Below are 576,716 nucleotides of genomic sequence, written 5' to 3'. Positions count from 1 at the left end.
GACAGAAGTTGAGATGTGGGCACTCAGACATTCACTCACCCATTTATGACAAAACAACTGTGTATTATAATTACTCTATAGTAATTACTCTACAGAGTATAGTATTTTTGTTCTTCTTACTTTCATGCTGGAGCTGAGAAGAGCTCCATCTAACTCTGCTCTTGCAGCACCCAGCCTCTCTGAGCATAGTACTATAGTGTCTAGCTTTGCACAGTATAGTTGACTGATCTCAGCAATTCTCAAGCAGAATTGCTACTTACTGGCTTCTTTGACTCCTGTGTAGTTATTTCTATCTTCTTCAAGCTTTACTCCTAAATACTCCTCATTGTTCCTTCTTAGCAATCCTGCTTATCTGTGCAGTGCCCACTGGTTTCCACAAGTAGTCCCACTTGTGCTATTACTATTATTTGGGTCAATATCAAAGGGTCCTTGGACACAACTCATTTCAAACTCCTCTTCACAATGGTATCCAAACTCTGTTATTTTCTTGAGCAACAAAAGCCAGTAAGCCAACTCCATGACTTTAAGCCCTGAAATACTAATATACAGTATATTGCCAAAAGTATTCTGCCTTCACACACATATGAACTTGAGAGATATTCAATTCTTAATCATATTGTTTAATATGATGTTGGCCCACCCGCTGCAGCTATAACAGCTTCACATCTTGTAGGAAGGTCTGGCTCACAATCTCCGCTCTAATTCACCCCAAAGGTGTTCTATCAGGTTGAAGTCAAGACTGTGCAGGCCAGTCAAGTTGTTCGACGCCAAACTTACTCATCCATGCGTTTATGCACTTTGCTTTGTGCACTGGTGTGCAGTCATGTTGGAACAGGAAGGGGCCATCCCCAAACTGTTCCCACAAAGTTGGGAGCATCAAATTGTCCAAAATGTCTTGGTATGATGAAGCATTAAGAGTTCCTTTCACTGGAACTAAGGGGCTGAGCCCAACTCCTGAAAAACAACTCCATACCATAATCCCCCCTCCACCAAACGTTACACTTGGGACAATGCAGTCAGACAAATACTGTTCCCCTGGCAACCACCAAACCCAGACTCATCCATCGGATTGCCAGATGTAGAAGCGTGATTTGTCACTCCAGCGAACACGTCTCCACTGCGCTAGAGTCCAGTGGCAGCGTGCTTTACACTACTACATCCGATGTTTTGCATTGTACTTGGTGATGTAAGGCTTGGATGCAGCTGCTCGGCCATGGAAACTTATTCCATGAAGTGCTCCATGCATTGTTCTTGAGCTAATCTGAAGGCCACATGAAGTTTGGAGGTCTGCAGTGACAGATTCTGTAAAAAGTTGGCGACTTCTGTGCACAATGAGCCTCAACATCCATTCAGCCCGCTCTGTGATTGTACGTGGCTTACCACTTCAGGGCTGAGTTGCTGTTGTTCCCAATCACTTCCACTTTGTTATAATTCTGCTAACAGTTGACTGTGGGATATTAGTAGCAAAGAAATTTAACAACTGGGCTTGTTGCACAGGTGGCATACTATCACGGTACCTCATTGGAATTCAATGAGCTCCTGAAAGTGACCCAGTCTTTCACAGATGTTTGTAGAAGCAGTCTACATGCCTAGGTGCTTGATTTATACACCTGTGGCTATGAAAGTGATTGGACCACCTGAATTCAATGATTTGGATGGGTGAGCGACTACTTTTGGCAATATAGTGTATCACTTTTCCAACATATAGTCAGGTCCACAGTCCTACTGACCACAGTCCTACTGTGTCTTGAACTTGTTGTCTTTGGACAGTCAAAAACAGTGCAAGACTTTCTCTACACAGCACTCAGTGAAAATACATAGCAGGTACACCGAGCCTTTATCTGAAGCAACAAGGTCTCTGCAGATATGTAACCGTACTCACCCATAGACACCACAGAATTCAATATCTTCAAAGTCACTGAGTGGGTACAGAATGTTCTTTCAAGTATGTGCTCAGTCAGTCCGTGCTGCCCACCCTGTATACAGAGTATGAGCTATTTAGCAATTATCCATTGCACTAGCTGTTACTCTCACCACCAATGGGGTACAGAGAGCTACTTCACAATGACAGCCCATTACATCGATTCTGAATGTGACATAAAACATCCTGTTCTGCAAACAGCACAAAAGTAAAAGAGATAAAAATAATAATAACAAAGACATCTCCCTAACTATGACTCTGAAATGGTAGGAGGCACTGTTTTATTAAATTTAATTCAATATGCAAGATTTACCTTGGCTGTAAGGGTTTTCACCAGGTCAAATTATAATGTAAGTAATGTAGGTAAGTACAATTACTCAATAAGGCACTTTTGTACAAATTTGAGATACTTGTACCTTAACTGTTTATCTTCTATTTACTTTTTTACTTCCGCACATGATAATCCACCAGTAACTCAACAACAATAATAACCAAATACTACAATATTCAATGTCTATTTTATACTGTAATATTTAAGTTTTTATATGCATATGAATACTTTCAATTTTAAATCATAGTATTACTATTTTACCTTCAGTAAATGCTCTGAATACTTCAGCCACAATCATTTCTAAATGTTTTCTATCACATGAATTGTGCCTATTGTTAGAGAATGTTGATAGGTCCCTTCTGTGTGACCTCGGCATTGTAAAGCATTGTATATTGTATTTATGTCTTTAAAGTAAACAGTAACAGTAAAATGTCTGTTGACCTTGATTTGAAATATACAGTTGCTGGCAAAAGTCTATGCATTCATTATTGTCAGGAATGTCAAGGCAACATCAGGTTTTCAGGGTTTTCTTTTTAACCTGATCTTTTTATTGGGCAGATTTAGTGTATAACATAAATCTTTAGGAGTAAATAAACAAATTAATAAAATTTTGTGTACACGTTATAGTTCATTTTGGGTTGAACACAAACATATTCATGCATTACACTTAATATTTAGTTAAATATCCTTTAGCACCTTGACCAGAGGTGCTTTGAGAAGATGTTGGTATAGTCCTGTTTAGGTGTTGGAACAATCTTTTGGACAGAATTGGCAGCAAAACCACCACAGAGTAAGATATCCCATGGTTCATAGCAGGTACAGTTTACTTGGTGTTGGATGACTCGTCTTTATTTATCTTAACATACCATTGATTATTGTGCTTAGACAATTCAATTTGCCTCATCTGACCATAAAACTGTCCTCCAGAAGGCTTTCTTTGTCTATGTTGTCAGACAGAGACTTCAGTCAAGCTTGATTGCGTTGATTTTGGAGCACGGGTGGCATTAGGTTCGAGTTATGGGCAGACCGGTGCCAAAAGAAATAAAAAAAATCTTCAACAAATTCTTGACCTTCTTAAAGAAAGTTTGTTCGTTGTGCAATCGTTCAGCCTCAGAAAAAGCACAGCCCACAGAAATTACTGAAAGTTTAATATTGCCAATGCATTCATGTCCATGAGATGTGTATAAAAACTTTGAAAGTACATTTATGTAACACTGAAGCCTGAATAATGCTGTTTTGAAGCTCCTACCGATATCAGTATTTGAGAGTTAAAAATACTTGGCATATACGAATTAATCTTTTGAAAACCACATATTTTAATTTTCTTTTGGACAAAATATATAATTGACACACTTATTCGAAAGTAGTCTAGTGAAAGTTTAACTTGGCCAGTAATATTTTTTTTTGCTTTATCCAAAGGTCCTCCACAGCTGTACACATCAGTGTTTTCTGAAACACCACAGAGGAGGATCTCAAATTTAAAGGACCGAAAAAAGTCCACATTAGAAGGAAGATGCAAAGGCAGAGGCATAAAGACACTTCAAGACGGAAGAAAAACGTTTTGCTTTTTACTCACTATATTTTATATTTGGACCATTTAAAATGCACCCTTTTACAAAATTTGCATGTTGGAAAGGTTACCAGGGTGGCAGTTGTGACAGTATGAAAACGTGAGAACACGAGGCCATATTTTACAGTCATGTAGCAGCTATATTTCAAATTAGCTTTAAAATTTAACTGTAGTTCATAATAACAGCTTGCATAAAAGGACCCATGGGGTTGTTTTCTGGGGAGAACAGTCTTGGTTCAAATGGACCAAAGTCTAGGAAGTTTCAACTGTATCCTTTTGGGAAAAAAATTAATTGACAAACACACGAGGGAAAGGCTGGTGGAGAGGGGGCACAGGGGGAAAAAAATTCTTGAGAAGAAAATGAAATGGGAGATAGCTGTGTGAAGTCAGTAGGCGGAGAGGCCGTGATGACCAAGAGGTAAACATCAAACTGGGGTCGGAACAAAATCATTTGTTCCTTTGTTTCTGTTTTTGTTTCCTGGCCCTGTTAGAGCTCAGTCCTTTGATCGCTGCCTCAAAGCTTATAATAGTGCAAAGCAGTGCATATGTCAGATTACTGTGGAAGGGCTGCAGGAGCACGCTCAGCTCCGCTATCCCACAGAGCCAGCCTCAAAGTTTTCAGTTTCCTCTGAGAGATGATCTGTGTCAAATTTCTGTCCACTGATTTGCATCTTTATTTTTAGGACCAAGCGACAGTATGCAGTCTTGTTAAAAGATACAGTTAGTGGATTTGATCCTAAAAGTGCAAATGGAATAAACCCACAGTACCTCTATAGATTAAGGTGAGTGAGGACAAAAGGAAGGGATTTTTTTTTCCTGACTGAGTTGTGACTAATTTACTGCAGTTTGTTGATGGGCGAAGCTCATTTTCATCAACTGGACAGCAACTTGGTAGTTTTGATTGCTCTAAAAGCTCTAAAATTTTGCAATTTACATCCTCTGTAATTTGGAAAAACAAGGCCCTGAGCCTTACATCTGACAATAACTCAGATATGCATCACATTACTGCTCCAGCCTCTCCATTTGTCACTATATTACGAACTGTAATGCTTTGAATATACAAACCTCCAATGGAGATATGTATCTAAGCTGAAATTTAATTTGACAGCTACACAGTTAATCATCTTCTGTGAGTCATCTCTCTCAAGTTACTCAAGATAATTTACACCAATGATAATCTTTACCTATCTGTTAAAGAGAACGATTCATAGTATTTTCCTCTTGTGCAAATACTGCATGTCTATCTTTCTTTTCTTATGTGTGTACTCTTACTAAGGTACAGCCAGGGCAGACCTAGCTTAGCAAAACAGAGATGCACATAGGTGACTTGATATTTTGTCATAAGTCATAGAAAATCCAAATTGTGGCTTTTGCTTTGCACACTGGTCCTCATAAACTGCACTAATCTGTCCTCCCTTGGCTTACAAGAAACAAGAAAAGAGAACACATCACTCTGATTTTAATGACCCTACGCTGGCTGCCCATTTGTTTAAGAATTGATTTTGAGATTTTACTTATTGCTTTTAATGTCCTTCAGGCCCTGTGCCCAGAATATATATCCAAGCAGCTGTCTCCCTACTAACTAGTGCTCAGTCAGGAACCTGCTGACTATTCCGATGCTTAAACACTAAAGGGAAGAGGCATTTGCTGTTAGGGCTCCTCAGTTGTGGAAGGACTGCCCAAGGAACTCCAGCTTGCTACATCAGCATCTTCTTTTAAATGACCTGTAAAGGCATATCTGTATCAGGATCTGTATTTTGTGTTTTGTTTTGTTTTTTGGATCAATCAATAATTTAAAAAGTCTCCAGTGGTTGGTTGCAAAGCTTCAGGAAGCGACTCTACCTCAAAATAAATATTTCCACCTCTTAACCTTTTTTAAAGTAACTTTTTACACTTGGGTTTTTATTGAAAATGAAACAAATAAGGCAGTCTATTTGTTGTTTAGTAAGGTTCACGTGCTGCTAGCTGAAGCTTTGTACAGTATTTACCTCACTGAAGTGAGCAGGGCGTTATCTACACAAGACTTTTATTGTGCCACAAAGTTTCAGCAAAATGTTCTTTTCTTGAAATGTTTCAAACACACATCAGTCAGACTGACAGTCGCAGAATAAATATACTCCTCACTGATGCTCCAAATCAACAACAACACCATACACAGCTCAACCAAAACTTTTCTCTTATTGACTTCTTTTGTGACTTATGACCATTTGGCTTTACGACAGCCTCACCACCCATTAAGCCAACCTGCGGTCACATTATGTGTTATTAGTCTCCTCCGAGCCATTCGTGAAAACTGCATTTAATTCAAGTTTCTAATTACTCTCTCCTCCTATCCCCAGTGGCTAGCCAAATCAGAGAGGAAGCCAAATGAACTCTGCCTAACCAATTAGCCGAGTGGGCTGCTCAAGCAAATGACATGACAGTCTGTGGCTGCTTCATTGCTGCAGGAGGCCCTAAGGTCTGCAGGATCCCTCCCTCGCAGATGAGGAGATTTAAGAAGGATTTCAGTTCCTGAGCCAACTGCAACGTTAATTACTTTAAGGGGCCTGGGAGTATGATGTACCTTCTCCACCCTCTGGGGCCACAATTGAATTTCTTCAATTGACCTGTAGCAGAACATTTAAAGCAAACTGATGTTTAAAAAGAGCACTACCGGAAGAGTTTGAAATGACCATGAGGATTGGAGCGAGATTGTAAAGCTTTTACTTATTGCTATATAATGATGCAATTCAGACTTATAACAGCTGCAATTTAGGCCTCTGCTTAAGCACCAAGTAGATGAGCTTATTTCCTTTTATTATGAAATCTCGCCAGTTGCAGTGCTTTTGCAGCAGCCTCAAGTGGAAGGGAAAAGTGGTCACCAGAAGGATCCACGTGTCAGTGTGAAGTTTCCTGTAAGTGGATCGGGTGGCATGAAAATAAAAATGCCAGACAAATACTTCTACATTACTGACTAAGTGGACTATGAAGTAATTTTTTGGTAGATTAACAATCCAATCAATTTTAGAAATTGTCTATGTGCCAAAGGGGATGTTACACATTAAGTGCTTTAGATGCACCTTATCTGCTCTGCTACATGTACAATATTCTGGCAAAAACAGCACTTTGGGCATTAGTAACAGGTATCTGTCAGTCGGTTCATATTTAAAAAGTGGCTTCTCCTAGTAGTGTGATTAATAGTAAGGCCACAACATTTTTATAGCAGTTTCATTGTATCATAATTCAGTAGCTGGTGGCCTAACACATCATTAAGTTCTAGCATACTGCAGTGCCACTACATTTTGAACTGATTCCAGATATTTCATCATTTGGTTGTGTCACAGGTTTTATCATTGTACTCTCTTTTAATTCAACAACACTCGCCTGAGGGCACTTTACACTGTAATGACCCTAAAATAATCTAAATAATCTAATCTAATAATCAATCCATTCTCTTTTCAGGGTCACCGAGGGGCTGGGGGCTATCCCAGCCGTTATAGGGTGAGAGGCAGGGTACACCCTGGACAGGTCGCCAGCCTGTCGCAGGGCTGACCCTAAAATAATCCAGAGAAAACCCCAACAATCAAAATGATCATCTGAACACACTCACACAACCCCTATGAGCAAGCACTTGGCAACAGTGGCAAGGAAAAAGTCATTTTTAACAGGAAGAAACTGCTGGCAGAACCAGGCTCAGGGAGGGGGGGTCATCTGTCCCGACCGGATGGGGTGAGGGGAGGGAGACATGACGAAAGACACACTGTAGAAGAGAGCCAGAGATTAATACTGATTAAATGCAGAGTGGTGTGTCGACAGACAGTGAAAAGATGTGATTGAAGCAGAAACACTCAGTGCATCATAGGACCCCCCCCCCAGCAGTTGCTGTGTAACTAAGGGAGGATTCAGGATCACCTGATCCAGCCCTAACTATAACCTTGATCAAAAATGAAAGTTTTTAGTCCAATGTTAAAAGTAGAGAGGGCATCCTCTCCTGATTCCTGATTTTACAGTTTAGGCATGGACAATTTAGGCTGGGACGTTTCCAGATGGCCCGAGAGTCTTTTCGTCCTGTTGTGAACAGTCAGCTTGACCAGTGATAATATGACAGGAACGAATGAGCTGACAGACCTCTCATGCATGACTCTCATTGTGACTCTCTCATCACAATGTGTGAAGGTGCCTAATGACACCTATAGGAGGGACTGTAAAAGGTGTCTTTTGGCAAAATGAAATGCACAGTCACAAAAAAACGTTGAAAGGGCAGATAAATGCTGCAAAGAAGTCACAGCAAGGGACAAGGTCAGTCAAGAACACTGGCAAAAATACACACAGTCACTTATGCTGTTGTAGCTCAGGTTCAGCTTCATTCAATGTTTGTGAGGATGATTTTTTTAATACTTCTGGTGTGCTGGATGGCTGAATACAGAGATTATCAATTAAAAATTTAAACTTAATTTGTAGAGTGTATGGTAATTGCATTGTGTGTTTAGTCTTCTATATTTCTATGTACTATGATTGGGGTATTCTTGATGAATCTTTGTAGGTGTATCTGTAGTTATACTTTTACATTTACAGTTATACAATCATGAACTACAGTTGATCATGGTGGCCTCATATACTGCTGCATCTATACATAGGGTTGGCCTTGAAAATTAGCAAGGGAATGAACAAGATGGCCTGGAAGGAATCAATTCATTCCTGGCCTGAATGATTGTTTCAATCCACCCCTGCAGTGACCTATAACTTTGGGGTGTCCAGAGGATTGCAATATGTGCTGTCTTGAGAATGTGTTCTGAATTTCCGTGTTAAAGCACAGGAGTGTAATCCGCTGAGCTGGAATCCAAAACGTGAACAAAACGTGGTGTATATATGTAAAGTGTTGTTGTTATTGTTGCTTTAATAAAAGTGTTCCAAATGTTGTGCACAGTTTGAAGGCAACATGGGCTTTTCTTCCAAGTCCCAAAGGTCACGGAAAACTGGTGAGTAAGGTCTAAGCTTGACTGATGGAGATTCATTTTCGGAATGACCCAACCTTTAAGCAAACTTCCAAACACTGGATGTGTTGTCACTGAAAAATTTGCTCAAGGCCTGGGAGAGGTGTGGATGATTCTAGGTTGCACAAAAGTGACCCTTGTTCACTTTTTCTTTTTTTTTTTTTTAATTTGCAATTCTTAGAGTTACATTATTTGGAAATTGCAGTAGACACTGTGCTTTTTTCAAGACTAAATATGTGGACCTTGTGATATGAGCTGGCCTACCAGTTGCTTTTTTTTTTTGTCTTCGCTTGTCCCCTCACCTGCCCCAAGAGCAGTTATCATTTTGTTTGTCACAAAATACTTCTGCCCCTTCCTTTGCCTGGTTTAAAATCACTTACAAAGTGACAATAACTTCTTTCATGGTCATGCAGTACACCAGAGAGGCCATGCAATCTCAAAGAAAGCAGCACACACCTACACAGCATTCTCTTTAAGCCTTAGGGCATCAGTGCATGTTTGTGTTGCCAAAACCAAATCAACCAGGTCATCGCAGAAAATTAAGAGGAAATATTTTCCAATCTATCTGAAATGCAGCCTAGATAACATCTCAGTATAGTTCTTTCCGTTGCCATTGGCTATTGCACTAATTTCTCATAACTGCCTGCTGTCACTCAAAATGCCTGTGCCCTACAAACCTTGTTAGAGAATATGCTGCAATGAATGTACACCTGCAAACCATTTCTAATTTTAAAAATCCTATGCTTTTATTTTCATTTTATGATTTAGAGTATGGCCCACTCCAGTATTTCTTTATAACTTTGTCTTGTACCTAAAATGTGCCACAAAGCCAGATAAAGTTATTTTCTAAGTGGCAAAACTCTTGTAACTGAAAATGTCCTCTGTGATCACAGCCACTGGTATTGATTTTTGTTCACTCCTGTCCTCACTGACCTTTCAGGATTTTGTTTCAGAGCTGTGTCGAACACTGACAAGGTTATCTTGGCAGATAACCAAATTAAAAGTAGAAAAACCTCAAAAGTCATCAATTGTACAACCAAGACATTTTTATCTTTCAAGGAAGTTAACCACTTTGCTTATTGTCAGAAACCGGGTGGAATTCCCCGGTGTTTTGGTTACCACTAAAATAACTGATACCCCGATCCCCAATTTGCATGACCTTATCTGTTTAGCACTGGCATGGATAGCACTGTCAGCACAAATAATCTGTGTCAGATCACACTTGCAGAAACACAGCCAAGGGTCACTTCAGGAGGACAAATCTTACCTCGTATACATGCTAATCAACAGCATTACAATTCATTATTAACTCTTTGTAGCACTGCATTATAACATAAGTGTAAACGAACCGTTGTGTGCAACAGATCTTTTTCACAGCAGACATTTCGACTCATCACAGTAGGGAAATGCACAAGTGAATGATGGATCAAGTGTCCCAGTAAGCCATGGCTGCATGCACAAAAGTTGGGTCTCCCCTAATTGAAATCCACCTGTGCTGCTTACCCACCTGAGAGAAGTCAAAATGTTCTGCATGCTTCACTGAGTAATGAAGATGCAAAAGAAGAACATTCTACTTTTCTTTAATTTTTTTCCTCCATTATTATTGATGGTCAGTAACCCCTTGCATATTAGAGATCCATTTTTTTCAGGCATATGTTTGATGTGCTGCACAACATGTTGATTTTAAGACTAGCCAATTATAGTTTTCATTCACTCTCTGTCCTCACATGTGCACAATAATTTTATTTTAAGGCATATATTAGTCTTCTGCTGTGTATTTAGATTTACCTTCAGTTTAATTGCATCTGAATGAACTCACACTTGACTGGATTTTGGACTGATACTGTACAAGCACTTTGCTAATGAATCCTACTATTACAAATGATCACATGGTGTACATTATGCACACATCGTGTCTTTCCAGTCAGTCTCTCTGTCTCTCACAGGCACACACAGTGTCTGCATCACGGCTTTTTATTTCATTCACTTACCTTTTATGTTTCTTTTGGCTGCATTTGTGTATCTTGTTGACATTTATCTGTATTTGTCATGATGTCCTTTAAATTATTTTTTGTTGGTGAAGAGCAAGAGCATAGACTGTGAGCGCTGCCTTGTGGCTCTGATGCTCACACCGGCATCACCAGTGATATTTTCTTATGATACAGAACCACTTTGAGTATTAATGCATGACATTTTACTTTGTTGTCACCTTTGTAGTTCCTTGACACAGCACAATGATGCTTTAACAACTAGCTAGTTCATGGAATTTTATACATACATATGCAGTACTGTGCAAAAGTCTTGAGCCACCCCTTTTATTAAATTATATATTGCTAGGAAAATGGAAAATAGGTGTAGTGACTTACATATACAAACATAAAATAATAATTCAATTCAGTTTTATTTATATAGTGACAGTCAGCTCAAGACACTTTATATTGTAAGGTAATATTAGAATGAAACAACAATCACACAACCGTTATGAGCAAGCACTTGGCAACAGTGGCAAGGAAAAACTCCTTTTTAACAGGAAGAAACCGCCAGCAGAAACAGGCTCAGGAAGTCATCTACTGTGACTGGTTGTGGGTGAAGAGATCAGAAAGAGATAAACCATGGGAGAGAGTGCCAGAGTTAGTGCCAGAATTATTAAATACAGTAATGGTGTAAAGTGAAAAGAGATGAGTGAAGAAGAAATGTTCAAAGCATCATGCAAAGGCCCCCCTGCAGCCTAAAACTATTGCAGCATGATTCTTCAAGGTCCCTCATATAAGCTTTATCAAAAAGGAAATGCAGTATAAAAGGCAAAACTAGATTGTACTATTCTATCGAGCTTGGGATGACCACCTTTATTCGTCAACACAGCCGTAAGTCTCTCAGGCAACCTTTCTTGTAATTTCTATAAATAATCTTCCGTAATGGATCTCTAAATTTCTAGAAGAACAAGAATCTTGGAGATGTGTGATCACAGAGGACAACAGCCAAAACTCTTTGTTGGAAATTGGCTGCCTTTTGTTCTGTTCACTGCTTCAATAATGTTAAGGTTTGAGCTCTGAGGAGCCCAGTCCATGACTGATAGTGTTCCATTGTGTGTTTTTCTATCCAGGTATTCTTTTACTGTACTGGCAGTCTGGGGAAAAAAATTAAGCCACTCCCAAGTAGATCCTTCCAGGGTGGTATTGCAGGATGGTTCATAATTCCATCAATTTTGGTAAGATCTCCTACACCACTGGCTGAGCTGAAGCTCCAAACCATTATGGAGCCTCCACCAGTTTTTATGGACAGCTGTAGACACTTGCTGTTGTACCTTCTCCTGACCTGCTCTGTACATATTGGTCACAAAAAAGTGCAAAAATACCAAAATCTACATTTTGTCAAATATATCACAAATAAATGTGCGTACACAGCACTGGTCCTTACCTTTAGTTAGGCACCTTTTTTCTGCTTGAAAGTTCATAGCTCAGTGTTGAGTGGCTTAACCCCTTTGGTCACCACGTACACAATTGTGTACATCACGTTCTATAGTCATATATTGTACTGTAACATTCATTTTCTAGCATTTCCTACATAAAAAGATTATGTAGGCAGAAGATAATTTATTTTTCTGCCAAATTTTCTGTTTTTTTTTTTTTTTAAAGGACTGGACTGAAAATGAGTGAAAAAGCAGAAAATGTCCAAAGAAAGCTTTGAAAAACCTTCAGGAAGCCTGGAGAATTATTCCTCAAGATCACTTTAAAAAATTAAAAGAAAGTCTGGCTTCTTAAAAGAAAAATCTACAGAAATGACGGCTGGCACGAGACATTTGCACATTACTGTATGAGGAGGGACCTTATGTCTTATAGTGCACAGAAAGAGACTTTTGGAACTAGAGATGAATAGAATAGAGTTAAAAAGGAGAGATAAAGCACAGATGAAGAAGTTGTGCCACTTTGTGTGGAACATCACATATTTATGTCCCACATTTAGATTGGGTCTAGTTTCTATAAAGGGAGTCTGAACAGTTTCAACAGTACATTTTTGTCTTTCACATGCCAAAACTTTAGCCTTTGTATTTATTTATTTTTTGCATGTACTACTCTCAGCATTAATAATATGTATCACTTTGTCCCACACAAACATGCCCTACATTTATTTATTTATTTATTCATTTGATCTGGTCTCCCTATAAACAGTATGGGGTAAAAATATGGTACCAAGTTCCCAGTTCCTACCATAGATCAAACAAGTAGCTGCCACCTGCTGGTGTTTCAGCTTAATTGGTGTTCGACTGACTGGCCAGGGTGAAACAGATGTGTCGTAGACTTGCTTTTCAGGAGCTGCTACTGACAAACCAGAAAATAAACCCTATATTGGCCTTTTTCATCTTTAAAAAGGGATTTGTTTGCTTGTTTGTTTTTAAACATGACACAACAATCAGCTGTCGCATTGTTTTTGACAAAAAAAAGGAGATTTTGAGTTTAACTGGTGACATTCCCATGCTACAACGCTAAAGAACAATGTAGGCTGAGCCAATGCCTGGTCATAATGAACTGTGATTGGAGGATTTTCAGGCCTACAACTAAAGCATACACTTTATGTTATCAGCACTCAGATCAAGTGGATGCTATTTGTCCTTGTGCTACACTGTGGCAGAGTGTGACAGTCCAACCAGATTAACCTGGCTTCACATCCACATCCACACCTGGCTTCATTCTGAGCAGATTGTAGCTGAGGAATGACCTCTGTAATTGCAGCATGTTGGAAGAATAATAATGGCAACAAGAACATTTGCTGGACAGTTTATTTACTTTGGCAAAATTATGAACAGGCATCAGCACAGACAAAGTATTCACAGTGCTCATTTCCTGGTTTGTCAGTAGTGGCTCCTGAAGAGCAGCTGCTGCTCTGTTTCACCCTCACCGGTCGGCTGAGCACTCATCATTAGAAAGAATTTAGGGTTAATGCAGCTCTTCATTTCACTTTTGAGGCCTGGAGATCCATCTTTTATATGCAGTCTGTGGTTTCTACATTTACTTTTTTGTCTGCTTGTTTTAGAGAAATCATGTTTGGAGCTGTGCTGTCATTGTTTAAATGGAGAAATTTGAGATCTGGACCTAGGGAAGTTTGGAACCCAGTGGGTCTTGAATTTTTGACAGCTACAATGCTTTGGTGAACAAAGGTGAGAGATCGATGAAGGGTTTGTATAGAATCTATTTATTTTTTGACTGCATCTCCCTGTTCACTAAAGATATTTAGTGTATAGACATTGGGTACATAATAAGATCACTATAGACAGCAATTTATGTACTGAATGAAATTCTAATTCTGTATTTATTATTTCACTAGCCTCAAAAAATATTGGCTGTCAATAAACATTCAATTTTAAAAATGGAAAAACAAAAAGAAACTGCTGGTACGAGTCCACGGGCCAGGGGTTGGGGACCTCTGGAGTAAATAGTAGTCTGATTCTTGCTGCAGAATTATTTCATTAAGATTGAAACTGCTGTCTTTTTCCAAAGGAATCGGTGTATCTACACAGATGCAGTGAGAACTGTGGAGAGTGCACGTTTATCCCTCACTTAGAAGAGCGTGGCTGCCTGCAATCAGGAGAGACGAGCTGCTTAATGCCTTTTGTTCCGCTTCCCGGCACCTGCTCATTAAAATTGCAGTTCAGAGAGCGACGTGGCCAGTTTGGTTTGAGGTGGGTATAGCTGGCAGACTTTGTACTCAAGTCCCTGATGCACTTAGCCACATGCACATATGTGCACATCTGTCCTCATGTGATTACTGTACAGCACATGCACATGCAAACACACATACATATCAAGAAAGGTATATATATATATATATATATATATATATATATATATATCAATCAGGTGTAAATATATTCCACCATGATGATATTTTAAGTCACTATATGGTCAAAAGTATTCACTCCCCCATCCAAATCATTGAATTCAGGTGTTCCAATCACTTCCATGGCCACAGGTGTATAAAGCCAAGCACTGCTTCTACAAATATTTGTGAAGGAATGGGTCGCTCTCAGGAGCTCAGTGAATTCCAGCGTGATATCGTGATAGGATGCCACCTGTGCAACAAGTCCAGTCGTGAAATTTCCTCGCTACTAAATATTCCACAGTCAACTGTTAGTGGGATTATAACAAAGTGGAAGTGATTGGGAACAACAGCAACTCAGCCCTGAAGTGGTGAGTCAGTCACTACAGACCTCCAAACTTCATGAGGCCTTCAGACTGGTTCAAGAACAGTGTGTAGAGAGCTTCATGGAATGGGTTTCCATGGCCGAAGCAGCTGCATCCAAGCCTTACATCACCAAGTGCAATGCAAAACATCGGATGCAGTGGTGTAAAGCACACCGCCACTTGAGACGTGTTCTTTGAAGTGACAAATCACACTTCTCCATCAAACAATCCAATGGATGAGTCTGGGTTTGGCAGTTGCTAGGGGAACGGTATTTGTCTGACAACATTGTGCCAAGTGTAAAGATTGGTGGAGGGGGGTTATGGTGTGGGGGGGTTTTTTTAGGAGTTGGGCTCAGCCCTGTAGTTGCAGTGAAAGGAACTCTTAATGCTTCAGCACACCAAGACATTTTGGACAATTTGATGCTCCCAATTTTGTGGGAACAATTTGGGGATGGCCCCTTCCTGTTCCAACATGACTGCACACCAGTGCACAAAGCAGCTCCATAAAGACATGGATGAGCCAGTTTGGTGTGGAAGGACTTGACTGGCCTGCACAGAGTCCTGACCTCAACCTGATAGAACACCTTTGAGATGAATTAGAGTGGAGACTGTGAGCCAGGCCTTCTTGTCCAACATCAAATGCACTTCTGAAAGAATGGTCAAAAATTCCCATAAACACTCCTAAACCATGTGGAAAGCCTTCCCAGAAGAATTGAAGCGGTTATAGCTGCGGAGGGTGGTGCCGACATCATATTAAACCCTATGGATTGAGAATGGGATGTCACTCAAGTTCATATGTGTGTGAAGGCAGACATGCTTGTCAATATAACCAACAAACACACAGTGGGGTGGCTGTGGCTCAGGAGGTAGCACAGGTCATCTACTAATGAGAAGGTTGGTGGTTTGAGTCCTGGCTGCTCCAGTCTGCATGCCAAAGTATTTTTGGGCAAGATGCTGAACCCCAAGTTACTCTGTGATGCAACCGTCAGAGTGTGAATGTTAGAGAGAAAGCACTTTGAAACTGTGTGTGTGTGAATGGGTAAATGCAAACGCTCAGCTAGAGCAGAAAAAAAACTATATAAGAAAGAGACCATTTACACATAAGCATTAATTTAAAGTTTTGACAGTAATCTTGTGTATTTGAAGCATTTCATACAGTAGAAACACACCAATTCTAAAATATTAAAAACAAAATTATATTTGGAAAGTTAAGGAAAAGTACAGCTCTAACCAGGCAACTAAAAGAATGTAGTAAATAAAGAGAGGCGCATCAATTATGTGGCATGCACAATTCGCTTGCCTGGAACTAACACTGCCAGGAGAAGTGTCTTCACTACCAGTCATGCCACCCGTACTAAAAATGTATGAGAAGAGCTTTCGCTGTGCTGCTTTAGGTGTAAGTATCCACTAACTGCTTCAGCCTGACTGTAAGAACTGTGCTGTAGCTGCATTTCTTCTCTACTGCAGGCTAATATCCTCAGGCTAACTCTATTAGTTCCCATGAGTGGGACAGAAGAGAACTCTACTTCCTCGCTCCCCTCAACCATCTATCTGACTCAAAATACCCTTGGATATTTATGGTGGATAAATCATGGACTGAATGGTTTTGTGTCAGTGATGGATTCATTCTTTTCTCTATTTATTCTTGTACAGAGTATAATTACTGGAATAAATTAAAGGATCTTTGATATGTTTAAGTTTTCTCTTGTCGACTTACACAACTCAAATTAAATTCTTGACCAAATTATTATCAAACTCTCTTATAAAGAGCAATCCTTGCCATTGTACTTTTTGGATTATACCCTGAAATCAGCAGTTATGGCATGGATGTCAAACATATATTCCATGGGCCAGAACCTAATCTGTCCCTTTTTAAATGGCTTTGGAAAGTGTGGAAATTGCAGTGGAGTGGGTTTGTTCTTTTGGACTTTTTGGGACTATTCTGTTTTGCACCAGGAAGCATTGTTCTGTCATTAAAAATGAATCACATCATGAGCATGGTTTCCAAATTGTTAATTTCATCCATCGGTCTTCACCATTGTCATTTTCACATCATTTTAACAGACAAAGACATTACCCAATGACCTGTTATACCACACTGAAGGCAGTTAAGCCAAGGATGTGTATCTAATGACAACATACAAACTGAAAGTGGTCTTATTTACATAAGGCATCTTAACTTATTATCATCTGTTCATTAAATGTGAACATTTTCAGAATGTATTGTACTTTTTAAGCATTAAAGACAGGAATGTAGAGGCATATTATAAAATTTTTGTTATTTTACTGCTCTGGCCACTTGAGATCACATATCCCATGAATTAAAATGAATTTGACACCCCTGAGTTATGGTCCTCAGCCAGTGCCCTCAAGCTACTCACTCTGCTGCCAACCATGTCTCCCATACAACTAAACTGCATTCTCAATTATTTTTTGAGGGGAAAAAGTATTTTCTCAAAATATCTTGCAATCTAAATTGGTGACAAAGTCTGCAGGTGTTGGGGATGACAGTTACACAATTCACAATACAGAATAAAGGGTTCACACACCAACAGTCATAGGTGAGTTATGTTCACAACATTAACCACAGTAACCACCATTTCCTGGGTTACCGCTATGAGGAGTCCAATCCTACTGCATATGCCAACAGAAGGAAAGCAAATAAATAGCAAAAATACTGATTTCCTTTCCCTCTAAACATAATTGAGAATGCAGTATAGTTATATGGGAATGGAATTTTTAGAGCTTTTTATTGATCCCTTCCATTTCTATGAGGTAAGCTATTATTTTACAGAAAATGTCAAAATATTGTGTAGCAGCCAACCCAAAAATACATCCACTTTCCTCAGTGAAAATCTGTCAAGTCCAAATCTACACAAAAATGTGTTTTGCCTTTTTCGGGTGTCAAATGTATGCCAGTTGAATGTATGTGCAGAATCTAATACTGGATGAAATCTTCTAGCTGCTCAGTCAAATCTCAGTTTGACTTATGTGCATTACTTATATGAAGTTCTGGCATCACAAAGCCAGTGTGGAAACCAGTTGTTGTGCCATTGGGATGGCATGGTGGTGCAGTGGTTAGCCCTCTTACCTCACAGTAAGAAGGCTGCTGGTTTGAATCTAGTGGTTGGTCTTTCTATGAGGAGTTTGCCTGTGCCCATGTGGTTTCTTCTTGGTACTCCAGCTTCCTCCCACAGTCCAAAGACACGCATTTCAAGTTAACTGGTGATTCTAAATTGGCCATGAGGAAGATAAAGTGTTTAAAGTATATATATATATATATATATATATATATATATATATATATATATATATATATATATATATATATATATATATATATATATATATATATATATATATATATATATATAGAATGAAGCACTGTACAGTATGTGTGTATGATTAAATAATAACTTGCAGTCTAAAGTGTGTGAGTGGTCAGTAAGACTAGAAAAGCAGTATATCAGTGTGATTAATGGGAAATTTGTAAGCGTGCATACCGAGAAGTACTTTAAGGCTAAGTGTTAAATTATGATGTGGACCTAATACACCTTTCTATTTTTCTGTCATTTATATGCTGTTACTGTGGTGGATGCTCATATTAAATATAGACAAAATTTCAAATAAAGATGTCAAAGTATGCACAAGTAGATCTGCATGATTTCAAAGATAGGGGATTTCCTCAGTATCTCAGGCACACAGCTCTGGTTATTAGCACAACATTCCCACCCAGATGTTCAAACAGTTTGTTTAGGAGTGGCAAACAGTCAGAAGAAAGTTAACTTAAAGGGAGAGTGATTTCTTAAACTAGACCAGAGGCCCAATATATGAGATATTAGGATTATTTTTAAGTATAAACCATGCAAAGCTAACTCAGGGAAAATATGGAGCCGAAAATGAACATGATTGGTCCACTTTAAAGAGATTTTAAGAACTGCTATATACCAGATTTGTAGAAAAACTATATTGGATAAAATAACAATTTCCATTTAAGGTATTTTTTTTCCTGTCTACACAGATTAAGCTCTCCAAAGAAATAATCACAATTTCACAATTAAAGTTAAGTAAACAGAGAAACTCACACAGAGTTGCGTCTCAGTGATTTAATTCAATGGTGCCTTCCAACTGTTATTTTATCGCTACTGAAATTTTGTTATTTAATTGCTTATAAGGTGTCCTTGAGTGTCTTGAAAGGCTCCTATGAATAAAATGTTTTATTATTATTAAAGAAGGTCATAAACACACACACACACACACACACACACACACACACACACACACACACACACACACACACACACACACACACACACACACACACACACACTCATGGAAAATTTATTTTCCAGGGCCAAATTCTATGCTGTGACAATGAATCTTGGCAATCAGTGTCACAGGCTCATGTAATTACATGCGTGCACTCCTCTGTGCACTCTAACCTTTCAACTTTTGGTAAGAGTAACATACACCAGCAAATGATTCCCATGACACTACCAGGCCCTGGATTTACAAAAGAAATGGATGATTTATTAATACATCAAAGTAATTATGAGGTAAAAATCAATCATCAGATATCCGATACAGGGTTGAGTGTTATTCCAGAATGCTCTCTCAGGAGACGGTGTACATTTCAGCAAGTCAGAAATGTAATTAGCCTTTAGCCCACAGCTAGGCTGTGTTTAGGCCGACCTCCTCCTCACGAAGCCTGCATGGGTGTCACTGATACCAGACCAGGTATTCAATCAGACTAATGCACAGATAAATGAGTCAAAGACAGAGGAGGAAATGTTGTGGAAATTGCTGTTTAGTTGCAGTGCAAATTTTGTTGTAGCCGAGTTAAAACTTGAACTCTGTGTAAGTTGTACAGCCAAACCTGAATGGATGGATAAAACTAAGGAGAACTAAACTTTAAGCTGGAAACACACAACTCTATTTTACCTTTGTTGGTGGAGCTGTGTTAGATAACATTTTTGCCTTGAGGTAAGTCAACTCTTACAGAGAGTTGTTTGTTTTACACCCTGCAAAACTGTGTGGGTAAAATTTTGAACAAAGTTTGACTCAAGTGAGGCTAATATTACTTATTGAATTCAACTGGGCAGGCAAAACTAAAGTGTATTTTGTCCACTTTGCATTCAAGGAGCATGTAAATAAAATCCTGATTTGGAGTTTTCAAAAGTCTGTTGCCTGGACTTTCTATGAGCCTGTGCACAAAAAATTTGCAATGCCTACTAACATAAATAAATAACACTCCAACGTCTTTAGCATCGGGAAAGGAAAAAACATAAGGCAGGGCTACAAATGACCAAGGTCAAGCTCTAATCCCAGTAAATGGCAAGACCAAAACAAGGCCAAGAACGAGGGCCGGGACAAAGTGGGACCTGGTACAAATTTACTCCTCATGGATGAATCAAAAACTGTGATGATTCATATAGTAAACTGGAATTTCTGATTTGAAAAACTTTTCAGAGAAACCCCAGTGCGCTTGCTCTCTCTCGGTTATGTTGGCACTGTGCACTAAACCAAGAGCTTTGAAGTACATGTTGTGTTTTGCTGCTACATCAGAAAGAGAAAACAGGTGTCTGCAAAGGTACCTAAGGAAGATGGATAGGTTAGTTGGACTTGAGCGAGAATGATATAGTGTGTGTGACAAATCGTCTGTTGGTCAACCATAAACTGGCCGAAAAAGCACTCTTAGAACGACTCAAATAAAGACGCAAACCTACTGCTGATGGCACAAAATTTTTCAGACAGGCCAGGAGCTAATGCTATTGCTGCCATCACTGTTCTTATTAACCCATCCATCATTGCCTTAGCTAGGTTTGTAGACATGTCTCTCTGGAGTGAACCTTGCCCTTTTAAAGAATCCAACCTGAAACTGACTTTGTTGATCAGCAGTCAGCTTCAAAAGCAGCTGCAAGAGACAGCAGCAAGGACCTGTCTTCTTGTAAATAGACTACTGCATACTACGATGATAGTATTGTGATGTTTACTAGACAAATTAAATTGTTCATACTTAAAAATGTCATTCACATTTTGTCAAGGCATGTTTAGTATTGTGTCTGTTAGAGCTGTGTGACATGTTAATGACTGTGTTTAGCACCAAAACCTCTGTTTGGTGTCAAATAATGGGTGGAAAATTCCAATTTTTGGACTTTCAATAAATAAAGGGGAAGAAAATCTTTGACAGTTTTGGTGTTTTTGAAGATCATATTTGATATTTCAGGTATTTATGGCACAATAAAGCAAATATTGCTCATTGCGTTTTGGAGGACTTGACTGTTTCTGTTTTTAAAATCATGAAACTTTTTGCAAAACTTTACATTTCGACTTTAGTACAATAGTTACTACAAGAGCAGGTTGTATATAATAAGAAAAATATATACATATTTCAGTCCCCACTCTAAATATTCCATAAGATTGATTTTATTCATTTATTAGTTCAAATAAATCAAAGCTGTGTTTAGTTTTGTTTTTCATTGTGATAGATGCATTGTGGAGAATGCAAAACAAACGCTATTGAGGGATTTACCAAAAAATCAAATCAATGCTATTTGTAAGGATAAAGGTTTCCACTGCAAAAACTACTGACTTGTGATATAAAAGCAGCCATTCTGGATATGGCATTCAAGGACATTACTGCATGCCATGCACAGGTTTTAAAGAAAGTATTGATCATCTGTTGGCACAAAAACTCATGTATCAAATGTGATAGAAACAGTCTTATAAGGTCTTCTTACACTCTTATAACTGTTTCTCTAGTACTTGTGAGGCTGTATTGGATGTTGCTTTAAAATTAACCAGTTTTGGTGGTTAAAATATTAAATATTAAATATTTTAACAGCTTTAATACAAAAATCATCAACACATGAGCTGCAGTAGGAGTCTTAAGTCAAGTCAAAACTCTGTCGCTTGAAAAAAGGCGACCGGACTTCTTGTTTTTTGAAGAAGTCCAGTAGCCTTTTTTTCAAGCTCCAGAGACTACCATGATCTGGATGACTGAGAACCTACACAGAGTGGTCAAAATTTTTAATTCTGTTTGGCCAAACAGGGACAGAGTTCTTGCTGCCAAACAGCTAAACTCTACAGACACAGACTCTTCCATTACATTTCCTCCCTTTTTGTCATGTATGACAAGCTTGCCTAATTTACTAATTTATACAAGCTAAGCAAGTATACAATGTCAGTGGTCTATTCCTCAGAGCAAGACATCTGCCATGTTAATTCTTGAACGATACAAAACACCACATCATTAGCTCTGCATTATACCAATCGTCCATCAAAGACATTTCTTTAGTTCTTCATCCTCTTCTTCTGAATGGTCAGCATATGGTGGAATCCAGTCTGGGGTTGGATACAAATCTGGATACTGTGCTAGAGTAGCAGTGGATACATCAGTGCAGCATTCTGAACCCACAACATTGCAAGCATTCCCCTGCGAAACTAAGATAAAATCTGATGCTATTCTATCTTGTATAATAATTTGCCACACGTCATTTATCTCCCTCTGTGTGAAGGGAAAGGCTATTACAGATTTATTAAGATGCCTTTCTACTACCATGGAGAATAAATTACTGTATCTCTTCCTGGGACCTATATGTGCCATATCAGTATCCGTTTGCTAAGAATTCTTGAACCTAAAGGGATGGCTCCACAGTGTATGATAGGGAACAAGCTCGCTTGAGTCGGCTTGTCTAATCAAGGGAATACAATACAGTAGCATCTTCCTTTAAGAAGTCTTCTGTCCGTCTCCCCTAAAACAGAAACATCAGCCCAGGCAAGGTTACCAGAAACTAAATAGTTCTGATCTGGCAATGCAAATCTAGTAGTACCTTTACAATGGCTCTCACCTATATGAAATCCTTCTACTGCATAAAATTAGACACAGTTACTGACATTAATTAAAGGGTGTACAGGTATAGGGGCAGTGATTTATTGCAGTCTCTCTCTTTAAGTCTATTTGAGAAAATAAGGCTTGGTACAGTTAAGTACAACCTATGTTGATTGCGTGAATTTGAATGTTTTCAACATGAATGTACACTGCATACCTACTTCATAAGGCATAATTGGTATACACTTGTCCTGGTCCCTCTGCTCTGTCATGCAGTGAAAGATGATGTTCCCATCCTGCCGTCCCCTTTTGGGGCAATGGTGGGAGCTGCTAGTTGTTGAGGCAGTCACATTTCCTGAAGGGGTACCATCTGAGCTCCCCTTTGTTGAAGGGAGGTGTTCCTTCAGCTTCCAATGGTATGGATCCAAGGGACTTTCCCAACCACTTTCACCACTGTCTCTATTGTCAAGAGAACTTGAAACAGTCCTATGTATTTTGGTTTCTTCTGGTATTTCCACCTGAGATGCTTGATGAGTGCCCGGTCCCCCAGCTTCAATGGATGTTTGAACTGCCATAGCTGGGGATCACAATAATACTTTGACCTCTGTGTGAGGTGCAGAAAGAGATGCAGGAAAGATTGCACAGTATCTTAAAATTTCAACTCCATAGTAACCATTTATCAATGTAGATTTAACTGGACCCAGACCAGTAAATGAAGACCTTCCAAACACAAACTCAAAGGGGGTGAGATAAAATCCATTATTAAATGTTCAAAGGATCTATCAGATGGGGGATGTCCTTGTTGAGGTACCTGTATAGCTCCTGAGGCATTATGTGCTGCACAAATAACACACCTTCTATGATATTTGGCTGCAAAAGTTGAAAACCTTCTAGTGTACCAATTTGTTCATAGCAGCCCACATTCCCCCCGTTCACACGTGGTCCTTCCCATGGGACAGCTTAGCGTACACATGGAAAAGAGCACGTAGCAAAAATGGCTTAACGTCAGGACCCTATGCACACTCCTCTTTGGAGAGAGTTGCCTGATTCAGCTTAGCGGGACCATTCCTGTGCACCAGAAAGAGACTAAAGTGTGGACAGGTCAGCTTATGGGCCAAGGTCAACAAGTGTTGAAAACAGATTCATGAAAGGGAAAAAGGACCCAGATTGAGCTGCATCATCCGTGGCTGTGTTAGCTAGAGAAACAGGAACAGAGGAGGAGGTATGAGCTTCACATTTAACCCCAGCAACAGCACGCCATGGCAAAACAGCCTCCATAAGGGTGCCAACAAAGGTGTAGTGTGTGATGTGTTTACCTGATGAAGTGAGGAATCCCCTGTGCTTCCACAGGGTACCAAAATCATGCACTATGAATGCATAATGGGAGTTAGTGTAAATATTGTCAGTTTTTCCCGCAGCCAATTTACATGCAGTGATATTAATTATTGATAATGTATTGTGATGTCTGAGCCATCTTTGTACTGAAAGGTGTGATGTCTTTTGGGGTCTTTTGTGACACAACATGTGGAATCATAGGAACTACATCAGAATAACCCACTATGTCATAGGATGCTAGCATAGCCAGTGAGGAAGACCAAAGGCTACTGGGTCTAACTTGTAGGGGGAAGCAAATGACAGGTCTAAGCTCCCCCCGTGAGGCTGGCATGAAACAGATGTCATGTAGTTGTCTTTTTGATGTACAAACTAAGTAAATGGTAAGTCAGGTCCATGGTCGGGCTTGGGACAGGGCCGCCTTAAGGTCATCCAATGCTACGTCTATATCCCTTGTCCATGTTAGTCTGTCATGTTCAAGTCAGTCTGACATCCACGCCAAGATGTTTACTATGAACCAGAATCAGAATCAGAATCAGAATACTTTATTGATCCCAGAGGGAAATTTCTGTTGTTACAGCTGCAACCGTTTCATTTAGACCATGGAAGAGAGGGATGGCTCTCTCCCTCTGTATAGTTTGGGATCCACTATCTACAGTATGAAGTCATTCCTAGGAAACTCATCATTTGTTTCTTAGAAGCTGGCTTCGGGACCAATTGTATTGTACTGTATTCCTGCTTATTACACAGAAGCTACCACAGGTATCTCCAGATTGATCACACTTCTTGAAGTTTGCTTTAATAAGTTATGAATGTGGTGTTACATAGAAACAGCTGGTTTTGCATTTTGCAGCCCTGATCCCTGCTTATTACACAGAAACTACCCTAAATGTTTTCATTTAATAACCCAGAACATGGTAAGCATGGTATTTATATTATTGGATAGCAAGAGCCAAAAAAATGGTAATACTGTTGAAACAAAGATATGCCCATGAGGCTAAAAAAATAAGTAATAGTGGCATATTAATGGTAGTGGCGCAGTGGGTAGGCGTTCACCCTGCAGCCTTGGTAGCGCCGGTCTCTGGCTGCATGACCGCAGGTGCTCGTCTCTGGATGAGTGATCTGGAACGATCATCTTGTTGTGTGCCTTGTGTGCACAATGACAATGAGTTGAATCTAATCTGATCTAACAATAATCTGTTAACAATACAGTAACCTGCTAGCAACTTACTATCAAATTACATAAATTTCAGTGGAATATTACTCAGTTGTAACTGCTGTTGGCACCATGATATTGCTTGGATATTATGGTTATTACTTTGTGGTAATTACTTGTAAATTTCCACATTATTACCTTTTTGTTTCCAATTTGTTACATCACTATGACCACATTATTACCAAGCTGTAATAGATGCTACTTTATCATATTGATATGAATATCATATTGTAGTTTTTGCAACCAAGTATGTCACATTTGACCTCAGACCTCACTTTTACATTTCACATCTGCCTTTCTTTCAAGTTGACCCCAAAATTAGTATTATTCTAGAACTAAGTATTATATCTTTAAAGAAAGTATTGTTAAGAGAAAGAGAATGAACTTAGAAATTTAGTGCAGTATAATATTATATAATAAGTCTCAAGGTACTCATGCACCGTTGTTTACAAATCAGTACTTATTATCCATTGCCTACTCCTACACAGTGTTTGTGCAATTAAAGTAAACATCTGCCATGCTACCCTTATCTGATTTTAACTGCACTACAAATTTTACAAACTACATGTATTAAAAAAAAAAAACCCAAAGAAAATTAAATGAATATATACAAAATACATTATGATTCCCTTAAAAGTAAATTCTGCCCAGAGAGTGAGCTGCCCTGGCAGAGGTTTGTGTTTTTTGGAGTGCTTCTTTTTTCTGTTTTGCAGCTAACCTTGTAGTCCAGCTTTTGTAGGTTGTTTTTGTTCCTGTTGCTTAGTTTTTTGTTTCTATTTTGTTTCTAGAAAGACAGGTTTATTGGTTTTGGCAGCGTTGAAAACCCCAAAGTCTATTTGCTTTCATTTAGTTCATTATCAAGCTGCTGAGATTTCAGAGCTTTCAAGTCTGGTAGTTTAAAACAACGCATCTTTTATGATTATTTCCCTGCAACCCTGGACTCAAAGTTAAGTTAAAGTAAATATTTTTGCTGAACCTATTAAACAACGTTTATGGACTTTGATATTTAACCGTATTGTATAGCAAACCATAGATTTGTTTCTGTGAAGATCATTTTGTGTTACATTTATAGTTATATCGGACAAACTATGTGCACACATTTTAACTATTTCAAAGCACACATTATTTCCATAATGCAAATTACTAATTTATTCTCTCATTGAAATTTTAAATACATTCAAATCTTTGCTGCACTTGTCCCATTGTCTAACTGCAGTACTGAAAAAACAAACAAAAAAAAAACAAACCTTGTAACCCAGACAGTATTTCACCAGGGACCACAGTTATAAAATACATATTATTCAATCAATTTTTGCAGAAAAAAAAAAAAAAGTCCCTACGCCTGAAGTCTGCTTTTGTGTGTGGCATCACCTCACAAGCCAGCAGGGCCAGATGCTGTCACAGTGGTCCAAATCCTTTGAGTCAGGTCCTTCAAAGATTCCTGTTGCCGTTTTGACTCATCCTTACTGCCTAGCTCAAATTCCAGGCACTAAAATCCTTTGATGCTTTGTTTATATCCTGCCAATAAAATGAAACTCTGATGAAAGAACCCACTCATATCTAAATCGAAAGCCATCCTTACCTTTTTATTATTCACAATTTTAGGATGGAAGTTAAGCCTCAGTATCACTGATGTAACCAAGGTCTACAGTTTCCTCTATAGAGCTTTACTGTTGAAAAAGCACACAGTTCACTTGAAGGACTTGCTTTTGCTTCCAGAAAATGAGATCAAAGTGGTTTGACAAGCTCCATTACACTAAAACTGTCACATATTACACTTTTGCACACTAACTTATATTTTCCTGGAAAGGAGCAACTGTACAGTATGCCCAAATGTTCCAGTGAACAAATACCAATCCATGGAAGCAAAAAGAAAAGATCAAGATCCAAATTAGCTGCACCTGTCTCCTAAACGTTACATTCCAGTTGAGCAATAGAGCATTCCTGATTATGTTTGTAGGGCAGCATATTTTCTCTCAAACTAAATCCCTTATAATTTAAAATAAATTAATAAAATCCATGTAAAGGACTTGGAATTGGGATAGACATATACAGAAACATGACTCCAGTGTCACTTCACAAATACAGTCCGAAGGCAGTTTGTGAAATAGTCTCAAAATTTTATTTATTAACTGGTGTTCGTGGATTTTCCTTTTTATTTGTACAATGATTGCCACACAGTGTGATAAATGTTTGTGAAAGACAGAACCACATCTGTTAGTTCACATTGCTGAACAAAAAATAATCCCTTTGCTTATTTAGTGTTTTTTTGACAGAACATCATCCATAGTAGGAGGCAGAAGGTGTTGGTGGTGGCTAGAGTTACTCATTATTCCCTTGTGTTTCAGTCCCACACAGGACCAGTGGTTTTTGGGCTTTGTTTATTCCTTTCACAATAAAGCTGTGTTTTCACTCATTGTTTGTTTATGATTGGGAATCATGTTGGATTTGGAGCTGATAAATTTGGAACAGTTTTAACGAAGCAAGGGAAACAGAGAAGACTGCAGAACCGACTGAGCTGTGAAAATGAGGAAAAACATTGTGTGGTATGGTACTATTGCACTGGCATCACAAATAAGCTAAATACCATTAAAGCCTATTACAATTAGTTTCACAGATGTTTTCACAGTGCTAATCAATATCCTGCTTTTACAGACTGTATTACTACCAAACTGACCTTTCACAGTTGTTGAGGTCTGAGTCAGTTGGTTAAAAAACAACAATTACTGCTTGTTACAAAGCTGTTACAAATTTTTAAGAGTGTTTTTTTTTGGTGACTAGTTCATGTTTTTACCTTGAGACCGGGGACATTTTTGTTGGGTTACTCACTGTTTTGTCAACCTCAGAGGTCATAATATGAGTCAGCTGCCTCTTGTGTCCAATAAAAGTGTTTGATTATTTTAACATTGTATGTGTCTTTTGCTGATAGCATGTGGCAATATTTATCTGATTTTTGAGTCATTGTCTTTCCCTCCTACATCTCACATAGGTGCAGGTCCTGAAGATCTCAATATATATTTGAGATCTATATTTGGCCTTTTGCTGTTTGTTGTAGCAGATGTGTTTCAAGGAGCCTATTAGCAAAGGAAAAAAACATGTAATGATCTTTAAGTAAAAATAAAAGGTTTATTTGTTTACATGCAACTGCAACTTTCCCCTAATATCATGAAGTTAAATGTCTTCATACCAGTGACAGGTCTTAACAGATAGCCCTTGGTTTCCTTTTTAGGGCTTTTATATGTGCATGGCTTCCAGTTTCCTTGGTTCAAAGGGTGAGCGCTCTGGGCCTGATGCTGGACTTGACCGCTCCAGCAGATGCTATGCACTTTCTTTCATGGCCAAAAGCATGTCAATTACCAGCTCCATCCCGCCCCGCGTGACAGCAGTAGCGTCTATCCAAAAATATATGAATAATATTGAGGTCTCTCTGGATTGCCTGGAGGCAGAGACCCAGGAATAGCGTCAGTTTCGTTTCAAAGCGGAGCAATTATCCCAGGCCAGGCCGGACGAATCGATTCCTGTAGACACTAAATGCTGCTGGCCAATTATAAAGGCAGTGTGTCCTCCTTTATACTGCCTACTCGTGGGGAAGCCATCACCGACAATGGGACAAAGCCTAGACTACTTTGTTTTCTAGCTGTCTTTTTTTTTCTTTTTATTTCTCTTTTCATGCGTTCTTATATTTTGCCTGTTCCACCAGTAACCTATTTTAATTGTTACTGAGGGGCGCCCCCTTCCTCCTCGCATCATACTCCACGTGATCATAGCCAGCTGCTGCTGAGAAAGAGAGAGAGGGAGAGAAAGAGAAAGAGGGGGGAGAACGAGAGGAAGAGAGAAACACCAACTCGCCGCGACTCTGAACGCGCTGCACATACAAACTAAAACGGGAGGACCGCTGCTCGTTTCACACCGTGGATACTATTACACAACTGCCGTCGTCTCCAAATTCTGCCCGTGGGATACTCTGGCTACATCCTCCCTGCTGTATAGTTTTATTACCTCCTTTTATATCACCCCCTTTTTTCTTTGCCATCTTTCTCTCCTCTCCACATCTTTGAGCATCTTCTCCTGCTCGCAAGTCTTCTTGCTTGCGTCGCTAACTTTTTTCCACCCGACTCCATCCCACACAACCTCCTCCATCGCCCACCAACCCCTCGGCAGTCCCCCCTAGACCTCTTTCTTTTTTTTATTTATTATCGCAGTCTTTCTTGGATCGGGCGGAACCTATTCGGCCAGTCTACACGGGGCACTGCTACATGGGGCGCACGGTCTCGCTCGGAAAATGGTCTGCTGTAGGTCTCTAGGCGCCCCGCTGAACCTGTTGGGATTGGAGTTGTCGGTGCGCGTCTGCGTCTCTTTCCCACCTCGCTTGTGCGGTCGGGGCCAGTGAGAGATGGGTCTGTCCGTAGCGGTTCAGGCACCTCTCGAGGAGCCCCGACGACTGCGCCAGTGGAGCGGGACAGCGGGAAGCTGGCTCAGGATCACCCTCGTCTCGTTTCTCGCCACCTTACCTGTGGAGCAGCTGCGCGCTTTCCCTTCCTCCCTCAGCGACTGCCAGACGCCGACCGGCTGGAACTGCTCCGGTGAGAGTCATTTCATTCAGCAGCAGCCTCGTTCCAGATTCTATGCAATGAAATCTTAGATGCACATCCAAGTTAAACTCATGTGAGACTAATATTAGATCTCCGAGACTGAGCAGCATGACCAAATCAAAGTTTAGAAGAGCGCTTGCACCAGACGCCTCATTCTTATTACTGTAGTTTTGTGATTGTAACCTGCAAGCATGCCTCGGGTTGGTGCTGGTGTTGTGGAGCACTCTGGTTGCAGATACCGACCGCAGAGAGAGGATGCAGAGTTTTGGTGTTGCTTGATGTGCATTTAGCCTTGCTGAGTTTGCCTACAGCGGCGATCGTGTCACCTGGCAGGCGAGCGAGAGGGTCGATTATTTCGATCAGACGCAAAGTGGAAGCAGCAACATTTTAAGGAGAAATAAAGCAGGGGGTCGTTGGGAAGATTGTCAGCGGAATAAGGCGACGTGCGCCATAATTACGGTTAGTTTAAGGCGGAAGAAATCCCCTTTAAGTTCAAATTGGCTACTTTCATGTGGTCTCCGTGTACAAATGATTCTAGTCAACTCTTGTACCTTTTATATAGCTCAGATTGAGCATTAACTTTAACCCACCAAAGTGATCGCAGCAGGAAATTACAGCCTAGTTTTATTGGCTTATTTGGCGGGCGAGTTGTTTCATTAATTGATACCTTTAAATAAAAACGTTGTCGTTTCTGTAACAGACCACTGAGCTATAAACTTGTTTTCTCCCTTTGGTGCCCAAAACGATAAAAAGAAGCGGAGCGGGCTGCAGAGCGCAGCGCCTCGCCTCCCTTTGTAAATCAGCCGACTGTGCCGCCATATATTTCCCCTGTCGCCTGTCTAAGTCTGAACCCTTAAAATAGCTCTAAGCCGATTCCACACACTCATGGGCAGTAGCAGTATTGATATTATAGCTCATAACAGCCAGACATCAATATGGAGTTATGACTGCTGTTCGCAGCCTGAAAAGGAGTATCAATGCAGCTTACTTGGATGACATCTTAATAAGAAGAAAGGGGATGTCATATATCACAGACAGCATAACTAATGTATATGTGACATGTATGGGAACGAAATTAAGACATGCTGCATGATAGATTGAATGTACAAGCAACATTGCCAGTCAGAAGTGTGTGTGTGTGTGTGTGTGTGTGTGGGGGGGGGGGGGGGGGGGGGGGGGTAATTTGGATATCAAAGTTTTAAAAATGAATTTCATTATGATAATAGGCTGATTAAGTCAGGCTTAATTAAGCACGCACAAACAAGAAGAGATTGAACCATAGCTTATTACAGTAACCTGTGGAAGATTGCTGTCATTATTCTAAGCATATCTGATATTTAGAAGCGGTGTAACAATTCTGAACCTGAGACCAAAACTGTGATGCAAACACCCGCAACATCATATTCTGATTTTGTCTTCCTGTGCCGTGATAACCATGTTGAGGCGCTAATGTTGCATAATAATGAATGCACCGGAAGTGCGTGAGAATAATGAGGTTTGTTTTATGTTTGTGATGCAGTTATGATCAAATGATCAGACATGTGGTACAAAGATTTATTTATTTTTGTTTTTATTTGTTATTCACCCTGTAATGAGAAGCTGAGGTTTGAACTGAACTGCAATTTTGGAGAATTGTTCAGATTTTATAAATTCAAAAATTTGGAGGGTTTTCATCCTTACAGTACCTACTGATCCTTACCTGTGCAATAATAGTTTCCCTGGAAGAAATGAGGATTTTTTTTATTTTCCCAAGAAACCACAGAACATGCAGATGAAGTCTCGAATGAGTTCATTTGAATAGTATTCTCCTATGATTCAGACCGATAATCGATCACATCTTTATTCAGATTACTGCACTGTAGCCTACTGGAGGCTTGTTTTGTGCTGCTGTTGATGGTGGTGATGATTTGCACGTAATCACTGATAATGGTACACATCCTGTCCCAGTACACACTCGCCTGCCTCCCCACTTCCTGACACACTCTCATCTGCATTTCAGCGAAGGCTTTTATCCTGCACGCCTTGAGGAGGCTTAAGTGCATATTCTAGAACAATGGGCATGCACTCACATGCACCCAGCATCAATTACAATTAATAGAGAACAACCAGTGACATGTAGTCCACCATAAAGAGATAAGACCCTTTGAAAGATAATAAAAATAAGATAATGATATTAATAAACCCACAGTAATGGCACAGGGCTTAATTATCCACTTCTTCCTAACAACACCACCAATGTGTGACAGTTTTCAGTGCAGGGAGAATGGCACTGACTGAAAAACAGTTTGGTGATGAGTCCAATGTCACGTCAGTGCTAAGACAGATAATTATGGGCAGTAGTATCAAGAAAAAGAGTTGCCAGTTTTAACAGCGTTGCCTTTGAAAGAGTATTGAATTCGATTTTGTTGCGCTGAATAAAAGAAGAGTTAGAAAAAACTTGGGTTGACAAAGACGGTCATTCTGTTTGGTTTGCATCTTTTAATGGCTTGAAGAACTGCCAGAGAGGAGGCAGAACAGAGGATCCCAGAAGGGTCTTAGCACCGAGTGAATGTTTGTCAAAGTGCGAGTGCAGGCATAACATTGGTCCTGAAATCCATCGTGTCATCTTGCAACTAGGTTGTGAAGATATTTGAATGCACGAGTCATGGATCAGTGAAACTGCAGCAAAAAAAAAAAAAAAGTTTTCCATACTTCTTAGCATGCTATATATTTCTCTAATTAATTATAGTTGAGTTTGGTGTGTGGGAAGCTGTATTCTATGCATATGTGCCAAGATTTTAAAAAGGGATATATGAACTGTGAAATGTTGTTAACATTTGGCACTATATTAAAGAAGTAATGTTATACAAAATGAAGAATTAGACATTTTGACACATCACGATAGGTGTGGCAACAACACAGTTATATTAATGAGTGCTGAATTCCATTTAGCTGCTTCAGTTTCTGATGTTGTGCATGTGTTGTGCAGACTCCTTGTCACACTGTTATGACTTTCTAGGACACCTGAGTGCAACTGCGCCATTGTTAATGTAATTAAAAAAACACATGATTTTTTCCTGTCATGACATTTCATAATGACTGCTACAGAGGGCCCATTTGAGTTGGTCGATTTTCTATTGATTTGTATTTATACCTGTTGCTGCATCAATATTTATTCAGTGAAAGGTTGTAATTTTCAGGATAAGGAAATAAGGTATTTATTAAAAACAATAAGAGGGGAAAAACTCTACTGAAAGAAGAGACTGCTTATTATTTATTTGTTGGCGTTCAGTTTGTTAATGGTAATGGTGACGCAGAAAGTAGTTGAGGAGTTCTACCTGGTTTTGTGCTAGGACCCATACTTTTCACCCTCTACACGCTTCATCTAGGCAACATTACCATAAAGTATAACATAAACTGACAGTGGTATGTAAATAACATCAAGGTACATTATTTCTGAAGCCAGTCGAAACAAAACAGTTAAACTTAAGGTACCTCTTAAAGACATAAAGGCCCAGATGGCACATTATTTTCCATCTCTGAATTTAGACCTCACTTTGGCCCCAGGTGCTATTGTAAAGACACTTCAACATCTTCAGTCGGTGGGTAAAATCTTATTGCAGTTGTAATTTGCCTGCATGAGCTCAAAAACTGCTGTTTTATCCAAGTTGTCATATTCATCCAACACAGTTAACTATGTATGCGATTTTCTGGCTCGTATTGCTTTAAACAAGCAAGCAACGTCTGTGTTATATACAGACTGTGTATCAGCTGGCTGATATCTATCCTTAACAGATGTACTTGCAGAGTTTTACCAACAATCAGCTCAGATCTTTTGGCTATAGTCATTTGTATTAAAACAAGTAGAAGAACAAGGTATCCATCTGCTGCTGACAGGCATTCAGTCCAGTTCCATTTTATCTTTATCACATATTTCCACTGTAATAGCACACTGTATGAATGACTGCTCACAGTTTAATTACCCCACCATATACCTTACATCTCCTGTGGGTACATTTCTGTGATAAAGGCAATCCCTTCTTCAGCGAATACTTTGCTATTGTTAACTTTGAAAATGCTTTGAGAGTTATAAGTGTAGAATATGTAAAGTCCCCTGCAAATCCCATCAAGTGGAAGGAATTTAACAGCATTCTGGAGAGAACCATTTGCTTTCAATTTTTGTCAAGACAGAAGTCAGAAGAACTCGCATGCAGGTTCACGCCTCTGACAATAAACCGCAAAAAAAAAAATGAATTATAGGACACACCAGTGCTGACTTGGTTTCATTAAAAAGGGATCTAAAGTTACTAATTGTTTCTATTAAGGCAGTTTTTGGAAGTTGTTCAACTCAGCATGTTTTATTTTCTCATATTTCCCATGAAACAAAATTCTTGAAGTACTGCTGTCATTAAAGTCTCAGGATGTTTTCACACCTGCACTGTTTAGTCCATTTGAAACCAACTCTAGTTCCCCCTTGGTGGTGTTTGTCTTTGCAGACCGAACATGATAATCACACTCAGGTGAACGCCAAAACACCCACATCCAGACCCTTTGGAGGAGCTGGTCTCAGTTCGGTTCCAAACTGCAGAGCGGTTTGTTTATGGTGGGAACATGAGCCTACCTTGATCCAACCCAACAACAAGGTGCACGCTGCGCTTTGTATTCTGGCTTGTGGCAAAGTACAATAAATGTGCAGAGTATACAAACTGCAGCAACTAGCTGTAAAATGAGCCGAGGTTTCAATAGTCCAGAACACAGCACCTTCTTCCTGTATTTACTTTTGCTGCTCCTGGCTCAGACACATCTGGCCGTGAAGTGGTTGAACATTATAGTGATGCATTTGGTTTACTTCAAGTTTTGTCTGTGTGAAAAGAAACCGAGCCATGGGAACGAGCTACACGTTTACAAACTCATCATACCAGAGTAAACAAATTATAACTTGTTTTCAGTGTTTGGAGTGTTCAATAATCTGATATATTAAAAAAAAAGGCTAAACTGTAACTCCCTCCATCACAAACATTTGTAAACCTGTTGCAAAATTATAGAAAAAAAAAAAAGAAAAGACCTCCAGTATGAGAAAGGTCAGGAGAAGATGTCTCACCGCTGTGGTTGTTCAGCCTTCATTATTAATTTAGTGTATTTAATTATTGAACAGCACAATGCTTAAAACCTGGGTGGAGAACTCTTCATTCTTCTTAGTGCTTAGTTCTTAGTGCAGTGAAATTCCAGGTAGGTAGGAGGAGATGCATTTGGCTAACAAGCTCTCTCTTTTAGACAAGCAAGTGCTTCGCTTGGCATTTTAATCGTTAGCATATAAACATTACCTTCTCAATATTTGATGTTTGGCAGCTTGTTTTCGTTAATTATTCAGCTCACTGTAATCTCCTCCTGGAATGACAGGCCAGGAGCAGGAAGTATACGTTTTCCTGGCCTCTGACACAGTGCAGCTACGGCTGTACACAGAGCTTGTATCAGTCGTGTCCCATTTACATTTGGTTGGGCAGGAGGGAGAGGGATGTGATAGGACAGCGCACATTGTGACACATCCAAAGCAAGCAATAAGAGCTCAAATGATTCGATCATTGCATCTGTTTTCTGTCCTCTCCTTAAAGTTACCTTTGGTAAAGTTTGGTGCAGGTCCATTTAATGTAGTGGTTTTCAAATTTTTGATGACCCGGTGCAAGTTTACGGAGCCAACAAATCACTGAAGGTTGCTTACAGTCAGAGGAAATTGCTGCACACAGGAAACTGCACACGTGCACATTTTTGTTTATAATGTGTTATTTCAGAGTAGCATTTTTGTTGGTAACTGTAGTTGTTTTTTTGTTTGGTTTTTAACTATGTGTAAAGTGGTATTTAATAGCACCAGCTATATTTGTCTCTGTTAGGCAGGTGTAGTCTGCTTTGAAAGGTTGCCAAAAAAGTAACCGAGGGAGACCACTGACCTATTAGCCACAATTTTAGAGCCCTAGATTTAAAGAGTAAGGAAGAAAAATGGTGCTAGCTTTTATAACCTGTGCTTCATGCAAGACATTACATTCATATTTCAGAGTAAGATGAAGCTTACTCTGGTGCGCTTGCTCATCCTTGAACATTTGTTCTTCTTCAGTAACACTTAGTATGTTCAATAAGGCTCATAATAGAATAGAATGCCTTTATTGTCATTATACAGGATGTACAATGAGATTGGATAACCGATGTGCCAGATCTGTGCCAAATGTTAGCCATACATTTCTGCATGTCAACCAAGCACAAAGAAGATCTAACAACTATAATTGCATATCTGTGCCAAAGATGGCCCACATTTCTTTTGTGGTAATTATTTACTATTTACCACACGGGCCACTTAAAGGTGTCATGCAGACTACAGACACTAGCAAAAATTAATTTAATTTGGGATATGTGGACACTATATGCTATTTTACATGTGGATCACTTAAGGCTTATATCAGTTTGTTTGTTTTTTTTGTTTTGTTTTGGTTCCTTGCCAGAAGTAGCCAACATCTACAACCCAGTGTCTTGCTGCAGGTCACTATGTTTTCTTATCATTGCCTGTTCCCTGACTTTTAACTATACTAAGGCTCATAATTATAAGACTTACAAATAAATATACTAAGGTGCTTAAACTGGCCTGTTGCACCTACTGTATATAACAGTAATAAAAGGGATTTCTTATCTTATATCTTATTTTATATAGTGGCATACATGTATTGGCATATATGTTGCCTGAAAGTTGAAAGAAAACGGATGGATGGATGGATGGATGGATGGATGGATGGATGGATGGATGGATGGATGGAAAAATGCTTGGAGTCATAAAAAATGGCATCATCATTTGTCCAGTACAACAGTTGCCCTCCTTTGTTTACAACACCCCATTATATGAAGCGTATTCTGCCTCACAGCTGAGCAGACAGTTATGTGGAGTCAAGCACCACCTTTGCAGCATGTTGTCAAAAATTTCTAAACTACATTGCTGGAAAGTTAATAAACAGGTCTTCCCTTTTCCAATTCTACTCTTGATAGTAGAATTCTTTTATTCCCTAAATCTGCTGGGTTCAAATATCTAACGTTATGTCAAAACTAGGTTTAGAATTCATATTTTTGATTAAACTTGTCCTCTTGAGCTTGGCCAAACTCCTTTATGTAGGGTATATTAACCCAAAATGCATTTTCCCCCATACTTAAACTTTTGATGTAACTGTAAAATAGTGAATAGATAATTCTGAGCATTCAGTTTTATCAACTTGATCCAATGTTATTCGGCACATCTGGATATACTATACAACTACTTTGTGTGTGGGGAGCCAACAGGAAGCCAGCCAACTCAACAGGCAGGAGTGCTGGTTATGAATGCTTTGCTGAATTGTGTGGATCATGCTCATGGAGGACACTTGCAAAAGATGTGTAGCTTTCATTTGAATGAATGTGGTGATATCTTGTATTGAGTTCTTATTAACACATTTATGTGTTTCTTCAGGTTTTTAGGTGTCAAAGTATGTCACCACAGTGTCACTGAAGTCTGTATGCAGTTTCAGAAGCCAGTCTCACATGAATGAAATAAAAATTCCATCCTAAATGTTCTGTAAGTTCCTGATTTCAGAGTTTAGTCATTTACAGTTATTTTAATTTCACACTATTTTACAAAATTGGTAAATACTGAACAAGATTTTTCTAACTTCAGACATTTTTAATATTCGGTAAGTCCTTGACTGATATCCACTAGCTGTGCTTATCACTGTAATGTTGTTTCAAGCTCAAATCAGTTCAATTCAAAAACCCAACAGTCAAAACGACCCCCCAGTGCATCATAGGAACCCCCCAGCAGCCCAGGCCTATAGCAGCATAACTAAGGGAGGGTTCAGGGTCACCTGGTTCAGCCCTAACTATAAGCTTGATCATAAAGGAAAGTTTTAAGCCTAATCTTAAAAATAGAGAGGGTGTCTGTCTCCTGAATCCAAGCTGGGAGCTGGTTCCACAGAAGAGGGGCCTGAAAGCTGAAGGCTCTGCCTCCCATTCTACTCTTAAGTATCCTAGGAACCACAAGTAAGCCAGCAGTCTGAGAGCGAAGTGCTCTAATGGGGTGATACGGTACTTTAAGATAAGGTAGGGCCTGATTATTCAAGACGTTGTATGTGAGGTTTTTAAATTCAGTTCTGGGTTTAACAGGGAGCCAATGAAGAGAAGCCAATATGGGAGAAATCTGCTCTCTCTTTCTAGTCCCGGTCAGTACTCTAGCTGCAGCATTTTGGATCAGCTGAAGGCTTTTCAGGGAGCTTTAAGGACAGCCTGATAATAATGAATTACAATAGTCCACCCTAGAAGTAATAAATGTATGAACTAGCTTTTCAGCATCACTCTGAGAAAGGATGTTTCTAATTGTAAAAAATATTGTACACATGCAAAAAATGCAGTCCCACATATTTGCTTAACATGTGCATTGAAATATGTTCAAATTTCTGTTTTCACTCTCCGGTAAAGTTGGCTAAATCTCTCCCAACACCTCTATTTTTTATTTATTTATTTTTACCATATTGATTCTCGTGCCTGCCAAACATATGGGCTTCAATTTTAGAATTCAAAGCAGCTGCCACCTAATAGAAACTCAAATCACATTGCTCCAAAAGGCAAAGTGGTTTTTATGATTAAAAAAAAGACGATGAAAGCTAATTTAGTGATTGTGTGTCATTTATTATCATGTAAACAAAGACGTTTTTCTAAGGTTGTACCAGCACAGGAAATATTACTTGCAGGTAATCAGTCTCAAATGACTAACTGAGATTATGCTGTTTTTCCCTAAAGCCTAAACCCTGTTGGACCTGGTGTCTCTGAACATGTAACAGAAACAAGTATAAAACATAACATAATTAATGTCACATGATGATTGCTTTTCAGAGATTTGCAGCCATTACAAAAGCTGATATGTCACTCGCATTCCTGTAAACATTTCACAAGAACAATTGTCTTTGATTCCAGTAGACAAAGTGTCTTCATCTGCAAGTCTTGATTGCACTGTTGTTCATAAGATGATAAGAATGTCTCCAGCAGTAATGAATCCCTGTGAGTTATTGTTTACAAGTGATAGATGCATCTCTCTTGCTTCCTGGCTCCTGTAGATGTCCAAGCTTTGCATCTGTTTCTTGGTAAAGAAGACAGTTTAATGACTTGTGGAGGAGTTGGATTTTTTTCCCTTTCATTTTAAAAACAAGTTTCTGCCCCCCCCCCCCCCCCCCCTTTGTTTTCCATATGCCTGCTGCCCAGAGAAGCTTGAAAAAATGTTAAAATATCAAACTATGAAATTTGTAGCTTGGAGTGATTTCACACACACAGATACACACTCACACTCAAAAACATATCCCATCTTTCAAAGACTCTATGAGCTGGCTTGAAAATGATCTGATATTTTCCAATCGTTTGTATACACGTAGCCAGTAGTATGATTGTCATCATAACAATGCCTCTCCTGTGAGTATCATCAACATGCCAGTTGCCTGGGTGCCATTCTTTTTGTAGCTTTCCAGACTGCCTCGTACGGCCCTCTTCAGGCTAAGGGCTTTGGTCCATCCGTACACTCCAAGCTTAGAGACCTCTCATGCCACTGTTCTTGGCTCAGTGATTGTATGTTTGCACAGAGAGCTTACACTTTATGGTCATTCAGGACCCTGGCAAATAGCAGGTTCGTTTTAGCATGGGCTTCTATTCCATGGGGTATTATTGCCTGATAGGTTGTTCCATGCCAAGAAGGGCTTTTAGAAGTGGAGAGGGTCATTGGTTATGACAGGTTACAGGAGATGCCGTGTCTAAGTGTCCATTATGATAAGACATCTATGAATAGAAAATAGCTTTGTAAAATACCTTGTCTGTAATGTCCACAGAAAGCCTGGTATCATGATGTGTATGAATGTCACGTGTCACGTGCACCTGCGGCAACATTTACCTATTCAGAAACTTTCTAAAAGAAATTTTTATTGTAAAATTCCTAATTTACAGTTTATTTGAATGACTTTTTTTAATGATAGTAAAAGCCAAGTCTGAAGCATCAAAGCACATGTAGTGGGTGATGTAATCTGCTCCCTTCAGGATGGGGTGGTAATAAAGAATATTTCTATGAGAAAATTTAAGCACCCAGTTAGGAGGTTTGGGTTTTTTCATGATCTAATTGTTTGATTAAATAAAGCAAATTAAAATAACATATAATTAAATTATATTAATTATATTAAGAGATGTTCCATCCCAAAGAAAAGTGCATTTTCTCTGGAGGCTTTCATAATGTTCACTGGTAAAGTTCAAATGTAAAAACAATCAGCGTTATCATCGTATACTTGCTTCATGTGTGTCTCGTGTTTAGAAACAAACAAACAAAAAGTCACATTCTTTTACTTTAAGGCAGCAAAGCACAAACTGAGACATAAAAGAACAAAATGCACACTGTTCATCTTTGAAGATCAAAAATGAATGTCTTTGATGTTCATATTTAGCTTCAGATTCCAATTTTACCATGCCTCGTGGACCTTATTACTGTATTTTTCTTTCTAATGCTTCATTAAATATTTTTAAAATGCTTGCTAAAGGACACAAGTGAAATGCATCATTTCTCCAGGTTTCAGTTGTTCCATTAGTCTGCACTGTGCATGCTATTCATGGTATCTTCAGCGGTCCTGCTTTTCCTTCATCTGAAATCCCAATTTAGCAAATGATTCTTTTATTGTTAACTAGTGCAGGAATATAAAAGCAGCAACTTCATGCTTTGGATGAAACACATAAAATGGTGTACATGTTAAAGTTATGTGCTATAATTACCATAATAATGCCTTAATTACTTATATCAGTCTATATTTTGCTTGCTGGTTTTTGTTTTTCCTGCCCTCTGTGTGCACCTATTCCTGACAAATGGACTGAAACAAATACATAGGCTAAAATTGTAAGAAAAGGTTACAGAGAAATAGCATTCATTATAATTATCAGTGATTTGGAGCGCTGTTTGTGTCCAAATTTTGCACAGTCTTTCTTTTAGCTCTGCGTTTGGTCTCTAACAGCTGAGGGAAATATCTGGTTCTTTTGCTGCTTTATGTTCCACTACACTGGAATTGCCGTGTTAATGTTTGGGATTCACCAGGAACCGTACAGTAGATTGATAGAGCTTATCATGCCTGTTGTGGCTGAAAACAGTTCTGCAAGAGCACCTAAACATTGAGATGAAACTCCACTTTGCAGATGCAGGGTTCAGATTCTCGATATAAGCAATCCCTTTCACGTTTCACGCTAACTGATATATTATTTTAAGTGTTTAAAGCTTAAAATGTGTCAGCTGTAGTAATATTATCAATATGGCTGTGAATTTCACTAGAAATCACATTATAATTGCTTGAGAAAAAATGCATAAAACAATGACATAGTAAACTTGACTTAAGGGTTAAATGCAAATGCTTAGTGCATGTAAGACTATTTATTGTTGTGATATAGTATATCCAAACATATTTACTGCTATAACAATAACAGTAAATATGTTATTTATAGACTTTAATATTTCTTAATGATGATTTCACACAACAGATTGATGAATAAGATGCTAGACATGTCAATATACATAATATACAAATAGAGAATTAGAGAAAAGTCTGTAGTGACAATACCATCTGAACTGGGTATCATTGACTTGTTTATCAAATTTAAGTCATTTGTTTCTCTAATAGGCTCTCCAAAAACTAATGCAAGTGAAAGTGCTCTTGCTTCTCTTGAATTCAGATGGGTTTGCCAGTTGTCTGTAGCTTAAGACTCACATCTTAAGCTTAAAAACATTTTTTCAGAAAACAAAACAAAAAACAATTCAACTTTGTAACATTTAGCTTAGATTGCATTAACTCTTTCCCCCATGAGGACGACATTTGTACCCTTAATGATGAGTTTTGACACCTCAGTATACATCACTAAAGATGTGGTTTGACGACCATTAGAGTAGGTTTCCAGCTTTTCCAATGGTAGTAAGCTAATAAGCTGTAAAGGCGCAGATCACCTTCACTAGTTTCTGATGCACTCCCAGTCATTTTGCTTTGGAAGCAGGCCTGATTGTATCGTAGAAACCGCTCAGTTCAGAAAAGAGAAACAAGGGTTACCCATCATATTCGTCCAATGGGAAAAGAGTTAAGATAATCTTTGGATAAATAGGCATCACATAATTCCCAGGTTTATGTCAGCTGGAATTTGGTGGAATACACTGTAAATTTACTTTGGAATAAGGCTTCATGCACATGTGGCTTTTTTTTAAGCAATCATTTCAGGTAAACTAACAGCCCTGAGCTCAGTCTACAGTCAGGCCCATGTGACTCTTTGATTTGATTCAGGAAGCTATGGTGGAGTCATTTGAGCTCCCTAACGCAGCCTGAATCGGATCATATCCCAGTTTTGCCTCTGCTGGACAACGCCCCAGGAGTTGGTCTTGTTGTACACAAATAGAATATTAAAGGGAAATAAATAGGTGGAGAAACTGAGCAAATATGTGTTCATGTAGGAGACAAAATTATATGCCGTGACCTCAGTGATAAACTATTCATTATCTCCACCATCATCAGAACATCACGTAATATGCCATCATCAAAAAATCTTTTGTTCACCCCTTCAGTAGAGTCCAGCCACTACTGCTTTTTTCATTTTATCATTTTGACAGCTAAGGACAAGAATGCGCTAGCATTGTGTTTTAAATTGCACAGTAGGCCTATGTGTGCAGTGTGCTGTGGGAGAGATGACTAATGGCAGAGGTTCATTACGAACGACCCTGAATGGGGTTCAGGTTAGAGTTGCTTGAAGGCTCAACAGAGAAACACTTAGTCATTGTTGTCCCTTGTTGGCTTTGGTCCTCCAGGTTTCGATGACCGGGACACAGACCTGTTCTTGTGCGACACAAACACATGCAAGTTTGATGGGGAATGTCTAAGAATTGGGAACATGGTGACGTGCATTTGCGATTTCAAGGTAAGACCTGTGATGTTTCCGCTACTGTTTTATTGTGTTTTATTGTATTGTTTTTCCTTTTGATGTTAAATGTCTGTTTGCTAACTTTCCCCTTTGTTTAATCATAGCTTAGCATCTATAACAAAAATTGGAAGGCCACCCAGGCTTTGATTTTTTTCTGCATGTTAAAGTAGTGTTCAAGGCCTGTAGTGAAAACAATACTTGAAGAATTTTATCTTTCTAGCTTTTTTAAAATGCTATGTTTTATTTATGCTAACATATGGCAATGGTTAGCACATTTGGCTAACTGTGCCCATTAATTACCATACATTGATGTATACTGGCTAACTTTCCAACTTTTGTTCCTTGGCCGTTAGCCGTTAAACCAAGTGCTAGTTCCAAAGCCACTAATGCTACAGTCACACTACAGAAAACAGTGTTTGGATTAAAATCATTGTGACTGTGTGCAGAGAACTTGCAATCTCATTGTCTATGAAACAGTTGCTTCAAAGTCAGGGACCAGGACTGCAACCACTGGTTGGTTGCTGTGATTGTGATTGCAGTTGGTCCGAGTTGGACGGTGAGTGTTTGGAACTCAGGCCACCTGCTCAATTGCCTTGTGACCAAAAGTAGTCACCCAGCGAATGAAGGTGTTGCATGCACAGCCTCTTTGTGAACAGTTTGTTGCCACAACTACTTGCAATTGGTCACTGAATCTGAAAAAAAATTCAATGCAGTCACTGGCCATCAATTTTTCCTAGTTGCAAGTAGTTTGCTGTTCTGCTTTTACTTCCATGTGACTGAGCCGTTACTTAGCTGGTGCAGTCTGCTTGTGACAAGCAATTGAAATGTATGCAAATTTTATTTGGTGTTCATATTGTTAGTGTGTGATTTTATTCCCTATATAGCCTTTGATTAAAATCCTCAATGGAATAAATATACATGGTATACTACAATCCCAGAATCCAATTCCTGCATTTTATACATGTACAAGTGATCATTCTAAGCAGCTGATTGGTGACTATTAAGTACCTTAAATCTCAGTTTGCAGACAGTACAGCTGTAAGAGTCGTGACAGCCAGGATCCTTCATCTAGTAACAGTTGATGGACAGAAGTGTGTTTGCTTTTTGCAATAAATCAAAATGATTTGGGTGTCAGGTGCTTTAAAGTAATTGAAATTGTACTTGTAAACATATAAAACATAAAAAATGCCCATATATATATATATATATATATATATATATATATATATATATATATATATATATATATATATATATATATATATATACACACACATATATGACAGAGCTAAAATCACACTGTATGCTACTGGAAACATACACGTATATTGACGTGAAAGGTAATCTTTGCTGTGTCTGAAATAATAAGTTAAAGATTTATAGAATCAATTGGATCGAAGTCCATTGTCTTGATTAGACAATATTAGCCCCAAGGGGAGTGGCTGCATAGCATGCGCCCAGTTTATAGCTCCCTCTGAAAACCTGTGTTACTATCCTTGTTGACTACACTCTCCACATTCATAAACAAGACTGTCACTGATGAGACCAAAGACTGAAAGGCCCTCGTTAATGGCATAAATCTGGGAAATTAGGCTGTTCTTGATAATGACTCATACTTAACTTTATGGCCAGACCTATAATAAAAAAGGAGCAAGCCAGTCAGCAGAGTATTGATTTTGGTATAACGTTTGCAAGCTTTGCCAATGAATATACAGAGCCCCAGATAATAGAAGCCACTGGGATCTGAGGATGTGGCACGTGTTCTCATCTGTCGCTTTTATCAGAACGTCATCAGCGCGAGCAGGCACTAGGCAGCCTGACACTCCATTGGTCACCAGTTTTTATCTCAATTTCGTACTTCCCTGGGAGCAAACGTTAACAGAGGCCTGCAGATAAATGACATTACAGCTCCATTCCTCTTCAGGAGATCTCACACTGATACAGCTGTCGCTGTGCACTGAGGCACTCTCTATGTTCTCAGAAAAGAACAGGTCACACTGCAATTTCTGGCTTAATACCATGAGTCAGAGGGCAACTTTCTATGCATACTTTGTTTTGTTTGTGTGGGAGAGTTCCTGATGTCAGTGTCTTTATTTCATCAGTCAACATAAACATGACCCCCCCCGGCCTAGCAAGTGATGCCATGCCCTGAAATAATCAGTCACTCCTAATCACTGTCAAATAAATGGATCCAAGATTTTTCTCCTGTTGGCAGTTCGTTCAAGCCTTCAGAGGGGAAAGTTGCATAAATTCTCATCTTGGAAGGATTTCCTTTGTTCCAGCGAAATCTATGTGTGCACACATTCGCACACGAAAAAAAAGAAAACCCCAAGCAAGAGACATGCAAGGGGCTCTGTGAAGAGGAAGAGAGTTTGATGTGGTGGAATCAATGGACACTATTCATTGCCAAGATGCATTAGATTCGCCTCACACTGACTCTTTAAAGAACCGAGACTTTCTCTCACTAACCCGAGTCAAACTGCTACAAAGCAGCATGTGCGCTTGTACCTGAAAATGAGTTACGTCTTGTCTTTGCTAATGCAATACCCTGACTAATCACATAAAGTTTCCGGGTAATTCATCTCACAACAGCTGCTGGGGAAAGCTATTGTTGCTGGTTTGGTTTTGTTAATGTCAGGTCACAGCGCTGATTCCCAAAGGGATCGTCTAGTCTAAAAGTATGTGCACTCACGGCGATGTGAAATACTTCAACTAAAACTGTCCACTAAAGGGTAAATGGAACAATTCATTGCTCTCAGTAATGGTTCTTTGTGATAAATTGTTAAAGTTAGGAGTCGCTGGAGCAATGTCTAATAACTAGATGCTAAATTTACATATATTTCTCCAAAGACTCTGAAAGACATAAGATATGATGGAAGGAAACAGAGGAAGTTTAAATTTAGGAATCACAGGAATGTATTTTTTTGCTTGTTTTTGTTGTTACTGATCTTCTTTCCAAAGTAATAATTTGATGAATTTTGGTTTTATTTATTTTAAAGTAATAATTCTAACACGAAAGCACACATGCCAACTTTGAAGCCGAACATCTTTCCCAAGTTGCCCTGACCTGGATATGGCAGGCAATGCCTGAGTCACCCATTAGGAAATTTGGGGTAATTCCCAGTTTTAACTGTTGAGCAAATGAAGGTAGACAATCATCCAGTTAATCTGCTCTAAAGTAAGAGTCACTATGATACTGGTGCCTTTGTATGAATGCTATCACGTGAGGGAATCCCCCCTCTTACATCATTAAAGTTGGTCTGGCCCATAAAGGATTGAATCAGTCATTTCAACATTGATATTTTATCTACCTGGCAAGAGATAAGGAGTCTTTTAATTATTCCTGAATATATCTTGTAAACCAAGAAAAACATCGGGTCAGCTCAAGTTTTGCATGTTAGGCCTATTTGTACAACTGAATATTACCCAGAAAGAGCTGAAAGTGTCATTGAAGGAAACATATGCAATCTTTTACAATCTTGTAAGGAAATACTACCCATATATATGGGCATATATCTGTCACTTCTGAGCATTTGATAACATGGATTGAGAATGAGGATGGTCAAGAAATTAGCTGCACGGAGGATAGGACTGCTGAGAGGTAAAGATAGGATACCAGGAAAAATGATGTTTATCAACCCGATTAATTGCACTTGTTTTACTAGAAAAAACCCACAAACCCACAGAGAACAAGTGATAAATGGATTCTGCATGAAATCCAGATGTTCATATGCTTCTCCTGTTTACACTGTAGATTCTAAGGAAAACAGAAATCTATCAAGTGAATTCAAATAAGATTGAAGGATATCTAGCCAAATTATTCATATTTTTACAGCATTTCATGCAGATAAACTCAGTGTGCTTCATATAAAAATGCACATACAAACAGAATTATTAAATAAATAATCAATTAAATCAATAGCTGCCCTGACTGTTTCCATGAACTTATGCTGGCCTTCTGACTTTAATGTCAATCAATATCAATGAGTTTGATACAGTTAGAGGACTGTTGCTTAGGAGACATATAAAAACAAGAAAAGGAAAGTAAAAAGGGAATTGTGAATGTATTTATCCAGTTTCCTCCACCATGCAATATATAAAACTCATGGCACATGTCCTGTTTAAATTCCTCAGTTTTTAAATGTTTTGTGGATTCTTAGAAAAAAAGTCTAGAAGAATCTGATATGAAGAGTTTATTGAGCAATGACGAAACATGCTACAAAAACGAGTAAGAATCAGGTTCAACTGTGCTCAACTTTGCACAACAGGTCGTAAACTCACCTCTGTTCAAGAAAAATTACTTTAAAGACTGGTGTTACACTCCCAGGAAGTCTTTCTAAAGTTATTCTGATATTTCTGGGCTTCTCTTCATCCATTAAAAAAACAAAACGCTTCAACACACATACACCTTTGCACCTGCATGCCACTGAATTGCCCTAGAATCACTGTAGACTCATCCATATATACAGACTCAGATGCAGGCAAGTCCCTGGTGCATCTCCACCCCTCGCTGTCTTCTTCCTGTCCTATTCCTATATATGTACATACTTCACTGTCTGAGATGGTACACATCAGATCATATTGGGTCTTTAACATTTCCCGGTGCTGATAAGAATTTTCTAACCAAAGTTTTAGAAAAAAACACTTTGGTAGGTTAGAACAGCCATTCCCAAAGTCAGGAGTGCTGCAGCCCACTTAAAAACCAGAAAATCCCATGAGGCCTACCCAATTTTAAATCTTTGCTCTATTCAAAAAACAAGAGAAAGTGATGTATAGCCTTGAAAATTGTATTTAAAAAACATAAACAACACAGGCTCTTGCCTATAAATTGCTAATGCTAATCTAAAGTGCTAATGCCAACCCACATGCCACTGAGGCACAAACTTCAATACAAGAGCAGTAAATTTAGCTCAGAGTAATGAGTAATATCACAAAATAACCACCTCCTATTACCATTTTAATTAACTTTTTTATAAGACTATGTAACTTTAAATTCTTGTGAGTAATTTCAAACTAAATTTCTGTCATTACTGCGACCCACCAGCAGTGCCTTTGTACACTCAGTGACAATACTTTTTGAGTCAGGAATGCAGTAATAATTCTTTAGTGGAAGTTGAAGATGTTTCATAGCCTGTAGCAGGAACAAATGCAGGAACAATCATGCACTTGCAGTTCTAGATAACACTAGTTAGCTTATACGTTCTACATTTTGTTTAATTTTCTCCTGGGCTGATGCATTTAATCTACAACTGGTAATGTTGGTTAATGAATTTTAATAGGCAGAGGAATAATGATACTTAGGTGCAAATTACTGCAACAGGTTAAGCAATTAATTAAATTTGTGTGCAGGAGAGGGAGTGTTTTAGGTAGCAGGATGAGGATGCTATGTAATTACATAATATAAATGTCTTTCACATTGTACCACAAAATGTTTTTAGTAGTACAATAATCACAATAATACGATGACACTTTAAAAGACAAATGACCTGTCAAAAACAAAATCAAAATTGGTGACACCAAAGGTATCAGTTATTGCTTAATAAACCTGTGTTTATTCAGGCGAGTCTGGGAACAAGTCAAGAGTTAAAAATGGAAATGGAAGGAAATTATTTTTACAAAAATTTGGAGGGAAAAGTGTTGGCAGAAATGATGACCGAAGCATGTGATAGAATGTCTGCAAGCAAATCTTTGACAGAAATTCCTTTTGAAAGGCATTCAAGTCTCAAAGGGCAGGGAGTTGGAAAGCAGTGCGAGTAGATGCAGCAGTTCTGTTTATGATTAAGATGTTACATTACAGCAGTATGAGAATGGAATATCTGTAAAAGCATCCAAGCATCTCCCGCAGAAGGTGTTGCGGATGAATGGGAGGCAGATGTTAACACAGCAGATGTAAGTAATGTGATGGGTCATTTATCTCGGGATTATGTACTACTCGAAGCTGATGACTACCAGCCCAGAGTCCTTGTAGTGTTCCAGGTAGGTCAGGTTTGGTATATGAGATTTTCTGCAAATTGGCTGGCACCGGTAACATGGCACGTTTCCTGAAGACAGAATATTACTGCTGTAATATTTGGATAGTTTAGCCATATTGTCATTTGCAAATAAAAAGACTCTTGCAGGATCTTATCTTTGTGGCTGTTCGACAGCGGCATTTAACCAGAATTACTGGCACATTTAAAAATATGTATCTTACAGATTCATAATCATAATGGCCCATAGTAAAGAAAAGGGTTTGGCTAAATTTTTATGAATAGGCAATAAAAATCAACATAACTGAGAGTTGTATGATTTTTCCTTAAGGCTACTACTGTGGCACTAAGGATTTCATTTAATGCTGCTTCACATAGTCCCAACATTGCCTGTGTGGGTTTAAATAAATCAGGTACAAAACTTGATTGGGAGTTTAACTTGCCAGTGTTGCTGCAGATTAACACGGGCAAAGCACTGGCAGTCAAAGTGTTCATACTAGCAAATCCTTCCTAGTTGGACTTAATACATGGGCAGTTACGCTGATCAGGGTTTTCATCAGCTACATATATAAGATGGGCAGAGCTTTGAGGTCTGAAAAGTGAGACTAGTAAAGTAGTTCCTTAAAACCACATTCTTTTGAATGACCAGCAGAAGCAAAAAGTCTTCTCTGCTTGAATAGAAGTCTACAGGAAAACAACAATTGGTTCTCTTGAATATGACCGCAGTAAAAACTTGGTGGTGAGTTTATGATCTCAGTTGCTAGTTACCAGTTGGTTCCCATTAAAATAAAAAACAACAATGAAGAAGGTAGTTTTAGGGCCGGCCTGTCTTGTGACCGAAAAGTTGGTACGTTATGAGCACAGAGTGTCCCTTGGTCTCAGTCAGATTCAGGGAGTGATGGCAAAAATATTCAGTCTCCCATCAAGACTTTACTAAGCAATGGGTTACTACACAGTGGCTATATTCTAGGGCTGTGCTTGAAGACGATGATCTTGGAGATCCTTGAGGGCTGATTATTATTAAATTTCAATTTAATTCTAAAATGCCTTATTATAATGTCATGTCAGCATCTCAGCATACATCCAGCACTTCAAACTGACCTGGCACCAGGGCTCCCACCTCTGCCCTCTTTATCAACCCTTCATAACTTTTTGTCTTACCGTGTGTTTGACAGTGAAGGACTCGGCTTTGTGTGTGGATGACACAGTGAGCCCCTTTACACATGTAAAAAGAAGTTTGAATTTTTTTTAAAAAGAGACATATTAATGTTATTATTTTTTAGAAAACAACCTGCCCACCATCACTTTCTCTCTCTGGCCAGCAAGGCTGGCAAATACCCTTGCTACAGAAGCTATCAGATGATTATCAGACAATTGCTATATTGGGTTGCTATTTTTCTATTTTGACTATGGAGAAGGTCACCCAGCAGTATTACATGCATCTTTTGTATACCTTTGTTTATTATCCCCCCAAAAAACTATGTCACATGTTTTCCTAACAAATGACCTTTTCTAGTCATGGAGATAACCTGCTGTCGCTCAGCAACACAGACAGAAGTAGTGTAATTTTTTTAGTGCTGCAAATGTTCTGAAAGAAGAGGTTTATGGTGGACAGTCTGCTTTGATATGGAGGACAGCTGTTCCCATCCTGTCTCCTGCTGTAGCACTTGTAACTGCTGTTTTATGGTATATTATATGTGATTTACATCCTTAACTGTGTACAGCTATTACTATCACATTTGATAGCAAGCTCAGTTATCAGCTAATAAAACAACTGTATACATTCAGATATATCACTTGTATTATACAAACCCATTTCAGCAAGCAGACCCTTCTACTATGAAAACATGCTGGTTTGATAGGTACAGTATGCATTTAGCATTGTCTTTCTGAACTTTGCAAGGCCTTCCCTGGACAGGATATGTTGCTCTAAAAAATTATGCTGCTGTGGATACCTTTCAGCACTGATGGTGCCTTTCCAGATGGGGAAGTTTCCAATTCCATAGGCACGAAGGCAACCACATACCACCAGTCCATTTGAAATCTTTAGCCCAGAGTAGACAGTGGAGTTTCTGGGTCATGTTCACATTTGGCTTTTTCTTTCCATTATAGAGCTTTAAACTGCATTTGTGGATGGCACAGCAAACTATATTTACTGACACTGAGTTCTAGAAGTGTTCCTGAGTTCATGCTATGATTTTCATGTTTTTAATGCGATACTGCCTGAGGGCCTGAAGATCATGGGCATCCAATATAGAGTTTTTGGCCTTTTCCTTTGTGCACATAGATATTCCCAGGATCTCTGATTTTTTTTTGATGAATTGTAAATTATCAGACATTCACAGCCTTTTATTATGAAATTTGTAGATGCAGTTTTTTGCAGATTGGTGAACGTCTGCCCATCTTTAATTTTGAGAAACTTTACCTCTCTAATATACTTTTTTTTATACAAAAAGATCGCACATTTTCTCAATTTAAACATTTGATATACTTTCCTATTTTCTGTTGTGAGAAAAATATGGGTTTATGAGAGTTGCAAATTAGTGCATTCTGCTTTGGGGCGGCATGGTGGTGTGGTGGTTAGCACTGTTGCCTCACAGCTAGGTCTGGGTTTGAATACACCTTGGCCCAGTCCTTTCTGTGTGGAGTTTGCATGTTCTCCCTGTGTCTGCGTGGGTTTTCTCTGGGTACTCCGGTTTCCTCCCACAGTCCAAAGACATGCAGTTAGTGGGGGTTAGGTTAATTGGTGATTCTAAATTGTTAGCCCTGGAACAGGCTGGTGACCTGTACAGGGTGTACCCTGCCTCTCGCCCTATGACAGCTGGGATAGACTCCCCCTGCGACCATGAACAGAACAAGCTGCATAGAATGCTTGGATGTATTCTGCTTTTTTTTTAATATTTTACCCAGCATCCCACCTTTTTTGGAATTGGGGTTGTCTATATTGCGTGCCTTCTACTGGATCATCACAAAAAGTAAAAGAGAATTAAGCGTTTAGCAGGACTGTGTACGATGACTTTGATTTAGAAAGCTACATATAGGCCAATAATTCAGGCCAGTGTACATAAATGTTTTAGTGTGATGTTTGCGCATGCAGACATTATCTAGTATGACCTCTCTAAACACAGCCAACGTCAAACTGTACATTCAGACTGCAAAGCATATTTATTGACTTTATATAAAAGAATTTAGGATAATGTTGGCAGCACATTTGGTCCTCAATGTGCTCCCCGCTGGTTGTTTGATGTGGCCACTCCTCGCTGTTATGTCTGACCTCAAATTGCTCTGCCACTTTTCACTGCCGGAAGCCGTCTAATGTTTGGGTTGTGATGGCTGGACTGCTGAAGCTCACAGCACATCAAAGAGGGATGAGAGCTAATGTGGGTTCATATGATGTTGATGGGAGGGTGTGGAAGGGCATTACGTCCTTCATATTGCACTAAACAAGAAGCTGCGAAAACATTTTGACACACACACCTTTCAAAATCACGTACGCGCAGCAATAAATGCCTGAGTGCACCTTAAACAGCTGAAACACACCTGGCCTTCCCTCTTTCTCCACCTTCCTCTTTCAGCAGATTAACACAACACAGCCTCCACTTCCACGCAAATAATCTAATAATATGGAATGTAAAATCATCATACACACTTTCACACAGGCCCAGGTGGTATTAACAGTAGCTTTTGATGGAGACCCCATTCCATATATTTGCATTCAATTATCATTTTATCCAGACCCACATGTACCTACTGGGACTAAGTATTTGAATAATGTTGAGTTTATTTCCTTGAGTTGACCAGTATCTCAGTTTTGTCAGGTGATCTGAATTTGGCTGTTCACTGCAATAATTGGAATAATTTTGACATAGTTACACCTGGCTTGTACTGGGCTGGAGACCAGTTTCACCTTCAGAACTACCTTAATTCTTTGTAGCAAAGATTCAACAAGGTGCTGGAAACATTCCTCAGAGACTTTGGTCCATATTGACATATTAGCATCACACAGTTGCTGCAGATTTGCATTTGTGATGCAAATCCCGTTCCACCACATCCCAAAGGTGCTCTGTTGGATTGAGGTCTCGTGACTCTACAGGCCACTTGAATGCAGTGAACTCACTGTCATGTTAAAAAAAACAGTTTGAGATGAGTTGACCTTTGTGGCATGGCTGGAAGCAACCATCAAAAGATGGTACACTGTGATCATAAAGAGATGGACACGGTCGGCTTCAATACTCAGGTAGGCTGCGGTGTTTAAACGATGCTGAGTTGATACTAGGGGACCTAAAGTGTAACGAGAAAATCACCCATACTGTTGCACCACCAGAACATTTGATACAAGGCAGGGTGAATCTATGCTTTCATGTTGTTTATGCCAAATTCTGATCAAAAGGTCCTAATGTTAAAGCAGAAATGGAGACTCATCAGACCGGGCAACATTTTTTCAGTCTTTTGTTTTGTTGACCCCATGCAAATGAAAGCATTTGTTTACTGTTCTTAGCTGATAGAAGTGGCACCCAGTGTGGTCTTCTGTTTCTGTAGTCCATCTGCTTGTGCATTGAGAGATGCTCTTCTGAATTTGCATATACTGTATATTGATGGGCAGGCAGGCACAAAACTGGACCTATTCACAGAAAGGTTACTGAGAAGACCATGTTCCCTGAACATGAAAGGCTCAGCTGTAACAAGAGAATCACTCCAAATCAGATTTCAGCTAATCAGTTAATCATAAGCATGGTGCCATGTGGATAAATTAATCTTCAGCTCAAAGAGTTTCAGTTAAATCAGGGATATTCCGCTGATGATTGAAAGCATCAACTTTTAGGGATAAGCTGTAACAGCGGGGTCCTAGATTTTAAAAAAAAAAAAAAAAAAAAAAAATTTGATTATGTTGAGAATGACTAAGTTGATGGAGCATGTGACTTTCTTTCAGAACATATAAATTAGTTACTGAAATTTTATGGTGGAAAAAGATTGTCATGGAGACCTCTCAGGTACATATTATGAGTCACAGTTAAATGCCAAAGGTGATTGGATATGCTCTTAAAAATAACTTATTTTAGACCCCCCCCCCCAAAAAAAAATGCTTCATAGCAACTGCGTGTCTAAGCCACTTTCTTAACCAGTGAAGAAAAATAAATTACATTCTTCCTATTCTTATTTTGCTTGAACAACTAGCCATTCAATCAACCAAAAAAAAAAAAATCATAAAAATACTAAATACATTTTTTACCATTTGCCTCAAGTGTCTGTATTCTATGTCGGGAGATTCTGTTGTTATTTCTGCTGCAACTGCAGCACAAAAGAGTTTGTAGTTCTGAGCAGTTTGTTCTACTTCCCAATGCTTGAAAGCACTTCATAACAAAAAAGCAACATTTTTGATTAGTTTCTGTAAAGGTTAGTTTCTGAATTATTATGGTTCATTTGAGGAAGAGACCTTGAGAAGCACAAGTGGAATTCCAGTCTCCTTCACATCAGACAGGACTACTACAATCAAAGGACTGTAGCTATTTCCATCTGTGTAATTTATATTTGTCATAGGGCTCTGATCTGGGACCTTCCCATTCTAACATGCATACATGGAACACATAAGACAGAGAGCACGTCCTACCATATGCATACAAAGAAAGTATGTGGAAGGGAGCGGCAAGATTTCTATTAAGAACACAGTAGGCGTCAATGACTTGAAATTGATTGGCCAAACATCATGAAACGAGCGACTGGTGTGGAAGTGGGTTGCAAAATTGCTTGCAGATGTGCAGCAGCTGTAAGCAGCCCAAAGCAGCTTAAATAGTGCAACTTGTGCAAAATTTACAAAAAGCTGATGTTGGATCACCTGAACTAATTCTGTGCTCAGTTTATTATCGTGGCAGCAGACGTATCAGCATTCGATGTGTCAACACGTCAGCGCGGTCAACTAAGCAGGACAAAGCACCAACTGTGGAAAAATGTCGTTTTAATTATTTGGGTCAATTAATTTTTCAGGTTCTCCAATCTTACCTGTCAGAACTTTGCTATGGTGGATCACAACTCCTTCTCATCTCTCAATATGAGTTATTCATGGAATGGTACTTTTAACATAATTATGTTTGTTTAGCATGTGATCCTAGACTATTTACTGAAATGATTTTCTTTTTTAATAATAAGCTTTAAAAAGTATGCCCGATTTTTCTTGATATCTTTAAACAGCCAAATTCTGCTGCAACCATAATTCTCAGGGTTGGGTTACAGAATATTACAGAATACAACACAAACACGAGCTCTCATATCCAGATGTAGTGTATGTGATATATATCATTGACAGCCTAAATAGTCTGCTTGATACAGTGGGAAGACAGAGAAGGAAGACACGGGATTCGGGGAGGAATTGTGCCGGGCGTCTCTCCTGAAATACGGAGGATCTGTGTCAGCTCCTCTGTGGGTCTGGCTGGCCTGTCAGACACTATTACAGAGGAGTCTGTCTCCAGCGACTAGGCTGGGGAGACTCCGCAGGGACTGGCAGGCTAGGCCCTAATCAAGAGAAGACTGCGAAGCGGTTAAAGAGCAGAAGCACAAGCCACCTCCCAGTCTTGCTCTATCTCTCTCCATCTTCCCGTTGTCACAGTAACTCCCTTCTCTGTCTCCCTCTCACTTGTCCAAACAACTCACCCTGCCTTGTTGCTGTCCTATGCCACTCTCTTTGTCTTTTCCTTCATTGTAAGGACTTGACCAGTGTTCGTAAACATGGCAAAGCATCATGGGAAAACAGTTTGTCACTTACCCAGACAGTGCTTGACATGGCTCTATCCAGGAGGTCTCTGGAATACAACACATTGTCAGGCACAGAACAGATTTGTCACTCGGATGGCCTTCCTCTGGGATTTATTGTTGGGGATTTTTTTCACCTCATGTGACATCTACTTGTAAGTGTTTGGGACCTGGCTTTGCTAAAGTTTGTCTTAAACAAAATAAAACTTTACTGTACTCATGAGACAATGCCTTTGTCAGCAACTCGGTTTTTGGTTGGTACTAACTTAAGTGGAGTCCCTTCTCTCTAGGAAGCCAACTTTGACATAACTGGAAGTGAAGGGAAATTGAGCCCAGCTCTGTCAGCGACTATTATCACGGACACACCAAACTACACCACCCTTAGCTTCCTTGTGTGAGAGCCATCATTAGGGATTTGGTTGTCTCTTTTTCCTGCATGGATGAAGGTCAGTCCCTGACGTGAAACTGATAATCTGATAAATGTTTTTTTTTTTTTTAAATATCAGCACAGTGATCCAGCACATAATGGGTTCATCAAAATAGATATTGTGCACTGATCTCACCCAGTTTTGACTTTGTGACAAACCAATAATCTAATGATTTGATATATTATTATCTTATTAGAGAAGGCCATTTTACTCAGTATTCCATATTTCTGTTGCTAACTGCTACACTATGTCTAGTAACAAAAGAGTAGCGATGTGTCTTATCTTCTTGATTGTTAATAAGAAGAAATGGTTCACAAAAGGCAATAACCTTCCTCAATCTGCAACAAGATTGTTGATTAATAATTAAAATTTATGCAAAATATATTATTTCTCAGATAAAAGATTAAAAAAAACAATTTTTGTGATGTTTAAATAAAACAGATGTTTTCATTTTAGATTTTATTTATTCATAGATTGAACCAGATGAAACTATCAGTCAGAATTTTTCCTGCTATCCTCACACTGTACATTAACCCATCAATAAAACTGTGAATATGTCGAATTAACAACAGGACAGTTTCTTGAATGCTGACTGAGATTAAAGGGTTTACAGAAAGATTTTGAGCAATTACCTTAATTAATCTACAGCCAAATCATGGATTAACAATTGGAGTATCTGAGTAATAAAATGCACTATTTCTGACAAAAGCTTTAAAAAAAACAAACATCTTTTTGAAATATAAAACAAATAAATTAGATTTTTTTAAATAACATTTAAATGAACCCGAGGCAGATTTCAGTCAGTTACATGACACATTTCTGGGGAAGGTTGACCTGTTGGATGGATGGCCTCACATTTGACTCAAGAGTACTTTAGTCAGTGGCTGCGAGGTGCCCAGGTTCTGTGGCTGGAAAACAAACCCGAAATCATCACCCTTCCACCATTGTGCTTGACAGTTGGTTTGAGATGTTTGTGCTGATATGCTGGTGTGGAGCATTATGGGCAAACATCTCCACTTTGGTCTCATCTGTCCAGAGGACATTGTTCTGCCATGTTCTTTTTAGAGAACCCGTCTAAACAACCATAGTTGCTCAGTCTTTTTCTGATCTTACTGTCATGAACTTTAACATTTAGCATCCTAACTGACGCCTGTTGAGTCTCAGATGTAGCTCTTGGGTTTTTTGCAGTTTTTCTGAGCATTGCACATTCTGACCTTGGGTGAATTTTTGGGAGGTGCAGCCGGGATCGACAACCAGTCAAGCTCATGGGAAATTATAAAATTCAATCAGAATGTCTGTTGTAAAAGTTGGTTTCAAAAACATTGTTTAACAAAGTATTATTGGATTATAATGTATTATATTATAACTATGATTATATAATACACCAGAAGGGGGCAATCATATTACAGGCTGACGGAGCCACCCAATGCCCTCTTCAGCCACACTCCTGTCACTGCCACAATAAAAGGCCAATTCATGTCCATGAATAGGAACAGTAATCACATTTTGTGACTATTTCATGCTTGGAGATTGGACTGCCTTTAGAGATATGCTGGTACAGACCAACTGAAGCTTAAATTTATCTTTAATTTAGTATCTCTTTACATTCATTCAACAAAAGAAAACAATAATTAGCAGTAATGCGACAGGTGAAAAGACACGCGTCTGAAGAAGCAAATGAATAGCTGAATGAAATGTGAATTCATTCAAATCATAAATGGTATTTATGTGTTATAATATACACTCGTTCCCCTTCTCTGAGCTCCCTTACTACCTCATTTCACTACAAGGTCAAATCACAAATGCTGCACCAGACATCAATCAACTGAGGACAAGGCAGGCTGATGGAAAGAGGGCGCATTGCAGACGCAGAGGAATCTCGGACGTGAGCGTCTGTCTCTTGTCATAAGCCACAGGTGCTCTCTGCCACCACCACGGGCACTGAGCCATCTCAGTAAGAGTTGATACAGCTTTGATAAGCATAAGTAAAGATTGCGCCTGGGGTCTCAGCAGCTGAAGACAAGTAGTGTGGAAAGCAAATGCGACATTCAGTGGGAGCCGAGCGGGCAGAGGGTTTCATCAGAAGTAGAACGTGCTGGGCGGTGGCGTCTCCATCCTCTGAGGCTAGCCCTAGTTTCGTGGAGATGTTTATTATTGATAGAGGTGGATGATAGCCTTGGGATGAATTGCATAATCTAGAGCCGCCTCTAATGGATACAGGAAATGGATCAGGCTATCAGTCAGATCCCTGTGGATGAAGGATGTGTCTGTGTTTGTATGTGTCTCTCGGTGTGCATCCATGTACTGTGCATATTCACAGTGAGTCTGTGAAACAGTGTAGAACTGTGAACTGCAGGCGTTTGACAAATTAAAGGAAAAAAACAAACAAACCCTCGAGCCTCACAGTTGGAAGATCCTGTGGCTCTGATATGCTTAGGTGTGGGTGGGGGGTTTTTTGCTGGCATGGTTTGGGTCTACCTGTCCTGCTAGAGTGAACAGTCACTGCAAATCAATATAAAGTTATTCTGAGTGGTCATAAACGCACATAAACACACAGAAGTCAGATGAACAACTTGAGAACAGAACTGTCTGATAATTGTCCCGTTCCAGTGAGCCAGGACACACAATATCAGGACTTTTCCCAGTGTTTTTCAGCTGCTATGAAATATCAAAATGTCATGGAATGTGAACGACATCGATAATCATCTGCATCACACCTGTGTCTTCAGGCAAAATAAGAATTAGCTGTAACTTATTAGACAAAAGAAGGGAAATATGCTGTAAAGTTGGAGTCCAAATGCATGTAATATGTGACAGATGGAACTTGATGACTTGATGGCTGCACAGTTTTATGAGTCCGTTGTTAAGTGGTACTGATGGTTGAGCCGTGAATTTTGGCATTTTGTGTCAAAGCCAGGAAAGGTTATCACAGTTAAATCACATAAGACCTGCTGCCATGGTGAAGCTTCCAGTGCTGAGAAATAACCATATAGAAGATAAGGTTCATATTTTCTAATTAAATGAGAAGCTGATCTTGCATTCATACATATGCTTTCTTTGTCTGAATGATTGTACATGAAAAAAACCTCAGAATTACACAAGTTAACCAAAGCGCAGGAAATGCGCTAATAAAAACAGCTAAAAAAAGGTGAAATTCTTCCAGCCTAACAGGTGCAACAGCATGAGCAGGTGAGTCAGAAAGTTGTCAATCGAGTCGCCCACGCAGTCTTCAGAATAGATTAAATCAGGTATGACAAGCAAAAAACACCTGTGTGGGTGGACTGTGGATGTATCAGATCTTTAGAGAACGTACTCCAAATAACTCCTAATAATGATTAAATAAAGAAGCAAAAGCTCTGCCTTTGTGTTTCTGCTGAAACACAAATAACATAGAAAGAAACCAGCAGAGTGCCCAAGTATGCATGTCAAATGATTCACCAACATCTATGAGAAATACATGTTAAATGTCAGAACACTAATTATGTCAGTGAGGGCAGTCTTTGTGTTGTAATTAAATTTGTTCTCTCAGGAAGCATATTACTCTGACACATTTTTAACTCCAAAGGTATTAACTTGATTAAAATCTCCTGTCTACTATTGTAGAAATAGAGTGATGAATATACATTATGTCAGTATATAGATGTGTTTTCTGAAAGTCTTGAGGGAAACAGAAATCTGTTTCATAATACAACCACAGTCCACAGACACATTTTTACAGATTGGTGAACCTCTGCCCATCTTTATTTCTGAGAAATTCTGCTTCTATAAGATGCTCTTTTTAAACCAGTTATGTTACTGACCTGCTGCTAATTAAGTTAATTAGTTGCAAAATGTTCCCCCTGCTGTTTTTTTCAGCCATTTGTTGTCTCGATCCAATGTTTTTGAGACATGTTGCTGCCATCGTATTCAAAATTAGCTAATAAACATTAGCTTATTTATGAAATCGTTTTTTTATTTTTAAATAGTAAAATTTCTCAGTTTAAACATTTGATATGGTTTTTATATGTTCTAGTGTGAATAAAATATAGGTTAATGAGATTTGCAAATCATTGCATTACGATTTTATTCCTTTTCCTTCCTTCTTGTGTGACTGGGAAATCATTCCCCATCCACCATCACTGAGAATGGTCCAATCCCTTAAATGCACCTTATGGTGACAAAAAGTGGCTGTGGCAGTGGCTCGGGAGATAGAGCAGGCTGTCTACTAGTTAGATGTCAAAGTGTCCTTGAGCAAGATACCGAACCTCAAATTGCCCACGATGCATCCATCGGCATGTGAGTGTGTGTGACAGATAAAAGCTTCTAAGTGCAGTATGAATGTGGCTGGTAGTGTAAAAGTGTGTTGAGTGGTCAGTAAGACTAAAAATGTGCTACGTAAATACCAGTCCATTTACCGTTTACACAGAGAGAGAAGCTTAAAGCGAGGAAAAACCGATGTATCCTGCATCAGCTACATGCTGAGGAGAAGCGAGATGCAAGGAGGTGATGAGATATGTTGGCATAACGAGAAGAACCCACTGCCTTTAAAAATATAATGAAGGAAATGGGTGGATATATATATATATATATATATATATATATATATATATATATATATATATATATATATATATATATATATATAAAATTGTGGCATTGCTCAGAAATGTGGCTAATTGCTGGCTTTGCTGCTGTAGTGTAAAATCACAGTCACAGTCTGTGCAGCAACGCTGCAGAAAATAATCCTACATGCTGAGTGAACGGCACTGCTGCAGGTAACTATTGATTCTTTATAGACGCTATAATACTTCTATTATCTTTTAGCTGCTCTGATGCTCTTTTTAGAAGTTTAATTTTTTTTTACAAACCAGCCTGATGGCTGTTACGTCTGCTTTGGTTTGTTCAGAGCTAAGTGTTCCCACATATATGCAGTAAGTGGTGTTTAACTGGCAGCCTATGTGGGTGCTGGAATCTAAATAAAAGCTGATATTAAGCAGAAGTAATGTTTCTAGCTTTACTGAATATTGAGTTTAACCCAGAAACCAGCAGATTTCTAGGTCTGCTTTCATAGTGGATATGTAACGTCGCAAATAGCATATAGGTCAGGAGGACATATTAAATGCATTATATATATTACAGGTATTAGACTTTTCCAAGCTTTAAGCTTATTATATATCCCTGTGTTATTTATTTTATTATAGTTGTATAATGTTTTATAGTACATTTATCATGTTCAAGAGCTGACAGAAAATAAATATTAAAATCAAAATTAATCTTATATCATCACTTAAGAGTAAAAATTAACCTTTAAGCTTGACAGACATAGTGATTTCATTTATATTGTGATGTAAATCAGTGTCCATAAGTTTGTTTTTTTTCATATCTCCCAGTCCATACGGTTGCTGGTCATATTAAATAAAGCCAAAGTTTCAAATAATGAGGTCAACGTTTTGACTGGTATTGTATGTATGTATGTACAAAAACATGTGGGCTCCATAAGCTTTCTTTTTTTCCTACTAGTCCATCAGAATAAATTTACATACTCAGTCTGACTAACCTTGTCATCATCCTTGTGTGTATTTATTGGTTTTATTGTTACCATCTCCTCCTGCTTTTTTATGTCTCCCTGTCTCTAGCTTAGTTGTCTTGTAGTAACTTCCTGTTTCAGCTTAAAGGTTTTTTTTTTTTTATTGTGTGTCTTATCACAGTTGTTACTTCCTGCTGTTGCTCTTCTCTCCTTTCCCGATTGTCCCGATTGTCTGTCCCTTAATTGTTTTGACCTGTGCCTTGTGTCTGCCTGTGTCTCATTTCCCAATCAGCCCTTTGTGTGTGGCCACTCTTGTCTTCCCCTCTGTTTCTGTATGATCACATGTTTTCTTTCCTTTGTTCTTTGCCTGTGTTACTGTGCTTTGTATTTTTCCCCTCTGCCACATGACTTTTGTGGTTTGGGTAAATGGTAAATGGTAAATGGATTAGTTCTTATATAGCGCTTTTCTACTCAGTCAGAGCACTCAAAGCGCTTATACAAGTCTAAGTCAGTTTTTGTGTTTTCATTTTCACAGAGTGGAGTTAATCAACTTTTCTAGAAAAAAAAGCTTGTATTTAAGGGCGTGTTATAGTTTATACATCTGCGAGTATGCAAGGGTCTGCTTGAGTCCAAGGGATGTAAATTTTGTCATCAGACACTGAGCGTGATCATACAGACTACAATGTATCAACTCCTCTTCAAGTAAACTTCAAGTACATTTCAAAGAAATTTAAAAGGAATGACCGGTCTGTGTCCGTGTCCACAGCAGAGTATAACTCCTGTGTTAGATTTTTCTGTCTGCATTTGGATACTCTTTGAAGTAATACCTGACATACTGAAAACTACTACATCTACTATAAACAAAACTATAAAACAGTAAGAAACTATAAAACAGTTTGATGTGTACAATAGAGGTGTAAGGTCGCACAAATTCGCACTTGTGTGTCCTGTTAAAGCACAGGTAATGCATAATGTACAAAATGTATATATTTTGTTAAATCTGAAACCGCTCATGTTTTCGGTTCTGGGAGTGCACGTGGGCAAACATAAACAGATTTCAGACTGGCACATTCGATACACTGAGAAGGCCTTAACTCCGACTCCAATTCTTTTCCTTCAAAGACTTTCTTTCAACAAACTCCCAGGACTGTCTGCTCGTCTCTTCCCATACCAAGCACCACACGCAAAACCATTCAAGACAAATACACAAACTGTTACACTGCTAGCATACACTACTTGCCTCTCTTTTGTGACTTCTCTAATGGAGCTAGGCATCTATAACTTCTCTTCTTCCTCTGTCTGTATATATATGTGTGTGTGTTTGTCCCATCGCTGCTTCTTCCTAAAAGTACTGAGAAAACCACCTGTGAATTAGACTTAATACTAGTCTCTTACTTACTCACAGTTACCACTCCAGGTGACCTTTGCCACCTTTTAAAAATGATGGAACAAATGGAACAGCTTTAGACATAGCATTTTGTACACAACTCCTTCTTTGGATGTCTCTATATCATCTGTTGTAAAGTGTTACTGTCTAGACAGCCCAGGTGGCACATTTTAACTTTGTGGGTTTGATATCTACAGTACTGTGTTCAAAAACTTCAGCCCACCTAAAACATTTTTGGACTGTGAGGTTAGCCACTAAATCTATTTTTACAAATTATAAACTATCTCTGTTTATATGGATCTGCATAGCAGATACAGTGACTCTTTGGAGGTTTTTTTTTTTCCTTTTGTTCCATTACGCATGTTTTTTTACATCATTGGTACTTTTTTGTACTTAGTTTGGTATCCTAAACAAAAAGAACAAAAGTGGTGAATGACCCACCATACCTTGTTTTCTGTACATTTATTCAATCAAAAGAAAATCCTGAACAGGGGAAGAAAAATAATCTGAAATGAACTTTAAACCTGTTAACAGAAGTGCTCTCCAAATGCACCAAAAAGGGTCAAAACAATAATACCCTGTAAGTGATGGTTATAGAGGCTCATCCTCTTCTTAGTTACTGCGAGTTATTACTGTATGAATTGTTCTAAATATAGCCACCACTGATATGTCCTTATTAGCTGTCAACACTGCCTGAAAACAATACGCTTGACAATCTGCTTGGCATATACACTTGCAGTGACTGTACAAGCAAAATAGAAAATTCATGAATAAAGTCAAATAAATAGTTTCCCCACCTAAATAACATGCATAATGATTTGGTACCATGGATCCAGAAGTCCTTCCATTTTGATGTGATGCAAAATATACAGTCCCCTGCATGTTTTTCAACTCTGAGGCAAGGTTCCACCTCTGGTTAAAAATTCCCATCCAGTTCCATCCTTAGCTTTTTGAGCAATAATGCTACAAATGGAGACAAATAAAAAGATGAATGGAACCAATCCCACAATCACATAAGCTCCTTGGTGGAGGTAATAAATCAGTGTTCGGATCTGACCACATGATGTTAAGAGCTTGGTTAGGTTCAGCAAACAAAAAAGGTTTGAAGAAGTGTTTGGGACATTCATCTTCAAGGTTACAGTGATAAGTAGAAAACAGCATGACTGGACCAGAGAGCCACCATAAAAAATAATATTTGGTTGCCCCCTCTATCCTCCATGATCTTTCCCATAACTCAGTTCTTCCCACTTTGCTCCCATTTGTAAAAGTCATACTTCATATCATATGATTCGTGTCTTTTATTGAATGTGGATTCCTCGCTCATGGGCAGATGCGTGGTCCAGGAGGCGAGACTTAGTATGTGAACCAATCGAGGCTGTGGGTGGCCTGGCTTCAGACCTCTGAATTACTGCCACATCTCAGATTGGAACATGTTCAGTGTCGGGTAAACACAATAGCCGTTGAGCCTTATCATGCCAGTTTGAGAGGCTGCAAAGGAAACTGGAAGAATGTGAGTGCGGATCTGAAATTCAAACAGCCTTCTTAACACAGGCTTTCACAATCTCCGAGACTCTGGTAGAGTTCACAACACGTCTTTGTCTACTTCTTTAGGTGTACTTCACTGATGCACAAACAGTGTCAGATTTGCTCTCAGATCCATATGTCTCTGTGTTGCTCCTCAGACAGCTTTAGATACACTCAGACATTTCAAAAGAAGTGTCTGAAGGCCATGTAATAAATTGTTGTGTAGCATCTCGACTCTCAGCTAGGATCAGTGGACTCCATCCTCTTGAAACAGTTTTCTGCTCCCCAGGAAAATGTCAAAGATGTCATTGAAATTCATTCTATATGCCACACATGCTGATGAAGGGATGGAAGTGTAGCAAAGCATTTCATGCCCCTGTTTTATGTTGGGGTAATGCCTGAGATGCCTCCACAGAAAGGTTCCCAAGAGTGTCCTTCCAACAAATGAAATCCCTTCTCAGCAGTTCTGAACCACTGACTCTGTATTTAGGAGGATAGTGAGTAGGCCCACATGCACAGTTATTCTCTTGAGATGTGAGCATGGGACTAAAAGTTAAGTCCACCTTGGAATAGTGCTATAATAGTGCTGTGGCTTTCATTTTTATAAAATATGCACCAAAGAACTGTACATTTCAAATCAACTTAAATTGAGATCACATGTTATGTAATTTCCCATCATGAAAAGCCAATTTTAAGTCAGAACTACAGAACTGTGCAAACATTTTGAGTCATTTCATTATATTTTTTTTCCAAGTAGCCAGACTTTCTTGTAATTTTTAAGCGGTCTTGAGCAACAGTTTTCTGGGCTTTCTGGAGGTCTTTCAAAGTTTTTCTTTGGCTGCTTTTTCACCCGTTTTCAGTTGAGTCCTTGTACCTGACTATTTTTAGAGGAATGACTTGTTTAAGCATAAGAAAGGCACCTTACTTAAGTGTCCTTAAAAAGTCTGAGGAAACTGATCAAGCAATGAATAGAAGAAGGGTAGGAAAAAAAAAAACAGCTAACAGTGTGTGAACAGTATCTGAAAGTCATGTCCTTAAGAAAAAGGAAAAAGAAAATCCAGCGAAGACCTGACACAGGACCTGACAGATTTATCTGGCCCTTCAGTTGATCTACTGTTTGCCAAAGTTTGATCAGAAATGTTCGCAGTGGAAGAAAAGCCATTCTTAAGGAAGTGAAACGAGGATGAACGATATGTTTTATTAGGGTCCATACCCCAACATTTCTGAAGCAGTGTGGGATCATTTTTTTTTTTTTTCAGCCTGTCATGTTTGGCAGTTTTCGCAATCAGAATGGTGTTCCAAATGCACTGTTGTACCAAACATATTTGCTTTTACAAGAAGAGCTCTATATGTTTTCTATAGACTATTCTTGTTAATGTTTGTATTTTTTATTTTTATTTTATTTATTCATGCCAGATCTGACAGGCAGGAAGGAAGGGGTAAAAAGAGGAGAGATGGAGAGAGAAAGGGAAACTGAAAAAACAAAAAATAAAAAGTGGAGAGAACAGAAAAAAATAATAGAGAGGTAGATACACATACATACACATTCACGTATACATACATGCATATACATATACACACATACATACAGTGTGGGATCATCTTGACAGAGAAAACAACAAAAGGCATCCAACATTCAAAGAAGAGCTTTGAATGTCCTTTAACAAGCCTGAAGAACTATAAATTACAGGAACGCTTGCCTAAGAGAGTTGAGGTTGTGTTATAAAGGTAGCCATAAAAAATATCGACTTTAAAGCTCCTTAAAATGATAAAACTCTTTTTTTGCCTTATGTCTATTTATGCTTGCATGTTTCAGTAAATCACTGCAACTATTTCCTATTTTTCCTAGTTGTTGTCTAAATGAGGCCCCTACACTTCATGCTTTCTTGTCTTAACCACTTCTTCCTGTGTTTTCGGCAATCTACCTGAGCTATTGTGGATTTAAGGGCACCTTTACATTTTGTGAAGTGGAAGAGATAGAAACCAAAACTGTTATGGTTTTCAGTCTCATTAAAGTATTTTTGAAAGTCTTCAACAAGTGCTAAATCACCCTGGACATGTCGAGCTGATTTCTAGTCTCTGTTGCTGTTTTATACAAATGTTTTGGTCATGCATGCAAAGCACAAAATAATATATAATGCCTCAGTGCATTTTTATTCAGCAACACTGAGCAAAATAATGACTTTACTATAATGTTTTCACCTTGGTGTGAGTTGCCCAGTTTTGACGATCTCAGCTGCAGAGATTTTCTTCAAGCTGCCTGCATCTGCCAACCAAAAACAGCGTGCATAGACCGGCAGCATTTAGGATTGTATTTAATTGTTATTTTCTGCCCCACTCATCACACTTTTTTTCTCCTTTAGTATGCATGTTGAAGTTACTGAACTTCAACATGCTCAGCAGATACTGAACCCCAAGTTGTCCTGGTGCATCCATCAGAGTGTGAGCGTGTGAATGTTGGGTTAAAACCACTTAGGTGTAAAAAAAAAAAGAAATGCTTGTATGAATATTTGTTTGAAAGGGTAAATGAGGCTTGTTGTAAGAAAGCCCTCTGAGTTCTCAAATAGAGCAGAAAAGGGCTATGTAAGCACCAGTCCATTTCCCATTTACCACTTGTGGTGGAAGTGAGTGGTGTCAGGTGGGGCCCTTAGGGAGATCGACAGTCATTGCAAACTTTGCACATTCCCACTGCTGTAGTTTAAAGTTTGTCAACCCTCTGAGGTATCCCCTGCTGGTCTGGGGCCTCGAGCAGTGGCCTGACTTGCCTGGTGGCCCGCAGCACCTCTGAAAACAATCTAGAGAGATAGATAACACTCGAGCTCAGCTGAGTGAGAGGGAAATTATTTGAACCTGATTTTGGGGTGAAATGGCCCTTTAAATAGCATTTTTCTGCTTTTGTATGAGAACACCTAAATTAACCTGTAGTGCCCACCAGCAGTGAGTATGACTGTATTATGTAACAGAGCAGTGAAGAGGCGTTGTTAACCAGGTGATTGCTTTTAGTTCTAGTATTAGCTGGCCCTTCTCTTTGTGTCCATGTACTTTTAGGAGAGTTATAAAATGTAGTGTTTGTTGAGGGTGTCTTGGAAGGAGATTTTAATTCAGCAAGGATTTTGCATTTACAAGCTGGAGTTTCAGCATGTGAGTAAATGGCCCTAGTTAGATGTTAGTCATTTATGTGATACAGTGAGAGTAGACACTTCTGTCCAGATGTAAGCTAGCAGTAAGTCCACTGGAGTTAAGGCTTTCTCAGGGAATACTGTTTGCCAGGTTTAGTGCATGCGCAGCAATCTCTTGCTGTGCTAGCCTGGCAGCGAATTTGCCCAACAGAGCCAGTCATATCATTAGCTGATGAAATGGTCTCTGTTGATAGTAGTACAGCTGCTTTCTAAATCTCTTGCAAAGTCGTAAGGACTATACAAATATTATCATGACAGGAGCATCTGTTTGGTGACACACTGTCAGGCTTTATCAGGCCACACAACAGAATGGATGATTCTGAAAGTGCCCCTAAATACATGTATGACATTATAATTTATGCACTGCAGTATTTTTAAACACAGTTGTATTGTACAAAACTCAATGGGCTTAATCTTTTTTAAGATAAAAAAATGCTAAAAAATAGTCTAGTTGTATATTTTTTTTATTTATTCATAAGTGATACAGCATATTTTTTTGTGGTAAAATACATATTTATAGTTGTCATAACCTCCAACATCAGGAAAACTTAATGAGTAAAAATCTTATACAAACACTTGGATATTTTAGGGCCTAAAGTCAACTGCTTGGGAGCTGCTCGTAGAGCACCTGCTCATAATAGGCCACTGATGAAGAAAGAATTAGCCTAACAGCAGCTTATGAGTATATCAATAGTGATTACTAGTGGGGAGCCTCTGCTGGTTGACATGGATTCCATAGGGTCAACGTATTGACAGCTAAGAGTTCAATGATGGTTTGTCTTTAATTACTGATGTTTCTGCCTCTGATGTTTAATTTCCACCGGAGAATGTGTGCTGAAGTTTAGATACTGATGCCGTGGCATTTGTTGGCATGTTGGATGTAAGGTCCTAATTTGTTTCCAGCTGCATGCTGAACTCCACCCAAACCACTAACATGAGGCTCTGTACTGGTGCTATTAGCCATAAATCTTGCGATCTTCATGCAGATTCTCTGAATGAGGCGGGTGTTTGGTTATTAATTGGGGAGCTCTGATATGGCAAAACACCAGTTCTGTGCAAGGTTTTGGTCATTTTGCGGTTGTCTGTTTGTAGCTGGTATAGCTTGATAGCAAGTCCCGCTATATCTCATATCTGTGGTTTCCTGGTGACTAAATGGACCGAGTATAGAGTTGTAGTCACTTAAAGTATAGCATGAGAATATAATAATAATAAAAATAATGAGGATATTATGGAATAAGGATTTTTTAAATTGCCGTAGATGCCTTATTATATCTCTTACACTGTTATTGATAGCTCAGTCTGTATTGTTTTATCCTTGAGTTGAAGGACTTTTTTTTTTAGGTTTCCTTGAGCGCAAGTGCTTAAGACTGCCGTGATGAAGGTGAATTAAAATGTACATAAATAAATAAAGATTCAGTGTAGCTGGTGGCTGTAAAGTGGTGTATTCAGAGACTAGTGCATCTGCTGTTCAGCAGTGTCCTTTAAATTTCCAAGAAGTACAAAAATGTAACTTATTATCACACTAATGAAAAGTATACACAGAGAAAAGAAACATTTTAGTACAATGCTGCAAACGTTTAATTCTGGTGTAAAGTCGGGCGTTTTAACAAGAGAGTCTGTTAGGACTGATTCACTCTTGGAGTCGGTGACTGCACCACGACTTCCAGGGTTTTTTTTTTTTTTGCCACTTCTGCTTTGAATTAATTTTTTAGCCCCAGAGATTGTGAAATCAGTCTGCAGGACTAGCTTTTAGCTGAAAAGGAAATATTTGTCCCACATTGATGCCCTATGAGGAACTTTGGAATCACACTGAAAACAGCCATGTTGTTACCGCCACACTTGCTAGCTTCGTTTACAAATTTGACAAAATAAAAAATAAAATCTAATAAAATCAAAGCTACAAAACAAGAATTAAGCCAGACTTATTCAATCATTATGCTTCCTGCATGTATCACACAAAGCATTCCCAAATTTATGACTTGATAATGTCGCCCAAAAGGAACCAAATGCTTGGTGGCAGTTACTTAAATCTGACTGGCTTTCCTTGGCACCCTGCTTCAAGAGTTAGAAGGTGATAGATATATATATAGATGACATAATGGTCTCATTCAGTTTAATTCAGTTTTATTTATATAACGTCAATTCACAACAATAGCTGCATCAACGTGAAACAGTACAAGACATACTGTACACGCCCACTGACCCTGGAGCAGAACATTTCTAAAATTTAACTTGCAGCATTTCATGTTGGAAAATCAACATGAAATCCTACAAAACCACAAAAAGATGTTAAAACATTAACAAAGACATAAAGCAAATGGACTTCCTTCCTCCCACTTAAGTATACCAGTGATGATGCAGCTGTATAAGATGTTTGAAAGCATTTAAGGAGCAACTTGAGCTCAGTGTGTTGCCTTAGGACGTATTGGCATGTTCACAGCAGGAGCTGGGGATTCAAAAGCCACCTGTACCTCACTATCCAACAATCTAAACTCAACCATGATGGGAGGCAAATTTTTCTGTCTCTTTGAATTTTTGCATATAAGTAGCAGGGATGGTGGTCTTTGATATTCCTGTCTTTGCTTAGCCTTTTTTTTTTTCCCAAGCCATCCATAGCTTCAGGCTATTTGGAGATACACAGAGGAGCTATTAAAATCCATTATTTAATATTTAAATATTTAAATTGTTTATTTGGCATTTGTTACACTGAATAAATCAGTGTTTTTCATACTGGTGGGAGGCCTTCCTGCTGTGGGGAGTAGTTAAATGAAGACAATTTTGACAAAAGAATGATTTCATTTCTTTCAGTAAAGCAAAATCAGGGCGGCACGGTGGTGTGGTGGTTAGCACAGTTGCCTCGCAGCAAAAAGGTCCCGGGTTTGATTCCACCTTGGCCAAGGCCTTTCTGTGTGAAGTTTGCATGTTCTCCCTGTGTTTGTGTGAGTTTTCTCTCCAGGCACTCCGGTTTCCTCCCACAGTACAAAGACATGCATTTAGTGGGGTTAAGTTAATTGCTGACTCTAAATTACCCATAGGTGTGAGTGTAAATAGTTGTCTGGTACTTTTACCAATATGCAGGAAAGAGAGATGATGTCAGAACTGAGTCTACATATGATTTTTTAGAGCTATGAAAAGGAGAAAAACTGGCCAAATGTCCACATTGGCAGAATACTGAGTATTGTGTTAGCAAACTAGATAGAATTACAGCCTTTTCTATTGTCCTTGTTATAATCAATACACTGTGTTTACATGCTACCGGGCAAATCTATTAAAGCTATTGCAGCGTGTGCCACTGTAGTTACATTCCTGCAAAGGTGCACATCAAGCTATGGCGCAGGTTACCGCACACGCGTGCTATGCAACGCTCTGTGAAAATATAAGGGCTTAAATGCCTACAACTTCATTCTTGCTGAAATTTTATCATAAATTTTATTGTGGGCATTCTCCTCCTTCCCCCACAACTGGGACTGTAATATTTTTTGTTCTTTTCTGGTTGTGTGTTTTTATAACGTTATTAGAGACAAATGTGAGTCTATTAATGTTCATGATTACACACAGGATATGGTTTATTGTTTGTTACTAAGCGATTTTAATGTAAAATTTTAGTGTAAAATTAATCCAAGCCCGTAAAGACAAGCGAATGTGAATTTTTAACAGGTAAATGAGTGTATTAGGGGAAAAAATAAAATTTTATATTATTATATTGTATTATATACACATTTTTAAGTTTGCCTTAACTTCCACTTATCTCATCTGAGTTGAGTGTGTGTACTGCTCCCCTGCTGTGCTGTGGTCAGCACATGCCTGTGTGTGACTTCTGTGCACTTGATTTGCAATGTGTGACTTATTTTTGTTTGTAATGAAGATCATTTTTCATTACGTGAAGATAGCAGGGTTCAGGCAGAGCGGAGCTCCGCTGGACGGATGGACGTGTCATTTGTTTTCTCACTTATTGATGCTGATATCCTGTCATGTTTGTTCTTGCTGCGTTTTGCAGAGCTCTACCCCTCAAATTGGCACGCTCCTTCCCTCTGCTACATAGTCACGCACTGGTGCGTGCACCCGCCTTCACTTTGTATCTCTCCTCTCCTTTGTCTCCCACTCGCATGGTTTGCTCTCCGGTGGTTTCAGTTGTGCGTATCCCTCGCCACTCCCGCACATTGTCCTCCTCGTTCTCTAATTGCTGTCATTGCTATCATCCAATCATCCTTACCCTCCATCTCATGCAGTGTTCATCCTTTTCTCCTTTTTTTTTATATACCTTGTTTTCTACATTCCTTTCTCCACATTCTCTTCCTGCTTTTTAACTCTGCATCCTGGCTACACCTCTTGCTCCCCTCCTCCTCCCACTACCACCTGTCTTTTTTTCCACCCCTGTCAGCCAGCAGTTATGTCGGATGTATGGTGAAGTGAACACTGGGAGCTGTTATCGAGGCACAGGATGAATGATGATGGTTCTGCTTGTTTTGCTAGGTTGTTGTGTGTTGTGACCTGGTAAGGAGCAGATGCTTTTTTTTTTTTTTTTTTAAAAAGTGCTCCGATGGTGGATGCATTGGTTGCTTCGCCTGTGTATGTGTGTCTGTGCAGGATCCCAGGCAGGTAGGGAGACAACAGGTCCTGGCTGCAGTCCCAAAGCTTAGCATTTGAAACTCAAATGATGAGAGCTGGGGGTAGGCAGAGCCACAGCAGCCCCTGCAGGAGGTTTGTGGAAATTCGATTTCTTGTGACAAAATGCAGAATGGGTGCAAATGATATGAAGTGGAAGATTAGGAAGTGGTCTAAATGTATGCATACATGCTGAAACACATACTGCAACTGTAACTCTGAAGGGATGCAAGCATCATCGAATGCACTTAAGTTCACTTGTGTGAATATGCATTGTCTTCCATAATTCCTGTCACTAAGCCGTTCCGGTCACACATTCTCTTATATACAGACTCATTAGCACCTCTTCTGTCACTGCATTTTTGGTCAAGACCCCACACAACTGTCTGGGTTTTGTCAAAGTGGAGCTGTGGGGCAATGTCTCTGACTTCTGCAAAGCTTAAGCCAGCGGGCACATAAGGCTGTGCCATATGGCCCTGGCCGCTGGCCCCCACTTCTCTGTCTGCAGAGAATTGGAGAGGATCAAATTTTCTCACCTTCTGTCTCATTCACCCCGCCTCATTAACATAATCACATCGTTTTTCCTGCTCCAGAATCTTCCCTCAAATGCTCCTCTTTTTCAAGCACATATCTCAGTTTTTGACACCTTTGTCTTTTTTTATTTCCATTTAGCTGACAGTATTCCTGCCTGGCATACAGTTAAGTGCAACAGCTGACAGTTTATATTTGCAGACTGCTAACGTCACACGCTGCTTGTTATCAGTGCATTAATGGATCAAAGCTGCAGGGCCCTGACAGGGGCTTCAACAAGGCTTCCTTTGTCTCTGATGCGGTCATGCGCCACTTAAAGAAGCACTATGTGAAGAAATACAAGTCAGGAAAAAGTTTGAAACCAGTAACCTCAGCTCACTCTCATCCTCGCTGTCACTTCAAGGGATGTCCCAGATGAATAAGAAGAAGTTGGCAGATGAGTGTCAACATTTTTTCCAACAAGAATAGTTGAGGAAAAGTTGAAAGATTCAGCCAAGATGAAGAACTTGAATGTTTCACATCTTTTCCCAAATGCCTTATTTTATGTTTGGCAATCTAGTTCTGCTCCCTGGCTGTCTTACATATGGTCTGCCTCACCTAAAATACAAGAGCTCCAACGTGCTGCAAGGGACCAATAACACGCTCCTCTAAGCCAACACCTGAGTATTTTTTGGGCGAGACTTTTAATATTCACACAGCTGCAGCCTCCGTCTTGCACCTCCTGTTAGAGAGATCGAGGTTTTAAATCCACCCCCACCCCCATCACTTCTCTCCTTTCCACAGGGGTGAGAGCCAAATACTGAGGAAGATCAAGAGATGGGTTGGGGGAGTTTTCACCGAAAAGAAGGCACTCTTAAAAGACGCCCGCAGGGTTCTGCCGGGCAGCTTTCCCTTCAATTGCATCATGCCTGGCATAAAGTGAGAGTCCCCAGGTTAAGGACAACCCAAGCCAGATGGGAGAGTGTGTGAGAGTAGGCGGGAGGGGGGTGGGGGTTGGGGGGGTGATAGTGGATGGCAAAAGCAGCGCAGGCCCTGCAGTAAGCTATTCCAAGCGCCTTTGTGGGGTTGCCATTTTTTCATTCTCTCTCAGTCGCCTTTGAGGGGATTTTTTTATCCTGCTCCTTCTCTCAGTCTGTGTCCCCATTTCTTCTTCTCTTTCTTTTTTATTTCATGATGTTCTCTTTTTTCCGTGTATGCCTCGTTTTCTTCAGGCGCTGTGGTTCTTTTTTATCGTGCCAAGTTTGTTGAGCCAGGGCCCTGTCTTTGCCTCTCTCTTTCTGGCCGTCTGCATCTCATTTCTGTATTTTTACTTTTCTTTCATTACCTCTCAGTCGCCTCCTGTCTCAGGCTCATCCATTTCCACTGACTCCTTCTACCCGTTAGCCCAATTTCACCCATCGTTTTTGCCGATCGTCTTTTCTACAGCCTCTTTCCTTCCTGCATTCCAATCCCTTTGATCAGGAGCCAGTGTGCAGCTTCACTTTCTCTACTATACTCCTCCTTTTACTGTCTTTTGTGTGCATTCTGCCATCTTCTTTCCCCCAGCTTGTTAAAAAGTGTTCACACTTGATCATTATCATGCTTCTGGTTTCCTGAATGGATGGTTATTTTTTGCTCTTTTCCTTGTGGGTATCAGATGTGTATGTGTGTATCAATTGTCCTTCACACTGGGTTAGCTTAATTTGAAATGCAGTTTATGCCCTCATGCTTTTTTTCCGGTCCTTCCAGGTCTTTTACAATCAAGCCCCCAAAGGATAGTTAATGAATCTTTTCTGCTTTGTCCCCAAACAACAAAGTTTCACACGTGGTAAAGAGTGGGAAAACCAAGTTTCCCTCCTGAACTCGCTAGCATGTTAGCATGTTTTTAATACAGAGTTGTAAGTCCACTGATGTCATTAAAGTCTAAAAGCTTTGCAACAGTGTCTTTTTCATACTGTTTTAAACTTGATTATGGTATTTCAAATTCCATTCACTTTGGCATCCATTTTCAAACAACTCACATTTCTGTCTAAGTGTGAACATCACCTTAGCCTGTAGCTACTAAAATGCAGGGTTAATTAATTGATTATTTGTCTGGGTGGGGCAAATGAAGCCAAAGATGTTGCTTGGTGTTAAGCTAAGCTAAATTAAGCTAAACCTCCAAACACTACAGTGTAGAGAGAATCAGCTGGATCAGGCATCAAACTCTATTTACTCTGCCAGTTTCTTGGTACAAAGTCTGCATAAAGCCCGTGGAGGTAATTGTCTGGAGAATTCCCAGCAAGTATAGGCACCACCCCTCGCCCAAGCTAGTGGGAGTTTTTTCTGGTGAGTACACATGTGACAGGTAGAATATTCTGTTGTATGCTGCATATAATGAAGCACAACTTCTGACAATGCTCACACCGGATTCTTCTGATACTGTCCCAAACAATGAAGTGAAAATGGAATCCAGCTCCAAAAAAATTACATTTCCTAAAATGGACACTATTGTTGGTTCCAAAAGTGAGTCAATCCCTAAAGTTGCATCAGCAGCAATTTGGGATTCAGTGTCAGTTTGATACGTGGACTGAAGGAGCCAGGGATTGGAGCACCAACCTTCCAACTCATAGACTGCTCTACTTCTGGAGCCACAGCTGGCCCACATGCAGTCTATGGATGCACCTTGCTAACCTAAGCGGCCAGCATCTGATTTGAATTTGGTGGTGGACAAATTAAATTAAATTGCCAAATCTGAAGCTACAAAGTAGAAATCAGCAAACCAATTAGTAACACTGTTATGGTTACATCCATCTTTTACTGTATATATGTCCTGCATTGTTCAGAGTTAATGTGTGAAAGTGGCCTGAGCTTTGAATATACTATAAGACATGCATATTTTGTAAATTGTCTGTAAATGGTTCTCCATCTTCATGCGTTAGTTCTGCAATGGATTGTTGACCTATCCAAGTCCGACCCTGCGTGTTGCCCCATGACAGCTGGGACAGGCTCTGGCGCCATCGTGACCCTGAATTGGACAAGTGCAAAAATGTATTTCTTGGCTGTGGTCTTCTGTTTTCCTGGTCTTAAAGGCCTACTTCTTCTAAAAATTAGAATATGCAGTGGAGCATATAACAAGTGTCAAAACCTGGCAGTTTAGCACACTGTGACATCTTGCTGCTGACCCCTTTTATGTTAACCATCTGTCAGAGTGGCCCACTGGAAGTGGTGATGGAAAATATTGTGCTAATGGACAGGTGTGAAGAGGAAGCAGTGAAAAAGTCAGAGCTTAAAGTGTCACAATGCATTGCTCCAACAAATATTAGACAAAACGCTTTTTCATCAAAAGGAAGAAAGAGGATAAAATACTCTTTTCCTTTAACAGTAAGCTGATACAAAGTTGGCATGACACGTGCCTGTAAACAAGCCCAGACTTGAATATTTGTTAATGCCTGTCTGTGTTTACAATACGTCCATTTGTGAGACCCATGTAGTGATCGGCGAGGGCACAGGGATGATTTAGCTGTGAGAAAACAGATTTCGGAGCAATCCATTAGAGACTTACGGGGAAAAAAGAAGTGGAGACAAAGAGCCGTGAGCTCCTTAGCTTCATCCCTGTGGGGAATATCCAGTGAGCCTGTTGTCCTTGCGATGTCACACCCAGCAGGAACACATTTTCACACATTCCCCATTTTTCAGTACTTTTATATTTAATCAGGTTACGGGCTGTGACTACGGAGCAACGATTTATCTGGACCTTCTGATAGCTGTTCCTTCTTCCCAGGGAATAGTGGGTAATATTTCTCAATTGAATAATCACGTTTGTTATTCCTACAGTACAGGAACAGTGAATCGATTTCAAATCAAATGAATATCTCTCCTCGACAGCCAAAAAAAAAAATGAAAACTAAGACTCAGCCCTCTAGTGCCATCAGTCATCTGAAAAATCTTGACTTAGTCTGTAGCCAGCAAACCATGCGGGAAAATGAATGAGTAATGCTCTCATGTACCTTAGTAGCTATTTTGCTGAGTGCCCTTGAGCAAGTCACTTAACCTCCTACTGCTCCAGTGGAGCAACAAGAGGTGTGGTGCAGTTGATGCAAGCGGCTTCTCAGGTGTTCAGAAGTCTGCAGTGCAAATACGACCCATTAAAAAAAAAAGAAAATCTGTGATGCGTTTTGGTCCTGTACTCATATGTTTAATTTGAAAGAAAAATGTCTTCAAATCTTCTCTGTAACATCAAATATTGATAACAAAATAGACAATAAAAGCAAATCTATTGGTATCATTTAATAAGTTGATCCAGTTGATTTTTGGTATATGTATCAGTGCATAATTAAATAGACTGCAGAGAAGCATGCACCCAGCTTTTCTCTCATCTTGCATCTTGTATTTTAACAGCCACGCTGTCATTCTCCAAACTAATTCACAAATCGGTCAAGCTGCCAGATGTGAAATGTGTTTCAATATGACAAAGTATCAATTACTATTGTGACTGTTTTCTGCATTGTTGAATCGTACTGAGGGGATCCAAACTATTAAACACCATTTGGATTTTTGCAGTAGGAAAAAGTGTGAACAAAGCAAAATATGTTTCAGATTTCCAATACACAATCATCATGGCCGAAAGAATACCCAATAATGAGAAAACCGGTGAAGCAGTCAGAAATCATCCTTAACTTCATTTGTTGCAGTGCTTTGTTGATCTCAAAGTGAAACAACTGGGTAGGTGCAGGGTGGTGTTGGTGGTGGTTACAGCTGGCATATCAAATTAGAGTAAGAGTGTAAAAAGGGCAGCAGCCGGTGCTCCCAGTTGCATAACTGTTTTTAAATGCTGGTAGAATTGCAACCACGTACAACAGAGCTTTAACTCTTTTTGCATACAAAAAGCAGAGGATTTTACATATCATGCATTCAGAGTGTCCCAGAGCGCCGTATCCTTCCGCTAACGGGTTCACAGAAATAAAAGTGCTAATGACGAAACACTCTCCATGCGCTTTACCGTTTTCATTAGCATGTACAGCTATGGCATTTCTGTATCTAGCATAATATATAGATACAAAAATCAGTTTTCAATTTCTTTGTGGGTTAGTGCACTTTTTAGCTACTTTCTGTATTTACTATGGATTTCTTTCATACATATTACTAAATTAGGGTTATGAAGATTCTATTGATGTATAGTGAGTTGAAATACTCCACAAGAAGGTACTGCAGCATGTATAAATGTAAAGAGAAGATCTGGCCGACTTCTTCTATTACAGGTCATGAAGGGTTAAGGACTGTGTAGCATATTAACTATTATCTTTAATAAAGCCAAATATACATACAACAGCTGAATAAAAAAATTATGTGTGTGAGGGACTTGGCCTGACTTTGGGATTTGTGTTGTCTCAATGTGAGTGAAGTCGCTACGACAACAGAAAAGTGAATGGTTACCTTTCTTTAGTCAGGCATAAAGTGAATGCACTTCAGTAATTAATAAAAGGGAAGTGAGTCACCATAAAGTGGAACATGTATCTGTAACTGTGATGATACTGAGCTGGATTTTGTACAATGTGATCTTTAATGTGGTATCTTTTTTTTTTTTTAATTTTCAGATATGGTTAGACTATATCTCCATGAGGTGGTTTCAGCAGTCTTAAATAAATTCCAACACTGCATCAACTTACAGATTTGAGGTAGATGTATTTAAAGGTTAATTGTGGTTAAATTCCTTTAAAAAGTGCATCACCAAATGTTGAGCAGCAGTGGATGTTGAGATGTTTCTGTTACTTGAATCCTTGGAGGCACTGGTACGGTCTTTAACCCGAGGCGCTCTTGAGACTCTCAAAGTTCTGGAAGTTTTCTTGACTTTCTGACTTTAATTTCTTTAAGTAATAATAATAATGATCTCTGGTTTTACTAATCTGTTATTGTTTTTATAATCTGTGCTCCTCTCCAGTTGCGTTACAGTCTTTTAATTATGCCAGTCATTTTCACAAACCTAAATATTCATAAATGAATCCATACATGAAGTCAGGACTTACTCCACTGTCACTTTAACTTGACATTGGTAACAATGGCCAGTTTCTCTAGCTGTTTAAGTTGGCGTGGCCAATTTTTAATCTGCTTATAATTTCAAGCAGAAAGCAGAAGATTCCAGAGTTCTTTATAATATCAGACTGCACCGTGTTGGGCGAGGAACAGAGTGGAGATTTGCTCTGTTTTCATGGTTCATGTTTTACCTGACAGTGAACCAGCGATGGTTTGTCCTTGTACGAAAGGCTTTCAGTACACAACGATAGTCCTCTTCAGAGAATTAATCGGTGCTCTGTATTGTATTATTCTGGTATAGACTTGTGGGAAGTGTATAGGTAAGTGCTCAATAGCCATGGGCCTAGCTGAAGCCTTTAACTGAAGTATTAAAGCAGTCAGTGAGTTTAACAAAACAGAACCCTGAAATGTAAGAAAAGTAAAGTCATTCCAAGTTGGCTGGAATGTAACGAGATTAGTCTTTACATTTTGAAGCTTTAAAACCGGATCTTTTTTTCCTTTCGGTGATGTTCAGAACTTTTCTGCACAGTCTCTCCTTAAATGCACAATGTGAGCGAGGTAGGCGTCAGCTATTGTTTTAAAGTTGTAGCATTTTATTAATGCAGAGATTGAACAGTATTCAAACGATAAAATCAAGACAGTGGCATCTGTCCTGAATTCTGAAGGCTGGAAATGATTATTTGAGGACACTGTATCACTTTAGTTTAACCTTGTCCCCTTTTATGTGCTCCTTTTCTTACCTGTTTTCTTCTCTCTGCAGTGCAACAATGACTATGCGCCCGTGTGTGGCTCCAACAATAAGAACTACCAGAACGAGTGCTTCCTGCGCAGGGATGCCTGTAAGCTGCAGTCTGAAGTACTTATTGTGTCAGAAGGCGACTGTCCTGCTGGTATGTACATTTACCTTATGGTCCTACACAAACTCACACACATCCACACACACACACACACACGCATGCAGAGGAGTTCTGATACATCACACTGAACATGTGCATAAACAGACGTGTTTGAATTTAAAATATTCAAGAGGATGCACACTTCTAGGGGTGCACAGCGATCTGTGAGCGTGCATATGAAATTCAGCAACAGCAAGTGTAAAGCTAAAAACCCAGTTGTATATTCAGTAGCATAGATTTCATGCATGTTTCCTTATTACACTCATTAATACTTGAATACACATCCAGTAGCTGGGATACAATAATTAGCAGCTGATGCTTTATTTTAAACTGCGTGATGAAAATGTAACAAGTGCAAAAACAATGACCGACGAAGATTTCATCGTACCCACGGCACCGCCTCTCAAGACAACATTTGGCCATGAGGCCTTTTTTTTTTTTTTAATTACACAGTTTATTAAACATTAGGTGTGTTTAACAGGAAGTAAAAGAAATCTTGACAGCGTTGACCTTTCGTTACGTAATGTTTAAATAAATGTCAAAAGCCATAGAATGCATTGGCCAAATTGTCATAGGTAGTTACTGTAATGCTGTTGCCATGAGGCATGTTCAACAAAGCAGAAAATTAAATCACTGAATCACACATCATCTCGATGGCCATTTCCTTTTCTCAACACCTTTTTTTTTTTCCTGTTAAATGTTATTAGTAGTGTTTTCTGTATGTTTAAGAGAATTCTCCAATACTACACCGAGGGACCAACATAGTATTAAAGCTATTCATATCAACCTCACTGTGCTGTGTGCTTGCAGTGCTCGTTAGCCACACTATGATAAATTTTGCCTACGTCAGCAAGTTGTCACTTTGAACACATTAGCGTGCTGGCATTACAGAGAATCCACATTAAAAGTGAGATTTGAGCGACGTCTCTATCCTCAGAAGCAGCCGTCTGCCTGTCAGCAGCACAGAGGCGCTGAAAGCGGAACGGCTGGACTAACAGTCGTGTTGACTGAAAATGGGTAGGCAGAAATAGCTATGATTCTGGTCAGTGACGGAAAACTTCTGACACATATCTGGCCCATTAAAAATCCACCTCTTTCGCCTTCAACAGCATGTGCATCGTGTCCAGTTTATTCCCTTTACATTTATGGCATCGCCTGTTGTTTTCACCCTTCTAGTGGCTGAAAAGTAAAAGCACTTGGTATAATTATCGGACATAACTGGGATTGCTGTTTGCTGATATCGTTTGGTGTTTAAGCCGCTGAGTGGGTGTCTTCATTTGGAAAAGGTCAGGCACCTCATTAGCCATGATGTGGAGACCAGTAGTGCTGCTCAGAGTATGCGGTGCTATTTTTTGAGGATGCTAGTCCATTGGCTGATCACGAATTAAAGACCCACGCTCATGCAAGGTCTGACAATCTATATTAGCGCTCTCAATGGAAGCAGTGAGAAAAGATTCTCATAAAATAATCAGCGTTTTAACACCCAGCCCCAGTTGTTTAACTTGAAATATACCATTATTTATGGATCATGTGAATGAAAGCGCTGCGGTCTAATTTAATGATACATTGTACTGCATGTTCAGTCTGTAAAATTGTTCTCCACATGCAAATTTTATCAGAACATGTAAAATTAACAGAGGCCAGAGCAATGTGTTTCATCCTGTGATGACAAATTTTTATAGATGAGCATAAACTTGAGGAAAAAAACTGCGATGCCTACTGAGGAATCTACCAATTAGTGACTCATGTTCTGAATAATGTGCTTAGCTGTGAATGAGTGAATCCACTGACGGAGTGATGCTGGCTGCTTTTAGGCATGTGTGAATCACTGCTTAAGCCAAGATACTATTGCTGGCACAAGTTGAGCAGTTGCTGACTCAGTTAACCTCACTGACAGAAAGCCGGCACAAGTCCATTAAAGGTCCCCTTGAATGGGCACAGCTCAGCAAAGGAAACATGGAGAGTGAGGTGGAAATGTTAGTGCTGTAAGAGCAGTGGTGTCTGTGTGCCAGTGAGCAGGGCTGTGCACGGTCACATGAAATTTCCAGGCCCTCTCTCAAAATTGTTTGTTTGTTGGTTGTGTATGAGGTCCTCTTCTCGAGGCATGTGATGGCTATAAGCCAGTGTGTCTGATATGAGTTTCTGTATCTTTTGAAACAGAAAGAGATAAGGACTCTTTTCTTCCACACAACTGGCAGCGCTTTTGAGAACACAATTCTTCATTCACACAAGCATTTTGTTGTTGTGCAGATTTCTAATAGACCAGAACAGTGGTTTTATATTCTCCCCTTCAGGATTTTGGGTTTTGTTTTGATGTTCGCTTTATTGTGGTATCAATCCAGAATAAGGTCATAGTAGGAAAACACAGCGTTTCTGAAAAAGTAATGATTGAAGTGTTCATTTTAGTAGAATGTGATTTTATTCATGAGTTTGTTTGAGAAGTCACGTTGTTGAAGGTTCTGGGTGGTAAAAAAAGCTAGCAACTTCTCATTGAGCAGCCCTAAAACACACTCTGGTTTATCATCTGCTTTAATGTAAATCGGACCATATTTTACAAAACAGATACCTTGCTGTATTCAGTGAGGCTTAAAACTAGTTACTAGGAACAAAACCTAATCAGAAAAATGCTCACTGGGGATAGAAATCAAGGGAGATGAGGGCCACTTTTCCATAAACTTTTTTATAGCCCAGATTATTTGTTTTGCAACTGGAGGAGTCGCCTCCTGATTGCAAGAATGCAGGCTTCAGGCACATCTGCACTGGCTTCATTTGTCATATTTAGAAGCCGTACTCATGCTGTATGTGTTCTCTTTTGACTTATTAGAGAATCACTCCATTATCTCTCCACACAGTGGGATCAATTTAATACACTTTCACTCTCAAATTTGTGTTTTTCTGGGACTTCAAGCATTTCTCGTGTAATTTGTAGTTATATTTGGGTGGAGAAAATAGATAAATTGTGACGCAGTTAAAAAGCAGAAATGGAAATTGGGATGCAGTGATCAGTTGAGACAAACAAATAAATTAAAGCAAAATTTCACAGAAATTAAAATCTATTCCATTTGTACAGCAGTGACCCAGAGACCAAAATATAATTGAGTGGAGAGCCTTATCTTTATACAAAAAAAAACAAAACAAAAACAAATAGTGATGTGATTGACCAACTATCTTGGGATATTGAGATTCTAAGAACAAATAACAAAAAAATAGGCATGAGCCACCTGCATTTCAGTTCATTTCCTGGTCAGAAATTATATTCTGCATAGACTAAATTTATACTGAGGGAGGCTGTGAGATCAGGGTTAATGAAATTTTTGGAGTTCTATTTACTCAAGCACCCAGCCATCTATTTTCCACTGCTTATTTGGGTCCAGGTCACGGGGGTAGCTGTCTAAGCAGAGATTCCCGCTCTTCCAGGAAAATACCGAGGTGTTTCCAAGCCAGCTGAGAGACATTATCTCTCCTGGGTCTCCCCCGGAGTCTCCGCCACCTGAACCACCTCTGCTGGTTCCTTTCGAGTCATGAGGGAGCGGCTTAGAGGAGCAGCGGCTCTGCTCTAAGCCTCTCCCTAATGACCGGGCTCCTCAAAGTGTGATTTTTTTTGTCCTGAAATATTTGCCATCAATACCAGTGCAATTACAGAGACTAAATTCTAAATGTAAACTTTTTTTTTTTTAAATTAAGGTAATATAACCTCTTTCTTTTAGTGTAAGTGAACCACTTATGCTTAAATAAACCCCAAAGACCCACTCTCAGCCAAGAAAAAAAAAAAAGCTGAGTGTTTTACCTAGGTGCTGTTTCTGCATGTGTCTCTAGAGCAGTTACAGTGGCCCCTTTGCACACTTTAGGAACTGGGAACCAGAAAACCCAGTCTCACTGGACCCCTGTTAATGGGTAATTCTGTCATGGCTGCTAACAAGGTGTCATCTGCTTTCCCCTTGGTAGTTTTTGTCCTGAAGTCTTTGCCATCAAAATAAGTACAATTACAATGCTTGGAGACTGAATTTCTACATTTAAACTAAATGTTAGTTGTGCTAAATATGTAAAAAAAAAACAACAACAAAAACAGTGTTTTATTGGAGGGATTGGGGGGGGGCTCCCATGTGAATTCCCTGTTAAATTAATTTTGCTAATTTTGCTATCCTGTATGGATGCTCTCTTAAGTGTTACGCACAAGCCTTTCATGTGAAAAAGTATGGCAAGCAGCTACTTCTGAACGGTTTCTTTCTGCTCTCTACAGCACTTTAGTTGATACTCTCAGCTTTAAAATCAGTTCAGCAGTGGAATATGTTAAAATGTCATGTATAACAGCCATATGAGCAAGTGAGAGTAAAGTATTCAAGAGCCACAGCTATCTAACTGTACATCCACAGCAGCAAAAACCTTCTTTTTTTCCCCTCCTGTTCTTTTTCCTTCATAGTTTTTCCTTGTCCTCCTTTCCATTTCCATCCCCAGAAATCCCATTAGCAGCAACAGTACACTCTATAATGGATATATGTCAACTCGCCGGCACCAATACTTGTTTCCCTTGCTGAGGTGAGAGATATCATAAACCAGACAGCTGGAGAAAAAAATGATAAAGTAATGTCATTTTTTTTTTTTTTTGGAAAAACAGCTTCACCTCTATGATGTATGTTTGTTTGTTTTGTTTTGTTTCCTGGACCTTTTTGTCATATCACAAGCTTTTCTTTAGCAGATGGAGCGAACTCTGATGGCTCAGTCACACTAGACAGAGAAGGGGATGGCGACTTCCTTGCCATCAGTGGTTGAACGGTAATTTCATGCAAGACTAATTGCATGAAAGTTGCAGTAACCAACTGGTTACCCAGAGATTAAGCGTGCAACAGCCTTAACCTATAAGGCAACCGCTTTCAATTGCAAGATGAGTGCACGGGTCCCCTGGTGGGAGGCAACCTGTCTCCAAACAATCGCAGTCCAGTTCAGACTTACTGCAGTCGCTCTCAGACAGAAATCTAAGCTAGTCTCCACCAATAAGCACAACTCACCGGCAATGTGTCTCTTTGCAGTAGAGGATTCAACTCAGCTGGTTGCCAACTTGCCGTGTTCTGTTTATGTTCCCATACAAAGCAAGGTTGCTTGCTCACCATCTTGCAGCAACTCCATCAGTACTTGTGGAGGAAGTTTTTGTTTCAAATCTGTAACATTCTGGCTGGACTATGAATGGAAGTCATTAATGTGAATTTCTGTTTGATGTGAATTTGAAACAGAGTTACAATTTTTGTTGATTTATGACAAACAGATTGTACATATTGCCAACTTGACCCCATTCAGTCACAAACTAATAGCAGACTGACATCATTTTATTGCCATTTTGACACACCAAAGTTTTTTTTACTTTAAGACAACAACCAACTGCAAGTTCCCACAGACCTGGTCACTGTTTTCAAAGGCAATGAGATCACAAGTTCATCGTATATGGTCTCAGAAATGTGGCTCTGCCATGGTATCCAAGTGTACACATTCACACTTTCCTTTAAGTTGTGTTTTGGACTCCAGTAAATCCAAAGTCGTATATCTGACTCTCTAGCTGCAGCTGTGTTAATCAGCTAGTCACTGGCTTTGTCTATGTGCTGTCTTCAAAGTGAACAATAGGCATATCTAAGCTTCACAACTGAAAACAACCTGAAACGATAATAAGGAAACTGGCGAGACTGAGCAAGAACATTATAGCTGAGAGTTATCAGAAGAAACTCTGAGCTGAAAGGAGCTAAACTGCACAGTTGAACTGAGTGGGATATCATTGTTGCACTTTCTATTCAGAATCCAAATGATCTCCTTGGACTGATGGTTTAGAATAATTATTTCATTTTAAAAATGAGAAGGCTGATTATATTCTGGATGTTTCATAACTGGTTGGAATTATCTAAGAAACATATTTACACCTTCGCCCAGCAGCTGCCAGATTTTTCGTTTTCAATAGTGTAAAGCTGTAGCTGTGATTATTAGGCACTGCATTGGATTCAGAAAGAGACTTTGTACATGATTGATTGTTTGCATTCCCTGGTACATTTTAGGGGATTTTCTGGCATTTATTCATCATAGATAGATTGTAACCAGCTAATTCAACCCTCTCTTTCCAACATTGTTGAACAGATGCCATCACTTCAATGTAAAAAAAATAAATAAAACACACTCTCTAAATCTAGTGTTTTTCTGTTCAGACCCTCTGTGGAAACATGGTGGCCAAATATTGCACTCCCTAGGGAGAAGACCCTTCCTTTGTAATTATAAATGACTTGCTCTTGCTCACCCATACAGTACTAAGCCTGAACCCAGCACTCCCGACAAATCACAAATCCCAATTTATCCCCTGTCTGCTGATGACACTGATGAAAAGATAAATATGAAAACCACAGTATATATCCATCTGACTGACACATCTTGTTACATTACCAGTTTTCTTCTTGTGCTTAGTATACACGAGAGACATCCGTGCTCCCCTTGCACTTAACCGCTTTGATGCTGCCGAGGCCAAAAGGCCAGACGTTTGAGTCTGCTGTCATTCCAAACAGTAAACAGGAGACCTGCTGAGGTGCCAGTTTCATGCTGTGAGGACACCGAGGCATACACAAACACGATTGGGTACAGTAGCATTGCTTTCTATTTTTCATCACAAAAAAGAAAAAGTACCACTTAATGGTTGCTATAGAAAAGAAGGCACAGTGTGAATAAGGAAAAAAAGTGGGATATGTTTATTTTACTGTCAGAAGGACAGAGTTTGGATAGAAAGGAAGTTCTTTATGTTAGTCATATTTTAGCCACAATATTTCACCACAGGTTGTGACATTTTACAAGTGTGGTTATTTTAGTGTTTAGTTTATTGACTTTTACAGTGTAACATTCATGAGAAGAAAAAGCTAATTTACAAACTATTCTGGACTCTATTACCTTTGTGTCACTGACAAATAAGGAAGTCCTGATCTAAAAGTCGATAGAAGGAAGAGCTCTCAGGACAACAAAGCCAGAGAAAGCTGATTAGAACAGGATGGCACCACTTTCCTATCACATCAGGTGCTAGCCCAGTGCAGTGAGAAGCAGTTAAGCATTAGCTTAGCAAAGCGAAACAAACCCAGCAGTCTATTTTCCCCAAAGGAGAGAGTCGAGCTAAGGCAAGCAGAAACATGGTATTTTCCAACTCGATTCATGGAGTGAAGCGCATAAGTTTCAGGAAGTCATTAAATGGAAAGGTGAGAGAGCATTTAACTGACACATTGTTAAAATGTCGATGGCATGTTTAATCACCGTTTCGTGCAACTGCAGTGCCTGAGCACTGACAGATGACAGGAGCCATATGTTTGGCAGATGATTTAAAGAGCTCTCTCTGGGCTATCAGTAGACATTAGAATCAGTCCAATGGTGTCAGCATAATCTCACATGCACAGTACAGTCTATATACAAAAACACTGTCATTTCTAGTTATTTAAGAAGGCTATCTTAATTTAAAGCAATTACATTAATTAACGATAATCTAATATCTCATTGATCGCTGCAGATCTTTCAGCTTGCTGCCATCCGTGAAGGCGAGAAGCCCAGATGAGCTACAGAGCAGCAATGACATTTTAACTTGAAGCAGCTCTGTCAGGGCGGGGGGGCTGTACTTCTTCTTCTTGGAAGGAATCTCCACCACCTGCACATATGGATTGTGTAAAATAGTAAAGTCTGGGAACAAAACCGCTGACAGCTCTGACAGCAGCATGAATACACTCCATGTCTTCATAATGCAGGCCAAGTTCACAATAACAAAACTCAAATTAACAAATAACTAAAGTTCACATATCATACTTCCTCACCTCCCAGGGTGGGCTGATACCACTGAGTGTTGCAATCATTCTGGAAAGTTGTAAATCAATCGGTTTAGTTGCTACGAACGTATAAATATTTCTGTGACACTCATGCGTAATGCTGCATGATTGATGCGCTGGCAGAGGTGACTATGTGTGGACTGTGATTTATAATCGGAAGATTGCCTGGAGGCGTGCACACACACACGTTTTATAAATCTGATTATCTTTTGATGCACATTATTTTCAGCGTGTGCATGTACGCCTTTAGTATGGATCCTGTGCACCATTTCAGAAATAAGACCCCTGGGTTTTTCCCTGTATATTCATCATCAAACTGCAGTTTTGCTCTAATATTCTTTTTGGATGGCGAAGACGTTTTCCTGGCACACGTCCCGTGCAGGTCAGATGTGTGCATTTGCTTTCCAATTGATAGCAAGAGTTACAAGAGTTACCTGCACATCCTCGCATGAAAAATTGGGGTTCTTGAAGGCTTTCTTTTTTCATCAAACTGTCTGCGCTTTGGAGGTCTTTTAAAGGTATAAGCTCACAGCCACACTCAGACTCAGGGAGCTCTATAGATCTTAGTATGATGGCACAACAAAATATTAAGAAAAATAACAGTCAGCCCAAGATGTGAGAACAAAAACTCTGACATCAAGTTCCACCTGTCAAGCCCCAGTGCAACTCTTAGACTACACAACATGGCCACTTTGTCACTTTAGGCATTTATAGTCCTGAAAATCTTGCCAACAGACTACATGTTGCTGCCCGATCAGTCACTCTTGCTGGCTTTCATGACAGTGGCGTGTGTGATATTGGCTGTCTACTTCATTTCACAGTTCCATCTTGCTAAACTCATTCCTCTTTTGTTTTGTCATGTTTGGAATTGTACACACCTGAGCAGCAGAGAAAGAGTCACCTGCCGGCGGAGAGCTCTGTGTTTCTCTTGGTCAACCTCACATCAGGGAAGGAAGTGTCATCTGCATTTTCCTTAATGGCCATCAGGGGACAACTGCAATAAGTCTTCCAGTTGTACTGAAGCCTATGAGACAATGGCCCTTGGCTCCCTTTTGCTCCTAGTAAACACTTTCCTGATTAATTTATTATCTCATTAGCTGGCTTCAGGTCTTTTTTATTATAATTATTTCAGTCATCACCATGCTTATTGGCTAACAACTGCAATGGCACAGAGAAAACATTTAGCTTGGGGCTTCACAGCACAAATTCACTAACTAATGGGTGATGTCATGGTTGCTACGTCCATATTCTGAAATTCTAGCATGTTAGGCTTTCAGTTCGGGTATTCTGAGGCAGCTCGGATGTAGCATCACTTTTTTTATCCATTATGACACACTTTGCAAGAAGAAACAACTGCAGTGCCTCCCATTTTAATCTACAGGCCGTGTGTCCTAACACGACTGTCCTCATATCAGAGTCTGAACTCAGCATACAGAGCCATGGGAATGACCTTGAAGTTGGGGGTGCTGAAGTGTGTGTGTGTCTGTGTGTTTCATTTAACAACTTAGTTAAAATTTGTCATTAACATTCCAGTCATGTCGTTATATTCTGTGATAACTGTAAAATTAAATACCAGCTGCGCACAGCAGACAAAAATAAAGAGCCAAAACGTAGCTGAACAGGTCTGCACAGCCGAGAAAGAACACACTGGATTGCGCACGATATTTTAGCAGCGCAGATACGACAATAATTAAACCTCTGCTCTGTGAGAGAGCACGCATGTCAGGCGCACACAGGGATGAGCAAATCTTGCATACTTTGAGGATGCACACTATATTACTGGGCCCAAAATATCTAATTTGCACATATATTCCAAATGTGACTTAGCACTTGGATGTTTAGGCAATAAATTTCCTCATGAGAGGCGCTGATATCCAAAGTGTTCAAAATGTCTGTGAGGACATGCATCAGAGACAGACGTGTGAGTCTCTTTGGCATCACGGGGGACCATAACCATGTTTTTAATCACCGGAAGCTGGAGAATGATCACTTGGATCACTTGAAAATTGCAGACGTTTTTGGCCTCTTTGAACAGGAGGATGACTCTCCTTAATCTGCTGCTCTTTTTACAAGCCGGTAGCTATCAAAAAAATAAATAAATGATCCGAAATTTGTCTTCATGCCACTTTGATAGGTATCACACCGGTCACAAGCTAACAGCCAATAGCTTATTCTGAAAGATGTACCAGGTCGAGCTACAGATGAACAGGGTATGTAACATCATTTAACAATGATGCTTGGCTGTTTAAAGAAAAAACTTTCATCTTCACCCCTGTTGCAAGTATTTCACAGAAATTATACTATATTATATAAATTAGTGTAGTGACTGGAAGGTTTTTACAAATAAAGCGGGGCTGCTAACCTTCTGCTTTGTCACAGGTTGTGCGTATCTCAGGGCAAACCGTCACATTAAAGGCAGACGATTCTTTTTTAGTTAAGTCTACCTTCCAATACTCATTTACAGTAGAAGGTGGAAAAGTGCGTTTATGTGCAAGTGCTGATGTGTGTGTGTCTGTGTGTCTGTGTGTGTGCGTACAGCTTGTGTGTAATCCAGCACAGACTCAGCAGCTCTGTAAGGTTAATAACAGTTTCCCCTAGAAGGTTCCTCTCCTCTTCTTTCTGCTTCACACCTCTTCCAATCAATTGCTTTAAAACTAGGAAAAAATTCTATCATCTATTGATGCACTCCTTCTCTGCTCTCTCCCTCACCCTCCAGAGCCTCTCACAAAATAAAATTGTGTGGTATCTCCTCTTTGTGACCCTTCATTTGGCAGACAAATGGGAAGAAATGTAAGCTTGTGCTTGTCTCCCCGGCTGTTTTTGTTCTATTTTCTAATGTCAGTCTTTTTCTCCTCAAACCTTTGCCCTTGTGCAGATACTAAAGGTTTTTATTGATCTCCCATGAACCCCTTCTGACTTCCGCCTGATCCTTAAAGCTGAGCCTTTTCATGAAACACTGCACATTTAGTGTCCCACATGCTCCAAGGTCACTGAAATTGTGTAGGGAGAAAGGCAGAGGAGTTTTTGTAGAGGCAGTTTTTTTTTTTTTCCAACATTAAAGGTGTCCTGTACAGTTTTCTTGTACACAAAAAAGTTTGTACTGAATGCTTTTTTTATTCTTGAGATCTAATAAAGGCATGAATCATAGGGTCCAAAATCTGAGATCTCAAGTGAAGATACTTCCATTTTGTATTTGTTTAATACATCCGAGAAGTATTCAAACTCTGAAAAATGCCTAAAAATCGTAGCAAAAAATTTGTCCGCCTCTCCTTTTGCTTTAATGAAAAGAGCCCATTCAAGCTGGCACGATTGCACACAGGTTTGTGAAGAACCTGATAACCCATATTAACCCACAATCATTGGACAATGTCTTCAGGTCCCTCCATAAATGTTTAATAGGGATGAGGTGAAGTAACTGCAGAGGAAGGCCTTTGAAAATCAGCACTACTTGGGCCTCTTTGGTGTCCAGGTACTTCTCTGAAGCTTTGATTTGTGTTTGGGCTTATCCTGCATGAATCCATTGGAGTTCTGCTTCTTCTTGGTCAAGGTGGAATCAGTTCAGGGCAGGCGTCCAACTCAAGAGTAGCAAAACACTGTCAGACTTAAATATTCCCACTGCCTCTTGTTTGTGTCCATTTATACAGCACACCAATTTGTTTACCACCACTTATCTAAACCTGAATTCATCAGTAAAAAGAGCTTTTTCCAGCCATCCATTGTGAAGTGCTGGGATGTGTTCTCTCCTGAGAAGCGGTTTAGATGTACTCCTCTTGGACGGCAGCCTAATTTTTTACTGATTAGAGTTTTTGTCTCATTTTATATATATATATATATATATATATATATATATATATATATATATATATATATATATATATATATATATATATATATATATATAATAAAATTGCTGTAGTATCTCTCCACAAACCAGATATATTGATTTACACTTTTTGACACAACTGATCTGCTTTCCATAAAGCGTTTCAGAGTGCCATGCACTGACTCCCTTAGAAACCTTCAGTCTAGTTGTGATTTGATGCTGAGAAATCCCTTCTTTGCTGAGAAAAACAATTTGAATTTTAACACTTTGTCCCACTATCTCAGTGCTGCTTAGTAAGCAGTGTCCTGCTGGAAATGTGAAGACAGCCATGTTTATACCCGGTAAACAGTCACTGCCTCTCTGGTTTTATCTGAGCGTTACTTCAGTGGAAGAGATGCAACTCAAGGAAATCTGACTTTTTTGTACAAAGGAGTTGGTTTGCACCACTGATGTGATTAAACTTGATTGCTGACCTAGAATCAGTGTACCAACCTTAATATTTCCTCTTTGTTTTACATGTGACTTCTTGTTTTCAGTGTGTCTGAATCCTTAAACTTCCGTTCATTTATTTCCATATTTATGTGAAATTATGACAGATGGGCTAAGCTTTTTTTTTGACCTTCTTGACTTCCTTGTGAATCCTGCATAGCTGATTTATTAATATTTATTTAATATTCTGAAAAGTTTTTTTTTTTTTTTTTTTTCAGTTCACAAGATTTTTTAAAGATTCAGAGCTGAAACCAAGACATGAAAAATGTGGCCTTGTGGGTCAGCCAGTGGGATTTATCTGTGGGCTTTTGGATTAATGCAGAAAATAAGCTTTGTGGAAATTAAAAGTTTATGATGTTTGCAGGTTAGTTCAGCGAGATAATCTTCACATACTGACACTAATTTTAGGATTTTTGACGTGTAAAGACAGTCGCAAGAAGTTTAAACACCAACATCAAGCTGTATCACTCTCATAATGTCAAAATGAATAAGCTCGGATGTTTGGCTTCATAATGCTGAAAGTCCATGACTACTTTTGTAGTCTAATGTTAGCAAATGCTTTCTATGGGATATGGAAAGCTTAAAAATTCACATTTATGTCATAATGTAGAAGAAAACATGAACAAATATGTTTATTTTAGGCATCTAACCAAAGAATGGATGGAAGTGTAAAACTGCTAACTCACCGTTGGGTTTTAGGACTCATACCTGCAGCACCCTGTTGAGTGTGCGTTTGTATTTGAACAGTTTCTGTGCTCAGCTTGTCTACTCTTCCAGTCATTGTTCTGAGGTTTTACCAAAAATGGTCAGACAATGGGCCCGAGACCTAAACAAGCCCTGCTGTGTCTGATAGTGTATCAGTTTGAAATATTTATTGGCCACTCTCTCGCTCTATCTCTTGTCTGTCCTCAGGGGAACAAATCACTAATCACAATCCCCTTTTATTTCAGTCCATTTCACTGCACTGTAATACTTCTTTCACTTTCTGGTGCTACAGTAGACCTTGGAAAGACCCATACACCATTTGTCCCAACATCACCTGGTTGCAATAAAGATTCATCTCTGTTCAGTTTATTTTGTAGCCATTGCAGACCTTTTTATAGCATTGTTCATGGTCCTGATGGTGTTGTGATAGTAGTTTGTATTTGTAGAAAAATGTGGCAACTGTGAGGATGATGGATTCTTTCAGTCCAATTTATATCCATTAGTGTGTTCCACAGGTTGAGGGACTGCAACATTTGTAGCTACTTTCCAAAGTGCATTACTTGATGCTGCCTGTCCAAAATATGACATATATATATATATATATATATATATGACCTCAAAGAATCGTGACAATGCAAATTGGGTTTTTATCCCATCAAAAATTTATTTTATTGATTGAAACCTTGTGTCATGAAAGTATCAGTATCAGCTTGATGGTTAGAGTCCATGTGTTCTGGGACTGCAACTGCCCCATGACGTACACCCCTTCTTATAAAACCCTCTCACAGGGGTGAGCTCTCATCCCACTGCAGTCCTCAGAGGGGCTGCATGCACCCGGTCTCTGGCACTGTGCATTTTAGCAGATCGCTTTGTGCGGCAGCTCAAGTTACACGGAGCTTCTGAGCACTCATGAGTATCTCTTTCACAGCTGTATTGTTGAGCAGCTCAGTAAGCTCAGTGTGTTTGAAGGGGCTTTACACAGATTCAGTGGGAAAGCCATGAAGAAGCATTCGCTGACACACAAACACATTTGCTACAGCGCTCCTTCCCACAGTTGTACCATTGAGAGGGCCACAGTTGGAGGTGTTTTCATCAATGTTGCGGTATAGAATGGGGGAGCTGCGTGGTGCTCAAAGCATCAATGCATCCTCCACCTCACTATCATCCTCCTCTCTGTTTTTTTCCAGCAGTGTTTTGCTTTGTAAATCTGTCTCTCGGCATCACTTTCTGCTCCGTCTTCACAGAAAGCTCATCTTGCTTAAACACACCCACACACACACAGACACTCTCTTGTGTACAAGCACACAATCACAAGCAGATATTCAGATAGGTCCAGACACACACTTACATATGCAGACACACATTATTCAGCTAATGTCTGTGGCTGTGAGAGCCTCTGGTTAATAACTGTTTGTTCTCCTTTGCAGATGCTGGCTCAGGATCAGGAGACGATGGTAAGATTACTCACCTCTTCCTCCTCCACCTCCTCTGTTCTTACTCCACATGCATTGCTTTTTAATATGCTCCTCTGTACCCGCTGTCTTCCAACACTGTAAACTCAGATGAAGTTCACTTCAAAGGAACTGTAGTTCAAAAATAGTTTGTTGTTGACTAAAGTATGGGTTAGTCAACAACAGTTTGTTGGATGTTTGTTGTTTTATTATGCAGCCATCAAGTTGATTTAGCCTCATTAATCAAACATATTTTCAGCTTTAGTTTCCTGTACCTGACGGTTACCAACAACCACAGATGGAGGAAGTGATGTTGGCAGCATGTGTTTTATCTTTTGTCTGTTTGTCAAAACTAAACTTTGCAAATGGTCCATTATAGTGTAGTGAAAGACTGCAGCAGAAAAGGGATTGTCACTGCTTTTCAAGCACAACTCAGTCAGAAATAGATGTGCATAATATCCTAAAAAGCAGGAAATGTTTTGGAAAAAGTGAAAGTGTTTTTAGAATAAGCCCAGAAATGACAGAATTCATATTTCTAATCACAGACTGATTAATAACTGCTTTTTCCTGTGCATATCCCATAATGTAAGGCATATGCACTGCACTGAATTTTTTATTTTTTTTGTAAGATTTGCGAAGATGTCGGGGCAAGTCCCCATTTGTGTGTCCTCACAAAGCTGAATGAAAGGGCGTAACGGTGGCATGGACAACCCTGCAGCTGATAAACAGCAGGGCTTGGGGAGAGACAGACAAGTGTGTGAGGGTGGATTGCAATAAAATTGAGAGGAGCTTATGGCCATGAGTGACTTTTTATGAATAACTTTTGTGTAACTAATCACATAAACCCCCATCATATTAATAACGTGTCTTTGAGCTAAGACTCTAATTTGTTGCTTAATTGACTAACAAGATTCAACTCTAACATCAGCACAGACAGTAGTCAGGCTCATCTGTCAAAACATGTTTGTACCCATGCATATATTTACATTCTGCATCCTCTCTATCCAGCTGTGTGTTTACCCATGCAGTTACTTCATTAACTCCCATGCATTGAGCTTTCCCAAGCATATATGAGAGAGAGAGAGAGATTGAAAAAGAGATTAGTGTCCCCCAAAAAGACAGCAGATAGACGGATGAACAAGCGGAAATGAAACTGGTGCTAGGTCAACCAGAGAGAGAAAGTGAGAGAGACAGAGATAGAGAGGAAAGACAGAGGGACAGGAGATGGGGGTGGACAAATAAATGGCCCGGGGAAAGTCGCAAAATAGATAACAGAGCAGAGGAAACAGAAGGAGAGTGGTGTAGAGACTGAGGGACAGAAGGAGGACAAACAGCCCTGAGAAGCAGCAGGAAGGAGGAACAAAATGAAACATGCATTTTTATGTATGTCCTCTGAACATGATGTGCTTACACTTGCATAGTATGTTCACACATGGGATTATAAAAAAAAAAAAAAAAATGGCATGACCAATACCGTCAGGATTTGTTTGTAATGCCATGAATGCTTGGTATATCTGTACACTCTGTAGTATAGAGGATCACACTTCCTGAGGCTGTTTTTCAGCATTTCATTGCAAGGCACCACCATAAAAAAACTGCAACAAAAGAAAGCAGTCACAGGGTTTCTCTCTGTGCTCTCTGTGCCTTATAAGGACTAAAATAGCACGGAAGAGAGCTCAATAACAAAACCAAGAATTTTTACAGGAGTCTTATAATGTTAAGAAATCTGAAACACTGCAGTTCAGCAGGAATTTTAAGGAATTGGTTATTGGTTGTTAGTTTGTTTTCTCTGATTTATAGAGCAAATGTTCCACCCAAACCCGGTGTTTGTGTACAGTGGCACACATATAATTAATAAATTATATGTAATAAAAGTCAGGTTAAAGGTGTCAAACATTTTAGTTCATGGACCATTTGTGAACCAATTTGCTCAAGTTGGTTGGACCAGTAAACCACTGCATAATAAACTATAGGGAAGTGTGTTTGACTGTAAATTAGTACTTTATGAAAACATTCACTTTTAATGAACCATTTAATTGCAAAACAGACTAACAGCATGAGATGTCTTAAGAAAAAAAAACGTGCAATTTCAACAATATGTTCCAGTTTTGCCACCCAGCTCGCTGTCATTACAAAGACTGTGAGCTCTTTGGCTTTCAACACCTTATTGCTGTGTGGTACGGCAGGAATGGGTAATGGGTGACGTCTTTCTCAGTAAGAGGCTATAAACTGACAGCAATCCAGACTTCTGGCTCATGTTAAATTTACAGTTGAGACAACCATTCAGATGGCGTAATGCATTCCTACACAACACAAAACCTCCTGGTGCAAAACACAGTGAAATATCCCAAAGAAGTTATGCTGTCCTTGTGTGAGTTTTTAGACTTTTCCGTGAGCCAAATTGGACCCCTCGGTGGTCCAGGTTCTAGCCTGCAGGTCATTTGTTTGACACCTCTGTTTACTAATGTTAGCCTGGAGTTCTACTACAGGGCGTTCATCCATTTTTAAAAAACATTTTCTCTTTTAATGCCATCAGAGACATTCAATGTTTGACAATTATATTGTCTGCCTGTGTATGCATGCAAAATAACAGCCAGATCCTCCGAGTTCTGATTTTTACTTATTCATTTACACAACCACACTTCCATTAAGTGCGGAGACTGTCGGCTTCTTTTACCTCACTCAGTAAGTGCATATTTAAAATTCATTTTACTTGTGGTAAAATGAGTCTGCTTGGAAACATTAAAAGGTCAGGGAGCTGAGTTTTTAATCAATGCATCATGCAAAAAATTAGTTTGAGGAAGTTATTTATGTTAGTCTGAAAATAACTGAAAAAAATCATTTAAGTTCAATTGAATTTTATCTATATGGCACTAAATCACCTCAAGCCTCTTTATATTGTACTGTACAATAATACATAGATAACCCAACAATCAAAACAACCCGCTATGAGCAAGGACTTTGCAACAGTGGGAAGGAAAAACTCCCTTTTAACAGGAATAAACCTCCTGCAGGATCAGGCTCAGGGAGGGGCAGTCATCTGCCATCACTATTTGGGGGTGAGGGGAGGGAGACAGGACAAAATACACACTGTGGAAGAGAGATTAATAATAACTAATGATTAAATGTAGATTGGAGTGAAAAGAGGTGAATGAAAAAAAAATCATCATGGGAACCCCCCAGCAGGCTAGGTCTAGTGCAGCATATCTAAGGTAGGCTTCAGGGTCACCTGATCCAGCCCTAACTATAAGCTTGATTAAAAAGGAAAGTTTTAAGCCTAATCTTAAAAGTAGAGAGGGCGTCTGTCTCCCAAATCCAACCAGGGGAGGGCCTGATTCAGTCATCTTACAAATACTTCGTAACATCTACAATATTTCTACCAAAAATATGCCAATAAAATGTGAACACGTTCTTCATAAAAACACAAGTTTAACAATATTATTGTTTATTCTTTACATAAAAAAGGGTGTATTTCCAGGACCATGGATCAGCCAAAATGTTTGCATTCCCATTGTGTAAAAACCTGCTGATTTGTTGCAGTTGCAGGCATAAGAGATGTATACAAGGTGTTTTCCATCAGTGACACATCACATTTATATGCATTGGCTACCCCTAACAAATTTTTCAACATTCCGGTTTAATTTAGTAAAAGGGGAACATTTTATCCCAAATCATGATTATTTCTTATAACTAACCAAGTAGTTTTTGATGCCTATAGCAAACCAAGGAGTGAGTGGGAGCTAAACAAAGTCCCCCAAACGGGGCACAAACTGCACTGTTCTGGCTGAGGAAACTTAACTGGCTGATGTCTCAAGGTATGAGCGCCAAATGACACCCTACTGAGTATCTACAGCTTTAAACCAAAGAGCAGTATCCAATGCCCTGGGATGAGAACACACAGCTAATGGTACAGTAGAGTCCATAATTTACTTATTTTACATATATTTCCTTTTATTCTTTTTTTTAATGCAAACCTTAGGTATCATAAAACAGAAAAATAATATTATATATATTTCCTGTGTCCTTCAAAATAGAAGTAACCCAAGAGAATTTTACTGAGATTTCACTTCATCACAGTGTGTAACATACACAGTACTACAGCAGGCTTTAAAAAGATAATAAAAAATTTCCTATAAAATTCATGTGTCACGAAAATATAAGTGTAGCACAGTCAGACCTGCAGGAATGATTAGTGTAGCATCAGACGATCAAAGGTGAAAGGTTTAGAGTCATTGTGCACATATTTTTTTTTTTTTAAGTGAGACAGATTTTCTCTGAATATCCCCTTGAAAGCTCATTATAAATGCTCACCTTCTGAGACCCCTGGGCGATTTAAAGTAGAAGCCTGAGAACTGTCCTCACTCTCAGAATGTCAGATAAATCTGACGAATCGATCATTCAGGAGGAAAAGAGACAATTAAGAAAAAATAGCTCAAGGGTGGAGAGGGTATTTGTGCAGTAGAGGAGGAAGAAGGGAAAGAAGAGGGCAAGGACAAGAGGAGGAGAAACACAAACACACCCTATAAAGATAGAATCATAGCAGAGGTCACAATAGATGGAGAGATACAGTAGAAGAGATGGAGGGGAAGGAGGAGGGGGGAGGGGGGGGGGGGGGTAGGATGTGCCAGAGGTGGAGGAAGATGCTGGTGTTTTATGAGCAGGGGAGAAGGTTAAAGCAAGCGGTTGTAAAAAGCGGCTTGGACTTGTAAGAAGTCAGCAGTAGAGAGCCATCTCAGTGAAAATCAAATATATTTTAATGGCCAATGATAAATCTACACACATAAAGCTCGGGTCAGCCAGGAAGTTGCCAATTTCACTGGCAATGGGGTGCATAAGTGTGAATGTGTGTGTGTGTGTGTGTGTGTGTGTGTGTGTGTGTGTGTGTGTGTGTGTGTGTGTGTGTGTGTGTGGGTAGAATGCAGACCAACAGTGGGTGCATTCATGCTCGTCAGTGTGTGTGTGTGTGTGTGTGTGTGTGTGTGTGTTTTTTATCTGATAAGTACACAAGTCAACTGTGCAGGGAGATGCCCTTTGGGCATGAGTCGAGTCACATGGCCCCTTTAGTCAGAATCAGACATTTGTCCAAATCAGATTGCACAGTGGAGAAATTGAATTGCGCTCACATGATCATGCAAGAGCAAAGACAGAGCAAAGCCTTAAGCCTGAAAGCTTTCGAGGCACCTCAACAATCCAAGTTTATTTCTAAAGAAGACAGGCTATTTAGTGGTGCTGGCAGATGATCATTTGTTAGAACGCCAAACTGTAAGAGAGATAAAACCTACACTTACATGATATCACATCTTAAAAAAATTAGTTGAAGTGATGTAAAATTAAAAAAAAAAATTCATGGATGTCAGCCCACCACTTTTGTCTACACAGAAATATCTCTGAGATTTATTATCTAAGATTTGGATGGGATGGTTGCCATGAAAGTTTGTGCAGGCAGGAGCTGATCACGAAACACGTGTTAGAAGTATTGACAGCTTCAGCGGCGGAGGTGGGGAGAGAGGTGGATTCTGAGATCAGTTTTAGAGGGTGCCTATTCCAAAATGGGTTTTTTTGTGGATGATGAAATGTGTCTGGTGGGCAGGTGCAGTAAAACATGCCCATTGTCAGGAGGTGGCAGCAAGGAATTGACAAAGATGGTACTTTTCTTTTCTTAAAGGTTAGGAGAGAGCAATGTTCAGCAGCAACCAGAAACAGCAAATTGCTTCCTGCTTTCACAGCAAAACTAACCCATTACGCTCATTTCCAGCTTGATATTTTTATTTTTGGACTCCACTCAAGTAGCTTTTCATGCAAGTCATTGTAATGCTTTTTTTTTTTTCTTATACTAGACTTTGGTGTAGTCCATCAGGTCTTCTTCTGTCTGAAACAATCCGTTTTAGCCCCCTCTGCTCTTAAGCCCCCTTTATGCTCACGAGCTGCCCCTCATTAAATGGTGTTGACACCACATGGGCGGGGCTTCTGTGCTCACAGCCAGAGCCGTGTGCTTGAGATGGCCATATTATGGGTGTCCCCTCTCACTGACATCCCACAGATCCAAGAGTACAAAAAAAGTCAGAAATGGATCGCATGGAGTACATGTCTCTGACACATTATTCTAAGCTTTGGCCATTTTAATAATAACATCCAGTACTGTTTTGTTTTTTTCTCTTATGCAATATATATATATATATGAAATAATAAAAAGCACAAGTCCCCTTTATTTCATTAGAAACTCTTTAATTTAATGTGTGCTAACAAGCAATGCTTTGACACATCTGTAGGCCATGAAAACAGCCTGCAGAGATGATGAGCAGCATCCAGCTCAAGTTCTATGTGTATTGCTCACTGCTATGACAGATGCCGGCTGCCGACATGCAAACTGTACAGGACCATTTTGACTGCATGCTCTCAGTGCAAACGTAAGCTCTGCAATGTGCAGTGAATTCTGTTGCACAGATTTGGTGTCTCTCTTTGGGGGGTGCTGAGATCAGTTTGATGCGGTTCTTCTTGTTTGAAATGTTCAGTAACTGTTTTTACACTTCCATGTCTGTGACTTGCTCCAGTCATGCAGCTTAATTGCAAACTACACTGAGAGAAATAATTATTAGAATTATTTATTATCAAGCAATTATTTCCCCCACTGTACTTGAGCTTTAGTGGGTTTTATTCAGCACGCTGCAGCAAACCTGTCGCCATTCAGTGTCTGTGGCTGCTGTACCTAAGGAAGTGTAGAAGAACAACTTATTTCATATTATAAACTCAGCTTCAAAGAGTCAGTTCTCAGTGTGATATATTTGTAAAATGGTCTTCATCGCTGTAGCCCAGTCACTGTAAAACACCAACTTTAGCACACAGAAAATCCTCAGTCATTATACACAGAAAACACTTTGAAACGAGAGATTATTTGCTAGAATAACACTTCTTAAATGTTGTCATAAATCAAAGCATATGAGGCAATGAATGATAATCAGTTTCAGAGAAGCTCAAAATATTTTTTACTGTTTTCAATTATTGTCAGTTACTGTTAATATTTTTTACTCTAAACCAAATCAAAATATCTGATAGTGGCAGGAGAGGAAAAATCAGCCATCATATACTGTCATATAACGCATCGTTACAGAGAGAACTCATTTTTTAAAAATGCTACTTTGCCAGCTGGTGACTTTAATTATTCACTGTCTTTTTTACAAGACCCAGAAGTACTTTAGCTCCATGCCTTCGCTGTGGCTTCTTCAATTCAGTATTAAACATTGAATTTTTGAAAAATGTTCTCACAGAGATAGAAAACAGTCCTAAGCAGAACCTGCGAGAACACTGGTTTGGAGTCAGCTGGACTCCGCTGCCTCGAGTCTGTAAGTCAAAGATTTAAACGCTGTTGTGCTCTGTGAGCCACCGGCATCGTAGTGACCTAATTTTACCGCAGTTTCGAGGGTAACTCTTATCTAAATTAAGTGCTTTGTCAAGGTCAAAACAGTGTCCCATAACTTATCAGAGCCTGTTTTTTTCCCCCTGTTTGAATAGTAAAAAATGACTCCATTATAAGTCCTTAACAGCAGGGAGAGAGCATCAGGGCTGTCAGCACTGTAATTACCAGTATTTATGGGGCATTCTTCTAAGTGTCTCTTCTGCTTTTTCTTTTTTTTTTCAGCTACCTGCTTTCCTTTGTGTGTCACTCTAATTATTTCCTGAGCTTTGTTTAGGCTCACATTCTTGTAGCACTTGTTCCGGTGGTATTTCAGTAAACTGAAACAAATTGAAATAAGATAAAAACAAAAACTGAGATGATCCTGTGCGCTTTCAAATCTGAACTGAAACATGCACAATCAAAGCAAAATTTAAAAATAAAAAATTAATCACTAATAAAAAAAATACAATAATTCTGATATACGGACGTTGTTTTTTTTTTATTTCTTTCTCCATAAGAACATGTGCCAAGCCTTCTCTCCTCTCTTTGTGTAAAATGTATTTTCTGAGTGTTGACTAATGAAAAGATAAACACTGCACTTGACTTAATTGAAATACAATAGCCTTATTGGGGTAATTAATCTAATGATCAAACCCACAACACTATGGATTTGCAAGCACTTCATTAATTTGAATTAAGTCCGAGGCTCCGCTACAGTGCAATTATGAATTCAATATCAATTGATCTTCCTTAGCCGTTATGCAGCAATGCACAGAAATGGCAGCACGAGCTGGGACCTCACACTTTTCACTATTTATCAACCCTCCAGATATTGTGAAGCAACGTATCTTATCAACATGCATGCAGGGGTTCTTAAAGTAGCTACAGCACAGCCCATTAGGACTAACGAAGAAGAATCTCTGCTCTGCTGATGTTGTCACTTTTCTCCTATGTTGAAGCACACGACCAGAAGATGACCTCATTTAGAAAAGACTAGAATAGAACAAAATGAATCGGCGAGCTGGTGAGGTAAAGCCGCCGGCTGACCCGCGGTTCCCCTGGTGATTGTTTCTCCATTCCTGCTTCAGCAGCCTCCACAGTGACCAGCCGCTGCCCCAGTCACACTGCTATTGCTATGGTAACCAAGTTAGAGGTTTAGGGAAGTGAGTAATCTAATCTTCCCACTTTGTGGTGTAGCGATAAGGCTTGTCACCGCTAGCCCACCCCTGCGTGTGTGTGTGTGTATGTGTGTGTGTGTGTGTGTGTGTGTTTCCTTGTATGTTTGTGCATATCTGTCCTATTCAGTCATTCTATGCTGCACAGCTTACATGCACACACTCTCACACAGACCCAATCTAACCAGTATGTTCCACCCTAATAAGGCAGGTGAAAGCCAAGGGGTAGATAGGCTTCCAGCCTTGTTGAAAAGTCTGACCCTTACTGAACACCAATATTAAGGGGCACTCATTTTTTGTAACCTTGGCTACTCTTGGCTCATCCACCCATCCATTTTCTTCCACTTAGCCAATTCAGGGTCTCAGGGGGCTGAAGCCTATCCCAGTTGTCAGAGAGGCAGGGTACACCCTGGACAGGTCACCAGTCCTTTACATTAACATCTATGAACAATTTACAATGACCTATTAACCTAACAAACATGTGTCTGGGTTGGTGATGGATGCCAAAGGAACCACAGGAAACCCGTGCCGGCACATGGATAGCATGAAAAATCCACACAAAAAGAGCAGAGCTGACCAGAAAGTCATACTGGGATTTTTTTGTTGTTGCTGTGTGGAGACAGTGCTAACCTCTGCACTACCGTACGTACCCCTGTAGAGAAAAAAAGAAAATAATAGAGCAGGATCCTATTCAGAGGAGAGAAAAATATATCTCGTCTGTTTGAAAATAACACTAATGTCAGGTTTCCTATCAGAAAATGTGATTTTTGGCATTTAAAAATGGTTCTCCCAAATCTTGGCAATCAGAAGCAAAAAATAATGATTCTAATTGGCACACATCAAAAACCATTTAGATTTTTCATATATATATATATATATATATATATATATATATATATATATATATATATATATATATATATATATGTTAAGTGCCTGAACTCTGTGATTTAGAGGAGCAGCACCTCACCTCTGACCCCCTCCCAACTCACTAAGCTCCTCACCCTAACTTTAAGGTTGATCGCAGACACCCTTCATAGGACCCTAATTTTTGCTGTTTGAATCAGTGGTCTCCTTCTTTCTGTCACTACTCACAGTTTCTGACCATAGGTGAGTGTAGGATTGTAGAACCACCAGTAAATCAACAGCCTAACCTTTGTGCTCAGCTCTCTCTTTACCACAACAGACTGGTACAGGTGGTACAGATGGCACAGTGGTTTGCACTGTTTCTGGTCTGAACCCTGGCTGGGGACTTTATGTGTTGAATTTGCATGTTTTACATGTGGTTGTGTGGGATTCATCCAGGTACTCTGGCTTCCTCCCACGGTCCAAAGACATCCATGTTAAGTTACTGTAACTGGTGAAGCAGTTAGTGCTTAAAGTATAAATAGAGTGCTGTATGAGTGATCAGTAAAACTAGAAAAGTGTTTTACACTGCTCAAAAAATAAAAGAAACACTCAAGTCAATTAAACTTCTGGGATATTCATCTGTTCATTTAAGTAGCAGAGGGGGTTGTTCATCAGTTTCTGCTGCTTTGGTGTTAATGAAGTTAACAACAGGTGCACTACAGGGGCAACAATGAGACAACCCTCAAAACAGGAACGGTTTTAGAGGTGGTGCCCACGGACATCTTTTCTGACTGAAGGTACCCATCAGCAGGACCAGTATCAGCTCTTTTGTGCAAGGTAGAACAGGATGAGCACTGCCAGAGCTACAAAATGACCTCCAGCAGGCCACTGGTTGAATGTCCCTGACCAAACAAACAATCAGAAACAGACTTCATAGAGGTGGCATGAGGGTCCACCATCCTCTAGCGCATTTGCCATAGAATACCAGAATTAGCAGGTCTGCCACTGGCACCCTCTGCTTTTCACAGACAGACGTGACAAGGTCTGAGAATCCGTGGAGAAAATTATGCTGCCTCTTTCAGCATGACTGGTTTGGTGATGGGTCAGTGATGGTGTGAGGAGGCATATCCATTGTGGGACAGGCCACAGGCTAGGCAACTGCACCCTGACTGCCATGGAATGATATCCTTGGACCTACTGTCAGGCCCTATGCTGGTGCAGTGGTCCTGGGTTCCTCCAGGTGCATGAAAATGCCCAGCCTCATGTGACAAGAGTATCCAGGCAGTTCCTGGAGGACGCACCTCGGACTGTCCAGGAGCTCAGTGATCCCCTGGTCCAGATCTGGGAGGATCCCCTATCTGTCATCTCATTAGGAGCATGCCCGGACATTGTCAGGCATGCATACATACACATGGGGACCATACAAACTACTGAGTACCATTTTGAGTTGCTGTGATGAAATTTTGACAAAATGGACTAGCCTGCCACATATTTTTGATTTGACTTTGATTTCCAGGGTGTCTTTCCATCAAACAATGTGGCATCATTTCATTCCTAACACATTACTCAGTCCATATCAGTATAGATATCCAGCATGTTCTTTTTTTCTATTGAGATCTGATGTGTTTTCAAAGATGTCTTTAATTTTTTTGAGCAGTATATAAATGTCAGTCCATTTCTGTTACTATACTTGACTAACCCAAAGAGAGCAATCCCCTCTACACACACACACACACACACACACACACACACACACACACACACACACACACACACACACACACACACACACACACACACACACACACACACACACACACACACACAGACATTGCAGTATAACTTAGAAATAAGGAAATACTCCTTCAGTGTGACTTTGCAGTTTATTTTTGTGGTTGACTAGACTCCTGTCCTAATGGACTGTTGAACATATACAGACCTCTCTGTGAACACACTTTAAAAAAAATGGTTTTACTTAAAAGCTGAGGTAAATGTGAACATGTGTGCCATTCCAGGACTACAAATACTGAGCAGAGAAAAGCTCCATACATGAGATAAACAACAAACTGAAAGACTAAACAGATTTAGCGCAGTGCTGTATCACATTGTTAGTGACTGGTGGTTCACAGTGAATAAATGGGCTAGAACTGACTAAATAAAAACTTTTACCTGCAATATAATAATTTGTGTGTGATACACTGTTGCTAAGGCATGCTGTTTCAATAAAAAAAATTTGTAGATAAGTCTCTTTGTATGACCATATCAACGTAATATAATTTTCTCATTCAAGCCGATGATGGTAAAACTAAATTAGGTTTTGGATAGCATCCACAAACACCCCCATTTTTTACAGTCTACAGCACATGAACAGGAGTGGCATTAAGTTATTTTGTTTTTTTTTTAATACAGTGTACATGAAGATAGTCCCTATGTTGAAAGAGAGCTATTCCCTGGTCTCACGGAGCATACTGTACGTTCAAACAGAGCACACAAGAAAGGCTGGGCTGATAAGCCTTTATTTTGGCACGGGGATAACACTATAATCTAGACCGAGAGGGATTGGATCTGCAAATGAGATAGAAGCAAAGTTGTTAGATCCCTTCATCCACACACGTTCGCTCTCACTCCCTCTCCCATTTTCCATCTCTCACCTCTGCTGGTTTGCTTTTCCTTCGTCTCTCCATGGGAACGTATCCAATCATACCACTCTGAAATTATTATTGAAATTTCCTTTGCCTGTGTGTGTGTGTGTGCATATGTGTGTGAACAACAGGGGTTCTGAATAAGATGAATTGGAAAGGGGCGGTGGTGAGGTTCAGACGGTATCTGGTGTAAGGGGTGGAATAATGTAAACGGAGAGTGGCAGCCGCCGTGTGGCAGAGCTATCAGTGAAGGTGGAAGGAAAAGTGGAACGGAGGCTGATGAGAGTAACAGGGTCACCTTAGGGCCAGCCCTCGCTCTCAGCGGCATCAGGGATTTTATTGTCATATATTTTTTGTCATCCTGAAAATAATGGAACGGGGCTGAGATGGAGAGCGGTTCAGGAGAGGAAGATTGCCAAATCAAGGCCTGTGGAAAAGTAGGGATGAGCAGATATTGGGATGGAGAGATGGCAAGACTGGGCTTTTTTTCTGTAATGACAGGATTTGACTGGAATTAGGAGAGGGAACTGGGGAATCAGCTGGGCACTTTAGGAGGGCACTTTAGGGAAAAAAATGTGAGCAGTGTGATGAGTTTGGGATGAAGAAAGAACTGCCTCTGTCAGATTGAGTGTAAGCTAACAGTCAACAGTTGTGAACCTTCATGTTTGACTGGAGAAAAACAGATTGTAAAAGTGCAGCAGTTTCTCATAATGTGAAGACACACAGTCGATAACACAACAAATTACACACTGTGTCTCCATTTTCTGCGGAATGCCATTCAAATATATATATATATATATATATATATATATATATATATATATATATATATATATATATATATAATATACACACACACACACACACACACACATATATGCATTCTTACAGTGTAACTGCCATGGGTATAAAAACTGAACTCAGGGATACAGATATAATGTCCCAGATAAATGAAGCCTCATAATCCTTCATGCAACAGTAGTGTCCACCCACCTTTCCTGGGTGGGTGGATGTCTGGCCTGTCCCTGGGGATTTTAGGTCATGTTGTCTTATGTAAGCCTGATTGCAATTGTACAAGCACAATTTTCACTTTCACTTTCCCACTTTCTAGGCTTGGATTTAAAAATACTGCCATGTTTTTAATGACTGTTGCTAATATTATGCCATTAACATCACAGGTTTTCAGTCACTATGGTGATATACGTGAGATTTATTTTTTTTATTTTTTTTTTTGGTGGCTAGCAGCTCAGTTGATGTTCCTTTTTTTTTTTTTTTCTTACTGCAGATCATTTTCCACAAGTTACAGTTTGGTCAGTCCCAGATTTCTGTAATCACACCAGCTGTCATTATTTCCTTTGTCACCAGCAAGCTCACACAGCTCATTAGAGACTGTGTGAGCCTGGATGATGCAAGAGAAGCAGTTTGAGCTACAGATGCACAAAGATATGAAGATATGTTGGCCTGGATTCCAGGTAGAAAGAAAGAAAGAAAGACAGAAAGAAGGAAGGAAGGAAAAGAAGAAAATAGAATGGAAGGAAACAAAAAAGAATGATAAAAGAAGCAAAGAGGGAAGGAAAGAAGAAAATAAGGAAGGAAGGCAAAAAAGGGAGTAAAGGAAAGACAGGAAGAAATAAGGGACAAAGGGAGAGGGAAGGAAAGAATGGAAAGAAAAGAAAGGAAGGAAGGAAAGACAGATGGAAGAAAGGAAAGAAAGGAGGATAGGAAGGACGACTGAATAAAAGAAAGAAGGAAGTGAATTAAGGAATGGAAGAAGGAAGAAAGGAAGACAGGAAAATGATGGGAACAAATTAAGGAAGAAGGGAAGGAGGGAAAAGGGAAATAAAGAAAGAGGTCACAATACTGGTTCCTCATGAGGGTCATTGTAGCGAGGAGAAGAACATTTTCTCATTTGCTTGAAGATAATTGCAGCATTCATTATTCTGTTGATGCTCAGTTAAGCACTAAACCAGAGCAGGTCATTTTATATGAGACTTCTATGCACTGCCAAGATGTAATATCTGTTGGACACCCTGTAGCTATTTGTTGGTTTGTCTTTGTTTCATCTTATTGCTTACAGAAGCCATTATTATAGTAAGGCATGATAGTAGCACACATAATTATATTAATGAAGTTACTGACATAACAGAGGGCTCCATTTATGAGAGCAAAGATTTTGAGTCCTGATAATTCCCGAGAATTTTCTTTCATAATTTGGTCGGCAAAATATATTCGGATATTCTTTGTTATCCAATTGGCAGAAAAAAATAAAATCTATCCATCCGTTTGCATCTATTTCCCCAAAGTTGAGTTGCAGTGGCAGCAGCCTGAGCAGGGTTTCCAGAAATCCTTTTCCCCAAATGTGGTTTCCAGTTCCTCGGAGATCCCGAGGTGTTCCCAGGCCATATAACAATTTCAGCGAGTTCTAGGTCTACCCAAGAGTATCCTCTCAGCTGGGCATGCCCAGAAGGGGAGTGGTTCAGACATGAAGGTGCAGTGGTTCTACTCCACGCATTTCTAAGCTCCTAATCCTGTCCTTAAGGCTGAGCTCAGCCTCACTACAGAGGAACGTTATTTCAGCCTCTTGCATCTGCAACCTCAAGTTCATGTCCATAGCTTAGGTTTGGAACAGACCAGTAAATCCAAAGCTTCACACTAAACTCAGCGTCCACATTATGCTCCACTTGCTCCAACTCTCCATCAGTCACAAATAAGACTAAAATATTTAAATTTCTTTATATGGTGTGGCATCTAGGAATGTTTTCAGGCAGAGGACCACACTTGGAGGTGCTGACTCTCATCCCAGCTTGCATCCACAATCTCATTCTTTCAGCGGTACCCAGAGCTCTTCAGCATAGGTGAGAGTTAGCATTTAATTCCACTTCTAAATCTCTTCCTCCTGGCACAGATCTGTCTTTACCCACTACAATGCCCAAAGCAAGTTTCCCTCAGCCCAGTGGGAGCAATCCATTGTTTGGCAGAGAACCACTGCCTCAGACTTGGAGTTGCTGACTCTCATCCTGGCCACTTCACACTTGGCTGCAAACCACCCCAGTGCTGAAGCTCCAGTTCTAATGAAGCCAAGTGAACCTACAAAAAGCTGGGATTGAGAGGTAACCCTTTTTGCCCTGGGTGGGCCTTATCAATAAGTACCATAAAAGAAAAAGCGAGGCAACTTTGGCAGAGTCACCAACTGTCAACACTCTTGAGTTTGTGCAAAGGGGACAGCCACTGCTATTACAACAGTTATACAAGGTGAGAGACTTTATTGTTATATGTGAGAAGGAAAAGCCTCAATTCTCACCACTGGAGAAGCTGAAACCTGACCATATTTGACATTTCTGCTTGATTGTCAGGGGTTTCTATTAGAAAGCATACTTATAATTCAGCACACTTCAACATATGCCATCAAAAACTAAAATAAATAAATAAAAATATGGAAAATCCTGCATAAACAGTATTTTTTCCCCCTTATCTCTGTAATATTCCTCTCTTAATCAGTCATCATAAACCGACGCAGCCATTTCTGATTCTTCTCATCAACACTGCAAATGAGCTTTCCGCTCATTCTCTGGAGGCCTTCGACAGTGTTGTGCTCCATATGTAAACATCTGAAGGCTGTTTATTTGTGGGCTTCAGCACTCATCTCAGGAGGGGCAGGCAAATCCCTCGTGGCGTTAAAGTGGGGGGGGGGGGGGGGGGGGGTGACTGTGCGCGTGCTAAAGGCTTTGTGTTTCGGGAGCCAAACTCACACATTGTGCATTGGGAAACCCCACGGTGGCTCGTGGTTTGTTTACATCAGAGAAACAGATAATTTTGATTGTTGTAATGGCAGATTGGCAGAGGGACAGTTGGCTTGTTTATTCATTGAAGCAGTGTGGAAAGCGCTCAGATTAAAAGAGCTGCAAGTACACTGTGAGAAAAGGAATAGATTTTAAAAAGTGCTCTTACTGACACATGAGATGCACGGCATTAAAAAAAAAGACTAGCCTGACACTTTTTCTAGTGTCCTTACTAACATAAACAGCGTAGTTATTTAAGTGTATACATCTAACTCTTCTCCTTCAACTCTGCTTTTTTAATGTAATATTTCCCAAAATACCTTTCAGAATCCTCTTGAGTATGTGTACTCAGCTGTAATTTGCTGGTGGAGATAATAGTGGGCTTCTGAGTCACATCCTCAAAGACATCTATTTAGGTTTCTCTCTGTGGAGCAACTGGTGTATCTGCTTCTACTTTACTGAACTTCCTCCTGAAGGACGTGTAAAACGTAGACCCGCAGTAGTGTATTATTTAAAAGTGAAGCCAGCTTTCAGTATGTTACACCCGTCAACAGATTTTAACACATTCCCAAAAAGCTACTTTATAGAAGAACTCATCGGTCACATAGGCCGAGTATAGGCTGTATTTGAAATCAGAATAGGGGGAAATGTTTGAATATATATTTGTGAATGCATGGTTACCAGTCGTCAGTAATTACACAAAAGATTGTACTGATTGTTAAGTCTGAATCACTCATAAAAGGGAACATCACTGTCTGAGCCAAATGGAGGTAAATGAACAGATCAATTAGCAGGTTTATCAGCTTGCTTTCAGGACAGCTTTTATGTTCACTTTTTCTTTTTTTTGTCCTTTTTTTTGTACCTGTAGCCTCCCGTCATGCAGTACAAGCTTCTCAACACAAGCTGCAAATGGTGTCATGCTAACCTCACCTTCCTCATTAGATACTCCCCCAATTTCACAAATTAGGAGAAAGAAACAGCGAGGAAGCTGCTGATGACATTTGTACCAGAGGTGCTGTCGGGCCACCGAGACAATTAACACATGTTGTAGAGTTTTGTGTCATGTAGGACTGCGTCCATCAACCTTTTTAACCGTAATTAACCTGTTTCTCTAAAATCAGTTTGTACATGTAACGTATTTGCAGGGAGAGATGAGGTTGGAGCCCAGACTCTAACTGTATTCTGCCGTTATTAATCATTTCGAACGTAAGCTGTCTGACTGAACTCACTTTGATATCTAAGCTTTTTTCTTTCGGAATATTGCCTTTCCACATTTTTTCCTTCCAGGAGTGCTGCTCTTCACTGCTATGGACAGCTCGGTCTATCCAAGAGCAGATTTTTAGTAGCAGAATGTATGTCCCATTGGGCTTTTTTTGGAGGGGGGTTTGGCAGCCGAAGCACTCCCCATGCACTGCAGTTGAGAAGTAAAGTCAATTTGGATGCAACACTTTATAAAAGCAGTCAACAAAGTGCTCAACAGACAACTCGCAGCTACATCAACATCTTTATGAAGCCAACTGTTGTCCAGAGAAATCTGAGCTTGGTCAACAATTTATTTGGTGAAGGGAAAGATCGTAGTTAAACTTAATACATTTTTACGGTCCTTGGGCTTCATTGAAATGGTCAAACTAATGAATACATGCTTCATTTTAAGCAGTGAATTTTAAGCAGTGATGTTTTGTTTTTTTAAACTTATCTAAATGAAAACAGCTGCCCTGTGTGTTAAAGTATCTCAACCCATTCGTCCACCCTGACCTCCTCCATGTTGCCTTTGAATAAAATCATTGGGCTGTTGATCTGTTTATTACTGCTGTTTATCTTCACAGGCCTATTTTATACCCAAACCTGGAGCTAAATGAAGCAGGAACTCAGGTGGTACCGAGACACAAATTAATGTTAATGTTGCTCTATACTAGCTATGCTTGTAAACAGGACACAGTTTGCTAACAGGCTCATTTGTGTTGTTAAAAATAAGCCATAGAGTCATATTCTCAACATCCTCCCATTCCTCCGGCTCCTCTCTTCTTACTTGATCTGGTTCCCAATTCTCTCTGTTCCCCATCTCTCTCTTTAGCCATAGCCAATCCTTTCTGGTGGTTTTGTGCCCATAGGACTAGTCATTAACTCTTTCTCCCCTGCTCCTAAGATCATACCCCGCCACTGCTCACCCACCATCGCAGTCCAGGGCTCCAATCCAACTCTCAGAGGCAAGAGATTGGCCTCACAGGCTGGGGCCGAGATTAGACCTGGCATGGTGGGGCTCAGTGGGCAGCAGGATGACACTGGTGCAACAGAGAACTCTCAGGCTGGAGGCTGACAGTTCCTGGGATTTTGTGACACTGCTGCATAATAGAGCGAGCAGGTGATGGGGACAGAAGGGGCATTACTATGCCAAAATCACCAATGTCTGTCATTGCCCAAGGAGACAAGTGTCACTAGATGGTGAGAGTCTGGCAGGTGTGTTCTCAAAGGTGCTTTTTTTTTATTTTTTTTGCAGGTTTGCTAAAAAATGTTTTTCATGCTAATTATATCGACATAAAATAACAAACAATATGAATTAAGCCTAATTCTATTAAGCATGAAAGAAAGAAAGAAGTCACAAACATCTGAAACTGTTTCTTAAACTTATTTTTTTTAAAACATTTTAACATGTAATGACAAACCCACAGTACTGTGCAAAAGTCTTTAGCCACCCCACATTTCTTTATATTATGCTAGGAAAATGGGAAACAGGTGCAGCCATTTATTAAAACATGCGCAAACATACATGAAAATACAGTATATAAGGCAAAAACAGTTTGTCTAATGAGCTTGAAAGTCAACATTTAATATGATCACCTTCATTCTTCAACACAGCCTGACCTCTCTTAAGCAAGCTTTCCTGTGATTTCTTTAAATAGTTTTCAGGAACAGTTCTCCAGGCTTCTTGAAGGACAGTCAAAACTCTTCTTTGGATGTTGGCTGCCTTTTGTTCTGTTTTCTGTCAAGATGATCCCACACTGCTTCAATAATGTTGATGTCCAGGCTCTGGGGAGGCCAGTCCAATCCAGTGGCTGAGGTTTGTCTGTTGTTTGATGTTGGACAGGTAGTGTGGAGAATGTGGCATCTACAGCTATATAATGAGACTCACCAGGAGAGCGGCTGAGTGAATGAGAGCAGTAAAGTTGCAGACCATGAAAACTACGGCCTGAAGATTCAAACAAAAATCAGAAGTGATCTGTAGAGCTGGATCATAATTCGATGTGGATTTTTCTCATGCAGCTGATTAAGTTTAAGCTGAAAAAGAATTTGGCGGTTAAAAGCTTTCAGTAGCGCTTCCAGAGGAATGCCCATCTGCACTGTCTCATCTTTCAGATGTGTGATACCACAACAGTAGCACGTTTGTTTTTCTGAGATCTTAGTTAGATGATCAGTCATGCTACATGAGTGTCATATGACTGCCTCAAAATAGCATTATTGGTGATGTGATTAGCTGTTTGCGCCGTGGACTCTAGTCATTCATGTCACGCAAATATTTTCCAAGTACTCGAGCAAAAAGCTGTTGCTCTACCCACTAAAGTGACACTACAGATGTCTTTTCCTGCACTCTGAAAGCCCTGGTGAATGCATATTTTTGTTTCTCAGTGATACGCTGAGCAAATTTCTTCAGTTATACAAGTGCCTCAAGTGCTTCTCAGTGGCTCAGAGCAGTAAGTTGCAAAATGAAAATGGAGATTGAGAATCATTTGTCTAACACTGAAAGTCCGCGTGAGCACAAAAGGTTCCTAATTGCATATTCCCACAGAAGAACTGTCTCCTTTCTGACAAGTTGTTTATGATAATGTGCTTTTAGCATATACAACCACATTAAAACATCTGACTGCTGAAGTGAACAACACTGATTATCTTGTTACAGTAGCACCTGTTGAGTGGTGTGACATATTAGTCTGCACGTCAGCAGTCTTTTCTTGACGCTGATGTGTTGGAAGCAGAAAAAAATGGGCACAACAATCTGAGTGAAATTCGCTAACTTGTGATACCTAGAGGAACCGGTCAAAGGATCTCTAAAACTGCAGGTCTTCTGCGGGGTTCCAGCATTTGTTTGTACCTTCCAAAACTGGCTCAGCGGGAAGCAGCAACAAGATCATAAGCTCACTGATGCGCATGGGGAGCAACAGCTTGCCCGTGTGGCCGGATCTCACAAAGGAGCTACTGTAGCACAAACTGCTGAAAACCTTAATAAAAAAAATGGGCCTACAATGGGCATGAAAAAGAGGAGCAATAGAAGAAGATGTCCTGTAGTAATGAATGAAGTTGTTTTTTGTGTGTGTGTGTGTGTGTGTGTGTGTGTGTGTGTGTGTGTGTGTGTGTGTGTGTGTGTGTGTGTGTGTGTGTGTGTGTGTGTGTGCATTGTTTACTTGGGGGAAAAAATGGCAGTAGCATGCACTATGTGAAAGTGATATTCTGGGCAATGGTCCTATGGGGAACCCTTATGTCCTTGCATTCATGTAGATGCTTTGTTGACGTGTACCCTACCAAAACTTTGCTGGAGACAGATAGAAGGATGAGGCGCTCTGCCATTTGTTCAGGAATGGTTGGAAAGTTATGTGACACAGAGTTCAAGGTGATGCCTTGGCTTGTGACCTTCCAGATATCCGTCTAATGAAGCATCTGCAAGGCATATTGGAAAAACAAGTGAAAAAAGTCCATGGAGGCATCACCTTGCAACTTACAGGAATTTAAAAAGTCTGCCACTAAAGCTGTGATACCTGATACAACAGGACACCTTGTGAGGTCCTGAATTAGTGTGAAGTTCATGCCTTGAAAGGTCAGAGTTGATTTGGCAGCACACATGCAACCTGCACTATATTAAGCAGGTTGTTTTAGCAGATTAGCCTGTCTGCTTGAAATACAAGCTCTTAGATGCAATTGTAGCCCGGACAGATGCCATTATAATGTCAAATGTAGCATTTTTTAAAACTACATTAATATACCAGCAAGGCCTTTTAGTAGTGGAGGACTCCATTTTTGCTTAAGTATGGTCAAGAATACTATTTTACTGTCAGCTATTATAAATAAAAGCTTGGAAATACCCACTAATATTGCCAAAATGCCCTAAAGAGATTTATTAAAGTGAGATCTTCTGGAGCATTACTGGCAGCCACGGGCTGAAAAACTCATACTAAATATTGATCTCTATTTATATGATACTGTCATGTCCTGGTCCGGTGGCCCAGTGTTTTATGTTCTTTTTCTGTTATATGCTCGGATTATGTTTTGTTATCTTTTGTATGTGTCCTCAGTTTGTTATTTCTAGTTCCTTGTGTTTCCATGTGTCTGGTCTGCGTCCTTGTTCCTCTGTTTGACTTCCGGTTTTATTTTGATAGTCTTTTGGTCTCTGTCTGTCATATTCAGTTTTGCTTCCCTTAGTCTCGTCAGTATGTTTACTGACGAGGTTTAGCTCCGATCCGATAGCTTTCCACGAGGGGCACGGAGACGGAGACTATGCTGTAGTCACGCGAGACTTTGTGAATCTCGGCAGTATCGTTAATGGCGGCGTGACTCTATCAGCAAACATTTGCGTGATTAGCCTTTTTTTTTTTTTCTCGCCAATTTATAACTAGACAGGCTTAAAACTAAAAAAATATAGGTAGTTTCTTAGCCTAACTTAAATTATTTTCAACAATCTGGAGGACGGTGGAGAGGACCTGGATAGTTTGCTGCGGTACATCGACGGGTGTTTTGAGCGAGTCGTCATGGGGAAAACAGACAAGACGCCGACTCCCTCCACCAGCAAAGCAACGCCGTCCACAAAAAGAAGCCGCCCAGAAGATTCCCCAGAGGCAACTTCGCCACCCACCACCAATATTGTGGACATTCTGGAGTCCATTAATAACAAATTGTCCAGCTTTGACGCCCGCTTGGCCCTGGTTGAAATCCTTCACAAGGAGTTTCAGGCCCTGCGGGAGTCAGTCGAGTTCAGCCAGCATCAGGTGGAAACACTGGCTGCTGAAAACGCTGTCCTCAGAGAGTCGGTGAATTCCCTCACCGAGGAAACGACCCGGCTCTCAGAAGAAAATAAGAAAATTAAAGAATCGATTATCGAGCTTCAGGCCCGCAGCATGAGAGAAAATCTTGTGTTTTCAGGTATCCCGGAGAAGGCAGAGGAGGACCCGGAGGCTACAGTGAAGGAATTTATCCAAACTCACCTGAAGCTCCCGGAGGACGCCGTGAAGACCATCGCCTTCCATAGAGTCCACCGCCTGGGAGGGAAGCGACCCGGAGCACGCAGACCCAGACCGATCGTGGCCAAATTCGAACACTTCAAAGAAAAAGAGCTGGTGAAGAGCCGCGGCCGGGAGCTGAGAGGGACGGACTTCAGCGTCAACGACCAGTTTCCAAAGGAGATTCTGGAGCGACGCAAGGCCCTATTCCCCATCCGGAAGAAGCTTATGCAGGAAGGCTCCCGGGCTGTCATCGCCGTGGACAAACTGTATGTAAACGAACAGCTTTACCGAGACAAAAACACCACGCCATGGCTCAGCTGATCGATCAGGTGATCTGTGTCCATATTAACGTTCTTTTCTGAGTTTTTTTTTTTCAACTATCTAAACAGTACCATTAAATAGTCTAAATCTGTCTAAGTAGTACCATTAACGCCGACGAGTCAGCATAGTACCGTGATCGTTTGTTTGTTTGTTTGTTCTGTTTTGTTTTCCCCTCATCTAATTTCATTCTTATGTCACTTAGTTCACTTTTTACACGTCTTTTTTCTTTCTGCACTCAGCAATATGTTTACGTCACTTACAATGCTACAGTTTACTACACTAACATACAGCGCAGATGCACACACACCAACATACAGCGCACATACACACGCACACATCAATATAAAGGGCACACGCCAACATACAGAACATATGTACACACACACACACATCCTTAGTGAGCACACAACAGTCCATCAGTTAGTTTAAATATGAGCACACTCAGATTTGTCTCATGGAATGTGCACGGGGCTGGTTCGAGGGAAAAGAGACTAAAAATTTTTAATCGGTTAAAAGACTTAAAAGCAGATGTTGTTTTTCTACAGGAGACACATGTGTCCAAAACATCTGTGCTCACTCTTTCCTCTCCACAGTTCCCTCACACGTACTCAGCCTGCTATAACTCCAAACAAAGAGGTGTAGCTATATTGATTAACAAGAAGATAAACTTTAACATTAGCAACAGTACAATAGACCCTGAAGGTAGATTTATAATACTTAATTTATCTATACAGAATACAGATTTATGTATTGCTAGTATATATGGACCAAATGTTGATGACCCCTCCTTCTTTCATGCTTTGTTCACTTCACTCTCAGATCACTCTGACACCACACTTGTAATAGGAGGAGACTTCAACCTGGTACTTAATGCAGATATTGACAGGCTCAGTACAGCAGCGAGTCAGAGGAACTGGCAGTCTGCAGACATTCTTAAACAGTACATGAAGGATTTTGGACTTTGCGATGCTTGGCGTTCACATCACCCTACTTTGAGAGATTATAGTTATTTCTCACAAGTACACAAATCTCATTCCCGCTTAGATTACTTTTTAGTTAGCAGCTCCATAATGATGGATATCACAGACACTCAGATTCACCCTATCACTATTAGCGATCATGCACCGGTGTCTATGTCTCTGACACAGAAAAGAGTCACACCACCAATCAGGAACTGGAGATTTAATACATCATTACTTAAAGAAGAAGATTTTATTAATTATTTCAAAAAGGAATGGTCAGCATACTTAGAATATAATGATATTCCAGGAATATCACCATGTGTTCTTTGGGAAGCAGGAAAGGCAGTAATGCGGGGCAAAATAATATCTTACTGCTCGCATAGGAAAAATAAAGAAAAAGCACTTGTGTTAGAATTAGAACAAAAATTAAATCTTTAGAAACTGCTTATGCCGCTTCACCACAAGAACATACAATTATCAGCCTGAGGAAACTGAAACTGGAGCTAAATGAAATAATTGATAAAAGGACACAATTTATGTTGCAGAGGCTGCGTTTGGAAAACTTTGAGCATGGAAATAAATCTGGAAAATTCCTGGCCAAGCAATTAAAACTGAATAAAGAAAAACAGCTATTTTTTCTATTAAAGACTCGACTGGTATTATTACTCATGACCCACAACAAATAAATAACTCTTTCAGAGACTTCTATGAAGCCTTATATTCACCACAGATTAACCCATCTGATACTGAAATTGAAGAATTTCTTAATAATATAAATCTACCAAAACTAAATGACAGCCAGGCTGCAGCTCTGGATTTACCTCTTTCATTGTCTGAACTTAGTGAAGCCCTACAGCATCTCCCAAATAATAAAGCCCCAGGCCCAGATGGTTTTCCAGCCGAGTTTTATAAAGAATTTTGGTCTGAGCTAGCTCCCATTTTTTTCAGAATGGTAACTCAGATTCAGAATGACCACATCTTATCTCCAACCTTAAACTCTGCTAACATTAGCCTGCTTCTTAAACCAGGCAAAGACCCCACACTCCCATCCAGCTACAGGCCAATCTCTCTCATTAATGTAGATCTTAAAATAATTTGCAAAGCCCTTGCCAAAAGATTAGAAAGTATTACTCCATTTATTGTACATCCAGATCAAACAGGCTTTATCAAGGGTCGGCACTCAGCCAATAATACACGTCGACTGATAAATATAATAGACTATTGTTCTATTAACAAATTAGAGACGACAATCGTGTCTTTAGATGCAGAGAAAGCATTTGATCGGGTAAATTGGAAATTCTTACTAGCAGTTCTGCAAAAATTTGGATTCGGTTCATCCTTTATAAACTGGATCAGAACACTACACAGCTCTCCGAATGCGCGTGTTAGGACAAATGATCTCATTTCACAAAGTTTCAGTCTGCAGAGGGGCACTAGGCAGGGCTGCCCACTCTCTCCCTCTCTTTTTGTAATTTTCATTGAGCCGCTAGCAGCAGCAATCCGTCAAAATGCAAATATTAAAGGGATTCAAACTGAAAATATGGACCATAAACTTAGCCTTTATGCTGATGATGTATTACTTTTCCTTGGGAATTCACAAGGCTCTCTTTTGAAGACTATCACACTGATAGATAAGTTCTCATCTATATCTGATTACTCTATCAATTGGAGTAAATCAACAGTTTTGCCTCTGAATTGTAATTTCCAGAGAACCTCTAGGACCCCACTAAAGTCAGGAAATATTAGATATTTAGGCATAAATTTTTCCGCCAGGCTCTCAGACTTGGTACGATTAAATCATATCCCCTTATTAAAAACAATAGAGGATGATCTCACACGTTGGAACAGTTTACCTATATCACTTATGGGGAGAGTTGCTGCCATTAAAATGATGGTTTTACCAAAAATTAATTATCTATTTTCATTGATCCCTAATAAACCTTCTATTCCTTGGTTCAAGTCACTAGATTCAAACATCTCAAAATTTTTATGGAAAAACAAACCGTCAAGAATAAGCTTAAAAACTTTACAAAAGCCAAAACACAGTGGAGGTCTAGAATTACCAAACTTTTATTACTATTTCTTAAGCAGTAGATTGCAGTATATTTCAAAGTGGATCAAATCCAATTCATTAGACAACCCATGGCTGGATCTAGAACAGGCGTTTTGTGGAAAAATAAAAATCTCAGATTTACCTTTCATTAGTTCCAGTATTAAACATCATAACTGCTATAAAGTCCTTAGTATAAATACCTCTCTGACAGCCTGGTGGGAATTTTTAAAAATAACTAAGTCTTCACTCATCCCCTGTAAACTAACACCCATTTGGAACAATCCAGATATTTGTCAGAAAAAGAAAATGCTGAATTTTCCGTTATGGCGTGATAAGGGTATAAATAACTTAGAACATATTATCCAAGATGGAAATTTTATCACGTTCCAAGAACTTATATCAAAATATAGAATTGGCAACGGTAGATTTCTGGAATATCAACAAGTTAAGTCCGTCCTACAGGGAAGATTTAACCTTAATCAATTGAATCTAGAAATGCCTACTTGGGTAACAGAATTTCTTAACCTCTGTACCCCAAAATTGCTATCAAAATTATATAAATTATTAATAAAAACTGATGATTCAGTTTCCCTCCCAATTACAAAATGGGAGCGTGATCTTTCTGTCAACCTGGATCAAAATTTATGGACAGAAATATGTTTAAATATCTTCAAAATGACTAAAAGACCCCAAATACAACTTGTACAATATAAGATTCTCCATAGAACATACTACACTGGACAAAGGATGTTCCAAATGGGCCTTACACACTCAAACATATGCACCCACTGTACAAGCAATTCAGAGGATAATCATCTACACGCTCTGTGGTCTTGTGTACCAGTTCAGAGATTTTGGCAGAGGATTTGTGAAGATCTATCCACATGGTTTAGCTGTCATATCCCAACTTCCCCCAGACTATGCATCTTAGGTGATGTCAGTGAATTAATTATGGAGTTAAATATATCACACATAGTTCTTACTGCCTTGTGCATCGCTAAGAAGATGATCCTCATGAACTGGAAGACAAAAAATAAACTATGTATTACTCAGTACAGAAATTTATTAGTAGATCATGTTAGTTTAGAGAGAATGTCTGCTTCTTCTAAAAACAAATTGGAGGAATTTGACTCTCTTTGGTTCCCACTGCTCAGCTCCATTACTTAGTGGGGGTGGTGGGCTGCGGGCTCTGCTCCTGATGTGCTTTGTGGGGGGGTGGGGGGGGACTCCGGGGGCCTGGGTAGCTGGTAGCCTCCTGGGGCTGGGGTCCTGGGGCGACCTTCTGGTGATGTCTGTATGCCTGTCCTGGTTGATGGTGGTGGGGGCTTGGATGGTGCTGCCTTCGGTCCTGGGGTGTGGGCGGGGTGCTTGGGGGGGTGGTGCCGGCCCTCGGTCGGTTGGCTGGTCTTCCCTGTATGGCTTGGGGGCTGGGGTCTGGGGCCCCGGCACTGGGGCCGCGCCGGCTCCCGGTGGGCCCCCCCTGGCGCGGGGGGGGCCTCTGCTGTCCCGGCCGCGCCGCCGGGTGGGGTGGGTTGGCCTGACGTCGGGATGTCCGGTCTACGCTTTTGGGGCCCTGGGGTGCCTGCATTGCAGGGGGGTGGGGTGGGGGATGGGGCCGCGGTGGGGTGGTTGGGGGGGACTGGGCACTGCATTTCCATGCCCAGGCCAGTATGTCCTGTCGCCTGTTTGTGTCTATTGTTGAGTGAATGGGCATCTAGGAGGAGCGGGCCGCCCTCTGCGGTGGGGGCGAGGGCGCCAACCTCGGGTGCTGCTGTGCTCCGGGATGCTGTCACCGCGGCCCCGGGCTCACCTCCCCCTGCCCTGTGCTGGGGTGTGGGAGGTCGGGGTGCCTATTGAGCCAGCGGCTAGCTGGCTCTCTTCTTCCAGGATTTTTCCTGGTCATATGCCCCCCCCCCCCCTCCCCCTCCCCATACACAAACACACACACACACACACACAGAATACACATCACTCACAGATGTAGGATGGAGAGGCCACGTGGAGAGCTGCACCACCACTTGCCTCTCCGTTTTAATTGCACTTTAGTCATTATAACTCACAACACATACACACTTACACCCTGATACACATAGGACCTTTGGGGCAGGCATGTTACTCAGAGGTTGATGAGATGGGCCGCTGAGGTGGCCCCACTCGGATCCTCGTCACTGTCTGTCTCCAAATTTTATTTGCACTTTAGACATGGAGGGTTTTGGGGGGGCAGTGTGGGCAAGCGCTGACGACCAACAGTTGGCGCTTGTGGCATAACTGTCCCCTCAATTTTAACTGCACCCTATACACCTCATTCACTCACAAACATTAACACATAGACCTACAAGTTGGGGAGGAGGAGGGGTGGATGGGTCATCTTACACCCCGATTTCTTGCGTCTCGCCCGGGGTAGGGGTCGGGTGGTTCCTTGGGGACCGGGCTGGTGGCGTCCTGGGGTCGCTGTTGGCCCTGGGGTGGTTTCCACTTGCCCCGCCTTCAGAGGGTGGGTAGCTATGGATGAATGTGTGTCTTTGTGTATTTGTCACCGTCTCCGTGAGTATGGGTGGGTGAGTGAATGTGTATGTATGGCATATCTGTGTGTGGGTAAGTATGTATGGGCATGTATGAGTATCTGTGTATAAATGTGTACACGGGTGTCTGGGTGTGTTTGTATGTATGGCTGGACCTGGGTCTGGGCCTTGTGCCTTGCCTCCTGGCCGCTCCTTGCTGGTTGCCTCCCCCCCCCTACCCCCCTGGGATGGGGGTGCCTCGGGGTTCCTGGGTGGGGCTGGGTGTTCTGGCGTGGGTACTGGCCTGCCCCCCTTGGTGGTGCGGTGCGGGGCTGCGTTGGCTTCTTCGGCGTGGGGGGGGGCTCTGTGGAGGGTCGGGCGGTCCTTGGGTGCCGTGGGCCCGGGAGCCCTGCCGCCGGCCAGTGCAGGGGGCTGGCCGCTGGGGGGGGGCTGGCTTCTCATCGCCTTGGGTTCCCTGGAGCCCTCGCTCCTCGACTGGGGGGGCTCCGTCTGAGACCACCCTCTCCCGTCTGCTGGGGTAGGTGTGCGGTTGTCTTTGGACTGAGTGGCCGGGGGTCTTCCTGGCCCTTGGTGGGCTGCTGGTGGCCTGGGGTTCTGGGGGCTTTCCGTACCTGCCTCTGGCTTCTGATGGGTGGAGCTGCAGCGCTTTGCCCTCATTGGTAAGTACGTTCCATGACACAGACACAAACATGACACAGACACAAACGCCCACTCAATCACAACTCAACAAAATTGTTGGTGTGCGTAACATGCTTTGTTAGTTTTGTTTTTCACACACAAATTTATTTTTGCAAGTATTGATAGTATTTTTTTATATGTTAAAGTGATGAAGTATCTGATTAATAGACTTGTGCTCTTTCCCCTTTTTTTTTTTTTGCTCCCTTTCTCTCTCCCTTTTTCTTCTCTTTATTTTCCTCTTCTTCAGCCTGTCAGCTCTGGCTGTTACATAGTATGTGGAAAAATAACTCAGATAAATAAAATAAAGGGTTAAAACAACAACAAGAAGAGCCTATTGAGAACCTATAGAGCTCATCTTGAAATAGCAAATATGTTTGGCACAACAACGCATTCAGATCACAGTTCTGCTTGCAAGATCTACCAGACATGACAGGCTAAAAAAAAAAAAAAAAAAAAAGTATGTTTACTGTTTCCTGTGTCTCCCAGCTGTTCCCACTCCCCTCGTTATCCTGTGTATTTAAGTCCCGTGTTTTCGCTGCCTGTTGTCATTGTCTGCTCCCCTGCTGTGTCCCTTCTGTGGTTCCCGTTATTCGTGGTTTCATTCTTCATTCACCCAAATAAAGACTGTTTATCCACCTACCTCGTCTGCATTGGGGTCCCCTTCCTGCCTGCCACACAGCTGATCCTTGACAGATACTGCATTCATGCCATTTCATATCCATTTCTATGGTTCTATTCATTCTGTGCCTTAAACCTTTACCTCCATGACCATGAGTATGTCATGTATGCATGAACAGTTCATCTACGTTACATCGTGGTATCCTGAAATGAAAGAAAATATACTCCTACAGAGGCAAAAACCAGCATTTATGTGTTTATTCGCCACATTGTGGCCTTAGTATGTGTGCGTATTCACTTTACATTCTTTTATTTAATAAGCACCACCACCAGCGGTCTTGAAGAAGTGACTCTAGTATGTGAAACTTCTGCTGCAGACATAAAAAGATGCGTTTTCTTTGCACTACTTTACCAGTCACAGGTGAACCCAATGCTCTAGTCACAAATGTTTTCAGACTTGTGCTAACCGCATATTAAACTTAACTGCGAGGGTTGATTAAAAACTACGTCCAAACATAAATCTCATCCTTGCTCGTTTTGCTCCCTGTTAGGACGTTTTGGTCCTCATAGCTGCAGAGATTCATACAAAACGCATGTTGTCTCTCATGCTGTATGTGGTATCCTGTCTCTCTCTCTCTTTTTCCTGTCATTCTGTCTTCAGCCACAGACTGATTTAAAGTGCTATTTTGCTGCTTTTTTAACATTAATCAGGTAATCCTTTTGGGGAATTTTAAAAGAACAGAAAACTCCATTGAGCTTAGTAAAATATGTCTAACAGCTGCCATACAGAAAGCTAGCAAATATTGATATTTTGCTTGAGCATATTTATATCATGTACTGTTGTGATTATCAGCTACTCAGCAACCGAACAAAAGCTGCTTGTGTTGCCGCGGCCTCAGTAATAACAACAACAAATGACACAGTATATAATTACACTGCTGGTCAAATGCAGCATTAGCTTACAGAAACAGTCATTAGTCAGCTGCTGTCTTGTTGGTTTGCCATGTGGGCTCACCACTTGCAAGGGAAGGAGCCTGGTGTGTTGCCAGCTGAATTGCAGGACATGGGTAAGCATTAAAATATGAATGGATTTGTCTCAAGTTCCAGATGGAGCTGGATGATACCTTTGGTCTAGCTTTCAGCCTGTGTCTTAGCAGTTCTGGCTTCAGAAAATGACAGTAGCAGTATTAGCTGAAGTGACAGAAGCATGCAGTCACAGCTCCTACAGCAGGACAGTTTGTGTTCACTGGTCTGAGGGGTGCACAACAAAGTTCAACAAAGTCTGGTTTTCTTTGACCTAAAACCACAGTCAGAAATAATGGGTATTATATGTCGTCGTTATCAGCTTTCTTTGTCAACTCAGCCTTTCTGCTTCAGGGTATATGCACACTCACATGAAAGGGGGTGTCTGTCATGTCATTTGACTCCTCTTCTGCACAACTTGGACCGAGTGCTGTCCATTTAGTCAGGAGAAACAGGTCATTAAGACCTATGAAGAACATTAAAAAAGAGAGAAAAGTATTTAAAACATGTGAGCATATAAAAAAAGATATTTACTAGTTGCATTTTCTTCATCACTGATCAAATGCATGTTCATTCCTGTGGCAAGGTGAAGAAAATAGTTTTGCACCACAATAACTGTACTGCACAGCTTTCTCTTACTAAGGTATGGCTCAACCAGCTGTCCACAGTCACTTTTAGAGCCTATCTGTGGGAAAATAATTAGGATAAATGTGGCATGAACAGGCAATTTTAAATGAATGTTAAATGAGAGCTGCCTTTGTGACCTTAAGAGACTCTGGCTCAATAGAACTTGCTTACCACACTTTGTTGTACACTTCTGTAAGGGTAAATATGATACTGGGTTGTGTTCATTTAATTAGGAAGGGTTTATGTTACAGTAAATAGTTGTTGGAGACCATTGCATGGTCAAATTGATTGCAACCATGTGCGTTGAACTTGCAATCTCATTGCCTTTAGAAATGGTTACTTCGAAGATAGGGACCAGTTCTGTGACCAGTCAGTTGCCATCATCAAAGCAACTTTGGTGCATCAAGATGGCGACAAAACAACAATAAGACAGTCAGTCTGCTATGAGGTCAAGTTGGCAGATAGATGCAATCTGTTTGTGATACAGTGATAAAATGTGATAAATCGCTGAAAATCACATATCTGTCACCCTCTGTTGCAAATCTGTTGCCGTCTACATACGCACAACTTTACATCAAACAGAAGTTCACATTAACTACTCACATTCAGAGTCCAACCAGAACTCTGAAGAAGAAATTCAGAAATTTCCTCCACAAATAGTGGCATAATAACAGTTGCTGCAGGATGGCAGTCTAACTGCAAAATTGCATAGGTGTGCAGCAACATTGGTTTTATACAGGAACATAACCAGATTACAACCATTTCTCAACCAGCTGAGTCCCTTATTGCAAAGAGGCACGTCACAGTCCTGTGTGCAATGTGTTGGCCATTTGAAGGCAAACCTTCTGTCTGAGATCGATTGCAGTCAGTCCAAGTCAAACTGCAACTGTTTAGAGACAGGTTGCCTCCCACCAGGTGACCTCTGGATGACCAGTTGGTTGCTACATCTTCTTGTAATCTGTCTGACACCAAACAATTCACTGCAATCATCAGGCAGCCACTGAGTTTTCCTTGTCACAAGGAGGCTGCTGTGCTATTTTTACTCTAGTGTGTCTGAGCCATTAATGGTTAAAAGATACATTTTTTTTGCTATCATTGAATGCTGCCCAGGGAACGAATTTAAAGGAACAGCGTGACATGTTGAGAAATGTACTAATTTACTTTCTCTGTATAACATCCCTTCACCTGCTGAGGCACATAACTCCCCATTAAGCCACAAATTTTGATTTTTATACTTGGTTTTTGGATACATTTTAAGATGTATCCTGCCTGTTTGTGAGTTTAATAGAGCCATGGCGGTGGTTTGTTTCCTCGTTGTCGCTGCAAACACACACAAAGATTTCTCATTAAGCTTCACAAAAAAATAAATGAAAAAATGTGAAGAAGTGTGCTTGGACAAATGATCACCTAATTTAAGCTGCACATGAAAAATATGCAGCAGCTGTAGTTTTTGTCAGGTTGAAAAAAAAAAAAAAACATTACAGGGTTTTGTAATGTCGAGGCACTTAGAGGCCTCAACCCCACAGGTGTTTCCACTTCATATAACTAATTAGATCACTTCTCAGTGCTGTGGATGTGTACGCACTGAGCTTGATTGTCATATTTACGACTGCTTCTCTCAGTTTTGTAGCCCCCTGTCAAGCCAGGATAACTTCTGTCTGTGTTGCAATGAGCAAAGATTTAATTACCCAGCATTTAAAATGTTTCCTTCATATATTCAGGTACCTTTACACCATCGCAGTGTGATGAAGTGTGCCTAGGTACCTATCCATAGAAACTTCATAGTGTAGCATAGGTCCAGGTGGGCTACTTGTGGCCCAAACAAGTCACATGGGACAGGATATTTTTGCAGAAGGACCACTCAACAAACTAGAGTGCATCACAATTTTCCATGAGGGTCGGATAGAAAAAGCCAGAGACACAGACAGAGAGTGTTACTCGCTGCCAGCTCATTCCTCTATATTCTTCACCTTGTGCAGGGGCTTGAGTGTAAATATGCCAAGGTTAGAGAGGCCTAGCTGCTGGTGCAAGCTGAGAGGGAAATTAATTGAATTTCCAACGAGCATGCTGATGTGAGATATGGCTAGGAAATTCAGAATCCTTGTGGGCTGTGTATATGAGGACAAACAATGGCGTGATGGAGGGAAGTATGCACCAAGAAAGAAAATCATTGGCTAAGTAATGGTGATTACTTGCATTTTTTGCCCTGGTGGTGCGGGCTGCCACATTTAAATCAAATTAAACTGAACTGAAATTAAGCAGACACAAAGGCGTGAATGATTTTGTGTGGATGAGTTTTTTTTTTTTTTTAATGCATTTTTTTCAGCTTAATAGACAGTAAGTGCTTTGGACCAGGGTTGTTGCTTTGTCATAATGCATTAGTGATAACAAACTTAAAATAGATGGGTGTCCTCTTAAGGAAGGAGTAGTGCACAGTGCCTTCTCCCTGCCTTATTTAAAGCCCAATGTGACTGGCTTTAGGATAGTTTAGCATATTTCCAGATTACAAGCAGAGTCTTGTCTGGGACACGACAAAGGAAGGCGGCTGCTCAGAAAGAGGTCTGTGTAAACTGCTGCAAATGTGGAAGGGAAACGGCACAAAAGCTGATGCCACAGCCTGTTGTTGAGGAATCACTGCAGTGTGAAATAATGCTAAGCTCTTCCAAGTTCTGAATGTTACTTTATGAATCCTAATTTTATGGTATGTTTCTCTCATAAAAAATAGAAACATGTTATTATCATTTGTTTTATTTGAATGAATATTTCTTCATTTAAGTCATAATTCATCTTGTTTAAAGAGTATTGTGTTTGGTTTGTTTCGATTTTTTTTTCCAAGAAGTGGATAAAGTGAAATCACTTGCATATATTTAAGGACACGCAAGATATATCAAAAATATAAGGAGGTATTTTTCCTGAAGTTCTTTTTTAGTGACCTGAATGCACTTCTCCTGAGCTCTGGGTGACTGCAGGGACTGTAGGTCCTGGGCCATTTGGGAGAGAGGAGAACAAAATGCAGGATCTAATCCTCTTAAAGCATGGAGCAATGAAGCTTCAGGACCATAATTCACATTTTTAATCCATTCATAACGGCTCTGACCTAGTTGGGAACCTTGTTTATGGATTATGTTACATTAACATCCCCTTTGTTTTACCTGACTGAAGCTGTGCCTATTTTTTGTAGGATTTAGAGACAGAGGTCATTGCATATGTATTGTACGTTCAGTTTTAGCTAGTTTATTTGATGCATGCAGATTCATGGACAAAATTCATGGAGGTAAGTCTTACATAACCTCCACAGCATTGTGAGAAGGATCTGGCTGCACACATTGTAATTCTGTTAGAGGGGGAACAAAACGCTCTGGTTTGTTTGTCTTTCTCACAACCAGTTACACTAACCTTGGCCCAGGATGCAGCAGCAAGAGATTATTGCAAACTTGAGGACTTGCTCTTTGTTGAACTTTTCACTTGGTTAGGAATGTCACTGTGACACAGCGCTGCGGATCTGGGTATGCAAGAATAATTCTTTGTAGATCTTTACAAACATTCACAGAAAGATTTAAGCAGGCTTTTCTTGTGCAGTCTTGCAAAGAATCAGAATCTTTGTCAGAACTTGTATGAGATAAATGAGGATTATTTGGAACTATGAAACATGCAGAGCTATTCTAGTAGAGTCCAAGAATAAAAACATATGGATTTGGAGAAGAACATAATTTTTCCCTTTAATGATTCCCAGAGTGGCTGGTACAAGGGATTACTGCTACCTCATTTGTTAGTATTAGGGGTGTAACAATTCTGAAATTGAGACTGAATGCAAATCCAGTCATAATACAAACATCAGCAGTGTGGGCTCAGGGTTCCTTCTTTCCAATACCGTGATACCCATGTGAAGCTGGTTATGCTTACTTAAAGGATACTAGTCTTGTTAAAGTTGTTATGTTTAAAAATCTTTCAGGTAACATCCAAGTGTGATCAGTCTGGATATTTTTTCTTTTTCTTTCCTTCTGAAGTTCAGCTGAGCATGCTTACAAAAGATAAGCTGAAATATTGTGGTTTGTCATATCAAGGTCGAGAGGGACTCCTTGGCACAACCTCCTGCTTGCAGGACACCTGCAGTCAGTCATGAAAAATTCAAAACTCCAGCAACTTTTCTGCTATACAATAAAGCATATCTTGTGTTTCGCCTCTTACAGGGTCGTGAGGGTACGATGACTCAAATCATTTTTCATCTTTTGTTAAAGGGTTGGGTCAGGTTTGTGCATGTTAATCATCTCTTTAACTACAAATAATTCATAATTGGATTGTAATAAAGATTGTGCCAGAATCTATCCATCTATCCTGGTGAGGACATTATCTGACTTATGGTGTGATCAGGTCAGACTCCACCAAGCAAAATTTATCATAGCAAACTCACTGCAGTCCAGCAGCATTGCTTCTTCTTTGGTGGACTACTTCCAGTGATAAACAATCATGTTAACTATCGACCTTTTCTGAAGGAGAAGCCCATTTCTCAAACAGGCTGGAGAACAAAGATCCTTGAACTCCAGCTGGATCCATTTGGGACTGGAAGTAAATATTTTCTTTTCTACTTTCTCATTTAAATAAATAGAAAGCTTTTTTTTTTCTTTTTTTTTTTTTGGATCACACCTTCAGTAAAGTTATTGGACTCCAAGAGTTCAAAAAGACTTAAAAGACTTCTGCCTTTTAATCATTCGAATGCAAATAAATACGCTCATTCACAGGCTTTGAAAATATCCCTTGATGGGTTTTATGTTGTGTCACTGTAGTTCACATGATGTGTGTTTTTGTGTTTCTGCGCCAGTGTGCCCACCAAACACTTTGATGGTATCATTATTTATATCAGTCATTATTGTCCCATGCCTGATTCATTTTGTCATTTGCGTCACTGGAACAACCGCCCTTGGCTCACATGTTGGAGAAGCTTGGCTTCTCCTCACTGGCCTTATGGCTGACAAATGACTTTGTGAAAAGTGATATGGTCTCCCACAGCAAAAAAAAGAATAGAAATTGAATCCTGGCCTCTGTCGGCAGTCTCATCTGTCATCTTTTCAATATTGATGTCCATTATGTTTATGGATTATTTGGCTGTCTTCTGTACTCTGGCCCAGCTCGCCCTGTCAGATCGGCCACTTGGGGCAGTGTCCCTGTTGATAATGTCATTTTGATTGATGGGTTTCATGGTTTAATTGTCAGCACGGTCTAATTTTAATGGAGCTCCCCACACAACAGAGAGATTACATCTTAGATGAGGCCGGGTTCAAACTGTGTGTAAGGTTGCACTGTGATGTTGATACAGTGATACTGTAGGACAGATTCTGTATCATCATCCCAGGCCATTATCAGCTACTTAGCTCATGTTCATTGCTTCCTGTATCACTTTTCATGGATCACATGTCATTTTACGGGAAGAAAACAGCCTTCCGTTAGATTTGTCACACCTGCCAATAGGCATAATTTTCCTTTGCTGGCATGGTTTATTTTGTAGCATGTACGCATGTTCTTTGGCACACAACTACGCATATGTACAAGGAGTTATTCATTGGGTGCTAAAAACATTAACAATGTCTAATACAACAGCTCTGCAACTTGATTAAGTTTATGATGTTCACTTTGAAGAGGTGCATAGCTTTTACTATGAAATTATCAGGATGACAAATCTCAAATGTGTGCTGGTTTTGGTAAGAATTAGTAACACACGGCTAGCTTGCTTAGCATAGGCGCCAGGATAACTTGTTAGCTGATAAATTTGATAGAGAGGAATGGAGGCTCCCACACTGATGCTTTGTTCTGCTTTTGGCGCTGGTTAACAAATGCCAGGTCCCAAAGGCTCTACAGTTAATCATAATATCCATTAGTGTTCAACTCTATTCTAGTAGTGATGCAAAATTTGGTATTGATCCAATACCAAGTAAATACAGGGGTGGTGTTGCCGATACGAATACTTTTAACTTATAAAGGCAGCTTATGTACAAGAGACCAGTGTGTCATCAGTAAACTAAGTCTGAATACATTTTAAAGAGCACTAAATGACTACAAAATACACTATTCACAGTTTTTCCTGTTTTGAAACTCAGTTTTTTGGAGACCTAGAATGTAAATGCATGTGCCTGTAATGTACTTTGGCTCAGCGTCTGTCCTTTTAAATGTGCTATACAAATAAAAGGGACTTCCCACAAAACGGCTATTATGTTAAATAATTCATTTTCTTTCATCCATTTATTTTGCTCTGCTTCTCCAGTTCAGGGTCACGGGGTGTGGGGGGTGATGCCAGTCATAGGGCAAGAGGCAGAGTAAGCCACAGACAGACTGGACAGGTCACCAGTCTGTCGCAGGGTTATTACATGGAGACAGACAATAATTCACACGCACATTCACACCTGCAATCAATTGATAATCACCAATTAACCTAACCTCATGCATATCTCATTTATTTCAATATCCAGATATAATCTGTAGGTAATCAGTCAACTATGATGATCAATTACACATTAACCAATGCTGAATATCTAATATGAGTCACGACTGAAACATTACTTTGACCACTATGTGAGCTTCCTGGATATTTTTTGCCTCTCTGAAAGGACTCTGCCGGTAACCTCTGTCTCTGTGCTGGAGGTTTGGGTCAATCTGAGGGATCCCCTCCCTTTTTTTGTTGTTTTTCATTGATTTGTATAAATTGGTGGTGTTGCAACCGTAGCAGATGGCCTTCCTACACCCACTGCAGTTCACTATGTTTTCATTTGTAGCCATAAAATATCTCCACAGGATGCCCGTCTTTCATTCTGCCATCATGCTTTCTGCAGTCTATCTGTTCAGCACCGCCGAGTCATGTGACAGCACGACAACAAAACACAGCAGAGCAGGCGAGGGCGAGGAGTGAAGCGTGCATGCATGATGTGAGAGGAGTGGTGTTTGCCCAGATGTGTCTGCTTTTTAAAGAAACAGAAGCAACTAAAGTATCAGTCACATCACGATTTTTTTGGATCAATCTGCTTCCCCCTAGACTCTAGCTCAGGGCACCAAAACTGAAGGATTGCAGGACCGCATTGTGTTGCTATTGAGCAACTGCAGTTTGCGACTTATTGTTGACTGATTTGAATTTCTCAAGGAGGCAGACCACTAAAGTCACAGATAATCAATGTTTTTGTCTAACTGCCTGACCCACTGTACAGGACGTCTCTATATGAGTTATTTTAGTTCCAGATGCTTCTCGAATGTTTCCAATTTGAGAACTTGTTCATAAGGTTTTAGCATATTCAAGTGTTTCTAAGTCCAAATGTCAAAACAACATGGACACTACAGACAACATGGGTGGTATTTAATACTTAGATTGTACAACATGTTGATGGCTGTTTCCAGTATATAATTGCTTTGCTTGTTATAAGGGTTACTGCTGATAAATAGCTCATGATATTACCATTAATTCGAACCACTAATCAAAAGTTTCTTAACATTATAACCTTTGATATATTTCACTGTGTGCCAAAATTTTCTTAGACTTCCCAGGGATTATTTCTGACTTGATTAGGCATCATCACAATTTTCACAGTAGAAAACTCATTTTCAGATTATTCTGACACCACATGAAAGCCCAATTATTCTGCTCTGAATCCTGTCCTGAAAATCTGCATGATAAATTATGCAATATCATCTTTTGATATTACAGTAAAAGGCCAAGACATCCTCCCAACTTAACCGAATAAAATAGGGAGTTAGAAAAAAAGTGCTGTAAACATGTTGGAGCTGAACTCAGTCTAAACCTTTTGAAGAATCGTTCTGTAATAATAGCAAAATGTGGGGTCTGCACTGTGTGTTTCAGCAGCCACATGTAGGATACATCAGCCTGCATCTCTCTCTCATCCCTCTCCACTATGCTCCATCTCTCCCCAGTGTGTTTGCAACCAAGGTCGTAGTGGTCCTGCTCTGTTTTCCAGGGGTGTGTGGGCTTCATTCATCATCCCTATGATAGGCGCGTAGCTTGTGTGTCTTTGTGCGTGCTTGTTTGTGTGTTTGTGTTTGTGTTGGTGTCTGTGCTGACGCGAAAGTCTGTGCTGGTCTCTTGTTCCCTCTGTACGCTCACTCAAACGAACAACCCCGTCTCTGTTCTCTCTTAATCTCCTTCTTATTTCACTAATGTAGCTGCATGAAGGAAGATGCAACTGCACCACACTGCAGTAGAGAATATGCTCGTGTAGGGAAAGAGCTCGGTTATATAGAGGGAGAGAGCATGGAAGTGAGGAAGAAAGAAAATAAGAAGAACAAAGAATACAGAAGTAACACTCTCCCCACTCAAGTCAATAGTTAGTAGAGGTGCTTTTGGCAGCCGTTACAGCCCTAGGCCAATATCAATAGGTCCGTATCTGCTTGGCACATCTGGGCGATGCAATTTGTCCTCTATTTTCGTTTGCCAAAGGACTTGAGCTCTATCAGGGGAGCGTGAAATCTGAATCAGACTGAGACAGAGATGGTTGTTTTCAAGTCATCACACTCAGAACCACCGTTACCACCCTAATCTGGACTGCTGAGTATTTTTAAGACCACATAACCCTCTTTCACTGAGTCTCTGCTAAGTCTTCTGGCAAATACTAGCCCCAATGTCATGTGAGGGTTTTTTTAGTAGGCATAAAGCAAAGGCAGACGAATTATCCCAGCATCAGGATGTCCTATCTCAGCCACGAAAGCCTGTAGCTTATTCAGAGGACCCATTATGGTCTCTTTACAAATGTCCATCTTCTGCTTATATTTTGCTTTACTATTCAGTGCCTTTGTGTGCATTACAACAAAAGAATACCTGTTAGGTAGCTCCATCGCAACATTTCTATTGAATGCATTTAAATTTAGTTCACATGCTAGTTCTCTGATAGGGACTTTGAACAAGATTGTCTCACAAGGTGTGTTTCGACTGAATGCAAAGTGAATTCTAGATGTGCCATCATTCACTGCAAATGAAGCCAACAGAAAGACACGCAGCAAAAATAAGCGCATGCAAATTCACAGTGGATGGTATGAATTGAATTGAAAATATTTTAACTGGAATGAGTAAAGAACATGTTGTCCCGGTGCTTTATGACTCCAGTTCATGAGCGTTTGTAGATAAAAACAAAATGAGCACGGTCTGGGGGAAAATTATTATTAGAGATTTGAAAATGTGTGTGCAGTGACAGAAAAGCACAGTCGGCGTATATGTTGGTAGTTAATATCGACGTCTGCGCAGCTGACCTATGTGCTGTCGGGGGTGAATAAACAGTGCTCAAATTTGCACCAAAATGGCACCATTAGATTGGAGTGCAATGTTCCTTTTGTCATAATATTCTCATACAGTCACATGCATGAAAAATGATCGCGGTTAACTGTTAGACCTCAAATGCAATTCACCTAGAATCACAAATACTGTATGTTTCAGTTTGCATTGCACGGTGGATTTTCCTGCTTTTATTTCACAAGTTACAGGAGCTGAACAAATTGCCCAGTGCCTGCTTTCAGCACAGTGACTCAGCCGGCTGCTGCAGTTAAATGAGCTCCAAGCTTGTTGCTGGTGTCCTCCCTTGCAGCAAACCTTTCCCATTTTCTACGGCAGCCCGGAGAATGCATAGCTAGCACCACCAGTGGAGGGATGAGTTCTGTCGTGTTTTTATGTGAAATTGTGTGGATGCATGCATGGCTAATCTCCATACACACCAGTAAGGGGATTAAGAATACTCTCTAACCCCCCCGGATGAAGGTTCACAGCACCTTTGTGACTGATCCACCATTTTTGACTCCTCTGTCATTTTATCTCTTATCCTGCTTATCTCCCCTTTAACTCAAATTTTCGGTCTAATCTCTTCTTCTCTGCCTGGTAACTTAATCCTAAATATCCCTTGCCTTTTCTTTCTGTCTTCGTCTCTCCTTTTTTCCTGTAGTTTTACACAGAATCTATACTCCATGTGTTTATTTAGCCTGAACTGATTAAAACAAAAGGAACAAAGGGAAGGCAGGATTTGTTAGAGATGAAGGTGAGGCTATAGGATTGTACTCACAGAGGTCCAGGCGTGGATCAATATTAGGTGATGTAGGAGCCGGTGGGGGGTGATTGTGGGGGCAGCAGAGGGGCTAATCATTTCAGTCATTACGCAGCCGTGTCTCCTGATTCCTGGGATTAGCAGACACAGAAACAAGGGAGATGTTGTGTGAGTGCTACAGGAGACTCTATCAGGGATTTGGAGAGTGGAAAACACTGCCTGTCCCAAGATGCTTTTGGTAATTGTGTCTGCAGTACTCAGAATGGGGATCTGGGGAAAAGTGCGTGAAGTTTTTGGCTGCAATGTTAGGGGAGAAAAAGGACAGAAAGAAGCAGGCAAGGAGATAATACTGGCATCTGTGCAATGCATGCACATGCAAGAAATACGAGCAGGCAATACAGATACGTGCATGGGCTCTCTCTCTCTGTCTCCCTCTCCTTCTCGCGTGTGCAATTGTGGGAGAGTAGAGTCGTGGGAGAGCTTACATGCTTGCCTGCCCACAAGCCTTTATGTGAAGCTGATCATTTGACAGAGTACAGAGAGGCTGGAGAGGCTGGCTAGTTCTGTTGACTACAAGAACTGAAGATTGCCTGTGTGTGTGTGTGTGTGTGTGTGTGTGTGTGTGTGTGTGTGTGTGTGTGTGTGTGTGTGTGTGTGTGTGTGTGTGTGTGTGTGTGTTTCACACACCAAAACATACATGACAGGTGGAAATAAAGGAAATTACATTCACGTCAGTGGTCAAAGAGTCACAACTGGCTAATTCAATCAGCTGGAGTCCCAGTACTGACAATACACTAAACTCTGATGTGAGACAAAACCCAAGTCCATATAATTGAACTGCTATGCGCTGTTGAACACTTGAGAACAACACTGACAGCAGTCCTTGGAAGTATATGAATTAACAGACATGGATTCTTTCATCCTTGCATCTGTTAATGGGCTTTAAAGGGGAATTCAGCAGATTTTTTTTTTTTTTACATGTGTGTACTTGCACTAAAGTGCTCAGCCTGTGATTAGCACGTGTATTGTATACATTTCTCTGCATTAGGAGAAAAAGTCTGAAATAATAACCCAAGTGATGCATTCCACAGATTTACATCATGAGGTCTGCCTTACACACAGAAAAATGTGAAAAATGTGGCAATTACTGGAGCAAGGAGGCTCTATAGAAAATATTCTATTGAGTTACATCATGCTAAATGAAAATCCTGGGTCTTTGAAGCTTGACTTGTACCAGAAGGCGGAGGAAATTTGTTTTAAGATAAAAAGTTTAATCAATACAATATTTAGTAGCTAAAAAAGAAGATAAATGTGTACCTCATAGGGTATACATTTTAAGTGGTAAATTGATTGGAATTTTTATAGCATATTTTATTCTTCCTGAGCTCTCAAAGCACTTTTAATTGAATCCAATTTGTAGGCAGGTGTGATATTTTGTCCATTCCATGTACACTATATATGAGAACTGGATAAATACACATAAATATATTTACAAGAAATTTGTACTGTACAGTTAAACATTATAACTTTAAAGGGGAGCTTTATTTGCATTTTTTTAATTATTATTCATGGTTTCTAGTAGACTGGCTTTGGTACATGCATTTATAGTTCAGAGTAATCCCTATTTATCCTATACTGGGCCGTAGTGCAGCCCCTCAGTTTATTCAGTCAGAAACAAGCTGTTAGAGCGCTCTGTGAGCCAACTTTCTTCTGATTGGCTGTGCCTCTTCAACAAAAAGTTTGAGGCTTCTGCACTCACAGCCAGAGCTGTGTGTATGATATGACCATATTAAGGATATCTACTCTCACATACATCAAGCTATCGTACAGATGCAAGAATATTAAAAAAAAAAAAAAGTATGAATCTGAGCTTTTATAGCAGTATGAAGCCAGAGCTTTTGGCACACAGAGATTACTTGCATATACGCTGAAGCTGCTACTCCTGATTCTATAGGAGCAAGAGTGGAAATTTCTAATGGTGTTATCACAGGTACGCCGCTGTGGCTGAGAGCACAGAAGGCTCACACACCTTCTGTTCAAACTTTCTGCTCGCAATGCGCAGCCAATGAGAGGAAAGGCTGCAGAGATTAGAGAGCTGAAACATCTTGTTTCAGATAGAAGGTGAACCGAGGGGGCTGCACAAAGGCCCAGAATATGATAAATAAGGATTATTATTTTCAACTATAAATCATGTAGAACTACTGTAGTATAATCTATGACTAGCTGGAAATAATATCTCCTGTGACAGACCTCTTGCCCTATGACAGCTGAGATCCTGAATTGGATAAGCAGTTAAGAAAACAGATGGATGTATGGATGCCCTCTTTATGTTCAATTAGCTGAGAAACATAAGATCAGTGGCATCATTTCAAATTGTGATTTAACTGAAAGTCATTTTTAACTGAAAAAAACTTGTATCCAAAGCTTATGTATTTAAAACTAATGTAAAGTAAGTATACTATTTGTTGATTAGGCTAAATTCCAATGTGCTGTTTTATTTTGTGTGTGATGATCATATTTTAGAGAAAGGCATTTCAAAGTTAGCGTTCAGAGGAACTTCAGAGGAACATGCCATGCATGCAGGTGAAACATGTTGGCTACACTGCTTCACATTTTGTAGTCTTGCCAGCCCTGCGACCTGAAGGTAAAGCTGTGAATTCAGAATGTCTTTTCCCATGACTGCAAATGTTCAGCATTCAGAGGACATTCTGCCTCACCACTATGGCTGCTTTCTAACACCTGCATCAGACGCGGCTTCAAAAGAGGGGAAAAAAAAAAAAAAACACCAAAAGCAAAGGCAGGACATTTGAAAGGAGCTTAACATCCTCAGCAAAATAACTTTTCACTCTTGTAGGCTGCATCGTGGGATTGGACATAAGCAAAAGGGACGGACAAAGCTGTTGGGATAATCTGACCAACAGCAAGAAAACTCAAGCTGAGAGTTATGGATAAGGCACTTCATATGTATAACAGTCAAACAAAGCAAACTTAACTGACTTTGACCTTAAAATAAGAGTCAAACCCAACTTAAGCCTGAGAGTGGAAAATCAGGTTAAACCTTTCTACCAGAGTTCTTTCCAATTCAATCCAGCGTGTCGCGAGGGATCACAAGAAATAACAAAAGTTTCTGAAGGGAAAATGAAAGACGGGACACAAGGGAGCAATGCATGGTGGCAGCAGCGTGGGCGTCTGTGCATGTGTGTGTGTGTGTGTTGGGGAGATTAAAGATATGACATGGGGAAATGATGCCAAGTTCCACCTCTTCGTCTTCTTTTCCAAAGTTGTTCTCATGGGCCCTAGCAAGTTTAAAAATAGAGCTTGTCTAATGGAGAAGAGGGCCGAGGGGAAAGGAGAAGAAGTGCGAAAGAGCGTGCGGAGACTGGAGGAGTCCTCTGTGGTAGGAGAATGTAATTTGAGATTGGCCAGATTACTTTTTTTTTTTTCCCTTTCTTTTCCCTTTCGGCCGCTCATGAGGCGTGATATGCACCGGTGGGGTCCCTAAGCCACTATAAGCCTGACGCCAGTACCTACACCGCCGCCAAAGAGTCGTTGCACTCTCAGTGCGAGAAAATCAGCAAGATGAAATAAAAGAGGGCCTCCGAAGAGATCAGCAGGGATTTGCGAGAGATAGATGAGAGTCAGGCGAGGGACTCGAAAAGGGTGGAGGAAGGGGGTAAGAGTGAATGGATGAAGGAGATAGCTTCGATGGGATTATGACGGGATATAGCAGAATGTAAATGCACTTGTCTGCTTTCTCATGGTCACATTGTGAGAGGTTTGTACTCACTCTGAAAGAACCTGCTGGCTTTTAGACAACAAGCGAGAGAAGAAATGGCAGCAGCTGAATCAGTCATCACGTTTTCCTCTGTTTCTTTCTGTCACTTTTAGGAGGAGAGGGCTCAGCTGAGACTGGGCTGAAGGAGACGTCCACCTGTGACATTTGCCAGTTTGGGGCAGAGTGCGATGTGGACGCAGAGGATGTTTGGTTAGTTTTCACACCCAAACACATCAAATGAATCCTTGTGTCTGCCATTTTTAGGACCAAAGAGCTCATGCCATGATGAGACATCTCTCTGTCAGTCCACTATTTACAAGAATCCATATATATCTCCTGCAGTATTGGTCAGAATTTAATCAAACTTCCATACAGTGATCACCTAATGGTGCCTCACCCAAATTGGTCTCAAGGTCATGGTCACAGTTTGTTCAATATGGGCAACCTTTGACAATAAAAAACTTCACACATTACAATTACCATGGCAATGGGTGGTGAGTCAGATAAGCTACTGTGTCAGACATTCTAGTTTATCAAAGCTTTGTCACATAAATCACGTTATTTTCATCTCTTTTGAATTTTCATCAAAATATACCTCTTATGTTTGTTATTTGAAACATTTTAGCAAGTTTGAACACAAAGAATTCAAATAAGAGCCCTTCTTTATCCTGCAGACACTCAGCGCTGAACACCCACTGAGGTTTAGTGCATGGCTGACCATTTCATTTAACCTCAATTACTAGAGCAGGGCAGGGAGAGAAAGGAGATTTTCGCTTATTCTGGAAATCCAATTACTATCCTTACAGGACTTGGCAATGTCAGGCCAAAAATGACTTTGACTTACACAAGAAAAACTAGTTCAGTGATGAAATAACGTTTGTCATAGATTTAACCATTTACTGCAGATGAGATGGATACAAGTAATGTGTTTTTTTGGCTCGCCCACACGCATTAGCAAGGAGACAGCACTAAAAACATCCTCAGGGGTACATAAAAACATGCGTGTTCAGAACCCAATTAGAAGGAGGCTCGCCTGTTCTAGCAAAAGCATCAGTGCTTTGTGCAGCATGAATGAGGCTTAAATGAACCGACATTACAGATTTGGTGTGGAACACCGTCAGCTGGTATCAGCAAAAAGGAAGGTAGTGCTTATAAGAAATCCCAGATGTACCGCTAGAAATTAGAAGTGCCCTGAGAGTATGACTCTATCAAACTGCTTGATGTAATGGAAAGATAATGTACCCGGGTGTGCAATAACCGTAATGCCAAGGAACAGCTTCATGATGCATTCTGAGTCTTGTTGCAAATACTGAACAGCTGGAGTCCACTCTTCTCGATGCCTCCCACTTCCACAAATGCACCTTAATTTCCGCTAAAGCACATAAATTGATTTATTGGCAATTTCTTAATATCCAAAGGGAGAATCCATAAGGTCACAACAGCAGAGTGCACTGTCAATGTTTTGTGCACAGATGACCAAAAACATTAAAGAAATAAGAGCCTTGAGCATATTTAGCACAAGCTGAAATAAAGACAATTATACTTTACATAATGCAGGGGGGAGGGGGGAGACAATAGAAAAGAGAGGCAGCCAAAGTCAATAATGCATCTCGTTAAAAAAAAAGCAGTTGACATAAACAGACATATGAATATTTCAGTGTCCTTTCTTGTAAAAACAGAAAGTACAAGTACCCTTTAATCTTTCAAAAGCCCCAGAGGTGTTTTGATAAGACTGTTTCTGGCGAATAATCAGAAAGGTAATTGCAACCCAACAGCAGGTAATTTTCATCAAACAGCACCCAACAACTGGCATACTATAAGATCATTTTGATTAAAATGACAGGTTATTCCAATCAGGAGGCAGCTGAGTTTAATCAAACAAACCGTCAGCTGATGAAACAATGAGTGGAGAGAGATGAAAGTAATCAAAGACCAGGTGAGGCTAAAGTAGTGTGATGTGTAATGTGTTTTTCTTATTTTCACACAGGTAATGCATATATAAATAATTAAGGAATGATGTTCCTCTGTAAATTGTTTGCTGCTACTTAAAGTGCCGCAGTGCTTACAGATATACGGGACTTGAAGTGGGCTGATAATCAGAATGAAGTGGCATCTTGTTGTCACTTGATTATTGAGTTTGATGTTTATTTCTTGTTAATTAGCGCTTGCTAATTAGTGAGGTTAAGTGGTGCTGATCTGAAGGCTTTGTTATATGTGGACACACCTACATTAACTATTTCCTCCTGTTACCAGTTTTAATCCAGTGCTATACTCCAGGGCTGAAACGTGACGCCAAAGTTTCTAAAACCGCAGCTCCTTGAATAACCACTTAAAGCTGGCTACAGAAGCTCGTACCTCCTCACAGACTCCCATGTTAAAATACTTCATAAACACTTTTAATTTCTGGCTTCATGACAACTGTGGGGAATCACACTCACTGTATTAAGGTTTAAAGTTATGTTTGAATGCAGCTAACTGTCTGCTACATTTAACCACTGCTAATGAACATGTGACATGCATTTGCTGGTGCTTTTTTTTTAGCATTTTTACTGCAGATTCCCCCGATTCAAGACTGGGAGGAGACACAAACCCAGCCTCAGTCTCATGGGGTCACAAGCTACTGTACCCCTGGTGCCATTCCCAGGCCTGGATAAATGGGAGGGTAGCATCAGGAAGGGTATCTCTGCCAAATCAAATCCATCCACTGTGGAAACCCCTTTCAGTGTTAGGAAGCACTGATCATTTACTGCTCCCTTTTTATTTAACGAAACAGAAACTTTTGGACACTGCTCGGATCATTTTCTCTGTGCTTTTAATTGCTATCATACAAACTGAACATAACAGATGAACGTCAGCTAAAGGCAGTTTTGTGTTATGTGCATATCTGACTGCACATATTTTCCTGTCTTAATGAATGCTAGTACTTTGTACCAGTTTATGTTTTGATGGCTCCCTCCTTTTCCTCGAGGCGATACATTACGGTCTGTGCTTGGGTAGTGACCATCAGTACTTCTCACAAAGCACTGAGTTGAGTGCACTGTACTCACTCACCCAAATGGTGATTTCAGACACAACCTTTGTCTGTGCAGTATATGGTGAAAGGAGCATGTATTTTATAACATTACACCAGATTCATTACAACATGCACATTATAACTTTATACAACAGAAGGCCATTTGTTGATGGTACCTAACGAAGTAGTTACGCTCACTGTTCATGCAGAGGTGGTCCTTGCAGACCCTGCCAACAAAATCTGACCTAAGAATGTTGCATTTACTGCTGCAGTACTTGCAGGTCTGGTGGTTGGAGTATTTAGGGGCATGGAAGAGGGACAGCCTCAAACCACACAGCCCAGTTTGGGGTGTGACTGTGGTGTCACCAGAAAGGCTAAAGGGCATCAGCACTGGTGGTCAGGCTGTCAACAGATGAAGATGAGCTGCTTCTGGAGCTAATGTAGCTGACCTCTGGTTGCTGGCACCCCTGAACACCTGAACACCTTGATTCTGAAATCTTTCAGAAACTGGACATTCACACCAAGGGCCCTTCCAGTCCTGCCTCTACATAACCCAGACATTTATGAGGCTGATGTCAGTGTTGCAAACTAACTGCAAACTGCATCCATTTCCTCTTGGCAGAGAGTCCCATGTCACTTGGCCTGGAATGTCCTGGTTTTAGGTGGGTGGGACAATGTCAGGGTCTGCCACGTGATCATCTTCCTTCTCATCATCATCACCGATGGCAAGGTGGGCTAGCATGACAACAGTCTCCCTCCTCTTGCCATAAACAATCTAAACATTTGCTAAAAGTTAACACACAAGCAATAAAACAACTGGTATAAGGTCATAAACTGACAAAAAAATCATTTCATCTTCACTATTTATAGCTTTAAAATGTCTAGAAATGTGTTCAAATTTTCTCTGAGAAATTATTATTTTTTTATATTATTTTTCAGTGTTATAAAAAACTTTGCCAACATTAAAAATAATGTTCAAAGCTGTATTGCCTTATTTGTAAAGGAAATACACTAAGTATCATTTGTTTATCATTTGATGCATCGGGCATATGTCCAAAAATGGTCATACCAAATTAACTCTATTAACTCTAGTTTATGTGTTCAGGACTTATGATCAAATGAATGAAAACCACATGCTTCTTACCCTGACAGAGGCGCGGTACTGGGATCATATATAAAGTGTGTGGAAATTACCAAATATAGTCACTCGCCCGATAAAGGGATAACTAGGCATTCTCTTAATCAAGCCAGCTAACGTTAGCCGGTAACAGCACTCTACTTTGTCCACCAAATATGGTAATATCTGTCTTAAAAACAAAAGATGGTTTCCAGTACTTGCAAATGGTCACTTGTCCACAAACAAAGGATATTATGGAGGCTATGTTCAGGTTTTATTTTAAGTCTGAAGTTTTATTGTAAATTTTAGCTAACTAGAGTGGTAAAATCGATCGATATTACATAATGTTGTACTTTTGCTCCTGTTGTTGTCACCAGGTCAGATTAGGTGATCACAGAGTTGTATATTCTTACTGTAAGTTAGTTCGTAGACATGGCTACAAGACCCCAATCAACCATAGCTTGGCATGTGGCACACTGGTGATTATTTAGGGGCCAGAGACCAACTGTGCCATTTGTTGTTATGCAATCAAGCGCGCTGTGTACTGTCGTTGGTTCACACAATGGCAAATCTGATGAGAAAAGGAAACATTTTTTTTTATGTGTTATTGTGAATATTGGTCCTGCTGCACAATGACACTATGTGCTTAGAACAAGCAATTGTTCCAATCAGCCCTGATGCACAAGGTCTCAACTTGGCAACAACCCAAACAGCCCATCAGTGCTTGTTTTGTACCAATTTTCCTGTCACTGTTTTTTTTTTTTTTTTTTTTGGCTTTGGTACAGGAACACAACTTCCACATTTATAATTTTTCCTAAAAAGCTGTTATTGGCTCAGTTGCTTTTCTAACTGTGGTTACAGCCACCACGGAGTCAGCCAGCAAAAATCTAAATTTATGTGAAACGCCGATGGAAAAGGATCTGAAATGTGTGCAGCAATTCAGAGGTCCAGAACGAGACGAGATGGTGAAACGTATTCTAGAAGCACCTTCAAAAAAAAAAAAGCTTTATTCCTCAAAGTGCAAAGAAATCTCAAGACATTTGCAGTCGCTGATGGTGATGACAGCATTCAGTTGCCTCGCTGAGAAAGAATTCATCAGTTTGCTATTTGCATGTTCATGTTTGTGTTGTTTTCAAACCTGATTATTATTTTTATACATTCTGACAGTGTCAAAGAATACACACATGCCTGTTACACACATAATGAAGGGTTATTTTCATAATGTGGTTAAAAATGATGCTTTGACTTTAGTTGAACAGCTTGGTGGGGATAAAATAAAAACTATTTCAGCTCTTTTCCTGTCCAAGCGAAGTCCGTTTGATTTTTTTTGTTATCATTTCTGACTCACCAAAACATGCTAGGTTAAAAGTGCCCTTGATCAAGGCATTCGCTTATGCAAAGTGTCCGTGGTTGCCACATAGTGGCTGCCTACTGCTCTTACTTACTATGGGTTAAATGCAGGGAACAAATTTTTCTGCAGGAATCAATAAAGGCAACATTGATTTGCCATAAATCTGTCTTCATAAATCAATCTCCTTCTCTTCATTGATTCAGAAAAGAAAAGGAAAAAGTGCTTAGTCTTTCTCTGTAGTTTGCAAGAACCTCTTTTGGGTAAACTTTATTGCACTTGTTCCTGCTGTATCAACGAGCCTTGGTATTCTTACTCCATATCTGTATTCTGGAGGCAGACAGCAGGCAAAAAAAAGACAAATTTGCCCATGAGGGATCAATAGAGTGTCACAAAAAACCCATTTAGATCCATTTGTGGTGCAAAACTGTAATTACCCTGAAAAAAATCCATGCTTTCAAACCCATCAGTAACACCCATCGGTGTTGATAGAATTAAGGAAGAGGAGGAGCAGCTAGTGAGCCGGTCATAGCGAGGGACACTCGCTGCATGAACACTGGGGTTAGAGGTCCTGAGAGGGGTTTTTAAAAGCCAGTTCTCATCTCTTCGTTGAAACCCATTCTGTGGAGAGCAAACCACACCTCCTGCATCGGAAACCAGAGCTCTGCTTTTCTTTATCATTCTTCTGCTTTTCGATATGGTCATTTCACATCTCTCTGTGGTTGCTTTTCTTTGTACTCATTTTATTATTCTATTTGTTTCACATTCCTTTGAAGTGCTTTTGTGGATCTCTGGAGTGTTTTAAGTTTCTTTTTTGTCATTTCTTGTCTTTTTGTATTAATTCTGTGACCTTTTTATAGTTTTTATAGTGTATCTCTTTGTGCATATTTTGAGTACTTTTGTAGTTGATTTGCATCCCATTGCAGAAGTTTTGAGGGTTTTTTTTTTTTTGTTAACATTTTGTAACAGTTTATAGTTCTTTTGTCTGTAGGTATTTTGCATCTCTTTGTAGTTTTTTAGTCTGTTTTTTTTATCATTTACATCTATTTATAGTATTTTATGTAACTTTTCGTAGGCTTTTTTGTCCCTTTGTCACTTGTCATCTCTTAGTCTCATCTCGTAGTTGAATTTCTGAGTCTGTTTTTGGTGATTTGACTTGCAGTTATAGTGATCTTGTAGGTTGTTGTAGGTGTACCTTTTGTGTTATGGTATGTCTTTGAAGTTGTGTTGCACTTCTTTGTAGAAGTTTTGAGTTTTTGTGTTTTTTTTTTTATTTGTTTTTAGACTTTTTGAGTCTATATTTTACATCCAGTTATTGTAATTTACTGACTTTTCACAGACTTTGTTTATACCTTTGTCACTGCTTTGCATCTCATCTTGGAGGTTTTTTTTGATTATTTACATCTGTTTATAGCAGAATGGGCAATTAATACTTTGAAGGGGCCACATGAGAAACTGGGAGTGTTGTGGAGGGCTGCATCAATAAGCTGAACTCAATTCTGTTCAATATTAGTTTCATCTCTTTATAAAGTGGTACTGGTAAGAGTTGATGTTACAATTAGGCAATGAAAATGTCAAATAGGCATAGTAAAAACACCAACATTTTATCACTAATTTATCAACATTCCCAACAAACAAAATGTGCATGTTTTTGCAAAGTTTCAAAGACTTTTGACTTTATAAAAATTGCTATTTTGCTTCTAGTTAAACTACTGCATCTCCAGTTTCAGTTCTTTTTTCTTGTTCAATTAAAGACATCTAGTCTGTTTTGGGCTCGAAAAGGTGCATTAAAGTCAGGTTCAATGTCTGAGGTGGAATAGGAAGGACGGTTGCATCAACAGCAAATGCAAGATCTGCCTTTCATTCTGCATCTGAGAGCTCTGGAATGTTCTTGTTGTTCTTCGTACCTTTTTTAGCACTTTGCCAAGGCTGACCCACCTGACAGCTGTGTGGTAGACCATATCACCATGTTCAGAGGCATGCTCCTCCAAAAGTGCAACAAAGTGTCTGAATCACAGACAGTTTGTTGCACTGATAAAGCAGTTTGTCCCTGATAAAGTTAACTATATTAATTATAACATCAAGCGCGTGATTAATTTTTAGCACTGACTTACACAACACTTTCTGATGTATAATTTAATACAAAATACCGGTTTCAGTGCTGGGTTATGTTTGGTCATATTATCTTGCATTCACTATAAAAGTTGAACATTAGCCATCGGTTGGAACACCTGCCAGTTTGTCCCATTTCAGCCCCAGCTCTTTCATCACCCCACGTACAAAGATGAGTAACTGGGCTGTGTTGTGGACATCACAGCTGTCGTCCAGAGCCAAGAAGGAAAAAGTCTAAAATAGCTCACGTTCTAAAACTCCAGATTTAATGCAATATCCTTGATCCATCTTGTTGCGGTTTACGTGGAAACATATTCTCAAATGTTTCATTTTTCCTCAGGGCAGAGTCCACCAAACACTCTTTGATAAGCTCTCCATAAGAGAATAGGTTGCTGTTTTTTGTGGGAAATCCCAAAGCTGGTTTTCACTGCTCCATCCTTGGATTTGTAAAGCTTGGTAAAAAGTCCTAGTTTCTTTTGTAGCTTTGCTAGCAAAGATTCAGCTGTATTCATTGTATTCCTCTGCATGTTTAGTCTCGTGATGGCAATTCAAATTGTAATCCTTAAAAACAGCAATCGGCTTTCCACAAGCACACTGCTTTACCTCTGACTTCAGTAAAGAAATACTTAGAAGTGCATGCCCTGTTAAAAACTCTACATTTTGCATCAGTCTTCTTTTTTTTGTGAGCTTTCGTACTGAGAAAACTCACATCTCTCATAAACGTCTGATCCAAAGCATTTAAAGTGAAGCTGCATTCGCTTGCACGCGTGTACATAAATTTAAAAACAAATTATAATAAAAATAGCAGTGTAGCATTGTACTGTGATTTCCCACGAAATCAAAAAAGCAAGAAAGAAAGAAAAAACTAAGCCACTCTCTGATGAAGAGTTTATTAAAGACTGTTTGATAGCTGGAGTGGGACAAATTGCATGGTGTATAGTTATTTGTATATTTATTTGGGCCTGTCAGGGACAACCAAAGGGCCAAATGTGGCCCGGGGGCTGTACAGTGTCCAGGTGTGGTTTATAGGGATGTTTGTACAGTTCATTTGTCCCTTTGTCATAGTTTTGCATCTCTTTGTGTAGGGTTTGAGCCTATTTATGGTTGTTTTATTTCCACTTATAGTATTTTTGTAGATCGTGTGTTTTTGATGTTGGCTTCCATCTTTTTGGAGACCCTTTTTGTGGTTATTTTACATCCCTTTATAAGCATTGTATAACTTTTGTAGTCTTTTTCATATTTTTCGTTGTTTTGCATCCCTTTGTGGTCATTTTGCATCTCTTGATGGACATTCGGATTTCCTTTCTTACATTAAATGTTAACAGTGACTTACAGCCCAGAGATCAATTTAGTGACACAACAGTGTTGTCATTTATCAATCTGTAGTTTTGCTTTTTTTCATGCAGGCATGTTTTGCCCCCTGTGGAAATAGGTGTGTTATCCAGCTCTGCTCTGACAAGCGCAGTCTGCGAGTACATCTCATGAAGATAACACATCTCATCCACCTGGATAATGAATGTGTTTATGTCTGTAAATAGCTTCTTCTGCTTTGTGACAATCTTTTCTCTTCAATTTGTTTTTGATCCAACGCCTGTAGAAGTTGTTTGCCTGTGCCCAGTATGCCTGTCTAGTAATCCATGAGTCATTACTGGACTTGTGACCTTTAGTGCCCCAGAGTACTGCAATATATTTTTAGTGTTTGTGTTTGTTGGGTTTTATTGTATATTTTCTGTTCTTTTTTTTTCCCCCTTTTCCTTTGCACTGTAACATTACTGTTTTTTCTCCCTTTGTCTCCACATCTCCTTCTCTCGGTCTATTTGCCTCTCACGCTCAGTTTTTTAAAGGATTACAGTGAAATTTGAGGCTAAGGATTATGAAAATCAATGCTGTGTTCAGTTGCAGTGAGGTTAGCTGCTAAGGATTTGTACACAACATGAGGCAGTCAGTGGATGTGTTGTCCTCAGCTGCTGTAAGTGTTGAAATGTGTGTAAAGTGGCCTTTTCAGTTGGGAGCCCGCAGACAGTCTGGAGGTGGGGAGGCTTTGATGGGAGGGAAATTGCCAGAAACTAATCAATACTACACATCCTGCTAGGAAAGTACTCTCTCACACACTTTGTGCACAGGCTCGGGTATAGTTCACACATTTGCACACACTCTGCTACCTTTCATTTAACACTTCTTTACCCCTCTGTATCTCTAAGCAGAATGTGTGAAGGATGGTTTGGTGTGTGTGAAAGAGAAATGGGGAAAACAAGGATTGTCACAAAGTGAGAGCTGTCTTGTTTATGTATATGAGTTTTTGTGCACGCCTGTCTGCGGGTTAGCACAAGGATGTGTTGACGCACTGCAGTCTGGCAGTATAGTGCCTATTGTGGAGAAAGTGAGAGGCCTCATTAAAAATGTATGGAGCCCAGATATCAGCCACCGACCAACTGCGGCCTCTCGGGATGGACAACACTCGGAAAGCTCTCCTATGATCGGAGATTGGCGTTGTGTATGTTCGCATGTATATGAGTATGTTGTTAAGCCTATGTTCTGTAAATGCTGGATATGTGGAAACTTCCTTTTGGCTCAGAAGCTGTGAAGATTGTGCTTTGATTCTTAGTCTTGCTGCTTCCTTTCATGCTGAAACTGTTCCCATTTAGATACTTCTTATGATAATGCAGCCACTATAATTGTAAGCCTAATCTTGTCTTTAGGGCAGCTTTTGCAAAATTAAAGTCTGTGCTGTATAATTTTTAAAGGTTAACGCAAATGACAAAAATTATTTTTTCCTCTCTTGCCTCTGGCGGTAACTCGCTATGCAGAAAATCTGAGCTTGATAACTCAAGAGTCCTGTTTGTAAAATCTGGATCCACCTTAATACATTGGCACGTGACTCTTAATTGTCTTGATTATAGACTGCGTATAAAAGATGGTCACAAACATTGTGATTTCACCCATTTGGTTTTTAGCATTATGGCCGTCGCTGTCTCGGCTCCAGATATAATGCTAGCAAGCTTGGTTAGCAAGGTGCATGCATAGACACAGATACCTGCTGATAGTGTCAAACAAAATACTTTCACTCACCAAACCTGGAGCACAGACTCACTCAACAGCTGTTATTAAAATCAAACACACATATGTTATTTTTCATTGCATTAAAGATGTTCCAAAATACACCAAACACCACACATGAGACGTCCAATTCAATTCTATTTTATTTTATTTATATAGCACCAAATCGCAACACTCACCTCAATGTGTTTTATATTGTAAGGTAATGGCCCTACAATAATACAGAGAAAATCCCAACAATCATATGTCCCACAGTGCAATCACTTGGCGACAGTGGGAAGGAAAAACTCCCTTTTAACAGGAAGAAACCTCCAGCAGAACCAGGCTCAGGGAGGGGCAGAAATCTGCTGGTTCCGGTTTGGGGTCAGGGGAGGGAGACAGGACGAAACACACACTTTTCAATTGTTAGTTGTCATGTCTACGTGATGAAATCAAGTTGCCATGTGAGAAAAGGCAGTTTTTGGTATTTCTGCGTCTGCTTCATTTTCCCGCCTCAGAGGTTTCCTCTTGGTCTTCTCTAAGTATATAGTCCATTGTGTGATGGAAAAACAAAAGAAGTTAAAAACTAAACTAGGTCATTAGTTCATCACTTATTAATAAAACACATACACCGCTAACTGCATGCTAGCTTCTTTAGCATGCTGTACGATGTACTGCTTCAGTATTTGACTTCACTCAAGAGGAGTTTTAAAATAGCATTAGCTGCTTTCAGTTCACACACATTATCGCTTAAATGACATGTGGAGATCCACTGGTATATTTTATAAAGCCAGCCTTCATGTTGTAGCAGGAGATGTCAGTGTCAGGATTTCAGGCAATTTAGCACATGCTACAGTGTGACATTTCTTTTTAGTTTTTATATATGAAAATCGAGCTAACCAGCGAGAGAAGGTTGTGGTGCATGCACACCATCAGCAAAAGCAGTGAACAGAGGGTGATTTTTTTGTTATGTTGGGTTTTTTTTCTTTTTTTTTTTTTTGACAGCCATATCAAATTTTGCAGAATGTCATAATGACTTTGTGTCAGCTCTGTCTGTTATGCATAGATGCAGACTGTTATTTTTGCACCCCTAATTGAAAGCAAAAACAAGCCTTTTTTTTGTCATTGGTGAGAAACGACATTTGGGATCACAGCATTACAGTCTCATTGAGCAGCCCTCAGTAGTGGCAGGTCATTCATAGTTGTGGCAGCTCACCTTCAGTGTCATGTGGGATTTTGGATGTTGGCAGCCTTAACATAACTGCGTCCTCTCTGATGCATAACGAAGCCTTTCTTCACATCATTCTTACTTTGCTGATCCATCATTACAACAGTAGCTGAGCGCTGCCACACTCTGCTGCACGGCATTTCAATCAACATCAATGTCAGCAGTACGAATCATCATGGCTGATTGTGAAGGTGTCTGCATATGTGTGTGTGAGTGCATGCATGTGTGTGTGTGTGGGCATCTGTTTATGTGTTGGCGGGCGCCCATGTGGGCGTGTATGTAAATGCTGCTGTAAGACAGCTGAATGCCTGTGCTTTACCGAGAGCTTGGCACCAGGGGAAAATGAAAAGGCCAGGAGAATAATGACAGATTTATAATTACAGAATCTTGCGTTCAGCGCTACTCAGCAGCAACTGTCTGGGGAAGGCAATCTGGCTGTAATTTTTGCTGATCAGGCCTGTCACAGACTTAAGGGTCACACTAATGCCAAAATACACACACAAACACACAAATATGCAGGTGCGCACGGTGTTTCGCTCTCACTGTCATTTATGCAGATGTCAGCCCTGGAGAAGAACACAAACAGACACACAAACACAGAGCGTCTCACACTGAAATTTAATCGAAAATTGTGGCGCGCCAGCAAATTGCCTGGTTAATTTGCGAGAGCTAAAAGCCTCAAGTAAGCTCCTGATTCCCGGAGAAATGGATGTTTTTCAGTCTGCCACAAAAACACAGCGGGGACGTGAGCTCAGTGGAAGAAAGTAACAAATTCATTATGTAGAGAAAACAAACCTGATCAATTTAAAATTTGAAAGATCAGTCATTTTAACTAATTTACTCCATTTAAAGAAATGCAGGTCGCACCTTGTGACGCCAACATGACGGTTGCTTCAGACTCTGCAACCAATCATTTTCTGAATTTCTCAGCAAACCTGAGTTTAGTTGAAGGATGTTATCTTAGCTTGTTATAAAACCATAAAAAAGCTGTTCACCGTTTACAATGACTTTTCTTCACATGCTGTTTCAGTGTAAACTATAATGGTGTTAGCATTTAAGTTATTATTTTTGTTTAGCTTATTTTCAGTCTTATCTAAAATAAATTTCACATCTGACAGCTTGAATTGTGTTTATGTGCTTTTTTGTGTGTGTGTGCACGTGTGCTGTTTTCTCTGCAACATTAAAAAGCACTGCTTTGTTATCTACAGTTCTTTCATTATTAATTGCTTCCTGCCTTTGTAAGAGAACATCATTTGTCAGTCAAGCCCTCGGTGCGGCCTCTTTTTTTTTTTTGCAAAAGTTAAATACATTTGCTATTGTGTCAGATTGAATGAACCAAAACCCAGTTTGAACAGGATTACTATGCACGGTCCAGCATCCTGTCTGAGTGCAAATGTACTTCTATTTTTTCTGTCTTACCTTTAATCCCTGAATGAATTTGTCTCCTGGAGCCAAACACATAAAACAGTCTCTCCAGAATAAAGATCCTCTCATTTTTATTAATATTTTAGATTTAAATTTTAACCTTGATAATACAGAAAATATCAGAAGGTTTACCACTGTAATATAAGTTATATTTTTTTCTTTAGGTGTGTCTGCAACATCGACTGTTCCCACATCAGCTTCAACCCAGTGTGCGCCTCTGATGGTCGTTCCTATGACAACCCCTGCCAGGTGAAGGAGGCATCCTGTCAGAAGCAGGAGCGCATCGAGGTCAAGTACCTGGGCCACTGCCACGGTCAGACTCTCGAACACACACTAACACGCCGAGTCTGAAAAGCACAACAACACTTTCACAAACTCAGCGGAAGCCGTCAATCTGCCTTTCTGAGCAGGTGTTTGCATCACGTCGGAGTGAAAACACGGAGGCAAATGAGGCATCGTGTGGAGTTAAACGCAGGCAGCATGATTCTGTATCTCCCTTCAGCTGTAGTTCCAGCCACATTTCATAATTACAGAAAGTTTCACTCAATCAAATTTTGGAATAGCGCGGAAAGATAATCCTCAAAACCCCTCATTGCTTCCGCTGCCACATATACAGATAATTTTACAGAATGCTAATCCTCCTTTTTTTTTTTTAGTGTAGTATCTTTTATTTTGGTGCACTATTTCCAGGGATAAAGTTGTTTTATTAATCTCGGTGCTTTAATCTGTAAAGTGAGTCCTAATTCCAATACATATAGAAGAAAAAGACACACAAAAATCCTTCTTTTTAATGTGTTTTTATTTGATTTTATGTTATTCAAGGTCTGTTTGGTTTGCAACTTAAAATCAGATTAGCATATTTTTTTCTCTGGCCTGGAGTGCTTTCCCAGGTTTGAAACTGTTTGCTGTAGAACTCTCTTTTGCTTGAATATAATGGAACTAAATGGTATTCATGTGGTGCTCAAAGTGGCAAAATATATACATATAGTTATAGCTTTGAAAAATGGAGCAATAATGTCCTCCTTAAGCACCAGATGTCCACTGATACTGTTTACTGAGCTAAATATGCTCTGCCAGTCATGGCCTTGAAGAAGATGTAACTTTCAGTCTAAATTTTGTTTCAAAAAGCGAAAGGCAAAAAGCCATCTTTTAAGGCTATCACAGTGATATGAAATTCAACCAAATTTAAACTGTTAACCAAATCATATTTAACCTTGAAGCAATTTTCTGTTGATTAGAGGTCTAAAAGATTATGTAAATGGTACGTCAGGATAGAATCAGTCTAAATTTGGTTCAAAATGTCAAGTTTTGTGCATTTAATATGTGCATTGAAGGACATATCCTGGTTAAAAATGAAACCAAGATTACTCACAGTGTTACTGGAGGCCAAAGTAATGCCATCCACAGTAAGCATCTAGTTAGACACTGTTTCTAAGATTTGTAGGGCCAAGTACAATAACCTCAGTTTTATCTAAATTTAAAAGCAGGAAATTGGAGGTCATCGAGGTCTTCCTGCAGTTTAACTAAATGATGTGTAATTTGGCCTCACCTATAGATAAAGCTGGGTATCATCTGCATAGCAATGAAAATGTATGCTATACCTTCTAATAACACTGCCTACGGGAAGGCTGTATAATGTAAATAGAATTGGTCCTAGCACAGAACCCTGTGGAACTCCATAATTAACCTTAGTGTGTGAAGAAGACTCCCTGTTTACATAAAAAAATTGGAGTCTATTAGGTATGATTCAAACCACTGCAGCACAGTACCTTTATTACTTACGACATGCTCTAATCTCTGTGATAACATATGGTCAACAGTATCAAACACTGCACTGAGGTCTAGCAGGGAAAGCACAGATATGAGTCTACTGTCAGAGACCATAAGATAATTTGTAACTTACCAATATTAGCTAAGACAGCTGGGTCAAGTGATGGTTTTTTAAGTAATGATTTAATTACTGCCATCTTAAAGGCCTGTGGTACATAGCCCATTAATAGACATAGAATGATCACATTTAAAATTGAACCGTTAAGTAATTGTAGGACAGTCTTGTACGAAAATAATTTACAAGTGGTTCAACAGAGATTGTGCTTTGGACAAAGCACGTGAAGATTATGCTATGAAATAAGTCATTATCTAATAGCTTGTAATTAAATGAGCTATGCAGATTAAGCTAGACGAAACACCTCTGTGCATTGTAAGAGGAAAAGGAAGTGATACAATATCGCAATGACAGTCAACACCACAGGAGAGCGCCACTCAGTCAACCAGTTTCTGCTGCAAGTTTTGGATGGTAGGGTCAGAATTTGGCATAAACAACATGAAAGTATGGTTCCATCCTGCCTCGTATCAACGGTTCAGGTTGGCGATGGTGGTGTAATGGTGTGGGAGATATTCTCCTGGCACACTTTGGGCCCCTTAGTACCAACTGGGCATCATTTAAATGTCACAGCCTACCTGAGTATTCTTGCTGGCCATGTCCATCATCATCATCCACAGTCTATAATCTTCTGATGGTTGCTTCCTGCAGGATAATGTAGCATATCCCAAAGCTCAGATGATCGCAAAGTGGTTTCTTGAATATGAAAATGAGTTCATTGTTCTCAAATGGCCTTCACAGTCACCAGATCTCAATCCAATAGAGCAGCTTTGGGATGCCCAGTCAAAACTTACTGTCCTCACAGGCTAAAGCAGCACACTGTTTCAGTGTTTAGCACTAACACCTCTTAGACCAGAAGGTGCTGGTCCTCTGAGGTCTTTGCAGAAGTGTTGGGGAGAATAAGTGTCCATCTCACTTTCCACTTTATTGTGGCTCTATTCTCAGCCAGTAACAGACTTACTGCAGCCTGAGTCTGTCTACACACTTTGTGGCTGTTCACCACTACTAGCATTTGCTTCTCTGTAGTTGCAGCTAATTCTGTCACACACTGTGAGAGGCTCACTTCCCACAACAAACCCACTAAGTCAGATTGAGTCACTCACAAGATGCAGTTAGGCTCTGCTAAGATGTTGACTGAAGCACTGGAGACAGATGAAGTGCTGAGGACTTCATTCCTGCTTTAATTACAGATTTATTGCTGCTTTCTGTGTGCGCTGACCTAACAGTAGCTGCTCCGCTACTGTACATGAAAGAGTTAAGATGATTTGGACTGAGAGCATTAAACCTTGCTGTGAGCACTTTTATGAAGGAATTATTTTAGGGGCTATTTTCTACAATTTCCAACCTAAACAAGAATGCAGCTACGTCACATTACAGCTCAGCTGAGGGCAGCACCATTTACTGTCACAGGTAGATGAAGGCTTCCTTTTGCAGAGTGATACACCTGGCAGGTGTAGTTTGGTAGAAAAAAAAATAGCTCATACATAAACTGTTTTTTTGTTTTTATTTTTCAGTAACCAGATGATTATTTCTGGAAAGAGTTGCTCAGTTTTTAAATATATTTTTTCATATTGCCATTTAGTTCCATTATATGAAGGAGAAGACAGATATCTCTACAGCCTAATATCCTAAACTGGGTGATTCACATGTGAACAATCTAAAAACTCCACTACAGGCTTTGATTTTGGAGTGAAATGGACCTTTTAGGATCTGTCCGTGGTTGTTTTATTTTTTTAGTATAAGAGACCATTTGAGAGGCTCTGAGTACACGCAGGACAAATGGGTCTTTTGAGAAGTAATGGGAAGTAAAGCAATCAAGGCTAACGACCTCTGGAAAACAAACAGAAGTCTGTATTCCCCCATGTTATATCTTGTGGGTCAGACCACCCTGTCTGATTCTGTTTCAATCGAGGAAAGTGTGCGGAGAAACAAATGTCATGAAATGGAGGGACTGAGAAGACCTCGTGTTAGCAAGAACTCGGTGACATTTTGGCACTTAGATCGCCGATTATGCTCCACTTTCGTGCTATTAGGAAACAGTTTCTGTAAGTGCTTCTTGCTACAGTAGCTCAACAAAAAGCAGTGATAACCTTGCGAAGATATTGTTGAACCTTAGCACCACAGTTACATTTAACCAGATGCTCACACAATCGGTTGTTGTATCCACTGCAGCTGCAGAGCTTGTAGCATCTCGCCGCTTTCTACTTTTGAAATTTGTTTTTTTGTTTGATTTTCCTTAAGTGGATGTCACGCATACACGACTTGAGCTTCTGAACTCATTGAAATCTTTCTTTGTCTCTTTTCTTTTACTGTGCCTCAGGTGCTTTATGAATAAAGAAATAAATAAAAGAGCAAAAATAAGAAATGAAGTCAAAGTCACAGATGCAGCCACATTTCTTGCCACAGTTCTTGCATCATGAATCTGGAAAATACTTTCAGTCTCTGTTTGAGGGAACGAATGTACTGACCTCTGAAAAAAAAAAAAAACAATTGCAATAAAATGATAATGATTTGAAGGTGATTTTGTCTCACCATTGTGAAAAGTAGAACTCAATGCAGCGTCAATGGGGTGAGCAAAAATGCATTATTCCCTCTGATCTTTTCCACCCGACTCTGCTCCATTCTGCCCTTTGTTCAGTGTAATACATTAGGGGCAGCGGTTTCTGGCTTGAAGAGAATGGCTCACATTTATACGCATTAAGCACACAGGCACACACAGCACATGAACCCTTTGTTGAGATGATAATTCACATTCAACCCTTTTTACCTGCAATAGCATCACTTCGAATGAGTAACCCATGATGGAGCTGTAGGAGAGGTTGTAGTGACCTGAGATCAGCTTTAATGTGTCTTTGGCCTTTCCAGATGACATAATTGGGAACAAAGGCGGCGATGGACACTTCGCACGAACCGACCCCACAGGTGAGTGCTTCCATCATGGTGGCAGATTAGCACATAATATGTGCTGTCATTTAAAGATTAACTAGAATCTCTCCCTTGTTATTATTCATATCTTCCTTTGGGCCGGCAATACAGTTATGGATTTTGTGTGTTTGTTTACCTTGTAGGGGAGAAAGAGGAGCCCAGGAACGGACTGGCCCGTGGCCTGTCCATCCCCTGTCCAGATCGCTATAAAAACTATTGTGTCCACGGAGAGTGTCAGTTCCCCAGCGTCCTGGCTCAGCCCTCCTGCAGGTACACATGCACACATAAACACACACACACAGGGCTGAGTCTCGTAGGAAGAGGGAAAACAGGAAAATGACAGTGATATTGCAAAGTGATAATACATGTTTTCACACATGAGCAGTGTCAAGAGAATTAAATCAGGAGATCTTTTATGCTCCTCCTTTCTAACACGGAACACACTGCAGGAGATGGTCCGTTTCACAGATGCATTCTCACTTCTGGGAATTTCATTAATGCTACAGTACAGACATTGCACAAGGGAGCTGTCAGATTAAGACTGTTTAATGTCTCATTCACATGCATCTCTATCATCTCTTGTCAAACCTTTCAAACTTAACATTTGTCAAGACTCCCTCTTTAATTTTGTGTTTACTTGTATGCTTTCATTTGTGAGCGCTCTTTAGTTAAACAGGCGCGTCAAGTATAGTCGGCTTCTGTCACAGAACCATCAGGCACTGGCTGCTGGCTTCTCGTGACATTTGCCATCAGAGACTTACTTCATGTGACCACTAGATGTTTCCCATATAATCTGGATACTCTAGTTATTATTGATTATGGATGATGACAGCCTTCTGAGCTAGCTAGAGGAGGGAGCCCGTGTTGGCGGTATGTTGTGAGACTCAGCAAATGAACTGATGACTTTTGAATCAGGCGTACAGTCATGCTATGTGGTCTGCGGCTTAAGCAAAGACACAATGTTACATTTAGTGCCTCAGTGTTTGAACACAAGGTCTGACATTCTGACTAAACAGCAACGTAGCCCACCGCTGATTCCTAAATATGATACACTTTTAGCAAAATACACTGGATTCCACATAGTATTGACAATTATTCATAATGAGAGAAATGGATTTTAAAAAGCTTCCCATCAACAATTTTATATTTATATTAACTGTTTCTGGGCAGTGCATTGCCCAGTTCCTGCTTAGCAATCAAGGAAAAACTGTATTCATTATGTTTGCACTCTGACTGTAGAATGGATATAAACAAACCCCACATGAAGCAAGATGACTCAGGCTGGTTCGGTCGTTTTTACCACACATTTGTTGTTCCTCTCTCTCTCTGTGATCTGCAGACACTGACAGAAAGTGTGTAATGTAAGACGGCTAATCAGCTGTAAAATTTAGCAATTGCTTGGCAAGTGCTGGAGCAAATTTATTTTTTAATCAGGCTTGTTTATCTTGAAAGAATATAAGCCAGTGTGCTGAGAGCGAGAAGTGTTTAAGCTCCCTCCTGCTGTAATGGTAGGCCGGGCTGTTGACCAGTCAAATATGTTGCACCGCTTCAGATTAATCACATGTTGGGTTTCCTGCTGCTTAATGAGGATGCTGGTGTTTCCATCCCCATGCTTTATGATCTAGGGTCTTATTTTGCAGTGCGCAGGGCTTAAGGTCTTAGATGCACAGACTTTGTGCCATCTGCAATCACACCTTCTGCTGCGGTTTACAGCTCTAACCAGCACACAGTAAAAGGCTGCATGAAGGGGAATATATACATATCAGAGGGTGTTTTGATTAAAGTGAAAAAAAAAAAGTGTCAGCTTTTGTCTTCGGCTCCAGCTGTGCTATTCACAGACACACAGGGATTCTTCTCAGCTTACAGTGGGCCTTTGGGGAGGTGCACTCCTGAGGATGAGTGAGCCACTTATATTAAAGGCAGTGGGTCTGGTTTACCTCACTGGACAGAAATCAGTGCTTTTATTCTTGATCATGTGATAAGCAAAAATGGACTGAGAATTGACAGTATTGGAAATCATGCCCTTGGGCTCTCTAAATATCCTGGTTACTTAGCGTGAGTAAATGAAACCCAATTAATAAAACACTTTGGAAAAATAATTTCATTACAGTGCCAGTGATTTTTCTTTGGCTCACAATGAAAATGGGTTGAGGGGCAGCAAAATAGCCTCCATTTATGAAAAACCCTGAACAGCTTAACAGCTCCAAAGCCACTTCTCTGGGAATTCATATTGTTGTGTGCTTGGTGCAGAGAGGCACAGCCTAAACCCGCACCGCCACAAAAGTGCAGATGGTGTGGGTTTTATTGGTTTTACTGAATTGGTATAATGATGGCAGAAACTAACAATAAAAAATTAATTGTAAATGTCTTGACATGATGCTATTTGAGTTTTAATTCTACTGTAGCTCATGTCATAAATGCTTACATATTGTAAAATGTAACACAGCCATTGTTGCTTTATAATACATTTAACTTTTGCTAAAAGAGAGAGTAGAAAAGGAAGTTTTATTGATAAGATGCTGCAATCCAGTATCTGATCATAACCAGAATGATAAGCCCCAACAGACCAGTTTGATGTACTGTATGTGGAGCCAGTAGTGTAGTCTATTTTATTGTAGTGGGAATCCTCCCTCTCAGCCATGCACACACCCCATAAACACCACCAAATGAGAATACAATCTAGAATACAATTTCTACTCTTTCAATAGCTCTAATGATTTGACAGCTGTTGAGATCTAACATATTCTATAGCAATTTACTGGAGTGAAAGTATACAATAGCAGGCCATAAATTACCTATACTCTTATTTGCATACAGTAATGGACTTTCACTGTTTAATTTCAAATGTTTCTATCATTGGGGTGCATGCTGCTGTTGTGGATAGCACTAAAGAGGAACCAGTTGGGACATTCTGATATTACTGGCCCTGCGTCTGGGTCTTCTATGTTGTTCTTTAATGAGCTGGTCTGCAAACAGCTTCTGAGTGCATTGCTACCATCTTAAGAGGGTTGAGGTGCATTACATCCTACAAGGTGGTGGTACAAACAAGTGACAAATGCAGTTTTAGATTAGAAACAGTCACATGAACTATTCAGTTTTTTATAGTCTAATGATGGTTTGAATGATGAAAAAAAAAAAAATGACCATCACACATATCAGATTTTTAAATAACAATTTGCCTAGTAGTCAATTCCAGTATCATGTTTCTGTTCATTTATATTGTTGCATGTAGTTACACACTAGTCAGTAAGGGCAAAATGACTCAAGTGGACGTTCTGTCACAAAACTATGGTATGTTGTGAGATATTCATACATCTGCTAATTTTTCTGAACTGGTTATCCAGTTCAGGCTTGCAGAAGGCAGGGACCTATTGCGGCTGCCACAGGATGGCCCTGGACGGGTCACCAGTCATGCTCAAATTCACATTGATAGCCAATTTAGAATCACCTATTATAGACTAGCATACATGTCTTTGGACTGTAGGAGAAAGACAGAATACCTGGAGAGAACTCAGCCAGCCTGGAGAAGGTTCCTGCAGTTTCAAACCAGGAAGGCTCTTATTGAGAGGCAACAATGCTAACCACTGCACCACTGCAACAAAAAGTCAAAGACATTTGATTGCCATGTACTGCAGCATGGACAGAATTTCTAAGTTCAGCCAAGAGGTGGAAGGTGTCAGGTACGGTGGTCTCAGGATCTTGTTTGTTTAAGCCATGACCTCCAATTTGCACTGGGCATTTTGCAGCCAAGTATGAAGCATCTGGGATAAGAATTAGCATCATCTGAGGCCATGGTTTTTCGTCAGATAAGGGTGGCATGCCCACTACCAGTTGGCAAAGAGTTGCTTCCCTAGGCAGAGGAATACAAATATCTTGGGGTCGTGTTCATGAATAAAGGGAGAATGGAGCAGGTGATTGACAGATGGATTGGTTCAGCCATCAGTGATGTGGAAGCTGTTCCAGTCTGTTGGGGTGAAGAGTAGAGCTTCTACTCCTCCACAATGAAAGGAGCCTGTTGAGATGCTTCAGGCATCTTCCTAGATGAGGTGTTTCAGGTCCTACTGGGAAGAGTCTCCTAAGGCACACCCAGGACATGCTAGATTCATAGGGGGCTGTTGGGGTTGCATTCTAATATTGTAGGGTCTTTACCTTACAATATAAAGCACCTTGAGGTGACTGTTGCTGTGAATTGGTGCTATATAAATACATTTGATTTGAATTGAATTGACCTGAGTTGTGACAGTGTTTTAAGCATAATAAGTTCATAACTTTTCCATCTCAGGGTGGAATCGTATAGTTGTGGTTGGTATCCACACAGACTGTTCTCAGTGGCCTAAACTTTGATCAGAGCACTACAGTGCATGTGTAAACCTGCCTCTTTTCTTTGTGACAAAATGTACCCAAAAAAAGTAAAGGAAAAAGGAGGACATATCCTGGGGCATTTTAAGCAGGTATACAGAAATCCAGGAGCTTTGGGTATGTGCTATAAAGCTGCATATCATGTAGACTACATCAGTGGTTTAGAGATGTGTGGTTACTTTGTAGCAGCCTCACACAAGTGTGCATAATAGCTCAGTGTTCTGGTGTTGCTGTGCTCTAATCATAAACTGCAGATGTATCAACATATCTGTGCCATTGCCTTCGGATGGCTGCAGGGGATTCATGAACTGAAGCAGAAACTTGAAGCAGCTGTTGATACTTTGAGAAACTCTCATATTCAATCATAGATAAATGCAGATGGATTTATCGGCTTTCCTGCTTCATCCATGTTCATTTATGATCCTGATTTAAAAGTGATCAATTTAAATCATTTATTTGTGCTAAAAGCCTTTTTCCTGTTATTACTGCACATTTGCTGGAAGTATGGAATTCATTTTTTTGTTGATAAAATCTACAAAGCGGCAGCGAAGTGACAGATGCTGCCATCTCAGTCAAATAAATTCATATCTTTGTAAAAAAGATTACATACATTATTTAAAGGTTTTTGCCACATTTGAGCCTTTTAAGTTTGGAAAAGAATGTCACAATTAACAAGTAGAAACATTTCATGCATATACACATACAGTACCCTGAAAAAGTATTTGCCCCTTCCTCATTTGTTAGTTTTTTGCATATTTTTTGCACTTAAAATTCACTCAAATCACCAAACAAATTGTAATATCAGACAAAGATAACCCTAATAAATGCAAAATGCAGTTTTTAAATGATGTGTTTATTTATTAAGGGGAAAAAAGTTATCCAACCCTTCTTGGTCCTATATGAAAAATTAATTACCCCCTAAAACAAGAACTGCAATCAGGCATTTACAATAACTGCCATGAGTCTTTCACATCACTGTGGAAAAATTTGACAGAATTCATTTAATTCAGCCACATTTTTTTAGCCATTCAGAGCTGGACTTGCTGGTGTGTTTTGGATCGCTGTCCTGCTGCATAACCTAAGCTTTGCCTGAGCTTCAGGGCACAGATTGATTGTCAGACATTCTCCTTCAGGATTTTCTTGTAGAGAGCAGAATTCTTGGTTCCATCAATTACAGCCAGTCATTCATGTCCTGAAGCAGCAAAGCAGCCCCAGACCATCACACTACTACCACCATGTCTGTCTGTTGGTATAATGTTCTTTTTTTTTTTTTTCCCTTTCTCTAGCCTGTCATGTCTGGCAGATATTGCAACCAGAATTGCAGTCTGGATGCACTGTTGTGCCAGACATATTTACTCTTCCAAGATGAGCTCTACATATTCTCTATAGGCTCCTCTTGTTAATGTTTGTCCTATTATTTTATTTATTTGTGTTATTTTTCCCATACATATACAGGTGTCCTCGTGATGCCAGAGTTGACAGGCTGAGAGAGAAGAGGGGAAAAAAATGGGATAGCGAGGACAGAGAACAAGCAATTAAACCACAATGATTCATCAACTCCTGCACTTTAAAAAAAAAAAAAAAAAGATAAAACAACATAAAAAAATAAATGTATAAGGAAAAAAAAATGACAGAAACAAAGCATGGCTACACAAACCAACAATCCTGCTATACTGTGCCTGCATGAGTAAGATTGAGTGTCTTTTGATGAAATGCTGTTAGTTTTTTTACCAGATGTAACGGGACTCAAGCCTTCGAAAAAGTTCAACTTTTGTCTCGTCGGTCCACAGAATATTTTCCCAAAAGTTTTGGGTGTCATTAAGATGTTTTTTTGGCAAATGTGAGTCAAGCCTTTGTGTTCTTTCTTCGCCCTGGAACTCTGCCATGAATGGCATTTTTCTACAGTCTCTTTCTTATTGTTGAATCGTGAACATCAGTCTTAACTGAGGCACGTGTGACCTGCGGTTCTTTAGATGTTCTTCTGGGTTCTTTTGTGACCTCCTGGATGAGTCGTCAATGTGCTCTTAGAGTAATTTTGATATTCAAGCCACTCCTGGGAAAGTTCACCACTGTTCCAAAACCCAAAAAATAGAGCACCATCACTAAAGCAGAAAGCCGAGTGAGAATAATTGTTATTTGTAGCCTTAAGGTTAAGCACTGAAAGTGTTTGGTTAGCAAGAGATAATGACATATCCCATAAGAGGTTTTACTCAAATCCCAACCTTCAGGGCCAAAAATAAAACCAATATAAAGTTGCCAAAAAAAAGGCTGTTTCTCAAACGGCCACTTGATGCTGGCTCCAAAGGCGAGTAATCCCTGTGGACTCGCTTATTAAACTGTCAAATATTTACAACCTGGATTTTTTTTTAAAAAGGCTCTGGTTTGTATAGCAAATTCCTGTTTTCACCAAATAACTTGTTTAACATAGAGTTAAAATTCTGTAATCTTAAAGGTGGTCACAGTTAGGATCCAACACATGGTGGCTGTAGCTGCTAGCGCTTTGCTCACGGTCACCACAGCGAGTTACCGTCACTGAACTAGACTTCAAAAATGTTGCGGTGCTGGTGGCTTTGGAAGAATTACTAATGCGGTCATCTAACTTAACTAACAACCCAGACAGGGCGTTTGTGCAGCAGTTTTATTTATGTATTTATTTATTTTTCTGCGAGTTAAATTCCATGTATTCATTATTTATTTGCTAACCAAGCCAGCTAACTTGTTTCTAATCATATCCATCTTGTATATACAGTCTATGATTTTACTGTCACAGAAGAAAGAAACAAATGAAGAACGTGAATAAAGTCAGATGATGAGATTTTTCACATCAGTGCATTTTTTTAAGCTAAAATGACACTTTGTTTATCTGTTTTAATTATGAGTCTACTCTGCATTCGTCTTCTTTGTTAGGATTTTAACTATTATTTGGTTTAACTTGTACGTTAAGAGACAACAGCTCAGATTATTCTCTCATAGACAGCATGCAGCATTTAGGTGCCTCAGCACTTAAAATAAGAATTATGGCCAATTGCAAACTTTAGAACATTTTAATTTTTGATACTTTTACTTTAGTACAGAACATGTTCTCAGCTGTCACTATAAAAACAAAGTTCATTCCAAACCGTGAATTTTGTGCATCCTTACGCCCCTATTTTACACACGGCTACACCAACTGAGAACTGGCCACACAGGTGTAGATCGCATATTCATACAGGCACACAGAACACACTTAACACAGGCAGCACAAATATGCATTTACAAAAAAAGGCACACTGGGGAATGATATTAAAACCCACCACCCACACACAGAGCAAGTATACATGGGTGCTGCTCAGGTCTGCCATCTTTTACAGCCTGATAGTGTAGCAGCCAGGAGGTCTTGGTGTCTCTCGCTCACTCTATCTCTCTACTTTCTCTCTAACCTCGATCGTCCCAGACGGTCTCTGTGCATGCTGAGCAGCCAGTTCGTGCTGAGGGTCTCTGCTGCCCCCTGATGGTGGTAGGAGACAAAGGCTGTATCCTAATGTGAAGGAAAGCGCAGTGGTCTCTGTGGGAGCGGTGCATGTTTGTGACTCTGTGTGTGTCTGTGTGTACATGACTGTGGAAACCGAGCACAACCCCCAAACAGAACAAGGTTGCAGTATTCATCTCGTGCACTGTCAGGTCGAAGGGATGGGGAATGTGAAGCAGACTGTGTGGTAGCGTGTGTGTTTTTGTGCCAAACAAGGATGTGCAGGTGTTGGTGGGTAACAACCTCCCCAGAGACAGGGAAAGCAGGTAAAGAAGAGATGGAGGAGAAGGCGAGATTAAAAGGGGGACTGTTTTAGCTCGTCTCTGAGGATAAAGATCATCTCCATTAGTCTTTTTATCTGTGGGTTTGTGTGTGCTTTCCCACTCAAGGTCCACACCAAGCTGGTAAAACCTGTAATATTATGTTGTGAGAGCAGTCTCCCGCGAAGAGGTGATTGTATCCATAAAAGAATACCTCTTAATACAAAATGTTGGCATATTTTTGTTAAACCTTTTAACTCCAGATGGGGATCAGGCTAAATCTGTTACACAAAGGCAACAATGTTACCAGGCATGCAACTCAGTTCTTCATTTCTGTTGCATTAAATTTGTTGGAACTGTTGCAGTTGAGAACAACGGGTTCAATAAGATGAGTTGGCTCGTTGTTATGAGGCTGTTATATGTTTATTTGTTTGTTTGTTTCTGGGTTTTTTTGTTTTTTCAGATGTCAACAGGTAGCGTAGAAATGAACGCAAAGGTGTCAACCATACAACCAGTGGGCCAGAACCATCCAGCCAAACATCTGGCCCACTAGAGAAGGCTGTCATTTTTATTTATTTATTGGTTTCACAGTATTTTGGACCAGGGGAATACTGCGAATGGAAGAAAGTTGTTAGTGACTTGAGAGTGGTTGTCCAAACTGTTAATTTCATCCCAGTCTGAGGGCTTCATCATCATCATCATCATCATCATCATCATCATCATCATCATCATCATCATCATCATCAGTTTAATAGCATTCTTCATAGAACATTCAAGTATGAGTATAAAGCTGTGGGTACAAAGCAATATTTGGGAGTCAGGGACAGACACACCTGCACGTTAAATAATTGGAAAAGATTAGTATAAATGATATCTGTTGTAAACTGCACATCAGTTGTGCATGTTTTCATGAATATGGTACTTAAAAATAAGCTTAGTATTCTAAAAATACACTGATTGTCTATGAAAGCATAATCATTTAAGGACAACGTATACAAAATAGGCCCTGTGACAGGCTGGCGACCTGTTCAGGGTGTACCCTGCCTCTCGCCCTATGATAGCTGGGATAGGCTCCAGCCCCCCCGCGACCCTGAACAGGATATGCGGAAGCGAATGGATGGATGGATGGTATACAAAATAATATATATCTCTCGGCTGGCCTGGGAACACCTTGGGGTCCCTCCAGATGAGCTGGAGGAGGTGGCTGGGGAGAGGGAAACCTGGGCTTCTCTGCTTAGGCTCCTGCCCCCGTGACCCGGCCGCGGATAAGCGGAAGAGAATGGATGGATGGCATACAAAATAAAATCAAGACACGGAGATGAAACTTTCCAAGTTTCTGCTTGTTTAACAAACATTAACTTGCTGCACTCTTGCTGGCAAGGACCCACAGAGACACAGGGAGAGCACCCCCATTCTGCACAGAAATTTCTTGGCTGGGGTTTGAACCAGAAGTCATCGTACTGTGAGGAGATAGTGCTAAACACCCAACCTCCATGCCACCTAAGTTTACATGACCTAGTATACCCATGTGAAAGCCCATCCAAGTACTAACAAACACCAGCCCTGCTTAGCTACTGAGAACAGTTTTTGCATCTTTATATTATTTTATTTTATTTTATTTTTAGTTGTGGAAATGCAGTTCATTAACTATCCACCAGGGGGCACCCTCAGCTTCTTCTCGACGCTTACTAACAAATGGGCACACCAAAGTAAAGTGAGAAATCCAAGGAATTGTGCCAGCAAATTTCTAAACTTTGTATCAGCAGGTGTTCTTTCTAATTGTTCTATTTTCTTACATTTGTGAATGAATATTTTATTAAATGTATGTATTTATGTGCTTATTTACATTTAAAAAGGGACAAATTTTAGTTTGTTTTTTAAGATGATATGTGGATTTTCTCAAGATGTGGCTCAAGTGGTCCGTCCCACCTGAGATGAGCTAAAACGAGTTTGACACCCCTGGCATACGTGTTTAATACCGTTATCCATCCTGAACACCATTTCCCGAGAAGCTGTTTTTTTGGATGCCAAAAATGTGGAATTTATTTTTGTCCTAAGGTGTCAGTGACAGCTCCACCACAGCGAAAGGTTTGATTAATCGTTCAGTGTTTGATTTCACACACTGATAGCAGCACCGCAACACAAGATGGATGTATCATGACCGGACTGCATCATACTTTAATTATAGTCCTCGCAGTAACTGTTCTTACATTCCATTATTTCCTGAGTGTCTTCACTATTAATCTCCTGATATCAGATGCTTGTAGGAGAAAACACAAGGAACCCAAGCTGACCAATCGCACTTGTAGTTTCCATCTGGTAGCCTTCAGTGTAGCTACAGCAGCTACATGTGTATATTCTGTAAGGACACAGTCATAGCTTAACACATTATCTATAATGCAGGCATTAGTATGGCCACAGGCCCAGAACAAAGAGAAAATTATGCATTTTTAGCCACTTGATGTGAACATACTCTCTCTCACACACACACACTCTCCCTCTAACCATTTTCCAGTGCAAGTCCCATCAGTCATGTTCATCTGAACGAAAAAGTACAGTCACCACACTGTCACAAAAATGCAGTGTTCCACCACAATGTCTTTATCAAACAGTTACTGACGTTTCAATTAGAAATGCAAAAATAATGAACCTGTCACTCCGTGCACAGAAATGACTCACTTTCTCTCTTTTTTTCCCCCCACTCGGGTGTGTGTGTGTGTGTGTGTGTGTGTGTGTGTGCGTGATCTCAGCTGTCACTCGGGTTTCAGGGGCCCCCATTGTGACATAAAGGAGTACAACGTCCTCTATGTGGTGCCAGGCTCCGGCAAACTGCACTATGTCCTCATCGCCTCTATCATCGGAGCACTCCAGGTGGTCATCATCTGTGTGGTGGTGCTCTGCATTACCAGGTGAGTCATGCTCGAACAGACACACACACACACACACACACACACACACAAACAAACACAGCCTACTAATGAGCCTGGGGGCAATGTTTTCCATGTTGTGTGTATCTGGGAGTCACAGGCTCCTGAGCGTGGAGGTAACAGCTGAAAGGTCACCTAGGTTTTAAGCACACAGAGAAAGTACTGCCACATTCTCCTAGGACACACACACACACACACTCACACACACACACGCATTTGAAAACCTGCAGGTGTGCATGCAAGCACAGAAACACACAGATATCTGTGTAAGCTAGCACACACACACACACACACAGACACTTGTGTTTTAACATAAGCATTTTGTATTCACCATAAAAACCCACCCACACACATAGCCACAAACACACACATTCATATATAGCCTGCAGCTTGTCTGCCTCCGGCTGACCTAAGCAATTTATGACATTTAATAAAAGATTTTAAAAGAGTTTTGACCGAGACAAAACTGCTCCTCCGAGCAAAGGAGGGAGGAAGAGGAGGGGCGGAATGAGAAAGCGGAGCCGGGTGAGAGGGTAAGGAGAGAAGATAAAGAAGCAAAAAGAGAATTTATAACTCAAAATACAGCTACAGAAACACTAATGTGTCCTGCAGCTCAGCGATATCCATTTTACACAAAAACATACTTGGAAAAAACCTCGTAGACGTCGACTTTATAGCACGTTGCTCTCACTTGTGGAGTCAGAAGAAATGAATCGACATGGACGAGCATTTCAGCGGTTAGTGCCTTGCTCCACAGATCGAACTTGTACGACATTTATTGCATTTCATGAATGTTGCTGGAGTTTTATGTGATTTCTGTTTATTGTAAAGATTTGCCATTCAGCTAAAGGACAAACGGGGTGGGGGGGGTGGAAAAGGTCATCTCTATGCTTTGCCTCTTGTGCAGGAGATTTTGTGGCATCTTGGTAAAGGTCTGTTCAAAAGGACGTCCCCACAAAATACCATGTTTTCACCATTTTTCTTCATTACTTCTGTCTTATAAAAAGAAGAGAACAAACAAGGCTTTTATAAGTGAAACTTTTTTTGTGTAGCCCGAGCTCTCTGGTTCCTACCAAAGATGCAAATATTTGCGGAGAAAATATGGATTTTTATTTTTAAAAGATGAATATATTGGTAATTTCCTACACATTCAGCACTATTTAAAACACTTATTTCCTGTTTGTTTACTTTGTTAATAATTTCAGCCTGGTAGATTTACTGCCTCTCTACAAACTGGCCTCTCATTTTTCCTGCTGCAAAAGTCTCACACAGCCGATCAGCTGATTTGTCTTCAGCTGCATCCTTCCTTCTCACAGCGACAGGTTTTTGTACTGAATTTTGCAGCAGTTTTTTTTTTTTTCACCTCACAGTCAACACACACCCATCGGCTAGAATGTTAAAACCACCTGGATATTATGGCGAGGCACTCAAGGCCACTGGGAGTGCTTTGTGCTGTCTGGCACTGGAACGTTGGCCACGGATCATTTGGATACTGCGGGATCTCTGGGTCGTCCCTCCATAGATTGGTCTTCTTCTGGCAGCCGGATCTGGGATGCTTGGAAGGCGTGCCAATGCCCTGAAATCTTTGTTGCATTCCCCAAGCCTTTCCTGAGCAGTTTTTGTCATATGGTGTGGCAAATTGTCAGCGAGTACCTTTTCCCACTTGGAGGTGGACGTGGTCTGCATCTGTGTTAGGCCTCAGGAACACAAGCCCAGAGACAAGTGAAAGTGGTCGCTAAGAGGTTGCTGCATCAAAACCCTCCTCCTGATTGCAATCGCCTCTTCCAATAATCACTCACCAATCGGTCAGAGAGCGACCTATGGCTGCAGTAAATACCAGTAAATATGATCTGCATGTATTATAGCAGCAATCTGGCATCCGTGTGTTCTCCTTTTAAAGTCTCAGTTATTAGATTAATATTAAAACAGTAATTAATTTTCTTCCTGATTTTGTGTTTCAGGAAGTGCCCACGGACCAACAGGATCAACCGGCAGAAGCAGAACAATGTCCACTTCAGTTCAGAGAATACCATGCGCGCCTCCACCCGACTTATCTGAGCCCAGACGCACCAGACAGAGCCCCTCCCTCCATGTTACGGAGCGCTGTGGCGTTAGATGCCCCCCTTCCCCCCCCCCCCCCCCCCCCCCCCCCCCCCCAGTAGGCCAACCCTGAAAATTAGCATCTGCTTCCCATCACTCTTCACCCTCTCTCCCAGTATGAGCTCAAAGAATGTCCATGGAGGATGGTGGCAACACAAAGACAGAGCTGGCACACAAGTGAGGGGTGATGATCACACATTGGGATAATGTTGTCATCAGTCACCACTACAGCCAACCCCCCCCCCCCCCCCCCCCCCCCAGTTGCCCGTGTGTCTCCTTGCACCTTTTTCTGAAGGTTTTTTCTGAAAAAAAAAAAAAAAAGAACTGTGAGGACTTGGGAGGGGGGGTGCGGAGGATACTGAATGTGTGTGCGTGTGTGTGTGTGTGAATGTGTATTAGATGTGTGCACTTAGAGGCAGGCTAGCCGGTGTCTGTTCTTTGTAGATGAGGGGTACAAAGCAAATCGGGGTAGTGCAAAGCGGGGTAACGGGCTTTAAATGAGGTGTGTGTGTTCAGCCTGGGAGGGGGGTGGGGGGTTTTTGGGGCTACACGTGATGCCTTGCACCTTGTGTTATAGGAGACCTTTGACAGAGGGCACAATGTTATTATAGAGCTCTCTGTTCGGTTGTGACGATGACGTCAGCTACTGTATCTTGGGTTCTATTTCCAATAGTTATTACTACGTTGTCTTGATGGGGTAATTTTTCTGTAAATGTAAATAAATAATTTATATCACGAAATGTAACATGTTCTGTGTCGGCCTTTGTTTGTTCATTAGTTTCATAATCATGATCTGTATCACCATCCATCCATTTTCCTCAGTGTTTTCCTGTCACTCCTGGGGATTGTGAAGCACTTCCAGGCCATATGAGGTCTAAAATTTTCTCCAAGGTCTCCTTACAGTTGGTAATGCCTGGAAAAATTCCCCGAGGTGACACACCCTGGTGGCATCCTGATTAGATGTCTGAACCACTGCACCAACATGAAGGAGCAGAAGCTCTACTCCAGGCTTTCCATGGAAGTCCGAGTTCCACACCATACACATCTCTGCTTCCTGACTCTCTGTCAGAATTTGTTAGAATGGGGCGGCTTAACTCAATTTTGAAGGATTGCTCTTAAAGTTGCACATGATGTGGATCTTGTGTTCACTCGATTTTATCGTGACATTTTTGTGATTATTTGTGTTAATAGTTGTTAGATCTCTGAATTGAGTTGAATTGGGTGTCACACCAGAAGAGCTGGAGAAGATGACTGAGGACAGGGGAGATGGATGGGCCGATTCACAAGTCATGTCAAGTTTATGCTGTAAACTTTATATTGTAAGGTGAAGATCCTGTAATATTATAAGGAAAACCATAACAATATGTTGACCCCCTTTGAGCATATGCTTGGCAAGAGTGGGGAGAACTCCATTTTAAGTTGAAACGACCTCTTACCAAGCTCAAGGAGGAGCAGCCACCACTTGAGGAGCAGGAGAAAGAGAAGACAGGAAATCAGAGCATGAAGAGATTTTGGATTCTGCATGATTTCTTTTGGCATGAACTCCACTAACTTCCTCATACAAAAGCCTAGATTTCCTTCCATTATTCAGATGACACTCAGATAACACTGGATTTGATCAACCTATCAGAGGCTTGTTTGTGCAGCTTACAGTCATTAGTCATCTGCCTCAAGTTTCCAGCAGAACATTGCTCACTAAGCAGTGTTGTGATATCAGAAAACATTAAAACTATAAGAAAGTGTCAGAAGTCAGAATGTAATTCTAGACTGAAGGTTTCTAAGATTGCAGTGCGCAGAGCTCTATAACACTGAGGAGAAAGTGAACACACCGTGGCATCAATACATCAAGCTTTGACGAGACAGAAAAGAAATCTATACTACGTCTCAAGAAAGGAATTGAGGCTCAAAGTGGAGTAAAATAAAGCTGCATTTTAGTCTGGATATTTCAGATTGCTTACTAATCACTGCAAGGTTCTGTGTGTGTGTGTGTATATATATATATATATATATATATATATATATATATATATATATATATATATATATATATATATATATATATATAGGAGACTGGATATATGATGATATAGCACCATATCCAACTCACTGCACTATTATGTCTGTATTATGTATTCATGTTGATTCAATTTTGCATTGAATGAATTATGAATATTATGGACTTTTGGAGCCTTGTGTCTATATATTTATATACTTTTAAACTTTTCTTCTTAACAAATCCCATCCATTAGATAATATGAAAGCTAATAAAGAAGTAAATTGAATTCAAAGTACAACAAACAATTTTTAAAAAAATTTGTAACAATAAAAACTAAACTGAAACAAGCAAACCTGCTCTGTAAACTAAATGAATTAAATTTAAAAAATTGTGTTTTACTTCATACGTATATATATTTTCATATAGCATCGCCACTACTGAAAGTAACCACAGTGCAACAGGTGTCAGTGGCCACACGATGGCGCTGTATTCTCCGGAACTCAACCTTAACATACACAGCACTTTTACACTGCGGCGTCACAGATGCGGTAAGATCGATTCGGGAACAGCAGGATCACGCATTGATAACAGTAGGCGTGTAGTTGTCGTGGCCGAGTGGTTAAGGCGATGGACTAGAAATCCATTGGGGTCTCCCCGCGCAGGTTCGAATCCTGCCGACAACGAGGTTCTGTTTTCCCAATGCCGCAAATAGAACAGAGGAAGCGCTCCTTCATCGGGAGGCCCCCTGCTGCACCACAGCATTCAAAATTGTGTCATTTACACTGTATTAATTTCAAGGCAGTCGTTTTAACATGACATTGTATAAAAACCAGGCGTTACTAATGACATAATTGAAGGGTCTGTTGTGTTTAGGCACAGAGCCTTAATAAATGTGATTAGTAACACCTGTCTGTATGTATGTTAAAATTACTGCTTCAAGGCAGGATTTAAGCAGATTTTCCTTGGACTTTTCTACCTGACTCATCCTGCCATTAAAATCCAGATTAACCTGTAGCCTTCCTGTTTATTCAGTCATTTGATGTAAACGTGCTAGTGTATGAATTATTTAACTGTACTCCATTTGACCACTGCAGTATTGCCATCAGTTACAGTAATAATTGTGTGGCATAAAAACAGATTTTCACTCTAAAGTTGTTTTTAATACATTTACTTTAAAGCACTTTTGCTTTGTATTACTGTAATATTTCAGCTTTTAATTTATGGTATGGTATCATGACAAGAATATCTGAAAACTGTGAAGCGGTAAAAGGCTTGATATGGATAATAAGTAATTTTACTTAAATATGTGCACCTTCACAAGCACATACATAATTCAGAGACAGTAACAGTTTTTATTTTTTTATTTTCAACACGTTGGTTAACCTTTGATAAAACCACCTAAAAACCAATTTTTACAAAATGAGTTGAGATGTTGTAGACCTGAGGATGGAGCACAGTGCACAGTGCCATCGCACACTAATCAAGATTTCATCCAGCCGCCACTTATCACAAGAAGAACATCAAAGTCACCTTGTTATGGGAATCAGCACAAAACCATCTCAAGAAAAGGAAAAGTTAATCATTCTGGAATTGTGCTCGGATCACTTCTGTGTCGTTTTGACAGACTTTAAGTGTCCGCAGCCTCTTTAATGGACCTGTAGGCATTTAGGGCAAAAGCCTTGTCTTTTTAAAAAAAAACTTCATACAATGCAGAGTTTATTACATAAAATGCAGGAAATTATGCATTCAACGTCACAGTAATTACTTTACAAATAATACATGCAATAGAAATGTTTGATGATTCTGAAATGCCCAGCAGTGATAGCACTCACCTTTCCTCCATTTTTTCACCTGCTACAAACAGTATTTGACCTCCTTAAACCTGTTAGGAAGGGCTGGCAAGGTTGTTTGTACCAACATCTCACAATGGAGATTGTGTAGTCTCAGAGCACACACTTTACCCTCCACCCCCCTCGCTGAAATTAAAAAATAAAAAGTCATAGTCTCTTGCAGTTCAGCCACTTGGCACACCCACTTATGTGTCTGCACAGAACCCAGCAAGACCCAGTCAGTGTAATCCTGTCAGTTTCCTGTCTTCTCCTGCTGGTTTCGGCTCAAATCCAGTGGGCTCTAGGCCAGGGAGGAGCAGGAAGGAAATCTTTGTGAGTGTCTGAGTATCTGCTCTCAACTGAGACCCAGGAATCTGGCAAATGCTACGGCTGATAACAAGTTCACCCTGCAATATTTACACTTCTACTTACTCTTGACATTTACCTGATGTGTGGTTACACACAGATGCAGCTAAAATAAGGAAACTATCTTATTTAACCTATGCATTTTATAATGTGTAGACTGTATATTTTACCACAAGAGACCAACGTGAAGCTTTTCATTGTAGCCTACTGTATGCCACGTAACAGCAAGGCAACTATAAGCAGATCTATTGACTGCAACTGGCTGACTTGAACTAACCCTGTTATGGTGCGTTCACAACAAAAGTGAAGTTTTGCCTTGCTTTATGCACATGAGTACACTGAAGTTGGAAACCTGTAAGTATTCACCCTTGACATCCAACAGGATGAGGTGAAGCACAGCAGACAGCTGGAATCAAACTACAGTAACACATTTTTTGAACCATGAAGTAAAGCCCTCTCCTTTTTTTCTGACTTTACCTACAAATACAGTTGAAGCTACCCTCAAATGGTGTCACTGAGCATGTCCTCCATCTCTGACAGACAGCAGTGTCAGGAGAGGTTTTTGAACCCGTGCCAATAAGGATTTGCCTCCATTCCCATCACCTGAATTCATGTGAATTCATTTCATTGCCTGGAATTTGTATGCAACTGTGCAGCACAAACATTTCTCTTTGTGTTTTGTGTGAACACACCAAGGTTTTAAACCTTTCCTTTGTATTAGTGCATCATTTATTGTTGGCTAAAATCAAGGCTGATAAAACTTAGGCTATCCACCATGTATTTTGTTAAGTACACCAGATTTAGCCAGCTTGTGTAGCTACACTGCTGGAATTTACCATAGTGTGTTTGTATCATTAGCTGATGAAATCATTTGCAAAGGCATGCCCGTTTACTAGCTAGATCAACTTTGTGCTTGGAGGAGCTAGCTGACTATAAAGCTATATACGATAGCTATCAATTACAGCTAGCAGGTAAACTAAGAATGCTAGTTCCCAATAAGTTATGGTCCTCAAACCCAGTCAAAGGTACCCTCAGTGATCCTACTGTATCCTTAGTTTTCAGATTCCCATTTGGCAATATGGGCATCAGAAGAAAACCTGGATTTTTATGGAGTGTTTGATCAACAGATGAGTTCAGTTTTTGGTGCCTTGGACTAATAAACACCCCTAGTTTTAGAAACTAATGGTGCTGCTGGATGTGATCCTCTTCAAGAAGATTCTGCAAAGATAGAATTTATTTATTTTGCTGCTTTTTTAAACTGTATGATTCCATTTCAAAGATTATTTGTTATTGACAAGCCTTTAAAGGCATTTTGTCTCACTTTGCAAGCAAGCAGACTGCAGAAAATTTTAACCTGTCAGGTCTAGTTTCTCTCTCTCTCTCTCTCTCTCTCTCGCCCCCATTACAGCCCCTCTGAGCTGGGCCTGTAACAGTGGAGGAAGAATACACTGCCAATTTTATGCCGTGGATGCAACTTTAAATTTAATGTGAGTCTGAACAAAGACCCCGAAAGGACAATAACACCCCACAGTCTGATTCTGCGCTTACCTCATAACAACCTGTTCACATGAAAAAGAAACCCCATGAGCATTCCCTACCCGAGAACTCATTCAGCACTGGAATCTGACACTTTTCCTAGCAATGCGTGACTCCTCATTTTGTTCCTTTTTAGACAGCATGTTCAAACATGCAGTCCTGCTTTCCAGAGCAATGAAACATGGATGATCTACATACCACTAAAAAAATAACATTTCCTCTGCTTGAAGATCACCCTCTGGGAAATTACAGGGGGTGTTGAGAGAAATACCTGAAACAATAATGAAATCAAAGCATTTTGCCGGGTGGCTGCGTTTCAGGACCCCTCATTTGGGGGGAAGGGGGGGCACCAAGCTGAATGACTGGACAAGAGAGCCATCACATTGATTTTACAATCAACAAACTGCACTTCAACCACTTTTGCAGGGAAGAATTGGCTCATTGGTTTGAAAATTGATGGTGTTGTACACATGAAAATATACACACTTGACCAGCAAAGAAGTACACAAACACGAGGCATTCCCTCACAATCTGAGGGCATGTGTGTAAAGCTCACCACCTTGGAAACTGCTCCATTAGCTCCAGAATTGATAGCATCGCAGAACTCACACACCACAGAAAACACACGCGCGCGCACACACTCTAGCAACGTACAAGGCCACCTTTAAGTGAGCGTGTGTCTAACACACGCTGGTCTGTGAAAAAGGGTCATTTAAAGATCCATCGCCATCTGTTATGGTCCCAGCATGCCATTTTCCCCTCTGTGGGGGCCTTTGATTTAACGACAAAAGGGTAACATTGCTTCCTTCTTTCCCACTGTGCGACCAGACATCCAGTCAGAGCTGGTTATACAAATCAAACACTGCCGGGCATTCATCGTATCATCACAGGTATGACCACCTGTGTGAGGCTGTAGCTGGTAATCACAAACATTAGGGGTCCCATTTAAATACTGATCAGGGACTGTTTGTTGTGGCTTTTGCAAAGATCACATAAACAGACAAAACTAACTATGAAGTATGAGTAAGCAGATGGGTGATTGATTAATTATGAAATACTGTCTTATTGCAGAGTTGCCACTAAGCCCCCCCCCCCCCCAAAAAAAAAAAAAAATCCAAAATGGTATTTTGGGGGGAGCTTTAAAGGCCCAAAGATGACTAATTATGTCCAACATACAAGTTAGTTAGATCCCATCATCTTGGCCTCAGCACTGAGTTTGTTTCCAACACACTGACATTTTATTGGAAATGTTTGTATGTTTTTCCAAATATCTCAAAGTTCCAATAATTGATATTGATATTAACTCATAGAGACCAAACTTAAGTGTCTAAATTAACATGTAAATGTGCTTTGGTCTCTATAACTAATCTCCCAGCTCACCCATTTAAATTTGGTTAACCCTTTTACTACCACAGGGGTCACTGGTGACCCTGATTAAAGGCTAAAGTTTTTCTTCATGAGGAAACTGCCTGTTTTGACTGGCAGTAGGTCCCAACACAGGCAGCTGCAGGTGCTGCACTGAACTCTGAACTCCAGCTCTCTCAAACATTGTTCGTGCCGTTGGGGCCTTTTGAAGGGATTCTGGTGCAATTATTGAGAAATATTATGGCTTGCTGTGTAGTTAATCGGACAAAGAGCCGTTCCAACAAGTTGGTGCCAAGTTTTGGTGCATTAAAATCCAGTATTTTAATGAACCAATACCTGTACAGGTATACCTGTACAATCTATGGATAGAGCTATCTGATCAAACTTGTAAGCATCAGCTGATAATTTAGCACTCTCTCATGAAGATGCAGCTCCAAAAACCCAAGATACTGGTAACAAAGAATTATCCCCCTTATCTCTACACATCATTTTTAGCCAATTTGTTTGCTCTTTTGAATTTAAGACCTCTTAAATCCACTCTGATTGATACTTTTGCACAGGAAAAGCTTGTTTTGATTATCGAAAGAATTATCATTAGACCAATGATTATTTATATATTATTTAGGAGTTATAGTTAGAAATATTTTCATCATGAGTTGGTAGAGACTAAAAATTAAGCTAACAGAAGAGTGAATGTTGGACGTTTATAATGTTGCAGCAGGTTTTCCTAAAAAGTTGACATTGCCACATATACAAGGTGATGAGTGATGTTTTATTTTGGGCCTGATCCACTGGCAAAGGTCCCAGGCTTAAACATGACTCTGAGTTCAGTTTGCATTTACCAACCTGTAACACACATACAACAGTTACATAAAAGCAACAGATTCACTGAACCATGTCAGAAACGCTTGACACTGAAGCTTGACACATGACATTTTAGAGATGCATATCTCAGTCTCTATGAGTCTATCATTAAATCCGCTGCAAATTTTGCCTAAGGGTTTTTCACTTGCATTCTTTTATCCGTATTAAGCACACAGACAAGCATGACCTGAAACAACATGCAAAGGATGGCCTCCATCTTTCAAAGCTGCCAAACTGATACAGTTAAGAATTACAAGTATATGTGGTAGAGGGCCACCTTGGGCCACCATCATCCCCGTTCCCAAAACACCCACAAAGAGCAATCTGAACAACTTCAGGCCTATCGCGCTCACGTCACTGGTGATCAAGTGCTTTGAGAGGATAGCCTCACGCCACATCAAAGACTGCCTCCTCGCAGCATTTGATCCCCATCAGTTTGCCTACAGGGCAAACTGCTCCACTGAGGACGCCATCACCCTCGCCCTCCAATTGATGCTAAGCCACGCTGTCCATGTGGTGTTTAGTCAACAACCTCCTTTTGAACACTTCAAAAACCAAGGAGATCACTGTAGACGTCCAAAGGACCAAAGAGGGCCACACCCCTCTCTACATCAATGGAGATGTTGTGGAGATGGTGGCCTCCTTCAGATTCTTGGGAGTCCATCAGAGGAGCTAACCTGGTCCGTCAACCCCAACGCAGTGATGGTGAGGGCCCAGCAGAGATTACACTTCCTGAGGGTCCTCAGGAAGAACAAACTGCATCAGAGGCAGCTGGTGACCTTCTACAGATCCACCATCAAAAGTGTGATCACGTACTGCATCTCTGCCTGGTACGCTGGGGGCTCGGCTGCAGACAGACATGCTCTCCAGAGGATCATAAATACAGCCCCAAAAAATTGTCGGCTGCTCTCTGCCTTCCCTGGAGGAGATCGCTGGCTCCAGATGTCTGAGAAGGTCCACGGCCATCCTCAGTGCACATCACCTGTTCTGAACAGTTGCCTTCTGGCAAACAATGCAGGTCAATGAAAGCCTGCACATCCAGGCTAAGAAACAGTTTCTACCCTTGGGCCATTAGAACATTAAACAACCGCTGAACTGTTATTTACTCTGCCAACCTCGATGGTTACAACTCTGTGTAATAATCATGTTTATAACTCTGTGCAATACCTACCAAAGTGCTGCTACTGTTGCTAATATCCAACACACATCTATACCTATATCACTCATATACATCCATACTCATATTTTTGTTAAGTATATTTATTTATTGTGATATTTATCCTTAGCTTTGTAAATTTAACTTAAATAGATGTATAGAAAGTGTTTTATTTATCCTCTTTGCCTCCATCCTCGCAGCTCCATCTTCAACATCCTTATTCCAGTATATCCACTATCCCTCCTCTATACATGTCCAAACCATCTCAGCCTTGCCTCTCAAACTTTGTCTCCAAACTGCTTAACCTGAACTGCTCCTCTGATGGACTCATTCCTCCCAACTCTTCCACCTCCAGCTCAGCCTCCTGTCTTTTTGTCAGTGCCACTGTCTCTAAACCATACATCACAGCAGGTCTCACTACCACTTCCTTGTAAACTTTTCTTTTCATTCTTGCTGCTGTCCTTCTGTCACAATTCACTGACACTCATCTCCACCCACTCCGCCCTGCCTGCACTCACTTCTTCACCTCACTTGTGCACTGTCTGTTGCTTTGGATGGTTGACCAAAAATATTGAAACTCATCTACCCTCACTACCTTCTATGCCTTGCAGCTTCACTGTTACACCTGTCTCCCTCTCATTCACATACATGTATTCTGTCTTGTTTCTACTGACTTTCATTCCTCTGCTCTCCAGAGCATGCCTCCACCTTTCCAGGCCCTCTTCCACCTGCCCCAAATGCTCACTATAGATGACAGTGTCATCTGCAAACATCACAGTCTATGGAGACTATCAGCCTGTCTATCAGCCTGTCCATTATCATTGATAACAAGAAGCTGTGTTTTAAATTACATGTAATCAAAGAGTAAAGTGAACTAAACTACTCACTTTTATGCAAAGGGATTCTAAATTACCCACCGATGCATGAGACTGCAAGTAAGATTCAATCAAACTTGTTCATCAACTATTCTTGAATGATTAGTCATCCACCCTGATGCTTTGCCAACAGCCAACGGTTACAGCCACACCCCCTGCTGTTGGTTTTTAAGCAACTCCAGGTAGGTTTCCCAGGATACAAAGGATACAAAGCTGGTTTAATCAATACAACTTGCAGCAGCTTGTTTGCTGAAAGTATGGAATACTGTGACTGCAGTAGTTTCAACCACTGCGTGTTTCTGAAACTTTTTTTCTGCAGTTGGAATTTTCATCATGGGAATTTTCTTCAGGAAAAACAAGGCAAATACTAAATGGAGTTGTACATTTCAATACAATAACAAAGGCCAAGTTGTAATTTAGGGAGACCCTTCACTGAACTGTCATGCACTTGCAGCTCATAGCCTCCAGAGGGCAAATCCATCCATTTGTAAAGCTGCGTTCCATTAAAGGCCTCTTTATTTATCGGCTCCATGACAGAAATGTCTTTGCAGTGCATCATGTACAACTGTAAGAAAGGTAATTGCAAAATATGGAGCCTTAAACAAATACTAAGTGTTGCTACAAAATTGGCAAGACAAACACAAAATTCCTTGACATAACAAAGGAAAAGGCTGAAATGTGTACCTGATCATAAAGAACACTAAAAGGATTCAGGAAAGCCTATATGTCACGGAAATCAGAGGAAGGAGGAAAAGGAGGAACGATGAAAAGTGGCAACAGAGGAAAGTACAGCAATGGAAAGGAAGAGGACAGCTGGAAGAATGACAGGATGGGATCACCATTACCTCCGCTCTATCCCATGGGTGAAAGTGGGGGAAAAGTCGGAGTCCAAAAGCTAGGAACAAGAGGTCATGCTTTTATGTTGACTAAAGTGTGTGACTCCAAGGAGAAGCAGTGCGAGAGAGAGGAGCTAGAAAAACTGGGGTGTGGAGTCAGCTGAGAAAGGAAATTTGTTCGGGTGAGTGTGTGTGTCTTGCACTTCCACTCTGACAGCTCTCAAGCTTATTGAGCAAGTAACCTCAAGAAGAGGCGTCATTCTTGGATGCTGACATGTGGGAATCTGTCACTTAGGAATGCACTGAAGGTGAAAAGAGGGAGCTGGAACAGAAAAATTGCAAACTATAGTTGTCATATAAATAAAGGCAGCGGTCTCTTTTTGAAAGAGAAATGTTTTTGAATTTTTGGGTCATCCATTCTCAAGTGGACAGCTCAGATCACTGGTGTGAAAACACCCAAGATGCACTGAGGAGCCGCACCAAGATCCAAACAGACTGCATTTGGAGGTTCTGTTAGGAGCGCCTCTGCGTCCAGGATCACGCTGCTTTAGTTTAATTTTTATTCATCTAACACCAATTCAAACAACATTCAATATTAGACAGGGAACTCAAATAATCAAACAACAATCCAACTTTGAGCAAGCACTTTCCAACAGTGGGAAGGAAGAACTCCCTCTTAACAGAAAGTGACCTCCAGTAGAACCAGTTTCAGGGAGGGGCAGCCATATGGCATGACTGGCTGGGGGATGTGGGTGTCATGGCGTGTGTGTGTGGCAGGCAGAATTGGACCCCAGGATGCAGACTCAAAAAAAACAGGATTTATTGGAAAAATACAAAACAAACCTATACTGGGAAGGGACTAAACCAAAACCTGAGGAGGAGCAGGGAGACACACAGCGAGGGAACACTGAAGACGACGCGACAGAGAACAAAACAAAACTGAGGGCTTAAGTACACACTGGGTAATCAGGGCAAGAGGAAACAGCAGGGAACAACAGGTGAAGCAAATGAAACTAACAACATGGGAAGCAAAACTAAACACAAAGCACAGGGAACATACGACTGTCAAAATAATACAGGAAGTGACTAACCAAGGCGCACGCAGACTACATACGGGGGACTGGCACACAGACACGGGGCAGAGACACAGACTAGTCACAACACTATGAATAAACTCAACATGAAAACACAGGAGGTCAGGGACAAGACATCATGACAAGAACATGGAGCAGGGGAGACAGGGACGAGGGGAACAAACGTATCAAAACAACTGAAAAACAACAAAACTCAGGGAAGACAGAACTAAACACAAAATGCTGGGCAGACGGCCCAGGACCATGACAGCACCCCCCCCTCAAAGGCCGGCACCCGACGGCCAAAACAGGAAACAAAACCAGACCAGGGAGGGAGGCGGGGGACCAGGACGGAGGGACCGGAACAAAAACAAAACCAGGCAGGGAGCAACAAAGGCAGGGAGCAAAACATCAAAAATCACAATGTCAGAACAAAAACAGCAGGGGCACAAGGCCGGGACAAAGTCCAAAAACAGGGACAAAACACAGGGATGAGAAAAAAACAACTGGATGAAACAAAAAGCGACGGCACAAGGCCGGAGAGCTCCAATGTCCAAAACGGGGTCAAAACAAGGAACAGTTCAGGAGCTATGACAAAAACAGAAACAAAAAGAGCAACGGCCAGGGGGAACAAACAGTCCATAGTTCAGGGGGCCGTCCAGGCCAAGGGGCCAAAAAGCAGAGTCCAAACCTCTCAGGCGGGCGACCGCGGCACCAGCGGCGGCGACGAGGAGTCGTGGCAGGGGGCCCACCGCGGCACCAGCGGCGGCGACGAGGAGTCGAGGCCGGGGGCCGACCGCGGCACCAGCGGCGGCGACGAGGAGTCGAGGCAGGGGGCCGACCGCGGCACCAGCGGCGGCGACGAGGAGTCGAGGCAGGGGGCCGACCGCGGCACCAGCGGCGGCGACGAGGAGTCGAGGCAGGGGGCCGACCGCGCTCCAGGCGGCGGCGGCGGCGAGGAGACGAGGCTGGGGGCCGACCGCGCTCCAGGCGGCGGCGGCGGCGAGGAGACGAGGCTGAGGGCCGACCGCGCTCCAGGCGGCGGCGGCGGCGAGGAGACGAGGCTGAGGGCCGACCGCGCTCCAGGCGGCGGCGGCGGCGAGGAGACGAGGCTGAGGGCCGACCGCGCTCCAGGCGGCGGCGGCGGCGAGGAGACGAGGCTGAGGGCCGACCGCGCTCCAGGCGGCGGCGGCGGCGAGGAGACGAGGCTGAGGGCCGACCGCGCTCCAGGCGGCGGCGGCGGCGAGGAGACGAGGCTGAGGGCCGACCGCGCTCCAGGCGGCGGCGGCGGCGAGGAGACGAGGCTGAGGGCCGACCGCGCTCCAGGCGGCGGCGGCGGCGAGGAGACGAGGCTGAGGGCCGACCGCGCTCCAGGCGGCGGCGGCGGCGAGGAGACGAGGCTGAGGGCCGACCGCGCTCCAGGCGGCGGCGGCGGCGAGGAGACGAGGCTGAGGGCCGACCGCGCTCCAGGCGGCGGCGGCGGCGAGGAGACGAGGCTGAGGGCCGACCGCGCTCCAGGCGGCGGCGGCGGCGAGGAGACGAGGCTGAGGGCCGACCGCGCTCCAGGCGGCGGCGGCGGCGAGGAGACGAGGCTGGGGGCCGACCGCGCTCCAGGCGGCGGCGGCGGCGGCGAGACGAGGCTGAGGGCCGACCGCGCTCCAGGCGGCGGCGGCGGCGGCGAGACGAGGCTGAGGGCCGACCGCGCTCCAGGCGGCGGCAGCGGCGAGACGAGGCTGAGGGCCGACCGCGCTCCAGGCGGCGGCGAGACGAGGCTGAGGGCCGACCGCGCTCCAGGCGGCGGCGGCGGCGAGGCGAGGCTGAGGGCCGACCGCGCTCCCGGCGGCGGCGGCGGCGAGGCGAGACTGAGGCCCGACCGCGCTCCCGGCGGCGGCGGCGAGGCGAGACTGAGGGCCGACCGCGCTCCAGGCGGCGGCGGCGAGGCGAGACTGAGGGCCGACCGCGCTCCAGGCGGCGGCGGCGAGGCGAGACTGAGGGCCGACCGCGCTCCAGGCGGCGGCGGCGACGAGGAGACCAGACTGGGGGCCGACCGCGCTCCAAGCGGCGGCGGCAAGACGAGGCAGGAGGCTCGAACCGAGCCCGACGCTCCAACTGAGCGTAACCCTTGGGCTTCAAACACGGCTCCGACTGAGCCGGACCCTTGGGCTGAACGGGGCCTACAAGGTGAGGCTCCGAATGTGCAGGCTGGGTCTGCGGTGTAGGGCACACAGCTACTTCACTGAGCAGCTGGGGCTGCTTGGGGGATGGACCAGGTGCATGTGATGGTGGTTGCATGGAAGCTAACACTATGGAGGGCGAGGGAGCTGACGCTATGGAGGGCGAGGGAGCTGACGCTATGGAGGGCGAGGGAGCTGACGCTATGGACTGTGACTGCAGGGAGGCTGAGGGACCTAGGGGGACCGAGGGACCAGGAATGGAAGTACAGGAGGGAACTAAGGCTGACACTGAGGGAGCTGACACGGAGGGAGCTAGGAGTGTGGAAGCTGAGGACGGGGAAGCTGACACTGGGGAAGCTGACTGCGGGAGAGGTGAGGGGACCGAAGCTGACTGCGGGAGAGGTGAGGGGACCGAAGCTGACTGCGGGAGAGGTGAGGGGACCGAAGCTGACTGCGGGAGAGGTGAGGGGACCGAAGCTGACTGCGGGAGAGGTGAGGGGACCGAAGCTGACTGCGGGAGAGGTGAGGGGACCGAAGCTGACTGCGGGGAAACTGGAGTCGGGGGAGCAGGAACAGAGGAGACTGGGACTGAGGCTGCAGGGGGAACCACAACGAAAGGAGCTGAGGGACCAGAGGAGGGAACAAAAGGGACCAAAACTGACGGGACTGAAGCTAAGGGAACTGGCACTAGGGGCCGCGTGGAAGCAGGCCGGGAGACGACTGGCTGCGTGGAAGCAGGCCGGGAGACGACTGGCTGCGTGGAAGCAGGCCGGGAGACGACTGGCTGCGTGGAAGCAGGCCGGGAGACGACTGGCTGCGTGGAAGCAGGCCGGGAGACGACTGGCTGCGTGGAAGCAGGCCGGGAGACGACTGGCTGCGTGGAAGCAGGCCGGGAGACGACTGGCTGCGTGGAAGCAGGCCGGGAGACGACTGGCTGCGTGGAAGCAGGCCGGGAGACGACTGGCTGCGTGGAAGCAGGCCGGGAGACGACTGGCTGCGTGGAAGCAGGCCGGGAGACGACTGGCTGCGTGGAAGCAGGCCGGGAGACGACTGGCTGCGTGGAAGCAGGCCGGGCGCTAGGGAGAGCCGGCTGCGTGGAAGCAGGCCGGGCGCTAGGGAGAGCCGGCTGCGTGGAAGCAGGCCGGGCGCTAGGGAGAGCTGAAGGGACTACTGGGAACTGAGGGACTGAGGGACCAGAAGTGGAAGTAGAGTAAGGGACTACGGGGACCTGAGGGACTACGGGGACCTGAGGGACTACGGGGACCTGAGGGCACAGAGGAAACCGAGGAGACTGCGACTAGAACTGAAGATGAAACTAAACTGATTGGAGAGACCAAGGGATTTAAGGGAAGTGACGCCACTGAAGGGGGCAAAGCTGAAGCACTGGCTGTGGGGACCGGGGAAGCTGACTGGACTGAGGTGACTGAGGAAGAGGGGACTGAGGTGACTGAGGACGAGGGGACTGAAGCTGAGGAGGATGAGGGGACTGAGGTGACTGAGGACGAGGGGGCTGAAGCTGAGGAGGATGAGGGGACTGAGGTGACTGAGGACGAGGGGGCTGACGCTGAGGAGGATGAGGGGACTGAGACTAAAACTGAAGATGAAGGGACTGGAGGTGAAACTAAACTGACCAAGGGGATCACAGAAAGAGAAACCACTGGAGGGGGCAAAGCTGAGGCAGGGTGAACTAGAGCGGCTGGAGCTGCTGCTGACTGAGGGCGAGCAGGCTGAGAGCTAGGGAGAGCTGACTGCGTGGAAACTGACTGAGAGCTAGGGAAAGCTGAGGCTGAGGGAGCTGAAGCGGGGAGAGCTGGCACTGGGGAAGTTGAAGCGGGGAGAGCTACAGAGGCAGACTGAGGGAGCTGGGGCTCTGATGGGAGTGGCTGAGGAGCTGCTGCAGCTAACACTGGGGGCTCTGACTGCTGTGGCTCGGAGGCTGCTACAGTGGTCTGTGGTGCAGGCGGCGTGGGTAACTGTGGTGCTGCTGCTGGTGATGCTGAAGACAGAGAGTTCAGTGCTCTAATCTGTGCCTCCACACGAACAGCAGAAGCCATCCAGCCGGCAATAGTGGGTGACAGCAATAAGCGAGGGTGGGTGTCTAAGAGACTGAGCACAGCAGAAAATCCAATGGAAAAGGCTTTCGAGTCAGTACAGTTATAAATCCGGGAGGAGATTCTGAAGAATCTTCGAACCTCTGGCCCAAGTTCCCGGTCCAAGAAGACGGAAGCATCTGCAGGATCCATTGGAGGGCTGGCAGAGTCAATACAGGACATCTCTCTCACAGTGACTGATTCCTGCTTCTTGTCATGGGTTGCTGGCTCCGTGCTCCTCTTCCTGAATCGCGAGCGCTGCTTCCGCGTCGTAGGGAGAGGAAGGGAAGCAGAGCTGGCAAGAGAAGCAGCAGGCAAAGGACTGTCTGATGAGGAAGTGAGCCCGCCCAGCCTTTTCCCGAAAGGTTCGGGCGGGGGCGAATCTGATGCCAGGGAGAACCCGCCCAGCTTAATCCCTAAAGGCTGGGGCAGAGGTGGGGCAGTGGTATCGGGCGGTTGCTGCAGTGCGGCTGATGAACAGGGCTGTGGCGGCGGAGGTGGAGAGAGCGGCAAGCTCTGACGCGGAGACCCTTTAACCCAGCTGGAGTCTCCCCAAGCGCGGTGAGAGCGGCGGAGCTGTCCCTCATACTCGGGAGCCAGCCACGGCTTCCTCCTCACCACTTCCTGCAGGTGAGCTTGCACAGCTAGCTGCCGTTCACACAGGTCTGAGTCCGCGGGGTCTTTGAAATGGTCGCGTCGTTCTGTCATGGCGTGTGTGTGTGGCAGGCAGAATTGGACCCCAGGATGCAGACTCAAAAAAACAGGATTTATTGGAAAAATACAAAACAAACCTATACTGGGAAGGGACTAAACCAAAACCTGAGGAGGAGCAGGGAGACACACAGCGAGGGAACACTGAAGACGACGCGACAGAGAACAAAACAAAACTGAGGGCTTAAGTACACACTGGGTAATCAGGGCAAGAGGAAACAGCAGGGAACAACAGGTGAAGCAAATGAAACTAACAACATGGGAAGCAAAACTAAACACAAAGCACAGGGAACATACGACTGTCAAAATAATACAGGAAGTGACTAACCAAGGCGCACGCAGACTACATACGGGGGACTGGCACACAGACACGGGGCAGAGACACAGACTAGTCACAACACTAGGAATAAACTCAACATGAAAACACAGGAGGTCAGGGACAAGACATCATGACAAGAACATGGAGCAGGGGAGACAGGGACGAGGGGAACAAACGTATCAAAACAACTGAAAAACAACAAAACTCAGGGAAGACAGAACTAAACACAAAATGCTGGGCAGACGGCCCAGGACCATGACAGTGGGGAAGGAGAAGAGAAGAAGAAGGAACAAAAGAGTGAGACAAAACACAAAATGTGGGCGAGAGAAGAAAAAAGTTAATGGCATGAGAGGCAGTGAACGGTACCTATTCCACTAATGCTTTTCCAGCAGGTGGAAATTATTATCAGTTTGTTTTGCATAAGGGAAACATAATTTGGTTGTCACAGAAGTAAAACTAAGGCACTGCTTGGGTGGCTGTGCAGGCTATGTGTTTAACCGCAGGACTTATGAAGGGCTTTGGGGTAGGTCCAGATTTGACAGAGATAATTGCAGGTAGCATGTTTAGTTCTGGCAGTTTCCAAGCTATGCAGGTAATGGCAGGCCGGAAAATTGAACTGACTTTGGCATTTGAAATAATGTAGGCATACATGTTTATTTCCATATTAAGCAGGGGTGTCGGGATAGATCATAAGTAGTGATATGGATGTGGAGAGTGAATAATTGACTCCTTATTCCATTGTGTTGTGTAATTCCTGTCCGATAAACAAACACGCCGAAACCTGGAAGGAATAAGCTGGTAGCAGGTTTCTTCAAGAGGTCCCATTCACTTGCGAATGGATCACCCAAGATGCATGTTAATGCCAGCAATGAAGACAGATACTACACTTCCCTTTGCTTTTCACAAGGAGACAGGGAGTCGGCTGAACCAAACAAAGCGACTCTAAAGCTCACTAATTAGCATGCCTCATTTATGGCCAGGTCACTGCACCTGGTCAAAATAGTCCGTTCTGCAACCTCCCTCATAAAACCCATGATGTCATTCTGTACACTCTGGTTTTAAATGGGCAAACAAATGAGATATAACGTACTAATGGATGATGAATGAATAAATGCGCTGATCTCCTATCACTGGATAAGCACTTTCCAACTCTATCTTTGCGCTAAGCTAACTGAGCCCTGTCTGCAGCTTCTACTTGACATGGAATAACACAAATGTTCAAATCTAACCCTCAACAAGAAAGCAAATAAGCATGTATAAGTTACACAGAGGCAGGAATTGCTGCCTCAAATAGCCTGCAAAACTGAATGTAAAAAATAGCTGCCGGATGTGAAGAGGACTGCCAGCTTTTTTAAAAAGATTGTTCTAAGGTGTGGCGTCTTGTATGGGCTACAGGTAGCTGCAGAAAACCTCATCTAAGTTGAGGGGTGTGGCAATATTGATCTTACATGAGACCATGGATCACCAAGCCTTTACCCTATGAGAAAGATAGGGTAATCACTTAGCTAAACACGCTTGCTTCTCTGCTGCTATTCAAACTCCAGGTGACACATTCCTTGTAAACGTGACATATTTATTTGACACAACATGTTAAGACTGATGAGGTGATTGTGTTACTGCTAACGTAAAATTTACAGCGACAGCGACAAAGAGATGGATTGAGTCAAAGGCCAGGGCAGCATGCCAGGGCACAGATGAGGTCACTGTTGAAACAGGGATTTCCACATTTCCATATCAGTTTGCCCCATGTCAGAAAACAAGAGCAGGGAGGAAAGGGGGCACACGGGGCACTCACACTTCCAGTCACTAACATGTAAGCACAGAGACAGTGAGACACACACGAGTTTGACTTAAAAAAAACCCAAAACAAACGTGTTTTATCTCAACCTCCAGGAAGCAGAGAACACACACACACACACACACACACACACACGAAACACAGACTGAATCTTTTATTGTTTTGATTATTGTGTTGTTTTGCCCCTCTCCGTGAAAGTACAGTGTAGTACGGTTTTGCACAGTATAAACACACTCCACCTGAGTGTAGTAAACAATAGAAGCCTTCACAGATATTTTGCAAATGCAGCCGGGCTTGCTCGCTGTGGAATGGGTGGCGGCCACACAAAAACATGACACAGAGTCACAGACACACACATTCAGACCCGACACCCCCCCCCCCCCCCCCCCCCCCCCCCACACACACACACACACACACATACATACAAACACAGCGACTCTACCTCTTGTCAATTGGGCTTGGCCTGCACGGTTTCCATAGCAGCCTGGCCCCTCCCTCTATGCAGGGGAGGTGTTTTGAAAGTTCACGGCATGTTCGTGCGTGTGTGAGGGCTCAGGGAGAAAGAGGCGTGGAGGCAAAGTCAACTGCAGGAATTAGTTTACGCCTATCCTCAGTTCACAGCTGCAACAAGTGGCAGCAGCGTCTGAGAGTTTGCAAAAGAAAAAAAAAAAAAGAAAACCCTGCTGAACTTTATTGTGTGTATTTCAGATACGCAATTACAGCGGGACAGTCGACCACCTGTGAGCCATGGAAGAAGAAGCGCCCCTCGCCGAGCCCAGCAGCAGCAGCGTCTCTGACAGTACCCCCGCCGTCCCCCAAGAGCAGCCAGAAAACCCGGAGCTCCTCATCCCGAGTTTCAGCCCGTCGTCCGCTCCGTCCTCCCCGACCCCGACTGGTACCCTCTCCAGGCTGGGTTTTAAAATGCCAACCAGCTCGGGCGCGGTCGCGCCGGGCAGCCCGGTGGACCGAGGCCAGGTGAGCGCCATAACGGTGGTGGCATTGCTGGACAAGCTGGTGAACATGATGGAGGCGGTGCAGGACAACCAGCAGCGGATGGAGCAGCGGCAGGCCGACCTGGAGAGCGCGGTGCGGAACGTGCAGGGCGACGTGACCCGCCTGTCCAAGAACCACATCAGCACCTCCAACAGCGTCAGCAAGCTGCTGGAGCGCTCGCGCAAAACCAGCGGGCACTTAAAGGAAGTGAAGGAGCGCCTGGACAAGCAGGCGGTCCAGGTGAAGAAGCTGGAGGCCAACCACAGCCACCTGCTGAAGAGGAACCACTTCAAAGTGCTCATCTTCCAGGTGAGGGAAAGACAAAGAGACACTAACACCTATTGTTTGCAAAGACTCACATATCGGATTTCAGATAAAATAAATGGCCCATTGTACTATTTTTAAAGGCGCGCTCCACTGATTTTTTTTTTTGCATTTGAAGTTCATTTTATTTATAAAATTCAGTTCTAGCCTGCACTCAGTTTATAAAAGCAGCTAGAGAGTTTATTTATTGGCATGAGGAGGAATGCTGCAAACTTTGAAAAAATAACCCTGATGGCGTTCTAGTGATGTCATCACGGGCCCTTAGTATCTGAGGCGACCAAAATGTGGTGTTAGAAACAGAGAAATGATAAGATGGATGCTTGGCACTAAAAGCATCATGGATTGAAATCTATGGGAGAATTCAACAACAGCAAAGATTGTAGAGGAAATTTTTTTATTTATTCTTTTTTTGTGGGGGGGGGGGGGGGGGGGGGGGGGGGGGTTAAACCTTGTTTTGGGGCAAAGTCAGAGATTTAAGTCGTGTTTATCAGATTTGACAGATGCTTTTATGCATACACATTTTATATCATGGGATCAACTGAGGTTATGGAATTTAAGGTAATACTTGAAAATAACTGCCCAAACAAGTGCCTGGATGCATTTCAAGATGCCTGCCAAGTGCTGAGACATGCTTCTAGATGGACTTGTCTGGAAAATCATGGAAAAATTAGAACATCTTCTGTGTAACTCTTGTGAGTCTCCAAACTATTTAAAGCATTTTATTAAGTAGTTGGACTCCCGCTTTAAGGTAAATGAATGTGCTAATATGTGTGTGCATGTGTGTGTGTGCTGGCTTTATTTGCATTTACATTTGACTGCAGTATTGGGTGTGTTTGATTGTGTGCACATGCGCCCGGTTGGCACTGACACGTGATAGGTCGTAAGTGATTTGTGACATTTTCATTTTCATCACTCCAAAACTTGCTGAGCAGGCTTTTAAACAAACATATCTACAGTATTAAAATAAGTCTGAGCAAAAACAATGCAGAAAATAATCGGGTTATTCATGAGTTGAGGTCTTAGCAAGGTTCACACACATGCATATGAATCTTTCCTGGTTGTGTGTGTGAGGAGAAGGGTGTGTCTGGGAATGGAGCTGCAGAGGATAATAGAGGAGGGCTCAGACTCTGACTTTGAGTGGATCTGTTTACACCCCACAGTCATAATTCAGAAAGACAGATGGTTTTTGGATGGATTTCACGCTTAAACTGCCATATCACACCTGTGAGGGTAAAACTCTGTACTCACACAGGAAAAAAGTGCTCAACTTTCTCTTATTTCTGGAGGTGGTTTCAGGTGGAAAGTATGACTCCTTACATAAACCATCTAGAAACACTAAAAGAGCTGAAATCTTTTTCTTTCCATAGCAGGTAAAAGAGAGACCTTCACCTGCTTTGCTGAAACAAAAATCAAAACAAAAAAACACAATCTTGACATTATCTCAGAGTTTGCTGTGAGCCTGCGGGAGTCTTCGTGCATGGATTTTCACATATGCATGGGTACATGTGAGCATGTGCAGATTAGTTTGTGCCCAGGTAGTGAAAAGGGGGTTGGGGTGGGAGGGCACTGTTGACATAGCCAGAGCCTCAGAGAGCTTTTAACTCCTGTTGTTATCTGGTTTCCTAGGTACTCAGGCTCTGTTGTTCAAATGCAGCAGGTGCCAAGGCCATTTTAGTATGTATGTGCTAGAAGGAAGCGACGTGTTGCTTTGGAGAAAATGAGAGTAGACAGTGCTGCTGGCATTCGATGCAACATCAAATGCAAAAGGTGCTCGAGGTTCTCCCACCTATGCAGCATATGAATGAGTAGAAGGAAGGTTTTTGTTATTATGTTGGGTTCTGCTCACACACACACACCCCCAAGCTTCAAGTTGCACTAAAAGAGTGTCGTGTTTGCAGATGGGCGTAGAAAGACCAGGAATGACCTTAAGGGTGTATGTGTGTGTGTAAAACATGTGCGTTCTTGCAGCTTGCCCACTGGATGTTGCGCTCATCTGTTGGGTTAGGTGTATGCAGTTCCAGACTCAGTGCCCCTCGGGGAGTGGGTAATAAAAGAAGTTAAATGCAGCTCTTGTTCCTTCACCTGTTTTGACTCTTTCTGTGTTCATCACTTTACACCTCTCATAATCTGTATCTGCACGGTGCTTATTTTCTCCATCTAGTGCTCTACTCTAATATTTTAGTCTATCTTTTATCTCTCTGTTTCTGTCTTTTAAATAAAATCCAGCTTTTTTTTTTTTTTCCCCTCTCATTGGTCAAACCACCTGGCCTGGTTCCCTGAAACTACACTAAAGCACATGCTGCACATCTCACGCTGCTCTTTGATATTTTACCGCCCACGCTAGAGCCAGGCTTCCCTATTCCAGCCCTTCTATTTGCCTCCCCACTCTGCAAAATTGATCCAAAAACACTCGTCAGCCTGTATGTGCCAGCTGAGGCGGAAACACAGAGGGCTGCTGGTTAAAAGCCCTCAGTTGCATGGAGCAGGGGTCCCATACCAGCTTCAGGCTTTGGCCGCAGTCAGTCAGAAATGACAGTTATTTCTGCCGCTCTGCTGCATTCCTGTGCATAACGAGGACTAATGAGGTCTTAATTACTGCTGCTTGGGCTTTGTTTGTTTGTTTTTTGTGCATCGGTGCTTTTCCTGTTTCTGTGCGGCCCTTCCCTCTCCAGGCCTGTTTCTGTTGTGTACGCACACGCAAAACACACTTAATTCCGAGACATCAGAGATTCCGCTGTGTACAGTGTCAAGACTGTTTTGGTAATTTTTCTTTGGAGAGGTAAAATGTTGGATTGCACATATTTTCTTTTCCTATTATTCTTCACACGGATGCATTTCAAAGGCTCATTACCTGAGGGTCTTGGAGATCCTATAACTTATCAGAATTTGCATCTCTGTGGCGCACTACATGAAACGCGCTGTATTTGGAATTTAATTTGCTGCGACAGAAAAGTCATTTATTCCTAAGTAGATCATAACGCTCCCATCTGTGTTTATTTCACCGCGGAATAGCATCGCAACAAACACGTCAACCTCAGTGGCAAATTGAATTTGAACGCCGTGAGGATTTTATTTGTTCTGTCACTTTGCATGTGTGCAAAGCTTTGCTGTATATTTAGCACTGAGAGTACAGATGGGTCCCTTTCTCAAAGGCATGGGAAGAGGATGTTTGGTGATTGTCTGTCTGGGTTCGTGGGATCACTAAGAGAGGCAGAGGGAGCGACAGCAGTCCCGGCTCTCACACACCGTCGCACTCACATGCGTTATCACAGAACATTCATATCGCTGTGCAAGGAAAGAGAAATTGGCTCTCAGGCCAGAGTAAACACAGTCACTGCTTTTTGCCTCTGGTAACTGGACAGAGAGTCCGTATAATTATTTTCACTTATTTTATGAGTTAATAAGTTAAATGCAGATTTTCTAGAGTGGATGGAAAAAACCTTTTCCACATCCTAACTCGTGATTCAATACAGGAAGAAAAACTTTGATTGGCTTATTGTTAATGATTGTCATTTTGTTTGCTTTGTTACCAGCTGATGTGGAGCTTTTGTACAGCAACACTTTACCAAAGGTTGTGACTTAAGCTCAGCTTCCAGCAGCAGGAAGTAAAGGCTGTTTTCATTTGCTCTGTTGATTCTCTAAAAAGAAGGAAAAACTGGTAATGATGATCCGAGCCCTGTACTGTACCTGTACTGTAGTTCAGTGTAGCTGAGTGAGCTGGGGGTGTACTGTAGTTGTACTGTACAGCTTTGGAACTCCAAGTCAATTGTGACACAACAGACAAGAAATATCCTTCAAGACAATCACAAGAGATTCATAGCTCTCTTATTAGCTTTCCTAATAAAATCTGTGCTGTAACAAGAGTAACTGGATATTTGAGTGAAAGTTTATATATTATATATGTTCACAGTATTTCCACGGGTCGGAGCAGGAAGCTGGCTGCAGGCTACAGTGGAGATTTGTTGTTTGAAGTGATAGTTCACGAGCTGAAAGCTGTTTGAGTGCATTCAGACTTGCTGGGCATGCATGTCACCAAGCTGCCATCTATGCAAATACTGAGTACAGCAAAGGTGTAGTTAATGTGCATTAGTAACTAGTTACTTTACTTAATGCAGTTGTGGATAAAGACAAAATATTTTTTTCTCTCTTAATCCTTAGTGTAGGGAAAGGAAGCTGGAGTAATGTTTGGCTTTCTTAGCAACTAATAGTACAAGTTCATGAGTTTAGTTAATCCTTCAGAACTTTTTGACAGATTGAAATGTGCTGTTGGATGGAACAGCAGGCGTTCAGACTTGTCCACTTCTAGCAAAGTGATGTCATGTTTTGTCCTTTTAGATTTGCTAAGGCCTCAGTCAGGTCGGCCTAGAAACCCTGCAGCCACCGGACGCAAGGAAAAAATGTATATTCTCTGACCAGCAGGTGATTGCCACACTCAAAACCTCCTTGTGATTGCTTTGGTTGCTCACAGATTGTTGTGGTTGCCAGTTGTTTGCATGGAAGATGCAGACTTGGCTGCACTCACAAACTGTTCACTAAGCGGTACTGAAACTGAAAAGTGCGATGCAAACTGGAAACGGAGAACGTTCCCCATCAGAGTAAAAGCTGTCCCTTACCGCTGCAACCAACACATTTCAGAAGGTGCAACTTTTACTTTGAAGACAGATCTTCTCTGTTTCTGTTTGCGACACACTTTTCAGTTTCAGGACTGATTAACGAGCAGTTTGAATATTTTCAGACAAATTGGTGTCTTCCATGCAAATTACTGGCAACCACAGCAATCTGCTAGCTACCACAAGGAGATTTTCAGTAGGTAGCAGCAACCTTTCACAGTCTTCCCTGGTGACCCGTGGTTGCCAGATGGTTGCCGATGGGCCTGTTTAACTGAGGCCTAATATTAACCACTTGCAAGCCTGAGTTGCTGTTGAAGAACAGGGCTTAAGTAGCTGTTAGATAATGTTGCATCCATGGTTTGGTTCAGTCCTCAACAAGTTTTTGAGGTAGGGAATAAGAAACTACAACTACACTCCATTTTTCTTAAGTTTATTTCCAATTCATTTTTTAACTGAACTATTTTTTGAACACTGAACCCCCCAACAATAACTCCACGAGGTTAATTACTGTAACCATCACGAGTATGGCGAACTAATTATGGCTTTGGTCTTGGTTTCAGAAATGATACTCCTCCTATTAAAGCGACTGACTGTAAGTGAGTGACATTAGAACAAAAGCGGGCCACAAGTTAAAAATCAATGTCTTGTTTTCCAATTCTGACTATATTAAAAGCAACAAGTGGATGTGGAGGCTTCATAATGGTGTGAACGCTACTTTAAACAGCACTGATTTTTAGAGGCAATTGACAGATGGTACACAGTAGTTATACGCTTCCAGTTAAACTGAGGTTAGATGATTAATGGAGCTCAGGAATCAAAGTACATCTGTGTTTTTTTTTTTTTTGTTTGTTTTTGTTTTTTGCCTCTTACATCAAATTGTAATCATGTGAAAAAGGAACATTTATTTTTGCTACAAATCATGTGTAATTTGAATTGGACCACATGTACTATGCTGAAATGTATATATAAGAATCATGTATGTGATCACCAGTATAAATTTTGTCCTCTACAGTGAGTTTTTTGTAGAAGTATTTTTAGAAAGTGCTGTTGGAAGCACGACTCTGAAGAGTAAAACTGGTCTCAGTGATAATAGTCTAAAATGGGTGTGCAGCCTTTAAGGCGTGCTTTCTAAATGAATAATGAACTATGTTTACAGCATGGATTCTCGCTTTGTTATCATTCTCGCGTTCCCTTTGGGGTTCATTCGTCAGATAATCCTCTGGGTTTTTCCAGACAACAGAAAATAAAAATAGCAGAACTGGGAGTGAGAGATAAATATAGAGTGAAAAATGATAAACAGTGGAAAAAACAGCAAAGTGAATACATGGCCTGCAATTGTCAACTAATGATAGTAGTGTAAGAATGAGTGTGGATAAAAGGTTATATTACAGTTTTGAAAATGGGCAGACTCTTTGCATGAGAATAGGGCTATATTACCTTAAGTGCTTGCTTTTCTCCCTGGTGTCACATTCAGGTTTGACAAGTCTGCTCAACTGTTTCAGCCTCTGAGGCAAATGCAAGTTTGCAACCGCACATTGTTTGAGTAAAATACCAGCTTTAAAAGCTTTAATAACACAGGAAAGTGAGGATAATGTTAGAGTCTGGATGAGTATCCACAACTGACTGACTACTTTATGATTGGGCAATCTAGTCTTTTTTAAATTTTTTATTTATGTTTTCACATTATACTTACTACATTGCCAGATTTATTTCAAAGTACAATACAACAAAAGTATGTAGTCTCTCAGCATATTGCATGATGCAATGCACATCTTAGTTTGGGAACCACCAAGAACATTTCCAGGATAACTCCAATGTTAATATGGTAATGAATCTTGCTGTTTCCACTACCACTACCTCCCTATTGGACACCCCTCCAAGAAGCTAAAGGCAAAAAAGTGGATTATGTGCCGTTCTTGACATTCTATGCTGCTGTTTACAGTTGCGCTAGTTTCTCTCCTTTGCTCTCGGTTTCACTGCGTTTGTCAGTTTCACTGTATGCTCTGCTCCATGTGCAAGAGGTCTGTCACCTCCCAACACCCTCACACAGCGCAAAGGAGAGAGCAGTGACTTGAACATACAGTTACTGAAGTTTAAATTGTGTTATCTTACTGTTAGTGCAGTAAAAGCTTCTTAACTGTTGATCTGTGTAAAACATAAAAACACTGATGCTCTTCTGCACAACCAAACTTTAAAAAAAAAGGGGGTGGGGGGGGGGTGTCAACTAAATAATAACAAGAAAAAAATCATCCTTGATATTTTGGTTTGTCTAATTTAGGTGCACATATTTCATTCATATGGGCATCAGAGTTAGTTACACTTACCTATGCTCTCTGTTTCACTGTGTACTGTATAAAGCCCATCCCCTTCCCACACTGAGCAGAGGAGGGACTGAAGTAAAGATAATGTTACCTTTGTTCAAGTCAATTCACCAGAACGCCCAACACACACACACACCCCTCTTCAGGACTTTTAATTTTTGTGTTTGCTGTTTCTGACTTTTTTGATCTGTCTAATCCCTTCTCCAAGGCCCCTACATTCATGGCAGGAAGAGAGAAAACAGTTGCTATTTTGATATAATTTCTCTGCTCTTAAATGAAAAATGACAATTTTTATATGTCTTGTGATAACACGATGGCTTCCTGTCTGTACTGGACACTTGTGCCCTTTAACCTCCATACAGGGTAAACATTGTGACAAATATAGAGAGCCTTATCAAAAATGCTCCCACAGCCCTTATCAAACAATGGCTTTGATACACACACAATGGGACTAAAGCTGTGTATGAAGGAGGATCTTGGGAGTTTTGAACAAAAAAGCAAAGGGAGATTAACATAAGAGTAAGAACGGAGAAACTGGAGCTGTAAATGCGTTTAGGAATGTTGTGGTGACACTAGTGAAGACAATATTTAGCACTTCCCATCATTCACTGTCGAAGGATGGCGCTCAACAAGCTGTAAAACTTCACCTTTGTGATGTGGTCGATGTAGAGGAAGTGTACTAAGTGACAAGGCTCCCACAGGTCCAGTCAATCAATGGGCTCGTATAATGAATACCAGGCAATGCATGAAATTAATTAGGAGACGTGGAGAGCTTATATGACAGAATATGAAACATCAACAGTCAAAGTGCACAGATAGTTGTCCTGTAAATGATGGGTTGTGTCAACAGGTTTCCTCAATGGCATCATTTATGTCATCAGCAATAATGGTAGCCTCTCTAGACTGCCAGAGCCTCCATTCTACCAGCACGTAAGCATGACATTGCGGCTCAATTGGTTATTGTGTTGTGTGATTATACAAGCTCACCGTGTTTTCTTTTGGTGAGGCAGATATGGGAGGGGTGTGAATGCAAAAGAATGCCCTAACTTGTTTGCAAAACTTTGTGGGTATTACGCCAAGGGGCAGGATTCAGAATTGACACAAGGGTGTTGATGAGACATTTATGATCAGGTTGGTCATAATTGATATATATTTGGAATGATGGGCTACAACGCAGTGTTTGTTTCTAAAGTAAAGTACAGCACAGTGGAATTTTATCAGGTCTTTTGGTAACAGGATAGTTAGAATGGTAGAATTCCATTTCCTTTCCTTCCTTTCCTCCTTCCTTCCTGTGTCCACAGATGGCTCTCATTCACATTGGGTTGGAGGGTAGAGGGGATGTGAGGTTGCACAACAACCCGGGTAGGGGTGAACACTGAACACTGAACTGAGAGGAAGGTGCTGTGATAAAAACATATGCAGATGAATGCAAATGTCTGCAATCAGTTGAGTTCCAGGTAGACTTCACACTACTATTGTTCATGGAGTAGATTGAACGAGGCTGTGGTATTGTACAGATGGCAAGGATAGGCAAATTTAGAAAATGAGTAACAGTGGGAAAAGGGACATTTTTGCAACTTTATCTTTGATCCTTTGTTTTGAATGTCCCTTTCCAAAAAGAAAAACCCTCCAAATCTCTTGTATCTGAAGCTGCCCATTCTGTGCAAGTAGCATTCAGTGGTTCTGCTACCTCTCTTCTGTTTATATTTTTTTCAACTAAACTTCCTGTTTTTCCTCATTCTAAAATTACATGGGACTTGAGAGTAACAATTATCTGCTCATGTGCATTTCGGTGTGAATAGTGGTGATGGTGCAGCCGCTCACTGGTGCTGTCCCCAGGAGGCTACCTAACTCACTACACCAGGACACCTGCACCACGCTCACCTGGTAGAACCTCCATTCAGTGTGGTTTGGTGTCTAGATTATTTTCTTTCAGTGAGCTATTATGCTGAAGTTTGCTAATAAGCTTTAAACAGGAACTCTAGTTGAGGTTCATGTGAATGTCATGAAAGCCCAGGGGACGACCTCACAGCAGTGCTCAGTCAAGGGGATCAGCAAAGTCAGGATTTGTCCTCTGAGACCTATTAATACAGAAAATCTATCCTATGCTCTCTGCACATGTATGCGGATGTTTTTATTCAGATACATACATATGTAAACAAACCAGAGAGAAGAGCTACAAAAGAAACCATATAGGATGTCATTGCATATATAGTGTAAACATAAAGACATTCATCAAGTAATGTGAGCCCATTTGAGCTCTCTCACTCAGTTGCAACTCTTGCCATTCCCCACCCTGATCTCTTTATTTGAGTAGAGCAAGTGACTCCCGAGGCTTAGTAGCACCTCGCATGACTTGCAATTAAATGGTAATTCTACCCTCCAACTTGCCCCGTCACCATTGCTACTTTTGTTGGATAGCATATTGTCCCAGGAATAACTGCAGTCAACAATGTCACTGTCATTTTAAGCAATTTATAACATTGATATAATGGTAGTATAGTGGCATAATGATTAAGTACACCCTTTTAAACAGCTATGAATTATCATACATTACATAGAGAGCAGGGACTTCAGTGGATGTCTGTTCATTAGCCACTGGTGTGAGTGAATTAAGAAAATCCCTTTCAGGATCCGCTCCTTGATACCAAAACTTGTTGAGTTCTGCCTTTTAATTGGGCAGTTAACACATGGCTTCCTTGGCAGCTGCATTAAAACAACAAAGACAAAATCAAAGAACTGAGGAACTCTTCTTTCATTTGGCTCCAATGCAAAATGTTGCCACAGCAGAGTTATGGAGAGCAGCTGTGAAACCAAGTCCAGTTGAACCTAATGTTCCCAACTCCCTCTCTAGAATTAGGCAGTGGTCAGGGGAAATACCGAGTAGCGTTAGCTAACGTGTTATCTTCACTATGCTTTGATGGCTCTTCATAGTTCCTCTAGTGGACACTTGAGGTTGGCTTCAGAAGTGAATCAACATGCACGTCCTACCAGCATTAAATGCACACAGCATTTGGGCCTCTATTCATCAACCGTGTTTGTGCCATTGGTGCCTTTTGACATATTTGACAAGTTCATATCCTACTTGGACCACCCATCCGGGGAGTGTGTGCTTCAGTTCTGATGACTGAAATTCCAGTATTTTACTATTAATCTTTTATTAGTTATTAGTCTAGCATGGCGCGCAGCCAAAACACTGTCGAGACTTTAAAATCCAGAGTCTAGAACCCAAAGAGTGACATAATGGTGGCTAAGTCAATCTTTAGCTCATCTGGCCACAGTACCAGTGACCTTATGCCATAGCGAGGTATTCACAATTCACAAGAATTGCTACTCCTAAAAAAAAAAAAAAGAATTGCTACTCCTTCTACGCTTGTGATCACCTTGATACCTATGATCACCTTATAGGTCTTCACCCAACCTGTGCCTGAGGACAAGGTTGTGTTTGTTGTTTTATAGGCTGTGAATTATAATAGGTCGTGGGCCGGATGAGCTGCTACAACATTGACGTTCATGATTATATGAGATCTGAGGTTTGCATGTCTGTGGAGGAGCTGGCTAGGCCCTGCCCAAGGTAAAACTGAAAACTACACTAAGGAGGGAGAAAAAAAAAAAAAAACATTAGCGGTATAGGCAGGTATGACAGAAAAACGTGTCTGAGCATATTCTTCTTCTCCTGTTTATTCAGCGTAGGTGCTGCACCGAGTCTGAGAAGGGTAGTGACCTGAAGTTTGTTCTGGTATTGTGTAGGTTAAAAGGCTGCTCATAATTTTATGTAAATAAATATACATGTAAACAAACTGGACAATACTGAGCAAAAATTATTGCATTTTTGTGCTTGTGTTATTGGATCAATAACACAATTGTCTCGACAGGCCTACATGCAACAGTTACATGTGATCTTGAACTACATTATATAATTGTTAAAATATCTTTGAAGTGTGTGCCCTGTAATGTACAGTAAACTGCCTGTCACACTAAATTAACTTTGTTTTGTGGTTGCCTCCAAATATATTTTAATTATAATAGTCGGCGTCCTACATGGCTGCACACAAACACTCAAACACACACACACATTGTATCACATTCTCAGTGGCTAATGAGCGATTGCTTAGATGTTGCATTAATTAAGAGGGTTCCCAAGAGACTAGTGCCAGAATGTGAGGTACACACACACAGGACACTCATGGGTCAAATGGTATTTAGGAAAATTTTGTTTGTTGCTTGGTCGCTAAGACTGTCCGGGGTTAAACTCAGGGCAAGCTAATATCACACTATTTTACTATATTTGGGCAGCCAGAAACACACCAAAGATCTTCACCACTAAAACCAAAGCTTGGTTATTTATTGATTCAATGCAGTGGTCAAATTTTGATGTTTTAGTTCGCATAAGCTCTCGAAAATTGGGGGAAAAAATGGGAAAAACATTGCCTGGTCTGAGTCTTGATTTCTGTTATGATATTCAGATGGTAGGGTCAGAATTTGGCGTAACCAACATCAGCACATGGATCAATGGCTCCTGCTGCTGCTGCTGATGTAATGGTGTGGGAAATATTTTCTTGCCACATTTTGGGTCCATTAGTACCAGCTGAACATTGTTCAAATGCCACAGCCTGTTGCTAACTTCAGGAATCTCTGAGGAATGTTTTAGCACCTTAAGGCAGTTATGAAGGAAAAAGGGGAGGTTCCTACTTTAAAAGCTTTTGACTCTTATGTGTCAACAAATGAAATTATAATTTTGAACCCTGTTTTATCTAGTGTTCAGATTTATGCTTGAGAGAAGTGTACAAATTCACCAACCTATTGGACTGTAAAATAAAGCCAAGGCATAAGTTCCTCTAACAGTTCCTCTAATATCCACTTGAGGCTCCAAAAGTGAATCAATTTCCATAAACTCCCATTTTTAAAATGCGCAACTAAGAAGAGCTACAAGCATTTTACAGCCTGGGACCAAAAAAAAAACCAAGGGTTTAAAAGAACACGCACATGCATCAGAGATATAATAAATTACAACACCTCCGTGGATAGTTTTCCCCTTCATAATAATTTTGCAGTGAATACTGGGAAGGTTTTAGGTTGATGGCATGTCTGCTTGGTTTGACAGGTGAGCCACCACAGGCAGGTGCAGCAGCTAGCTGCCTTTAGCTAATAAAATTGAACTAAACCCCTCAACTGTGCTTGTGCTTTTTATCCCCTTTTGGAGCATTTTTAATGAAATTATCTGACAAATAATATAGCCTGCTGTGAGGTACAGCTTCTCCAAGAAATTGCCGCTTAGTTTTGTTCATTTTTATTAGTATGTTACTTGGCACTAATTAGCTCTAATAACCAAGCATGCCAGCATTAGCTGATAAGCTAGCATGCCACTCTGGTTGGAATATGGCTTCTGGCTCTCAAGAAACTCCACAACCAATAGGTGCAATCACACTGGGTACCCTGTTATTCTATATACAGTCTCTTAAATATAGATAAATGCCTGTCTCAATCAGTGAAACATTGTTGCTACTTCAACTCCACATTTAGTCACAGGTGGGCTCAGAACTCAGGCTCAGTCTTTGTGTTTAATTTGCCTCCCACACACACTTCAGTACCCACACTGATTACTCCAAACATGTTTGAGCCAAATCACAAAGTCTGTGGCGTGCCCAGACTGGAGCAGAGGTGTCAAGATTGAATCTTTTATAAACCTTAACTGCACAGAACAATCAGGGAAGATTAGTGTTTATTACCAGGAAATGCTCCACTGGGGGTCAGGAGAGGCCATATTGGCTCTGATTTTTCTAATCAGAACTGGTCAGATTTAGATGGGTGCTTAACCCTTAAGCAATCTCATACATCATGCTGATTAAAACTGCCCGACTCTATCTGAAGTGTACACACAGAAAAGAGGAGATAAGCACAAAGCCTGGAGCAATATCATCTTCCTAGAAGTGAGTTTTCTGGCATTTCCCTGTAATCTCTGTGTTTGATAAAAAAGCTGTCACCCACATACCTCCTGGCTTTCTGATTTCAGTCTGTGTGAACATGTCGCTGTGGCTGTCCTGCAGTGTCAGACCAGCAACAAAATGGGGCACTCAGATTCTGCCCATTCAGAAACAACAATGGGGTGCCACAGAGAACAAAACTGAAAGGCAGAGATTACAGTTAAACCAACTGAGAGGCAGTGGTAACCAGAGCTGTTCCCCAAGGTGCCACCCTTTGTCTTTTTTGGATTTCAAGTCCCAAATCCGCAGTAAATCACAGATCCCAATTTTTAGGATAGATGGATTACCTCCTTTACTGTTGAGGGCAATTTTGGGTGACATTGTTTTTAAAAGAAACACATTGCATTAAACAATTACTTCCATTAAAAAGTAATCTATTAACATTATAGCATTCCCTAATGAAAGAAGTAACTTGTTAAAGTTGCTTGATCAAAAATAACTGCCCAAGTGCATTTTTATTTATTTTGCACAGGTTGGTCATATAGCCAGAGGGTGTCTGCTGTACCTTATATTTAGCTCCGAGTGTACTGACTTTACCTCACTGCACAGTGAGTTGATATTTGTAGGATTTTCTCCACCACATAACCAACAACAAGCTTGTCATTTTCCTCAGAGTGCCACCTTACTTGCAAATAATTACTGGCATTGCAAAAATAACTATAACTATTGAGTGCTTTAATGCACAGTTTTGTAAGGGGTTACACCTAACACACTGGTTGGGAAGGAATAAAAACTTTCCACTTTCTCAGATGATGATGATTTCTCTGATGTTTTGCAGGTATTCCTTAGAAAAATCATGGAAATTTTATAAGGTGGCATTTCGTTAGAAATGAATGCATGATTTCTGGAGGCTGTTGTAACAGGCTTGTGGCTGCTGAAGAGTTGTAGACTGCAGTCCCGTTTGTTGAGACACAAACGGAGACTGAGATGTCTCCACACTTTGGTTCCAATTGAATGAAGGATTCAGTGGTAACTCATTTGAACTCACTTACAACAGTTTATAAGCCAATCATGAAAAAAAATATTTCTTCAATTCATATAGCCTGTGTGCCAAGTTAGGTGAAGACTGGAAGGTATTTAGTACTGAAAACTTAAGATCACCAGTATACTCTGTTCCACTATATACTGTACTGTTTCTCCTTCATCAGCTTTACAGTCATGTGAGAAAGTTTTCACAGGATCCTAAGTAGACCCCATGATTTGATGAAACTTCTGCTTTTATAGAGGTGTTCACACATTGCTGAGGATCAACAGCACCTGGCTGTTACTCTCTTAATTCCTGTGTTAGCAGTATGGGTGTACTTTCTTTTTCACATTGTGTATATTCTGGAGCCGTAAAATGTGTTTTGTTCTTTTCTTCCCCTTCAAAAATGTGTCCCTTTTTCTTAAGGTTTGTGTTTGTTGTGCCGTTCGTAACATGCTGACAGATTTATTAGCATTAACTGCACATGCTTGGCACACATCTCGACTGTGAATCATAGCTGCATGTTTGAGATCAAGGCTGGAGATATCAGGTGTCTGCAAGGTGGTTAAAAACAGGAGGGCCTCTGCGTTGTTTTCCACTTCACAAGAACTGTGCATAAGATATAGAATAGGCTCTGAACAGCTGTGGATCAGGGCAAAAGACAGCAGTAGAACATAGTCTGAGTGTTCATTTTTAGGGATTTACAGATCGGGTGAACATGTCTGCTTATTCCTGAAGAAGTTGACACCTACCGATGACAGTGATTGATGTTTATCTGCTGTGGCACAACAGATGAGTAGCTGAAAGAATTCAAAATTCATTTTCCCTGACACAAAGGAGGGAATAAATAACAGCAGAATGTAAATAAACAAGTGCAAAAATAGGCTGTATCAGTGTTTAAAACATTGATATCTGGTGCATTCCTGTTAATGTCACATCAGTATCCTGCCACCCATTGGTTGAGTTTGTACACTAATCACAACTAACTGATATGGTCTTTTTAATTAGTAATAGTCCAAATCTATTAGACATTATCATAATTATTAATTATTATGATATCTCAGACTCATTGTTGTGCTCCTCAAACCATTCCTGAACCATTTTTGCTTTGTGGCAGGACATATTATCCTGGCCCAGAGGCCACAGCCATCAGTATATGTTCTGCAGTAATGCTTAGGTAGGTCATACCTGTCAAAGTAAGATCCACATGGATGGCAGGACCCGAGGTTTTGCAGCAGAACATTGCCCAAAGCATCGCACTGCTTCCGCTGGCTTGCCTTCTTCCCATAGTGCACCCTGGTTCCCCAAGTTAGCGACGCACCCGGCCATCAACATGATGTAAAAGAAAACGTGATTCATCAGACCAGGCAACCTTCTGCAATGCAGCCCCATATACAACCAGCTGTGATGCACTTTTAATATGATTTGCTCGTTTAATATGATCATCCACTATTATAACTGTGTGTGTGTGTGTGTGTGTGTGTGTGTGTGTGTGTGTGTGTGTGTGTGTGTGTGTGTGTGTGTGTGTGTATGCATATCATAAAATAAGGAAAAGCATAAGTAGTGTAGGTCTTCAAGAAAGTATCTTAAATTAGTCAGTTAACTCATACATCATGGACTGTGGACTGTAAAGTTTTAAAATGTGCTTCACACTGTGCCACATTAAATTAGCTCAAAGCTTGAGAATACAGTGGTGATATTGAGGCCCTTACAGGGAGGGTTTGTTTATGAGCATTTCAAATGTGTAGTGGGGTATGTCGACCACTGAAGCTTCACCTTCACTCTGCACTCACTCCTGGGTGTGAAAGCATAGGGGCAGTGGTGGGTGGGTACTGAGGCTCATAAATCCCCAGTGGAGGAGAACATTGGATGTGTATGTGTGTGATAGCATGTTTGTGCATAGACGAGCAGGGATGAAGTCAAGGGGGGAGTTTGTAGAAAAGGAGAAAGTTAAAGTGAATGTCTGGGTATGGAAATTATTGCGTTTCATTTTACTCGGTTTATGGTGATTGGCGTGTTTATGGATGGGGAAGTTGGAGGCAGAGAGCTATATAAAAGACAGTATGAGGTGTTTGACTCCTGCAAAGAAACAGGTGGAATTCCTCAGATATCTTAAGAGGAAAATCTGGGAGGCATGCAGAGACTCGTTTCTTCAGCCCTCAGCAGGCTGAGAATATTAAACACCGACGTCAGTTTACAATGAGTCAGAAATGACTGCGCTTGAACATGTCCAAAAAAGTATGGAGTAGCGTGTGTTTGAATGTGCAATTTGAAGTACACTTTCTGTACTTAAATTATCAGGGTGCAGAATCCAGTAGCCTTAAATATAACCCAGCCATACACAATCCAAACATTAGCTCATTCCTTATCAGACTTGTTCATACTTTTCCTCTACTGATCAAAATGATTGCACACTCAACATTTTTCTGTCTTTCTGTTTCCCCTCAGGAAGACAATGAGATTCCTACCACTGTGTCAGTCAAGGACTCCCTCAAGACCCCACAACCAAGCCAGTATGATGCAGAATCCACCCGGCCTACTTCATCTGTTGCAGGTTCTATTGATGGTGGGGGTCTCCAGACCGTTAGCCTGTCTTCCGAAGAGGATGACGAGCTTCCGACACATCACGAGGAAGAAGATACGCTGGAGAGTGAGGCTTTAGGGGCCACTTCCCAAGCATTTGAGAGAAGGGCTGACAAGTTCAAACGTACTAGCCTGAAGAAGGTCGATAGCCTCAAGAAGGCCTTCTCACGCCAGAGCATTGAGAAGAAGATGAACCAGATCACCACCAAGATTGTGCCACCAGAGAAACGTGAGAAGATCAAGAAAAGCCTCACTCCTAACCACCCCAAGAGCCCGACTGCCAAGTCCTCCTCTTTTAAGGTGGCTCCCATGACCTTCAACGTCAAGAAGGTCAGAGATGACGAGACCCACTCACAAGACACAGGCAAACCTGGGGAAGGAACCCATGTAGAGATTCCTCCTTTGGGAAGCATGGATGGTGAGCTCAACCTGGCAGAAGTGCATACCCAGGAAAGGGTTGTGGAGGAGATACTCAGCCCTTCCTCCCCAGAAAGCATCAAGGCAGAGCTCAATGGAAAGGCACCAAGCACTGAGTGCGAGATTAATGGTGAGCATGTTGCTGGTCTGGCAGTTCCAGAGCATGATGAAGATCTTGGTGTGGATGATGAAGAAGAAGATGAAGAAGAAGAAAGAAAAGAGGAACAGAAAAGCCCCGTTGAGACAGCAGCAGATGCCCAGATTACTGCGGCGGGAGTTGCTGTGGAGCAAGTGTCTTAATATGATTTTTAATTTTGATCAGAAGTCCTAGTTTCCCATTTAATCATTTCTTTCTGTGATTACTGAACACACAGCAGGCACGAATTATCCTTCCACTGTAAACGGTCTTGTGTTCTTGTCTTTAGCATCTATTTACGCTAGAAAAGTTATCTTGACCTCTTAAGGTAGTCCATCCCTAAACCGTTCCTACAGCACGACCTTTAATTATCACCAGCAGAGTTGAAAACACCTGACAATGGTCTCCATTAGCCACTAACCCTTGACAGTCCACCTCATGACGAGTTCAGATTGACGCTTCTAGTGCAGCTGCTTCATGAACCCTGTAGTTGGGTTGTCCAAATAAGGCAACGTTGTAGAACTTTCTTCAGCTGGTACCTACCACTTCAATAGGTGCACATCTCCCGGGCACTGGACCAAATATCTCCCTCCTGCTGTGTTTGTCTGCTCCTGGCCCACTCTTCCTCACTGACAGATAGCCTCTTTTGTTCTTTGTGTTTTTGTGAAAAATAGTAAATCTTTGCCAACAGTGGTTCTGCCCACAGCCTGTTGAGGCAGTGTGTTGCCAGGTTGTGCAATAGTTGGAATGGGACGTTTCAGCATTTTTAGTGAAAAGGTCTTGGTGATTTTAAGTAGTGGACTAGAGACTGTTCACTGAATTCTTAGGCCTGCGCTGAATAAGCCCTGATCTAAACTAACAGGTGACTTCGGTAGTCTGAGTGGCTCTTATCTTGTCTCCTATCCTTCACTTCCACTTTTGACATTGCATGTTAATCCCATAATGAGATCCACTTTTGTCATTCCTGACAATTTTATCGATTACCTACCTGGAACACTGTATGAATAACATATGACTGCCATTTGACTTCTAACAATTAGGTCTTGCATCGCATGGATATAAACTGTAATAGATACAGTTTGAAACAGAACATGAGATTTTTAAAAATTGTGGTTATTAGGTAGGATTATATTTGAGTTCAGTTGTATTGCTACAGGATAGAAGCTGCTCTAAATGCAGAAGAAATATGGTTTTAATATTGAGATACTAAATGTCTATTTTGGAGAAATTATTGTATTTTTCTATGTGAGGCACACTACTTCCAGCTTAATCATAAAATAGTACATTAATTATGTGATGACTTCCTTCAGTACATGCAGTAAATGTTGTCTTTGTTTTTTGTCATTATCTGAGACTTGGATGATTCTAAATTGTATTTCTTGCAGGTGTTCATAACTTGCATAGTGAAATGTTTACTGGGATTCATATGTTTAAGGCACAATTATTGTCTTTCATCACTAAAGCCCATCTGCCTTGATGCTGCACAGATATTCACCTACAGTGCCTTTACCGTGCACAGGCTGGTATGAGTAACTGAGTGCCAGTAGGTTTTTTTTTGTGTGTTTTGTTTTTGTATATAAGAGTGATAGTAAAACATGCCTTAAATCTTTTTTTTTTTCTGAAAATTTCCTTAGTTTCATTTTAAAGGAGAGGCAAACACATCAACTTTGTGTTTGAAAGTCATTCCTACAAGTTCCTATAAAGTGACCCTCCTCTTGTTGCTCTTCCTTTTGAGCTTTTACCAGGCTGCCCAATGCCATGACTTCCTAAAAATAATTTAGCAAGTCCTACGAAGTGCAGTGGATCCACTGAGGTCACAGAAGTGGATAAAGGCAGAAGACAGCATTCCTAGCTTTGACGGATGACTCCTTCTCGGCCCATTTTTCATGCTCTCGGCCTCCTTATTGAGAGGGTGCAGAGAGGAAGAGTTTAGGTGGAGCCACAGGTGTTGTGCCTGGTAGAGGCTCCTGGGCATGAGCTCATGGAGAGTGAGCTCGAGTTGTTGGAAAGGATGCTCAAGTTGCCCTTGATTTAGGTATATGTGCATCTTGGCAGGAAGGTTGTTAGATTGTAGGAATCACATCTGTTGAACTACTGATTGAAGCAGTTAATATGCTTTAAGATTCAAAATGTCAAAATATACCCCCCCCCCAAAAAAAACAAAAAGGAAGCTATACAATAAAAATAGATTTATTGAAAATGTGGACACATTGCTGATTCTAATAATGGTGCTTGAGAATGCCCAAAAGTACTAACTTAAGTTATAAAAGTTCTTTAGATGACCTGCTCCTACATGGATCTGCTATTAAAAAATGCGTCCTGCATTTGGGTCCAACCCTGCCTGCCACACTTTTATTCAGTCTGTATGTTGTTGTGAAAAAATGTCTTGTTTTAAGTTCATTTGTGTGAAATCACTGGGAATAATTAACATGGGAAATGAACAGCAATATAACAAATCATATGTGTACATATGGAGAATTTACTGATAATAGCATAGCCACATAGACTGCTGTTTACACCTTACTGTCCACCATTTAAACTGCAAGTAAACAAATAAAAATTGTCATTGTCTAAGGGTATTCGTGGCTCTGTTTTTGTGCAGTCATTGTGAATCTGCCCTGCAGCTTTTTTTTTTTTTTGCGTTTCAGAGCATTTTTTTTTTTTTTTTTTTAAGTCAAAAGGTTTGTAGGTTGAAGTAAAAGTGAAGAATTTATCTTTCACTTAAGCTCAAAGACAAATCGAAGCCCCTGCAAACACAGCACATTCAGTACAACAGTATTTGGCAAAGTGCTTTGTGTTACAGCAACTCTACCAGTTTATTGAATAAGAAATGCATAAAGCAATTGGATATACATGCTTTTGAACAACTTAAATGTACTTAACCTTTTTTTTTTTTTTCTTGATTTTTCATTCTTTGTAAAAAATCACCCAAGTGAAAATGGATTGAACAGTAGGTTTACATGTACTTTCTGTTTGTTCATCCAAATGTGTTACTCGATATCTTGGTCTAATGTTTTTAAAAAAAAAAAAAAAAAAGTATTCCACGTGTATTTGTTAAGAAGTTTTCTTTTCTTTTCTTTTGAAATCGTCTTGTTAAATCTGAATCATATACGATGACCACAGTTTGCTGAACACCTTGGAAATTGTCAGGTAGTGATCTTGTGTTTAACATCATCTTTGTTTCTGCTTCTTAGCCTGTTGAGTTAGTTAACCACTTAAACCAAAGACGTTTCCTTCATGTCAGAAGATTACTCACCACTTGAGTGCTTAAATGTGCTCCCCTCACACATCTTGTAAACATGCTGACCTTTCCTTTGCAGACTTTAGTATTGTATATGCCAATAAACGTTTTATTACACTGAAATTGTGTTTTTTTTTTGGTCTGTGTTAATGTTGAAGAAATTATATTAATAATAGTAGTAGTTAAAGGGGACCTATTGTGATTTTCCTCATTTTCTGTCATATATGCTCTGTTGCAATGATGAATGCATGTATTAAACATGACCACGACGTAATTGAGAGCAGGTATCCCTAAAATCTGTAACCGTCTCAGGCACAAAGTTTTTGTTCAAACCTTCTGTTGGGCTGAACCTGGCCCCAGTATAAGATAATCATTTTGAATCCTGCAAAGCTAGTAGAGTCCAAGAATTTAAAAAAAAATTATATATAATTTCTAAATAAGCATAGTAGGGTCCCTTGACCTATAATGGCCAAGAAAACATAATGGCAAGTTTAGCTTGCTGCTTCGTAGGCCGTTAAATACAGGTAAGTTTGTCACAGGGCTGTAAACTTTAGAGCAGGGAGGGTGGTGTATCACTCATCTCTGGAAGGAGTGGCTAGATTGCTCAACCCTTATTTACATAGCATGGATTCATGAAACTAAGTTTAGATAAGATTATTCATTGTTATTCTATATATACAACAAAATCCTGGTTGATTGTGTCTTAATGTTGCACCAGCAACATAGACTATATACACATAAATATGAAGTAGTAAGGTTAGTAATCAAACTAATATAGAAAGATAAATGTCAAACTGGAATTGCACAGTGAATTAAAATCCCATTCGTTGCATTTAAATTCACTAAAGATTGTCTAATCCAATCGAGCTTTAGGCAGAGACTAAGCAAGCAAAATGCCCCCTTGGAATAGTGTGTATAGGAATACCCTTGACTTCAGCTTTGACTGAGGGAATCTTCCTTCTAGCCGATTATGTTAAGTAAAATCCAGCCTTATGACAACAGGACACCCACACCAACATTCCCTTTCCTTCTAAAGTTTAATGTTGGCAATTTTCAGGACAGTCACAACACAACAGTAAATCTGCGTTTTATTGTTTGTAAAATTCACAAGACAAAACCCTTGTTTATCATCACTGTATTTTAAGCAGTTCTTTTATACCCAGGCTATGTGAAGGACGCTTCTAATTACATTTTTCCTTGTCAGTGTCTGTGGGTGAGCTGAGGTGTTATGATGGTGTTTGTCTCCCTCCTATGTCCGAAATTACGCCAACACCCTGTGCGCTTCCACTGCGCCATTCTTCGTCCCATTCACTGCACAGCTGTAATTAGTAAAACAGCAAACACAGCGCTTTGTCCGCACCATTTTTGTCAAACATACATTACACAGAAACTGCGAGCAGCAGTATATTTATATATAAAATTACACATACTGACAAGCTGGGCTTGTATAGTCACGGTGGCCGAGAGGTTAAGGCGTTGGACTCGAAATCCAATGGGGTTTCCCCGCACAGGTTCGAATCCTGTTCGTGACGTTAATACTTTTGATTATTTCAAATTTGTGCTTACATGTCACAATCACACTCCATAGTTTCGAAATTCCTCAAATCAAATCAGCGGTTTAATATGCAATATATGTTTCACGCATGAAACCACGTGAAAATAATAATGTTGTAACCCTTGTATTGACTTAGTCCGAACACTGTGTTTAAACTGGGAAACATTCGAAAACAAAAGTAACGATAAGCCGAAGTGATTAAATTGAATGTGACTTTATATGCATGCACACAGTTATTAGTTTTATGGCTCACATTTCCTCGTCTCGCGTTGTTTGTGAATGGAATTAATTCGCTATGGTAGAAACCAACTCCTTTCATTCCTAACTGTAAATAGGTTGACTCCGTGCCTGCTTATGTTTGTGGATGCAATATCTTACAAGAATAGAACTGTACACTTGTTCTCTATATCTTGAATCGTTCGTATGACATCACACTAAAAGATATTTTTAAGCGTGTACCCCTTCCCCGTGTAGAGTAATGGAACCGTCCAGCCTCCATAAAAGTGACCGGCAGTACAGCTGACGTAGTTTTTGGGGCATTGTTCAAGAAGGTTGAATCGTGTAGTTTTGAGTTTGTACAGATTTTAAAAAATAGCGTTTTGGGGGCTTTAGTATTTAGGTATAAATACCTAGGACATTTAACAATAAGTGTTTTTCGAACAACTGCACCGTTATTGGGGGCACAGATAGTTAAAAAATAGACACACTAGTCGTATAACAAAGCATTTGGCCAGACTGCGCGCTAACAAAGCTAACAGTTCCTTATACTTAAAAAAGGCACACAAAGGAAATGCGGTCGATTAGTTTAAAAGCATTAAATAGAGCTGTCTAAATGATCGAGTGGTAGTGTCATCTCCTAAAAAAGCTAAAAGTACAGACAGTACATCAGGCTGTGATGTAACTTGCAGCCAGTGGAGTGGTATTTGTTAAAACAGGAACCTCAGATTTGAACTAGCGATTTTTTATATTTGTCAGCTTATTGGTATCTGATTTCGAAACATCGTTTGAGTACTCAGCAGCTAGCTACATTATCTAATGTTATAGAAAGAATGAAGCTGACATTATGGCGATAATCGCGAAAAACGAGATGTCCAGACACTCGTATCCTGAAACTAAAAGAAGGTAGCTAACTGCGAGCTAGCAGACATTTAGCGAATTGTTCCTAAGCGGAGCTATCTGGTCTCCCTGCTACTGTCAGTTAGCTGTGAAGAGTAGAGTCGAGTCTTAAAGCTCTTGCCTCCACTGGCAGGAACGTTTACGGTATTAAGTTTAATGTGGGTGGCTATCTAAGACTCTGCCCCCGGTGTTTAATGTTAAACAGTTAAGATTCGTGTTGGAAGTGGAGTTAAGATAGCCTTTGGCTGACAGGCTAATTAGTTAGCTAAGCTAAAGCTAACGGTTCCAGCCCCCTGTTACATAGTAACGACAGTTATAGCTGCTGAGTTTAAGTGACAGGAAGAGAGGAATTAGTGGGGTTCTTTTCCACCCTCGAGATTAATAATGGCAGCACCTACAAACGAGGCCTTGTTTTTGATAAAGGATGTGAAGCCTGGCTCGAAAAACTTGAATATCGTGTTCATCGTTTTGGAAATAGGTGAGTAGTTGCACTGTGAGGCTAAAGCGGTCTCTCCCCACATCCACTCGTGCTCTTGTCTTAAAGGGACCGGCAGCAGCTTTGCCATGAAAGCCATGTGAAATGCAGACTAAATACAATGAGGCTTTGATTTCATAATGCTTTCTGAACGTTGGTAGTTGGGCACTGGTTGAATAAATTTGCCCTTTTATCTCAACTTTTCTTTTCTTTTTGTTAGGGCGAGTAACCAAAACGAAAGATGGCCATGAGGTACGCTCATGCAAGGTGGCAGACAAGAGCGGGAGCATAGCTATCTCAGTTTGGGATGAACTCGGCAGCCTTATTCAGCCAGGGGATATCATCAAGCTGACCAGAGGGTAAGACTGCAGATGATGAAACCTGTATTGTTTCCAGAAAGATCAGTGTTTGCATGTTTTGCATGCTGGCATAAGTTTGACATGGAATTTCTCTCCCAGCTATGCATCTATATGGAAAGGCTGCCTGACCCTGTACACTGGAAGAGGAGGAGATCTGCAGAAGATTGGAGAGTGAGTAGACAGTCACACACATCTATATGTAATTATGTAAAATACTGGTCCCTCTTGAAATTCAGATTAGCATATTGCTCTATTCTCCAGCATCATATTTTGTGGTGTGTAACAGTGACATATCAGTTTTAAAACACAGCCCGAGCCTTTTAATACATCATCCTATCACTGGAACATTTTTGAAGTTCATTTCAAGAGCAATTGAAATGTCAGCTTTGTATTTTTCTGAACTTGCCTGTAACACAGCTCTACTCCAAGACAACAGAATATAAGAAATGGGATGAGCGCTTTACAGATGACTGAATATATCATTCCAGATGTTATTTTTCTAATGTCTTTCCTAGGTTCTGCATGGTGTATTCAGAAGTGCCCAACTTCAGTGAACCAAACCCAGAGCTATTAGCCCAAGCAAACCAGCAAAACAAGTCTGTGAGTAGTCTTTACAAACTGGTCAACAAATGCGTCAGCATAGAGACACTGACACACATCAATAACGCTTTGGTCAAACTGTTCTCACCTAGATCGACGCATTTCCCAAATAAATCAAGCTAATGACACCTTCTAAATTGCTTTAGTCTAAGTGAAATGTTAAATGTTAGAAAGGGCTTTTGGCCTGCTTAACTGTGGTAAAGGTGCCCTTCCTCTTTAACAGGGTAAGCCTGACCAAAACCAGAGGGGGAACTCTCCGCCCAATCAGAATTCAGGTACACCTGCCCCACCAGGTAAGTACATTTTCCTAATGCAAATTCTGGTTAAGCTACAAGCCAACTGCTATTGTGCATGTGTTACAAAATGGTACTTTGATGTTGGATTTGTGTTGCTGAAGTTGTCTTTGTTTAAAAAGCTTTGTCTGCATTGATAGAGCCTCAACAAAATGAAATTACATAAAGTGAAAATAAGTCAAAGTTGGATAGTTCTGGGAATATGAAATGACATCGCCTCTTGACCAAAGGGCCTTTTCACATCAGTTTGACTTCTTTTCAAGTGGGTAAAGCAGTGGTGTGCCTTCTAACAGTGTCTCTGTCCTAATGACGTTTCTTAATAAACAGTAGCTGTGTGGAACTGAATGAGTGCACAGTCATAAGGCAGAAGCAGCTGAGAGAAATTCATCATCCATTGAATTATTTGCAAATGTGCTTTACAAAGCTTTTTAAAAAATAAGCTTTTGAAGGATGAAGTCTGTCAAATTGCCAAGGTTATGCAGTTAGAACTAAAAGTAAATGTGACAAAATAAGTAGAGTTAAAATACGCCTTAGGGGGAAACAAAGAAAATACAGCAAATGTGAGGTGGAAACATGGGTTTTATTGTAATACTGGTGGTGAGCTTCTAACAGATGCCCTTTGTTGGGATTAAAAAGGGAAAAGTGACCTGAATGAAACTAAAGCAAACATTAACCACACACAGAAAAAATAAATTCAAGTGAAACACAAAGGAAGTGAAAACTCACAAATGGGGAAACTAAACTGGAGTGAGGACTGACTGTGTTTCTAACCCGCAGGTAACGGTGCCATGCCGCCATTTGCCAACAATAACCAACCACCCAGCGCACCCCGTGATCCTGCGTTTGGGAACGTCGGGCGGCCCAATGGTCGGTCGCCTGGCAATGGAGCCCCTGCAGTCACTGCTGCCGGACCCCCACCAGCTACAAAGTCCTCAGTTACAATTAGCAACGGCAGGGACCCACGACGTGCCAAAAGATGAAATTAGGGGTTAGAGGTTGGAGGGGGGGTATATGTGAGAACTCTATGGACATCCCCATATTCTCCTGCTTACATCTTTCCCACTTTTTTGCCCCTTCTCCATCACAGCCTGTCTTGGCTATTAAAAAAAAAAAAGACTGAATTATGTTAGGGACTACTTGCAGAATTTTTTTTTTTTTTTAATGCAGGCTAAAATAATCAGATGTGTCGTTTGTCATGTGTAGTGCAGGTAGTGCTCTCCATAAGCAGCACAGTGATCATGATGAACTACTTTGTGTTATCAGGGCTTCTTAGATAGTCGCGACCTGGTGGCTGAGATGCGGTCGGCTTCTTAATCTGCACCCTTTTCTTCGAGTTGCCAGTTCTGTGCCAGTGTTACCCCCACTCCCAAACACACACCAACCTGAACCCTTCCCCTGTTCTTTAAAACTATACACCCTACTTGAACACTTGATGCACTTTCTTCTCTTAATTTATGTTGGGGCTTAGCTGTCATTTAAATCAGGAAATCACCTTTTTTTTTTTTTTTTTTGTGAAAAAGGCCTTAAGTTGGTGAAAATTAGTAGTTGCCTGACTGCCCATGTGAAACTTCAAACCAAACTGTTACCTGAAGTGACTGTGTGAAAGGAAAGGTGTTAGTTTTGAGTTTTGATGATAGGTAGACTGTTAGTGAACTGTTTTTTTTTTTGTTTTGTTTTTTTTTCTCTTTTCTTTGTCAGCCATCAACTGTACGTTTTTAGGGACCATTTAAATACTGGCAAAACGGTTCACCAAATAAATTTTAGACTAATTTTTCTGCCACATTTGGTTTTCTGTAGTCTGTCTGAGAACTCTAGTTACTGTTCATGTCACTGACCTGTGTTTACACTGCAGATTAAACCCTACACGAGAAGGGTGTAGGGGTCTGAACACACTTCACCCCGAAAGGCGTAGCCTCCTGTGATCATGCTGCCACCTTTTAAAGCTCTACACTGCCACCAACTGTAAAATAAACCTATTTTCTTTTTATGATTACACTCTACAGCACCATCTAGTGCCCGGGCTAGTAAAATACATGTTTTTTGGACTGGGCTTCATATTATCTGCTGCACCCAAGAAATGGTTTCTGCACTGTTTCACATTTATTTCTTAAGTCTGTGGTCAGATCGCTCAAGCAGAAGTAAAACTATATTATTTAACTTCCTTTGTCACAGGTGAACGAAGACACGTAGGCCAGTACGACTGAAAGCATTTGCATTAAGTATCCCATTTTGAAGCAATGTCTGTTTCAACAAAGCCCCGTTTCTTCATATCCTCTGTTGCACCAAGCACCTAAGCATTATGGCCTCTGAATGGTGAAGTTGCCCAATCTCACTTTTTTTGATTCACGTAGGTGTTCCTTTTTTTTGGTTTTGTTTTTTGGTCTTGCTCACTATGTCGGAAGTTAAAGTTGCCTTTCATATTAGATTTGCGCACGTGTGACGCATTTCAAGCAGAAAAACACCTGGACAGTGCGACACCAGCTTTTGGTTTCATGTGCAAAAGTGGAACACAAATTTCGTAGGTCAAACTGGCGACGTAGCACAGATCAGAAACTGTTGATCTGTGTGCTGCTGGGGCCACAGGAGATGACTGTGGGAATGTTTTTATCTGAAACTCTCAAACAAGCCTTCATGTGACATTTAGAGTGAGACAAATAGGGGCTATGAAACCACATTTTATGCTGGACTTAAATACTGAGCGCCTGCATTTTTTTAGTTATTTTACTGCTAAATTTGAATATGCACTCCAATCATCTTTCCACAGAGCCATCTTTTTTTTAAAATTATGAATGATGCTTTTTTTTTTTTTTTCTCTCTCTAGTTAAAATTTCAGGAAACTGGGAAACACAACATGCCCTTTAAATAAGTAGCTCTTAAATGCATGATTATTACACATTGAACTTGTATCTTCAATAAAATTGAGTCATTTTGTTTGAAAGACATTTTTTTTCTCAGGAACTCTTGATGTGTTGAGTTTAATAACTTTTACTCAATTTCTAAATTTCCATTTTGTGTAAATACTGCATTGCTGTGGATCTTGCAGCAATTTCTAATACAGTACACGAGGAAGGCATATCAGGTACCCTTTGATCCCATCTCTCTGTGCTCCTTCGTTATTCTGTTTCCTCCACTTCCCTAGCTCGTTTCCCATTAAACACCAGCAACACGGTATGATTGGGCAGCGCACAATCCTGTCTTACAGATGTTAAAAACTGTTTTTCTCTGATTAAGCCAAAGGTGTTATAGGTCATAATATTCAGCATCTCATCTTTGATATCAAGCAATTTTTTTTCACTTTGTCTTCTTGCACCTAAAGTAGATTTATGTAGACAAAGAACTCGCAGACCATCATCCATGTTCTCATTATATCCCATTTAGAGTATCTAAACTTCAGCAGGTCTGGAATGGATCTGGTTTTAATATCCCTAGTCCCTGAAAATAATTTTAAAGGCATGAACAGCTCCTTAAAAACTTCCAGTATGCTAAACTCTTTCAAGCCTGGCTACAGGCTAACATTCTCCATCAGAGGTCAAGCCTCAAGGGGGTCAGAATCAATTTTATTGTCATTACATGTCAGACATGTAAAGAAAATGAGTTCCAGAACACCCATCCAGGAGAAGACAAACAAATCAAGCAAACTGCGGCCTTGGAGCCATCAGAGGCGCTGCCGTTTGACAAAGATAAGAGGGAAACAAAGTGAACACAATAGGATAGGTGAGGAGAAAAAAGCATCTCATATTTTGCCCCATAATGGGGGCACAGTATAAGGTTGAAAAAAACCTCTGCATAGTGCGCACATATAGCATAGGAGCGTTAGGGTGGGGAGGGGCGGGGATGGAAGGAAGCCAGCGGATGCGAGTGGGTTCGGGTTACTGTGGGGCTGACTCAACTCCCCCCTCAGCTAACAGTTCCTGACAAGAGGTGGAGTGTTCATCAGCAGCTTGGTCTAGGGCAGGGCTATTCAATTAGTGGCCCGGGGGCCACATCCGGCCCGCGGACCCCCTTTGACTGGCCCACCCCCCCCGACTGACCCAACGTAAGCTGCAAAAACGCAATTAAATCATATTTGCTGTGAGAGTTTTAAAAATTCCCGCCCTTCCTCTTGTACTTGAACGCACCGCTTCCGGTATCGTAGCAACGCCAGCCCAGAATACTCTCTCCAAGTACGACAACCGCGAAAATATGTCACTGACAGGTCAAAAATGTAAAATTGACAGTGAAAATCGCCATTTTAACCCTGCTTGGACTGATAAATGTGTTTATTTTACCCCAAAGACTGAACGCATTAAGTCAGCATTACTTTGAATATGCAAAAGAAGTTTTAATTTTACAGTTATTAAATGTTCACTTGGTGCAATTTCTTTTGTTGAAATATTTAATGCACTGCATCAGTTGGCCGTTCTAGTTCAACAAATGCACTTTTGCAAATACATCTAAAATGTTATAGAAGACTTTACTGTTGCAAAAGGTTGTTATTATTACATTGTTTTGTTTTTTAATTAAACATATGTGTGGTGAAATTTGCCTTGTTAAAAATATTCTAGTCAAGGTTTGGGCCAAATGTTAAAATTTGCAATGCACTTGAATTATTTTGCTCATCAATAAATGATGCAGTATAAAGCCTTTATTGTGAATTCTTTTATTTATTTTTATGATTTAGTTCACTTGGTAGCATATTTAGAGTTAAGTCTCAATAAATAATGTAAGTAGGGGTCTTCGGCCCAGTGGCATCTCAAAATTTTTAAATCTGGCCCAGAAGAAAAAGTAATTGAATAGGCCTGGTTTAGGGATATCAGTCCACACAGGTCAGAAGACGGGACATCAGGGGCGTAGAGCATCTGTTTACAAAACATCCAGGAGGAAAATAAGATAACCAGCAATCCAAGGCCGTCAAATTTCGCCAAATTTGTGATTCTACAGTTGTTTTGGTACAGGCTGTCACTGATTAATTTGCTGACAGTCTTATAGTCTTACTGGCACCTCTCTGTGGCGAAAAATCCAATCATCCAAATTTTCTTGGTTCCTTCCTCTCTGTGCAGAAACAGCCACGTCTCCAAGATCTAATCCCTTCCGATTCAGCTCCAGATATACAGATCAGCTCGTGTTTGAATATTAAAAGCAGTATAGAGTTTCTTACATTTTTATGTTTTAATATTTTATGGTGACTTGTTTACATATTGTACATCTGTATATTTCTACTTTTATTTACCATATGGTTGGATCCATATAGCATTTAGTCCAGCGATATATCTTTTTCCCCAAAGAACTCTAAACCATATGTTCAAAACATGTTTACAGTAAAAGCAGAAAACTTGTGACACTGAAAGTTGACACACACATGAGAGCCGTGGCAGGAAATGTGATTTTAGACACTCGTGTCAACAAAGTGTCATGAGCCGGGAACTTCCTCAGTGTTTCATCAACAGCGCAGTACCCTCGTGTGCTTCGGGATGTTTTAGATTTCACTCTAGAGTCAGAAGCCAACATGAAGATTTCAACCTGTTACACCAATAAACTTTGAATTTGTCAGCTAATTTAATCTCTGTAAACTGAGTCAGAAAAGGCAGCGCGATATTGTTTGCATTTTCATTTATTTTCTATAGTATATTTTTTCTTCTTTTCTCATGTTTTCCCACATGACTTTCTGTGTTAATAAATGGAACAAAACAAGACAAACAAATATGCCATGAAAATAACAACCAGACAAAACCTACTGCATCCTTTCCTCATTCATCCACTGTTTATTTTATTTCACAGACCACATCAACCAGTGGTTTCTGTTTCAATTTTGCCTCCAGTGTGACAGCAATCTCATGACACCACTGATTCAAGTTATGACTGCGGTTTGTTGTGGGGGAAGCACCGTGGTTTAGCAACAAACAAAAAACAATGACTATTAGAAATAGTGCTGATATATTAAAAAGAAGGGGAAAAAATCAAGGCAAGTTTTTACAAAAGCCTGAACTAACAATAATTAAAAGTAAATGTATCTATATGTGTGTAAAAGCATATATATATATATATATATATATATATATATATATATATATATATGTTTATATGTTCTATAAGCATAAATGGGTTGGAACGTGAATTCCTTTATGTTTGAATTCTTGAGGTCTGTGTGTGTGATGCAAACAGGAAAATGGACCTAATGGGCGGGGACTAAAGAAACACATCATTTGTCTGCTGCCTTCTTGTGACACATTCAGTGCCTCCCGTAGAGAAGACATCACAATGACTGGTGAGTATTTTCATCCTTTGAATATTAACTTGGCAAACACTGAAATATGTATTTGAGAGAATTTTTTTATAATAATTTAATGTTTTTTTTCCTTTGTCCTCAGATCCAAACACATCATTCTCTTGGGATGACTTTGCCTCCATTTATGACGTGCTCAACTTTACTTATAATTACACAGAGTTTTTCCCCGACCCTGCCACCCTGCCCTGTAACTTCCACACCATCCCAGACACTGTCATGATTGTTGTCAGTGTCTTTTATGTCCTCATCTTTCTTTTGGCAGTTCCTGGAAATCTGGTGGTGGGGCTGGTGATTGGTTTAAGCACAAAGTCTCTGCCCCCCTCTGATCTCTACCTTCTCCACCTGGCGATTGCAGACCTCTTGCTGGCCATTACTCTCCCATTCTGGGCCACCTCAGTTACTCTGGGCTGGGTGTTTGGAGATGCTATGTGCAAAATAGTCACCATCCTCCAAGAGGTGAGCTTCTACTCAACCATTCTCTTCCTCACTTGCATCAGTGTGGACCGTTACATGGTGATTGTACGCGCTATGGAGGTCCGTAAGACTAATCGACAGGTGGTCAGCTGGGGAGTTTGCGCTGGTGTCTGGATTGTCGGAGCAGTTCTGTCCCTGCCAGGCTTCTTCAGTTCTGCTTTCACGTCTAAAAACTCTAGTCACATACTGTGTGCTGAACAATATGACCCCAGCAGTGCTGATGAGTGGCGGCTGGCCACCAGAGTTCTTCGCCATACTTTGGGTTTTGTCATCCCCCTGGCCATCATGCTGCCCTGCTACGGAATCACCATCCACCGTCTCCTCCACGTCCGTGGGGGGTTTCAACGCCAGCGAGCCATGAAAGTGATCATATTCGTGGTCCTCGCCTTCCTGCTTTGTTGGATGCCCTACCACATAGCAGTGATGGCGGACACATTTTTCAGGGCAAAGATAGTGGCCTATCAGTGCGCTGCGAGGACGGCAGTGGACCAGGCCATGTTTGCCACCCAGAGTCTGGCTCTGCTACACAGCTGTTTAAACCCAGTGCTGTACGCTTTCTTGGGAGAGAAGTTCAGGAGAAGGCTTTTGCAGTTAATGGCAAAGATGGGCATCATTGAAAGACCGTCATTGTCAAGAAGCAGCAGATCTTCACTGTCATCAGAGGTCACAGCTACAATCATGTGAGAACATCAGAGACATTTGAAACTGTTCACATCAGCTGAGGAGAATGTAGGCCTGCTATTTTTTTTTCTCTGTATTTGTATTGCAGCTAATATTTGGAAAATAAAGAATTAAAATTTTTTAAATTGTAAATATTTCATATTTTAAGTAATGTAATTTTTAAATTTTATTTAACTGCTTTTGTTTTAAGAAGTAGAAACATTTAAAAAATGCCAATATCTCAAAAAAATTTCAACGCAATATTACAGTATTACAATATTAAGGCTAAGCATTTGCTGATGAACACCTTGAGATACAGTTGAAATATTGAACCGTGAGTTACATTTCAGTGTCAAACATTTCCTCACATGCAATCTTTCCTAAATATATAATGTCACACTTAACCATCCAACCATTAAACTGTCTACCGTGCTGTACATAACATTGAGGTATTTTTATAGCATGCGTTCACATTTTTGTATTTCTATATTTCACATTTAACTGGTTGTCATCAACATGTAAAACAGTGTCTGAAAGATTAATAAAACCTTCCATTCTGCTCCTTTGTTTGTGATTGATATGAAACTGTGGTCACTTCATATTTCGAATTTTTCGCAAAGAAAAGCTGAGAGACCACAGTCAACAGACATCCCCCCCAAAGTTTTTGGTCAGTGGTGTAACCTTGCTTGAATATGGGAGGAAAAGCAGGAGTTTTGATGACTGCAGCAACAAAAATGCAACCATATTTAGAGATCAAAGAAGCAATATCTACTCCCTCTTGAACAGCTGCTTATGCAAAAGAAAAAAAGCATCAGAAAAATATTTTGTTTCCATGAGTGTTGCCACAGTACTTTAGTAGACTATCCCACGAGGCCACGTGAGAACTAATGGAGTCAAAGTTTGCTCTTTGGACATAAAATATGTAAATTGCGAGAAAATTTACATAACACATGAGTTCCATTTTATTCTAAACTGGAACAGAAACAAAAACATGGTCCATCCTGGTGTACACATTCAATAGAGTTGGTGGTTTTGCAGGAACAGTGCCAAATTGGATTATGCACAGATCATTTTGCAGATTTGCTTATTTTATACCACAGTGCTGCTGAACTCGTGTCTCAGAATTTTAATAGTTTTCACAAATCCTATTTTTAATATCAACTATAAAATGCAAAAGCTATGAAAACTGATTTTCCATCTTGGTACGCCAACATTTACAAGCTGAAACATTGCTGCCTTAGGTTCACTGCTTATCGCGTTTCCTCAAATTTTGAGCTACATAGCAGATATAGAAGATGAATTATAAGGTCCCTGCGTTTCTTACAAGGTACATCCTGTTTTACAACAACACTGCTCTATTCAAGTATTTTTAGTTTAGGCTTATTTGTTTTCATTGCATTTAGAGTTTACCTTTTCTTTCAGAGTTGATTTTTTTATTGTTAAAGCTAGCATGCTAGCAGTAAATGTATAGCAGTAAAGTCAGGAGTTTTGGGGGTTTTTTGAGCTAGCAGGAGCATCATTTTTTATTGACTCATTTATACTTTTGCTTTGAAGTTGGGTTTTGTTGCCTCCTTGAGTCAAAGAGTTTGTGGTAAGAGTAGAAAACGAAGATTATTCACATTAAATCTGTTTTTTGGGGGGAAAAGCCACTGCCAGTTTCAGTTTTGTGTCAGTTTTATAAGGTTTAGCTCAGTGTGTGTTTATGGAAAAGTATAGAGAAGGTCAGAAGAACTTGCACTGTGTCTTTGTGGATCTAGAGAAATTATAGGACAGGGTGCCAAGAGAGGAACTGTGGTACTGCATGAGGAAGTCAGGAGTTGTGAGGGTGGTGCAGGAACATGTATGAGGACAAGAAGACAGTGGTGAAGTGTGCGGTAGGAGTGACAGATGGGCCTAAAGCAGGGATGGGGTTATGTCAGGGATCGGCTCTGAGCCCTTTCTTGTTAGCGATCGTAATGGACAGGGTGACACATGAGGTCAGGCTGGAGTCTCATTGGACTATGATGATTGCAGATGATGCTGTGATCTGTAGTGAGAGTTGGAAGCTGGTGTAAGAGAGAGCAGTGGAGAGGTGGGGGTATGCTCTGGAGAGAAGAGGAATAAAAGTCAGTAGCAGGACAGAACGTGTGTAAATGAGAGGGAGACAAGCGTAACAGTGAAGGTGAAGGGAAGAGAGGGAGTGAAGGTAGATGAGTTTAAATACCTGGGGTCCACCATCCAAAGCAACAGAGAGGTAAAGAAGAGAGTGCAGGCAGGGTGGAGTGGGTGATGTCCATCCACTGAAGCAGCCGTGGGTTACCTGCTCTGGCCCGCTTCCTCCAACTCCTCCAAAAGGAGGCATGGACGCCTCACACAAGCTTTCAGAGGAGACGGCTGTGCTCCCTGCCCTTCTGCCCAGGCCCTTCTGCCTGCTCATGCCCTTGCCAGCCTGAACCTGAGCCTGAGCCTGACTCTGTGGGTCCTGACTGCCTGAACCTGAGACTGTGGAACCTGAGACCATGGATCCCAAGGTGCCTGAAACCTGAGGGTCTCCTTCATCTTCAGCCTCCAGAGGGGTTCTGCCTCTTTCTCCATCGTTGACCTCCCTCCAGCTAAGTCACCAAAGGTATCCTATTGCCTCCTCTGTCGGCGGCAAGATGAATTCCATCATCTTCACCAATGCCGGCCTCAGCCCCTGAGTTTTGTCCTGTGACCTAGGTGGCCCCTGGAACTACTACACCTACTCTGCCTAGTCCCTTGGCTGGGCCTGGACTGTTTTCCTTTTTGTTTGAATTCTGGTGCTTTCCGTATTTTAAGTTTGTCTTGTGCTCAATAAGAGCTTGACCGATATAGTATAGAGGTAATATATCAATTTTAGATTTTTTAAAAATCCAATAACCGAATATATGAGAATTTTTTTTCCTTTCAGACATTCCAGACATAAACATAACATTTGTTATGTGTAGTTATTTATTTATGGTACTGCTTCGATCAGCTGTTCACAATACACATTTGGGACTCCAAACATGTGTTGCCAATAGAAGCTGCAGAGCGCCCTCTGTTGGGCAAATTATGCAACATCAACACTCATAATATGGTTGAACCGTGTTTCTCCCATCTCTTTTTTACTTTAAAAAATTTTCATTTATTGGCTGTTATAATTGCTGGTGCTGATACATCAGTAATATCCACCAATAATATTGGCCTGCCAATAAATCAGTTGGGCTCTATTCACAATAGGACTTCACTAACCAATGGGTGACATCTTGGTAGCTGCAGTCTTTTTTTTAATTATTAGTAGTATTAGGTTAATATTGTTTGTTGATTTTATATATATTCTTTTCTTAATAGTGTGAATTATTATATCTTTATTTATATTTATAATAACTGCGGCTGCTGGCACAAAAGGTACAGGTTGCCAACACAGAGAGACAGGTAACCATTTATGCCTGCAGGCAATTTGGAATCACCAATTAACCTAACCTCACTAACTGCATGTCTTTGGAAGGAAATTGGAATACCCAGAGAAAACCTCTACAGACATGGGGAGAACATGCGAACTCCACACAGAAAGGCCCAGGTCAAGGTGGATTTGAACCCAGACCGTCTAATTATGAGGCAACAGTGCTAACCACCGTGCTGCCCAAGAACATATATGTAAATCTATCTTATTAAGGCAGTGCACACAGTCTATTCAGCCCATAACACTTTGCTATGATTTTTTCAGGGCTGAACACAAGTGTGATATCAGCAAATAGATTGGCACTCAGCTTTGCTGCTGAATTATAAAGGATTCTTAAAATATTTATTACAAGGGCCCAGCTGTTGTCTCACACTACTATTCCAATGATAGTTTTCTTTTGCAAGATATTTGACCACTTCAACATGTCAGAGAGGTCAATGTCAGTCTCCATGACCTACAAATTAACCATACATATATCCCATACTGACCATCTCCCCCTAGTGTGCCAAGTGTTGCACCATCTCACATGTTCTACTGACCTCAGGTTGGCTAAAAATTACAAGGGGGCGGGAGCCTAGCAGTGAGTGGTCAGACTGATCACTGTGCAGCTGTCGCTGCAGGACTTGCTGGGCTGTGACTGTCATTTCCCTTCACTGGTAGAGCTAAGGGGAGATCATGAGTGGGGTGGTTTAGCTCATGGGATAAGGAGGGAGGGGGGGCATGCTGCAAGTTGCTAGAGAGGACTTAATGCTTCCATTCAACCAGAGGCCAAGCAAGAACCACTGTCAAGGCCAGCAGGAATAAAGAGGAAACTCACAGACGACTTGTACACCATGTTGAGTGAAGAAGTTACACACTTCTGGGGCCCGGTCACACAAGATTGAAAAGTCAGAGAAGAGCAGGAAAAGTCGGGGGAAGAAGCAACCGTCACTTCCAACAGACAAGTCAAGGGAGCTGTTAATGCAACATGATCCAGTAGGTCTTGCCCTAAAAATACCTTCAAGGCAGGAGAGTGGCAGCTATCTCTATCTGCTTAGTTACCTGGTGATCACCAATTTCTTTCACTTCTTCAGAGAACAGCCAAGGTGAGAGAACAGCAATTTGAGGAGCACTAAAAATTGCATATATGTATCTAAAATAAAAGTAAGGTGAACTTATCTAATGTTCAAAAATGTGAAAGCCATGTTAACTGCAATTTATATGTAAAACCTAATCACAGACTCTAAGGTTTACTAAAAGAAGGTGTAGTTAGTGTTATAGTCATAGTCCAGGTAGACACTTTTAGCCATGAGAAAAGCTGAGGTGCAAATGACCCTGAAAAAGGGGGCAGATGAAGCAGTGGCCCCACCAAGTCCCATCATCCCTCCAAAACGGTCCAAAGCAAGCCCAGACCAAGTTATCCCAGAACCTCAAGGACTTGGTTATCCCACCCCAAGCCCACCGGTTTTTATGCGGAAAATGAGAAACGCTGCTGTGGGGACAGGCTGTGACATCCGTCTCAAGGTGACTGTGGCTGGAGATCCCCAGCCCTCCCTGTATTGGTACCACAATGATGAACTCCTCAACATGGAGAACCAAGAGTACGGAGGGCTATGGATTAGGGATTGCAAACCAAGTGATGCTGGTCTCTACACCTGCATTGCCAACAATCACCTGGGAGAGGCTCGGAGCAGCGCTGTACTGGCTGTACTGGATCTGGGTGAAGGTAATATCAGAATGCAGCATTGTTTAGATTAATTTTGCAGGATTTCATATGTAAGGAACCACTAAAACATATTTTAAGCCACACTTTATCCCTAAGTAGCCTTTTAAATTAGTTTTAAAAAATTGAACTATGGTGATTGATTGGTGCTGAGCCTTTAGAATATCCGTGAGCTCTGGAAACAGGCATCTGCAAATGCACATGCAGAATCTGCAGGCAAAGGACAAGATTTTTGTTACCAGCAGCTTTCACGGTTTCCATTTGCAGTCTTATAGACCATCTTCCATTGACCAGTCTCGTCAGATCAAGCTTTGGTTGCATGTAGCTAAACAGTGCACAAGAAGGCCAAACTAGCAGTTGCATTTCTAAAAAGCAATCTCAAAACCGTCCATGCAGTTTTCTAAAATGTTCCTGTACAGGTGCAGAAGCAATTGTCTAAAAGTTACTTTTTAATGGAAGCCAACAATCAAACTTGTTGCTATATGATGGGTGTGACCTCAACTTTTTTTCAGTGCTGCAATGAGGTATTGAAGCATCAGCCATCATATACTTCTATGCTTGCACATGTACACAAGCCCAGGGATAATGTGCGAGAGCAGCCGCTGATCAGTCTGGAAATCTGTTCTCCATAGTTGGAGCATAGCATAAGTCAGTGGGTTCTCATATCGGAATATTAGTTACCATCATTGTCAGTATGACTGAAATAATAGTCCAGAAGTCCTACCACCCTTAGTGAGCAAAACTAGAATTCATGTTCTCATCTAACCTCTTATTCCTTTTTGCTGCTGAATAAAACCACAGTTCCAATTAATATCCCAAACAAGATGCACGTTGTTCTATAGGCTTTTTTCTCATACGCTCATTATTATATTTCACTGTTCATTTAAGTGTTGAGGCTCAGTTTTTACCATTATTATTGTACTCTAATCTTTTGCTCAGGCATTTTGGTGCCAATAGATGGGACATTGATCAAAGCCGAGATCACAGCAAAACACTTCAAATACGCACACAAAATCAGATATTAAAGAATATACTTATACACATGAACAGTACACACATGCAGTGTATGTTTGCTTTTCTCTGTCTTGTCCTGCCAAAGCATGCAGTGAGATACGAGTATAGTCTCCCTTTGTGATGCATCGTTGTTTGAGATTAGCATATAGTGGAAATGCTGAGTTTCCACCATGCGTGCTGAAAATAAACCACTCTTAAGCGAACCACTACTTTGACAGATTTAGCTGTCCCTGAGAATGTATTACAGTCAGACTCCTCAGTGTCTGACTGGAGATGCTCAGGAGGCCAATGTAATGCATTCTTATCAGCAAAACCTCTTCTCGTGCTTCTCATCGTTCCCAGCACTGATCTAAATTCAAGCCACCTGAGTGCTTTGACCACCTCAGCTGCTTTGAAAAATGGCATTACCGGCTCCTCAAATATGCCCTTCATATATCAGCCCCAGCACTTTGTCATTGTTCTGCAGTGCTCAGCATGAGTGTGTAGTGAATTCTTCAGTTTCTAACTGCCCTTTCCTACTGATAGAATATATTAAATGTGGCATGCATTTACATGCACAAAGATGTCAGAACACATCTCTGCTGAACACAGTCCAATCACTTGAACATCAATAAAATCTGGGAGATTGAAAGTGGTTTCTGGTGCTGTGGGAAAAGAGACAGTGTCCTTACATAACACTCCTTCCTGGTATCAAGGAGCAGGAGAGATTGTGTAAGACCAAAAATTGTGTTCTAAAAGAGTGGTGATGTCTGCAGACTGGATGACATGATCACAAGAATCGGTTGTAGTGTAGGCAGCAAGAAACCGCAGTATATAACGTTTCCTTTCCTGCATAAATACAGGATCCCGCTAACAGGCTGTTAACAAAACAAGAGTCTTAGTTGAGTCTCAGTTTCTGTTTGATTCCTGGGAAAAAATAATTGGCCTTTCGATTTAAAAAAGCAGTTTTGAAAATCTAAAGGCCAAATAGAGTAACTGCTCATTTATCTGCGACAGGAGAAATATGCTACTTTCAGTTTTTCATCTTCTACCACAGTGTCAGCACCTCATTAATATACTGCATGTATAGAAATACATTATAATGCACAAGTGCTATTTTACCACCATCATGTGATACAGTATGACACTGTTTACAAACAAAAAAATGTGGCTTCATGTAAGCAGGCAACACAATATTCATGTGGATTTATGTTTCAAGTGATCGGTTTATCAGTTTTGGACGTTTTAGCTGGATGAGAGCTTTGTCAGTGTTTACAGCCTGTGAGCCTGCGCTACTGCATGTTCTATGCTGGGAACTTTTCCTCCGACGCTCCATTTTAACCTTCGCTTTGATTCAGCTCGCTTCTTCCCTGCCATGTGCGTAGTCTACAGCTGTCCCATCACTCAGCGATGCAGCCTGAACCTTTTCCCTCTCTCTCTTCCTCTCCCTCGCTCTCTCGTTCTCCGTCTTTGAAAGTGTCTCTCTGTCCCGCCCCCCTTGTCCACCAACTCTCCCTAGTTATTTATACAGTGGAATGTGCCAGGCCTCAGATTTTTCTGATGTTAGCAGGCCAGCGTCTCTCCTGTTACACAGGAAGACATCACTGCTAATTTTAGCCCAGCCCTGTATGACCCACCACGCACGCACACTGATCAGGGAAAGGGACACATTTGAGTCCACATCATCTAAATATACAACCATAAATGCTGAATGATGTCATGCCTCTTTCCTTATTTAGTTTTGCATTTAATTAGGCAGTTGATTTATTATATTAGCCAGTAGCTGCATATTTGCACCTCCAGACACAGAGCCACAGTAGCATTAATTTATGTTTTTCTGGCCACCTGCTAGATGTAAGACCAGTGTTTGTGCTCCTTTCAGCTTAGTCATCGTCGTCTCCAGTGTGAAACATCTGGGTCTTAGCTGCTGGTTGCAAACTAGCTGGCTTTGGATGTATTTGCTATAAAATTAAACAATAAGTCAAAAGATGCTAATCTGTAGAGTTCTTTCTTTTTTTTTTTTTTGGTGGGGGGGGGGGGGGGGGGGGGGTGTTTTACTATTTTTAAAGAAGCTATAAACACAACACTCACCTATTATCACCTTTTAAGATGAAGACATTGTTGGGTCTTTACCTGCAGTACAAAGCGCCTTGAGGCGACTGTTTGTTGTGATTTGGCGCTATATAAATAAAAATGAATTGAATTGAATATGGAAACTATTTTTCCAAACACTTGCCCTTTGACACAACCAGCAGATACCGAATATTAGCTTTCATTTTGAGTTATGTTTCAGGAAGTAGATTAGATGCTAAAAAATTTGAGGCCAGTCAATCACTTCAATAACTGACTGATAGTGATTTGATTAAGAAAGCTTTAGTGCTTGTCTAAAGCTTAAATTATACTGCTTGGCACTGCCTAAATCTGGGAACTTTAGATGTCACCACCGAGTGTGACGGTGGCCTCTTTCCAGTATGTTTGGATAGCTTCCTCACCGTGTTGTCTTCCTCCTGGACCTTGAATGTGAGTGAACAGGTGGAACCACAGTTACACTGTGGAAATCCCCTACAGCGCTGTGTTGCTTCATAAGTACATCAACAAAAAAACAAATGTTTTTTCAATGGACAGAAGGGTAGTTAAGGAGTTTATGTGAGCTGTAAACAGTTTAGAGCATTAGTATCTGTGTGTGTTTGAGATTTCTAGTTTCCATTCTCAGATGCTGCAAAATATAATATGAAGCAGCTCATGAAAAATAGAGTAGGGCATTGTGATAAGTAAATATTCTCAAAATGCTGATATCTGACCCAGGTCTTTAATTATTAAGCCTCTCTGAGACTAGTAACTGTCCTCTAAAGTGTGTGCTCAAAAGCAGATCATCTCATGCTTAATTATTCTGTCTGATTAAAAGGCCTTTACCAAATATTAATTACAGTTGACTCAACTGTATACTTGATTATATCAATTCTGCACAGTCAGGATATGAGCAGTATTAACAAAAGAACATTGCAAACCATTATTATTATTATTATTTACCTCTTGATTTGATTTCCTTGTCTGCAAACAGCATCTCTTGAGTTGCATGTGTTTCACATTGTTTGTTAAAAATGTGTTGACATCATTCCACTTGTGTCATGGTTTTCATTTTCCATATATGTGCAAATTCAAGATATATAAAAAAAAGGCATTAAAGAACAGATCACTGGCTCTTTGAGCTTCACTGCGATGCCCAAATTTTAAACCTGAGACCATAGCGCACCCTTTAATGTTGTTTTAGCAGATCTAGAACCAAACTACACACAAACCTGCTGAACCTCTGGAGGCTCAACAACTTGTTTCACAGTATTCTTTAAAAATATTGTTAATAAGAAAGTTGTGATTTTATATGTAATTAAATTTAATGAATCCACAATTCAAACTGTGGAATACAATTAAACCGTGATTTCCAAGTTTGAGCAGAAAAGGATAAGTAATAGATAAGCAGTAGAACTTGACGACCAATAGGAATGCGTAAATTATTTTTTAAAAAAATGAGCAATGATCAAAAATTAAATAAGCTGGTGAAATAGCTAGTTAAAAGTATGTTTAACAGAACTACTGGCTAACACTTGTTTAGCTACAACTGTAGCTTTGACGGTTGGTTTGACAATATTAGCTAAATGTGGAGGTCAAACAATTAAAATTGATTGCCTTTGTGATGGCTAAATACATTTTATTGCTATGAGTAAAAATGATGAATGGAAGTATAAACAGTTTCAAATTTTAGCTGCAGAATATCAAAATTGTTAGCTAGATATAACAGACAAACGTGTGTTTTAACTTAAAAGAAGTTAAATAGTTACCAAAAGCACTAGTTACATGGTTATGGATAAGTGCTTGTGATAGTTTTCTGAATCTAAATTACAGATGGTAAACTGAATATAATCACTAAATGGTAAAGACCAACTGATACAGAATTATTAATACTGAGACTGATTTTTGATTTTTTTTTTTTAATCCAGTAACCGATCACCAATATTTTTTTCTTTCAGAAACTCGAAACATAAAGAGATTTCTGTAACATTTCTTACAAGTAGAGATTAATTTACTTGTTTACGCTCTGCCTTTGCAGGTCATTGTGTTTGTGGGGTTCCAAACAGCGTTTTGCCCCCTGGTGGACAAACTCTGCATAACACTGTCAACATGGTTGGGCGCTTCTCCCATCTCTTCTTACCTTTTTAAATTTTCACTTATTGGCCGTTATAAATGCTGATACTGATAGACTGACAAATAGCTATCATTGGCTTATAATATCAGCCCACCTATAAATTGGTTGGTTTTTAGTAAATAAAGGGGATGGCCATGGTCAGCATCAGTATTCAGGCAGGCCGGAGCAGTTAAACAATTCTCAGTTGGTACTACATGGCCCAAAGTGTGGCAAGAAAATATTCCCCACACCATTACACCAGCAGCAGCAGCAGCCTGAATCACTGATACGAGGCAGGATCCATGCTTTCATGTTGCTCAAGCCAAATTCTGACCCTACCATCTGAATCTTGCAGCAGAAATTGAGACTCATTAGACCAGGCAACATTTTCCGATCTTCTATTGTCCGATTTTGGCAAGCACATGTGAATTTCAGTTTCGGTTTCTTGTTCTTAGCTGACAGCAGCGGCACCCAGTGTGGTCTTCTGCTGTTGCAGCCTTCATGCTGCATGTTGTGTGTTCAGAGGTGCTCTTCTGCATACCTTGGTTATAACAATATTTGCATCACAGTTGCCTTCCTATTGGCTCAAAGCAATCTGGCCATTCTCCTCTGACCCTTGGCATCAATAGGGCATTGTCACTCAAAGAACAGCTGCTCTCTGGACATTTTCTCTTTTTCGGACCATTCTCTGTAAACCACAGAGGTGCTTATGTGGGAAAATCCCAGCAGATCAGCAGTTTCTGAAATTCTCAGACCAGCCCATTTAGCACCAACAAACATGCCACTTCCATTCACCTAAATCACCTTTCTTCATCATTCTGATGCTCAGTTTGAACTTCAGCAAGCGGTGAGTTGCTGCCATGTGACTGGCTGATTGGATATTTGTGTTAACAAGCACTTAAACATGTGTACCTTACAAAGTGGCTGGTGAGTGTACATTTACATAATTATTCTAGAATAAGCTGTTCTAGTACATAGCAAGTGCCAATGTAGCCTGTGGCTGGCATTAAGATTTCATGTCATCAGAGCATGAGGTTAATGTTGAAGTCATACATGATATTCAGCTGCCAGGGAAACAAAAAGGCCTGAGGTTGCATAATCAGCAGACCTGTAATTAAGCCTGAGAGGTATCTGCAATTATGAAAGTGATCACCACATTTTTTTTTTTTGCATTTGTGACTGCAGCCATTAGTTATTATATGAAATATAATAACTAATGGCTATGTGCACTGAAATGTTATTTTAAGCACATTTCTGTGTACTGATTTAATCACTGTGTAAGCAGGATTGTTTTTTCATCAGGGTAAAAGCATCTGAGATACCGAGTCATTAAAGCTGTACCATAGAATCTGTATAGACTATAAACTGCAATCATTACATCAAAAGAATGAAATATTGTCATGCAGAAAAACACAATACCTAGCAGTGAGTGTATCTTGTGCAGCCAGTAGGCTAACACGTTTTCTGTGAGCTTTAACAGTGCTCCAGCAATGCAGAGGAGTGAGGAGGTCCCTTTCGCTGTTGCGGCGATTCTCCCCCTCTCTCATCCAACAACACAACATCGGCTCATTATACCAGTTGATGAATAAGACACAGACACATGGGGAGGAAGGGAAACATGAAAAATGTCAACCGGTGCTGTAGAACACTGATCTCAAGAGGGCTGGATCACTCCCACTGGTTTTTCTGCCTATCGCTGTGCACTGCCTGTGGGGTGGAACACAGCGGGGGAAGATGCTTACGCTGTCGCTGGCTATTGTGTGGACAGGGGGGCTCCCTCAGAGTGGATGATATGCATTCAACAGACATTTCCACCTGCGGATGGAGGTCTCTGTGCTTTTCAGAAACGGATTCTCTCCCGAGAGCTGCTGAGACTCTGACTTGTTATGTAAAGGACCAAAGTGCCTTTTCTTTTCTTTTTTTCTTTCCATGTTATTGAGGAGCTTTTATCTGCATGTTAGGAGAGTTACAATATATGACAAGTTAAATCTGTTTTCATAAAAATTGCTCATGCTTTCTTAGAAACATTCGCACAGTTAGGCGTGTAGTAATGGCTCGGAGCCCCCGGTGTATCTCGGGGAATACCCTGCTGCTGTGTGTAAGCCGAGACAAAAAATACCTGTCGAGGACATACCACCACCAGTGGCTATGAAAAAACATTCAGACCAAAGAACAAAACAGGCAAGTGCTACTTCAATTTCTCTTTCTCTCTCTTCATCTTCATTCTGTAATGATTTAACCTTGATCTGCGAACGGAGCGTTAAAACGCTGTAAAATATTCCATTTAAAATGCTGACAGGAACATTTTACAAACATTACTGTTGAACAACTGACCACACTGCTGTCTCAGCTGACAGTGGCAGAGGCGATGGCACTGCTTAATGGAGCTCAAGCTATTCTTTATGCACTTAAGAAGGAGCAGTATTACTGTGACATATAATCATCTAGAAACTCAGTCAAGCTCCAAGCACCCCCAAAGCTTTGAACTAACTTCAGAGAAATGCAGAAAAGTCTCACTCAAAGTTTCACTAAAATACTTCCATGCAGTACTGTGAACTACTAGCCATACCTTAGGACTCTTTAGCAGTGCACTTCAAGTCTGTTTGCACGAATTATGGCACAAACATAAGCACAAGCAAACCGAAAAACATTTATTTTCTTCCTCCTTTAGAGGTTTCACAGCTGACACTAAAATTATGCTTGACAATGTCTAAATCTGATTTTTGGAAGCTGTAACTTAAGCTTTGTGTTTTTCTACAGCAGTACTGAGTGACAGGCTTATACACGACACTGCTCCGAGACTATAGCATTGATTGATAATACCCCATGCAGCCACTCACAGTATAACGCTGACAAGGTAATTAAGCTGTGTGCAGAAGCTGTCGATTAAAGCAGAACAGGGAAAAAAATAAACCCTTCATAACGAGAAAATACTCACCACAAAAAGCTGATCATAATCTGGAGATTATAAACTGGCGTTGTTTGATTTTGGTCACTGACATTACTTTTCTGCTGCTTGTGTGTAAACACCATGTTGACTGTTTCCACAATGGTGAAATATTAGCATTTACATCCATGTTTCCTCGCTTCCTGTCTCGTACTGTCACTTGTGACTTCTTAAATTTCTCTGTACATTACTGCTATGAACTGTCAGCTACTGAAAAAGTTATCAAATCACTGGCAGCAAGGATTTCATGCAGCCTATTTTCATGTGCAGCCAAACTGGAACTTCCTCAGCGTCATTAAATTATAATTTAATCAGTTATCTTTCATTAAGGCATAACTGACATCCCAGAGTTATCAATCACTTATCAATGAATGAGATAAAGTGAACAGAAGGTCATTAGCATGGGATGAAGAGGAAGAAGAAGACCTCATTAAACTGTCCCAAGATTAAAATTGAATAATAATAGCACAGCATACACTGACACCAGAAATGAGTCAAATATAGTTGCTGTGTTTTGTAATTTTAGGATATACTTTATGGATAATTGAAAAAAGATGAATGCATGGAATATATTTAAGTATTGTGAAGTATCATGATCGAGTATTGCAGAATAAAGTATTGTGATATTATTGTTATCCAGGTATTGTATCACATCATGACTATCCTTTTATTCACACTTCTCATCATTTATGTTATCTTTAAGTAGCTTCTAATGACAACATTAGTGACACAAACTGGTTCTCATGTTAAACTTCTTAATTTTGAAGTTACTGTTTAAACTGACTCCCAGTCAGGGTGGGAAAATACATGAGCAGCTCAAGCCTGGAGTGTCCACCGATGACCAAAGCAGGAGGTGAACTGCTTTACACGCAGACAGGAATTGACATTATAATTACTAACAGGAAAACAGTTTAATACTCACATTGTCAGCAAAGCTGCACCTAAGGATACATGAGCACGCGTTGCAAAAAAATTATAGCACAAAATGTTTCATTGTCTTTAAAAGCATGTCCGTATTTGAACCCTAATGTTATCATGTTTTGTTTTTTTTAACTGTAACCATGACTGGAAAGCTGTAAATGAAATTCACAATGTTTCCCTAAACTTACCAAAGTTGGATTTTTATAAGGTAAATAGAGTTTTTACCAAAACCTCACAAAGGCAGTTGTAAGAACATATTCTCTAACAGTGACTGTAGCAGCTCTCAGTGGACCTCTGATACCTTCCTGCAAATGCAGGTGTCACATGAGTGTTGATCTGAAGGGCACAGACAACAAATAAATTTTGTAAGTTAGCAAAGTAAAATTGTACCTTTGGTTTCAGAAACAGTGTGGTGTAAGTTTGTGTAATTTTTCAGTACAGATGAATGCTTTGGGAAAAATATCGAAAAAGTGAAATGCTGCCTATTTAATAATATTCTGTGCAATGTTATGAGATATCTATGTGCTATTCTTAGGAGAGGGAGTTTTACTTTGAAATGTAAAATGAAGTTATTGATATAAATAATGCATGAATGTGCAGTGTAGCTAAATGTAGCCTTAATAGCCTTGAGTAGGTTCATACATTTTTCTGTGGAGTTTATAGTTGACTTTTTTCTTCTTTACAGATTTCATACAAGCATTTTAAAACATTTTTCCACCATTCTCATTACCCTATTGTGTTCTTTTACTGCAAGAGAACAACACATAGCCTCTGTTATTTTTTTATAAGTGGTTCCACCTACTGTGAAGCAAACACCTCATGAGAGCTGCTGGGATGCCAATGACTCAATACTGCTTTCTATTTTGAGTCCCACCAATGACTGAATTTTCTCTCAGCCTGTGAAGAGCGATCATATTTATCAGATAGTACAGCTGGAACAAATTTTTCGGTTTAACGGGGATGCATTTCTCCTGAAAATATTAACACGCTTGTATTTATTTTGTTCTTATATTCCCTTCCTTAAGATAAATCTGCTGATGTTGTTGAAGCAATTATGGTTGACAAGACTCAGCAACAATTCAGCTCCAAGAAATTTTGTATATTCAGCTTAGCTGTGCTAATAAGATCCTGAGGGTGTAAACTACATATTTTTTTTACTTGATACACACACACACACACACACACACACACACACACACACACACACACACACACACACACACACACACACACACACACACACACAAAAGACAGTTTTTTGCTTTTGCCAAAAATTTACAGATGGTGCCATGCTTCATTTAGTAAATAGTTTTAGATTGTCCTTGACTTTCTGTCTGCTTCTTTAAAGTGTACTTTTATCTTATCAACAAATAGTGTTCTTCACAAACTGCTCTAGCTGAACTGTTTTTACATGACAAATAGTTTATTTATTTATATATATATATATATATATATATATATAATATTATTTATTTATTTTATTTATTTATTTTTTCAGACTCTGAAACAACAGAAGATGAAGGTGAAGACCAATATGAGACCAAAGAAGATAGTGGGGATGTTGAGGACCAGGCTGTGCCTACAGGTACTGACCATTTTTTTTTTATTTCCATCATTAATTTGCATAAGTGCTTACAAGATGGTAGTGAGACCAGCTGCAATGTGTGGTTTGGAGATGGTGGTGCTAACAATACAACAGGAGGCTGAGCTGGAGGTGGCAGAGTTGAAGATGTTAAGGTTTTAATTGGATGGACAAGATTAGAAATGAGTATATCAGAGGGACAGCTCATGTTGAGTGTTTTGGACTCAAAGTTAGAGAGGCAAGGTTGAGATGGTGTACAGAGGGATAGGTGAGATGTTGAAGATGGAGCTGCCAGACAGGAGGAAAAAATGAAGATCACAGAGTAGATTCATGGATTAGTGAAGGAGGACATGTTGCTATGACAGAAAAGGATGCTAAGGATAGTGTGAGATGAAAGCACATGATCTGCTGTATTGAGCTCTGAAGGGAGCAGCTGAAAGAAATAAAAGATAATCAGTTTCCATCAGTATTTAAAGCATTCATGGAAACTAATGAGAAATAAAGTAGTTTGCATTTTCATCTATTTTTTAAAAAAATTTATTTAGTTTTCTTTTTGGCTTCTTCTGGCACAGATGAATAAACATGTCTTTTTTTGGTTTGTTTTTTCTTTTATAGTGAAGGTATTGGCCAACATTTGCCTACACTGTAAAAAACAAACTTTCATTTAACAGAATTTATTCTATAAATTTTATGGAAGTTTCCTGTTATTTTCAAATATGTGAACTATCAGTAAAATCACAAAAATAGACAGTGAATTAACATGTATAATGTAAAATAACATGAAAAAAATTACCTGTGAATAAACATCATTTTCTCATTTTTTCACAGGAAATCCATTAGTTTTCCACACAAAAGGATTGTGAAAAAACAGTCACATGAGAAACATAATTTCACAAATATGTCCTGTTTATTATAAAGATTAAACTATTAAATTCTAGTTTATTGATGTAAATACATATCTGAAATCTGATGCATTAAGTGCATAATGACACAAAAAATGTCTGTAATTTCACATGGCATTGTTCATTAAATAACAGATACGTTGCAGCATCATGGAAGTTTTCACCAGAAAAGGGAAAAATGTATAATTTTCTTCCACTTATCCCTGGCCGGTGTGGGGGCAGCAACCTAAACAGAGAAGCCCTTCCCGGCTACCTCTTCCAGCTTATCTGGGGGAACACCAAAGTATTCCCAGACCAGCCAAAAGATCAGAGGAGCCCATCAGAGGAAGCTCATTTCTGCCACTTGTCTGTGATCTTGTTCTTTCAAAGCACATAACCATGCCAGAAAAATTACTTTAAAAAAAAAAAGGAAATTTTCTCTTTCATGAAATGATGGGAATATTCTGGCTGTCAATCTCCTGCTCCCAGCTCCCCTCACTCATGAGTAAGACCCTTTTGTCCAGTTTCAGAACTGAGTGTGAAAGCAAAGCTGTTACTTTACTGGTCAATATACATCCCTACCCTCACCTATGGTCACAAGCTTTGGATAGTGACCTAAAGAACAAGCTCACACCTCCTGGGCACCTCTTGGGTGAAGTCCCACAGGGAGGAGGACACACCCAGGACACACTGGAGAAATTATATCTCTAGGAATGCTTCTGTGTCCCCCTGGAGGAGCTGAAGCAGGTGGCTGAGGGGAGAGAGGTCTGGGCTTCTCTGCTTAGGCTGCTGCCCCCATGACCCAGCCCCAGCTAAGTGGAAAAAAATGGATGGATGGAGTATATAACATCTGAAAACAAGAGTAAACTGTTAAAACAGTTTATACCCTGGTCACGTCTGAGCTGGAAAGCTGAGCTGGGTCGGGTCAGGATGCTACTAGATGGTAGACCAGCGGGGGACAACAGGTGCTGTTTGGCCTCACTGTATCTCAGGGGGTAGCGAATGTCACCTGTTGGTTGGAAAGTTGGTCATTCTAGTCAGCGGGATTTTTTAATTGAATTTTTCTGATGCCCCAGCTGTCAGAATGTTTCCGTGATATGACGAGATTTTTTTTTAAAGAGTGTCTATAAAGATCCAGCAGGCACAGAGCAACAGTAGCTCTTTTCATCTTTATATCCAAATGAGAAATGAAAGTCTAGCTCTCCTTCACTCTTTGACTCTCCTCTCCATGCTCTGATTGAGGAAATAATGAAGAATAATATAAGGAAATAATTGGCTTTTTAGAACCCCAGTTCTCCACAGTGTTCACTAGCAGAGTTCTGTAGAGCTGGCAGAGCCTGCAGAGACATCCAGTGCTTACATAAAAATATTGTTTAGTGCAGATTTAAACATGAATACCTGACCTAGAAAAGTTTGTCTTAAAATTTGTTAATTTATCTCTCCTTTTACATGATACACAGTGATGGAAAAATGTGTTGAAGATGACAGTAGAACACGTGGACATGAAGATCACTCTAGTAGGCAAGTAAAAAACATACAACATTGATGGTAACCCCAACAACTACAATTAAAAGACCTTAGTGTGTTGACTATACTATTGGACTCGAATTCAGTACTAAAACAAAGTAATCAGTAAGGTTGTAAATTAGTAACAGCTTCCTGATTCCAACAGATTTTTCCTCAAATGCTCTATTTCAGAAGCCAGCCAGAGGATTTTTCAAGAGAATCTCCCCCACAAGTCCTCCCACCCCCATCTCCAAGACTGGTCAAACGCACCTCCACCTCTCCAATGCCAAGTCGCTCTGGTTCAACTACTCCTCTTAGCCTGCGGAAGAAAACTGTTGTGCCAACCGAATACCAAGACACAGTGCCTGGGGAGTTTGAAGAAAAGGTTAAGCAGCCAAAATCTGTGTCCCTAAGTAACACCCAAGACTCCCGACCACAGACTCCACTGAGTGAATATTCCAGGAAAGAATTTACTCTCAGACCCTCCCCAAAGCTTACAAGGGCTAGTTCAAAGGTTTTTGAGAAGGTCCGCGACTTAGAAGAGCGGAGACGAAGTCTTGATATTCCAGAAGGTTCCATTTCGGGAAGATCTTGGGCAGGGTTCAATCGGGAAGGATCTGTAGATTCAGATGATGGAGGAAGCCGGTTGGGAATCTCTAGAGAAAGTTCAAAGGAAGATCTTAGGGAAGCTCTAAAAGAGGATGCTGCTGAACGAAGGTCTATGTTTAGACAGAGAGCTGCTTCACTGGAAGAGAAACCTCGCTACTCTCAAAAGGTTCAGGACATTGAAAACAAGTTCACTGAGGAGCTCCAGCGCATTAAGAAACTCGTTGGTAAACCTCATCTGAAGAAGTCCTTTTCAACCGAACAGCTAACCCTGAAGGGCAAGCAGCGTCAACCTTTTAGGAAAATTGAACCTATTCCTCCTCAGGTCCTGCAAAAGCTCCAAGAAAGGGAACGAGTCCAGTGGGCAAAAGAACAGAGAGAAAGGGAATTAAGTCAGCAACCAATGCAGCAACAGCAACAAACACAAGAGCAGAAATCTCAACCCCAAAAGACAGCAGACACTGGTTTAACAACTGTATCAGTTAGTAGAGTTGGAGAAGTTGCAGGCACCCCGGAGTCAATGCGGTTATCCGACTTACCAGGACAACGATCAGTGAGAGAGTTTAATAGAGTCAGTCCAGTTACAGAAATTTTTCAGCGATCATCATCACCAGCAATAGGTAATCATCACAGGGAAGATTCACCAAGCAGAAATGTTACGGAGATGGCATTGCGCAAGGTTGAACGAAGGCCACCGAGTCCTCTTGTACAAAGGGTGTCTCGAATGCAAGAATCCCCACACATCCAAGAATCTCTTGTGCAAACATCACAAAAGGATGAGACTTCAGGGAGAAAGACACCAATTGAAGTAGCAGTAAGAAAAATTGAACACAGACCAGAGAGTCCTCTGGTACAAAAAAGGCCCATCATTGTGCAAGATTTTGCTCCTTTAAAACCCCCAAGAATATCACTGAGCTCCCCAACAGAGGAGAAAATGGAAGTGGAACTTTCTAAACCGATCTCTAAGATCAAGGTCCCTACAATTATTGTGGAAGATGAAAAAATGGAAGAGGATGTTCCTGTGCACAAAAGTGAGTCTAAACATAAGCGTACTAGTCCCAAAGAGGGACAACAGCAGAAGACCAAAGGAAAGAAAAGCCGGACACGACCCCTGTCTCCAGAGTTAGGTTAGATATTTTTCTGATCTTTTTGTAAGCTTTTTGTGGTAATATTTGCATGTCTCTATATTCAGTAAATCAATAACTTACTCTATACCATAGGGTTTTTTTTTTTCTATAATTTGAGCAAAGGAACAAAACTTACTTCAGTCTTGTCTTTTGTTAAAATGTGCAGATTCTTCAGATGATTCTTATGTGTCTGCTGGAGAAGACCCCATGGAGGCTCCTGTGTTTGAGTTTCCCCTCCAGGATACTGTAGCATCTGCTGGTGCAGATGTACTTCTTAGAACTATTATTGCTGGAACCCCTACTCCCGAAGGTAACATTGTAATTTGTGTTTTAACAGCAAAACCCTTAAAGGCAATTTTGAATTGAATATTGAATTAGTTGATGGAGATGTGGATTTATTTTTCTTCTCTCTTCAAGTTACCTGGACTAAAAACAACACTGAAATCACTGGAACTGCAAACTATACAGTCAAAGTGGAGGGTGAACGACATAGTCTCCTCATCAAATCAGCTAAAATAAGCGATGGTGGAAGCTATTGTGTAACTGCTGTTAATCAGGTGGGAAGAGCTTCAAGCAGTGCCACCCTTCTAGTCAAAGCAGGTAAGTTTAACTTTTGAGATGTCAGACCAAATTTTATAAATTAGGCTGTCTTTACTGAAAACTATAGAGTACAGTGACAAGCAAAACACTAAAAAAGCTTTTTAATAACATACAGGGAAATAACCTAAATCTGAACCCCTAACCCTAGACAACAAGGAAATTTGAATTTTGACTTTTGAAAAGTTCTCTTCTAAGCAGCTAGGTGAAAAAAAATATTTTTCTCCAATATATATGGCTAGGTGTAGGACCTCACAGGGTTTAAGGTATATATAAGGTATATATGCTTTCTATGATACCTGGCTGAACTATTCATTTCTGTCTTAGGCCTCAGTCACACAGACCTTGAGACTGGTCATTGAACCTCTGGCAACCTCGGGTCGCTAGGGAAAAATGACTTTTCCCCGACCACTTGGTGAGTGGTTGCTGGCTTTCTCTAGGTGAAATCATCCACAAAGAGGGTGTTGCTCCAAAAACATATTTGTGATTGCCCATAGTCTGCATCTTTCCTGAACATTATGGTTTAGTTTGCGTGGAAAGTTTTGCTTTTTGAAATGTGCTGGTTGCAGTGATAAAGCACAACCTTAACTTTGAAGCTACAGGGTCTCCGTTTATGGTTTGTGTTGCACTTTTCACAGTTTTACTGCCAGCTGGCATGTGTCTTCCATGCAAATTATGGGCAACTGCAGCAAAGCAATCACAAGGAGGTTCTGGTTCAGCACCATATACCCTCTTTGCCACCGTTTTCACAAAGCAACTGCCAACAGTCTCCATGAACCACTTGTGTGCTGGTCAGGGAATACACATATTTCCCTAGCAACTGCAAATTGCCAGGGGATCACAGACTAGTCTCTAGGGCTGTGTGACTGAGGCTTTAGCAGTCAATTTTACAGCGATTGCTATCATATGTCAGCAAGGAATACACTATTTTCCCTTGCAACCAGTGGTTGCCAAGGGGTCACCAACCAGTCTCTCAGCTTGTGTGACTTAAGCGCCTTGAGGCGACTGTTTGTTGTGATTTGGCACTATATAAATAAAATTGAATTGAATTGACTTAAATATTATGTAATCTACTCATTACTTGGATAATGATTATGACAACAACATAAGTTCTTTACTGTAAATTATAGCAGTTTACCTAAATAAAATACTGTGGAAATAAACATGAAGAGGAATATCCATCCATCTGTCCATTTTCTTAATCTCTTACCCAAACAGGCCTGCAGTTGGGCTGGAGCCTATCCCAATTTACAACGGGCAAGTAGTGGGGTACACTCTGGACAGTTGTCACTATTCACGTCCACACTTACAGCCAATTTAGAATCACCAATTAACATAACATGCATGCCTTTGGACTGTGAGTGCAAGCCAACATACTTGGAGAAAACCAGCACAGCTGCAGGGCGAATATACAAACTCCACACAGAAAGGCCCAATCAGTTATTATATTAAACTTTTATTATGGCCTCTCAGAAACTGAACAGGACACTTATCACTCCCCCTGCACTAATATAATATGCAGCATAATCAAAAAATGGTAAATGTACTTAACAGTAATTTCCCTTTTACAATGTTCCTTTTCAGAGGCCATTTTTGTCTTCTTAAAAATCATCTTGTGGTCTCTTCCCACGTTGGCATTGTGTTTCTCTCCTGCTCCCTTGTCATTATCTCTCTCAGCAAAATGTGCGTGCCATATATTCCAGCTGAATAACCTCACTTATAGTTACCATGGCAACTCAGAGGCAAAACCGAACCTATAAATTGTCCAGTGAGGCTCAGCGGCTCCACTCAGTGAGAATCCACTATTGTTTGCGTTTCACATTTGGCATCTTAGATTCTAAATATATTTTTTAAAGGAGGGTTGTTATGTTAAATGTGTGCTCTCATTTGAATCCCTATGTACTCATTGATATTTGGTCTCAGTAACAAAACTCAAAGGCAAAATGAAACAAGACATGGTTGTTAAAATATATATATATACACACATGCGCACACACACACACACACAACATAAAGCATTATAGTGCAATTTTTGGTTTTGCAGATTCTGTGCAGGAACCAAAGGGAAACCTGGGTGTCCCTATGGATATCAGCAGCCCTATTACATCTGATGAAGAGTATCTTAGCCCCATGGAAGAAGTCATGGACTTTGGAGGGCCAGAGCCAAGGCGAACGATTGACACACGCTTCAGGAAACCCCCAGCATTTTTGGTGCGACTGTACAGGGTTTAGTAGATAAATCTACCTAATTAACTTTGCCAGTTAGTGTGATCATAGTATATTAATCATACATAATCATACAGTGGCAACAGTACTGCATGAAAATATGTTCTGTACTGATTCTGTCGTTATTAATTTTCCTGTTATGAATTTGTTATCTGCTGTGTGGTCACTCCATCAACACGTCTTTCAAAAAACTTACAGGTGAACTGCGTCTCTAAGCTTCTAACTTGCATTTAATTTTAAACAGGTAACAATGAGTGATCAAGCTGTCATTGAAGGACAGGAAGTCACCATGTCTGTCCGAATAAGTGGACAGCCCAAACCTATGCTGTATTGGTAGGTCCCCCCTCGCTTCACCAGTCTACTTAAACTCATTGCATGCATGGGACAAGAACAACACAAACCATAAGGAAATAAGTTTGATTGCAGTTTGGTTTTGAGCATGGTTATTTAATTAATTGAAGGAGGTGGAAACTTTCATTGATAACAAGACTATTAATGGGAGAAAGGGAAGAATAGCATGCGTTCCCCATTTACCATAGTGCTGCTCAGTGCCCAGAAATGCACTGATTACAGCTGAATCAATTAGCTGCTAAATAACAATATAGAATTCAAATGTAGTGAAACCTTCTAAAAGAGCTCACTGCACTTTTTCAGGAGGTTCAGCTCCTTGCCACTGCAATATACTGTCAATCTGTTTCGAGTGTACCCTGCCTGTTGCCCGCTGTAGACAGCTGAGATAGCCTCCAGTCCCCCACCAAGTCTGGAATGGATAAGCAGTTATGAAGCTGGATGGATGGATGGATGGATGGATGGATGGATGGATGGATGGATGGATGGATGGTTTAACTAGCTAGTGGTTTCAGATTGCTGTTGTTACTTGTGATATCAGCACCAAATAATAAGGCTGACTTTTCCATTGTCAAAAAATGAAAACACCTCAATTTTATGTTTTTTTTTTGTTTTGTTTTTTTATGAAGAACAATCTGGCATAGATTATAATGTTTTGGCATCATTCATCAAAAAGTATACAATAATCTTTCAACATATTGTAATTTAATCCAGTTTCTCTCTGAAAAGTAAGTAGACTTATTCAACTTTTCTCACCTCTCTTTGAGCATCTAACATGTGATAGGAGACTCTGACCGGTTGCAGGTCCCTTTGCTCTGCTACGTTGATTTAGTGTAAGTCGACATTATGAGAAAGGATGTCACAGCTGATTGGCTAGACAGAGGATTTTCACCTGGGAGAGCTGGGTTGGAGTCCTGTATGAAGCCAAAAATCAGTCTTAGTTTTAAACTTACTTTTTTAGCACCTGTGATGCTCTTGCATATGCCCATGCTTGATTAGTGAATGGATAGGATGGAGAGGGGGGAGCTTTTCCTTTTCCACCTTTAACTGATTTTTTTTTTTCAAGAGTGTAGTCACTGTAGTTGGTGTTAAGTCAGTCTAATATAGCTGCAAATGCAGAAGATATGTCAAAATAAAGCTAAAGAAAGGGGGAAATGTACAAATAAATTCAAACTAAGCAATTCCTAGTTATTGCTGGTTAAAAAAAAAAAGGATTCAAATTTACTTTTTCATTGAAAACAGAACAAAGGAGCAGTATTTCAAAGGAAAGCGACAGTACAACAGTTAAAAAAACAGAAATTCACACATTGCTTTTGGTCGTTTTGTGGGTGTCTTTTAATGCTAAATTTAACATTAAGACAAATAATGACAGCCTTATTCTTTAATATAGCTGACAATAAATGGCTGAGTCATTCCTGCAGGTTCTGTCATAAGAGTTAGTCATGACTTTAAAGAGACAATAGCAGAAAAGACAATCTATTCCACCCTCTCTATTGTGGTGAAAAAAAAGTGTGCGCTTGACCATCCTTTATTGAAGAAATGAAATACAGTGTATGAGTAATTTACCTCTTGTTGGAAAATATAGAAACAATTGGTCCCTTGCACTCTTGTAGGCTGAGGGACAGAGTGACGGTAAAAACAGGCCCGCGTCACATTGTACGTGAGACGGAGGATGGCGTCTTTGAAATGACAATCAAGTCAGCAGTGAGGTCGGACTCTGGGATTTACACCTGTAGGATCATTAATGAGTATGGGACAAAGCAGTGTGAAGCAAAACTGGAGGTGACAGGTAAATTACTTTACCATCACTTCAAATAAATAAAAACATACACTGAGGCTTGTAACTACTTCACAACACTGCTGTTCTGGTATCATTTAACAGCACTCTTCAGAACATGTCCTTTATTTATACCCAGCACCACCAGTGGAACCGGGTCTTGCTGTCATCCGGGCAGTCAGGGACATCACGGCCAAGGCCGGAGAGACGGTTTTGTTTGAATGCCACGTCATTGGACCGAAGGACACTGATGTGGACTGGCTTGCAGATGGGAAACTGATTCAGCCAGCATTGCTCAACTGCAAAATGCACTTTGATGGAAGAAAGTGCCGCCTGCTGCTCAACTCCGTACATGAAGATGACAGTGGAACATACGTGTGCAAACTCAGCACAGCTAAAGGTAGGTGCCAGAATGTACCACAGAATGTATGATGCAAAACTGTTTTTATTGTTTCCAATATTTCTTATACTTAATAGATATAATCTTTATTTTTTAGAGGAATTGACCTCATGTGGCAAACTCAAAGTCATCCCCTCCCTCGAACCTCTCTTTACTCGCAATTTGGATGTTTTGGAAGTGATCGAGGGCCGCAATGCTCGATTTGATTGCAAAGTCAGCGGGACACCACCTCCTAAGGTTGCCTGGAGCCACTTTGGTAGGGCCATACTGATAGTCCTCTTTGCTGATGACACTGTTATTTACACACCCACTCTGTAGGCAGTGCAAGAACCTCAGTAAAAAGTGATGATTGACAAAGGCTCTCACTGATCATTGCATTCTTTATCACCGACCAATCACAAGAATGAGTACTGATGAATTCTTACTGTATCTTTAAAGCACTACTGGGGAAACTTCCAGTGTACCTCTGTTCTCTTCTTTTTCTCAGCTCCAGTAGTTACAAGCTGCGCTCCTCCAAAATAAATATGTTCTCCTTTTTCCCTTTCAGATCATGTACTTACAGAAAGTGAGGACATTCGTATTCTTCAAGAGGGTGGCCGCCATTCTTTGATCATTTCCCATGTGACCAGTGAGGATGAGGGTTTCTACACTGTCAGAGCCCGTAACGGTCATGGCGAGGCAGAGAGCTCTGCTGAACTTTACATACAGGAACCACGTCCAGCCATCTCCTCACAGATGTAAGAGCACTTGCATTTTCTCTGTGAGCTCATGTGTGCTTTCTGAAATTCTGTGTAAGCTTCCATTGCTGTCCATTTTTATTTATCTGATTTTTCTTTTCATCACTTTAGGGCTAAATTGGAGAAGATGCCCTCCATACCTGAAGAGCCAGAGGTCCCAGAGAATGAGGTGGAGCGTTTCACCATGCCTGACTTCATCAAACCCCTTTATGACCTGGATGTGATCGAGGGAAAGGAGGCTGTGCTCAAATGCAAAGTGGCCGGTTTGCCATACCCAACCATAGCCTGGTTCCACAATGGAAAGAGGATTGAAAGCACCGAGGACAGAAAGATGACACAATGTATGTTTTCCAAAATCGATTCCTATTCACCTGAATTCAGTTTTTTGCCTTATTTACCTCTTTCAACAGCAGGATCATTTCAGTTACTCCTGTGCTTCCAGCAAACATCATTTCAACTACCTGAGGAAATTTATCAGTAGCAACCATCAAAAACAAAGGCGTTGTCTTCTTTCTGTTTGTGTGGAGCAAAAGCAGAGAGGATTTCACTGTGACATCAGGGTTTCATTAAATGCAGACAGTGTCATTATTCTATAGTTTCCCTATAGCTACTACATTGTGCACTTACCCATTTAAACACGTGACTAAATATGCAATGCCGGAGTCTTCCTCCTCAGTGTCATGTTAAATAGAATAAGCCAAGTCTCTTCTTCTTCCTGCAGTTCGTGATGTTCACAGCCTGGTCATCCGCTCCGTGTGCCATTCGCACGGTGGCGTCTACAAGAGTGTCATCTCTAACAAAATAGGGAAGGCCACCTGTTATGCACATCTCTATGTTACAGGTAATTTCCTTTTTTCTTGGCTTGTACCCCCGTTTTGATTACATAATCAATAACTCCTTATAGATCGATGCTGTGTTTCACGCTGCCTTAGACAGCGCCATACCAGAGAACAATATGGCTGTTTTTAATCCACTGTTGTCATTTTCAGACATCCTCCCTGACCCACCTGATGGGACTCCAGTCATAGAGTCCATCACTGGCAAAACCATCACCCTGAGCTGGAAGAAACCAAGAAGGCTGGACCCTTCAATAGGTAAGCATAATCATTAATCAGTGATTCAATCAATATGTTATATTCAAGAGATAAAACAAGTACACTGTAATTTTTAAATTATTTTTTACAGTACATTCCCTTAAATCCCTCTCAGACTTTTAACATGTTGATTTCATGTCTGTTCTCACCTTTCCATGAAAGTTCAACAGATAATAATAGGTTGAATCAGAAATATCTCTGTATCACTTTCAACATGGTACAAATCTGAATCAAAGGCCTTCTGATCAGAGACTGAATGTAAGACAGACCTTGCTTCTAGGTCTGAAAAGTGAAGCCAGCGCATTCTTTCTAATGCCCAGCAGAGGGCAACTGTTCTGGTTCCAAAAAGACACCTGATCATATTAAAGATAATGAGAAAATGATTCTAATTTTCTATTATTTTATGATCTCAGCAACCACTTTCATGACGAGTTTGTGGTCTCACTTGCTAGTTTTAAGTCTTATTTATTTTGTATATTGTAAATTATAGTCCCAAATAGAGTCACAGTGGAGACACACAGTCCGCTTTACTGTGAGGTTGACAAGTCCCTAGGCTATGAGTCTGCTGTCCTTTTGTTTCTCAGTTAGACTTACTTTCCCTCATCTCTGGTTTTACAGCAAAAATGCTCAGATTGAGTCTTATATGCACAGAATTCAGTGCTTGTTCACTGAAACATGCAGGTCATTTCATAATCACAAAACACTAACAATAAATGTTGAAAATAGCATATTGACATAATGTAAGGAGCTATAGTTTTTACATGTAGTGCTGGAGTTATTTCATATACTCTAAGTCAGGATATAATGATAGAATAAGGAATTTTTCTTGGAAACTGTGAGATACAAAATTGTATCTCACCAGAAGTCTGTTTTTCTTTCAGATCCCAGCTCCCTGATGTATGCCATCCAACAGCAAGCTCTAGGCTCCATTCAGTGGATCATCATAGCTTCTGGCCTGAAGGAGACGACTTACATCATCACAACCCTCTCCAAAGGTGTGCGCTATGCTTTCAGGGTACTAACCATCACCTCCAAGGCCTTCAGCAAACCCTCACCAGCTACTGACCCAGTGCAGCTCCTGGACCGAGGTAGGATTCATTTAGACCATCCATCCATCCATGCAGCCATCCATCCATACATCCATGCATCCATCCATCCATACTTACATCAATCCATAAACTATTCATTACTAATTCATTAAATATTATCTGTGTGATTTTATTTCTTAAGGTCCTTACCTTCAGGAGGCTCCAGTGATTATTGATAAGCCAGAAACTGTATATGTGATGGAAAACCAGTCGGTCACTATCTCTATCACTCTCAATCATGTGAACGCTTCAGTCTTCTGGAAAAGGTAAGTGTGCCTCTGCTAGTTTCTGTTGGTGCACTTCATTTTTGTTGTTTTATAAACGGAATTACCTAAATAAGGGAATAAGTTTTATTTTAATTTCACTGCAGAATAAAATTATCTACATTTCATCCATGTTCTTATCATATGATTATTTAATTAGTGTAGAATCTGGCAGAGTTTGCCCCCTTTCTGACTTAGTGTAAAACAGGATAGACTGATTGGATTACTGGGAAGCATAAATACAGTATGACAGTATACAAACAGGCAGCTGTTTAATTCCCAGTGATTATCCAGGATTCCAGAGCAATGAAAAAGTCTATTAATATGTCCTGACTCAGTGAAACACTGCTGCCCTCCTTCTTATAAGAGTACTGATCCTGCTGAAAATGGTTTGGTTCCCAGGAGAGGAGTGGTCCTTGGCAACAAGCTGGGCCTGTACGAGATGACAATGCCAGATGACGACCAACACACACTGAAGCTGCTGAAAGTGAAGGTTGCTGACGTCGGAGAGATGGAGTTTGTGGCCTCCAATAAGTATGGCAGTGACAGCTGCAAATTCAATGTGGAGATGGCAGGTAGGCCATATAGAGTGCATGCATATAGATGATGGACATAGTCTCTCGGTCTAAAAGTGAAGCCTGTGCAAAAATACATTTCCACTCATCTGGTTTCAAAAATAAGTCAGATTGTGTAAAATTTAAGAAACTCAATCACTTGATGTATGACCTCAGTCAACACTTTCCCTAATGATTTCATGGTTTTGATAGCTAGTTTCAAGTATCACTTAGAGTAAAATAAATGGTAAATCCATGACCTCAATAAACACTTCCCTGATGAGTTTAGTATGTTCACTGTCTTTACATATTAAATCTTTACGAGCACAACATGATGTTCATTTTGTAAATAATGGTCTCCATTAGAGTCAAAAAAGGAAGATAAAGTATGCTTTAGAATGGGCCTACGCTACCATACCACCTCTACCATCGCGTGCTTTGCCCCTCAGTTCAGCACTCGGATCCATGGCTAACATGTGACATCTGGTTTTAGAAACCAGGGATGGACTCATCTGAAGTACAAAGTAACCACATAATTCTCTCAAAACTGATCTAAATGTAAACTACATGTACTGTCATTTTGTGTCTCTTTCTTACAGCTCCACCAACGTTTGAGACTATTATGGAAGACTTGGATGTTTGTGCTGGGGAGACCCCTCGCTTTGCTGTGGTCGTGGAGGGCAAACCCATTCCTGACATCTTGTGGTTCAAGGTTTTTTATCCATTTTAGTGTTTAATGCAGTGAACCTGTAGGATTAAACCATTCTTTACTGGTTTCTCAGTGCTGCTGACTAAAGCAGTGGAATGGGAAATTACCAAAAGAGTTATTAAGGAGTTTTTTAATAAATGCTAGAAGAACTGCTGTTAAAACTTAACATATTTGCTTTCAGAATGATATCTTGCTGTCAGAGAGCAGTCATTACACGTTTGTGTATGATGATAATGAATGTTCCCTGGTGGTCCTAAACGCTCGTCTGGAAGACTCCGGGGTGTACACCTGCACTGCAAGGAACTTAGCAGGTTCTGTATCCTGTAAAGCTGAACTCACCGTTCATGAAGGTAAGAGGCCAGTCTGTCTGACTGAGGCATTAACAGCTCTGGATTGCACAGCTAATTTGCAAATTGATGGAACTCAATTAATACTTGGTCTTTACTGTAGCTAAAAGTAAAGAAGATCCAATGGATGATGAGGAAACCATTCTAAGGAAAATGCGCCGACTGATTGACTACTATGACATCCACAAGGAAATTGGAAGGTAAGAAAAGATACTACAGATGAATTGGGTTGGCACTTACATTACATTTTTTCATGATAGTCATCAAATGAAAATTGGACAGTGATGATTAAACTGTTTCTCCAGAGGTGCCTTTTCCTACGTGAAGCGTGTGACCCAGAAGACGGACAAAATCGAGTACGCTGCAAAGTTTATCTCCACGCGGGCCAAGAAAAAGGCATCTGCTCTGAGAGAGATGAAGCTGCTCTCCAAGCTGGACCACGAGCGAGTCCTTTACTTTCACGATGCCTTTGAGAAAAAGAATGCAGTCATCATCATCACTGAAATGTATCCATATTTTAAAACACTTCTAAGAGTTAAGAGCACACAAGTAGCCTTTAGCCTAATATATATTTAATATAGCACGTTCACTTTTAAAGAAGATTTTAATATTGAATACATTGTATAAAATAATAAATAATGTGTTGCATAGTGAATTTGAGTTAACAGAAAGGATCGCCTTAACTGATCTTTAAAGATGCCACGAGGAGCTGCTTGACAGATTTACAAGGAAATCTACAGTAATGGAGTCTGATGTACGTTTTGTAGATCACAACCACTCAGCAAATCTTTACTACAACATTTTAATTTCAGTTTCAAGTATTTATATTATCTTATTATCTGATAAATTAAAGCAATTTTATGTTTTGGGACCATCAGGTGCGTTCATGTATAAGACAACTCCTTGAAGGAGTGGACTACCTTCATCATCTGAACATCATACATCTGGACATCAAGGTATATTCTTTCTTCTTGTGTGTCAAAAGGTTGTTTGTAAATATGATCATTTAAAATTATTATGCTCAATAATTGTACTTTCACAGCAGACAGTGGTTAGATATCATTTCCCAATTCTCTCGTCAGCCTGACAACATCCTCATGGTGGACCCCCATGGTGATCAAATCCGGCTCTGTGATTTTGGCAACGCAGTGGAGATCACGCCTGATGAAGCTCAGTATTGCAAATATGGCACACCAGAATTTGTTGCACCAGAAATTGTCAACCAGAGCCCTGTGTCAAAAGCAACAGATATATGGTATGGCTCAGTCACACGAGTGAAAATAGGACAGCAACTTACTGCAACTAAATTGGTGGCTGTGCGGTGATTGTATTATCTTTTTTTTTTGTGTTTTTTTTTTTGTTTTTTTTTTTTTGGTTGAAGACAGATTACAAATTGTTGCACTGACTAGGTGGTGCCCCCGAGGTTAAGCATGCAACACTCTCAACCTCTGGGTGATCACTTTTGATTGCAAGGAGATTGCACAGGTCTCCTAGAGCCACCAGGAGACCTGTCTCCAAGCAATCACGGTCTGACTCAGGCTGGCTGCAATCAAATAAATTTGCAAATAATTACCATCTAATTCATAAAAACAGATTTCTGAAACATTGCAATCAATCTGAGTCAGTGTGTGTTGATAAGTCCAACTTCCCTGCGACATATCTCCTTGCAACAGGGGGGGCTCTACGTAACGGGTTGCCAGCTTGTTATATTCTGGTTACATTCCTATATACAGCCCCCAGTACAAAAAAGTTGGGTACAATGTGCATATACAGCCACATATTTTATTCACTATCATAAATAAAATATGTGGTTGTAAAAGCAAGGGTGGCAAGTCCTTACTTCCTTTTGTGTTTAAGTCACCGTCCTGCAGCAACCACATCAGTATTTGTGAAAGAATTTCTGTTTCACATTTCTGAGGTTCTGGCTGGACTCAGAAAATAAGTTCTTAATGTGAATTTCTGTGAATGAAGAGAGCAAAAGTTTTGCGATTGTTGCTGATTTATCACAGTTGGCCATCATATTCAGATCATTGCACATGGTGGCAATAATTTTGGCTGTCACAGTCTCCAACCACTGATTTTCCTACTCTGACTGTAGCAGTAGAGAAGCTATAATATACAACACTTATAAATATTTATTTCCTGATCTTAAACACTTTTTTTCTCTGCTTTTCTAGGCCAATTGGAGTTATAGCATATCTGTGGTGAGCACATTTATTATTGGTTTTCCTCTTTCCTTAAGGCTAAAAACAGTTTCAGCATGTTTGTCTATTCAGGACTACATGTAGCTTTGTTATTAAATCTCACTTATTTATTCCTGCCGTCAGTCTGACCGGAGTCTCTCCGTTTGCTGGTGAGAATGATCGTAGCTCTGTGCTGAACATCAGGAACTATAACGTGGCTTTCGAGGAGAGCATGTTTGCTGACCTTTGCCGAGAGGTTAAAGGGTTCATCATTAAGCTGCTGGTGGCAGACAGACTGTGAGTAACACTGGATCTCTTTTAGTTTAGGTTTTAACACCTGTAAACACAATGTGTAAACCAATCAGAATAATGTTGGTACAATGTTGATTGGATGGATACCTGTCATTATTTATGTATCATCTAAGATCATACATCAAATATCATAATTTATGAAAACAGGCATACCTAAATTAACAACATTGAGGTGATGACACAAAGTATAAAGTTTGCCATTTCATAATAGTTTTATTTACTATTCTTGGTTTAGTAGTATTCAAAGATTTCTGTTCCAGTATTTGCAACACAGACTATTGCAGATTTATGTATTTATTTATTTTTGGTTTTCGAATTTGTTTTATGTTTTTAGGCGACCTGACACCCAGGAATGTCTCAGACATCCTTGGTTCAAGGTATGAATCAGACACTGGCACCTACTTTTATAGTGTTCATCATCCATATCCATTGGACAAGACTAAGTAAAGTCCCGTTCATAATGTATTTCTTTTAAATTTCATGTTTATTTATTGCACAGACCCTTAGCAAGGGGAAGGCCATAAGTACAGAGGCCTTAAAGAAGTTTGTATCCCGCAGAAGATGGCAGGTAAGCCCTGTTCTCTTCCTTAAAGACTACATTTTGAAAAGGTCATGTTGCGGTACTTACTGTGTCACGTTTCCTTTTTTTTAGCGTTCTCTGATCAGCTATAAATCAAAAATGGTCATGAGAGCCATACCTGAGTTGCTGAATGATTCCTCCAGCCATGTCTCCATTGCAATTCCCAGGCACCTTAAAGAGGGTTCAACATTGCCATCATCTTCCTCTGATTCTGATGAGGACATAGATGAACTACCCTTTATTCCAATGCCACTTAACATGGAATTCTCTGGCTCAAGGATGTCACTGAATGACATTCAGACCAATGAGAAGGAAACAGGGAAGAAGAATGGAACAAGTAAATGGTCTGGGTCTACTGTTGAAGGCCATGAGGCAATGGAGTGTGATCCTAAGGAAATGGGTAAAGAAGGAATTGAGGTAGGAGGTAAAGCTCGACTGAGGAAAAGGTCATCACAACTTAATGAAAAGGGTTCTTCAGATGATGAAGAGCAACCTGCTGAATTTCCCCAAAAGTCAGAGCTGTCTAGAAAACCACTGAGACGGGGTTCTAGCATGGAGTCAGATAAACCAGAAGGTGGACGACGAAGAGGAGAGCTAAGGCGTGGTGGCTCAGCTGACAGTGCGCTGATGCTCCGGATTACACCAGAGGAAGGACCTGGAGAGGGAAGTCAAGATGATGGCAGGAGAGTTCTGAAGAAAGCTGTCTCTATGGAACTACCAAGAAGGAGTACCAGTCCAGGAACTGCCAATATGAGCCAAGAAGATTATGCTCTCAAACTGGAGCTGATGAGGCAACGACTACTTCGCGGTGGCTCTGTGGACAACAAGATGAGTGGACTGAGGGGACCTCTGCTGGAAACATTAGGAATGGGAGATGAGAAACGTGCAATATCCACAGATCGCTACTCTCGTACTGCTCGTCTGGGCCCACCTCCACTAATTAGAGCTGTATCCAGTGATTTTCCGAGGGATGACGTTCCCAAACCAAAAATTTTGCGCAAAAGCACTTCTTTCAGTCAGGGGGATTCTGAGCCCATACCTTTACATCGCCGTTCAGGAGCTCCTCTGGAGATTCCCTTGGCACAGGTAGAAGAGAGAAGGCTAAAGGAGGCTATATCTATGTCATCTCTAACAGAGCAAACCAAGCTAGACTCCCGTCCAGTGACTCCCAGGGAACCGTCACCAAAACCGCCAACTCCAGAATCGGTTATGCAGGAGAGTCCGACCAAAACGGAGAGTGAGGAATCGTTTATGGAAAAAGAGATAAAGCCAGATGAGACTATAAGTGAAAAGATGGACGGGCTGACCACAGATAGTAATTTTGATGAGAGATCGAGCACCAGTGGTTTCTCTGAAAAGGACATGAGTATTTCAGAAGAACCAATGATGGAATCAGAGTCTGTAGATCAGAGAATTCCTACACCTCCTCCTATGGTGCAAAGCCCAAAGTTAGAAGAGAAAATGGAAGAGGAAAAAGAGGGAGAAAAGGAACATGAAGCAAAGGAAGAGTCTGTAAAAGAAGAAGAGCAAAGAGTTGATAGTGCCACTGAATCAAATGCTAAAGAAGTAGAAGTTGCCATAGAACATGTAGAAGAGAACATAACTATCCCTGTGAAATCTTCCGAGGTGACAATAACCACAAGCTCAGTTATAGTGAGACCAACACAAGAATATTCCATTCCCCCAGGAAAAGTTGTTTCAACATATGTAACACCCTCGCTTCCTGCTCGAGTTGTTCTTCCAGATGGAAGGACTTCAGCATATGCCAGCATTATGCAGACTATGATGGTTCCTTCACTTCATCCTCAAAATGAGCCACCACTAGGCCCTTCTACACCTGTTGTTACTCCAATGGCTTCATCATCCTCTGTATCAACTGAAATACCTCCCCCTGCCAGCTCTGATTTACCTGGTCCACCAAAGCCAGCTGTCATTTCAACTACTGAGCACCCCGCTGTATATTCCAGGGTAGCATCACCAGAAATGATAACAAAAGAGCCCAGTCCACCAAAGACTGTCACATATTCCTCATCCCAACAAGAGCTTTCAGGAGGAGTTGACCTACAGGACATCACCTCTGAAGAGGTCTTTGAGGCACGCTTTAAAAAACGTGAATCTTCTCTCTCCAGAAGTTTGAAGTTTCTGTCACGCTCAAAGCAAGATGATGGATTACAAGCTACTTCAGAGTCTACAGAGACAGGTGAAGAGATATACAGACCTGGGCCAATTGGTGCACCATTAGAATTAAAACCAAGAAGACTTGAGGAGAAGTCAAAGTCAGTCCAGGACCTTCGTGAAGCTCAAAAAGACCAAGGTTTTATGAGAAGACTCTCAATGCGCTTGAAGAGAACTCCATCTATGGAGCGCAAAGAGGAAATGATGAAGGAAGATGATTCTGTTGCCTCAAGACGAAGGCTTTCTTGGACTCTTGGCCGAAGAGGGTCTCAGGAAAAGAAAGAAGTAGAGATGAACCGAATGGATGGTGGAGGCGATAGATTGGTGGAAAATGATGAAAAGGAGATTAAGAAACCGAATGAATCGCCAGTGTTGGCAATGCGCAGGAAAATTGAATCAACAGTGGCTGGGATCTCTACAAGAATCCGCAGCTATTCAGAGGAAAGAAGAGCATCAGAAGAAAAAGAACCCAAGAGGACACCCATTCTTTCCATGCTTCGTCGTTCAACATCAGAGAGCCGTACAACTAAGGTTCCTCAGAACCAGCTAGCATCTCAGGCCACTAATGGTGCCTCATCTGAGTCTCTAGACTCTATGCCCAGTCTAAAATCAGAAACAGCAAAGGGTATGCCTGAATATCTTTCCGTCTTGAAACTATATTTGACCAGAGGACTATCTGTTGTACTTTTTTAAGAGTGAGGTAATTTATGAAGAAGGTTTTTTTTTTTCTTGTAGGAGGCTTGGAGGAACGCAGATCCCGTTGGGATCGATGGGGCCTGACTAGAGGGAGGCGAGATAAGACAGTATCACAGCCTGACATACCAACAGCAATCTCCAGAGAAAATAGTTCCTTACGTTCACGCCAGTACTCCAAACTGGCTTCTGGTAAGGCCTATAAGAGTGCGTGTGAAGAATTTATGATTTCAATGTGATAAAAAGTAAGTTAATGATGACATTTAGTATTGACTGTCCTTCCTATTTCAATAGGAACAATACTTTCATGTGTATTCATTAAATATGAAACTACAGGCAACAACAACTTTGCTTCCTTTAGCAGACCAGAAATAAAACTAAATGTCACCAACACAGAGCAACTCTGTGACTTTGACTAAATGGTGACTTTATAATTTGACACTTTACAACCACTTGATCAAACTGCTTGTGATTAAGAAATAGTCACATAACCACCAATAATCACATTATAAGGTTTTATGTTTTCTTTCTGTGGGTTAAATAGATTAGATAAAAATTAGTAGTAATATTTAGAGGTGGACAGAGCAGGCTTCCCTTTTGCCCATTATCATATTTTATGAAAATTGGCTGGTGGCTCTTGCTTTATATTCAATTTTATTTCACTTAAAGGTATGTAAGTTAAACATTTTTCCTGACTAAAATATAATTACTTAGCAAGATGTATATTACAGTCAGCATGCAAAGCCTAAGGCGGAAAAAACAGCAGCAAGACCCCAGTACAGAAAGGGGTACCCATCACTTACAACAGATATAATATCAACTACAGCATTAAAACAAGAACGTGGATGTGGGTTGCAAAGCAGCTTGCATAGGCTGCAATAACCATACCATTATATTGCAAAGTAACCACACCGTTATATTGCAAAGTAATGACCTTACAATTTAAATAGGGCCATATATATGACATGTACCAGTGGGATGCACAGAAATGTATTTGCTGAGCCCTCAGATATACTCAGATTCAGAAATGTAAAAATATAAATAAATTGCTTTCGGTTACCTTTCTTAGACTTTATATGCTACATTTTTACCCAACCATACCTCACACAGGCTGTGTGCCAACAGATAATTGCTTCATAACTTGTTAATTTGATGCCATCTATATTAATAATAAAAATTTCCCCTAAGACGTAGCTGAGAAGTGGCGCTGTGATTCCAGTGCTGGTGGCGTTAACCATCACCAAGTATGCTAAGTCATAACTTTAAGATACAGTATTGATGTGATTAATCATTCTAATGTCTTCAACTGCCAGATTTCCCTCCAGTATTCCATATCAAACTGAGAGATCATGTCCTGCTGGAGGGAGATCCAGTAACACTCAGCTGTTTGCCAGCAGGAAGTCCCCACCCACACATCACCTGGATAAAAGGTGAGGATCTTTAATGTGAATAAACAGTGTTGCCAAACTGAAGGCATCACATGTGCATGATCAGAATCACTTTGTTTGCTGTTTGCAGTAATTTGCATAATTGTTCTATGGTCCAAGAGTGCAGAGACACATTATGTTGCATCTTGATGCATACTTACACTTTTGACAACAGAAGCAGCGTACAATGCAGATAAATATTGCTGAAGGTAAGAAAGCTGAGATTATTCTTTAAATGAGTAGTCATCCCAGTGTGGCTCTCTTTTATCATCATTTTGGAACGAGAGAAAATGGACTCAAATGCACAACCGGACACAAGGCAGGTAGAATTAAAAAGTATTTAACAGAGCCAGGCATTTCTGAAAATCATTCCCAAATCTGGTGCAGGTGTCCAAAAAAAGCAATGGCTCAATCACCACCCAAAAGTGTAAGGGAGAATGGAGCACAAAGGCAAAGTAAGGTATAGCAGGTAGGAATAATCGGACAGAAGTGAGACTAATTAGAGCGGGGCAGAAGATCAAACAGGAGGGAAACACATTAGAACAAGTAGGGAAGTCATCTGGAATGAGAACAAGGACATAAATATTCATCTTCACACCTCATAATAAAATTCCCTTTTTGTGCATGTGTGCTTTCTCAGATAAGAAGCCCCTGGAGATTGATGCCAGGATGAATATGATTGCCTGCCCTGATGGCCGACAGTTGCTGATGATCATGCAGACCACCAAAAAGGATGCAGGGGTATATGAATGTGTAGCTACAAACCCCCTGGCCTCAGTATCGAGTTCTTGCACAATATCTCTTGCACGTAAGAAATGAGACATTGTTTCAGTCTGTGAAGAGATGTGAAGTACATTTATTCTATGTTCAAAGCACATTAGTATACAAACTGCATATATCCTGCATTATCTGTGTCACTGAGTAGATACAGTAGTTTTATAAACTGGTAGAAATCATGCATTTGTTTTACAGGCCTGCCCAATCGTCCTGGGACCCCAGAGATTCCTCAGAAGTACAATAACACTGCACTGGTTCTGTGGAGGCCTTCAGACACAATGGCCCCATGCACATACTCTCTGGAGAGGAGATCAGAGGGTCTGTGTTTACAATAATGTTTTAACCCAGATGAATACAGTTATACATGCATTTTCAGATTTATTAGTCCTATGTAACGCTTTCGAAACCTGAAATGGAGGCTTTAAAACGGTTACGTAAAAGTACAAGCAATCGGTTGCTCAAAATATTTGTTTTACCTTCAAGCTAAGGACAGAAAACCATTTTAAACATCGATTTAATGAGACATTAAGAGGGACAAAAATATCCAGCATTGCACCCAGACTGCCACACACTGCATAATGCATTTAATTGCAATGTTTTTAATTTTGATACTTCTTCCACCTCTGTCCCCAGGTGAGACCAGCTGGCTGATTGTGGCCACTGGGATAGCAGACTGTTATTATAATGTGACTGAATTACCAGCAGGGGGCTCCTTCAGATTCAGGGTGGCATGTGTCAACAAAGCTGGTCAAGGACCCTACAGCAACCTCTCAAATGTTGTGAGCTTGGATGCCTCGGGTATGAAGAGAAAACATTAAATTGTTTTATATGCACTCATTAATGAGATCATTTAAAAATTCAAAGACTGAAAAATTTGCATTTGTATCTTTTTCGTTGCGTTGAACCCTTTGTAGGTGGTTATATTTTTTATGTGTATAATAATTTTTTTGGTTTGGAATAATGTTCGTCACAAATTACTCAACCCCACTTGTGGTAAAACAACGTGTGCATTATATTTGTTGCATTCACACATAAAATCTAGTCTTTGAACAGCTTCCTTCCTTTTCTTGTCTTTCATAGAACCAGCTAAATCCAGTGCCACTGTGGTGGTAAAGACTGTTCCTGCAACTTCCCCTCCTCCCCCTGCCGTAATGATGTCATCCATGAAAGTGCCTCCAATGAAACTAGCCCCCAGTAAAGCCACAACAGTGACACATGCACAACCTGCCCCTCCACCAGCATCAGCTCCTGCTCCATCTTTAGCTAAATCTGCCTCTCCAGTAACCGTCAAGCCTGTTGTGCAGGTTGATGCTGTTAGTACAGCTCCCACTGAGCAGGCTCCCGTTAAGACCTCAACAACTGCCCAAGCCACGCCAGCCAAAGCCAAGACCTCTATTAGCATCAGTGTGAGCAAACCCCAAACAAAGCTGACACCCCCACCTGTTGTTCCACCCAAACCTCAGAGTCCTGTACATACTGCCCCCCCGATGACCAACAAACCCCCTTCCCCTGTACCACCATCTGCACCTATCATAGGGAAGCCTATTTCATCTGTGCCAATGTATGTGCCAGCTGCTACTGCTCGTGCTACTCCACCTTCCCAAACTACTTCCACCCCAACAACCACTGCCCCATCAGTCACTCCTGCAACCATCTCCCCACCTGTGGTGGTGGTGCAGAGTTTAACACCAGTGTTGCAGGGAGGGGACAGCCACAGTACCCCATCTGGAAGGATCACCCCATCAGGACGGATCACACCTTCAGGACGCAGGACCCCACTGGGAAAGCCCGGAGAGGGCTCTCTGCGCCAGGGAGTTCCACAGAAACCATATACATTCATGGATGAGAAAGCAAGGTGTTTTGAAACAGAGCTATAATATACTTGTCATTTAAGTAAAACTACCCCATATGTTGATAACGGCCCCCTTTGGGTAAGTTTGGCATTTTGGTTTTTGTAACCACAAGAGTCTCCCCCTGCAGGCTGTTAGAAAGAATGCAGGTTTAATACACTTTCACATTGGCTTAATATTCCATACCATGACGATATATCCATCTTTTATATAAAATATACAGTTTTATATAAAAGGGCTATCAAGATGTATCATTATTGATGATACCTGTGATATAAAATACTGTGTTTATGATACATTAATGATATTGTAAATAATTGTGTAATTATTGATTTTGTAAACTTTTCTTTGGTTCATATTGCAGAGTATTTCTCCACCTCCCTACTCTTGTATTAAAATTTCATTTGCCAAAAATAGAAACAATAAAAACACAGTCAAAGGTAAAGATGAGATTTATTTATAGTAAAATTATTATTATTGTCATTCAAACTATCTATAGATATTGCAATATTTTTATTATGAATTCTTAGAGATATGATAATCATAAAATGATAATGTAATATTGTGACAGCTCTATTCTGAAACATAAAATATGTTTAAATGTTAAACATTCAGTAATAGCTTTTAATTATCAGATTTAATTGAAATAAATAAAGATTGGAAAAGCCATTGAGCGCTAGTCTTCATTAACAGCAATGTTGAACACATTAGGAAGAGGAACCAAATAAAATCAAACAATATACAAATACAATTAAATAAGGATACAAGTTTCAAACAGTTCATATCTTCTGTGCTTTTTCCTGCTGGAATTTTTATCGTTTCCTTCTCATGCAGGGGTCGGTTTGGTGTGATCCGTGAATGTCGGGAGAATGCCACGGGCAATCTCTTCATGGCTAAGATTGTTCCATATGAGGCAGACAGCAAGCAGGCAGTGCTGCAGGAATATGATATTCTCAAGTCCCTTCATCACGACAGGATCATGGCTCTACATGAAGCTTATGTCACACCACGCTACCTGGTGCTTATTTCTGAGTACTGCAGTGGGAAGGAGCTGCTCTACAGCCTTATAGACAGGTATAATTTAACCACATAGACCATTTTTAAGGCAATCCATGGAGAGGTGCCCCAAATTGTTCAATAAAAGCTGTTTTATTGTGTTTCTTAGATTCCGTTACTCAGAGGATGACGTAGTGACCTATATCGTGCAGATCATGCAAGGTCTGGACTACCTCCATACTCGACGTATCCTGCACCTGGACATCAAACCTGACAATATCATTGTCACCTATATGAATGCCATCAAGATTATTGACTTTGGAAGTGCGCAGACATACAACCCTCTCTTCCTGAAGCAATTCAGTCCTCCTGTTGGAACACTGGAGTATATGTGTAAGAATTCTGATTTTCAATGCATTGCAATGGGAATTCATAAAAGCTGGTTAGATGTTGGGATCTAATGTAAAAAAGAAAATTATGACTCAGATCTGTAGTTGAACTGCAAGTGTTTTTCAGCTCATTGTTTTGGTCTTTTGACTTTCCATTCAGTTTTGGCATGTTTACTTTCTTTAGTATGCATTACAGTCACTGCAGACAACTCCCACATAAAAATGAAAAACCTGCCTACCATTAAACAGCCATATCATGAATCTGCAGAGTTCCAGACTGTGTGGAGTGTTTAAGGAATGGACCCTAATACGGAAGCTAGAGACCAATTAAATGAACCAAAAACAAGCTGTTTAATGAAGCTGTTGGGAAAAATTCAGGATACACAGTCCATTAATTAAGTAAGTAACTAAAAATCCAAAGCAGGGAGTTGACATAAATCAAAGGAAACTAACAAGGAAGACACAAGGCAAAGACTGAGGGGAAGGACAGGACTATTTATACACATGAAACAACAGTTAATCTCAATCAAGACAAGACAAAAGGAATGAAGTAAAATTAGAAACATGACTCAGGAGGCTACCAAGTTAAAACAGAAAATGAGAAACAATAACCAAACAGGGAAACACAGTCACAAGCATGAATTTGACATTGGAGCAAAGCCACAGGATGATGAAACATGAAACACTGAGGGAACAAATAAACTCTAATATAAACAGAAACTGAAATTAAGAACAAAAAGACTGAAGAAAACTAAGCCAAGTACATGAAAAATCAAAACATGGACAATAACCAAGTAGATGAAATATGATATTAAGAATTAATTAGAAACGTAAACTTCAAAAACTGAAAAACTGTGAGAACAGGGAACCAGCAACATTCTGTGTAATTACTTAACATAGTGAAGCAATAAAGAGCTAAAAAGTCAGATATTTATAAGTGAACAAGGACTGAAATTGTCATGACGTGCTGTGCAACGGGCAGGTCATGGACCCGAAATACAGGGTGTTAACTGAAAGGCCAACTTTAATGATGAAGTCTTTTCCAAACACACTAGACAGAGATGGGCTGGAAACAGGAATACAAAACTAGCAGCAAGAGCAGAACACAGAACTCTGGCAGAACACAGCACTAGGAATGAGGGACAATGTGACAAAGGACAAGGGGAGACTGAGACAATATACAAACACAAGATAACGAGAGGATGGGTGACAGGTGGGAACATAGCTGGGGTGATACCTAAAGACAAGATGGGGGAAGAGGAACTGAATACAGACACAAAAGACAAGAGACCGACAAAATAAAACAGGACTAACTGAACATGGGGACAGAAATGTAGACTAGACTCAACTCAGGAAGGCAGGCCATTAACACAGTGTGTAATGAATGCTATTTTTATCAGCCGCCTATATGTAAACAACATTAGCTAAAGTCATACAGAGAAAATATTTTGTATGTAGCTACAGATAGCAGGATATATCTAAATGGTCAAAAATCAGTAATGTAACTCAGTTCCTTTACTGATCAAGAACTGTAGTTCAATAAAGGCAAGGGCTGTTGTCTGTAAATCATTACTTTTTGTTCTACTAGTGCATATCTACAACAGGGGACTATTTAAGCAAGTAAAACAAGCATAACAGCATTAGTTGACTTGCAGTGTTAGCCAGCTAGCTAGCTTAAAAGCAAGGAGAAATATTTGAGTGACGCTGACCAAACAAGTTGAATTATTTAAAGAATTTAAGTATTAAAGCATTTAAAGAATAGTAAGTACAGATTTATGTTATAGTTTTTCTGTGCATAGGGGACAAAGAAACGAGGTAGCATGGTGGCATGGTGGTTAGCACTGTTGCCTCACAGCAAGAATCTTCTGAGTTCAAATCCACTTTCTGGCCGGGGCCTTTCTGTGTGGAGTTTGTAGGTTCTCCCTGTGTCTGCATAGGTTCTGTCCAGGTATTCTGGTTTCCTCCCACGGTCCAAAGACATGCACTTAGTGGGGTTAGGTTAACTGGTGATTCTGAATTGGCCATAGGTGTGAACGTGAGTATGTATGGCCATCTGTCTCTCTGTGTTAGCCGTACAACAGGCTGGTAACCTGTCCAGAGTGTACCCTGTCTGTCACTCCACAGCAGCCGTGGGGTGAGAGGTTAGCATCTCCAGTCAGCTCACAACCCTGAATTGGATAAATGGAAGAAAAATGAGATGGATAGAGAAACAATCTTTATGTATATTACTGTATGCAATCTTTTCTTTGGCCATTTATCAGGAAGAAAATTACAAAATGTGAAAAAAAAATAACTAAGTCAAAGTGATAAATGAAAGCGCTTTGTAGAAAGTGTCATACAAAGATTATTTACAGAAAGTAAAGGCTATGAATCTTTTCTTGCAGCTCCAGAGATGCTGAAAGGGGATGTTGTGGGCCCTCCGGCTGACATCTGGAGTGTAGGCGTACTGACTTTCATCATGTGAGTATTGCTTTCACAGCTTCCACCCTCTAAGTCCTCTTTAAATAGAAATATATTTGTATTCTTTATGTAAGATAAGGTTTATGATTAAGAATGGTCTGTTGCATTTGTACTTATAATTTCAGGACATTTATGTAATATTGATTTAATTCACAACTAACCTAATGAATTGCAAATTAGCAACTTTTGTTGCACATTGTTGACATATTGTTTTCCAAGTGTGAAATCTTCTTCCTGATTTTCCAGGTTGAGCGGCAGGTTGCCTTTCATGGATAATGATCCTCAGGAGACTGAAGCCAAAATCCAGGCAGCAAAGTTTGACCTCTCCAAACTTTACCAGAATGTGTCCCAAAGTGCCTCTCTGTTTCTTAAAAAGATCCTCTGTAGCTACCCTTGGTAAGCTAAACAATCTAATATTTTAATTTTTGCCTTACTTTGAAAATACGGCCAATTTTTATTATTTGTCTCCCTGATGTTATCCTCATCAGGGCCCGTCCATCCATCAAGGACTGCTTCAACAACTCTTGGCTTCAAGATGCCTACCTGATGCGCCTTCGTAGGCAAACTCTCACCTTTACAACTACCCGTCTCAAGGAATTCTTGGCTGACCAGCAGCGCAGGCGAGCAGAGGTGGCCACCAAGCACAAAGTTCTCCTGCGGTCTTACCAGAGCTCGCCACAAACCCCCACTAGCCCTGCCACACCGAATGTGCCAGCGTCACCCACTGCACCTGTTACCCAGTGAAAACAGCTTCCACATACCATTTGGCAGGATTTTACAGTGGGGTGTGTGGTGGAGTGAACATCCTCCAAGAGACAAGACATGAGGCTACAGTGGGGTGGTCCCTCCAGATCTGACCTTAACTTGGTCAGAAGAAGAAAAACTCACAAAACCAGCAATGGCTGTGATCTGCAGAAAAATGATTTCTATTTCTTATCTGGTTCTAAAAAAGAATTGAATGCATTAAGGAACTCTTTGATAGTTACAAGAGCCTGACTGCATTTTGTATAGTGTGAACTTTGTTCATACAGGGCAGGATGTTGTCTTCAAGTTAGTACCTCAAGGTTTGTAACTTTGCAAACATTTTGAATTGATTATTTCCTTTCTTACTGTTGGCTCTACATTGATAAGAGAGGAAATACAAATACAGTGTGGTAACCTGCCATGATTTAGTCAAAAAGCTAATTTAATTCCACAGCAAACAGTCCTCAGTACAACTTTACAGTAAGGGGTACCCCACACAACTCAAAGTACATTTTAAAACAACAGATACCTTTGCCATTGGAGCACATCTACAATATCAGTCTATAGTTTGATATTTAAATATTTCCTGACCAGAATTTTCAATGCGTTATCATCTCAGGGTATCATTTAATGCTGTTTTAGTCAGATGCCACCAGCATCTCTCTGTTACGCATGAGGCGTCTTTTGGGGCTGCACCCTTGCAACAGCTGGGGCAATACTGGCTGCAGAGAGGTGACAGCTGTATTTCAGAGAAATTAGGTATTAATGGAGGCATTGTGGCAGCATAAGTCAGAACTTTAGCTTTCACACTCTAGTTAAATTTAGTTTGGGGGTAAAAAATTAAAGGTGGAGAAGTGGTTAGCATGTTCGTTTCAGAGCAAGACGGTTCTGGGTCTGAATCTGCCATCATTCTATGTGGAGTTTGCATGTTCTCCCTGTGGCTGTTTGAGGTTTCTCCAGATGCTTCCTCCCATAGTCCAAGGACATGCTTGTGTGTGCCTTGTCTTTCACCTAATTACAACTTTTCTGTGATCCTAAATTGGATAAGTAGCTAAGAAAATGGATGGGTGGATGGGTAAAATATGCACAACAGTAACCCTGCACATTGAAAAATGACAAGTCGTAAGGCAGTCCTGTCTCAGAACTTGTCTCACACTGCCATAACCCAGTGTATGAGGGTACAGATGCTAAATGATGCCTTATGTGTAACTCAGTCGTGTCTGCAGCTTTGACAAAACAGCATTATTGGATGCCGAGGTAGGGAGAAAGAGTTATAAATGCATTTGATTATGTCTAATTCTGTGTGCTTGATTAAAAGTCCTCTACAAATGCACAAACTCAATCCAGTATTGGGTATAGTTGTGGTATAATTGTGCTACATCAGTTTTTATACCGTTGTGGCACTTCAGTGATTTTTAAGATTGTAGCAGTTCCAGAAAGTACTTTTTTGTTTGTTTGTTTGTTTTAAAATATGTATTGAGTTCAGATGATACTCTGGTGGCTTCTCTACAAGGGCTAATAGAATAGGACACTTTAAAGGAGTGCATTTTCCCCTCATGTTCTTAAACAGCACAGTAATGATGATCAAAAGCAGAATTTATTTTTAAAATTTTTACTCTGTTGTTATCTTTGAGCTTCCATACAATCTGTTTTCGTCCCAGTGATAATGTGGACAGCATCGCAGGGCGAACAGGCACTGGTTTCTTCACCACAAATAAGCTAGAAACACCCTCATTGGCTTCTAGTTAGACTAAACTCTTCCACTCAGACCAGTTCGAGATGCTCAAGCCACAAAGAGATATTCATGCTCATTGCTGAGTTTTTAAAAAGGAGTCTGTTTTAGACATGTATAATGAAGTTTTCCTAAGATCAAAAACACCTAATCAAATCTGAAAATAAATAAATATATCAGGGGATTAAAGGTAAACTGAAGCATTTTAAAAACCCACTGGTAGTACTGAGATTCCCCAAAGTGCCCTTAAAGAGCATTAATCAGCAAAAAAAAAAAAATAGCTGAGAAAGAATGTTAATGAAAACATTGTTGAGCATATTAGTCCTTATTCCAGTGCTTTCAATTGCTAACAGGTACTGCTTTGAGAAAGCAGTTTGCTTCATTTGTTTTTAAAGAAATGCAGACTTAAGTGGCTAAACCTTTTTTATATATATAAAGATTTTAAAATAGCTAAGCTGAACCTAAATTATGTTTTGCTTCAGTTATGGCGTACATATTTTATGTTATACACGCATACAGGACATACTAATCCAGAGCCCCTGTAAAAGTAAGTAAAGTAAAATGTAGAAACCAGTCACAAAGTGCTTTACAGAGGTACTCCCAACCCAGTCCAAACCATAAAAAGCATCAGGTCACAAATAATAAAACCATACATCTCTAGGAAATCCAGTAATTCTCAAAATGTGAGGCAGGCCTTAAAGGTGGGGCATAGAGCCACTGCAGGTGGGATGTGGTGGCCCAGGGTAAAAATGTGGAACTTGAATTGATGTAATTTGTATTAAAAAAAAAGGAAAGAAACAGCAAGAGTTGGCAAATTTAAGTATGCATTTATTTCACTGAAGTTCGACCCGAATTCAAATTGAGGTATAAACTTTTTTCAGCTTTGAAAGTGGGGTGTGCCAGAAAAAGTTGTTCTATAAAAATAAATGTTTAGGTAAGCATCTCTACAAAATGTGAATACCTATATAGCACATAATGAAAAACCAGGCTGTTGTTTGTCATAAAGAGAATGTAAATGAGGTGGCTCTGTAACTGCTATATTATCAGAGAAACTACATAATATTCCAAATATTTCTTCGACAAATCTGGCCTCATATTCGAGCGCCTGCACACTGGCTCTAGCTTTAAACTGATCACAAATTCTCTCATTCTGTGACACATCAGTGGCTAAGTTGCTTTTTAAATATATGCTTTCCCCTTTTGAGCGTAAATGAAGTTTTCAGACCAGCATGTTTGATTTTTGAAGCTGTTGCTTTCACACGTACCGATATCAAGCACAGATTTGCACACTTAACACTTAAAGTGTAAAGCCTGCAACAGTTTGGAGTCATTTAAGGGCAGACTCGTTTAGTCACATTCAGATTTTCGGGTGATAAAAAGCCGCATCATACATGAAATCATGAGTTGTTTTAACGTGTAGTGAGTGACAAATTTTTGGTAATTCTATAAGATCATTTTACTAGTGCTTTATGCTCTAATGCTGTTGCTAGATAGATACTGCCCTTTTCTTCTGCAGCTCTTGTCTTCTTTGGCTCATTTTCCTATGCAGAGTATAATCACTGAGAGAGCTGTTTGAACCCGGAATGAAAACATGCAAGTCCAGCATGAAATGCAATGTTGCATTAAATTCTAAATGCCTGTGCAATATATAGTAACTTTATTTGTTCATCTTAGAAAATGAAATGACAGCTGTTTGTAAGCAGACAGCAGCGTTTAAAAAAAAAAAACATGAACGCTCCACATTTTGTATTAAAATCCTACGCTGTATTTTGTGGAATGTGTTGCAGTGCCTCGTGATGGATATTAGAACCACAGAGATAATAGTTTGTTAAATGAATGACTATTTCTTTATTTTGATTACATGAATGTGACCGCTTTGTGTGTGTGTGCATTTTGCAAATTGTTTATTTATTGAGTGACTGTATTTGTTACAGCTTCTGCTTTTTATTTGTGAAACTTCTGAATCTGGCATGGAAACGGCATGACCGGTGTTAAGATTATGAACAATAAAGGAAATGTGACAAATATGAGGATAAAAGTAGCAGTTTGTTGACTGAAAACTACACGTAAGATCATCTTGAAGCTGGTGTACACATTACAGCTGATTCATAACTAATTATTGAGTGTGGTAAATTCAGCCTCACACCACTCCCTCTGCATCACCCTGAAGACCAGCAACTATGTGCTTGGCTAAGAGTCATATTTCAGAACGCTCCTTCTACTGTAAAGTAATAACTGCTTCAGTGATTCTCATGAGTATTTGATCTGATTGCTATATGAGGATGGGAAAACATCTCTAGAACATGTGTTCCACATTTTTAATTAATGTTGTCATGTTGTTGGCATGTAATACCCAAAGAAGGAGAATGAATATGTGTATGAAATAATCCTTAAGGACATGCAAAGCCCCCCTCGATCTCTGCATATAAATCATCAGGTCTCTTACGTAGGTTTTCAGACTCTGTAGTGGATCTGAAACTGTGTGTATCTTTGAGAGGACCTCTGAGTTAAGAAGAGAAATTTCTGGTCAAACTAGTTTGGAAATTCTTAAATAAGAGCTTACTCTATGTGTCTGCTGCAGATGTCTAAAGTTAAGACTGTGTTGGAAATTTATTGCTACTTTTATCCAGGATATATACTTTTCCCTTAAGGTAGTAGTGGTTACTTGCTACTATACATATATTCCACTCATTGCCTGTATCATTCTGCCCTTAACAGCCCCTATACTCTCTATACTTTCTTTCCCCTCTTTGAACTTTCTCCCCTTATGCTCTCTCTCTTATACTGTCTATACCTTCCCTCTCCCTCTGAATTCTCTCTCCCCTTATATTCTCTGTGCTATCTCTCCCCTCTTTGAACTCTCTCCCCTAGTCACCTTTGACCCCTTACACTGTTTGTTCTTTCCCCCTCTGTAGGTGTCCTTATCAGTGTCATATCCCTTTCCCCACCATTAGTAGTAATCATTCCTCATTTGTGTAAAAGGGATTCACTTTCGTGTTAGTAGGGACTCATCCACATGTGGTAGAGTGTGGAGTTAGAAGGGGTCCTAACTTTGTTAATCACTATTTACATTTATTATTATAATATGGGGATATACTTAATTGTATTATTCATTACTTATATTGTTTTAGTGTTATTAGTTTTATCACATGTATACTTTGTATTGTTTTCACATAAGTGCCTGGGGTTGTTAATTATTTGATGTACCAGGCGCCACTTTTATGGCACGTGCCGATGGCCCACACACACCAGGGTGTTGAGAGTTTCTTGATGTTCTTAGGTCACTGAGGTCAGGATAGGACCTGTGTGAGTGTGTCTGGAGCCTTTGAAGAGTTCCCACTTAAGCATTGTCTAATTTGACATTTGAACCCCTGTGTCATATATCAGTCAAGTTAATGGCAGGTGCGCTGTCAAGAAAGAGAGTTTCGTGGGCCCCCTTGCAGTTATATAGCTGGAAAGGGGGGAAGGAATAAAATCTGGTTAAGTGGGGGACTGGTGATCTTGTCTTAATGGGTGTTTGAGTAGAAAAGGTCAACATTGGTGTCATCTGTTTGAACTGTTGTGACCTAAGAGCCAGACCTGTTAGGTACAGCCTTATTCAGGTGTCCCAAAGTGGGTAAAGAGTGGCCAGAAATTGAGGGGGTAAGGATCAAATTTCAAAGGGTAACAACTTATGCATATTAATTTGGGGTGGAGGAAAGTCCTGCGAACAGGGTATAATTGCCCTGTTTTTCGCCGTTGGAGCACTTCTTTTTCTTTGGCTGCGCTGCTTCTCTTTTTGCTGGACTAACTGCTTAAGGCTGTACACTCCCGGGAGGCGCTTGCTTGCTTTTCTTGCTTTTGCTTTCTATGTTCTGTAACATTTTTGTGGAAATAAAACTTTGAAACGAATCCTGCTCAATTCCAGTGGATTATTTCAGGAAAATGGATTATTTCGATTTTTGTGGAACTTTTCAAAAGAGTGGATTTAATTGGGAAATTTTCCAGCCTATGGGCCACCCATAGGATAAAAAGGTAAAAAAGGGCAACCCGAACCACGACCGACAACTGCACCCCTTCCGGATGCACACTGAAGATCAATGATCCTCAACTCCAGGATCATTGCCACAGGTATCAGTATCTTTCTATCCTGTTGGTGTCATCGTCTTTCAAGGAGGCTTTGAGGCACAAGGTGAAGAATTGTTTCAAATCCAGTGCTTGCTGGATTCCTTACCCCTACACCTTTCCGAAAGCTGACAGTCCAATAACATGCCCACTGGATGGATTGATTTGTCTCATGAAACCTATACTGTACCATGAACACCTTGAAGAGATTGTACCTACCCCAACAGTTATTAAGTCTGTTACCTCCAACTTTTTAGACTCACTGAATTCTTAATTCTCAGGTTTCTAGCCAGAAATTTTTTTAGCCTGGCACGTTTAGGACAGGGGGGAGCATTAGCATTGCTAATGTTAGAAGCTAAATTGCTCGCCAACTTGCTAATTGCGTGATGGTGAACAGTTAGGCCTGCTGGGCCTACAAACATAACCGGAAATTATCTCTGAAGTGTATGCAGGACAGACGCAGAACTCTAAGTCAGGCCTTATTAGATTGATAGAGCAAAATTTTTGCTCTCTATATTATTTTGCATATAGTCCAGAAGAGTTACACTTGCATATCACGCATTCAGAGTGTCCCAGAGTGCCATTTTCTTCAACTAATGGGTTTGCAGAAATCACGTTAGAAGTGTACACGACAAAAACATTATAATCCAGATGTTTTATTGATCCGATCAGCTGCTAAAAGCACTTTCCACATTCGAATATCCGTCATCACGCTGTCAGCATGACAAGGCCTCTCACAGCTCCTGGGATTTTATGTTTAATACGAAGCCCAAAATTGTCCTTTGAGTTCCTTTCTTCCTCTTCTTCCGCCTTGCGTTCACACTGGTTGCCATTTTGCTTTCTGTAGCCCCACGAAATCAAGCGTGAACAGGACCGTGGGAGATCGCATGTGCACATTGTGAACAAAACTGCCCGTGCCTGGTGGTACATTGCAAATTGCTGTGAAATAATAATATAGCACAGCGATCTAGTGAGAGAAAAAACCTGAGTCTGGCATTGGCGACAACGAGTGCGAGGGGTGCGCCTTCTCGTTAACTGCAGTGATAGAAGAGTTCCGATAGCGAACCGGTGAAAATCTCAGTCCGGTGCAAGACAACCTCAGCATGGCACAGCGCTGGCACAGGGTGATCAACCGCTGGCTAGAACCCTGATACTTGTTGGTACCTATGATTCTCATCTAGGTCACATAAAGAGCTGCGAGAGAAAGGCCCTCCTGAGATCCTGCAGGAGCTCAGAGATGTGCTCCTTGTCGAAGGCAGCACTGCAAAGCTGGAGTGCAAAGTCACGCTTTCCCATACCCTTCCATTGTCTGATACAAAGATGGCAAAGAACTGAAGGATAGTCCCAAGTGCCAATATGTTTTTGAAGACCCAGACATTGTGGCACTCGTGGTCTGAGATGGGGTTCTGGCTGATCTGGGAAAATACACATTACACTAGTGGAAGGTACAGTATAGGCTGTTATCTGCAGCTTGTATATGTTGTTTGAAGCTGGTTATGATTAAAATATCTCTTTATTTTATCTATCGTGAAACAAAGATTAAAAAAAAAAATCACTGATGAGAACTTTGACAAACATGTTTAATACAAAAGTTACAAAGGGCCTTGCTGATTACTGTAGAATCGTATAGCTGACAGAGCACATTCATTCTCTCCCAGTTCCAGCTAAGGTTTCTCAAGGCCCAGATAGCATCAAGGCCTAGAGAGGGGAAACAATGGTACTCAAGGCTGAAATAAGTGGAGAACCTCCTCCGGTTGTTGCCTGGACAGAGATGGTAAATTAAGTGATTCAGATCCTGGCAGTAATAACAGCTGTCTTCTTTCAGGGTGTTCTTTGATGTTGGAGACACCAACACAATGTTGACCATGAAAAATGCAAAGCTATTGGATGCTGGAAACTATGAAGTGTTTGTGGAGAACAATCTGGGCACAAGATCATTAACTAACAGTTAATAATAGGCTACTGTGCACTTAGACCTGCCATGAAGTTTTTGTGCTAGAGGGTCACATTGATGAAACTGTCCACATGTAACCAGTGCAGTCTTGATCACTTCTTGGCAAAGAATTAGTTGAGGTACTTGAGCTATCATCTCATCATTTGTTGATTTTAATGATTTACAATATTTTTATATTTTTAAGAGTTCATATAGAAATATATACTTGTCTGCATATCTCTCTCTCTCTCTCTCTCTCTCTCTCTCTCTCTCTCTCTCTCTCTCTCTCTCTATATATATATATATATATATATATATATATATATATATATATAAAATACTCTTTTTATGGACCTGCAGGTTTTCCATCAGCCGCTAGGAGGTGCTGCCTCAGCTTTGACGCTCCTACTTCCACTTTCAGTGGACTGTAAGTACATGATTCTCTGAAGCGTTGTCATTTCCGACTTCGCAAAATGATTTTTACGATTCTCATTACTGGAAACAAGTCAAATAAAAATGAAAAACTTTCTTGTGGGAGGTGGAGTCTTTACGGCAACAACATGGGGACTTTCTATGATCTTATGTGTGGCCGTATTAGACACCGTCCCTAACTTGGTCGGTTTCAAGGCCACCCCCAGCTACAACGTTATCTGTGAACAAACTTTTTAAAAAGTTTATCAGAACTCAGAGAAAGATAGTAAAAGAAACTGAAATGTTTTTTTTTTCTGTTACTACAAATACAAAAAAGAGGGAAAATAAGGTTTTGCTCGCGTCTGGGCTCCTAATTAACATTAAAAATAAAGCTCAAATAAAAAAAAATAAACATTTTGCTAATTGCACAAACATTTTAACCGCCACTGCGTTCAACGTGCAGCGATACTTCGTAAGAAAAAAAAACTTCACATCCTGCATTGTGGCTTTAAGACCCGGGCTTCCTTGAAACCGTCGAGTCCCATTCAGCAAAGCCAAATTGATGAACTTCTCCAGCATTTACATGTTTTACAACTTTTTTAGACGCTTTTAACTTTTTGCTTTAACGCTTATTTCTGTCCGACGTGATCAGCGGTTCCGTCTTTCCGGCTGTTTAGAGCGTTTCTTTTAGTTTTAAGCTTCAGTATGCGCGTCCGCAAAAAGGGAGTGGCAAAATATAAAGAATTGATTTTGCCATAAGTCCTCGAAAGTTTTAAACAGCGGTAAAGTTCCTGTGTGCGGATCTAATGGAGCAGCCGTCGTCGGTGATCACGCAAGTAAGAAGAGAGGAGGAGGAGGAGGAGGAAAACGCTTGTCTTCGTGAGGAAGGTGAGTTTGGGAGAAGTTTTTAGAGCTGCGCAGGACAGTGTCAGAGGGGTTTGTTTGTAGGGGGCCACGGTGTCACAAATAGTTTTCTCTGATAACGCCTTTTTCTTAAAGAAATGTCCGTGACCCGTTTTTGACACCTTCTCACCGAGTTTTATTAAGTTTGCATCCGCCGTGTCTTTTTGAGTTAGGCCGGACCCACAGGACCATCAGGCTGCTTGTAAGTAGATGAAGTAGGAAATGTGTATTTAATCATGCTAATCAAATTGAAATTTACAGACCTAGCAGTGTTCCGCGGAGTTTTGAGCGGAATTAGATCTGAGCGCTGGAAATAACGTGTCTGCAGAGGGGGCGTGGTCACAGGCTCTGACAGGTCACTTGTTTTGGACCTCCGTGCTGAGCTGCTATCAGGTTATTTTGGTCTCTTATTACAAAATGAACACCTTGTGGTCTCCCAGACCTCATGGACATTATTATTGTTGTCGATACCGTGAGGCACGAGCAGCGTTACTCACTTTCTATAAGTGGGACACAGGAATTAAGCCAATGCCAGTGCTGCATGGCTCAGTTAAGGAGCAGTCAGGCCGTGTACAGCTCTACTAAACTGGTTATAGTCAGCTTTATCATTTTAACAAATGAGATAGCCCATTTACAGGCTAACACCTAGGCCTATACCCTCACTTTATTAGGTACGTTCAACCGCTTGTTAAAAATACATATTAACATGATGAAAGCATGTAAAATGAGAGAACAGAGTAAGAAGAAGAATTGGTGAGTCAGCTTTAAAGGGAGAGAGGGGAAAGTAACGTGTGTGAGATTGTACACTTGTATGAATATATGTATGCTTAAGTGTGTATGAATTATAGGGGAAAGTGTGTGTATGTGCGAATGAATGTTTGTGTGATTTGGGGTGATCAGCAGGAGCAACAATCAACTACAATCTGTTCAAGTTTAAGCTGGAAAGTAGTAAGAGGTGGTAAAGTTTTACGTTTTTGGGGGTGCTTTGTAAAGTGTTCCAGTCATTTGCTGCTGCAAAGTGAAAGGAGTTGCAGCCAAAAATGAAGTGACACTGAATGCAGCGCTGAGGCTGTTCTGAGTATTTCAGAAACTGCTGTTCTGCTGGGATTTTCCCCGCATAACCATCTCTAGGCTTTACAGAGAATGGTCTGAGAAGGAGAAACTATCCGGTGAGCGGCAGTGATACCAGAGGTCAGAATTACCAGACTGAGTCAGACCGATAGGAAGGCCACAGTAACTCATACAGCTACAGGTCAAAACCAAGGAATGCAGAAGACAACATGCCAAACCTTGAAGCAGATGGGCTACAGCAGCAGAAGACCACACTGGGGGCCACTCCTGTCAGCTACTGTAAGAACAGGATACTGAAGCTTCACTTTGCATGGGTTCACCAACATTCTACAAACAGAAGATTGGAAAAATGTCACCTGGTCTGATGAGTCTTAATCTCTGCTGCGTTATTCAGATGGTAGGGTCATAATGTGGTGTAAATAACATGCCTTGTATCAATGATTCAGGCTGGTGAGGCAGTGGTGTGTGGTGTATTTTTTGGCACACTTTTAGTCTCTTAGTACCAACTGATCTTTGTTTAAACACCACAGCCTACCTGAGTATTACTGCAGAACATGTCCATCCCTGTATGACCACAGAGTACTCATCTTCTCATGGCTGCTTCCAGCAGGATGAGACACCTTCTCACACAGCTCCAGTCATCTCAAACTGGATTCTTGAAAATGACAGTGAGCTCACTGTACTCAAATGGCCTCCACAGTCACCAGATCTCAATCCAATGGAGCATCTTTAGGATGTGGTGGAATGGGAGATTCACATCATGGATGTGCAGCCGACAGATATGCACCAACGGTGTGACCTAACACGGACCAAAAGTCTGAGGAATGTTTCCAGCACTTTATTGAATTTGTGCCATGAAGAATGAAGGTGAAAGGGGGTCCAACCCAGTACTAGAAAGGTGTACCTAATAGCGGTGAGTGTATATTAGTCGTTGTAGCACTTCAGAATAGAGTCCTGGACTTATGCGGGACTTTTCTAACATTTATCATGTAATTTTGATGTTGGTGTATAATTTTCAGTATCTAAAAGTACTTTCCTATAGTTACAGTCCCTTGTTATGTTGTACTTAAATTTTGAATTGGGTAAGTATAGGTACTAAAAATTGTACCTTAAATAAAGAAAGGGTACATCATAAATGTGGGGAATAACACCATAATTTTGGGCCTGTATTATGAAGTCCTATGATTTTTCTTCATCTTTTTCCTCTGGAGGTTGGCTTCGGTAATGCATTGAGATTTTGTGTAGAGTGCTAAATAATACATATGAAATATAAAATACAGCTACAGAAGTATTTTTTTTAATTATAAATATAGTAATATACAAGTATTTGTTTGAATCAAATAGTTTTATTATTATTAGGTGTTATTATTACCCCCACCAATTAGGTTGTTTTTGGCAGCATTTGGGTGTCATTCTGTCTGTAAACACGATGTGTAAAGTGGAGTCACGTTAACCATCCATTCAAATATATATGTAGATAGATTTATACATAAATATGTAAATATGTATGTGTGTGTGTATGTATATACATATACTCTATTTTTAACTAGATTATTTATTTAGTAATTTTCTCTTATTTTTTTCCTTCTGGTAGTCTTATTTGTACATCACTGCTGCAGTTCCTCCAAATTTAATCTGAGCCTATAGCAGCGAAATCTCGTTCTAATGCACACTGTGTGGTGCAATTTTGAATGACAATAAAATTTGTCTTTGTCTAAAAAAAGAAAAAAAATTTCCACCGAGGTCTTCAAGGTCAACTTAAAGATTTATTAGTTCAAAATTTACAAAAAGCCTCATAACGTAGAAACTATGATTCTTACAAGCGTGATATGTATTGTCAACATATAGAAAGTACACTATAAAGATTTAAAATATTTTCACACATTTTATCACATTTGACCTCTGACCTCTCCTTCAAGGTCAGTAGCTTGAGATGAAAAACGAGATAAACCTGTGATTAAAAACTTTATTCACTTTATGTATTACTAAATATTTACATTTAAATAATTTACTAAAAAAGTGAAATGAGTGCTACACATGCACCATATCCACATAAATAAAAAATTATACCCAAAATTATGGCAGGTATATTAAAATGGGTTTCAGCAAGGCGAATAACAAAAGCCTGCACTTTGCACTAGTTTTTACTGCACTAAAAACTTGTTAAAATATGTTTAAAAAGAACAAATAATACAAAATTAATATATACAAAATGCAATAATGCAAATGCTGCCCAGAGAGTGAGCTGCTTAGGTCACGGTTTGCACATTCGGAGTGCTTCTTCTTGTTGTAATAATAATATTATTATGTGAACAGTGTTAAATGTTGAAAATTTTAGGGCTGTAGGTATGTGAAATGTAGGCTGTTAATAACTGCTGATACGAATTTTTATTTTTGTTAGTCTGTGTCTTTTGTTTAATGCAGCTTTATCATTTATTTATTAGCCCCTTGTCACCAAGAAAATGAAGAAAGAAAAAAGTTTATTTAGTTTAAGTTCTTCAGATCAATATTCCACTATCTCTGAACAGCAGTATCTGTGTAGTCAGCACAACATTGACAGCAGTTAAATATCAACCACAGATATCAGTTTAATATCAACTTATTTGCAGATAGAACAAATATTGGTCAGCTAGACCAATGAGAGCTGAGGCAGATTTTCAGGCATTATATCAGTGAATTCCTGGAGAATTGTAAGGTTAGAAAAATGATTTTATGTAGGTTATGGTGTCACTGATTCTAAATTCTTAAACCTAGTTTCGCATTTCTGTAACAGTTTCTTATCAGATGTCGATGTAGAGATACAAAACGCCTCCCAGAAATGAACTCTGCATCAGTTATCGGCAAAGTCTCATATGAACCACTCTTTTCTGCTATTGTTGACTGAGGATCAGTGAGATGAAACACCAAACCACAACTCTGATCAATTTGGAAAATATGTATTGAATTTTAGTTGTGGTGCGAGATCAGTCCAGTCATATATGAAGTTACTGTAGTAACTAGACTGACAGGAACATTATTGCAGGATGAAGTGAGGCATGATTTTATTTGAACTCAGCAGTTACTGTAACTCATGATGTGACTGGCTGCCTATTAATAGAAAATGTGGAAAATGTCTTTTTGAAGGACTGATTTTGCTTATTATGCATTTGTTTTGTTTTTTTGTTTTTTTTTAATACATCATATTGTATCATGAGGTCTAAAGCTGGATGCTTTTGCTCTGCAGTCAGCACTGTGGAAAGTTTTGTTGTTGTTATTGCAGTGCGTTTGTGAATGTGGATTTTTGAGCAGATTCTAATGTAACAGTGTAAAACAGGAACAAAGGAGTGTACATATACAGTATGAATAGCTTCAAATAGAGCACTTACTGTAAAATAATAGATATTAAAATATTTTAAAAAATAAATAAATAACAACCTGAAAGGCTGGCTTGTAATTACAATAAGATAAACAAATGCCTAAGTGTCTAAATATAAATTAAATGTGGCTCTGGTAGCTAAGAGAAAATTGCCTTTATATGCTGTTAATGTAGCCAAAAACAAAATTCTCATGTCAGTTATAAACAAAAACTTCCTGACCAACAATTCTCTGCATACAGTTGTAAACAGCTGTCTAAAATCCTATACTTCAATCCAGTACATGAGTAAACACGCCCCAGTCAGGGCAACTGGGCCTCTTCAGTTGATGTGCCTGGATTTAATTTCTGTGCTTTGGCTTCCTCTCGTACCAAGAAGCATAAAGGTGAGGCATTAGGAGTGCTGGCACCCGTGAAAGAAGAAAAGATTGATAGTTGTTGGTACTGAATTTGTGTGATGTTTTGTCCTCCTTCCCAGCGATGTGATTTGGTATGCTGTTCTTGTGCTGCGGCTGAATCTAAATGAACTAATTAGCTGAAATTAATAAATCTGGTAAATGACCTATCCACAACCTAAGAGCATGATAAAGTGGCTGCATGTGAAGAAGCAGGATACATAAAAAATATATACAGCCTATGTTAAACTGTGCGTCTTTATAAGATGTATTTTTCAAGACAGTCACAAGGTGGCAGTATTGTTCAGTTTACTAGTATAGACCCACTCCAGCCTGCTCTCAGGTTACTTCCTCATGGCCAAGAGGTCATGAGTGCAAAACATGGCAGTCATCCAGAAGTGAGGGGCCAGTGAGAAAGGGAAGGAGGAAGCTTCTCTTCAGCCTGTCTTTAGTTTCACAGGTTTCTGCAGCCAGTGGTGGTGTTATAACCGCTTAAGTCCTAAATGTCCTGCATACTTTCCAGCCAAAAAAATAAATAAATTCTTTACGTTTTATTCTGTTTTGTTGACATATTTATCTTTATGTCATCTCTGCAGAGCTATGAAATATGCAGTTTTATAGACACAAAAACACTACTATTGATGTATGTTGATAGGTTCCATTCCACACTCCAGCTGCTTTACCAATAACAATATACAATATTTTCTTGCCACTGAACTTGAGACTCACTGTAAGGTGTAAGGTCAGATGCAAAAATGTTTAAAGGTACATCGTGTAAAATCTCACTGCTAGATGTCAGTGGATTGTAGAATTCTGTCAACTGAATTCTGTTTTCTTGCCCCTCCCAATTCAAGTTCATAATCGTAGTTACGGTGGCCACTGGAGGACAAACAACTCTGGTTCATCTGTAGTGGGTGTAGGCTGTCGGTCCGGTGTTTACCTCAGCTGGTGTCCACGTCTGTTGTCTCTGGAGGAGGCTGTAAAACTTGGTGAAAGGAGTCCGATAAAAATCAAAGAGTCAGTGAAGCTCACTTCTGTCTGATGATGGCGCTGCTGTTAGCTGCTGTTAGCTAGCTCACTGTCAGCTGTGTGGAGAAGAGAGAGTCACATGTCTCATCTGCTGACAATAAGTAATTGTGACAATGTCTGGAATAAATAAGCGTTTATGCACGTTTTCATGTGTTAGAGCTCTGACTTCAGTTCATGAGATGAGACTTGAGGTGAAGAGGAAGAGGTGTTGATGAGGGAGAAGAGAGGAGCAGTGGTGGAGGAGGAGAAAGACTGATAATAATGAGAGATGATAAAAATATATATGTACAAATGTTAAATGGTCATACAGTTTGAAAAAGCTATCTGCAATATTTAAATTTAAAGTAACTTTTAAAGTGCTTTACATATGTGGCCGGTCTCACACATACATAAAACAAAATAAGGTGGAGTGGCGATGTCCATCTTGGCCACTTATTCAAGATGGTTGAGCAACATGGTCACTTCCACAAACCAGGACTACTTCCTGTGTATTTTAATGGATTAATTCTGAGTTTATTAGAATCTATCAGTTTGTTGGAAGATATAATTACTCACTAATCAGGTCAATGTTCTTTTTTTCTAATAAATAACCTAAAAAAATGTACTTGCTGTACCTTTAAACTTGGCTCTGACCTGACCCGAGTCCAGCTTGGCCACCATGAACTTGCCATACCATTTGTTCTGGAGGGCTGTGAAGCAACTTGTCAGATTGTAGCAGGATATCAGGTGTCAAAGTGGTGGAAAGTCGGTCATGGGGGGGGGGGGGGGGGGGGGGCTTATTCATTCTATGTTCAGATAGGAATAGAAGCAGCCAAGTGCCGAGGCACGGCCTGCCCGAAAGGGTCCCAGATAAGCCTGCTTTCAACTAAGCAGGCTGCTGATGTGGCGCGAGGTCGTTGCTGCGCCTTGGAAATGCTGCAACCTCATTATCAGCATCTGAGCCTCTTGGATGGCGAAGTGTGAGGAATGTTGCATTAGAGTTTGCCTGCTCATTTCTGCTGCTGCCTAATTATACATGGCGGGGCTCAAAAAATAGAAATGATGAACAAAGAAGGTGCAGCTAAGGAATCCGGCCGCAGTCGCAGTCGTGCAGTGTGTTTGTACTCTTCAGTCTTTCTAGTGTTTGCAGGCGTGTAGCACTTTGTCACGTTTCAGAGAGAAGGGGTTGTTTCTTGTAGCTGAACAGCTGCAACATGTTGTCTTGACAGTAAATGCTGTGCTCATGCAGTTCAACAATTTTATCATGTGCAGTAGGGAACAAAATATTCATATGGCAATAAATTGTTTTAGTACAATTATATTTATATAGAACCAGTTCCCAAAAACTGTCTCATGGTGCATTTGTGATACATTATCAATACACTGGCACAAAATATTGATATTTTTAGTAAAACACATGTCCTGTCAAAACCGAACTGCTGCATCATGATATTTTTGATAGGAGTAATCAAACATTTGTGCATAACATAATAGCATTAATACTTTGAGAAATCCATCTTTGCTTAACTCAACAACCTTTCATGCAGTCCCCAGCTGGCAATATTGCTGAGGATATTAATTATTGCACTGCAGAGTTTGATTCTAGTTATCATCCTGTCTGCTCCACTCTGTGTGTAGGGAGAGGAACCACAAACACACACTCACCACAGAGGTATATTTGATGGCTAGATTTGTGAGGATATTCACTGGTATCAGTGTGTTGCCAGTTTTTTTTTTTTTTTTTTTTTTAACCCAAGCTTCAACCTTGCCTAAATCCTAAAACCTAATTCCAGCTTTGGAAATAAGACAAGTCTTAAATTTTAAGCACCTAAATGAGAGCTAACCAGAAAGTAATGTAACTAATATTTCACCACTGATAGTATAAAACTCAAACTGCTTCTTACAAATATAGTTGGACACCTTTGGCTTCTGGTGACAGATTTTTTTCAACCATTATTTGGATGATTGGTTCTGGAGAAAACTGCAAACCACAGTCTGCTCTTTCTGCACAGACACACACTTTCAATGAGTTCATATCCTCATAGCTGTTCATCCATGCATCCATTTTATTAACTCTTTATCCAGTTCAAGGTTTCAGGGTATCTGTAGCCTGTCACAGCTGTTACAGGGGGAGAGGCAGGGTAAACCTCGGATAGGTCACCAGTCTCACAGGACTACTTTACATTTTAAAAAGAGTGTAGCACCGTGTAGCTGTCCTCTTTTCAAAGCAGCAACTCTCTGATCCCCTGCATTTGTAAATTGTAGCTAGAAAAGCTAGCTCTCACCAAATAGGCACTGAACAAGTAGTACTAATAATAATAATAGTAGTGTTTTGGTGCATCATTAAAACCTCCATCACCACTGCATTATATACACAGGCATGCATGTGTCCTGATTCTCATTTTATTGCTTTTTTAGAGGCTTGTACTGCTGTATTCCACTGTGTCAATGAAGTGGGTACCTATGTCACGTTCCCAGTATTTTTAGCCATGTTAGTGATGGAAGTATAGCGATCTTCAAATCGTGTAAGTCTAAGCACTGAATACCACATTGACATTACTGTGGTGGTTCACTGTGGTGACTTTGGCTCAGGAGGTAGAGCAGGTCATCTACTAATTAGAAAGGTTGGTGGTTCAATCCCTGACTGCTCCATTCTGCATGCCTAAATATCCTTGGTCAAGATACTGAACCCCGAGTTGCTCCTGATCCGTTCCTTGGAGTGTGATTGTGTGTGAATGTTAGTAGAAAGTGCTTGTATGAATGTGTCTGAATGGGTGAATTAAACATGCTGTATGGAGCCCTTTGAGCGCTGATGTAGAGTAGAAAAGCACTTTAGAGAAACTACTCCATTTATATGGTCAACATTGTCTACTAGTGTGTAGCTTAAAGCACGAACAAGTTGCAGTCACCTAAAACATTGGACATGGAGCAGTACAATTCTGAGATTGTGTACTGTAACAGCTTCCTGCTTCACTTTAAAAAAAAAGGGGGGGGGGGGGTTAAATGTGTTTTAAAAAATTGCTTTGTGGCTTTTATTTTGTGCAGTTATGATTTTGCCATAATAGGTCCCATTTAGTCAGCGGTCCTCATACAGCGCACATGTCTGGGTGTCAGATACTTTCTTTAATGGTGGCTCCTTTTAATAGTACAGTTCTACTTTTCCTCCCAGCAGAATATTATGTCTCAGAGTTATTCATCTTGTATTTATTTTGGACGTTAACTCACACTGTCAGGTGCCAGTTCTGTCAGTGCGGCCCGGGATTGTGTTTATGTTGACATTTGCAATGTAGACTTGATCGCTGGGAAACTTTGGGAATGATATGATGCTGCAGAGTATACGGTGTCAGTGGTTTCATTTAGTTAATTTTTTTAGTGTTTGCGCTGAAGCGTTACTGTGCAGTGTAAACATGCAGCTTTGCTTCCTGCTGCTGTTTGTGGGTGACACAACTGGGTTTTGTTTGTGACTGTTTAAGGCCTGTTATGAGTATGCTGCACTATATATATACATAGAATCATTAACTGAAGTCAGTCACTGCTCTGGCATGCTATTTTAAGCACGGTGATGTGTAATATCAGAAGAGGTAATGCACTGGGCACTGTGATGGTTTTCTTTTCTTTTCTTTTTTTTAAACTAACCTTAAGCTTCAGCTGCCCAGTTCCTTCACACATGTTTTGAACACAAGTTTTTCATCATTGAACCAAGTGAGGTATGTCCCAGCAAGCACACCCTGATAATAATGACTGCTCCCCAGTGGTGCTGACCCCTTTCAACCACAGCTGATGAACATGCCGAAGCCATCACGGAGCATAACACTTGAAAATAGGTCAGGTTTGTTCTGGGATAGAGCTGAAACTGGGCCCAACTGGTTAATGAAGGTTACTGAACACACAAACACGAGCCAAATGAAGCCAATATCCTTAATATGGTCATTCACCAAGGGCCAGTATAAGACAAATAAGGATTATTTTTGAACTCCCAGGTCATGTAAAGTTACTCTAGAAGAGTCCAAGAATAAAAAATATGAAACTTGTCCCCTTTAAATGCAGTAAAGTTCAGTATGCATACTTTTTTAAAAGAAAGTACACAAGTGTGATACATATACTGTTATATTCCAACATTGACTCTGTATAAAGAGCAGACCAACAGTCTGAGTTAAAAAGTAAAATTGAAATGAGTGTTTTATGCAGTCAACACACTGGAAGCTGCATTTGTATTATAAACACACCACAAAACTAACCACTGTCCACATTAAAAGCCTTTGCACGTAAACTAGCAGTTAACATGTCATGTTCTTGAGAAACAATAAAGAGAAACTGTAGTAATCAGGGTTCTAGCCAGCGGTTGATTGCCCGGTGCTGCACCATGCTCAGGTCGTCTTACGCCGGGCTGAGATTTTCACCTGTTCGCTATCGGAACGCTCGGCTATCGCTGCAATTAGCAAGTGGGCGAGCACCCCACGCACTCTGCCCCGTCACTGATACCAGACTGATTTATTTTGTCTCGCGAGATCGCTGCACTTCAATATTGTTCCACTACAATTTGCAATCTACCACCAGGGACGGCTAGTTTAGTTCTCAGTGTGCACGTGTGATCTCGCGACAGCCCTGTTCACGTTTGATTTCATGTGGCTACAGAAAGCACAGGTGACCAGCATTAAAGCGTGGGGGGGGAGAAGTGGAAAAGGGAGCACAAATGATCATTTCGAGGGTCCTATTGAGCATAAATTTGCAGGAGCTCGGAAACAACAGCCAGTGTTCATTTCCATGTTCCTGTTCATTTAGATTTAGTGAAAGCCACGGGGAGCTATTGAAGATGGGCTGAAGAGTCACAGGTTCACAACAAGCAGTAAATCTTCATAACTAAGAATCAGGAAATGTCACTTTTTGAAATTTACATGAGTTTTGATTAGTTCATGTAAACATTACTTTAAAAAAAAAAAGTAAAGTACATGAAAATAATTGTATTTGCCTCTATTCTCCATTTGTTGTTTGCCCTTCATTGCCTTGTTGTAAAAAAAAAAGAAAAGTCTGTATACTACACTATATTGCCAAAAGTATTCACTCACCCACCAAAATCATTGAATCCAGGTGTTTCAATCACTTTCATGGCCACAGGTGTATAAACCAAGCACCTAGGCATGCAGACTGCTTCTACAAACATCTGTCAAAGAATGGGTCGCTCTCAGGAGCTCAGTGAATTCCAGCATGGTGCCGTGATAGGACGATACCTGTGCAACAAGTCCAGTCATGAAATTTCCTCACTACTAAATATTTCACAGTCAACTGTTAGTGGTACAGAGTGGAAGTGATTGGGAATGACAGCAACTCAGCTCTGAAGTTGTGGGCCAGATAGAATCACAGAGCACGATCACCAGATGAAGTTTTCCAGAGTTTACTGGCACGTCTTTTCAACTCTTCAGATAAAGGAGAAAATGTGGTGGCAAACATCACTTTTAATTCCCTCTTTTAGGGTTCAGGAAGTTACTCGTCTCCACATTTTTAACTCTTTCCAAAGTATTTTCAAGTGTCTTATAGCTATAACCCTATCACTACTGCATATTCTTTGCATTTTTAATAATTGACTGAATGGAAGACCTTGTCAATAAATCCATCCATCCATTCATTCTCTTACGCTTATCCTGTTCAGGGTCGTGGGGGAGGGGGGGGGGGGCTGGAGCCTATCCCAACTGACATAGGGCGAGAGGCAAGGTACACCCTTTACAGGTAACCAGCCTGTCACAGGGCCAACACAGAGAGACACACAACCATTCACACTCACATTCACACCTATGGGCAATGTAGAGTAACCAGTTAACCTAACCCCAGTAACTGCATGTCTTTGGACTGTGGGGGAAACCAGAGTACCCGGAGGAAACCCACGCAGACACGGGGAGAACATGCAAACTCCACAGAGAGAGGCCCGGGCCAAGGCGGAATCAAACCCAGACCTTCTAGATGTCATTCTAGCTGTAGTGCTAGCCACCCTGCTGCCCCCTGTCAATAAATAAAAACCTGAACCATCACATAAAGTCACTATCAAAGCGATCATAGAAGCAAATTAATTTGCAGACAGTTACATTTTTATAAGTACTGAAATCCCAGTTAAACGTTCTTTGTTTTTGTCCGTAACATGAGCGCTTTTATAGTTATTAACTTGTTAATAGGCTGTAAGGATGGAGACGGTGATTATGTCATGGATTTATAGCTGTTACAGCTGTCAGACTGTCAGTTCCTCTGAAATATCTGCTGTATGTTGCTTTAGCATCACTGTTTAAATCACACTGATCTGCATAAAGGTTTAGACACAGAACACACTGACCAATAATCACTCGTTTGTCATGTTGTAAAAGGTCGCACTGATGGAAAAATGTATGAATCTTGGAGATGTTGTGAATATTTGAGTGAAGATAAAGCTGAACTGAATGCATTTAAAGTAACTTAAACATTATGAAAGTTCTGATGCATGAATCTCAACATATTTTCCACTGACTCACTGGATCCATCCAATGGGATCATAGGCTCCGTAATGGATCAGCAAATCATGTCAGAGTCCACTTGCACAGCAGGAGGGATCCAGGATTATGGATTGAGACCAGATAAGGCCCAGATCCAGTTCAAGCTCCAGTGATTTCGCAGCTCATCCCTCCCGGATCAGTTCATAATTCCTTAATTTTCCCTGACCCGATTTGCGTGTTTTATTTAAAATGGCTCATCTTCCCAAACCTGTACTGAAATATTTTAAAACTATAAAGCTGAGACCTTTGTGTTTGCCTTCATTGACAGACTTGGAAAGCTGCCCTGCATGTTTTCAGTTACATATGAAACTATGTAAAACTTGAACTTTCATCAGATGAAGCTGAAACCTTAAGTTGGGTAAATGATGACAGCATAAAATATAGTATAAAATAAATTACATATTTTATATCAAACTTTTATTCAGCCTATGAAGATGACAGAGTGGACCAAGCTGATTAAAATGAGTTCTTCCCTCCTGTTTTTTTTAAGATAACCGTCAGGCTCCCCGCTGACACGATCCTCGATCCACTGGGTTAAAATGGAGACCCTGCTCTTTATTTACCTGTTGCCATGGTGAATCCTGGCATTGATTGATGATGGCTTTCTTTCCTCGCACGCGCTAACTCAGGGTGAACATACTCAGAGTTGATTGAACTGACTGATCAGCTTTTCTGGAACAGGAAACTCAGAGTTGATCAATTCAGACTTTAAGTTTGTTTGTTGAACATGCTTCCTGAAACAAGTTATCCACCACTTCTTATAACAGTAAAACAAGATTTTTAAACTCTATTGTCATATGATCTCAAATAACTACGCATACCAGATGAGGTTTTGAAAGCAAAAAATATCTGCCAATATGTTAGATTTTTAAATCACTAAACGTTGATATTGGTCTTAAAAATCCTATATCGGTCAGGCTCTACTCAGTACATCCGTGCTACTTTCATAATCATCACGCATTTACACCCAAAGTAGCCTGACAGGTCCATAATTCCCTGACACTAAGGCAACAGATGTAGCCTGAGCAGCACACTAATGCTTTAGCTGACAGCTCTGACTAGTCATCAAGCCTCAGCTAGTTTGTCAGAGTTTTCTCTTCCTTTGTAAACACTGGCTTTCATCACTCTGACACCGGCTGGTGAGATGTTGTCTACCACTTGTGTGTGCCAGAAGCTGTTCCTTCTTAGGTATGCAATATTGGCAAATTCAAAATGACTTCTAGTATCCAATACGTTATGTGTATTGCATGGTCATATCTTACATCTGCAACTGAAAGTGTTGCATTTTAATGAATTATAAATGTTTCGAGTTTGATCTTGGCACATTTTCAAGTATGAAGCTAAGGAAGAGTCAGGAACAGGATGTTTTTTTTTTTTTTTTTTTTTTTTTTACTTGTCTACACCTTGATGTTTCTAAATTTAGCTCTCAATTGAGGATATTCCCTCTTTTTAATGAAGCTATCATATGGTGTTTAACCATATACTGTATATAGAAAATGGATGCAGGAACTGTGATGTCACCCTTTGTTTTCTGGACTAGTTTTTTAAAGCCTCTAGTTTGGCTCTGATCTTGCTTTTTTTTTTTTCTTTTTTTTTTTTTGTCACAGGTAACCAAATTGATGTGATGTGATGTAACCTGGTGCATCCATTGACTGTATGAGTCCATAGCACTGACACATTTCCCTGCTAATTAGTGTTAATGTATAAATAAAAACACTAAGTCCAGTTACAGTTGGTCACAGTACGGCCCAGAAACTCCAATTAGCCGAGCGTGACTATGTTGTTCAGACTGGATAACTTCAAGCCTCAATGCAATTTAAAGGGGTGAATTATAAAAAATTAAATTTCATCCTTTCAGCAGTTTTTGGGGAGAAAATTGCTGTAGAGACCAAAACAATTTTTTGCAACAGGCTCTAAAACTGTTTTTTTCTGCTCTGAAGTTGGACAGTTTAACATGGGACCCGCTTGAGACATTTTAGGAACTGGACCCCTGGAGGTTGCCGTTTGAGTTAAACAAAATTATATCAGGGGCAGTAAAACATTTATCATTTGGTTGTAAGAGGAGTTTGTATTGTAGGATCAGCCCTGAAGCACATGTTTGATAAACTTGGCAGGTAGCTTCATTAACTACTTCAAGACAAAACAATTTGCTTACTAGAGTTAATAATACCTGTGTACAAGACGATTCTTGGTATTTAAAGCAACAAATTACACATTGGAACTCCACCTGACTTTATTGGGGCTGAAATGCAATGTATGTCAGCAGGAGCGAGGCACAGATTGAATAAGTAAAATGAGCATAGGTGCCAATGCTGACACCATGGCATTAATCAAGTCTGGAATGCATTCACCGCAGTACATTTACTTACACAATTACACAGAGTTTGCAGTACAAGTGATCCCACATTTGACTTGTAGGGTTATACATTTTACACTGCAAATAGATTAGTGAATTACTGCAATCATTGCATTGCTGAGTACACTATGCACCCTAGCTTTTCTCTGTCTCTCTATGATCCAGGTTCTGGTGACCTCTCCAGTTCAATGAAGCCTTGCAGAAGAGGTTTTCTTCGCAGTCTTTTCAGTTGTCTGTGTCACAAAGGCGCCAAACCACCTCCAGGCAAAACCAACGCGCCGCTCTCGCTAGACGAAAATGCGACTCTCTCAAAAGTAAGTCCATGTTTTAGTCTCGTCCCTTGCTTCCCTTTGATATCAACTTTCTCTCACCCTCCCTCTTGATTTTCTTTGAACAGCATGTGGTCAGCGTGATTGGCAGCTGTTTGATGCCTGAAATACATGTTTTCTTGGCTCAAAGCCTTTCGTGTTTACAAGCACATTTCTCCTGAGCTTGAAAAAGTACTCCATGTTCAGACATCAATCATCGACTTGTTGGAAGGACGGAAATGGCGTAAATGTTGCAGAAATGCATGCCTGACCTGGAGATTGCTGCTTTGCAGTGCTTTTCTTGGAAGATGCCATTGAACAAAACATGCTACCAAAGTTGCTTTGAAGCAAAGGTCCCTTTTAGAGTGGAGAAGAAATGTTAGACAGTACCTGTTATCAGTTATTATTATTATGCATATATGTCTTGCATTATTAATGTAGAAGTATAAAAAATGGAACTGATATATTATAGGCTATAAATTCATAAAAAGAAACTTGTGTGAACATATGTGGAATATAAAAATATTTGGAATGTGAGTTTATACCATTTATTTTTTTTTGGACAACTGACAATGCTACCTATAGTTAAACTTAAAGTGTATTCATGGCAAACACTGCTTTTGGCTGTTATGGTCTGAAGATCAAGTGGCCAAGATGTTCTCAAGTGTCAGTTTCATATTTATGCCTTAGTTCAGCCTTTTATTGAGATTTGATATTCCACAAGTTATTTGTCAAGTCTTCCAAGCCCCCAAAATAAATTTCTTGGTCTCTGGCAAAGGGAGGGTCGAGTCAAGTGCTCAGTCTCAGTTTTGGTTGTGACAACCTGTCATGTCATCAGGCATGCTGCTCCTGTTGCTGTTACTCTCTCGGACAGACGGCGACTCCCCCCACCAGCTCTGTGACTGTTCAGTCTGAATGGATCTTACAGTTGGATGCCGGTCATTTGGAGTTGTTCTCTGCAGGAGCAACTACATGGAGTAAAAACTTTGGACAAAGACTGATAAATGATTTCATTATGTATTTGGAAAATTCTGAGCAAAGTAAAGTCTCTAGAGAAGGGGAAGCAGCCACTGAAGCCATGCTTGCTGAGCAGTGCCAGATTCCCAAATTAACAGAAACTGCAGATTTCACCGGCCCTTCAAACGGAAGTGCTGAACTGGGAGTAAAGGTCCTCCTGGAATACACTGAGCAGACCGTCAGTGAAGAAATGGACCCATCTGCTCTTTGTGTGGAACAATACAGCATGAACTCAGATGAGCCTGAATCCTTCACATATTATAATGGAGACGCCGACAGCTTTGAGCAATATTCAGAGAGCGATGGATTTTTTGAATCTGACCAGATACTCGATAAGTGCGAGACTTCAGAGTTAAGCCAACCATGTGATGAATGTACTCAACACTGTGAGTGTTTTAAGTCCTCTGAACACTGTGCTAATCATAGCTTAGCTTCCGAATGTAGTCCTTGCTGTGAACAGTGCGCAGAACGCCTCCAGTTATTTCAGAAATGTAAGCCCTGTGATGAGCAGTTGGAGATTTCTGACTTTGAAGCTGATGAATTGGAAGCAAACTGTGACACTTTGGGGCAGTGTGAAAAGCACAATTTCATACCTGAATGCTCAGACAACCTGGAGGCACTGCAACAATATGAGCTGTCACAACAGCAGAGTGAGTGCTTTGACTCTGAGCCAGACGGATCAACAGAGGACTCTGAGCAATGTGAAACAGTGGACTGTGATCCTGAACTCTGTGAGTACGACGAAATTTCAGATCAAACTGAATTTACAAATGATGAAGATGATGAAGAACCAGAGGAAGAAGATGATGATTTTGATGATGATTTGAGCTATGCAGCCAAACAAAGTGAAACAGAGTTCAATGATGAAGAATCCCACAGTTCATCAGAAGACACACCGGTACAAGTTTGCTTTGATGACACTGAAAATGTTGCCTTTGCAACCGATTTCTGGGAGAGACCCGTGTATACTGAAGAAGACTTTCAACAAGCTGCTACAACAGAGGTGCCCTCAGAATCGGGTGAGCCATGTGGAAATGGCGACTGTGAAACAAGCCAAGAACCAGCTCAGCAGGAGTCTACTTCAGAACAGTGCAACTCTGAGTCCAGCGGTGAAGAAGAAGATGGTTCCTCAGATTGCTCTTCTGTGGAAACCAAATCTTTTAAGACTTGTCCTGATGGCAGTATTCCATCGGATCCCTTCTCCGATTCATCTGGGGAATCTGAAAAAGGAGCTCAAGAACATTCCAGTGATGATCAGACACAGTGGGAATCTTTTGAAGATGATGAAGTGCAGCCAGCTGATGAGAATAAAAAGAAAACTGCTGATATCGTTATTGAGGATTACTTTGATTTGTTTGACAAAGTGGACTATTACGGACACATATTTACACAAAAGCAGCGCTACATCTCCTGCTTCGATGGCGGAGATATCCAGGACCGCCTGTATCTGGAAGAAGAGGCACAGAAACATAAAGACAAAACTTTATGTCAATTTGAAGACATAAACAAGGAAATTGATGCGAAAGACACAGATACATGGGCTGAAGATGCATCTGAAGATACTTATGAGGAAGTTGCAAGCCAGAGCGATGGGTCTTATGACTCAGAGTTTCAGTCTGAGGATTGGATCATAAAATCAGAATCAAGTTTTGAAGGGGATGAGGAGAGTGAATCAGAGAATGTTGCCACTTGTGCAGAAAATGGGGAGGAAGCAGAGGATGATGAAGTCCCTTTTGATGAAGAAGCTTGCGCCTTTGATGACCAGGTTTCAGAAGAAGCTGAAGTCTGCCTGTCCACTGGTCAAGAGGAGAGCATGTTTGCACCGCATGCCAAGGAAATCTCCGTTGAAGGTGATGCTTATGAAGATGTGGTGTGCGGTACGCAGCATTGTGAACCTCTTGGTGGTCGCACTTCTACAAGTGATGAGACTGTGGCTAGCACTGATTACACAGAGGGTGACAAAGACAAACCTGAAGACAATGTTTTTATTGCATGTTCAGAAAAGGAGCCTTATTGGTCACTTGTAGATAATGATGAAAATGGAGAGCTTTGGGAGCCAGGTGTTGAGGAATACTACGCTTATCAAATTAAAAGCATTCAGTCATCTTTTAAAGAAGCCTTGAATGGATTCATTTTAGAAAGATCACATGATCAAATAACTAATGGAAAAGCTGATGGAAATGCTTCTGGGAATGAGAGACCAGATGCTCTTTTATCTCTAAAAGAGACCGAGTTGGAGGCCACTGAGGTGTGCCCAGTGGAGAGCAAGTCTGTCACATTTGGAATTACTGAAGTTCTTGACATGAACATCTCAGCTGTTGACAAAGAGTGTGTGCTAAAGGAGATTTCAAGAGAAACTGGAGCCCCTCTGGGAATTATTCACAGTGTCGAGGAAAGGGATGCGGTGGTTAATGACACTGAGGATTACGAGGATTCTGAACAAAGAGAGTCAGAAGAGGAGCAGAGTGACGATGAGTCTTATGAGATTTGTGAATGTGATTACTGCATCACGCCAACAGAGCAGGTATAAGATAAGATGCTAAAAACTTTATCCCAAAGCTGGAAAATTGCTTTGTTACAGCAGTTATTCGATTTTCTTGGGCAGTTTCGTGCAATAAAACAGAATACAGCATGACCCAAGAAATAAAGTTGAATAGGTGTACATATCAATTAAATTATATAAGCAATAATATCACATACAACAAAGTAAAATATTTCATAATTAGAGCCTGACCTATACAGTACATCAGCGAGTACGATATATTGGCCAATATTAGCCAATATGATGGTTGACACAATGGATTTAAAATGGCCAATAAATGAAAATTTAAAAAGGAAGGAAGTGACAGGAGGAACACCTTCAACCATGTTATGAATATTAATGTTGCATAGTTTGTCCAACAAGGAAGTTGCAGCATGCTGAACATGCTGCAACTTCCCTGTTGGCAACACGTGTTTGGATTATCACATCCAACCAGCTGATCTGAGCAGCCTCAGCAAGAGTGTAAACGAGTCATCGGTTACACTTGTTTACACTCTGTCTGACCTGTTGTGACAATAAATAAAATATTTTTTCTTTGTCATATTATCTCGGTAAGGGCTCATAAATAACTACACATAACAAATGTTAAGAAGTCTGTTAATGCTTCTTGCATCTGAAATAAAAAAAAAAAATATCAGCCAATATATCAGATTTTTAAATTGCCACATATCAGTATTGGTATTATCTTCAAAATCCTATATCAGAGGGGTATACTATAACGGGTGTTTCAGGCTTTCTTTGTGTCAGCTGGCTTGGCAAAACCTAAAGCCTCAGTTGGAGATAACAGGTATGACAGCAGTGCTTATCGACAGCTCTGTGCGTCCTCACATAAAAAGGGACATTTCTCGACTCTACGCCAGTGCAGAAAGATCCCTGTGAGAGCATAAAAAATATAACAGTAACACTATTTCAAATAAGACGAGAATTTAATGCTCCAGAGAATCATTAATCTTTGGATTTATCGCAAAGAGTGGTAAACATTTAAATTCCAGCTAATTGTTTTAACGCTGAGCGCACTCTCTGTGCTGCTGTTTGTTTCTAAGGTGACGGCTGCACATTAAAGATCTGAAGCTTTAATTTGTCAGGAGATAAAAGTGTAATTACATTAGTGATTGAACAGGTATTCTCGGTGTGTGTTCTGTGCTGTAGTAGCTGTAGCTCCAGTTCCAGTAGTGTAAAATGAACAGCAGATTATAGTCAAGGATAAAAACCTTTTCTGCATCACCAAATTAAAGCACGTCCATTACATTGACAATGCAACGCACAGTTTGCACTTCATTCAGTGGTTTTAGGAAGGCGCAGCTTAACAATTTGTGTATATAGGCCATAAAAGGTAGGCTATTCCCCTAGGAGAAAATATATATTGGACTTAAATAAAGGAATGAGAGAAAACGTGGCGCTTCAAGCAGATTATAAACCGAAACTCTAGCGTACACCCTTCAGGTCAGCTCTATCCACAATAGATGGAGCAATACTGAATAACTGGTGACTTTGTAGTCTTAACAGCACATTTTCAGAGTTGTGCGTGGTTTAAATCATCCTAGATACAACAGAAATCTCCGTGGTTTAAAAAAAAAAAAATGTAGACCTATTGTGCTCATTTCCTCCTCAGTATGTTTAATCTTGGACCTCGCTAACTTTGCAGAGCTCAAAATAATCCTAATTTGTTTTATACTGGCCATTAGTGCATCCCCTCCATTCATCATTTATCTGAAAGAAGCCATTTTTACCTCCTCCCATTTTAAGTCAACTGTCTTCTGATTGGCTGCCCCTCACGAACAGAGGCTTGAAGAGCAGGTGTCTGCCAGAAATGACCAAAAACAAAAGCATAAAATAAGGAAAAGAACAATAGATTAGCTTCAAATATGTCATAAAATGTTTGTTTTTATCTGGTTCATTTATTTGCCTTAGTACCCTCTAGACATTTAAATAAAAAATTAATTTTCCACATTTTTATCTATACATCCATAGTCCTGTTTGCATTTTCAGACTGATGAGGGAGTTTTGATTCAAAGTCAACTTTCCACTTTAATGATACCTTAATTTAACATCTTAATCTCACTTCTTTTTTTTTTTTTTTAATCCCCTGTGTGGTACTGCCAACCATGGCAGTGAGTAAGTTACACAGGACCTCGACTTGGCACATTGTGTGGCATCTGTGTTGAATTCCAGCTCTGCCATTAAGCTCACGTGGCAGCTCACTGATGGACAAACACATCCATCAGCGTTACCAGCAACCTGTTTGGTCATACCAACTTGTTTTTAGAAGCCGAATCACATTAACAAACTCTAATCACTGACCACCCGCTGAAGGATGGGACACGCTATAGTGATATTTACATGTTCTGTCAGCACAGTAGCAGCTGTAGCATCCCAGGTTTCCTGTAAGCTCTTACTGAAACACCACAACACAGTCAAAGCTCTTAAGGGACTAGAAACACAAGCACACACTCAGAATGAGCTGAATGACTTTCCCAACACATTGTGATACTTATGTTTAAAATGGCCTGTTTCTTTCTTATGTTGTAGTGTAACAGCATGTCTACATTTGCCATATACAGGCTTACGTCTAAACTCTGTGCTCCTCTTCAGGTGCCAGGTGAACCACTGCTCCCACAGATGGAATCACATGATGAAGGGAAGATCTGCGTGGTCATTGATTTGGATGAAACACTAGTGCATAGTTCATTTAAGGTAAGTTGGCCAGTGTGACTTAAATAAATACTGATATATTTAGCTGAAATAAAAAACAAAAACAGGATTACTGCCAATCCAGTTTAAGTCATTGATTATAGGAAATGTATTTTCTTAATGGTTATAGTTAATGTGAAGGTGCTGTTAATACAGTGCAAGTGAGTGTTTTTCATTCAGTTCAACTGAGTTTCCCAGGGTCACATCCATCCATCCATCCATCCATCCATCAATCCATCCATCGCAAATTTGCCATGTAGGCAGTGGGTCCACCTGGAAGAAATAATCAAATGCATGAAATATCATAACAGTGTAAGCTTTAATTTTGCAACCTGGAACACAGTATTGCTGGCTTTTTCCAATGTTTATGCTAACCTAAGCAAAATGAAAATAGAATTGATCTTTTATGTAACTGTAGAGGTTGCCTACATTCCCAAATAGGTGAGCTATTTCTTTAAGTATGATTTATCAGTTTATTACTATAACAGTATATTGAGGCATTTTTGTCTGTGTCTGTAGTAACTGCTGTGCAGTGCAGCTGAAGTCATTCCTTGTGTTTTCTTATACAGCAGAGTATACTGGATATAATACTAGAATTTAAAGAAGTATTTGAATACTCATCACAGCAAATGTATTTCTAAAAATGGCAGTCATTTTACAAATTTTTAAATCTTAGATATTAAAAAAATGAATCCAAATAATTTCATTTTCCTACTTTTGACTAAATGTCATGCTATTTGGATTTAAATGATTTCACCTGCTTAGCCTTGGTTAGTTTTTAACACAGACCCAAGCGCTCTCAGTTCTGTTTAGCTTCCATATTAAAGCAATTAATCTGCAAAATGGCCACACGATCTGTAAAATTTTAGGAGAGACACAGCATATTTTAAATGACAACTACAATAAATATTACCTCAAAATGATTTTATGGGTGTTCTGGTGTAAAACCTCAAATCTTTAAAAAATTAAAATCTGATTTTTCTAGGAAGAAAACTAATTATCTAACAGCTATATAAACATATTTGGTGAAACCGTGTAACTGGATTTATGAGTGTTAGTATACTGTATTGCATGTTTTACACACAGTGTCATGCAGCTTCCTTTTGGTCGGTTTGATACCTTGTATGGTAGCATTCAGTGAACAAAGTAATCAATACCAGAAGTCGGGGCTCCTCTATCATGACAAATTATGTAATGAATGCCACGTGGTGTTTAGTCCTTCTCAGGTCGCAGACTGTCCTGAAAGATGTTACTGGATATTAGCATTGGCTCAGCAGGGTCGGACCTCCTCTGAGCTCCATGTTTAACACAACACATAAACTACATGTTTTAAAAAGGTCTTTGTGTTAGATAAGGAAGAGGGAAGCCAGTGAGTTTTGAAGCAAAAAAGCTGCTTAAAAAAAATAATTTCACAATAATATCAAATTAGCTTGATGCTGCGCAATCTCTGAAGGACGCGACCTGGAGGAAAATCTCAGTGGCCATTAACGAAAATAATAATAATGTGTAAAAGAAATGTTCGGGCATTAAGTCAAAGTACTGCAACACACATTTAGCCACCAAAGTACATAATGGTGCAAATAAACGGAATGTAATATACAGGCAGAAGTATAGACTCACAAATTAAAGAAATGTATTAGAGTATCCTGATGAGCAGAATCACCCTAAATGTTTACCACTGACAGTTGTTACAGCGTTGTCCGTATTGGGGGGGTGAAATGTTGTTGTTGAAGTGTTCTCATTAGCTCACACAGTCTGCTCGCTGTGAGCAGATCTAAAAGTGGATGCAGTTCAAGCTGCTGCTGTTACCAGTGGAATTTGCTTGACAATAACAAAATATTTTTATTAACTTTGTCTACTATTAAATACGTAGTCAAAATCATTCGCACCATTTGCTGATGCAGGAAATGAAAAATCTTGTGCACCGATTTTTGAATGCACAAAAACTCAGTCAGCGGTTAAACTCAGTCTGTCTTACTTGTTGCCTCAGTATGGTGTACTAGTATGGTGGTGTTATGCCTTATATGGAACATGCTTGTTGTGATACTAATATTTGAGAAGCAACTTATAATGAGATGGGACCCTTCTCACTTTCTGTAGTGCCTGTGTTTCAATAATTGATGTACCAGCAGTTTATTCAGAGTATGTTCTGGTTGAAAGAGGCTGATGTGACATCTTCATTTGTTGCCGTCACTCTTGTTTGTGCGTAAAAGTGTTGATTTTCTTTGGAGATTATAAGTTAAAAAGTATGTTTTGTGTTTCTCTGTATGTTCTAAACAGCCAGTGAACAACGCAGATTTTATCATTCCAGTGGAAATTGATGGAACAGTTCACCAGGTAGGAATTTGATGTGCTGAAGTGAATATCTGCTACTGTACTACATTAGGTATTATAGGGGATTATTTTTTTTTGCACTCACCATCACTCTGCTGTAAATATCAAACACCAACGTCTCTGCTTGCTTCAGCTTGCACGGGAAGCCGTGTACTCGCAGCCTGACAGAGCTGTAGCCCTCTCTGTTGATGGCTCCGAGCAGCAGGTGCCTATTTCAGTGGCCTGACGAAATGAAGGAAGCCTGGCAGGCTTCTCAGAAATCACGGCCATCAATCTCAGTATGTGGTGCATCTTCGGCACAGTGCTCACTGGGGATGGCATTACCTTTCCTCTACTGGCTTTAAACGGCAACTGCAATCTGTTGTGCTTGGCCAGAAGAAAGAAGAGCTTTCAAAAGGCCTGGGTCTGTTTCAAGTAATCCAGGATAGGCTTGTTAAAGGGGAAAGCCTATTCGGGATGACTTGGTTCAGAAACAAGGCCGCCAGCATCTTAGTGAATAAGGTGTGTCTGCATATGTTTTAATCCACATATTATTTATTTAAAGCCACATGTGTTTGTAGAGAAGGATGATATAACATTTGCATTCTGTCTTTTCTTCAAATCATATTTTGACATTCACTCCGGCTTATTTACAACAGTTGATTCAAGAAGCTTGATTGTAATGTGAAGTGAGAACCAGAGCAATGCGACAGTCTTTTGTGAGATATTTGGGGGGGGTTCTTTTGTGGTATAAATCTATCTCTAATAATAGAAGCATGTGCACCAATTGTGGATTTTTTTTCTGCACTCAGGTGTATGTGTTAAAGAGACCCCATGTTGATGAATTCCTCAAGAGGATGGGAGAATTGTTCGAGTGCGTTCTGTTCACGGCAAGCTTGTCAAAGGTATGTTCTTAGTCTTGTTCAGATTAGATGCAAATGGTAGGTCAGATATATGCAAGACATTTACAGGTAAATTTACTGATTTGCAGGTGGCCTTATGCATAAAGATACTCATCTGTCAGTCAGCTGTGGAAATTTTAGTCTCTAACATTACTTCAGACTGTCTTCACCTTAACCTTGACTTAAATTTGTGAAGTCATTATTCAAGAGTGCCAACAGTGTTTTGGAGACAAAGTTATGGAGGCAGGGTTGAGATGTTTTGGGCATGTGCAGAGGAGGGATAGTGGGACTATTGCAGCTGACGGGCAGGAGGAAAACCACAGAGAAAGTTCATGGATTTAGTAAAGGAGGACATGCAGAGGGGTGGTGTGACAGAGGAGGATGGGGTGTGATGGAGGGAGGCAAATTTGTATTGACTCCTAAAGGCAGCAAGAAGATTTCAGTTAAATTTTAGTTTCCAGAGCTGAACTGTTCTATTGAGTTTAGTTTTTATTGGTTAGAAATATTCAGTTTTAGGTTTATTTTATTTTTCATTTTAATTCTGAAAGTTTTATTTATTTTTCCAAAGTCTAGTTTTATTATTCTTTTATTTCACTTTACTAATGTGCATATATATTTTTAAGTTAATTTAGTTTCAGTCGACTATAGTAACCTTGTATTCAGGACGGTTACGAGCTTCTGTTTGACTGGCTGAGGATAAAGCTGAGATGGCAATCCTAGTTTTGTTTCGGTCTTTCTTCTCTAGTATGCGGATCCTGTATCAGACCTGTTGGATAAATGGGGGGCCTTCCGAAGCCGTCTCTTCCGGGAGTCGTGCGTCTTCCACAAAGGAAACTACGTAAAAGACCTGAGCCGTTTAGGAAGAGACCTCAACAAGGTTATCATCTTAGACAACTCTCCAGCCTCCTACATCTTCCACCCTGAAAATGCAGTATGTCATTTAGATTTCTACTAGTGTTATTCACAAAAATGTCTTGCATGCATTTGATTTTTATTTTTTTTTTTAAAGAAACACTATCAATATATTGGTACATACTATTAATGGCTGTGAACTATGTAAAAGGATTCATAATCCCACCATGTGCTGCTTTTGTCCAAACCTCCAGGTTCCTGTAGCATCCTGGTTCAATGACATGTCGGACACTGAGCTCCTCGATCTCATCCCATTCTTTGAGAGACTAAGCAAGGTGGATGACATCTATGACATTCTCAAACATCAGAGTACTTCACAGAGTTAACAGAGGGGAGATACTAGGATGAAGATGATCACCAGCGGCTGTCGTCACGGGGCCACGGAGGCCGGTTTGGGGGGGCTGAAGGCTCCACAGTGCTTCCCAATACAAGGACCACATTGCAAAAAAAAAAAAGAAAGGGCTGTCATTTAATCTAATATTCTCGTAGTACTGCGGACAAAGTGACAGCAGTCTTCCAGCTGGATACGGTGCTGTTGTACAGGCAGTTAACCTAATCACTGTGACAGATCTGCTTTGCTTTTTTTTTTTTTTTTTTTTTTTTGTGATGCCAGTTGCGCTTAAAATGTGATTAAATGACTTCTGATATCTTTTGCAGTGCAGCTAGTGTGTTGTTGTTGTCTTTTTGTGACAGCAGTGACCTTTGTAAGTATGCTGTAAAGCTAGATTGTGTGAACAGTTGTTCAGAGCCGTTGTGCAAATTAACCACCATCAATCATTTTAATGTCAGTGCAGCATTTCCAAGAGCACTCGAAGCTTTCACACAGCAAATAACACATCACTGAAGACTGTACTTTGACCTAATACACAAATAATCAGTTAATCTTGGGTTGCACATTCTTGACATGTTACAAAAATTGTGTATTTACTGTAAGTCTTTTGAAAGCTTTGGACAGAATATACCATAAAATGTAGCACTTAACTTTACATTTAAAAGAAACCTTTTTTATTATTATTTATTTAAATAGAAGACCATATCCATTAGTCTGCTATCAGTGAATATATATTGCTCAAGAAAATTAAGGGAACACGCCATCATCACAGTATAGAACAAAATCAGTTAATCTTCAGGGAAATCAGTCTGTGCGGTCAGGAAACAGAAACCACTTTGGTGCAAATCAAATTGGCGACAGGTGCACTGGAGAGATGACAACAAAACAACCCCCCAAAAGGGAATGGTGCAGCAGGCGGTGGTCACAGACCACTGCGCTGTCCTTATCCCACCTGACTGATTTTTCTCTAGTTTTGCTTTTTTCCTAGCGTTCTTGTCGTTACTGGTAGCATGAGACGGTACCTGCAGCTCGCTCATGTTGCGCAGGTAGTCCAGCTTCTCCAGGGAGGTTTATCCCTAGATGCCGTTGCAAACAGGTTAGCAGTGTCTCCCAGCACAGTCTCAAGGGTGTGGAGGAGATTTCTGAAGATAGTCCTTTACACAAGGAGAAGTGGATGAGCCTGTAGAAGGGCATCATCATCTACAGGACCGGTATCTGCTACTTTGTGCAAGAAGGAACAGGAGGAGCATTGCCAGAGCCCTACAAAATGACCTCCAACAGGATACTCGTTTATGTTTCTGACCCAGCTGTCAGAATCTGACTCTGACCCGTGCTCACAGACCAGGACTGTGCAGCTTGAATGGCATTTGCCAGAGAACACTGGAACTGGGAGGTCAACCACTGGTGCCCCGTTCTCCACTAGGGTTTAATATTTTTCCCGAAAATGACATGAATCAAATCCCGGGAAATGACGAGCCATTTCCCGGGAATCCCGGGAAAAAGTTTATTTATTTATTTATTTTAATTAGGCCTTCTGTAGCCTGTGTCGGCCTTAACCTATTCTGATATTGTAGAGGTAGCTTTCCAGCTATGTCCTGTTATGCCCAGTAGGGGGCAACGTCGGCTTGATTAACGCAATAAAACCTACATCTCGACATTCGAGTGCTCGAGCTATGCGGTGTTGTATCGTTCCTCAACACTCCCTTAACAAATATAATTAGAATATTCCTCCATTGTACATGGAATTATACCAAGCTATTTTACAACTGCTGGTGCAAAACAATACGGTTCATCTCCACAGCATTGATAAAGGCTCAGCCACGCTGTCGTGGCGACATCTGTTGCACTATATCTCCACCAGTGGAACGCTGTAATAGTCATTGAAAAGTTAACTACCGTACTACACTATAATATGACATAACACAGGGCCTTGAGTAATGCACCACGACTTGGTCATTGCCATTCTGGCAACAGCAAATTTATAACACCGTGTCTGAGGGTTAAAGTAGGTTCGCTGTGAATCGTCTATTGAAAAACTGGCCAATCCTTATAGCCTAAAAAATATACATTTTACTCAACTCCATTTTAAAAGCGAAATATGTTAAAGCAATCTATTTCATGATAATTTCTTCACACATTAGGCCCGTATCCTAATTCATGATTGTTAGTAAGCGGCTGCAAACGAGGAAAAGAAACACTCGAAGTTAAACAGATATTTCTTTATTGTTCAGGGCAGGCATATTTTATAGGCTATATAATGCAATATAACAATATATAATAATATAAAATTATATAATACAAAATACCTTAGGGTAAACACATTGCCTACGATTTCAACAAATTAAAGAGGAAAAAAGTACAACTGTGTAATACCTCTATTAAAACGCTTGAGATGAAGGCTGAAGCCTTAAACGGAGGCTGAACGTGCCTGAAATGAAGAGTAATGCTTTTAAACGAACCCTTCTCTCAATATTTCCTTAAATTTAACTTTCTGAAGCTTTCTTTTCTTTCTGAAAGTCAAATCGACGCGCGCGACTTTTTTCCCGGTTTCCCGTCTAACGTTTCCCGGGAAACGGGAAATGGTTCTGATCGCATTTCCCGGGAATCCCGGATCCCGGGATTAAACCCTATTCTCCACAGATCAGAGCAGGTACACACTGAGCACACGCGACAGATGTGAAAGAGTGTGGAGATGCCATGGTGAACGTTGTTACCTTGAAACATCATCCAGCATGACTGGTTTGGCAGTGGATCGGTGATGGTCTGCAGAGGCATTTCCTTGGAGGGTCATGCAGACCTCCATGTGTTATGGAAAAGTACCCTGATGACTGTTAAGTACCAGGATGAAATCCTCACACACACAGTCAAACCTTGTGCTGGTGCAGTGGGCCCAGGGTTCCTCCTGGTGAAGGACACTGCCCGGCCTCACGTATCCAGAGTGCGTAGGTAGTCCCTGAATAACGAAGACACTGATACCATTGACTGGAGCTCATATTCCCCCAGACATGAATCCAACTGAGAACCTCTGCTGCATCTGACGCTGCGAATTAGCGCCAGGAGTAGAGTGATACAGTTGGCTCGGCCTGTGATCTCCATTTTTAACTCTGATTTTTGTTGGGTATTGAATCCACCCCACACAGAGCTGATTTTGGTTTCACTTGACTGTTGTTACACAAGTTGGTCTCAACAAATTACATAATGTATGACTGTAACGATTTTCAGCTTGGAATATTTTATTCCTCCTTCCTCTGAAGGGTGGCTGGCCTCTCCCTTAGAGATGGGGTGAGGAGTGCAGTCATTCAGGAGGGGCTCAGAGTAGAGCTGCTACTCCTCCATAGTGAAAGGAGCTAGTTGAGGTGGTTTGGTTCATCTGAAGGAGGTGGCTGGGGAGAGAGAGGTTTGGGCTTCTCTGCTTAGGCCCCCGTGTTACAGCCCCAGTTAAGCAGAAGAAGATGGATGGATGGATATTTTATTCATCAAGAACAGATGTGATTTTAAAGTTTTCCCCATATTTTTTTGAGCAGTGAGGTTCTTATTCACTTTATAGATGTTGATAATGTGATTACTAAATCTTAGCATTACTAGAATATGTGGAAACCATTTTAGAAGATGTTATGCACACAGACTATATATAACAGATGGATGTATCTTCGAGGTCTGAAAACCAAAGCAAATATTCCTGTAGACATCTATGGGAAGATGACACTTGGCTCCCTTCATCCAAGCCTTGAGTAAATACTTCCTGGATGAGGTCATGGATCCATCATCTAATTTCAGTCTTACTCTGTATGACAGCTTTTGTAACCTACAGCCTCTTTTAGTCTCCAGAAAGATGGTAAAGCAGGTTATGCTTTAAGGCGGGCCTGCCTTGAGATTGACAGATTGTTACCATGAGTGTGCAGTCTTCTCAGGTTTCATAGTCCGATCCACCCCACCTGTCTGGTTTCAGAAAACTAAGATGGCAAAAATGCTCAGCTGAACATGGGACTTCACAAACCAGTGGGTGATGTTATGGTGGATTCATCCATCTTTTATATACAGTCTGTGGTTATGCCTTGTCCAGGCACAAACACCATAATCCTTTTTTTATTTTTATTTTTTTTTTGGCAAATACAACCTGTAAGCCTTGTAAAACTTACTCTGGCTCTATTGTATTGTATATGAAGATGGGTGACAAAGGAAAAACCAGTGTCAAGTATTTCACATAAGGATAAAAATGTTTTATTATTCTATAAAAGTGATACCTCAGAACAGCAGAAGGCCTCAGACTTTTCCCTTTAATGGGAGGAAGTGTACCCAAACTGTGCCAGGGCGATGCCCTACTGTAGCATAACAGCCACCAGAGTCAAGCATTTAGGTTTTTCCTTTAATTTGTCACCCACTGTGTAGCTCTGGATTAGCATTAAGAAACAGATTCACACCACACTGATTGGAGGTTACACACACACACACACACACACACACACAGATACTTAGAACTGCAGAAATGAGTGAGAACATTTCTTATTTTTGTAAATACAGTATATCAGGATTTTATTGTGATTGATTTTGGTTTTAATGTCATTTTTGTTTTACCGAGTTATTAGTTGTGTTGGTCACCACAGCATGCTAACACAATGTAATGTTTTATGTTGTCTGCGATTAAGTTTGATGTGAAGGTACACGTTGGTGCCTACTGTCGGTAAACTTGAATGTGGCGTGCACGACCTTATTGATCTGTATATTCAGTTTGATGTGGGGGGGAAACTTGCTCAAATCCTGATTTTTGTATTTGTGTATGTGGATTTCAGAGTGATTGCATAAGTGTATTTCTAATTAGTTTAATGATTTAACATTTATACGGTATGCAGCGGGAGTGTTAACACTGACTCAAGTAAAGAAACTGGTTCACATGAAATAGCTCCACGAATTGCAGCTGATAACAGTCAAGACAGGGAGGGGAAAAAAACTAGAGATACCTTCCATCAATAAAGCATGTTTTATTGAAAAGGTTCATATTTCACTACAGTACTTGACTTTACATACCTCATGCTCAACACAACATGACAGAGCTCAAGTCAAAAGGAAAAATGGAATATGGAACATGTGAATATGAAAACGGCAATCATTCTCCACTCGACAAACGTAATACTCACTCGGCGAAGCAGTTCAGTAAATCAAGCATGCCCGGCTCATCAGTCAAGGTGATCAAGTGTTTTTCTTTCTTTCTTTTTGGCCCAATTTATTTACATTACAAGACCTTTGCTACAAGTTCTTCATTCAAAGTTTTCATGAAAACCTCAAAAAAAAACCCAGTTCTTTACAATGAACCACTGATGGAAACATTTATTGAGTTGACACAAACCAACACTGGTCATACCCATAAACTGTATATAAAAGATGGATGCAGCTTTCGGGTATGATAAGAATTTTTAATGGCCTGCCTGGGGCGGCGACTCTGGTTGCAGAAGAAGTTATGGTTGTATAGAAGGCTAAGTGATGACAGTGCTCTGTGACCTAAGTCAGCACTTTTCTGATCACCTTTTGGGCTCAGGTGATAGTTTCAAGGAATTTTGAGTACAGCAGGAAGTTAATTTAGTAAATTATAGCCAGAATGGAAGGTAAAACAGAGTGTGCTCGTTGGCCAATGAGCAGACAGTGACCCTCAGATTCACAGCCAGACTCTCCCCTCACTTTTCAGACCTTTTTCAAAAGAGATGGCAAAAATGCTCGGCATTATCGGCATATATATTTTAAATTCCCTGATTTTTTTTCTTCCTCTGCTTAGATTCTACATAACAGATGTTGAAGCATTATTTAAGTTGAAATAGAGTTCTTATTTCCTCAATATTATTATATTAATGAGGTTCTGATAGCTTTGTACACAATAGCTGACAGAAATGTCCTTCAAAGAGCTACTTTTTACTTTCAGATTTGAGCCTGTACATTTTCACTTTTACTTGAGTCAAGTACTTCTACCTAAGTGATAAATGTGGGTACTTTTGCCACCTTTGCCAATGAGTGACATCATATTGAGTAAATCCATCTTTCATATGCAGTCTGCTGTCATACTTAGTTTTGGTATTTCTGTTTTCTAAAGCAAAAGTAAAACTAAGTCACAAAAACATACTGTAATAATATGTGGGGACTGAACATCAATGCATAGTGTGGTAGTTTTCTACTGGAAAAGGCCTACCAAGAACAGATATAATATATAGATATATATATGAATACAGATGCATTAAAGATTTTTAGTTTTTGCTTTATTTTTCTATATTTGGCCATTGTGCCAGCTTTGTTATTCTACATTTCTTTAGAGTTGTTGTTGGTGCATTACTTTAACGCTATAAGGATGCTTAAAGGATCTAACCACAGATGTTTTCTTATAGTATTTTAATCAGATTTTTTATTTTATTTTATTTTATTTGGCACAAATACACATTCAGCTTGAGCTTTCATAACCCAGTTACAGTCAAACCACTTTCACACGGGACAGTATTTACAATGAAACTGCAATTTATATAACAACAAAGAACCCCGTTTTAGCTGTTCTCTCACACTAACAAATTTTATGTAACAGAAATCATGTTTGTTAAAATTATGAGACAATTAAACAAACTGCATGACAATTCATCACAGCCTTGTTTGAGCCACGTTTACAGACTGTATGTAAATATATAAGCAATTTCAATGGGACAACCTGTGCCATCAGTACAATATTTAATCCACGTCAAGGTGATGGCAGAGCAGGGGTTTCACTCACTGATCACCTGTGAAGCAGAGGAGAAAATGAGTCTGAAGACCAGCGAAACAGTCTTGCAGATGGCTCATAAATTTAAACCTAACTTAACTCCAACCGTTATACACAAAAGCCTCTTTCAAAGAAGCGGCCCCTTTCAGTAAATGGTGTCACCTGATACGCCAAAAATACTGTCATGACAGGTGAACTCCAGAACCCCGTCATCAAGGCCCCCCTCTCACGTTTAAATGAGTTCCCATGAAGTCATTTTATACTGGAACTGGACTGTTTCAGCTTTCCACTCGTACTCTTACCGTTGAGATTCAGATTACTATTTACAAGATATGATTCACAAAGTATTGGCTTACCATCTCAACCATGTGTGCACCACTTCATCCACAGTTTTATCTAAAAATTATCAGCTGTTAAATGATACTGCTAGCTAGTTTTTCCACAGCTTAGCCATATTTCAACCAGTTTAGTTTGTTATTAGCTGACACTTTTACCTGTTAACCTTATATTTAGCTCATAATTTCCAGTTATTTAGTCACAAATTCAGATAGCTGTCAGCTTTTATTTTTCTACACAATTTCAACTGCTAGCAACGTTTTTAGTTCCTATTGTACCTATTGCATATTCATGACATAGAACAGAAAGGAACCTGCTTTGGGGTTTAATTAAAGAACTGAGTTTAAGAGGAAGAAGTTTGAGCAAACAGGTAATTAAAAATCTTGCCTTGTAGACTTTAAAAGATGGATATAGTTAGTGTCTTAAATCTGTTTCTATTGGCCAGCAGGGAATGACTCTGGCTGCAACAATAGATTCTGATGTATAAATGTCTCAGTAAACACTTGGACAAGATTATGAGTTCAGTCACTAGTTTCAATTCTGATGAGATAAATATGATTTTTAAATTATACACATTAGAATCAAAAAGTAGGATAAAAAGAACATGTTTTACCATGTGATTAACAAGTTGCTAGCCCATGAGCAATAGCTCTGCCTTGGTTTCCCACCCTTCACTCTTCATTCACAGTAGGATATATAACCAATTTTTATATACCGTCTAAGATCCATAACTTTTCACTCAAACATCTATCGGGTCCAAAGAGGATACTTTTACCCCTGGGTGAGAACAGCTTTTCTAAATAAGCATAATTTGTTCATACATTTTATTTACAGCGTTTTAAAAGACCCGAAGGTCTGAAATTATCCAGTGTTTGCAAAAAAAAAAAAAAGGAGAAAAACCTAGATATGTCAAAGAGTAATACTCTTCTTTCACATACCTTTAATTTTCTTGTGACCCATCAGACTCACATTATTCCATAGCAGAATATCAACAATTTAAACTTTCATTTGGCAAAGTAATCCAAGTATTTCTGATCATTTTTACTAAGTCTGAGGCCTGAAGACAATCAAATTATAAGCCCCAAATTGATGTACATTCAGCTATCATGTAATTGCCTTTGCTTTTCTTAGTCATGCATGAGTTCTCCTTGTGTCGCCATCTGCCCTCCTTTTAAAGCCTAGTGAATTTCTGACAGGTTTACGGCCTGAACATAACACATAGGAGACATAATAAACCTAAAAATAATTTAACATACTCCTGCTTCTACGGGTGCATGCTCTGTTTTGCCTGACCTACATGTCTGTTGATGGACTGGTGCTGTAAACACCCTATATTGATTATAGAACGCAGCACTGCAGGTGCCAAACGTTGACTGATTTTATGACATTTTGCTGCATGTGCTACGCCAAGTCATGCAACACACTTACACACGCCGCCTAGGTGATTTGTTTTGCTGTGCTACAAATTGGCCATTTTAGTTGGATGTTAAAGAAAATATAATATTACTATTACACTCAGACATTTTCTTCTCCAACTGTGCACCATTACACTTCATGTATTTGTTTCTTTGCAGTCAAATGGGGCAACTTGAAGACTTTGGCGTTACCTCCATCTAGTGGTTCAGATTTCAGTTACACCAAAGGCTTTTACAACACACTCAGACACACCTAAGACTTAATGAAGGCTCTGTAATCTGTAATATTAAAGGATTTTTGTAACAATTTAAAAAAAAAAAATGATAATCTTTCAACATTTTGTGGATGAACTGGATGACCCTGCAGCCCTCTATGAATCATATAAAGTAATTTAAAATATGCAAATAAAGCTGCTTACACTGCTGCTTAAAAAAAATGCCATTCTTCTACTTACTCACTACCCCAAGCTGGGCTCTGCTCTTTGCTTTCCCAGCTGTGAACTCTACCACTCCATTCATTTCTGGAGAGGTTTGCTTGAGGGTCAGCCTGTGCACTGTGCCCATCTTCTCCAGGCGTACCCGAGAGCTCGGCTGCAAGGGCTCCCCATTCAGGCTCCACACGGGGGATTTGAAGACAGGAGCTGAGACCTCACATTCAAAGCAGGCTTCATTGGGAGCCATGACTTCCACATCCTTCAGCTCTCGGACCACCAACAAAGACTGGGCTGGGTCAGTGCACAAAAGAGAGGGAGAGCGGTTAACTGTTTTAAACTAATATAAACACACATTTTTAAAAAGATCCCACAGTCTGAACAGTGAAGTTGAAACATCTATCCATCCTTCCATTTTCTTCCACTGGAACTCATCCCAGCTGTCACAGCGTGAGGGTGGGGTGCACCCTGGACATGTTGCCAGTCCTTTAAAGGGTGGGAAACAAACCTCTAAGTCTTTGAGGAGCCTGACATCTACTGGTTAAAAAGTAGTAGGGTTTTATCTAGCCCGAGCCAATGAGTAACTCTTTCCCAGACATCTGATTTACAGTAAACAATTTAATTAGCATACTTAACATAATTTGGGCAGGTCATCCAATATAAAAATCAACCAAATACAAACAAGGTCCCACCTGACCCCCTCAAACTCAGCTCGATTTTTATGCCCAATAACTTCCACCTATTTAATGAAGCCATTTTTTTTTTTTTTTTTTTTTTTAACATCAATATCCATGGATATATCATAGTTTCACTAGCACTAGCAAAATCTCTATCATGTGGGTTAACAGACAAACATCCCGAGTACCAGTGTTTGTTTCAGTTACTTGTTTCTGTGCTGCTTTCCTATTCAAACTGTGATATAGTTGCTGATATTTTTGGCAGTCTCACTCCTGCATATTAATTAGTAGTTAGTTGTACCTAGGTGTGGCACAGTGTTGCAGTAGTTAACACTGTTGCCTCACAGTAAGAGGGTTCCTGGTTTGAACCTGCTGGCCAGCTACGGCCTTTCTAATGTGGAGTTTGCATGTTCTCCCTGTGACTGTGGGTGTCCTGCAGGTAATCTGGCTTCCTACCAAAATCCAAATCTAAAGTTTAATTGGAGATCTTAAATTGAATGGTTCTCTCTTTATGTTGGCCCTGTGATGGACCAGCAAACTCTCCAGAGTGTACTGCACCTCACACCCTGTGACAGCCGTGATAGGCTCCAGCCCACCTCCATCACCCTGAATTGGATAAGCAGTTAAGTGGATGGATGGATGGATTTAAGTTACAATAGTCAGTGTTTTACATTTATGAGGCAGGCTTTATGTCAGATTATTTTGCTAAGAAACTTCCAGTTTTTTGCCTTTTATAGAAAATAATTATTACATTTCCTGCCTGGGGGTTTAATAAAGTCCACCTTTAGCATCCACTGTAAAATGCTTCTTTCAGTCGTTCCCTTATTTACAAAGCGTTGCCACAGCAGATGCTCTGCATGTCTGATGAGGCAGGTTTAACACCAGATGCCGCTGCTGACACGACCTGAAAGGGATTTGTGTCTCCTTCTGGTCTCAAACCAGGGACATTTCATGTGTTTGGTAAATGTGTCAACCACTGCTCTATGGAGCTACTCTTTAGTGTTCATTGTAATCATTCAAATTCAATTAAATGAATTCAATTTGCCAATTTTTTAAACATTACTTTACACCACCCATGGTCACGTTGAACTTAAACAAGGTACAGTAAGTGTGAAAGTAAAACAGATTTATAAAAAATAAAAATACACTTTTGCATAAATATGTGCCACTGATATTAGCCATTTTCCAAAATAAGAAACTACATGTGGTAACTTTACCTTTCCAGTAGGTGGCACTATCTGGTTATATATGCATGCACAGTATTTACTGTTGCAGTTACACTACTATAAGAGAGGGATTTCATACTGTTACAGTTCTAATATGCAACAGTCTTTGGGTATGTTTTTGTTTGTTTTTTGTTTTGTTGTGTGTGTGTGTGTGTGTGTGTGTGTGTGTGTGCGTGCGCAGCACTAGTACAGGGTCTAAATTTGAGTGGAGCGTCCTGCACTGATGATATTGTTCAATAAGCTCCAAAGTGCTTTAATCAAGAAGCCTCTTACCCTCGACTGTCAGTTTTGCAGAGCATGTATAATCCCCAACCTGCACACTATATATGCCCTCGTCATCTAGCGCCACCTGCTGGATGATCAGTTTGCGATAACATCCTTCGCTGCAGATCTCAAAGCGTTCAGAGGGCAGGATGACATTGCTGCCTTTGTACCAGCGGATGCTACATCTGGGGTTGGACACTGTGCAGTCTAAGATCACGCGGCTCTTCTCAAGGGCAGTCTTATCCTGCAGAGGTTTTACAATGCTGACTGGAAGCTCTGAAAAGGAAGAAATGTAATTTAAATATGGGTCATATGAATTTCTTAGAGAAGAAATCAGAACACACTTCGGCAGAAACTGCACCCTATCTGACCCTGCTTTAATGACCAGAAGATACATATTTTCATTATTAAATAGAGACAGGAAATGTGAAAGGACTCAGCTGCTGTGGGTAATTTTGCCCATGTTGTATGTACCCTAATCATTGGTTGTCCTGGTATGGTTACACTTGAATTCATTCTGATATAGGTGCATTATTTCAATACCTTCCACCTCCAGGTATGCAACAGATTCAACATGTCTCGCAACAAACTTGATCTCTCCAGAGTCCTCTGCTCGCACATTACACATGAGAAGAAAATGTTTTGTCCCTGAAATGGGAAAAAATTGTGAAAAGTTAATAATAAAACTTTTATTTTTCAATAAACCCTTGTAATAATTCACATTTAGGCTCAGTTTCTCTCCAGTTAAAGTTCTTAAAGCTGAGGATCTTATTTTTTTTGCAAACCTTCGTGGCGGATTTTAATGGTGCTGGTGGGTTGTATCCGCTCCCCATTTTTGTACCATTCCCCAGGCACATCCTCCACAGAGATCTCACAAACAAACACAGCGTTTTGATCTTCTTGGACGTCCAGGTCCTCCAGACCCTGCAGGATCACCAGTTCACGCTCTGCAGAATTCAAAGAAAAAAAAATATAATTTTAAAATTTCTTTTTTTTTTGTTAAGATAAGAGGTCTGTGCTCTATCATCCTGCTTACCGCTCTAAAATATAAATAGATATATTCCATCCATCCATCCAGAAGGCAGATGGCAGTGTTGTGTTGTATTTGCAAAGCCCAAAGCCACGTCTAGAATGCAATTTCACCTCAACTCTACAATAATACGGGCATCATAGTAAATACCAGCTGCAGCGAGCAGTACTAATAACTTTACTTATTAACTTCCAGGTTTTATTAGTAATAATACCTAATAGCACTAATGTGGCTACAGTTATCAAAATTTTATGCAAATAATATATATGTACAGTTTAAGTTTCTCCAGTTTACTCAAACACAGGAACTTGTTTAGCTCTGAATCTATCAACATCTTTCTAATTGGTCCACACAAGCACAATTTCTCTTTAGGACCTCCAGATTTTTGTTAAAAAATAAACATTATTCTCAGGTGTATAGTTCTTAATTATTAAAACAACTGTATTATATGTAAATGTAAAACTATGCAGCAGCGGCACACCCACACAGGTGTGTTCTGTTTCTCTGATTAAACAAACAGGTGCAAAAAAAAAAAAAGCTAACAGGAGAAGAGTTAGCCAACTCTGAAGCTAGCAGCTTTAACTTTCTTTATGACTGAGTGAGTCTGTGAGCAGACGTTAGATAACATCAGCTAAAAGCCCCAATGAGATTATAAAGAAGCAGAAAGAAACAAGGAGCTGCAAACTACAGCAAAGCTGTCTGCAGTTTTGTGGTAAGTGCTGCATAAAAGTCACAAACCTAAGTTATTATATTGAGTATCAAAAAGATCCTTTAACTATAAAAGACACACTTTACAGGTTCATTCACTCAAAATATAACACTGCGTTTTAAATTACTGTCAAATAGCTTGACTAAAGTTACTAATCATGCTAGCAATATTAGCAGTAAAGCAACAATGTCTCCAAAACTAGATTAGACTGCTGTACTGTAGTGGTGCCTGACACAGCTGGTAGGCCTTTATTTTCAGTAAGAACTGCTTAGTTGTTGTTATATATTTGAGAAAACCACATTTACACATAATGCAACCCATCCTGTGCTGTTTTCATGACACCATTTCCATTCTTTGAGGAGTAACTAAACACCCCCTGGACATTTCATCTGGTTTCACTTTTCAGTGCTGCAATGAAATAGAGCTGTACTCCAGGACGAGGTCACCACTGTTGGGTGTAGTTACAACACAGCAAACCTGAAAGGGCACTCTGATGAGAGAGAGTACAGGATTCTCATGTAAGCTACAGCACTCTCTCTCATTCACCTTGAATGAAGTGATGCACTGCTGTTGAACTGAATTGTGAATCTGTTGTTTCATTTTGCTTGCACTAAGTTGAAGAAAAAACAAAAAATTTTAAAGCAACAGTGTTGACATTAGTCAATACACATTTATTCAAATGCTTCAGTGTGGCCTTTAGCCAATCAAATAACCTTAAGAAATATCCTGAGAGACCAAGGCAGTTGCTTGGGATGAGTGATCAGCTTGTTCTATGAACAAAATCTGTAACAGGAAGATGTGAGGTTAATGCTAACTTCTAATTGAAACTCAGCTTGCCTGCCTTGCGGGTAATTAGTGATTGTTGCTATAATGATCGTACCAGCAACTTCACAAAGACACCAAAAATCAGCATTGAAGCAATGGCTGCACGTGATTCTTTTTGAATACACCAGGCACAGCTGCGTAGCATTCAGGTTCCAACCCATCCAACGTGGCTGATTATTCCCACTCAAGACAAAGCTTGCAGTTCAAACAGATGTGCCACGACACATTTTGAGAAGCATCTTATTAGCAGCTCTTTGCTCTTGCTTACAGGGATACATGCCAACCTGAATAGAGCAGATGAGAAGGGCAAGACCAAAACTGCATTGGAGAAGCAAAGTCAAAGGCATGTACCCATTGTATTCCTGGTGTGCATCCTACACCAAGGCCAGTGACAGTCTCACAGTTTCGTGATCCAGTTCTACACCAAATTCTATATCTTATGCTCCACCTTGGCACCATACTTCGTGAAGACCAGCTTGATGATTGTGTAATGCTGCTGACTAAAACATGTCCATGCAACCTTTAAAAAAAAACCCCAAAAAGATTCCTTCATCCACACCTTGGTATGGAATGACACCAAAATTTTATGTGTTCTTCCTTTCTCCATGATTCACCATGCCACCATTCATTATTCTAGTTTTTGTAAAGTCCTTCTTGAAAAAAAAACAACCCTTTATCTTATTATGGCTTATTACCAAGGCAATGTAAACTTAGCACCAGTTTAATTTTCTAACTTACATTTCCCTTAATACATTGTTGTAATCCTGCACTGTTAAAGAAAATTAAAAAAACATAGAAAAAAAAAGCACTAAAATGTTATGGGTTCTTCTGCCATGCTCCAACTGATCTCCACCTCAGCTGAGGATCTGCACCCGGCCACTTTCAAACCTGGTTCAGAAGTGAAACCTCTGTGAAAGTATAGACCAGGGATCCTGCTAATGACTTCGATATTTGACTCAGGTGTGTTGGATCAGGGACACATCTAAAACCTGCAGGACACCAGCTCTCGAAGCCTGGATTTGAGGATCCCTGGTATAGACTCATATCGGTATAATTTATACAGCAGACTTTACCGTAGACTTCCACAGTGCAGGATGTAGCTGCATCTCCTGCATCACAGGTATACATGGCAGAATCACTGACATGGCCTTTCATGATCTGGAGAAACCGCTTCCTTCCCATTGCATAAATGCGCAAGTCCTTGCTGGGCTTCACCTCAGCCCCATCCTGGAATTGATCGGAAAACACAAAATAAAACAGGAGACCCAGTAATTTTAATTTGAATGTTCTGCAGGGACCATGACTTGATGTTAAAAATGTAGCGTCAAATTTTTAAAGGCATGGCAAAGAGAGAATATAAAGAAAAATCCAGCACTGGCCTTCATCCATTTCACATCCACGTTGTGTCTTGACAGCTCACACTCGATGGAGATCACTGCCCCTTCAGGGAACCTCTGGTTCTCCAGTTTTCTTAAAATGGTCACCAGGGGCTCTGGTGCAGAAAGAGATCATTTGATTTAATAACCAAAACCCTGCTTAAATTTCTTCAAACGCATTGCTGCTCAAAATGAAAGTAACCTTTGCAAGTAACTTATATGGACTCATTGCGATGACATTTTTATCCAATTGTCATCTGCAGCATTTCATCCCAAGCTCAAAGGGATGATGCATACTGAGTGACTGGGTGTGGAGTGGATTATTTTACAGCATGAGGTTAAACTGACACCTGACAGAAAAGACTCAACCAAGCTACTGCGTTTCACTCCGATGTGCTGGGCCGGTTTGTGTTTGTAACATGAACCCAGATAAAGGCAATGGTGGGAGTGCTGTCAATCCATTCTGTTACATGCCTCCACTAGTTGGCATATGGCCAGTTTTGAGTGGACCGCGTTAGCTACCAGTTTGAAGTCACAACAGAATGAGCAAAGTTGCAGTTTGGGTGCTGTGGCAAAAATGCATTTTAAGTTGGTCTGTATTACTTTCATAATTATTGAACTTAACAGCTGACCTTGTAATTAGCACATTATCTCAAAGCTATTTCTCTTTACTCTTTTACTAAAGGGCCTACCTTTTACAACAAGCCTCGCAGAGGTCTTCAGAGTCTCTATACAGAACACAAAGGTGGCAGTGTCTTCCACTGATAGGTTAGAGATAGTAAGGCTGTGGACTTGTCCTTTGGCACTCATACGGAAGTGATTAGTCGGCTTAAGCTTGATTCCGTTTCTCATCCATGTGCCCGGGACATTGGGATGGGACACCTCCACCTCAAAAGAAGCTGTTTCCCTCTCCGTGGTTTTAATGTCGGTCAGTCCCCTCTTGATTTTGATTTTTCGAGCTACAGAGGCAACAAAGTGGGAAAAGTTATGTTTGAGAGACTGGGATCCTAACACGGGCATTTTCATTCCAGTTTAACACTGAGCAGACACGGTGCCCTTTTTCTGTTGGAGAGCGGGCCTGGAGTTAAACAATACAAGCTGGCACGTACACAAGCCATTTGAGCCCCGGGCTTTACGCAAAAGTCCAGTGCGCTACGGAACAGCCAACATTTTTCACTTATTCTAACACAGACACACATTCCCTGTGGAAAAAAAGGAGTGTTTATTTTGGAGACCTGATGACAACAACCTCAGTTTTGAAGGCCAGGGTGTAAATTTAGATGCAATAGGAGGAGATCCAAATTCATAGGAGGTGCCAACAGCAGCCTGAAGTACCGGCTTTCCCCTTCCCACCCACACTAGTGTTGAAAGAACAGCCTTTAATTCACCCACTGGCCTGTGGATCATAGGACCTACGAAATACAAGAAGCATCTGCAAAGAAAAACAAGCATAAGTACATCTTAATCACTACAACATGCCTGTTTTACAGTACGTCAGGCTTAATGCTTTCGAGAAAGTTTAATAGTGCTCGTTCTTACGACTTTTCTGTTTTGTTTACAAAATGAGGTTATAGACTATGAACAGCAGCATATTTTAATTATCAAGCATTTAGCCTTTTAAATAGAATTTGGTGACTCCCACCCATGTGTAATTATCAGGCCTTTGTTAATCCTGCATCCCAACAGAAAATCCTGATCTGAAAGTCAGCTTGGGCTGTAAGGATGTCACCTGTTGGTTGCCATCATATTTCAGCACAAGTGCCAACCTGGTCCCCTGGTCACTCAAATTACTCTTACTCAGTTAATTGAAATTTGCCTTCACATGATGTAGTGATGGAGGCTACGCGTGAGACGGGGTTGTCGGCAACAGCGATAAACAAACAACAACAGGGCATAGTGAGAACACGTGGGCACTTACGTTCCACTGTGAGCTGGGCTTGTGTGCGGTCATGGAGGGTTTCGCAGCTGTAGGTGCCCCGGTCAGACACGGACAGTTTGTGCAGGGTGAGACTGTGTTTGCGGCCCTTGTGTTTCAGGGTATACTTGGCCCCAGGGTGGATTAGCACCCCTTGCCTCATCCATTGCACCTCTCCCGAATCCACACTCACCTCCACTTCTAGAGTTGCTTCACTGTATTCTTCAGCTACAACTGGTGTCATTTTCTTGGTGAACAGCACCTGTTGCTCTTAAAGTGAATGCTAGAAATTACTATATAACCACATGTCAACAGTTTATTCACTTTTATTTAATTGCAGCATGTTTAAGTTATGTACGTGGTCTTTGTTAAGTCTACTGTGAATGCACATCCAGACAGAGGGAAATATGTAGAACAGCAAAGTTGCATGGCAAGTTTAAGCACAGAGAATGAGCAAAAAGTTCTGTGGGGCCTTATCCTCTGCAGTGTAACAGACGCCAAAACCACTGAGCCACTTGTCTCTGTCAGTAACCAGAGGAATGCTGATATGAGAACCTGTCAAGTGCAAGCTGTCAAAGGCACCTTTTCAACGGTTTAAACTTATTCAAACGTTTGCATTTGTTGCTAAAGGTAAACTGGAATTTAAAGTCTTTATATCATCGCCCACTTCACTGAAGCTACTGAATGTAGCTTCATAGCTGCCAGAGAACGATAAGGTTACTGATCACAAAAGATGGTTAAATCTTTTAGCCTCTGTGGATCATTCAGACAAATTTGCATAGTAAAGTGTTAATTGAAGGGGCCACAACTCACCTTGAACCTGGAGTTCTGCCTCTGAAATCAAGCCCTCTGCATCAGCTGTCACTCTGCCGCTATCTGAAACCATGCAGTTGTTGATGCAGAGCATATGGCATAGTCCATTGCTGGAAACGACAGTCCGCTCATTCAAGGGTACTTGCTTGCCATTCAAACGCCACACCACTTTGGTGTGCTCTGGTGAAACTACACACTTAAAAATGGCGTCTTCTGCTTCACAGACGGTGACATTACGAAGCTCCGCTATGAACTCAATAATACGGGGGGCTGAAAATCATCCATATGAATTAGATTCACTGTGCTCAAAGTATTACAATTGCACATTGGCCAGTAGATTGTGAGTCTGTGAATTTCTCTTAAAGATTTAAATAGACTTACTTTCTACAGTGACAGTGGCTGAGGTCCTGTCATCTGTGGATTCACAGATATATTCTCCAGCATCTTCTTCCATTAGTTGGTGGATAGTACAGCTACGCTCTCTGCCTTGAGCCCGGATTGTATGCCGACGGCTAGGAGAGATCTCATGGCCATTTTTTAGCCACTGAACATCTCCTTTTGGCTTGTTGATCTCACATTGCAATGTAAGGCGGCTTCCCTTTAGAGCCTTGATGTTCTCCAACTGTCTGATAAATTTAACTTTCATTTCTGATGGGCAAAGAAATACACATTTAGATATGGTATCATTTTGACAGTTGTCAAATACTTCGAAAGAGAGGTCACATTTTGCTAAGTGCCAGATTCCTACCTTTGACTAAAAGACTGAAATACATCTCATCTGTGTTTACGTCACAGACATATTCTCCAGAATCTGACAGCTGCAGAGGATTAATGGTGAGCTTGTGGGTATTACCCACACTGGAGATGTGAATGTTCTCCTCGTTCAATAGTTGGCCATCTTTCAGCCACCGAACATTTGCTCTTTCACGGCTCACAATGGCACACAGTGTGACACTCTCATTTTCATAGGCTGTGATGTTATTATTTGCTGTTTTATTCAGAAACCTGGCTGGAAGCTCTGAGCAGAGAATGAGATTCACAAAGAAGTTGCTTGAAATTTCGTGCAAGCATCATTAAACCTAGACATATTAAATTCTGACACCTCTTTGAAAATCATCTTAACTTACCTTGGACCTCAACAATTGTTATCAATTTGTCATCGAGGGCATCACAAATGTATTCTCCAGAGTCCGAGGGCTGAAGTCCAGAGAGAACAAGCTTCCTCACAACGTCATAGCTGTCAATTTTTACACGAGTGTCTGGTTTCAGTATCTTGCCATTCCATAACCACTCAACTGTGGCGTTTGGCTGAGACACTTCACACTCCAAAATAAGGTCATCTCCTGCAGCTAGTATGTGATGCTCTGGGTGGCCAGAGTTTCCAATGATCTGCACAGGAGGCTCTGAACATAAAGAAGCACATTAAAATTTTGCAAAGGAAAAAGAGAAGTTAATTATTTAGGATTAATATTACCTTTGACAGTGATATAGAAGACCATTTTATCACCGACAGCATCACAGGTATACTCCCCTGAATCTTCAAGCCCAGCATTTAGGACAACCAGAGATCGGAAAACACCTTGCTCTTCGATGCAGTATCGCTCGTTGTCATCAATTAGATTATTATCTTTGTACCAACTGACTGAGGCATTAGCTCTTGAGAGTTCACATACAAGAATAATGTCATCTGATACTAAGAACTGTTTTTCTGTTTTTGCATTTGTTTTTCCAAGAATTTTGACTGGTAACTCTGAAAATGAAGAAGACAGAAGAAGATTTATTGGAACAGAATGATCCATCCATCCATCCAATTTGACATTTCACTTGATCATACAAAGTCTGGCATAAAATTTGGGCCCTCAGGTTTAATCAGTCATGCAAGCCTAGAGAACAGTCAGCATCCATTTAGCATTCACTGAGCACAAGTGAAAATGTATAAGTATTATGTATATATATGTAAATCTATGTGCATTCCCTCCACCAGTTGGAAGTGGTTGCAGGACATTGCTTGCACAATCTGGAAACAGATACCATTCACCTTCAAAGTAAAAGCTGCACCTTTTGAAATGTGTTTCTTGCAGCAATAAAGCAATATTTTGGTGAATGTTTTCCGGTTTCGCCTGGCACTTTTTTTTTTTTTTTTTTTAGCTTTACTACAGCTGAGAGAGCAAATGGCAAGTGCTTGCAAACAAGTCTCCATCTTCCATCCACACTATGGGCGACTGCAATGATCTGCTAGCAACCAAAACCATCACAAGGAGGTTTTTGGTGCAGCACCCTCTTTGTGACTGTTTTCATGTGGTTACAACCAACAACCACTTGGCAACTGGTTGGGAAATGCACATTTTTCCCTATCAACCGGAGATCGGCAATTGGTCTTTAGGCCTGTGTGACTAGCAGTGAATTTATACAGTACTTCTGCATTAAATCAAAACCATAGATATGTCCTAAGCACAAATCCTCCTGAAACCCCACACCATAATCTTCCTATAAATGTAACTATACATCACCATCAACGCAACCTGCACAGGTATGGCCAGCCACTTGCATAGGCCATGTAGTTGGCTCTACATAGATTCACTGCAGAAGCATAACTGAGGCCTGAGGCCTAACCTACCTTGCACTATCACAGTGAAATCCATTACATCGTCCTTTGCATCGCAGATATATTGCCCAGCATCTTCCACTGCCAGAGAGTGAATGGTTAACTGACGGATGACACCGTCTTCAAGGATTGTGATGTTTCTTGAATCTTCAACTTCTTCTCCAGTCTTCTTCCAAGTGACTTCAGCGTTTGATCTTGAAACCTCACACTCTAGAACTAGAATCTCCCCAGCCAGTTTCTCTACTCTACTCGCCATCTTCCGTGGACGTATGAAGCGAACAGGAGGCTCTGCGTATTAAGTGAATCTTGAGTTAGAATGGATAAACATAGACATACCAAGAGTCTTCTTACTTTTAAGTTTTATTACCTGCTATGTTTACAAAGAATGTCTTGGAGTCATCTGCTGTGTCACATACATATTCTGCAGAATCTTTGACGGTGGTTTCAGGTATAATAAGTCTTCTGTAGACACCATCCACCTCTAGAATGAGATTGTCATTCTCCTCCACCTCGAGTCCATCACGGTACCAGCGCACCATTGCATTGGGCCGTGAGAGCTCACAGCTTAGTACCATCCTCTCAGAGGTCTGTTGACACAGTTCCATTTCTGACTGGCTCGGGGATACAATTTTCACAGGAGGTTCTGAAAGTGAACAGTATTACCCAGCTTATACAGTGCATATTCTTTTATTGATTGATGCAAGAAATGTGCAGGGGTAAAGCATAGCAGTCCCTGTCACAAATTATTTGCACTTTTCAATCTAAATTTATTGCAGCATAATCTAAAGGCATCTGTATGCGTCACAAAAACACACAAAATTCAGTCATCTAATCTGTTCCTAAGCTGACACACATTGTCAATGCCGCTTCAAAAATATGCACAAGGTGTCATTTCTTGCTGGTACCTGGGAAGCTTTGGATGCAAAAGACCAACAACGTCAAAATCAAATGGCAGGAGGCTTTTAACTGGGACTCTGGTTGTATCATGCTTGGGATCTACTTGGTTGTGTATTAAAAAGGTGCTTTGGCTTAAAATATGGACTTCACAGCATTAAACCTGCATTTTGAAAATTTGACAGTGAAGGATACCCAGTGCTTTCAGATCAAGCAACCATATGGGATGAGTTTTGAATGCCTCACAATTGCAGTGGCTGGTGCAACAAGGCACCAACAACAAAAGAGCACCGTGTTCGTAGAAGCCACTGGCTTTGATTTGACACCTTGCCTCATACAGTCCAGTGCAGGAACTGGAGAGGTGCAATCAACAGTATTTGTGAAAAGTAACATTTAGAAACAATTCAATCAGCTTACTTACATAAATTTTAGTTACTGACCATTAGTCTTTTGTGCTTACAACTAAGACTAGATCCATAAATGCCTTTGAGAAGACACTGTGGGTACCATTATTCCTGTATCCAGTATCAACACTTTGTCTTAAAACATGTTCAGATGACACATAGTAAGTTTACTGGTTCTTATCCTACTCTACATGAGCACTCAAAGCACTTTGTAAAACATGCCTCATTCACCCACATGCTTTTTTCTGTCCAGCATTCACACACATCCACACGCCGATGAACGCATTGGAGAGGAACTTAGGGTTCAGTATCTCACCCAAAGACATTTTGGCATACAGACCAGAGCAGCCAGGGATTGAATCACCAACCTTCTGATTGGTAGATGACCTGCTCTACCTCCTGAGCTGTAGCCCCCCCCCCCCACACACACACACTTGATGCTAACTTGTTTGTTTGAAATACACCAAAGCTCTTGAATGACATTTTGTTTTTTCCTCTTAGAAAATTGACATATCCCCACATATACAGACAGTATGTAGAGAGTCAGGGGTTTGTACCTGTGATATTTAGGTGAAAGAATATTGAATCGTCAGCTGTATCACAGACGTACTCTCCAGAATCTTCAACTCCACTAGAGACAATCTTAAGTCGTCGATAAGGCCCTTCTAATTTAAGCTTGATGTTCTCACTCTCTTGAAGCTTTTGGCCATCTTTGTACCAGCTGACCACACCATTGGGACGAGACAGTTCGCAGCTCAGAATAATTTCCTCGGGGACATGACGATCAAGGTGGACATCCTCCTTGGGATAGATTATCATCACAGGAGGTTCTTTGGAGAAAGAATACAAGTAATTGAAGCCTCAGCTGTGCACACTGATCAACATTTTAATACATGTACAGTCAGTGGATGCAGTTTTTATATACTGCACTATTATGTACAAGTATTTTATTACCTCGTATATTAACCTTGAAGATTACAACGTTGTCTCCAGCACGACATGTGTATGTGCCTGTGTCAGACAGCCGGGCTGAATGTATAGTAAGTTTTCTTTTGGTGTCCTCTGCTTGGATTGAAACATTATTGCCTGGTTGTATTTCAGTTCCGTCCTTGTACCACTTCACAACACCATCAGCCCTGGATACTTCACATGACAGAACAAGCTGTTCGTGTTCCACAGCACTCTGGAAATGGTCCTTCTCCGGGACATCAGCAAATGTTACCGGTGGTGCTGCAGACCAAAAATAAATACTAAAGTAAGATTTTTGCATGAAACTAGATCTCGTTATTTCTGCTTATGCAGATAATAGTTGTACGATCAGGTTTTCACGATTTAGACATGCTGATCTCAAGCTTTCCCATCGAGATAACAACTTCTCACAGATATCACAAGCATCAGTGGGTGTTAAGCCACATTTGAAGTGAAAACATACTTGCCGCAGTGCACTGATGTAACGTTATTTCCATAGGTGTGTGCAAAAAACTCAAAATACATGCTGGACACCGAAGACATGTCCTAAAATATGAAGCATGTATACAAAAAGGAGCTAAATGTTTGATAAAATTAGGAATTTTAAGAAAATCAGCTATGATGGATATGATGATGGTCAGGTTTTGCTTTGTTAAGTATTAGAGGTCATGAAGGTGTACAAAACAGAACAGTTAAAACGTTTGCCAAGAAAACATGGCCAAGAAAAATCATATCACCTTTCACCTCCAAACAGAAATCGCTGAACTCTGAATTATCATCAGTTTTACAATTGTTCACGCCAGAGCATGAAGATGTGGCCGATTGCATAACCAGTGTCCTCTTTTTGCTCTTTGAATCAGTGCTTATTTCCGATTCTGCCAAGAGTTTTATTCCATCCTCATTCAAGCAGGTCTGGATTGCAGAATGTGAGATCTCGCACTGTGGTTTTATCAGTCCGCCTGCTTCAAGAGGCGTGCTCCTCTCAGCCTCTGGAACAGCTGAGAATCAAACCAATGCTATAGGATTTTCAGTTCATTAACAGTAACCAGATAGCAATGGCAGTCAGATTTGCTTTTGTTATCCTATGCTGTGTAACATACTTCAGTTTATATAGTCAAGGGTAAGAGATGTCAACAGTGATTTTTAATTAATTGACATTTGGCCCCAGAATGGTGTAAATGTTGTTTGGCTGAGTGAAATCACACCATTATTTTAACATATAACACTGCAAAGTAGTATGTAGTGATAATAGTACAGTATCAGCCAGCCTGTTCTCATTCCTAGGGAGTCAAATACCGTTGTTTTGTAAATGCCGACATCTATCAGGTACCCACAAGTTGTCCTTTGGTGTTGGTGCAGTGATATACTCGGTTTATGGTTCTGCCCATAAACAGGTCTTACTTCCAACTCGTGGCAAATAGACACTTGTAACAGATGCCTCTGCATCACATTTAAACTCACTGGGTAAGCATCATTTCTCAGTGGACATGGCTACTATTGAGAAACTAATTAACCAATTACCCTACCAATTAGTGTTCAGTGGCTAAACATAGTAAAAAACAAAAAAAAAAAAACAAGTTAAAATGAAACTAATCACTGCCTAAAAACAAAGTGAAACTAAGTGCAAAAGACAAACAAGGCAGCTCATTTTCAGGCTTTCTTTTATTATGGAAATAGTTCACCAAATGTGTTTTTGAAAACATTTGAGGTCTGAATTATGCCGTGCAGTTGCTGAATCTGGCTTCATTTCTGATAAACAACATTTATTTCTAAATGTTTTCAGGGGTTCTCAGAGCGCTTAGGCTGTGCTGGGCGTGCTCTGATTTGTATAAAGTAGCCTAGACTTCAACTTTCCCAATGAAGACTGGGCCACTCATCCACTGAAATATAACACTTCTGTACCAGAATGCAGGGCTTCTCTCTTTACATGGGCAGTAACTGGAAGTTTTAAATGATGAGTCCTGTGCAAATTTAACACCATCCCTTAAAGCTCAAGCTAATGTGGACTTTGTCCTGTTTTGGAAGAAGGCTGTTATCGCTTGCTGTCCAAAATCACTGCAGCCAGAGCGACATGACAGAAGACAACTTGTGCATATCTCTGCAACACAGCAGTATGTGATGCCCTAGGATGCAACATTACCTTACAGAGTGGTGGCAAATATTTTAGTAAATAGCTGTGCACTGACGGTGCGTCATTTCGGTCTCTAAAATGAGCCTAAATCCAGTTTTCTCTTCTTAGCTCATTTTTGATTTTAACCAAATCCTGGGGGAAATCTGGCTCTCTAGCTGGTGAATACATTTCTTTTCTACCAGCAAGCTGCCAGTTTTGTCTGGTGCATCTAGCCTGAAAGGCCATTTTTGCTCCCAAGGGCAAAAATTACATTTAACTGCATATTAATATTAAATATTGAATGAGTAAATCACAGCAAAAACTTTAAAAAAAATCCCTGCATTTTCTACTCGGGTAAAGATGTTCACCAAAATTATGGACAAAAGAGGTACATAAAAAAGCATTAGTACACCTAACTTACACATTTAAATGTTGTAGCCTAAGCTGGTCTATTAGCCAAGTATTAATAGACAGTTAGTAGTTCTGACAAAGCTCAAAATACTTAAATCACCTGCAACATCCACCTTGAATTCTATATGGTCATCTGCGGCCTCACAGATGTACACTCCAGAGTGTCTGACTTCTGCTGACTGAATGACCAGTGCCCTCAGTCTTTCTTGAGCTTGGAGTTCATATTCACTCTCAGGAAGTATCTGTTCTCCATCTTTGTTCCAATAGATTTGGGCAGTTGGCTCTGAGACTTCACACTGCAGCTTAATTGGGCAGCCTGCTTCAACAAATTTGTTTCTCGCAACCTCTGGAAGCGATGAGAACCTCACAGGAGTAGCTGCGGGGGTATTAAAAGATTTGCAGAGCACTGCTGTTAAGCTGACAGAGCATCGTTTAACAAGTAGTGTTGTGCAAATCAAACTTTTTTTTGGTTTGGTTATTTTAGCACAGCTAGGATTTTCAGTGTGTGTAGTTAAGAGTAAGGATATTCATGCTAAAATCTCACACTTGCAAGCTCTTTAATTAGAAGGGAACGTAAGAAACTCACCTTCGATGTCCACATGGAATGTTACTGTGTCCTCTGCAAGTTTACAGCTGTAGAGACCGGAGTCAGAGACCTTTGCAGAATGAATCATCAGTTTTCTGAGGTTGACATCTCTTTTCATATCAAGGCCAGTTTTGCAGAAAAGCTCCGTATCATCTTTAAACCAGGAAACCTGGGCAACAGGATCTGAAACCTTACACTGGAGGATAATTGGACAACCAGCTGCAATCAGCTTGTATTTTTCTGAGAGTGGGATTGGCATGATCTGTGGCGATCGACCTAAGAGAGGAGAATAACAAGGGTATTGGGTAAGACGCTTGTTGCAGACAAAACACACTATGCAGAGAGTCATATTTTCCCATGATCATTCAAATCAAAGTATGTTTCAGCAACTCACACCAGAGAATAAGAATGTTGGGGTTAGTACCATAAGAAGATAGCAAGGATAGAAATAAATCACCTTTTACATCCACTTTAAAGGTGACAGTGTCATCTGATGTTGAACATTCATAGGTACCAGCATGTATGCTTCCAGCTGAATGGATGAATAGTGTCCTTGTCAGTCCATCTGACTGCATTTCCACATTGTTTTGTGGCTGGACTTTCACTCCATCTTTATACCAGTTGACATGAGCGGAGGGATCATGACAGAGTTCACACCTCAGGACAATGGAAGCGCCTTCTTGGACGGACTTGTTCCGGTCATTCTCTTGGAGCTCTGAGAACTTCACAGGCAGGGCTGTGGGTTTTTAAAATTGCAAAAGAATGTCTTAATAAAGTGTCTTTAAATATCAAAACTACTGTTTATTCAGTTAGAAAAAAGTAGGAACTTAAATTCAACCAAAGCAGCAGACAGATGACGCAGGTCTTTAAGAACAAAGTGCTTTTGACAAGACAACATAAATAAGAACTCAAAGACGTCTAGAAGAGCAACGATCAATGTGAAACCAGCAAAAAAGTACAGGTTAGACATAAGAGTGTTAACGGCACAAGAAGTATATATAATTAGTGCCATTAATAAGAATGAAGTTGACTCACAGCTTTCTTTATATATTGTAAAAATGCTGCATTATGAAACTCCATTTTTAATGAGATGTTTAGAGTGAAGCTGTCCTATCTTATGTAATTCCACTTTTATTAAAGTGTTAAAAAGTGGGCATTGTGATTAGGTGTGATGGGGGCTAGTTTTTCTTTAAACTGACATAAATGAATATAACAAATTCAACGTTACTGACATTTGGCCACCGCTTTATAAGTCGGCATGAGTAGTGTATTAGGAAGGCTTGATAATTAACCATTTTCTGTTAGGTGACTAGACATACATGACTTAATCACCTGCTGTTAACCTTGTTAGTGGCAATGCAAGACAGTGAAAGCGCTGCAGAGTTTTTTTGTTTTGAGCATCACCTTTTACATCCACAGTGAACTGGATGTCATCATCCTTTGACTCACAACGGTACACACCAGTGTGAGCCCGCTCGGCTGATGGGACAACTAGACTCCTCAAATTTCCCTCTGACTGGATGTCTACTCCACTTTGAGATAGGAGCTTTGTTCCATCCTTGTACCAACTGACTTGTCCAGTGGGCTCTGACAGCTCACATTGCAGAGCAATGGGACAGCCTGCTATGACCGTCATTTTCTGGTCAGCCTCAGACATAGCTGAAAATGTCAAAGGTGGAGCTACAGGATTGAATGTAAAATAGAACGGTCAATAAAACAGGTACTGTAATGGACCAAGTGAAGCAAAGTACAATCCTGAAACTGAAGCTTTCCATTAAAACCTTTAGTATTTGTAAGGAAAGGTGCACCTTTAAAATGACATTTTGTATAGCTAGTAATGCTGGTATACCTAAAGATAACAGTTTTATTAATAGTGACACTGTCACACAGTTTTGTAAGGGTATTATTGAATTTATAAAAAGCCTAATTTAGGTTCTGCAGTGAACTCACTAAATATCCATCCATCCATGGTGTACAATATATTTGATTGGCAAAGTTTTATGCTTACAATTTTCAGCCTTTTTCTCCATAAACCTTTTTTTTCATCACATTTGGTCAGTGCCTACAGTTTGTGCCTGTAAGATGATTTAGCCTTGAGAAATTCCTGCCTTTGTAGTAGGAGGCTGGAAAGTTGGAGTTCTTCCAATGACCAGTCACTTTACTTAGTCAAGCAAAAAGTGAGTGAACTAATGAAACCTTGGCCGCTTGACAAAGCAGTTCAGAGTTATTTTGACACAACTGTGAAGACATCCAAGACATTAGAGTCAAAATACCTTTGGTTGTACCAAAGTTGTGCACTTCTATATACTGTCTTGGCAGGGACTTATGAAAAAAATGCTTTAATTAACTGGATATTATGACCTAAAGAGAGGGTTACTGTATTGTTGGGCATGTTTGCTCAGTTCACATGTCAATGATGTTCCACAGAGAGCCAGTGTAACCCCCTTAATCAAGTTTGTAGGGTCTTTACCTTAATATAAAACGCCTTGAGACGACTGTTTGTTGTGATTTGGCGCTATATAAATAAAATTGAATTGAATTGAAGTTACACTTTATTCTTGATTGAGGCTAATGAAACAGATTTTCTTCTCAAAGATGTTTTAACTTGCTTTTCTTGAAAACTAAAATTATTGAGAGGATTTTCTGTCCATGTTCTGCCCTAAATTGTAAAACTACAATTCGGAAAAGTGAAATTAAAGAACCTCCACGATTAAATCTCGGAATTTATTAGCTACAACTATTCGCCATCCTTATCACAGTATACACTACCAGTGTATTTACCGCCTGTCAGGAGCTTGGTGAAAATGTACAAAATATTTTGACAGGGTCAGAAAACGCTCTCAACCTCCAAGACTGCTCAGCATTAGAAGTGGTGTCGCTAATTAGTCAGGCTTATCATTGCTGCTATGGTTGCTAGGTTACTTGTGTTCATTCTGCTGATTTGTTTTAATTCTTTCGACCATCAGTATGTTGGAAAGAAAGCAGGCTTAAAGAGCTTTGTGCATTGGCTCAGCTCTTGACAAAATGAAAGACTTTGCAAGATACTTCACTTCCTCTTGGTTAAGTGTACAATGCCAGTTCTGAAATTTAGATAGAACAGCACATGTCACTGTGTCTCAATCTGAAAACTCTAATTAGCAAACTTCAGAGGAGTATACTAAGTACTAAATTGTACAGAACCTGAATTTCCCCTGAGTAGTGTTATCTAAAATAAGTCTAAAATAAGTGGGATAAATGCGACTCACAGACATTTTACTGTTTTGTTCTACAACATAGAATTTGCAATTAATTATGCCACTCGTGAATTTTTGCTAACAAGTGGCTAAATGAGACTATAGAAGTGGTCATGCAGATTCAACATCATCATGACAAACACAGGAGCTCAGTGGTATTAAGAAGTCATGTGACATCGTTCACTGAGATTGTACTTACATTTCAGAAATTGTGCATTTGGAATTAATTTGTAGAGATTATCCTGCTGAACAAACATGTCATAAATTCTTATTTTACACAGAGCTTATTTTATGCAAAAATCCAAAAGCATTTGGAGGAATCCAATTGACTTTTTGTTAAGGGATCCAGGACCGCGCTTCAGGGTTGGCCTACAAAAACATCATCCCAGCAGAACTCTTGATTCAGTTTCAGCCATGGACTTAGACATCTTGGAGTGCAATTATGGAAGCTTATTATCATGATCATCACCTTTTAACAAATTTATTGTAATGCACATTTCTCTTTTAATTCACAAACTTACAACCTGAACCAAGAGATTATTCTGTGAAAACAGTTTTGAAGAGATTTTGCATTCAATTATATTAAAGTATTATTGTTTTTTTTTTCTTATATTTTTTTCTCTCAGGGGAACTCTTAAATCTATTTAATTTATCTTGATTTTATTCTTCCAAGAAACTAACAAGCGAGCTTACCTTTTATTAGAAAAGCAAACTTCTTTGTATGGAATTAACCTGCACTAACATCTATTTTCATATCAGATGAAAAAAACAGCTGTTGTCACCTTTAACATCCACATGAAACTGCACTGCATCATCTGTTGTCTTGCAGCTGTAAATCCCTGCATGAGACACTGTTGCAGATCGGAAAGCCAGTGTTCTTATTGAACCATCTGCCAGCATGTCTTGCCCAGCTGCTTCAAGAAGTTTTATTCCATCCTTGTACCAAGTAACTTCACCATTAGGATCTGATATCTCACACTGCAGCATTATGGGTTCACCAACTTCAACAGACTTGTTCCTCTCAGCCTCACAAAGTCTTGCAACTCTCACAGGCGGAGCTGGGGATGTTTGAGGTAACATCAAGAGAAAATTGCATCACTATTACTGACCACAACACAAATGATGCTTTAAAAACAAAAGAGAGCAAATTCTGAGCTCAAGATTAGTCATGCCAATAAATCTTAAGAGTTAAAATAAGTCATAATAAAAATATGTCCTCAATTATTAGTAATATAACAAGATGTGTGTTTGGTTAGACTTGAGATAACTAGGCATTCAAGTTAGGATTTGAAGCTAATATATTTACTCTTTTCTCTATTTGTAATGTTCTCAGATCACCCAAACTCAACTTTTCAACTACTTAAGTAGTTTTAGTGTAAACAAAGTCAAGTGAGTAAATATAGAAATTGTCAAAATGGAAAGGATTGCAAAAAAAGCAATCTCATTCATTTTACACAATGTCAACATTGTGCCCGTCCATTTTTTGCTTGATAATGCTAACCGTTTAAATCACCTTCAACAGCCACCTTATTTGCAGTGACACTGTCACTCCAGTAACCATCATGAGTCCCTGAGAGGTAGAGCTCCTTTGATTCGACAGTTGACGGATGCTTGATAATGTAAGGCTCTGCACAGTGGGTGGAATATCTTTTCCCAGAGTTAACTGTGATGTCTACTTGTTCTTCTGTGGTATCCATGGTATGATAAAACTCTGCGTGGTCTGTTCCTTCCTGATTTGGCAGAGACAACACTTCTGAATTGTTAATAACTGTTTGTCCTGTGTGACAGGGATGATCCGATCTGACATATGCAGACTGCTGCACGTTGTAAGGCTCCTGCTGGAAAGTTTCTACCTCTTTAAGGTTAGACAAATCCAATGATTGAAGGGATGTTGTTTTAGGGAAGTCACAGAGCTTCTGTGACAGATCAGCAGATGTCTGCAGGAGTCTGCTTAACTCTTCTGATTGGTCAGTTGTAGTCCATAAAGAGTTATAGGCCCCCTCTGAATAGTCAGTTTCAGTTTGTAAGCAATCATGAGGCTTCTCTGAAAAGACAGGTGGAATCTGCATGGAGCTACAGGCCCCCTCTGATTGGACAGCTGCAGTCTGTAATGACTTAAATGGCTCCTCTGATTTGACAATTACAGTCTGTAAGGATTTAAAGGGGTCTTCTGACTTGTAATGTGCAGAGATTAAGGATTCAAAACATTCCTCAGACTGAGGAGTTGCTGTTTTTAAAGACTTATACATATTGTCTGATTTGACTGTTGAAATCTGTAAGGTGTCAGTATTGTGCTCTGGCATTGTAGCTGACGTCTGTAGAAGGTTGCCTAGCTCTGCCTGGACAGATTGCATCTGTACTAAGCTACATAACTCCTCTGGTTTGGTCTGTTCTGATCTTTGTAAAGTGAGATTCTTGGAAGTGGATTCCTCTGACTGAACAGATGCAGTTTGCAAAATCTTAAAAAACTCATCTGTCAGAACAGCTGTCTGCAAGGCATTATCAGATTCTTCAGATGGGGCTTCTGTATGCTGTACATAGTAAATGAATTCCTCACCTTGTGTATCTTTGAGTTGTGTAGTGTGATGGTGTGTGTCAGATTTGATTGTTATTGGCTTTACAGAGTTATGGTACACGGGACATTTGGCCTTTCCTATTTGTTGACCATCGTAGAGTTCCTTCAGCTGTTTAGATGCAGTACAGTCAGTCATGTGTGTTGACTGAGAAGTTGGCATATGCCTGGAATGGTCTTCATATGTCTCAGTATCTCCACCCTTGCCACTGGAAATGCCAGAATTGCATTTTGAGGACACCGGGATAACTTCAACAGGATAAGCCTCCTCTGTGGACTTGTTCTTCTCTTGGTCAGAAGAGAGCCTTGGCGATGTAGCTATAAGCATTGTGATGTACACAGAGAAAGGTTTTCAGTGGTTGATGGTCTCAATACTTCTTCTCATAACAGAATTTTACATCATTGTGGGTTAGCATGGAGTTATGGGATTATCCATTGCAAAGACAAACAAGAAGATCGACCAGGTTTGGTCTGACAGTGAGCTCCAATATGTCTTCCTTCAACTGACTCCTAATATACTCATACCATAAATCTGTACATTAGCTCCATAAAAACATAAAATACATGAATTTTTGTTGTCTTTGAGAAGAGTTCGTTGTCATTGCAACGGGGAGAGGTTCGGGGCAGCAATGTGAATGAGAGGATCTGGTGATGAATAAGACATAAGATGGACTTAAAGAGTTGTAAGTTGCTTGTTACAAGCAAAGATGACTGTTAAAATGAAGAATGAAGTGACAAACACAACATATATGTTAGTATGAGAAGCAGCTACATAGCTACAAAACAACTACATTTATTTAAGAGGCAAAAACAGCAGTAAATGACCTGAAACCAGGGATGACAATGTGACACAGAGCAATTTTCTAAAGGAAAAAAGATTTACAGATGCCTCAGATGATTGGGCTAACAATAAAATACACCACTATTGTTAGTGGCATTTATGTGCTTGGTTAAAATGGATGATTGATGTTGAAATATCAAATCACCTTTGACATCCACTGTGTATTGGACAGATGCATCAGCTATCTCACCAATCTCGTCACGATAGTGACACTGCTCTGCTGTTTGGACAAAGCCAAAGAGAAAACAATGAGCTGGGTCATAGCATTTGATAGCTAACTTATTTCTTGAGTCTTAATTGTGCAGGTACAATGAGGGGAACCACCTTTCATGTCCTCATTTAACTGTCCATCATGAGATGTTTCACAGCCAAACCTCCCATCACCAGATGAATACTGTAACTGGAGGGGCAAGATTTGGCTGCTTCTCTGGGTTTTGCTGCCAGTCTCCCTTTTTGGGTAGATCTGGGTTCCATCTTTGTACCAACAGGCTTTGGCAATGGGATCTGAAATCTCAAATTGCTGAACAATTGAGCAGTGTGGTTCAGCAGACTTGGCCTTCTCAACATCACGGTCAAGCAGATATGTTGGAGGTGGCACTACAAACAGTCATTGGGGGAAATTGACTTTAAAGAGAAACTGATACAGATATTTACGTATATAGAAATGCAACTAAAAGCTGCACATAGTACAGCTGATGTAGAAAACACATTTGGAAAAAAGATATAATCACCTTGATTTTTTACTATTAATTGGGCAACATCATCTGCTGTTGCACAATAGTATGCTCCAGAGTTTGCAGGATGAGTTGGTTCAATAACAAGGGTGTTCTTGATACCTCCATTTTCAAAATCAGGCTCTCTATCAGAATCAGGTTCTGTATCCCTCTGCCTTGACACCTGGAAAGCAGGGTCTGAGAATTCACAGGCTGGCTCAGTGGGGTACGTTGCTTCGAGTAACTGTGTCTCCACAACCTCCAGCGAAGGCGACAATGGCAACGTTGGAGCTAAAGATTAATGATTAATATTATGACTATGGACTTAATGGAACATATTTACACTATGAAGAAAAGGGCATTGAATGTAACTTCCCCAAAACAGGGAAGTAATCTGCCATCTGAAATTCAATGAGAAATGCATTTTCAAGGGTTACATTTTTTTTTTCATTTAGTCAGTAGAGATTAATCTTACTATGGACAGTTACAACTTGACACAAAGCACCACTTAACACAGACAGACGGAAATGCATATCATAATGTTAGTTGCATCTAGTCTCCAGAAAACTCTAGAATTAGCTCTAAAAGTTTATTTGAAAATAAAAAATCACCTTTAGCATCCACAGTGAAGTGGATTGTGTCATCAGAGGTTTCACAGCTGTATAGCCCTGAGTGCAAGAGCTCAGCAGATGGGATAATGAGTTTCCTCGATGTGCCATTACACTGTATATCCCAGCCATTCTGTGGGATGAGCTTTTTACCATCTTTATACCAGCAGACGGGCACAGTGGAGTCTGCAACCTCACATTCCAGCTCCAAAGGTTTGCCCACTTCAAGTGACTTGGTTCTCTCAACGTCAAAGATAGTAGAGTGCATCACTGGTATAGCTAGCATTGGGAATTCAGGACAGCTAAATAAAATCAAGGCCGTGGAAATGGATACCTTACAAAAATGTAACTGCTGAGCAGAAGATGAAAAGGGCTTTGGAGAGTTTCAATTCATAGAGAGCCATAGGAGTCACAAAACCAGTGTATATAAATAGTAATCACCTAGTGTGTTAACTGTTCTTTTAAGTTAGGTACATGAAACAGCCCTTCAAACCACATAGTAGAAGCAGGGATTATTAGTGGCATCTATGAAGAGGGGTTTGGGGTTACAAAATGAACGCAAAAAGATAAGAAGTTTAAAGTCACCTTTGATCTCCACTTGAAACTCCATGGTATCATCCTCTGTGGTGCATCTGTACACACCAGAATGGCTCAGCTCTGCAGACTGAACAACTAATGTCCTTGTGTTGCCCACTGAGTGGATTTCTAATCCAGAGCTTGAAATGAGCTGCATTTCATCCTTGTACCAGCACACGTGGGCCTCAGGATCCGACACCACACACTGTAGCACAATAGGGCAGCCTGCTTCAATCGACTTGGTCCTCATATCTTCAGGAATAGCTGAGAACTTCATAGGTGGAGCTATAGATATGTTTAGATTTTATGTCAACCTTAAATCAACCTCATGCCATTTAGATTATTTATCATAATCTATTTACTGACAACTAAATTGCTAACATGCTGTAATACACTGAAAAGAACGTAGCCCTCGCTTAATCAGTAGATGAAAGGCAACAGACAACATACAAGACTGCCATCAGAGTTAGTTGCTTTGCTGAGTAGGAGCTTGTTAATGCTTCACATCACTTGAGGTAAAACAAATCACCTTTGATGTCCACTGTGAATGTGATGGTGTCGCCCTTTGTCTTGCAGCAGTACAAGCCAGAGTATGAAACTTCTGCTGAATGGATAACCATTTTCCTCATCAAGCCATCGGCTATAATATCTACTCCACTTTGAGGATGGAGTTTTGACCCATCCTTGTACCAGTGCACCTGGGCAGATGGATCTGAGAGCTCACATTCTAAAACAATGGGGCAGCCTGTTTGGATGGTTTTGTTCCTCTCAGCATCTGGAATTGCTGAAAACCTCACAGGTGGGGCTATGGATATTTAGATATTTTAATGGATTGGTAAGTGGTTAAAAAAAAATCTGATAATTCAGACTTTAGAAGAAGACAGCATGCATTTTTAGATAAAGAAAGACAATTTGGTACAAGTCACGATGAAGAGGGTTAGTCTCTGTAGAAAAAATCATCTGTAAAGTCAAACTCAATCTACTCACCCTCTACTTCTACATTGAACCTGATGACATCATCAATGGCATCACAGCAGTACACTCCTGAATGTGACAACTCTGCTGACTGGATGACAATTCGTCTCATGGTGCCCTCTGATTGGATATGAAGACCTTCCATAGATTTTAATTCCACTCCATTCTTGTACCAGTGCACCAGAGCTGCAGGGTCTGAAACCTCACAGTAGAGCACAATGGGATTCCCAATTTCTACAAATTTGTTTCGATCCATCTCTGACAACGGGGAAAACTTGACAAGAGGAGCTGCAAATTTTAGAAACACAATGAAAATGTTTTACATCACTCAGTGCCATGAAAGGTATGTGTCCACAGGGATGTTTTTGGTGCAAGCTGTTTTCCAGCACTGGACACTTTATGGGGAAGCAGCCTCTAGTGGGCTGTCCACTTTCAGATTTTGAAAAGAAAACTACATGGTTGCTTTATTAGCAATTTTTCTCTTTTACTGTAAAAAAAAAAAAAACACCAGCAAAAACATATTTCTGAAAACATTTGAGGCAACTAATAAGCCAATATGCAGTTTTTGACTTCGTCTTCATTTTGGATCAACAATGGTTTGATAAGATATTCCAAATGCTGTCAGTGTGTTGGACACTCCTCATTTGTATAAAGCTGCCTAGACCACAAATTTATGCAAATCCGGTGCTGACAAGCAGCGCCCTCTGAGTTATATTGTTATATTAAACAAGACACAAAATCAAGCAAGTTATGAAATGAAAACCCCAAACATACCTTGAATGTAGAGTGCTGCAGAATCACGGATGCCATAGGCAATGAAGGTAATCTCAGCTCCATTATCTCTATCACGTACTCCTCGAATGCGAAGAGATTGGTGTGTTCGTGACCGACGCATGGAATACCGTTCTTCCTCCTGAAGCTGAGTCCCATTTAAAAACCACGTACCGATAACTGAAGCAGAAAGCTCAATAGAGAAGAGGGCATCTTGTCCCTCTGGCACCAAGGCATCCTGTAAGGGAGCTTGTATTCTGGCCACAGGAACTGGAAAATAAAATTATTTTGTTTAATGAATTACAAAGCAGTATCCTGCTGTGATCAATCGAGAAAGATAACAAAGCATTATGGATTTACAACAGATGTAGTAAAATAAGTTACCTAAGTGAACAGTTTTAGGGAATTCAACATTATTGCTTTTCCCATATTTGTTGACGCTGCAAATGCGAAAACGGTAATCTGCTTCACATGGGACACTGTCACCGAGGATCTCCACGGAGGTCGCAGAATCAGTGGTCAGACACTGTAGCCATTCTTGTGAACCAGTGCCCACCTCTTGTCGCTCAAGCACGTATCCAGATGGAGGATTCTTTCGTGAGTCCTGAGCAGGAACCCAGGAGAGAAGAGCTGCATTAGCACGCTCTGTGTTGATCTGCACAGCCACTGGACAGCTAGGAGGACAATGTCTGGCCGCTGAAACAAGAAAAACTCATCATGCACCAACATTGCTTTTACTGCAAAAATGATCTATGAACTTTGAAGTCAAAGTTAACAAGTTTTGTGACAAATATTGCATTTAAAGCACTATAATTTACTGATGATCGACCCTACATTTCACTCGTAGCTGAGAGGAAGTCTTGGATCTGCCAACGAGGAAAATCACAAGGCCAGAGTCTTGGGGCATTGTATTGACGAAAACCAGAATGTGAGTTCGACCAAAGGATTTAATAATGGTCTGATGGGTTTCACGCAGCTCTACGCCATCTTTGTACCAATGTATATCCATCTCTTCTTTTTCTACTTCAACACAGAAGGCAGCATTTTCACCTTCCAAGACATCCACTTTTCTCGGAAGCTTCCGCAAAATTGTACCTGTAAAGAAACATCCAAGTGATTCAATGCATCACTTACAGGGTAAAGATTCTTAATACTTGGTGGAAAACATCTCACTGTAAATTAAGGAGTTTGTAATTATCCATAGTGCCAAATCACAACAGTCGCCTCAAGGCGCCTTAACTCTGCTGTTGTAGACAATCTTGATATTGCAAGTCACAAAAATTTGATTTCTTGCTGAGAACATTGAGCACTTTCAGTGTGAATTTCTTAAGATTTAGACATATAGAAAATTGATGCTGTCACTGTAAAAACAACAAACAGCTACAAAACTATAAAGCTGAAAAGAACAGCCTTGAGTTCTCTGGATCAGAGACTCCTGAGGGAATTATAAAATACAATATTTCTCCATATCCTTATCACAGGGACAGATTGTGATCAGAAAAAAGAGGAAAAACCGACAAAACTCGTGAAACTTGATCTCTTTTCATTAAAAGCTTCCATTTGTACGTATAAATTAGAATAGCATACTGGTTAAATACTAGTAAAGTGATTCTTCTCCACCTATAAAAATGGTAATTGTATTACTTAGTCTGTATACGAAACCCCTGCAGTTTGCTTTTGTTGTTTTTTATTGTTTTTGTTTTTTTCAAATAGAGCTATTTTATTATTGGATCCTAATTTACCTTTTACAGCTACCTCTGCAATGCTTCTGCCACCATCAGGCATCTCGCAGAGGTAAATCCCATCGTCATCGACTCCAATGTCACGGATTGTTAGTCGTCGTTTCGTTCCCCACTCCTCCATTCCATATTTGGCCCCTGGTTGTAGTCGTCTATCCTCCAGATACCATGTGATGGGAACAGAGTCCTCTGGAACTTCACACTCAAGAATAGCCAAATCTCGTTCCCATACTTCAAGATCAATGAGAGGCTGCTTGAACCGCACGGGCGGCTCTGGGACCAAAGAAAAAGAGCAACAGTTTGAGCCAATATGTCATCTCTTATTGTAGTAAATGTAAGATATTCATATTTTTATTTGATCTATCCAATGACCAGAGTAATTCCATAAAAATTCTTAAAGCAAGGTGATCTAGCGAAAACTCAGAGCACATACTTCCTTGTAGTAAACACTGTAAATTGAAATATATTTGGCAGTAAATTCCAGATAAGCAAACAAGATGAGCAAAAGCATGAGACAAGTAGCTTATTTAGTTGAGGAATGGGAAGGTCATTAACACACTCGGGTGTTAGATAGGGAATAACCTGTTTGTAACCGACACCATCAGACAGTACCAGACAGTTGTATGCAAAAGAATGTGGACTGTATTTAGTGGTGTGTGCGTGCAAAGCTCATCATTACCTTACCTTGCTAATGTTTTAACAAGGCCAGTAACACACAGCTATACAAACCATCTTCCATTTAAAATTTCTTCATAGCCACCACTAACCATTAACCCTATCTCAGTTCTATTTTCTCTCTCCAGCTGATACAGTACAATACTTGAGGTTGGACCTCTCTGGGCCATGTGAGAAATATGATCTGCTTTCCAAAGATTTCGATCACATGGACACGCAGCATTGGACCCTCCACAGACTAAGTACCTTTGCAGACATCCTATCACTGTTGAACTTTTCTCCAAGCTAATGAGCTTTGCCTGTTTAGGCATCGCTTGGGTCCAGTTTCAGAGCATTGATACATTTCATTAGACTGGACCAGGGATAATTTGATTACTGATTATATTTACAGCTCAGTAGCATGCAGACCTAGACTTTAATGAATTCAACTGACTAAAATGCAAGGCCAAATTGATATTAAACTGAATGAGTTCTTTAGATAGGCAGAAAATTGGGCATAAAGTGAAAATCACTTTTATAAAAGTACAGTGTCTTTGCTTTCTCTTTTCACTAATCCTTATCATAACATTATCAGTAAGGTATTCATGTTTGTTTTACTAGTAAGTTGTATATTATTGATTTATGTATATATATAAATCAATTATATATATATATATATATATATATATATAGCCATGCCTTTCTGGCCCTACCCCAATAAATGATCTCAGAGTACCGCTTCATCTCACTGACATCATTTTAGCATCAAATGGATAGAAATTCAATACAAGAACACACCACTCTGTACTCACTCCATTACTCAGTGTATAAAAAAAAAAGCATCACAGGTTACGACTTGATCTACATTTGCTACTTGAGATGCACATTATTGTGCAAAAGTCACGGGTCACCCCTCATATCATTATATTTTGCTAGGAAAATGGATAATAGTTGCAGTGATTTTTTGGAAATGTCCAAACTTACCTCGAAATACAGTCTATAAGGCAACAACAGAGTTTGTACAATTCAAACAAGCGTGAAAGTCAATATTTGGTATGACCACCTTTATTCTTATACACAGTCTGAACTCTCTCAGGCAGCTTTCTTTTAATTGTAATTTTGTAGTCATCAGAAATAGTTCTCCAGGCTTTTTGAAGGACATGCAAAGTTCTTCTTTGGATGTTGGATTTCTTCTGTTCCATTCTGTCAAGATATATTTCTTTCCTGACCTCCTACATACTGATGACAATTTGAACCAAAAATTTCAAATTTGGATTCATCAATCCATAGAACCTATTGCCACTTATTTTCAGTCCACTTCTTGTGTAATTTGGTATACCTCAGCCTTTTTTCTCTGTTTCACTTCCCTAAGAATGGCTTCTTGACAGCCACTTTTCCATTGACACCATTACTGAAGGCTTCGGCGAACAGTTTATGGATCAACTGATAGGCCAGAGCCATCTCTCAGGTCATGTGTTAGGTCTTTGCTGGATTTTTTTCCTATTTCTTAATTATTTCTTCTATCTATCTATCTATCTATCTATCTATCTATCTATCTATCTATCTATCTATCTATCTATCTATCTATCTATCTATCTATCTATCTATCTATCTACAACACTGGTTCATCCCTAAAGTTAGGTGCCATTTTATGCTAATGATACAAAGTGGCTTAACAAACTTTAAAAAAAAAAACTTTCCTCTGGAAATGAACTGAATGAGTGAAAAAGCAGCGAGTGTCCACAGAAAAACCCTGAAAGACCTTCAGAAAGCTTGGAGAACTTTTGTTCCAAACCACTTTAAAAAATTGCAGTAAAGTCTGGCATATTTTGTAAGCAAAATATGAAGAAGTGATCAAGACTGGCACAGTACTATAGTTTTATGTACATACATAAATGTTACATAAATAAATGTTGACATTGAAAATGCTCTTGACTTACCCTTGACAGAGAGGTGTACAGCACTAAGGGTTTGCCCAGCAGTATTTGATGCAGCACAGACATAAACTCCATTATCCTTTTGCTTACAATACAGAACTTTAAGTGTGAAGTAGCCTTCTCTGTCCTCATACAACAAGTAACGCCTTCCAGACAGTATCAGTCTGCCATCCTTCCTCCAAATTATTTCTGGTTTGGGTTTACCAGTCACAAAGCAGCGGAATTTGGCATGTTTGCCCTCTGTCACAGCAAACATTTTTACTTTTGTTGACTTGGTCATGCTGTCGTCTTTTAGGCGGTTTGGCACTTGCCTACCACTCCTTTGTTTTCCCTGATGGACTTTCCAGTGGCCATTTATATAGCCATTACGATTTCCTTCTTCTTCATGTCCTGGACCTGCATCAACAAGCAGCACAGCTCCTGCTAGTGCTTCCCCAAACTCATTTCTAGCCTTGCATGTATATACACCACCATCAGGAGCACGGGTCTTAAAGATCTTGAGCTGGAACCATCCACCATCCTGGTAGCCCACACTGAAATGTGTGCTTTCAAATATTTCATTGAGTCTTCTACCATCTTTTTCCCAGATAACCTCTGGCTTCGGGTTTCCCCAAAGCTTACAAGAGAAGACAGCATCTTCCCCACGACCAACACGAGTGGAGAGGGGCTTGATGAGGAATCGTGGCTTGTTTTCCTCCCGCAGCTCCATCTCTTGTGCTTCACCTTCCACCTTCAGTGTGGCAGCTGCATAGGTTTCCCCGATGCTATTCTTTGCTTTGCATATGTACTGTCCACCATCCTCAGTGGTAACGGCTGTGATGATGAGATTGTAAACATTGCCATCCTCAAAGACCCGATATCGTCCTTGTGGGTCAATCTTTTCATTGTTTCGCTCCCAGATAACAGCAGGCCTTGGATCACCACCAATTTGACACTTTAGGACTGCATCAGTCCCACTTTGTACCACTACAGGTCTTGGATAGGCTAAGAAACGTGGTGCACCACCAAACACATCCATTACTGCTTTTTTCTTAAGCAGTTTAGGAGAGCAGTAAGTGGCTATTCGCTGGTGCAAGATTGTCCAACTTCCACAGGGCAAGTTTCTGAAAGAAGAAAGAAAAATGATTTACTTTCATAACAATCATCTTAAAATAGGTGATTGATAGGTGATTCAGCCTTAAATACCTGTCGGTTGCCTGTAATTATTCTTCCATTTTCCCATAGGAAATGAATCCTTTGGAATGGATTCAAACACACATTAAAACACTCAGCCGCCGCCCCCTTTAAGTGCATGCTTTTCAGCACAAACTCACGGTGTGATTATTAGGGATAATTTAATTAGGTCTGTCTGCATGAGAGAAAAACCCATGCTAGCAGTGAGAGGGGGAACAGCCTAGTTCTACTGCAATGGCAGCCACAACACATAGCCAGTACAGCTGGTGCTGTATTTCAATGGGAAAGTGCTTAATATAGTACACCCTAAATAAAGACCTGCGAGGGAGTGTGTGTCAGGTATCACAAAGACAGCTCAGAAACCCGCGTGCTCACACAAACACCAGCCGAAATCATAGTCTGCCCACCCAAGAGGCCTTGCTGTCAAAATATGGTGAGCCTCCATCACCCCCCTTTGTTGGCAGCGCTGTTGGGGGAATTCTTTCTTTAAATGTCACTGCTACAAATTTTTTCCCCTCAAAATCCTGAATTGATATCAGTGAGCCAATCCTAGGGATGTTTTTGTATAAGAGTATGTAATTCACAGTCTTGTTTCAAAAATTTTCTTTTCTTGTGACAACTTTAATTACTTTTATTAGTTTCATTTCATTGTGTTAGCTTATAGAATATATTTATTAATAGGAAAAGTGTGTGTGTTTTAGGACACGTCCTGAAGTGTTGAAACTAGAGATAGGAATGGAGAACATGTTTCAGTTGAGAACTGGTTTCAATTTGTCAGATCCATCAGGAACATTTCCCCCGGGTTTATCAGTTCCTTTTATCAGTGCTGGCATGTTTTCCTGGCAGTTGCACATTGGAAAACCATGAAGTCACACTCATTGGAAAGGAGCTTTTGTACACCTGAATTACTTTCAACCTTTTCTGTATTCAAATTCGAAGATAATTAAACAGTTACATTGACATAGAGAACCTGTGCTGGCCTGATTTTTTTTTTTGTTCCCCTATACAAAACTTTTATCTTACTTCCATAAAGCAACGAAGAGTTTGGTCTATAAGGAGAATCAATAATGGCATTAACATGAATATAATTCTATCACTATCCACCTGTAATTGTAACTTCATGCTTATGGTTTCAGTTAAATATATTCCTGTCTCAAGTAATCTAAGTTTTTGAAGCCAAGTTTTCTGTCATGTTTCGACAGATAATTGCTTTTGACAGATAGATTTTACAGGAAATATATAATATGGTAATCAGCATCAAATATTGCTGTTATTGTAAACCCAACCCAAAGTAAAGTGCTGGAAAAATGAATAATACTGTCTTATATTCTTTCCCATCCTTCAAATAAAATTTTAATTTTTGTTTTAATCTCTTACTTAACAGAAAGCTGATGCAAAAGTTGAATATTTTGTATATTTCTTGAATTATTTCAGATTTTTACATTTCATACATTGCATGAAAATTTCATGCAGACAGTTTAGACATTGCGTTATAAGTGTCTTAGATATTCCCTGTGGAGGTTTAAAGAGGAGATTAACCCCTGTGTTTACTTGTCTGATTTAATTGGAATGACCTCTGCCCCTTGTGAAGCTGTGCTGTGTACCCCTCACATGACCTACCTCGCTTCAGTCGCCAGGAACGATCGTCAACATACATTCCGGACTTGCAATCTCTATCCGAGTTAAGAGGCAATGCCACCCGTCTCCTGAAGGCTGAGTAATGTCCCAAGTTGACTTCAGATTCAGAAACATGCTACCACATGCTCCTCAAAGGTCCCAAGTTCTATTCCAGTACATCTTTACGGACTTTTGTCCAGTAGAACAGATAGAAAACGAAACATAAGCATCCACAGGATCTTCCTGTTTAACTACTACAGAGCAGTCCCCCAATCTCTGTGTTGTTCAGGCTCTCGACACCCCAAGTGTCATTGTTCGTGGAATACTGTTAAATGCTTTTGCAGCTGCTGCTGTCCCCTAAAAATACTGGCTGCCTTGATGACAGCAGTGAAGATAAGTCAGGCACTTCCACTCACTTGCCAGCAGGGGCTAAAGATAGTTTAGGTGGCCAATGCAGGGCAAACCGCTTGGCTTTCTTGAGGTTTGCAATGAAAAGGTTTTGCAATGAAAAGAGCAAGCTTTTAGATTTTTAATGAAGTCTATCCTCATTAAACTCCTCACATTCACCTTTTATCTTTTGCACTGTTTAGGCATGCATTATTTGTTAATACAGTTAAACTGGTTTCATAAAGTTTTAGCCTGTTGTTATTGGGCTGCATTAGAAAAGACTCAAGCCAACAATCAGCCAAAAACAAGAAAACCACTTGTATAATATTGTGTGGATCCCTGTTCTGCTGCTAAGAGAGTGCAGATTAATCATAGCAAAGACATAAGACCTCTGGGGGGTGTCCTGTAATGTCTGGCACCTACATTAGTTGCAGGGTGGGGCCTTCCTCGATCTGGCTTGTTCTGGCACATCTCACAAAGGCTTGTTCGGATTGGAGCTGAGGAGTCAAAGTCTTGGCTCTTTCTTGTAGTCCTTGAGCTGTTGCTGAGAAGTTTTTGTGTTATATAGATTATCGCCTGTTTCTACAATTTGACTTGTCTTTTCTTTTGCAGTAGCCGACAGCCTGCATTTGACCCTAACCCTGTGGTAAAGAGGAGGATTGTAGCATAGGCTGGGGTTTTTCAGTGTGTAACGCTGTTCTGTGATTACAAGATCTGCCCTTAATGTGGGCTACAGTGTCCCTTCAGCTGTTTAGTGGCTCCACAGCTCACACTCCCTCCTTCCCAGATTTCAGCTGTTGGGAGTAATGTGATATAACTTAGACCCCTGAAGCTGGTTATGAAACAATTTGTGCCCAATATTGAGTAACAGCTCTAAAAATGTATACATTGTAAAAAATTTAAAGAATATTTTGTATATCATAATTTAGTCATACGTTAAAAATGGTGAAATTTACCACATCAAAATAACTGTCGAGTAATGTTATCTCATTTATATAATTCTAATATTTGTTGTGTTTTAGCATGAATACTTCAAAAGTCACACATAATGAGGACTTAAAATTTAGGTTTAAAATATAGAATCTTTTGGGTCCTCAAAAGATACACATTACCTTAAGGTCCAATAATTATCCCTTGGTGGTACATTCATGTGCAGATGTAGACTAAATTGTTGGTACCCTTCTGATAAAGAAAGAAAAACCCATAATGGTCACTGACTCAACTTTAAACTGACAAAAGTAATAATAAATAAAAATTAACTAATGAAAATCAGACATTGCTTTTGAATTGTGTTTCAACAGAATTATTTAAAAAAACAAACTAATTAAAATGGCCTGGACAAAAATGACTGTACCCCGAATGTAATATTTTGTTGCTCAACCTTTTGAGGCAATCACTGCAAGCACAGGATTTCTGTAACTCTCAATGAGACTTCCACACCTGCCGACTGGCAGGCCCACTCCTCATGAGCACACTGCTCCAGTTGTCTCAGGTTTGAAGGGTGTCTTCTCCAGATTGCATGTTTCAGCTCCTTCCACATATGTTCAATAGGATTTAGATCAGGGCTCATAAAAGGCCACTTCAGAGAAGTCCAGTGTTTTGTTCTGAGCCACCTGGGTGTTTTTAGCTGTGTGTTTTAGGTCCTTATCGAGGACCCATGACCTGCGACTGAGACAAACCTTTCTGACACTGGGCAGCACATTTCACTCCTGAATCCCTTGATAGTTGCGAGATTTCATTGTAGAGGGGAATCACAACCCCTGACTTCCATGTAGTGTTGCAGAGACAAGTCAGCCTCGTAACATCCAGAGCTTTGAGAAACTCACAACAAACCTTATCCACCCCAGACGTCCTGCCACTAAGGAGTTGAGTAACTGCCTCAGTGATGGGCAAATCATCCCCTTTGTTTCCAGATTTTGCTTTCACTACAGAAGGTGTGTCAGTGAGATTGAGGAGATCCTCGAAGTATTCCTTCCACTGCACTACTATGCATCTCCCTCCTGAGTTGCCTGAAGGTTTGCCAGAATCACTTTGAGGCTTACAAATGTTTCCATGGCTCACCAAACTCCTCCCACACCCACTTTTTCTTGGCTGCTACCACCAACACCAAAGCCACACTGCGCTTGGCGTGCCGATACCAGTAAGCTACCTCTGGAGTCCCACAGGCTAAACAAGCCTGATAAGACTCCTTCTTCAACCTGATGGCTGTCTTCACCTCCAGTGTCGATCATCTGGTTCTGACAGATGCTCCTAGCACAACTTCACTATACGTTTTGTACGCTAGGCCTGTCCAGCGTTCTCCCCATGCTGATACACCTCAAACATCAACCTCTGGCCCAGGGTTTCCTGGTGCCACGTGCACTAATGGACATGCTTATGTTCAAACATGGTGTTTGTTATGGGCAAGCTGTAATTAGCACAGAAGTGTAACAAAAAAAAACATTGCTTGGGTTCAGGTCGGGCTGTTCCTCCCAGTCACACACCTCCAGGTCACATTGTCATTGCCCACTTGTCTCCCAGTAAGACAATGGAATCCCCAGATGGGGACTTTTCAGAACCCTGCTCAGAGAAGGCCAACTAGTCTGAACTGTTTGGCATGTAAACACAGACAACAGCCAGGACCTGTTCCCCAAACCAAAGGTGCAGAGAAGCAACCCTTTCAGCCTGAATGTGGCTCATTTGGACCCCATGGGCTAAGGCCCGACCACCAGACGCTCACTAATGAGCCCCTCCCTCCAGGACTGGCTCCAGGGTGGAGCCCCACAGATTTATCACTTTATTTAAAAAACAAACAAACAACAAAAAATAAACTTCTAATCCCCTGTAACATGTTTACATTAGTGTGTTCTATGTATGAATCTTTTGTGGAAAGTGACCCACTCTGCTTACTGTAAAGTTTTTCCTGAAACACCACATTTAATGGATAATTTTGTCTCTCGTTTCCTAGGCAGGAATGTTAGGAGACACTCACAGAGCTGTGGACATGTTCAGACAGCAGCCTGGAGGTCTCCAGACTAATACAGCAGATTCTAGTTGCTCGGCCTTACAGGACTGAACCCAGTGCCTTTTCTATTATTTCACAAAATAATGAATGAAAGAAATCATTAAATTAATTATTTGAAATGTTTAATAATCCTAAAAAACTATAAAATTGTAACTACAAGAAAAATGTTGCTACCTTTGCCTAAGTCAGTAGGATTAATATGATCAATAAACAGACTGCTTTACTGTATGTACTAACCCTGATAAATAAAAAAAACTATAATATAGCACATAATTAGTATTTATATTTATGTGCCTCTTTTTAAAAATAGTTTTCATTTTAAAGGCATATATTTAAAAAAAAAAAAAAGATAACAGACATATTACAATGAAGTATTTAATGATGCTATTGTTGTTGTTCCTTCAGACTGAAAGGCCCTACAGAGACACAGACAGGTCAGTGTCATATTGTGTCATATTAAAGTCGTTTACTACAGCCCCTCAGCACAATCAAATGGTAAAGGACAACGATCAAACGTTGCCTTTGCAGGTCCTCAAAAGAAAACCAATTTCATCCTCTGCTGGTCATTTTGTGTAAATGCAACAGGACTCAACACAGCTCACAATGCACAGGCATTTGAAGGTAAATCCAATCCATATGTAGTCTTAAGATGACTTCATTGTAATTATTTTTTCATCCATCAGAAGACTTACACTGGACCTTTGCAGTCTATTGTTGGCTAACAGTAAGGCCTGTAGTGTTAATATTTCCCCCCACGTAGACATAATCAGTGCTAAATGTTCCACATTGCTGAATTTATGCCAGACTTAAAAAAATAAATAGATAACAAGACGAGGTATTAAAGTTGTCCCTTAAAAAAATGCTGTTGTGACCATGATTATGATGCTTCAGGTACTTTATCAGCCAGTCCTAGTTTAGTGAGCAACACTTCCACTTATAATCCATTAATCCCTACACCACAGTTTTCTACATAGAAGGAGAGATGTGTATGTAAGAGCAGTAACTTTATATATATAAAGTCACAACACTACAGGCCTTACTGTGCGAAGTTTGCACTGTCGCTATATTCTTGAGATGCAATGGGCTGCAAAGTATTCTGATATATATATATATATATATATATGTGTGTGTGTGTGTGTGTGTATATATGTGTGTGTGTGTATATGTATATGTATATGTATATATATATATGTATATATATATATGTATGTATATATATATCTATGTATGTATATGTATGTGTGTGTGTGTGTTTGCACATTTTCATGCCACTTGTCTTGCTGTTTTGTTAGTACTGGTTGATGTCTGAATCGTTCAAAATTTGGCCTCATAAAAATACAACAGATATGAAAAAACTCAGATAATATAGATGCAATGCTGAACCAAGTGGAGTCAGTATTTTCACAAAGCAAAAATTATTGTTTTTAACTGTTTGATTCAATGAAATTGAATTCCTTCTTACCCCCCTCCCCAGCTCCATCGGGTAGGTCTCACCTTTTTGTTACCTCTGTGTAAGATAAACTGAAGTAAGCCCTCACTGAAGCCACAAATGGTCATTATCTCGTCAAGCCTGATCTTGTGAGGCCACTGCATCTCGAGAATATAGCGACAGTGCAAACTTTGCATGAATGACTGAAGATTTCCCAGTGGAAACCTGAAGTTTACACAGCTCACGCTGTAGTTCTTCACCTGTTCACATTACAGTAATGTCAAAAAACTTGGGCTTCTAATTCCAGTAAATGAATGTTGGGCAGAGAGTATGTTTGTTTGGGACATGGTGATGAGAAGTGGTACGATATTTTGAAATAACAAACTAAAACAAACCCATGAATTATGCAGGCTAAAGCTAAAGCTGGAGGCTAAAGTTTACTTTTATAGTTTTATGCAGTTATCTTTCTATTGCAGTACCTACTGCAACTGTTCTGACACTCATGTTGGCTTCTTCTGTACACAAGAACAGTGTTTATGTTGGAAAGATTAATCTCAGAGTAAAAAATCAGTCCATGCATTTGTTGTTTGACTATAGATGACCTTATTATTATTATTATTATTATTATTATTATTATTATTATTAGGCTGTTCTAAAAGCTCTATCAAAAGCCTTCTGCTTATCTTCTGTGCTGCAGTGAGAGTACAAATGGGGACTAGAAAGATCATATTTCTGCCATAATAACTCCTCTTTGTTGGGTCCTTGTTAGATCCAGGATTTAATTAAAATCTGTTTTGTCTCTCACTTCCATTGTGTTTGTATGCTGCTAATACATGTTTGTGGTGTCTCTATGCTCCCCTGATCCCACTCTTCCCTTTTACTGCTGCAGTAAATGGCTGCTCCTTTTCCTGGTAAAAGGGAGTTCTTCTTCCCCACTGATGTCAAGTACACAGGGGATCTTGTGATTGTTGGGGATCTTGTGATTGTGGGGGACCTCTCTCTGATGTTGCACGGTGCTTACCTTACTTACTGCAAGAGCACCTTCAGACAAAGGTTTTGTTTCAAAAATACCGTGTTTCTCACATAAAGCGGGGCAGCTGGTCACCTCAGCCATACTGCGCTGTGTGCTCTCCTTTTCGTATTAAATGTGAGAAATATGGGGAAAAGGTTTCCGTGACAGTTTTGTTGTGTAATGAGAAATAAATTATTAATAAAAAAAATAATGATGGAAAAAATGCATTTTTATTATTATTAAACATCTTCATAATCACGCAGTGTGGGCTGGTTCTCTTTTAGGACCTGGCGGAAGTCCTGATGTGGAGCCCTGCAGGTCACTTCTCTCCTCCTCACTTCTGCTCTTGTTACCAGCGAAGCGCTGCGTCCTCATCAGCTGTTCTGGCGGCGCGCAGCAGCTATTTGCAGGACCGGGAAAGCTGAGCACACTTTTTACACGGCTTTCACCTCCCCAGACAAACAGTCCATGTAGCTTTTCCATTCGATCCCAGTGAAAGAAGAGCTGAAGATGAGGTACTGCTTTACGTTTTGATTGAAACTTTTGCGCAGCTGTTAGCAAAGCGCTGGAGTTAACGTGACTGCTTGTTACCTCCGCAGGTGTTCATCGGGGCTGGAGCGCCTCGCCTGCTGCGTGCTTATTCTCGTCAGTTCCGCTGCGTCGCAATGGTCAGGTGAGAAGTAATGCCGAAAATGTGAATGTCGTGGCTTTGGTGGCGCTTTTGCACCAGAAATAATTAGTTTAGAGACCTTTGCGAGAATCGGAATGTGTTAAGTTAACCTTTAACCAGTGGGGCATAAATCTTTTGATCCACTCAATTTTTTTTTCTGCACAATACATTCTTGTTATTGTAAAATACAAGCTCACACATGCCAGCATACGTTATATGTGTACTTTCCATAAACTAAAATGCAGAAGGTTGCAGGAACGCTCCTGTGTGCATACCAGTGTGTTGGGAATGATGTTTGCTCACTGTTTGGCTTGGGCGGCACTGTTGTGTGATCTGCTAAGACTCTACAGAAACCTTTTATGTGCCACTAACGGGTCCATTAGCTTTTCTGTGTGATGACACGTTGCCATGATTCAGTGATTAAACACAGCAGTTTTTTCTCTCTCTCTCTTCCAAGAACCTGCAGTGGCTTTGGGGCAGTTTAGTCCAAAGTCTGCAGTGTTTTCTGAACACAGTTACATTGTCTCTTTGTCATTCTTGTGTCTTTCTCTGTATCTGGTCCTTGTAGTGGTTGCATTGAAAGGAGGCTCTTTTTTTTTTTTTCTCGCTTTCCCTCCTGTCTAACGACCTCAGCAGAACTTGTATCCTTGTAGCAGTTACAGTGCCAATGGAGCTGAACAGCAGGAGAAGACAGTGGAGCATTTATTCCTCTCTGATTGTGCTAAAGGGCTGTAAGAGCCACAGAATGAAAGAACTCACTTCTGTTCCTGAATTATTTATCTTTGAGCCTCACTAACGTCATACATTTAATTTAGTAAACATTAAGTTGGAGAACTGTGTGGCTGTCAGATGATAGCGAGAGGAAACTGAGAGGATGACAATTAATATTTGATCAGCTTTGTAGGGGCTTTGGGGAACTATTTAATGTCAAGATGACTAACCCTGTATGTACTGTCTCTTATAAGTAATGCAGCCCATTCCATCAAACATTCACCTCCTGCGATTTCCCTCTTATATTGCCATGCCTGATGCTTACTTATACTAATACTTAAAAATGTTATAGCTGGTTGTGAGCAACTCTTTAACAACGTGACATTTTCACAGGAATGTTGCTCACCGGCCCGCCACTCTGTCTCAAGAGCAATGCTTCGGGAGCTTGCGACATGGTTGAATTGAGTTCATTCCCATTCCCCCAGCTGGGTCAGGAATCCCTATTGTCATGTGATCTTTGACATGCACCCAGCATGGTCTTGCCTGAGGGGAGCAGGACGGGTGGGGGACGGCTGTGAGGGAACACCCCACTGAGCCATTTAATGGCTGAATTAGATGCGACATTGAAAATCACAGCTGGCTTGGGGTTTTCTCCTTTTTTTTGTGTGTTGAAGCGTAGGGACAGGAAAGCTATTTGAAACATTTGAAAAAGCGATGAATTAAACAGGCTCTTTATCTGACAGACCACGATAACAAAACGGCAGACATATTTGATGATTATGGATTGTATTTTACAAGCTTTTTAATTGGAATTGCTTAAAGTTTGAAGTTTTTCAGAAGATTCCAACTGACTGTCTTGATTGTATGCCTTATATGTTGATGCTGTTGTTGCTGGTGTATATGGTGGAAAGGTATGGCTGGAACAGAGCACCCTAACATCTGTTGATGTGTCCTGTAATATGCACTTGCAGTATTTGCAGGGAAACATCTGCTTTGAGACCTCATATCTGTCCGGAGATTCACAATCAGAACGCTCCTTTTAGTCGCTTTGAAACTTGCATTTCAAAATAAAAGTGCAAAATGTGTTTCTTTTGATCACAAAAAAATGATTTTAGGCAGTGCTGGCATCCCTTTATAAGTCAAAATGTAATGATATGTATAAAAAAAAGTAACATTTGGGGAAAATATGCAAAAACTGTGACGAAAAATAACAAATGTATATGCAGGGATTCAGACAGGGAACCCCCGCTGTAAACTGCAGACCCAGCACTTTCTAATTGGAAAACAAGCACTCATTCAGGAATAAAAGTTAAGTTTTCTTATGTGGGTGGCTGTTGGATTGGTGCCTCTGTTAGGATCATTGTAACTCTTAAATGAAATAAATGGGGCGACTGTGCACAGATTCAGTTGATTCAGTGAACCTTGTGATGTCTAATCCCTGGATTTTCTAGTCAGTAAACCTGCTTATGCACAATCACCGTCTCTGGAAGTGTCTATAAGCATGAGGCACGGAGGTTTCTTCTTGCGTTTGTTTTGTTATATTGTGGGAGCCACTAGCATTTAGAAAGTTAATTAAACCTCTGCTAAGCAGGTTTATGTCTGTGGAAAGTTTGGGTGGGTTGGACTCAGTGTAAGCATGCATTAGTGTGTGAGGTGGGAGTCATTCAAAATGTAGAGGGGTTATCTGGATATCCTTCTTTGTTTAGTCTCTCTTTAGACATTTTCAAAAGAGACACAGGGGATTGACACCTGCATGTATGCATCACTGTTGCATGTGCCCATATGTCTTTTGGTCATGTTTGTCAATCATGATAATTAAAGTTGGGTCTAAGTGTGCTATTGATAAAGGGTCAGAAAATTAACATACTTCAGTAATGATGAATGAATGTAATAATGAACTAAATGTCCCCTCACGTGAAAGTATCTAAACGCTGTTATTTCAAAGAGAACCGTGTACCTCTTAAAGACAATTTCAACCCTGCACATTTGTGAAAGACTTGGCGTAAAAAATAAAAGTTTGTCTATATGAGAAACACATTTCCCAAGGAGACCGAAGAGGAAATTTACATTCGGTGTCGTTTACTTTAAAGTCGGTGTGTTTTTGTAAGAAAACCACGGTGGTCACATCCTGCTTTGAGAGCTTAATCGAACCCATCTGTATCATGCAGTGAATCTGAAGAGTTGTATATCTACATCTACCCTAGACTTCCAAAAACACGGCACAGTTTCGGAATCACTCCTGCATGACATGGAACACTTTAGGCGTATGTACAAACACCGTAAATGTTGGATATCTTTCCTTTGTTTTTCACATAGATTATCATCTGCTGCATAAACATTTCTTTCTTTTCAGATGCATTTAGACCATTTCAGCTGAAGACTATTTTTACCCTCATAACCTCCTGTAGTCACTTTTACTTCTCGTTTGATTTCAGTTCCAACACAGAAGACCGACACCATAAATGTAGACTTTGGTTGCATGCAGGTGAACCATCTCTTTGGAAAGCAAAAGAGGGATTATATTTCCTGACGTGACATTTTGAAACCATTAGCTTAAAATTGTCTGCATTTTCTTTAAATCAAAGCTCAAATAATAAAAAATAAAAAATAAAAAAAATAGATGTTGGGATGTACGTATAAATCTGATTTTGATTATGTTGACATACTTTTCCTTGCATTGCTGTGTTTGAGTCAATGCACTTGCAGGCCTTCAGTCAGGATTTACTCACTATTTGCTGTGTTCCCCTGTTATCTTGCTTTTGAGGACAGGGCATCCTTTTAAATGTTGCTCACAGCTGTTATTTGTTATTTTATGTGCTCCTACCACTTGGTGTTTCAGGTGCACTCAGCTGTTCTCTCATGCTTGTCCCTGATGTCAAAATGCTGGGTTGACTGTGGCAAAATACAGAGGAACACCATAATTACTGCTTATGTTGCAACAGAAGAGGATTTGTCGGGCCACTTGCTCTGTACGCCCAACTATCTCCCGCAATAATGGCACACTGAGTGCCCTCTTACCACTTAGCACCTCTTTCCTGTTTGTGGTAAAAACCCTTGCGTCATTGCTGGTCTTTCCCAGCTGTAATCCATGTAACAGTCTAAGGTGTGCAAATTACAGGACACTATAGTATATGCATTTTTTTTTTTTTAAATTAAAGATCTGAACATAGTTAAGTTGCTAAATGGTACAAAAGAAGACACAGGTATGCCTCACTCTTTTTTTTTTTGCTGCATTTAATAAAAAATAAAATCACTATAGGGTTTTGAAAAGTTGTGAAATCTGCCGACAAAATCGTTAAGTTGGTAACAGGGTGAAGTGAAACTGAAGCGTGATGATGACTGTTGTGAGTGACGGGTTTATCATTAGCTCCACCAAGATGGTTTTTTATATATATATATATATATATATATATATATATATATATATATATATATATATATATATATCCCAAAACTTGAAACATAATAACCCAGTACTTTTTATTATTGTGCACCTTTGACGTGGAAGAATTTGCAGAGTAATCTAAATTTAAGCCATTTTCACACACGCACTGCAGTCCTCAACTTTTCTAGGACTTAATGCGAGAATGCAAAAGTCCAAAGCTGCTGGATCACACATTGACCAGTTTTTCCTGTGTGATGTTGGACTGCTACAGTGTGTGATTTACACATCCAATATTCTGATACACTTAACTGCTACTGAGTGGGCATCATGTGTGCTCTTCCCTTAGTGCCCTATAAAGACAGGTCCCCTGCCTAAACCACGCAATGTATACTACTCAACAAAATTAAATGAACTTTTTTAACCAGAGCATCAAGTCAGTTAAATTTCTGGGTTATTGATCTGTTCAGTTAGGTAGCAGAGGGGGCTGTTAACATCAAAGCAGCTGAACCCGGTTAATGAAATTAACAACAGGTGCATTAGAGGGGCAACAATGAAACACCCCCAAAACAGGAATGGTTTTACAGGTGGTGGCCACTGACAGGCCGTTATTCTAGGAGAGCTGGACGGGGCCGTAGAAGGTCCTTAACCGATCCGCAGCACTTTGTACAAGGAGGAACAGGATGAGCACTACCAGTGCCCTATGACCTCCAGCAGGCCACTGGTCTGAATGTCTCTGACCAAACAATCAGAAACAGACTTGCAGGGTGGCCTGAGCACCCGATGTCCTCTAGTGGGTCCTGTGCTCACTGCCAGGCACCATGATTGCCATTTGCCATAGAATACCAGAATTGGCAGCTCCACCACTGACACCCTGTGCTTTTCACAGATGAAAGCAGGTTCACCCTGAGCACATGTGACAGACATGAAAGGGTCTGGAGAGGCCGTGGAGAACGTTATGCTGCCTGTAACATCGCTCAGTGTGACCGGCTTGGTGGTGGTTCAGTGATGGCATCCTGACTGCCATTAGGTATCAGGATGAAATCTTTGGACCCACTGTCAGACGCTACGCTGGTGCAGTGGGTCCTGGGTTCCTCCTTGTGCACAACAATGCCCGGCCTCAGGTGGCAAGAGAGAATGCAGGGAGTTCCTGGAGGATGAAGTAATTGATACCACTGTCTAGCCCCCACGCTCGGCTGACCTAAATCCAATAGCTGTGGGGCATTATGTTTCGGTCCATCCAACGTCACCAGGCTGCACCAGACTGTGATGGAGCTCAGTGATGCCCTGGCCCAGATCTGGGAGGAGATGCCCCTGGACACCATCCATTGACTCATTAGGAGCATGCCCTGATGTTGTCAGGCAGGCATACAAGCACGTGGGGGCCATAGAAACTACTGAGTACCATTTTGAGTTGCTGCAATTTCAGCAGAAAGGACTAGTCTGCCGCAACTTTTTTTCATTTCATTTAATTTTGAATTCAGCCCTCTGTAGGTTGATGATTTTCATTTCCATAAAACAATGTGGCATCCTTTCATCCCTAACAAATTTCCCAGTCCACATCAGTATAGATATCCAGCATGATCTTTTCCTGTTAAGATTTGATGTAATTTCTTTGAGCAGTGTATTTCCAGTAGTGCAAACACATCTGAAGTGGACTATTAACTGATGTCCGCTATGTTTGAGAAGGGACAGCTGTGGAAAATCTTCTAACCATATGGATGTGAAATTGTCTTAAGTTTGCTTTAGACACACATCTATTCATAAGTTTAAGGACTTCATAAACAAAAGTGACTGTTTGTCCTTAGTTGCATATTGTGGTCTTTTTTTTTATGTATATGGCAATACTAATTTTGTGTTATCAGTTTTGTGTATTTATTGCACTGTAGAACATTGCTGTATAGGCTGCCTCCTAATTGGCCGGGACATTCCTGCAAATCCAAATCCAATATACAAATCCATTATTTTTGTTACAGTATATAGACGACTGCATGTTGCTAAGCCTCTTCCAAGAAGGAATGAACATAGCTAACAGTGGCAGTAGTGTAGTGTTAGACACCCAAACTAAACTTGCAAAAGCCGCTGAGCTTCTTTAGAAACTATTACGTTTTCATCAAGGCTCACTTTTCCTCTGTGTGGTCAGTTTATCAGCACTGCTGGCTCTCGCCTGGATGAAAACTGGTTTCCATGGCCACCAGGTGCAGATTTTTCCACCACAAAGCTGGATTTGGCTTTAGCAGGGGAAACTGGATCTATCTACCTGGCACTTTGTCCCAATCTCCACCTTTAGGTAGTGTTCACTTGTCCTCACTGACAGCCTGCTGAACACAGAGAGGCATGAAACTAGAGACCCCCACTCCACCCATTTACATTCTCTTGTCCTAAGAAATCTAAACCGTGGGCTTTTCACTCTCCATGATCTATGACTGGTTCAGAGAGCCCAAGACCATATAGACTGCTTCATGTCTCTAGTTATGATGTGATCCTCTTACACTATTTAGAACGTACTTTGCAGATTTAAATCTGAAATAAGCTTATTTTAACTGTCAAATGTGAGCACTGTTAACACAAGCAGCTACCACCCAACGAGTTTTTTTTTTTTTTTTTAATGAATGAATAGACCATTCAGCATTTCACGAGGCCCCTCTCAGGAATGCCATTGTGAGTTTTGAACCTCACGTTGCCGTTATATCCCTCTTTTTTTGCGCTCTCCACGTCTTCTTATCTTCTGATTGACTCTTGTGATGTGGAGACTGCTTTTCAAGGCATCCTTGAATTCCACTCATTCACCCGTCCTTCAAGATCTGCTGTGTCTGTAGGCACTTCTCTTTTTACCCTGTTACAAATCTCACATGGGGGTGTGAACTGAGGAGAATCCCTTGGGACAGGGAGATTACCATCAAGCCTAGAGATCTTCTGACAAAAGACGGATTTGCTGAGTCCTATACCTCGATCCTTTACTTTCCTATATGTTTGCCAGAACTTTGGGCGAGGTATGAGATTTGATGACATGACCTGTCCTTACTGTACCTGCCAAGAGGTGAGGTTTCCAGGTGTGCTTGGTATTAATTAATAAGATAAAAAAGAAGTAGAGAAAGAAACAAACTGAAATCATCCAGAGACTCTGCGACTGTTTTGTGGATGGCCCAACCTTAAAAAAGGTATCTGTTTGCTCTGAAGGTGAGTTCCTTTTATCAACTTTGGAAAGAATCCAGCATCCCATTGTATCTACCTTTTGTATATATGCCATTGCTTACCATTACAGTGAAATGGAGGAATTATTGTCCTGTTTGATCATGTGCTAAGCCTGGATTTTTACAAAGTGAATGCCTCAGTTGCTCATAACTTGGAAGCTGCTAATTGTTGTGTGAATCATGAGCTCAGAGACAATGAAGGGTGCCCTCTATTCACTCAGTGGTTGTTACCAACCAGGTGGCACAGCGCCATCCATTAAGAGGCTTAGAGAGGGAAAAACATAGGCCAACCATGGGGATGTTAAATATTTAGAGGTCCAGTGAAAGATTTGCAGGGCTGTTGGTCTGCTGAGAAGGCCTGCAGTCAAATTCCCTTCCACACTGGCCACCTAACCGCCTGAAACATCCAGGGAACCTTTGTTGTATTCAGCTGAGCTCTTCTGTTTCACAGCTCCAATTGATAACCTTGTTATTTAGGCTTGGTAAAAGGTGTAAAGTCCTTGTAACCTTAAGTTTCCTTTTGTAATGTGTCTTCTCAAAGCCAAGAATGAGTTAAGAATGCAAAAAGACACACTTAGTGTAAAATGCAGTGCCTGTTCATTTGGACACTGTATTTTATATAATGGCTGACTGCATTTCCCCCCTTGAGCACATCTAGCGATCTTCGTTTTAACTGTAAATTGGTGTCCAGTTAATGCAGTAGATGTTTCACTGATTTATGTCAGATGTATGTCTGTTTTAATCAACATAGTTACTGCACAGTAACTCAAGCATTACCCATAATATACATATCTAATGTGTCCTGAAGTGCAACTTAAAACTTAAATAAATTCTTGATTTAATGTCAAGAGATATAAAATTAGGTGATGTGTTTTATATTGTGTGTATTTTTGGTTTGAGGAAACAAGGGAATTTTAACCTGCTGTGCGCACACTCAGCTCACCTCCATTACATCATTTCTACTCCACTTGAGTATGCTGTAGAAATTCATACACTCTGCACCTGTGTGAGAGGAAGTAATCAAGTCTATACTTGGCAGCAATATGTGATCCGACTGTATCTGCATGGTATGGTGTAGGCCCTTGAACAGGCACGTGTTCGCCTTAGGGTTTGGCTAGTTTTGTGCTGGTTTTCAGCCGGTCTCTTATTGCCTCCCTTCTTTTCTTTCCCTTAAAGTCAGACAGCATAAGGTCACCACTCTGCCCTCAGGTATGAATAAAAGTAGATTTTTTTTTTTTTTTTTTTTTTTTTTTTCCGTCATGCCGTCCATCTGTGGAAGTGGTTCTTTATTAAATTCTGTGGCTTCAGTTTATTTTTGATGTTTATCTGGTCATTTGTTTGTCTGCATTCAGCCCTGAAAATAAATGTTTCCTGCTGCTCGTCTGAAGAGCTCGTGGAGCAGAGTCCAAGTTTACTTTGGAATACCAGTAATGACCACTATCATATTTCAAGTCCACTTTGGGGTGAAAATATTCCTTACTACCCCTGCTGGTTCACAAAGTTCACTTGTTTCAGACCAGGTTGGTGCACCAGCTCAAAAAAAAAAATCCCAATCACGTGTACTTTAACATGCCTTTGCTTGGCTTAAGCTGTAGTACAGGAAAACCTGTGGACTTTTTGTGCTAAAGAGGCTGGTGGGGGGAATAATCAATGCTGGGACCCTTGACTCCAGTCTGGCTTGCACTAATTGAGAGCCCTGATATTGTCTTTGTGGATGAAAGCCCTCTTTGTGCCACTTATTTCTCTTCTTCTACTGTATCCCCCCCGGCCTCTGATATAGCCATAGGCACCACGTCATTCTCTTCCAGCCACTGTCTCTGTTCATTACAGGGGATTTAAGTGTCAGTTGAAGGTGAAGTATAAGCTAGCCAACATTATTCATTGATGGGTGTTTGAAGATGTTGTCTGGTAATCAAAACGTTTATGCCCTTCCAAGAAGCTGCCAAGGTTTAAGGTTAATAGATGTGATTCTCAGCAGGGGCTGCTCAGTTGTGGCTCATACCATAATCACACTTGTTTTGGTCAATACTGTAATATTTAACATGGTTATTCATTAACTTAAAGCATCATTGACTTATTGAACTTTAAAAAAATAATCTTTGCAGTGGTTCTTTAAATATATGCTAAATGGAAAAAAAATAAATTGGGGAAAAAAGAGGCGGAGGTGCTGAGGTCATTTGGTCGGTTGGGTCCAAAGTAGCAGGTGTCTTTGACCGTGATGTTTGTCTTTGCAAGGGCAAGTGGTCTCTGCAGGCCTGCATCCTCTACTATGGGATATCTGTGGTGACAGATGGGGGCGAAGAGAGGCCTCAGTGGCAGCAGACTTGCGCACCTCGAGAGGCGTGCATGGTAGCCAGAGGGAGAGTGATGGAAAGCCAAAACTGACAGCTAACCAACATCTTGGTTACAGTCTGCTGAACTGGACAGCACGAGAGAGCGATCGCGAGACGAAGGCAGCTGCCAGCAACTGCAGCTGACCTTTCCACAGGCTCAGCTGCAGAAGCTCCGTTACAGCTTTTACTTCCTAAATATACGACTTATTGACCAAGGGGTCTCTTGCTATCATCTTGTTCAAGCTGAACTCAGTGTTGAGTGAGTTTGGACTTTTATGGAAAAATGAAAGCACATTGCTATAAAGGAAAGGGTGTCCTTGATTTATTACACAAGATAAAGAGCTTCTTAGTGAAAATTAAGGCTACAAATCAATGTTTAGCTCAATTATCTTGCTTTTATTGTAAACCAAAAATAAGATTAATCTCATGCTACAGTTAAACCAAGTGATTTGTTTACATATTTATTTCTGTATTGGCCACTGAAGAGTAAATATGAAGGGAGTCATATATGCCTTTCCTCTATCTCATTTGCTCTCTCCTTTTTTTTTTTTTTCTTCATGGAATTTGCAGATGTCAAGGTTTCAGGCCCATGATTTCCTCTCATGCAAAAAGGGAGCTTTGTGACAAAAAGCAAGTGTTTTATCCTCCTTCATAGCTGGATTTACTCTCAAAGTGTTGATCTGCATTGACATGTTCTTGAAAAGCCGCGCAAAGCTGAAACTCAACACTTGAGTTAGGGCTAGCGGGTTCAAAGAACCAGAAAAGAACAAAGAGGCGGCACTGGCCAACAGAATGATCGAGCAATCCACGCCGTACGCAACCGAAACAAGAACTGTGTGCACATTCTTTCCACACGAAGCCCGTGCAGAGGATGTTATTTACTTTATGCATTCAGTGAGGACAACAGGAATGGAAGGAAATTCATCTTTGGCATATGCTGAATGCTGAGAGGTTGCACACATGCGTCTGCACCTTTGCCAGCATTTTTACCTGCTCAGTAAATCACAGACCTGTGTAGGCAGGTAGAAAATCATGCATTCGTGGTAAATGTGAGGATACAGTGCGAAGGGTGAAGGAGTTTTTGAAATGGCACAGTTTGCATCTTCAAAAGAGGAAAAACCAAATTTTGAAGCTCAAAGAAAAAAAAAACTTTCTTTATAATTCAAAGTTTCAAAGGTTGAAGTCGAACCTGAACCGAACAGGTTTTTGAGTTTGTTGCACTGAACAGGTTCTAACCTGAGAATCCTCACAAAGATGAAAAAGCGAGAAAATTAGAGGAAGTTTTAATTACAGGCGGTTGCCCCCAAATTACCTCATACAGTAATCTTGGCTACATGTAAGACATCATACAACTTCCCTGACATACTGTAGTTGAAATTTGCAATCATGAACCAGCCTTATAGCTAGGTAATAGTGTAGGAATGCTTCAAGCACTGAATTGCTATGGATGTCTATTTCTGATCTCTCGGGCCAAACCTTTTCAGTGTTTGCATGCTTGATTAAAATCAAGCATGCAAACACTGTCTGCTTTTCTGTTATTTAAGTCCGCAACATTTGGATATTGTTTGAACAATCATTTCCCAGACACATGCCTGGACATATTCTTTTCAGTTCATAACCAGTGATCCAGACTTCTTTGTTGTGTGTTTGATCTTTGGGAGTCTTAAGTCTGTCAGAGTGATGAAAACGAACCCGCTCCTGCCAAAAAACCGTGACGTGTCGGTGTTTGTTGCAGATGTTAAGTTTTTAAAACATTGTTGTACAGCTTACACTATTGTTATGGTTTAATTGTGTAATGCAGGCAGTTAAAAACATGGAATCTTGTGTTTTGACGCATTGCGTCATGGCTGTTAGATGGTCGGTCAGTAAGTTGCTCTGTGTGACTGGTAGGAGAATCTTAAGAATGCTGATAGCCTGGGAAATTTGTCAGTGGACAGTCTGCACGCTAAAGAGGTGGGCCTCTATTTTATTAGATATGAGCATGTCTTGGAATGTGACCATAATATACCTATCAGCTCAGAGTCCTTTGAATTCCTCACTCTTGAGGCCATTTTTGTCAAAAATACTAATTTGTTTTTCTCCTTTTCGCCATATTTTAAAAATATTTTATCTTAAAATAGGACTTATAATAAAGGACAATTCTTGCCTGTGCTCTCTGTTTCATATAGTAAGATGAGCATTTTTAACCAACATGTAATTTGTTTCCTTTTTCTCTCTTCAGTCGACAAACAGTTTGTGATAAACCCGACGCGCTGACTCCTCGGCCAGTGCTTTCTGCAGCTTAAAGCTGTCAGGCAAATTAAACTCAGTCTCGTACTATAACACAGTAGCATATTGTTAAAATGAACTCCACTGCACCCACTGTTAAATTACACTCAAGGGCATGTATTCTGACGTCATCAGTGAGTCAGTGATTGTGGCTTCAGTCTAATTGGATCTGATTAACATCTGCAGACACTCATCATCATCATTATCATCATTGTCTGGAAGAAAATAACTCATCCAACCAATATCAGAAACATATAATCAGCGTCAGACTGGGTTCTTCCAAATGTTTTTAGAATATTATTTCAACTTCCACACATTTAAAAAAAAAAAAAAAAAAAAGAGAAAAAAAAACTTGCTTTGAATGTGCCGCTAAATGTCTTAAAGTAATGAAATCAAATAATAATTTTCATTGCTTTTTTATTGGTATGTTTCTGGCGGCTTTCTCTTTGAGCAAACAGCTGAAGTTGTGATGAAAATGGGTCAAGAGTGGAGATTAGAGAGCTAAGCACACAGTGTGTGAACCCTGCGGTTTGGACCCATGACGTTTAGGGATTTGTCTTATGCACTGTGCACAACTTCTTTTCTTTCCACAGTTCATGTTGCTGTTAGAAAAGCTGCGCTTAGGTCTCGATTTCACCTCCAAAGAGTGTTGTTTTTAGTTGATGAAGTCTGGCGTGCCCTTACGAGTTCACTGTCAGGTATCTCCTATATGGAGTCAGAGAAGAATCTGTTTCTGAAAGGAGTCTGACAGCTCCAGCCACGTAATGGAAGCAGTGGATTACTTTAGGTCTAACCTTTAGGCAAAAGGTTCAGTTTTACATCACAGCACATATAGCCTGTTGGTTCATTTTATTTGTCCAAGTTTGGAAAGCATGTTTAAGACCTATTGGGTGCCAAGAACTGTGTAAATGATACATTGTACCACACCGGCCTAAGAAAATATGTCAGCTTTAAAGCCAAGTAACAAAACTGTTAATTGCTTATTACCGTATTTTTCGGACTATACGTCGCTCCGGAGTATAGGTCGCACCAGCCAAAAAATGCATAATAAAGAAGAAAAAAACATATATAGGTCGCACTGGACTATAAGTCGCACTTTTTTTGGGGGGGGGGGGGGTTGATAGAATCCGAGACCCAGAGCAGAAATTCCATCTTGAACGGCAATTTAAAATAATAATGGATTAAAGAACAGGACGAACACGGTTACGCCTACGTTATGCTAACGTAGCACATTCAGCTACATGACGCACAACGAACACGTGTTCGGTATGTTAACGTAACATTAAGTTATTCAGATAACCATAGCATAAAGAACATCCTAACAAGTTAACCAAACCATCAATCCATTGAATTCTTCATCCTCGGTGTCACTTCTAAACAATTCCGTACACTCCGTAGACGAAGCGCCGCTTCCTCTTCTGTGTCGCGTTAGTCAGACTCGTCGTCAGCTGCAGTTCCAATTATTCCAGCCTTTCTGAATCCCAACAGGATGGTTTGTCACTGAAGTCCATGTTTTCTTGATCCATCCAATGACTTCCAGGAAAGTTGGGTGGCGCATTCTCCCAGTTGCCGTTAAGCTGTGCTCTCCATCCATCATCCACTGCGCCCACAGGTTACGCAAGACTGCCTTAAAGCTGCAGTTCACGGAGATGTCAAGTGGCTGGAGTATTTTGGTTCATGTGTTATAAATGTCACATATACGTCGCTCCGGAGTATAGGTCGCACCCCCAGCCAAACTATGAAAAAAAAGTGCGACTTATACTCCGGAAAATACGGTAGGTTTCCTATGACTTTTACTCAAAGTTTGTCATGGGAGAAACTAAGCCCGGGACCTCTGGTAATCTCATGTAAATACTGGTGCTGGTCTGATTCATTTCTAACACCTGATCGTGGATTTATCTTAATCAGTTCCCGATGTTTCAGATCTTGCACAAGAAAAATAACAACAAAGTCGATTCCAGTGTCAGATTAGAGACGCGCAGCACAGCCCAGCTCAGTGTACAGGCTCCAACTCGTTCACAAAACCACCAAAAGACTTCCATGCTGAAGTAACTTGTTCTTATAGGTTTTAAACGTCTCCCTCCAGCTACAAGACAATTTAACATTGTAGTCATAATGATGGCGGTTTTTATTGTGTGTAAATGCTGTTTTACTGGCATGCATCAAACTGATAATTCACCTTATCTTTTTGAGTAAAGAGCAGTTGTAGTTTATGTTTGGAGGTAAAATGAGGATATTCAGGCATATTTTCTCACTATCGGCAGTAAACTTACAGATTTTGATGTGTGCTGCCCTCATCCAGCATTGCATTGCTTGGTGGGTTTTCTTTAACATCCCCCAATAACACCAAACGTACCTTGAGGGCAAGTCAAACCTCCCACGTCTCCACCCCTGCAAAAGTCTCGCCTCAAGTTTCTAACTGTGTCTCAGGGCAGGACAGAAAAAAATTGGGTTGATGAGGTTTGTCTGTGTACATGGGTGGGGGGCAGGGGTCTTTCTCTGAGAGGCTGGCCACTTTCCAAGAGTTCAGTACATCACTGAAAATCCACAATAGGGTGAAAAGGACATGGGTGACAAATAACTCCTTGATAAACTCGGTGCAAGGCTGAGCTAATGACAGGCTATTTTTCAAAAGATTGCAAAGGTGTACTCAGGATACTGAACAGGTTCAGTGTATTGTGTGTTGTGTTTGAATAGTGTCAGGAGAAAAAAGCTCAAAGGATGTGTTGGCTCACATGAGATGTGTATTTTCCTCCACTTCCTACTCTTTACCTTCCATACGTCTTCTTCATTCTGCCATGCCATGCATACCACCACTCAGCCCATACAGCTGAACAGTGCGACTGAGTTATTGTGGAGCTGCCTAATAGATCTGGTCTGGGCCCAAATGCACCATAGTTTCAAGACTGGTTTCTATTTATTAAGCTGAGGAAGCAGAGGAGTTTGCACTGTTTGTGTTTTGCAAATTATGATATAAGAGCCGAAGCTTTCCACCTACTGCATTAAATGCTTAAACATCCTACAGCTGCACCATTTCCTACCAAAAAAAACCCCTCAAAAGATGAAAGTTGACCCGCTGATGTTGGATCAGTGGAGCCCTCCCAGGGGTCCTTAAAGGCTTTTCAACGTTCATCACCTTTTAACAGGCCGTGACTGATAGTTTCCTGGATTTTTAATAATGAAAGTGGGATCTTTTCTGTTTTTCTTGGAGCCAGAGAAGGTAGAATTCATGGGTGGTACTCATCCAAATCTACTGAAATATTTCATTCTGGCAAATAATTTTCACTTAGCAGTTGGTAAGGGAGAGAATTACAACTTAATGTGCTGCTTGAAAAAGAATTCGAGGGATATTAATTCACTCCTATTATTGCTTTATCTCTTGTGGGTGCCTTCGTGAAATTCAACCTCTGAATGTCCTTCATGTAACAATTTGTAGCTGCAGCGGCGTACTTTTGTAGTTTTTGTTGTATTTATTCCCTAGTTGAATGGTGCATTGTTTGTCAGAAAGAGGAAAACCAGGCCACACACATACACACACACACACACACACACACACACACTGGAGTTCACCTTTTTCCACTGCCAGAAATACCATGCTGCTGTGCTGGGAGTGTGTGTACTTTCAGATTATGGTGCATGGTAAATAGGTAAAAGATTTTTCTGTCACTTACAATGAAATGGTCCCTTCCCACTCTCCCTCACCCCATCTCTATTTCCAGACTTCATTTTGTGTCTGCTCCCCCTCAGTGAGCCCAAATAGCCATAAGCTCAGTGGCTGAAGTCGGGTCAGCATGACTGACAGACACACACATGCACACGCACACACACACACAGAAATCTCCCTGGTGAATAGTCACGACTTGTGGGGAATGCCTCAGTGCAGACAATAGCAAGTATCCCTGCTTAACTTCTCCCACCATCCAACTGAAACGCTGAGGACTCTGAGATCTTTTGTGTGTTCCCCCTTAGCTCAAAGTGCCCCAGTCTGACACACACACACACACACACACACACACACACACACACACACACACACACACACACACACACACACACACACACACACACACACACACAACTGAGTAAGTAGACTGACACTGCAGATTTTTAATCTGTGGGAACAGCTAAATACTTGTGACAATGATCCAGAAAAAAATGTTGTGCAGCTTAAAGCGATGTTAAATTTCTTACTTCCCAATTTTGGACTCATTTTCTTGAGCTGAAATGTTTTAAATTTGACCACAAAGTCCAGTTTAGCAAGAAAGTGTGTAGATTGACCAAGTAAGAAATGTTATTCTGTCAATAAAATCCAAATGCAACGCAGGACATTGCAGATGAAAGAGACAGAAAGCGGTCGCAGATTAGCTCTGCACCAACAGATGAGTGTTCATTTTTCTCACATGAACGCATAAAACAACTTTCATTGCGTTTGTAGTGTTACGTGACTTTAAAAGTAGTTATTAACACCTGTTTGCTCAAACAAGTTTTAGGATTATTGCACGATTGCCTTGCATTATTATTGCATGGAGCAATGTGACTGTATGTGACACTTACACAGTACTGCTACCAAAAACCTCTTTGACCTTTTATTTTCTAAAGCACCAAGTTAAGAATGAAAACAGTAAACAAGATGAAAAGAAAACTGTGAATTTAAAGCTTTGCTTGAACTCTTTTCCCTTTATTTCCTTCCTGCTAAATCTCTAACAGGAAAATGAAACCAGAAAAAAATCACTTTTTACCTCAAAAAAAGAAGATATAAATAACAGTAAAGTGAATCTACAGTGATGCACAAAGTGGGGAAACTAATTTGCATAGTTAAAGGTTACAGTTCTCAAATGGTTGTTTAATAAAATAAAGGACAAAAAAAAAAAAATTAAAAGGATGGAAAAAAACTGGCCAAAAATAGAGTATGTGTAATGTGTCTTTGGAAGTAGCAGGTTTGTCTGGTTGGTTGTAAGGGAGCCTGTTTTCTGTGGCTCATGTGCAGTTTTACAAAATGTAATCCCTTTATGTAATCTGCTGATTTTAACAGTATGTATTATCTATTAAATAATTTGTAGCTGAAACTAAACACACCTATATTTTGCTTTCTTAATGAACTGTAACTTTGTTGCTGTCCAGCACTGAATGTTTGCTACATTGTTTTCCAGTGTTTGAGGGTTGATGCTTTCAGTCAAAAAAAAAAAAAAAAATCTGCAGATCTGGAAAAAGAGCTGTGTGTGGCTGCACTTAGACATAATTATATGACATGCTCACAACACAAGTGTTAACACAGGCTGCAGATGTGTTACAGGCCGTGTTCATCTGTTTGAATATGCTAACTTCCCTGAGCTGATTTTCAGTTTGCGCAGCTGAAACTGAGTTGTTATTTTTGCAGGTGTTTGATTGTAAACCAACTTTTTCTCTGTCACACCAACATTTCACAATTACATTTTTTAAAAAAAGGTTGCAAAGCGAAGGTGTCCCGAGATGGATCATAGATATTTACAGTCACAGTGTAAAGACAACAGCTGTTTTAAAAAAAAAAAAAAAAAAAAGAGTAAAGAATCCATTTTTATTTTCCAGTAGCAGCTGAAAAACTTTACAGGTGGTCACAGGTTTACCCACTGAGTTCTGTTGGATCTTTTGATCTTGGAATGAAAGTGTGTAGCCTTCCGATCTTCCTTGGACAACCTGTGTAAGTGTCCTCCACACCAATCATGTTTTCCACTTGGACCAGGCAATAAAAGTTAACTTGGAGGAGACCGAAAGAGAGACAGGTAAAGAGAGCTGGTAATCAGATGGTCAGACTTCTGTGCCCCACCCAGACTTTAAAAGGTAGTGTTATATGTAGGTGACACAACCCTGCAGAACTCTTTTGCTTTCTTTGTTTTTCCCAAATCCTGCCTTGTAAATTTTTGTTGATGTTTGATTTGTTTGGGTCAGTTTTACTGCTTTCCTTGAATCATGCCATTAAAGTAAAAAAAATGTCCATTTTAAGAGCATGACTGGATGTAAAACTTTTTTTTTTTGCTTTTTTTTTTCACTTGTTCTTTTTATTTTTGAAACTCTTAACCAAGACTGTAAAACAGGGAGGACACAGGAACTTGTCTTCCTGTAGCTGTTTTCACAGGGTTCTTTCTATCCTATTGAAAAATTGCTGGACATTTTGGATGGAAACAATTTTGGTGCAGCAGCATAGTAACACCTGTACAGAGACTGCTTAGGTGGTGGGAGGATGTCTGTTTTTTTTTTATTTTGCTTGCTGGCAACATAACACTGTCCACCCATTATACCACAAACTGTGAAGCGAAGAAGAAATGGTCAAAGGTGAAACAGCAGCCAATGTGGGTTAAACTGTGTCAGCTGCTGATGAAAAGCGAGCGAAAGACGGCTGGAATTTATTTCTCACTTCTGGTGTGAAAAACTAAGTACACCCTGTGATTCGGTAGCTTGTAGAACCACCTTTAGTAGCAAAAACTCTTGCTGCTTCAGTTCACTAAGGTTTGTTGGCATTTGTTCATGCACATCTGTCTTAAAGCCCCACCACAGCATTTCAGTCAGGTTGAAGTCTGAACTTTCACTGGTCCATTGCAACACCTTTAACTCCCCCCACTTTGGGTTAATTGACTTGATTTGGACCTAACCATAGCTGTGAGGACAGATTCAATTCAATGACTGCAAGGTGCCCGGGTCCTGTGCCTGCAAAACAAGCCCATGTGATGACTCTTCTACCGCTGTGCTTGACAGTCGGTATGAGGTGATTTGTGCTGAGATATTTTTTTTTTTTAATGGTTTTCTCCAAACATGGCGCTGTTCATTGTGGCCAAACATCTCCACTTTGGTCTTGTCTGTCCAAAGGAAATTGTTCCAGAAGTTTTGTGGTTTATTATCAAGTCCTGTCGGGTTACATCAGGAATGGCATCACACATACAAATCTGCCAAATCAACTATCCAGAGCTAACCCATGTGAATAAGAGAAGAGCTAAAAGTGTTTTTTTTTTTTTTTTTTTTTTGTTGTTTTTTTTTTTCTTGTGGTTTGTCAAGATGCAACTTTGCAAACTGAAGCTGTGCTGCTTTCTCCTGGCAAACCTTCCATTCAAGCCATTTTTGACCCAGGGGGTGAATTTGCTGTAAAGATTGTGGTATTGTGTTAAGACACACCTGAATACTCCAGACCAGCAAACTGCCCAAACTTCTGCTTTTACTGAAGTCCTCGCACTTACTTACCCTCTTAATTCCTATGGAAGCAGTAAGGATGTACTTAGTTTTTCACAGGACTGCACAGAATCCAGTGAAAACGTTCTTTTTTTCATGGCTGTAGTCTATACCAACGAGACAGCACTGAGTTGGGGTTAACCTCATTATATACAGCTATGCTTTTGCTCACTATAGGAAATAAGTAGATGGACATCAGAAATCGTGTCATAACTGAATATTTTTAAGTTCAACTAATGAGTTTTTACCCGTTTGTTCTCACAGGATTGAAATGAAATGGTGACAAAGCAGTTAAACTGCCTGCAGCACATATCCACACGAGCTTTGCCACATCCACCTTTACAATTCTGCCATTTTTTTTTTTTAACATGCATGTGATCACTTCAGGTAGGATTTAATAATATTATGAATCTGTTATAATTGAGACCACAGCAAGTTCCCTTCCTCGAGTCCTTGTATTGAAGAAAATGAATCTGCAGCCATCTGTAGCCATTCAGCGTCATGACTAATGCAAAGCAAGAATGAAGGAAATCCCTGTACGTCTGTTTAAAAGATTGAGGGCAATTGTGATAGAAATTCAGCCACAACCTTTCCCTTTCTTTCTCTGTCCTCCTACACCCTCAGCTGTAGTTTTTTCCTAACGCTTTATGAAAGTGTTACGGATGTGGATTAAATCACATGTGGACTGAAAAACCATCTTTTCCCCATGCCAAATCCCTTTAGAAATCATTTAGACGTGCCTTACCAGAAACTGATGCTTGATTTTTTTTTTTTTTTTTTTTCTTTTTCCCCTGACTCCCCCGCTTGCAAATGTGGACTGTCGACAGAAGATTCATTATTTACAGCAATGCTGCGTTCTTATAATCTCATGTTTCAGGGATGTAGTTTTTCAAATATTGTGGGATGTGATGTTGTTGATGTGCTGCTGTTTCTTAGACTAAGAGAAATAAAGTTGTTACAGGGACAAATCTCAGACAGCTGGACTGAGTCACACTGTCTTCATTCCAGGCGGCTGTAGGTGGTAGAATGCTCCACCCTCTCTAACTGACCACAAAAAAAAACCTTCAGCCCTGGGGCGATACTTCTGGTGCCTGCCATTCCTCTTTCAGTCTTTCGGTATTGTAAAGCCTGAACCAACACGAGTGGAATGCCTTTTTATTCATCTTCTGTCCCATTTTTTTGAAGAGACACTCCTTTTGTTCTAATGGGCCAATTTAACCAGGATTGTTTTCACTTTGGGCTTTTGGGATCAGGGGTGGGGGTTGGGGGGGTTGTTTTGGGTTATTAGTAAAGAATGAAAAGTTGGACATTAGTGAAAGAGTTTTTGCTGGTCAGACATGGTCTCCCTCTTGCTCTCCCAGTCTGTTCCAGTCCCCCCCCCCCCCCCCCCCATGTATTATTTCTTTGATTAAAGTCATTTAGGTCATTTTTCATCCTTCAATATTTATGCAACTTTGACACTGCATCTAAACAGCTCGCTGTTTTCTTGGTATCAGAGCTTGACTGCCTCACTTACAGTTAAAGGAGAACTCCAATTTTACAGGCTATTAGTCATGGTTAGTTTACATCAGCCTGTAAAAACATCATTAAGTTTGAAAAAATAATGCCAATCCTGAAATTTATATCGGAAAGCCTCGGTTCAAACTGCCTGGGAAATGCAGGGTTTATTTATCAAGAGAAGAGGCTGAAAATAGTTAAATATGTTGTCCTCTTAAAACAAGAAGCTTTCCCTCATCCATTATACAGATTTTTTTTTTTGTTTTTGTTTTTTTTTTGTGTGTGTGTGCTCTGTGTTGTATGATAATGACCCAGCAGCATTTCAGAGTTTAATACCACAGCCTTTACATGCTTGTGTTGTCTTGCCTTGCATGAAGGCTTTTCTTTGCTTACAGCGGATTATGTAGATGAAGTTCCAGTGAGAATTCAAACCCAGAGAATTTCCTCCTCTTTATCCCAGATTTCTCTACGCAGCATAGTCATATGCACAGATCTGCTGAGCTAAGAGAATGAGTCCCTCTGAATGGGCTCATGATGTGTTGAGCTGTTTATGAATATATCAGGTAAAAGATGTGTGCACCTAAATATGAAATGTTGCCATATTGTGTTGTTTGAGAATTACACATGAAAGTGGTATGATTGTATTTGATCTGTTCTCAGGGTATTTCTTGAATCCTTCAAGGCAACAACAAGATGACTAGAAGAGCCTTTGGAGAGTCTGAATAATGTTCAGAGGTGAAGTAAATGTTGACAGTATAAGAGATGACTTGAGTTTCCCATAGATTTACATGGGTGGTCTTAGCTCTATTAATGGAGTCCAAAGTAGTATTTTGGGGGGGGTGCAATCTGCAACTGATTTACTGCTGGACAAACCCCTCGCTCTTATTTTGAAAGGTCAGTTGGAGTCATCCCTTTCATTGCTAAATTTCCAGTTGCTGTTGTCAGCTCTCATTCAAGTGCCCTTCATTACAGATGGCTTCTTTACGTCCACCTTTCCACTGAGACCATTTCTGATGAGGCTTCAGTGAACAGTAGATGGATTAACTGATGGGTCAGATGCATCTGCGTCAGGTCTTTGCTGGATTTTATTCTATTTCTTAAGGACATTCCTTTGAGATGCTGTTTATCTGCTATAAATAGACTTTTAGGCCTGTCAGTTCTTTTTGTTCTCCACTTGTACAGTTTTCTCAATTCTTTTAAAGGACTCACTGTACGCGTCTCACATGGTGAGAGAGGTCAAATTTTTTGGCTAATCGCTCTTTGGGAATCACCTTTTTGGTTCAAAAACACTATTTTATGCCTGTTAAACATTTATCTTTGGCATTTTCCATAGATTCAACTAAAGAAATGGGAACAAATTATGTGTTTTTGTGACAGGCTGCTAGTAACAAAGTGCCCTCGTAGCTTTGGCGGGACATGTTTGTGAAATTAGGTTTAAGGTGAAAAAAGTAAGCTGAGTCAAGTTAGGTCACGATCACCTCTTGAATGACGAAGAAACTGTGAGAAAGCCGTCTTCATCAGTGGTTAAATGGGCCTCCAGCAAGCAAAACCCACCCGGCTCTGTTACATCCCGGCTTTCTTCTCATGCCTGAAGATACAACTTAAAATTGGTTCTTTGCAAACTCACCCACACGCTCACCCACTGTGAATGAGTGAATGTGTCCAAACTCTTGACTGGAACGATACATTAAGATAAGCATGAGCAGTAGCAGGGAGCCTATCAAAGCATCCTTACAAACATTTCATACATTTCTTGCAGTGCAGTCATTTCACGTGAACCCTGCAAAATAAACAGTAAGGATATGTGTGTTTTAGGAAGTTACACATCTGTGACATTTCATTGAAATGCAGGAAACATCTATTTGTTCTGATGGGGTTTTTGTGTATAAAACCTACAAAAATGGAAAACGGGATAAGAGGCCAAAATGCATGAAACTTCATTTGAAGAGTAATTTCTTCAAGTTTCTAAAAATGTGAATGTTAACCCTGTTGGGGAAAAGAGGAAAAAAAACATACACAACCTAACCCAAACACAAAGTTAGAAGTTAATAGTTAAATTACCATTTGGTGTTAATTTTTGTAGGATAGAGAGGCAACACTGCTTGTTGTCCAAAGGAAACGGCTCCCTTTCACTGGTGAAGTCACAGAACGGCCACCATCTCAGGACCTTTTGATGTTCGAACACATGCTTCGCTCATTATGGGATTAAGAGGCTGAGGAAATTTGTGTGGTTGGCATTGTTGAAACCTCCCAGTGAATTGTTAAACTCTGCCATCAGCTTAATTTGCTTGGCTGTATGGCGTCAAAACTGAGCAACGTTTTGGCGTCATTGTTCTTTGTTGTATGGAGCTACTGCCTGGATGTATCAGCATGCAGCTTTCTCCAGTGAAAATGCAATAAAGTGTAACGATAAATCTGATGTATCCATCCCCAAAGCCGAACAGCTTGTGTTACCAAAAAAAAAAAAAATGCTTTGTCTGCCGGAGGCAGAAATGTTTGTAAAGGTATAAATGTTTGCAAGTCCTTCCTGCACGACAAAGCCAGTCGCCGGGGTTATTGGTCATGTGGTAACAGAGACGTCTGGACTTCCCCTCCATCTGTTAGCAAGCAGGAGAAATTTCCGATTTACATCTGCTCAGCCTGACTCATGCTCCTTCACCGCACACCAGAGTTTTTGTTTTTTTTTTTTTTATTATAAAGCTCAGTTTGGAATGAGTCAGCGAGCGGAAATAAACACTGTGTGAGGCTCTTTGAGACTGAGATAACATCTCTAATGAATCCAAAATGCTTTGTTTGGGTTGTTCTGCGATATCTGTGACACATGAATGGACTTTTAATTTAAACCTGTTGCGCTCTGAGCAGCAGAGGAGATATCAGTAAGCGTCTGACAGCACGTGCGGGAATGATCTACATTAGGTAGCTTTGTGAATTACACAAAAGAGCTTCGCCTCCTGTGAGGCGAGTATAACCAGCCACAATAGCTGCTTCAGATTGTCTGTGAATTCATGTCTCAGCCCATCGCTGTCTCAAGCCGTTCCTGGCAAAATGAGGAGTGTTGGTTTGTACGGACGCCAAATGTGCCAGACTGGGTGAGAAACTTCAAAGAGGTCACTGCTTAACAGCCAAAGACTTTCAGTGTGTGTGACCAAAACTAATGTGGACAAACAGCCAAATACCCATATCTAGAATCATTACAGAAGGAAAACATGAAGTGAAGTCCCACATAAAAGGATTCAAAAGGTTCAGTTATTGTGTGAATTGTTCTTTTTAATGCTACATTGGACAAAGTAAGACCAAACAACATCCACTTCTTTTTCTTTTCACATTGAGGTTTGATCTTTGTAACGTAGCGGCTGTTTCCAATCAGAGGTGAAAATTCACCAATAAACAATCTGGCGCTTCCGAACGGAATTCCCATAACCCACGTTCTTTTGTGTGTGTTCTCATGTGGGAAGTAATAATAGTAAAGGCAACAATCGCCCACGCGCAAATAAATATGTACTAGAACAAATTCACAGGGGACAAATACAGTGTGTACTTCAGCACAGACATTTCAGACACAACCTTTTTAAGAGAAGATGGAGAGGTCAGGGGATTATGTAAAAGATGCCAGTTTTATTTTCCATTTCCCTGCAGTCGCTTCAGATGCCTCTCAGAAGTATCTGGAAAATTTTTTCTCTTTCTGCCCATCCGGCCATGGATCCTAATCCCCAGAGTCAACACGGCCAATTCCAGACTTCCGATCTCCATGCTGTTTCATCTTTGTGGGAAGCAAGACTGACAGTGTTGTCATCACCGGCTGGCAACACTTCCCCCACATGCAGCTGATCAGGTAGCAAGCATCAGGTTTTTTTTTTTTTTTTTTTTTTTTTTCCCCCCCTCTGCCTCTGATTGGTGACAATTTGGAACTGCAAAATTCTTTTTCCAAGCAGTGGCAGAGACAAATCTGCTGCTTAGTGTGGAGGCATTTTTGTTTGGCAGGTTTTCTTCAAAATTGGCCTCTTTCATGGCAGTCAGATGCATGAAGAAGAGAAGGTTCAGACTCACTGTAGGTAGTCTTGTTTGTTAGACATTTACAGAGAAACAGCTGGTGTGTGCAATCCCTCTACTCACCTCTCCACCTCCACATACACTGTGGCTGGTGTTTAGGAGTGGGGAAAACTGGGATTTGAACTATTTTCTTCTGGAATCTGACAATGTGTGTGAACCGGAAGGATTTGAAGGACAGAAATTCAATACATAAATGGGGGACAAAAAGCTACATTCATGTGGTTTAACTAGCAGCTCCAAGTCTAAGGACTGCTTTCCCCTGAATCCTGATTTTTCTTGTGAGTTTCAGGAGATCTATTTTTCCATCCAACAGGGAGGTTTGGGGTTTCTGTCCACTTGTGTTTTTGTTTGTTAGCAGGATTAGTTGTACCAGAGGTGGATCTTGAGCCATCTTGCAAGTGAATAACTTTTGGAGTCACTGTATGAGGATTCTTTCCTATTGTGAGGGCAAAAATGGAAATAAGAAAAAACTGAGATTGTCTTTATGTACTCATGAAAACTTCTCAAAGTTCCAGTTCAGTTCATGTGTAATGTGGAGGGAATTTTTAGCCTTGGTGGAGGTATGCATTCATGAACTGCTCTTGTTTTAACCTGTGGTGATGTCTGCTGGTGACACATTAATTATTGCTGAAATATCTTTTCTTTTTTTTTTTTTTCATAAATAAATCTACAAAAATCAAACTTCCCGGCCCTAAAATGCTAGCAGGTGAAACCCAGTCATTATTATGAATGTGTTCTCATTTCCAGACTCTGACATTCGTTACTAAATGCGTAGCTTATCCAGAATCCGACATTTTAAACCCGATGACCCTCAAACCCTGCTCATGCTAGATGAGCAGTGTCTGGATTCCAGGGGTGGGAGAGTCCCTCTCCATTGTTTCCAAGCCCACAAACCTGGTAAATGATTTATCTGAACGGGGGGTCCATTCACTTCAAGTTCATGCATTGACTTGCTAAGCTGCAGAGAAGGGGAAAAAAGAGGGGGTGGGGGATATCTTTAAGTTATACAATGGATTTATGACTTTGATTTTGGTTGATTTTAAAGTGTTTTTATAAGATTCCCTGAGTGTTATGCTGTGAACCCCTCATCTCTATCAGTTTTATGGTGAAAGATCTGATTAATACGTATTTTGGGTATATTTAATCACACATTACACAGACTTTCATTCAGCCAGCATCTTTTGGAGTAAAGTATTTTAACTTTGTAGTTTTTACTTAGAATTTGTAAATAAATTATTAACTTGCCTATAAGTGAATATTATTTAAAAGGACTACAGATGTTAAGCATTTACTTTTTATTTTAGTTCAAATGGACATTTTTAAATAAAATTACAAATTAAAGGTCATATATTGTGCTTTTCTTTATTTTCTGTCATATATGTCCAGTCTCAGTGGTGGATGCTCATATTAAATTACTAAATATGAGTGAAGTTTCAAATAATGTGGCCAGCATAATACTCTAAAGGCTGTTTTGTTTTGTGTTTTATTCTTGGTTCTCTGATGTCGTCGATGTCCCTGATATGATTATTCTCAGTCACACAGACAGAAAACCTGCCCATCGGCTGTTTGTGAGGGGCAGCCAATCAGAAGCAGTCTTGCTCAGTGTGAAGGTTTGTGGTGATGAATAACGGCTAGAGGAAGCTATTCATCTAAAACTCGTGTGTGCAGTGCGGCTCTTTCCTGAGGGTTAGTGGAACTAAATATTTAGGGTCTGTTTCCCATGACAACGTGGATGGACTTTGTCATCCTGCTCGTCCGCAGCACCAGCCTCTTGTTTGTGTGTGTGTGTGTGTGTGTGTGTACTCTAATGACAGCCCTGTGACCTAAGTGCTCAGACTGTAATGAGGTGGGTGTCCTGCTAAGCCTCGTAATTAACCTATCGCTGATTTGATCTCCCTCTACTGGAAGGAAACAGTAGATATCAGAACTAAAATGGCCAATAAATCTTTCACGATAAACTCTTCCCAGTACATCTGAAATGTCCACTGAGAAAATAATGACAGTGTGCACAATTTTGCTATAAATTTGACTACTTTTTGGCAGGGGCCCTCATTTTCTAATCTCTCCATGCATCTATTTAAAAGACATCATTCAGGAAACATACTAACCAGACAGGTGTTTGTGGTTGTTATCGGGGCTGTCACATCAACATGGTGTGTTTGAGTTGTGCTGCAGGCTTGGCTGATGCAATACTGTAGCAGAAGAAAATCTTGTAATTGCTTTATTATCTCGGTGAGCACTGACTTTTTTTTTAAACAAGCGTGACTTTGTGATTTATCTGCCACGAGTTGCTGCTGACACTTGACAGGCCTCTCGTACACTGTTTGGTTTTCTACAGGTGTGTTTTTGTTAGGGGAGCACCACCTGTTGAGTAAAGTTTGCTTTTTGGTCTTTTGCTGAGGTCTGCAGCGGTGAGGACACAGGGCAGTTAATTTTAGAGATCACTGTAAACATGTAACTTTTGTTAGCATCTCATCTCGTTCATTTACACCTGTGGTTGTTGTCAGCAGGAGAGGTGCATGACCAGGAGGCATGTAACTGTCCTTCTGAAAGACATTAAATAAAAAGTCTGCTTGCTGATGTTCACTAAAATTACACTTGGATTCCTTTTAATTCCCTAAGGAGTCATAAAAAATTGAAGTATGAGGGAGACTGGACTGTTTTTCTTTTTTTAGTTTGAGACTTATGCAATGAGTATTTTAATCTCTGAGGCATTAAAATTTTTCAATTTTAAATACACCTCAATATTAACCAGTCTATAATATAAAACTTAAAGGATGCGTGAAAGGCAGTAGCTCAGGCTTCTGTATTCTTCTGTAGCTGTGGTTAACCTTGCAGACAGTAGAGGGAGCTATTTCCTAAACTTTACATCTCACTGCTGGGGGTATGAGCTGAGGCAACAGTCACATTTTCTTTTTTCTTTTTCTTTTTCTTTTTTTTTTTTGTCATGCGTCTGTAGCCACCTGGTTCAAATTAGTAGGTGAAGAAAATAGTAGATATGCTTTCTTTCCACAATAACTAGAAAAAACACATCTTAGCACCTTGTAAATGCTGTGCAAACATCTCCTGCAAACATCTGCAGCTTTTACTGTAAATGTCAAACTCTTTCTGAGGCAGCACACATTCAAATGGAGAAACGTTTCAGCTTGCCTCCCCTCGTACGAGGTTTTTGTTTCAGGCGGAAGATTCAATTCTCTGTCATTAGTCGAGATAACGGCTGACAGGCATGGCATTGAGTGCCAATTACAGTTTAGACATTTCCGGATGCTTTGACTTGACAGCGCGCTAATTAGTGGAGTCATTACAATTACAAGAAATCTCAAAGTAGTCTCTTTGGAGTTGGAATTTTTTTTTTTAAAAAAGATCACCACAAGGCAGCAGGCCGTGCGCTCTTTGGTAATTTCCTGCATTGCACCTCCTTTTAATTACTTCTATCAGTTGCCCGAGTGATGATTGAGCTGAATGGAGATACATGTGGGTCTTAGATCGTAGTAGTTTAGTGGACCTAGAAAATGCTGTTTGTAGTTAACTTTCACAATCAATGTAAAGAATTTGACTTGCTGGCGCATGAGTTGCGGTTCCCAAAACACACATGGATCAGGGGGTTTGATTCAATCTCAAGAATAAACAAAGGAACCAAACTCTTATTAGCCACCAGGGAGTTTTATGGTACATACACTTGACATGTTCTCAGGGTTAAACCTATGTATGGAACATTTATTCACCTTTGATCTTCCCTGCATTAATGATAGTGTTTACTGAGAAAATTACGTTTCTGTAATGCACTAAGTATAGTAACGCATGGCTGTCTGTCTTCTATCCCATATACAGTGCACACCCTCACCTCCTTCCTATACTGTAACCGTTGTTTAGGCCCCACAGGCTACATATTCCCCTGTTGTTGTGGAATGTGTCTCCTTCAGAGTGACAGCCAAGCTGTTTCTGCTTGTCTGAGCAGGACTGCGTGGATCCCTGCAGGGCTCAGTCTGTCTCTTTCTGCAGGATACTGGGCCGCTCGGTGCAAAGATGCACCCTTTAAAAAAGGCGCTAGGTCTTTTCTGCTGCCTTTTAGCACATAGATTATATACAGCATCTAGGTCGGGGATCCTCAAATCCAGGCCTCGAGGTCCGATGTCCTACAGGTTTTAGATGTGTCCCTGATCCAACACACCTGAGTCAAATAGGAGGTAATTCAGCCATTTGAATCAGGTGTCCACAGGAGAACCACATGAACTAGAATGGCTGTAGCAAACTTTTATAAAGGTTCTTGCTTGGTACTTGTAGTACTGTACATATATGCCTTGTCGCAATGCAGAAACTTGAACCAATGGCAAAAAGTGACTGGAACAACCATCAGTATGGGCTGCTCCTAATTCATGCTTATGCAGTTGATGGTCCTTTAGCTAAGCCAAGGCTATGGAGAAGACAGAAGTCATAATATACAAAGAACTTCTTTATACTGGAGTGAAACCAAGTGTTAAAAATTATGTAAACTACCTATGTAAACTTTTGATATTTTTTTTTTTTTTTTTTGGTACTTGACTTTTTCTTTATTTTTCTTCCTCTTTGTGTTGAACTTCACTGTGGTTCTCTTTTCTGCTAATAGCCAACTTTTTGACTCATCAGCAGTCGACTGAAGGATTGCCATAGAGCAACGTGTTGTGGGCTTCTAGAATGACAGCATGCAAGTTTATCTTCATTGCCTCATGTGTTGGCTGAATTCCCACAATCCTCCTATCTCTCTCCGCAGCTGAACTGCTACGTAATGAAACACAAACGTGCAACCATGAATCCGACCTAATCCAGATACAATACTCCAAATGTTGCAGCTGGACACATCGTGCACTGCTCCTACAGGTCACACCAGGACCGTGAGCTGTGTCTGTGGGAAACAGGACTCTCTTCCCTCCTAATGTGATAGCTGTGACCTTCTGACCTCCATTCTTATTAGCCAACCCCCAACCCCCCCCAAACCTTTCATTCCCTGGCTGTCTCTCATACACACACACTGACACACATTCAGTGGCTGGAGATCCTGGAGATGTAAGAGGATGTCATTTGAATTAGGCTCTTTCATTCTGACTGAAAACCAGTGTTTTGTGGCAGTATAGAAACGCTATCTGATATCTGTCTATCTGCAGCAGATAACTCAAATTACAAGCCTATAGCATGCGTGTCCTTAAACAAGTGCTTCCCAGGGCTAACCTTACTTATAAAGCAGTGGGTTACTTCAATTCTCCAATTCATTAACAACTGATTGGGCTTTTAAACCGGGTAAAAATAGATTTTAGATGCTTTCAGTTTTTTGGATTTTGTGCAGCTGTTTACCACTGTGTTGAAACTTGTTGCTCAAGGTTACATGATAGGTTTTCTTTTTGCAAACAGGGAACTGCAGCCTGCGGAGAGAGAGAGTGGAGGCACGGTGGGGTAGATTATCAGATGATGGTATAACAGGCATTCCCTCGTGTTTTTAATTTCTGTGGTTGATTCATTTTGAGATGCATTGCTGCTCAGCTGTGACATGCTGGTTTACCTCCCACTTATGGTCTCGTTGCTGCAGCTCAGACAAGGGTGTGTGTGTGTGTGTGTGTGTGTGTGTACATGTGTTTCAACCATATGTTCACTACAGTTTGTATAATGTTTGTGTCTCACTGCTTACACTGCTGCTCTGCTGCAACATGCTGTGCGTCTGTGTGTCCTACACATGTATTTCAGCCATATGTGGGCTCGTACCTGTGAGGTCAGCAGATGTCCTAATTTGTGTGTGTCATTTAAAACTCCCAGCTCTCCCATTGCTGTGGAACTTAATGCTTGTATACCCACTGACATAGTGACTACACCATGACTCATAGCGAGAGGTTAACGACCCTCACTTGCTGAAATAACATAGCTGCATGTGCAGACAAGGATGTACGCATGTGTGGTGGCTGCTAAAAGTTCCTTTTGCTGGGTCACCATTTGTTCCTGTTTGTATGTTTTTTTTTTTCTTTTTTTTTTTTTACCTGAAGTGTAACTACTGTACAGTCTTTCACTAGCCTAAAAGATGTAAGAAGTAATAGAGATTGCATAGAAAGGTGATGGGGGAATGCGTGTGTTCCCCCTCTGCCAATGTGTTTCATAAATGTTATGTTTAGCACAGGTAAAAATTGGGAGTCTGCACATGAAATGCAATATCTGAATGACAGTTAATGGGGAGTAAAATACCACTGCAATGGCTCCCTCCCTTCAGGAGGTTTTTGTTGGTGTTGTGATTAGTCGATGATCCACCTCCCATTGATGGTCTCAGCCTTCAGACACGCTCCTGGTTTTAGGTTTCATGCTTTTGTCTGTGCATTGTGAGGACAGGAATTCCTCCAGGGGAGGCCTGGAATTTGTCCTCCTAAAACATCTCAGGATTTTACAGACATCACAGAAATGGAGAAAGAAAAAGGCTGACCGCTATGCGGGACCTTTACGATCCTCTGCTACATGTGATGTACCTCCACTAGCTGTTAGATGGGCCTGATACCGCTTCCTCAACACCACCTGTTGTGTTCAGTTCGACTCATTTAAAATGGATTCCACATTTTAACTGTTTTGGCTACTATTAACTCTATTAGCAATTATTAGCTTACCTTTGGGTGGCAGTTGTAGCTGAGGTGGTAAAGCGGGTCGTCTACCATCCCCAGCTCCTCCTATCCTTGGGCAAGATACTGTACCCAGAGTAGCCCCTGATGCATCCATCGGAGTGTGAGCGTGTGTGTAATTGTTAAATAAGTGATTAAGCATACATAAAAGCACTGTGTGAATGTGTGTGTGATTGGGTGGATGAGACTTGTACTAGAAAGCTCTTTGAGTGCTCAGATTGAGTAGAAAGGTGCTTTTTAAGTTCCAGTCACTTTTATAACCATTCATCCACTGCTTTTAGCTGTTGTTCTATTTAATTCACACATTAATCATATTTTATTGCTAGTTTTCCCTAGCTACTGTATTTCAACTTTCTATAATCTTAGCTAATAATTTATTTGCTTTATTACCTAAAAATAGCTATTAGTTCATACTGTCTCATAACAATTAAACTATTAGTGATACTGGCTTGATACTTCTAAATTGTATCCAGCAGTATTTATCCATGTTTAGCTAATAATTAATTTTTCCCTGCACTGTTAGCTTTAAAAAAATCTGATGCAACTAAAACTATAAGCTGCTCTTTCTTGTCTTTTTTCTTCACTGTTATTTGGACTTTAGTCATTCATGCATACATATTGGCTGCTATATTCTAATTGACATGCATTAGTTTTAGTTAACCAGTAACTGTTCAGCTCCATTCAGTTCATTCATTAATAGCAATAGTTAGCTAATCCTTCCACTCCATGCATGGGTAGTGCAGTAGTGCCTCCTGGGGGACCCCAGTTTATATTCTTTACTGGATGGATGCAGAAAGAATATTGAGGGCCAAACCAAAGCAGTAACAACTGACAGATTTATAGTCCGAGTCCACATAACTGTTAATTACAAACACAAACATATTTTAGTATTGGGAAATGTGCATAGTTTTATTGTTGCTTGCTCAGGATTTAGGATATCCACTGTTCTGTTAGTGTGTATTTGTGACTGGTTCTTTGAACAAGTAGGAATCTCTGCTGACATTACAGCCCTCTGTTAGCAAGCAGGTGACAAGCAGGTAACCTCAGTTAAAAGATGTGCAACTACACATAAGTAATTTTGATAAAAGGACGTATTCCCTTTGCCAAAATTAACATGTGCTCCCCACCCCTGCTACATTCTGGCACACCTACCATCAGGCTACCTTGATTAAATGCAGGATTGATGCATTCAATAATACAAACCATTCTTATTATAATAGCTGTGTTGTCTTCTTCTCTTATGGTTTGTACATTATACAGGCCGTTAACATGAAAGGGGAAAGAAGGACACATGTTTCTGACAAAGTTTATGATATGATCTCTGGAAATTACCTTTGCTGCAGGAAAGACATAACAAAAGAAAACAAAAAAGCCCCCAAACTATCAGTCCAGATGGGTGATGAATGTCCTGCAGTCATTAAATGCAGTTTCTTTTCTTTGTCTGGTTTTTCTGTGAATAAACAAATAATTTCCTAGTTGTAATGACACTCTTGATGGCACGATATGTTCTGTCTGTCTGGGAAGTTTGCATGAACATTTTTAAGCTGCTTGTCTTTGACTCACACATGAACACACCCTCAGGGCAATTCATTGTCATCTTTAGAAAAATAACACTCCTGATGATTCATTTTCTTCAGACAGTTTCTTCTTTTTGTCTGGATTTAGAGGTTCTCTGGGATGTAGCATCTGATTTAGTAAAGAAAACATTAAGGGCCTAGGTAACAGAGCAGATCATGCTGATGTACTAAGTTTTTGTTCGTGTAAAGTATGGATAGATTAGGGAGGGAATGTACCAGATAATGTTTGTGTTCTGCATCTATCAAGTAAAATTTAACTTGACCTTTTTTTTTTTTCTCAGTAGTAAAACCTCTGCAAAGTTTAACCTACACAATACCTGCACAACCAAAGTGCCTGAGAGGGGGAAGCTTTAGGCTAATCATTATCCATCACAAGACTAGAGTCTATTACCCTCAAATTTATTACCCAAATCCCTACAGGCTATAGATCATTAAGCTTGTCCGACCACAGTAAAGTTGGCCATAAAATATCAGCTCTAGAGTTTTAATTCTTCCTCAAACATTTTGTGCTGGACCAGCCAGCAGGCCCTGATTGTGCGGCATACAAGGCTGAGAAAAAAAAGGAGGCACAGCTTTTGCAACAGTGGCCCTCAGGCTCTGGATCTCTGGACTCTGTGATATCTCTTAAAAACGCAGCTAAACTCATCATTTTAACTTTTTTCTTCCTTTTTAACATTTTGTGGTGAAATACTTTGCAATATTTATCTTGAAAGGTGTTTATATAAATCAAATTTTACCTACTTCTTACTTACTTACTTGCTTCCCACAAGATATCCCACAACCTATTATGAGCTAAGTTATTTAGTCATGTTTGCCCAAAAGGAAACTTCTTGTCATATGACTGGACACAATATTCTCCTTTCATCAGGATGGAAGTGCCAAAAAGTTTGGCCTTGTTTGAGGTGAGCCACACTTTCTTTCATAGGTCACAGGTAACCAGCTATCAGATTTATCCTCTGCAGTTTTTTTATGAGCTTTTTGCATAAAATGTGCTTTGATGAAGACTGAATTGCTCACGTGGAAACACCCTGCCAGGGCTCCAGGCTGAAACCATTTGTGCGGGTGGGAGTGTCAGAATTTCACGTGGTCGCATTTGTGCGAGTGTATGATGATCATTAGTCTGTTTCGCTTCTGGCACAGCCAACTACTGCCACAGTGGTTGAAAGTACCACTTTATTTCTTTTTCATGTGCTCAGCAGATGATGATGATGAAGGAGTGAAACACTCCATTTAAGCTGTTGTAGTGTTTTAAAGATAAAGCAGTCTAGAGCTGATTATTGTTTGCCAATGAAAGGACCCGGCTCAGACGCAACTTATGATGAGAGTGGAGGCTGCAGAGGACGTGCAGGTGGAGGAAAGGAGCGATGTATTGAGATGGCAAAGGGGAAAAGTGCAGAATCATTAATAACATTTTAGGACAAGTGGGTTCAACCGTGAGCTGTTCCCTTGTGTATACAATTGCTCTGACGAAGGACTGGTGCTGAAATGCGTAAGCGTTTTTCTACGATGACGCGAGTCAATAAATCAGGTGTGAGGAGCACGTTCTTGTTGATGTCCCAAGTTTGTGTAGCCTTTTTAATTTTTGGATTTTTGGCTTTAGCGCTTCCGTGATGTTTTACTTTTATTTCCTCACCAGAGGTGAGGGTTGTGTGTAATTTTTGTTTCAATATGATGACAAATAAAGATCATGAAAAAAATGTTTTGCAAGTTCAATATAGTTGTCAAATATTTAGAATTTGTCTATAAATTTTAATTCAGTACTACACCATGCATAAGTAGACATATAAGTAGACACATAAGTAGAATAAAATTACAATGTTGTACTTATGGTTAAAAAGGGTTAAATGATGAAATCAGATAATAATGATACAAATCTTCCACAGTTTGAGGTCCACTGCGACCAGGAAAGCCTTTTGATATTATGACTGAAATTACATTGATGAGGGTGCTGTTTTTGTTCTTCCATGAGTGTGAGCAAACCCTGTGCTGGTGCAACCATCTAGGAAAGCCGGCAGCACCGATTTTACAATTAGAAAAGTTAGAGTACAGGTACACATAATCCTGGAGGCAGGGGTCAACTGCATCATTAGTGACCACAGACTGAGAGAGAGTATTACAGGATAAAGCTGTAAAGCTTTTCTCAAGACTTTTCCATATATACATCTGGAAGCTTTATAGAGATGACCTTCAGAGTTCCTTTCAATCAGCAGCTGAGGCTGCAAGCAGTTGTGAGCCTTTAAGAAAGACACTTACACAAACCTCCTCTTCCTTTTATCACTACACCTCCATTAGCTGTCGTTGAGGGTCTCTGTCAGCCAGTCCCGTAGGCGATATGAGAAACCAGTCTGGACAAGAAATGGAGGCTTGGATTACTGTGTACCCACAGACTATTGAAAATAGGCGTGTAATCTAGACTGAACAATAAACGGCACCATGTAGAGAAGGGACAGCTAATGCATGGACAATGGGTTATTTTGGTGTGCTCAAGCTTGTGAAAGACAATGGGATCAAGAATTTGAATAAGAAATAGTTAATAGGCAAAAAAGACACATTGCTTTGGTTTATATTAGTAGCTGACTATGTTTTGCAGGTGTTCTATACAACAATACCATTAGTGCAATAAATTAGTTTTATATTTAAATATACCAACACATCACAATGGCAACTTCTTTTCAGTAATTGGCCGCATTATTGCAATGGGCCGAGACTAATTTAATCTGTTTGAGGGATCTCAGCACCGCTCCCTACATTTCAAACTTACCACAGTATGTATCTTTGTATTATGTGTTGAATCTTTTTGTAGGAAATCACGGCCACAATTTGCAGTTTTTCAAGCCTGTGGTTTTTGTATTATCATATTTTAACAAAAAAAACAAATCAAGGACAACAAATTGTTCCTGACTGTAAAACACTGGAAAGCATCAGTATTGTGCTCTGCAAAGAAACGCTGCTGTAATTCTGAGGTCTCAGTCAGCAGGAGAGATCGCTTTTCACTGCTGTGACAAAGGGAGGAGGAGGAGTTAGGAGAATAAATATTGCCAGGGCAGCCAATACGGAGACCACCTCCTCCTCCTGCTTTCCCTCTCTTCACTCTTGAATGGGGCACTCCTCTTCAGTTCTTCTCTCTGCCTAGTGAAGTGTGTGTGGAGACAGAGCTGAAGGAAAAGTGTGAGTGGTGTGGAGTGGCTGTGTGGACATGTCATAGTTCACTCTGGGAGTCTAATCAAGTCGGTGGATGTAGTTAAGACTTGACATAATGGTTAAGATGAGGACCCAGTTTGGACTCTTGATTTTGCTGGCTCAGTGGGCGGTCCACTCTGATGCCTGGTTCTGGTCCTGGACTGATACAACAACCTTGGCCCCAACAGTAGAACCTGAGGGATCTGGCAGTCCAGCAGGTAGTGGAGAACCACCTACAGAGATGATTGGAAATGTTGGAGAAGACATCGTTGATGAAGGACATGGGATGGAAAAAGCTGTGCAGACTTCAGATGAGATTTCTGAGGCTCCTCAACTGACCACTGTAGTGCCTACAACACAACCAGAGAATGAACATGAATCAAAAAAGAGCACTGCAGGGATTTCATCACACAAAAGTCAACTTGGTAATGGCACATCTTCACTAAAGGGTTCTAAAGGATCTGTTAATTCAAGCTTTACAGGAAATGTAACGAGACTCAGATTTGGGCTTGAACCGGAACTGGCATCAGACAATGGGTCTGCACCAGGAACTGAGACTAGTTGGCGATCTGGATTTGGAACCCATGAGCCTCAACAAGGTGCAGTAATGACCACCACTCATAGGGGGTTAGATATTAGAGTTAGTGCAGATGAGGACCACAGTCTTGGCAGCTTAAAATCAGGGCAAACTCTTGATTCCCCCAACAACACAAAAGGAAACAGCAGTTCCAGTTTTAGTGCTAATGACTTCAATTTAACAATATATTCATATGAAAGCCAAGAAGATTCATTAACCCCAATTGTAGGTAACAACTCTCTAAAGACTACTGAGGTATCTATGGATGATCAGAAAGTGACAGTTACTCATTTGCTTGATGGTGAATTTATTGTTAACCAGGAACTTTTATCTAACCAAGCATTACAGACGAGCAAAGCTCCGCTTGCCAGCCAGGTACTTTCTGTAACACAGATACCAACTAAACCCCCCAAAATGTTAAAAAGACAACCACAAATAGATAAGAGGCAAGACACTAACTTAAAATCCATAAATGTCTATCCCAATAAAGCATTAGAAACAAGCCAGAAAATGGTGACCAACCAAACTGATTACATCCAAGATGTTACTCAGTCATCAATAAGTCAGCGAGACCTGAACCAAACAATCTTGTTGAGCCAGACAGCTGCAGTTAGCCAGGCAACAAGTGAAAAACCGCCAGAAGTAGTTAAGTCAGCACTGGATGCCGAGTCCCCGCAGTGCTTGTTGGTAGACAATGCTCTTCCGTTCTGCTCCTCCATGGTTGGGCAAAGGTTTGTCGTGCCCAATTACTTCAACCAGAGCAGCGTGGAGGAAGTCCAAGCGCTCCTCAATGAGTGGGCATGGCTGTTGAGTTCACAATGCCATCATAGTCTGGAGTGGTTTTTCTGCCTTCTTTTGGTACCAAAGTGTGGCTCTCTGGCCCCACTGCCTGTGTTACCTTGCCAGAGTTTCTGCGAAGTCTTGCGGGACAGTTGCTGGATGCTCCTGGATGAGGGACGCCTCCCTGTGGAGTGCCACACTCTACCTGATGAGGAGGATGATGGGTATCAGTGCTTGTCAGTTAGTAACCAGAAAGGTAATCAGTGGTTCAAATGAATCTAATCTGGGATTCATTTTTGAACCAGTTTTTAAAAACACCCCCCCCCCCCCCCCCCCCCGCCAATCCAGTACCCACCTAATTAATCAAAAATTTGTCCCTGTCAGCACTGAATGAGAGGAATTACTTATTTAGCTCCCATCCAAAATTATTTACAAAAAGTTTGCATGCTTATTTTTAAGTTGAGGCTGAAACCTAACAAGCATGATGTCATCGCTTTAATGTGTTTAACTGCTGCATGTTTCTGGGTTGTCTCTTGGGTTGCATGTCACTTACTTTGTGAAGGTCATAATATTCCCCGGCCTCCCCAACACACACACACACACACACACACACCTACAGACACACACACACATACCTCAAGTCTCATGTATTTCCTTTTTGAGTAATTACACTCAAAGGGTAACACTTTGCTCAGATGATAATTATTTGGTTTGTTACAGTAATATATATAATTAAATACCTGCTAGATGAAATTATCTGAATTGAAACAGCCTTTCCAGTTTAACCACTGAGCGCCTAAACTCAGACTGTAGTGACATCGGAAAACACAAGTTCACAAAAAATAGTTTTTGGCTTTGCAGTTATCTGGAATAAAATTCAAATTTAATAGTAATTCTTCAGTCATTTATATAATGTTCTTGTATTTGTTTGCTTTGAGGAAATTTTAGATGGCTCTGATCAGTGCATCTGAACTGCATAAGGCAGAAGCTAATCTGAGCCATGTGTGTATGAAATACCTACTTCAGCATATCTCATTATCTCATTTGACAGTGAGTGGCTTGCAGGCTTGATGTGCATTTGTCTGTTCAGGACTGGACACAGGAGCTTGTCATGCACGAGAAGCACTTATGTTTGCATTAATGTGTTTTTTTTTTTTTTTTTTTTTTTCTTAGATATGATAATTTGTAGAACAAAATATTTCTGACAGCTGGACTCAAGTAACATATTTGACAGGTGAAAATTTTTAAGGTAAGAAATTAAGAGCAGCTGTTTGTCTCCTGTGGATAATGCAGGTTGCTGCTGTTTAATTCATTGAAGTGAGTAACAAATGCTGTAGTCTCTCGTGATTGCAGGGTTTAAAAAGGTGTTTTATAATGAAGAATGGCTCTGTTATTCAGCAGTATTAGGGCTGTATAAGTTTCCATAATAAACTAGTAGTTACAAACTGATGATGACCTAAAGATTAAACGGATCAGTGTACACTTGAATGTCCTAATATGTACAACACATGCCCCTAGTGACCGAAGAAATGTTGGAAAAAATGACTCATCTGTTCATTGCCTCAGTACCAGTGGGCACTGATTCATGAGAGAAGCCTAGTTTTGTATCAAATAATCTTATTCTAGAAAATCTTTTTTTAAAGCCTGTCCCCTGATGCTGGGTTTCTGCCCTGTCTCCCCCACTCTGTTTGTATCTCTGCGAGTTCAAGATTATGTCTTTTTACAGCTTCGCTATCTTTCTGGCAGCTTGATCCACTGACAGACATGAGTGGACAAGATGTTTCTGCTTCCTGGACTAAGTGACACACGTGAGCCTAAATATATTCATGGTTTTATTGGTGAGTGAGGTCATGGAGGATTAGGGCTACTATTAATTAAACTGACAAATGACAAAAATCTTGGTGTTACTTTTTTGGGTCATTAAATTTCACAGATTTTTCAGATTGTCTGGCACATGTGTCTGCAAGGTAGAAGAAGTTTCTGAACGTTCTAGACGCAGTAATCCAGACAATGCTGACAGACCTTCAGCATACTGAAAGGAACAGTCGTGTTGCCTTCTTTATATCCCGAGGGCAGGTTTTTTTGCAATTCTAGAAGCTAGTTCATCACCCAAGCATGCAAGTTGCTTGTGAAAGTTGCCTCAAGGTATAACCAGAGCTCCTTCAGTTACTCTAAATCATTCTGGCATAGACTGAAATCCAGTGCAGTCAACACCATCTGGTATGACTCAAACTGCAATCTACTGATTCACACTGCTTGTTTAGAGTGATGGCTGAATAGAGGTGATGAAAAGCATTGCTTTGCTATAGAGTTACTACTGTGCCTATCAGGCCTCTTCAGCCCCAAATCCTAAGGATATCTAATAGATTCAATTATATGTTGCCTATAAAAAAAAGCAACCTATTGATTCCATATGGTTCCTAATAACAAAATATGTCTCCTAGTATCTCACTGCAGCATCCATACTAGTGAACAAGTTTGATGTCCTGTAAGTTGAATAAGGTCACACATACTGTAATTGGCCAGGACAATGCATTTAAACACATGCCTAAAAGCCAAAAGTGCTTTATTTCTCTGCTCATTTGCCCAGTGCCTTTATCTGAGACTGTGTCCACCCACAGAGGGAGGAGGGCACTCTCTTTTTGTTTTGGGCCTTAAACCACCACACTTCCACATCATGCAAATGTAGCCTGTCGTGCAAAAATGTTTCATGGCTTACTGCCACCTTTGTGGATATTTTGGGTGAATTAAAGACAGACCCATTGGCATGGGTCAAAAAAAATCCCCACAAAGAAATAGTTTATACACTAAAATCACTGAATGTAATCTTAATGCATCTATGTGGGGGTTTCGAGTGGGATCTATTGGATGCGATCCTTTTACACTGGGAAGATTATTTTTGCTCTGTAGCCCTTTTAGTGATGATTTGCATGGTTTTCTGTGCCCAGCTTGAAAGATGAGCAGTGAACCACATCAGGGTCTAGATGTCAAGTTCAGTTAATGTTTAATAACAAACCTATATCCTGCAGAAGAAACCCTGCCAGACTGTTTATTGGAAATTAAGAGCTATCTGGGCTGTGCTGGTCTTTTGAAAGATGTTGCTTACACCTTTTTAAAAATGATACCCGAGTGTCTGTGTGCATTTAGCTTTGGCTTTGTGGCTCATGTACCCTTTTGGTGGTCTGGCACTGATTTGTAGCACCACGGTTCCACTGCACCCAGACTGATGTTTTATCTCATGACAAGAGGAAGGCCCCAGACTGGCTCCAGTCCTTTACCATGCTGCTTGCCAGGGAATCCTTTTGACTTGGCTCTCAGGAGGGTTCCAATTATGGGCACAGTGTGGTCCGACTTCTTCGCTGCCAGAAAACCATTGCCCCCTCTGGTTTGTGTTGCAGTAGTACAAAATGAGAAGTGATGAGTCTGTGTTGCAAAAACACAGCACACAAGCACTAGGGTGTTTCGAGCTGGGTAACTGCCTAAAGTGTTTAATGGTTTACAAGTTATGTGATTGTGAAATTCTGCACTGATAATCATGTTTGAAATAACAATTTAGGGTGTAATCACACTATTTGAATATAATGCCAAATTGCATCCATGAAGGCCTTTTTTTTTTTTTCTTTTCTGATAGGCTCATATGAGTCAACAAGGCCAATATTGGCCGGTGCAGATGTTCAGCTAATATTTTGGTACTTCACTAATAGTATCTATATAGTGTTTTTGTTATATTTAGTATCAGTGTGCAACTGTGCCAACAACATCATCAAGAGAATGAGTTCAAACCGACACTGATCCAGATGTTCAGCTGATATTTTGGTGCATGTTTTGTTTATTGAGGCGAGAGGAGCTGTTGCTGCAATTTGTACTGATGCATGTGCATCGTTTCCTTCTGTAGTTCCAAAGAAGACATCCGTGAAGATAGCAGTATGTGGCAATGGGTGGGTTGCATAAAAAACTCTTACTTCACACATGGGGAACTTGGTTCTTTTCCAAAGAGTGAAGTTCACAGCTTGCGGTAGACCTGTGTTCCTTTTTTGTGGTTTAAGAATTACAGTTTAGTCTTCAGGTTGAGTCAGGATGAAATCTCCTTCCTGGACTCTGATGGTTTTTCTTTTCTTTTCCTTTTCTGAGCATTAGATTTAAAGAAATTGGACCAGTTACTCACTATAGAAAGGAAGGAACTTTATTAATAATGTTTGTTTAAAAACAGTGTTTAGTTTTCATTTTTTTAGATCTACATTTTTTTCAATATCTCTGCCACCTTAGACCTTGCTGAAAGTAATCAGTGTCATTTGTCCTTGCAAATAAGAAAGTTAGTGCAAACATTATGTTGTTTTTAAGCCACAGTGCAGCCTCTAGTAAACCACTAAGTGCTTGGCATCGATTTAAAATGATGTTCTTTTATCCAATAAGCAGCCAGATGTGTCAAAACCACAAGAATTAACATCAAACACAAACACCAGACCATGTGACCAAAATGAATTTGCTTCACTTTAAATTGGCCGCGAATTGCTTAAAATATAGTTTATGCTGCAGATGCACAAGGATTGTGACTTATAAAAAAAAAAAAAATCATGGGATTTTCAGAGACAGACCTTTCAGACAGCACTTTCAGAGCTGAACTCTGACACTCCAAACACAGGGTCCGACCACTGCCCTGCCTTCTGCAGAGTGAGGCGAGAGATCGTCTCAGCAGGCCTCAAGGGATGTTTTAAATGGTGATGGAGTGTAGTCGGGTAAAACCACAAAGTTTCTCACTGTCCAGATGTTCAAATGTTTTCCCATGCTTTATACAGGACCTTGTGCTTTCCAAAGCTGTGCATACAGTCTGACAGTGTGTACAGCTTTATCAACAGGGTATCACAAAGTCTGCTACACCATCTTGAAATGTGAGGAAATGAAAAGGAGTCAGGGAGCGGTCTTCCTGACAAGACAAACTAGCACCCTAAACCCTGCAGTGCTCCATTCATCACAGATCTTTTCTATTCCCAACCGACCTTGAAGCTGTCAGCGTTTAACAAAAGCTATTTGAGAAAACCTGAATTGAGATTGCACTTAAAATGCTAATGGTGACCCCTCTGAGGCCCCTACAACTTTTGATGTCTGAGATGGAATGGCTGGTTGGCTCTTTTGCTGACAATGCAGAGACACTAAACCAGGTTCAGTAAAAGCATTCCTCTGAAATCCTAAAGAAGGTTAAACCTTTCAATCAGCTTTAAATCCGGTGATGGAATTTTAAGTCTCAAAATGGCACCTGGCACAGTTACATCGGGATAGGTGGGTCGAAAATGATACTTCTCTTTGGTAAATTCTAAACACAACTCAAGAGAGTGCACATCTGGTCTGTGTGGGTGATGGCTAATAGGTGAGATGGTTTGTTAATTAGGGGTTTGGAAAGCTTGTGTGCGTGCACATTCCAAACAGGATGTCGGCTGTTCATTTGGAGAAAGCATCAAAATCAGATGTTTGAAGTGTGGGTGAAAGAGAAATTGTGAGGAGTAGAGTAGATGGTGAGGTTGAATCCTCAGTTTGCGCTGCAGAGGAATGCTGCATGCTGAAGGATAACCAGGATCTGTGAGAGCCATCCTCACATTCCACCTTATTACAGACCTTTAATTTGAATTTGCACATAAACTATTATCTCTGCTTTAATTGCAAAAAGAATATTACAGTACATGCATCTGGTTTAAAACTGCTTCAGCACCCAAAGCAGAAGGATGTACAAAGTGAAATGATGTGCTTCCCCAAATAATGGAGTTCCCCTTTGAATTACTACAAGGTTTTACCTTTCTCAACCCTCCTTTAGCAGATTATGCACAAAACAGGGAGCCAGGCTCAGACATGTCAGCACATGCCCATCGAATGGACCCTCAAGGTGTCTCATTCTGATTTTATCAGAGTAAACATCTGGTCAGCCGGGTGCAGACGACAGTCAGTGACCTATGTCTGAGTTATTCTGAACCTGGAAGCCGCTGTGTCAACTTGTGGTGATTTTTCTTTTTAATTTAGGTAGAACATGCCTGGTTTATACTCACGTTTTGATTGTAGCAGGTTTGTAAAATGTAATTATTAGTTTTGATCCAGTGTTTGCATGTAACTTAGTCTCTAATTTTCTAAATTATATTGCCATCTTTTCCAGGCTTGGGTAGTATTGTTTTAGCACTCTTTGGATTTTGGTTATGCTTCTAAATCATTGAATTCAGGTGTTCCAATCACTTTCACGGCCACAGGTGTATAAATCAAGCACCTAGGCATGTGGACTCCTACAAACATTTGTGAAAGAATGGGTCGCTCTCAGGAGCTCAGTGAATTCCAGCGTGACCGGATGCAACAAGTCAAGTAGTGAAATTTCCTTGCTACTAAATATTTCAGTCAACTTTTAGTGGGATTATAACAAACTGGAAGCAACTGGGAATGACAGCAATTGAACCAGGAAGTGGTAGGCCACATAAAGTCAAAGACCAGGTTCAGTGGATGCTGAGGTACATAGTGCACAGAGGTCGCCAACTTTTTGCAGAGTCAATCACTACAGACCTGCAAACTTCATGCAGTCTTCAGATTGGTTCAAGAACAGTCTGTAGAGAGCTTCATAGAATGGGTTTCTATGGCCGAGCAGCTGCATCCAAGCCTTACATCACCGAAAGCAATGTAAAGCATTGGATGCAGTGGTGTAAACTTTACACCTCTAGAGCAGTGGAGACATGTTCTTTGCCAGGAGACTGGTACTTGTCTGACTGCATTGTGCCAAGTTTAAAGTTTGGTGGAGGGGGGATTATGGTGTGGGGTGTTTTTCAGGAGTTGGGCTCAGCTCCTTACTGCCAGTGAAAGGAACTCTTAATGCTTCAGCATACCAACACATTTTGGACAATTTCATGCTCCCAACTTTGTGGGAACAGTTTGGGGATGGCCCCTTCCTGTTCCAACATGACTGCGCACCAGTGCACAAAGCAAAGTGCATAAAGGCATGGATGAGTGAGTTTGGTGTGGAAGAACTTGACTGGCCTGCACAGAGTCCTGACCTCAACCCGAAAGAACACCTTTAGGATGAATTAAAGGGGAGACTGTGAGCCAGGCCTTCTCATCCAACATCAGTGTCTGACCTCACAAATGCACATCTGGAAGAATGATCAAAATTTACCATAAACACTCCTAAACCTTGTGGAAAGCTGTTATAGCTGCAACGTGTGGGTCGAAATCACATTAAACCCTATGGATTGAGAATGGGATGTCACTTGAAGGCAGACGAGTGAATACTTTGGGCAATATAGTGTATCTGTTAATGGTGTCATCCGCTTACTGATAAATCTGCTCTAGAAATGTATGTTTGATTGGTGCAAAGAGGAACTGCATAATGGAAGGTATTTTTATTGCCCTCCTGTTACAGCTTGACTGGGTTCGCTGTTAGCTCAGATTCAAATGAAAACATCTTTAGTCCTCAGATAGTGAGCAGAACATTCAGTGGCATTTATGGTGGTACAGCAGAAAGCAGGATCTCAGGTTCAGATAAAATAGCTCATGTGTTTAGGCTCTCAACGAAGCCAACTGCTGACCCAATTGATCTCCGGCACTCAGGGCAGTGGGGAAGCTTTGAACTGAGTGATAGATCTTGCTCATTAGTCACCAGGTGGTAAACCAAAGCATTTCTTCAAAGAATCAGAAGTACAACACATGTTCTCCAAAAAACAGTCATTTTGGTAATTCTGGGAAACCTTTTTTTGGGGGGGGGGATCAAAGCACAGCGGTTCAGTTTGATGTCAGTACATCAAAATCTGTGTTCACAGTGCATGTGCATGAATACACATTGCTCTTTGTGTTCTTTGTATTTCCTAAACACTTCCAATTATGCACTGAGTTTGCCAGTGTCGCCCAGGGTGATGGAAGAGTCAGCAAAGACATGCTGGAGGCCCAGCTGTTGATCTCTGCGGTGCCCCAAGTCATGACATCCAGCAGATGTCACACAAGTTGGAAAAGTTTTGTCTTTTTTTTAGTGTTTTCGGGAAATGATACATAGAGATCCATCAGTTCCACAGTCTGCAGCATTCATGCTTTCAAAATTAAAGAATGGTTTCAAATATTAAAATAATTTTTTGGGACAGTAGCACAGCAAAGTAGAGGCTTGTGGCACTACTTCATCTATTTCTACTGTGCATGAAGAAGAGGATAAAGTCTGAAGAGCTGAAAACTCCAGTAACACTTGTAGGGTATAGAATAACTTCATTGTTTGACCATCATTTTTTGACTTTTGTCCTCATGGAATTTGCCTTTAATTTTCAGTTTAGGAAGTTCTTACCTTTGGTGTACAGGCCTGTCTGAGAATATATATATATATATATATATATATATATATATATATATATATATATATATATATATATATATATATATAATATGTGTGTGTGTGTGTGTGTGTGTGTGTGTGTGTGTGTGTGTGTGTGTGTGTGTATGTTTTGGGTACATTTAGTGCACTTTGCATCTCATGTTCCAAGTAATACAACAGCTTGTTTGTTTGTGGTCTCTTGAGTATTGCTGATTTTGTCAGGCTTCTACATTAGAAAACAATTATAGTTTGGTTAAAAACACAAGTGGTACCTCCACATTTACATTTTCATAAAAGTTGTCTAATACATTTCTTTAGGAAGGTTGATGAGACTAATTCAGCTTCAGTTTGTGCAAGTAACAGTCCTGCATCCATCAGAAACATCAACAATTTGTCACCTACCACCAACCTAACAGCTCCTGCTCTAACCCCTACTCTGCCCTCCCTTCAAATCCCTGCTTATTTATGCTTACTGTGTCCTGATGTCTTGCTTCTCTCCCTCTAGAAGACAGTGGAGTCTCCCTGCTGCAACTCATTGGAGATCCTCCTCCGAATGAGATCACCCAAGTAGATGGACCAGACAACACCCCCAGTTATGTCTTTGGACCCGATGCCAACACAGGCCAGCTGGCACGCGCCCACTTCCCGAACCCATTTTACCGAGACTTTTCCCTCATATTCAACCTGAAACCAACCACTGACAAGGGCGGGGTCATCTTCTCCATCACGGATCCCCGGCAGAATATTATGCATGTGGGCGTTAAACTCTCAGCCGTGCAGGGCAGCAACCAAAATGTCATCCTGTACTACACTGAGCCTAAGTCAAAGCGGTCCTATGAGGCAGCCAGGTTCCTTGTGCCCTCCATGTTGGACACCTGGACCCGTTTTGCTCTTGCTGTGAAAGATGACATGGTGTTGTTCTACTTCAACTGTGACACGGACCCCCTGGTGACACGCATCAAGAGGGCGCCGGAGGACATGGAGCTCGAGAGTGGTGCTGGGGTCTTTGTCGGGCAGGCTGGAGGGGCTGATCCTGAGAAGTTCCTGGTGTGTATACAGGCTTTTATCATTTTATACCAATACACCGTATTTATGTGAAATGCTTTCATAATAGATAAAGAAGTACATGTTATGTGTGCATTGAATAAATCAGACTCTTGCATTCCCAAACTACAGCTTCTTATAACCAGCATTAACGTTGAGACAGGATTCCTGCTGCGTGAAGCCTTGGAAAGGTGCAGCTCAGTGTTTTGATTTTTCACGGCTATTATCATCATGTGAAACATTTTGGCTGAAGACCTCTCATGTGATCCAATTTCTCAAATTGCCTGCTCCAAACCAAAACATTAATGTCTGTATCACGTCACCATCTTCCTTAGAGGCTGCAACTAATTGGAAGACCTCACAGTAGTGATGTAATTAATGCCAGTCATTTGACTGGTGTACATCTCAGTGGTTGGCCACAACAACTGCTGGTCTTAGCTGCGAGGGTTATGGTCGTTCAACCGTGGCTAATGACATGGTGAAAACAGCCAGTGATCATTGTTCATTCTGCCTCTGAGCATGCAATTATTTTAAAATTATCAACAGAAAAAGAGAAAGAAGAACTCCATATAAGCAGAAATTTGTCAGGGAAAAATCAAAAACTAAATTGCTTAAGTTATTTGGATACTTAGGAGCTCAATCAATCATCGTTTTATATCCATGTAATGCTCTTACGCACTTCTTTAGTAACAGTTGTGTTGATAAGCTCAAAAGATTTATATCTTTGTGACTTGAAACCCAATTCCCTTTTGGGTGGGGAACAATCTTTAATTTCTGCAAATGCTTTTGTTTTTGGAAAATATAATATGGATTCTTATTTTTAAGCAGAAATTCAACACTTTTAGTAAACAATTGTTATGAAAATAATCACAAAAATGGGTTTTCTGTAAATAAAAGCAACAACATAGAATGGGCTGTATTCATGTTTTAGTATTGCAACACATTTTGTAGATGCTGCATCATTTTTCATGGGTTTTTGAACCTTTTCTTTTCCAGTTAAAGGGTTTTGAAAGGAATCTCCACATCCCTGTTGTCTTAAACCACTGACGTGGTGGCAGTAGTCCATTTATTTAAAAGTTTAACATTGTATCTTGTTGACAGGACACATACTGAAATGTTAAGATGAGTTCGCTTATGCATTTCTATAGCGCTGCCATTGAAAACATTTTAGCCTGTGGAACATCAGCAATGTTGACTTTCTCAAAAAAAAAAAATGATGTAACATGTATTTCAGGATCCCATAAAAAGAATGTTGTGTATGTGAATTGGAAGTATTTCCTCCTGTTTTCTGAAAATCGTGATAGCACTGTTAAATATTGCCTTTAGTGAATCAGTTATCACCCCTTGTATGTTAGTACTTCTCGATGCAAAGTACTAACATACTGTACATGACTATGCGTTTCTTATCAGGGGAGGGGCTATCACAGCAGCTGCACTATTTGCCATATTTCACCTGTAATCTTTCCTGTACCTGTGTGCAGGATAGAGTCGGACATTTGTAGGTGCATGCTGCCCCCATTAATTTTTATACATACGCTGTCCATAGTCACTACTACTGTACTAGTTCTCTCAGGTGCTCCCTTTAGGGGTCACCAAGGTGGATCATCTGCATCCATCTCACCCTATCCTAGCATCCTCCTCTGTCACACCAACCCCTCTGCATGTCCTCCTTCACTGCATCCTTGAATCTTCTCTGAGGGTTTCCTTTTTTCCTCCTGCCTCGCAGCTCCATATTCAACATCTTTTATCAAATATATGCACTATATCCAAAATATATCCATGCCCTCTCTGCACACATCCAAATCATCTCAGCCTTGCCTCCAAACTGCTCAATACTTTAATATACTTATTTCTAATCTTATCCATCCTGGTCACTCCCAATGAAAATCTTAAATCTCCAGCTGTGTCACTTCCAGCTCGGTCTCCTGTCTTTCTGTTAGCACCACCATCTCCAAGCCATCCATCAGGTCTCACTACCAACTTGTAAACCTTTCTTTTCACTCTTATTGTTGATTTGTGATTGAAGGATAGCAGTAACTATGTCTACAAACACTGAAAGGTATTGTATCAGTTATGGTGACATCTCTAGCTTTATGTGCATACAGATGCACAGTCCTACATGTACCTAATGCCGTTGGCCATTAGACAATAACTGATATTGCTTGCACTAGTCCTTTTTCTCTCCTTTGTTCTCCATTTCGCTGTGTGTGCCACTCTGTGTGTAAAACCCCACCCCAGACAAGGAGCAGAAATGAGAAGATTAGAGAAGACAATGGCTGGAAACTACAGGGCTACAGGCACTTTTGACTTAACAGTAATGCACAAAAAGACAGATATCCCCTCCATCCTTTGCTAAAAGCGTCTATTTAATAAATGTGTTACATAAATAATAGCATGAGATACAATTTTATTAAAGATAACCATTAAATGACTTCTTTCCATCTGGCACCAACCCCTAAAATAAAGTTTCTAGTGTTTCCTAGTTGAAAAATCACCTCTCTCTTCCCCTCTCTGCTGTAACACTTGTTTTAGTCATTTCTGATGACTGACGGCAGCTGCTTATGTTGTTGAAAACCGCTTTGTAACACTGCTACACTCTGCTTCAGGTTTTTTTTTTTGGCACAATCCCCTCTAAAGAATTTTCCTGTGGTTGGATGTTTAAGCAGGACGACGTTTTCTTAACTGCTTATTTAAGAGAAGTCTTTTCTTTTTATTTTTTCAGGAGTCTTTTTCCATGTGTTACGTGTTGACCTGAGCATGGCCCTAGGGCTCCTGAGGTCTTGTGAATTTAATTTTCTTAATCAAATCAAGACTTGGCAAGCTCCTACAAACATCTAAATATTTACCATTTGTATTTTTAAAAAGGACATTCCATTCTAAAATTGGATTTTTTAAAATTTATTTATTTTTTTAGCTTTCATCCTTATTATCCATGACTAGCAAAAACATGCTGGAGTAAGAGGTTTTGATCTTCTTGTGAACAAAATCTGAGATTTATTGTGAAAATCTAAAGCACTAAAGATAAAAAGGGACATACCCTGTATAGAAATGTTTCTGAATAGGTCCGTGCAACAACCATTAAAAGTCTGTGGAGGGACAGGGTTAAAATGTCAGAGCTCTTTATCTTCAAAGTTCTCTTAAAAAATCCATTTGACTCTTTTTATTTTTTCCCTCAGGACATAAATGTGTCCTGAAGACGAGTCAACTTCAAATAACTCCACAGCAGAGAGACCACCTCGACATACACAGCTAATGGCCCTTTGATACTCACTCAGATAGCATGAATGCAATCTGAGTGAGTATCCTGTGTGGGAACATGTATCAGATGGTGTGTTTGAGGCACACATAGTGGCACTTAACAGACAGAGACATCAATAGCCCCTCTGATTTTGTGGAAGGGGGAAATTCCCTGAGAAACATACTGTAATTAACCCAAGCTCTGCTTTATGTTTTGGCAGTAGTCCATGTTCTATATGTGAGAAGAAGCGCTGCACTGTTTTGATTATCATCAAACATTTAAACATGTACATGTTTTGCGACAGGGTGTGATCAGTGAGCTGAGAGTGGTGGGAGATCCCTTTGCTGCCAACAGGCACTGTGAAGAGGATGGAGATGACTCAGATATGGTGAGCAACAGCTTATCGCATGCATAATTTATGACTCATTACACGTGACGGAACTTCTGTATTATAGTTACTGAAATTAGAAATGCTGCCAAAAAATTATTATTTTCAATAAACTTCAACCTCTGACTAAACTAAATGTTGGTACGCTCACTAGTCTGCACTAGAAATGCTATTGATTAAACTAATTATTTATACATTATGTTACTGGTTCTAAGATGTTTTAATGGATGCAGTATTCCTTATGCCTGTGATCCAAAGTTATGAACAAGCAAAGTAAAGTGGTATATTGACCAAAGACAGTATAAAAGATGGCTGTAGCTAAGGTGGCGTGACCCAGTGGATTGTGAAGGCCCACTCTGAAGCTTCGAGATGAGTGTTTTCATCACTGCCATCTTGTCGTCTTGAACTCTGATGTGATGAGTAAAGGGTGGATCTAGCTGCTCATTGGCCAAAAGCTTGTCAATTAGTAGGCATTGGCCAAATGACTGAACTCGTATGAGTTTCTGCTCATCAGGAGAGTGATTACAGCGGTCAGGCCCCAGGGCTGTTTTCACATAGACTTCTAGGTCTTTTTTGCAACTACAGGCATCACCCCCTGGTGGCTATTCAATAGAATGCAAGTATAAAGCACTTCAGTGTTGGTTTCACGTTTCAGACCCAATATTGCACGATGTCTCTACATCGATGTTTTATACTGTCTATGTTATGGATGTTAACCTGCGTGGACAGACTGCTCCTGTGGATAATATTATCATTAGCCTCCAAAATAATCTGACATAGTACATGTAAAGTTATGCATAGTCCAAAGTGCCACACATATTAGTTACTTTCAGCTGCTCCCTTATTCATAAGGGGTCGCTACAGTGGGTAGCCCCGTATTTGATTTGGCAGATTTTTTACAGCGGGTGCTCAATGGAAGCTAAAGGATTTATGTCTCCTCCCCTCAAACCAGGGATCTTCCACTTTTGATGTGAATGTGCAAACTACTGCTATTTGATTACTGAAGAATGCTATTAATGGATTAAGTTTTCTGTTAAGATGATATGAGTAGTTTGATTTTTGTCTTATGCTTAAGTAGTAAATTGGTCACCAGAAATATCCCTACAGTGAAGGTGCTGTTCTCACACCAGAATCTCATTGAACACATATTAAATCAAAGCAATGTTACCAACATTAAAGGTCCCGGCGTTCAGCCTATCCCAGCTGCCACAGGGCAAGAAGCGGGGTACACTCTGGACTGGTCGCCACTCTGTCGCAGGGTAACACAGAGAGACAGACAACCGTTTACACTCACCTTCACATCTATGGGCAATTTAGAATCACCAGTTAATCTAAACCCACTAACTAATGGGGCTTTATGGAGCTAATGATAGGTTAATTAACTAGATAAACGCAAGCTCAGTAGTAGACTTTAAAGCTGACAAAATCTAGTTATTGGCCTAAATTCGGAAGCTACCTTATATCTACCAGTCTGAAATCAGAGATTTATTTCAAATCTGTGAATTCTGATAATGGATATATTTCAGTTATAGCCAGCAGTGTTATATGTACACAAGAATGCAAAGAACGACATAGTTAACATCAGACTTGCAGTTGAGTTCTGTTTAAATAAATCCTCAAACTGCTATTTTTAAACAGAAAGGAAATACCAGGCAGCTAAATGGTGGCATAGATGTCCTAAAGTAACACAAGTGATGCTGCAGCTTTAGTTCAGTGTGCAACTTCACTTAAAACCAACAGTAAATCCGTACGAGCACAAAGTTTGAGAGCAGCCTTTCCAGCGCTGACCCTGACCACCCAGACACAAACACAGGTGCCTCGCTGAAGCCCACCAACAGCCATAACTGTTATTTAGTAAAACATTCACAGCTGTTCTGCTCACCCAGAACACCAAAACCATGTCCTTACTGACAGAATCAAATTTAAGACTTTACTGCTTGTTGTCATCAAATCTTTAGATGTTGTTTGGATTAGATGGGGGAAATCACAGGTTTCCAATTTCAGGATGTGCCTTTTATCTCCAATAGCAACGTAACAGCTGTTTCCATGTTTTGACAACACATCAAATACACTGAAATATCAAGAAAGGTTGAACCTAATGGGGATTTACTGTGTGGAGGGTTCATACTGTAAATTATTACAGCAAATATGTATGCATTTGACTTACTGGCATTAATGCATACATAAATTCTGCTTAACATGGAACGTAGCCAAGAAGGCAACATAAATACCAGATTTACAGCAATAAACACGAAATAGTTGACCAAAAGAGGCCACAAACAGTGACGGGGAGCACAGAAAGGAACGAGCTTCTGCTGTTAATGAACACGTGCACACATTTAATTCAAACTCTCCCATAGATTATAGAATTTCTGTACATTAACCAAAATAATTCAGGTAAGGAGTTTATGGACGCATGCCGTTAAAAGAACATTTTCAGGTTTATAATGCTCACAGCACTGAATAAAACCAAGAACATCGTCTTGTTAACAATAAAATGAAGTGTAAAAGTGTATGATCGGTCTCCTCAGGCCTCAGGGGAAGGAAGCGGTTATGTGGAATCCAGACCTCCAAGACCAGAAGTGGAAAGACCCACGTGGACGGTATGGAACAGCTTTTGTATATTCCAGAATTTCTTTATTTTCTGTGAAAGTTTATCTTTGTCACTTTGTTTTCTGTTTGATTGACTGCACTGCTATTTTGCTTATTCTTCCTGATGCACTGTTGTAAACATAATGGATTTTTAATGAGTTTGATTCAAAGCTGTGGCTCAAACGTGCATAAGAATGGTTAATTGCATAATGAGGATTTGAACCGCTGATCAAGTCTGACATGCACACAGTGTATGCAGCCCACTGTGCTCTTGTAAACTTTATCATCCCAGTGTTTAATATACCCCTCGATGTCTCACATTACTCCATATAAGTGAGTAACCACTCATCCCTTGTGGAAGATTAAAAACTGCTGAGTTGACGTCTGGAAAATGAGCTGCTTCTGTAGGATACAAAGGGACGAAGATCTTTTACAAAGAGTTTGCTGTTGTCAGACTGGAACAGAAATGACCTTAGTGAGGAAACTATAGACTGTAAGTACCATAGTCCCAAGGTATAAAATGGAAAGAAAATGTTAAAGTGCCTTAAACCTCTTTGTTTGTAAAGGGCAGCAGAGGTGATTCATGGAACTGATACATTTATGGTCTGAATCATTAGTTTCAAGTCTTATTTAATACAACATTATTTTGTAAATTGGGGTCCCAGTTAGGTTAAAGTAAATAATAAAGAAGAATATGATTTAAAGCATGGCTACCTGGCCAAAATGCCTAACTTGGGATTGATGCATTCCTGGAGGAATGCTCATTGTCTCTGGTTCTCTGGGGCTCTTGCCCTTTGGCCATGGGAGCTCCATCTAGGGTCTCTCTCCTTTCTCCTTTGGGGTGTGTGTGCAGTTATCTTTGGGATGTGTGGCCACAGGTCTTCTGAGCTCCTGGTGGGCTGTGGATGGCCCGGGTTCCCCGGGGTCTTTCCCTGTTTACCTCTAGATCCCAGGGAGCGTCGTTACGGCTTATCACCCTCATTATCGAGTACGTTTCATGACAGAGACACAAATACATTACAGCACAAGACAGCAAGATTGCGTGTGTGTATGTGTATATATATGTGAATATGTTTGTGTGTGTATCTAGCTCTGTCCCATTATCTCTTCTGTTTTTTTTCCTCTCTCTTCTTCTCTTATTCTTTCCTTCCTGTCTGTCAGACCTGGCTGTCATATTCAAAATGAATGAATAAATAAAAGAAAATGACAAACATTAACAAGAGTAGCCTATAGAGCTCTTCATTTCTGATTGTGAAAACTGCCAGACATGACAGGCTAAAAAGAAAAAAAAACAAAAAAACGAGCCCCTGTGAGCAGCACTTGGTGACAGTGGGAAGGAAAATCCCCCTTTTAACAGGAAGAAACCTCCAGCAGAACCAGGCTCAGGGAGAGGGAGGTCTTGTGGTCAGACAAACTCCAATTCTTGTGTATAGCTTTTAATGTTTCACTGTAGTTATCTGGCATTAATGTTACACTTCTATGTGGAGTTATGTCTGGATAACCTTGTAACATGGATCAATCATGGCCACAAACTAGTCTCTTTTGATCTCTTTGCTACAGTATTCACACACGTTTCCTCACATTTACACTCACATGCTTTGGCTCGTCTTTGCTTTCACCCATAAGACTATCTTTTAGTGACTTTCATCATCTCCCTTTTTGTGGCGCTCTCTATCTGTAACCTCTTTGTCTTTCTGTCTTCCTCTCTCTGGTTTCTGTCTCTGTCACTCTCACCTACAGATTCCACAGACACCCACTCACATCTTCCCACTCTCGCAGATAGCCACGCAGGCTAAAAAGGTAGCACAGTTCTCCACCCTGCACCACCGTGTGCCGTGCTCGCGTGCGTTCACTCCCACTCGCAATTATAGTGAAGAGTTAGAAAAACCAGATGTCAATTTGGACTCAATCTGATCCAAGTTAGAGGCCCTCGGCCTCAAGGCTTTGTTATTCTGACTGGTTTCTCAATCAACTGTGTATACAGGAACTGACGGGTGGAAAGAAAGTTGGAGAGGGCAGGCACCTCAAGTCGGAAGTACTTTCATCATTACAGGCCTGCATACTCTGCCTCAGTGCCTTGCAGTGGTTTTTTTTCCCCCCAAGACTTTTACCAGCATCATATAATATATAATGCAATGGAAGAGACAACAGCTGGCATTTAATGTCCACATGCCAGTGTTTTCCATCTGATTATGATAATCTGTTCACACAAAGTATAACTTGCACTCTGCACAATTGTCCAAGTGGTGCAATTTAGGCAAGTCTGGGCAAAGACGAGTTAGACAGGGAGAGTTGTAAAAGTGAGACTTTCCATTTTGTCATCCTGGAATTCATGGTGATAGATGGCAGAGTGAGTCAGTCATCCGTAACGGTGTCACAGCTGGGATTGAAGCGTCCCCTTCAGCATGAAGTCCAAAGAGGAAAGCTGTATAATTACGAGAAACCGTTCTTTGAAAGACTGAAGTTAAGCTTTGTTTATAGATTCTAAATGTGAACAAATGAACACTAATTCCTGAGTTTATCCATGCATATTTCCCACCATTTAAAGTATCTCGGCTCAATAAACATGCACATAAGTTTTCAATTGCTCAACAAGGAAACCACGAACCTGTGAAAAACCATTTTATATTCAGAAGGGAGAATACAGTGAATTTAGACTGATTCACTTAAAAAACCCAAGTCACGTAATCAGGTTAAGCAGCGAAGATAAGAATCTGCTACTCCAACATGTCGCATTTCTGCAGAAAAGCTTTTGTTTGCAGTCGGGTCGTAATGAGATTTAGCGCCGTTTTGGTGAATTGTTTGTTTAGATAATTTCTTCTTTTTCTCCTAAATCTGATTCCTCTGTTGCCCAGCACCCTGTTTGGTGCAGTTTCTAAACAGATAGACTGGCCAACCACAAATATGTGCAGATTTCAAGATGTTTTTTTCTGGGATACTTTAGAGGGCATGTGCTGGAAGGGGGTGGGGGGGTTGCACTGCTGTGGAGGTGGAATATGTTCCTTGCTGAGGGAGCTGCATACCTGCACTTAGATTCAGGGGGTTGTCTGCTTCAGATCCATCAACACTATGCTCTAAATGAGCCTCCCACCCATCATCCCCTACTATGATGGATCCGTAAGGGGGTGAACAAGTCCGGCATTCTCCATCACATTAATACAGTTTAGAAGAGTCAATAAGGGGTCCAGCCAGATTCTTGGCATAGTCATTGCTGTGAAACACAGTGGGAAGAAATTTGTCCCAGAGAGGAAAGTGGTTAATAATCAACAATGGCATCACTCTCCCACATTCTTCACCCCACTCCCCTCTTGAATTTCTCAGGTGACCGTCTGAGGTGTGTCACCGGTGAAGAATGAGCCAAAGAGAGGGAGTATTCATGTTATTTCCTGTGGCTTTGGGAGCATTACTGACCTCACCTCACCTTTAATTGTTCCTGTTGTGTCTCTTAAGGCTTGCTGATTTTAGTAACATAAGATTGTTGGCAGACTGCATGTTGTCTTTTCTTTTTCCAAAAAACCCACTGACAGTAAGTGATTGAAGGGACAAAAGCATAACGATTTTAATAATTATCCTTGCCTGGGAGCAGTTTGCCAGCTTTTATAAATGTACTCAAACAAAAGCTACTAAAGAGCTAGTTAATGATGGAGATTTGGAATTATTCAAAGCTGAGAAACTGTCTAAATTAGAGACAATTACTGCATTTAATTTACAGAGAAGGCAGAGCTGCGTGTGCGCTCAGTTAAGACTGAGATAGACGGATAGAAATGCAATCCTTAACAGCAGCAGTTCTCTGTGATATTTGTGTCGCTGAGGCTGATTTTCATGTTATCTGCAATTATCTGTTTGAAGAACTTTGATTTGTTGTTGACGATCTGAAGGTCATATGTTAATGTGACTCTTTTAATCAGCTTTTTAATCCTTCATGAATCAACACCTCATTCCAGGAGTGACAGTTTGGTCTGTTAGACACGATTTCTGTAGTTTTCCTTCTGCATTAACTGTTTAGGAATTCCAGCCAGTTTTAAACACAAGCCCCCATTTTCAGAGGCTCAAAAGTAACTGCAGAAACTAACATACGGGATTTGTTTTTAAAACCTGAATGGAAATCTTTAAAGTCAATTTCTGCCTGAAGGCTAGACTCCATGGACATCACCATGTTGTCTTCTCCCTTGAGATGCCATGCCAGGCCTTTACTGCAGCCGCCTCCAGTTGCTGCTTCTTTGTGGGTCTTTGTCTTCAGTAACTGAAAAGCATGCGCTGTTGGGTTCAGATCAGGTGACTGACTTTGCTGTCAAGAATATCCGATTTCTTTGTCTTGAGAAACTCTCGTGTTGCTTTTGCAGCTTGCTTTGGATCATTATCCATTTGCACTGTGAAGTGCTGTCTGAGCTAAGCAGAGTGTCGCCCTGCACACTTCACAATTCCTCCTGCTGCTTCTATCAGCAGTCACATCGTCAATAAACACTAGTGGCCCAGCCATACCTGGCAGCCATACGTGCCTTTTAGATGTTTTCAGTCAAAGTCTAATCTGGTTTTCACGTTCTTGCATGTTGCATGTTGGAAAGTTGTGTTGCAGCAGCATCAGGATGACATAAACACACTCATCCAGTTGAGTGTGATGGGCTGTGGGTTGTTTCTTGTTAGCAGATGCGATCTGCAACCAGTGCCCAGGCATGAGATCTCTGACGGCGATTAACACATAAACGGCATTTACACTGCTCTACAACAAAAGCAGTTTGCCAGTAAATGAAGGAAAATCTGGTGCTGGGTCTCAAACACAGAAAGCACATGTTGACGCAATTATGTTTTTCAAAAGGATTGATGTAGAGCTGGGAAACAGTTTTGTTAGTTATTAAGAGAGTTTTGGCTGCACAGTCTGTAAACATTAATGCAGAAGAATGGCACAGCAGTACCGAAACATGAGTCATTTTGGTTGGGATTGTTTGGCATCAGTGTTAACAAGGAGAACTTTTTTTCCCAAGCTGCAGTATTTTTTTTTTCCCAGGGCCCTTCAGTGTGCTCAATGGAGGTAACTGAGCCATGAAATCTATGAAATCTAGTTTATTGCAGCTTCCAGTAAATGTCACCTCCCTGCCCTTTTTAAATATGTATCTCTGCCTGTTGTGTGATTATCTTTCTGCAGACTTCTCGTCCAAATTTAAGGCCCATTCCACAACCACCAATGACCAGGAATGAGCACAAGGAGTTATTCACTGCAAGACAGACTGGTGAGTTTATGTGGAAACTGACTTAATCCTATTTATTTTGTATAGTTTTTTTTTCTTTTCTTAAACATAGAAACCCAATCAGTTCATGTTTTCATGCAAGCCCTATGTTTTTACATAGACTTTGAACCAGCCCCTAGCTAATGTCGGTGTCTTTAATAAATTTATCATTTTACTGTCAGAGATGGAAAATAAATGCTATAGTTACACATGCTGACACAAGCTCACCTGTTGGGTATAACTAGGAGTTTTATGGCTGAGTTCATATTCGTTAAGTGTGCATAGCTGAGCGAGTCAAAGCTTGTTATAAACAGATTTGCTGACAAATGTCTCCATCTAGTGGACAACATGAGTAATCCAATATGGAGGCTGGGTTATTTCTCCTTTGAGCATGTGAGATACTACTAGTTTATAAGAATCTATTATTTCCTTCTGCTGCTGGTACTAATTTCTTATTTTTAACAGGTGTGAAGAGAAAACCGTAAACAGTGTGGAGAATGTGAAACTAATTTATGGCTTCATATCCCATACTTGTGTTACAAATGAGCACGGTGTAGAGTGGGGCAGATGACATTAGTAAAATAAAAATACATCTGTGAAAGTAAACTAACATAACAACTAGAGCAGAGCAATGCACAGCTACAGTCAGTTCCTGCATGTGGATGCTAATCTGCAGGCTGCACTGCTGTTAGTCGCACTGAGAGTGCTTTCTAGTTAATTAGTCTAAATTTACATTTAATTTCTTTAGAAATCAGCAGTTACGGAGAGCCTACCTTCTAATCATACATTCTTGTTGGAAAACCTGACTTGTTGTCACTGAGGACATCAGCCACAGACTGTATATAAAAGATGGATATAGCCGAAGTGATGTCACAATTTTTTAAGAGCCAGAAGTTACGACATCTGAGAGAGAAACGAGTGCTAATCTGTCGGCTGAGCTTTGATTGCGCTCTGTTGCGGACACAGGTTCAGGCGATGGGTCCACATGGTTACAAATAACAGGCAGGCATGCAGACACCTGTGTGATGACAACATTTACATCACTCGGACTCCAGTGGATCCTAGCAGACTTGAGGATGCAGAAAGTATAACTGAGACCTTAAACTATATGTGGACAGCACACAGACACACATACATCGTCTAATTAGTGCAGAGTAACAGACTAATAAAATGTTCAGCACAAACAGCTTGGATATTCTGGATCTCACTGCAAACTATCATTTTAGAAATGCTCTAAAAGGCACCAACAGCACAAACAAAGTCATGAGCTCAGCTACTCGAATTGGCTCCTGCCTCCATCTGGACACTTGACTAGGAGTTAGTGATGGCCACATCCCCTACCTCCAGTATCCACTTAACTAACTACTAACACTTAACTAGTTACCCCTCATTTAATACTGCTTGGTGTCACCATTTACAGTTTAATGAGCTCAGCTCTTAAACCGTGCATACTGACCTCTGGGGCATTTTTGTGTAGTATGCTACAATACGTTACTTCAGTTCAGCCAAAAGAAGAGCTCCGCTTTTCTTTCTTTTTTTTTGAGTTATTGAAATATCACTGTTCAGATTACTAAACACTCAAAAAACACAGTATATTGTTAGTGTAATAATGCCCAAGCCTAACCATCCTCGCATTTTCAAGTAGGGTGCACATCAGTGCATGTCAAAGCATTATGTTACTGCTGGCTCTGGTTTAAACTCACTCTTGCACAGAATGGTAGTAAGACAAAAAGTGTCCCCGTATCACCACAAACAAAATGAAAAAAGGGTTTGGGTCAAGTCCCCAAAGCTTCTGTGTGCCTGACTTTAAATATTCTGGAAACTTTTATTTACACTGTCTTTTGTATTGTATTCAGCAAGTGACTCCCAGTACGTTTCACTTTCTGTGGAGTCCAGCCCTGTTCTTCATGGGCCACAAGGTGGGAGTTTAAAAAACAAACACAGACGAAGCATCCATATTGTCCCTTCTGCTCTCTGTCCTGATGTTCTGCTTATGTCATGTGTAGTCCTTAAGCCGGATTTCACATTAAAAATGCATACAGGCATAGCAATGCATGCATATGTGTAAATGCTTTGCTTTAATGAAGCGTGGTTGAAATGTTAAAACTGGCCATTTATGGCTGTGGTGCTCTGAAAAACTAAATTCATGGGGACAAATAGAAGACCTAAGAGTACATAAGCAAAGAGGTGTGTGTGTGTGTGTGTGTGAGAGTGAGTCAGTGAGTGTGTGTGTATGGGGGGGGATCCTATTTTGGTAAATGTTCACATGGATATTTTACTAAATGCAAGAATTGAACAAGCGTGCAGGAACAGTTGCTTATTGATTTGCGCTGCTAACGCTGTTACATGTGATATTATTTTGCTCCATGCTGATTTCTCCTTTATTTGCATGTTTTTTGTTTTTTTCTTGAGAGTAAAATATTGAAGATGTTCTTGCAGTGGACATCATTTTGCTGTGCATGTTAGTGTTAAAAGTGATACTTCATACTCAAAATGAGAAGAGTCTGAGGTCAAACCAGGTCACACCTGGTTTGTGGTGTTTGTGCATGTGGGTGTGCGGTAGGTATTCAGTGACCACCATTAAACCTTTACATGGCTGCAAATTATGGCTGTGCGCACACACAGATTTGTGCTCCATCAGGGAAAAAGTCATTTTCTTTCACTCCTTCCTTCTTTTCTTTTGGGAACAGGAAATGTCCTGTTTTATTGTTTGGGATGTGGGATACAATCATTAATCATTTCTGAAAGCTTTTCATGAGGATATTAATGAGTCTGTCCTCTGTTGTTGTTTTCTCGGGCCAGTTGGGGCTAAAGGAGAGAAGGGCGACAAAGGGGACAGAGGAGAGAAGGGAGACGGGGGTCCAGTTGGGCCAAAGGGAGAAGCAGGCTCTGGCTCCAGCTCACCGGGTGGATCCCGCGGAGAGAAGGTCTGGACTCCATTACATTTTTCAGCCTTTATTTTGGATAAAATCATTTTTGTCCCCTTGTTATCCACTTGCTATATTGGGATGTATTGGGAAGGCCTGAAAGTTTCTTATTTAAGGCTTCCTACTGAAGGATACGCTGGGTAAGTTCAGGGGTCATCAGTGACGGCACAACAACAAACACACTCATTATTCTGTGTTTGCAAAATGTGTGTTTGGAGAAAAGTGGTTTTTGGGTTATAAAGTTTTTTTTAACTATTAGAGAGGTGACACTTCTTGACATCAGCTTTATTTGTTAATGTTAGTCATGTGTGGTCCACTGTGATGTTTCAACTGCAGAGAAAGATAAAATCTGAACGCTCTCATGGCCTCACTCTGTGTGCTTAAATCACAGAATGTCCTGAGCTGTGGATGAATGAAGCATACAGTAGTGTATTTCCCCCCTTGTGTTTCATGTGAGTCACACAAAATGCTACTAAGGGCCACAGATGGCCCCCCAAAGGTCCCACTTTAAGAACCCTGGAGTTCATTGGAACAAATGAGGATCGCAGTGAAAAAGATTTAGTAAAAACTATCCCAAAGGATCACTAGAGGGAACTGCAAATTCTAATTTAATATAATATGAACACATTATATACAATATTACATATTATTGTTTGGCCGGTTTGTGCTACTGGCAAACTGATATACTAAATCACACTGAGAAAAGTAAAACAATAACAATAAATAAATAAAAAAAATAGAGGTGCTAGATGTTCATATGGTAAAAATGGTTCATTTTAGCTTATTGCTAGGTGGTTCCTTGGTAACCTGAGGGCATCATACTATATAATAAAATATAATTAAACTTTTATGGATATAAATGTCATTTTAATTTCACCAAAACAACAGGATGCTTTTGTAAGTTTCTATTTCACCCATAAAAACAGGACATTTTAGCCTGTTGATAAATGGTTGCTAGGCAACATGGTGATGTAATTTGATATAGATAAGAACCTTCAGGGGCCTGAGAGATGTACCTGTGTGCCATGTTTGGCCGCTAAACCTCTGATGGAGTTTGCAGACAAAGAAACAAGCACACACAGAGATTCTGAGAATTTTATTCTGAAAGAAAATCACATTTGTGTTCTTATATTATAATAATGAGGGTCAAACTGCATCTTCCACAATTACAGCTGAAAATGGGAAAATCTAAATGAATGTATTGATTTCATTATCTTCTGACACGAGACAAAATCAACAAGTGCACTAATCCAAACATGCACACAGGCAGAACTGGGAAATCGCATTCCCATAGAACACTGACACGCAGCAACTGAGATATGAAATGAAGTTAAAATAGAAAAATTTTGTTGCTGACTTTACTGTCACCTCTTCTTTTTTCAGGGAGAACCTGGGACAAAGGGAGAAAAGGTAAATAACAGATTTGGATAACTTTTGGCTCCTTGATTTGGATCTCATATAATGAGTCTAAACTACTAAATTAAATGGTTTTGCCTGTTCTTTGTGGTCCATCGGGTGGACAGCTCTACTTCAAAACCTCCCAGCATGCATCAGATTTCCGCTGACACATGTAGGCTTTTATGCAGTGTTTTGGCTCAGAAGATGTTGCCGTACAAATGAAGTCTCATTCATGCACGCTGGCTATAGAGTTCTTATGTTACAAGCTCTTTCTTTTGGTTGTGTCAAATAAGCAAATTCAAAAAACAGGGGTGAATGTTCACCCAGTCCTAATCCTAGAAGGGTCACCAGATCCGCTGGATGTTGAGGGGTCCTAATTGTGGCTTCCCTAGTTGTTATCACCCAGAAAAATGTTACTGATGTACTTTAGAAAGACAGACACTGTTTTAATTTTTCCGGCATAATCACATCCTCAGTAAACACTGATGCTTTCTACTTCTAGGGCAGTGCAGGCTTTGGCTATCAAGGTCAAAAAGGTGAGCCAGGCCCGCCTGGACCCCCCGGTCCTCCAGGATCTGCACCCGAGAACGCAGCTGGCAGTGACGGCGCAGTTGTTTCGAGAGTTCCTGGACCCAGAGGGCCACCTGGACCACCGGGTCCCCAGGGCCCTGCAGGAACTGATGGAGAGCCAGTTAGTAGACTCAAGATTATCAGCTTACTTGAAAACACTAAACACAACAAATGTGCTTTTATTGTTCAGTTGACTTTACTGTGTTTGTCACAGCATGCATGTAAGCCTCATTCAGTGTTTTCAAATATGATTTTCTTCCTTTTGAAGAGGTTGGATATATGGTGGCTGAGCGCCCAAAGCACTGAAACTTCAGAAAACACCATTTGGATAGATTTCAAGGAGCAGTGTGTAGAATTTAGCAGTGACTTTACACATTGCAGCCAACTGAAGAGCCCTCATCTAAACTTGGGCCTTCCAAGCATGTAGGATAACCTGCAATGGCTGCAAAAATACAGAAAAGACCCTCTTTCAAATCAGTGTTTGCTTTGTCCATTCTGGGGGACATTTCTCTGTAGGTAACAGAAACACAGGGGTCCCTATTCCCCAGTGATTACACACTGATGAAAACTAATGAAAAAGAATTGAATTTCTGTCAATAAATCAGTCTAAATCCTACACACAGGACCCTGAACTGAAAACTGTGGCCAAGTTGATTTATTTATATACGAGCCTAACTTCTAACTCATGTTCTTTATTTCAATCTTGCAGGGTGATCCTGGTGAGGATGGAAAAACTGTAAGTTTTCTTTTTTAATAATACATGACTTTAAATACAGAATAGATTTATGTCTTTGCTTTTCTTTGTAGAAACCTCATGACACCTCAAGTGCCCTAACATTCTAATTTTCTCAACACAGGGTCCTCAAGGACCTCCAGGCTTCCCAGGAACCCCAGGAGACTCTGGACCTAAAGGAGAGAAGGTTAGAAACACAGAGTAATGGGAAAGAAGGGGGAAAAAGCAGAAGCTGCAAAAATAATTATGTTGAAAGGACATCTCTGCTGTGGACACCTGCCTTGTTTTAAGGAGTTTTGTACCTACAGGGAGACCGTGGAGAAGGTCATCCCGGCCCCAGGGGACCTCCAGGTCCTCCAGGACCTCCTGGAGCAGGATTCAGATCTGTGAGTTATTCTTGGTCCCAGTCACATGCTGCTTAATGATAGGATGGTCTCTTAAATACAACTGATTCCAAATATGTTTCAGACCTTTGAGGATATGGAGGCCTCGGGATTCCCTGATCTAGAATCTATTCGGGTGAGAAAAATGAAAACGTTACCTCTCTAATTACCATTGTTTTAGTTTCTGCGTAGGTGAAAGTCTAATTTAATACTTTTGAATGTTTATTTTTCTTAATGTAGGGACTGCCAGGTCCCCCGGGCCCCCCCGGACCTCCTGGTCCTCCTGGCCCCTCTACAGCTGAAAGAGCATCGAGTTCTGCAGCATTTGGACCACCTGGAAAAGATGGGGCACCCGGTCAACCTGTAAGTGTCAAGCTGTAAATAAAATACTCAAACTAAATACTCAAACTGTCTGAAGTAACTACTCAACTACTACTCAACTAATCAAATAAATGCCTGTCTGAACCTAATCTTTTGGCCTCTAGGGCTTGCCTGGCATACCGGGTACTGATGGCAATCCTGGAGCTCCTGGTCCCAAGGGGGAGAAGGTAATGATTTTATGAACATCACTATTTCTTCTCTAAGAACTAAAGCTGATATTTAACATCCCCTGAACTAAAACAGCATTGTATAATGTGTAATGAACACTAAGTGTGCAGTAGCTGCTGGTGTTGAAATAACAAAAACAAAACTTGACATCCAGAGGGAAATGCAATAAAACACTATTGAGCTATGCTAACTAGCTTCGATTTTCCCAGTGGAAGCTAATAGGTAGCTTGAGCTTTGGTGACACAGTGTGCAGTGGACAGCAAGAAGGTCCTGGGTTTCTGGGGCCAAGAAGTGAAGGTGTGCATCTCTGGGTACCCCAGCTTCCTGCCACTAATTTATTAACTGCCAGTTCTAAATTGGCCATTGGCGTGAATGTGAGTATGAATTGTTTTCTGGTTCCCTGTTAACCCTGCACGGTGGCGCAGTGGTTAGCACTGTTGCCTCATAGCAAGAAGGTCCTGGGTTTGAATGGCCATGGCCATGTTCTCTCCGGGTACTCCAGCTTAGTTTAACTGGTGATTCCCATAGGTGACATCCCACAGTCATGAATGGGAGTGTGAATGGTTGTCTGTCTTTCTGAGTTAGCTCTGCCACAGGCTGGCAACCTGTCCAGGGTGCCCCTGGATTGGATAAGCAGAAAAGAATGGATGGACTCGACTGAGTTGACCACCGGGAGCAAAGGATACTGTTGTCTGACATATGACACAAACGCTGCTCATTTCACTCAGAAACATTAGAGATGGGAAATATGAAAAGTTAACCATGCAACTCATATGCTTAAATGTCCACCAGCTACAAGCTGCTAAGCGAAGGGGGAGGAGTGAACTGCTTGATCTTTGGACAGTGCATTAGAGGCACAGTATATCTACAGCTGGCTTTAGATTGTTTTAAAGAAAAAAAAAGTTCTTTGATTTTACACAAAAGGAAGGAAAATTCAAGCTTCAGTTCAGCTTTAAATGGTGTTTTCAAATGTCATTGTGTTTCCTACAACAGGGTGATGCAGGCGAGCTGGGTCTTCCAGGAGCAATTGGAGAAAAGGTGCCAATTCATGACCTAATTTGTTTTCTCTTTTTCCTTTTTTAAAATTTTACTTCAAAGTTGCTGTCATTTTTTTTCTACTATAACCAAATGTAAGGTGCTCTTGATATAACTGCCCTAGTAGATACAAAATATTCAGAGAGAATCTTAAGAAGGTAAATAAATTTCCAAGTTGATGGCATGCTTTTGGGATACTACAGGTATATATAAAGGTGCCCACAGGATAACCAGAATGTCATATCATCCTTCTAAAACTTTTCCTATTCCTTTCATTTCCTCAGCTAAGTTCCTACTTTTCTTTTCTCACCAATCTGCTGCCTCACTATTTATCCTCCTCCTACTCTCCTAAGCCTTCCCTTCTGCAGGTAACTGGGCTCCAGCATGTCAGCCATCAAAGGGGATTTGTGTCGTCTAACAATATGCAAATGTCTGTCAAATGCTGTCAGTTGCAGACTTGACTTTAAGTCTAATCTGGATGTGTTTTATTTAACATATTTTGACATCTAAATTTAGTCCCAGGACAGTGAGCATGGGTTTTGTGCAAAACAGCGTGTATTATAACGATGTGTGCTTTTACTCATAACTGAGGACTGCATGTTTATTTTTGGAGAATACATGAAGTTACTGATAATTAATGTAATTAATAATTAGATTGTATATTTTAAAGACACATTATCATGGCTTTATGCACTTTACAAAGATTCAATACTTTAAGTACTTAAAGTATTGAATCTTTGTACTTACTTTTATTTTTGTCCTACAGGGTGCTCAAGGAGACCGTGGTTTACCAGGACCTCAAGGACAGGCCGGATTAGCGGGTCTGCCTGGACCTAGGGGACCAGTTGGGCCCCCTGGACCTCCTGGACCAAGTTATCATGTTGGTTTTGTAAGTAATCATTTAAGGGTTTAGTGAAAGATTTGTTGTGTCTGTGAAAGTTAACAGCAGGTGACTTATGACAAATTATTTTGGAATTTTTATGGATAGGGTTTCTAGGTGTACCCAAGTGGCAAATGGTCTCACCTCTCTGCTTTTTGCAGATGAAGTGGTTCTTCTGGCTTCATCAGGAAGTGACCTCCAGCTTACACTGGGGCAATTCATAGCCAAGTGTGAAGCAGTAGAAATGAGAAATAGCTCCTCCAAGTCTGAGGACATGGTTCTCAACAGAAAAAGGGTGGAGTGCCCACTCTGGGCTGCCCAGAGTGGAGGAGTTTAAGTATCTCCAATGGTGTCGGCAGCGATACAGATGCTACACCAACCTATTGTGAAAATGAAACTTTCGATTTACTGGTTGATTAAAGTTCCCTCGCCTATGGCCACAAGCTCTGGGTAGTGACTGAAAAAATAAGAGTGTGGATACAAGTGATGGGAAAGAGCTTCCTCCATAGGGTATCTGGGCTCTTCCTTATTAAAAGGAGGGGCTCCGCTTCTGCTCCACATTGCAAGGTGTCATCTGACGTGGTTCAGGTATCTAATCAGAATGACTCCTGTGCATCTCGTACGTGAGGTGTTTCAGGCATGGCCTGCTGGGAAGCGTCACCAGGACACGCGCTTGGCTGGCTTGGGAATTCCTCGGTGGCCCCCTTGAACCTCTCCCTCCCCAGACAGGGAGGTCTAGGTTTCTCTGCTTAGACTGCTGCCCTCATGACCTGGTCACAGATAAGCGGTAGAAAATGGATGGCTGAATGTACATATATTTATTTACACACATATGTGATGAGCATATAAAGTAAAAATACTATTTGCTAGGAACTTTTTGACCAGTCTTCAGAGAGTGCCCTTCCCCCACCCCCAAACCACGCTCAAATTATTGCAGTTATGACAGACTTGTGACATGCTGACTTTACCACGTGCCTTTTGTAGTCAATTTTTTTTAAGAGTTCCACAGGAAATGGCAATAAATAGTGACATAAAATATTGTTTTAATAACATAGCTTTAAATATTTTTAGAACTGAATGACTATCAGAGTATTGGAAAATCATAACCATGCATAATAGATGTAGAGAAGTAAAGCTGAAGCACAGTATGAACTACATTGAGTACTGATCACTGAGGTAGATTATTTGGGGAATAGGTTATGAAAAGAAAAATATTTAATCTTAAAAGCAAAACATTTGTTTTGTTTTTTTTTGGGATTTGAAGGATGACATGGAGGGCTCTGGTGCTGGTTTCAATGGACTTCCTGGTGTCAGAGGACCAGATGGGATACAGGTACCTATGTTCTTACTGACTTTGGAACAAAATGTATAACATTTAACTTTAGAGTAAAAAATTTAAATAAACGAGAGTAGTAGTCCAAAATATCCAATTTCTTTAAAAAACAACACAATCAGTAGCTTGTACATTTCTGTGAAAATGTTTACCAGGAAGCTAAAAATAAAACAAATATTATGTGCTTTCAGGGTCCTCCTGGATTTCCTGGACTTCCAGTAAGTTTTTTTTTTTTGTTTGTTTTTTTTCTTCTTCTTCATACTGTTGATTGTAACTGATTTAACATGTTTATCAGTGCTTGCAGAAACACCTGTGACCCCAGACGTGAACATAAGTATATATGAGTGATCATCATCATCATTCACTTTGGGGGTTTGGGGGTCACTGCCCCGAGTGTTCCGATTACCTGGTACCTTGTCAAGCTGTTCCTTCTTGTTGATGTTGCCTTTGTTGCTATCTTCCTTTGTTTGTTTGATTTGTTCTTGGTTATATATGTTCCATGTAGGATCTTGCTGGATTGTCGCTAGTCCTCGGCCACTATATCGTATTTCTCCTTTTCCACTAATTCCTCCTTTTATCCCAGCTGGTGTAGGTGTTGATAGCCCAGATTCAGCTTGCCTTACTCTACTCCAGTTTCTAGCTGTAGATCAGTGAATCGATGTCTCGTTCACTCCTAGCAATTTGCCTCTATATGCTGGTATACAACTTTCAGTAGGTAGGGATTGTCCAGTGTCAGGGATGGTGAAATCTCCCCCCTGACCTGTCGTGCTGGCTCCCCTTGCCGTAGCATTTCTGTTGTACCCTGTTAATCTCTAGTTGCAATAGCAGTTGCTCATTTCATCTCATTATGCCATAACCTTCTAGTTCTAGTAGCCCACTTATCATCAGAATGCCCTGGTTCCTCAACATCCAAGCTTCAATCATGTATTTCTTGCTCATATTCTGAGGTAGGCTTGGTTAGCATGGGGGGGACTAGCCTGGGGACCCTTACTGGAAGTATGCCCCACTGGATTGCAAGAACACACAGTCCTACACTGAGATTGAAGCATCAAACCTGTCTTAAGGATGCGCTCCACAGGAAGTCTAGTCAATGTTTGCCATTGAGTCAACATGAATGTTTCTCTGCAGGGTAAACCTGGCTTGCCTGGTAGACCAGGTGAGAAGGGTGACGAAGGTCCTGCTGGAAGAGATGGGCAACCAGGCTTGGATGGCTTTCCTGGACCTCAGGTAAAAAAAAAAAAAACAGATGAAATTCTTTTACATCTGACTGAGATGGGATTAGTTGAAGAACATTTCATGCATCAGAAGTAAAACATATTTGAAAGTAATAATGCTTGAAATCCAATTGAAAACTGCTTTGCATTTTACACTATAAACACATCAAACTGTTAATAATGGAGTTGTTGCACAACTTGTGATGATACCATTTCTCCAAGCATTTATCTCTTCATTGTGTTTGGTATAAAAATAAGTAATGTTGGCATAAATGGACAACATGTACATTAATACTGATATAATATGCTTTGATGTATGTGTTATTTGTAAGTTTCATTTCATGAGGTTAGTCTTTTTGTGGATGAGGTATTTGGTCATGGAGTGGTTGCTAACGTATCTCACTCTTAATTTTACAGGGGCCAAAGGGTGACAGAGGAGACACAGGAGAGAGGGTGAATATCATTTGCAATTGTGATTACATTAGTTTCAATACAAAGCACCCATCTGCAAGATGCAACAGTTTTCTCAGACACAAATGCTATCTCTCGGCATAGTAACCTTTCCCAAACCTCCTATCATTATTTATTTGATAAGCTTTCTGTTTTGGATGTCAACAGGGTTTATTTTTCCTCTCTCTCTTTGGTTTTAGGGTGAACCAGGTCGAGATGGAACTGGACTTCCAGGTCCACCAGGTCCACCTGGACCACCAGGTCAAGTCATCTACCAGACATCAGGAAATGTAAGTAACAAGCACAAATGGAGGTAGCCAAGAGAGATGTCAGCATTGCAGTGTGAAATTGTATGAGGCTGAAATCCAGACCTAATGGTAATAATGTCCGTTCTTTCTACAGTTTGATGAAGTTACTGGCAGAGCTGGCCCTCAGGTATGTTTTCACTATAAATGTGTTCAGACTGAATACAAAAAGAAGGTTCACCTCATGTTACTCACATAAATTGTGGGTTGTGAGAGTGTTTTTGGTCTGTGTCACAGCCCGCTAAGATTTGTCTATAACAACCAACTGCTTTTTGCCAGAGTATACAGTTGTGCTTCCTTTTACCGAAGACCCATTGCTTTTCTTTTTGTTGGGGTTTGTATCTATAGAAAAGTGACTTTGAATCATACAGGTTTGGTTACCCTCCATCCATCCATCTTCTTCCACTTATCCTTTTTGGGGTCATGGGGGTGCTGGAGCCTATCCCAGCTGTGTATGGGAGAATCTGAGCTGATAGGTTTTAATGAAACTTCACTTCTATGCACAGTGCATAGCATTAAAGATGCAAAGGCTTTGTAATCATGCAGTGCAAGAACTTGGACAATACACAATCGTGCACAACAATATTGACATAAACATACTGGTATTATGGTACCAGCAAATATCAAACTCAACTTTGATATTTGCTGATACTGGCAAATAAGGTGGCATTTAACATTTGCCACTGACATTGTTAATCATGTGTCATTTAAGTTCTGCTCTGCCTAAATATACAAAGCTACTGCGATGAGGTGCTTAAAGACTTTAGAAAAACATTAGCAGTTTGGATACGACCTCATATTTTATTCACAATGGAACACAGAAAACATGTCAAATGTTGAAATTGAGACATTTTACTGTTTCATTAAAAATATATGTTGAATTTGATGGCAGTGACACATCTAAAAAAAAAAAAAGAAAAGTTGGTACAGGGCAACAAAAGGCTGGAAGAATGGTACTAAAAAGAAAAAGCTGGAGGAACATTTTAATTAAGTTAACTGGCAACACATCAGTAACATGATTGGTTATTTTTTTTTTAAAAAAAAAGAAAAAAAAGTGTCTTCGAGAAGACTAATTGTGTCATGGAAACCACTGCACAGGCTCAGGAACAATTCCAGAAATCTGTGTCTGTGAGCACAGATCTCCGTGCCATGCACAAGTGCAGCAAAGAAGACGCTAGATGTGAACATGATCCAGAAATGCAGCCATTGTCTCTGGCCCACAGGTGATATGAGGCAAAGTGGGAAAGTGTTCTCTGGTCTAGATATTGAACTGGCCTGCCTGCAGTCCAGATCTTTCACCAACTGAAAGCATAATATGAAAAAAAGTCCAGCAGCTGCTCTCTTCAGTTCCCAGACGTTTAGAGACTGTTGTTAAAAAAGGTCCAAACTTTTTTGGAATTGGGGCTGAGAATATAAAATTATTTTAAAATTGTTTTAATTTCCACAATCAACGTGTCTCTAAATACAACTTGCTCTTTCAGGTTGTGGTGTATTAAACAGACAGTTATTGTATTTGCACATCTCCTCTCTTCTGCCATCTTTTTAAAGGTTGGCATTAGTGTCACTATAATGAGTGGGTTGCCATATAGAGTGGGCTGTCACTTGAAACATGACAAACATCCTCTACCAAGATTTATACCACACAGCAGAGCGTACATTTAACTTATTTATGTTGGTGTAATTATGATGTTTAGAAGACACCTTACTGCTCATTACCTCGTTAGACTTGTAACGATGGTGGAAAACTGACAAACAAGAACACTGGTTTTCATTCATTTACACAAAGCAAAAGCAGCACTTAAATTAATGCTAAAATGTGGGTTGAGAAGTTGTGTTAAGCATGAGCTGTGGGATGATTTGCTTGTAATTTACTAAACCAGCCAAATATTAAGAAAACAAATTGCACCAATCTAATGAAGTTAAATGGAAGCATATGGTTTTGTTTTCCTTTACAGGGTGGGCCTGGTTTACCTGGTCGAGCTGGATTTCCTGTGAGTCTCCCTGCGTTACTGTTTAAAATCTTGTTCTTATAACCATAGGCACAATATCAAAGCTTTAATATGAATGTCAAAGATCAGATTATATAGCATTTTGTGTCCAGTCTGTTCTTGTTTTTTGAATCTGGTGTTAAAAGGTTAAATATTTTAATTGCCTTTCACATTACTTTCCTATTTATAATCTTCAAATGCAGTTCCTTTAAAACAATGGGGATTATAATGCTGAATTAGTCAGGGACTAATTGGAGCTACAGATAAATACGTTTGGAGGGCTAGCTTGTATTTAAATCAGCAGGATGGGCTGCGTGGGTAGGTGACCAACTGATATCTGTATTTTAAAATTCATCCATATTCATTCATATAATTTAGCAATCATTAAATGATTCACTATACTAAAGCCAAAGAGTAATTATCTTTGAGAAGACCCATTATATTGACTTCTTTGCTCCATGGCAACAAAGAGTTGGCTGCTGTGAAATCACTGTAACTCTGACCTAATGAGAGCTTATAAATGTCGTGTGTATATGTTCACCGATAAAGCACAGCATTATGACTACCTGTCTTAATATTGTGTTGGTTCCCCTTTCACTGTCAGAAGAGCCCTGACCCACTGAGCCATCCACGTGATGTAAAAGAAAACATGATTCATCAGATCTGTGGTCCAGTTCTGTGGCTATGAAGCCCCATACACAACAAACTGCAATGCATATGTGTTCTGACCCGCCTGTCAGAACCATCATCAACTTTTTCCTCAATTTGAGCAACAAGTAGCTCGTCTGTTGGGTAAATGGACTCGTTCTTATATAGCGCTTTTCTACTCTAGCCGAGCACTCAAAGTGCTTTATACAACACGTTTGCTCTTACCCATTCACACCCATTCATCCAAGCACTTCCTTCTACAGCTAAGTGCTTTCTATCTAACATTCACACACATTCATACTCCGAAGTTGCATCGGAGAGCAACTTGGGGTTCAGTATCTTGCCCTAGGATACTTTGGCATGCAGACTGGAGCAGCCAGGAATCAAACCACTGACCTTCTGATTAGTAGATGACCTGCTCTACCTCCTGACCCACAGCCAGTGGGTCAGACCACATGGGCCAGCCTTCGTTCCCCACGTGCATCAATGAGCCTTGGCTGCCCATAACCCTTTCGGTGGTTCACCACTGTTCCTTCCTTGCTATGGATCAGTGAATCAATGTTGTTCACTCCTGGAATACAGCTTCATGTATGCCAGGAATCATTGCTCCATCCATAACCAGTCTTGTTAATAATCTGGCTTAGAGGGTTCAGGCATATGTTCAGGGTTCATTGGGAAAATCAAGCACTTGATGGTGATTTGTGCAATTGGCTTCAATTTGGCCGCTAGTGTTTTCCACATCCCCACTGAATTCCCAATGAATCTTACATTGATCTGGCTGGTATTTGGATGGACTCGTTCTTATATAGCGCTTTTCTACTCTAGCTGAGCACTCAAAGTGCTTTATACAACACGTTTGCACTTACCCATTCACACCCATTCATCCAAGCACTTCCTTCTACAGCTAAGTGCTTTCTATCTAACATTCACACACATTCATACTCCGAAGTTGCATCGGAGAGCAACTTGGGGTTCAGTATCTTGCCCTAGGATACTTTGGCATGCAGACTGGAGCAGCCAGGAATCAAACCACTGACCTTCTGATTAGTAGATGACCTGCTCTACCTCCTGACCCACAGCCAGTGGGTCAGACCACATGGGCCAGCCTTCGTTCCCCACGTGCATCAATGAGCCTTGGCTGCCCATAACCCTTCCGGTGGTTCACCACTGTTCCTTCCTTGCTATGGATCAGTGAATCAATGTTGTTCATGTATGCCAGGAATCATTGCTCCATCCATAACCAGTCTTGTTAATAATCTGGCTTAGAGGGTTCAGGCATATGTTCAGGGTTCAGTGGGAAAATCAAGCACTTGATGGTGATTTGTGCAATTGGCTTCAATTTGGCCGCTAGTGTTTTCCACATCCCCACTGAATTCCCAATGAATCTTACATTGATCTGGCTGGTATTTGGATGGACTGGTTCTTATATAGCACTTTTCTACGCTTCTTGAGCACTCAAACTGCTTTATACAACACATCTTCATTCACCCAAGCACCTTTTTCTATATTTAAGTGCTTTCTTTATAACATTCACACACAGTCACACTCCAGTGAATGCATCAGGGTTTAGTATCTTGCCCAAGAATACTTTGGCACGCAGACTGAATTGAACCGCTAACCTTCCGAGTTGTAGATGACCTGCTCTACCTCCTGAGTCACCCCCCCCCCCCAATCCTTGGGGATCAGGACTCGTCATTCTGAAAGTGTCTTATCCATTCAAGTGGTATGGTCCTCTAGTAGTGCATGATCTTGGTAATCCATTCAATCCATGGGGCTTGGTACCAACTCAGAGTGTGGGGATGATATCTCCCTCCTGATCTGACCTTGCTCATATCCCAAGGTAGACTTGGGGGCCTAGCCTTGGGACTCTAACTGGATGCATGCCCTGGATGGGATTTGAACCCCTAACTTATTATTCGAAAAAGAGCAACACTGTCACTACACTCTCATGATAAAATTATTTGCTTGCTTATCTTTCAGGGTCCGATGGGACCAAAAGGTGATAGAGGAGATCCCGGTCCTCCAGGCTATGGTGAGAAGGTAAAGTCTAGATTGTTTGTTAGACTGCTAATTTGGCTAGTCATCATCATTAAGACATTCCTGTTATTGAGTATTTGTTGTCTTGTTGCTGCTTGCTTTGTGTTCAGGGTGATAAAGGGGAGCCAGGCTTAGTAATTGGCCCTGATGGAAATGTTGTGAATTTGGCACAGGTAGCCGGTCCAAAGGTGAGTCTCAGTGAATTTGACTGTCTGCATTTCTGTCGTGTTTGATGTACTCGCTTTTTTGTGTGTTTTGTGATGTTGTACTTTTGTTCTTGAAACCAATCATTCCCACCTTGTACATGTAGGGAGACAGAGGATCTCCAGGACCTGTTGGGCCCCCTGTAAGTTTTTCCACTTCTTATACTTTTTTAGGTTAATGTACTGAAACTATTTAAATAGCCTCTTCAATCACCAGTCAACTAATTTATAATTTATTTTTGCAGGGACCATATGGGCCTCCTGGATTGAAAGGGGAAATTGGAATGCCTGGAAGACCTGTAAGTGCTTCTTCCTCACTGCTTTGTTAAAGACTGGCCATAGTATCGTATATTTTAAAATATTTTTTTAACCTTAGTATAGCCTTTACCCCTTTATTTCTATTTTCCAAGTTCATCACCAACAGAAGAATAAATCAATAACTTTATCCCTTCAGGGTCGTCCTGGCATAAATGGATACAAGGGTGAGAAAGGAGAGTCAGGGGTTGGCTCTGGCTTTGGCTATCCTGTAAGTATTTATATTTTTAACAATACCTTAGCTTAGGAGGCTTAGGAAAGGATAAAGTTAGTAAACATTTACTTACTTTATGACTCTCAAGCCAGTCTTGTGCAGCTCCTCTGCTCACCCTTTAAAGATTATAGGTTATTATGAATATGCTGTCTTAAGTATTTTAGCATGGTCGAGTCTTTTTTTTGTTGTTGTTTCGGTGTTAGTGACTATGACACCTTCACTAAGGTTTTGTTATATTTAAGTGAACTTTCACTTTGCTAAAGCCAATAAAGTAACGTGTTCTTCATTAAAGGAGAGCTGCATTTGTTTCCAAAAAACAAAAACCATTGATAATGACATATTAACATGAATGGCTTCTCCTCAAAGCTTTATATCAAGTTCATTAAACTATTGAGACTGAAAAAAGAGCTATTAAATATTTTTTCAATTAGGGAGTCCCTGGCCCACCAGGACCACCTGGGCCACCAGGACCCCCCGGGCCATCCATTTCTTTAGATCGTTTCAACGTGAGTAGACAAAACCTTTGTTTTATATGGACATTTATATGTATCAGTTAAAGTTAATATCTCTCATTTTCCCCTCTGTTGTTGCTGATTGTTTCCTTTTGTTAGCAGCGCTATGATGAAAGGAATTATCCAGGTATGTCATCTTCACATACAATGTTTTATTGTTGGTATATTTAAAAAAAAAAAAAAAAGTGGTTGGACGAAATTCCTCATGGAGGAGGGTTCACTGTGGAGAAGCTCAGTAAACATGAGAGTAGAAAGGAGGAAGGATTTTTAAAGGGTTCAAAGTGTCTGCAGAGATAAACAGTGCTATCTATGAATTTCATTTCAGTTCTGCTTCTTCAGCCTGCAGAGGATATACACTCCACTGTCAGGAGATTAAGCTTTCAAGTCTAGATCTGAAAAATGAATGAAGAAATCACTGGCAGTAGAATGCAATGCTTTTATGAGTGCCAATGTTAATTAAACCTGTAGAGTGTTGTGAGTGAACTTTGTGTTTGTATTGTAGCAATTAAAGGAGAAAAAGGAGACCGTGGTGACCCTGGACTTCCAGGAATCCCAGGTAAATAAAGTCTGCATTAAATACAAATATCACTCCTTTATATATTGTATAAGATTGGGCAATCTTCTCTCTTGAGGTTTCTCACGTGATGTCATGGGCATATTGGGTTAGAGTTAGCTGCTATATTGCAAATGACACAACCACCAGCTGCGAGGGAAACATGAATTCCCCAGCTGGTTAGCAGTTATTCCTGGAGGTTTCTGGTGCTCAGTGTCTGAAACTGGATATAAAGAAGGTGCTACACCAAAAACCTCCAAGTGATTGTTTTGGTTGCTAACAAATTGCCGCTGTTGCTTGTAGTTTTTCATGCTTGCCTACAAATCCTCACTAACTACAAGCTGAGCAATAGTACAACTTGGAAAAAAGTAAAATGCTGTCACTTCCATTCATACTACAACTACAGCAATATGCGCGTAATCACGACAAGGCTTCGACCAGTCACTCGGGGAATACACGTTTTAGGCCTGTTGACTGGAACCTTATTCATTTGATCCAACAGTGTCAACATGATTGTCAAACATCCAAAAATGATCAACAAGTTAACATTGGGTAGTTAGTGGTCACGTATCTGGAAAACCCGTATAGTCTTTGCACTCATAGTTGTTCCATCCATCTTCCATGATTATACACATGCACACACAAAATAAGAAATTAATAAAAAAAATTATAGTAAAGCATTACTGCTACTCATGAAACTGACACACACTGGAGAGTTTACTACACTTGCATTATGAACAGAATGCAGAGCCCCCTTCACACGAAATGATCAATCATTCAGCCTACCATAATTAGTGACAATAAATGCTTAATATTTAGTCATAACATTTGTGAGCTCTCCTTTAAAAAAATTTCTTTAGGTCTGCTAATTTCCATGTCTCTCCTCCACTCTTTACACTCCATTACACAATAGCAGCACCGTGACAAACACAGAGAGCAGTTGAAACAAAAAGTTAAGGAAAGCAGATCAACTCTCCCCAAACCTACTGCTACCTTAAGGTCTACTTTAAAAATCAGACAGAAACGACTTCCTGCTGTTTTTTCAAAATGACGATGGACCACTTAATCTGCTCCTCACATGCACGTGAAGAGGTGTGAGCATGAATGATCATGCCATCATGAAACTATAGATAGGCAGACTAAATTTAATCTGAGACTAAATATATTTGTAGTATTGACTGAATGCATTAATGGAAAAACTAGTTGGCATGACTCAAACTGTTCATATACAAGACTATGATTACTCACTGCAGTGATTAATTTCTCTTACATTTTGATGCCCAACTGAACAAGTACCTACCTCGCTGGCAGCACAAAAGCTGAACTTTTGTTGAAAGGCGAGAACATTGAAACGTGCATGTGTGAATCCTGTCTTGGCAATTGTTCTGACCATTGTTGATCCCTGATGACATGATCTATTAGCACAACCCTAATTCTGTATATCCAACACATTACACAAGTGTTTCACTAAAGCACCTTTTTTTCCTTTTCAGGAACATCCCCTAATTTTGACATTTACGCATTCAAGGTAAACCAGCTCATTGCTACCGCAGTCATTTTTTATAGTTTGATGTGCATTCAGAAGGAGAAAGAACAATTAAACTTTCTCTGACAGAATGAACTGAAGGGAGAGCGTGGAGAAGCAGGTGTCAAGGGAGAAAAAGGAGAACCCGGTGGTGGATATTATGACCCACGTTTTGGAGGAGTGCAAGGACCTCCAGGACCACCTGGCCTCCCAGTGAGTTCTGAGACCTTTCTTGCTAATGCAAACACAATGGATTTGTCCTGTTCCAGATGTGATATTCCAGAAATTTCTGATTTTCCTTTCAATGTTAGGGTCCCAAGGGAGAGTCCATAATTGGGCCACCTGGACCATCAGGACCACAAGGCCCACCAGGAATTGGTTACGATGGTCGTCCAGGACCTCCAGGACCACCTGGACCTCCAGGGTCCCCTGGATCATATCAGCCCAATTATCGTAAGTGTCTTTTTTCACTAAAATTCTTCAGTGAGTAATGCATAGTGTTAAGTTTACAAGTTTGGAAGAGACCTTGAATATCATTGTTTGTAGCCACAACCTTGGACTGACTTATTCTTAAAACACAACACTAGTGTTACGCCAACTGTTTAGCAGTTAGCTGCCACATAGTCTTACTGTGTTCACTTTATATGAATACTGCAGATAAATACCACTTCTTCTGCTTCCATTTAAAGCTGTCACTGTCCCTGGTCCCCCTGGTCCTCCTGGCCCACCTGGTGCATCCTCTGGAGTAAGTACCGTCACTGGATGTTAGTCATCACCCTGTCCCATCACATGACTCTTAATTCCAAACCCCCCTCCCCATCTGTAGACTGGCCTATTTTTGATTTATTTGTATTTTTCTCTGATATGCATTTACCTGATGCATGATGTCATTCATAAAGAAAGCTAAATGCACACTGTTTTCTGCAGGTGACTGTTTTGAATTCATATGAGACAATGATTGCTACTGCCAGACGAGAGGAAGAGGGCAGCCTCATCTACATCATAGACAGAGCAGACCTTTATTTAAGAGTACGCAATGGACTGCGGCAAGTCATGGTACAGTGCTTTGAATTTGATCAAATCAGACATTTAAACCCTAGTTTAAAAAATTATGAAATGTCTAAAAAACCCAAAAACAAACACTAAACAGCTGATTGCTCTCTCCTCAGCTTGGAGAGTACAGTCCCTTCTTCAGAGATCTGGTAAGTTCCAGAGAGCCATAAAATAAAATCTTGTAACAGTAACGTGACTCCTTTATAATTACTTCTTCCGTTTTCTACTTACAGGAGAATGAGGTGGCAGGAGTCCAACCTCCACCTGTGATTCTGTACCCACAGTCCCAGGACCAGTCCCAGAACAATGGCGCAGGCGATTACTCTGAGGGCTTCACCTTGGCAAAACCCATTAATCCTCCAAAACCCACACCTGCAGACCCCAGATACGTGCCAAAGTATGAGCCCAGATTCCCAGACCAGACACACACGGGTCAGACCTATGAAAGATTTGGCACCCAGCAGACTGAGGGAAGATACCCTGTCACTCCCCAACGACACCCCGCTCCCCCTGTGCTGGGACCTGTTGGCCGTTTTGAGACATATGGATCAGGAGTGAGTAGAGTGGAAACTGGAATGCTGAAAAATATCAATTTACCTTATAAACTATAAACAAATGCCCACTCCACTTTGACTTACCAGCATAGTCACCCCCCTTTGAGACTTGAAAACCCTGAAAGTTACCGTTTTATTCCAACCCTCATTACTATGGTGGTTATGTTAGTTTGATATTGACAAACTATTAATGATGTAAACCCTGGCCTTTTGCAAAAGTTGTTCCACAGTTAAAGTAAAATGAAAAATGTTAAATTCACAAGAAAATGATAATGTAACTCTGTCCCCATCAGCTGCATCTCATTGCCTTGAACACCCCTCATACTGGTAACATGCGAGGGATTCGTGGGGCAGACTTCCTGTGCTTCCAGCAGGCTCGTACCGTGGGCCTAAAGGGAACATTTAGAGCCTTCCTATCCTCAAAGCTCCAAGACCTCTACACCATCGTCCGCAGGTCGGACAGGGACAGTGTCCCCATCGTGAACCTCAAGGTAAGACGCAATATTCCCAAGGACAGCTGCAGGATAGACATAAACTTTGAAGGAAATCATTGTTAATGGTGTTTTTTACACTATGTTTTTATTATTGTCTGTATAGAAATTTTTCTATACTAAATATTAAATGTTTTCTTTCCTTGCAGGACCAAGTGTTGTTTAGCAGTTGGGACACTCTGTTTGGTGACAGTGCCAACACAATGAGGGAAAATGTACCAATCTACTCCTTTGATGGTAGAGACATCCTCAGGGATAGCGCTTGGTGAGCTTTTGTACCCAAAAACAAGCAAAAATTTAACGCAGCACACTGTGGACTAGCACGCAGTTGTTAAGCAGCCTTTGTTTCATTTGCTGATCAGCAACCTTTTGTTCTTGTTTACCTCCAGGCCTGAGAAAATGGTCTGGCACGGATCAAGCAAGAAAGGCCACCGGCAAACAGACCAATATTGCGAAACATGGCGGACTGGCGACCGCGCTGTGACTGGTCTGGCATCATCACTACAGAGCGGCCACCTCTTGCAGCAAAGCCCCAGTAGCTGCTCCGGCTCCTACATCGTTCTCTGCATTGAGAACGCCGTCATATCGCCCTCCAAAAAATAAATGCGTCCATTCTCCAGCTACATTTTTTTTTTTTTTTTTTTTTTTTTTTTTTTAAATTCTGGGCCCTAGCTAAACATCCATTTTACATCCAGACAGACATGTTTTGTTCTTAATTCCCTGATAAAACAGCTTGTGAACATGTGGCATCCAATGAACAGGCCCAGCGGCACTTCGCCCAGCAGGGAGACTTTGCATTGTCTGCTCCGCCCCTCCGTACATGCCAAAGAGATGGGTCAAACAGAGGGGTGTTGGTCCTTTTTCTCTGGGGCATTGGCACATATTTTCTTCAAGGGGCAGGACAACAGCAGAGAAGCTGAAAGCCTTCTCGAATTGTATCCCCTTTTTTAAAAACAATTCTGTATATTACATGTTTGTAATTTGTGCTTTTTTTTTTTTTTTTAATGTTATCAGTGTTTTACCTTTTGTTTAAAAAAAAATGCTATATCCATTTTTTTCACATCATAGGTATTGATAATTTCCACATTTTGTTTCCTAATTCTTGTTTAGAATTGTGGGTTGTGATGGGGTACAGCAGACTTTTTAAGGACTATTTTAAATTTAAATAAGATGATAGATATTTATTTTTAAATAAAGTTATGTAAGTATAAAAATGGCAAATTAAAAAATGCTGAATAACCTCATTCATAATCTACAAAACATGGAAAATGTTTTAAAAAAAAGAGCTTCTGAAAATAACCTGTGCCTTATTACACACATGGAAAAGCTTTACACAATGAGCTCATATACTGGACCACTTCTTCTGCAGATAGCCAAGTCTTAGAGCAGTTTTTGCCTAGGTGCACTCAGATGCAGGTTCTTCACACTAAATTTCCAACGGACACAGACACTCCTGTTATGAATAATCATGCACCCAGAGGGCAAGATTCCTTCTCACTGAAATTGAGCCTGATTATTTCCCCCCTCTGCTACCTTATAAAATCCTATCAGCGAGTAAGCTGGAAATGATTAGCTTGCTGCTAATCTTTATTGGAGTGATTGCTGTCATGGGTCTCAGGAAGCGGAAAACCAGAATGACTTTTTTTTTTGCATTCTATTAAATTTCAGAGACTAGTGGCCTTAGCACGCTGTCTTCAACAAACCTGTGGACCTTTTTTTTTTATATAACTGTGCTGTACTGTTTTTTCCAGGCACTGAATTAAAGTCCTTTTTCAACCAATAATGTGATGTATTGTACACAAATCTGTACTGTGTTGAATTCTTTAGTCAACCAAATGGAACCATCTCAGGAAGACCTCTGACAGAGCCATGACCTTGACAACTTTCACTCAGCAGCAGTTTATGTCCTACTCAAAGGGTTGCTGTTGACATTAGTACAAATCAATTTCTCCAGCAGCAATGAGAAGCACCAAAGACACCTTGGTCCTTTACAAGTCCCCTTTACAATTTACAATTCTTTTATAATTCTCTGTATGATATTTCACTTAACTGAAAAATCATGACTGTAGAATTGGTGATTTTGTGGTCGTGGATCACAAAGTAGAGGCTTAATTCTATGACGCAGTACTCCTAAATAGCGTCCTTAGCTACGGCTTTCCTTGCTAACACATCCATTCATCCATCCGATTTCTTAACTACAAGTAAGGGTCACGAGGGGGCTGAAGCCTATCCCAAGCCGTCATAGGGAAAGAGGCGGGGCACACCCTGGACAGGTTACCAGTCCATAACAGGGTAACACAAAATCCAAGCTACATCTCACATGAAAAGTGGCAGACTTGATGACCATGTAAATGACTTCTAATCTAACAGCAATTATCAGCCTTCAAATGTAGAGAAGATGCAGCCAAAATCACCTCAAACATTTTAAATAAGATCATGTCCAAATTTTATTTTCAAGATTGTGTTAAACACACACACAGAGTGCATGCAGGATTACAACTGCCATGAGGATGTAACCAAGGTGGTGAGTCTCCTGTCGTTTGCTACAAGTGAGAAAGGGCAGCTTCAGACAATGCTCGATCCTTATATAAACCATTCATGGTTTGTATCAATTTATGCTGCACTACAAAAGCCACAAGCATTACACCCCATTACCATAACACACCAGAGTTGGTAGTCTAGTTGCAACGTGGGTAACTTGAGTCACCAGGTTCTTGTGAGGTTGAAAAACATGGAAGAATTAACTGACGTGCTGTGTCATATACACTCACTGGCCAGTTTTTAGGTACACTTTATCAACTGCACGTTAACACAAATATATTATCAGCCAATTACATGGCAGCAACTCAATGCATTTAGGCATGTTGTCAATCTCAAGATGACCTGCTGAAGTTCATACTGAGCATCAGAATGAAGAATTCACATCATGCAGCTGGCAAATCTACAACAACTAAGTGATATTATATCAATGTAGACCAAAATCTCTAAGAATGAATCTGTGCCATGAAGAGTTATGGCAGTTCTGAAAAAGGGGGTCCAACCTGGTACTAACAAGATATACTTAAAGTGGATGGTGATGGTGTATACTGCAATACTAAATCCACAGACTACTCATAACCAACTCAAGCACTAGTACAAATTTACTTCAGCATGTCAAGTTTGACTTGTTTCCGAATTAAATTGCCAATCACAGACACATTGGCTGTAGGTTTATGAGAAAGGGAGATTTTAAAGGAGGACTAAAGTAGGTCACCAGTCATTTGTGATGGCTTATGAAATTCCCTTAAATCTTTTCCTTAAAGTTAGGAGGTGTTTAAGATAATATTTGATTAAGAAGATTATTCAAATTACTCATGAGTTGACCTAAATTGGTAGTTACTTTTAAATGAGAAGCTAAAGGTAAGAAACCTTTTTTTAAATGGTGGATTTGGTGGATAGCATCTTATCTCTAATGCTGGCACGCTGTAGCTGTGTGGCACAGCAAAAGTAAGAGATTTAATACTAAGATCACTGACAACATTCAGCTAAAAAAGGATGGGCAGCATATCCTCCCACTTGTGTGCACAGGTTATCTCTGGGAGGTATAGGTTAGGGATTAATTCTCCTTCAAAGTGTCCTTGACAGAAGCACTGGCTTAGAACTAGAGCTCTCCCCACTGCTACTGATGGTCAGGATGGGTTAAATTTGAATTATACAGTAAATTATTGTATAAATTATGTCTTTATAGACTGAATCTGAAACAGATTAAGTACAAAACAATTCAGTGATAAGACGACACCCAGCTGGTTGTCCAGTGTGCTTCTCATCTTGTGTTTGGGCTCCAACACCTCAGAGAGCAGTTAGCCTGTTCTTGTTCTGGAGTGTGAATACGGGATGAAAAACTCACTGGAGATGCAGCTCAAGGATATGGAGGACCACCGCAACATCTACTTGGCCAGCTAGCAAGGAAACCCAAAAGGCATGGGCCACAGCTAGCTGGCAACTGAAAGTTAGGACCTTACTATCTGTGGGAGATACTACAGTTTACAACAATCAATGCGAAATGAAATGCAAAGTAGAGAGTCGATTTCCAGGGGTTTTCAGGCTCAGAAAATGAGACATAGAGGCCAAACTGCTGCTAAGCTGCAAAGTGTCATATCAACTTAGTCCAGCTTAGTTTGGGCTCTTTCCAAAATACATTTTCCAGCAGATTTACAGCTCACTAATGAACACATTCTGCTTAATTTTTAAAACTGTGCAAAGACTGATCTTGTGTGTTGAGTTACTGTGCATTGTAAGGAATATTAACACAATATGCAGTTCTACTAAAAGCTATGTGAGCGTCATGATTCATTTTTACTCTAATTTTACAGCACTTTCCACAACGAATGAATCCTGAGAGGTCCAGGTACTCCAGGTACCCTACCTCCAATCCTATTGTTTGGAGAAAAACAAGACTGTTTTTAAAAAAAAGTTAATCATTTCTGAATTGTGTTAAATTTGTTTTTGATAATACAGATGAAATAAAAATGTCAGTGCTGACCAATAGTTAAAAGAATTAGGTGGACATTACTTTAACTCACTGCATCCTCTATCTAAGATAAGATAAAACTTTAATGATCCCACAACGGGGAAATCTGCGCTTTACAGCAGCTCAGTACAGAGAAAAATGAAAAGGATGAGTAAAAACTAGAAAAAGACTAGAAAAAACTATACACATATACATAAGCACTATATACATAAAATATATATATCATCTTGGTGTTTCCGTTCTATTCAGGGTACTAAACTGAACTATGTAATGTAGGACAATTAACAGACATTTAAATCAACCATGAAACTTTCACTTACATTAAAATTATGAACAAATAGTACAACAAAATAAGTTAAGCAAGTCATCTTAACTTAAGAGATTCTTTCATTGCTCTGGTCTGGATGGAATAATGTTGTTTGTACATCAGGGTGATGGGGTTTACAGTGCAAACACACAAAGACTTCAGGGATGGGATTTAGAGAATGACTGATATACAGCATGGCTATATATCAAACAGAAGACTTATTTCACTTTGAAAGAATTAAACTAACATAGGTGTCCCCTAACATGGCTACTAAAAAAATAAATAAATAAAAAATACCATCCTACAAATTAGTTTTAAGATTACAGGGAAACAGGGGAATTTCTCTCTCTTTTAAGTAAAAGGCAATTTTCCTAATCACTGTCTGAAAGCGTGTTTTAATACTCTCGACAGGCCAACCTCAAACAGAGGATAACCAACACATCCAAACCACACACTCAAGAAAGAAATGCGCACAGGAAGGTGTTTGATTGTAAGAACCCAATTTGACATTTTTAAATTATAAAAATTTAATTAGCAGCAATGCACAAAAATGTGCCCTGAATATATAACAAAACAAGAGGTTGCTGTAAAAGAAAAGAAAAGAAAAAACAAAACCTCAGAGCCTTATTGCCCTTAAACCACGACCACTAAACTAATGATCAACTCTAAAATCTCCACTTAATTAAAGAAAGAAACTGTAGACGCGTGTTTTCTTGAACTAGATCCTGACAGTCTGTAACACTTTCTATCAGCTTTATTTTCAGACAGTTAAAGTGCATCACTTCATGTGGTAATTCACAGTAAACAGAGAGGACAGTGTACAATGCACAAACTTTGGGGTCAGTCTATGTCAAGTTTAATATTTTAATAAACTCTTGAAGAAGTCAGGATTAAATCATCTGTCACAGCGTGTCATTTAAAAATCAAGGTCCAAACTTATCCACTCGCCCACCCCATAATACGATGTTGGGGATATCCTAAAAATAATCAGTAAACGCGGCAACTTCCCACTCAAATCCATCAAATCTTAAGCATTGAAGCCTTAAGAGAGCTATGAGGCTTATATTAATTGACTGGGGGGGCTCAGTGTCACAGCAGTGTCCCCAGATGAAAGAAAAATAAACTAGCATCATAACTCCTGTCCAATTCCACAACGTCCTTGACAGAGTAAATCTTGAGGAAAAAAACCCCCCACATAACTCACAGAGTGGCGTATTATCAAAGTCTAAGTAAGGTTAGAGTTGCTGGGGGTGGTTGGGATGTAATAACCCACAGCTGCAATGTGCTTTGGCACTAGCTGCCTGGGGACAGCTATATTTAGTGGGCACTAAGTAATAAGTAAGTGCAGTGAAATGATCCCGCAACGGTAATGATACAACAAGGTGACAACCAGATATTGGGGGACTTAATTACATCGGCGGAGGAAGCGAAAAGCCGCGGTTGTCAGATCTCTGGGCGGTGTTTATTCGCTGGTGGTGACTCACTGTCACTTTAACCCAAATCTAACAATATCTAAGCAGCGCTGTTACAAAGCCACTTTGTTTCGTGATCTTCTAATGTGTTCTATCAGAGAGAAGAGGTGCCTTATTTTAGTGTGACGATGTCCTCGGCTGAAAGCGGGAAATAAATATGTATAAAAAGACTGTACTTGCGATAAACTATCAGTAAATGTCGGAGTTTTATTTAAGCAGTTTCAATGCATTCTAGCTCAACATATTTCCTATCATGTTAAAGGGTAATAAGGAGATCTAAAGCTACATTTGTGTAGCATCTCAGGCTTTCACATTTCACTGACATTTAGATAGATAATGAGTAACACTTCCTGTCTTTAAATCCCCTTGAGGATCTTATGGCATTTACGTCTATTTTTTTTTTTCATCCTGTCTTTAAATATTTGATGAGGAGGATGTTATCTCCAGTGGATATTCCTGGCATTGTGAAGATGAAGGCTTTGACCACATCGTCATACCTCTGCTGTCTTTTACACCGATCCAGGTATGTTGCTCTGATGCCTTTTGTCAGTAGGAAAAAGCGTTCGGCATCAAAGTAGAGCCCATCAATCAGCCTTAACTGCCTGGATGTTTTCTAAACAAGCGGATTGATACGACACCCGGCCTTTTACTGATTGCCTTTATTGAGCTGATGCAATTTAATTAATGCAATCTGAGCCTGTGCTTTTGGTTTATTGAATTTTTTTTTATGTTTTCCTTTTTTCTTTCCTGTAAATGAAAATGTCACTTGGCAGCAGTGAGGGAGAAGAGAATACTTCAGCTGTAGCCAAAACTCTCAGCCAAACTGTAGCAGCTCAGGGATAATATAATTACTCTTTGTTAATGTCCAAAGAATCCTAAAGCTTTTCAGTTTAAATAAACTACCATGTAGCCACTAAAGATATATATATAAAAAAAAAAAAAGCTCTATTTATCAAGCTTCACATTTTTGCACCTCTGTGATGGCATAATTTTGAAATGACCCAGGTCCAGGCTGCAGGTTTGCAGCTACCACGCCAACCTTACACAGCTCACTGCCTGTGGTCGTCAGTGCAGCTGGGTACATATTCGATGTGACATCTCTTTCCATCTTCTAATGAATTTTTTATGTCTCTTCCTCTCCCACTCTCTCTCTCTCTCTCTCTTTCACACACACCGACAGGCTTCATTTCAGGCCTATTCTGAAAAAACTGTGCTACTGTAAATGACAACGTTGCCTTTGGAGTCCATAACCCTTCTGCTCTGTCACTGCTATAGATTTCAGTATGTTTCCAAACTGATCTTTTACAGGATGTGCTGTTAGGAGGCATGGCCATGGTCCTGAAAGGAAGAGTGGGGAAAAAACAATCCTGTCACTAGAATTAAAAAACCATGATATTTTTTCTGATGAATTTATGTCTAATTCTAAAGGCCAAAATACAAGCAAAAGGCCAATAGAGATCATTATATTATATACACCCACACACACGGAGTCCCCCTTATCTAGAACTTTCTCTAATTCTTCACAGAGCTGTTCATATTTTTTTATAAATTGTATCGCAGACTTGTGTCATCAAAATATCGTCACATTAATTTTCCAGCATTAAAAACAACACCAGTAATCTTACAAAGCTGAACCTAATGACAGTTCTGTGACCTCCACAAATCTAATTATGCTTTGCAAAAACACTATTAAAGGCACAGAGATAAATTTGTCAACTAATTACAGCTGAAGGGGTTATTCAGGTGACTCATTAATTCAGACTTGCTGTTCTTCTTTATGTTATGCCCCTCACAACCCTCTGAAGGATATGCAAATCTAAAAACATGTGAAATAGTAACTCCATTAACTCATGGAAACTGCCTGTACAAATCACTGTTTCTGACAAATAGTTAATATATTTTTGTTTTTTAATTAATTTGAAAGAATGACACAAACCACAAACAATTTAGTAGTGGGCAACAGCTGTGCTCTTATTTTGAAAGTTCAGTCACTGCTGATCAGCCAGCCCCATCCCTTCCCTTCTCAGGTTTCCCTACCAGCTGGCCAGGTTAATGTTGTGGAGGTCCTCTATACCATTCAGCTGCCTCTCCATTGTGTTTCTCATCCTGTGCTGGTAATCCAACTCCAGTGTGTCACCAAAGCTGCAGAGCTGACAAGGGTGGGGTAACTAGTATGCAAGAAAAGAAACTCACTGGAGAAGCTGGTTCTTTCCCCACCCCTGTTACCACCACAAACAGTAACCATATCTGTGGCTCACTGACTAGGTTTCTACTTTAGCAGTCCAGAATATCATTCAGCTGCCTCTCCAGTCTCCAGCTCCACTGGGTTGGACTGGATAGTTAGTAACAACAGTTGTTCTTCTGCTCTGGAGATCCGCTGCCACCTGAAAGGCCGCTGTAAGCAGAACCTGCAGCAAGCGGAGAACTGATTTATATAATGAATGTTTGAGGCTGCAGAGGAAAGAAAGAACCGACAAGCTGCAGTCCAAGACCATGGAGTTGGCATTTACCCATCAGAGACTTAATGAAGAGGCAGCTGATTATATTGCACAGTTGGTTATTTGTCCTAAAGTACTTGGCAAATAAAATATTTGTACAGGAAAAAATTAGTAACAGTATTATTTAATAATTTATTTTAAAAAAGTGTGCACCTCCTGCATGCACGTACACTATATTGTGCCACTACAAATACAGCATAAAGCACCGGGGAAGACTATGTCTTGAAAAGGTCAACATATGACTACTTTTTAGATGCCTAGGAGAGAGGCAGTGGACTTTTTAACCAGATTGTTTAACACAATATTGGAGACTGAGAGGATGCTTGAGGAATGGAGAAGTGTACTCATACTGATTTTCAAGAACAGGGGTGATGTGAGAGCTGTAGAAACTACAGAGGGATAAAGCTGATGAGCCATACCATGAAGATATGGGAAAGAGTTATTGAAGCTAGGCTAAGAAGAGCGGTGAGGATCAGTGAGCACCAGCAGTGTGGCTTCATGTCGAAGACGAGTACTACAGATGATGTTTGATTTGGGAGTGCTGCTGGAGAAGTACAGTGGTCCCTCACTATATCGCTATATCACTTATTGCGACTTCACTGTGGCGTGGATTAAAAATAAAATTACTACTAATTCTGTTTTGTGGAGTTTTGTGGGATTTTGCAGTATAAAGGCATTTCTGTAACACCCCATAATTATGTTCATCACTCGGACAAAGAGATAAGTTACGCCTACGCCTTTAGCGGAAATGGAAGTTACAGCGGAGGGCGACGATACTGCACCACCTTCATCACCATCAATACCTGCACAGCTACATAATTCATCATCTTCATCATTCAAGTTGTAGTAAGAGAATGGGAAAGGTTTATAGGAGCGTGGGAAGGGTTTTTAAAGCCTTAAAATATATATATAAATAATAAAATAAATATTATATATATATATATATATATATATATATATATATATATATATATATATATATATATATATATATATGCTGCTACTTCACGGATTTTCACCTATTGCGGGGGTCTCTGGAATGTAACCCCCGCAATAGGTGAGGGATCACTGTATAGAGAAGGTCAGAAGGAGTTCCACCATGTCTTTGTGGATCTAGAGACATCATAGTAGAAGCGAGACAGAATGTACAAATGAGAGGGAGACAAGCGGAGAGGTGAACAGTTAGATGATTTTAAATACTTGGGCTCAACCATTCAAAGAGAGGTGAGGAAGAGAGTGTAGGCAGGGTGCAGTGGGTGGAGACCAGCGCCAGGGGTGATTTCTGACAGAAGGAGAGCAGCAAGAGTGAAACGGAAGGTTTACAAGATGGTAGTGAAACCTGCTGTGGTGATGTATGGTTTGGAGATGGTGGCACTGACAAAAAGACAGGAGGCCGAACTGGAGGTGGCAGAGCTGAAGATGTTTCGATTTTCATTGGGAGTGACCAGAATGGACAAGATTAGAAATGAGTATATCAGAGGGACAGCTCAGGTCGAGCAGTTTGGAGACAAAGTTAGAAAGACAAGACTGGTGTGGATATGTAAGAAGGAGGGACAGTGGATATACTGGAGTTGAATGTAGAGCTGCCAGGCAGGAGGAAAAGAGGAAGACCACAGAAAGGGTTCATGGATGTGGTGAAGGAGGACATGAGGGTTTGTGTGACAGAGGAGGATGTTAGGGACAGGGTGAACTGGACACAGATGATTCGCTGTGGTGACCCCTAAAAGAAGAAGAATCAGTGCTTTCAGATCAAGTTTCAAATAGATGAGAAACTTTGAGTTGTATATCCTTCTAAGACAAGGTGCAATGTCTACACACCTGTCCTTAATGTGGTGTAAACACATTTTCCATGTTGTCATGTTATGACCTGCTAGCCAAGGCTCAGTAAGTGAAAGAAATGTTTGAATAATGGTTCTTTAGAGGTTTTAATTGGTTAAAAATCTGGCATTTAGGGTCTACTGTTCACTTTCATGCAGTGTGGCATCATCATACTCTGAGCTAAAGAGCTCTCGAAGGCCTTCAGAATAAAGGTTGTGAATACCTAAGAGCCTGCCAAGGGTTTCAAATAGATTTCTAAAATTTATCTACAAGTGGTGCAAAACTCAAATTGGTCCAGAATTACCCCCAACCCCAGAGGAAAAAAAAAAAAGACAAAATCAGATTTTTTTCCTTTAATCTGACATTTATCAGGTGTACACACACACAGCTGTACATCTTTCAAGAACAATAAATGCTAAAGATCCCGGTTGTGTTTATGCAGAATCCGTCTCATTCCCAAAAGTGGAGAAAGAAATACTATACAGAAAAGAACAACTGAAACAGACAACGAAAAAATCTGCCTCAACAGGATCAATTAAAAAAATGCTTCAGTAATTATTGAGGTATTCCTCACAGGAACCATCCCTGAAGGTGAAACTGAGCACCATGGTGATTCTCCACAGGGGTTGGAGGCAGGATCGTTACAAAGGAAACAGATTAGTGTCTGTTGGTGAACAGCCTCAGTTATGATCCTAGAACTGGGGAAAAACCCCTGAAAATGACTTGATTAAACCATAAACTGAGAACTGAAAAAACATGTGTGCAAAAGATAAACCAAAGAAGATGGATGGATGGATGGATGGATGGATGGATGGATGGATGGATGGATGGATGGATGGATGGATCTTGTAGGCCCCTTCCACACACAAAAAGTTGCTGGCACTTGGAGAAAAATCAGTGCAGCAAACAGAAACTACTGACCACTAATCAATCTCTGCAAGGACCTTCTTGTAGTCATTGAAACTGCACTTGCCATTAGCTTAATCACTCAGTAAGGGAAGCTCAGCAAGTATTATCTCTAATAATCAGTGTGCCTTTTGTCACTGTTTTGCATTTTGTCCCTTCAATAAACTTCCATCTTCCAAGCCATACAGATAACTTAAATGATGAACTTTTCCAAAAAACACTTTTCTTGAATTTATTGAAGCTTTTCATGAATAATTATCCTCTTTTAGTAAAACTAAAAAAAAGGCATCAGTATTAACAATATTGTGTCCCCATTTGCTGCAGTTGAAAGGAATGTAAAAGCAAATGCAAAAATCACTCCACACCTGACCAAATGTGAGTTATTCAGCCTAAACTAAATTTGTATTAAACTCAAAATGTCACACTAATAATGTTTAAAATGCAATTATTTAAAATACTCAAGGAAAAACTATTTCCAAGACAATAATGTAAAAAAACAATCGACAGTAGAACAAGCTAGTCCTACCATGTGCTCTGCCGTGTCTGACTGCACTTTCTTTAGTGGCATTATGGTCACAAAACCTCCCAAACATTTACATGCTCTCATACTGAGAAGACTTTGGGTAAGTTGCTCAAAGCATGTCTAATTTATCAGCTTTATCTGGTAGCGCCTGTTTTTGAACAATTATGCTAAGTGGACTGAGAGCATGTGTTTTGTGCATTTCATTGTAATTTACCTTCTCCCTGAGGGGAGTGTGTATGCACAAGGTCAAGAAAGCATCTAAATTTACACACACACACACACACACACACACATATAAGGTGACTGATTAATCATATTCTATGCATGGAAACCTTGAGTAAGCCGTGCATATGAACAGTAAAATGAGGCCCCAGGCATTTTGGATTAATGTGCTTTGGAAAGAAGAATCAAAGATAGCATTGGCTGGCAAGTCAACTTTTCAGGAGAAGAACCTAAAATCAACGTATAGCTTGTAGTTGCTTCACTGCCTCAGGGACTGAGCAGCTTTAACCTATTAATAACTAAGATATGAAGAAAACTTTTTTTCCTCTGTTGAAGGTGACTCCGATGTGAATCTTTCAACAGTATAAGCCTATGCACACTAATGAATACAACAAGGAATAGCACCAAAAGAAGAAATGGATGTTTATGGCATGTCCTCGTCCAGGCTGGAATCCTACATAAAATCTGGTGTAGCTGAAGAAATTTTACAGGTCAAGATTTCACCAAAATTTCTCCATATTAAAGCAAAGCCCATCCATCCATTCTCTTCCACTTATCCTGTTCAGGGTCGCGTGGGGGCTGGAGCCTATCCCAGCTGATATAGGGCAAGAGGCGGGGTACATCCTGTAGAAACATGCTTTGGGGCTGTTAAGGGTACAGGACAACTTCATTGCATTGAGGTGCCAATGGACGGGGCCAAGTACTCAAAAATTTTGGATGAGAACCTCCTTCCCTCCGCCAGAACACTGAAGATGGGTAACGGATGAGTCTTCCAGCATGACAATGATACAAAACATACTGCCAAGGCAACAAAGGAGTGACTAAAGAAGACACACATTGAGGTCAGGGTGTGGCCTAACCAGTATCCAGACCTCAATCCTAAAGATAATCTGTGGAGGGAGCTGAAGTTTTGAGTTGCGACGTGGCAGCCAAGAAACCTAAAGGATTTAGAGAGTTTCTGTAAAGAGGAGTGGGTCAAAATCCCTCCTGAAATGTGTGCAAACCCGGTGACCAACTACAAGAAACATCTTACCGCTGTGTTTGCCAACAAACACAGCAAACTTACAAATTCAGCAGGGGCTCAATTTCCCTTGCTGTATGTACTGCAGCAATGCGGCGTGGCATGGAGTCGATCAGTCTGTGGCACTGCTCAGGTGTTATGAGAGCCCAGGTTGCTCTGATAGCCTTCAGCTCTTCTGAATTATTGGATCTTCCTCTTCACAATACCCTATAGATTTTCTATGGGGTTAAGGTCAGGCAAGTTTGCTGGCCAATTAAGAACAGGGATACCACGGTCCTTAAAGCAGGTACTGGTAGCTTTGGCACTGTGTGCAGGTGCCAAGTCCTGTTGGAAAATGAAATCTGCATCTCCATAAAGTTGGTCAACAGCAGGAAGCATGAAGTGCTCTAAAACTTCCAGGTAGATGGCTGCGTTGACCTTGGACCTCAGAAAACACAGTGAACCAACACCATCAGATGACATGGCACCCCAAACCATCACTGACTGTGGAAAATTTACACTGGACCTCAAGCAACATGGATCCTGTGTCTCTCCTCTCTTCCTCCAGACTCTGGGACCTTGATTTCCAAAGGAAATGCAACATTTACTTTGATCAGAGAACAAAACTTTGGAGCACTCAGCAGCAGTCCAGTCCTATTTGTCTTTAGCCCAGACGAGACGTTTCTGACGCCATCTGTTGTTCAAGAGTGGCTTGACACGAGGACTGCGACAGCTGAAACCCATGTCTGCACACGTCTGTGCGTGGTGGTTCTTGAAGCACTGACTCCAGCTGCACTCCACTCTTTGTGAATCTCCCCCACATTTTTGAATGGGTTTTGTTTTACAATCCTCTCCAGGGTGCAGTTATCCCTGTTGTTTGTATACTTTTTTCTACCACATCTTTTCCTTCCCTTCGCCTCTCTATTAATGTGCTTGGACACAGAGCTCTGTGAACAGACAGCCTCTTTAGCAATGACCTTTGTGTCTTGCCCTCCTTGTGCAAGGTGTCAAAGGTCGTCTTTTGGACAACTGTCAAATCAGCAGTCTTCCCCGTGATTGTGTAGCCTACAGAACTAGACTGAGAGACCATTTAAAGGCCTTTCAGGTGTTTGGAGTTAATTAGCTGATTAGAGCGTGGCACCAGGTGTCTTCAATATTGAACCTTTTCACAATATTCTAATTTTCTGAGATACTGAATTTGGGGTTTTCATTAGTTGTCAGTTATAATCATCAAAATTAAAAGAAATAAATATCTGAAATATATCAGTCTGTGTGTAATGAATGAATATGATATACAAGTTTCACTTTTTGAATGGAATTACTGAAATAAATCAACTTTTTCATGATATTCTAATTTTATGACCAGCACCTGTACATCACTTATTGTGCATATTTTTTTTCCCTTTCTTATTTCTTGTTGTTTTTTTCCTGCAAAGTCATGAGGTGCTTGTCATGATTTTAAATGCACAGGTTAGGTAAATGGAAACATATTTTATACTTATATTATTTTAAGGCATGTGCTCAACTGCCAGTCTGTCCACAGTGTATTGATTTCTAATCCAATGCATGCTGGAATAGACTCTAGCCTCCCAAAACAGCAGTTAAGAAAATGAAAGTATCATTTTCCTTGGGGAGTCTTTTATTTTCACAGGGATGTCAGGGTATTGTAAATTGTAAACCAAGTGAGGAAAACCCTGACTTTCACAGCAGTGTTTCAAACCCTGCATTCCCCACAGTTGGCAGCTCCTGAGAATTCCCACCATTCTTTAAAAAAAATAAGTAAGTAATAAGTAAAAATCTACTTTTCATCAAGTTCTCTAACTGCTTGCTGACTAAAAGAACAACTGCTTCCTTTTTTTCCCCTTGTATTGTTTGTGATGTAATATAATAACCGGTGTTTCCTTTGCTTTCCCGAGCTGACCGAAGACTGGAAATGGTGATGTGCCTTTCATTCCTACACTTGACCGCTCACCATTGATCATTTATTATGCCGGGTGCCTGCCAGAGCCATCGATTGAGCGGGAGGAAATAAAATAAGACTTGTGGAAGTGAAGTATGGTCCTCAGTGAGTGTGAGAGCAAAGGTGCTTGATGAAATTTCACACTTGGTTCTTATTCTCTGCTTATAGTTGATGAGCACTGTAGGAGAATGTTCAGTGTAAATGGTACGGAGAGAATGCGAATTCATTAGGCTCGCGTGAGACAGCCTATGAACGTAAACATGACTGCATATGCTTTTTTTTTTTTTTAAATCATGGAAGAGTAAATCGCAAACTCCAGTGGGCTAGAACCTCTTATTTTTTATTTTTATTTTTTTTAAAAACAGCACAGATATGGTATATGCCATATGAGTTGTGTGGCCGAGAATTGAATCACTTTGATGTGTGTGGCAGCCCTAAATCACGCTCTGTGGAAGGAGTGTGCCGCCTGTTCTGTCCTTCAGAAAGGAAGCCTTTCATGACTCCTTCCATATTGTAATTATTCCAACTGGATATGAGCTATTGCACTTATTGGCTGGGGTAAGGCACCGGCTGCCTCTGCTTTCATTGGCTAGCTGGACACCTCTCTGCCACCTCCCATTGGCTGCCTGGAGGAGAGTGGGAGGGGAACGCACCCCATCCTCCCCCTGTGGCAGAGCTTGTAAATGTAAAGACTCTTTCTCTGTCTATTATCTGAGTGACTCGGGGTTTTGGAGACTGCCTCCGAGCGTGTGTGTGTGTGTGTGTGTGTGTATGTTGGAAGGAGAAAAGAGATAAAGAGAGAGAGAGAAAGGGAGGGAGAGGCAAGCGGCGTTTATTCTCCCCCCTTTAGCCTCCCCGTCTCCCTGCTCCCTGTCACTCCATCCTTCCTCCCCTCTCCTGGACCACCCTCCAGCCCTGCTTCAAGCCGGACCAAGACCCCCTACCACCCAGACCACCCCGGGACCCTTTGACTCTCCTCACTTCTCCGTCCCACCAGCCACAACCTCTGAGCAGGTAAGAGTCTGCCTTTCTCAGCCTGCACTGAGGTGGGAAAAGTACTTGCTGCTCTCTCCTCTTGTTCTTCTTCTTCACTCACTTAAAATACCTCTAAAACTGCTGCTCTTTTGTTTTTTCTTCTCACCTGTTTCTGCTGTCCATGTCCTCTTTGCCTTATCTATACTCACATTAGAAGTTTTCCCTGCAGCACTTCTTTCCCTTTAGAAAAGTGACACGGTGATGCTATCAGTGAGGTCACTGTATTTTTTTCTTCCACTGATATTCTGCTTTGATATCAACTTCCTCTTCCCTCTCTACCCTGCAATCTCCGCATCTCCTCCCCTTTTGTCTTTTGCAATCTCATAGCCTCCAGCTTTAAACACGTGCAAATTCACTGAGAAGTCTTTTTATTTGTACGTCTGCCCCGGAGCACAAATTGACAAGGACAGCATGCTGTATTCTGGAAGCAGAAAAGGCATCTCTAATTGATTTCTGAAAAGTGTTTATGTTAGTTGGTGTTGGCTATTTATAGCTGCTGACGTGCAAGGCGCACACGCTTTCGCTAGGCCACTTCCTAACAGAACGCAGGTCCGTCCACTGGCTCCAGAACACATGACATTGCACAAAGTGTAATGACTTTACAAGGCAGTGACTTGCTTGATTGAATCAAGCAATCTTTCCACCCAGAGAAGTCCAATATTAACATGGCCCATAAAGCATTCCTGGCAGCAGCAGCAGAGGAGGAGAAAAAACTGCTTAGTTCTTGAGCCGCACATCCTGTACTTCACCAGGAAGGGGAAGTGGAGTGTGGATATGTGTGTGTGTGTGTGTGTGTGTGCGACTGAGACAGAGACACAGCTAAAGTGCTTTAGACATCAATACTGCCAGCCAAGAGATTTTAAAGCCACTCAATCATTTCTGAAAATTGGACCTTATACCAATGTCAGCTTCCTCTTCTCATGGTAGGTTTTTGAGGAGTAGGTAGAAAACATAGTATATTTTAATCTTGTTTACATTTTCACTCCACCAAAAATGCTCATCTTATATGCAGAGTTACAGGTGTGCAGACGGGGCTGCAGCGATTTTCATTATAAATCACTCTGCTAAATGCAACACAATAATTAGAAAAGGCCTGTTTCTTCCAGACCAAAGTTTCATCTTTACCTAGTTTATTTGGATGTTTAGTTTACACTCCCGAGAAGCTTCATTTCCCTATGTGAGAAGTTAAAAACACCATCATTTGCATGCTTAATCACATTGCATTTTCATAACGCAATCATACTAAGCTTCCCTGCGCCTTTTCGCTTAAAAAGAACTCGCTCTCTCTCTTGCAGACAGTTTGACCTTTCTTTCTGCGATAATCATTTTCTAATTTAGACAAAAAGAGCATCTGTGACAAAGCCTTCTGGGAGCATCGGTTGTCCCAACAGGACCGCCTCAGGGGACAGCAGCGTCACTAGTGTCAAACAAGAACAGAAAACAAACACAGAAATCTGTAACTGTGAACATTACTTTGATTTACGGTGTTTTTGACTACAAATATGTCAATGTAGAGTGTATTTATGATGCCGCCGGCTGCATTCTCATACTCATTTCTTCAGGTGTCGGACTGCTAGTTTATTAGGAAGTGTAAATTAAGAGTGGAGAATCGTGCTGCTGTTTGTTTGCACCGTCGCGCAGCAGAAGCTCAGCTGGCTGTAGGCCAAGATGTTGCCTATCTTCCATCTTTCATTAATATGAACAATGAGTTTTTTTAATAATAAAATTTTAATAGAAGCTTAATAAAGTATTAAACCTAAATAGGAAATAAGGATGCTCAATTATGGTGAAAGTCATAATCAATAATTGGAATCTTGATCATTTAACACAATTCTTTCTTAGGTTGACAAACACCCGTTTATTAAACTTTCTATAGGGAATTTCCACAACATTCAAATAAAATTCTAATGAGTGATACATACATGGGGGTAAAAATAGGTGACTGTGGTGGGGGACACATGGTCATCCAGTAGGGAGTTGGGTCCAGGCTAGTGGGTGTTTTTGACCTTGCAAGGGCAAACTGCTGGCCCGCATCCTCTACTGTGGGACATCTCCAGGTGGCAATGACAGAGGCAATTATAGGCCCAGGCAGCAGCGGATTCATGCGCCTCGGGATACCCGCATGGTACCAAAAGGCCAAGCAGCCGTGGCTGACAATCAACGGACACCTCAGTCAAGGACCATAAAAAGCAGACTAGATGGCAGACCCTTGCAGATTTAACCATTAATGATCCATCCACAGGGTCACCTACAGAGACCTTGATTTAACTTCAACATAGATCTCATTGACCAACAGCTCTCTTTTACTTCGAAATAAGCAAAACTCTGAGTGAGCCTGGCTTTTAGTGAGGGGTGAGAACACCACTGTGAAGGAGAGAGGTGCAACAAAAAATAGAAGTCTGTAGCAAAAATAGTGCAACAAAGTGCATTGTTGTTTACTGAATCATTGAAAGCCAATTAATCAAAACAAAAATAGGATTAAGAAATAATAGAAAATCAAACAAAATAGGGCTCGTGTGACAGAAGAGGATTCAAAGGACAGGGTGACAGTGTGGTGACCCCTAAAGGAAGTGGCTGAACAAAGATGACCTTATTGGAAATTAAACAAAAAGGCAAAAGTTGAACAAAATGTAGGTCACACCAGTAAAAGTCATCTATGTGAATATACTTATTCTAAACAAATACTCAAATTCAAGCAGAAACATCCACCTGACAGCAACCCTAAAAGGACTCTAGATACATGAAATAAAATATAAGTGGCTTTGTTTTCCTTCTTTAAGCTGTCATTTCTCACGATGGCCGCAGCTCTCTTGTGAGCCCAGCAGCTCCCATGCAGCTATATTTAATGCACTTACTGCGCTCTCTCACTGTAAGCTCTCATAAGAATGCATATGCAACATCCCTTGAAGAATGAGATATTTATGAGCCTCTGTGATGTGTTTGCACACTCCTGCTTGTGCACTTGCATGGCTTCATAAGTCACCACTTTACGCTCAAGCTGAGCTGTATGGAGTTAATGCAGAAAACCAGTGTGGCTCACCATGTCGTGGCAGTTTTACACCTTCACTTTACATAATGTCACAGCTGTCAGTTGAGGGCACTAGGTGTTTTGAAGGTTTGGAAATTGATTCGAGCGAAACACACAAATGAAGTGCCGAAAGGGCAGCAAATGAAATGTGTTTTGTTTTTACAAAATAAAGACTGATTAAAGCTGAGGAGTGATCTATTAAAGCTATGTTTATAGAGCCGTTCATTTCCCCTAATTTTCCATTTCTAGTCACTACACTAGAAAAAGATGCCTCACATGCATCCAGTACTTCCTCCTATGTAAAGCCAATGCAATGCAAGCAGCTGGCCCTTTGTGGCTTGGCCCTTTTGAGCCATTCCGGATCTCCCACTGGTCTGGCCCAGTGCACAGTGTGCTGGGAGTTGCCTGTGTAGGGACTGGCTGAGTCTGGGGGAGGAAAAAAAAAAAATAACATGACACTCACTGGATGCTGCAGAAAAGGAGAACAAATGGACACAAATAAAAGACCTGTCAAAAAAAAAAAATACTGTCTTTTGACTGTGGGGTGCTTCCTTTTGAATTAATAAATGACAAACTGAGCACTAGTGTACATAATTTCATATTAGAGACTTATTACCAGCTTGGTGTCAAGAAAGCACATGAATAACATCGCAGTTCATTTTTGCTTTTTAACTTTTCTTGCTATTCCAGTGGAATTTTATGTGTTCCCAAACCCTGACCCCCTCCCTTTTTGTGCATGTTGCGTATGATGCCCTGAAAGCTTAAAATGTGTACACATGTGACATGCTCTTTAGATTAGCTGTAACCACATAATCACATACAAAGATTAAGGTTTCATATTGTTACAGCTTTTTCACACATTTTTTTTGTTTTGTTTACATAATATAGAATTGAAATTGAAATTGGAAAGAAATTCAGTGGGATTTGAAATGTTGATGATTTTTGAGCTTCTACACATTTTAGCATTTACTGTAGTGTGGCTTGCGATTTTGTTACAACCATAGAGTACTACTGTAACATACAACTGCACAAAAAGTTATTAATTTCTTGATCAGCACTTTGTAGGCACTCATTTCCTCTCAATCTATGCTTTTTAAGAACTGGAAACCAAACATCCCTACTGAAAGAAACTTGGCCAGTTTCTAAAAAGTGAAGACTGCACAATTGTTTGTTGGACTGTGTGACAAGGGGGCGACGTATATGCTAGTGGAGTAGTGACACTCTTGCGAAAAAACAAGTGATATTTTGCGTGGATGTGAATACAGCTGTGCCTTCAAATTGTGGCTTCCCCTTGGTGTGACTTGGTCGCAGAACATGTGAAAGCCACTGGCTTGGTGTGCACGTTTAGATTGAAGCTAATGTGGTATGATGCTCCTAAATGAACTGCCAAACTGGTACATATACTATATATATGATGACTTGTTTGCTGTAAATATACAGGCAATGCTGATCATCTATGACAAAAATTATGATCATGATGTTTAACATGCTCACTCATGGATTTTGAGAAATCTTTCATTTACTGGATGAATTTTCTGGAACCTTGATTTCCTGGAAATGTGATTCAACAGTCAATCAATCAGTGTGGAGAGTGTGTGTGTGTGGTATAAAACAATACAAGGGGAGCATCATTGTGAAACTGAATGATCTTGTTTTCACAATTGGTGGAAGCCAGAATCTTACCTCAACATGAAACTTGGTTCATTTTCCTTCCCTATTACAGACCAACTGACGCCAAGCATGGAAGACAAGGTCCATTTAGTTTGTGCTACAGAAATTAAAAAGAAATTAAAAGGCGCTTCACTACTTGCAGCCATGGTTGGATGGAGATCTGAATGGGCCCCTGTGGTTGCAACATTAGAAAAACAGTTTGTAATGAGCATCCGATGACCTTGGCCTCACAAAAATTTAAAGCCACTGTTGATAAGTACGTAAAAACTGCATCAGTGCCTCTCTTGGTCACAAGCTTAGTATTCCATACCTTTTTCACTATTAAACCATAAAACCATCATTTGCCATACTGTACTTTTTGCCAATACAAAACCAGTAAATGAAAAGTTGCATGAAAAGTTGTGCCTTTTGAAATGCGTTGGTTTCAGCGGTAAGGCACAACTTTTATTCTGAAGGCAGTTTCTGTTTCTGATATGTGTTGCACTTTTTTGAGTTTCACTTCCATTTGGTTGTTAGTTAGTTAGCTGGTGCTTACAGACAAGTCCGCATCTTCTGTACAAACTACAGGTGACTGCAGCAGCACCCTCCGTCAATCACTCACCAACTGGTTGGAAAATTCACATTTTTCCCTGTGTGACTGAAGCCAGCTGGCAAACTGGGTAACATTAGTCATAAGAAAGACAGCTGTGGGTCATATAATCATCCTGAAAACCAAGAATCCCTTCATGAATCAAATGCTGTACTGATGCTGACCGTAGTTTACCCTGATGGCCAAACTCCATTTGACCAGATGGACTTTTTTAGCACAGACTTCTTTTTGGCTGACGTTCGTGAACCTTAGCTTACCTGCTAACACAGACAAACTGTGTGATAACCAATGCAGCTGCTAGCTGGCTAATCTTAGCTTGCTGGCGGCAGTGATTACTGGACTACATTTCTAAGCTAGAGTTGTTCAATGTTGATGATGCCAGGAGTAGAACATGCAGTCAGGAGTGACAATAAATGTTATATTCTTTGGACTTTTGCTGAAAATTTGACCTTCACATAGAACACAAACAGGCTCAGAGGCAACTATGCTTAGTCTCTTCAGACTTAACATGAAAAAGTTACCTAACACACCTTTAATCACATTAACAAAGCCCCTTGTAGTTCACTCAAATTAGCAGTTGGACAGGTGTCATTGAGTATACCCACACCAAAACATGAAAATATTTTTTTTAATTCTAGCTCAAGTCGATGGCTGAGGGTGCTCAGTGATTTACAGCAACCAATGTACATTTGTAGAAATCATACCCAGGGTAGTTGATCAAACACTTGCAGCAAACTCTGCAAACAGACCAGTGGGCACTGCTGAGGCCACTGCCTGTTTTTTTTACATTTCACTCTTGCCTTTACACCCAGCTGATTGGTAAGCATTTCTCTGTCACTGAGCTGGGCCATAAACTTAAACAATCTATCAGGTGTCATAATTCAAAGCAATGGATGGGAGTGTGAGGCACTGCTGAAATTGAACATGGCATCTCTTAAAAGTTGAAGCTATTGGAGAGAATTATGATCTGTGAAACCCGAGGGCCGTTCTGTCTCTGCAAAAGCCACTGGCTGATGTAATTTAAGCTATTGAAGGTTTTTGAGATCAATCAGAGAGGAGGAAGAGTCAGGAGGGGGCGAAATGGAAAAGGCTGAGGGTTAAAAAGCAAAAGGTGAGGCAGGAAGAGAGCTTTAGCCTTCCCTGCTGCTTTCCTTGCATCGCTATAGGTGGTGAAATATGGTCATAAATAGGCAGCCCCTCTGCCCCGTGTGCTATTTTTATACTCACTAATACGGGCAGCGGTGAAGTGACAAGAAAATATTATTGTTGGCTTGGAGTAAAGGGAGCTGTAGTGATTAAAGAGCTATGCACATACCCAGGGTGGAGGGTTGTGTCAGAATTAGCCCTGTGCTCTTTTTTTTTTAATTAGATTAGAGCTCCACTGTGTTCATTTATTACTGTCAGGAATTCACTCTGACATGTGGTGGAAGGTCCAGTTTGTGCTTTGAACATGAGTGCAGCTACCCATTATTTCTTCTACTGAATATGACAGGCAACTCTCGGATTTATTGTTTTCCCGGTTAAAACAACAGCAAAGTTTCCAACAAATAAAAACGGTACTGTCTGACAATCCGTGGGCTCATGGGAAGACTGATATCAAGTTTTCTCACAAGAATTAATTTTCCACAAATTTTCCATCCATGTCATTCCAATATCAGCCGCTTTCACCATTACAACATCGACAGCAATGTTTAGACCAGCTGATGCAGTCACATACTATGACCCAGTTTGTGATAGAGAAGCATTGTGCACACCTTATTTGTGTCTCACACGTGACATAATCAATTATTTAGAGGACCTATTTAAAACTACACGCCCATCCACCAACTCAGAATTTCCAGCCACTCCCGCCCCACCCTCCAGACAGTCAATTCAGTCTATGACAAGAACCCAGAACTGGTCTCATTCATTTTATCTATGATGCTTTAACCTCTAAGGTTCACTTCACTGGTGTATAGTATGCACCTAGGTCATTGTGTATAAGTGTAATTAAACTGTTTATCTATTATTATAATTTTTCTTCTCACATGACCTAAACAATTTGGAAATTTTGATTTTGTTTTTATTTTTATAAACTTGGAAGTTAAAGTGAAAGCAGTGAAATGGTAAAGTACCTTACTACTTCCATTCCTCTAACCCCTCTACAACCTAACAGCCTTACAGCTTTTCAGATCAGTCAGACTTTATCCACTCTTGACAAAGAGAATAGCAAAGATGCCCTCATGACTCATCCTATGCCAGCTGGAATAGACTCCAGCCCTCCAGGCACCAATAAGTAAGATAGGCAGTTAAGAATATGGATGGATGGAAATAAACAATGGTTGGGTAAAAAGTTTGCATAACCCCGACCCCTCACTGTTCTTCTGAATGAGCAGCTGGCTTGCAGTCTGCCATTTCTTGCACTTCATCCAAGTCTAAAGTCAGAAGCAAGCAAGACATACCAATATTCTATTGTTTCCTATAAGAGACAACACAAGACTTCCCAGCATCTGAGGATTGGGAGCGCATGGAAAGTGGAAGTGTCCGGATTTCTATGAAACACGGCTAATAGCATCTAGAATTCCATTACCTTGTTTAAAAAGTGATATATGCTCATGTGAAAGAGAAGGTTTTCACAGGAATCTGTGCAGTACACGTTCTCAGACATTCTATTGACTAGATGACTGCAAGGTGCCCAGGTCCTGTGGCTATAAAACAAGCCCAAATCCTCACCCCTCCACCACCGTGCTTAACAGTTGGTATGAGGTGTTGGTGCTGATATGCTGTGTCTGGTTTTCTCCAAATGTGCCACTGTGTATTATGGTCAAACGTCTCCACAGTGGTCTCATCTGTCCAAAGGACATTGTTCTAGAAGTCTTGTGGTTTGTTCAGATGCAACTTTGCAAACCTAAGCTGTGCTGCCATGTCCTTTTTTTTTTTTTAGATAGCAGAGGCTTTCTCCTGACAATCCTTCCAAACAAGCTGTATTTGTTCAGTCTTTTTCTAACTGTACTGTCCTGAAGTTTAACATTTAACCTGCTAACTGAGGCCTGTGAAGTCTGAGATGTAGCTCTTTGTTCTCTTGGGGTGAACTCGCTGAGATGTCCACTGCTGGGAAGACTGGCAACTGTCACCACTTCTTCTTCTTACTATGATGGACATTCCAAACTGTTTGGAAATAGCTTGGTATCAATTCTCAGATTAACAGGCAGCAACAATTGCTTCTCTAAGATCACTGTTGATATCCTTTCACCTTGGCATTGTGTTAACACACACCTGCATGCTCAAGACCAGCGAGCTGCCAAAACCTGTGCTTTTATAGAGGCGCTCACACTTATTGATGATCAATTAATCAAGTGCACTTGATTAGCAGCATCTGGCGGCTACTTACCCTCTTAATTCCTATGGCAGTGAGGCTATATTTGGTTTTTCACAGTGTACCCTTTAATTTAACCCGAGTCAGGGGAAGGCAGACAGGCAGAAGATAAAGTATTTGCAAATAACTGAAATTAGACTGTCATAGTTCAGCAATGCTGTAACTGCTTTCTACACCAGGGTCTCATGTAGTGCAGTAGGTCATGAGAAATCTGAGAACAATAGGCTGGAAACTATACAGACTGCCTTCATTCACAGTAAATGTGGAAGCCATTTGTAGAATGCACACATGAATGGTACTATAAAGCAGCTACACTGAATATGATGATTCACACGGAGCAAAGGATTGGAGAAAATGACTGTGTCCTCTTTAAAGAAAAAAACAGATGTGTCTGCAGCTTACAGTGAACATGCACGTCTGGTAATGTCAGGAGAAAGTGTAACAGATATTCTAAAGCTCATCTCTTAGCCTGGGCTCTTGGCACTCGCCACTAGCTCTCAGCATTTTTGCTTGATTAAAAAGCACCCAGGAGTTAGTAAGCACGTGGTAGGTGCGAGCGCACACCCTGACAGCTTAACATACTGATTATTCAAGCCTCTTAGGCTAAGCCACGGCACTCGAGTGATGAACGTCAACTCCCCTCTCTCCCGCACGCAGTCTCGGTTTCTCCTTTCTTTTATTCTTCGGTTGAAAGAGTGGAAAGCCAGTGACAGCTTGCAGAAGGCAAACCTGTTGTCTGGGAAGCAGAGGGGATCAGTGACACAGTGATTCATACAGTGCGAGGCTTTATTTAGACATAATCCACCCAATGTTGGGTCCGCTCACTACTTTTTATATGGAGCTGGCTAGCAGTAGCCAGGCTCGAGTGTTTCTCCAGTGGGGTTTAATACATTTTTAGTGTCTTGTCTATGTCCTCGTGGTGAAGTTAAAACATCAGGTGAACAGAATGGGACTACTTTCAAACAAAAGATCAGTCATCTAAAGTATTTCTTTCATCATTTCTGTTGTGTTTTTGTAGATGAACTGTACTTTCCACATCACTGTCCCTCTTCAGTTACGTAATGGGAAACACTCTGATTTCTGTCAACTCAGACAATAACGTTCCTGTTTCTATTTAAATGCCATTTGAGATAAATAGAAACATTCCCATTTGAGGAACAATGAATTGCTCCCAGAATACGTTGTAGATTCTATACTTCGTGTTGCACTGCAGTGTAAGCTGTTCCTTTCTGTGTTTGTGTTGTGCACTCTCAGCTTGCTGGCAAGGCCACGGCTGCTACCGCCGAGCCACACCTGACCAACAGATTGGCCCCAGCTGGAGGCTGAGGCTCGAACAGACACTTTGGAGGCAGTGATTCAGCCGATGTCGTGCGCATGTACAGGTGTAAAAAATAAATAAATGAAGATCTGTGCATAAATCTTGGGTAGTAGAGCACCTCAATAATAATAATCATGATTTTTTTTTGTCAATAATTGTAATCTTGATTATTAGAAATAATTACTTATAAAACAAATAAACATCATGGATTTATTTAACTTTAAAATAAAAAAAAAATGAGTTTGTAGGGTATTTCCATGAACTTTAAATATAATTCCAATGAAAAACAAACAAATAAATGAGGGAAAAAACGAGTGGGGTTCACAGGGTCATTTGTTCGGAAGTCTGATCCGTATTATAGATTATTTCTGACCGTAAAGCAGCTCCCACCTCAGGATGTCTGCAGTGGCAGATGGGTGGCGAGTGCTGAAGAGAAACCCAAGTGGTAGAGTACACTGATGAAGAGCTGAATTCAACTAGGTCTAACCGGTCAAACGCCACCACCCAGGAATACAAGGATCTGACACGACCTCCAAAGCTGATCACACTCTCACATGTCGCACACGCAGTTCTCCAGCCAAAATAGTTTGGGGCGTATTTTTCACAGAAGCACGCAGAGCAGATGAAGAGGGCAGGAAGTCAGACACAAGAACAGCATAGAGATTCAAGACACGTTTCAAAATAAAAGACCATGTACAGAATAAACGCTCTGCTTCTGACACACTGCTGGTGTGATCTGAGGCCATGCAAAAGATGGAACTAAACTGTATCACAAAGACACGTTGGGTATGTTCCTAGTGTAACCATTTGCAATACAGAGACAAAAGCAGCAGCAGGCAACCACTAATGATCCTTCCAAACATTCCCCTATGGACACCATAATGCAACTTTTACTTATTCTAGATGGATGCTATTGACCAAAAGCTCTCATTCAGTCATCTCGGCTCCAGCTGGGCTAAGCGCTGAGTGACTCTGGGCTTTGTGCAACGGGCAAAACACACTGTATAGGAAATGGGGCACATTTGATTTATAACACAAGACAAAAATAAGACCTTTGTAAGGAAAATTAATGCCAGCATTCAATCTTTGAATTTTGATTATCCTGTTTTCATAATTGTTGGAAGCCAAAGTAGCAGCTTAAATTGGTTTCAGTGCATTAATGAGTACTTGCATCACCAGGAGGGTGTACTTAAGATGGACTCAAAATAAACTGCAGCATGTTTGTTCATCAGAGGTTACACTAGACTTTCTCACCGTGTGACTTTGAAGAACAAGGGACAATTCTTGAAGGACAAAAGTAAAAGAGACACAGACTGAGTGGCCATTTTCAAAACAGTCCCTCTCAAAGCAGATTAGTGATTATAGTGACAGTGGTAGACATTTAAAAAAATCATTTTTGCTTGTTTCTAAATGAACTAAATGGGCTCAAACTGGGTGCTTGCTTGAGCATAACACTTTAAGGGAGACTGCAGCAGAGGAGACTGTCATTCAGATTCGTGTCCTTGCTGCACACAGACAACTTTTCCTGCATGATTTATTTGTTGTGAAGACTGAGCATGCACTTGACTGCCACACTGTAGACTGGAATTACTGGAGCCACTTCATCTAGAGCTTTTTAAAGTAAGGAAATATTTCTCCCAGGGAAGCCGTTAGAAGTTGGCGAGACTGTCTAAACACTGGACATCCTGATCCTGCAAGTTCTCACTTCACTGGAAGGAACTCTCGCGGGATGCACTTCTTTCTGTACCCGGCTGAAGCTGCATCCCTCAGAGTGAGTGGTCACAAACCTGAAGGGGGGATTCTACAATCATTCAACATCAAGCTTGACTAAATAGGTTCTCTACCTTTTTAAAATAAAATGTAACAAATAAATGCATGCATAAATATGATACTAAAATAATAAATGACAACAGGAACAAGAAAAACATTTAAAAAGTACATAATTCATAAATTATCTGCACTAGTCTCATTTCAGCTCAGTGTGTTTAAACAGCTGTTTATAGTTCCTCAGACTTTGGTCCATATTGACATGATGGCATCCAAAAGTCACACCAGATATCAAGACTCATCAATTCAGGCAACATTTTTCTGTTCTGTGATTCTGTGAATTGTAGCCTTAGTTTCTTGTTCTTAGCCGACAGAAGTGGCACCTTTGTTTGGTCTTTTGTTGTTGTAGCTCATCTGCTTCAAAGTTTGGCCTGAAGCAGATGCCCTTCTGCATGCTTTGGTTGTAACAAGTGGTTATTTGAGTTACAGTTACAATCCTATCATATCAACAGTTTGGTCATTCCCCTCTGACACCAATAAGGCATTTCCAACTAGAGAAGTGCTGCTCACTGGATATTTTCTCTTTTTCAAACCATTCTCTGTAAACCCTAGAGCTGGTTGTGTGAGGAAATCCCAGTAGATCAACAGTTTCTGGAATACTCAGACGGGCCTACCTGGGACCATCTGGGATTATCTTTCTTCCTCATTCTGATGCTCAATTTGAACTTCAGCAGGTTGTCTTGAACATGTCTACTTGCCTAAATGCACTGAGTTGCTGCCTTGTGATTAGCTGATTAGATATTTGCATTAGCAAACAGTTGAACAGGTGTACCTAATATAGTGTATATCACATTATATTTGCACAGTACTTCAAACAGCTATTACAAAGTGTATTACAGGAGGAATTATCATCATTTCCTTATCAATGCTTAAAATAAGATTACAAATAGGACATGAAACCTGTCAACATCTTGAAGAATCACATTACATAAGATTATTACTGATAAAATTAAAACCACATAGAAAAGTTACACAAGTATCATCCAGACAGCTACAGTAGGACTCAAAAACAACACTAAGATTACTACGCATGGTTTTTCACGTTTGTCTTATCCTTTCACCTTCAAGGTGGGAAAATAATGGCATAGCAGTGCTTTCTGTTTCCCTGACACACTTTTTCCCAATGCTGTCTTTTTTCCCCTTTTTTTTTTATACATATATAATATAAATATATATATGTATACACTTTCATGTGCAGCTCCAGAAGCATCCACAGAAAAGGCTGCAAAGTCAGCGAGAACTCTGCCAAGTGAGCTTAAGCAGATGTAAAAAAAAAAAAAAAAAGAAAAAGAGAGAAAGAGAAAGAGGCAAGACTGCTTCAGGAGCTTGAAAAACACTTCCCCGGGTTGCTGCCGCTGGCGAGTACTCAGCGTCTTAGCTAGCGGGTTTGATGGGGAGAGCAGGAATGATGAAATAGGGGTAGGTCTGAAAGAGGAGAGCTTCAAATCTTATTAGCCAAGGCTGCGATTTTCCACCTCTCCAAATATACAGCCTAATTCATTAATCACTAAAAATTCCAGACATCCCCCAGGAGACACGTTTAAGAATTTGATCATGTACTATTAGGGGTAACATTTGAATGCCTGGTTGTACCAAAAATAATGCTGAAAGTGTGCAGTAACGCCTGCAAAAACTAACAACAATGCATGCTTTGTTGTAGATGCTTTCCCTCCTGTCTTCCCACATTAGGAGGAAATGCTCTTAACCCTCCCTTCTTCCTCTATTATTCATTTAATGGAATACTGAAACTGCAACTACTCATACACTGAACCAGAGCTGGAGCGCAACTGTGGCTCTCTCTCTCTCGCCTTGTTCTCTTTGCTTCCTTGCATGCTCACTATCTCATCCCCTTATCTCCTGTTTGTCATGTCACCTCATGACAGAAGAGACATGACATTTCACAAGCCTCTTCGAGGCACACGGCATCTGTTTCAGCTCGGCACTAAACAACGGCAACAATAAGGGAGACTTCTTGTCCATCGTCTTGACACTTGAATCAGACTTATTTTTAACTAGCAGACAGCTCTTCTACTACATTAACCTCTCTGGGTGTTGACATTGTGACGATAAATCTGGCACAATAACTATAAGAACGCCATCTTGATTTTTTTTTTTTTTTTTTCCCTTTTTGACATTTTGCACAGCTTGTCGTGAGCTGAGCTACAGTCGGTTTCCCTGCAGGCAAATCCAAAGCGGAAGCAGATTATTTAAACAGCAGGGTGTGATCCCTGCGCACCCAGATTTGACAAAACTTGATCCACTGGCTAATTCGATTTGTCAGACAGAGCTGCATGACGTCATGGATACCCATGCAATCACAAGCGCACGCTCTGTAATTTATCTTAAATTATTTGTGTGATATGCCAAACTAGGACTATAAACAAAACCACTTGTTTTTTTGTGTGTACAATGTGCAGACTCAAAAAATATAGATATTATATTTTTTTATTAACATGTAGGAGGTTCATAAACATAAATCCCCACCACACACACACACACACATGCACACACACACACACACACACACACACACACACACACACACACACACACACACACACACTCTCCTTTGGGATTATGTGGTTAAATACTGGAACATCAAAGAGCTTTGGTGCAGTCTCTATATTAAGTGAAGGCTCTATGCTCAAGGTGTGAGGATGTCAAATGCTACTTAACAACACAGGGCATTTCCCTGACACACAAACAAAAATATACCAGTGTGTGGTGACTTTTACAGAAAGGCCTGTGCCTGTTTAACACACCAATGACACAAACACACTCTTTCATGATTTTGTGCTGCTCGTCTTTTCTATGCTGCATCTTGCTGTACTCTGCCTAGATGTTTTTACCTTGCTGTACTCCTTCCTGCCATAAGAAGTGCTGCTGTCATTCATGACCTGAATTTTCTCTCTCTCTCTATTGCACAAACAGCCAAAAAATGCTGCTCACCAGCTTGCCAGCGTTGTCAGTGGACACGGACGAGGCCATGCCCACACAAATTACATAAATTATGGATGCAGCGGCTGGTGGTCGAGTGTCCAAAGTCAACAGCCAATTGCAGTCACATGCCAGCAATTTACAAGATTGATGCAGACAATATGAATTCCTTTAATGGAACTGTTTGAAATTGTAAGGAAAGAAATCAATTTCAGTTTGATATGTTGTAACTGATGTGTATGCTTAGATTCTACTGGGCAAGCACTGCTTGCCTTGCTTGCACAGACTGCACACAGATGATATATAAAGTACACATATCAAACCCAAAAAGCTGATGTGCTCTTTTAGACTCAGTGATGGTAACTGTTGGATAGATCAAAATTTTCTTTAACTAAATACCTTGAAATCAGAAATCTTCTAGTTTTAGTCATACAAACCACTTCCAACTTTCTGGCATAAACAGGAAGTCTCTACCTCACCCCAGACTGATTCAAAATGCAGCAATGACACTTCTTACTGGTTTTGCTGATCACATCTGACACACCAGAAATGCTAACCCTATGTTAGCGAGTTCCTGCTTTAAATCATAAGTTGGGGCCCTGCTGGCTGTTCCAAAGTCTGGGCTTAAATCTAAAGGTGACCGTACTTTTGCCATCAGGACCCATCAGTTTTTGAATGACCTACCTGGCTCACAGAATCATTGGCTTCCTTTAAAACCTTCTCTACAAGTATAGAGAAGACATTTTATGTAATTTTTAATTGTCCTTTTTAGACATTTTTTTAATCCCTGTAACATCTCAATTTTCTTATCTTTTTGCTTTTTACTTATGCTGACTGATGAAGCTTTGTATGATGTATGGCCTGTTTTAACTTTTTTATCTTGCTTTGTTTTTCACCCTAATGTGCATCTGTTTGAATTTATCATTTAGCTTTTGCATCAGTGCATTTGGCATTCATTTGCGTATTAGCAGAGGGGCAATCATACACTGAACTCTGCACAGCCACACTTTTAATACCAGCTAACTGGTGCAACAAACAGTATTGAGACTGGATGATTTTTTTTGCATTTGATGTGTGGCTCAATTCATTTATGTTTCCATCAGAGCGCCGAGTACCATCAAAAGGTCTTGTTAGCCACTGACCTCATTAATGTGGTTGGATCAAACAGTCTTTTATCAGATTGCAGCTACCATTTAGCAATGAAGCTCTCAGCCACAGGGTCAGAACACCACAGGGGGTCAAAAGTCAATTTTACTTCATTGGGTCTTTATTTATGGGTCACTAAAAGTACTTTCATGCCCTATAGTAACAGTTAAACATACAGGGGCATCTCAAATATAAGATGGCTTATTCAGACTTTTTTTTTTTTTATATACCTTGGATAAAATGTTATTCTGTATGTATCTGTGTATATAATTAATGTACTGTTTGACTGATAGAAATTTGGAACAGACACCATATATCATGGATGTTTTGTTATATGGATTGCTGGAATTTAAGCCTGAAGTGGCAAATAAAGTCCTTAAACAGGACCAACCTGCTAGATTACCTAAATAGAAGAAAAATAAATGAAAATAGATGTAAATGGAGTTGCTCAGTAGGGCAGTTATAGAGTAGAGAGTGTTTTTGAGCCCCAAAACAAGGGCAATGGCTGGCCACAACAGCCCTGCACCCCTTGTGATATTTACATAATCTTTGTGAAAAGTCCATAAAATATATGATAAATACTGGTCTCACATCTTTTTTAACTTTCAAAAATCTATGGTCTCCTGTTAAAATGCTCTATAAGGTGAATGTCCTTATGGCTTTACACCCAGACATTTTAGAAATAAAAAATAAAGTAAAATAAGGCTTAAAACAACATCAGAGATTCATTTTTTTTTTTTTGCTAGAATGATACTATATGCATCTCATGAGGAGGGATCACAATAGGGCATTGCTTTGATCATTACCCATAGGGGTAAACATCATACTGTATTCAGCATACCAACATGTCAGTCAAGCTCCATTTGCTATTTGAGAAAGCAATCATAATAATGATAGTAATTTTATCCCCAAAATAATAGCTCCATTGTATACATGTGCTTATATCTGTGCCTGTGCTTGAGCAAGAGGAACTGAACAGAGTAACTGGCTCCTAACTGAGAAAATTCACTTGAGTGTGCTCAGTTAGTGCAGCATTATTAAATCTGTAATTTACCACCTTAGGGAGCAATCAACCACTATATACAATCCATCTTTATGGAAAGGAGAAACTCAGGTAATACGCCCTGTCAGAGGAAGTGACTGGTCAACAGTTTGCAACTGGTAATTTATCAGATTTATTAAAGCTGGCACTTTGCTCACAAAAATTGTACTACTAAGGGGAAAAACAGCTGCACGATTTCCAAGCACAAAAGGGGGTCTGTCTCATGATGCATGAAACATATTTGGCTGACTGTGTATTTGTGTACAGACAGGTGACAAATTAAAATGGAAAGACAGCATAAAGCATCTTAGTAAAGTGTTGTAACGCCAAGTGCCACCACACCAGCTTCAAAAAGCCTTTTCCCTGGAACTATGCTGGAGGGATAGACACAGTTCTTCCAAAAGTTATTCCCTCATTTGGTGTTTTGACGATAGAGGATGATGCTGACTAACACAACAGTCCAAAATCTCTCATGTGTGTTCGGTTGGGTTGATATCTGGATACATTTATGGATGGTGGCGATCTCATGTTGGAAGAGACTACTACATCACTCAGAAAAAAGAAAAAAAAAAACTACTGATTTTCCATGACTAATGTGGGGTCTGGCCCCTCATTAGTACTTGTTTCTGTAGGTCTTTGGATATGCAGAGAACAGCATTATGAGACTTTAGCCAATGCAGGGGCTACAGAGATGCACTTGCGGGCAGTGCTCCAAGAAGCCAACAGCTCTTCATCCAAGGGAGATGGTGCAATCTGTAGGTAGAAAGCTCGATAGCTGAAAAGCTGGCTTGAACAGGGAATGTCATGGGAGTAGAGATTCACTGCTTCCAACTTTCTTGGTCAATTCTGCTTTCCTATTTTGCTTTTCCTATTTTATAAAGGAGTGTGACCTGCTTATACCAATTTTTGCAATTCCAATTTTCTTTCTGAGCGCTATAATTGACAACATATACAAACAAATTTTTTTTAATATTCATAATAAAATGAGCTATTAAACATTATAATTTCCCCCAAACTGCAGTTAGAGAACTGAAAAAGTGCTCTGCTGCTGGAAAAAGATACAAATAATGAACATATTTTACCTTACCGAACTTCTCCAGATGACATGATGCTTGCACTTTTCTCTTTTTCATTCATTTCCATTATTTTTCCCATAACTGCTTTAATCCTTTGCTCATGCCAAAGCTGCTGGCTTGTGGATATTTTAGCTTCTTTAAAATATCCACGTTCAGCTGAGTGAAGGTGATTTAAGTGTCTGATTAAGGATGAACGTTTTGTGATGGTGTCTCTGTGGTTTACTTGGGCGGACTTTGTGTTTTCACTTACGGTGAAGAGCTTTGGCACTAATGACACATTAGTGTGTGGCTATGAGTGTGTGCACAAATAGGCTGTCTGCCTGCACTGCTGTGTGCTTGGTGCACAAAAACTGAAAATTGGCCAGTCATCTCTACAGGAGAGTTTAGCAAGAAGAGGAAAGCCCATCAAAAATTAAAAAGTCATGCTTGAGAAGCACAGAAAATGGCTGAAGTCTTAATCATAGTGGACTGAAACTGAGAAATAAACAGAAAAGTTTCCTTTTGTCTTCTCCACAGCAGGGGGTAAATTAAAGGAGAAAAAAAAAACAGAGTGAAATAAGACTCCAAGAATCCTGAATTGAAACCTGTAGGAACTGAAATCTGTGGGTGTTTTAACATAGTAACTGAGTGGAGATACTTGCTTTTAAACAGAATCTGCAACAACACAAGCAAAGAAGAGCAGTCTATGTTAACAGTTATTCCACATTATTTTGATACTGCCCTCTGGTGAGAGCAGACACAAACAACATGCAGCTCTAAGTAGCACACAATCACGCTGGCCCTAAAGGAAACAACTGGGCCCAAATCATGTGAGCAAAAACACCTCAACATAACAGTCATACGATCCTCTCACTGTGAAGGTTCAGAGTTTTTTTTTTTCCCCTCTTTTTTTGGATTTGTCATTCACTAGTATGAGTTAAAAAGGCTAATTACAGACTTCAATTTCTCTTTCATCAGAAATATATGAAAGAAAGATATGAATGCTTGAGCTGGACATAAGTGGAGCAAAGAGGAAGTTCTTTCTTCCGTCTTTCCTCCTGGAGATGTGTGCAGGATTAATAAGGCTCATATCCTCTACTCAGGGAAATACATTACTCATAAACCACAGAGGAATAAGCTAAACTATAATTAGAGTGATAAAAAGGAAAAAAAAATATTGATAATGCCTTTAAAAGATTTACATTAAATTGGGCTTTAGTCTTTATTGGAGATGGGTAAAGCTCTCTTGCTTGAGTCATATACTTTCAGATTAAACGGTTTCTTGGATGGATGAGCAACAATTATCTGTTCTAGTATCAGCATTCAGAAACAGATGGTAGGAGATTAATAAAACAAAACTAAAAAACCCACCAGTGGCAGAATCTGATCAATCTGATGCTTGCAGGGTACATTATCCTGTCAGGCAGAAAACAGACGTGACTGTAAATCAAAAAAAAATTCATAAAACTGACTTAGCAGGTCCCGACTCACCGCTGATCAAGGAACTAACTGATGGCAAAGACTTGTTTATTGAACAAGTTGCATGTTGTAGATGATAAGACCAAATTCCTCCATGCAGTTTGCAAAAACAGAAACAAGCTGTGGGTGACCGCCAACTGCCGGCTGGAGGCTCTACACTCACTTTTATAACAGGATTCAGCACTGATGGGAAACATTAACGTTTCAAGCCCAGTGATAGAACATGCGAGTATAGGGTCAGATTAAGACGCAACTGTTCAGAACAGTGATTGTGTACTTGTTTTGACACAAAAATGGCAGCACGCAGACTTTCCTTGGGAAGGTCACACAGGTATATTACTGGCTGCCAAAGTTATCTGGCAACTCATTTTAGGATTTATTATTTTTCTTTTTTCATCCAGCTGAGAGACTGATTGCTATTTGTCATGAATTGATCCCCTCAGTTGAGCCACTACTAAGGAGCTTGCCCCTGGTCTTTTCATCTCTCCTTTCTGGCATTCCTCACGACCATTCAGCTTCTCCTCCACCATCTTGGACTGCAGCTGATGACGATAGTCCTTGTTCTGCTGTAAAACTAGAGGGCCTCTCTAAACCAAAACCTGTAGCAGGGGAAGAACTGCTTCACGTTCACCAAAGCTGAGCTCACCAAGACTGCAGAGCAGAACAAGGACCATCATAGCCAGCTGCAGCCCAAGCCTCTTGGAGCAGAGTTCATGCACAGGGCAACAGAGGGAGCTTTGAAGAGGAGAACCTTTTAATGTTATTGTCTAATTTCAGAAGGCCTGTATCTGACTTCTTCTGCAGACATGAGCATATGCCACCTCCCTCCCCAACTATCACCACACCACCATAAATCTCTGGGACTTACCACATCACGCAAGCCTCACATTTAGCTGATGTTATATTCACAAACGATCCAAAGCGAGAGCCGTTCTTCTTATCAATGTGCTCAAAATGTACACACACAGGCTGTGAATTTACCTGCAGTGGTGGGTGCATAACTAATGTGCATGCAGAGAATAAAGCAGCTTACAGGGGGACATTATACGCCCAATGCGTAGCAGATCAGAGACTCCCACATTTTGTAGAGAGATACTTCCATGACATCCGTCCTATGCTTAAATCTAAAATGAAAATCAGGGATTTGTTCCACATGACAAAAAAACCTTTCACACTGCACAAATATGTGGGTAAATTCCTTTTAACTTAGACTATAAAAGTGAATAGAGAAGTGTCAACCTGTCAGAAGAAAACAAACAAAAACATTTTTAAGAAATGTGTGATTAGTATTCCAGGCTCTTTGTCTCAGTGCAGATGTCACAAAGGATGGACTGATTCGAGTAACCACTGTGAAACGTAATTTATCAGACAGTAACGTAACAGCCCAGAAAATTATTCTGACAAGCCTCAGTTTGCGCTCTGCATTTGTCCTTTATGCAGTTTGACTTCATTAAGTGGACATTTCAAGTCACATTTTCACATTGCAGCGTCAGGCGTCCTCTCTCTTTATCAATATTCTATATTCAGCTGCATATTACAGTAATCAGAAACAACTGCAGCAAATTAATGAATTAAAAATTAAAGGTGAAAATATATGAGAGGATGTGAGACAGATCCTGAGGCCAATACGTGAAACCGCAATAAGCTTCTCTCTTTAATATCTCACACAAGTTAATGCAGTCATAAAAACTCAACTTTTTATATGGATCATGCAGCTGTATTAAGACTCTATAGAGAAAATGTTTGGTGGATAAGAACTGAGAGAGTTGCGTACCAAGTTTTCATTTCTTGCATGTTTTCAAAGACATAATTTAAGTTTGCTTTTTGTCCAGGTTAATAAAGTTTTGTTGTTACCTCATGTTGATAGTAATCTAATTTAACCAAGCTGCCAGCTCTGTCTCGGTGCACCACTCTTTATTCTTTCCTAGATTACTTCCAGTTTTTGGAGATATTGTCCAGTTGTCGTCTCCCTCACTCTCAGATCTGAGCATTGCTCATCAAGTGCTTTCAAAACACAGAGATGGATTTTTTTTTAAAAAAAACACTGGTCACAAACTTGCAAATGGAAATAAGGGTTTTATTACATACAGTAAACAGTAGGCACATGCAGTGGAACTAGTTTTATCAACACATGGAGATAAAACCAGCAGAAACCCCACACACACACCACACAGCTGACTACCAGACAGCTGCTGTGATGAGCAGGCAGAAAGGCGAGCCCTCTATGGACATAAATATGTCCAGCCGTAAGATATACAACTGGCAATTCCATCTCCAGTCGAAGTCTCACCAATTGCTTTTTGCCCCTTCCCTACAACTCATGCAGGCATATAATCCACAAGACAAAAACATAGTCTTGCCCATGTGTAGGTGCAGCAGAGGCACAGAATGCACACCATGACAATATAAGAGAATGGATATATAACAAAATGAAAATCATCTCTCAGTTTAAATGGAGGTCAGGCTAACACATCCATCGATCGGAGACCGAAGCTCTGAGCAGTCAAACAGCAACCTAAGAATTCTCAGTTTTCTTTATGATAACTAGAAATATTTAAGCATCAATAATCCAGAACTGAGGCACGTTACCAAATGCTTCCAGTGAATGCTACTTTTGGACAAAAAGTGAAATTTATAAATTTGTCCTCATAAATCAAAGTTGATATGTCTTCTAAAACTGTCTTTCAAGACATACTGAGCTAATGTTTCCAGTGCTTCCCACACACAGGCTTTACTGTGATTGACCATCTAGGTATACTAATGGCCAACCCCTATCAGCATTATTTATTAATATTTTCCATCCATTTGTAAAAAAGAAGCCATTAGTGATCATTTAAATGACAATCTCCCCTCTGCTCCTTCACTGTAACATTTGTTCTGCTACCTCGAGTCACATCTACTTATATACACATATGAAAACGTGTACAAAGTTAAGACCATAAATTCTAACCTTCTCGCTGAATGTTCATTTTACATGAAAATACTGTTACAGTCCTATATCATATGTCAGTAGTGGCTGTTGAGCCCTTTATAGCTCCTTCCACCTCAAAACAAACTACAGTGCTCCTCCTGCCTGTGCATCAATATAATCCTTCTTTTACACAAAGGCTCCCAACCTGGTTTTCACTTGCACTGGTTCAATCATGTTGCATTAGAAGCTATTTAGAAATTTCTTTTCCTTTTTTTGCATAATTAATACATTCTCTTATTTGCTGCTGTGTGGATCTCCCTTCTTTGTTGTGTCCTGAGCTGGGATTAACAAAAGGCACAGCAAAGCCATCGCCTTTAACTTGCATATACTGTATGACGATTCTGTCATAAGGATGCTGTGATTATGAGATCAGAATTTAAGTGGTGCAAAACGGCAGCTTGGAAGTGATGGGGAGTTTTTGTAGAGTTTCTAACCTGCTTTTCAGTCTCTGTTTCCTAACCTGTGACTTTGTGTGGGTCACTCAGCACAGATTCGAAGCTCCTGCTCACTGTCCATGATAGCTACGTCCTCAATGCGTAAAGAAAGAAAACATTTCTTTGTGCACAGCTAGCCTTAATGGTTGATTATAATTATAAATTAATATGTTGAACTCAAACTTTTGAATGTAATTTATACTTACAGGATCACACGCTAGATACTTACAAAGCATAAATCACATTCATGTGCTTTTATAAGTCCATTTAATGCATTTATTTATTTTTTTGTTGCTCTGCTGTACTAAAAAATTTAACTGACCTGTTTCTATCCACCCTCAACAGTACATGCTATGTGACCTAACATGCAAAACAGCAGAGTGGTAAAAGGGAGAGCCACACTGGGGATTTCTCTCCCTTCACTTACAGCATGAAAAAAAAAAAAAAAAAAACAAGCAGGCTCTACCAACACTCATATTATCTATGTAAGGTGGCTCACCCATCTACCCACTGAAAACCACACTTCCTGTGGGCCAAAAAGCTGACGACATACACTTGCATCTCTGTATGTGCACAGCTGCATTAAAGCAGACAAAAACTTTTTTTTTCTCATTTTGAAATGATGCTGGATCAGAGTAGCTGCTCCCCACAAGTACGATCGTCTCAAAGAGTGCAAAAAGGTGTGAGCATGAACGTGAGCCAGATGTATGTGTGATGCCAACATCAAACTATAGCAGGGCAGAATAAATTCAATATGACAATAATAATGTAATAATTAGGGATGTTCCTGGTGACTAATTTCTTAGTCGACTAAACATGGGAAAAAAAAAATTCAATTGCACTTTAAATGCTGTTTAACTGTTTGGTACCATGCATCATGCATTATGAACACTGCACGTTATAATCCAAACATACAACAATGAAAAAAGAAAAAAAAAAACTTAAAAGGGGACATATCATGCAAAATCCACTTTTTTATCCCTTAAATACATTTTTTTGTATACTTTGAGTATCAAGGAGTGAAGAAAATTTAAATTTATTCTCTCTCGGTTCTGCGTAGATATCTTTATATTCTTTTTGGGTCATATTGAATGAATACCTTTATTAGTCCCACAATGGGGAAATAACAGTTAACAGAACACCCACCCAAGAAATACAAACACAGAAACAAATGGGGGTCTGACTGTTCAGTTTTCTCTATTCCCTATTACGTTTTCTTGTCTATTACGTCACAGTATTTGCTGTGGAACTGCTAAACAAGGTCACAGACTTCCGGCTTACCAATTTCGTGAATCCACCATTTTTTTTCCTTGCAGTGATTTTGTAGTCCAAGTTCAGTTATGCCAACGTTGCAAGTAGACAAGTCAAAATGTTCGGTTGTTGGGTGTGTTAACCCACACGATTCCTTACACTGCTCCCAGCATCAGAGCCTCTTTGACGTGCCTGTTTCTCTGCTACTACAGTAGGTTATTGTATCACTGCTATCAAACTACAAAAATGGCCGAACGGGGATGTGCATGTCAGGTTACCTAAAACTTCAAAAATAACTAACAATATTAGACATGATAAAAATATCAGGCCAAGATTAAGAGAGTTAACACATTTTTCTATGACGATGTCACGGCTGCAGCTCCATCTGGTGGCAGATCACTTTTAACACCATTTTAACAATTAGGCTAGTATGTCCGGTACCGACTAGTGACAATAACATGACAATTAGTCACACTGTCAATTAATCGCGCACATCCCTAGAATAACTTTATATGAAACCTACTTGTGATCACTCTGACCATCATCTGAATGTCGGAAAAAATAAGTCAGTACAACCCAATCAGCACAGCTCTTCACCCTAAAAACCTGCCACGTTCTGTAAAGTGTATAGGTTATATAGTTGATAGCTTATAGTTTATGTAAAGCTTTAGACTTGGCAGTGTGGACAAAACCATTTTTTATGAATCAGGTATATCAGAATTGAGTTCAATTGTAAACTGCTGCATTTTTGTCCACAGCATAATATTGGCTTTAATAAAGTATATCCAAAATGAGGTATATATTATAATGTGGTATTTATAATATAATAATATCAAAGTGATTTTATGTAGACCAATAAAGGAGAGGGTTTTTTCCTCTCCATAATTTCTGGGAGAGCTGGACTCTTAACTTGAAGATGTGATACAGCAAGTGCACATCTAAATTCAGCAAACTTTAATCCTCTGTTAAGTCATAATGAAAATTTGCAATAATGTAAGAAATGTTTTCATATTATTTTGCTCACAGAGTGTCAGTGATGGGCGAAAACACCTCCGAAGCAAAGATCCTTAAAACGCAGCACTCAAGAAAGCTGATGCACACTCTCCAATAAAAATAGCATGACTAATCCCTCCTCACAAATGACAAGGCCTAGTCATCTTACACACAATGACTTCAAAGCTAGGCATTTGCCACGACTCAGACTGGAGTGATGGAGCTTCATTTCTGTCCGTAGCATACAGGGTTAACTAAACAAGCAATTTCAGTGCGGCAGCATTTACTAAAAAGCTTGATGGGGCCAGCTAAGCTCCTGTGATTGGCCTTTGTGTGTAAAAGTGACCACTTAAGTGCTGTGCAGCCTCTCCTGAGTGTGTTTGTAGGCATAAGCATTTCCTCTGACTTTTTGCCTGCTTGCACTGTGCATTTGTGTGTGTCCTTGGGAATGTATTTGTGTGAGTCCCTGCTCGCTGGTGCATTTGGGGTTGATCTGCTGTGTGCGCATGTGTGCAGTAGAGTACAACTGTGTTTTTACATGCCCTCATTTGTTGTGGTGCTGTATACTACGGTTTGCAACAATTTAAACAAGATTGTGATGACCCATAAAAGTTCTTAATATGTTCAATTTACAGCATTCACAGAGAGAACATTCCCTCTGGTAAACTACTAGTTGTCACAATTTAATGTCATGGTTTTTCCTTTAGCAGGATTTTTTTCATGGCCACAAAGAACATTACAAAAATTCATAAAATCATTACAACATTGATCAATTTCATTTGTTGACATTCAACTGGATGTGACATGACTTTAAAGTTTAAAGCATCTATGCACTTCCAGGTTCAAATGCTAACTCCCAGAAAGAAAATATGTACCGAGGCGCCTTCCAGAGCTAAAAATGGTCCAAAGGCTTTCAGCAACAATCAAGTGATCCATGTGGCCGTTCTTCCAAGTGTAACAATCAAGCGCAGACACAAGTATAAGGCTGAATGAAGACGAAGCTGTAGTCTAGCTAGCTCAGTAGTTGACATCAGAAAATTACAGATGTCATTTTTGGAGGATTAAGCTATGTGACATAGCCTAAAGTTGTCATTAAAGTGGTGGAACTCAACATCAGTGGTCTGTATCAAAGACAGATAATGTACACTAGGATGGGCTAATAGATGTGGAAGGACTTTTTTGGGGGGGCACTCGCATACATCAGTTTTCTGGTTGTTAATGAAGCCCAAATAGAGGCGGAGCTGTGGAGGACGCAGCCGTGCTTCTCTTGGTTTGCGATGCTGAAGGTTTAATGTGAACTTTAACTATTATAAATTTTGCTTACTGTAGGCTGTTCACAGTGTATGATTAGTAGAACTTTTTATACATGTGGTCCTTTTAAAAAATAAAATGAAACAGACACGGCAACAAGCCAAGCAAAAAACTGTTTAAGGCCCAGTATTGGCAAGCTTCTCAAAAGCCACTTCAACCCTTTTAATCTCAATGCAGCTTATGAGCATCACTTGCTGACAACTGGACTGATTGCCATGGTGCCTGAAAGAGGCTCACAAGAAGCATAGACAGCTGTATGACAGGCCTGGCAGAGCATTACCAGATAATGTATGGTAGTTATTTTCTAGTAATTGTTTAGTTATTGACTGCAAAGGATAATGCCACAAAAATATAACATTATGACATCCGAAATACTGGTTTGCTGTACAAATTACAAGGTACACTGGTTCAGCGGCTACCTGTAACTATCCAGCAGCTAACACATGTGAGTATTAAACTACAAAGTGAAATTTTACCCTCTTTGGTCACAACTTTCTTGATGCGAATACTTCATACAGCTTTAGTTGTGTTGACTTGCTCACCTTTATAAACTGGACGAAACTCAAAATTGTAATTCAAAAGAGTCCCAAATGATTTACTTGTTGCACTTCGTTTACTACTTTGGGTTGTCACGTTTCACCGCTCACTAAACTCAACTCAATGTTGCACCCATACAGACTGCCCTCTGGTAGAGTTTTCATGCATCGCACTACCATGCCTTGGGGGCTTCTTACATATTTAGACACGTGTACCCCAGGAACAGCAGCTTTACTTTAAGGTACAGCTAATGGGGATTTTAATAAACAATTAAATGATGCAACTGTCTAAGTGTGATGGTTCTACATAACTGTATTCACAGAGAACATTGGGATACAAGATGTAGTTTCTGTCATGGTCCCTGGGTCTTGGACCCCGAGTTTTTAGCGGGTTCATGACTTCTTTTGTCATGGCCGGGGAGGAAACGGACGAGGAAGGACTCACATGAAGGACTCCAGAAGCAAACATAACTAAAAAGGGGATTTATTTCAACGGGGAAACACAAATACAAAAACCTTGGAAGGGAGTCACAGGGAGACGAAGGGCAGGCACAGGGAACACAGGAACATGCGGGCACAAAACATCAACGACGCGACAAAGAACAAATGAAAACTGAGGGCTTAAATACACACTGGGTAATCAGGGCAAGAGGAAACAGCAGGGAACAACAGGTGAGGCAATGAAACTAATTACACAGGGGAAGCAAAGCTAAACACAAAGCACAAGGAAATCACATTGGCAAAATAAAACAGGAAGTGATAAACCAAGGAACACGCAGACAAGTCACAACACTGGGAACATGACAAACATACAGGGAGGACAAACTCAGGAAATAAATTAACACAAAACGCTGGGCCAACGGCCCAGGACATGACAGTACCCCCCCCTCAAAGGCCGGCTCCCGACGGCCAAAACCAGAAACAAAACCAGACAAGGGCGGGAGGCGGGGGGACCAGGAGGGAGGGCCCGAAACAAAAACAAAGACAGGGAGCAAAACAGAAATCACAGGGCGTGAACAAAACAAATCAAACCCGGACAGGAAGAAAACAAAAACACAGGACCAGAACAAAAGGCGACGGCACAAGGCCGGAGAGCTCCAATGTCCAAAACAGGGGGCCGAAACAAGGAACAGTCCAGGAGCTATGACAAAACAAAAAACAGCAGGGGAAAAAACAGTCCACAGTTCAGGGGAGTCAGTGGGAAATCCAAAAACAAAAAACACACAGTTCAGGAGGCCGCAGAGGCCAAGGGGCCACAAAGCAAAATCCCAACGAGGGAGGCCGACCGCGCTCCCAGCGGCGGCGGCGACGAGGACGAGAAGGAATCACTGGAGGCCGACCGCGCTCCCAGCGGCGGCGGCGACGAGGACGAGAAGGAATCACTGGAGGCCGACCCGCGCTCCCAGCGGCGGCGGCGACGAGGACGAGAAGGAATCACTGGAGGCCGACCGCGCTCCCAGCGGCGGCGGCGACGAGGACGAGAAGGAGTCACTGGAGGCCGACCGCGCTCCCAGCGGCGGCGGCGGCGACGACGAGAAGGAGTCACTGGAGGCCGACCGCGCTCCCAGCGGCGGCGGCGGCGACGACGAGAAGGAGTCACTGGAGGCAGACCGCGCTCCCAGCGGCGGCGGCGACGACGAGGGGGAGTCACTGGAGGCCGACCGCGCTCCCAGCGGCGGCGGCGACGACGAGGGGGAGTCACTGGAGGTCGACCGCGCTCCCAGCGGTGGCGGCGACGAGGAGGGGTCACCGGAGGCCGACCGCGGGGCGTGCGGCGGCGGCGACGGGGAGCAGACTCTGGAGGCCGACCGCGGGGCATGCGGCGGCGGAGAAGGGCGACCCCGGCTCTGGTGGGGAACCCTCGGGTGACGTGGAGCGCTCGGACTGAGCGGAGACCCCCACCGCTCGGACTGAGCGGGACCCCCTGGCTCGGAGCGCTCGGACTGAGCGGAGACCCCCATCGGCTCGGACTGAGCGGGACCCTCTGGCGCGGAGCGCTCGGACTGAGCGGGACCCTCTGGCGCGGAGCGCTCGGACTGAGCGGAGACCCCCATCGGCTCGGAATGAGCGGAGACCCCCATCGGCTTGGAGTGAGCTGAGCCCATGGGCTGAACGGGGCCTACATAGTGAGGCACCGGATGCGTAGGCTGGGACCCGCGGAACAGGGCACACTGCTGCTTTATTGAGCAGCAGGGGCTGCTCGAGGAATAGCAGAGGTGCAGGGGACTGCGTGGAAGCAGGCCGGGGAAGAGCGGAACTGGCTGCGTGGAAGCAGGCCGGGAGACGACTGGCTGCGTGGAAGCAGGCCGGGAGACGACTGGCTGCGTGGAAGCAGGCCGGGAGACGACTGGCTGCGTGGAAGCAGGCCGGGAGACGACTGGCTGCGTGGAAGCAGGCCGGGAGACGAACTGGCTGCGTGGAAGCAGGCCGGGAGACGACTGGCTGCGTGGAAGCAGGCCGGGAGACGACTGGCTGCGTGGAAGCAGGCCGGGAGACGACTGGCTGCGTGGAAGCAGGCGGGAGACGACTGGCTGCGTGGAAGCAGGCCGGGAGACGACTGGCTGCGTGGAAGCAGGCCGGGAGCAGAGAGAGCGGGCTGTGAGCTAGGGAGATCTGGCTGCGTGGAAACAGACCGTGAGCTAGGGAGATCTGGCTGCGTGGAAACAGACCGTGAGCTAGGGAGATCTGGCTGCGTGGAAACAGACCGTGAGCTAGGGAGATCTGGCTGCGTGGAAACAGACCGAGAGCTAGGGAGATCTGGCTGCGTGGAAAACAGACCGAGAGCTAGGGAGATCTGGCTGCGTGGAAACAGACCGAGAGCTAGGGAGATCTGGCTGCGTGGAAACAGACCGAGAGCTAGGGAGATCTGGCTGCGTGGAAACAGACCGAGAGCTAGGGAGATCTGGCTGCGTGGAAACAGACCGAGAGCTAGGGAGATCTGGCTGCGTGGAGACAGACCGAGAGCTAGGGAGATCTGGCTGCGTGGAGACAGACCGAGAGCTAGGGAGATCTGGCTGCGTGGAGACAGACCGAGAGCTAGGGAGATCTGGCTGCGTGGAGACAGACCGAGAGCTAGGGAGATCTGGCTGCGTGGAGACAGACCGAGAGCTAGGGAGATCTGGCTGCGTGGAGACAGACCGAGAGCTAGGTAGCGCTGGCTGCGTGGAGACAGACCGAGAGCTAGGGAGATCTGGCTGCGTCGAGACAGACCGAGAGCTAGGGAGATCTGGCTGCGTGGAGACAGACCGAGAGCTCGCTGACACTGGGGGCCTGAGAGGGAGCTGACACTACTGGAGCTACAGAAGGAGCAGGAGCTGAGGGAACTGGGACCAAAACCGAAGGAACTAAGACAGGGGCTGAGGGAACTGACTGAGAGGGCACTGAAACAGCTGACACTGGGGACCGAGGAAGAGTTACTGGAGCTGACTGAAGGCGAGGGAGAGCGACTGGAGCTAGAGCTGACTGAGACCCTGCTGCTGCAGCTAACACAGAAAACCGATGCGAAGGCTTGGACCTGGTTGCCCCCACCCGCGGAACAGGAACGGGTGCAGAGGTCAGCCCGTCCGTGGCTGCCCCCACCCGCGGAACAGGTACGGGTGCAGAGGTCAGCCCGTCCGTGGCTGCCCCCACCCGCGGAACAGGTACGGGTGCAGAGGTCAGCCCGTCCGTGGCTGCCCCCACCCGCGGAACAGGTACGGGTGCAGAGGTCAGCCCGTCCGTGGCTGCCCCACACGCGGAACAGGTACGGGTGCAGAGGTCAGCCCGTCCGTGGCTGCCCCCACACGCGGAACAGGTACGGGTGCAGAGGTCAGCCCGTCCGTGGCTGCCCCCACCCGCGGAACAGGTACGGGTGCAGGGGGAGCTGGAGCCAAGGGAGCGGGAGCAGGGTGAGCAGAGGGAGCTGGAGCTAACTGAGGGGTCTGAGACTGCGACTGAGGAGGAGCTGGAGCTACAGCTGACTGGGAACACTGCGACTGAGGAGGAGCTGGAGCTACAGCTGACTGGGAACACTGCGACTGAGGAGGAGCTGGAGCTACAAGCTGACTGGGAACACTACGACTGAGGAGGAGCTGCAGCTACAGCTGACTGGGAACACTGCGACTGAGGAGGAGCTGGAGCTACAGCTGACTGGGAACACTGCGACTGAGGAGGAGCTGGAGCTACAGCTGACTGGGAACACTGCGACTGAGGAGGAGCTGGAGCTACAGCTGACACTGGAGGAACTGACACTGGAGGAACTGACACTGGAGGAACTGACACTGGAGGAACTGACACTGGAGGAACTGACACTGGAGGAACTGACAGAGTGCTAGGGTGAACAGACATTAGGGAAACCGACTGAAGGCTAGAGGGGCCTGAGTACGTCAAAACTGGCCGCGTGGAAGCAGGCCGGGAGACAGAAAGAGCAGACTGCGAGCTAGAGAGAGCAGGAGCTAAGGGCGTTAGAGCTGACTGCGAGGAGACTGACTGCGAGGAGACTGACTGCGAGGAGACTGACTGTGAGCTAGGGAGAGGAGCTGACTGCGTGGAAGCAGCCTGAGGCACAGCTGACTGGGGAGACTGAGACACAGCTGACACCGGGCACTGAGAATGCGCTGACACTGGGGACTGAGAATGAGCTGACACTGGGGACTGCTGTAGGTGAAGGGTGGAGGTTAAGAAATCCTGCACTAACCCATGCAGAGAGCCAAATAACCAAGGGTAATCATCGACTAGCCCTTGCAGCTGGGCCGTGAGCTGTTGCTGTTCCTGCTCACATGGGTCAGCCAGAAGGTCCATAACCAGTGAATCCACCCAACAGATAATGGTCTGCTTTGCCACCTCAGGGAGGGGAAAGGCAGGGGGGTGACGGGAATAATTGTCCGCAGGCATAGTAGCGTTTGAAGCCAGTGTTACTCACGGAAACGGAGGATTGGGTGTGAAGTGGTGAAGCGGTCCGCGGCGTTATACCGCTCGGGTCTCGGGGTGCCTTCCGCCGTTGCTGCCGGGAACTCCCTCTCCTCCGCGGCTGCCGAGGAAGGGAGGGATCAGCGAAAGGGGAGGCAGGTGAGTGACGATGACGGGGACTGTTCAAAGACGCCGGGCCCCCCAGCGCTAGACGAGTGCCGTTCGAAAAAATTGGAGCCGGAGGGGGTTTTGTAATGGTCGCGTCGTTCTGTCATGGCCGGGGAGGAAAACGGACGAGGAAGGACTCACATGAAGGACTCCAGAAGCAAACATAACTAAAAAGGGGATTTATTTCAACGGGGAAAACACAAATACAAAAACCCTTGGAAGGGAGTCACAGGGAGACGAAGGGCAGGCACAGGGAACACAGGAACATGCGGGCACAAACATCAACGACGCGACAAAGAACAAATGGAAAACTGAGGGCTTAAATACACAATGGGTAATCAGGGCAAGAGGAAACAGCAGGGAACAAAGGTGAGGCAAATGAAAACTAATTACACAGGGGAAGCAAAGCTCAAACACAAAGCACAAGGAAATCACATTGGCAAAATAAAACAGGAAGTGATAAACCAAGGAACACGCAGACAAGTCACAACACTGGGAACATGACAAACATACAGGGAGGACAAACTCAGGAAATAATTAACACAAAACGCTGGGCCAACGGCCCAGGACATGACACTTTTGTTTGGAGATGTGGTTTATGTTCGAGCTCTTTATTATTTATAGTCTTTTGTGACAGTGTTATTTTGTATTCTCTTGTGTTGTGAGTCATTGTTATCTGTGCCTTTAGGTTTTATTTTATCTTTAGATGATGTTAGATTTGTTACTTCCTTTTTGTGTTCCCATTCTGTTCTTTCAGTTTTGTCTGTTTGCCTTTTTGTGTCAAGTTAATCTTGTCTCCCCATTCAGTTGCATCTCTCTTCCTGTTTTATTTTGGTTATCTTTTTTTCTGTGTATTGTGTTGTTTTTACTCCCTTTGTCTCATTTTCTCGATTAGTTTCAGCTGTCCTCCCACCCGTTGCCTCTCTTGTTTTCTGGTGTATGTACATATTGTCCAAGTCTTTCCTTAACCTTTGTTGCATTGTCCCTGGTTGTCTCTCCCTGTCCTGTTTTCTCCTATGACAATGGTGTTTGGATTTCCTGCTCTGCATATGTTTTGAACTTTATATTTCCTTGTGAGTGATCAACTTTAAAGCTGCATTTTGAGTTTATTCCTCCATAATCTGCCTGCCACACAGCCAGTCTCTTCACAGTTTTCTTCCTACACTCTTGATTTAAGCACGTACTGCTTCTCAATGCCGCGCACAAGAATTATTTTTCACACCTCGATATTTCAATCTATGGTCTCCCCCTTTAATACATCTTAAATGCCCCATTACTTTCATTTATAGTGTGTGTGTGTGTGTGTGTGTGTGTGTGTGTGTGTGTGTGTGTGTGTGTGTGTGTGTGAGAGTGAGTGAGTGAGTGAGTGAGTGAGTGAGAGAGCGAGAGAAGGATGCATTTACCATCAGTGAAGGGTGAGTCCTTCAGCAGACAGGGTCAGTGCTCTAATCTGAAGAGGTGATGATATTGTGAGGATATTTAATGAGCGGATAAGAGCAAAAGCGAGAGGTGGGGGAATTAGCCTTTTTAGATATCATTAAACATTAATATTCTCGGGGGGACTGGAGCACACTGGGGCCCTTTTCATTGGCTTTCATGCTGCGTGCTAATAGAGTTTCACCTCTGGGGACCTCTGCACCCCCCCACCCACCCGTAAGTGCAGAGCTAAAGCTAAGGGAAGATCAGATGGCCACCCCGCTTCTGAGGATGAGATTAGTGGGTATGTGTACGTGAGTGTGTGCTCAGTGTATATTGTGAGGTTTTGCACTCTTTTGTTCTCTTTGTATCTTTTGCACACATAAAAGGAAAAGGAAGCAAGCATGCACAAAATATAGCTATTTAAAACTATTAAAATTCTAATGGACTTGCACATGTTATCCTAATACCTAATACTGAGAAAGACCTAACTTTGTCTCCTATGGGGGGGGGGGGGGGGGGTTGCACCATGTAGGGAATCTTCCAGTATCAAGCAAATTGCAGTTATTGTCTATTGTCACACAGGTTCAATCTGACAGACTGTTTAGGACATTTACATTCTCACAAAGTTCAGGTGCATGTATAAAAATAGGTTATGTGAAATCCCTGTGAGCCACAATTTTTAGGCTTCGCATGAGGGTTCCAGCCAGCGGGTGATCGCCGGATGCTGCGCTGAGCTGAGGTACTGTCGCACCGGACAGAATTTGGAGCTTAGAATGGACTTCTAGGGAGAGATTTCCAGCATTGCCAATTTAGTGACTTTGTTGCTATATTTAGCAAGAGTTGTCTAGCAACTTTTTTTTCCCCTCAAAAGCGACTAGCAACAAATTTAATGACCTTTTTCCAGTGGTATTTGAGTTTTTGGAGACTGCACATAAAAGCACCAATCATCCTGCAGGTTCCATCCTCAGCGAGCAGCAGGAACTGCTGTGAGCCCTTCCCCCACCCCAAAGCACTGACAGGCGGTTAGCCTCACAGTAACCTCGCCACTGTTGCCAACTTAGTAACTTTGTCGCTATATTTAGCAAATTTTCAGACCTCTCCAGAATCCAAATCTAGTGACTTTTCCTGGTGTTATTGGAGCCTTTGGGAGACAAAGCACACTCTGACACAGGACATTTATTTCTGGCCAGAACACTGGTTATTCCTCTCTCCTACAGCCTCGATTACTATGACAAATGATGTCATGTAGCGATTTCTAACAACTTTTAGAACAGCCAATAGCTACTTTCCTTACTGAGGCGTTGGTAACACTGGAGATTTCACACAGAGGATGAAAAGCGGGGCTGCACCATGTAGGGATGTATTGATCCAAAATTTGGATCAGATATCCATTAGATCCTGACTCAAAAAGATAGATGTGATGTTATATGTAGTTTACAACACCTCCCATCAGCAGCAGTGCACTGGCTGTTAGCGAGGGGAGCTAATGTAGCACTGAAGCTAATATAGCATCGAAGCTAACAGCAAAGTCGGAACATTTCACCCCAGCTAAACAAACAGCTGTTATTCTTATGTTTGCAGTAGTTTTCACTGTAATTTAAACAGTAAACTGTGGTTAAGTGAGTTGACACGATTGGCAACGATGCTTTCCCTCTCGCCCTTTGAACTCTTTCCATTCAGTACTTTTATATTTTTGCATGTATTTGCTACATTTTATTTTGCAAAGTTAAGCAGAAAAGAATGATTCCTAGACTCCTCCTCACGGTGCCGATTACAGCTTATTTAGCACTGGTACAGGATCTGTCCTCAGTAACAGCAAATACCTTAAGCCAAGAAGTCTGTATCAGCTCAGAAATGGATCAGTGTATCCTTAGCATCAAGGACCATTATAGGTCAAATGAGGATTATTTTGATCTGTGAGTCATGTGAAGTTACTCTAGGCGAGTCCAAGAACATAAATATGGAAATGGGCATAATAGGTGACCTTTAACTATCCAAAGGAGGACTTACAAAGCACATTTAAAACTGACCACATTACTGTGAAAAAGCTATTTTTTAATTTACACAAAAGTAGTCTTGAGGTATGGAAGTCCGTGTTAATCAAATTGTTTAGTAGAGGGTGCTGGAGACATTCAGAGCAGTTTTAATCACTGGCTGCAAAGCTTTCTGTCTGGGGTTGTGTATATTCCCCATGCCGTTTGTGATGCTTCCAGTTGGGATGGTTTCGATTGCTCCCTGACACAGGATTAGTCTTTCTTTAAGATGATTTCGGAGTATTCTTAAGCAGTGTGGAGATGTGTGATGAGCATCACAGGTGTTCTGTGCATTCACCTGACCCACCTTAGTGCATGTGAGCAGCATCCTTTTAGCTAAAATTAATTTAGATTAATGAATCCTAATTAACTATGGAACCTGTTTTAGTTTTCTGTTAATCAATTAGCTGATTAATAGCCTCATTGTTTCATCCTAACTTTTCACAGGTAGCAAATGTGCATTTTGCACTGAACCACTGTTAATACTCAGTATATAATAATCAATTCATTATGGAAACATTTAATTCATATCTTCACTTTTTTATTGTTCTAAGTGACTGGTGTATGGCACATGGAGCACCAGCAGAGGGCAGTGATCCCCTTCTAAAGAGAACGAGTTTAGAGGTCCATGCAGGAGATCCTTTGTGTGTGTGTGTGTGTGTGTGTGTGTGTGTGTGTGTGTGTGTGTGTGTGTGTGTGTGTGTGTGTGTGTGTGTGTTCAGCTGGGTGTGGCTGGGGAAGAATGAGCCCATGTGCCCACTCAGCTAAGTGGGATATGGGCAGATGGCGACACAGGGAGCTGTTATCGTACAAAACCCAAGTCACACTGATACTGCAATTAATAAATGAATCTCTTCCCCCAGGGATTCCACTCCTGTCCTCTCCTCCCCCGGAGTGCTGTCTGTGAACATCTCAACTGCACAATGTAAGAAACATTAGCACATTTTCATTTTTATAACTGAAACCTTTAAGCTCACCATTCATGCAGTTTTATAATACAGTAAGTCACGAGGACAGGATGATGTGCTTTTGGATATTAAACACCGGCCTTATAGCAGTATTTTTCCCTTTCTCCAGCAGATCCACTCAACCCAGCTGCCACACTTAATTTGATCTAAATAAGCTTCTGCTGACCAGGCGCAGCAAAGTAAGTGCTTGTACTAAATTTGATTTATCTAAACACACACAGAGCAAATTCACATCCTTTCCACAGCCTTAATCACAATGCAGTCCTAATGAATCACTTTTCTCCTCTTCCCATGTGACCTGTATTTTTAGAAAACCAAAAGAGTAACTTCCCAAAGACATTTTGGCCTTCTCCCAAAGATGTAGCTTAATTGACTCAAGCATAAAAAGCATTTTTGTTTAACAACTGACCTAACTAACTGTAAAGTAAGATATAATCATTGCCTTAATTATATAGGTGTCAATCATGCTTAAGTGACTCAAGGGACCATTTTGAGTCGGGGCCCTGGTTTTGGAGGTCCCCAGATTTACAGCGCCAGATTTACAGAGAAATGGATAGCAGTATAAACATCGGTGGTATAAACTTATTATTCAAAGGTTTCATTCAGATGCTTGTAATAAGGACCCAAAGGCGTCTTTCATACATCGTCTCACATTTAAGAAAGCTGCCGTACAGCCATAAGCAATATGTTGTCAAAGATACGTTTCAATATGAGAAGGTTTGACGGGGCTGACGACTTATTTCCAGACTGGAGAGCTGGTACACTCTAAGATGCGCTCGTTCATGTTAGTGCTGATGATAATGCTGTAAGAGCTCAATCTTCTAAGACATTGTAGTATGGCTGGGCATAAACAAAGATATATACATTTTCACATGAAAAAATCCACAACATTAATGACAAATTCCAGACATAAAATCATTAGTTGTAGTAATGAAAGCAGTAATTCTTGAAGGAGGAGGGGAAAATGTTGAGGCCTGGGAGCTCTTAAAGGTCCTGCGCAGTATCTTAGCTGTCCCCGGGACTGCACTCTTCAGGACAGAGATCTCAGACGTCATTCCTGGAATCTGCTGGAGCCACTCTCCCAGTTTGGGGGTCACTGCCCTGAGTGTTCCAATTACCACGGGGACCACTGTTACCTTCACCTTCCAATTCCTCTCTAGCTCTTCTCTGAGCCCTTGGTATTTCTCGAGCTTCTTGTGTTCTTTCTTCCTGATGTTGCCATCACTTGGTATTGCAACGTCTATCACTATGGCTTTCTTCCTCTGCTTCTCCATCACTACTATGTCCGGTTTGTTAGCCATCACAAGTTTGTCCACCTGTATCTGGAAGTCCCACAGGATCTTGGCTTTATCATTTTCAGCCACCCATTTTGACCTCGGGACTTCCAGGTCATACTCGGCACTAGGGTTTAAGCCCGGGATCCGGGATTCCCGGGAAATGCGATCAGAACCATTTCCCGTTTCCCGGGAAACGTAAGACGGGAAACCGGGAAAAAAAGTCGCGCACGTCGATTTGTTGTCATACGGTAACATTGATGGGGTGATGAGTCAACAGTACTTACGGTATTGCGGTAACTCAGCAGAAGCGAGGCGCATACAGGCAATGATGTCTACGAACAGTTTTGTGTGGGGGCATTTTACAAAAATAGATAATGACAGCGCCAAATGTATGTTGTGTGACCGAGTCGTCAAATGTTCTGGTGGATCAACAAGCGGACTACGCAGACATTTAGAGTCCAAACATGACAAACACGAAGAAAGGCCATCATGTTCAAAACGTGCTAAAATGCTGGATGGCTACTTTAGCCGAGTTAGCAGCAAGTCTCTTGAAGAAATACTAGCGGAGATGGCAGCTTTTGATGGATTCTCCTTTAATAGTATGGCGAAATGTGAGTATCTGAGATCAGCACTCAAGAGGGATGGCTACACTCTCCCAAAGAATCCCACAGAAATCTCCAAGCAGGTTAGAGTGTTTGCGAACGAGGAGAAAATTAAACTGGCCGAAATGTTCCAAGACATGGTGAAGAAAGGGTTGCGTTTTTCGTTGACCATTGACGAATACACTTCTTCCCAACATAAGCGGTACATGAGCATAAATGTGCACGGTGCGCAAACTTACTGGAATTTAGGTGTCATACATGTCCGTGGAACAATGCCAGCAGAAAAAGTGAAAGCATTGGTTGACGATCAGCTTCAATGTTTCAAGCTTGACATGAACCAACACATTGTGTGCTGCACTACGGATGGAGCATCAGTGATGGTGAAGTTTGGGAGACTGGTGCTGCCGGAATTACAGCTGTGCTATGCCCACGCAGTTCACCTGGCTGTCACAGATGTGCTCTACCACCGTGCCACCTCTGATGGAGAGAGCAAAGCAAGTGAAGAAGAGGAGGAGAGCAGTGAAGACTCTGATGACGAGTTAGCTGTGTGCGAGGATGGGTATCGGTCAGTGAGAGAGGACATGTACAGGAGCGTGGAGCGAGTGCGTAAAATTGCGAGGCACTTCCACAAATCCCCAGTCAGCAACGACAAGCTGAGGGAATGTGTCAAACAAGACCAGGGGAAAGAGTTGGCACTCATCTTGGATTGTCGCACCAGATGGAACAGTTTGGCTGACATGCTGGACCGCTACATTGCACTACACAGACCAGTGACGAAGACCCTCGTTGATATCAACAATGCACTAATCATCACCAACGAAGAGCTTGCACTCATTCAGCAACTCAGCTCCTGCTTAAAGCCGGTGAAGATGGGAGTCGAATCGCTTTGTAACCGTGACACCACCCTCGTTAAAGCTGATGGGATTTTCATCTTCATGATTGACCAGTTGACAAAGCAGGACACCCCCCTGAGCCTTGAAATGAGGGATGCGATTGAGAGGAGATTCATGGAACGGAGACAGAAGAACTTGGTATCTTTGTATAGGTGAGCATTATTATTATTATTATTATTATAGTAGTAGTAGTAGTAGTAGTAGTAGTAGTAACGTAGCCTATTAATTTTGTGATCGGAGAATGAGGCCTTGGTCAATCCGCTCATTTTCATTACTATATTTTTTGGCAGGTACCTTCTGGATCCCGGTGTTCTAGTCGCACCAGCACCAAGGCCCACTGAGATTTTCACCATGCCATCAAGACAGATGCTGATACGGACGGCTAAGGGACTTGTGGAGCGTCTTTTCCTCGGCCGTTTCTCCGAAGAGAGCGCGAGCGAGGGTGATGCAGATGCCAGACCTACATCACCGACTGAAGACGTCTCAACTGAAGGGAACCTAGCATTGGATCTGCAGCAGGCCATTTCAATGACCACTACGCCGGCGTCAGATGAAATCAAAGAGGGTGACCTCATGAAAGTTCTGACCAAAGAGTTTTCTCTGTTCGAAGCTACAAACAGGAGACCGCCCCACCTGCAGCAGTTGTTTGATGCCCTGCATTCTGTTCAGGCTACATCCGTGGAGGCGGAGAGAGCATTTTCTATCTGCGGCCAATTTGTCACTAAACTCCGAAATCGCTTAAGCGCAGAATCTCTCGATGCTCTCTGCTTCTTAAAAGCACACTTTCAGAAAAAAAAGAAAGCTTCCGAATGTTAAAGTTAAGGAAATATTGACAGAAGGGTTCGTTTAATGCGAAAGCATTACTTTTCATTTCAGGCACGTTCAGCCTCCGTTTCAAGCGTTTTAATACACAGTTGTACTTCTTTCCTCTTTAATTTGTTGTTAATTTTATATTATTATATATTGTTATCTTGCATTATATAGCCTATAGTATATGCCTGAACAATAAAGAAATATCTGTTTAACTTCGAGTGTTTCTTTTCCTCGTTTGCAGCCACTTACTAACAATCATGAATTAGAATACGGGCCTAATGTGTGAAGAAGGTCTCATGAAATAGATTACTTAAACATATTTCGCTTTTAAAATGGAGTTGAGTAAAATATCTACAATATCAAAATAGGTTAAGCCAGACACAGGCTACAGAAGGCCTAATTAAATAAAAATAAATAAAACCCACTTTTTCCCGGGATTCCCGGGAAATTGCTCGTCTTTTCCCGGGATTTGATTCATGCCATTTTCGGGAAAAATATTAAACCCTACTCGGCACAGATGTTCCTGTATACTATGCCGGCCACTTGTGTATGGCGTTCCATGTATGCCCTGCCAGCTAGCTTCTTGCGCCCTGCTGTTAAGTGCTGGATTGTCTCAGGGGCATCTCTGCACAACCTGCACCTGGGTTCTTGTCTTGTGTGGTATCGATCTTGTGCTTAGAAGCTTATTCCTGTGCTGCCATGATTAGCGCCTATGTGCTATCCTTCAGCCCAGCTTTGTCCAGCCATTGGTAAGATTTTTTGATATCAGCCACTTTTTCTATCTGCCTGTCCTTCCATGATGGCTCCTGTTCTTGCTCCTCTTCTTTCTCTGGTTTCTGCTGCCTGAGGTATTCACTAAGCATATAATCATTTGTGGCCATCTTCCTGATGTATTCATGGATCTTTGTTGTTTCATCTAGGATAGTGGTTATGACACTCACTTGTCCTCAGCCTCCTTCCTTCTGCTTAGCGTACAGTCTCAAAGTGCTGGATTTGGGGTGAAACCCTCCATGCATGGTAAGGAGCTTTCTTGTCTTCTCTTGTCAGTGGCTTCGATCTTCTCCTTTGGCCAGCTTATTATCCCAGCAGGATATCTGACAACTGGCAGGGCGTAGGTCTCTCTCTCTCTCTCAGACGGGGAAGGGGGGGGCTTAGCAAATCCATTTAATTAAATAAGTTCATTGATTTTTTTTTTATGCTACACCATTACTGAGGTTTGGTTTTGGTCACAGTCAGCCACCACCAGGCCAACAACCACCGATTGCTGACATATTTGCAGAGAGCTGACTGTGCAGCAGAGGAACAAGGCACCACCTTGTGGCAATATTCAACAATCGCCATTTACAGGCTGAAATTTACAGGAGTTCTATTTTCAAGGAAATAGACAACTAAATAATCAAAATTAGGCAAGACATAAACTAAATCATCCAACCCTACTTCACAGCAGTATGAAAAGTAGCTGCAGGAACACTGTTAAATAAAAATCTGTATTTATTTAACTATATGCAGTTTGCATGCACCAAGTATATGAACTCATACTTGTCAGATCCTCATGGTTCGGCCAACTTTATTTAAAAAAAGAAAAAAAAAAAGGCTGTGGTCTCTTATTTTAACCCTGTAATCTGTTTAGGTCCATCAGCCAGGCAACCAGGCACCACATTCTGCTGAAAGGCTGATAGCCACAGGTCACATGACCTGGAAGAAAAAGACTTGGAGACTTTTGGGATCCCTCTTCGGTCAGACACACCATTCTCATCGTTACTGCTTGCACGCACTATGAATAACTTGACTGACGGGCTCGTCTATTCACTGAAGAGTCTGTGGTTAGGCTTGGTTAACTTCAAAAGGAATTGATCCTGTGCAGACACAGGTTTTATCAAGAAAATCAGCTCATCTATTGATAATCTATACTGCTGATAAACACAATTTGAAGTGAGCCATCATTTTAAAGCACTAAAATATTAAATTATCTGAAAACAACAGATTAGTGTTGTCATGTCTTGCACATTGAAAGTGCATGTAAACTATTTAAAGCACAGTTACACAAAAAGCTGATAAAGAAAATTTTCCTCTGCTTAAGTTTCCTGTGTTCATTCACTTATTTATTTTTATTGTGCTTTAGCATGGACTGGCTATCAACCTGAAGGGAAGTCCAAAGGCTGATGAACTGATCAGTGTCTGTGTGAGACCACATTGCTCTGGTGTCCTATATGCCCTGCCAACACACCGCACAGCGCAAATCTGGTGAGTAACGCAACTCATTTGATCCGTCAAGGTTAAACTGATGGGATTTTCTCCATTCCATTACTGAGATATTTCAGTAGTACATTTTAGTAGGAGACCTTGCTTTGAAGTTCTAGAAAGGACAATAGTTGATAAAAGAAGGCGGACTATGAAGAGGATGCTGAAAATGTCAACAATTTCTGAAGAGCTTAACTTTCCAATCACGTGATTTTTGTATATTTGAAAATTAGACCAATAAGCAAAGATTTAATTTGCAGTCTACAACCTTTATTCTGAGTCTTTATATGTCAATTCTGCATATATCTCAATTTGAGATGCTCAACGCTGCTCGATTAAGCAATTAAAACATGATGCTAGTTAACTGGCACCAGACCTACTAGCCAGTTAAACTAATAATTCAAAATATATATATATTTATATTTAAAATGCCAGTTCACTGTTGCTTCAAAGATGTTATTTTGCCATGTTATCAACTGGTCAGGGCTAAAGTTCCAGGTGACTGCAACATCTCTGTCCCTCTGCAAAATGGGAAAAGTAAGAAAAAAAAAGTAAAAAGCCATGTGATGCAAGGCAGTTCTGCAGTACTTTAATCTGGAAAAGGAATGGCTGCATATAGGCCATATAAAAGTAACCTGGCACTCAACTGAAACAATGCACAAACATGTAGATATTAACCTGCTAGTAAGGAAGGCTGTGGGTGCTACCAATGCTATCCACAAACAGCATAAAAGGTGGACATGGCTTCTGGGTCTGAAAAGAGAAGCCAATGTCAAACTGTCTTAAACCTGCATTCTGTTTAATGGGCACCAGGGGGCGATACCTGTGGATGCAAATAAGACTTTTGCTCCTATTGAGTGCTCCTTTCTGCTCCTTGTAGACTGGAAATCGGCCCTTAGTCATGAACTCAATGGCGCTTTCCTGTTGAGTTTATGGGTTCAGTTGCTCATTTCAGGTAATACTGAATATAACATGAAGCCTATTCTGTAATTTTTGGTTATTCTAACAGTCAGAGAGGAGGATTATCCAGGGTATGCTCACTGGCTAATGACTTCAGCCTGCAGTTTCACAGTGAGCTCCACCCCTCACTCGTTGCATCCAATTATAAAACGCTCATTTTGAGGCTTCAAGTTGATTGCACTGTGCAGGAAGTTGCACAAAGCACCAATCATTTCAGCAATATTTTTGATTATTGAAGAATGGGATTAATAGACTAGTAAACACATTGACTCATAAATTTGAATGAGTGCATATATATTTTACCCAATTTTTATATTAAGCTCATACTTCCGTGTTTAAACAATGGTGCAGCAAGATGCAGCTACAGAGCTACAGTCAGAAATAATAAGTTACGATAAATTATAGGCAATGACATAAACAGTTTCACTGAACCATCTCTGAACCCTCATATATGGGTGTCCCACTGCTTCCAGCAACTGTCTGGAATGACTTTCGGAAAGCAAATAAGAAGCAACAGAAGTACCTAAATTGGACCCTGGGGATGAAAGTATCCGAACAGAAAAATGCTTCCATCCTCTAATATCACGCCACACCTACTGCCTCTTTTGCCTTCTGTATAACTATGTATAGGCTGCTGAAACCGCCAACAGAAAGAAAGACATTTCTACGAGTCAGTCTCGTCGATAAAGGAATCAGTTCCTGGCTGCAATGGTTCCTCTAATTCACCAGAGACATGAGTACTCCTTGGAAGTTTGTGCTTTCATTTTGCAAGGAAATAAAAAGATGCCTGAAAAATGAAGTGACTAGCTCATATGTAACAAGCAGTCTAAATAACATATATTTACTTAGGACTGCATGCTGACAGCTCTCCTAGAATTGACTATGGATCACTGGAAAACATTTTAAAATCTTTTTGGTTGGTTTTCCATCAAGACGTCCACTTGAAAATGTGACATCAGTCACATTGAAATATCACAAAGATGGGCCTTCACTTTCACTGATCAGAACAAATTCTGGAAATGCACTGTGATTCCTAACAGGCTGGGCTGCCTTTTGTTAAGTAAAAGTTCCCTCTGCAGCTTTATATTGTTTAGTGTGAAGAAAAATTCCTGAAAGCAAATTTTAGCCTCTGACACTATAACACTTTCTGCCATCACAGCGGCTACCGAGAAAAGGCATGACTGACATTTTTAAAAACAGCACATCAACGACAAGTCTATAAAACACAAATCCATGCAAGGAAAGACAAAACACTGTACTTAAAGTTTACAGGGAAATTCAGAGTTTTGATGTTTTATCTAATCTTTAATTAAGATCTGTAGTTATTGGACTAAAGGCAAAATGCCTCAGCTTTCACCTTTTATCTAAATGAGAGTCTACACTCACACAAAACAAAATTAGAAGTGCATTTGTTTTCTTCTGGTCAGACAGTGACATTTTTCACTTAATCTTTCACAATTTTAATAAAAAGACCAAAGTACATTCCACCAACCTCAATGTTAATTATATGGAATCTCCAATATTAATGATACTGTCCTGATGGACAATCAAAAAAAAGAAACTCATGCAGCATATCTATACTCATACAGATTGGGTAATGTATTAGTAATCAAAAGGATGCTACATTGTTTGATGGGAATGAAAATGACCTACAGAGGGCTGAATTTGAAAATGAGGCGGGCAAGTTCATTTTGATGAAATTTCATTGCAGCAACTCAAAATGGTACTCAGTAGTTTGTATGGCCCCAACGAGCTTATATGCATGCCTGACAACATCGAGGCATACTCCTAATGAGACTACGGATGATATCCTGGGGGATCTCCTCCCAGATCTGGACCAGGGCATCACTGAGCTCTGACAGTCTGAGGTGCAACTTGGTGGCGTCAGATGGACTGAAACATAATGTTCCAGAGGTGTCCTATTGAATTTAGGTCAGGCAAATGTGGAAGCCAGTCAGTGGTATCAATTCCTTCATCCTTCAGGAACTGCCTGCATACTCTGGTGACATGAGGCCGGGCACTGTCATACACCAGGTCTGTGCTTCCCTCCGCGGACATGCTTTCCCAGACCATCACTGACCCACCACCAAACCGGTCACACTGAATGATGTTACAGGTAGCATAACGTTCTCCACGGCTTCTCCAGACCCTTTCACATCTGCCACACGTGCTCAGGGTGAATCTGCTCTTATTTGTGAAAAGCACAGGGTGCCAGTGGTGGACCTATCAATTCTGGTACTCACGGTGCCGGGAAGTGAGCACAGGCCCCACCAGAGGACATTGGGCCATCACGCCACCCTCATGAAATCTATTGCTGACTGTTTGGTCAGAGACATTCACACCAGTGGCCTGCTGGAGGTCATTTTGTAGCTCTGGCAGTGCTCATCCTGTTTCTTGCACAAATGAGCAGATATCGGTCCTGCTGATGGATTAAGGACCTTCTACATCCGTGTCCAGCTCTCCTATAGTAACTGCTTGTCTCCTGGAATTTCCTCCTGTGCTGGGAAATGCAGTAAACCTTTTGGCAGTGGCACATATTGATGTACCATCCTGGAGGAGTTGCACTACCTGTGCAACCTCTGTAGGGTCCAAAATTAGTGAACAAACAGTCGGAAAAGATGAGGAAGGAAAAAATCTGAAATTTGGTTTAAACATATGGATAACAGAAAAGATTAATACTCATCTAAATTTTCCTATCACAAACCATTCCCGTTTTGGGGGTTGTCTCATTGTTGCCTCTCTAGTGCAACTGTTGTTAATTTCATTAACACCAAAGCAGCTCAAACTGCTTAACAACCCCCTCTACTACTTAACTGACCAGATCAATATCCCAGAAGTTTAACTGACTTGATGCTTTACTCTGATTAAAAAGTGTTCCTTTAATTATTTTGAACAGTGCATTTGTATTATCTGTTTATGTTACATTTGTTATAAATTTAGGGAAACTGACTTTATTGGTTGGATTCTAATATTTTCTGTGCTTCCAAAAGCTAGCTAGTGATTTAATGACAGATTGTTTTGTGTCACAATCATATCTGTTTCTATTTGAAACAAATATTTGTGTAGTTGGGGTGCAATGGACACAATATGCTTGTTTTACTATTATTTAAATGCCATCTGCATATGTGCACTTTTTAATGATGCAGCACAATTTTATGATTTGAAGCAAAATTATTTTCCTTGTCCCTTGGCAGGGTGTGTACTCCTTCTCACTGTGTGTGCAGCACCTGTAGCAGAGTATGCATCACAGCTGTGTACACTGTGGTGCAGAATCAGGTTGTTGTCAAAGATACACCTGCTGTGCCCTGGCAGAGGGAGGAGGAATATTTCAGCAGTATTTGGTGAAGTCGCTGTTATTGTTAGCCAGAAAGACACATTCAGTCTTGAAACGTGGACTTTCAGTGAGGAAGCCCCACAGGAGTCACATCCATGTGACTCTGATCCCTGCAGATTTAATTAACTTTACATTAAAGTTCCATCAACAATAACAAGAAACCCACTGAATTACTTTTACAGTATAGAGCTAAGAGTATGTCAGTGTAAAAGGGAGAAGACTTCCTATTTCCAGGCAGCTCTACTCCCTGTATGTGACTCTCTTGCAAACTACCCTGATGTGCTTCCAGTGACTGCTTATTTCCAGATGGTGTTTGAGGCATTTCTACATATAATCCTATAGAACTGAACCTTAAAGAGAAAAAAGCACTACAATCAAATTTACAGTTCAAATACCCATGGAATAGATTTATTGAGGATTACTCTCACTGGAACCATTTTACTCATTGTTCCTCCACAGATGCTTTTCCAATACATACAGTCAATGTACAAAACAAATACGAATGGTATTGTGTGACAAATATAAACTATACTGAGGCACCAGATAAACGCAGCAGACTATAATGGCCACATATTACAGTTGCTGTGACTGATACTGGCCAGCTTCAGCTCTTTTAAAAGCAACAAGAAGGAAAAGGAAGAAATGTGCACCATTTCTTTCAGGTTTCTATATGGATATATTTGCCTGTCTGGCTGTTTGCCTTCAAATCTTTTTGAGCCATTTGTACATGTCACTGCGTACACATGTATGCGTGTTTTGACAATTTAATACTGGCAGCAAAAGTTTGCAGATTGATCTTCAGAAGAAAAAAAAATATATCTAAGCTGGCTCCCTGTACAGAGCACTGCTGTGGACTGATAGGACTAAGTCAGGAGATACTGGCCTTTTTTCATAACTCTATAAGGGAGGAACAGTGTGCTTCTACTACCCAAACAGCATAACACACAAATACCCACAAACACATTAGAGACTTTATACAGACATATATATGTAGTTTATACAATTTCCCTTTCAAAATCTAAACTGAACTGGCTAAACTATTAATACTACAGTAATCAAGTTCATTAATATATTCATAACCAATATAAAAAAATCCTGGTTGGGTAGACTGAAAACATCCAGTACAATAAATCTTTAGTGAATTCGACTGCACTGCCTAATGCACAGAGTATCTTATTTTAGGTTGCCTTCTTAATGATCAAGCATAAACAAACTACCATTGATTTTATGTGCATGTTACTTTCTGTATTGTTGCTGTGTTAACTTTATTAATAATGAGGATAACAGAGGCTCGTCTCAGAAAAGAGCACGCTACTGAGCACAATAGGATCTCTGCTGGAACTGATGGTCTGCTGAGTAACTCTGACAAAAGGTATCTTATGACTAACAAAGACAGAATGAATCCACTGCAAAAAGTGCATTGCATCAAACTGAAACATTAAGGCTTGCACTATGTGAGTTACACACTCCATTTCCAAAAATGTAGGGATGTTATTTAAAGCTGTGCACAAACAAAGAAAAAAAGCAAAAGAATGATGTTAGAGTCTGATAAAGTCATACAGAACATGATTACAAGTTACTGCTGCTAAAGTGGTTCTACAAGCTACTGAATAATGGGGCGCTCTTTCACACTTTTTCACAGGACTGCACAGAGGCTGGTGACAACTTTTAGCGCAACTCTTTCAAATCTCAGAAGTTGTCATTAAACTGTAACCTTGTATATCACTATATACACAGTACCAGTAAAAACGTCTAGACACACCTTCTAATTCAGTGGTTTTCCATTATTTAAAAAGTGTCTGCATTGGATGACTTTAGTATTAATCTACAAACTTTATGGTTGAACTGCTGCAAATAGGACACTTCTAAGGAAGAACAAGAGGAAGAGAATAGCTTGGGCCAAGGAACAAAAGGAATGGACATTAGACCAGTGGAAATCTGTCCTTTGGTCTGATGAGTTCAAATTTGAGATTTTTGGTTCCAAACACCATGTCTTTGTAAAACACAGAGAAGGTAAGCGGATAGTTCCTACATATGTAGTTCCCACCATGAAGTATGGACGAGGAAGTATGATGGTATGGGGGTGCTTTGCTGGTGACACTGTTGGCGATTTATTCAAAATCCAAGGCACAGCATGGCCATCCCATCTGGTTTGTGCTTAGTGGGACCATCAATGTCAGGTGACCTTGGCCGTTTCTCAGTACTCAAGTATGAACTTGTGTACTTTAGAAGTTTGAACTTGCGGACTTGACAAGTACGAACTTCCCAAGTACAGGGGATTATTTTTCAGTTGGAACACCAGCAGACTTGATGACATCACATCTCAGCTCCAGTGTTTCTGTCGCCTTCCAGCTTAAATTTACTGACTGCTTGGTTTTAAAAACTTCATCTCTGAATAAAAACATTATACATGTATACACAGGTCTGCTGCTTACTGAACAAAAACAGGTCAGATGTTAAAATTATGTCAGTCTTCACAATCCCTATGAACAACATCAACATGCCGCTGCAATGTACCCGTTCCCAGTGAAAAGGCTCTTGTGTTCCTTCCTGAGTAAAATATTTTTAATATCAGTTTTATCGATTTGCTCAGGAACAAATGAAACACTGAAATAAACCAAACATCAGCCATTAGAGATCATCTGAGTGAATTCTATCTGTGTTTAACTTCATCTCAGCGGCAAAAGCGAGCGGGAGTTTTGAAAACGATGTACCGGCAGTCAGGCGTTCTCCCTGCGTATAGCGAGCCTGGAGCGGGCAGCTGCTGTTAGAGCAGCAGAATGGACGTCTCCCAAAATGTCAAAGCTCTTTTGCAATCAGGCAGTATCTTGATAAACTAAACAGATATTTGATGTTTAAACATCTACATTCTCCCTTGAAAACACAGTAAAAGTTTGTTTTGTGTCACAGGAGCAGTAATATTTCAAAAATTTGCTCACAATTTTAGCCGGCCTACTCTGCCATTGTGATCACTGTGTGCATTCCTTCATAGTCTGGATGACTATTAATTTAGAAATTAAAAAAAATAAAGACAATGAATGTGAAGGTGTGTCCAAACTTTTGACTGGTACTGTGTGTGTCTGTATATGTGTCTGTATAAGCACAGCTGCACACACAGCTGTGCTTCGCACTCACGGTTGCTAGGCGACATGAGCTACGCAGAGGTGACGGCAGCTGATATGAAGGCTAGCCGCTCACTTCCGGCCTTTGTGGTGTTCGTGGGCTGCGAAAGACGTGGGCCGGCCCCTAATTTGGACATTGTGCGTCGATATAATCTGTATGCCGGGAACCCGCGCACTGAGAAACGTTCCACGGTGCAAAGTGCGATTAAAATGCGTTAAAATTTTTAACGCGTTAATTTCCCCGTAATTAATTAATCGAAATTAACGCGTTAAAGTCCCAGCCCTAATATATATATATATATATATATACACACACACACACACAAATAATCTTTCAATACTATGTCATTTCTATTGTAGAGATCAACACAAGAAGGTAGTTTCAGTCACAAACAAGTTTGATTCACAGATTAACAGGGTATTTAACTGAACATTAAAACAGTAATTCTTTAGGCATCTACTAACAGAGCAAATCATACCGATGTGAACTGTGTAATTGAATTTCATAATTTAGCATCCTTTTAAAATAAATGTGTACTCATTTTTAAATTCGATATGGACATGAAATGACTTGTTTACTTGTGCTTACAGGCTGCTTTTGACTCCAATCAAACTAAAGTTCAACCCACAGCATATGCTTGTGCGTCAGTAAATGACGCACACAGCTCAGACTGGGTGTGTCAAACACAAAAGTATTTAAAAAGGTACAAGATATGACAATTTGGGAGCAGGAAAAAAAAATGCTGCCTTTCTTGACAGTTGACATGCATCAAACTGCTGCCAGTGTGGGACTATATGGAAAACAATGGATATGGGTGTTTTGATGGACATTAGTCACTGTATATTGGTGTGTGTTGCTCTTAATTCTTTGCCAATTAAAAAAAAAAAAAGCAGAAACATCAGGACAGGGGATGAGATATTTCTTATCATGCATTTATAATCACTTGTGTCTCTAAAGCCAGAAACATCTCATTTGGACTTCATATCAGACATATCAGCAGACACTGCGTCATGGCCTGTTGTAATTACACAAAAAGCTTAAGTGCAGCTGGTTTTCCCTTCACCTTTTTGCTGTCTATTCACAGCTGCATGAAATGGCAACATCTGAATGTTTGGTACTAAATGTGTTTTAATGAAAGGATACCATCCTCTTGATGACCACCCATAATCACACAGTTCCCAAAATTTAATCCTGATGCCAGGGTACATATGCCTGAGCAAAGTAAAGAACTGAAAGTGGATGTATCATTCACTGTCACTTTACTGCATTCAGAGAAAGCTATATTTTTCCTTTTCTTCTTTATTGTGGTCAGTTTCCTCTGATATAAGGCAGCAGAGAGTAGTCAGACAGGGAAACCAAATGTGACAGGTTTCTCAAAGTTTACATTTTCAAACATTTACTCACTGCTTGCAAGCAGAAGCTGCCAACATATCTTTTAAATGTATATTAAAAAAGGGCAGAGGATGCTATGTACACACACCAAAAGTCAATTTTTCCTGTATCATAAAGTCTCTGCTTCTGAATGCCTGACACTATAAAAGTGAAGCCAAGCTGTTTGGAAGGCAGCTTTACTATACTGTTCAAACCATACATACTGTATTATTTTTAATAAGTGCGATAACAAAAATGCAAGTCCACTGAAAACCTCAACACGTGGCGTTATAAACTGATGAAAGTGATTGATACTGTTCTTGAGAGAAGCAAAGCTAATCAGTACATTCCCATGAGCAGTAAACAAGCATGCCCTCTATAAAGAAATGTGTCATTACTGCACTGAAAAAAAAAAGCAATAAATAAACCAAAAAGCAGATGACACCCATAACCTTTGAATTGCTTAAGGATGAAGGACAGAGAATTTCTTTCTAAATGGATAGCTTAGGAAGTTCAGCTATAGCTTTGGGGAACTTGTCTTTTGTTGGCATTGATTGATTTGAGCGGAAGTGAAGCCAAACGAATGGAGTCAACGCTTGTTTATTTCATACTAAAGCAACCCAAGCTGCAGCTTGAGGTATGAGCTTTGTGGCATGAAGATTTTTCATGTCATATATCTGAGAACACCGTGGAACAAGAACTTGATCTTGCGTAAACTTCTGTGTTTGCTTACTTCCACTGAGCATCCTGTTTTTCTTCATATCCCACATATAGTATGCATAACAAATATACAGCTACAAGCAAAGTACTTTGTAGAAATGTCAAATGGTCCTGCTGTGGCCATCAGGAATTAGGTGCCTTGACCAGGGATACAGACACATTACAGTACGATCTGCAGATCAAACCCTGCGATCAGTGAAAGGCGGTACAGAAGACACAATAGATACAGTCATGGCCGAAAATGTTGGCACCCCTGAAAATTATTTATAATTATTTATTATGCACATGTCCATTTCCTTTGTGTGTATTGGAAAAACACACACAAAAAAAGAGGGGGAAAAAAAGCCAAAATCCATATAATTTCATGCTAAACACCAAAAATGGGTTATGCTTGTCTGTACCTGTGATTTAAATAAAGATAAGATCATGCTGTGATCCTTTAATAAAGAAAAACAATTAAAAAAAAGGTCCAGCTTATTCTTACATTTGTTTCAAAGAGCTGCCTACCGGTCTTTCATACTCAACTACTTTACAGTATTCTGATATATTCTAATATATATATTTAATGGGTACCTGGATTGTGTAGGCAGAATTAGGGTTATGTTCAAACAGTGCTGTGGGCATTTGTGCTGAAAAAACATTAGGAATACCATTTTGGTTTGGGCTTCAGAACTGTGTTATATATCATGTTTTCATTTGTAAACTAAACCACTTGATTTCTGCAATTCATCTTAGTCATGAAGAAAAATGTTTTACTGGAAATGAAATTACAGACCATGCCAAGTCATTTGTTATCTACTGAAAATATACACCACCTGTTCTTAACTAAATTGCCTTACTTAATTGTAAACCCGTTATACATTTAATAAAAGAACTTGTTTGATTTTTAAGAGAGTTTAATGCTTTTTCCTCTCTAGATATGGATATGGTGGTGGATCCGCATTTGGAGTAATACTGCTTTTTTGCTTGGAATTGTTCTCTGCTTAACCTGCAGTTTAGCAGGAATACTCACATGTCCAGGAGAAAATGATATACTTGAGATTAAGGTGACCTCTCTGCGCCGTCTCTTTTGTTACTCTACCTTTCCTACAGGCTTTTAGAAGAGTGCCTAGTGAAGATGGATGTTTCGTGTATGTGCATGTGAAAAACAATATATCTCACTGTGACTATTACCTAATTTGACCTTTTCATTCTCATGCTGAAAAGGTCAAGGTTCAGCTGAATTCTGTCATATTGGGAAAGATAATATAGCTTGAACCTAAGAGGTCCATGGGGTGGGGACCATACAACTTACACCATATTAGAAGCAGAAACTCCAGAAGGCTGCTTTCAGGGATGGTGTATTGGTTCAAAATATTAAACTAGAAAATATAACAGCTTAAAGAAATATGAAAACAATTATTTAAGACTGACATGTCCAAAGTAACTTTTTTCCCCTGACTAGCTCAGAGTTTTACTCAGGCAAACTAAGCAAGCAGTTGAAGTAGCAGAGGGGGCTGTTAATCAGTTTGAGCTGCTTTGGTGGTAATGAAATTACTAACAGATGCACTGGAGGGGCAACAATGTGACAACCCCCAAACCAGGGGGACTGTTTTATCACTAGTTTTGCATTTGGTTAGGGTCAGCGTCACAACTGGTAGTATGAGGCAATACCTGAACCCTACAGAGGTTGCACAGGTAGTGCAACTCCTCCAGGATGGTACATCAATATGTGCCATTGCCAGAAAGTTTGCTTTGCTGTGTCTCCCAGTACAGTCTCAAGAGGATGGAGATTCCTGGAGACAGGCAGTTACTCTAGGAGAGCTGGACAGGGCCATAGAAGGTCCTTAAGCCATCAGCAGGATCGATATCTGCTCCTTTGTGCAAGGAGCACTGCCAGGGCACTACAAAATGACCTCCAGCAGGCCACTGGTGTGAACATCTCTGACCAAACAATCAGAAACAGAATTTATGAGGGTGGCCTGAGGGCCCGACATCCTCTGCTGGACCTTGTGCTCACTGCCAGGCACCGTGGCATTTGCCATAGAATACCAGAATTGGCAGCTCCACCACTAGGGATGGGAATCGAGAACCAGTTCCCAGTAATTCAATTCCTTGGAATCGTTAGTCTGCTTGCCTAATGATTCCGCTTATCGATTCCATTGACGTGAGGACACATTTACGTGACTGCATCACACACGCTCCTTATTTTGTTCGGAATATATCCAACAGCATCAAGATAAAAAGCATCACAAAATTATGTTCACAGTGTTTCAACAACAGCACCAGCTGTTTTACGTGCAGTCTGAGCATGCAGCAAGCGCAAAAAGATGGAGCTGTTACCGATGAGCTCGGATGGAGCGAAAGGAAATGTTTTTCTGGCGTCCAAAGCAGCAGCGCTTTTTCCTGTAACCACCGTTAAAACCTTTACTTTGAAACAGCTGGAGGTCCTTCATCAACCACCTGATCAGTAAGCGCCAATGTGAAGAAAAGAGAACTTTGAAGCTGCTCCATCCACCGCGGTTTGTTTCACGTAGCAAAAAAACTGCAGAATGGAAGTTAAAATATGCAGATGAATTGTTAATACAAAAAAGTATTTTTAATCAGATCACTCAATTAATCAATGGAATAAACGATAGTTGAAACCCTATTTTGCTGTACTGCTTTCACTATATTGCATGAATATCTCCATCTCCTGTAACATTTAGTTGATGAGGACTGTCAGAGTCTCGCTGGCTCAGACTGGTTCTCGCACACCTTGCAGTTGTATTTTATGTTAAAATATTAATAGTATTAATTTTGAAAGAGGAATTCTTATTTTTTTTAATACCAGTTTTAATTTTGTTCTACTTCACATTAAAAATAGTTAATGCAAACCAACCTATTTGTGGTATATTTTATTCACTAACCCAATGAGAATTAAGAAGAGAATCAAGAAGGAATCAAATTGATAAGTGATATTGATAATGGAATCGGAATCACTAAATTCTTATCAATTCCCATCCCTATCCACCACTGGCACCCTGTGCTTTTCACACATGAGAGCAAGTATCAGGATGGAATCCTTGGACCCACTGTGAGACGCTACGCTGGTGTAGTGGGTCCTGGGTTCCTCCTGGTGCACAACAATGTCTGGTCTCTTGTTACGCGAGTATGCGGGCAGCTCCTGGAGGATGAAGGAATTGATACCATTGACTGGCCCCCATGCTCACCTGACCTAGAACCGGGGTTATAATAGTTTTGGATTTTACATTATAGTTTAGTTTTAGTTAGTTTTTACTTTTTTTTCTCTAATTCAGTTAGTTTTAATTAGTTTTCAGAGTGGTTTTGCTCATTTTTATTAGTTTTTATTTTTGGTTTTATGCTTAGTTTTAGTTAGTTTCAGTATTAGTATTAGTATTTTCATACTTAATCAGGTACGCTTTAAAGATACCCTTTAAAGAAATAAATTCAGCAACCAACTGTTCACAGACAGCAGAACTACATGCTAAATGTGTGTAATATTAAGGACACACATGAACATTAACAGGGAGAAACTGCTAACAATATGAACTCCAAAACTCGATAAATTCTACAATAAACTCCCAATAAAGTTCAGCCTCAGTGCAGCAGATTAACAACAGCTACATGTGGTGTTTGACAAAAACAAACTCCTTGAAGGAGTCAAAGCTCAAATCCAGCTGCATCCTGATGTTCTCTCCACCTGATGCTGCTTCTGTTTTGGAGCTAGCTTGGTTAGATGCTCGCTGATTAGACTTGCAGGGTCTTTGCGGCCTATGTAGCCTACGGAAGTGTCCGACCTCATGTCCGCATTTATGCATGTATAGCTGGATTGTGTGTGTTAATTACCTTGTGGTTGTGTGCTGGGGGTTTTTTGGTCCTCGCTCTTTGTGCTCAGTTTTTAGGGTGCAAACATATTTGTCCCTGTTTTTTCACTTTCTTCATTTCTTCACGTCCATTCCCATAGTTTCAGCAGCTCCCTCCAGGAATTTGCTGACATTTGTGAGTCCTTATATTGATGCTTTGATTATTAGTCCTGATTGTTATTATCTGACTGATAAAGTAGCCGGAAACGCACAAGGACTAAACACAACGTTGTGGGCTGCGTTGACCCAACGAGTAGTCACGTTTCTCTGGAGGTGCAGGCCGGGTTGCCTTGTAGGATGAGAGCGGTTTCCGTAGCTGCCTTGTGTGCGCTTCTCAGGTCTACTTTGATGTTGGTGTTTTTTTCCTGACTAAGAAGTGTTCCGTACATCATCCACAACATCATCCACAACAAGACACTCGCTGCTATCTGTGCTATCATAGTAAAAAAAAAAAAAAAAAAAACACCACATGGGACTCTCTGAGGAGCAGCGCGGTGTGCGCACGCACGCACATGCGCACCCATTTGCCCGACGGCGTTCCGAGCTTAAACTCGGAGAGAGGAAAAAAATGATTTCATATCAATCCACAAGACTTTTGAAAAAATAACAATATCTATAATTTCAGTTAGTTTTAGTTAGTTTTGTAAACTCACAATTCAGTTTTAGTTAGTTGTCGTTTCTTCCTTTTAATTTTAGTTTTTATTTATTTCAGTTAACGACAATGTTTTTTCAATTTCAGTTTTCGTTATTTCGTTCGTTTTCGTTAACTATAATAACCCTGCCTAGAACCCATAGAACATTTCTGGGACATTATATTTTTGTCCATCCAACGTAATCAGGTTGCACCTCAGGCTGTCCAGGAGCTCAGTGATGTCCTGGTCCAAATCGGGAGGAGATCCCCTAGGACACCATCCATCATCTCATTGGGAGCATGTTCCAACACTGTCAGGCGCTCATATAAGCACATGGGGACCGTACAAACTACTGAAGATCATTTTGAGTTGCTACAATGAAATTTTGTCAAAGTGGACCAACCTGCTGCATCACTTCTTTTTACTTTGATTTTCAGGGTGTCTTTGAATTCAGCTCTCTGTAGACGGATAATTTTCATTTCCATCAAACGATGTGGGATCCTTTTGTTCCTAACAGATCACCCATACATATAGCACAGACATCCAGCATTTTTTCCCCCCTTATTGAGATGCAATGCGTTTTCTGATCTATTAAAGTGTCCCTTTAATTTTCTTTGAGCAGTGTACAAACACTCAGAAAACATGTAGCAATATTAAAACTAGACTTTGACGTTTCTTTCTTGAAGGTTTTTCACCAGATTGCAAAAAATAACAGAACATGATGCAGCACAGGTTCATTGCCTTCAGTGTATTCAATTGATTAGGAGGGATGATGCAGCACATAAGTGTAAAAAGGGCCATTTTACCTAGAAAAGAAAGCCCTGAAAGGCAAAATGTTGATGACAGGGCTGCTGCTTGATGAGCATGATGACAGAAAGAGCAAATGTACTTTTTTTTTTTAATGGTTCTACCACAGTAGACAAACTACACGACCCTATTTTGCATCCAAGATGATTATAGCACCAGACATATTTATGACTTCCAGACAATGACAGCAAGCACTATCAGATTGGGGAGAAATTAATAATAAAAAAAAACAAACACAGGAAAATAATAAGATAAGAGGAAAGTTTGCAAGTGTCATTATTGTCCCGGATAGTAATTGGAAAATTTTATCAGTCAATCAAACATACTCTATGAGTTCAGAGTCCTACTAAAGTAGGTAGTGAACTGAAACCATTCAATTTCAGAGTTTCTTAATGCTCATCCTGTTTGCTTGTAGAAACACTGTGTGTGCAGCAAGAAAATAATTTACCAAACAGCAATGGCTGGTTTAGTATGTTTCAGTAAAAAGCACAAATCAACCCACAATGCAAGTTAACAGTGCACTTGGTTAAAGGCAAATTTAAGGTCAGTGACAGTGTTTTTAAATGATCTCATTACTGAAAATATAAATTACACAAAAATCTGAAATGCAGTGCATATGTTGACTTCAGCAATAGGCCGACAGAAAGATTTAGGATGTATGTTTGATGGCTTTACTGACAAGTCACTCAGAATATCCTGGCACCCATTTCAATTGTTTGCCACCTCCAACACCCCCACCCCCAAAGACCCTGAGGGGGACCCTAATCTGGGGCACTCACGTCTTCTGTCCATATAAAGGAGGATACTCGCCCATACCAAAATGGACAAATCGGCTGCAGCACTCATCTGAATTGGGGAATATTTTCAGGTTACACTCCAAATGTGATGTCATAACTCGTGATTCGTCCACATGACCCAACGTCTTGGCCAATGGCTTGGCAGCTTTGCGTCTTATCTTCGTGGTAGGAAGATATAATATTTCAATACCGATTTGTTAATCTTTTGTTAAGAGCTGAGGCGGTGGTCAACTCTTTGGAGCTGCATTAAGGTAAATTTCCATAGTATTGGTAGTTGATTTTACATGTGTTTTGATGGAATTTTGTGGCCAAAGATTAAGATTTCCTCAGAGTAAATGTCTTATTCACGATGTCTTTTGGGGAGAAACGTAATCAGATCAGACATGAATTTAAAAGTTTTTCAGTGAATCATTTTAAATGGATAAGATATATCCTATAATGTTAATTTATCCTACAGTTATTAGAAATATGGGGTTGGACTCTACTCTTAGTTGGCATCTTTTTGTGTTGAGTGGCTTAATGTGAGTTGTTGGTGCCGAGTGGCACAGTCATCTTGAAAGGCAATCTTGCACTGTAGGTTTCAAATAGGAATTTCAGTTCATGGTGAAACGCAAGACCTGACTACATGCTATTTTTATATAAGCAGTATGTAGACACTGCTACCAGTTTTACTGCAAGCAGTGTCTAATCATCTAACGACCCAGTAGTCGAGACACATGTTCTCCATTAATGATTACTGACGTGTACAAAATCAAAAAAATTCTCTGTATTGTCAGATGGAAGGGAAAACTGTCAGCTAATACACACCGATAACCCATGTTAGCCCTCCAAGCTAATCCTACGAAGCAGAGGAACAATGCAAGCGGCCGTCGGCCTGTGACTCTAATTTAGGCTGAGATCTTAACCAGGCCGACTGATTGGAGATGACAGGCTACAGCCAGCTTTTGGGGGCAAATGGGAGGGACTGGTTAGATGTTTTCTTACAGACAGAGGTACAGCAACAAAACGCACATGCAACGGCAAATACATTATTCACTTTCTGCTCTCCTTTTACGCACTCTCCAAAATGCATCAAGGCTGTTGTTGGCTCAGAGACCATTTTGAATTGTTAGAAAGGGCTCTGCTGTGGAGGGAAAGTGCTAGTAAGCCACAGCAGCTAGTAGATGGTGATTAATCTAAACAAAAAGGATGACAATTTCTTTTCAAGGTTATTCTCACAAAAGATGTTCCCTGGTAAGCAAAATGCAATAAACTGGCCCATGGTGTGTTTTTGAAACACACTATGCTCGTCAGTTTGAACTACAGGAGGCAAAAAAGCCAAGTAATTTCTAAAATACTGTGTGTTGCTTTGAGTGTCAAAGAGCATTTTTAGTACATTTACTGGCAAAACTGCTTGGCTGACAGATTATTATAAGACTGTTTTCATTATTTTATCATGAGCTACAATCTATTGTATGTTTTATATTGTATATTTTTATGAAAGTGTGGGTGGAATCAGACACCACTTTTTGTAGAGCAAGCACATTGCTGCCAACAGCACCAAATTTATTTTAATATAATAAAATGTATCTAGCTGATTTGTTTAACAATTCTACTGTAATCGTTTCTTTTATCATCCCAAGTTATTTATGTTCCCATTCCCGTCTGACATCCTTCACGTTAGTGATGCAGTTATCCTTCGACACTGTACGGCAAAGGACAACTCCATTCCTAATGAATCGGATGTCCTTGTAAACACAATAAACAGCAATGATAAGATGGGCATTCAATACGCACTTGTTTATCAGCAAAGGCAACTATCATTTGAATGAAAAGGATTTGTGCTGGTTATCTGACACTGAAAAATAAACAAGATAAAACTGTAATTTAAAAGAACTGCAAATGTGAAGAAATTGAGCAGTAGCCATCAATGAGTTTTAACAAAATAAAAACAATTTTTGAGCTTCTTCACTTACACTAACTTACAGTTTAATCCATTTGTTTGGTTGTACATGCGCCATGATTTATCATCGTTAAAACAGAACAGAAAATTACCATCATTATGTGTCTTTATTAAAAATGTCAAATGAATACAAAAGCACCTGCCACCCATGTTTGCCATATAGACTTAGCTTTGCTCTACAAGCTTCACTAAGCACTGAACACCATTTAAACACTATAAGAAAACATAAATATAAGTGATGTAGCCTTTTCTTTAAGTATCTCAGCTTATGAAATGTTCCAGTCTTTAATTTTAAATGATTCCAGTTTCTCTACTTTGTGTGTGTGTCAATCTAAATAAATAAATTAGGGCTTTAAAGTTTTTCAATCACACTCAGTCATTTTTTTTCATCCTTCATGTTGGTTTTTGAAATCTTGAATGGGTTTATTTTTTTTTTTTTCCCCATGTCCTCCTCACCTCATTCCTTCATTCACTTTCAAAGAGCTTCTGCTTTAAAAATCTGCAGCATTGAAGCTTGCATTGTGTTAATTACTGTAGTTGTGGATTAACTACTCAATGTCATCTGAATAGAGGCTTTTAGCTGTGCAGTTACTTTGAAGTTAAACCATAAAAGCAGCAATAAATCGAATGGCTAAAAAAAACAACAACAAAAAATTAAATGTTCAGGCCCACTCAAGTTCCCCAAGTTCTCACAACTCACAATTTACTTGTGAGTTGGTCTGTCATTTGTCTTTCCACTGAGCTACAATTGATGTTGTCAAAGCAGCTCCTACAGCCTGCCTCCTGGTGTCATTAAAAATGGTGTGCTTGCTTTAAGCGGATGATGTGCTAGTAGTTACTTTGTGTTAAATCTAATTTTGTTTGTAAAGCACAAATTCATAAAGAGGCAGTTCAAGGTGTGTTCGTGTAGTCCTTAAAAAGACAACACAAGGTCTTTATTTTGCTTTCTAAAAAGATGGTGTCATTGGTGCACAGATGATAAATGCTACCTCACCTCACTCTGAATAGCTCTGGAACATGGAGAGAAGAACTGTCTGGTGACGCAAGCAGTCTAATAGGTGTGCAGAGTGACAGCGTGTCTGGTATGTACTGAGGAGCCAGACCTTTCTGAGCTCAATATACAATGAGAAGAATCTTAAACTGCACTTTGAACCCAGAGCGGATAAAGGTTAGAACCTGTGACGCTGCATTCGGAATCAGTTTGTTTTTAAGTTGTGAGGCCAACACAAAAAAAAAATGCTAAAAAAGAAAAATTCAATTTAATTTTATTCATATAGCGCCAAATCACAACAGTCGCCTCAAGGTGCTTTATATTGTAAAGTCCCTACAATACAAAATATATATTAAAAAAATGCATGCAAAGACATGCTCTGCACCAGTAGGAAAAAAGCTGCTGATTTTGAATATATTTGCTTGTTGGCAGGTGGCAACCTTCTGATGTCTTATATATACACAATGTTGAAAACTATGATCACAATCTATGATAAATCTAAAGTTTACCGCTAATAAGCATTAGTGTTGGTACGGTGTATCAGTTGTGCTTGGTATGAAATTTTCAAACGCTACTAACAGTTTGCTCACTGTGGTGTTTCAGGGTATAAAAGTGTTATGTAATGCTACCAGAGGCCCTGTGGAGCACATTGAGCAAGGACTTGTATCAATTGGGTACCCTTCTTACTCTCAGTTCTAATAATATTATGGCTATATATTTTGGCTCCAAGCGATCACAAAAACAGTGCAATCAACAAAAAACGTTCATTATTAAAATTATTTTGCCATATTATGCTCCTCATACTTTTAGCCCTGCTTTATTCTGCAGCCTTGAGTCTTTGCAGCTCTACATCGTAACCTACATAAGTGGCCAGCGACACTGCCGGCACTTAAGCTATATCAGATAACGCCCATTATGTCTCTACCAATCACAGGGCATGATTAGCAAGGGACAGCAGTGAGATGTCCCTACCAATATTCGCTCCACGGGTGTAATTAGCACCACACCATTACCTTTACCATTACCTAACACCATCACCATTACCATGGCATTACCTTTCTACTTATCTAATATCTCTTTATTTATTATTTGTGTTTCTTTTATAATGTATTTATTTATATTGCAATTTATGTTTATATTGTATTTATATTTTATTTACATATTCTGTATTTTATTTTAAATTTAGTATTTATTTTCAAGAGATTGTAGAAGTGCTCTAGACTTCAAAGTATTTATTCTTTAACTGCAATAAATGCAGTGTTTACAAAGTCAATGAGTAATCACACTAAATAATTATCACGATTATGATTTTTTCCCATAATCGAGCAGACCTATGCTGGGTAATACCAGCTATCCACGTAACATAACAGCATAACGGTTTTCAATGACAGCAAAATATTTTATATCTATTGATGAATTATTCTAAACTTATAAAGCCCACTTATGCAATAACACTATTAACACCATGATATAACATGAAATCATCAGAATGCCACGATACAAATTTATTAGAACTTATACATCAGTTGGGATTTCTTTTAAATATGACTGCAAGCGCTCCTAGTCTAGCTGCCTCTGAGCTGTTGCACACAGTCAGGATCTCACCCGTCCACCCTGGCTCTGTCCTAAAGTTTCACTTGCCAAAGTGTCAGGTTACATTAGAAAATGAGTGGTTTACAAAGGCTATCAAATGTGCTAAAAGCTGATTCAAATGGGCGCCGACTTGAGGAGTGAAAAGTGTGCCATCATAGCTCGGAGGGATCTGATATTGGTTTAAAATAAAAATGCACATATTTGGCGGCACTCTGCAGAAAGATATTCACAGCATTGCACTCAGTCGTATATCTGTTGTTTACAGAAGAGTTCAAACCAACATTTATGTATATTTATGAAATCATGTCTTGAATTCAGCAATACCAATGTCACAGCATTTATTTCAGGAAGTCAAGGAAATGGTCAGGATGGCCTCCCTAATCAGACATCCGAGCAGTGTTTGGGAGGGAGGGGTTATTAGACCAAACAAGAAACAGATCTGAGCGCAGTGGTGAAGCTCAAAAGCTTGAATGTTTTTGTATATATTAACCAGTGTTAACGGTGGATTTTTTGTAACTATTTCTTGGTGGGTTGGAAATATTTTGGCCTCCCAAAATGCTAAACTCTTCTTTTAATGTTTATAAGCTGCATGCTAGTGAGAAAAAAAAAAACATGGTTTGGATTAAAATGCAACAGCTGCTAACAGATGTTTCTTGGTTGCCCTGGTGACATGCCACCTCTTTCACTGGACAAAATACATGCTACAGACAGAAAAAAAACAAAAACAAAGCATACTTCCTATTGTAATATATTACTTACAAAGCCATGCTGACTGTCATGAACGTGAACAAATAGACTCCTCCTTCATTTCTGCCCAGCTTGGTGCTTCTCATCTCTTCTTTAATTTTTTTTCCCCCCATTCATCAGCTTTTATAAGTGCCAGTACCAAAAGATCAGCAATTAGCTAATACCAGCCAATAAATCAATCTCTAGACTATTTTATGGGTTGTTTTTTTTTTAGGTCACTTTGCCTTTAATAGATAGTGTACAGTGAAGAGAGACACAGGAAAGTGGGGAGAGAGAAAAAGGTGAAAACACGCAGCAAAGGGCCACGAGTCGGCCGCGAACCTCGTCCGCCTGCACCGCAGCCATGCGGCGTACATGGCTGCCTGCTCACCCACTGAGCCACTATCGAGGACTATTTTGTACTTCGTTATGAGACAGTGTTGAATAAATAAGTTACACATGGCTGCTAAATACTCAGTGTTTTGATTATGCAGTGTTGCGCCCACAGCTGACCGCTTTGGAGGAGTGATTTTACTGCATTATTGTTTTAAGTTTTATTGCCTTTTTTTAAGTGTTCCTCCATCTCTGCAGCAGAAATGACATCACAGTTAAAGCCTGTGCTCAGCTGTGTTTGCTGGGTGAACTCTAACTCAGCAGCAGAGCTGTTCTTGCTTTAGCGACGTGTAGCTTCCTTGTTGTCAGACTTACAGATGTTTGCAGTTGTTCACCACCTTTTCATCTTTGGTTTTAGACTAATTAGCGCTTGCTGGGAACTTTGTAATGAGCTGTCATCAGCTCAATTAATGCTACCTTCTCTTCTGTAACTGTGCTACATGCTCCACTCCACCCCTTTCCCCATCATACATATGCTCACAGTGACAACCAGAAATAGAAGTCTGGTGACAGAGAGAAATTATGACTGAAGCTAGCACAGTCATCAATGAGTGCAAAATGCATTAGAGATGCTCACATAAGTTAAAAATTGTTTTAATTTTCATATTTTTCTTTATTTTTTTCTTTATTAGCTTACTGAAAGGCTGATTCAGTCGAACTTGAAAATCAACAAGTAACCTTGTTGCCACAAACATCACTGCGGACAGTGCTATAGCGGTTGGAAAGACACAGTGTTCAATAATAAAGACTCAGGATACAGTGGAAGCAGAAGAGGCTGACACACAATGCTTTAAAATACACCAACACTGATATGTGAACAGTTTACTGTGGTGGTCAGAGTCACGTGTCACCTGACACATGAGCTCGTTAACACCTTTGGCACCTGCAGCTGTCTGCCACCTCTTAACAAAGGCACTATGATCATTAGACCTGGAGCAGGATGAACACTTTTAGTGAGCATACATTTTTTACCTTTCTTTACAAGTCAGCATGTTATGTTTTTTGTTCACAGGTTTCTAGGTGTTGCTGTTAGGAAAAAAAACAAAAAACACAACAGCATCACAAAGAGGTGCAAAAAGCACCAAGTCCAACAAGCCAAGTTGGCAATTTTTTCTGAGTCATTTGTTCTCATGCCACAAATATCACTCAGTTGACCCTGTTCTCATAGCAACACGTGAAATCGTCAGGATAACGCAATCTATGCGTTTTTGTTCATGGGCACAAATCCCCCCTGGCAACTGTTGTATTTTAAACCAAACATGATCTTTTTCTAAACCTAACCAAGTAATTTCTAAAATAATAAATAACACATTTTAAATTAGTGTACAAGCCACGTGCGCTTAGACCCGCATGGCTTAATCCCTGAGACAAGCATATGCTACTGGCAGGACCAACCAGGTAGCCCCTTGGGCAGCTGTCTGGCTGTGAAAGCCCCAGCACGACGCATGCTGGGGGTTACTTGAACCAAACAAGGGCAAAGCAACAGATGCAGCATGGGGGGGTTCACTAGGGCACCCTACTCATGCAAGTGTGTTTGCCGAAGGTCCTGCCGACTGCACGGGAATGAGACAAAGCGCCACCCTCGGAGAACTAATAGGTGTTGCCTGCAAGGCTCTGAGCAGGCCTGTTTATATTGCCTCAAAAATACATGCACACTTCAGGTGGGCTTCAAGCAGACTTCAATCACTTAGGAAAGATGGTGCCTCTCACTACCAAGCAGTCACATCCAGGGGGAAACATGGGGGAATCCTCCTCATACAAGGCCCCGCAGGAGTAGAGGCAAACTATCAAAGTGCCAGTGCAACGGTCAAGTCTGGCTTTTAGGACTCAAACTATGTGAGCAGTGAAATGATTCATTCCAACACTCCAGCTTCCAAACATGGATGTTTTTGCCCTGTAAGAGTGGCCAATATTACTTTCACATACACTGATATGAACTGGTACATAACGTGTTCAAGGACACGAATATATACATGGGAAATTCAAGCATAGGAAGACAAAAAACTGGAAAATGCATGAAAACAACTGGAATCAGTAGATGAAAAGTTGTGACAAACTGGTGTGAAATTGTGTTGCACAATTAATTTGTTGAACAAGTGAACTTAAAACGCATGGAAGATTTTTTTTTTTTTAACTTAACCCTTCTACTACCACAGGGGTCACTGACATCTGCTACCTGTCCTGTCTAAGAAGTAATTTCAGCTACTTTGATTTTTATTTTAAAATGAGTGACTCCACTTTTTAAAGAATTTAGAACAAATCAGATCATCAACTATCTAAAGCAAAGGCTCATAAGCCACAACAACCATGAATGTGGCCATTTAACCCATAATTCAAAAATATTACAGACACTTAAATCTTTCTTACTTACATCCCTCACCATTCAAAAATTTAGAAAAGGATTACATCATTATTTTATAAGTCAACTACACATTATAAAACTCAAAAGCAAACCAGACATCTACCAAACAATATCTGTAAACCAGTGACGTGCAGTCAGGGGAGGCAGGTGAGGCACGGCCTCACCTGTCATCGTGGAAATATAAAATTAAAAAATAAATTAAATGGTTATATTCATTCAGTGATTTGTATTTTAAAGTTCTTTTCCATTTAACTACACCATTTTTAGATTAGTTTTTTCAAAATCGCTGAATTTTCGCATTTGCCGGTCAAATACTAAGAGACGAACGGTGAGGCACCAGCCCGGCGAGCCGCACCACGGATTGCGCAATCCGTGGTGCGGCTCAGTATAGTCATTGCCAATGACTACTAACTGTGCTGGCATGCTATGCAGTGAGACCGGATTACTTTCCCTTTGCATGTGGCTATTAAAATGTTCTAACACTTTTACTATATGAACTAAATTTCCATATTTTAGCTGGTGTATATAATGCACAGTTTATTTTTTTGTTTTTTTCATTAACAACTGTATGTGTGTGTAATGCATTCTTGTGTTGAGCGATCATGAAACTGCTGCGAAGAGACACTAGGTGAGGCACGCAGTTCTCGTGCCTCATGGTAGGGGGCGCTGGTGATCCCAGGGACTCTACGACTCCTCGGTGGCAAGCTACCATAAACAGTTAGCAAGGCCAGTTAGTTTTTCCTGTTGCTTGGCCTTATGTTCAACATGGAAGATTACATAACTCAACTGAAAGAATTTTCTAAACTGGACTTTCAATCGAAGCAGAAGATAATAATTAAAGGAAGACCAACACCGGAGCTAAAAGGTTTGCTTCAGACTATGTTAATGTTAAACAAAACAACTGTTGCCAATCAAATGGTGAATAAGCTATATGTTTGTAAATCTGATGTGATGACCTCAGTGCCTCACCAGTCACGACCCTCACCGCACGTCACTGCTGTAAACATAAATGCTTTCTAAGCATGCAAGAAAGATATTTACAAACTTTCACTGTAAATTAAATAACCTCAACAGTCAAGAAATGCACAAATTAAACATAAAGCTCATATTTATCAAAAGGTAATATAAAACAAAGAGGGGTTTGCTTTTAGAGAGGAATGAATGCAAGCCATTGGAGAAAAAACATTTTCAACAGTGTGCTGTGTAACTATGTAACAAAGCGCACTAACTTTAGCACACGGAGCACCAAACAAAAGGGGGTTGTTTTACTCACGGTACTGAGATGGAAGTCATTCTTTTTGTGGGGACGAATTACTTAAAGGCCCACGTCGGTTCATTTTCCCGCTGGAGCTGTGTCCGCACAGCCGCTTGGCTAGCTGACAGCATCGGCAGCACACCTGCTAGCTGTGCTAGCTTAGCTCAGTGAACGTTTCAGTCCCGGCTGAGTGCAGTGTGGAGGTTGCGGGCTTTATTTCAGTTCTTTAGGTTTTCTTGCAGCTTCACAGTGGCTTCCTCTCATTTAGAAGGTTATTATTAAAGGAGCAAACTTCAGAACATCGCTGTCTCCACACAGACCTTTAGGAATAAGTTCCTTGGCTTTGGACAGCTGGTGGCAGCAGCACCACCTCACCACACCAGTGGGCTATGCTGGCTAATTAAACAGTGAGAGAAGCGCCCCAATTTTTGAACTTCTCTCTTATGAATGTAATATAATAAACTCTAGGCTTGGTGTGGCCATTCTGTGTCTTTATAAAAGTACAAATTATTACTTGTTAAGTGGTACTTGAACTTTCCCAGGGTGCTGCAGGTAGTTTGTTCCAGACATCTTGATGAAATTGCCACTTCTTTTATGGATTTTGGTCACCTCAGGTTTTTCTAACTCCACTGATATTAATCTTGTGCTGTGCTGTAGCACTCTTATTGTTCTGACTATCCAGCTAAATATGGACAACCTTTAGCCACTACAGTTTAATTCACAGGAATATCTGCAGATATGCAACATGCACACCTGCATTCCATATTTATGCAAAAAAAAAAAAACCCTAAAAAATCACACTTTTCTATGGTGCAAATACAGTAGGCTATATCATGGTATACAGCCTAAATACTGTAAGGCTACATCTGTTCATCACCAACGAATTTAGAACCAATCTTATGTCTCCCTGATGATGTTGTACGATATACACGAATGTGCATATAAAGTTGTCCACAGTAGATATTTTTAAGTTGAATTTTAGAGGTCACCCTTGCTTCAGTGCAGTTGCCGTGATTGCTTTCCCTGCTGATTTTTCCCTGTTTTTATCCAAAGGGGGTGATGTATGTGTGTGTGTGTGTGTGTGTGTGTGTGTGGGGTGTACACTAATTTTTATGTATCTTCTTTTCATCTTTGTTTTCATTGGATATGATTGTTCCATTTTCATATACAAGCACACAAAGTAAACTGTAGCCTAAGGTTGTGTCTGGCTGGAAATTAGAACCTGTAGCCAAACGAGTCTCCACAAGGAGCAGAAAATAGAGATGGGGGGGATCCCCTGGGGCTGCTTGATAACTCTTGAAAATTTAAACCTCAAACTTGCAGGTAATGATAACAGCAAAAACTCCACAGAGTGGGTGATTACATCAGATTGCACACTGTATCTGCAGAAGGCACAATATTAACATTTGCATTGTGTTGTCTGAGTGAAATGACAATAGCCAAAAGGTTTATGGAGCAGCACACTAACCACGGGATACTTGGAACTGTGAAAAAGATTGAATTCAGGCTCTGTATCACATGACACATGATATATTAACGTTCATGTAAATAAAGGTCATTCCTAACTTGGCAACTGAAGACTGAAACTTTTCCTTTATTCATTAACGATTGCTTTGTAATAGACTGTACATAGACAAGATTAGGACAGGACACTGAGTCATTTCTTAAAACTTTTTTTTTTAACACTAAAGCAGCTACGACTTTTTGGCACGGTCATCTGTGCATACAGACTGGCCTGTTTGCTGTTAAGGCAGAGGAGAGCAAAGTAATTTAACTAACTGTAATGAGGGCACGGGAGGAAGACCTTAATGTCTGACTCAGAGGAAAAAGCCTTTTAGCCGCGAAGGCTTTGCCACTAAGGATTCTGCAAGTCATCGTGCTGCACCTTCAAGTGAGCATGGATATAAAAAAAAAAGAGAGAGATTCAATGTATTCATTCATTATCATTTAGTTTCATCTCGATGGCACGGTGCAAATTATTTTGTTCCTGCAGTGGTCAGTTCAGTGTCTCCACTGTATTCTTAAATGGTTCGTGAAGAAGAGCTCAGCAGAATTTTCTCTCTCCTCTCATCTGGCCTTCAATTAAAAACCAAACAAGTGATTGCTTTTTCTTCACTTTTGAATTTTTAACAGAGCGAATGGAAAAAAATACCCAGGGGGGAGTTGAGTGTGATTACATGCTGTTACCACTGGATCTTTTCAGCACAATTATGTGTCATTCATAAAACAAATATTGTGCAGGGAGTTCATAAACGTGATGCCTAGCCACACTGTATTTGCATGGGCTCTGCAGTTTTGAGTTTTAGCCTAAAGTCATCACTTATTTTTAATTGAGGCATTTATGGTTAATAAACTCCAGAAAACAAACGCATTATTTTGTGCTCTAGACATGAGGAGTGTGCACTGTCACAAACTAATGAAGCACTAAACGTTAGTTAAATCACTGACAGCCTAATGCAGTGTCAAACCTGTATATAGATTAATGACTTTAGAAACAGTTTTATGTGGCATACAGCTGAAATATGAAGCAGTTACCACATCTGCACAAACACTGCAAACTGCTGTCTTATAATAATGTAAACCAACAGAGCTGGAGTTGATATCATCCGGTGTGTTCCGCCTGCTTGTGAACTCACATTTGTGTTTGTGTGATGTTGTGTTTCTCAGGTGACTGGCTGGCTGGAATACCACCGTACTCCTTCTCCTTCTGAGGACATCCTATCAGCTGGACCACCAGTTTTACCTCCCCCCAGCATGGAGCCCACAAAAGTCCAGTCAGAGGGTGGCCTCAATGTCACCCTGACCATCCGCCTCCTCATGCATGGAAAAGTAAGTGAGCACAGAGTTTTATGCTGACTGTATACTGGATGAAAAGTGAGAAGCACGCGGAGGAATTTATTTCTTCATTTGAGGATCCTGAATAATGAACTAATTCCACACACGATTAATTCAGGACTTCATTTGTGTTCCACTGGTCTGCAGCTGAAATGCTTTCAAAACAAATGTAGTCAAATGTAGTTTATTAATTTTGGGTAAGAGACAGTGACTATTTTGCTTAAAGTTTGTTGGTTGGTTGCATGATACTGTATGCTACCAGCTCAGTCCTAAGATCAAAAGGTCTTAATAGAAACCAGAAATGACTCAAGTACATTTTGTCCCTGAACTTTAGCAAAAATGGTCCAAATGATGGTTGGTGCTAATTTTCAGATGGTCACTCTTCCTAAACTTTTAATCCAACTTTGATGAAATGAAATTGGAATTATATCAAATATGCAATGCAATTATCAAATTTCCCATCTCATGTTATTTCTATCTGACCCTGGGTTTGACCTTTCTAGTAGCAGGACATCTGTAAAGCTGCCAAGTAATATGTTTATTTAAAGCATATTAAAATATCCCACAAGCAATATATTTCATTATCAATGTGCTATTGAAGGTCATAGAACCTGTACCGATGAACTGCACATAATTTCATCTATTGGTACACTACATTGTTAAATATTTAATTAAAATACGTTTGTTTGTGGAGACCTCAACAGACAGAAACATGTCATAAAATTCTGGGTAACTGATGAGACATTTCCCCATGTTACAACAGCCTGACAGGCTGGGCTCTAAATAATAAGTAATCTTTCTCCATTTTTTTGTGTGTTTGTTTCTTTTTGTAAAATTAGGTTGATTATCCCTGATTTGTTTCTATGCTTTCAAAAATAGTGTTTCATATTAACATGCCTCTATTTAGACTTTTTCCCCCTGGTTTTTAAACTATGATACGTGATTAAGAAAGCTTCATAGTCTAGTGGTTAACACATACACCTACCATGCAAAAAATATCCAGTTCAAGACTGGGAGAACACACAGATCCTTGTCATGAAAGTCTGCATCAAATTAAATATGTGGATCTATCCACAGTGGTGACCCATTGTAAGTAAGCATCCTTATCATAACCCTTGACATATGAACAGACCATAAATTGATGAGAAGACATGAATAATTTCATGACAAAATGATGCTTGTTCTTGGTGCTGCCTAATATTTGGAATTTATGTTCCATCATTGGCGTTCGTTTGCGTAGCGCTTCGACTACACAGAGAAAGGGACTGTATGAATTCAACCAACACAGAGGCTACAGAGAAGCACCTGAGTGCCAAAACCCACAGAAAAAAAGTAAAAATAAAAGTACCCAAAAAGTAAAACAAGCAGCGTACTACTCAGCCTGTGAAGTCTCGCAATATTATCATAAATCACAGCATACTGGAAGCCGCGGGGCTGAGACATTGACTAGCATCAACATTCAGGTCCAGATAGCCATCTTTGTTGTGTGTAATTTTCCAATCTCCTTCCTCCCTCAGTTCCTTCCATCTATCTACTTGTCTAATAAAGGCCTAAAGTGCTTGAAAAATGAATGGTGAACAAAGAGTTTGAAAAATGTTTAGGAAGTGCCAATGAAATATGCAATTTGTCCAATTAAGGGAACCCTTGGATACCACAATAGCTTTGCCTTCACTACGGTCCAGATCTGCTTGCCTAAAAGCACCACAGTAACATATCCGTGCCTACTTATGCTGCATCTACTTATATTCTGTAAGATCAACAAAATAAGGTAATAACAGTAGATGTATTTGGCCTTCCCATACCAAAGTTCAGCTTTGCTGTACTTTTACTTTACTTCATTGTGGGGTTATGTAAGCAAGCTTCACTGGGGCTCATAGGCCTTTGGAGAATTCAAGACTTTAAGACTGCAAATCTCCTGCTTCTGTGATTCTCTGCTGCTGACTCAGCTCAGCGCGTTCTTGTTTGCCCTTAGTATTTTCAGATTTCCCAGGGCATGGTGTATAACCTGTAAATGGGCACCAACTTTTTATCAGTGCTTATTTTTTTCAGACACAAATGTGTAGCATCTGTGTCTCCCACGTTTTACTCTTTAAGCAGTGATCAGAGTTTGTTTGATTGCTCATCTGCTTTCCTTTCCATCCCCCACTGCATGTGCTTCATTACTTTGTAAATGATAGCTGCATGCACCGGGCCTTACTTTACTATCAGTGTAGAGTTTCTTAAAAAGAGCAAATTACTGTAGGTGTAGAACTGAATGAAAGTTATGTAACACTAGCTCAGTTACAAGTTTGCTTAAAGCTAGGCAGCTAGGAAACCCACACCACACATGTGTAGGTGATAATGTTGGTAGATTCTGCAGCACAAAGAATGAAGCCCACACCTTCTCCTTGCCTGGTGTGCCCAGCAGTCCCTGCGTGGCCGTGCAGGTCAGCCACTGCGTGGCTGTTCATGTAATCGCTTTAAAAGCCGGTGACCTGTTGACTGTTTGAATAACCCCACAGCCTGGCAGGGACATAACCACAACTGCCACAAGAGAGGACTTTGGCAGGATTACCAAAGTCCTTTCTCCACAGCAGTGAAGCCCTCACACTGGGAAACTATTGGGCTGGATTAGGTATTGGAACATTTTCCTCACTATCTATTGAGGGCAGGCAACTCTCCAGCATCCTGTTACACTTTCAAATGACTTTTTTTCCCCTCCTTTTGTGAAGCCCAGAAAATGCTTTTTGGTTGGCTCATCTGTGTGTCCCTGAAGTTGGGATGTACAGTAATAGTCCAGATGCCATTCCCCTTCCTCCCTCTGGATTCTATATGAACAAAACCAGTCATTCAAGAAGCTTGCATCTCAGCCATCTTTGCAATTCCTGGCAGTTATTAGGGGATAACATGACCAAATATATAGAATCACCACTCAAATATGATTAAAACAAGGCTTCAGTGGTTAGCCCTGAAAGCACATTGCATTTGGCAAGGGAGTGTATTTACCAGGACTTGTCCTTTTATTCTGTTTTAGGCACAAATTTCTTAAAGTACTTAGAGCAAAACTAAAAAATATTAAATTTGTTTGCATGTTTTGGAGCTCTGTGGTAGGCCACCTGTCAGATTTGAGGATGTCTAATTTAGAGCTGACATTGGGCATAATCATGTTCATTATTATATTATTTTAAATAAGAATGTTAGTCTTTGGAAATTCTTTTGGAGATTTTATGTAGCGCATGATAAATATAAATGTTGCTAAGGGTAGAACGTGGCACCGTGAACTGCAACTGCCCACAGCTTTAGCGTCACGATGGACGTAACCCTCACACTTACTGAGGAGAGGTCAGGGAGTGTTGACGCTTGCAGCCAGCGCTGCCTCTGTGTGTTTTACCAGCTGTGCCACACCAAGCCCACGAAGAGTGTTTACACAAGTACGCAAAGTGTGACCCTGAACATGACCGTCTTCACGCCCCGGCACAGGTTTTATACCCTGTTTGGAAAAACGGAAGCAAGCAGTGAAAATACAAATAAAGCATCGTTTCTAAAAGAAAATCTGTTTTTTGGGGGGTTTTTTTTCACTTTTTCTTATTGTGTTTTCATATTGCAGGAGGTTGGAAGTATAATTGGAAAGGTATGTATTTTTATGTCCATACTTATAAAAAATTACATTCCTGTTTTAATATACTTTGATACACTGATATACTTAGTTTTTTTGTTTTTTTCCAGAAAGGAGAAACAGTAAAAAAGATGCGAGAAGAGGTGGGTTTGAATATTAAAAAGTAGAAATTAAATTATTCATTAACAACAATATTTACCCCCCCCCCCCCCCAAAAAAAAAAAAAAAAAAGATTGCAATGAATACCGGCCTAAACTTTGGAACATACATTATTCAAATTTGCTCAATATCCTATCAAATAATAAATGTTTCATATCATCGCCATTGAGAACCAGTGTATTTGCTGGTCTTCCAGAGTGGAGCGCGAATCAATATTTCTGAGGGCAACTGTCCAGAGAGGATCGTTACCATAACTGGACCAACAGACACCATCTTCAAGGCTTTTGCTATGATCGCCTACAAATTTGAGGAGGTATGATCAGTTTGCACAATCAAAACTTGCTCATCTTGTATATAAATTAGTAGTTCAAGAGATTCTGCAGTTTTCCCACATTTCTCAGTTTGAGATAAAGATCAGTCTGCAAACACAATCTCAGCGTTTGTAATTAGATAAAACCAGACCAGACTTTTCTCATGCACAAATATACAGTAAACCTGCAAAAGGAATCTGTATCACTCAACAGTAAGAGGTGAATTTTCAGCTATCTTTCCATTGATGGGTGTCTTTGATGTCTGTCCTCTAGCTGATGCTGTGTAAGTACTGTGACTGGAACTTGTAAGAGGAGACTGACTGCTGATCTGTCGGTGATCTGTGTAAAATCTGCCACACGAATAGGCTGGGTATTTACAGCAGGGTACATTCAACCAGCAGAGAAGACAAAAATACTTTAAAAAAAAGTGTTTTTGCAGGTCATTTTGTACCAACTTTGAAGTGGATTTATGGAAATGGATTTATGCGCACAGTCATTACTAACATAATTAACATCATGAATGTATGGGCATCACATCAAGAAAATATTACCCTTACAAAATAAAATATGTGTTGTTGTTTTCCAGGACATAATCAATTCCATGAGCAACAGTCCAGCAACCAGCAAGCCTCCTGTCACCTTAAGGCTTGTTGTGCCAGCCAGTCAGTGTGGCTCCCTCATAGGGAAAGGAGGCTCCAAAATAAAAGAAATGAGAGAGGTGTGTGAAACATTTTTATGAATGAGTTATTAATTATGATTAAGATAGAGGAGTCCATTTTTTTTTTCACTTTTAGCTCGTTACTTTAAGACAAACAAACATTAAAAATCTATTGCAGCTAAATAGTTTTATTTTATGGGTTTACATTCTTCATGAATAATTAAATGTCACATCTTTGAAAATTAATTCATAATTTAATTAAACGGTGTCATTTTTTCCCCCTAATTCATTAACCGAAGGGATTGCTTTAATTTGATTATACACTATGTATTAATGCATTAACCCTAAAACACTAATGAGGGGTGATTTTCACCCATATGAAAGTGAGAGTGATAGTGTTAGAAAACTCATGTGAGTGTTCTAAGGTTAATTAAATATCTGTAACATTCAGCAATAGTTATGACCCTACAGCTGCAGGACATTTAGTGAGTACAAGCAGAGTGTGTATCAAGTTTTCGCACACAAACCTTTTTTTTTTTTTTTTTTTAAAATCAGGATTGACTCACAAGCCGTGCTCGCTGTTACTCTGCATAGATGCTTGTTTGAATTATCCTACCAGTGCAAGCCAGTGACTGCCTGTGCTCATGCAGAAATACTGCCACCACAGTGGGTAACCTCTGTAGAAGAACACAGATGTTCAGATGCTGATCTCTGTCCATCTTTGGTTTTAGCTGGACTCAAAGTGTGCAGAGCTGTGAGTTTAGAGCTTGGTGATTATGGTAGCTAAATTATATTTTGCATTAATTTAATAGTTGTAATGATAATAATGCTCAAACCATAACCAAAACCCTGACAAGGTGTCAAACTGTGAATGTTTCCTTTTTGCGGTGTATACCTTCAGAAGCCATCACAGTACCACATCTGCACACTACCAGTATAAACAGTGGTGACATGTCACTACACCAGAAAGAAATGTCCACCTCTTGTTGCTGGTGCTGGAGGCAAAGTCAGTGTATTTTATATTCTCGGTGGCAGGAACATTTATTTCAATATTTGATGCAAAGCATTCCAATAATTGTTGAGCTACTTCGGTCGGGATCAAAGCGGTGGACCGACCAAATGCCACTGCTATCACTAGAGCCACACTGCAAGCGTGTCTAAATAAATAAATAAATAAAAATAAATGAAATATCAACAAACCTTTAAAAATGCCAGGTGACAGTACAGGGAAGCAAATGACATTTGCTGCAAACTCATTATGAGCAGACAGTGTCTGAACTGTCCACGTGCTGCCCAATGTACAAGCCAGACATTTTCTGCAGATCTAAACCTTAACTGTAAATTTTGTCTATTCTGTAGTGCATTATAGAAAATTATGATGACAAACCACAAGAATCTGGATGGCTTATATTTTGTATGAAGGAAAAAAAAGCCTTCAAACATGAAACTAATGTGATTTTAAACTCCTCAGACGTCTTAACTGTGCTGTGGCTCGTCTGCTCTGCCTGAGCAGCAGGATCTCAGTTACAGTCGGCTCTCTCGGTGCCACCCCTCAGTTCATCCACGGCCTGAGAAAAAGAGCTGTTTTAGCTCCTCCTGCTTTAAGTCCACTCTTGGTTTGAGCAAATTTCCTTCTGATTGGCTCCCCTCTCAAGAAAATCAAGTGGGCGGGGCTTCTTTCAGAATTGCGAGCCTAAAGGGGATTTATATTAGGGCAGGGATCCTCAAATCCAGGCCTCGAGGTCCGGTGTCCTGCAGCTTTTAGATGTTTCCCTGAGCCAACACACCTGAATCAAATGGCTGAATTACCTCCTCAGTATGCAGTCAAGTTCTCCAGAGTCCTGCTAATGACTTCTATATTTGACTCAGGTGTGTTGAAGCAGAGACACATCTAAAAGTTGCAGGACACTGGCCCTCGAGGCCTGGATATGAGGATCCCTGTATTAGGGATATCTGCTCCCCCAGACATCATACAGAGCCAAGAATAGAAACCCTAAAAAAAAACCCAAAAACCAAAAAAAAAACCTGTGAACCCTGAGCTTTTGACTAACAGGGAACTTTGGCCATTTTTAATACGAGTATCCATCACTCGAACACTGTATATATTATATAGTAGCTTATATAGCATAACAGGTCCACTTTAAGTAGTTGGCATATGAAATATTTACAGGTGAGCTATTACAACAGTTTTGAAAAATAGTGTGTATATATATATATATATATATTACTGCTTTGCATGAGTGTCATTAAGTCACAGTCAGTATCACAAAGATTGACAGAGTTCAGCTGCTGTACATGAAGTTATATCTGCAAAGATTCATTTTTGAAATAATTTGTGGAGAGACATGTAAATGACAACATCCCATTATCCAAAAATAGCAACTTTTTTTGGCAATGGTTTTAAAAGTGGTGCAATTAGTAGTGTTGTAGTACTCGAGATCGGTCTTGGTCTCGAGACCGGTCTCGAGACCGCTTTTTGATGGTCTCGGTCTTGTCATGGACTCGACCACATTTGGTCTCGGTCTTGTCATGGACTCGGACCTTGCGGACTCGGGATTTTATTTCAAGACCAGTCAAGACCACAGCTGTGGAAATATCACTAAATTGCCAGAATACTGTCCAATTTATTTGTTAACATCTTTGCTTTTATTGGATGCAAAACGTACTGATTCAAATCCAACAAATATTGCGCTCCTCTGCCTCTCAAAAGAGCGCACCTCACAGACTCCGCCCCGGCTAGGTCGCTGCTATTATCGCTGCTTACGCCTGTATCATTTCACCGCAGTTTGCAATCTACCACAGAGCACGGACAGTTTCATTCACAGTGTGTACGTTTGATCTCACTATGGTCACGCGTGTGCTGCATAAATCGAAATAACCGCATGAACACGAAGAGAAGTAAGAGGGAAAATGAAGATCAAAGGAAAATTTCAGGCTTCCGATTCAACAAAAAAATCCCAGCATGAAAGGTAAATACCAACCTTCATGTATTTTGATACACAAACTAAAAATTTAATGCAAGTTGTAGGGCTGCAACGATTCTTGGAATAACGCAATTCGATTATTAAAAATCCTCGACACAAATTTGTTGCTTTGATGTTTCGTTTCAGTTCTGCAGCTCAGGTGTCTCAGTGTAAGCGGAGCATTTCCAAAAAAAACAAAAACAACCCTTTAACACGAGTGGATCCCTGAGATGTTTTTTCACGCCCCCACTTCTCTGTGCTGTGAGTGCGCATGTTTGAATGTGCGCAGGATGTGTGCAGAGGATGTCAGCTGTTATTTTTTTCTTTACGTCAGCTGTAGCCACCAGAACAGATCTATAACCACAGTGTACTGGGGAAAGGGGGGCTGCCATTAGCACTAGCAATCGTTCGGTGCCCCCTCCACCCCCTTCAGTACAGAGGGGCTCCGTCAAAATGTTTTTATCAACCACCTGATCAGCAACATGAAGAACAGAGAACTTTGTAGCTGCTCCATCCACCCTGTTTGTTTCACACAGAGAAACATCTGCAGTACGGAAGTTAAAATAAGCTGATGAGTTGTTAAAATGAAAAATTATTTCTTATCCAATTACTTGATTAATTGACAGAGTAATCAATTGAATACTTGATTACTAAAATAATTGATAGTTGCAGCCCTACTTGTATTCAGAAAGCCATAGTCAAACATTAGTTTTCAGCACCAGTAGAGCTATGAGAGGCCTTCAAGAATAAAATACTACAGTTCCCAGCAAGATGATGTCACTTCCTATTGTTGCATTAAAAACGTGATAGTTTATGCTCACAACATGGTGGCTGATATTCAAATGTAGGAAATGCTATTAGCAGCTGAGGAATCTGGATTATGTTTTTGTTGTGTATTTTTTTATGTGATTTCTGCAAACACAGTGGAAGGAAACGGCACTCTGGGACACATTAAATGCTTGATGTATAAATGTAACTTTTCTGGATTATATGCAAAAATGATCATTCTATCGATCTAATAAGGCCTGATTTAGAGTTCTGCATTGATCCTTTGTGTATAACTGAAAATCCTCTCTGAAGCAAACCTGACATGCACCTCGAGAAATGTAACTACATGTCCAAAAAAAACTGATTACTGCTTTCTGGTTATGTCTTAGGCCCCATCACTCAATTAACAAGTGGGAGCGGCATTTAGTGGTTAGTATTAGCTTACTAATTAGCATTAGCATTAGTGCTGGGGTGAGAAATATTTCTTGCTAGAACCCTGAAGTTACCAATGGTAACGGCAGAGAAGTAAGTAAGTTGTTTCTCCGCCATTCATACATTGAGCTAGTGGTGGGCAGATCGATCCTAATATCAATAATATGGATGACAATGTTGGTATTGGTATTGATCAATTTCAGTGTAATGAGATCGATACTTTGGCTTCAGTTTCTCTCCTGTATGCAGTGCTGAGGTTTCATCAAAGATGCGAGCTGACTGTCTAAGTGTCGCTCCTGTCACAGCACAGAGCACTTTGCTCCTCCCCTCCCCACAGTGTTTTGTTATACTGTCATGTGATGCATAACATATTTTATTTGGGAAAAAAAAGGATTTTGCTATGAAACATTTAAATCAAATTTAAATTTAAATTTGTAGAAAATTAGTGAATGAAGGAACATTTTTTTTTTTTTTTTTAAATTAAAAAAAAAAAAAAAAAATTTAAAAATTAAAAAAAAAAAAAAAAAAAAAAAAAAGAAGAAACATTTTTTATTAAATTTTTTTATTATACTTTCTGAAAAATCTACCTGGAAAAAAGTTTGCATTTGTTCTTGAGTGATGATTTTGTACACTTAATTTATGAAAAAAAATTCCAGACATCAATGTACAGTATGGGGAAAATTGTTTTGTTCTATTGTTTCAGAACAATAACTTTTATTTTGATAAAGTATTTTCTACTTACATATAAACTTTGCCCAATTCTATCCTGGGTTTTAACTAATTAATGATCCAAAGGAAAAAAATCTCAAACCAGTTAAACTTCATGGAAATTCTTCATAATTATTAAAAAGTATTGGTATCAGTATCGGTGATAATGGCCCTGTGTTTACTTTACATAGGATCGATACCAAATTATGAAGTGTTGCACACAACTACATTGAGCAGCATACACCAGGAGTGATTGACAGTGCTAAGACCCTCCTCCTGGCTCTGACTGGTTGTTTTTGACTGGGAGCGGTTCAGGGAGGAGGTGGAGGAGCTCCATTTTTTTCGCAGATTATCGGTCTCATACTGTCTGACATGGTGACAGTTTTAACAAATATGTAAAAACCAGATTTTTTATAAAAGTTACATCCTGCAGCTTTAATCTGTATAAGATTAAAGGCTTTAGTTCTTACTGTTGATGAGTGTTTGCCATTTTTTCAGTTTTACACATTTAGCTATGTGGTTTTGAAAAAGCACCCATTTTTACAAAGGTTGTTGGTTTAAAAACAACACAACTTTATGCATAGTTTATGAAAGGCAGAGAAAAGTTAAGACTATTGTGATGAACTATGAATAATTGTTTTACATTCTGTGATAAATGATGGAAGTCACCCAGGAGTATTAAATAAAGATGGTTATATTTATTTGAGCTGTGAGTGTTTAATATCAGGGTGATTTTATGGGAATGCGGATCTTTCAGATCAATTTGAGAAGTGATTTTGATCATGTTTCACATTTTATTGTGTCATGTAGTGTCAGGCACTGGTCTTGGTCTTGTCTCGGTCTCGCCCCCCCTCGGTCTTGGTCTCGACTGGTCTCGGACCCTAAAAGTCTTGGTCTTGTCTCGGTCTCGATACCCTCTGGTCTTGGTCTTGTCTCGGTCTCGGGTTAGGTGGTCTTGACTACAACACTAGCAATTAGAGATAATTATGAATAGCCGGTGGACACTAATGGTGGAGCGGTACATCTAAAACGTGTCTGAAATGCATCAGCTGTTGTCTACACTTGTTCCCCGGTGATGTGGCAAACACTGCACAGTGGCTGAGTGAGCAAGTGTGGGCGGGTGCTTCACTGTTGCCTTGTGGATGGAAGCTGAAAAAAACAAGATGTGGAGACAAAATATAGTTCTAAAGGCAACATGTTGTGACTCCAGGTGGCTTTATGTGGCAACTGAAGGCAATAACAAAGAAGAGGCCAAGCTAAGCATCCCAATTGCCATGATACTCTTATAAAGGCTAAAATTGAGTCTCTCATACAGCCTGCACCTAGAGTACTTGAAGTACTTTTCAGTTTTAATTTCCCTGCCAAAGTAAGTGCCTGTACTCTTGAGAGCGATGCAAAGCACAGCCGGAATGTGTTGCAGATAAATTTCTCTCAACGTGATCAAGCCTCTCTGAGTCCCTTCCTCTACTCTAGTCCACAGGGGCCCAGGTCCAGGTAGCAGGAGACATGCTGCCCAACTCCACAGAACGTGCAGTGACAATCTCTGGGACCCCAGAAGCCATCATTCAGTGTGTCAGACAAATCTGTGTGGTCATGCTGGAGGTAAAGTATGTACAGATTTAGCAAAATGACTTTAAGTGCCAATTTTGACTACTGTACTTCCAGTCTCCAAGAAAATGTATTGAACAGACTGAGTCTGAATTGCATTTCACTTCAGGCTAGACCTATACCATGACTCTAAGTATTTATATTCAGTGCTTGTGCTTCTGAAACACATTTTCTAAGAAATTGATTTTTGGATGGTCAGAACCACCTGGCAACAATTGTTGTCCATAAATGTCAACTTGACAGGCAACCTACTTGTGTTATTAAGTTGCCGAGACCGGCCTACATGTATGTTTTTTGTATTGTTGGAAAGTGAGAAATTATTTGCAGCATAGCAACATAGATTACAATTTAAATCATTCTGATGCAATTTAGAGGAAGCCATCTGTAATTATCGATCATTTTTGTGCATTAGTGTCCAACTGAACTGTCAGGGAAACAGTCAGTAACACCATTACTTTGTCTGGATATTGTATCTGAAGTGGATACTCCTCCTGCTGCATCACAGCAGCTACAGTTGAGATTTGATTAAGCCCTCTTGACTGTCTAGAATAGGCTTGTTGCTGCTGCACAGCACAAATCAGTAACTTGGTGTTATCATAGTAAGTTCAGAATCTGGGAGTCCCCTGCCTTCTCATTGCTGGCATAGGGGGAAAATAGTGTTGCATTTGCATGGTAATGCTTCAAGAATCCTTTTTGTGTTCATGAACAATATATTACTGACAGAAAATTATAACATTTCTCACCACATGACACTTTATTGCCGCATAATGATTTCTCTGCTTTCCTGCAATAAAGCACTTTGGAAAATCTGATTATATATGTGGATTGCAAAGTAGGCGGATGCTATCCTGCTTCATATGCATTATACTGCACACAGTGAAAAACCAAATGGAAAAATATTACAGTATTTTATGGAACTTTTTTGACATATATTTCTTTGTTAAGAAGACTTAGAAGAGAACAAGAGTACCACTAAATTTGTCCATTAAATATGAAGCTACGATGGCTATTCAGTGAGTGTAGCTTAGCATAACAACTTGAAAGATCGGGAAAAAGGTTTTCAGACCTCATCAAGAGCTAAGAAAAAAGGAACTACGACCACATTATAACCATTCACACCAAAATAATAGACTCTGATTTAACTGGGCACTAAATGCTGGTTTTTGAGCAGCAGCAGTTTCCTGGTTTGGAAAATGGGTAGAATAATGGACAGATTTTTATTGTTTTCTTTTCATTTAGCATGTTCTGTTACCTTCAGACAGAACAAGGTTAGTTAACTCATCCTGCCCGGCTAATTGGCGATTAACTTTAGTTAGTCTCCATTCTTCATGTTATGCTAAACTAAAACAATTGTTGTACAGTTGTGAGTTTGGTGCGCCTATATGAGCATTTTGCCTGCTTTAGATTGATTCTGCCTCATCTCTTTCCTTCCTTTCTCCTAGTCCCCACCAAAAGGTGCCACTATCCCTTACCGCCCAAAGCCCGCCTCCACCCCTGTCATTTTTTCTGGTGGCCAGGTAAGTGCTGAGCTAGCTTTAGCTTGTTAGTTTGTCCCTACAGCCAACTTGGGGCTTTTACTGCAGCATCAGCCTCTTACTGCAACTCTTACTCAAACATTTATTTGCACACTTGCAACTTCTGCAACCCTGTCTCCTAGAAATAAAGTTTCCATATGAGTAGATTTAGGTGCAGCATAGTAGCTGGCTGTTGTGTCTAAATTGTATTTTATTTTTTACTGACATTTATAAATTTGGGAGGAAGCAGCTGGTGTGCATGGCTGATGTACAGATCTTTCAGTTTTCACATTTCAGACTAGGACAGAAGGAAAGACGTAGGCAAGAAAGCGCTTTGAAAATATAATGTAATTAAACCTGCTGGGTCATAAGTTATAATGAGCTTCTTTTGTATTAATTAACAACAAAATGGTATGGGTATGTACTACAATAATACAGAGAAACCCCAACAGTCAAAACGACCTGCCTAGGATCCCTATCAGAAAAATTCCAGCAGAGAGGCTTTAGTCAAGATAGGAGTATTATTCTAACTGCAGTAATTTACATGTGGCTGTATGGCCTTTGCAGCAGTAGGACCTGCTCAAGCCAGAACTAATTATTGGTACCATGAAATGGAGAAGATCAGGTGGAGGTGGGTTGCAAAGCAGCTTGCAGAGCAACTGTATGCAGACTAAAATAGCTTAAGTGGCACTCCATATATAAGATTTTCCTTTTGGAGAAGTTAGCTGAGCCATCAGCTGATATGGACTGGAACTGACATCAGCCGATCTGTTAGCTTATTTTAGCTTGCTTAGTTTAAGTATTTTCCCATGACACTGACAGATAGAAAAATGAAGGTTCAGGGAAAGGTGGGAAAGCAAGAAAAACAAACAAAAACACACTAATATGACTTCTGTTTAAATTTGCGTTGTACAAATGATAACAGTCTTACCAGCAATGGCAAAAGTAGTATAAAATAGTTCAGGATATGAGCTGGAGTTGGTTAAATACACTCAACCATGACTTTATTAGGTACATGTTAGTAGTCCCAGGTTGGACCACCTTTTGACATCATAGACTCAACGTAGTCCTGGAACCATTCCTCAGAGATTTCACAGATCTCACAGTTGCTGATGATTTGCACATCCATGATTTGAATCCCCCATTTCAAATCCTGGAGCATCCCAATGATGTTGGATTGAGATCTGGTGACTGTGGAGGCCATTTGAGTACAGTATGTTCAAGAAACCAGTATGAGATGATTTAAGCTTTCTGACATGGTGCGTTATTCTGCTGGAAGCAGCCATCAGAAGGTGTGGACAATGAGGTCACAAAGAGATGGGCATGGTCAACAACAATAGTAAAGTAGGCTGTGGTGTTTAAACAATGCTCAATTGCTTACTTAGGGGGCCAAAGTGTGCCAAGAAATTATCCTCCACACCACCAGCAGCCTGAAGCAGATGGATCTATGTTCATGTTGTTCATGTCAAATTCTGACCCTACAATCTGAAAGTCAAAGCAGAAATTCAGACATATCAAACCAGGCAACATTTTTCCAGTCTACTGTTGACCAATTTTGGTGAATACATGTGAATTTTAGCCTTAGTTTCCGGTTTTTAGTTGACAGGAGTAGCATCCTGTCTGCTGCTGCAACCTATCTGCTTCAAAGTTAGAAAGGTGTGTTTAGAGATGCTCTTCTGCACACCTTGGTTCTAACAAATATTTAAGTTACTGTTACGTTCCTATCAGCTTGAAGCAGTCTGGCCATTCTCCTCTGACCTCAGGCACCAACAAGGCATTTTTACTCCGCGAACTGCTGCTCGCTGGATGTTTTCACTTTTTTGGAGCATTCTCTGTAAACCCCAGAGATAGTTGTGTGGTCAAATCCCAGCAGATCAGCAGTTTCTGAAATCCTCAGACCACCTTGTCTGGCATCGACAATCATGTCAGGTTCAAAGTTACTGAAATCATCTTTCTTCCCTATTCTGATGCTCAGTTTGAACTCTATCATATCTACATGCCTAAAAGCATTGAGTCCATGTGATTGGTGAGTGGATTTTAGTTGATAGTCATTGTTGGGTGAGTGCGCAGGATAGTGACAGAAGGAGGCAGGGAGGTGGGGATGGTAGCAGCACCATAATGTGTGATTCAGCAACAATGGCATTAATGTCAGCAAGAATGCTGGGCGAATACTAATGTCTGTCCAGCTAATACACATAATTTAACTGCAGATTTAGGCTAAAAGCTATTGAATGCATTAGAAAACTTAGTGAAAAAGAGACAAGACATAACTACTTGTAATGACTCCAATTTGGAAGCTTTACTTTAGTCTGGGAATCAGAACCATTGGGTGCTAAATAAAAGAAAAAGAAAGCACAACTGAAGCCTAATATGCTATGTTTAACTTTAGTATACACACACACACACACACACACACACACACACACACACACACAGTCTAGACTGGGATTTGAATAATTACCCACCTGAGACTGAGGCAGCTATTTTGTTTATACAGTTGAATCTATGAATTGAAACAAACCAAAGATGAGGAATCATAAAGCAGCTCAAAGTTGCACCAAATACACTTTATGGACATTATGAAATATTTAATGCCAGTCATGGGATTTATTTAATTTAATTTTTGTGTACTTCTAAGACTTGGATGTAAAATACAAGGTGTCTTTGCAATTCATCTACATATGACATGAGTTTCCTGATGCTGCTTCGAACGTGTTAATACTTAAGTAGATCATCAATTAATGTTAGTTAATGCCATTGTTAATGATGTGTAAGATTAAGTGGGTCATCACTTTAATGTTGTTACTACCAGAGAATCACACTAAAACTTACAATCGGCATACTTAAAGAAGACCTATTATGCATATTTCAATCTCCATATTTTTTCTCGAACTCTACTAGAGTGCCTTTTCATGATTCAAAGTTCAAAATAATCTTTATTTATATTTTACTGGATGTTGGTGCAGCACCACAGCCTATTTCAGACAACACACTGTCAGAAACAGAAACTGTTTTAGCTCCTCTCCCTTAAAGCTAAGCATCAAATGGAGCCAAAATTAGAAGAAAACACTATAAAGCCTGAGCTTTTAGCTCATGGGGAATAACTGTGAGTATCTGAAACTTTGGCTATGTTTAATATGAGAAACAACCATTATATACTGTGTATACAGTATATACATTATTATATATTATATAGACACACGGTAAGGAATAATATACAGTATGTTCCTTATTTGAATAATTACCCACCTGAGACTGAGGCAGATACTTTGTTTATGCATAGTCTACAAATTTTGAGTAGGGTGTGGTTTGGGGCTTTGGAAAGGCCACTTCAGAAGCTTGATGTTAGCCTGCTTTAATCCTTCCCAAACAGTTTCAATGTATGTTTGGGACCATTGCCCAATTGTGTCCAAGTTTCAAACATCTAGCTGTTAATTTGAGATGAAGCTGAAGAATTTGGAGGTAGTCTTCTCCCTCTATTATTCCATGCCACCTTGTACTGTTTGTCCAAACAGTACCACTGGCAGCAAAACAGCCCCAGAGCATGATGCAACCACCACCATGCTTGACAGTTTGTACAGTTCTTAGGTTTGAAAGCCTAATTTTTACTCCTCCAAACATACCTCTTGTCATTGTATCCTAATAGCTCAATCTTTGTCTCCTCTAACCAAAACTTTTCTTCAGAAGACATTTGGCTTGTCCGTGTGGGCAGCTGCAAATTTCAGTCAGGCTTGACGGTGTCAATTTTGGAACAGGGGCTTCTTTCTTGGTTGGCACTTTCTCAGTCCATGGAGATGTAAAACTTGCTTCACTGTGGACAGTGATGCTGGTGTTCTAGCAGTTTCCAGTTCATGGCAGGCTTGAACCTTGGGGGTTCTTGGGTTCCTCCTGAACATCCTAACCAATTTCCTCTCAAGTGAAGGTGACCGTTCAGGTCTTTTTCCAGACCTCGGCAAAGTGGAGACACATCTGAATAACTTTTACTTATATACAGTTGTTTGAGCTGATCATCTTAGAATCTGCAGTTGTTTATAAATGGCTCCAATAGAGCTTCCCATGCTGGCAAAGAGAAACCAACAGTTGTAAGATTGCTAAGATGACGTTAATAGGCCTTGTCAAGTTAAAAAGGCGTTATAGAACCTTCAGCATCACTTATGAAAAGGTTTAAGTGAGTGTATGTATATATTTAAGTGCTTGACCCTGTGTAGATGAGAGGAAATCTAAATTAAATTGAAATTTGTGCACCCAATTCTTTTTTTTAAGTAATTAAAGATATATACTTTATAGTCATTCCAACCTGGAAAAAGAACAGAAATCATTAAAAGCCCAAAATTACCATGACATTCAGGCCCATGATGAGTGTATGTAAATGTCTGATCACAACTGTACGTTGACTTAAAAAGCCCGATTGAACTAAATATTTGAAGAGGGTTTGAAAAGGTAAAAGCTGATTTGTTCTTTATTTGATTAATTCCTGTGATACTAAAGGCTGATTTTTCTTGTATGTTTTATCTTTCCAGGCTTACACAATTCAGGGACAGTATGCCATACCACACCCAGATGTGAGTTCTTAGTCTCTTGTTTCAATCTCATTATTTTTGCGTTTTTATTATATAAAAAGCAAACATCTGATTGCACCAGTTCTTTTGAGGAAAGCAAAAAAGTACTCACACTTTCAAAATCACTGCCTGTGGATAGTTTAAGATTACATTGTGGCCGAACTATCGAAAATATCTGTTTGATTACAAACCAGTGACTCCTGGTGTTAACGATCAAGACAGTAATGGCAGTTTTGATGTAGACAGCTCTTTACTGTAATTCCAGTGGACCATATAGTCTCCATTAATAATCTGCCTTCATCTGTCCTTGTCGTAAGAGCATCTCAAGAGCTACCTTGTGTCAGATCCACTAATTCAAAGTTGGGCAATGATTGATGCCAGTGGAGGTGGTGGCTGACGGTACAATCACTCAAGTATAGGCCTGACACCCTCTTCCGCCCTCATTAAAACTCCTCTTAAAAGGAGAGGAAGCCTTTAAAGCATCGTTCTTCCCTCATTCTGGATGGAAATGATATACAGCAGTTGATGGACATTCTGTGACCATATTGGGTGGGAGAGCAGCTGCTCTTACAATCATATGAGTCCTCTGTGAGTAAAAAGTGCCATCTATGGTAATTGAGAGGGTGAAAAAAAATGATTTCCTGCAATTAATGTTAGCGTACTCACCAATGGGTCCACGTTTTCAAAATCACATTGGAGAATGTTAAAATTACAAGGAAACAGGTATAACAGAAAGGAAAGAAAAATCTAATTATCTAATATATTGCATCTCCATGACAGACAGTCATCCTCTCTCTGTATCTCTTTTTCTCTTACTTTTTGTCCTCCACCACCCCGTGTCATGGCCTCCTTCTCCTCACCGTTTCTTCACTCTAGTTTTGGTTGGCTTCATTTCTTGGTGTGACCTGTGTAACAGTAACCTCTTAGTTCTACTTTCCCTCCTAACCCTTCAGCAGTTGACCAAGCTCCACCAGTTGGCTATGCAGCAAACCCCCTTTACCCCTCTCGGACAGACCACCCCTGCTTTCCCTGGTACGTACCCACAAGGCCCAATAGAAACTTCCTTCTCTTTGCATCCAGAGAAACATTTTTCTCTTTCCCTACCTTGCACCTTATCTGTATTTTGGCACAGCATGTCTTGGCCCCTGTGGTTTCTATCTTTCTTTGATTTGTCCATGTATGTATTTTTCTCTGATATTTTGCCAGTGAGAGGAAAAAAGTGCCTCCGGGCTTCCCTTTAAAACAATGTATTCCAAACTGAATTATCTCTTGGCAGCAGGGCAAATTATTTAGGCTGTTAACTTTCCATTAAGGATGGAAACTCTAATGCAACAGGTTGGCTGGTTCTGCAATAATAATCAGTCATATCTCTATCTCTTTTATAGCTCTTGGTATTAGTCTATGTGTATCACGACCTCTGCATCCGTGCTTGCAAACAATCAAATAGAGGTCTCATGAGTATATTTTTAGCCAAAAGCATTAGCCATTATGCATGCAGAGATGCAAACTTAGCATTTTGAGGTCATCTGTGAGATTTATGTAGATCCAAGGATTTTCGAAGAAGTCCGGGTGGATAAGAAACACATCCAAAGTTCACCTTCTCTTTGGACTGCACATCTCACTCTATCTCAGTCATTAGTAGCAAGGTTATAGGTTTTTGTGTAGGCTTCTTTTCTCTTCCATAATTTATTCTTTTGACAAATTCTAACTTGTTAGGAAGAGCTCAAACAGGAAGTTAGATCTCTTGAGATTAAGTATAACTTTTGAGACAGTATCCTGGGCTGAAATAAGAAACATTAAATCAGGATATTTTATGATGCCTGGGTGACCCAAAGCTCCCAGAAAAAACCCAAACAAGCACGGAGGGGGACAAATTCCACACAAAAGGACCCTGCACTTGTTAGAACCCAGGATGTCCATGGCCTGAGGCAACAGTGATAACATAACTTATAGTTCTGCACAGATTCTGTGTAGCCTTCGCAGGGGAGCAATGCCCTTGCCAGTATTTATACTCGTGCTGGTGTGCCTGTGTTGCTCTGCAATTTTAACAACAAAAACGGTAATCGTTGGTGGAGTTTCTCTCTTCGAGTTGGCATCAAAAGAAGAAGCACACAGGACCGTGTAGAAGGACACACTGATACTAACTGGGCTAATCACAATCACTGCGGGTTACGTTGACTCAACATGTACTCAACATTTCCAGGGAGGCGCACGTGAGGTTACTGTGTAAGTTCCAGTGAAGGATTTCAGGAGGGTTTGCAGTTATGGCGTACTTGTGCTATGGATTTAATGCTGCAGCATAAATTGCACTTAAGCCACCATGCTGCTTTTATTCCATTTACATCCACATATCAAATTCTGGAGTTCTGGACAACTCAAATAACATTTTTTCCCCTGTCACTCTGCTCTGGAAACAGTGAAACAAGCCTAATGGGTGAAACAGAGAGCAAAGGAGACAAACTAGCCACTTACTTGCCGCGAAGAGCCGATTAACGCCAAGCGTATCACCACTGAAATGTCTGATCAAACGCACTCTGAATTACCATAATTAAGTAAGCTACTATAACCTGAGCTCCATCATATGCTCTTGGTGTCTTCTTGAGTTTGACTTGTAGGTGTATTCAGCCCACACTTCTATTGATTCCTCATGTGTTTTATGTAGGGTTATTTTACCCCATCATAGCAGCTGTGTATCTTTTCATTTTGTCTCCTGGGCAGCCACACAATGTTCTTTTTTTTAAACCCTTGCTGTGCCTGTCTTCATACCAGTACATGGAATGAGTAACTGATTGAACAAAGTTCATGGACCCTTTTCTGAATGTGCGTTTGTTTCCTCTTCTCTCCAAGCAGAGAATTTCATTTAAAGGTTTTGCTACAAAATAAATGAACATTTTAATAATTTTGGAAACATGCTTTTACTGTATTCTTTTTCACTTTCACTTAATATAAATTAAATGAGAGAAACTGATACCGTGCCAAAGCAACAGTCACTAACAGTTAGCTTTGATTAGCAAAAAAAGTTGTTATACTTTACCAGATATTACAGTACCACCCTGAATGTGAAGCCAGAATAGGCAGATTAGTTTAGTTTAACACTGCTGTCTTGCTGTAAGATGGATTGTGTTACCAAATGTGTTACGAAAACAGCAAAGTTCCTTGTAGCGATTATTCTGCTGAAGTATTTATATTTCTTATACTTTTGCTCCCCGGCACAGGTTTGGATGCCAGTCCACCAGCTAGCACCCATGAACTCACCATTCCTAACGATGTGAGTAATGCTGGAGAGTTTTTATGAGACAGCCTTCTGAATAATACAGTCATGTGAAAAACTAAGTTCACTCTATTATATATTAGCTTGTAGAACCCCCTTCAGCAGCAGTAATTTGAAGTAATCATTTTCTGTTTGATTTAAGGCCCCCTGTTCTTAACAAAATTGCTTCAGTTCAGGTTTGCAGGGATTTGTTTATGCACAGCTCTCTTAAGGTCCCGCCACAGCATTTCACTCAGGTTGAGGTCTGGACTTTGAATGGATCACCTCGATTCTTTTCTTTTTCAGCCACTCTGTAGATTTGCTGCTGTGTTTGGGATCATCGCCCTGTTGCATGACCCAGTTTCAGGCAAGGTTTAGCTCTCAGACAGATGGCCTCACATCTGACTCTGGAAAACTTTGGTATGCAGAGGAGTTCATGGTCGAGTCAATGACTGCAAGATGCCCAGGGTCTGTGGCTGCAAAGCAAGCTTAAATCATCACCTCTCAACCACAGTGCTTGACACCTGGCTCAAGGTGTTTGTGCTGATATGCTGTGTTTGGTTTTCACCAAATGTGGCGCTGTGAATTATGGTCAAACATCACCACTTTAGTCACGTCTGTGCAAAGGACATTGTACCAGAAGTCTTAAGGTTTGTTCAGATGCAACTTTGCAAACCTAAGTCCTGCTGTTATGTTCTTTTTAGCAAGATGAAGCTTTCTCCTTGCAACTCTAGCAAATAAGCTATATTTGTTAAGTACTTTATGTAAACACACACCCAAATGTTCCAGACCAGCAAACTACCCTAACTTCTGCTTTTACATATGCTGATGATCAATTAATGAAGTGCACTTGATTAGCAGCGCCTGGCTGCTACTTACCCTCTTAATACTTATGGAACAACTGCTTTGAGTCCTACGGGAACTTTGTTTTTCACATGACTATATATGTTTAAAAACATTATGTTTTCTTTTCAAGTTTTTTTCTTCAATTTATTTAAGTGTTTATAATGTTGACAAGATGTTGGAGAGAATATTGATCTAAGTGATTATATTTTTAATAGAAAGGATGTCTGTTAATTAACTAATAAATACTTACAAATAACAAGTGCACTGAGATATTGTCTTTTTAAAACTGTGAATGTTATAAGAAGAAATAATTGACATTACCAACAGTAGTCCTGCAAACCTTAGTTCTTAATGTTGGCATAGCAGAATAACCCCACATGCTGATCTACTGACCATGCCATCATTAATCAAACTTCTAAAACAAATTTCCTGAAAATAAACTTTCTATTTCATAAGCCATTATGCTTCCCTTTTTACTTAAATATAACTGGCATTATGTATAAATACTGTAAGACAGCACAGTGATTGCCTTGCTTCAGATTCAGAGACTTTTGCTTTTTTCCCCCCACAGTTAATAGGGTGCATTATTGGACGCCAGGGCACCAAAATAAATGAGATTCGACAGATGTCTGGGGCGCAGATCAAAATTGCAAATGCCATGGAGGGCTCATCAGAACGTCAGATTACCATCACAGGGACCCCTGCTAACATCAGCCTGGCCCAGTATCTCATCAATGCCAGGTAACCTTTCAAGTCTTTTGGGCTAAAGATAAAAGTAACATCTGAATGACCATGCTCGTAGTGAAGATCCAAGGAAAAAACTCTCTCTCTGATTGGGCTACTTGGAATGAAAGAAGAGTACATAACATACAATATTACATGCTCAAAAAAATGTTTAATTGCAGTAAATATAAAATATAAATTCAATCCCAAATGTTCCTGTATTTTCTGCAAGAAACATAATTTTTTTTAGCAGCCGTGGGTCTTGTTTCAGCTTGTATAGGCTATAAAATCAAAACTGCTGGATATCTTTATGTGTCATGTGACACTGCAACAATTAGAAACATTTTTTTGGAGGATATTCATGTCTTTTATTGAAGTAGATACATGCAAGAAATGCTGGGAAAGCTAGGAGGGGAATGACATGCAACAATCACAATTTTTTTTTTTCCTCAATCCCACCATTTAGAAAATTCAGACTATATTACAATAATTATACAATTTACTTACAGTATGTGTTTATACATTTATAACTGTGGAAATATGTTATTTGAAATACTGGCTGAGCCATTACAAATTTGGCTCAGGTCTTGGTTAGAATGGATTATATATGTGTTATCACTTCTGAGTATGGACTCAGTAATAACATCTGAATGACCATGCTCGTAGTGAAGATCCAAGGAAAAAACTCTCTCTCTGATTGGGCTACTTGGAATGAAAGAAGAGATGTGACAAGTTTAGTTATGACACTGACACCTTGATGAGTCACCAGGAAATACACAATATCTGTCAGATTTACACAAGCAACAGATAAACCCATGAATAAGGTGGGCCATGCTGATTTTGTTTTATGGTTGTTCCTTTTCACTTTTGTTCCTCACTTCCACCCAAGTGCAGACGTTAAAATGCAGTTTCTGGAAGAACACTCTATGTAAGTAAGTGGCTCGTGGGAGCAGGGCCAACTACTAGAAAAAGTAAGCTGTGCCTTTGGACAGAACCTGCAGATTAGTAAATCGAATAATCAATAAATGAATTATCAAATGTTCAATGCTTACCTCAGTTCACAACGTTGGCCAACACGAAAAGGTATACAATCTCTGCAAGCTTAATTTAGCAGATATAACTACTGTATGATTGGGTTTTTGCTCATAAGTTATCAATGAAATAAAAAGCAAATTACTCCAAGACAAAAATCTGCTAAATCCCATGCAGGACAAAATGAACAGGGGCTGTATCGTAAGATACTATACATACCAGTAAATACTGTGGAAATTTTTCTTGCCATGCTCCACTACCTCTGTTTCCCCTCTATCCACTGAAACCTCTAATTCATTATCAACAGTGAAAATAAATGTGAAATCCGCAGCTCTGAGAAAACTCAACGGCACTGATGTCCACAGGCTACCTGCACCTCAAAGTCAAATGTTATCAGCATTAGCGCAGGAGAACCCACATGTTCAACACAAAGGGATTTTATGTTTTTGACTTCTAAAGGCGCTTTCAGAGAACAGTCCACAAAGAAACTAACGGCTACTGCTTTCCCGCAATTCCGATGGCAGGTTCAGGGACGTGGCCGCCATGTGGAATGACCCCTCATCCATGACAACATCCTGAAGTCTCCACAAATCTGGTTCTGTTTTCAGAAGCTAACATCAAAACCACAACTTCACGATTAACCTTTATGTGTTATCCTGTAGGACTTTCCCTTTTGTTGATTGTGAATATCACTTCAGCATTAGCCTGTATTGATACCGGGGTTTGTTTTTAAAAATTGATGTAGCAAGTGTATTGATAAAAGAACAGTTTGCTACTTTGGAAAATATGCTTATTCACTGTTTTTTTTGCAGAAATTTTGAGAAGAAAATCAGTAACACTTTCTGTATTTTAAATATGAAGCTATAGTGAGACAGCATTTGGCTTAGCTTAAAACACAGCCATTCCTTAAAGGAAACAAATCCACAAAGAAGCCACGTCTAAAATTGCCTTTGTCCAGACCTGTGGACTCCACATGATTTATCTGGCGATGTGACATGAAACATATTTGCAGAATATATAGAAAATGGTCCAGTGGCTAATGATTAGCTAATCAGGGCCACTGATGCCAATCTTTTGTCATGCATTGTTGAGCTGTGTGCTGGAACAGGGATATTTTAAACAATTGGTGCACACCTTTTTATATCATGCCCCAAAATGGGAATTGAATAACAAATGAAAGAACACGCTAAGAACACGCTCATCAAGCTACAGACCCCTGGGCAAAATATGTTTGCGTGTAGGCGACAATCACAAAAGTCATGCAGCCACACTGTGAACCAAACTGGTTTCTTGATAAGTTCTCGTCTGCAGGAGGACGTCAGCCTCAACTGCTGGAGCAACTACTTGGGCATTGCTTCTTCCGTGGGCCCCCAATTGTGCAATGCCCTCTGGGTATTTGTCCAGAATGAACATTGGATAATCCGGCCTTGGTGTCGACCAGTGACTTTATTTAGAGAAGAGGGAGGAGTGCTAAGTTATCAGCTAACATTATAACACTAGTCCATAGACCTTATAGGTGCAACCCAGAGACAAAGATAGCCGCTAACTAATGTTAAACAACAAACAAAATACCAGAATTTCATTCACAAAACTCTGGAGTCATTTTTTTTGGATGGTCTACGATTAAGCACACCTTTAAACATATAACTGGTCTAGAAAATCTCCAAAAGGCACCAGCAACCAAGAGGGATGAGAAGTCCATTTCAGTGACTTGAATCAGTGGAGATGAGACCTAGCAGGCAGCTACCATCTATAGCCATCCACCAGTCAGATCAGTCAGTATTAGGACTCTTGCTTTCCCCTGGCATTTGGACCTCACCTGGCTTCTATATATTGTCACTGTTGTTTGTCTTAAATTATACTGACAGTGGTTTATTGCTGAAAAACAACACTTTTATTTCTTTAATAAATAAAATAAAGTAAAGTACTTGTACATTTGTCAGAGAGTACCAGTTCCACATTTCTTCAAGACTGGGCAGCCTACATGTCTTCAAAGATTTGGAGTTGAGCACACTGTTACTTTGTATCATAGTTGAAGCAGTCATGCCACTACTACATGAATTTAAGCCAAATGCAGTTTAAATCCAGTATATAAAGCATCACTCCTTTACAGTTGTTCAGAAAAGAAAAATTTAGCTATAAAATTTTTTTGTTTGGTGCCAGGCTGTAAGCATGTTTAAATGTTGTAGAGTTGGATATTGTAACATCTGAGTCTATGGAAAGTGACTTTTTAGAACTCTTGGAGTCCGCCTCAGGTTGTTTTGTCGTCAGTTTTTGCCCCTTCAAACTTGACTCAGTTCGTAAGCTCTGGAGGTTGAAGCTTAGTGTTGGATTTAAAGCAGTGTCAGATTCAGATGGATACTTTGGTCTGTAATTACTGATTATGGGGAAATCAAATCTTCCTCCTCTCTTCAGACCAAAGATAAAAAAGGAATGTAATGGAGAGTGTTGATAATTACAAACACGCCCAACATTACATTAAGTAGTAAATTTTAGAGGTGCAAGTAGGTGGATTTTGTTACCTTCTGACAGAGCCAGGTAACCTGTTTCCATCTGTCCTCCTTTCCTCCAGCTTCACATTTAATGAACCCACATCAGAATACCACTGATCTTCTCATCTTACTTTCTGCAATAACAGAAACAAGCATATTTTTTTTTCCAAAAAAGCAAAACTTCTTCAACTATTTATTTAGCATGCTTCCTTTCAAGAATAAAATTGTGTTTCTTTTTGGTATAGTTATATTAGATACATTTGCCTATGAAGTCCTCTTGTGTCATTGTCTACAAAGGATAAAATAATTTAAAAAAAAGGGAAAATAAAAAACAAAACAAAGAAAAAAAAGGCAAGACACACGAGCGCTACCGAGCAATGCTGTTAGGAAGAAGAGTGATGTGATGCCTCTGTGAGAGAGTACAACAGTTGGATATTTCATGCCACCATGGTTTTTTTTTTTGTTTGTTTTTTTCATTTTAGTTCACTGCATGGCTTCATGAGAGGGTTTAGTACTGCATGGTTATGTAGCCATACTGTATGTGTTTTATGTGAATGGGTGCAATGAGAATACAGCGTTAAGTCTCTGTGAAAAAAAATATGCCAAGCAAGAAAATTAAAAAGGCAGCCATTGCAACATAACTTTCACTGCCAAGCGAAAGTTCTTCTTTCACAGTTGTTTTATTTTCTGTCTACCCCCACCCCTTCCCTCCCCCTCCTCCTCTTCTTACCTCCCCTTCCTCCCCCCTTCTTCCCTGAACTGTTTTAGGCTGACGTCTGAAGTCACTGGAATGGGCACACTCTAATTTCAACCCATCTTTCCTCAGTGCATCACATGACCCTTGAGCAAATGGCATTGCACATAATTTATTGATTTCTCTGTATTTGATATTTTTTAAGTGACTCTAACTTTGATTATTTCTAGTACTTAGTGTAAACATGTGTATCTGCACTGTTACTAGGACTCCTCACACCTAAATCCATGTCTTTTATGTTTCTGAAAGGCTTTACTTTTTTGACACTCTAGTATCTTCCATGCCATCTCATGCACTGCATCACTCTGTTGTACCTCACGTTTTATAAGACATCACCATAGTTGTTCTTTGTCTATAATGCAGGCACTTAAAAGTTAATACAAAGTAGACCTAAGTGTTGGTTTAACAATTTAAACTTAGGTTGACCCTCCCCCAGCCTCACATCCTTATACCTACCCATTTTTTTGACTACTAGGTGGAACAATGAATTAATCCACTCAAATGTTCAACAGTTATACAATTTACTTTATTCCAGTTCATTTCACACTGATTTCATAATCGATGAAATTAGTGCTCTACTGTGTGCCTGTAGACACTTGCCTGTTTTTCCTAGCATTGTATGTACACTGTAGAATGATCTGCATGACGCACAAAACCAACTGCATTTCACATTCATTTTAAAATCAAACAGGTGGAACCAAATGGAAATGGAACGGTGAAAGGGAATGGGATGGATGCATCACTCTGACTCCAGCCTGAAATGACTGAGGGTGTAAGCCAAAAAAAAAAAGAAAAAGAAAAGAAACAACCATGCTAATGCATAAATATCAGCCTTTCAGAGTTTCTTGTGAGACCTGACGGAAAAGCGGAATATAAAAATGAAACCATATCAAGTAAATGACTGGAGCAAAGAGTGGAATTCAAATGCATGTTTTGAATAAAGCCCTTTTTATTCACCTATACTCCACCACCATATAAACATGTTATTCATATTGCTGTGTCATAGCAACTGTGTATAAGCAGCATGGGCCATATGGAGCGATTAAAGAACTGTCTAGTGCATATTTGCACTCACATGTAGCTCATTTAAAGATTTCGTTGTAAATCACAAGAGCTGAAAATCTTGTGGGTAGTGTCCGTACAGACATTTGGTACAGACTGGTAGGAAGTAAGCCATGTTAGAAACAGAACATGTAGTGTATTACTGGTAAGCATGCATGAAACACTGGGATATTTAAAACTCTGGAAGCATATTTTTCAATGTATTTACACATGATTAAGTTGTTAGCCATGCTTACATACATATATGTATGTATAACTGGCTATCTACTGCAGAGAGTTATGTGGGTGGTTCCACTGATCTTGGTATGTGTTCACAGGGGCATTTTTGGAAGCGAGGAGTTGCACTCACTAGTGCTGGACACTTGATGGGTGTGCCATTAGGCAGTGTCAGTGTCCGTGTGAACACCTGACGGCCTGCTTAATTTGTCCTATATTATGGAAGTAGCATGGCACAAGAAATAAGCCATTCAGTGGCACAATCTATTTAGTTTAATTCAATTCACATTTATTCATTTAGTGCCAGTTCTAGACAGTATTAGTGGAAGAACCACATCAAACTAACAAACCCCTATAAGGAAAAATTTGGCAATGGTGGGGAGGAAGAACTCCCTTTTTAACAGGAAAAAAACCCCAGGGAGGCTCGGGGGAGGGGCAATCATCTGCCAAGATGGGTTGGGGGTTGAAGAGAAAGAGAAGATTCTGGAACGATATCTACAGTTATTATGATTTCTGACATGAGTTTCCAGGGGCAGCGAGTCACGCTGGATTCAATTCAGTTCAATTTGATTTATATAGCACCAAATCCCAACAAACAGCCACCTCAAGGGGCTTTATATGGTAAGATAAAGACCATACAATAACACAGAGAAAACCCCAACAATCAAACATCTCCCTATGGGCAAGCACTTGGTGGCAGTGGGAAGGGAGAACGCCCTGCTAATAGGAAGAAACCTCCAGCAGAACCAGGCTCAGGGAGGGGTATCCAGCTGCTGCAACAGGCTGGGGGTGGGGGGAGGGATTTGCATAAAGAAGTTTAGACCAGTGCATCTCAACGTGGGGTCCAGAACCTATTTCCTAGGACTTCATAAAAAATTAGCTGAAAAATAAATTGTTTACTGTTTATTTACATACTGAGGTGAATCACTGTTTCTCACTGTGTTACAGAAATATGTATAAGTGCATCTCTACACATGGGGGAAAAGTTACTCGTACAAAATGCCTGCATTGTTTTTATTACTCCTACCCACAGCATTTTTTGACCAACAAAAACTGATACATGACAGATATATCAGTTTAATATCCTTCTTAACCCTGGGGGGTAATAAGGAGGATATGCAATAAAGTTCTTGGAATTTTTTTCTTCTCTGTAGAGGGTCTCTGACCCCAAAAAAGGTTTGAGAACCCCAGGCCTAGACATCAACTTTATGTAAATGAGAAGCAATCATCTTGACACGCTGCCACTTGAAATACATAGTGATGTTGCCAGAGTGCACTGCACAGCTGGAGCTGCTTAGATAGACAATGGAAATGACAGATCCTGTGGACATGTACCATGACCTCCAAATGGACACCCATTCTTTGGCCCTGTTGTTCAATCTAAAGCTGAATGTACTTCAAAATGTTGTAACTAAGATTTACATGTCAAACTGGGTTATGATACTTACACGGGTGTATTTTTAATCAGGTACATCAAAACTGAATGATGTAAACAGTAGAAGTCAAATAATTATTTATCAAGCGTTTTATAATTTTACCAGGTTAAGAAGGTCATTCTCAAAATATGGTTGTTTCAGATGATGTATTTAATAAATACCAGCTTATTGCACCAGGTACATACAATATTACATGCTCAAAAAAATGTTTAATTGCAGTAAATATAAAATATAAATTCAATCCCAAATGTTCCTGTATTTTCTGCAAGAAACATAATTTTTTTTAGCAGCCGTGGGTCTTGTTTCAGCTTGTATAGGCTATAAAATCAAAACTGCTGGATATCTTCATGTGTCATGTGACACTGCAACAATTAGAAACATTTTTTTGGAGGATATTCATGTCTTTTATTGAAGTAGATACATGCAAGAAATGCTGGGAAAGCTAGGAGGGGAATGACATGCAACAATCACAATTTTTTTTTTTCCTCAATCCCACCATTTAGAAAATTCAGACTATATTACAATAATTATAAAATTTACTTACAGTATGTGTTTATACATTTATAACTGTGGAAATATGTTATTTGAAATACTGGCTGAGCCATTACAAATTTGGCTCAGGTCTTGGTTAGAATGGATTATATATGTGTTATCACTTCTGAGTATGGACTCAGTAATATGCTATTGCTTTACATTTCAAAATTTTCACTCTTTCATTGTGAATGTATATCTCTACATTGTACATTAGCGCTCATCTGGCTGCATTCAGATGAACAAATGGAGCACTCGCTGATTGAGGGCTGACATATTTTTAATGTTGTGTTCATGTCTAATTGTTGAAAGAGTAATTACTAGCAGCAGAGTGGGTAAAAAAAATGGCTCACGTTATTATGAGATTTTGATATCAGGTATATAGCTGCCTGTTGTCAAATGCACTACTGCTAGCACTAATAAGAACAATTGAGCAAATTTCACAGACTATACAGTATCTACAATTTCACTTGGCAACAAACTGCTTCAAATCCTCAACAAAACAAAAGAAACGAATGTAAACTGTTCATCAGGTGCACTGAGGCTAACCACCTCAGATTAATATGGACACTCCCAAGTCAGAAACAACAATAAATTCCTGTGCTTTTCATTCTGTTGACATTTCATGCATGCAATATTTGGTTTCATTCCAAACCTATTCAGCTTCTCCATAATCTGGCCATTAATTTGTTTTTTTTATGTGAATTGCACAATAATGGTTGTGCTTGGAGGTTCAGGGTATCTGCTGGTTGTGTGCACAGAGGCCAACCAAGATCCAGCCCCTTCCAGCGTGACCAACTTTGCAAGCATCTCAGTTGCCTTTTTGATTGCCATACTTTTGCCATTTCTATTCATGGCATCACTCATGCTTTCATCACCTTAAAATACTCTGTAAGCCGTACATCTATTGTTTTGTTGCTGAAATGATTTTAGACTTTTTTTTTTTTTTCTGTGCTAGAGCAGCAAAAAAATTAAAGGTTAGCACCGAGGTAATATATGATGTACATTGTGTGGTGAGGAAATGTGTCAGATCATGTTTAAAGTTGATCATGTGCACCATGAAGGTCTGTATTTGACCTATTATTTATTGAGGTTGATTCTGAAATGTTTTGTAAAAAGGAAATAATAAAGTTTGTGTTTTTTCCCTTGACTTATGTCTCATTTATTTTCAAGTTTTTGTCTTCTTGTGTGAAGCGTGTTGTGTGAAGCGTGTTGTGTCACTAGCACAAAAGCTTGGCTTGAAAGAAAAAACTAAATTTACCCAAATTGATTGGCAAAATAAATAAATCACTTAAGACAAACTTTTTGAGAACAGTTTTCTCTTTTGGACAGTAGAGGCCGTGGAGTGTTTAAGAAAGTTTATATTTCAGTTTGTATGTAAGGCAACATTCATCATGTACTACATCAGACTCACAAGTACTTGTGTGCACACATACACACTCACATAGATATGGACACACACACAGGCAAAACTCCAGTGAAGTTAAATGTTTTCCCATACAGTGATGACATCAGTGAACATTAATCCAGCCAGTAAAATTGGTCAGAGAAGAAAAATAGATGAAGCTCATAGAGTTCAAAGGTCGACCTTCTGCACTCAAAGCTCTTAATATAAATGGGTGGGGGAGGGTCAGAATGATTAAATAAGCAGTCTCGAGAGAGTCTGAGGTGAAGGTTGTTAAATGAAGTCATGTGTATTGAGGCAAAGCATCTAAGACAGAAAGAAGACTGTTGTTGCTTTGTATGGGAAGCTAATGCAAAGACATCAGTGCAAGTAAAATATGATGCAACTTATCTCCTGTAAAATTTTGGCATTTGTAGCAGAGTATAATACCACGGGGCGTGAATGCCTCACATACCTGCCAAACTAAGGTGCCGTTTACACGAGACCGTTTTCGTTTTGAAACGGTGTCATTTTGATGCGTTTCGGCCTTGCGTTTACACGACAACGGTGTCGTTTTGATGCGTTTCGCCCTTCTGTTTACACGACAACAGAGTGAAAACAATGTGTCTCAGAAACGGGGTCCAGAGTGGAGCGTTTCAGAAACGCACCGGCTTGCGTTTTCGTGTAAACACTTGAAACCGGGGTGATTTGAAAACGCTCGACTCGCACATGCGCACTATGGTTGCGACGGCCAGTTTTTCGCGCACGCGCAAACTGATAAACAGTACTCGCGGATTCACGAGTGCTTCTTATGCTTTTCCTGTGTTTTTACCGTTTTGTAATTCAGCGTTGTGTGCAGCAGCGATCCAACCTCATCATCGGTCCACACAAAACCTCTCACATTGGCCGTTTTGTAAGTAATGAACAATTTGCCGCACTACCTACTGTCACTCCACGCATGCGCGTCTTGCATAAACAAACTTTGCAAAGAGAAAACCAACGCCAACTTGTGGCCTGGCATGGGAACTACATCGTTTTCATCGTTTCACATGTCCTCGTGTAAACGCGGATCGTTTCTGAAACGCCATCGTGTAAACGAAAGGCTGAAACGCATCAAAACGACACCGTTTCCAGTGAAAACGGCTTCGTGTAAACGGCACCTAAGACTACCAAAGGGTCCAATCTAACCCACTACGTGGCTTTGCATAATGTGAAAACTGCAAACAAGTAGGACATAAAATTTGCACTGGATAAAGAAAGAATGGATTACATCAGAATCCAAACTGCAAATTTCATCTGAGCCAAAGGTCTAAATAAATGTTACTTTTAGAGCTTTCTTACTGACAAAGACTTTAGATATGGCCCATCATACCACACCGAAAAGAATAAAACAAACAAACACTAAATAACTTAAGAGTTACTTGTGTTATTACAGATAAACCATTAACAGAAAATTTCTGTTTTTGATAATGGAACAAATTGGGGAAAAGGTGCATTGAGGTATTGTCCATTGGCACTGTATGAATAGAATTTAAATAAAGAGGAGATTAAAAGGGATGTAAATGAAAAGGGTATCTTTGTTACCATTCATTCCCCACCCCCATTCAAACTACACTTATGTAATACGGTGATTTGAGATCCATTCAGGCTCCATCTTCCTCTCTTGAGAACATAACATGGGCAGTATACCCCTAATTATCCCAAATGAGTAAATTTGAATACTCTGCAAAGCTCCTTCTCAATAAGACCAAGATAACCCTGCATGAGGTCATTACATTAATACTAATGTACACGTTAATGACCTTAAAGTGGAGACAGTCACAACAGGAAATCTGCAAACTGCAGGCAAGCTTTTTGATGATTAAGAAGGTTCCAGACATTCGGGTAATTTTCCTCAACTAATCTGTGACTGACTCATGTACCTAAAGGCAGCGGTTTCCCGCTGTGCCAAAAAAAATTTCTATCCATTCTCACAATGAATCCCCTTTTAAAACTAATTGGAAAAGTAGTTTTCTTGTTATCACATGAGGCATTGCGCTCAGACCGTTAAAGCCTTTTGTTGTGTGCGCAGTAATTCGGCCACTGCGTTCTGGCTGAAAACCTTTTCTGGATCAGTTGTTTCAGAATGTCTGAATGTATAACAACAGATATGAATGTACAGAGGGCGGACAAAATACCAGGAACTCGTTGCAATGTGATGCAAGCATCAGAAATATCCAAGAAAAAAAAAAAAAAAATATGCAGCTAATGATGTTCTGTACCTCTTCGGGCTGTCAGTCAGTTGCTTCAACTCTGTGGATTAAAAAAAGAAAAACATGTTATTTTTACCATGCAAGCACATGCAGACCTTTACAGATATTCTCTTTCCAGACTTTGACAGTAAGCACACTGATTTAGAATTTTTTTTTGCGTGTGTGTTAATTATTTTCCCATCCTAAAACACCATCACCACTGAAAAACTAGTTAATAATTCTAGACTGTTTAGTGCTGATACATATCTCACAAGAAATTATCTTTTAATGGGACCAGTCAATCTCAGTGCAGTTCCACATCCATGGTCATGGTTTAGAACAAAATAGGGCACCTATTATGTTCATTTCCAGCTCTATTTTTTTGTTCTTGAACTCTTTTTAAGTAGGTTAATATTATGCTGGGGCTGATGCAGCCCCTCAGTTCATCCTCTGTCGGAAACAAACCGTTTTAGCTCTCTCCAACCTTCCTTTAAGCCAACATCTTTCTTTGCCCATCAGAAACAGAAGGTTTGAACAGCGGGTGGGAGGGGCTTCAATTCTCACAGCCAGAGCTCTGTGGCTGAGATGACCATATTAGGGCTATCCACTCTCATAGACATCACACAGATGGGAGAAAACTGCCTGAAAGAGAGCATTTAGAACATTCTGCGCTATTGATTCTCATGCATGACTTGCATACAAGCTGACCATAAATTGGGAAACTTTAATCTGTTAAATATGAGCATCCAACATTGGAACAGCGTGAAACATGTGATAAAGAAAGTTTTCACAAGATTCTGTGCAGTCCTGTGAAAGACCAAGTACACACCATGACTGAATATCTTACAGAACCACCTTTAGCAGCAACGACATGAAGTACTTGCTTTCAACATGATTCTCAGATGGTTGTGGGCAAATTTTGTTCAACTCATCTTTACAATGTTGACTGAGTTTATTGAGGTGTGCAGGCATTTGTTTAGGCACAGTGGTCACACTTGCTTATGGTCACTTAATGAAGTGAATTTGATTGGCTCCTACCTACCCTCTTAATTCCTCTAGAAGCAGTTAGGGTGTACTTAGTTTTTCACTGGACAGCATTTGACAGAAAATAAGGAAAACATAATGTTTATCAGATCAAACCTCTCATGGAAAGTTACAAAAACTGTGAAAATGCAAGTGATTGTTTAATAAGTGCATAAATATTAAGGGACCCCACCCACCCCCACCCATTTGTGAACATGACCTTCATTTTTATCCCATCTACACACTTGAAAAGTTTCATAACTAAAACAGCTATCACGATCTCTGTCCACATGCAGGCGTATAAACATGCCCCAAAGTACATGAAATTGCCCATATTGCCTTGTTGACAATGATACCAGCCAGGCTGTCGTGGATGGTAAAAATTTAGCCCGAAAGCAAACTGTAGGCAAGATAAAAAAGCCCTCTTATTGTCTCTCACTGTGTTAACGCCTTCTAAAAGAGTCACTGCTGTTAATTGGATGTAGCTATGTTGTGGTCTGACATTCAGCTTGAGTGTGTGCGCAAGACACTGAGCCACAGGGGACGCCTTTGTCCACAGGCATGTTGCAAATTAACAGTTTCCCTCTTCTGGGGCGACAGGAGGTCACCTTGCATACGGCTCCACCATCACTCCTCACCAATCTTTCATGGGTGTTAAATATGCCCAGTTTCAAGCAGCTCTTGATTGCAGTCCCAAAGTCCCTTATTGCATTTAGTAGCACATTCACTAAGTCTAAATAAGAAGAGATAATCCTCACACTAAACAATTGATAACCTTGCCAGGAAAAGAGCAAGCTACAAATTATATGTAGGAAGCTCACTGTGATTTTGCCCAGTTCAATAGCTTCATCATGACACCATTGTCATTTCCACTCAAAGAACCAAGAGCCACTCAAATTTGAGCAAACTTCTCCCAAGACATTTCAGGTAAGACATGACATACCCTGTGTATAATATATAAAATCATGCAAAGTCTTCCACAGTAAATCCCACAGAGGTGGCAAGCAGATGAATGGTTTTATTTTGATCCTAAATAAATAATGTTACTAGTCAAATAATCAAATTTGTAGTTTGGGTTTTTTTGGACATCATAAATTTCTTTGTTAAATGATCATAAAGTTCTCAACTTCAGAAACCAGTGGGTGATGTCATGGTGGCTACTTCCTATATATTTGGCCTATAGAGTTCTGCTTCCAAGAGAGGCAACTCTTTCATTCACAAATGAATTCATTCTTTCACATTTGCTCACTCTTTCACAGCCACTGCTTTAACTCTGATTTCATGCCCCCCCCTTTTTTTCCTGAGTGCATCTTGTGACGCTGTAATGCAGAATGTGTTCCTCAAGGTCTGGCTGAGCCACTAGTGTTTTGGGTTTAGCAAGGGATTTATTTACACAGTCCTTGAAAAATTAAGGGGTAAAAACGTACTGGTCCTAGTAGAATTCTCAGTCTTCACCAAGCAGTAATATGAGGCATAAAAATGAAGAACACCCTGAACTGCTAAAGCTACAGTTCTTAAAGTGGCCACTTGAGGCTTGCTCAAAAAGCTGGTTGATCCCATAAACATTATAAAAACTGAATGACGTCACCCATTGGTTTCCCGAGTCCCGTTCTGAAGCCCCAAGTTGAATTTTTTCACTTGACTCATTGCAGTAAAGACCTGCATCAAGAGGAAGGTTCGAACATGAAATCAGTGAAGTAGCCAGTGAGCATACCGCTGAAAATGCACCAATATTTACAAAAATGGCCTCATTTTTCTTTTATTCAGTGTGACCCGAATTGATTGACTGAGCCCATAAAATCATGAGGAAAGTGTTTACAGAGGTCAAGTCTGAATTCCCACAGAATTCTTTAGGTCTTTTGTAACCACAGATATTGCCTTCTGGTGGCCTTAAGGTTTAAGGCACTTCCCCTTTGCTGTTACTTTTCAGACCTGGAAGCTCAATCCCAGCTGTCGTAGGATGAGAGGCAGAGTACACCCTGTACAGGCCGCCCACCTGTCGCAGGGCTAACATGGAAGGTCAAGCTCACACCTATGGGCAATTTAGAATCACCAGTTAACCTAAAAACCACTAACTACATGTCTGTGGACAGTGGGAGGAAACCAGAGTACCTGCAGAAAAGCCATGCAGATACAAGCAGAACATACAAACTCATACAGAAAGGCCTCGGCCAATTCAGACCTATGACCTTCTTGCTGTGAGGCAGTACTGCTAATCACCATGCCACCGTATTGCCCCTTAATTAGCAGGTAGTATCTGCTTTTGTGTTCGTGCCACGCATTCAGTCTGTGCATGTTGCTAACTAAGCTCGTTGGTATTAGCGGATAAATTCCAGTCTTTCAAATATGGCTAATTCAGACGCTTAAAAAAATGGTGACAGCTATGAAGCAAAAGTTGAGGCTTTAAAATTAAAAACTTTATGGCAGCTACTTCCATCATCTATATATATATATTTTACTGTCTTGACACTTCGTGTGCAGAACAAACAAAGAAACAAAGAAGCAAAAATGTTCATTGCACAGCAGGATAAGTTAAATTTTATTTTGCTCATTTTAAGCCATCATAATATTTTCCCAGCTGCTTTCTCTGTGTTAATAGTTGTAATTTTGAGACTGAATTTGGCTGACTTATTGAACCACTTGTTCAGCTTTAGGAAAAATCATAGTTTGGGTTTAACGATGCTCTTTCAACAATGTCAACCACGTCTTATAAAGCCTGTCCTGCAGAAAGTCCTGGAGGCAAACTTTTCCTATGTGCCGACAAGGGTTTAGGGAACAGTCAGCTACTTCACTGAGGTTAAAGACACACACACCACACTCATTTTCCATCTCTATTCAGCATCTCATTCCCATATAAAAATCAGAAGACTGGGAAATACGACTAAAGGAGGTAAAATAAATGAAGTTGGCCATTCCAGTTTTCTTTTTTTTTAAATGGCCCTGTGATGGTAAATGAAGTGTGTTGCAGTTTAATGCATAATCCTACCGAATATAATTAAAAGACAACACTGGGGATATCAGAAGGTATTTAGGGACAATTATTTTAGAATGAATATATATTCTATAATTAACAGCTTGTGACACATCCTGCCTTGCTTTAGTCGGTCCCATCCATCTGGTACTCAGTGTGCGGGAAAACAGTCTCCGGTTGAGGTTTTGCAGCTTAGTGAAATCAGATGGTGTAGTGTTTGGTTGGAATGGAAACCGTCGGACGCTTGGCTCTCTGCCGCTTATTGTTTAAGGCCAATTCGTTTAGTCACTGATGACGGGCAATACTTTTTTAAAACATGTTGCTTCGATAGAGAGCACTTTAAATGACAGTCATCCAAAAAAGTATTTAATGCCAGCGATATGTTTCTAAAAAAAATGTTTTGAATCCAGAAACAAAATTCAAAATCAGCTTTTATTTTTTTAGAGGAAAAATTCTCAGAAGCAACATTTCAGAAGTTGTGTTTGTACTATCTTCAAAGAAACTACAGGCTTTAAATGTTTTCCAAATTATTTCATTTTAGTTGTTTTATAACGAGTACACACTGTGTTGGTGTTGTAACACTAAGTCTTAACAGACTGACTCACTCTCTTGCTATTCTTGCCCCTATTATGTGTCCTTGTGACAGCTCATCAGTGCTCAAGATGGACAAAGAACACGCCGAGCGAAAGTTCACCACTACCACGGCTTGTAATCCATAACTCAGTCACACACTGAGCAACTGAACCGAAGCGTGCCGCGTGTAGTACCAAATTATGTTCAATGTGGTTGACAAGACTGCAAAACAAAAAGCCAGAACCCTTGTTTGAAAAACTGATAACTTTCAGTTAGACTTTTTTGGATCATTGTAGTGTTTTCTGACTTAAAACACAACTTTAATTTTAGTATATTCACATTAGATGTCTGCATCAATGAGTGCAGTAAATATTCACATTCACTGATTCAAATTATGTACAGATACATATTCATACATGTTTATTAACTTAAACTTTGACTTGACTGCAGTGAAGACCTGCATCACTGAACAGGGAAATGGGTTGATAGGCTATTAGGTCAATATAGAATATTTATGAACAAACACATTATCTTACATGAATGTACTGATTTTTTTTTCTCCCCATTTCCTTCACCTTCCTGAAACGGTCCAATTCATGCTCATGTGGGGCCGTGTCCTATCCCAGCTGTCACAAAGCAAGAGTTGTAGCACACCTTGGACAGGTCGACAGTCCATTTCAGTTGACCGAAAATAGCTTATGATAATGAACTATAACTGTGAGATCCCTTAATGACATGAGTGTCATGGAACTGTGTGTCATTTAGCCTAATGGGAACATCTGAGACGGTCACCTCTCTCTGCAAGACCATCAAAGTCTGGCGTCATGTCTGTCTCAGCCGTGAGCTGAAAGGAGTCCATGAAGGAGGTTTGATTGCACACTGCTGAAATTGAGTTAAATACGAGTACAGACTCATTGCAGTTATTCACCTTGAGATTCATTAACGTAATGCTTACGTTTATTGATTTTTTGTTTTCTTTTGGTTTTTGGAGACAGGGTGTGGGGGGTGGATATCAAGGTCTGGACTGGGATGACTGTATTTTGTTCAGGTGTGGCTCATTTGTGACTCTGACCACTTTTACAGGTTTTTGCAGTTGCTAATGCCCTCAAAATGGTACTAGAAGCACAATCTTGGAAATGAATAAATCAAACAGCCTTTCTAATGACCAAACAGTCTAAACTATAAGCTCATTCTCTACTTTACACTCAGCTAGCAATTCTAAAACACACTTTTAGCCAAACACTAAACACAGGTTGCTACATTAAATTAAGCGATACAAACTGAACACTGTTTCTTTTTTGGAATGCACTACCATCCAAACACCACACCCATGAACCAATTGCCCAAAGCCTGCCCCCACAGGTGAACACATTTCTGGATAATCTGTGCAAATCAGCACCTGATTACACTAATAAGAGAGGTCACAGGTTACACGTCTTGGTTCGCACAACAATGGAGGCAAATGCAGGAGAAAAAGAGGACGAGCACCAGCACCACCACAAGCAACTATCTCCAGTGAGATCTGGGCCACTCTGGTTGACCATGTGGTCATCCATGGGTTGAGTTTTCTGGAGGCTGGGCAGAGGGTCCAGCCTACTGTAAGCCACTATAGTGTAGCAAATATTATCCAGACCTTTCTGGACGAGAATAGGTAAGTATATCTATTTCCTATACCATACTACTGAACTCACACAACTGAACTATATACACACCACTGTACTACTGCAGTGTAGTGCCAGATCATTATTTACAGTAGCACGTCACTTTACGCTAATAAACATTCACATCATGTTTCTGAACCCCGTACTGGAGGAAGGAGACGGCTGTTCACCCCAGAGCAGGAACAGGCCATCATGAACATGGTCAGAGCAGACAACAGCATACGCCTTAGACAAATATCACAGTACGTTATAATAAACAACGTCACAGTCAGCAATATCATCCTGTGAGTTTATCTGCACTGGGCCGTCTCCTTCATAGAATTCACTTGCTGGCTGGCCAGGTTGCACACACAGCCACGTGCGGCTACCCCTTCCCCGCCGTCGCTGAGAGGTTTGCTTGATGAGTATTTGGGGCAAAATAGTAAACTACATTTTCAGAAAATAGTTTTGAGCGATATTTATAGACAGTGAAGTTTGTGACTATTTGAACATGCTGGTGATTTTCATTAAAAATGTGTGCGTCTTTTGATCCATTTGTAATTAAAAACACATTAGAATCCATATCCCTCCCAGCTTTGTTTCAAGCTCTTAATTTGGTAATGCTACTGGCAGAGTTATTACTGCCAGGTGTCGATACAACAACAGGCCAGAGATAAGGAGAGATTAGCTTGTCTTCAGACAGAAGATGCTGAGGGCGTAAGTGATTATTTTTTTTTTGTCATGCAAACTTAAACATAGCTTGGTGCCATAAATCTATTATGGTTCATTAAGAGAGTGAAAGCAGTTAGCGGCTGATATTAAGAAAATTTCAGGGTCACACTGTGAAATGACTCCTCTCTACAGAGAATTTCTTTTATCACTGTGTTTTCTTCTTTTTTTTTCCTTTCTGGCATTTGCCTTCTGTCTCTTAAAAGACAGAAGCTCTCCCGGTCTCAGAGCAAATTGCAAGGCATGCTGGGAAGGAAATGAATCCACCCTTGGGTTTAGATTAAGTCTGTGCAGAAATTTTGGGGGGGATTTGTGTTTCATAAAAATGTAAGAATGGAAAGCAATTAGGTAATTTACCTCATGAATTATTCATGCTCTTAAAATTAGCTTTGGGGTCACAAACATCTGTTTAAAGAGATTTTTGCAGTGCAAAGGTGACGATACTGAGCCCTTTATCTTAACCACAGCAACCATATTCTAACAGCAGTATTAACATCTTGTCAGGTAATTAGTAAAAATGTCAAATATTTGTTTGATAATGTGTTATGAACGTGCTCAGGTAATCCTAATTTTTGGTTTGTAGGGTAAAAGGTTAAATGAAGCTACACTTTCATGTCATATCTGTGTGGGAGAAACGTAACAAGTGATGCTCACCCACAGAGTTCAGTTTCAGTGAGGCAGTTTATTTGCCACAAATGATTTGCAGTCATGAAGCTGCTATTCTATGTTCAGAGACACTGAAATAACCTTGACACCCATGTGGGAGCCACTTTGAATGGTGACACTGTCATCCTACGCAAATGGTGCCCATATTTCCAGGAGTGACAGACCGGGCATCTTGGTGCCTACGTCAGTCCAGGCCTCTGTTATTCAGCCTTTATTTTATTTTTTAAAGTAGGAAAACTGTCTGACGAGATAATTGAATCTCTGTATGCAACAGTAACTTCTCTAGGAAATAAAGATTTATAATCACCAACAGACAGATATGTAAAAAAAAATATTGTGCCAAAAAAACCCCAAAACTGTAGGTTACTGTCACTTTGTAAATCGTACAGAAAAAAACAACAGTAACACAAGTTGCCCAAACAATGTAATATGTAACAATGTACTTTTGTAAATTATAGTTTAAAAGTTTCCAGAATAAACTAAAGCTCTGAACAGAATTCTAAAACACAACTGCTATGATTTTATATCCAGAACAGGGCAAAGCATCTTCAGGAAATTTGGGTAGGACAAGAAAGGAAGATCTGAAGTTAAAAGGAGCAAAGACACAAAACCATTTAAACACAGTCACTGGTAAAATGCTGCCTTTTGGTGGTGAAAGTTTTAGTTAAAGTTTGAGGCGGGTAATTACAGAAGTCATATATTTAAACTGTAAATATGTATTTTCATATGTTTCTTAAAGGTGGCAATGCTCTATTTGCCTTAGCTTTGAGGCAGTTTGTTACAGTTAGAAACTGTTTGGATGAGGAATTATTAAATTGGAGTCAGTTGCCAAAAACAAGTGACTCACTGGACACTTTTTTAGTTACACCTCACTAGTGGCATGTTGGGTTTACTTCATGGCAGAGATTCAACACCACCTCTGTGAGATTTAGATCCATATTGATATGATAGTGTCTCAGGTTAGTTGGCTGCACATCCATGATGTCAATCTCCTATTCCACCACATCCCAAAGATGCTCTATTGGATTGAAATCTGGTGACTGTGGAGGCCATTTGAATGCAGTGAACTCACTGATGATTTGAGCTTTGTGACATGGCACGTCGTCCTGGTGGAAGCAGCCATCAGAAGATGGGTACACTAGTCAAAAAGGGATGGACATGGTCAGCAACAATACTCAGGTAGGCTCAATTGGTACTAAGACACCAAAAGTGTTCAAAACAACAACTAAAAAAATCCCCCCACACCATTACACCACCACTGGTAGCCTGAACTGCTGATACAAGACAGGATGGATCCATGCTTTTATGTTGTTTTGACCAAATTTGGACCCTATCTTTGAATTGGTGCTCATCAGATGAAGCAGCATTTTCCCAAACTTCTACTGCAGCTAGCCAGCGGTTGAACACTCGGTGCTGCGGCTGAGAATTTTACTGGTTTGCTATTACCACAATTAGCAAGCGGGTGTCTCTATTAGCACTAGCAGCATCCGACACCCCCATGCCCAGTCATTCAATCCAATGAATTTTTACTGGCTAGAACCATGTGCTGTCCAATTTTGGTGAACCTGTATCCTCGGTTTCCTGTTCTTAGCCTTGGTCAAGGCTCATGTGTTGTGCACTCAGACTCTGCATGCCTTGGTTGTAATGAATGGCTATTTGAATCACCGTTGCCTTCCTATCAGACTGAAGCAATCTGGTCATTCTCCTCTAATGTCAAAGCATTTTCACCCAGAGAACTGCTGCTTGCTGTATATCTTCTCTTTTTCAGACCATTCTCTGTAAACCTTTGAGATGGTTGTGTGGAATAATCCCAGCAGATCAGGAGTTTTTAAAATACTCTGACCAATTCGTCTGACACACACACACACAAAAAAGAAAAAAAAAAAAAAAAAATTAACATTCAAAGTCACATGAAACAGCTTTCCTCCCCATCCCGATGCTCATTTTGAACTTCAACAGCTCACTGCTTGGATTCAAAGTAAAGGTTGTACCCTTTGAAACATGCTGGGTGCAGAAATGAGGCAAACAATCTATTTTTGATTTGTGTTACACTTTATCAAGTTGTACTACTGTTGGCTGATAGTTAGCGAGTATTTCCAGACGATCAAAAAAAACTGCAGGTAACTGTGGCAACAACCAAAACAATCACCGGGAGGTTTTTGGGGCAGCCCCTTCATTGCAACTGATTTCACCCAGTGAGAGCCAGTAACTTCCAGGAACCACAGCCAACCAGTCGGGGAATACACATTTCTCTGGTATCACATCCAAAATGGCACACAATTCTCAAGCAACATACGCATGATGTCATATGAAAACCCCAACGATTAAACTTTTGCCTCCTGCTATACAATTTATTTTAATACAAAAGAGCCCATAAAAATCTGAGCCTAGCAATTAATGTACAGTCATCCCTCGCTATATCACAGTTCACTTATTGCAGCTCCACTGTGTCGCTGATTTTTAAAAACTATATTGCGGGATTCTGTGGTACAAAGGTATTTCTGTAGCACCCCATAACTATGTTCATCACTCGGACAAAGAGATAAGTTACGCCTACACCTTTAGCGGAAATAGAAGTAACGGTTGAGGGTGAAGATACTGCACCACCTTCATCACCATCAGTACTGCACACACAGCTACATATTTCATCATCTTCATCATTCAAGGTGTAGTAAGCAAGTGGGAAAGGTTTATAGGAGTGTGGGAAGGGTTTATAAAGCCTTAAAATACATATAAATAATAAAATAAATATACTTCATGGATTTTCACCTACTGGGGGGGGGTTCTCTGGAACGTAACCCCCGCGATAGGTGAGGGATCACATCTTCTTTTGGCTGCTCCCTTTAAGGGTCTCTACAGTGGATCATCTGCCTCCATCTCACCCCTTCCCTAGCATCTTCCCCTGTCACACCAACCCTCTGCGTGTCCACCTTTACTACATCCTTAAACCTTCTCTGAGGTCTTTCCTGTTGCCTGGCAGCTCCATATCCGTCCTCTGCACCTGTCAAAACCATCTCACTCTTGCCTCTCTAACTTTGTGTCCAAACTGCTCAACCTGCGCTGTCCCTCTGATATACTAATTTCTAACCCTGTTCATTCTGGTCACTCCCAGTGAAAATCTTAACATCGTCAACTCTTCCACCATTTAAACTCATCGACCTTCACTATCTTTACACCTTGCATATTCACTTTTTCTGCCTTTCTCCCTCTCATTCTGTCTTGCTTCCATTGATTTTCATTCCTTACATCCAAGAATAATACTTTTCCTAATTTGTCACTGTCAAGATCTCCGTACCAGTTGTCTGTCATATTTACTGTAAGTGCCCCGTTGGTAAACAGGTTCCTAACAGGCTGAGATCTGGTAAGGAAGTGATTCATGCAGAGTTTGTACCATTATGCTATTTGCTCTTTTATTGTGTCTCTATCCCTCTCTTTTTTTTTTGTTTCATATTATCAATATCTGGTTCATATGAAACATTACAGAATTTTTTAGAAATTTATTTTTATTAAATAAGATGCTGTGGGGAACACTGTCAGACCTATCTCCTGCAGCCCTCCTTTACTGCTGCTACCATTACTGTGATCAAATTACACACTCTTCAGTGATTTTCTTCTACCCTCCATGCTGCAAATTGCACCACATCAATGAATCTCCTCCAGTTCCTTACATAGAGAATATACCAGTATTCTAAAACAATCCAATAGTCATAATATAATGATAAACATGCATAGATAATCAGTGTCTTTAATTACTGAAACAGACCAATTCCATCTGCAAAACAACCAGCTTACCTCAGTTCAGCAGCTCCTTGACTGTATTTCAGCCAGTGGCTGGTCTAGATTATGGGCTAACCTGTTCTTAGTTCAGTTCTGCATTATACTAAATCTAAAGACTCTGAACTGATACAATAAAGCAGCAGATTAATAAGTCAGCATGGTGGCATTCTAAGAAGGCTAACCCCTATCTTCTTAAACTGTTGATTTAATGTCCTTCATTAGATCCTCTGCTTAACCTGAGCAGCATTTCTCTCCACTCAAGCTGAGAACTGTTGAAAAATAAAGGTTGAAGCTAAGGCCAGAACTATTTACACATCATCATTAAAACTCTGCTCATCATCTTTAAAAGTACATAGGTTTCTATCAATGAAAGTTTAATTTTCATAATTACCAAATGAGTGTACTCCAGGAGCTGGGCCCAGAGACTGGCAGCAGTTTCAAAAGATTTACAGTAACTGTGAATTTAACAGCACAGGGAAAAGCAACAAGACGTAATGCAGGTAAGGGTCTCTGGTTACATGAATGCAGCAGTGAGTCAGCAAGAAAGCAGGAGTTCGATTTTTCCACTGGTAAGTATTCCAGAATTGACTGCATTTTCTCAAGAAAACTGAATTGATTGCTTACGTGGCTGCCCTTGTTTTCAGACTGTGGAAGGAGCACTGGCTTGCCAGGGGAATCCAGAGGAGACTGAGGAAATGAGTGGTAGAGAGTGGGCAGACAGGTACATCACAGGTGAGTATTCCTTTGGAAGAAAGTAGCCAAACAGATGTGGGAATGACAGCGGGGAAACTTAGGTTATGAAACAAGAACTAGTTCCTGGCAGTGAAGATTTGACAAGTTTTTCATGTATGTAATCCACATACTCAACTCTTCTGCTCAATCAACAAATGTATTTACTGTATTTACGTATTTACCCCACCTGGGTTTAAGATACAGATGTAAGATACATCTTATGGATGCAGTGGGACACAGTGATGTTTCGTAGGTTCATTGGGTCTCACAACATCATTCTCCAACACACCTGAGTCAAATATAGAAGTCATTAGCAGGACTCTGACTGCATACTGAGGAGGTAATTCAGCCATTTGAATCAGGTGTGTTGGATCAGGGACACATCTAAAACCTGGAGGACACTGGACCTCGAGGCCTGGATTTGAGGATCCCTGCCCTAGGGCCTTCAACATGTGCTGGACTGTGCCCATCCCAGAACAGAGATGGCAGGAAGGTGTTTCCTTGAAAGCTGCACAAGCCTGATCTTCTCACTGCCACAGTCCCCACCACTGCCTTGTGCCTCAGCCTGTTTTCTGCTGTCTGCGAGTGCAGTTTCTACCAGCTTCTGTGGTGTTGACCCATATGCATTGGCTATGTCCAACCACAACACAACCAGATCTGCTTTCCTTTCTCCAGCATCTCTGACGAGCTGAGTTATTACGCCTGTATGTTTAAAGGATCCTAGCATCCTTGTCACCAAGCAACTCCCTTGTGAAACCAAAGGGACTGTTATGATAGCAGCCCATTTCCTGACTCTGTCCCTGCCCTTTGTCTTATGCCACTGTGCCCTCAGCTGGATCACAAGCTTCCTCCTGAGGATGCAAATATGTTTTCCTCTCTAATTGAACTTTTTGAAGATGACTGTACCCCCGCCCACCATAGCAATGCCATCATCAAATTTGCAGATGACACCACAGTGGTGGGTGGCAATGAGTCTGCCAACAGGGATGAGGTGGAGTGGCTGTTAGTGTGGAGCAGGGACAATAACCTGCTCCTCAACACCTCAAAGACCAAGGAGCTCATAATAGACTACAGGAGGAAGAGAATGGACATCACACCACTGGTCATTGAAGGACTGCGTAGAGAGGGTAGCAGACCTCTGTTTCCTGCATATTCACATTGAGGAGGGCCTCACATGGAGCATGAACACCTCTGAGCTGCTATCTATCTATCTATCTATCTATCTATCTATCTATCTATCTATCTATCTATCTATCTATCTATCTATCTATCTATCTATCTATCTATCTATCTATCTATCTATCTATCTATCTATCTATCTGTCTATCTATCTATCTCTGTCTCTATCTGTCTGTCTATCATTTGTTAACTGATTGCCATTAGAGTAAAAGTTCCCATGTTTCACCCCCCAAGTCTGCCTTAAAACATAAGTACCAACATTTGCAAGGATAAAGGTTAATGTTTGTGATTATTCATTACAGGGCAGCGTGGTGGTGTGGTGGTTAGCACTGCTGGAATAATAAGGTCTGGGTTCAATTCCGCCTTGGTCCGGGCCTCTCGCTGTGTGGAGTTTGCATGTTCTCCCCGTGTCTGCGTGGGTTTCCTCTGGGTACTCTGGTTTCCTCGCACAGTCCAAAGACATGAACTTACTGGGGTTAGGTTAATTGGTCACGCTAAATTGCCCATAGGTATGAATGTGAGTATGAATGGTTGTCTGTCTCTCTGTGTTGGCCCTGCTACAGGCTGGCGACCTGTACAAGGTGTACCCTGCCTCTCGCCTTATGACAGCTGGGATAGGTTCCTGAACCCCCTCCCCAAAATGAACTTGCTGATCATTGTTCTACTGTATAATATTTGGGGTTCTGGGCAAACTGATGTTCAGACATTCTCCTTCAGGTTTTTTTTTGTTTTTTTTGCCAAAAGCAAAAAAAGCAGCATTGTTATGCTCTTCAGTGCCATGTGCCAACACAGTACAGAGCAGCTACCTAAACTCTGCTCCCACTGAGGTCGATTATCTCGTCAATAGTTTTACATCCTCACTGCGTATAACTTTGGATACTGTGGCTCCTCTGAAAAGGAAAGCTTCAAATCAGAAGTGCCTGACTCCGTGGTATAATTCACAAACGCACAGCTTAAAGCAGATAACCCGAAAGCTGGAGAGGGAATGGCGTCTAACTAAATTAGAAGATGCTCATTTAGCCTGGAAAAAGAGTTTGTTGCTCTATAAAAAAGCCCTCCGTAAAGCTAGGACATCTTACTATTCATCATTAATTGAAGAAAATAAGAACAACCCCAGGTTTCTTTTCAGCACTGTAGCCAGGCTGACAAAGAGTCAGAGCTCTGTAGAGCCGAGTATTCCTTTCACGTTAACTAGTAGTGACTTCGTGGATTTCTTTACAAATAAAATTTTAGACATTAGAGAAAAAATTATTCATAACCATCTCAAAGATTATTCTTCATGTTCGGCTGCTTTCAGCACTGCTGGTATTTGTTTAGACTCTTTTGCTCCAGTTGATCTTTCAGAGTTAACTTCAATAGTTACTTCCTCCAAACCAGCAACATGTTTGTTAGATCCCATTCCTACTAGACTGTTCAAAGAAGTCTTTCCAATTATTGATGCTTCAATCTTAAAAATGATCAATCAGTCTTTATTAGTTGGCTATGTACCACAGACCTTCAAGGTGGCTGTAATTAAACCTCTACTTAAAAAGCCATCACTTGACCCAGCTGTCTTAGCTAATTATAGGCCAATCTCCAACCTTCCTTTTCTCTCAAAGATTCTTGAAAGAGTAGTTGTAAAATAGCTAACTGATCATCTGCAGAGGAACGGTTTATTTGAAGAGTTTCAGTCAGGTTTCAGAATTCATCACAGTACAGAAACAGCATTAGTGAAGGTTACAAATGATCTTCTTAGAGCCTCTGACAGTGGACTCATCTCTGTTCTTGTCCTGTTGGACCTCAGTGCAGCTTTTGATACTGTTGACTAGGGCTGCAACGATTCATCGATTAACTCGATTAAATCGATTCTAAAAATTTATCGACACAAATTTACTGTGTCGATGCTTCGTTTAAACTCTGCAGCACTCAGCTGTCTCGGTGTAAGCGGCGCTCCTCACTAGCATTAGCAGCATTAGTGCTGACGTTTTTTTGTGGGTTTATTGGGGGCTGGCAAACCAACATAGAACTGCATTACCGCCACCTACTGGACTGGAGTGTGAATCACTCACGTATACACAAGCACACATTCTAAAAAGCTCTCCGTCGCTGCGATGGATTTCATTTAACACAGAGTGGATCATCACTAGAGTTGCCACCTGTCTCGTAAAATACAGAACCCCGTATGTTACGGGACTCCGTGGAATACGGCTCCGTAACATGCGGGGTTCCGTACTTTACGGGACGGGTGGCAACTGTCGCTGACATGCATTTCCACGCCTCCACTGCTCTCTGTGTGTCTGTGTGTGTTGTGCTCTCGCTGAGAATTTCAGCTGCTATTTTTGTCTTTACTTCAGCTGTAGCTACCAGAACTGGTTTGCTAGCGAGCGCGGGCCATTAGCACTAGCGATGGGTCGGTACCGGAAGGCCTGCCCCCCAGGACCGAGGGGCTCCTTCAAAATATTTTTTATACTTTAATCCCTTATTAGTGACTAAATATAGACCTGCAGTAGAAACGTATTTTCGAGAATGCTTGTGAATACAAAGCATTACACCATTACTCACACATGCGCCATGGCTCCCGCAGCCACTAGTTTTTCAAAACACTCATAGCAGGCAGCGGTTTTAACTGCGCAAGCGCAAAGAGGCGAAGCTGTGACGGTGAGCTCAAGTAGTGAAAAAGGAAACGTTTTTCCAGCGTCCAAAACAGCAGCTTTTTCTTTTAGTAACCACCATTAAATCTGTGAAACAGCTGGAGGTCCTTCATCAAGCACCTGATCAGCAAGTGTTAAGGTGAAGAAAAGAGAACTTTGTAGCTGCTCCATTCACCGCTGTTTGTTCACATGGCGAGAAACTGCATTACGGAAGTTAAAATATGCAGATAAACTGTTAATAAAAAAAAGTATTTCTTATCCGATTACTCGATTAATCGCTGGAATAATCGATAGAATACTCGATTACTAAAATAATCGTTTTATGCAGCCCTACTGTTGACCATAACATTTTATTACAGAGATTAGAGCTTGCTATAGGTATTAAAGGTACTGCACTGCAGTGGTTTGAATCATATTTATCTCATGGACTCCAATTTGTTCATGTAAATGGGGAGTCTTCTTCACACACTAAGGTTAATTATGGAGTTCCACAGGGTTCTGTGCTAGGACCAATTTTATTTACATTATACATGCTTCCCTTAGGCAGTATTATTAGAAAGCACTGCATCAAGTTTCATTGTTATGCAGATGATACTCAGCTTTATCTATCAATGAAGCCAGATGACACACATCGATTAGTTAAACTGCAGGAATGTCTTAAAGATATTAAGGCCTGGATGACCTCTAATTTCCTGCTTCTAAATTCAGATAAAACTGAAATTCTTGTTCTCGGCCCAACAAATCTTAGAAACATGGTGTCTAACCAGATACTTACTCTGGATGGCATTACTTTGGCCTCCAGTAACACTGTGAGAAATCTTGGAGTCGTTTTTGACCAGGACATGTCCTTCAATGCACATATTAAACAAATATGTAGGACCGCTTTTTTGCATTTGCGCAATATTTCTAAAATTAGAAACATCCTTTCTCAGAGTGATGCTGAAAAGCTTATTCATGCATTTATTACTTCTAGGGTGGACTACTGTAATTCATTATTATCAGGCTGTCCTAAAAGCTCCCTGAAAAGCCTTCAGCTGATCCAAAATGCTGCAGCTAGAGTACTGACAGGGACTAGAAAGAGAGAGCATATTTCTCCCATATTGGCTTCTCTTCATTGACTCCCTGTTAAATCTAGAATAGAATTTAAAATCCTTCTCCTCACATACAAGGTCTTGAATAATCAGGCACCATCTTATCTCAAAGACCTCATAGTACCATATCACCCCAATAGAGCACTTCGCTCTCAGACTGCTGGCTTACTTGTGGTTCCTAGGATACTTAAGAGTAGAATGGGAGGCAGAGCCTTCAGCTTTCAGGCGCCTCTTCTGTGGAACCAGCTCCCAGCTTGGATTCGGGAGACAGATACCCTCTCTATTTTTAAGATTAGGCTTAAAACTTTCCTTTATGATAAAGCTTATAGTTAGGACTGGATCAGGTGACCCTGAACCATCCCTTAGTTATGCTGCTATAGGCCTAGTCTGCTGGGGGGTTCACATAATGCACTGTTTCTTCTCATTCACCTTGTTTACTTTGTTTATACTCCACTCTGCATTTAATCATTAATTGATATTAATCTCTGGCTCTCTTCCACAGCATGTCTTTCTCTCCCCTCAGCCCAGATGACTGCCCCTCCCTGAGCCTGGTTCTGCTGGAGGTTTCTTCCTGTTAAAAGGGAGTTTTTCCTTTCCACTGTCGCCAAGTGCTTGCTCATAGGGGGTCGTTTTGACTGTTGGGTTTTCTCTGTATTATTGTAGGGTCTTTACCCACAATACAAAGTGCCTTGAGGCGACAGTTTGTTGTGATTTGGCGCTATATAAATAAAATTGAATTGAATTGAATTGAAAAGCAACGGGACTCAAACCTTCCAAAAAGTTTAACTTTCCTCTTGACAGTCCTCAGAACATTTTCCACAAATTCTTGGGGCTCATCAAACTGTTTTTTTTTTCTTCGGAAAATATGAGCCTTTGTGTTGTTTTTGGTCAGCAGTGGTTTTCTCCTCAGAACTCTCTAATGGATACCGTTTTTGCCCTCTGTACTGTACTGACTTTTGTGAATAGGAGTGATGTGAGTGGATTAAGTCTCAGGGTCTCAGGATTGCTCAAAGAATATATTATAACCCAGATCTTGCTATTGAGGTTTAGGAAGCAAAAACTGTGCTGTTAAGAATTTGTAATGAGTTAAAATATACTCCTGGAAACGTGTTGGAAGATTGGAGGCTGTTGCAGGGCAAGAGTCGGAGTTCACCCTAGTCCACTGTAGGTCTAGATGTGTATCCCTATAGCCAAAACCTGACTCCTTGTGCATATCTGTTTAAGGAACAGGAGTATTTAATGCTCTGGGAATGTGAGTGGGGTAGACAGTGGCCAGGGCTGAAAAGGTTTTAAAAACACAGGCACTCACCTCCTGTTCCTACTGGAGGTCACTGTGGCCATCAAGAAACCCTTTATGAATGTAATTTCAGTGAAGCCTTTGCAGGACAGAATCCATAGTCCTCATTCTGTGAAAAAAATAAAAATAAAAAATCAATTTTGGTGTTTTGCTGAAGTCAATATATGACTGCAACTGTTACGTTAATCAAAGTTAATCAAAGCACAAGGGCATCATTCAAAATTAGTCTTTTTAATTAAATTATTATTAATTGTCTGCAGTTTCAAAGGGAAATACTCTTTGCAGAAATGGAGCAGGGGATTTTCTAGTGAAAAGATTGTACAATTGAAACAGAATAAAGACATTTTTAATAGAATGAATACAAAGAGATCAAAACCAGTAGTATTGGTCTTCGTGATAGAATCATGTGAACTCATCTTTGATCTGTTGAATAAAATGCTATTTTAATCTGAATGAATTATGACTTCACATTCAAAAAGGGTCTGTTTAAACCATTCCACGTTCTAGCCTTTCATATCCCCAACCAAGTGCTTGAGATGTGTAAACTGAACAAAACAGCTTGTCTAAATAAAAGAAACACAGTTACATAATAAAAGCTGGAGTGGGCCAATTACAGTATTATAGGCCCACTCCAACTTTTTAGGCCACACCCTTAAACAGTCAGCGTGGCCTAACCTCAGACAGACATCTTTCTCTACACTCTGAATGACCTCCACTGAAAAAAAGGTGATAATGACTTCCCAGTATGTGGAGGAGGGCACCTTCAAGGAATATGCATGGGATTGATAACATCTGTTAGCGGCTCTTCACTGGGCTAGTAACATTTGAAAAAGGTGTGCCACGGAGAAAACTATGAAAATAAGTTTCATGATGGGAACAAAATGTCATCTGATACATCAAAGTGATGCTGCACAGGGTTGCATGCATGTTATGAGGATTATATGTGGTTATGTAATCCTATGCAGTATATACTATGTATCTATAAAAAAAAAAATGAGGTGGTAAAATGGGTGGTGATAAATCATCCAGGCCATGTACTTCTTTCCTTCCATCTGTGCTATTACAAGTCATCATGTCACACACAAACAGCTGTAGATGCATTACAGCAGCTAATCAGACAGTCACACCCCACCTCTTCCTCTGTGGATGCTATTAGCTGCTAATGTGCTGCTCCCTTGGACACTTCTACAGCAAATAAATGTAATTGTGATTAATTGCTTCAAACTGAAGGCTCCACTCATCAGCATCTTGACCATCCTCAAAAGAGATGAATTTACTTTGTCAAAAGAAATCCAAAGTGATACACTTGGGTAGGTAAGTAGGTGACAGGAGGTTGAACTGACTGGAAAAAGGTGACATGGGTAATTTGACAGTCCCAAAGGGCTGGGACATTCATTAAGGGGAAGCTGAACAGGAAGATTAGGGGAAAAGGCCTGCTGGTGACAAGTGAACCCATGGTTTATACCTGCAAGGTAAATGCTGCTGTGCCAACACACACAAATGCACACAGATACCAAAACACACCTCAGTCCTTTATCTTCAGTGTCACAACCAACTGGTCATAGATCAGTGGGCCATCGCTCCTGGCAGAGTTGGATAAATGTGTCTTGTGTTTGGACCTGGTATTAGTTGTTCCAGGGGCAATTACAGGCAGGGACTAGTCAAATTTGTTCTAAACTGGGTATAATACAAATAGATGGCGCTCATTAGAAACACCACTGTGGCAATCATAGTGTAGATATGGATTTATCGCACCTTATTCACAGCATTCTTACCAAACAGCTTCACGCACTCAGGCATTTAGGACAAAACATGTTTTGGCAGGAAACTACACTGATAGGGAGGGATTTCTTCTTTTGCTTTATTAATGATGATATATTGATACAGAGGGAAAAGAAAGCTAGCACTGTTGTTCATCTAAATGAATAGCTGCCTCCCTGCATCCCCTCAAACCCTGAGTTTCTCGATCCAAGCCCCATAAATTGATTGAGGACGGTTAGCACAAGTCGCTGACGTTGAAACGCTGCTCCTCTCTGCCAGCAAATGTGTGGTATTTCTGCTGCTCCAGCTGTGCTCTGAATTCCTGACCTTGGCTTCTTTTTTATCTGACTGCCACAGTCCCTCTATTTTCTGACTTAGTCAGTGCGTGTTTTGGCAGAATGAAACTTCCAGCGATCCCTATTATGACCTTTTATATAATCAGACAAAGTATAAAATCTGTGTGAAAGTGCCCGTGTGAGAATTGTCGAGCTCAGCAGATCTACGGCGATAAAATCCCCCCCTCCAGCTGCTTGTGTTGTGTCTGAGCAATGCTTTTGTATTCACCTCAAATATCGTGCTTTTTTCTTCTAATTTAGCATATTTAAAACTGCTTTCTTCAGTGGGACTAAATCAGTGATGATCATAAAGGAAAAAGCAGGTGTAGATGATCCTCGGTGACAGTCAGTGCAAGGAAAACTTTGAATGTAAGTGCAGCTACCATGCCTCCCAGCATGATGGCTCCCAATTTAGTTCTCCACCAGTGCGTGGGTGTTAAAGCACTGCCTAGCTTTAAAACTTTAAGGGTTTTAGTCTCTTTAACCTCATGAACTTTTGGTTGTGATGCACCACTAGTTAAAATATAACGTGTGCTCAAAGTCCTGCTCCGCTGCCAGAGAGACTATGCATTTTCTGTCTGTAAGGGAGCCAATTTAACATAGCTTGAACATCACATGAATCTGGAAGAACTTCATTATACAAGCAGGGAAATTCATTTTGCTCACTGCATGACAATCAGGACTTACCTCGGCTGTGTAGAGCAGATAGGTAAATTTAAAAAATGCACCCCGTCTTATCTAAACACTTGCATTCTCATTCTAACAACATGAGCACCACTACAAAATCCAAAGAATGAGAAGGAGATAGCATCTTCCATCAGCTATCTCCAGCACAGTCAGTTGATACTGCCTCAATCTGCTGGCTCTCTGGCTGGTTCAACATGGTCTGAGTCTAGGTTGATATTTGGGAAACAAATCTGACTAAAAGAGGAGATTCTTCCATTAGATCTCACATCTTAACAGGGATCCACGAACTGAGCATGCTTAGAATAAAATATCCACACATTCATGCATATTTAATTTTTGCATTTAGCAGGTCAGTGTAGATTTAAAGATTATGTCCACACAACCTTTCTTTGTCCTGTGGGTATTGTACATCTGATTAATGTGCCCTGATGTTTTTTTTTAATATTCCTATGTTTCTGTTTTTCTGTTACCTGCCCAGAGGTCAAGGATAGCAATCAGACTGGTTATTAAAAGTTTTTGTTTTTTTAATTAAGACATTTCTCACAAATTAATTAAACTACAATGATTGCTGAGAACATCAGAACTATTATAAAAGAAGGCAGGTCATTTGAAGATAAACCCACAACTTTCTATTTTTTATTCATTTATTTTTATAACTAGCAGTGAGGAGCTTTGTTTTCCTTTTGCGGTATGATCAACTCATCACACCTGGATTATCTTTTTTTTTTTTTTTGGCCTCTCGGGGGCCACAGATTGTTTGCTCCTGCAATCAAAACTTTAGCTACTTGGGGAAAGCTTCTGTAAGGTTCAAGGAAAACAGTCTTCACTTTCTTAAGAGACCTCCACAACAGGGAGGTTAAAGGAAAATCCTAAAATAGTTGTTAGCTACAGAAAACTCTTTTTTCCCCTTTCTTTTTTTTTTTTGTTTCTGTAGTCAACACATTGACTTATTTCCTTCATTAAAATAATTTAAAGCAACAAGAACCATCAGCAGTGGGGATATCCTCCCGCCATTAATGAAAATATCAAATAAATTTCATGAGTCTGGATAACATTAAAGGCCCATTTCAAAACAGGAAAACCTTCAGCAGATATTAACTTCTGCAAAACTATTTTGTCCAGATGGACAGAAAGACAAATCTTTGCACATCCTTGAAGAGCAAAGAACACGCATGCCACATTTCATGGCTCAGCTCCTTGTGGTTTTGGAGTCTATAGACCGGAAATGTAAAACTTCACACCAATGGATGACAGACTTTAAATTACAGCTGTGGTAAAGAGGAAAGTTGACACTAGAAGAGACCTGAACCCGCTAAAAGTGTCCCACCTGACCTCACTCACTCCATTGGAGGTGGGTTGCAAGTTCAGTTTAGTTTAAACAAACCAATGAAAACCACTCAGTTAAAATGAAGAAGAGTTATTCCTTCTGGGAATGAAAAAAGTGGAAGGGGAGGGGAAAAAGCAAGACAGTGTTGAGTGGAGGAGATAATAATGCTAAATAACCAAATGCTGCTAGTCTAGTTTTAAATATGGTGATGAATGCTGTTTGGAGGGGGCCCTCTGTGAATTTTTGCCTGGGGCCTCAACTGACTCTAGAATCACCACAGTCTCTATTCACACCCAGGCTCAGTCATGCTGGTTTTATACCAGGCAGCTGGAAGAGTAAAGTCTGTTTACCCTACCAGCTGTTTCTTTAGATTGTGGCATTATGTGTTGCGTTTTTAGATCTTTTAGCCCACTTCACTTTGTCAGACAGCTTCTATTTAAGAGATTTCTTGAATCTGCAGGTCCGGCAGTAATCAGGCCTGGATGTTGCTAGTGAAACTGAACTCAGTTTTCTACCCAAAAAATGTGGTTAATCACATTTAATTCATGATCTAACAAAGGGGGCAATTACTTCTTCACACAGGGCCAGGTAGGTTCGGATAGCTTTTTTCCCACTCAATGAATTAAATCATCATTTCAAAACTGCATTTTGTATTTACTCGGGATATCTTTGTCTAAAATTGACATTTGTTTGATGATCTGAAACATTTAAATGTGACAAATATGCAAAAAAACTAAGCCATCAAGAAGGGTACAAATACTTTTGAACAGCACTGTATCTCTCTGCACCGGCTGAGGGGAACTTCAGAATCTGGTGATAATGCTCCGTGACCTTTTTCACAGTGCACATAATAATTATTGCTAATATAGAAGTACGGATTAGTGTGTGAATCTCTTGTAACTCACTGTGAAGTCTTAATGAGACAGTCAATTATCTTGTAAACTGAAAACTTAGAAATTCTCCAAGGAAATCCTGTGCGTCTCTGTAGGATCCATAAGGTACGCTCCCACATGAGATTTGATGAGCCGAGTACATAAGTGCCACATATAATACAGCTCATTATGCCAGCTGGCACAGCACGAGGTCTGAGACTGTGGCAGGACTGGGCCTCATGAAAAACTTGCACTCCTGCATATAGCTCAGATGACACCTGGAACATTGGGACTGGGTGACCTACATTTGAATCACACGATGGGGAGTACAACTGGAATTGAAGCGGTTCGTTTAACTCTCGGCACATATTTGCAGATTTTTCTCCTTCTTGCCAAGGTTATCTGGAAGATTTACATGGCACTTTGTTCTTTTTTTTTTTATAACCTGCACTAAATTGTAACATTCGCACGTTTCACGAGCAGCTGTCGAAGACAATTTAAAACTGCTGTGTTATGTGGAAAACACACACACACACACACACACACACACACACACACACACACACACAAATCTCAGGCTTTCATTTTATGTCAGCACGTGTGGTCATCGATCTGTTAAAGTCACATGAGATCTGAGCTTATGGCTGATACTGATGTTTGCTAGTTATACACGTTAAAACAAATGCTGAACGTTACCCATATGGAAAAAAGCTATGATGAAACTTACAGCAAATGTTTATATGTCTTATATACATTATGCTTTAAGAAAGAAAGTGTCCCCTTTTTCATTTTCCTCATCCAACATGTATGAAATAAAAACACCATAAGAAAAAAAACAGCAAGGGGCCGCATTCATCCATAAATTATGAACCATATACCGGGACATATATTGGTGGAAAATTCTTGCTTTATTATTACTTTTCCACATTTGTGTCTTTATTAAAAGACCACTCAAAGCACAGTTATGAGATAATATGAGGTAAATGTTCATTGTTGCTGTGTGATGATGCAGAGATAGTGGTGCATGAGTCAAACATAGAAACTGGTGTTGCGTTAAATGTACAAGAGAAAACCTGCAGCTGGACACTGTACCTTCAATGCAGTTTGTGAATGAGGAATAATCCTCCGCTGCATGAAGAAGGCACTTAACCAGCGGAGCGTGCAGACCTCAAAGCTGACATCTTGATCCACTGCTGTGCAGCCTAAAAGCCCTCGGGGTGTTTGAGATAATCAATACAGCACAGCTCATTGAGACATGAGCAACTGGCCTTGAGGTGTGTGTGTGGGAGGGTGTTTAATGGATCAATTTCATCTCTTTGTCTAATTATGACTTCTTTTTTAATGGAGTTCATAAAGACAAGCATGATTAAACTGACTGTGGTGGCCTAAGTTACCGCGGATAACCTATTACTTAAGAACTTGTCTTACGGTTTCTATTCGTTGTACTTCTAGACGGACTGCTTCCTATTTGTTTGTCTAATTTGCTTAAAGGAGCGGGGGGGGGGGGGGGCAGAGGGAATGGGAGGTGCAGCCAGGCAGGGAGGGGGAGGGGGTGGTGGGTGCGGGGGACCGAGGAGAGCTGCCAGCAGAACAGCAGTCCAATCCACGCGCAGCCGGGACTCCTTCTGGCGCCAGGCGCGCGCGGTTCAGAGAAAGAGAGAGAGGCGCGTGATGAGTCGGAGCGCTGAGGCTCCTCGAGACCCTTTGCTGGGACACCGCCGCCGCCGTGACAGTCAACAAGTGCGGCCGTCGCTTTGCGTCTAATTAGAAGACCCAACAGCAGTCGCATCTGGATTTCTCCTCGAGATTTAGGAACTTCCACGCGCACCGCTGAGGAACTTTACCGCGTTTCCAGCCCATTCACTCCCCCTTAGAAATAAGGACGCGTTGAAGTAGTACTTTTTTCATAATGTGCTTTTTGTATTTGTTTTCAAAGAGCTTCAGGTTTCTTTCTAAAGATGGACACGTGAGCATCTTTGCTTTCTTGGGTTACCTTTCCTGCTGAGACTGGGTGGAAAAGTGGGTACAACACCTTTCAGGATCCAATTTATGTTCTGGTAAGTGCCTCTATAAATAGTAGTAAGAGTACTTGATTAAAATATATATATATATATATATATATATATATATATATATATATATATATATATATATATATATATATATATATATATATATATTAGCCTATATATCTCTGCTTTTCAAATGCCCACAGAACCACATCATGATTAAAATCCGCAATATTACCAAACACTCTCGTGCTGCCTCCCCATAAGCCTCATTAAATTTAAATGTCTGTTCAGGCGCCTAATATCCCCAGTTATTAAAGACACATAAATGATAAATTCCCCTATTCTTGTGTCAAGCTGAAATGCCTTGTTATAAGCCTAAATACTTGCAAAAATTACATATAATTTTATTACATTCCTGCAAAAATCACAGTACACTGTGCCCTGCATGTGTAAATCCTAAGGTGTACTATTTTACTTACAGATGCAGCGGTGTCATAACACAACCGCAGGATGCTTTAGCCGCACTTACGCGTGTGTAGGTGCCTCATCTTGTCCACACCTCCTGCTGAGCTCAGGCTAACGAGGACGTGAGGGGCCTCTTTTCTTTTTCTTTTTAAATAAATGGCGTGTGTATGGCCTTAAGCTATGAGGCACCTGCCAAAGAGATGAGTGCAAAAGAAAAGACAAATGAGGAGAAGACGCCGCATCTCCACGGGGCGGAT

At 40.5% G+C, this 576,716-nt stretch overlaps 10 protein-coding genes, 2 non-coding genes and 1 pseudogene across 31 annotated transcripts; 12 read left to right on the top strand and 1 right to left on the bottom strand.

Moving 5' to 3' along the window:
- The first annotated feature begins 29,173 nt into the window (after positions 1-29,173).
- tmeff2a (transmembrane protein with EGF-like and two follistatin-like domains 2a) lies at positions 29,174-169,859 on the top strand. The gene is made up of 10 exons (XM_030758562.1): positions 29,174-29,936; positions 42,784-42,893; positions 79,521-79,650; positions 93,924-93,950; positions 138,703-138,799; positions 152,033-152,181; positions 156,616-156,672; positions 156,819-156,945; positions 167,553-167,711; positions 169,691-169,859. Exons 1-10 carry the CDS (start codon positions 29,747-29,749, stop codon positions 169,785-169,787), a joined length of 1,143 nt encoding a protein of 380 aa, XP_030614422.1. The 5' UTR covers positions 29,174-29,746; the 3' UTR covers positions 169,788-169,859.
- A 2,567-nt stretch (positions 169,860-172,426) lies between these two features.
- trnas-aga (transfer RNA serine (anticodon AGA)) lies at positions 172,427-172,508 on the top strand. The gene has a single exon. It is a non-coding gene; the product is annotated as a tRNA-Ser (tRNA).
- Positions 172,509-189,414: 16,906 nt separating this feature from the next.
- Positions 189,415-210,513, top strand: LOC115800562 (caveolae-associated protein 2-like). Its single transcript, XM_030758007.1, has 2 exons — positions 189,415-190,119; positions 206,462-210,513. Exons 1-2 carry the CDS (start codon positions 189,565-189,567, stop codon positions 207,311-207,313), a joined length of 1,407 nt encoding a protein of 468 aa, XP_030613867.1. The 5' UTR covers positions 189,415-189,564; the 3' UTR covers positions 207,314-210,513.
- A 1,327-nt stretch (positions 210,514-211,840) lies between these two features.
- Positions 211,841-211,922, top strand: trnas-cga (transfer RNA serine (anticodon CGA)). The gene has a single exon. It is a non-coding gene; the product is annotated as a tRNA-Ser (tRNA).
- Positions 211,923-212,489: 567 nt separating this feature from the next.
- On the top strand, positions 212,490-216,570 carry nabp1a (nucleic acid binding protein 1a). The gene is made up of 6 exons (XM_030759070.1): positions 212,490-213,539; positions 213,757-213,895; positions 213,995-214,066; positions 214,411-214,495; positions 214,719-214,788; positions 215,566-216,570. Exons 1-6 carry the CDS (start codon positions 213,446-213,448, stop codon positions 215,766-215,768), a joined length of 663 nt encoding a protein of 220 aa, XP_030614930.1. The 5' UTR covers positions 212,490-213,445; the 3' UTR covers positions 215,769-216,570.
- Positions 216,571-220,941: 4,371 nt separating this feature from the next.
- Positions 220,942-222,313, top strand: LOC115801003 (C-X-C chemokine receptor type 1-like). The gene is made up of 2 exons (XM_030758684.1): positions 220,942-221,032; positions 221,136-222,313. The coding sequence occupies exons 1-2, from the start codon at positions 221,026-221,028 to the stop codon at positions 222,209-222,211; spliced, it is 1,083 nt and encodes a 360-aa protein (XP_030614544.1). The 5' UTR covers positions 220,942-221,025; the 3' UTR covers positions 222,212-222,313.
- Positions 222,314-226,916: 4,603 nt separating this feature from the next.
- spegb (striated muscle enriched protein kinase b) lies at positions 226,917-266,982 on the top strand. The gene is made up of 41 exons (XM_030758041.1): positions 226,917-227,334; positions 237,871-237,957; positions 240,296-240,356; positions 240,534-242,074; positions 242,241-242,384; positions 242,492-242,674; positions 244,716-244,882; positions 245,142-245,230; positions 246,859-247,034; positions 247,162-247,422; positions 247,520-247,678; positions 247,970-248,159; positions 248,271-248,500; positions 248,881-249,000; positions 249,149-249,253; positions 250,135-250,341; positions 250,484-250,607; positions 251,007-251,179; positions 251,758-251,870; positions 252,049-252,217; positions 252,318-252,414; positions 252,520-252,720; positions 252,911-252,968; positions 253,093-253,170; positions 253,297-253,469; positions 254,392-254,418; positions 254,542-254,694; positions 255,044-255,086; positions 255,209-255,277; positions 255,362-258,089; positions 258,200-258,349; positions 259,471-259,587; positions 260,225-260,392; positions 260,557-260,679; positions 260,995-261,159; positions 261,442-262,216; positions 263,046-263,285; positions 263,377-263,600; positions 265,981-266,056; positions 266,303-266,452; positions 266,545-266,982. Exons 1-41 carry the CDS (start codon positions 226,917-226,919, stop codon positions 266,798-266,800), a joined length of 10,788 nt encoding a protein of 3,595 aa, XP_030613901.1. The 3' UTR covers positions 266,801-266,982.
- A 6,757-nt stretch (positions 266,983-273,739) lies between these two features.
- Positions 273,740-274,588, top strand: LOC115800618 (CAVP-target protein-like; annotated as a pseudogene).
- An 860-nt stretch (positions 274,589-275,448) lies between these two features.
- LOC115800811 (carboxy-terminal domain RNA polymerase II polypeptide A small phosphatase 1-like) lies at positions 275,449-301,724 on the top strand. Of its 2 annotated transcripts, none has more exons than XM_030758345.1 (7): positions 275,449-275,868; positions 290,746-290,894; positions 297,040-297,141; positions 299,419-299,475; positions 300,264-300,356; positions 301,099-301,284; positions 301,460-301,724. In XM_030758345.1, the coding sequence occupies exons 1-7, from the start codon at positions 275,787-275,789 to the stop codon at positions 301,589-301,591; spliced, it is 801 nt and encodes a 266-aa protein (XP_030614205.1). In that variant the 5' UTR covers positions 275,449-275,786; the 3' UTR covers positions 301,592-301,724. The 2 variants fall into 2 exon arrangements, with proteins under 2 accessions (XP_030614205.1, XP_030614206.1); XM_030758346.1 differs by lacking the exon at positions 275,449-275,868 and adding an exon at positions 275,918-276,085.
- A 4,878-nt stretch (positions 301,725-306,602) lies between these two features.
- On the bottom strand, positions 306,603-342,959 carry obsl1b (obscurin like cytoskeletal adaptor 1b). The gene is made up of 22 exons (XM_030757332.1): positions 341,945-342,959; positions 339,354-339,623; positions 338,446-338,706; positions 337,996-338,307; positions 337,615-337,881; positions 336,853-337,128; positions 324,201-324,476; positions 323,804-324,076; positions 322,316-322,591; positions 321,961-322,236; positions 320,818-321,093; positions 320,471-320,746; positions 319,344-319,613; positions 318,534-318,800; positions 317,308-317,574; positions 316,619-316,731; positions 316,313-316,466; positions 313,461-313,622; positions 313,219-313,323; positions 312,685-312,951; positions 310,537-310,802; positions 306,603-308,345 (listed from the first exon to the last, which is right to left on the bottom strand). Exons 1-22 carry the CDS (start codon positions 342,957-342,959, stop codon positions 308,331-308,333), a joined length of 5,940 nt encoding a protein of 1,979 aa, XP_030613192.1. The 3' UTR covers positions 306,603-308,330.
- Positions 342,960-350,922: 7,963 nt separating this feature from the next.
- col18a1a (collagen type XVIII alpha 1 chain a) lies at positions 350,923-433,062 on the top strand. Of its 6 annotated transcripts, none has more exons than XM_030758646.1 (43): positions 350,923-351,078; positions 351,163-351,236; positions 397,431-397,969; positions 401,509-401,592; positions 404,124-404,195; positions 409,328-409,412; positions 411,266-411,328; positions 412,212-412,336; positions 413,720-413,746; positions 414,237-414,425; positions 415,014-415,040; positions 415,162-415,224; positions 415,346-415,423; positions 415,506-415,556; positions 415,661-415,783; positions 415,906-415,968; positions 416,963-417,007; positions 417,771-417,893; positions 419,149-419,217; positions 419,409-419,435; positions 420,346-420,444; positions 420,849-420,884; positions 421,082-421,171; positions 421,284-421,316; positions 423,142-423,177; positions 425,803-425,862; positions 425,970-426,047; positions 426,170-426,205; positions 426,308-426,361; positions 426,517-426,588; positions 427,023-427,097; positions 427,203-427,230; positions 427,606-427,659; positions 429,150-429,184; positions 429,272-429,394; positions 429,493-429,634; positions 429,871-429,926; positions 430,109-430,237; positions 430,351-430,383; positions 430,468-430,788; positions 431,082-431,279; positions 431,429-431,544; positions 431,669-433,062. In XM_030758646.1, exons 1-43 carry the CDS (start codon positions 351,074-351,076, stop codon positions 431,880-431,882), a joined length of 4,050 nt encoding a protein of 1,349 aa, XP_030614506.1. In that variant the 5' UTR covers positions 350,923-351,073; the 3' UTR covers positions 431,883-433,062. The 6 variants fall into 6 exon arrangements, with proteins under 6 accessions (XP_030614506.1, XP_030614505.1, XP_030614503.1 ...); XM_030758645.1 differs by having other exon boundaries at positions 397,428-397,969; XM_030758643.1 differs by lacking the exons at positions 350,923-351,078; positions 351,163-351,236 and adding an exon at positions 387,190-387,847.
- A 14,158-nt stretch (positions 433,063-447,220) lies between these two features.
- pcbp3 (poly(rC) binding protein 3) lies at positions 447,221-544,621 on the top strand. 14 transcript variants are annotated; one of them, XM_030757677.1, is made up of 17 exons: positions 447,221-447,509; positions 483,844-483,905; positions 484,061-484,127; positions 489,164-489,269; positions 489,656-489,777; positions 517,293-517,454; positions 521,047-521,070; positions 521,166-521,198; positions 521,411-521,527; positions 522,112-522,243; positions 528,528-528,656; positions 530,105-530,179; positions 534,697-534,738; positions 535,689-535,767; positions 537,951-538,003; positions 539,403-539,572; positions 541,111-541,280. In XM_030757677.1, exons 6-17 carry the CDS (start codon positions 517,380-517,382, stop codon positions 541,163-541,165), a joined length of 984 nt encoding a protein of 327 aa, XP_030613537.1. In that variant the 5' UTR covers positions 447,221-447,509; positions 483,844-483,905; positions 484,061-484,127; positions 489,164-489,269; positions 489,656-489,777; positions 517,293-517,379; the 3' UTR covers positions 541,166-541,280. The 14 variants fall into 14 exon arrangements, with proteins under 14 accessions (XP_030613537.1, XP_030613536.1, XP_030613543.1 ...); XM_030757676.1 differs by having other exon boundaries at positions 484,058-484,127; XM_030757683.1 differs by lacking the exons at positions 489,164-489,269; positions 541,111-541,280 and adding an exon at positions 544,524-544,621 and having other exon boundaries at positions 484,058-484,127.
- Positions 485,460-487,595, top strand: LOC115800370 (zinc finger BED domain-containing protein 4-like). Its single transcript, XM_030757673.1, has 2 exons — positions 485,460-486,872; positions 487,011-487,595. The coding sequence occupies exons 1-2, from the start codon at positions 485,491-485,493 to the stop codon at positions 487,534-487,536; spliced, it is 1,908 nt and encodes a 635-aa protein (XP_030613533.1). The 5' UTR covers positions 485,460-485,490; the 3' UTR covers positions 487,537-487,595.
- Positions 544,622-576,716: the final 32,095 nt, after the last annotated feature.

The sequence above is a fragment of the Archocentrus centrarchus genome, chromosome 21, assembly GCF_007364275.1.
Source record: "Archocentrus centrarchus isolate MPI-CPG fArcCen1 chromosome 21, fArcCen1, whole genome shotgun sequence".
Taxonomy (NCBI): Eukaryota; Metazoa; Chordata; class Actinopteri; order Cichliformes; family Cichlidae; genus Archocentrus; species Archocentrus centrarchus.
Note: the sequence above shows the minus strand (reverse complement) of the source record. Positions and strands in the feature narration are given on the sequence as shown.

Coding starts and splice junctions, on each gene's coding strand:
- spegb (XM_030758041.1), top strand. CDS start 226,917: ATGAGAAAAGCTGAGGTGCAAATGACCCTGAAAAAGGGGGCAGATGAA. Junction 245,231..246,858: donor CCCAAACCTATGCTGTATTG/GTAGGTCCCCCC, acceptor GCACTCTTGTAG/GCTGAGGGACAGAGTGACGG. Junction 250,342..250,483: donor AGTGCAGCTCCTGGACCGAG/GTAGGATTCATT, acceptor TTATTTCTTAAG/GTCCTTACCTTCAGGAGGCT.
- LOC115800811 (XM_030758345.1), top strand. CDS start 275,787: ATGGAGCAGCCGTCGTCGGTGATCACGCAAGTAAGAAGAGAGGAGGAG. Junction 290,895..297,039: donor AAAATGCGACTCTCTCAAAA/GTAAGTCCATGT, acceptor GCTCCTCTTCAG/GTGCCAGGTGAACCACTGCT. Junction 301,285..301,459: donor TCTTCCACCCTGAAAATGCA/GTATGTCATTTA, acceptor CCAAACCTCCAG/GTTCCTGTAGCATCCTGGTT.
- LOC115800370 (XM_030757673.1), top strand. CDS start 485,491: ATGAGTCAACAGTACTTACGGTATTGCGGTAACTCAGCAGAAGCGAGG. Junction 486,873..487,010: donor AACTTGGTATCTTTGTATAG/GTGAGCATTATT, acceptor ATTTTTTGGCAG/GTACCTTCTGGATCCCGGTG.
- tmeff2a (XM_030758562.1), top strand. CDS start 29,747: ATGGGTCTGTCCGTAGCGGTTCAGGCACCTCTCGAGGAGCCCCGACGA. Junction 79,651..93,923: donor AGAAGGCGACTGTCCTGCTG/GTATGTACATTT, acceptor TCTCCTTTGCAG/ATGCTGGCTCAGGATCAGGA. Junction 138,800..152,032: donor GTGGACGCAGAGGATGTTTG/GTTAGTTTTCAC, acceptor TTTTTTCTTTAG/GTGTGTCTGCAACATCGACT.
- nabp1a (XM_030759070.1), top strand. CDS start 213,446: ATGGCAGCACCTACAAACGAGGCCTTGTTTTTGATAAAGGATGTGAAG. Junction 214,067..214,410: donor GATCTGCAGAAGATTGGAGA/GTGAGTAGACAG, acceptor TGTCTTTCCTAG/GTTCTGCATGGTGTATTCAG. Junction 214,496..214,718: donor CAAACCAGCAAAACAAGTCT/GTGAGTAGTCTT, acceptor CCTCTTTAACAG/GGTAAGCCTGACCAAAACCA.
- pcbp3 (XM_030757679.1), top strand. CDS start 517,380: ATGGAGCCCACAAAAGTCCAGTCAGAGGGTGGCCTCAATGTCACCCTG. Junction 530,180..534,696: donor TCATTTTTTCTGGTGGCCAG/GTAAGTGCTGAG, acceptor TTATCTTTCCAG/GCTTACACAATTCAGGGACA. Junction 539,573..541,110: donor CAGTATCTCATCAATGCCAG/GTAACCTTTCAA, acceptor TTCCGATGGCAG/GTTCAGGGACGTGGCCGCCA.
- LOC115800562 (XM_030758007.1), top strand. CDS start 189,565: ATGGAAGAAGAAGCGCCCCTCGCCGAGCCCAGCAGCAGCAGCGTCTCT. Junction 190,120..206,461: donor TCAAAGTGCTCATCTTCCAG/GTGAGGGAAAGA, acceptor GTTTCCCCTCAG/GAAGACAATGAGATTCCTAC.
- col18a1a (XM_030758640.1), top strand. CDS start 387,325: ATGGTTAAGATGAGGACCCAGTTTGGACTCTTGATTTTGCTGGCTCAG. Junction 421,317..423,141: donor CTGGCAGAGCTGGCCCTCAG/GTATGTTTTCAC, acceptor TTTCCTTTACAG/GGTGGGCCTGGTTTACCTGG. Junction 431,280..431,428: donor TCCCCATCGTGAACCTCAAG/GTAAGACGCAAT, acceptor CTTTCCTTGCAG/GACCAAGTGTTGTTTAGCAG.
- obsl1b (XM_030757332.1), bottom strand. CDS start 342,959: ATGGATGTGTTTGGTGGTGCACCACGTTTCTTAGCCTATCCAAGACCT. Junction 337,129..337,614: donor TGCAGCACTCTACATTCAAG/GTATGTTTGGGG, acceptor TAAAATTTGCAG/CTCCTCTTGTCAAGTTTTCC. Junction 324,077..324,200: donor CTTCAAGGTTAATATACGAG/GTAATAAAATAC, acceptor CTTTCTCCAAAG/AACCTCCTGTGATGATAATC.